Here is a 543,190-nt window from a genome sequence, read left to right on the forward strand (position 1 = left end):
AAGTCATTTAGTTTACACAATTTAATCTACAAATTTAGTCTCCTAACATTACCCATTTAAATTATCTTTTTAATAAGGGAACTTTAACGAAAAGTACCCGGTACTGTTCACTTTAACGAAAAACCACATTTTTACACTAAAAAGTCAATCATGATACTATTCACTTTACCCTTTATTTTGTCCTTATCATTAAAACTCAAAGTTTTCAAGCCCTTTTCATTAATTTTCCTTTTTAATAATCGTAAGGTTCATAATAGAAATAAGTTTCTACCTCCAACAAAGAGATGGAGCATTTTCCAAACAAACTCGTAAAATCTAACTTTAAAATTTTATTTGTGGTTTCAAAATTACAAATTGGTTGGGCTTCTGAGATTGAGAACCGCATCTCAGCCAATTACGTGTGATATTCCAGATGTAGACCAAAGTTTCGTTCCAAAGGAGATACCACTCCCAATTTCAATAAGACGCACTTAAATCTAAAAGTGTGATTGTAACCAATGAGGGTCATATTTCATAAAAAAATTACCTATCCATTCTACAAACGATGTTGTTAGGGGGTTAAATTATTAAATGTTAGGGAGGGAAATCAGGGGGAAACGAAACCGCACTAAAGTGCATAGGCATTATTCATTTCCATCGCTGCAATAAAGCATCATATGCGATTATCATATTATTATGTGTGTTATTAATTTATGTATTATAAATATTAGTAGATTATATTGCTAATATGAGTCTACAGCAGGGATTAACTAGTATACACACATGTTATAACAATAATTTATATATAACAACGTGACAATGAAACTGGACAATTCAAAATATGTATAAATAAATCAAGTTGCCTAGTTTTATACAGCTGTGACAACCACAACCAGGTGATCTTGTATCTTCACGGGCATCCTAGACTAATATAAATACCACCCAGTAGCAACGCTATTTCCATCAAGAAATCAAAGTAGTCTGTGTATTCCGTGTATTCTGTGGCTTCTGTGTCTATTTTATTTGGAGAAGAAGTAGTCTGTGTCTTTAAAACACACAAAACACTTCAGAAAAAACAGATAGTAGTAAAAAATGGGTAAGGGAGGCCAATCCTGCAATGGCGTGGTTAGAGAAGCCAAACCTGTTAAGCAGGAAAACATGGCTGCTTGGCTTGTTGATGTTAACACCATTAAGATCATGCCTTTCAAGCTCCCCACTATCGGTATTAATCTGTCTTCTTTTTTTGAATTTAGTCGTTGTTCCTTTCAAATTTCAGTTTTTAAGTTTCCGTGCTCTCTGTTGTATTAGCTAACATGTTGCTCCCTATTTTGTTGGGATTTCTTTATTTTAGGACCGAACGACGTTCGAATTCGGATAAAGGCCGTTGGCATTTGCGGAAGTGACGTCCACTACCTCAAGACAATGAAATGTGCGGATTTTGAGGTTAAAGAGCCAATGGTGATCGGACACGAGTGTGCTGGGATCGTAGACAAAGTTGGGAGCGAGGTGAAGCATCTGGTGCCTGGTGATCGCGTGGCGGTTGAGCCCGGCATCAGCTGTGCACGGTGCCAGCAGTGCAAAGGAGGCCGCTACAATCTATGCCCCGACATGAAGTTTTTCGCCACCCCACCTGTTCATGGTTCATTGGCGAATCAGATTGTGCACCCCGCGGATTTGTGCTTTAAATTGCCGGAAAATGTGAGCTTGGAGGAAGGGGCAATGTGTGAGCCCTTGAGTGTTGGGGTTCATGCTTGTCGGCGAGCCAATGTTGGCCCCGAAACAACTGTTCTGATCATCGGAGCAGGGCCTATTGGTCTGGTTTCAGTTTTGGCCGCTCGTGCTTTTGGGGCACCAAGAATTGTCATTGTCGATATGGATGACAAGCGTTTAGCCATGGCAAAGTCTCTCGGCGCTGATGGCACCGTCAAAGTTTCAACGAAAATGGAGGATTTAGATGGCGAAGTTGCCAAGATTAAAGAAGCCATGGAATCCGAGGTGGATGTGACCTTTGATTGTGTGGGTTTCAATAAAACCATGTCCACAGGTCTCAACGCCACTCGTCCCGGCGGCAAAGTCTGCCTTGTCGGAATGGGACACGGCATGATGACAGTGCCTCTCACTCCTGCTGCTGCTAGAGAGGTTGATGTTGTTGGGGTTTTCCGATACAAGAACACATGGCCGCTTTGCCTCGAATTTTTGAGAAGTGGGAAGATCGATGTGAAGCCGCTTATTACACACCGGTATGGATTTACAGAGAAGGAGGTGGAAGAAGCCTTTGCAACAAGTGCTCGTGGGGGCAACGCCATCAAAGTCATGTTTAATTTGTAAAGACAGCTACATGTTTTGGTTAACGAATTCTTATTAGAATGTAGAGAAAGGGAGAGGGGGATTATTTGCATGTCATAACTCAATAAGCAAAGTTCCATGTTTTTTTTAATCTGTTACGATGAAGCTTAATAGAAACCGCTTACTCATTTACCAAGAGCGAGAAATTCCAGGGTTATTGCCCAAGAAGGGTGGCTATTGAACCAAAATGCCACGGTTGGTGAGCCGCGGTCACAACATTCGTTGCCATAACCGAACTGTAGGAAAGAGCACGAAAAGAATGGTCTTTTCGGTACTCTACTTGAATCAAACTTTTTAAACTGAAAAATAATTTTTAAAGTTTTAGGCCTTAAAAACTTATTTAGTAGGACTATTTTAAAAAACTGAACTTAAGTTCTCTAAAAACATAAAAAGTGAGTTTTTAGAGTTTTTAAACTTAAACTCACTCATTTCTTTTTTCTTCCTCCCCTCTCACTCCAAATCTATCTCTATCTCTTTTCTTCTTCTATCTCCTCTGTTTTTTTTATACATTTTTCGTCTCTCCTCTAATTCGCTCTCTTCATTCTCTCGGTTCTTTCTCTCACTGTTTTTCCTCTCTATCTCGTCTGATCCTCTCACTTCTTTCTCTTTCCTTCTATCATCTCTTACTTTCTTTCCTTCTCTCTCCTCTTACTCCCTCTCTTGCGACTCCCTCTCTTGCGGCCCCCTCTTTTTAGATCTCTTTGTTTAATTTAAGTCGTAAGATTTAAAAATTTTAAATCACAAACCAATCAAGTTTTTAAGTGTTAAAGAAAATTGTTTTTAAGAAATGTTCTTAAGAAATGTTTTGAAAAATGATAAAAAAAAAATTACAAATAAGATACCAAACAAACCCGAATATTCTTCAAGGTTTTGATTGAATAATATGAAAGACAACGCCATATCACCAGGGAAAAAATGGTTATATAGTTTACCTAAAACCAAGACTTGCTAGGAATCCTATGTGAAACTTGCGAGAAAAATAACAAAACTACATAATATCCTCAAAACTAAAAATCCAAATTTGACATAGCAAACAAAGGAATTTAACCTATAAAACCCATAGATCACAAATTATCAGTGAGTTTGACACGTGACACCGTTTTCGAAGAGAAAAACATATTACGGGCCTAAATCCGAGTTGAGAGCCCAAACCTATGTTGTGTGGACCTTGATGTTCTATTTAGGCTTATCAAGTTGATCTTCGATGTTGGAACTAAATTCGAGCATATCTGCGGACGAAGACAGTGTTCAATCGGAATGACCCATGAACTCCGTAGAAGGGTGAATGGGGTTGATTATGGGTGTGATTGATTCCATATCGGATTGCCTACATATCTCTGGGATTATCAAATCACTATTATTGTTGAAGAAATGAGTATCTATGATGTGTACGACATCAAAACACATCATTGACGAAGGTGCCTTGGCTTAGGTGCGTAAGAGATGTTTTTCCATGTCTACGCGTAGACGAAGGTGAGCAAGAGATGTCTTTCCATGTCTACGCCTGAGAGAATATGTGCGGAAAGAATGTGTGTTATAGCTATTAGATGATCAGAGAGAAGTCCCAAATAAATACACAGGGTAAGATATTTATGAGATATTGAGGGAGCAATCCCTATTTAACAGAAGAGACTATATAGGAGGAAATCTAGGATAAGATATTCAGTTATCCTAATATTATGATTACATTGCATAATCCACAAGATATCCTTATTTGACTTGAATTAGGGTTTCCTTACTTTGGAGACAAGTAATATATTTAACGGGCTTAGAGCTAATGGAGTTGTGAAGGATTACCTTATCATGTGGTAGTCTGATCCGGAATACCCCGTGTAGCTATGATCTCACTTTGAGGACTTTCGAGTCATTCTAACCACCCTTGTCTCATGAGCCTAGAAAAATCATGATCCCACGTTCAAGTTATTCTGCCATCTATTGTATCCAATATCATGTCGTTCGAAATCAATCCTTTTTTTTGTCTCTATCTGTGCTCTTAGCATCGGTTTAGCCACACTGCTATTGCTATATGGGAATCATGAATCATTCTTTAGTGCTAGCACTAAGTAAGCAATTTTACATCTCCCTATGATCGAGTAATCAAACTACCTCTCTCTCTTCCTCAACAAGATCTAGGCTTCGCTTGTCCTGATCCTTAACTAATTTCAAAACTAGAATTGCTTCTTTTAAATTTTGAATTTGAGTTTTAATTTTTTAATTTCTTTTAAAACTCAAAATAATTAACAAACCAAACCAAACCAAACGACTTCAGATATACAAAAAAAAATTGATTAGTAAAATCTTCTTCGATTCTCATGGTATTCCTCTTCACTTGGAAGTGAGACGTCTTATATTCGAATATCGTAGATGACGAATTCAATACCAAATTAGATTGCTCATTGTGTGGCTTAGCCAAACTCCTCATTTCCTTAATGTAAAAATATCGATGTATTAAAAAAAAAACTTCTTCGATTCAATTTTTACCGTAAGTACATCGAATCGGGGATCGATTTGAGGAGAAAGACGGAACGCGAGACAGAAGCTGTGGCTGGTGTGGTGGCTTATGGTGCCGTATGGTGGGCGGGGGAGCCTCATTAGCGACAGTTGTTGCGTTGGCGTATGTTATTATGATTTCTGGGATACAATTGTTGACGGCCTCTTTGACTTTCATGCTGGACTTGAATTGATAAACTTCACAAGCTGATGCTGCACTTCAAAGAAACTTCGTCATCTTTCATGCGCCAGAAAATTAGGGTTGCAAACAGAAGAACCCAGTTGACCGTTTATTTTGTTTTCTGGTATATTATCCGACGGTTATTAGTTTAAGAGTTGGTCGGTAGGGTGTTGACATTGCCATTGCAAAATTTTGGGAGAAATATTTTAGTAATTTGACTATATTGATTTTATTAATCAGTCTTTTGCCGACAAAAAATTAGATAAATAAATCATACATTTATTTCATTGGCTAAAACAATTATTATTTTATTTTTTTAACCAAAATGGTTCATAAGATTGGCATAACTTATGTATGGTCATTGAGATTGAAAATCGATAGAAGTGGTAACTAAATTTGTCCACGGTCTATTATTTTGGTCATTATGTGAATTTGAGAGTGTTTTTGTCCAGTCAACACCTCTACTTGTTTTTTCATTTAGCAGAGATTTTTTACGGAATGACAAAATGATTGACAGTCTACAAACCAAAGCGCAATTTCTATCGATTTTCAATCTGAATTACCAAAGTGAAGAGTTATGTTAATCTCATAGATTATTTTGATTAAAAAAATTAATAGTTCTCTAATTCGATATTATCTACACTACGAGTGGGAGATTTAGTTAAATCTCATAATGGACTAGTCATATTTCGATATTCTACACAAACGAGTGAGGAAGTGTACTAAACCTCACAACAAGTTAGTCATAATAATTCAACAAAATTTAACATAACACATTTTTCTTACAAATGAAAACAAATACAAATAAACTGTAGTTCTAAGCAATGGCTGGTACAAATATTTGTGATAACCTAATCAACAAATAAGACTTTCTTTTACCAAAAAAAAAAAAAAAAACAAGTAAGACTTTCCTTCCAAAGAAGAAAAAAGGAATATTCGATCTGATTCCATATCAAGATTCATGGGGGTAATTACGCGAAATATGTTTCCTGATGGGGTTACAACGCTAATCTTAATTAAGCTCGAAATTACTCAACTACCTACCCCAACTTGAATCGACGTGGGACCCAACTGATGGATAAAGAGGACGAATCCACGTCAATCTGACTCTGCATGCCGTGGAATCGATTCAGCAGTCCCCTCACATCCGTTGATTCTAATGTAGGTGGTCCCTACACCAACACCATCGCGCATCTTGCACTCCACTTGATATTCGGCTGGTTTAGTAGTTGACATTGTGTTTAAATGATATTTCTCTTCGTAATAATTGTAAAAAAGAAGTTTTAAATTGAACTTGCATCGTTGATGAGGCGAATTTAAAAATAGATTTATTTTATAAATAAAAAATTTGACTGCTTTCAAGTTCCAAAAAGCTAGGCGAAAATTTATCTCGAATGTTATTTTGTGGTTGAAAAAATATAAACTGGTTAGGCTTCCAAAATCGAGAAGGGCGTTCATGGCACACAATAACGGTTGTTGTTTAAAATATCAATATATCGATGTCAGTTATCTTTGATAGAATTCATGGTAATTTATAATGCGATGAGTGTTTAAACTTATTCTTATTTAGTCAAAATTAGAGAAAATTTTCTTTAAAAGTTCAAAAGTTTTAAATCTGTAATGGGTTCCGGTAAAATTTATGTACTGAATCATATATCTCGCTGATATATAGTTAGGCATTTCACTTTCTCTTTCCATATTGATCCTAATTTTTCGAATAAGCTGCATATGAAGCCAATTTAGGAATGACATTTGAGATGCACAAAGTAGTTTCTCTCAAGAGGAGATACCAATCCCAATTCAAACAAGAGACGCATGTATCCAAAAGTGTGTTTGTAACTAATGGGAATATTCTTGAGAACAAATCGCTCCGTCCAAATCCAAATTCTTGGGGTGTGACATTCATACCATCACGTTATACTATTAATTTATGGATTATAACATGCGTAGATGACATAATTATGATAAATATACACGTATTATGATAAGAATGAATTAATTTCTCCACGTAATAATGTGACAATTACAATGAAAATTTCCTATAATTATCCAAAATACACGTTAAATGATAAATATATACACGTGTTATGATAAGAATGAATTAATTTCTCAATGTAACAATGACATTCACGAGGAAAGATTTCAGAATAATTCAAGATGCACGTTAAATTAGGTTCCCCAGGACACGGCTGTGACAACCACTACTTGGCCATGTGAGATAGATTCTATAAACTTACAGCAGGTGATCTTGCAGCTTCACAGGCTTCCTAAACTAATATAAATACCACCCCGTAGCCACTCTATTTTCATCAAGAAATCAAACAAGTCCGTTCATTCCGTTTATCCGTGCCTTTTGTATTATCTGTGTCTATTTTGTTAGGAGAAGTAGTAGTTTGTGCCTTAGAAACACACTTTAGAAAAAACAGAGAGTAAAAAATGGGTAAGGGAGGCCAATCCTGCAATGGCGTGGTTAGAGACGCCAAACCTGTTGAGCAGGAAAACATGGCTGTCTGGCTAGTTGATGTTAACACCATCAAGATCCTACCTTTCAAGCTCCCCGCTATTGGTATGTACTTATCTCCCTACTTTTATTTTCATCGCTAGTTTTTTTTTTCGGTTTTTGATTATCAGTTTTCAAGTTTCGTTGAAGTATTGGCTAACATCTTGCTCTCCTGTTTATTGGGATTTCTTAATTTTAGGACCGAATGATGTTCGAATTCGGATTAAGGCTGTTGGCATTTGCGGAAGTGATATTCACTACCTCAAGACCATGAAATGTGGGGATTTTCAGGTTAAGGATCCGATGGTGATCGGACATGAGTGTGCTGGGATCGTAGACAAAGTTGGGAGCGAGGTGAAGCATCTGGTGCCTGGTGACCGTGTGGCTGTTGAGCCCGGCATCAGCTGCGCACATTGCCAGCAGTGCAAAGGCGGCCGCTACAATCTATGCCCTGACATGAAGTTTTTCGCCACCCCACCTGTTCATGGTTCATTGGCGAATCAGATTGTGCACCCCGCGGATCTGTGCTTTAAATTGCCGGAAAATGTGAGCTTGGAAGAAGGGGCAATGTGTGAGCCCTTGAGTGTTGGGGTTCACGCTTGTCGGCGAGCCAATGTTGGTCCCGAAACAACTGTTCTGATCGTCGGCGCAGGGCCGATCGGGCTGGTTTCCGTGCTGGCTGCTCGTGCTTTCGGAGCACCAAGAATTGTCATCGTAGATATGGATGACAGGCGTTTAGCCATGGCAAAGTCTCTCGGCGCCGATGGCACGGTCAAAGTTTCGACAAAAATGGAGGATTTAGATGACGAAGTTGCCAAGATTAAAGAAGCTATGGGATCCGAAGTTGATGTGACCTTCGACTGTGTTGGCTTCAACAAAACCATGTCTACGGGCCTCAATGCCACTCGTCCTGGCGGCAAAGTTTGCCTTGTCGGAATGGGACACGGGGTGATGACGGTCCCTCTCACTCCGGCTGCTGCCAGGGAGGTTGACGTGGTTGGAGTTTTTCGTTACAAGAACACATGGCCGCTTTGCCTAGAGTTTTTGAGAAGCGGGAAGATCGACGTGAAGCCGCTTATTACCCACCGGTTTGGTTTTACCGAGAAGGAGGTGGAAGAAGCTTTTGCAACCAGTGCTCGGGGGGGCAACGCCATTAAAGTCATGTTTACTCTATAGCAAATCAACCATGAAGTTGCAGAATTTCGGATTGTTTGAGGGGGCAAGTTTGTGATGGTTTGGAAATTTGGAAGTCATCATCTCGGATGAAGAATGTTCTTGTTCTAAAGTTCGTGGAAACTTGTTGTACAGGGACCATTGTATACCTTTATTAGATCTCGGCATGCACCAGTGTAGTAGCTTCCCGTATTTTTAACATGAGTCCGTCAATATATATGAACTATGTATGTAACTAAAAGTTCTTCAATATAAGTCTTTTTTTCCGCTGAAGTTGTTTTCATTTGACACGAGTCTGTTGGCCTTGCTTCAGTTCCTTTGGACCATCGAAGAGAGTACTAGACACATCGTGATGGAGAAATATAGACGTACTTCTATTAGTGTAGAAAATATATACCTTGAGTTACTGTTGTTCCAATAGCATTTCTTGCTGCAGTAGCGTATGGTAGAGCAGTTTATGAATATCTACGCGGTGGATTTGATTTTACCAAAGATGATGAGAATGTTAATTCCTAACAATTTTACAAATTATCACAAACCCAACTTATTAAGTTAGAGAAATTGGTCACAAGATGAACATTCTTTATCACTTAAATTGCAAGTTACTCTTTCCTCTCTCTTTTTCACCCTAAGGCATTTTCTTTTCACCCTAAAGTTGTAAACCTAATACTTTTGTGTTAACGATGGTTGTCCAAATACTACTTTTGAGGGTTAATAGAATCTAATATTTCTTTTCTAAAACGAAAAATAGTTAAAGAGCAAAGCATTTAGAGCAATTCCACCCCTAAGACTTTACGCCAGCACCCAGCGCATTTATCCACTCAAGTGAACAGTAATAAACCCCAGTGAATAGTAATAGGTCAAAGCATCTCCACCCCTAAAAAAATGCGCTGGCACCCAGTCTAAAAATGTGTTGGCACAAACGATCTTCAGCCTTACAAAATGCGTTGGCACCCAGCCCATTTAAAATTTTTTAAATTTTTTTATAAAAGAATAAATAAATAAAATAGTTTTAATTTCGGATAAGATTTTTTAACCAATCTTGTAACGCCATGTGTCATTATCCGAACGTACTATTTTGTGAATAGATTTCCTCTAAGATTTGCAACCAATCCCGATGCGCCACGTGTCACTATCTTCTTTTTTTTAAGTTTATATGGTGAGGTTATGTAATTTTATGTGGTGTTTTTTTTTTTTGTAAAGTTTATTTGGTGAGTTTAATGTAATCTTATTTGGTGAGTTTATGTAATCTTATTTGATGTGTTTAAATAAAGTACAAAAAATAAATTTGAAATTACATAAAGTTCTAAAAATAAATAAGAAATTACATTAAAAATTACATAAGAAATTAAATAAAGTACTACAAAGAAATACGAAATTATACAAAGTCAGTGGAGCTAGGATATGTGGTGCTAGGATCTTCGTTGCTAGGATTTCTGTAGCTAGAACCCCTCGACTTGTTTCCGGTATCAGGGTCATGAGTAGTGTGAACCCAACATTCACACAACGTAACATCTTCAATGTTCTTCCACGAAGAAATTTTTTTCTCTCAAAGTGTAGAAAATATTGAAATGTAGATAGTGTAGAAAGTGTGGAAAATATTGAAATGTGGTGTAAGGTGGAAGATGAGGGTTATGTATTTATAGAAAAATAATAATTATTTTTTTGTATTTTTTTATAATTTTTAATAAATTTTAATGTAGCTAATTAATCTGGGCCGTTGGATTTGAAAAATATTCAAATCCAATAGCCTATAAGGTGCCACGTGGCCAACGGTCATAATTCTGTGGGTTGAAAAACGTGGACCGTTGATCTGTAATCGAACGGTCCAGATCAAAATTATAATTCAAATTTTTTTGACCGTTGGAAATCCAACGACATATAGTGGGCCACGTCGCAAGCTCGGGTGACAATTGAGTGCGCCTGTCAGCGGGCCCCGTCGCTGAATTGATGTCTGCTACTCGCGCCCACTCGAGCGTGAGTGCCATGCGCCAGGCGCAAAAAAGAAAATGGGCCTGTCCCTGGGTCAGTCAATTTTAGCATGGCCTGGAGACTAGCATGGGCTGGGTGCCAGTCTATTTCACGGGGACAGACCCCTAGCTTGGTTTTTTAACTGGGTGCCAGCACATTCGCCCTCCGGTGGAAGTGCTCTTATGTACAAACGAAGTCTAAAAATAATGCATACCTAGCACAACTAGAAATCTAAGAATGATCACTTAGTGTCTTTAGTGAGTCAAAATATTTGCAACAAAGTTCGGCTCACTCCAAACACGAATGGACTCAAAGCCTTTTGGCTTGTAGAACACATGTATGAAGTGTTGAGGCTTCATCGATTGGGGCGAAGTGTGAGCCCTTGAGTCTTTTCGGCCTCCGAAATAATGGAATGTTTTAACTTGACCAGCAACTGGTCCCTTTTTTTATTTAAGAAAATGTGAGTTTCAATTAATTTTATAAACAATTTTAAATGTTAAACTCATTAGTACTTGTGGCAATGACTTGATTACATGTTAGCGAAAAGTAGCTCACATAGATGACATGTTATAAAAGTTAGTAGCGTATTTGGCGAAAGTAACGAAACAAGATAAAGTGAGACATAAAAATTGAGTTAGTAGAGTTAGAGCTAAGTGACACGAAAATGAGTTTATAGTGACATAGTGAGTTTCACTCATAGTTTAGGAGATATCAAATTAAACGATCAATATTTTCACCTTTTTAAATTACAAGAACCCTAATTATATTCTACAAATTAAACATTAACCCTTACAATTTTTATTTGGACTAACTAGTTGCCAAACCACAAAGATCCGGCCCAAATCCCGTCCATCTAATCGCCTCACGCCAAACTTGAACTTCACTTCCTCCCACTATGATCTCTTATATACATATTTTAGGGAACTTGTAGAGAATCGACAAAAATGTATTTTCATGTAGCCTTGCTTAGCCAATATGCTCATCACTGAGCTATCCAATATATCGCCGACATTGATGCATCGACAATATTGACAAAGACCGTCTGTGATCTTTGGGAGAGACAATCAACTTGTTCTTTGTTAATATCGTCGATGTGTTGATATTCCTTGTCAGTATTTTCAAAATGGTAATGAGTTCTATTGATGTTCAAAATGGTAATAAGTTCTATTGATGTTGTTGATATTTTCACTTGAGAAATGTTAAGAAGATTTAAAAAAAAAAACGAAACTCTTTATGAACTATTTGCCACATTATACTTTTGTCACAATGTTTTATAATGTTGGCATTGAAATTAACATTAAACAGTGATGTGGTAGAAAGTCCACAGAGAGTCTCACTTTGTGAGAGTCTCTTTAGCATTTATCTTTTTACTATATTGAGTTTAAGTGGTGGATTCTCTTGATGGTTAGGGTATTTCTCTTCAACCCATTATATTATCCGGTCAAAAATCCTATCATTTTGGAGTAAATTAGTGTAGAACATCATTTGTATGTTGCATATATGAAAAAAAAAAATATTTGCTCACCGCCCTCACATAATGATAATACTCACCAACATAATTCGAGATATATATACTAGATATAACTTTCAAAATTTAAGTTTATCCAACAAAGATAAATATTATCAGCACTTGAGGGCCACGATAAAAAATACACCCATACGAAAAGACGGTGTAAATGAGAGGAGAGATTTTGTAAGAGGGGCCACTAAAACAAATTTTCCAATATATTATGCTTCATACGCGTGTGTCTAACTGTACACCTTGTACGTGGCACCTCATTATCCATTGTTGATGTACCACGGCTCCCTTGTACATATTTTAGGGAACTTGTAGAGAATCGACAAAAATGTATTTTCATGTAGCCTTGCTTAGCCAATATGCTCATCACTGAGCTATCCAATATATCGCCGACATTGATGCATCGACAATATTGACAAAGACCGTCTGTGATCTTTGGGAGAGACAATCAACTTGTTCTTTGTTAATATCGTTGATGTGTTGATATTCATTGTCAGTATTTTCAAAATGGTAATAAGTTCTATTGATGTTCAAAATGGTAATAAGTTCTATTGATGTTCAAAATGGTAATAAGTTTCTATTGATGCTGTTGATATTTTTACATGAGAAATGTTAAGGAGATTTAAAAAAAAAACGAAACTCTTTATGAATTCTTTGTCATATCATACTTTTGTCACAATGTTTTATAATGTTGGCATTGAAATTAACATTAAACAGTGATATGGCAGAAAGTTCACAGAGAGTCTCACTTTGTAAGAGTCTCTTTAGCATTTCTCTTTTCACTATATTGAGTTTAAGTGGTGGATTCTCTTGATGGTTAGGATATTTCTCTTCAACCCATTATATTATCCGGTCAAAAATCCTATCATTTTGGAGTAAAGTAGTGTAGAACATCATTTGTAGGTTGCATATATGAAAAAAAAAAAATTTGCTCACTGCCCTCACATAATGATAATACTCACCAACATAATTCGAGATATATATACTAGATATAACTTTTAAAATTTAAGTTTATCCAACGAAGATAAATATTATCAACACTTGAGGGCCACGATAAAAAATACACCCATATGCAAAGACGGTGAAAATGAGAGGAATGATTTTGTAAGAGGGGCCACTAAAACAAATTTTCCAATATATTATGCTTCATACGCGTGTGTCTAACCGTACACATTGTACGTGGCACCTCATTATCCATTGTTGATGTACCACGGCTCCCTTGACTTTATCATGCACATTAAAGCAAGAAACTTCAGGAGGGTTGCAACTCACCGGTCACCGAATTCGATCCCACATATTTCTGACGCGGGAATTAGTCAGTCGTCACCTACCTTGGACGCGTGCCAGAAACCCTAAGGCTTGCTGGCAACACAGAGAGCACATCTCGTGTTTAAGCCTGGCTACACAGGGACCAACCAACTGTTACTAAATAATTAGGTTTTTGGTCGGTTTTTGTTGGTTGATAATGGATGGTGGGAGTCATTACTGCACAGAATGGCTAATAGATTATGCTAACCGACCAAAAATATATTTAATTCAGGCGTTAAAGGAATCCCATGAAAAGTAACAAAAGAAAAAGATAACTTCTAAAACAAGATTATTATTATTATTTTAATTTACTATTATTAAGAGGAGGGGGAGATTTTTTTTTTTATCTTTTGGGGAAGATATTGAAACGACTAATTACATTAATTTAGAGAACATGAGAGTTTTTAATCCTGAGCTATATATGTATATAAACTCAACGCTCTATCAATTAGAATATTGAATCACATAAAAGAAATAAAATGATAATTTTGGCCCCTTACTCAAATTTTTAGCCACATCTCTCACCTACTTGATCCAAAAAGAAAAAAAGCATTATTGCGTGCTTACCTGCTTGTTAGCTCTACCGACTCGTTCGAGCAGATTATAGTCAGGTATTTTGGGGATGCCAAGGCTAGGGTTTACTCGGATACTAAGGTAGATGAAAATAATGCCCAACAACAATTAAAATGGTGTTAGGAATGTTGAATAGGACCACATAACCAGGACGTTAAAATGATAGTATCATGTGTTATTAAGTGTTTTTTATAATACTGTCGTTTTGTCCTATTACCATGTAATTTAATTTTTCAGTTTGCTTCCGTTCAACTATAATGTTACCTTCTTTTTTTTTCCTGTCGACAATTTTGTTTACTCCAAAGTTATGAAGTCAAGGGAAGGAAGCCCTTGACATAATCTCCAAAATTATTTGAATCTCTAAGTATTTGCTGTAAGGATAATTAAACTGTTTGGAATAAACTGAAGGAGGACAGCATATTCCAGATTCCACTTTGAGTAAACCTAAACCTAACATGGGCATGACTAACAGCAAAACCGTGTACATAGTACATACTCAAACTTAGATCGTCAAACTTAAATATTGTTACAACTGTCTTGATTTGGATAACGTTTGATAATCTCACTTTCAGCGTCCAAATATTTGGATAATCCAATTGGAAAATTCCTGCTAGCAGCTTAGGAAAATGGATGCACCGTCCAAGACTAATGGAGGACGGCATGTGGTAGAAGCTTTTCTACGCTAAGTGTGGATTAGACTTGTTAATTGTGGATAACGCTAGAATTCCGGCGAAATTCAGTGTCAAACATGTGGGGCTGGGGTGGGGGATGGTGGTGGTGGTTTGTTCATTGCTTTAAACCTAGTCATAGAAAAATGTGTAAAGTGACTATTATTTTATTTTATACAAACAACTTTAGAGAAAGGGGATTGAAAACACATGAGTTTGAGTACATAGAAAATGCTTTAATCACGATTACAAAAAAAAATGCTTTAATCACTCAAGTTACCAGATCTCGGTTATAATATGAGTTGATTCTGTTTAGAATTGATGCTGATTTGCAGTTTATGTGATCGTTAACTATGAAGAGGGATTGAAACACACATAAATGTTTTAATCACTAAAGTTACAATATTTTGATTATACTCTGAGTTGATTATGTTGAGAATTAAGGCTGATTTACAATTTATATGATCCTTAATTACGAAGAAAAACTTGTGTTTGACTAACCATAAACGACCTAAAAGATTAATAAGTGAGACAAATTGTTAGGATCACATATAGCTCTCTATGCGTCCGGTGGATCATGGTTGCACTTGTAGGTTTCTTGATACACCCCCTCTCCCAATCTGTCATCGCTAGTCTTCTTGATGACATATAAAGGGCTGTTTGGAAAACAGTATTAAAAATGGAGTGCTATGCAGAAAAGCACTCTTGGTAATTATATAAAACGAAACTTTTCAATTTTTTTGACTTATCTAGCATATGTGTCAACAATTTGTAAGAATGTGAAAGTACTCCTTCTGGGAAACATCCAGGCAATGTCCCACAATTAAATACATTTATTAATTTCTAAAAATAATTAGATAATGTTCCAGGGTTGGCTTATCCAACTTACAAACCAACTTTACCAAATCAGACTCTCAAGTTTGCTATAAATACCACACCCTAGCCAAGCTTGCTCCATCAAAAAACACAACTATTCTGTCTTTCAAACACAGAAGACACAGAGCAAACAGCGAAAGCAATACACTTCAGAAAGAAAAAAAACAGAGAGCAAGTATCAAAAGCATTATGGGTAAGGGTGGGCAAAAGATTTATGGATTGGCTAAGAAAGCCAAACCTGTTCAGCAAGAAAACATGGCTGCTTATCTTGTTGATGTCAACACCATCAAGATCCTACCTTTCAAGCTCCCCAGTATCGGTATTTACTTCTCTCCCTTCTTTTAAATTCATCGTTATTTTTTTTCGGTTTTTGGTTTTCACCGTTGTAGTGATGCTAACATGCTGCTCCCCTGTTCTCTTGGGATTTCTTAATTTTAGGACCCAATGATGTCCGGATTCGGATTAAGGCGGTTGGTATTTGTGGAAGCGATGTTCACTACCTCAGGACCATGAAATGTGCGGATTTTGAGGTTAAAGAACCGATGGTGATCGGACATGAGTGTGCTGGGATCGTAGACAAAGTTGGGAGCGAGGTGAAGCATCTGGTGCCTGGTGACCGGGTGGCGGTTGAGCCCGGTATCAGTTGCTCACGGTGTCAGCAGTGCAAAGGAGGGCAGTACAATCTTTGCCCCGACATGAAGTTTTTCGCCACCCCACCGGTTCATGGTTCCTTGGCAAATCAGGTACAAATTTCGACTTTCTTAACCTTTGTGACATATGAATTCTATGGCATCAGGACCGTAAATAATGACCATCTGTTTTTAACAGATTGTGCATCCTGCGGATCTATGCTTCAAGCTGCCAGAGAATGTGAGCTTGGAGGAAGGGGCAATGTGTGAGCCCTTGAGTGTTGGAGTTCATGCATGTCGGCGAGCCAATGTTGGTCCCGAAACAACTGTTCTGATCATCGGAGCAGGGCCTATTGGTCTGGTTTCAGTTTTGGCCGCTCGTGCTTTCGGGGCACCAAGAATTGTCATTGTGGATATGGACGACAAGCGTTTAGCCATGGCAATGTCTCTCGGCGCTGATGGCACCGTCAAAGTTTCAACAAAAATGGAGGATTTGGATGACGAAGTTGCCAAGATTAAAGAAGCAATGGAATCCGAGGTGGATGTGACCTTTGATTGTGTGGGTTTTAATAAAACCATGTCGACGGGTCTCAACGCCACTCGCCCCGGCGGCAAAGTCTGCCTTGTCGGAATGGGACACGGCATGATGACAGTGCCTCTCACTCCAGCTGCTGCCAGGGAGGTTGATGTGGTTGGTGTTTTCCGGTACAAGAACACATGGCCACTTTGCCTCGAGTTTTTGAGAAGTGGGAAGATCGACGTGAAGCCGCTTATTACTCACCGGTTTGGATTTACCGAGAAGGAGGTGGAAGAAGCCTTTGCTACCAGTGCTCGTGGGGGTGACGCCATCAAAGTCATGTTTAATCTATAGAAAGTTAGCTATAAGTTACGAAATTTCGGATTCTTTGAGACGACAAATTGTGATGGTTCGGAAATCTTAGATGTAAATTAGCTACAGTTTATTTTTTTATTTTTTTGTACAATGTTCTGGTTTCTACTGTTGGGGAAAGCCTTATGGTAGAACCTAAGCTTGTTCATGTACAGAGTTGTAAATTGATTTATTTGACATTATTTCCTTCGAGAAATATGAACTATGTAATGTTACATTATTTGGAAAGATACTTCAATCAATATATGACTTTTTTTTTTATCACAAGCTGTGTTTATTTAACACAAGGTCTCGGTCGCTCTTCCATTTGGAGCATACATAAGTATTACAAGTACACAGTCGAAATTAAATCATCTCAACTTATTTTGTGTGTGACCTTTCGTTTACTTATCAATCCACATGGTGTTGTTTAAGATGAAAGCCTTCATTGCTTTTGCAGCAAGTTACTCTTTTTCTCTCTTTTTCATCCCAAGGCATTTTCTTTTACCTTTTTTCACCCTAAAGTTTTAAACTCTAAATATTCTTGTGCTAGTGAAGCCAGATATAAAGAGGTGTTAAAACAATTTCTATTCAACTAATAAATATAAAGATTTTGTGAATATTAAACTTATTGGTACAAGTAACTTAGCAAAAAAGTAGGTCTTACATATTGCGACGTCCAAGAAGCTAACAGAGTATTTTGACAAAGTTGAGTTCAGGAGGTTAAGTGATACAAAAATGAATTTCAAGGGAGCAAAGTGAAACTCAAACGATAGTTTTGGATTTATATCAATAATTATGCAATCAATATTTTCATCTTATAATACTATAAGAATTTGAGTAGCGCTACAGTTACTAGCTATTTTTATCATCATTTGTACCATCTATGTAATAAAAATTGGTACAAATAATGTTACAAATAAATGGTATAAATAACATTTTTATAAGAACTTTAACAATTATGCATTTAGAAATTAAACATAACCGTTATCAATTTTTATATTGATTTTCTATGGACACTTTAAAGCAAATAGGCTATTCTCTCAATTGAGTTCTTTATTTTAGTTGTCGCCTGATGCAAATGACTAAAAACTCTCTTACATGAAACAGGTCCTAGAGCTGTGAATTGGGGCAAATAAATGCGGATTGGGGCGGGTCCAACTATTAGAAACATACAATGGGGTGAGGCGGAGCGGGTCCAAATGGATGAGGAAACAGGACCTGGACCCGAACCGTTTCTAGGGTTAACTTATAGATGGAGATTAAATCTCCACTATTGAGTGTCTATCTAGTCAGCTCCCACAGTTGGTTTTTAATGTAAGATTCTCTTTGTCTCTGTTGCTGTGTCTCTCTCACTTAAATCAGTCTTTATGTCGAACTCGAAGGGACGAAATCACGCAATCCAACAACTCGAAACGACGATAGCAGTATTAGTAATCTCCTCCGTATGACTGAGTCGACACCTTTACCTTCAACTTTAAGGTATTATGATTTAGGGATTTAGGATTGAAAATAAATTAGGGTTTTCTAGTTTCAGACTTTTTTAGATTTAGTTATTTATATATCTCCTGTGATAGTTTTAGTCTTTCATACTTGGTTCTGTTTCAGGATTGTGAAGAATTTTAATTATGCTGCTGGGAATTTGCTAATTTGTTGTTTGTGTGATTTGGTTGGGATTGCATAATGACTTGGGTTTCTAAATTAGGAGTGTGCAATATTCTTTTCTCCTAATTAGACTCTATACAGGGCAAGGTTTACAAATGAGAAGCAGATGTTGCAGTGGTACTTACACCAATTTAAATATTCTGTTATGAAAAAAAAAACATAAATAGAAAAATAGCATAAATAGTCCCGTTACATTTTAAAACATGTATAATCCGATCACTTCAATTTAGTCCTAACGCGACCCTTGCCCACCCCCACATAAAACTCTCTACCCTCCTATCTATCTATTATGTAAAAAAAAAAAAAGGCACTAAAAACTAAAATTGTAATTTAGTAACCCTCTAAATTCCCATAAATTGCAAATTTCATCCATATGACACTGTGTCGTCGTCAACCATCATTTTTACCAAGTAAAACAAGACCAGCCATTATCATGTCCAAAAGGCCATATTTGATTGCCGGTCAAAAGCGGGAGACGCCACAATTCTACGATTGCAACTCTTATTAATATATTGTATTATTCAACTTGCTTGATTCATGTTTGTCCCAAGAGACATTCTTTGGAGGATTTTAGAGAAGAAAGGAGTACGAGTAGCATATATCCAAGCTATAAAGGATATGTACGAAGGAGCAAAGACTGCTGTAAGAACTCATGAAGGACAAACTTCCCCATAGCTGTAGGATTACATCAAGGCTCATCCTTAAGTCCTTACCTTTTTGCGTTGGTAATGGATGAGTTAACAGGACATATTCAAGATGATATTCCTTGGTGTATGCTTTTCGCAGACGATATAGTGTTGATAGATGAAACTCAGGAAGGGGTAAATGAGAAGCTTAACCTTTGGAGAGAAGTGTTGGAATCTAAAGGTCTTCGCCTAAGCCGATCAAAGACAGAATATATGGAGTGCAAGTTCAGTGCAAATGGAGGCCAAAATGAGTTAGGGGTGAGGATCGGAGATCAGGAAATACCAAAGAGCGACCGTTTTCGCTACCTAGGATCTATCTTGCAAAAGAACGGAGAATTAGATGGAGATCTCAACCATAGAATACAAGCTGGATGGATGAAGTGGAAGAGTGCATCCGGCGTGTTGTGTGATCGTCGTATGCCACTGAAACTTAAGGGAAAATTTTATAGGACGGCAATAAGGCCGGCGATGCTGTATGGCACAGAATGTTGGGCGGTGAAGCACCAACACGTACACAAAATGGGTGTAGCGGAGATGAGGATACTTTGTTGGATGTGTGGGCACACGAGAAAGGATAAGATTAGGAATGGGGATATCCGAGGTAAAGTAGAAGTAGCCGAAATTGAAGGAAAACTGAGAGAAAATCGGTTACGGTGGTTTGGACATGTGCAAAGAAGGCCTACTGACGCTCCGGTTAGAAGATGCGACTACGGGACAGAGGTTCAGGGCCGAAGGGGTAGAGGAAGACCTAGGAAAACTTTGGAAGAGACTCTAAGAAAAGACTTAGAGTACTTGGATCTAACGGAGGACATGACACAGGATCGAGCACAATGACGTTCTAAGATTCATATAGCCGACCCGACTCAGTGACTTGGATTTTTCAAGTCTCCAATCGAGAAGTTTTCCCCACTCGGGAAATTAAGGGAACACTACCTCAACCTACATGCTCCACTCACAAAGCTTCAACATACAAGCTTCAACAAAAGAAAAATTCAAAGAACTTAGTGAAGAAGGCTTTGGTGTATTTAACACAATACGTTGAAATGAAACAAAGCTTATTTATTGATATCTCTGAGAAGTTACAAATATGTACATATACACGAGTCAAAATAAACAAACAAGAGGGTTCCTTCACAAAGGTTGCTTAGGAGAAGTCTCAGCAGTCGGCAGAGCCCCAGAAAGAGAAGGCACTGGAGGGGGATCGTTCGGAGCCTCAGTAGCCTCAGTACTGGATAGCACCCTAGAAGGATGAGGCATCAGAGGTTGATCATTTGGAGCTTCATTACGCGGTACAGCCCCAGAAGACGAAGGCAATAAATGTCTTTGGAACAAACCCACAAACCTCTGATGATCATGTAAAATCTGACCATCAGATTCCTTCATCTGGTCAAGCTTCCTTTTCATGTTTGTAGCATATTCATGAGCGAGCCGGTGCAACTGTTTATTCTCATGCTTGAGCCCTCTAATCTCCTGTTTGAGACTCATCACTTCATCCGCCAATGATTCAACTTGGCGGGTTCGAGCAAATAGGCGTTGGGCCATATTAGACACAGAACCTGCACACTGAACACTGAGAGCCAGAGAATCCTTAACAGCCAACTCATCAGACCGTTTGGAAAGTAGTCTGTTATCTTTGGAAGTAAGAAGGTTCCTGGCCACCACCGCAGCGGTCATATCATTCTTCATCACGGAATCCCCAACGGTAAGAGGATCAGTAGGGGATAAGAAGGATGGGCGCCATATGTTGTCTGGAGAAGGCGTGGCTGCCTCTTCAACAAGATTCAAGTCTAAACGACGGTCGGAGGGGCCAGACATTTTCAAAGGTGTTGAAGAGAAAAGAGGTCGGACAAATCAAGATCTTAGAAATGCAAGAAGGGAGCTTCTACTGGTGAAGATTCAAGTGTGCTTTGGAACTTAATACCAGCCTCTATAAAAATCCGCACTCGATGGAGCTTCAGAAATCGAAGAGGCGCCTGCTCAGAAATCGAAAAGGCGTTTGCTTTCTCAAAAGCTGGGCTGCTTAGAGACCACGAGGGCCGATCTCAGGAATCGAAGAGGCGTTTGCTTTCTCAAAAGCTGGGCTGCTCAAAGTCCACGAAGGTCGATCGCAGAAATCGAAGAGGCGCTTGCTTTCTCAAAAGCTGGGCTGCTCAGAGACCACGAGGGCCGATCTCAGAAATCGAAGAGGCACCTGCTTTTTCAGCCTTGTCAGCACCTGTCACATGCACACTCAACTTTGCGAAAATTACGGGCATTATGTCGAAGATTTCTAGTGAAGTAGAAAGCACGTGAATGTTACTGTTCAATCATTCACTTTCCACACGCAACATCAGCTCACGGGTACCACAGATAACTTTGCCAAAAATCTATGACAAAGTTTAGACACGTGAAGCTTGCAGCTCCCATTACATCGCTATGACCAAGAAGGGTAAAAGAATAGCAAAGAAACAGCACTAACAAAGTTTAGACACATAAATTTTGAAGGTCTAGCTACCATATTATTACCCACAAGGATAAAGGAACAGGACCATTGCTGGATAATTGGAAAGTCCTTGTGGGTCAACCTCTGTGCTCCGTGGCAAGGTAGACTAGCAAACAGGCCTAACCTTTACTCACATTCGAGAAAACACTCCCAACAAGATTGCTTGCTTCAAGATCGAAGAGGCACCGTCTTCCGAATCTCGAGAGCCAGACTCCCATCATGATTACTTTCTCAAAAAGCGACGAGACACCGCTCTCCGAATCTCGAGAGCCAGACTCCTAGCAGGATTGCTTTCTCAAAAATCGAAGAGGCACCATTCTCCGAATCTTGAAAGACAGATCCCCGACAGGATTGCTTGTTCGAAAATCGAAGAGGCACCGCTTTCTCAACTTCGAGAGCCCCTTAGATAAAGCTTGTCTGTAATCCTCACATCGCTTTCTCAACTTCGAGAGCCAGATCTCCTTGGATAAAGCTTATCTGTAATCTTCACACGTAACATCAGCTTTCCAGATACTACAGACCACTTTTTCAAAGTGCTCTGACAGAGTTAAAACACGTGAAGCTGGCAGCTCCCACTACCGTGCTATGACCAAGCAGGGTAAAAAAATAGTATTACTCCTTGTTAGGGAGACTCCTATATATGTCGACCTCCATCCTCAACGGACAGGCAGACCTGCAAAAATGCTCAACCCTTCCTCATATCTGAGAGGGCACTCCCAACGAAGCCTCTCGAAATACTCAGCTTTCTTTCCCCCCGAGAATACCTCTGCAAACAAGCTACACTAGAGCAAGAATATCTCATATCATCAGGGTTAAAAGCAAGAGTATCCCATATCATGTTTTTTCCCTGTCTTTTCCTTTGGCCTTGTTCTTACCTGCAAGACAAGGAGAAAGAAAGCAATCAGTCAACACTTGGAATCAAGCTTCCAGTCCGGAACTGACTGCCTGGAACCCCATTACTCTCGAGTACTCATCTTCAACATCTTCAGCTTCCCGAGAAGATACCACATCTGCCTGAGGAGCAAATAGGGCAAGTGAGAAGGATACAAGGAAGCATGTGGAGACAAGCGCAACAGAACACGTGCCGATACATCCACTACTTTGTCAATAGCAAAAGTATCCCATATCAGCAGGGTCGAACGTACTCTAGATTTGATGGACTTGTTTTGACCCTCAAATTCTTCAGTCGGCCTTATACTCTGGCGGAAACAAGAAAACCCTCCAGTCCAGTTCAAGAATAAGCCTGTGGAAAGTTACTTATTCAAAAGCAAAAGTATCTCATATCACTTTTTCTCTTTTTCTTCTCTTTATCCTTCATGCTACCTGCAAGATAAGGAGAAGGATAACAATCAGTCGGAACTCGAAATCAAACTTCTGATCTGGGACTGATTGCTTGGAGCTCTGATTACTTACCTTGTCTGTCACCTCTTTCAGCAGATCCCCTAGCTCGGCGACTTGGGGGACTTCTACTACATGGTTTGTATCGCGCTTGACTAAGCCTGAAACTACAAGTAAGCGTCAAGTGAAATTGATACATTACCTTGTGCATCTCCACCAGTTAAAAATACCACCCCTGGATGGAGGAAGAGTACTTCCAAAGAAGAGGCCACATCTACCTATGAGACAGATAAGGCAAGTGAAGACGATACCACACTTCGGTACTTAAAAGTTTCGTGATTACGAGATCATTCTTCCACAATATTTCATAATGTCATTTGTACTAAATCATTCACTTGTACTCACTAAAGGAGAGCTTGAACCTATATACTGTGTAAACCCTTCACAATTAATGAGAACTCCTTTACTCCGTGGACGTAGCCAATCTGGGTGAACCACGTACATCTTGTGTTTGCTTCCTGTCTCTATCCATTTACATACTTATCCACACTAATGACCGGAGCAATCTAGCGAAGATCATAAACTTAATATTTAAAATGATATTCTTTGGTGTATGCTTTTCGCAAACGATATAGTGTTGATAGATGAAACGCAGGAAGGGGTAAACGCGAAGCTTAACCTTTGGAGAGAAGTGTTGGAATCTAAATGTCCTCGCCTAAGCCGATCAAAGACAGAATATATGGAGTGCAAGTTCAGTGCAAACGGAGGCCAAAATGAGTTAGGGGTGAGGATCGGAGATCAGGAAATACCAAAGAGCGACCGTTCTCACCCATAGAATACAAGCTGGATGGATGAAGTGGAAGAGTGCATCCGGCGTGTTGTGTGACCGTCGTAGGCCACTGAAGCTCAAGGGAAATTTTTATAGGACGGCAATAAGGCCGGCAATGCTGTATGGCATAGAATGTTGGGCGGTGAAGCATCAACACGTAGGTGTAGTGGAGATGAGGATGCTTCGTTGGATGTGTGGGCACACGAGAAAGGATAAGATTAGGAATGAGGATATCCGAGGTAAAGTAGGAGTAGCCGAAATTGAAGGAAAGATGAGAGAAAATCGATTACGGTGGTTTGGACATGTGCAAAGAAGGCCTACTGACGCTCCGGTTCGAAGATGTGATCACAGGGCAGAGGTTCAGGGCCGAAGGGGTAGAGGAAGACCTATGAAAACTTTGGAAGAGACCCTAAGAAAAGACTTAGAGTACTTGGATCCAACGGAGGACATGACACAAAACTGAGCGCAATGGCGTTCTAAGATTCATATAGCCGACCCCACTTAATAGGAAAAGGCTTTGTTGTTGTTGTTGTTGTAGTTATTTATATATCTCCTGTGATAGTTTTAGTCTTTCATACTTGGTTCTGTTTTAGGATTGTGAAGAATTTTAATTATGATGCTGGGAATTTGCTAATTTTGCTGTTTGTGTGATTTGGTTGGGATTGCAGAGTGACTTGGGTTTCTAAATTAGGAGTGTGCAATATTCTATTCTCCTAATTAGACTCTGTACAGGGCAAGGTTTACAAAGGAGAAGCAGATGTTGCAGTGGTACTTAAAACCAATTTAAATATTCTGTTATGAAAAAAAAAAACATAAATAGAAAAATAACGTAAATAGACATGTGGACCTAGCCCAGTCCATCCCGTTACATTTTAAAACAAGTCTAATCCGATCACTTCAATTTAGTCCTAACGCGACCCGTGCCCACCCCCACATAAAACTCTCTACCCCCCTATCTATCTATTATGTTTGAAAAAAAAAAAAGGCACTAAAAACTAAAATTGTAATTTAGTAACCTCTAAATTCCCATAAATTGCAAATTTCATCCATATGACACTGTGTCGTCGTCAACCATTTTTACCAAGTAAAACAAGACCAGCCATTATCATGTCCAAAAGGCCATATTTGATCGCCGGTCAAAAGCGGGAGACGCCACAAATCTACGATTACAACTCTTATTAATATATTGTATTATTCAACTTGCTTGATTCATGTTTGTCTTAAACCAACATAATTTGTCCCACCCGAATATGTTGCCTGCGCGTGTCTGACTCGACGTTGCCGTGGCACTCATTATCCATATCTTTGTGACGACCCACGCCTATTTGACATTTTGACTTGGCCAAACTTGCTCCTTGGAGAAATTTCTGGACCTTCGCAACCGCCAACAGTCGCACAACTCTATCACCACAAATATCTGAACGTGGAAATTAGTCACTTATCTTTGAAGCGTGCAGAAACCTAGAGCATCCAGCGGCAACACAGACTGCCCATCTCAACTCGTTCCTGTAGAGAGTTGACATTGTACAATTTTATCTGATTGATAAGAAACACCGACGAAAAATAAATAAATAAATCAAACAATTGTTTTGAGCCAAGTGAGACCAATGACATAGCTCTCCATGTGTGGCCGGTGGATCTGGGTTGCAGGTTTCTTAAAAAAAAAACAAAAAAACAAAACCCATCCCTCCCCCTATCTGTCATTGCTAGTCTTCTTGTTGACGTTAAAGGGCTGTCTTGCCGAAACAATGACTTAGACTTCTTCCGGATATGTTAGGAAAACAGTATTAGAAATGGAGCGCTTTGCAAAAAACATATATACGGCACGTTTAGAAGTGCTTTAAAAATATCTGAAAACGTTTTTAGAAAAATATTTTTGTGTTTCCTACAAGAAATACTAGTTATGTGATTCTTGTGTAGGCATTTCAAGAGCTTCTTCAAAATTCACTTGTATTTTTGCAAAACATTGGTTACAAAAATATTTTCTCAAAAAACGTTTTTAACCATTTTTACAAAAAAAATTACAAAAATAGCTGATAATTGTTTTTCTTTTTCACAGAAAAACATTCTTGGTTTACATAACCGAAAAACATTAATTTGTATGACTTATTTCGCATGTGTGTCATTAGTTTGTAAAATGTGAAAGGACTCCTTCTAGGAAACATCAAGCAATGTCCACCCCCCCCCCCCCCAAAAAAAATAATATTTATTCGTTTTTGAAAAGAATTAGTAATGTTTCAGGTTTAGATTGTCCTAATCTTATACAAACCAACTTGACCAAATATGACTCTCAAGTTTGCTATATATACCACACCCTAACCAAGCTTGCTCCATCAAAAAACACAAGTACTCTGCCTTTCAAACAAACACAGCACAAAGCAAACAGAGAAAGCAATACATTTCAGAAAAAAACAGAGCAAGTGTCAAAAATATTATGGGTAAGGGAGGCCAATCGATTAATGGAGTGGCTAAGGAAGCCAAACCTTTTGAGCAAGAAAACATGGCTGCTTGACTTGTTGATGTCAACACCACCAAGACCCTACCTTTCGAGCTCCCCAGTATCGGAATTTACCTCTCTCCATGACCAACAACAATTAAAATGGTGTTAGGAATGTTGAATAGGACCACATAACCAGGATGTTAAAATGACAGTATCACATGTTATTATGTATTTTTTATAATACTGCCGTTTTGTCCTGTTATCATGTATTTTAATTTTTCAATTTGCTTCCGTTCAACTATAATGTTACCTTCCTTTTTTTTTCCTGTCGACAATTTTGTAAACTCCAAAGTTATGAAATCAAGGGAAGGAAGCCCTTGACATAATCTCCAAAATTATTTGAATCTCAAAGTATTTGCTGTAAGGATAATTAAACTGTTTGGAATAAACCGAAGGAGGACAGCATATTCCAGATTCCACTTTGAGTAAACCTAACACGGGCATGACTAACAGCAAAACCGTGTACATAGTACATACTCAAACCTAGATCGTCAAACCGACATAGTCAAACTTATTAACTATTGTTACAACTGTCTTGATTTGGATAACGTTTGATAATCTCACTTTCAGCCTCCAAATATTTGGAAAATTCCTGCTAGCAGCTTTGGAAAATGGATGCACCGTCCAAGACTAATGGAGGACGGCATGTGGTAGAAGCTTTTCTCCGCTAAGTGGATTAGACTTGTTAATTGTGGATAACGCTAGAATTCCGGCGAAATTCAGTGTCAAACATGTGGGGGTGGGGGTGGTGGTTTGTTCTTTGCTTTAAACCTAGTCATAGAAAAAGGTGTAAAGTGACTATTATTTTATTTTATACAAACAACTTTAGTGAAGGAGGATTGAAAACACATGAGTTCGAGTACGAAGAAAATGCTTTAATCACGATTAACAAAAAAAAAAAAAAGAGGCCTTAATCATTCGAGTTACAAGATCTTGGTTATGATATGAATTGATTCTGTTTAGAACTGATGCTGATTTGTAGTTTCTGTAATCGTTACCTATAAAGGAGGATTGAAACACACAAAAATATTTTAATCACTCCAGTTACAATATTTTGATTATACTCTAAGTTGATTATGTCGAGAATTGATGCCGGTTTATAGCTTATGTGATCCTTTGACTAGCCATAAAGATAAATAAGTGAGACCAATCACATATAGCTCTCCATGTGTGTTTGGTGGATGTTGGTTGTATGTTTCTTGATACGCCCCCTCCCCCAATCTGTCATTGCTAGTCTTCTTGATGGGAGTAGGATTCTCTCCTTTCATGTTTTCATTCCCTTTCCTTCCCTCCTCTCACATATTGCTTTTTGTCTTTATAAAAAATCAATATAAGATGTTCACGTGGCTAAATTGTAACCGTTCAAATAAGAGGAAAGAGAAGGGGATAGAGATTAGGAGGGAAGAGAATCCTTCTCATAAAGGGCTGTTTGGAAAACAGTATTAAAAATGAATTGCTTTGCAGAAAGCACTCTTGGTAATTATATAAAACGAAACTTCTCAATTTTTTTGACTTAATAAGCATATGTGTCAACAATTTGTAATGTGAGAGCCGAAAGGACTCCTCCTAGGAAACATCCAGGCAATGTTCCACAATTAAATAAATTTATTAATTTCTGAAAATAATTAGATAATGTTCCAGGGTTGGCTTATCCAACTTACAAACCAACTTTACCAAATCAGACTCAAGTTTGCTATAAATACCACACCCTAGCCAAGCTTGCTCCATCAAAAAGCACAACTATTCTGTCTTTCAAACACAGAAGACACAAAGCAAACAGAGAAAGCAATACACTTCAGAAAGAAAAAAATACACAGAGCAAGTATCAAAAGCACTATGGGTAAGGGTGGGCAAAAGATTTATGGATTGGCTAAGAAAGCCAAACCTGTTCAGCAAGAAAACATGGCTGCTTATCTTGTTGATGTCAACACCATCAAGATCCTACCTTTCAAAATCCCCAGTATCGGTATTAACCTCTCTCCCTTCTTTTAAATTCATCGTTATTTTTTTTCGGTTTACAGTTTTTGGTTTTTGGTTTTCATCGTTGTAGTGATGCTAACATGCTGCTCCCCTGTTCTCTTGGGATTTCTCAATTTTAGGACCCAATGATGTCCGGATTCGGATTAAGGCGGTTGGTATTTGTGGAAGTGATGTTCACTACCTCAAGACCATGAAATGTGCGGATTTTGAGGTTAAAGAGCCGATGGTGATGGGACATGAGTGTGCTGGGATCGTAGACAAAGTTGGGAGCGAGGTGAAGCATCTGGTGCCTGGTGACCGGGTGGCGGTTGAGCCCGGTATCAGTTGCTCACGGTGTCAGCAGTGCAAAGGAGGGCAGTACAATCTTTGCCCCGACATGAAGTTTTTCGCCACCCCACCGGTTCATGGTTCCTTGGCAAATCAGGTATAAATTTCGACTTTCTTAACCTTTGTGACATATGAATTCTATGGCATCAGGACCGTATATAATGACCATCTGTTTTTAACAGATTGTGCATCCTGCGGATCTATGCTTCAAGCTGCCAGAGAATGTGAGCTTGGAGGAAGGGGCAATGTGCGAGCCCTTGAGTGTTGGAGTTCATGCATGTCGGCGAGCCAATGTTGGTCCCGAAACAACTGTTCTGATCATCGGAGCAGGGCCTATTGGTCTGGTTTCAGTTTTGGCCGCTCGTGCTTTCGGGGCACCAAGAATTGTCATTATGGATATGGATGACAAGCGTTTAGCCATGGCAAAGTCTCTCGGCGCTGATGGCACCGTCAAAGTTTCAACAAAAATGGAGGATTTGGATGACGAAGTTGCCAAGATTAAAGAAGCAATGGAATCCGAGGTGGATGTGACCTTTGATTGTGTGGGTTTTAATAAAACCATGTCGACGGGTCTCAACGCCACTCGCCCCGGCGGCAAAGTCTGCCTTGTCGGAATGGGACACGGCATGATGACAGTGCCTCTCACTCCAGCTGCTGCCAGGGAGGTTGATGTGGTTGGTGTTTTCCGGTACAAGAACACATGGCCACTTTGCCTCGATTTTTTGAAAAGTGGAAAGATCGACGTGAAGCCGCTTATTACTCACCGGTTTGGATTTACCGAGAAGGAGGTGGAAGAAGCCTTTGCTACCAGTGCTCGTGGGGGTGACGCCATCAAAGTCATGTTTAATCTATAGAAAGTTAGCTATAAGTTACGAAATTTCGAATTCTTTGAGACGACAAATTGTGATGGTTCGGAAATCTTAGATGTAAATTAGCTACAGTTTGTTTTTTTATTTTTTTGTACAATATTCTGGTTTCTACTGTTGGGGAAAGCCTTATGGTAGAACCTAAGCTTGTTTATGTACAGAGTTGTAAATTGATTTATTTGACATTATTTCCTTCGAGAAATATGAACTATGTAATGTTACATTATACGGAAAGGTTCTTCAATCAATACAAGACATTTTTTTTATCACAAGCTGTGTTTATTTAACACAAGGCCTCTGTCGCACCCCTTTGGAGCATACATAAGTAGTACAAGTACACAGTCAAGATTAAATCCTTCCAACTTATTTTGTGTGTGATCTTTCTGTATCTTATCAATCCAAATTATGTCATTTAAGATGAAGGCCTTCACTGCTTTAGCTACAAGTTACTCTTTTTCTCTCTTTTTCACCCCAAGGCATTTTCTTTTACCTTTTTTTTCACCCTAAATTTTTAAACTCTAATATTCTTGTGCTAGTGAACCCAGATATAAAGAGGTGTTAAAAAAATTTCTATTTTTTTTTTTCAACTGATTATATAAAGATTTTGTGAAGAGTAATGTTATGAAAACTAAATTTGAAGACTAAGTTTGTAAACTAAATGATGTATTACCAATAGGAATAAGCACGTTTATCAACGTATAAGTAATAAATCAATCATCAACTTTCATGTCATTTAGTTTTCAAAACTTTGTCTACAATCTTAGTCTCCATATCATTACTTTTTGTGAATATTAAACTTATTGGTACAAGCAAATTAGCAAAAAAGTAGGTCTGACATGTTGCGACCTTCAAGAAGCTAACAGAGCATTTTGACAAAGATGAGTTTAGAAGGTTAAGTGATACAAAAATGAAGCCATCGATATTATCATCTTATAATTAAGTCAAACCATAGTTTAGGATTTATCAATAATTAAGTCATCGATATTGTCATCTTATAATACAATAAGATTTAGAGAAATAAAATAAATGATAATACAAATAGATAATATAAATAACATTATTATAAGAACTTTAACAATTATGCACTTAGAAATTAACCATAACCGTTATCAATTTTTATATTGATTTTCTATGGACACTTTAAAGCAAATAGGACTAAAACAAACTAAAAGCTCTCTTACATGAAACGGGTCCTAGAGCTGTGAGTTGAGGCAAATACATGTGGATCGTGGCGAGTACGGGATGAGTCCAATTATTAGAAACATACAATAGGGTGAGGCGAGGCGAGTCCAAATGTATGAGGAAACGGGACGCCGACCCGAACCGTTTCTAGGGTTAATTTATAATGGAGATTAAATCTCCAATGTTGAGTGTCTATCTAGTTAGCTCCCACAGTTGATTTCTAATTTAAGATTCTCTTTGTCTCTGCTGTTGTGGCTCTCTCTCACTTTTATCAGTCTCTATGTCGAAATCGAAGAGATTAAGTCACAAAGTCGAACAACTCGAAACGACGAAATTAGTATCAGTCATCTCCTCCGTTTGACTCAGATCCATATTTACAGAGTTAACGATTCTTGATAGTCGACACTTTTACCTTCAATTTTAAGGTATTATGTTTTAGGGGTTTAGGATTGAAAATAAATTAGTGTTTTCTAGATTTAGGAATTTTGTTGGATTCTTGAATCTTGACCTATGTTCTGTTCCAACTCAAAATCTTTTGAATTGAATTTGAATCTATTGAATTTCATTCTTCAATTGAATTAAATTGATTTTGTATGTCTAGTTTCAGACTTTTTTAGATTTAGTTAATTATATATGCCGTGTGATAGTTTTAGTCTTTCATACTTGGTTCTGTTTCAGGATTGTGAAGAATTTTAATTACGGTGTTTGAAATTTGCTAATTTTGTTGTTTGTGTGATTTGGTTGGGATTGCAGAGTGACTTGGGTTTCTTTGTTAATTAGGCGTGTGCAATATTCTTTTCTCCTAATTAGATTGTACTGGGGAAAGTTTACAAAGGAGAAGGAGATGTTACAGTGGTACTTACACCAATCTAAATATTCTGTTATGAAAGAAAATAATGTAATTGGACCCGTGAACCTGGCCTAGCCCGTCTTGTTGGATTTGAACGAGATAAGACCTGAGTTTTTATTTAATATTCTTACTATGGATGTAAATATTTCAATTAGATTATAAATAAAATATATTTTTTGACCAAAAAAAAAAGTTGTAATTTAGTAACACTCTAAATTCCCATAAATTGCAAATTTCATCCTTATGCCACAATGTCATCGTCAACCATCATTTTTTCAAAGTAAAACAAGACCAGCCCTTGTATCATGTCCAAAAGGCCATATTTGATAGCGCCACAAATTTACGACTAACACTCATATTAATATATTGGATTATTCAACTTGTTTAATTCATGTTTGTCTTACAGGGACTCGGATCTTCTTCGGATTCTCTTTTGATGATCTTTGAATCAATCAATTATGTTTGTTTATCGTACATCGTGCGATCAGTTTTTGTTAAATACTATTTATATTTAATTTTGAATAAAAATTTTAAAATAATTTATAATCGTACGATATACGATGAACAGACACGATTGATTGATTCTCCAAATTCTGTGAAGAGGATCCTATTTGATCTTAAACCAACATAATTTGTCCCACCGAATACGTTGCCTACGCGTGTCTGACTGGACTTTGCCGTGGCACTCATTATCCATATTTTTGTGACGAACTACGCCTTTTGACTTGGCCAAACTTGCACCTTAGAGAAATTCTGGACCTTCGCAACCGCCAACAGTCGCACAACTCTATCACCACATGTATCTGACGTGGAAATTAGTCACTGATCTTTGAAGCGTGAAGAAACCTAAAAGCATCCAGCGGCAACACTGACAGCCCATCTCAACTCGTTTCTGTAAAGCGTTGACATTATATTATTTTATTTTATTTTATTAATAAGAAATACCGACGAAAAATAAATAAATAAATCAAACAATTGTTTTGAGCTAATTAGACAAATGACATAGCTATCCATGTGTGGCCGGTGGATCTGCGTTGCAGGTTTCTTGAAAGAAAAAAAACACCCATCCCTCCCCCAATCTGTCATTGCGAGTCTTCTTGTTGACGTTAAAGGGCTGTCTTGGCCTAAAACAATGACCTAGGATTTTTTTTTAGACTTCTTCCGTATATGTTTGGAAACAGTATTAGAAATGGAGTACTTTGCAATATATATATAAAGCTCGTTTGGAAGTGTTTTAAAAATGACCGAATGAGTTTTAAAAAAAATGTTGTGTTTGAAAAACACCGAAAGTGCTTCCAATAAGACACACTAATTCTGCGATTCTTGTGTAAGCATTTCAAGAGTTTCTTCAAGATTCAATTATATTTTTGCAAAACATTGGTTACAAAAACATTTTCTTAAAAAAACGTTTTTAATCAATTAAAAAACAGTTACAAAATAGCTCATATAAGTGTTTTTCTTTTTTACAGAAAAACATTCTTGGTTTACATAACCGAAAAACAATAATTTTTATGACTTATTTTGCATGTGTGTCTTTAGTTTGTAAAAATGTGAAGGCACTCCTTCTAGGAAACATCCACCAATGTCCCCCCATAATATTTATTCGTTTTTGCAAAAGAAATAGATAATGTTTCAGGTTTAGATTATCCTAATCTTATACAAACCAACTTGACCAAATCAGACTCTCAAGTTTGCTATAAATACACACCCTTGCCAAGCTTGTTCCATAAAAAAAAAACAAAAAAAAAAACACACGTATTCCGTCTTTCAAACACACACAGCACAAAGCAAACAGAGAAAGCAATACACTTCAGAAAAAAACACAGTGCAAGTGTCAAAAATATTATGGGTAAGGGAGGCCAATCGATTAATGGAGTGGCTAAGGAAGCCAAACCTGTTGAGCAAGAAAACATGGCTGCTTGGCTTGTTGATGTCAACACCATCAAGATCCTACCTTTCGAGCTCCCCAGTATCGGTATTTACCTCTCTCCATTCCTTTAAATTCATCGTTATTTTTTTTCGGTTTTTAGTTTTCATCGTTGTAGGGATGCTAACATGTTGCTCCCCTGTTCTCTTGGGATTTCTTACTTTTAGGACCCAATGATGTCCGGATTTGGATTAAGGCTGTCGGCATTTGTGGAAGCGATGTTCACTACCTCAAGACCATGAAATGTGCGAATTTTGAGGTCAAGGAGCCAATGGTAATCGGACATGAGTGTGCTGGCATCGTAGACAAAGTTGGGAGCGAGGTGAAGCATCTGGTGCCTGGTGACCGGGTGGCGGTTGAGCCCGGTATCAGTTGCTCTCGGTGTCAGCAGTGCAAAGGAGGGCGGTACAATCTTTGCCCCGACATGAAGTTTTTCGCCACCCCACCGGTTCATGGTTCCTTGGCAAATCAGGTATAAATAAAATTTTGACTTTCTTAACCTTCGTGACATGAATTCTATAACATCAAGACCGTCTAATAACCATTTGGTTTAACAGATTGTGCATCCTGCGGATCTATGCTTTAAGCTGCCAGAGAATGTGAGCTTGGAGGAAGGGGCAATGTGCGAGCCCTTGAGTGTTGGGGTTCATGCTTGTCGGCGAGCCAATGTTGGTCCCGAAACAACTGTTCTGGTCATCGGAGCTGGGCCTATTGGTCTCGTTTCAGTTTTGGCCGCTCGTGCTTTTGGGGCACCAAGAATTGTCATCGTGGATATGGATGACCAACGTTTAGCCATGGCAAAGTCTCTTGGCGCTGATGGCACTGTAAAAGTTTCAACAAAAATGGAGGATATAGATGACGAAGTTGCCATGATTAAAGAAGCCATGGAATCCGAAGTGGATGTAACCTTTGATTGTGTGGGTTTCAGTAAGACCATGTCGACAGGTCTCAAGGCCACTCGCTCCGGCGGCAGAGTCTGCCTTGTCGGAATGGGACACGGCACGATGACAGTGCCTCTCACTCCAGCTGCTGCCAGGGAGGTTGATGTGGTTGGAGTTTTCCGGTACAGGAACACATGGCCACTTTGCCTCGATTTTTTGAGAAGTGGGAAGATCGACGTGAAGCCGCTCATTACTCACCGGTTTGGATTTACCGAGAAGGATGTGGAAGAAGCCTTTGCAACCAGTGCTCGTGGGGGTAACGCCATTAAAGTCATGTTTAATCTTTAGAAAATTAAGTTACTAAATTTCGGATTCCTTGAGACAAGTTGTAATGGTTCGGAAATCTTAGGTGAAAATTATCTACAGTTTTTTTTTTTTGGACAAAGTTCTGTTTTCTACTGTTGGGGAAGCTGTACGATAGAACCCAAGCTTGTTCATGTACAGAGTTGTAAATTGTTTTATTTTACACTATTTCCTTCAAGAAATATGAACTATGTAATGTTACATTATACCGAGAGGTTCTTCAATCAATATGACATTTTTTTTAACAAGTTGTGTTTATTTAACATAAGGTCCCAGTTGCACACCTTTAAAACATACGTAAGTATTACAAGCACACAGTTGAGAACAATCTTTATATATTTATTTTGTACGTGGCATCTATATATCTTATCAATCCAAACCGGGCAATTTAAGATGAAAGCCTTCGTTGCTTTAGTTGCAAGTTATCCTTTTTCTTTCTCTTTTTCACCCCAAGGCATTTTCTTTTACTTTTTCACCCTAAAGTTCTAAACCCTAATATTCTTGTGTTAGTGAAGCCGGATGTAAAGAGGTGACAATACAATCTCTCTTTTTTTTTCTTTTTTTTTTTCAATTGATTATATAAACATTTTTTGAATATTAAACTTATTGGTACAAGTGTTTTAGCAAAAAAAAAAAAGTAGGTCATATATGTTGCCACGTCCTTAGAAGCTAACAAAGTATTTGACAAGTTGAGTTTACGATAGCTTAGGATTTTTTTTTTGGGGGGGGGGGGGGGGGCGAAAAACGATAGCTTAGGATTAATATCAATAATTAAGTCATCAAAATATTCATCTTATAAAACTATAAGAACTTTAAATATTAATCATCTAGAAATTAAACATAACCGCTATCAATCTTTATCAATTTTCTATGGGCAGTTCAAATATTGCAAATGGGCTATTCTCCCAAATTGAGTTCTTTATTTAAGATGTCGCCCGAGGTACATGACTAAAAACAAACTAAAGACTCTCTTACATGATATATTACACACATAAATCTAAAAACTCTCATATCTATCACGTAAAAACATAATAAAAACTACAAATGTAAATTTAATAACCCTCTAAATTCCCATATATTGCAAATTTCATCCTCGTGCCACAATGTCGTCCTCATCCATATCGAGGTCAACTATCATTTTTATAAAGTTAAACAACACCAGCCCTTATCATGTCCAATAGGCCTTATTAATTTAAGGTTTCTTTTTTTTGGAAAATATTAGTATTTTGGTTTATTTGAATGTTTGGTTTTATGGGTTTAGCCCGTTATAATTAGGTTTTATTAGATATTAGGGTTAGTTTATTATAAATAGGGTGCTTTGTTATTCATTAGAAAATAAGCTAGTCACAATGTAGTCTCTTAGGGTTTTGTAGCCGTTTTGGCATTCTCGTTTGTTTAATAATATTCTTATTATTTTGTAATCTTGTTCATTGCGCACTCTTAATTTCAACTTGTTTTCAGAGCAGGTTTGACCCTTCGGGATTTAATCTGCTTCGGGTTGGTATCTGTTTGCTCGTAAGAAAAAAATTGTTCGTTCATATTTTGTCCCGTGACTCTGCTTTTGCACCTTTGAACGCCGTAGCCTGCAAGAGTATCCGCAAGTCTGTATTGCTGCAAAGGAAAAAAAAGGGAGTAAAAAAAAAGAAAAAAAAAGGAAGAAACAAGAAAAAATTGGTTGCTTGTTTGAGGCCCATGCAGGCAAAGGAAAAAAAAAATTGGTTGGATTTTTTGTATGTTTGTTCAGAAGTTGGCATTGGCATTGGCATTGGCATTGATATTGGTATTGGCATCGGCATTGGCATCGGCATTGGTATTGGCATCAGCATCGGCATCGGCATTGGAATTTGGAGGTTTACATCCACATTTGCTTGTTGGCAAACTCATGTCGTGTACCGCCATGAGTTTGAGTGGGGGTGTTGGAAAATATTAGTATTTTGGTTTATTTGAATGTTTGGTTTTATGGGCTTAGCCCATTAGAATTAGGTTTTGTTAGAGATTAAAGTTAGTTTATTATAAACAGGGTGCTTTGTTATTCATTAGAAAATAAGCTAGTCACAATGTAGCCTCTTAGGGTTTTGTAGCCGTTTTGGCATTCTCGTTTGTTTAATAATATTCTTCTTATTTTGTAATCTTGTTCGTTGCGCAATATTCAACTTTTTTTTAGTCAAAATGGTCCCTGAGATTTGCATAACACATAACTTTGGTCCCTGAGATTTAAAATCAATAGAAGTGGTCCTTGAGATTGTCCACCATCCATTATTTTGGTCATTCTGTTAAAAAAGTCCGTTAAGTTGAGGGTATAACACATAACTTTGGTCCCTGAGATTTGCATAACACATAATTTTGATCCTTGAGATTTGCATAACACATAACTTTGGTCCATGAGATTGTCCATCATCCATCATTTTGGTCATTTCATTAAAAAGATCAGGGACCACTTAACAGAGTTTTTTAATGGAATGACCAAAATAATGGATGATGGACAATCTCATGGACCATTTCTATTGATTTTAAATCTCAGAGACCAAAGTTATGTGTTATAAAAATTTCATAGACCATTTTGGCTAAAAAACCTTAATTTAATCATGGGTCCAAAGCGGAAGAGGTCACAAAAATATGATTAAACTCTTACTAATATAGTATTATTCAACTAGTTTAACTCAAGTCTGTTTTAACTTACGTAATTTGTCCCACAGAGTTGTCTAAACAAAAATATATTATGTTGCCAACGCATGTCTGACTGGACGTTGACGTGGCACTCATTATTCATATTTGTGACGAACCACGCCTCTTTGACTTGGCTAAAATCGCACTTCAAAGAAATTTCTGGACATATTTCTAATGTGGAAATTAATCACTAATCTTTGATGCGTGCAGAAACCTAGGGCAGCCACCGGCAACACAGAGAGCCCGTCAACTCGTTTCTGTTAAACAGTTCACATTGGTGGATCATTTATTTTATTAATTAGAGACATCGACGAAAATTAAAATAAATAAATCAGACAGATGATTTGATATAATTATGATACAACCAACTTTATTTCCACTGGCAAAATTAAGTATTTCATAACTAATATTCATAGAATAATGGATCGTCTAAAAATGATTATGGGTGACTCGGAATAACATAATCGGTGTTTAAGCAAAAATTTAAAATTGCGATAAATGAAAATTAAGAAGAAGTCATAATAAAATCGACGTGACGAGCTAATAGATTTTTTTTTTGTTTTAGTGCAATAAAAAAATATCATGAGTTTTTTTATATTTTAAAATTCAATAAAATTAATTAACATGTTTATTATTTTTTAAAACAATAAAACATATGTTAAAAATATCATTGGATTAAAATTAAAAAAAATAAAATGAGTATTTAAGGTACTTACTAGTGATTACCTAAGTTTTAGTTTTTGTTTATCCATGTGAGGTCGACCATGAAGGAATAATAGGGACCGTTGCTATGTTAATCTGACTCTGCATTACGTGGCACCCATTTAGCAGTTCCATAATATCCGTTAATCCTATTTTAAGTCGTAAAAAGACCCCTTTCGAATCTTCTACTCAACTTAAAACTCCGCTAATTCCAACGAACTCGCTAAATCCAGACGAAAATCTTTCGGACAGTTTGAAAATTAGTTACTCATGAGACGTAGGAAGTTAAGCTCCCCATATCAGATTTCATGCACATACGAAGTTATGTGACGATAGTACTCCAATTTGACCACAAAGTGGGACGTGAGAAGGTTAAGAAAACCATAGAATTCGATTTTTTTTTTGTCTAGCGATAGATATTGTTAGATTAGATGTTAGATTAGCCAATGAAGGAGTTCAACCCATAACGTTATGCAATGACTCAGCACATTTCCACCAATGTGGTAAATGACCACTTGCCATAGAATTAGATTAATACGCAATTGGTTTAAAATACTTTTACATACGAGAATCCTAGATGAGTAAGGAGTTTCTCACCTGCAGAAAAAGTTAAGACAACTACAGTTTTAGATATAGATGTGATTGGTTTGAAATACCTCCACATGCAAAAGTCCTAGATGAACTAGGAGTTTCTCTCCACTAAGATACTAATTCCCAATCTCAGTGAAATATGGATATGTTGTAACAGAAGGAAGGGTATCCAAAAATAGATAGGATGTTTACGGATATGCATTAAATGAGGACTCTTTAAAACTATATATAGCCGTAGCAAATCGAAACTTTACCAAATCAGAGTATAGATTTATAAGGTTACAGGAGCACCGATCTTATTTCTTCACAGGATTGATATAAATACTATCGCTAGGGCCCGCTTTTTTCCATCAGACAAATAATCTTTTTCTTTCAAACACAGAGAAAAAGAAAAAAGCAAAAATACAATGGGGAAGGGAGGCAAGTCGACTAACGGAGATGCCAAAGATGGCGAACAAGAAAACAAGGCTGCATGGCTTCTTGGTGTTAACAACCTCAAGATCCAGGCTTTCACTCTCCCGAGTCTTGGTATTCATCTATCTCACTCACTACAATTGATCTTTTGATTCCACAATTGTTTTTTGTTGTTTTTAGTTTTCATGTCAAATTATCATCGCTTTGGCTAACATCTTGCTCCCTTGTTTTCTGGGGATTTCTTTAATTTTAGGACCCAATGATGTCCGAATTAAGATCAAAGCCGTCGGCATTTGTGGAAGCGACGTCCATTACCTCAAGGTTGCTATTCCTTCCATGTATATTTCCCCGTTTTGATGTTTATTGATTGTAACCTCCCTTGTTCTAAATTTTATTTTTGGAAAATTTTCAGACCATGAAGTGCGGGGATTTTGAAGTTAAGGAGCCAATGGTGATTGGTCATGAGTGTGCTGGGATCGTAGACGCAGTCGGGAGCGCCGTGAAGCATCTGGTTTCTGGCGATCGCGTGGCATTAGAGCCCGGCATCAGCTGCGCAAAGTGTCACCAGTGCAAAGGAGGCCGCTACAATCTTTGCCCGGACATGAAGTTTTTCGCCACCCCGCCGGTTCATGGCTCCTTGGCGAACCAGGCAAAATATTCGCACAACTACAAAAATTCAACTTTTATTATAAGATCTGAACATAACGTTGTAGTGTAACAGTGTTTTATACTTTGAACCCGTTTGATAATCGTGTCTTTTTACAGATTGTGCATCCTGCGGACTTGTGCTTTAAGCTTCCGGAGAATGTTAGCTTGGAGGAAGGGGCAATGTGTGAGCCCTTGAGTGTTGGGGTTCATGCCTGTCGGAGAGCCAATGTCACTCCAGAAACAAATGTTCTCATCATCGGAGCAGGGCCGATCGGGCTGGTATCCGTGCTATCTGCTCGTGCTTTCGGGGCGCCGAGAATTGTCATTGTGGACATGGATGATCAGCGTCTAGCTATGGCAAAGTCTCTTGGTGCCGATGAAACTGTCAAAGTTTCAACAAAAGCCGAGGATTTGGATGACGAAGTTGCCAAGATTAAAAAAGCCATGAAATCCGAAGTGGATGTGACCTTTGATTGTGTAGGTTTCAACAAAACCATGGCGACAGCTCTCGCCGCGACTAGTCCCGGCGGCAAAGTCTGCCTCGTCGGAATGGGACACAGCATGATGACTGTCCCTCTCACTCCTGCTGCTGCCAGGTATAGATTTTGTCCACTACGTGTCTGTTTTTCCTATCTTTTTCTCGATAAGGATCGATTCCCTTCTTGTCCTAGTCAACAAATTTATTAGGGCGTTATAGCTAGGTCATGGAGTGCGTTTGCAAATTTGGTCTTATTTTTCCATCTTATCAACCCCTTCTTGTCCTATGTCAACAAATATATTAGGGCATTGTTGCTAGGTCATGGAGGGCGTTACAACTTTGGTATTATTTTTCTTTCTTTCTGGATAAAGATCGACCGTTTTCTTGTTCTACGTCAACAAATTTATTTAGGGCACACTATAAATCAAAGTGTGAGTTAACAAATTTGGTCGCATCTAATTTTTTTTTTCTTTCTGATGTGTTTGAACACAGGGAGGTGGACGTGGTTGGAATTTTCCGATACAAGAACACATGGCCGCTTTGCATCGAGTTTCTAAGAAGCGGGAAGATTGACGTGAAACCGCTTATTACTCACCGTTTTGGATTTTCCCAGAAGGAAGTGGAAGATGCCTTTGAGACCAGTGCTCGTGGAGGCAATGCCATCAAAGTCATGTTTAATTTGTAAAGACACTGCAAGTTTTGTTATCTAATTACCTGTTATAACTCAATAAGCAAGTTTATTGGCCCAAAGGAGGTCAATAAACAAGTCCAATCGCATGGTTTTATGCATAATGTTTTATACTATTACTTATACGGACTTCCCTTTTGTTTGTTTGTTTTTTTTTTTTTTAGGTTGTTCTATAACGATGAAGTTTAACAAAAAGATCCACTTACAAATTTACCAAATCTTTGGCATTATTACAAGGAAAATGATAGAGAGACCGTCTTATTAGAAACATATTTTGTGACTCCAATCATCACCTGTCATATATTTTGTGAATCCATAATGTGGCATTTGATAATTTAATTTTTTTTAAGGAATTCAATCATCACATGTCACATCATACAGAAAAACTTGTGTGGGGCATAGTTTGCTACTAGACTTTGATAAGTGACACTACAATCCACTCAAAACTCAAACTCGTCACGTGACAAGTCTTAAAATAATCTTTTATCATTCTTTTTAAGATTCTCACACTTATTTTTCTTATTAATTAATATACAATCAATCTAATGGTTAACTTTTTATTCTTTTCCCCATTTTTTCTTCTCAAATATTCCATCCGTTTGTGTTTTGCTGGACGCTTCACTTCTTTCCCATCCGCCATTTTTTTGTTCATTTCCCCATCTTTATTCACTTGCTGAAGTAAGGTGGCTTATAGTGTAGGGATATGCACACTTTGAAGTTTGTTCAGTTGCTAAATGATAATTTCTATGTATCACGCTATCAGCTGTACTACTGCTTTAAAATGCGCAAGGCATGCTTTCTTTAACGTGCAGGGCTCTTGATCCAACCAAGAGAGGGGAAATCGGGACTCATGGGTAACATATGAACCCTAATATTAGACTAACATATTAACGAAAACAAATAAACAAAATTAGACTAACATATTGTTTGGGCCCAAAAATACTGTTTTGGGCCGAGTTAGATCTATTTCGGCCCAGAATGGGATAAGCCAAGGATAGATTCATCCTCGGCCCAGAAGTTATTCAGCCCATGGGCCAAGTGGTCGAAGTGGATCATATCCTATCGGAAAAAGGAATGTGGACGAATCCTGTTATGAGAGGGAGTCTCGACGGGATCAGGACGCTGAGATTGAACACGATTTGATAATGAGTTATGCTCAAAGTCCTAGTAGGAATAGAATTAGTTGAGATAAAGATGGATTATGAGAAGGACTTCTAATCCAAGAATGAATAGGATTCAATACGGATTGGTTGCTATAGATAGGGAGGGAAGACATCGAAACAAGCCCCTCCAATTCAACACACAACTGCCCTGCACAAATTCTCTCAACAACCTTGAGACTTTTTCCTTTTCTTTTTTCACCGACACACCTTCAGTTTGGATAAACAGTACTGTGAAGGCAACGGGTGATATCTTCAGTCAGCATAGATAACACTGTCACCGTAGAACCAGCCAGTCTCGCAGCATCTTCAGTCGGCATAGATAGCACTGCGTCGAGGGTGACTGGTTATCTATCCAAGTCTCGGTCGAAAAGGATTTCCGAATCCTTATTGGTCGAGGTCATCTCATTAGCCTTCTCGGCGAAGTGGGGTGTTACAGTTTATTAGGCTCGGCACATTGCACGCTGAGTTAGTTTATGATTGGATACTCTCAAGTGGGATTTAGAGTTCGACATTCCGACGGCCGAACCACGTTTATTGTTAAAACATATATCCGTTTTGAGTATTTATGCCCTTACACTTTGGTGTCGATTCGGCGTGAGTTTACTCTAACGAATATCATCACTGTGACCGAATTCGACGACGACAATTTGTGAACTTCGTAAGAATAGAAGCCTTGTCTTCAAGTTCGAGAACCCAAGAGGCCGAGATGTGTTCCTTCCTCGGTCGCAATCGCAAGACGCAAAAGTCGGCTGCGCACCCAACGCAACATCAACAAATTTTACTCGTCGGCTGAGGTCGACTGACGTTGGCACGCCCTGCATACAACCGAATGACGTAGTTAACTTACTAATTACTCGGTCTGCGCGCCACGTAGGCTTGGTAGTTTTTAGGGTCAACACATATTAACCCTAATATGCATGTATATATATGGGGTACTTATTTTAAGTTCACATGATCAAATCAACTACTGTATAATTAAATAAATAAACTTACACATTTTTAATTGCTTCTCATGATATAAGTTGGAGAATTTGATTTTTTTAGGATTTAGGATTTCCTTTTAAGAAAAGCAAGAGAAAAAACTTGGAGAGAGGGATAAGTGGAAGATCAGAGAAGAAAATGAAGAGTTCGGGAAAAAAAAAACACACTGAGGGAACATTTGGGAATAAGCAAAAGGGGAAAAGAGCACAAGGTTAACTATTAGATTGATCTCATAGTGTATATCAGTTAGGAGAAAAAATAATTATAATAATCTTAAATATAAAAGAATGAAACATATTATATTTAAAACTTGTTGCGTGATGAGTTTTGAATGAATTGTAATGTCATTCAGCACAATCCAATAAAAAACTAAGTCCCAAATATAAAAGAATGAAACATATTATATTTAAAACTTGTTGCTTGACGAGTTTTGAATGAATTGTAATGTCACTCAACAAAATCCAATAAAAAATTAAGCCCCACACAAGTTTTTCTTTTAGGAAACACTATCCAAATCAAATGTGACGTGACTGCTTCTTTCAGCAGGAACCAAGAAAAAGAATAAGAACAAGAGAACTTTTAAAACAAGATGGTTCGTGTCCCCCACAACTTACCTAATCGATCAAAAAAGAAAAGAAAAAAAACATTCTTACCTACTTGTTAGCTCTACCTAATACTCGTTAGATCAGATTTCTGTTAGGTTTTTGGGGATGCCAATTGCCATGGCTAGAAATTAAGTCGGTTTGCTAAGATATTGTTGCCATACAATTGCCATGGCTAGAAATTAAGTCGGTTTGCTAAGATATTGTTGCCATACAATTGCCATGGCTAGAAATTAAGTTGGTTTGCGAAGATATTGTTGCCATACATTAAACAAATAGTGCCTTATTATGTGGATGCTTGTAGTCATCCAGCTGCGATTGACCACCGTCACAATTAATTTTAGGCATTTAAAAAAATGCTTCTAGACCGTTTAGGTTGTGACTCTTACTTAAACAGAAAATAGATTACTTTCATTTTGTATTTTTTTTTTCAAGAAATTGTAAGACTTGTTGGATACTTAGATAAACACTCATTATATGTTTGTTTCCTATGTTTTCAATATATTCAAGTGCTTTATAATTTATATGTCATTCTATTTTGTAATTTATGTATTCTCATACCATTATATATTTTTGCTACATGTAAATAGACATTTATTTATACGTTGTATAATAAATTTAGTTAAAATTTAAAAAAAAAAAACGGGTCTAGAGTCTAGACCCCCACCTAGATGCTAGCCCTCTGCCCCCGATTAGCATCTAGTGCCTTGTAAAACCTTGGAGGAAGATCAAGGCTAAAGATTGACTTAGATACTAAGAAATTGTGATGCTACATAAACCTATCACACGTTATCATGTATTTTTTTACTTTCTAATTCATCAATATTGAGAGATGAAAATTCGTACTCAAGATCTAACAAGCATTAATAAACACTTATAACCATTTTTGTTGATGCACAAAATCAGCGAGGACTTTGGTACAACAGAAAGTGTCAGGTTTGTGACCTTCGCTTGGTTGCTTCGATCACTTGTGAAGATAAGTACGTAAATGAATAAGGACAGGGAAGCAAACACAAGATGTACGTGGTTCACCAAGATCGACTACGTCCACGGAGTAGAGGAGTTCTCATTAATTGTGAAGGGTTTACACAAATACATAGGTTCAAGCTCTCATTTTGTGAGTTCTAGTGAATAGTTTAGTACAAAATGACATTAGAGATTATTGTGGGAGAATGATCCCTATTTATAGAGGAGAGTTTCTAGTTTTGTTCTAACATTGACACGTGTCGTGTTGTGATTGGCTTCTGATGTTGACACGCGTCGATCTGTGATTGGCTTCTGATGTCGACACGTGTCGCATTGTGATTGGCCTCCTGGTTGAAGGGAAGCTCTTCTGGGTCCTTGATGGTATAACGTTGACCGGTGCTCAGTAATTTCGGGATTTGTCAAGTATGGTACAAACAACTTTAATTATAAATTTCTTGCTGCATCACCATGCATATACTTTTCTGCGTTCCGCTAGAAGAAAAACGAAATAAAATATGTCTATAGTTCGTTTTTTCATGGTAGAATATAGTTTAGTTCAAAGTATAGAAACCACAAAGTCAAGGAAAGGAGGGAAGATCTTTTGCCCAAATCTCCAAAATTGTATAAAACTCAAAAGTATTTACTAGGGTATTGCTTCAACGACAAGGCTGTTTGGAATAAATTGAACATTCAACTTTGAGTAAACCTACTAGCCAAAATTCAAGAACAAATTAACCTACTACATAGTACATAGTCGAATCAAAACATACATAAAGTCAAACCTACATAGTCAAGCTTATGAATTGTCGCAGAGGTTTTCCATTTGGATAATGTTTTATATATTCACTTTCAGCCTCCTTTTGGATAATTTGATAGGAAAATACATGCAAGAAGCTTAGGAAATTGGATGCACCGTCCAAGACTCATGGAGAAGAGGCACGCATGTGGGAGAAGCTTTCGACTTGCTTTGCAGTCAAACCATGTGTGCGATGGACCAAGTTAAATGCGGATTATATTGGATAAGAACAGAAGATGACGCGATTGTAAAAGAGGTGTCTAATGCTACAAATCAGGTTTAACGTAATTTTTTATTTCGGAGTTCGATTTTGGCCCATAATACTATTTTGATAGCGGAACGACAAGACACATCAAACTCACTGCTTTGCTGTGATGTACGATGAATTGTGTGCGTTTGAATTTGTTTGAAGGTGATTTTGGCACATAATACCATTGTGGGATTTCTCCTTTAGTCTAACGTTAGTGCATAGATGAATGCCCTTAGTCTACATATGGTCTTTACAATCGTATAATCTTCGTATATAAGGTCCAAGGCCTCCCAATGGGTCTGAAAACAAGACCCTATAGTATAGGGCCTCATCAGAGTATGTATAAAATCCGGGATTTGGATCCTCACCGGATCCCCTTCCTAGGGATCTTAGAGATCAACGCACGTGGACCGTTGATAAAAAATCGCGCGATCTTAGAGATCAACGCACGTGGACTGTTGATAAAAAATATTTAATTATAGTCATACGATTTTTTATCAACAGTCCACATGCGTTAATTCCTATAATCACATGGAGGGATCCGGCAAGGATTCAAATGCTGACATCCTCACAATTGAGGGCTTCATAGGGACTAAGCCTTTATGCAAAGAGTGGAGCCCATTAGGCGTTTTGAGTGGAAAGAGTGGCCCACCCACATGAAATCTGTCGCTGCAAGCGTGGGTCCCACAACACATGTTGCTTCATTTTAAATTTTTTATAAACCGTTGCAATCAACGGTGCAGATTGATTGTGGGTTTTGGCGTATTTTTACTGTTCGAGATCAACGGTTTCAATTATATAAACCTCAAATTTAGGGTTTCTTACACTCCTTGTGAGGCTACCGTGACATTCCGAACCAATAGTACCACCGAATGCCACAATGTCATCTCCCTTACTCTTCAAGGAAGTTTGAGAAAGCCGAATTGGAGTAGCTGACAGTAGGCCTGTAAACGGGTCGGTTTATTGGGTTTGAATCGGGTTTAACCCGACCCGTTAAGCTAACGGGTCACCTAAAACCAACCCGTTAAGTTAACGGGTCTTAACGGGTCACCCGTTATTGTTTTTTTTTTTTTTTTTGTGTGGGTTTTTTTGTGTTTTTTTACACATTTCATCCAAATCAATGCACAGAGGATGCAATGCAATTCATGAGCCAACATGGAATGGCAGATTACAATTAAAAGTGCTTCTGGAGGCCTCAACAATTATAGAAAACATTTACTATAAGATGATAAATGTTTTCTATAATCGATCGGGATAAATTGTCAGAATGCTGTTATAATGGGAAAGTGCTTTTTCTCGACTGAGTGGTACCAAGCGCATGCCCTCACCTCAAGTTGCTCATGAAGCCATTATAACAAAATGCTTTTATAATGGGAAAGTGCTTTTGCTCGATTAATTACACAAAAATCCTTACCAACGAGTGTTAACGGGTGGTTAATGGGTTTCGGAGGTTCACCCAAACTGACCCGTTATTTAACGGGTGATTAACGGGTTGACTCGTTAACCACCAGACCCATTAACCATCCACCCGAATACTAATTTTAATAGGTCGGGTTGGGTCGGGTTAATGGGTTGGGTTGAAAATGCCAGGCCTAGCTGACAGCCTTGCTCAATTTTTTTTATTGAATCTTGGCAGTTGTTTTGTTGATAGGCCCCCAAATTTTGGTTTGCAAGTGTTTCTCATGACATTGCAATGAGCTATGTTGGCATAGAACTATTCCGTAATAGGCTAATGGCCGTTTGGCTAATGTGTTTGGTTTAATGGTCACCATGCCACACCAGGCCCCCATTGATCAGAAAAGCACTTTACGGTTCTCGGTGGACTTCCTTAAAGCCCATTTGAAAATGCTTTTTCTTAAAGACACTTACGCTCTTCAACGTCTTCAGCGAAAGCACTTTTGTTAAATAAACGTCGAAAATTTTATTAAAACTGAAGTGCTTCCTAAAAAAGCACGTAAAACAGCGAAGCCATCTCCATCTCTGCGCTTGGATGTTTCAACCAAGAAGATTATGATCTAATCAACAGAGAAATAACGTGTGCCGACTTTTTATTTATTTTTCGAAAACAAGATGAGAAATATTACACTCCGAAGAACATAAGTAACTCACATCACTGATAAGACCAGCACATCGCAATGCATACAGAATGTGTTTATAACTCACTCCTTTATGAAAATTTGTCCTGCAGTCAAAACTTCGAACGAGCCAAGAAGCTTCTTCACGTTCATGGCACCCAAAAGAGCGGACTGCGAACACTGCTAATGCTACTGATTCCTAGCTCTAGAAATCCTCCAAAAATAGAGAAAACTCAATCCATTCCGACCCAAAAACAGAAATCCCGTAATTCATTCCTCAGAGCTAACACTTACGAAAGAACCCAGAAAAGAAAAATGAAAAAGCTACAGATACAATGTGGCCAATATAAATAATCTCCCCTTTCTCAGGCGGTGACCGCAGCTGGTTCAGTCCATTTCCATACTTTCACTTGACCGGTTCCATCACCCGTGAAAAACAAGCCACCAGGGCCTACCTGAATCGATCTTATCTCCTGTTTTGAAAAAATTTTACCCCTCTCCGAAAACCTAGACCATAGCAAAGAAGACAATTGCAGCAAAGTGAGATGCTTGAAAAATGTTTTCTAGAACTAACGTATAAAAGGACTACAGCAGAGAGATTGTGTTGAAAACTCACGATGGCAAATCATATACACGGACAGTGTTGTCATTGCAAGCGCACAGTAAGACTGGCTTGGCTTCTGAATCATGCATCCCGCAAAGTGTAATCAAACCCTGCAGCAAGGTCCTAAGCATTATTAAACTTGACCTTTCATGTCACCTTGAAAATCATAAATAACCTCTAATGATAACAGGTCCACGAAACTCAACATTAAACCCACAGCTAGGTGAACATCAAGCATACTGATTCATTTATTATGGGAAATACAATGATGGTTATGGAATTTAAACACAAAATACATGCGTAGCACGCATACAAAGGTGGTTCTATAATTCTACCCAAACCTAGTTTTAAGCAAATAGAACTTGCATTAGATAAATGTACAGCCAGAGTGTCAGCCTTGAATGTTCCTCTACCCTATGTTTGGATGAGGAACTTTGAGTTTCCATGGATCCGAGGCTAAATTTGTTAGGCATGAACTACAAAATTAGATAGATGAACTTGATGCAACACAATTGAGAAGACTTTCAAATGACACCTGTCATAATGTCATTTTGAAAGTCCTTCGGTTACTGTATTTGTAGTGCATTTGTAGTGTTTTAGACTTTTAGTAGTAGCTTTGTAGTGCTTGAGTAGTTCATTGGTAGTACCCCTTGTAGTGCATTTTTAATTTTTTAACAATTGAGTCTGAACTTCCTGGGTACTTTTACGTCCCTCATCCAAACATAGGGCTAAAAAAATCCTATAACATACCTTTCTTATTCTTAGTCAACGCAGGAACAGGGATTAACTGAAGAATGAAAAATATTGAAACATAAACTTACATTTTCTTCCGTGTGAGTATATGTTGCTTCCAAGTTTCCACTTTGAGTAGCAACCCAGACCTGCACAAACAAATGAAGTGGAACAATTAAATAAGTTTACAGGTCTACTGCAACACACAGTTACACACCCACAAAAAAGAGTTATAAATCATAGAAAACACACCTTTAATTGTCGATCCAAGGAACATGATAAGAGAAACTGATCCCAGCAAAGAACAGACATGACAACTGCAGTATGCTCTGTTAGAGTTTGTATACACTGCAAAGTTTCCAGGCTCCAGACCTAAAAAGAATACCAAAGAAATGACTGAGCTATTGGTGTCAAGCAATTTAAGGCCTCAAATGTTCCATCAGCAAGAGTTTATGCATATTACAGAAAACATGTGATACTCAACCCAACTTACCCTTATAGAATTATCCATTGAACCAGAGTAGAGCCTATTTGCTCCAACTACTAATGAAACAACTGCAAGGGTGTGACCTATCAGTGATGCAGCTGGTTCGAAGCAATTAGTCACAGCATTAAACTTCCATGCCAATATAGAACCATCCTGCATTGAAGGACAATTTTGCTAAATATTAGAAAATATGTAGATCCCACACATGAATGCACAAAGGAAAACAGAGAGGGAAAAAGCAGATGCAAGGGCCTTCGCTAATTTAGATGCAACTCACATGAAAAAGATATGAAATAAAAAAGAAAAAATGCTCCTTCAATAATACATTTTTCAATTGGATGGTTCACATAATATAGTAGTAAACAGTGAAATACCTCACAGCTGAAAGCCCTAACAAGAAATATTTTGACCAAGAATGGGGACCAAACATAAATTAAGCCATTATGGCAGTAAAGGAATTACCTGTGTACCGGCAAAGAGCAAATCATTACCCACAACCATGGCATAAACTTGTCCGACAGGCCCACTAAGACTCAGTTCCGAGTTAGTTTGGGTGTTCCAGGCCTACAAAACATATCCATACACAAATGAGACAAAGTATCCTTAAAGTCTGATCCTATAAGCTTACATTAAAAGAGAATCCTCCTGCCCTACCTTTACAGCTTCTGGTATGCCAACAAAAATCCAAGGACCTTCACTGATCATACAACCTACTTCACCACCAAGATTAATAACTCCCATGCACTGCAAAATAACCAAATAGAAGCACACACGAATTATTTTCCCAGCCCTCTGGAATGGCAATGAGACATGTGAAAAAATATTGTCCAACTATCTAGAGTAAACCCAGTGGCAATGACCATGTGATTTAGGAAAACTACAAAGTCAATAGATATTGAGACATGGGAGCAAATCTCTAGAAAGCTCTTCAGTCCACCATGTCAGGAGCTCTCTTCTATGCATCCTCCAGAACAAGCCGTGTTTCCCTTCCACATTTTTCGTCATGGGTATTCATGAGTTTGCACACTCTGCTCGCTAATGTGATCACCATCCATTAAACTATAATTTGAGCGACAGCTGCATTCAGTGATGTGGTATGGAAACTACTTTGTACATACAACTTGCACTCATTGTTTAAGGCTTCTACTGACTGTGATCACTAAGAGCTTTCTTTACATAGTCATTAGCTGGCATACAACTCTAACATTCCTATTACACAACGACCTTATAAACTACAACGGGTTGGAACTACAACGTCTACCAAATGTACTAAACTAAACCTAATCCAAAGAACAGAAATGAGATACGCTACGGGAGTCCTTTACCCATCTATTCAAACATTAAACTTTCCCCCGTCACAAAAAAGGGGAATAAGTACTGAAACTTATCTATTTAAAACTGTAAATCCTCAGAAACTATGCATTGAATATTGTTAAATAATTGAAAATTGGAGTCCCAAAAGTGAATAACTACCTGACCGGATGCGCAATCCCAAACCCTTACAGTTTGATCCTTACTCCCAGTATACAGCTTATCAGACCCAGAAGGCAGTGCAATCCCACTAACAACCTGTTCCCAAAAACCCCCATCAGTTCCCAAAAGCACACAAAGTAACCCAATTGAAACAATGAGAACCCAGCCCATGTAATCCAAACGAATACCTTCTGATGCCCCTCAAGCTGCGTCAACAAGCTGAAGCTATCCCCCATACTCCAAGAATGCAAGAACTTACACTTGTCCCCATAGCTGCAATTCCCCTGAACCCAAAAATTACAGACTTTCTCCATCTTCCTAACAAACACCCTATTCGCTCCTCCTGTACGGCCCCACGTCGAAGAAGCCCCGCCATTGAAGTTATTTGGACCCCGATTCCGGGACGATGGACCATCGGTGTTGGCCGTGAAGGCGTGATGGCGCTTAGTCGAGGCCGTCCCATTGAAACCTTGCTGCGACGGCGGCGCCGGGAGCTCTCTGTGGAGAAAAGGGCAAGGGTGGCGATTGCACTTGCCCGCCCTCCAATGGTAGCATACCTTCTGGTTCTTTGACGGGTCGGATTGCTGCCCACCCAGTCTGTTGAAGACCCGTTTGCTTCCCCCTCCGTCTACATCCATTAGCTACGGATTCGAATCTCTCTATAGCTATATACTTTGAACTGGAACTCAAAAGCTTCGATTCGAATCTCTCTGTAGCTATATACTTTGAACTGGAACTCAAAAGCTTCGATTTTCCCTCTTTTTTCTTGATTTTTTTCTGGGTTTTTTTCAAAATTGATTGGATGGATTGGCTGATTGGAATCCGATCATGGAGTTGGAGAGATTCGGAAGCTCGAAATTTCTTGCTCTCTCTCTCTCTATAAGTCTGTTCAGTCTCGCTCGCGCAGTAGGGGGAGGGAGGCGATGGACAAAACTGGAATTGCGTCGTGTCTACGAGGAAATTGAATTACTGAAATGCCCTGATTCTGATGGGAAGGCAACGCACGAGTGTCCTATGTCGTCTCATATTTTTTACATAATATTTTATAATATTTATATAAAAATTAACATTAAATTGTAAGATGGTAAGTAGTCTCACTTTGAGACAGTCTTTTTAGCATTTCTCAAGGCTTAATTGGATTAATTGTCTCGTGATGATATGGTAGTCGGAAGATAGCTCATATGATAAAATTAGAATTTAAACGCATGTGATGAAGTTTGTTAAGATTTAGACCAAAAATTGAAAATTTCGTCAACTTTTTATTAATTGTTAGCACATGACTCCATGAGGCTCATATGTGAGGTTAAAAGATAAAGTTAATCTCACGTGCTAACAATTAATGGAGAGTTATGTTTTAATCTTATATACGTAGCTCATATACTAATAATTAATGGAGGGTTGACATAATTCAATTTTTAGCCTAAATCCTACCAGACTTTACCACAAGAGTTATTTTCTTATTACCGTATCACCACAAAGACCAATAATCCAATTACGCATTTCTCTAATAGAAATTATCTTATTGGTTGTCCAAAAAAAACTATTGAAGGTCCCATCATGATTACGGATTTGGTTTAACCTACATATTAGATCAATTATAATTAAGTATTGAACTTATTATCAATGAGAGTCCAATTTGAGACATCTCATTCATAAGTGAAATGAAATATCATATGTCATAGTGCTCTCTGAACATATCAGACTAGTTGGACGAATAGAGCGTCCAATCTTTGTTTTCTGAGTAATGTTAGGTAGACCAACTTTTTAGATTGAATTTGTAAACTATATGATGTGTCATCAATAAGAAATAAGCATATTAATCAACACTTAAGTAATAATCTAATCATAAATTTAAATATTTGTCAAACTATTAAAAAAAAACACTTAAACCTCTATAATTTGAAGATGATTTACGTAGTTTATGAACACTTAACTTTATACTAAGGTTTCATAAAAGTGATCAACACGAAAGTATTCTATATGTTTCCACCACAATTGTTAAAGCCCAAGGCTCAACACTTGTTCTTAGTACAGTAAATATTTGAGTAAATTAATAATTTTTAGGTTAGACTCTACTGTATTTACAAGATTAATTTACGACTTTCAATTGCACATAAATAACGGGAAACATTTAATAATTCAAGGTAGCGACGTGTATTGAAATAATGTTTTATTCTACAAGTTTTTATCGTAATTATAGTTTAAGTAGTTAACAAGGCTTATCCCAATACTCAAGCTCGTGTATAAATCTCATCTCTCCCCCTCCTCTTCCCTAGAAGAATTAATAATCGACCTTCCTCAATTTACCCTTTCTAGTAGACAAATAAAAGGAACGGAAAGCCGAGTGGATGAGGAAGTTTTCGACTTCATCGCGCCGCCGCTGCAAACTGATGTCTGCGACCGGCAGATATCGAGCCAATTGCATGCAATATTTCAGATCATGAACATTTTAGTTGACTGCATGCATACACGTCTCAACTAACAGGGCACAAGTTTAGGAAGTATCGTAGTTTCTTGTCATTTGGGATTTTCCAGATTAAGAAAGAATACTGAACAACTTTCTTCTGCATGCGGCAGGCCGGGAGCTGAGAGGATATGGAAAATACTACGTACATCATCGATCATCTGTCAATTCTATAGATTTTAACAAGTTGTCGTTTTTTCAGTTTCTAGAAGATAAATAATAACAATATATATTTCTTTGATGGCCAATGACCGATGTACATTGAGATCAAGATGGTCCTAGCACCATTTGAAATTCATAAAATATACATTCTCATAATCTTTCGAATGTTTGGTACAGGTCTTTTATGTTTCTCTCGAGTGTTTGATGTAATGTCTACTAGACATATTTCGACAACACTTGGCAAGTTGCGTCGAGCGTACTTGACAAATTCTCTTGATATCACTCACCAGATTGCGTCGATATATATTAATATCTATTTAGATGTGCACAATATAGTTGTGCACTTCATATGTTCAATTCCTGAACCCACCATGTTGCGCACATCAAATGTTCGAATCCTGAATCCATTATTGTTCACATCATCTGTTGTCATCTCTAACTTTTTTTTATATTTTAATCTCATCCATTATAACCGAAATCTCTAAGATTCTAAGAAGAACAAGAAAACTAGAAGAAGAAGAAAGTCTCATAGTTGATGGCGACCCTAAAAAGAAATGAATTTTAACGAAAAGCTTCCAATACTATTTACTTTAACGAAAAACCATATTTTTATACTAAAAAATCAATCTTAGTATTATTCACTTTACTTTTTATTTTGTCCTTATCTTTAAAACTCAAAGTTTTCAAACATTTTTCATTAATTTTCTTTAAAAATAATATTACCTTGGATTTTTCTAATAAGCTATCAGCATATTTAAGCAGGCATTCGGGTAAATCCAAACTTTGCAGCATATCGAAGAGCATTCTTGTTTCTAGTTCTAAGAAAATCTTTGTTATTATTTACAACTGTTTAATTATCCTTCACATGTAATTAACAATACACTTTTTAGCCAAAATAGTAATTGAGGTTGGCTTAACTCTTCATTTTGGTATCTAAGATTTAAAATCAATAGAAATAATCATTGAGTTTGCCAACCATCAATCGTTTTAGTCATTACATGAAAATTTTTCATTAAATAAGGATAAATTGACAAAAATACTATCAATTTTTTTTGTCAAATCATTTTGGCATGCTGTTTATTAAATAGAGGGTATTTTTATCATTTTGATCCTTATTTAATAGAATTTTCACAGAATAACCAAATTAAATGATTGAGAACAAACTTAGGTACCATTTTTATTGATTTTGAATTTCAGTGACCAAAGTGAGGAGTTAAGAAAATCTTAAGAATAATTTTTGGCTAAAAAGCCACATATTTATGAAAACAACTTTTTATTTTTATTTTTTATCAAACGATAAACTTGTTAAATTAGGGGCCGATGAAGTTTAAACCCACATTGTAGTGTAAGGACAATACTCATCTCTACCACTTAAGAGAACCTTTGAATTTATGCTAACGACAATACTATGAAATGAGATCAAGATCAATAACAACATCGTTAGACCGTTGATCAAAATGTGGTGTTTAAGAATCTACGTAAAGAGAGAAAAAGGGTCTGTTGAAATTCTAAGAATGATTTCTCTGATTGGAGTTCAGTCAAATATAGATTCATCATAATTAAACTCTAAAATTGGAGACGGAGTTGACTTATAACATCATTACAAGGCTGGCTAGCATAAAACTATACCTCCAACTCAACACATCCCTAGTTAAGGAATCAAGATCCTTTCCGTATCTCCAAGTCCGAAACAAACGGAATGAAAAATCAGGGCCCTTCAAGGTCGAAGAGAGAGATCCGAATCCTTAGTTTGTGTGAGGTGAGTTAGTAAGATAGACAAACGAGGGTTGTAGTATTTTGAATGAGTGATTCAGATCTTTGAACTTACCAGCTCCGAACACAGAGATTCAAATACGATCTCAATTCCTCATTAAGCACTTGGACTAATCCCAATATAATTTATAATACTCATTTGTTGTTCAAGAAAATTTATATGAAAGTCCTTATTACAGAGTGATTTGTTAAATAAACTCTCTACGGTGACTATTAACTTCCTCATCTGTTCATGTTGGATTCAAAATTGTCAAAAGTTTCCTGAAAAGGAAAGTTAGTTACTTTCCTATCTGGCTGAATAAATGGAAAAGGAAAGTAGCTAAGAATAGGCGAGTACGTCGGATTACAACCAACCGAGCGAGTAGAGAAAGATAGACCCCGTATTTGAAAAAATATATGAATAAAATAAAAAGAAAAAGCCGAAGTCCAATTCCAAGGAGAGAGAGGGTAGGAGCAGGGAGGAGCCAAACATCGCAAACAAGAAGAGTTTAAAGCAGCCTCGGAGGAATCCAAAGCCAAAATCCAAGGAGAGAGAGGGAGAGAGAGCGAGCCACAGGACAGAAGAGAGTTCTGTCTTGTGGAGCTCCACCACTGCTCCAACGGCCTCTTTTCCATTCTCTGCGCTTTATCTCTCTTCAAGCAGGTACCTTTCCCTCTCTCACAATCTCTCTCTCTCTCTCTCTAAATGTATATGTTTGAGTGTGTGTGGATTTGGGGTTCTGGGTTTCGTATGTAAGTGCTTTTTTCTGGAAGTCCTTGGAAAACTGGATCGGGGTTGTTTTGTTTTCAACTGGAATTTGATGGGTTGCGTTTGAATTTTGTTGTTTTTAGTAAAGTTGGGAACTTTTTAGGTTGATGGAATTTGGGTGTTTTTGGGGTTTTGTTTTCAGATGATTAGAGCTTGTTGTTGGAGATTCTAGATTGATCTATACGTAAAAATGCTCAAACTTTTCATTTTCCTTTGTTTCTAGTTTTGGGTGGTTTGTGAAAAGTGGGAGATTTGTGTCTGAATTGAGCTTGAATTCTGTTTTGTGCTTGACTCTGGAGGTCAAAAAGTCCGAAAAGAAGCAACCTGTTAATAGAAAGCAAGGAGATTTTCTCTTTTTTTTTTTTGCTGTAAATGGAATTTGCTCCCTTGAGACTGAATTTTGGTAATTGGTACAGCTTCATTTCTATCCGGATCCACGTGATCCGGTCATGTCGAAAAGGAATTCCCTGCTGAAAGCTTGGAACTTTTGTTGTTGTTAAGGTTCAAGTGTTCTAGAAGCCTTATTGAGAACTTTGTTTACTATCCCAGGAAGCTTCTCTTCTGATTTGACTGAGAATTCAAGATATTGACTTCAAACTTCAGGTTTCTCATCTGTTGGGAAAGGATTTTGAAATATTCTGCACGAAAGCCTGAAAATTGAGATTTGTGGGCCGAAATTGTGATTAGTGTTCTGGGTGGTTGAGGAGCGGGATATTGGTATGGCTGTTGCCAAGAGCAACAGCAGCAATGAAGCATCAACAGGGCTGTGCAATTGCTACAAAGTTGCTAGCTTGACTTCCTCCATCTTAGATGCAGATGAGACCTCAAATCTAAAGGATCGGTACATTCTAGGAGAGCAATTAGGTTGGGGGCAGTTTGGTGTTATTAGGGTGTGCACCGATAAGTTGACGGGAGAGGTCTTGGCATGTAAGTCAATTGCTAAAGATCGATTAGTGACCTCAGACGATGTGCGAGGCGTTAAACTTGAGATTGAAATTATGACCAGGTTATCTGGGCACCCAAATGTTGTAGATCTTAAGGCGGTGTATGAAGAGGAAGAGTATGTTCATTTGGTGATGGAGCTTTGTGCAGGAGGGGAGCTTTTCCATCAGTTGGAGAAGCACGGACGGTTCTCTGAGTCTGATGCCAGGGTTCTCTTTAGGCATCTGATTCGGGTAGTTCTATATTGTCACGAAAATGGGGTTGTTCACAGAGATTTGAAGCCAGAGAACATCCTATTGGCCACAAAAGCCTCCTCGTCTCCAATCAAGTTGGCCGATTTTGGTCTTGCAACCTACATCAAGCCTGGTAATTCCATATTTCCTTTATATTGGCTGGCTAATTTTTTTCCGCTAAAACTTTGAGTTCAGACTTTTGACAGTGTTTTTTGTCGAAGCAGGGCAGAGTTTGCATGGTTTAGTTGGGAGTCCGTTTTATATAGCTCCTGAGGTACTTGCAGGTAGCTATAACCAGGCTGCAGATGTCTGGAGTGCGGGCGTTGTTCTCTATATTCTTCTTAGTGGAATGCCGCCATTTTGGGGGAAGACGAAGTCACGGATATTTGATGCTGTTAGGACAGCTGACCTGAGATTCCCATCTGATCCCTGGGATCGAATTACTGGATCAGCTAAGGATTTGATTAGAGCAATGCTCTGTAAAGATCCTTCACAAAGGCTCACTGCTCAGCAAGTTTTAGGTAGGTCAAATGCACGCATGAAAACACACACACTCACCAAGAGTTTATTGAAATGCTGTAACAGTTAATAGTCCATGAATGATGCGTTATGAAATCTGTGTTTGTGAGTGGTGAATGAAAGAAGTTTCGTAGTGTGCTTGACTAATATGTGTTCGTTGTGAACTTTCCCCTGTAGATCATCCTTGGATGAGGGTTAATGAACCATATCCTAAACTACCGAGTCAATGTGAAAATGGAGGCCGTGGAGAATGTGATGTAGCCGGCAGCTCATTCTGTATGTCCAGGAGTCAAGACATCAGCTTTGGCTCTGGATCACCTAGTGTATGTGATGCCCAATCACCTACATTTACTTGTAGGTCATCTTTTTCTGCTTTCATGGCGGAACCATTTACTCCCCAATTAGCATCTGGCGGGTTTTCATTCTGCGGTGATGGTGATTCTAATGGTTTGGAATTCTCCTCCCCTATTCCCTCCATGCCAAGCTTTTCATTCTTCAGCCCTAGTTCTTTGGTCGAGGAAGGTAGTTGTGCAATAGAGTTCTCAGCCAGCATATCCAGAGTAGACACAATTCATGGAGGTATTTTGAGTTACATTTTGCTTCTCCCTGCATCAGTAGCATAGAAATCTCGTCTCAATCATTTTAATGTATTGTAATGCAGAGACAATCTCAAGGAAGCTGCTATTATTGCCAGATTCTGTTTCATTCGGACTTGAAACAAGACAATTGGTTAACAAACCAGCCGAAGCTTTAAGGACAGGTGGACCAACTGGATCTAGGACATCAGCCATTCACAGCAAGAGGAACCGTACTATTGGACTTGGTGAGCACGAGCAACTAGATTTCATGGTGACCGAATCAATCATTCGTTGGTCATCATGCACACATTATCCTACATCTCTGAGATCTTCTCTTGTCTGTTAACCGTGTGGACCTGAAGCAGTAAAAGATAAGGCGGAGGGCCCTGATGCTCATATGAAGTCTAAAGTCTTTCAGCTCGTGCATTGTAGCAAGCACATATGTTACCGTTTGGCTTATTCCTAATGCTTGGTGCCACTTTTCTCATTAGTTTCAACTTCAAGTAGCTGGTCGTATGATGGGAGATGTCTTCATGATAAGGGAGAGTGAATTTCCGCTTTTACGGGTAGGTAGGAAGGGCGATAGATGGAGGTGGAGTGTTCTGATGAAGTTTTGCTACGATGTCCCGAAACTGACAGGCTTCTGTAAGCTAATGTAATATATAGTTCATGTCTGTTTCCATGTCTGTGTTTCCACTCGGCTGATTCGTGATGTTTAGTGCCATTTTTCATGTTGGTAGCTTAAGAAGAGTGGTATGTGATGCATGCCTAATGAGCTTCTGCCCTTTCGTACAAAGTAATTGTTCACAGAAGTGCTTTCCAAGTCTTGTGATTTATCTTTCTGCCCTTTTTTTATTATTCACCTTGTCAGTTTCACGGTGATACAATATCGAGCGGGCCGGACACGAGATCTCTAGTGCATAAGTAAATGCTATTTTCAAGTGATCGAGTCAAACTACAAGCCTTCCGTTGATAGACATTTTTGTTACAGATACAACTGAAATTTAAAGATATTTGAATCTTGTGTTTTTTTATTTTTTGTTAATTTTTCTTTTATCTAAATGAAAACTACTTATTAATAGAACCTTATTTGTGAACCAAAAGAGGGTGAAAGACTATTCAAAACAAAATTTTGCTATTTTTTGTTTAAACCTCACATACAGACGATTTTAACATCTCTATTTTTTTTTTAAATATACACTAAATATACATTTTAACATCTCTATATTTTTTTACTTCTCTGCTTAAATGTTGTACTAAATATCAAGGTTCTAAAAATCGCTAAGCTAGTTGGACGGTAGGCATGGGCCTAGTATCTAGGTGGCCTAAACGGATTTATATAAATTTATTATATATCTTGTAAATAGTGTCTATTTACACCTAAAAAAAAACTATACTTGTATGGATAATAAAATAATGATAAACTTGTAGTAAATCCATCATTTCCATAAGTATTGGATGAACTTGTAGTAAATCCATCATTTGCAAATTAGGTACACCATTTTCATAAGTATATCATCATGCAACAAAAAAAAAAGCACACAATTAATAAAAAAATAGCCTAGGTCCCACCATTTTCATAAGTATATCATCATGCAACCAAAAAAAAAAGCACACAATTAATAAAAAAATAGCCTAGGTCCCACCTAGCTCTCCGCCTAGGAGCCGCCTAGCTTCTAGCCGATTTTTCCAAACGCCTTGCCCAAAATCGGGGCGGGGTTCCACTACCCAGAGCCTAGGCTGATTTTTAGACCAGTGCTAAATATATATTTGTTGCTCAAAAAATAATAAATCTGCTTCCAAATACATTATAAAGATTTCCTTAATGCTCACAAAAAATATTTTGAGAAAATAAAAAATTTGCATTATCTACAAAAAAAAAAAGAAAAAAAAGATGGACTAACACTCACAGTTTTCAGTCGGTTTTGCAATTTCGAACATAAATCTCTGTTCAATCTATTTATTTTCACTTTCGCCTCATTGTGAAGTTTTGAAAACTAAGATGAGACTTTCTGTTGAAATTCTTGAATGTGGAACCCAATTTGACAATGATATGGGCCTTACTACTATGTTTTTCACTTATTTTTTTAGTTTTTTACTCAAATATTTTACGAAATATACATTTGTTGGTCAATAAGCTGTAAAATTGCTTTCGAATTCCTTAAAAAGTTTTAACTTAATGCTTAGGAAAATATTTTGGGAAAATAAAAATTCGCATTTTTGTAAAAAAAAAAAAACGTGGGTGTTAGGCGGGCTCAACGCACATAAAACGAGGCGAACTCATCTCACATTGAACGAAGTGAACCATGACATGTAAAACAAGGCAGGCTCCGCTCACAGAAAACAGTGCAGGCTTATGGCACAGAAAACGAGGTGAGTTCCATGCACAAAAAACAAGGCGATATAAGTCGCACAAATCGAGGCTAGCCTTGTGCATAGAAAACGAGGTTGTCTTCGTGCACGCCAAAATGACACTGGCTTTGTGGAGACAAAAAGAGGCGGTCTTCTGACACACAAAACAATGCAGACAACTCACATGCAGAACGAGGCGAACGTAGGCACACTAGACGAGGCAGGCTTTGCGCACATAGAACAAGGCAAACTCCCAGATGCTCAGAAAGAAAACGTGTCGGGCTCCTTGCACGGAAAAATATATTTTGAGGATATTTTAACCTTTTTGCTTTGTTAATTTTTCTTTTATCTAAATATAAGGTGAAAGACTATTACCAAAATTAAGTTTTGCTATTTTTTGTTTAAACCTCACCTAATGGTGATTTTAACATCTATAATTTAAAAAAAAAATATACACTAAATGTATATTTTAACATCTCAATGCAAGGGTTCCATGCCTCTATAAGTTGGTCGAACAGTTCACCTAATCCGATTGGCGGACACACAAAAAATTAACTGATAAACACACCATTATCAATTGATCTGACTCACATTTGCTAATTATTTGCAAATTGGTGGCAGCAATTGGTTATGGAGGGGACCACTGACACACTTCTCTGCTTTAGACTTTTCTGGATAAGGATTGTCTGCCCTCCTAGTTGTGGTGCCCTTCTATGCCCTTCTATTTTGTGCGGCCATGGTTAAGCCACGTTAATATTTTATATTTTTATTGTTTTTTGTCTTATTATCTTATTAAAAAATTAATATAAAATATTGACATGGTTTAACCGTGACCGCACAAAATAGGAGGGCATGGAAGGGCACCACAATTAGAAGGGCAGACAATCCTCGTCCTGTCTATGTACACGTCTCAATTGCACAGCCAGTCATCACATAGAATTTAAATCTTCCAACATAAAAAGATAAGGTTTTTAGAATCAAAACCAGCCTCAAATTTTGCAGTGGGAAATTAAAAAAAGAAAAAAGAAAAGTTTTCAGTTAATCTTCACAAAACACAGAAGAAGGGTACCCGCCAAAAATGGGGTGCTTCAGGATAAACACCTCCAACCTTCCAGCTCTATGGAAATTCCCAACTCAAAACCAGAATCCCAGAACCAAAACCATCATCTCCTTCTCTTCCCCTTCTTACTCTCAAACCGAAGATCGAAAATCGAAACTTTATACCGTAAACTTCAAGACTTTGAGTGCCTGCAAGCTTGGCATAGCCAGGTATCCTGACTTTGAATACAATGCTGAAGGTGGAGCGGGAACCGGGTCTGCCACAGAGGTCACGGAAAGCAACTCGAATGGCGATGTCTTGGTGTCGTTTGACATCGGAAGGCTCTATATCCCGCCATTGGAGAGTGCAACAACAAAGTTCTTGGGGTTGCCATTGCCGCCCTTTTTGAAGATTGACATTGTCCCTGAGTTCTTCAGTGGGAGCATCAATCCAGAATCCGGCCAGGTAAAATGCTTCGACAAAAGTAATTCTTAGTGTCGCATTAACTTACTAACTGGTTAGCAGTAGAGCGATGTTAACTGGTTTGTTTCATAGCCACTGTTTGGTACTTTATTTTGCAGGTTGATCTCGAATTCAAGGCGGAGTTTTGGTTTTCGGTTGGGAGTATATACAAGGCACCTCCGCTGCTGGTGAAGACGGTATTGACATCCGAGGAATCGAAAGGAACGATGAGAAGTGGAAGAGGGGAGAGGTTGGATAAACAAGGAAAGTGCAGACTTGTTGGGGTGGCAACCGTTGATCCCATCGATGACTTTCTGATCAACTCCTTCCTTGGCCTTCCCACGGAATGCCTGGCCGACTTGAACGCTATTATTTCCTTCTCTAGCTCTTAGTGGTTTCACGAGAGACGATCATCGCCCCTGCAATGTAGTACTCTTTCGCGTAATCAAAGTCAATGTCGAACGAAAGCAAAAATATGTAGAGCCAGATTTATGTTCATATGCAGCTGAATTCGATTGTTTAACAATTTACGTTCATTTTCTCCATATGCTATATAGTAGTGTAGAACTCACCCGTCTGCTCCGTCATTGCTCGCTTGTTTTCAACGATCGGAGATGTCTTGGGTTCGAGTTCAGCTATCCTTCCATCGGAGCACAAAGCAATTTGATGCGCATTTTGATACGTACTGTGCTTAATCGGTGAGCAACCACCAACGTTGAACTGCATCCAATGCACTGGTGGCCTGCAGCAAAGAACTCCAATAAATGAAAACCTGCTAAACTGGGATTGTGCTTGATTAGCAAATTCTAATGCCACAAAAAGGAAAGGCTTTGACATCTCCAGATTCATTCGCAACGATGATCAGGATTGGAATTGAATTTGTTCAACTATTTTAGTTTTTCATAATCTTAAGGGGTTTGTTGTTATATCAAATTTTCAAAATCATTCATTTGTCATCTCGCCTTAAGTTTTCCATTCAAAATATTTCAAAGTTATTTCGGAACTTTTAACTCCCACACCTCTTCAAGATTATTTCGGATATTTCACTTTTTTTATTTAAAAACGGGATGGACTGTATTGAATTCTTAAAACTTGCAACCAACAACAACAACAACAACAACAACAAAGCCTTTTCCCACTAAGTGGGGTCGGCTATATGAATCCTAGAACGCCATTGCGCTCGGTTTTGTGTCATGTCCTCCGTTAGATCCAAGTACTCTAAGTCTTTTCTTAGGGTCTCTTCCAAAGTTTTCCTAGGTCTTCCTCTACCCCTTCGGCCCCGAACCTCTGTTCCGTAGTCACATCTTCGAACCGAAGCGTCAGTAGGCCTTCTTTGCACATGTTCAAACCACCGTAACCGATTTTCTCTCATCTTTCCTTCAACTTCGGCTACTCCTACTTTACCTCGGATATCCTTATTCACAATCTTCTCCTTTCTCGTGTGCCCACACATCCCACGAAGCATCCTTATCTCCGCTACACCCATTTTGTGTACGTGTTGATGCTTCACCGCCCAACATTCTGTGTTATACAACATCGCTGGCCTTATTGCCGTCCTATAAAATTTTCCCTTGAGCTTCAGTGACCTACGACGATCACACAACACGCCGGATGCACTCTTACACTTCATCCATCCAGCTTGTATTCTATGGTTGAGATCTCCATCTAATTCTCCGTTCTCTTGCAAGATAGATCCTAGGTAGCGAAAACGGTCGCTTTTTGTGATCGTCGCTAGATTGCTCCGGTCATTAGTGTGGATAAGTATATAAATCGATAGAGATAGGAAAGCAAACACCAGATGTACGTGGTTCACCCATATTGGCTACGTCCACGAAATAGAAGAGTTCTCATTAATTGTGAAGGGTTTACACAAGTACATAGGTTTAAGCTCTCTTTTAGTGAGTACAAGTGAATGATTTAGTACAAATGACATTAGGAAATATTGTGGGAGAATGATCTCGTAATCACGAAACTTCTAAGTTCCGGAGTGTGGTATCGTCTTGACTTGCCTTATCTGTCTCGTAGGTAGATGTGACATCTTCTCTGAAAGTACTCTTCCTCCATCCAAGGGTGGTATCTTTAACTGGTGGAGATGCACAAGGTAATGTATCAATTTCACATGAAGCTTACTTGTAGTTTCAGGCTTGGTCAAGCGCGATACAAACCATGTAGTAGGAGTCCTCCAAGTCGCCGAGCTAGGGGATCTGCTGAAAGAGGTGACAGACAAGGTAAGCAATCAGAGCTCCAAGCAATCAGTCCCAGATCAGAACTTTGATTTCGAGTTCCGGCTGATTGTTCACATTCTCCCTATCTTGCAGGCAGCATGAAGGATAAAGAGAAGAAAAATGAGAAGAGATGATATGGGATACTTTTGCTTTTGAAGAAGTAACTTTCCACAGGCTTATTCTTGAACTGGGCTGGAGGGTTTTCTGGTTTCCTCCAGAGTATAAGGCCGACTGAAGAATTTGAGGGTCAAAACAAGTCCATCAAATTTATAGTACGTTCGACCCTGCTGATATGAGATACTTTTGCTTTTGACAGAGTAGTGGATGTATCGGCACGTGTGCTGTTACGCTTGTCTCCACATGCTTCCTTGTATCCTTCTCACTTGCCCTATATGTTCCTCGGGCAGATGCGGTATCTTCCCTGGAAGCATAAGATGTTGAAGATGAGTACTCGAGAGCAATGCCAGGTAAGTAATCAAGTAAGGGGTTCCAGGCAGTCAGTTCCTGACTGGAAGCTTGATTCCAAGTGCTGACTGATTGCTCTCTTTCTCCTTGTCTTGTAGGTAAGAACAAGGCCAAAGGAAAAGACAGGGAAAAAACATGATATGGGATACTCTTGCTTTTAACCCTGATGATATGAGATATTCTTGCTCTAGTATAGCTTGGTTGCAGAGGTATTATCGGGGGGAAAGAAAGCTGAATATTTCGAAAGGCTTCTTTGGGAGTGCCCTCTCAGATATGAGGAAGGGTTGAGCATTTTTGCAGGTATGCCTGTCTGTTGGGGATAGAGGTCAACATATATAGGAGTCTCCCTAACAACAAGTAGTAATGCTATTCCTTTACCCTGCTTGGTCATAACACGGTAGTGGGAGCTGCCAGCTTCACATGTTTTAACTTTGTCAGAGCACTTTGAAAAAGTGGTCTATGGTATCTGGAAAGCTGATATTGCGTGTAAAGATTACAGACAAGCTTTATCCAAGGAGATCCGGCTCTTGAAGTTGGGAAAGTGGTGCCTCTTCGGTTTTCGAACAAGCAATCCTGTCGGAGATCTGGCTCTCGAGATTCGGAGAACGATGTCTTTTCGATTTTTGAGAAAGTCATCTTGCTAGGGGTCTGGCTCTCGAGATTCGGAGAGCGGTGTCTCTTCGATTTTTGAGAAAGTAATCATGTTGGGAGTCTGGCTCTCGAGATTCGGAGGGCGGTGCCTCTTCGATTTTGGAGCAAGCAATCTTGTTGGGAGTGTTTTCTCGAATGTGAGAAAAGGTTGGGCATGTTTGCTAGTCTATCTTGCCACGAAGCACAGAGGTTGACACACAGGGACTTTCCAATTATCCAGCAGTGGTACTATTCCTTTACCCTTGTGGGTAATAATATGGTAGCTAGACCTTCAAAATTTATGTGTCTAAACTTTGTTAGTGCTGTTTCTTTGCTATTCTTTTACCCTTCTTGGTCAGAGCGGTGTAGTGGGAGCTGCAAGCTTCACGTGTCTCAACTTTGTCAGAGAACTTTTGCAAAGTTATCTGTGGTACCCATGAGCTAATGTTGCGTGTGGGAAGTGGGTGATTGAACAGTAAGATTCATGTGCTTTCTACTTCACCAGAAATCTTCGACATAATGCCCATAATTTTCGCAAAGCTGACAGGTGCTGACAAGGCTGGAAAAGTAGGTGCCTCTTCGATTTCTAAGATCGGCCCTCGTGGTCTCTGAGCAGCCCAGCTTTTGAGAAAGCAAGCTCGTCTTCGATTTCTGAGATCGGCCTTCGTGGTCTTTGAGCAGCCCAACTTTTGAGAAAGCAAACGTCTCGTGGTCTCTGAGCAGCCCAGCTTTTGAGAAAGCAAACGCCTCTTCGATTTCTGAAGCTCCGTCGAGTGCAGATTTTTTATAAAGGCTGGCATTAAGTTCCAAAGCACACTTGAATCTCCACCAGTAGAAGCTCCATTCTTGCACTTCTAAGATCTTGATTTGTCCGACCTCTTCTCTCTTTAACACCTTTGAAAATGTATGGCCCCTCCGACCGTCGTTTTGACTTGAACCTTGTTGAAGAGGCAGTCACGCCTTCTCCAGACAACATATGGCGCCCATCCTTCGTCTCCCCTACTGGTCCTCTTACTGTTGGGGATTCCATGATGAAGAATGATATGACCGATGCGGTAGTGGCCAGGAACCTTCTCACTCCCAAAGATAACAGACTACTTTCCAAACGGTCTGATGAGTTGGCTGTTAAGGATTCTCTGGCTCTCAGTGTTCAGTGTGCAGGTTCTGTGTCTAACATGGCCCAACGCCTATTTGCTCGAACCCGCCAAGTTGAATCATTGGCGGTTGAAGTGATGAGTCTCAAACATGAGATTAGAGGGCTCACGCATGAGAATAAACAGTTGCACCGGCTCGCACATGACTATGCTACAAACATGAAGAGGAAGCTTGACCAGATGAAGGAATCTGATGGTCAGGTTTTACTTGATCATCAGAGATTTGTGGGTTTGTTCCAAAGGCATTTATTGCCCTCGTCTTCTGGGGCTGTACCGCATAATGAAGCTCCAAATGATCAACCTCTGCTGCCTCCTCCTTCTAGGGTTCTGTCCAGTACTGAGGCTCCAAATGATCCCCCTCCAGTGCCTGCTCTTTCTGGGGCTCTACCGACTGCTGAGACTTCTCCTAAGCAACCTTTGTGAAGGCTCCCGCTTGTTTGTTTATTTTGACTCATGTATATGTACATATTTGTGACTTATCGGGGATATCAATAAATAGTTTTCCTTCATTTCAACGTATTGTGTTGAATACACCAAAGCCTTCTTCGCTAAGTTCTCTGAATTTTCTTTTGTTGAAGCTTTGTGAGTGGAGCATGTAGGTTGAGGTAGTATTCCCTTAATTTCCCGAGTGAGGAAAACTTCTCGGTTGGAGACTTGGAAAATCCAAGTCACTGAGTGGGATCGGCTATATGAATCTTTGAACGCCATTGTGCTCGGTCCTGTGTCATGTCCTCCGTTAGATCCAAGTACTCTAAGTCTTTTCTTATAGTCTCTTCCAAAGTTTTCCTAGGTCTTCCTCTACCCCTTCGGCCCTGAACCTCTGTCCCATAGTCGCATCTTCTAATCGGAGCGTCAGTAGACCTTCTTTGCTCATGTCCAAACCACCGTAACCGATTTTCTCTCATATTTCTTTCAATTTCGGCTACTCCTACTTTACCCCGGATATCCTCATTCCTAATCTTATCCTTTCTTGTGTGCCCACACATCCAACGAAGCATCCTCATCTCCGCTACACCCATTTTGTGTACGTGTTGATGCTTCACCGCCCAACATTCTGTGCCATACAGCATCGTCGGCCTTATTGCCGTCCTATAAATTTTTCCCTTGAGCTTCAGTGGCATACGGCGGTCACACAACACGCCGGATGCACTCTTCCACTTCATCCATCCAGCTTGTATTCTATGGTTGAGATCTCCATCTAATTCTCCGTTCTTTTTCAAGATAGATCCTAGGTAACGAAAACGATCGCTCTTTGGTATTTCTTGATTTCCGATCCTCACCCCAAACTCATTTTGGCCTTCATTTGCACTGAACTTGCACTCCATATATTCTGTCTTTGATCGGCTTAGGCGAAGACCTTTAGATTCCAACACTTCTCTCCAAAGGTTAAGCTTTGCATTTACCCCTTCCTGAGTTTCATCTATCAACACTATATCGTCTGCGAAAAGCATACACCAAGGAATATCATCTTGAATATGTCCTGTTAACTCATCCATTACTAACGCAAAAACGTAAGGACTTAAGGATGAGCCTTGATGTAATCCTACAGTTATGGGAAAGCTTTCGGTTTGTCCTTCATGAGTTCTTACGGCAGTCTTTGCTCATTCATACATATCCTTTATAGCTTGGATATATGTTACTCGTACTCCTTTCTTCTCTAAAATCCTCCAAAGAATGTCTCTTGGGACCCTATCATACGCTTTTTTCCAAATCTATAAAGACCATGTGTAAATCCTTTTTCCCATCTCTATATCTTTCCATCAATCTTCGTAAGAGATAGATTGCCTCCATGGTTGAGCGCCCTGGCATGAACCCGAATTGGTTGTCCGAAACCCGTGTCTCTTGCCTCAATCTATGCTCATTGACTCTCTCCCAGAGCTTCATTGTATGACTCATTAGCTTAATACCCCTATAGTTCATGCAATTTTGTACGTCGCCCTTATTCTTGTAAATAGGCACCAAAGTGCTCGTTCGCCATTCATTTGACATCTTCTTCGTTTTCAAAATCCTATTGAAAAGGTCAGTGAGCCATGTTACACCTGTCCCTCCCAAAACTTTCCACACTTCGATTGGTATATTGTCTGGGCCTACTGCTTTTCTATGCTTTATCTTCTTCAAAGCTACAACCACTTCTTCCTTCCGGATTCGACGATAAAAAGAGTAGTTTCTACACTCTTCTGAGTTACTCAACTCCCCTAAAGAAGCACTCCTTTCATGTCCTTCATTGAAAAGATTATGAAAATAACCTCTCTATCTATCTTTAACCGCGTTCTCTGTAGCAAGAACATTTCCATCCTCATCCTTGATGCACCTCACTTGGTTTAGGTCCCTTGTCTTTTTTTCCCTTGCTCTAGCTAGTTTATAGATATCCAACTCTTCTTCTTTGGTATCTAGTCGCTTATACATATCGTCATAAGCCGCTAACTTAGCTTCCCTCACAGCTTTCTTCGCCTCTTGCTTCGCTTTTCTATACCTTTCACCATTTTCATCGGTCATATCCTTGTATAAGGCTTTACAACATTCCTTCTTAGCCTTCACCTTTGTTTGTACCTCCTCATTCCATCACCAATATTCCTTTTGGTGTGGGGCAAAGCCCTTGGACTCTCCTAACACCTCTTTTGCTACTTTTCGGATACAACTAGCCATGGAATCCCACATTTGGCTAGCTTCCCCCTCTCTATCCCACACACACTGGGTGATTACTTTCTCTTTGAAAATGACTTGTTTTTCTTCTTTTAGATTCCACCATCTAGTCCTTGGGCACTTCAAAGTCTTGTTCTTTTTTCTCACTCTTTTGATATGTACATCCATCACCAACAAGCGATGTTGATTAGCCACGCTCTCTCCTGGTATAACTTTGCAATCCTTACAAGTTATACGATCCCATTTCCTCATTAGAAGAAAATCTATTTGTGTTTTTGACGACCCACTCTTGTAGGTGATCACATGTTCTTCTCTCTTCTTAAAGAAGGTGTTGGCTAAGAAGAGATCATATGCCATTGCAAAATCCAAGATAGCTTCCCCATCCTCGTTTCTCTCCCCAAAACCATGGCCACCATGAAAACCTCCATAGTTGCCTGTCTCCCTGCCCACGTGTCCATTTAAATCTCCTCCTATAAATAACTTCTCCGTCTGAGCAATTCCTTGCACCAAGTCTCCAAGGTCTTCCCAAAATTTCTCCTTCGAACTCATATCCAACCCTACTTGAGGTGCGTACGCACTAATCACATTGATAAGTTCTTGTCCTATTACAATCTTGATTGCCATGATTCTATCTCCTACCCTCTTGACATCTACAACATCTTGTGTCAAGGTCTTGTCCACGATGATGCCAACACCGTTTCTCGTTCTATTTGTGCCCGAGTACCAAAGTTTAAACCCTGAGTTTTCTAGATCCTTTGCCTTAAGACCAACCCACTTAGTTTCTTGTAGGCACATAATATTTATCCTTCTCCTCACCATAACTTCCACTACTTCCATGGATTTTCCCGTTAAGGTTCCTATATTCCACGTTCCTAAACGCATTCTACTCTCCTGAACTCTACCCTTCTGTCCTAGCTTCTTCACCCTCCCCCGTCCAATGGAATCAAAGTACTTCTTTTGTGTGTCCCGTGTAAAGTTGATAGGTGCATATGCTCCCAAACAACTTTGAGTGGAGTCGTTCGAAAAGAAGTTTCTATGGCCCCCTTGCTCATTTAACACTGCATCCGGGTGCCTATGGAGATACAGCGACCCTTGCTCACTTATCACTGTGCTCGGGCCACACAGCGCGCCACTTACGGGTGACGCCCTAGCTTTAGCGCGATTTCGTTCTGAATTCATTTTCATAAGGATTCGACGTAACTGTGGAGTGCCGGCTGTCGACTACCTGACGCCCTCCCCCTCCTCCTTTACCCGGGCTTGGGACCGGCCATGTAAGATAAACTTACATAGGCGGAGTTTCTTAAAACTTGCAACCAATTAAAAAAAAATAGAAAACATGTTTTTCTACCAATCAAAGTTTTAGAGTGCGTACCAAAAAAAAAAATAGAAAACTTGTGAAAAAAAGATCAAATGTCAAAAATCAATTTATTTGTCCACCTCCTACTAAAAAGGAGGTCAAATGTTTGGAACCAAGTTCAGGTGACATTTCAAAAAGAATGTTAATGCTAAAAAGTGAAACCCTTGACTTTTTTATTTTTGAACCAAATTTTTACCTATAAATTGATTAATTTGACCTATAATTTATAAAGAAGGTCAAATTTTCACCTATAAATTGATTAATTTGACCTATAATTTATAAAGAAGGTCAAAATTTCACCTATAAATTGATTAATTTACGTATGAAGAATGAAGATGACCAAGTTTTTACCATTAACGTCGTCATTGTTTGACTGCGTCACGGGCAAAACAGGGGCTCGAAAAAGGAAACAATAAAAAATTGAGAGAGAGAGAAAGAGAGAGAAAGAGAGAGAGGGAGAGAGAGATATATATATATATATATATATATAGAGAGAGAGCATCAGCACGTCCATTTTCCGCCCACGTGTCTCCTGGAGTATCGCCAAGAGTCGAGAAGAGGACCCTCACGAGATTCTGGTCTCCACCCCATCGCCTCGATTCACCACCCAAATCACCTCAACTCCTCCTCTCTCGCTACTCCACTCAGCTCCTCCTCCGTCCTCAGCTCCTCCTCCGCCACCTCCCTCTGCTTATCCTCATCCTCCGCCGTCTCTCTCTCTCTCTCTCTCTAACCAGTTCGCGGTTCCATGGGACGCAGGCAGTCGCATCTCCACACGAACATTCCTCGCCAGCTCTAGAAACCTCCAGAAGATTCTTCCGCTGTTGACTTTCTGCTTCCGAGAGCCCGATGGCGCAGCTTCGTTGCATTCTTCTCCTCGCTTTCCTCTCCTCTCTGCTTCCTGCTCTTCGCGCCAGTGATGGCGATGCTGATCCGATTTACAAGTATGCCTTCCTTTCTGAGATTTTTGCTTGGTTTCTGAAAGGACTTGGAATTTCGCTTCCAAGTTCGTATCAGTATTTGATTTGGTTTGGTTTATTTATAATATTCGAGCTCATTGAGTTGTTTATTTGAAGTATTTTAGTTTAGTTGAATGCTCTCACTGTTTGATTGATGAGCTTCGTTTAGTTGTTTGTATAGCCAAATTGATTAGAAATTTGATCGAGTTTTCGTGTTTTCGTGGTTGAAAACTCGAAAATCTGGACTAAGTTTCGTGTATTCCGTACAACGAATCAACGATTAGTGTGATGTTTTTGTTACTTGATGGATATAGATTGTGAAGATAATTATGAAAATTGAACAATCATTTAATGCTAGGGAAAAATAAATTTGAAATCTTTTATTGTTAACTAGCATTAATGCAGATAATGATGAAAGTTCTTTATTTGGGAGCTTTAGGCGAATGGGTTTGGAAGTACTTTTAAAATGATTGTTATGCTTTTGGTGAGAATGTCTTTGAAATCAATCCTTAGTAAAAGTTCAAGTGGATCCTGGAAAAGTGATTTTCTGCAAGAAGCACAGTGCTTCTCCCAAAATGCAATTAAAGTGCTTTTGGAACCCAATATCAATTTCACCAAAAGCGCTTTTTAAAAGCACTTCCAAACGAGCCCTATATTGGTTATGCTATTTGATTGATGTGATTTCACAAGTACAAAATTTACATTCACGGAAGTTCATTAGGTGTTCTCTTGTATCATATTCATCTATATGTTGCTTGTTTCATGGCTGTTGGGTGATAACCATTATGATTTTTATGGGTTTTCCAGGTCTTGTGTGGCGGAGTGCGAAAAATCTGGGTGTGTAGGGGACACATGCTTTCAACACTGTAAATTTTCATCCGATGGGAAACCTATTGATGGTCCGTGGTACATGCAAGAGCCCCTCTATTTGCGCTGGAAACAATGGGACTGCCGCAGTGACTGCAGGTACCACTGCATGTTTGCAAGGGAGGAAGAGAGAGAGGAACTCGGCCATAAGCCTGTCAAATACCATGGGAAATGGCCGTTTCAGCGTGTTTATGGCATCCAGGTCTTCCGCTGATATTTAGTAGAGCAAATTAGTTGATTACTAATCTAAATAAGTTAATTTACTTGCTGATATGGCCTAACCATTCAACGAACTTGTTTAGGAACCGGTTGCTGTTGCTCTCTCCGCTATCAATCTTGCCATTCAATTTCATGGCTGGATATCTTTTTTCATCCTTATATACTACAAGTTGCCGTTGAATCCAAATAAGAAGACGTACTATGAATATACTGGTATGTGGCACATCTATGGGATCTTGGCAATGAATGCCTGGTTTTGGAGTGGTGTATTTCACAGCCGGTAAGTGGTTTTAAATTCCTTTGACAGCGTAATGATTTATACATACAACCGTGATCTGCTCCAAAATGTCAACTTATGCAAAAGATAAATATTTTAGTACTTTGTACTTCTTAGACCTCGCAACCTATCGATTTAAACAAATTGATGGTCGCAATTTATAACAGCAGGACAAGATTTAGTGTAGTGTTGTGCATATGGAATTAGGGTATTCCATAGGCCAGAATTTTTCTCTGCTAAATTTCAACAGCAAGATTATGCTGTAGCTTGTGGTACTGACCTCGTAACGAATACAAAACTTTTGCGTGTTGATTGTGCCTGGTGTGAGGGAAGAACACGATTTTGATATGATAACATTAATTGTTTTCAGACAGTTTTTAACTGCTGCTTTGTTATCCAATGTAGAGATGTCGAGTTGACAGAGAAGCTAGATTATTCTTCTTCTGTAGCACTACTTGGATTTTCACTCATTGTGACCCTAATTCGAGCGTTTAATGTGAGAGATGAGGCTGCAAGGGTCATGGTTTGTGCTCCGCTGATTGCATTCGTCACCACACACATACTGTACCTGAACTTCTATAAACTTGATTACGGTAAGACATTCTGTTGCAAATTTGAGCCAAACTTTTTGTTGCTTTTAATACAAAACTATTTGCCGTGGCAATGAGCTTACAAGTTTTGCAGGTTTGAACATGAAAGTGTGCATGGCCATGGGCATCATTCAGCTTCTTACATGGGCAGTTTGGGCTGGTGTCAGTTGCCATCCATCGCGCTGCAAGTTGTGGGCGGTAGTGGCAGGAGAAGCCCTTGCCCTGCTCTTCGAGATATATGACTTCCCACCTTACCAAGGCTTTATTGACGCGCACGCTCTCTGGAATGCAATCAACATACCTATTACATACCTCTGGTGGAGTTTTGTGAGGGATGATGCCGAGTTTGTTACATCGGCTCTCCTTAAGAAAGCAAAGTAGTAGATCTGAATCGAAAAGCATGAAGTGATCCAATGGTGGATTGTATCAAATACTCGAAAGTACATGACATGCTCAGCGCAGTTAGTTCGTAAAATGTTCTCCTTTTTTCCTCATGTGTATGCGTTTCTCCGAAATGCTTACCGTGATGTGGTTCCGTTTGATTTTGCATTTCGCATTGGTATCGGTCAAATTGTTTCCGCCGTCTACGGTGGGCTACTTCCTCTGATGGAATCCGGATTTCCAGGTCGTTGTGTTGGTTTTTTTTCCTGGAAACTTTTAGATGTAAGATTTGAATTCTCAAGTTACTGAATTGTGCTGTAAATCTTTGTCGAATACCATTTTAGGATGTTGTGTGGTGATGTTGTTTATGCAGTGTTGGAATAGCTTATGGAGAAAGGTACCAATAAAAAAAAAATAGTAAAAAGCTTTTGCTGATAAATGTTTTTGCTATAAGCGCTTTTATTATTAACGTTTCAAAACTTTAGCCACGTCCAATTGCTTTTTGGAATAGTACTTGGAAGTCCAAGAGGTGGTAGAAGTGTTTTTAAGTTTTTCTATCTATAGTAGAGTTCGTAAGAGCATTTAAAATGACTGAAAGCGTTTTTAGTGAAATTGATTTTGGGTCGCAAAATCATTTTAAGTGCTATTTGGAAGAAGCACTTATCCCAAAAGCACTTTAAGTGCTATTTTAAAGAAATACCATATATCTACCTAATTTTTGCAACATAAAAGAAAAATTTAGGAGGTACGTCGTGGGTTAGATTCTTGGCGTTGATTAATCACATAATGATGGTCAGAAAAAGTTAAAATGTTTATGTAAGTTTTTCCAGCTTTTAAAAAGATGATCTAGGTTAAGTCCCTTGATGGTTTTTATGCTTTTAAAAATAAGAAATTAGGAAAAGGTATTGCATTGTTTATATGTGGAGCTTGAGCTGCAAGTGTCCGACGGTTAAAACTTTTGGCACCAAAGTCCAACAATATATGATTGGGCCCCACTTTAGGGTTTTAGGAAAGCAGACGCAAGTACTCTACCACTTCATCAGCAACCAGATCAAATTTGCAGCAGCGGCGCCGCCTCTCCTCCGCCGCTTCCACGTTCAGAGGCCTCTTCAGTCTTCCCCTCCGGCCGGTAGGGCGGCGGTATGTGAACTCACCCTCCCGATCAAAGATTTAAGCTTTCTAGAAATTCCATCCGTTTTGGTTTTTGGGATTGGTTTAACTGCGTCGTTCTGATGCCGCAGATGGATAACGGAAAAGGGATTGAAGACCCAGAGAAGAAAAAGAAGAAGGAAGAAAAGGTAATCTCTTGCAAAATTGCTTCTTTTAATGTTATAATTGCAGACCCAGATGGATAAATATGTGAATTACTGAATTTTAGAAAGAAATTAATTTCTAACTCTTTGATATTTCGGCAGGCAAGAGAGAAGGAATTGAAAAAGCAGAAAGCTTTAGAGAAAGCTGCCAAGCTTCAGGTAATGATGGTGAATGTATTTTGGTGTAGGTTTTCGATTCATTTTTTGGTTTTGTCGAATATATTTTGTTGTGCTGCGTCTGCGTGGTGTCGAAACGTCCTAGAATGTCAGTCCCTGAGATGACTGATCAAGGATATGGTGTTATTTGATGGTTTTAGGCACAACAAGCATCTAGTTCCTCTAAGAAGAGTGAAAAGAAGCATGTAAAGCGTTCCAACGAGGGGGAGGAGAATCCGGAGGACTTTATTGACCCAGAGACTCCATTTGGCGAGAAGAAACGGATGTCGAGTCAAATGGCAAAACAGTATAGTCCAAGTGCAGTAGAGAAATCGTGAGTGTCATGTTTTCTTTTCACCAATTCTCCCAACAATTTTACTTTTTATTTATTTATTATGTTATCTATGCTTGACGATTTAGGTGGTATGGATGGTGGGAGAAGACGGGATTCTTTGTGGCAGATGCTAAGAGCTCCAAACCTCCTTTTGTCATTGTGAGTGTCATATTGCTCCATCAAATTTGTTTTTGAGTTTGCATTGACATGGATACCAATAAACAAAATAAAATTAACTCGCATATATTACAGGTTTTACCGCCCCCCAATGTGACTGGTGCCCTTCATATTGGCCATGCTCTTACTGCTGCTGTTGAGGTGATTCCCAAGTTTGTTCTATGGTGACTTCCAAAGTATGTTTTCTAAAAAAGAAAAAAAAACTAATTGGATGTAATTTTGTTATATGCAGGACACTATAATCCGTTGGCGAAGAATGTCTGGTTACAATACCTTGTGGGTGCCTGGAATGGACCATGCTGGGATAGCGACACAGGTGTTCATTTAACAATTATTGAATATTTACTATAGTTTAGTTTTTGAATATTACCAATCTAAGCAAAAGTGATTCTGCACTCGCTTCCTTCCAACACTTCACACAAACTCAACAGCACCAGTTTATTATGTGGCTGGATGGGGGTCTTGTAGGGGTCATAGTTTTTAGTGCCTGATACGTAGGCTGTTCTCTGGGTATAGAACTTCCGTGTGAAGGATGTCGGATTTTAAATAGCAACTTTTACTCTCATATATGTCCGATGTCCTCAAGGGCGCGTTCTTTCAAAATTAAGCCGTAGTCAGGAGTGGTGTTTTATATTTTATCTTATTCTCAGTGTTGTAGCTTTTCATAACAGAAAAAGCAACTAGAATGGTGTCTTTGCCAAAATCTCAGTCATGAAAACCCTACATATGCATCTATATATATATATATATATATATATATCTGGATTATGTTCATGTCATTTGTTATTTGTTTTCTGGATTTTAACATTTATGTGCCATTTATAGGTTGTTGTAGAAAAGAAGCTAATGCGCGAAAGACAGTTAACCAGGCATGATATTGGTCGTGAGAAATTTGTAGCTGAAGTGAGTTTGAACTGAAACTAGCTAGTATTATATCCGTTCATAATTTTGATGTTCTAAAGTTAATGGATCCATTCTTACCTTTTCATAATTGTTGGTAATTTTGGTTGTTGAAAGGTTTGGAATTGGAAAAATAAGTATGGGGGCACCATTTTACAGCAGCTACGTCGTTTGGGTGCTTCTTTGGACTGGTCCCGTGAGGTAATCAGTTGAATTCTGGATTTTTTGTTTTTGGAGCAAAGAATCAGTTGTCCTGTTAAATTTCTTGTTCTCTTTATTAGACCTAGTCATGAAGCTCTCTCTCTCTCTCTCTCTCTCATGTGTGTGTGTGTGTGTATTATTATATGTATTACTAATTTCTTTGATTTTTTTTCCACTGTTTCCTTCTTAATTGTAGTGCTTTACAATGGATGAGAAAAGATCAAGGGCCGTGACAGAGGCTTTTGTAAGGCTTCATAAGCAAGAGCTTATCTACAGGTATGCTAGGCACAGGAGCTGTGTTGTTCTAGGTTTAACATTATGTTATGGTGGAGGCTAGCTTTTCTGGTTTTTGTTTGATTTCATATGTACATATTTTTTTTTTATTTAGTTAGCCAGTTGAGGTGAGGATTGGGTGATAATACTAACGACCAATGGACTTCTTCAATCATCTACTCCTATAATTCATCCTCTTTATGTCCTTTTTTATGCACTCTTGTACACATTCTGGCTTTGTTTTGCAGGGATAATCGCCTAGTGAATTGGGATTGTGTCTTGCGGACAGCAATATCTGACATAGAGGTCAGCCTTCTCCTTTTAGTGGCATACTTTCCCAAATTTTTCAGCATTATGAAATTTTTTTGGTCTATGTAGGTGGACTATATTGATGTAAAAGAAAGGACGTTGCTAAAGGTTCCTGGATATGAGAACCCTGTTGAATTTGGAGTGTTGACTTCATTTGCTTACCCTCTGGAAGAAGGTTTAGGTGAGATTGTTGTGGCCACTACTAGAGTGGAAACTATGCTTGGTGATACTGCTATTGCTGTACATCCTGATGATGAAAGGTACCGGCATCTTCATGGAAAGCATGCCATTCATCCTTTTAATGGAAGAAGGATTCGCATAATATGTGATGCAATTCTCGTTGATCCAGAATTTGGGACTGGTGCTGTGAAGGTAAATTTAACGTATAAGTTGTGAAAGATTATGTTAAATTTCTTTTCCGGTTTATGTTTCAGGTTATAAAGATTTGTTGATCTTTCTCTTTTGCCTCATGCAGATTACACCGGCCCATGATCCTAATGACTTTGATGTTGGAAAGCGCCATAATCTTGGATTTATCAACGTCTTTACTGATGATGGAAAAATAAATCAGGATGGTGGAGAATTTGTAGGGATGCCACGTTTCAAAGCCCGAGAGGCAGTGACTCAAGCATTAAAGAAGAAGGTATCTGTTTACAGTACTGCATGTGTAGCTTATGTATAGATGGTGGTTAAAAAAATTAATTCTAATATCAACATAGTATATCATATTCCTATGCAATTGTTAAATGCTTACCAAGTAGATGAATATATTTGTTGTTAGTGGGGACTTCCTGTAACACCTTTAACACTATCACTGCCACCTCCTCTCACAGTTCTTTAATATTGTTTTCAAGTCGATACTCCTTCAAAACAATGTCTTATGAAATGAAATTGTTTGCATCCCCATAATTCCAGACACTTCGCACAATTTAAAGGCTCTCGGTACTGTTCACTTTAACGAAAAACCACATTTTTACACTAAAAAGTCAATCCTGGTACTATTCACTTTACCCTCTATTTTGTCCTTATCGTTAAAACTCAAAGTTTTCAAGCCCTTTTCATTAGTTTTCCTTTTAATATACCCTACTTGTAATAATGTCACTTGTCAGCATCCCCAGTTTTGTGTTACACGTGCATCAATCTTCCTAGTTGTTGGAGGGTACTGTCTGTTTGAATTCCTTACTGTTTACAATTTTATGGATGGTTCAGTGACCCTATTCTCCTTGCATTTAGGGCCTCTTTAGAGATGCTAAGGCCAATGAGATGCGCCTTGGAATTTGCTCTAGAAGTCAAGATGTTGTGGAGCCCATGATAAAGCCCCAATGGTATGTTAAATGCAGTGGTATGGGAAAAGAAGCCCTTCATGCTGCCATAGATGATGAGAACAGGAAGCTTGAGATCATCCCGAAACAGTATACTGCAGATTGGAAGAGGTGTGGTTTTTTCCTTTCTTTGCCTTACTTTTTGGAATTTCTTGTGTATGCATTGTAAGGAATAATAAGATCATATTTCCAGAAGGTATGTTCTTTTTTAGAGCATTGCCAAGAAAGTAAGTTCAGGTTTTGGACAACTGACAAGTCAGTGGATAAATTCTAGTTGTTACTTGTGTCTTTGCAATTTATATAAATGGAATTCTGAACATAAAGGCTAAAATTTGTACTTAGTTCTGGTCTCAATTGTACAGATGGCTTGAGAACATTCGTGATTGGTGCATTTCAAGGCAACTCTGGTGGGGTCACCGTGTTCCTGCATGGTATGTTGTTTATGAGGGTGATAGTCCAGACAATTTTGGAGTATCAGATGAGCGATGGGTTGTTGCGAGAAATGAAGAAGAGGCCAAAGGACATGCCAGTCAAAAATTTGAGGGGAAATTTCAATTGATGCAGGATCCTGATGTGCTTGACACTTGGTTTTCCGCTGGTCTCTTCCCATTGTCTGTGTTAGGCTGGCCTGATGATACAGAAGATCTGAAGGCGTTTTATCCTACTTCAGTTCTTGAAACCGGTCATGACATTCTCTTTTTCTGGGTTGCTCGTATGGTAATGCTTGGAAGTACATTGGGTGGCAACGTACCTTTTACAAAGGTGGGACTTGGGAGCAGCCTCTCCATAAATGGGGGTAAGGCTAGCCGACATTCACCTCTCCCAGACCCTGCGTAAAGCGGGAGCCTTGTGCACTGGGTACGACCTTTATGTAATGGCTTTCCGTGTGTGTTGCATTTGCCTAACTTCTAATGTCCAGTTGCTTGACTATGAAACAATAGCATGTTATACTTAACATTACTGAGTGTTTTTCTACTTGGTAAAAGCTTGAACGAAAAGAAATTTTGTGGAATCCTACTAGGCTACTACATTGTTATTACAAGATTCCCAGTTTACAATGTTTATATGTATACGAGCTTGTTAAAATGTCCAGTGGGCATTTTTTAGAGACACATGACTTTTTCACCATCTTATTTTTTGCAAAAATCGTTCTGAGCATGCAAAGATGGTTTTGATTATACATTATAGTTTGATTACTGAAGAGACAGGTGGAATTTGGTCGCTTTGCAGGTCTATTTGCACCCAATGATTCGCGATGCACATGGGCGTAAAATGTCTAAGTCCTTGGGGAATGTCATTGATCCTCTTGAAGTAATAAATGGTATTACCCTTGAAGGTCTGCATCAGAGGCTTTTGGAGGGAAATTTGGATCCCAAGGAATTGACTGTAGCCAAAGAAGGGCAAGTAAAGGACTTTCCTAAGGGTATTGAAGAATGCGGTGCTGATGCTCTTCGTTTTGCTCTTGTCTCTTACACTGCTCAGGTTAGGATTTTATCGTTATATTTCTGGCAGGTAACTGTTTTCTACCATGGATCTAGTAATCTATCTGATTGTCTTTTCTTGTCTTTTCAGTCAGATAAGATAAATCTGGACATCCAAAGGGTTGTGGGTTATCGTCAATGGTGCAATAAACTGTGGAATGCAGTACGATTTGCTATGAGCAGGCTTGGGGATGATTTTGTGCCACCCTCATATGTAAATCCAGATGTGCTTCCATTTAGTTGCCAGTGGATACTCTCGGTACTAAATAAAGTCATATCCAAAGCTGTTTTGTCATTGGAAGCGTATGACTTCTCAGATGCAGCCACTGCAGTGTATGCTTGGTGGCAGTACCAATTGTGTGATGTCTTTATTGAAGCTATCAAGCCTTACTTTTCTGGCAACGATCCAAAGTATGAGTCTGAAAGGGGTTTTGCACAAGCCACACTATGGTTATGTCTTGACAATGGTCTGCGGTTGCTTCATCCGTTTATGCCATTCGTCACAGAAGAACTGTGGCAGCGCCTTCCGTCACCAAAGGATCACAAGAGGCCAGCCTCAATTATGATATGCGAATATCCTTCCACTCTAGAGGTTGGTTGGTTAGTTCTTTTTTCTCAAACATAAATTGGATGATCCTGACCAGCCTAAGGCTAGAGGCGAACGATCATGCAAAAAGTACACTTGCATCATTGTTCTTCTTAGGCCGTAAAGGATTACTCATGGGAATGGTGGTTTTCATTATGACCCCTGGCTTTGGGATAATGTTGCGGAGACAGTTATAGTATGTGTAGTAACCATCTTTCTAACTTGTCATTTATACAGCGCTGGACAAATGAAAGGGCAGAGATCGAGATGAATCTTATAGATTCTGTTGTGAAATCTCTCCGTTCACTTTCAAAAGAAAGTCGTGAAAGGTATATCTTGTCGCTGCAGTGTGAAATACTTTGATTTGTCATGTTGTGAATTGATCTGATTAGTGTTTGTTTCTTTCAGGCGACCAGCTTCTGTGCTTTGTCGAACACCATTAGATAGGGAAATAATATGCAGCCATCAACTGGAGATTGAAACTCTCGCCAATTTGTCATCTTTGACGGTAAGTCATGCGTTGTTTAAAAAACCTGCTCTAGCAACAGAACGAGGCAACAAAATTATAGGGCCGACTGCTTTTTGACTGACCATTGCTTTATGCAAATTCAGTTAATATATTTCTTATCCGTTCAGGTAATCAACGAGAACGATGCTGCTCCAACTGGATGTGTGGTGGGTGTTGTAAACGAAAACCTTTCTGTGTATCTCAAGCTTCAAGGAAGCCGTTCATTAGAAGCCGACCTTGAAAAGATCAGGAAGAAGATGGAAGACATTACATTGTAAGCTTTGCGGTTGAAGTTACTTGGTGACTGAAAGCTCAGATTACACTTTAAATCCCTCCAGGTTTTGATTGCTGACAGCCGTTTTTATTAACTTGCAGGCAACAAGAGAAGCTATCGAAGGCGATGAATGTAGCCGGCTACAAAGAAAAGGTCCCGGAGAAGATTCAGAAAGCCAACGCAGACAGGCTTGAATCACTCGAGAAGGAAAAAATGTCTCTCGAAGAAGCAAGCCAGCATATGGAAGCACAGATATCGAGCAACGAAAAGTAGTGACTTCCAATTTGAAATTCGATCAAGAAGTATTTATTCGCATTACATTACTCGCGTATTCTTAGATAATTTATTGAGATTTTGTCGCTGTTACTGAATAATTAGTTCACAAATAATTTTTCTCGATTATATTATAAATTTATACACGGTACATCTGCGTGGTACATATATTTGACTTTTATTTTTTCTTCTTTTCTTCCTATACGTGCTTCCATACTAATCAAATTTTTGTACGGAGAAAAAGCACTTTTACAAGCCAAAGATTACTACAAAATTTAAGACTCGCTCACAGAAGCAGCTTTTTTGCGTTCTAGAGAGTAGAGACTACACTAAGCTAAAACTGAAAAGAGATCAAATGGAAAAACTCCATAATGGCACGTCCGCATAAACATCCACGACATCATCGGCATTGTAATGAGGTGGAGGCAGTAGCATTCCTTCCGCCATATTTGCCAGCAGTCCCGGCATCCCAAAAACCGCTTCCTCATCCATAAAATGCACTTGTTGCTCCGGCGCTGACGTGCACTCCGAGGGAGCCACCGCAGAAGCACCACAAGCCTCATCCGACTCTTCCACCGGCCGAAACTGTTCTGCTGCTTCCGCCGCGGCAGTTTGAATATCCTTCGCGTTGGCGGAGGCCGGGACTGGTAGCCGCCACGCAGAGTCGGCAAAGTTGAGGCAAGCCGACCTCCCCCTCAGCGCAATGGCCGCCACATCATGAGCGCGCGCGGCCATTTCGGCTGTGGGAAATGTTCCCAGCCAAATCCTTGTCTTTTTGTTGGGCTCCCGGACCTCGGACACCCACTTGCCGGAGTTCCTCCTCCGGACACCGCGGTACACAGGGTGCCTTGTCTCTTTAAACTTCTTCCGTCCAGCCTGCTTCTTCGGGTAAGTGGACGCCAGCAGGACCTCCTCGTCCGACAAGTTCATGAACATGGGGCGAGAACTGTTGGCGTCAGAAGCGGACGACGATTCCGGCTGCGGGTCCACGTAGTAATGAGAGAAAGCATCCATTTCTAGGTACGAGAGTAGTAGAGTTCGTTTAACAGAAACGATGTTGAAGCAAGCAAGAATCGAACTCAAAACTTCAAACGCTTAAGCGACCTCTTAACTTACTAAACTACAAGCGATTCAAGCTTTATAGTTGGAAAAGTCGCAAGTGTGGACAATCTAGTACTTTGCAGTTTCGGAGTTAATGGAAACTTAGTACTGATGAAAAAGTATGGATCAGATTGTTTGTTCTAGTTAGGTACTTTTTTTTTTTATGAGTAGATTTGGTTTAGATATATATAAGGTGTGATGTGAGTGCAAAAAGGCGACTGGGCAAATGAAAAACGCGAACACGGAGCCAGGCTGGGGCTGGGTTGGGCAGGCATGGAATCCACGGAGTAATTGCAGGACTGGGTGCCGGGTGGGGGATATTAAACCAATAAACCCTACAGCTGTCGTAGGATTTTATCCCTCCCTCCCTTTTTTCCCAAGTTGCGGGCGTGGATTGTAGTTTTGTTTGTGTGTGCCAAGTGTGTGGATTCTGAGTTTTGACTGGTTTTTAATATTTAAGTGAATGAATCTTGTTGCTTTCAAGGTCAAAGGTCGGCCTCACTCACTCATCACCCAATCCACATGAATATATATATATATATGTATGTATTTATACTTTGACTCATTTTAGTATTTTTGGAAGCTTCAAATATACTTTCACACCTGCTGCACCGTATATAAACAGCTTCGTCAGATCAACTTGTTTCTTTCTTGACCTTTTTTATATCAACTTGTTTCTTTCTTTACCTTTTTATATCAACTTGTTTCTTTCTTTTATCTTTTTATTTGATCATTTCGTATAAGGATATAAGCTTATTTTTAGTTACGTTTCCTGAAGTTCGGCTTTAATTTCATTATGTTCTCTTTTACTTAAAAATCATCACTTTTCTTCTTAAAACTCAAAGTTCGCTTAATTTTGCCTCTTAGAACTCACTTTTGATCATATTTTGCCCCTTGAAACTTGAAAGTCGTATTTATAAAACTCAAAATTTGCTCTACATTGCCTTAAATCTGTTAATTTCTTATATGGGGTTTGATTTAGATGCGCCAGGCTAATCATTTTATTTTTTATTTTTTTATCTCTTCAATTTCTTTTTAACTTAATATTCTCTTATTTTTTAATGTTAACGTATAATGAACATTTATAGTCAAATTTATTGCACATGTGGCATAGTCTTATTTAGGGCTGAAAAAAAATCCCAAAAATCCCAAACCAAACCGAAAAAATCCCAAACCGAAATTCCCGAAAATTTCGGTACCCAATACCGAACCGATCCCGAAATTTCGGTACGGGAATCGGTCTCAAGTTTTTGGGATTTCGGTATTCCCAAACCGAACTGAAAAAAATATATATATATTATTTAATTTTTAAATATATATTTAGATCGACAGAGTCCATAAAAAATGAAGGCTTCAATAGTTGCACATATTTCTGTATGAATGATTTAAATCGACAGTGTCTTGCAATTGTAGCATCTACATTTGAATCCAGATTGGCAGTCTTGCAATTGTAGCATCTACATTTAAATTGACATAGTCTTGCAACGGGCTTCTTAGCATATTGCAGCCCAAAAGTGTTAAAAGGTTCAATTTTAGCCCCAAAACATAATATTTTAGTCCAAAAGCCCAAAAGCCTAAAAGCCCAAAATCATTTTGGGATTCCCGATTTGTCCCGAAATCCCGAAACTATTTTGGGATTCCCGAAAATTTGGTTTGGGATCGGTATTGAAATTGGGATTCCCGAAATTTTTGGTTTGGGAATCGGGACAAGGGTTTCGGTATGGGATCCCATACCGAACCACCCCTAGTCTTATTAGGTGTTGGTCTCACATATGTTTCAAGAGGCGACTTATAAGTTTTAGGGAGAAGAGAGAGTCCACAAGTGAAAGTGAAACGAATTTTGAATTTCAATGAGTAAAGTGATGGCTTTTGAATTGTAATAAATAAAATGAAATCAAAATGGAATTCCACTTTCAAGTGGCGTAGCTAAAAATAAGCGATATTCATCGTTAACTTTTCACTTTCACCAAGTAAAAAGAAAATATATCTTTTGGGGTCCAAGAAAATACTTCAATATAAAAAAAGACCAAGGGCTGGAAAATAAAAAATAAAAACAAAAAATGCGAACTCGACCCAAAATGTCCCAAACTTCACCCAAAAAAAGTCGAAATTGAAAAAATCATAATAATTCAGAATGGGAATCGGGCCGTCATATTATTAATATGTTGGTTTAATTCCAAAGCGAACCGAAAATTAATATATATTTTATTATTTTTATTGTATAATATATATAAGAAATATCTGTGACCGTTTAATTTGGTTGAGACTGAATCCAAGAAGAGAGAAGTTAGTAGGAAGCTACTGCCACTGCACTACTGATCACATGAAGACAAGAGGCGGCGGCGATGACGTGGCGAGAAGGGCAAACCTTTCTGAAACGACGTCACACAGTCTCCAAAACACGGTTGACGGTTAATAAGTTAACCGAAAAAAATGCTTTTAGAATTAATTGAATGTTTATTTAGTCGCTAAGATTCCAGAGGAAATCCAGTGGCCTTCCCGCGTTAGGTTGACGCGTGAGCCACGTGCCTCATTAGTCTGTCTCCCCCAAAGACAGTACCATCTGGGCCGGTTCGCACCCAGAGATTTTCTTAAACTCAATCTTATCCTTGAAACATGATTTGGGACCTACCTCCTTTCTTCTGATGATTTAAGTTAAGTGGGAAAGGAAAGTGAGGATATCAATTTCGGAACTGGATCATTTCCTGAGTTCAGGATGGGGATCCTCATAAGCAGCCTATTCGGACGGTCACTTAATTCAACGGTTGTAATTATTATAACTTTTAGAGAAGCTCCATGTTTGAAGCTGTTGGATTAAATTTCAACGATCCGAATGAGTTGCTCAGAAGAGGATCCAGTTTCGTCAATTTCTAGGAGATGTTCTTTCTCCTAGTATCGTTTTAGTTCTTTTCCTCATGTGGTCTTATCTTACAAAAACTCAATTATACTCAGTCATATGATAGGCACAAACATTAAACAGCTTGATATGCGGCCTAAAAATTTAATGGCTGTGATATTATAGTTAACAATCAAAGATCACTTGTGTACCGAGACGGACCAGCCTTCTTCATCAATCGCTTTTCAAACTTTATTTTTAGCTAATTAGTCAGCTTCTAGCCATTATATACCCGTGCATACTATAAAGTAAATCGTCTGAGTTGTGGGCAACTAAAGATAACTAAGTATGTTCTCTCAAAATTTCCACATGGAGCCCATTCAACCCTTGCCTATGCTTCGTCCTTGCTTTTTGATCAATCTATCTTCTGCCATTGTTTTTTCAAGTTAATCAGTTGGTTTCTAACTACTATATTGCGGTTCATATTATAAATTAGGGCATCGTCAAGTGGGTGGAAAAGGCCACGAGTCCAGTTAGGGTTTAGGGTTTCCGATATCAACTTGGACTCATTAAAGTATTACTATAGAGAGAGTTGGTCCCTTGGGTAGAAGAAAAAACAACATTGGTTTTCGGGGTAAAGAGGCATCACTTGTCATACCCTATCATATACCCTCATTGATGAGGGCGTGCATCATGAATGACGTACGGGTCGGTTTTTCTTCTTTGGGCCGTCAACTAGTTTCTAGATGGATAAAGAGGAGTTGGTCAAGGGTTTGAACTTGGAAGTTTTTCTTGACTTAATTCAAGTTTGATTTTGTTGGTTGATTCAGTTAAAGTCGGTTTGCGGAGACAGCCCTGGTTGCCCTGTAACACATCTAGATGGAGTGGTGCTTTATGGGTAGTGCATTTAACTCAATTTTTTTATATTTTGTGCTCACTTTTTATTTATCTTGATTGTTGATTTTAGTTTAGTTATGTGATTTAATAGATACGAAACTAAAAGAGTTAAAAATCATACTTTACATGCATATAGGCTATATCGAAAATTTTGAAATTATGTTTTTCTCTAATGCAACTGAGATTTAGGACTCAAATATAAGATTTGAGTCTAAACATGAGTTTAATCATTTCCATTACACCGGAGACTTACAACTTATATTTAAGTTTCCGATCAAATGAGACCCAAATTTGAGAGAGAATATATGATTTGAGTCCAATGGAGCCCAAGCTAATAAGGAAAATGTTATTCATAAAAAAATAAAAATAAAAATTTGTGTTTTAAGTTCAATCATCTTCAATACACATGCTCAAGTAATCAAATTAAACTCCAATGCTTTCCCCTCTAATGTAAAAAATTCAAATCCGAAATTTCAAAGTACAATAATATATGTCTAAGAATATAAGTCCTTGCATCGGACAAAAGAATTAAAAACTTCAAAATATAAGAAAATAGGTTTAGAATTTGAATCTTTGCATTAGAGATGCTTTTAAAGCCTCAAAAATATTTCGACCAAGCTATTTGTTAAAAACTTTGTTTCTTTACCCTCCCTTAAAGACTAAAACTAACCTCATAATTTTCTTTGCCTAGTTTCCATTGCTTGAGACTCCCTAGAAGACAACTTGAGCCCAACCCTCTAGTAAATATTGTTCAAAAAAAAGAAACCCTCTTGTAACTACAATAAAAAATAAATGAATATAACACTAGAGACGAGCGATAACAAGCACTCAAGGTAGATTTGAATTGTTCTCGAGCGAGGGCTCAAATTGGTCTCTATGGCTCAACAAGCACTTAAGGTAGATTCGAGTTGTCCTCAAGAGGGCTCAAATTGCTCTCTATGGGGCCTTGAGCAATGTAAACTAGCAAAAAGTTTGAATACTACTAAAAGTATAGGGCCATTTGTATCTTCTTACAGTTATCAAGGTCAATACTGTAACCTCGAGGACGTATCACGAATCACGGATAATGAACTATGTCTGAAAGAACCATCCCCAACTAAGTGGTGTGGTCACTGATCACCCGTCCATTCAAGGGTGATCATCAGGATTCAGGAGTACGTGGACCACTGAAATGTATAGCTCAACTGGACAGAATTAGCGCTCTTTTCCTTCGAGCCAATCAGCCGACATGGAGAGACTCCAAACCCAATCAACATTCACTTGACTACTTGAGAGATTGAGTGCTCCTTTTATTCTTGACTAAAATTAGAAATAGAGGTAGGGTTCGTAAACCTTTTTTTTTCTTTTCTTATAACTTTTGTAGCCGCTTTAGCAACAGTTGTCTCGTCCCCCAAGATTCGTAGTACCCTCTTGTTTTTTCAGGAAAATGATCTCCTGATCTCTTCCTCCAAATTCACATAGTCAACTAATCCGGATCTTTAAAATTTGATCAAACGGCTACAAAGAGAAGCCAATTTTAAAAGTTATAAAAATTTTAGCCGTTTGATCAAATTTTAAAGATCCAAATTAATTGACTATATGGATTAGGAGGAAGGGATCCGACCTTTTTTCATATAACTTTTTGTAGCCACTTTAGCAACAGTGGTCTCCAAAGTTTTGAGAGCAACTTTGTTAATGCATAATTGCGTCTTCAAATTTATATGATGCAAATACATCGCTAATATATCAAGCAAAATTTTTTACACATAATATTAAATTAGTGATACACAACGTCATGATAGTAATGTATACGTCACAGTTAGTAAATTTGCATATAATTAAGGTTCTAAAAAATGTTAGGCGCTGGTCGGGCAGTGGGCTAGGCAGGGTCTAGGCGGACTAGGCGGATTTAATTAAATCTATTATATTTTATGCAAATAAGTGTATGTTTATACTTAAAATATATATAATTTCATCATAACCTACAAAATAGAATGACATATATATCATGAGCTATTAGAACATAATGAAAACATGGGGAACAATCATATAATGTGTGTTCATTTAAGTATTCAGCAAGTCTCTTAAAATTTATTGGAAAAAATAAAAATGCAAAATGAAAGTTATCTATTTTCTGTTTAAGTAAGTCGCAACTTAGGTGGGTCTGGGTAGGCTAGGCAGGTGCCTAGGCGGTCTAGGTGGGTGCCTCAGTAGGTCTAGGTGCATTTTCTTAACTTTCGAACGCCTAGACATTAATTAGGGCAGTGGCCAGTGGCCTAGTGCCTAGGCGACGCTAGGTGAAGATTTTTAGAACAGTGCATATAATACGCATATTAAGCATGTAAGTATGTACTTTTTAAGAGAGATTATATTCACACACTCAAATTACTTTCCCACAAGCTTTTAATTTTTTAATATTTTAATATTTTTCTATCAAGTGTAAGTGGTGTGTAGAGGATTTGGATCCCATCCAGATCCAAATTGTGAGGATGTTCATCGTATATCGTGCGGTCATAAATTATTTTAAATTTTAAATATAAAATTAAACATAAATAGTACTTAACGAAAATTGATTGCACGATATACGATGAACGGCTAGAATGTGAGGATCCGGAGAGGATCCTCACCTGTGTGTAGAATATAAAAAAATATTAAAAAAATAAAAAGTGTGAGGGAAGTAGTTTGGATGTGTTAATATAATCTCTCATTTTTAGAATACTTCTGTGTTTCATACATATTTTAATAATTCTTTAAATTGCACTTTTTTTAACTCTCGAACGTAACACACATGTATTATATATGTACATACATACTTTTCATGTTTAATATACGTTATATTTTTGGATAATACAATTACAGTTCACCTTTTTTATATGTATATATATATATATATATATATTATTGAAGAACTAGAAATTACTAAATATTTTAAATAATTAAATTTTAAATTTTAAATTTGAAAAATAGCCCAAATGTCAAGAAGATATTTTTAGCAAAATTATCAAATAATACACATTTTTTTACTAACTATAAGATCCGAACTGTGTAAATCTTCTCTCAATATATTTTTTGTAGCCACTTTAGGAACAGTAGTCGTCCTCCTGACCAGATCAATTGCATCTATCCACCAGCGATACCATCCGACAGCATTAGCAACTTTTCAAAGAGGCTTTTGGCAGGGTGTATCTTTCGGAACCAAAGGATTTTCGCCAAATCTTCTTTAGGATGATTTTGAGAATTCTTCAATTACATTCATTTATCATATATTGTGTAATTAAAAATTATTGTAAATTTTATTTACTTAAAATTGAATATAAACAGTACCTAATAAAAATTGATCATACGATATATAATGAATAAATATGATTGAAAGATCCTTGATATCCTTAAAAAGAGAATACAACGAGAATCTCTTTTCTTTCGGACCACCACTTTTTCATACCCTACTTTTTAACACTTTAATTTGATCGACATTTTCTATCGACATTTTATGTCGAGAAATAGAAAAGACAATCTTCTGTCTGCCTGAAAAAGTTCCATGTCATCGATTTTCACTGTTTTGAGTGAAGTTTGCGCTAATTAAAATGCTGGATTAGGATGCAAGTAGGTCCTTAATTAATAGTGCATTTTGGTCATGTAGCGCACCATAGGAACATCGCATGTGTGATCACTGATCACCGAAACTAGTGTTCCTGATAAAATATGAGTTATATGGACAATATAGCTGGTTTAGCCAACTCTCATCATTCGTTTAATATGTATATATATGGGAAATTTTAATGAGACTTTATAAAAAATAAGACCTTCATAAACTCTTATCTCATATTTTAGCACAATGTTTTATGATGTTGGTATGAAAATTGACGTTAAACTGTGAGATGATAAATAATTCATACGATGAATCCCACTTTTGAGAGAATCTTCTTAGCATTTTTCATATATATACATGTGCACACACAAATATATATAAAGTTGGGCAAGAGGTTAAAACCGTGCGCTCAACCCTAGATGTTTATTGGTTTGGTTTAATTATATCACAACCAGAAAGGATGCAGCTCCAGGCTCAGAGACAGATCAAGTCAGAGATGGAAGAGGAGTTTCATTGTTTAGAGGAAAGGAAAGCATCATTAATATTCTGCGTGGATACATACGGAGGTAACGCAGTAAGCTTTCTGTAACTAGAAAATGATTCTCTCTATACGTACATGCATATATATATATGTATGTATGTATGTATATAGTATATCGATGGCCTGTGAGTAATACATGAAACTGATCGTATCTTTTGTCCGAGAATTAAAAGATCATCGGAGAGAGCCTGGACTCTGCTCCGGAAGGAATATTATTGCTATATATTTCTTGGGTTGTATCACATGCATTCTTATCTTTTAGTTAATATTAATTATATATCTTTCTCCTATAGCAGAGGCTAGTGGTTACTTCGTTATCTTTCAAGCTAATTTGTGAGAGTTCCACATAATAAGATCCATACTTCATTCCCAAACTTTTATCCTTACTTGTCCACCAGCAGATTTCTGCAGGTTCGGCATGTAAATGGCCATTTCTTATTGATGACCTCTCTCGTTTTAAATAAATACAAAAGTTCATATTAACCTCTTCTTTTTTCAATTTAATTTTTTTATACATTCTCTCTTTCTCTCTTTCATTTGAAATGTAAAAGTTTGAATCTTTTTTTATACATTCTCCCACATATTTTTCTCTTGAAAATGAGAACTAAAAACTAAATCCAGAACAGACCCTTATTTTTGTATGTCAGTTCCAGCCAAGCATGCCACGGATGTCAGTTACTTTATACTGTTAGGCATGGAAATCTATTGATTTGATTAGTCCCCTCTAACATACTATAGACTGCTTTTATATCCGCCTCTAATAAAATCTATCTTTGGAGCCATTTTCTAGTAGTGGCAACACAATCGATCCATACGGCTAGAATTGCTGGGTTTTGTTCCGGTTGTAGTGTACAACTTAATCTATGCATTCTAACCTGGTGGCAATACAACTGATATTTTTACTTTTTTTGTGTGTGTTTTTGCGCTGGTGTATATATACATTTTAGACAGATACGATGTTTTGATTCCAAGAATTATAGAAATAATATATCTGTAAGAATCTTTTCCACAGGGGAGAGAAGGACAGGACCACGCTGATTGTCAGTTCAAAGGTCCGCCAGAAATAGAGCGTTTACACTGCCACAAATTGCAGCAGCATATAATATGAATCGTGCTATACGCACATTTATATTTTGGTTAATTTCAATTTACTATCTTGAAATTTCATGGTTTTCAACATTTGCTACATGAAGTTTTTTTCATTCCAGAGTTATACTTCAAGTCTTAATTTTGGGACAGTTTCATATATTCGTTAAGCTTTCCGTTAAAAGTTCTGTTAAATGATGAAGTGGCGCACACGTGAACAATAACTAAGCGTCACGTATCAATATGAGTCCTACGTGAATTTAAAAAATACAAAAACACAAAAAATAAAAAAATGGGCGTCTTCTTCAACCCCAGACGCACTTCCGATACCCAACCCCCAGAAACTCCCACCCACCCCAAAACTTAACGGATGTTTGAAATTGTCCCAAAATTAAGACTTGAGGTATGACTCTGGGATGAAAAAAATTTCATGTACCAAATGTTGAAAACCATAAAACTTCATAATAATAAACTGAGATTAATCTTTTATTTTTTTATTTTTACACGTTTGTGTTAATTTATTTTTTAATTTTTTTCAATCATTTGATCTTAAATTCGTAAATTAAGAATAATGTATGAAAAGTAAAAAGAGTTATAATATCTCTTCTTGTACCTCCGCCAGTGTAAATAATAAGTTTTATGTTAAAGTCTGCTACCAAATACCTACCTAGCTACATCCGTAAGACCAGTGCTATATAGTACATGTATGCGCAAGGGATAATAACTTCTCTTCTCCTCCTTTATATTGCTGATGTTGATCTGAAAACCAAACCCAACTTTCAATCGCAATTCCGGGTACCAAGTGTCTCTATAATATTTATCTAATTACTAATATGGTATGCGCATGTTTACTTGCTAAGAATTAGAAATGGAATCATTTTGAGATGACAACAATTTTACCTTTTAACTTTTCTACATGTTTACTAACACATATGAAATTAAAATGTGCGAGTATACTCTAAAAATCCATAATCAAATATCTAAAAATTATGATCCCCTTCCTTACTTCATCTATTTCTACATCTCTAATTCCTTCCTTTTCCCATTTCCATTAAGTAAGCATGTCCATGCCCTCACCTCTTAACTTTCTCATGTGTTATAAACATGGAACCAGAAAACTGTTAGTTTCCTATTAAAATCCTTGATCATACCTAAAAACAAAGCAAAAAAACAGATGAACTAGGGGACTAGTTGATTCTACTCCCCTTCCTTCTCTTATTTTTAAGGTCTCCCTTGGATAAAGTTAGGTTTCCACAATTAAAACCAATTGGCTAAATAGAGAGTCGCTTAATTTTCTTATAAGCTAGCCCATGCAAAGTCTATTATCTCATTAATGTGAGATTAATTCTCAACATCTCTTTCTTTATTTCTCCTAATTAAACCCTATCCTTAATGAATCCAATCAAGAAAAATAGTAATTGAGAATTGTTTATGTAATTTTGGTAATGCATAGTGTCTTTATATGATCATATGATATGCCCTAAATCTTGGGCACAAATTTTGCTTCTTGTCTAGCAACTTTGACTTATAACCAAAACCTAAACGTTCATGTGCTAATCACAAATCCAAAGAGGAAAGTAGCACATTCAGGAGCATTTCATGCCATCAATCAACATGTACACTACTCAAAGAAACAGCAAACTAGTATATGCAACGCAACTAGTTAGTTGTGATCATATGATAGTAGTAGAAAAATCCATCACGTAATAACCATTAATTTCCCAGAGCTAGTAATTATACAAGCTTTAACACAATACTAATCAGCTGCAAGAACGAAAGAAAGCAGTACATGTGATGAAGCAGCTAAACTAAAATAATTCCAACAAAAACACACAAAAATAACTAATTAATTAATATATTGCGATTCGTGAATCATACCCTTAATCACTGATGATATCCGTTACAATGCAAGCATTGATTTCACTTATTCTTTCCTGAGTCCGAATGGTGATACAAATAGTGAGCCCAGATACTGAAAATCTGATTAAATTATTAATTAATAGTTCCAAAGATTTTCTCCGTCGGAATTTTCAGGCGAATTGTCGGAAGAGATCCTGGGCGGACTCACCAGCATTCCCTCCGCCATGTCCACCAGCAAATTCGGCATATTCAAAAGCGCCTCCTCATCCATAAACTCCTCCTCCTGCTGGCCCACCACCCCACCAACACCCTCATTATCAACACTACCCGGCTCCGATCTCCCTCCGCTCTCCCTCTCCCGGGGAACTAACTTATTTGCCCTCGACTGTGCTGCCCTAGCGGCCGCAGATCGTATGTCACTCGCGGCGGAGGAAGCCGGTATCGGGTACGTAAGAATCGAGTTGGGGAAGTTCAAGGGAGTATCAGGCCCTTTCAGAGCGATCGCCGCCACGTCGTACGCAGCCGCCGCCATCTCTGGCTTAGGGTAAGTGCCAAGCCATATCCTTGTAGTCTTACGTGGCTCCCGAATCTCGGACACCCATTTCCCGTTCCGACACCGGATTCCCCGGTAGACTGGATGCCCTTTCGGCGAGCCTGATGTCGAGCCTCCCGACTGGGACGGAACGCCCAGTCTCAGGGATGAGGAGGAGGAGGAATCGTCAGGTAGAGTTGATGTGGGAGGGTTAGGAAGAGTCGGAGGAATTTGTATAAAGGGATTGGGATTGGAGGTTGTAGTTGGTTGGTCAACTGGGGTTTTGGGCACGTTGCTATACGGATCGGCCATAAGTATAATCTACATACAATTTTTCTTTGCATGTATGTATTTATATATATGTGAATTCATGGCCAAATGCATGTCACGATATAAATATTAATGAATTGTAACGGATATGTGAGATGATCATCCTATTTATATGTGAAAAATGGGAGTTTGTTTGTTTTTGTATGAAGCGTGGGAAAATCGCGGAGCTTTTGCTGGCTTTTTAAATCATTTTGTGTGACTAAATAGGACTAATCATGATTAAGAATTAATACTTTATGAGTGAGAGATGGTGTTGAAATTGAGAGATTTTTCAGTGTGATCGGCACACAAGGTAGTACACCATGTGTCATTATGCGTATGGTGGGATATGTGTGTTAAAAAGTTAATAACTTAAAAAATAAAATTTCCTACCACTTGCACAAAAACACATAATGTACCATTCATATTCCTGTTGTAATAAAAAATTACAGAGGAAACATGTATTAAGCCCTCAAGCAGTCTCCTATAGCAGCTAGAGATTAGCTGTTGTGGACCTGGTCATTTAATCAAGATCTTCCCCTTGAAATTTAATTAGTATTATACTTATAATGTAAGACGTGTTGTGAGATATGGGGGGTGATATTCATAATTTAATTGCATCATGCTGACCACTTTCTCAGCATCTACACCGCACTCTTTGTTTTGCTTGACTGTACGGATGCCATCTGCACCATTAACAATTGTCTAGTTTTCTTTTTAACATAAAAAAGAGAATAGAGTGTCCAAGGTGAATTTTCTTTGACATAATAAAGTGCTATTTTAAATTACATTATTGCTAGTAATTCATATTCCTTCTTTTAGTGCAAATGATCTTGTTTGTTCATAAAAAAGAAAAAATAAATAAAGTGGATTTTTTTTTTCTTTTGACATAATAAAAGGTGAACATATTTTAGTGGGATACTATCTACTTTTCTGTTGTGGGAATATTTTTGTTCACTACCCTTAAGTGATTGTGATACTTATTATTAGAACTAAATTCATGCACCACCGTAATAGGCGAAGATGCACAAATTCGATAACCTATTAATGAACAACTAACGGTAAACAACCAAGGACCAGGGGTGTCAGCCAAAGACTCTCTGACAGTCAATTTAGTAAGCAAATATATGAGACTCAAGCAGTAGCCAAGAGAATAAGTGTGTGACAATTGCGTTTCCAGAAATGAACTCTAGAATGGTGTATCTATACCAGTTGAGATAGGGACCTTTTAGGCCATGGAATCCGTATTATACCGTGAGTATCGCAAAGGATATCTAGGAGTAGTTATTGCATTCTCTTAGAGTATGATTACTTGCAGTGTACAAATTTTAAGGATTCCAAGAATATAGGAAACCTAGCTGATTTCTTATTAGATCAGTTTTCTGTGTCTTGCAAAACAAACATGATCAATCTCAGGGAAGTTGTTGGAATTTGCATACTGTTTCGCAAGACACCTAAATCTGATCCAGTAAGGAATCAGTTAGGTTTCCTTTATTCTGGGAATCCTTACGATCGAATAATTGGCGTGCAGCACAAATAATCATACTTCCAAAATGATGCAATATCTACTTTTAGATATCTTATGGGATTTTCCCGGTTTAATGCAGGTTTCATATCAAAAAATATCTTTATCTTGACTGGTATAAATACACTATTTTAGGGTTGTTTGTGCTTTTACAGGTTATCGAGTTTGTGCATCTCCACCCTTCATGAAAGTGCGCAAAATTGGTTCCAACACTCACCACCTTGTTTATTGTCATTACATAAGTTTAAATTTCTAGATCTGTGTAGTGGATAGACACAAATTTTAAAATTTAAACTCATCCAACAGTGATAAATATGATCATGAACATTAACCCCAATTGAAGGTGGTGGGCAAAAATGCACCATCATCTGGTACCTTTTTCTACTTACCATCTCCATTCATTGATTGCTACGTAGAAGCCACTATCACTTAAAAATTAAGTATTTAATTTTTAAAAATGATTATTTCATTCACCAAAATCCTAAAAACAAAAATTAAATGTCAAAGCTTGACCACCGTCCAACTCTTCTTTTTTTTCTAATGCATGTTCATGTGCTTTCAAGTTTCAACTACCAAATTGAAAAAAAAAAAAAAACCAGAAAAACTCGACCCACCAGATTAGTTTTGGACCCACATTAACGAAAACAAACCATGATACGAAAAAGCTAAAATTCGTCAAAAAAAAAAAAAAATTGTGGCCAATTCCGTTGAGCAGTTGTCAACCCATCCACTCATCTCTCTATCACTCTCCCCCCATCCTCCTGTTTCTTTTTCTTTTTTTGTTCTGAAGGGGAAAACCTAGGCAACGGGTGGATGACTTCACCACCACCCAAACTTGTAGCATTTTATACATCCATGAGCAGTAACAAAATTCATAAGTGAAAGACTCAAAATCTCAGATGTTTTTTAAAGTGGAATACGAGTAATCTGTTCCAGAAAAGAAAACTCCATTGATGTCTTTAACTTAGCTAGTCGCTTGCTGCCTAGAGGGAGGAAGTCGAAGAGTGAGCGAGTGAGTGAGAGAGAGAGAGACATTGACGGGTGAGTGGCCTGGCCTTATTAATCTGTTTTCTTTTCAATTCTCAAATGCATTAAAGTTAAAAGTTCAAGAATAGAATTTATGATTTTAAAGCATTAACTTTGTAGTTTAATCTGATAGTGGAAATGGTGAGTGGGAAAGACAAGTAGAAAATGCAAGAAGAAAAGGTACCTGGCATCCCTCTATATTTTACTCGATTTTCTTTTGATGCTGCTTGTTAGACTAAATCTAGTGTTTCAAATGAAAGAGTCAGGTCTTGTATGTATGATCGTAACTAAGCAATGTTTAAAACTAGGGATGGACAATGGTTATGGCGGACGGATAACCGCAATTATTTACCCATAACTGTTTATATTCATACCCACATAACCGTTTACCCGTTGGGTAATTGCATAAACGGTTATACCCATACCCATAACCATTTATAAACGGTTAACCATATCTATAACAGTGTACCCATTTAACCATAACCGTTTACTCATTTAACCATAACCATTTACCCATTTAACCATAACCATTTACCCGTTTACCAGTTTTTGAACCTGTTTATCATTTTTTTTATCTATTTATCCTTTTTTTCACCCGTCTACATGTTTTTTTTAATAACTTGAAAATTACAAAAGAAAAATTTGTCATAATTTTCATTTTATGACAATTAAACACTGTTATAGGTACATTTTAGCATGCATTTCCCTATTGTAATCATTTAAGTCCTCATACAATTCCAATAATTGAAATAATAGTTTACGAACAATATTTTTTTACTACACCCAAGAAAATCTTTAATTATAATCTATATGATTACAAAGTAAAACTTATAAAAACAAAATGTAGTCATTATCTTGAATACTAGATGATTCTAAGCTGCAAAATAAGGTCAATTAACTTTGTTAGTTGTAACTTTATGGTAAAGTTAAAAGAACTAAATGCTTCTTTCTTAACTTGAACACAACCAGGTTCCAAAGGTACAGAATATCAATTGGTTCACAATCTTCCACATTTTTCAAATATTCCACAAGCACTTTTTTCCATCGATATTTTCTCCTCCAAATAATCAAAACCAATAAAAATTCATCTCAGGTTCTCAATTCCAACTTCATGGTAGCAAAAAATTGACGTTAATTCTAATTTGACTTTTCAATTACGGTTTTTAATTTTACATATATTAAATTAAATGGGTAAATAAATACATGTTATAACCGCGGGTAATACCCATAACCGATGGATATCATTTATAACCATGGGTAATATCCATAACCGCCTATTTAAATTTCACGGATAAATGGTTATACCCATAACTGTTTGTTTGTCAAAACGGTTACCCATAACCGTAACCGTGAATTTTAAATGGGTGGATAACCGCAGTTACCCAAACCCATGAGTATTTTGCCCATCCCTATTTAAAACTTATTGTATAAGAGGTAATTCAATTGAGCTAAAAAAATTCATTATCACCATTTACTAAGGTCAAATTAAACACATTTAACATACCCAACCTCAAATAAGTGCATGGTAGCAAATCACAAATTAAGACGGGATAATGAAAGTGATGGCATGTTATGTCTAAATGGCCTACGATTATCCTTCACATGGCTAATTTAGTAGCCAAGTCATTATCCACAGTGTGTCAAGAATTCGACATAGTGTATCAGTTGTATTATGACATTTAATATGATAGACCGTGTTTTTTGCACACTAAATAAATCTCGTCTCACCTGTTAATTTACCAACTCCTAAATTATCTTTGTCATCACCTTTCAGTTTTATGTAAGAAAAGAAAAGAAACAACAAATGAAAAGAAGAAAAAGCTATTAGGTTGTGAAACCAATATCTTAAGATATATCTCTAAATCCACAAAACACCAAATCCCATTTTTCATGGGCACAAGAGACCCACATTTACACTATCAACAATTAAAAAAAGAAAAAAACTACATACCTCTTCCCTCTCCGACCGTTAAAAGTTAGTTTCCTTATCTAAAAGTTAGTTTCTCCGTCTAACACAGGTCTCTTCTCTCATCTCGTCCATGGAGACCATTCAATCATCAAGCTTCCCAATTTTCCGCACCAACCCAGTTTTCCTCACCCCCAAGCCTCTCAGACCCTCAAAGGTTTCCATCAAACCTCCACCGCCGGACTTTGATTTCAGGTCAGAAATTTCGGTGGACTCAAGAGCCACAATAGCCAGAACGCACCCTGAACTGCTTGATTTGGCTGAGAATGGGAGCTTGTTCTTGATCGAGAAGAGCCGGTTCGGTCCCGTCCCGGCATGGAGGGCAGAGTTCGTCGAGCCGGAGGCCATCTGGTTGGTCGGAACCAATCATATTTCTCAAGACTCTGCGGTGGAGGTCGAACGCGTGGTCCGGGCAGTGAAGCCGGATAATGTGGTGGTGGAGCTATGTAGAAGCAGGCAAGTGTGACTTGGAATTTAATCTCAAAATGTTACATAGTTACAGTAGCAATCGTTATTTTTTAGGTTAATTGTAGCAATGTTCATGAACTATACCCTGAGTCGCATTTAGTGCTTTGGTTTCAATATGAGATTATGTGCTTCGAGTTGTATCGTTCAAGGATTGTTGCTGCAATTATCCCTTATTTTTCAACTTTATGTACATAGTTTAATCCATTGTTATTTTGTAGAATAATTGTAGTGACGTTCATGAATTATTCCCTGAGTCACATTTGAGTCCTTCAATTTGAATATGAGATTATGTGCCCCGAGTCATACAGTTCAGTAAATATTGCTATAATTTTGATTATGTACATTCAATCATCCATATATCCATACTCCACATCTTAACTGAAATTGTTGCAGAACCCAATTTCAGAGCTGGGATTATGTATGCTGATGCCTCCATGCATGGTGAGGCAGGAGGCCAACAATTAAGGTCTAATATGTTCTCTCTGAGTGGAACTGGGTTTTTCGGGGCCGTAGGTCGAAGCATAAACTTGGGTAAATTGCCAGTTTCTTGTGTATCAATTAATAGTTTTATGTGTAGATGAAATTATTGGTTTAGTTTTATGTCATAGGGGGTCAAACTGCTCTAGCGTTACGAGTACTGTTGGCTGTTTTCTCATCAAAGATTTCATCCGACACCAATCGTCCTTTCGGTGATGAGGTAGTTGACTACAATTAAATTTGATTGATGATTAATGTACTGCTTGAAAATGAAATCAGGTGTGTGACCATGTCCATGTGACCTTTAATGGACTGCAGTTTCGATCTGCTCGAAAAGCCTCTGAAGAAGTTGGTGCTCAAATTGTGTTGGGGGATCGTCCAATTGAAATTACCGTATGCGCAAATCGAAACCCTACTGTAATACAGGACTATATATAGAAGTTTTTCTACTACGCCGTTAACTGCATTTTTTTAATACGGACATGTTGTTGATAGTATCGATATTCTTGACACTACATGCGTATTTACAAAGTTACAATTATTGATAAGTGATTAGTATGGTTTTTAATATGTGATCGATAAACTTGACCGCTAGTCAGTTAACTGCATTGTAGAAAGGTTCATGATGTTAATTTTGGTAAATTGTATATAATTTGTTTTTGCAGCTTGAAAGAGCTTGGAATTCTCTGACTTGGAACGAGAAACTGAGCATAGTGAGCTCAGTTGTTCGAGGGATAACATCACAGTCTGATATGTCGAAGAAGAATCTCAATGATGAATTAGACAGGGTAAAGTTTGATTAACAAGATTAGTATTACAACATAAAAATAAACTATACAACTGTTCAATACTTACTAGATCTTAATTAAGTTAATTATTCAAACAAAACGTATATTTGATTACAATGTAGGAATCAAGTACAAGTGATGGCACATTTCAGCTTTATAAGCAGCTAAGTTCTTCATATCCTTCACTCCTACAACCTCTTATACACGAGCGAGACACTGTAAGTATCTCAATTCAACCCGGATTATGAACATTCTATAATACAATGCAGAATGAAAGTTACCAAGTGACTTTTGTTTTTGTGTTGTTGCATATTTCAGTACCTTGCATGGTCTTTAAAGAGGAGCAAAGCTGTGAATAAGAGTAAGAGAGTAGTTGGGGTTATTGGAAAGGGACACATGAATGGTGTGATATATGCCTTACTGGCTGACCTGGGAGACCTAAGGTTTAGGGACCTTGTAGGACAGAGGCCTACAGGTACTACTGATGCTTCTTCTAATGGTTGGATTGTGAAGTTGGTCCAGGACTTGATTAGAGATACTGTCATTGCCGGCCTCCTGTGGGCATTATATGAGCAGTTCATAAAAGGTGGGTTAGAGAGTCCATTTTGATTTGAAATCCCAAATGGCTGAAAAAGAAAAAATTTGATCTTTGTTTTGTATATAGATTTGAAATCTGCTCGAATCCTTTCTATTTAAGGACTCATTCCTCCTTACACGTAAATCATAACTTCTGTAAACATGTCAAAATGTGATTGATCTGTAAGGAGTAATGAATCATTACATATTAGAATTCAAGTATCTTCTTATAATTTTTTTTAAGAACTAATAAGGAGAGGGAACTGAAGATTGTTGCTACAAAAGCTTATAATTTATTTTTGTATTATTGCAATTCATATTCACCTCAAACAAATTAAAATAGTAAGATTGATTTATTTACTGCTTAAAGCTGAAGGTGAATATTATGTTGCCTTTTGGAGGTGGCAGGGGAGCTTAATACAACAATGAAGGATATAAACAAAAACTGAATTAAAAAACCAAGTAATTTATAGGAAACTTTTACATCTCTAATTAAACATTCCTGTTTCAGGCTTTCCTACTCTAGGGGTGAAAGAGTGATTCGACTTGGTACATATGGCTTCACTTCTAGGATGACTTCTGGAATTGACGTTATTGCTGACGCACTCTTTAATACAAGTGGATCTTACATGCAATTAATAAGAAGGCCCATTTCTATTAAAACGTATGTGTCAGCAATAACGTCAATATTGTGAGCAAACACTTTATATTTCACATGGTTGATTATCATAACACTGAGAAATTGAGTTACGAAGAAAGAGAGAGAAAGAGGAATAGAAGCTTAGAGATGAAGGAATTTCATATCACTTTATATTTCACACTCTAAATTATTACAAGCCTTTACAATGTGTTATATAGTATCCACAAGACATGGACTATTACAGTAATACCCTTTGTAACTAACTCTCTAACAATATTAACTAATTGAGTGATGGTAATTACAACCAATAGACAGTTGACAAGTGTCAATTGGTTAATAGATTATGCGATAAGGATGTCATTAAACGATATCCATGAGTCCATGACAATTTAGCCAATCATAATCTAAAGGTGGTGAAAGTTTAAGAATGCAATCAATGGCCCTGGATTTCGTTCCTTCTTTCCGTTGGATTTCAACCACTAAAAACATTTCACCTTTGTTTAATGCATGAACATCGTCTTCTGATATAGATGTCCACATATACGTAAATGATTGATGCTAATATTGTAATTTGAAGTAAAACAGAGAGGCAATATTGTCATATTACTTGGTTAGAAACAATGGACTGAACTAAGGTAATGGTTTTCAAATACCACGAGCCAGTTGCCTTATCCTGGTTTCATTTCTGAGATTTTATATTAATGTACACATTAGCTTTAGTTTATGGTAAGTTATTGTGAGCAAAAGCCAGCCCTAATAGACAACCAATTGGCATAGGTATACTCAGGTTCCCTCCAATTTGAAATCAAAAATTTGAGACGTTGAGACTGTAAAGTGTAACAAGATAATATCAAACAAAATTTACCAGCTTTTACATTTAAAACACGAAACTCAGAAAGAAGTGAAATTTGACCACTTTTCTTGCTACCAATGCTTTTTTTGCTATAACGGGCGTCACTTTTAGTTTTTCACAATTTTACTCAACAATCTTCTGAATTTTACTGACAAAAAAATCATAATATTCTGCGTTTGATTTTCTTGTTTTGAGTTTTTCGGTTAATTTAAAGAGGTAAATATTATAGCATTTAGTAGTTAATTTGTTTAGTTAAAAAAATGTGACAAAATTAGTTTGTCCAGTAAAACAATTGATATATTAACTTGATGAATAGGGTCTTCCTCTTCAACATATTGCGTTTTAGGTTCAAAACCGTCTATCCCCTTAATGTAACTTAAAATATTATTATCGCTTGTAATAAAAGAATAAGAGAGTACATACTTTAGCGAAAAAATGAATTTTGGTTTCAATTAGCACGTGGTGATTGATGCTAGCAAATTTTCATACATATATATATTGCAAATGATTGGTCATGAACTGTTATAGGCAGCTAAGAATAAACCATTACGTTATTAACCATTAGGTCGTTAGACTGTTAAAACTGTTAATTTCAAGATATTCTATTATTTCCTTGTGCAAATGATTTTTCGTGAATCGTTATAGGCAGCTAAGTGGAAATCGTAAAGTCATTAATCCCGTTAGGTCATTAGACAGTTAATAATTAAACTGTTAATTTCAAGAGATTTTATTACAATGGATAATAGATCACTTAATCAAGCTAGAACAGTAGATGTTCAATACAAACTCCTAATTGTTTACCATTCTTTCCACGTTAATATAACTAATACATGTATTCATTCATACTTTTTTTGAAGATGTTTACCTAAATAACACTAAAAACACCTTAATTCAAGATGTGAGAAGTAACTTGGCTGACTATAAAATGGATAATTCAAAATTATATAAATTGAACTAACAAAAATGCTAACTGCATAAATGTATGAATTGTCTTAAATTAACTAAACAACACTCCCTGAAAAAACAATCCAAATTTTGAAATTTTGAATTGCAAATAAAATGATATGCATTCAGGTTGAAAAATTGGAATGGTACTCCAAAATTGGAAAATATTTTTCATGGAAGGCAATTAAATTGAAAGATTGTGAAATCTTCTTCACAAAGAACTCTATGTAAGAATCTCCTATGTTTGGTAAAATAATATAAATTTTTTATTTCATACTAGATTTTACCATTAATTAGTGTGAAATGTTAAAGTGGTCGATGCATATACATCTTTTGTAACTTACAATGTAAACTGCATGCATTTGTCTGAAAAAAAAAATATAGAGGTAATTTAGAAAAAGGTAAACACTCTATCTCTTTAAATTAAGCAGTTTTCTTACACTTGTTGCGCCTTCATTTGATGTCACGGCTGACTTAACCAGCCCTTGCATTATATAAACCCCTCACTACTGAATAGTTTGGTGCAAGAGAAGTTTCATTCCAAGCAATGGATGCTACGGATGGTGCTGAGTTTAGGCAATCTTCTTCCATTTCCAAACCCTCTTTCGTTGGTATGATCAATATCTTGGTTGTGGACGACGATGCCACCACTCTAGCTATTGTTTCAGCAATGCTCAAAACATGGAGCTATCAAGGTATGTAGATTGAAGACTACTACTACTTTAAAATTGTTTCAAATATGTAACCAAAATCAAAACAAAAATGTTTTGAATACGATTTTGCGCCTATTCTTTTAGATATTGTGTTTAGATTTAAGCGTAGGACAATAATTTCTAAGAATTAATATTTGTTGCTCAATTCAAAGACAAATTCCATTTTGATTGGCCACCTATGTACACAACAAGAGTGGAATTTGGAATTTTTGTCATGAATTGGCGCCTTTTGTATATTATATAGTTTATATTTGAAAATTTCATCTAGATTATTCTTAATTCATTAAAATGACATTTTGATTTAAATATTTCTTAGAATAATTGGTTAATTCTTTTGTTTTGTCATATCATGTTTATTTTGTTTAGTTTCATAAGTTACCTAGGTCGTCAAATGGTTAACTCGTTTTCATATGTTTGACAAAAAAAGATCTTCAAATGGTTCACTCTTGTCTAAGGCCTTTGCATGCCTTTTGATATATCGATGTGTTATGTGTTCTCGGAAAAATTGCGGAAAAATTATTTTCTGGCCCAACCTTTTTTCTATAGACAGACCCGGCTATATCCCATCTTATACAAATTTGATCAGATTTTTTGCCGCATGTGTGTGTGTTTTTTTTTTTTAAAAAAAAAAAATCATTTTCAATCAAAGGATGTAAGAGAATTTTTTAATTTTTTTTTAGTTTCAGGCTTTCTGCCGATTTAATTTTTTGTAAGAATTATCATAAAAACCTATATATATTTGTTTGGCAATTAGAATTTTTGGCTGTGCAACTTTGTAAGTTAGTAAAAAGGAGACTTGGTTGCCTTTTTTTTTTTTTTTGTACAAAAGAAGGGGTAGTCAATTGTTGGCTTCTTGCAAGTGGCTCTTTACCGCAATGGTGGAAATGTGTTGAGTTCTTGTATGACAGCGTGAGTTCAAATCCTGTCGGTGGCTAATATAACATCTAATCTAATAAAATCTATTGTTTGACAAAAAAAAAAAATTGTTGACTTCCTTACTTCCAATCAGGGTATATAAAAAAAACTATTTTGTTTTTTATAATAAGAAAAAAAAAGGCTCCTTACGAGATCCATTCCTTAGTTGCGTATAAATAAGATTTTAAGGTAAATAACATGCATGCTTGCTTATTAGGGTTCTAAGACCCATTCTCAATTAGATCACTTTACTACTTCGTTGAACAATTTTGCAAGATTTCATTGATATATATATATATATATATATATATATATATATGCGCGTGCGCGCGCGCGTGTGTCTATATACACACACACACTTCAACACTAATAATTTTTTCTTTTTCTTGCCACACTTGATTTCAGTTGTCGCTGTTAAGAATCCTATGGATGCTTTGGCTATTCTTCGAGCACAAAAAGGCGCATTTGATCTTGTTGTTACGGACCTCCATATGCCTCAGATGGATGGGTTTGAATTACACAAGCATGTTCGTGATGAGTTTAAGCTACCTGTTATTAGTGAGTTTCATTTTTAAGTGAAAAAATTAATCTCTTAAGTATACTTTAGTTTTAGTCAATACATGTCCAACTCATTTTGTTTAATTCATTTCTTAATGCAGTGATGTCCGCAGATGACAACGATAATGTGATACTAAAGAGTTTAGAGGGCGGATTTGCTGATTATATGGTAAAGCCTGTGAGCAAAGATGACATTAAAAATGTATGGCAGTATGCTGAGGCAGCTAAGAAAGGTAAATCTGTTGTTATAGAGGAAATAGAAGGTGCTCCAAGAGAAGCACCTGGTGAGGTGGACAATGGAAGTAACTCTGGGATGCCTTCGGATACTGATGAGGAACAACATGAGAAAAAGGCCGAGGCAAAGGCGAAGAAGGCAAAAAAGAGAGATAGGGAAGGCGATAATGAGGAACGCATGGTTGCACCAAAGAAGCCAAAAGTGGTGTGGACAAACTCACTTCACAATCAGTTTCTATTGGCCATTAGACACATCGGTTTGGACAGTATGTGACATTTTCTACTGCCAATTCTCATTTTTTCTTTCCTAATTTTAATTTTTGTGTTTAAATACATACTTACGTTGTACTGACTAATGTAATTGGTTTCATGCAGAGGCAGTGCCAAAGAGGATTCTCGAGTTCATGAATGTGCCAGGCTTGACCAGGGAAAATGTGGCTAGTCATTTGCAGGTCTTTTCCACATTTTCATCTATTTTTATGCCGTTTTCTTGTTTTATTTTGTTTACAAGACAATATATATATATATATATATATATATATATATTTATGTGTGTGTGTATGTGTGTGTCTATATATATATATATATATATATATATATATATTCTAAGCTAGTGTAACCTAAGGAAGGGATATTTAAATTTGAGTACAAGGGGGCGCACACACTATTATGATCAACTGGCATAATTAACTCATTAATGTTTGGTTTCCATTTCTCTCAGTCGTAACAAAAAGATTAATGAAAGAAAGAGAACTTATGTGTGTGTATGTGTGAAGATGTTCAATTCTTGCAAAATAACACAAAAGAGAGTTTTGCATAGTAACCATGTATTCGTCTAAAAGTTTACATATTAGAAATAATAATGGAATGGTACGTATAGTATTAAATCATTTTTTTCTTGGTTTAACTAATACGACACCTTCCTCATGGCCATTAGGTACCCAAAATAGCAAATGATAATCTCATATTTTGCAATGGTCGGGTACTTAGTGGAACTAGTACAATTTATTTGGCTCACGAAGGATTACTCAATAAGTTTTAAGATACCCGGCCGTTTGCTATTTTTGGTACCCAATGACCAAACCCTAGTAGCAAAGAGAAGTACGAATTTGTTGCACGGTAACAAGTATTCCAATATTTATCACAAAACATTTGTATGGGTCTGTATATGAACTAGAAAGATTATGCTTAATGATCAAATTGTTAATGATGGTGTGTCCATATTTATGTGAATTTGCAGAAGTATCGCATGTTCTTGAAACGAGTTGCTGAGAAAGCTAGACTTTCCAAGTGTTTGTCTGAGAGGGTATTCAGGTCAAGCTTTGCATTTGGCCACCCAGGACTGGTCTTCAACAGTATGGAAGCAGGAGACCAATATTCACAGTACCTGAAATTACAACAACAAATGGGAGCATCTCCAATCAATATTGCCTCTGCATTTCAACCATCCTCAGATGGGATTGATGGAAATACCATTAATCTCCTTGGCTCGATCCAATACCCTAATTATCAGCAATCTTCATGCAGCAGCACCACCATGAGATCCATGCCTCAACTTATCGGTTCGGGGCAGTCCCGTCTGCTGAACCATATCACTCAAGCTAATCTTCTCCGCCATCAACCATGGCTTGGAAATGTGAATCATCAGCTGATTTCTCAAGCAAGTCGCCGCCCAGGGGTTTTTGGAATGCAACAACTGATGAACAATTTTGGATCAAGTGGATGCATATCTTCTAATGCTGCCAATACTACTGGACTTACCACCAATAATATTATTACAAATAATTTGATCCAAATGTTGCAACAAGCAAGGCAGCATGGAATTTTCACCAATAACAACCCATTCAGCCACAACTTTGGCACACCAGGAATTCAGAACAATGTTACTAATCAGCAGCTGATTGGTAATTTTTCAGGAACCCAAATGATGAACCCTAATGGCAGATCTGAGCTACCGGGAATACTCAATAATTTCAATGGGACTGGTGGATTTTCATCAAATGGGTTTAACTTCAACAATGAGACTATCAATGGCTTGACCAATAGGGTTCGAAACGTGAGTCTGAGTGGTACTACTGCACCAATGGCTACCTTAGGATGTTCTTCATCGTTGTCGCCTTCTGCTGGGATTGGGACTAGCACTACTACTTCTAGTGCATATCAGTTTCGAAAAGATTTCAGTAAGAACAGAGAAGATCAGCAACAAAATGTTTCAGTGTTGCCACCGCCAGCAGAGAATACCGATGATAATAGCACTACTACTCCTACATTGGTCAACAAGAATAATTTGTCTCCTGGACAAGAAATGGACAAAGCTCTTGATGCTTTGATGATTAGTAATCTTTTCGTGGACCAGCAGAACAACTATCAGCCTCCTCCTTCTTCTCAGGTACATATAAAATCCTAAACCCTAATGATCCTTCTTTTCTTTTCTACTGTTTTCTCGCCAAATTGCCCGCTTTAATGTTTGCAGCAACAAGGTGGAGATCAAGATCAACTTCCTCCCGACTTCTCTAGTTTCTTATATCCAGTTGAAGTGCCAGACGCTACTCCGAATCAAATGAACCCTGCTGTTGCGGACCAAGGTCTGGACACTGCCGTGAACAATGTTTCCGACCCTTCTCCTGACCAGGTCCCAAACCCTAACTCTTCTGGTACATACTGTGTCGAAGAAAATGCACCTAATGAACAATCTTGGAGCCAGGCATGCCTACTTCATTTCATAGTTTATCACATACTCTCGTGTGCACACGCATATTTACTCGATCACGACATTACTAATTATATTGCTTACTCATTTTTGTGGACCAGGTTTCAAACCCTAAATCTTCTGGCCCATACCATGTTGAAGAAAACGGACCTAATGAACAATCTTGGAGCCAGGCATGCATATTCATTTCATATTTTAAGCACATACACACACACGCGCACGAACACACAAAGGATTCCATCACGATACTAATTATATTGTGGTTGTGTGCAGCAGCAGGGAGGTGATCAACAAGTCCTCAACCCTGAATTCAGCGGCAATGTCTTTGAATCAGAGGACTACAACATGTTATTTCAGACAGCACTCCCTTTTCCGGCAAGTCAAGAATTCAATTTATAGCTATCACTTATACGATTTTGACATGGTATCTCTGATAAGTTTTGCTAACCAACATCTTGGTTATTTTACTTGTGTTTTTTTTTTTTTTAATGCAGGATTGTGACGATGATTTCCTGAATGCCTTATTGGGTGATGGTTTGTAGTCTATATTAAAGGGAGTTAACAGCGAGCAAGAATGATCCAAATCCAATCCTGGAGAAATTTGTTTAGTTATTTTGATTGGATTTAGATTATAGAGTTGGCTTGCTTCGGTGTAATAGTTATAATAGTTTGCGGAATAAATTGAACTTTGGCTATGTAATAATTATGTATTTTGTTAGATAAGTTGAACCTTTGGCATCTAGGTAAGGTGAACTTTGGCTATCTAGCTAAGATGTATTTTGCAAATAAAATAAAGACCTAGTATGCTTTCCTTGTTAAGACATTTGAAATGTTTACTCTATTTCACAAGGAAAAAAAAAACTCAAAGTGTGGCTAGAATGTCTTTCTTTGACGTGTGATGAAAATAGAAATATGATATATCTTCGATTACACATAATCCCGTCTTTTGCACAAATATCTTCACTCATGAGAGAAGATTTGGGCTATGATGGCAAGGCTTGCACGTATAGCAAACAAAATTGAGTAAGGCCCATATTAGCCAAATCTCATCAAACTTATGCCAAAAATTTATGATCTAAAAGTTTGAATAAAATTTGGTCAACTCTTGCATGGTTAGCTTCCTAAAATAAAAAAGGGCAGTCTTGGTCCAATGAAAATACAAAGTTTTCGAATGGAAAATGTTGTGATCAGCAAAACAAATCTAAAAAGAGAAACCAAATGCTAATTAAAAATCTAGGATTGCCATCCTCATCAAATTTTCTCAATTTGCCAATAAAAAAGTAGCCGTTGGAAAAAACTTTCCAAAGCTATACAAATTTCTTTCAATACAAATAGCGTGCATATATCTTGGCCTTTTAAAAAATTAACTCACAACAAATATTTTCTAAGATTTTCTTCTTCTGAAGGATTGAAAAAAGAATCTATTAGGGTGAGATTTCGATCCTCCTCTAGATTTTGATTCATGATTTCTGGTCGTTGTGCAGCTTGCAAGTATCTGAGAAGAAGATGTCCTTCCGATTGCATTTTCTCTCCATATTTTCCTCCAAATAATCCTCAAAGATTTGCTTCTGTTCATAGGATCTATGGTGCCAGCAACGTTGCCAAAATGCTCCAGGTACATAATCCTACTACTCTAGAAACATAATCAATTCATACATACATACATGATAGATTTCTTTATTTATTGTTGTTATAAGGGATTCAAGCGCGTGGCAACATAATTTATGAACTTAAGAGAAATTTATCTTATATTAGTGAGGTGATTAACTTTAATTTTTCCTCTTATGATTCCTCAGCAACTACCAGGCCATCTGAGAGCTGAAGCAGCAGATACTTTGTGCTATGAAGCCGAATGTAGAATACAAGACTCAGTGTACGGTTGTGTTAAGACTATTTCCCAATTGCATCAAGAAATTCACAACGCAGAATGTCAATTAGCGAAAACACGAGCTGAGATTGCCTTCATCAACTCTGGCGGCGGAGGAGGAGGGCAAGAACATCAAGTGCATCAAACGCCAGAAGTTCAGTCCGACTTAAGTTTCTTTCCGGACCAAACCGAAGTTGAGGCAACCCTATTTGGCTCTTCCTCCAAAGCTCCTTGGTTTATTTGATTCTTTATTGTATGCAAAAGAAAATAAAGGTTACCAAAATATTGATATTCATTTCATTTGTTGATTCAATCCAATGCAAATTAGCTACAAATTGCATTGTATCGTTTTCCATTTTGTGTACCGGATGTTGTAAGATTAGTTCGGATTCATGAATAACCAAATACACTGCCTCGAAATATTACCTATTTTTTTACAAGACGATACTCCAATTACTCTAATTTAGATGACGGGAGATACAAAATTGGTTGAATGGGGGACATACACATTACTCCGAAGCAACATTATGTGTATGATTTTAAAATTGGCTACTGATAAAAGATTTGAACCTCAATCATGAGGTAGACACACAAAGACTAAAATCATAATTGGTTAATGTACTATCACTTGTTACAATTCGACTTTGTAGTTTATTAATTGTTACAATTTAATTAGCACGCAAGATACTTCAATTTATCCCCACGTATACTACTCGTGACAATTTAAATTTCACGAGTTAAATCACGACAATTGAAATTACATGAAAAATTGTACAACTCCACGGACCAAAATCATGCTTAGGATCAAATTGAAATTTTAATCAACTGAAGCCCAGAGGCCCGAACGTGAAAAAATAAGAGCCCAAAAAAAGAAAAGGGTTAAATATCCAGTTTGCCCCTGATATTGATTTTATTTTTCTATAGTCCCTCCATCCAATCCAAGACCGTGCCTCCATGTCCATGTCATCAGAAAGGGCCAAGTTTACAAATAACAAAAAGTACAGGGCCCTTTTCTACAAATATCCAAAAACGTCGTTCTCTTTTTCCTCTACTATTTATTTATTCCACTCACGTGGGAATTCGTTAAGGTCAAATCGAAGAAAGTATCACCTACCTCCTTCACATCCATCGCTCGCTCGCTCGCTCGCTCGCTCGCTCGCTCGCTAGGGTTCCAGTCTGAAGCTCCGTTGCTTCCAAAGAGAAGGTACGAAACTCTCTGAAACCTGAAGCTTCATTCGAATAATCTCAATTTTCCGTTTGGTTTCCGAGAAAGTTTGAAAAGAAACCAAATTCTTTCGTGATCTGGTTATGTGATGCGTTTCTAGCTCAATTTGGTATCTTTCGTGCCGTTTCTCGGAAAATAAATGGAGATCTGATATGTAGGCTTTCTGTAGTGGTAGATCTGACTGTTGGTGTTTGTTTCTGATTTCTTTGCTTAATTTATTTGAAAAAATTGTGATTTTTTTTGTTATTAATTTGGATTTGTGTGTTCTTACATTCTTTTCTTTGGTTAAATTTGAGACCGAGATATTGTTTTAGTGTTATTCTTAGCTGGATTTAATTTTTCTTGTGCTAAATTAGGTTATGCACACCTGAAGTTACACCGTGAATTTGTTTGTAGGCATTGGGTTTTTTTTTTTTTTTTTTTTTTGTTTTGTTTCTGTATTTATGATATTTCTTGTGATTCGGAACTTGGTTAATGTAATTGTGAATTAGCGGTTCTGGTATAAGAAAAGACCCGTGCTTTGTGAACATAACATGGTTATTATATCTTTCATTTAAACACCGTGTTCTTTTTTGCAATTGAAAGAATGTTTGGCGTCGGGTGGTGTTCTCTGAAATTATGTGGCCTTTGTTTATCTAATAATTTAGTGTTGGGTTTTCTTGTTGTTTGTTATCATATGCATACTCTATGATAGACTGGTCTTTTGCTGCTCACGTGCAATATGAAGTGTGAAAGATTACTTTCATAATTGCTGACAGATTATTCCCATTTATGCCAGGAAATGAGGCCGATTTTTTGCGGGAATTTTGAATATGATGCTCGACAGAATGAATTGGAGCGGCTGTTTGGTAGATATGGGAAAGTTGATAGGGTCGATATGAAGTCTGGTGAGTACACTTTTTAGTTCTCTTCGTCTCTGTACTGTGCTTATTTCACTTGTGGTACCAACATTTAACCCTCTCCCACAAATGATGCATCTGTTCTCCTCAAAAATACTCAAAGCATCCTCTACTTCACATGGCAAAGCACCATGAAGCTGGATAGTCAACTCAGATTTTATATGAGATTTCGTCCTCTAGTTTTGATCCTGAAAGAGTTATGAATAATTTTATTTTATTTGAACTAGGGAATTGAAACCCAAAATGAGGACTGACTTCTAAACTCACACAGGCGAGCCATATATTTATGCTTCAAAATTTTACTGCACTTTTACAGCTTGGATGTGTGGTAAGATTTGAGGTGTGAAAGTGATTTTAGCAACTTTGGTAAATAAATAATTTCTAATTCTTTTGGGATCAAAATTAAAGGATGAATTCTAATACAACATCTTCAAAATTTTAAATTTCTTTATTTCCGGAATTGACACGAATGATTGTAAACATGTTCTAGATTCTGAATCGTGCATTCCTATTTCACCCAGTTTTGAGTTGGGTACTTAAAAGCAACTTTGTCTAGATTTATCATGCATTGAGGTTCTTGGTATACTGATTTGATTTTTGAGGTTTGAGGGATGAACATCACTATAATTTGTTACTCTGTTCAAATTATTGTCTGGGTGAGGAGTCTGTTGGAAGACAAGAAAACACTGGATTGAAATTGTGCATGCATGTAACCTGCAGTGAAATAAACTTTTAGTAACAATCATTTAGCCCTCTACGAGAAGCAAAACTGGTTCTTACTGCTGAAAGGCAACTCAACTACAGCATGTCTGCATCTGTAACCGTGGCACCTCCAGTACGCTGTTTCATCAGCAGTCCGGCCGAAGAATCATCCGGTCTGCATTTCTCAGTGGCAGCTGTCTTCCTTGTTGAGTTCCTGTGGGGGTTCCGGATACGTTTAAGAAAAAGCATGTATTTTTTGACGCATAAACCCCCATACTCAACATTTTCTTTGACGCAGGATTATCTTGGGATATCCATAATCCTCCAGGCTAGTGGATGGGCTCTTCAGAATTTCGTTTCTTGCTTGTGATGAGCTTCCTCTTCTTGTTTTCAAGAAGAGTCACTCTGATCTGCAATTGCACTACCGCCATCCCACGTTTTCCAGTCACAATTGCCTTTCATTCCTCACGACCTTCGCCCAGCCCTCAATCACAATTGAAACACTGCCAATCCCATGGACGGGGCAGCCGATTAGATGGAGAAGGCACTCTCTTTACATTGACCCACCATGAGACATCCACTTTTGGATTCTTGTCCCTTGACATCATTTAGTTCATAACGCAAGGTCTGTTACTAATTTTATTGGTCACTTAGTTTATAGATTTCCCGGAGGTTGCCTCACTGTTTAATTAGGATAGAATCTAGGTGGTTTGTATATTGTCGAAAGGAGCAATGCCGCCTCTTATTGAAGAATCCTTGTACGGGGGAAATCTTACCTTTGCTTGGCAAAAATACATGGCATTTGTTGCCAGTCCATAATGTTGTACTTTACTTTTTTACAGGGTTTGCTTTCATCTATATGGAGGATGAGAGAGATGCTGAATATGCCATTCGGGGACTTGACCGAAAAGAATTTGGTCAAAAAGGACGCAGGCTACGTGTCGAATGGACAAAGGTAGCAAATGTAGGCCATTTTTATCACTATTTAGTTTTGTCACTGTTTGTTAGTTGTTTTTTCAAGTGTGTCCTGGTTTTAGCACTTTTATGTTTTGTATTGTAGCAAGAACGTGGTACTAGAAGACCTGGTGCATCAAGAAGATCTTCGACTAATACAAGACCTTCAAAGACCTTGTTCGTCATAAATTTTGATCCATATCACACAAGGACCAAGGATTTGGAGAGGCACTTTGATTCATATGGGAAAATCGTCAGTGTAAGGATCAGAAGAAATTTTGCATTTGTTCAATATGAGTCGCAAGAGGATGCTACCAGGGCATTGGAAGCTACAAACATGAGGTGGATATCCCCGTTCTCTCACTCTCTCTCTCTTCCTTATCTTTGTCCATCTCTGTTTTTTCTTAGTTAATGGGTCATCTTGATTTAAAGTTCAATTTTGGCTGATAATGTATATTTTTGCAGCAAGTTGATGGATCGAGTTATATCAGTGGAATATGCAGTTCGTGATGATGATGAAAGAAAAGATGGATTTAGCCCTGACCGGAGAAGTCGTGATAGGTCTCCAGACAGAGGTCGTGATAGAAGAAGGTCCCCAAGTCCCTACAAAAGAGAGAGAGGTAGCCCTGATTATGGTCGTGGCCCTAGCCCTGGCGCCTACCGGAGAGAGAGGGGCAGTCCTGATTATGGACGTGGAGCAAGTCCTTATAGAAGGGAGAGAGTAAGTCCTGACTATGGCTGTGGGCGCAGCCCGAGTCCATATAGGAGGGACAGGTCTGATCATGGCCGCGTCTCTAGTCATAGTCCTAGAAAAGAAAGGGTGAGTGCTGACCTTGTTCGTGATCGTAGCCGTAGCCGTAGTCCTTATGGAAGAGAGAAGATTGGGGTAGGCAATGGCCATGGTCCCAGTCGGAGCCCATATAAGAGAGAGAGGGGTAGTCCTGAAAATGGTCCCAGACGTAGTCCATATAAGAGAGAAAGGGATAGTCCTGAAATTGGCCGTCTCCCAAGCAGTAGTCCATATAAGAGAGAGAGGGCCAGTCCTGAAAATGGTCGTGGCCCCAGCGGAAGTCCTTATGAAAAGGGGAGGGCCAGTCTGGAAAATGGTCGCGTTGCAAGCCCAAATTCTCCGCCTGAAGCTAGGGACAGCCCCAACTATGGAGGGCCTGAAAGCCCCATGAATGAGAGATATAGCAGGTTTGAGTTTCAATCCCACTAACCTTGCTGGATTATTAACCTTGTTAATTATCTACTCTCAGCTTCTGTTGTTTAACACTTTTCTTTTGTTAACTGCAGCCGTTCTCCACAAGCTGAGGAGGAATGATCCTGAAACTTGACTTATGTTGTTCCCTTGAAAACTACCGCGGAATAAAATCGTAATGCTACTTTTGTAGTTTCTTGTGGACTTTCTTATTTGTAGTATCCGCAGTAGTTTCTGCTCAAAACTTTATGGTGGAACTTATTATTGCTGTTAAAGGAGAGGTACATTTACAGAATTGGATGTCTGGTATTTCTTGATTTCGATTTCTCGATTGATCTGTGATTGAAGAAGGTTATCGTCGTTTGCATTTTCGTCGATTGGTCTTGATTGGTTTATGTTTGTTTCTTGGCCGGCCTTGTGGGGATTTTGTTCAGCATGAATCTAAGTTTTAGGTATTAGCTCTTCGTCGTCTATGTCAACGTAGATAGTTATTTAGTTTTTAGCTGTTAGGGTTTTTGCTTTGTGTGTTTTAGATGTGGGTACAAGGGAAAGGAGGAAGAAGAATTAATAATAACAGAATTAAGAAAGTAAAAGCAACTTGAGATGGGTTTGGACTTTTAACTTTCGTTTTGTGTAATTTTCTTTGTTCATAATTTTTAGATTTCTCAGTCATTCTTCACTCTTCTATGACCATCTCTTTCGTATATTTTCTCTATTCTTAATATATTATATACAATTTATATAAATTAAAAATGAAATGATTGTCGATATATTCAAGCGAGTAAATATTTTACAAGCTTTTTAGTTAAAAATCAATAAGTGGTCTTTAATTTATCCACCGTAAATTATTTTGATCATTTTGTGAAAAATTTATCAATATTCTCATTAAATTGTTACGTGACTATCTTTTTAATGATTTTTTTGTCAAACCAATCTCTTCACTTGTTGAATATTGAGTGATATTTTACGAAATGGTCATAATGATTTATGGTAGATAAATCATGGACTATTTCTATCGATTTTATTTGTCATGGATCAAAGTGATAAGTTATGTCAATTTCAATGATCATTTTAACTAAAAAGCCTATTATATATTAAGCAATTAAACGAGTATATATATTCTTCCAAACCTAAATTAGGCCTCTAGGCTCTAGGCATATACATAGTAAGGGAAAGGATCCTCTCCGAATCTCTTCATTCTAATCCACCAAGTCCGGAAATCCAGACGGTTGAAATTTGATCCAAATGCTACAAACATGGATTCACTTTAAAAGTTATAATAACTTTAATTGTTAAATCAAATTTCAACAAGCTAGATTCCTGAACTTAGTGGATTAAGAGGGATCCAAGGGATCCCTTTCCCATGGTAAGAGACTTGTAGTTATTGGGAGTTGAATTGTTATTTATTCTTCTTTCTTTTTTGATACAAGGGGATTGTCACTAACACTTTAAAAAGTCATCATCTTCCTTTATTTCTTTGAACAATAAGATATGCATCATGACTTCCGTTTCTAAAATGCTTCGGGCCTAAACTTTTAATCGGACTATTGTAGCAGTAGCACCATAGGCTTCTTAAAAGCAATGGAGGATAATCGAAAGATGTTTTGGCTGACAAAACTCTATCCCAACTACGCTTTTAAACGCACTAGTATTTTTACATATCTTTCTACTTTCCGGTTTGAAGATTCAGAAATGGCAAGATTGTTGAAAAATATCTTGCAACGTTTTTTCTTCGCAAAAGAGTCTTTAAAAAAACTTAAAGATCGCAGTTTTGATAAGTCATAGATTTGATCTGATTTCCAAAGGTGTACAAACATTAACATAAAATAAATAAATGATTGTATCGTTTTCGCCGCACCATAATTTGTTACATCTCTTGCCAAATTTGTTATCATCCTTGTTGTTAAACATTGTCCAAATCATCTAATCAATCTGTCAAACCCGACCAAGCAAATGACTCCCATTTTCTGACGTGGAAAACATTTAGATTACTTAAAATATTATATACATGGACTGCCGACACGTGTAAATTTAATTTCCACTGTAGCACTTTGCATGTTATATGTGGAGAGATTTTCAGTGTAATAGGAATATAGGCCGATACATCAAGCAAGTGTTATAATACAAGTAGTTGAATACTTGGAAAAAAAAAATTTGCAATTACTTATGTTATGACACTTAGTGTATTAGACCATATTTTTGGCAGACTAAAAATTTTCTCCTTCTATGTGAACACTAATCTAGTTAATCCCTCACTAAGACAATATTTCACCCTATTCTGTGTCTCTTCCCACACTACCAACCAAATGGGAAAATGGCTTTCGGTGAAGTAGACAATAAGCAACAAAGTGGCATCAAAAATGGCTTTTAGGGAGAAGCCAAAGTCAAAAAAGGAATTTTAAGATGCTTCTCTTCAAAGTGCTTTGTCTTAGTTCAAAGCAAACATAAGAGGGTTTAATTAATTTGTTTGAACTGAAACTTTAAGAAGTTTATCTAGATAACATCCCTAATTCTTTGACCAATCAATGCTAACACATAAAATTAGATCCTAATCAAATCTTGCAGACTCATAGGATTTGGATCTTTAATTAGTTTGTTGGGTACACCAGCTTGAATGTGAACGTATATTTGGATTCTGGTCATAGGACTCATGACCCCTCATTAATTAAGCTTATCTTCTCTTTTGGATCTACCAAGACATATATCTATTTGTTTCGACTAGGACATTTTAGTTAAGCTGTTTACACGGTAGCTTATTTGTCATCGTACTATTTGTCCAAAGTAGCCAAATTAACTAGGTTAATTTCCTTAACTCTTTTCTCCTTTGTTTTGTAGTTGTTTTTCCTTTTTAAAAAGAAATTAAGAGAAACAAGATGGGATGCAACAACCTTCTCGTTTTACCTTCTCCACACATTGACTTTCTACATCACCCTTAAAGTTCGATTCTACAAAAACCCAACAAAATCAGAAAATTGTTAAAACCTATTCAATTAATTTTTGTCACAATTTTAGTGTTACAGTGAAAAACATGATTCGTTTATTTATTGGATAATTGTTAGATGATGAAACAATTTTAGATGAAGTAATGATCATTAAAGATTGACCTAGAAAATAAACAGTTTAATTCTGCAACATTGCAAGATAAGAAGAAGAGTTGAGACAGTAAAATAAGAAAGTCTAGATAAGATCTTGCTTATCATTCCTCAAGAAGATTGACGGCAGATTGCATGGTAATGAGTTCACTGTTACAGCTTTCTTTAGTCTTGTCGAGAGATCAGCTCAAAAGAATCAAGTTGAAACTTGGTCATTACTCATTAGTATCAAGGTCTGAGCGATAGCTTTCTGTAACTTGGTGGTTTTTTAGGTTGCTGCCACTGTGTTGTTGTCTTCGAATTTTTTGATTCTGATTGATACTTTAGTTTAAGCTTTGAAAGTACAATTAATGGTCAAAAAGTAAAAGAAATACGACTCAATTGAAAAACCGTCACTCGTAGCTCACATAATTATAAAGGAGTTAATTAGAAATTATGCGACAATTGTTTGAACTGTGCATTTTTCTGTTGTTATTGATGAGAAATGTTGGTGTTAACCAATAGTCCAAGTTCTTTTTGCACATGCCGAAGAATTTTGGGGGCATCCATGTCTTTTGTCGGCAAAGATTCATTGTGTTCTCAAAACTTTGCATCCAATTTTTCAGCACAAAGATATTTAGTCGGTGCAGGATCTAGCTAGAGCTACACTGTCATCATTACGGCATACAATTTGCCTTCTGAATTGGATTCAATGAGCTCTGTCGTGAGTAAGCTCGATCGGAAAACACGTACAAGTTTCTGCTTGTTGAATCTGTCCTTAATTTGCAGTCAATAACAAAAGCAGTTTTTAAAGTTTTTCTGAATGATATGACAACAAAACTAAAAGTAAAAAAAAGTAGAAAAACACTTTCAATAATTCTAATTGGACTGAAGGTAATGATATTTATTAGAGGGTATGTCAACAATATGTGAATTTGTTTGTAGGTTCAAACGATGATTTTGTGATGTGATCATGTTCACTCATAACAACCTACCTTGACAGTGTAATAGGTCATTTACCATGTAAACACCAACCTTGTTAGAATAATAACGTCACTGTGTGTTATCAACTATAAACCTAACATATTATGAAGTCATGAATTGTAAACTTGACGATTATAGTGTAACCTTACATCTGATAATTTAGACGTTAAATGTTAATGTCATTATTGTAAAACTGTAAAACATAATGCAAGAAGTTCAAAAATAAATTACGATGTTGATAATTTCATAACATTACAATTTTATTACAACAAAGAATACCAATATTTTTTATATTGGGAATTTTAACGAAAAACTTCTAGTACTGTTCACTTTAATGAAAAACCATATTTTTACACTAAAAGGTCAATTATGGTACTATTCACTTTACCCTTTATTTTTTCCTTATTCAAAGTTTTCAAACTCTTTTCTTTTTTATATTTACCCCTTAAAAAACCCATTATTCAAAGTATTGCTTTTCTTACAAATGTTAAGAGCACAAGGGGAACATGGTATCTTCCTTCTTTGGGCAATGTATGCGTCCACACGATGGATAATACTTGGGTACTCCCCGGGGAGAACCCAACTTGCTGACCATATTATGTGACCCAAAAGAATTATACCACCTGGTCATTTTATACTCCTCCAGACTATTGCAATCCTCATAACCAAACACAAACTCTCACTTTTGAACCTGTAACCAAGCACCCATCTTCTTCTTGTTGGAAAATATTAGTACTGAGATTTATTTTAGTATTTTTTTTTTGTCAAAAAGTTTATTTTAGTATTTAGGTTATGCTTGTTAGTTTATGATTTCGGCCTAAGTCATTTGAGTTATGTTTTTTGGGTTTAGTTCTTTATAAATATTACTTGTAATTTAGTTTGAGAAATCAATCATTTATAATGTAGCTTCTTGAAATTTTGTAACCGTTTCGACATTTTTATTTATTTAATAATATTTTTATTATTTTGTAAATCTCTGGACTCTGATATTTAACTTCCCCTTTCCTATGTCATGGCAAAGCTGGCCACCACATCCGCTTCTCCAACCTCTCCTACGTCGACCCTACCCACCCACATCTCCCTTCCAACCTCTTGGTCGGCCCAACCCCAAATCCCTAATATTCTTTTATGTGGAACCTGCCCACATCCGCCTTCAACCTGTCGGTCGGCCCCACCCCAAATCCCTCATGTTATTTTCTGTGGAAGCCATGGGAGCACCTCTGGACCTGCCCAATTACTGGTCGCGACTCGCCACCATCTTCCTCTTCTTGCTGCCATGGTCGCATCTGGAAAGAAGAGGAGGGATTGAAGGCGGGGTCCACGAGGTTGGTTAGAAGAGGAGTGGTGAGTGGGGTGGATAGAGAAGGGAGGTCGGAGGAGGAGATGTGGATGTGGTAGCCGGAGGAGAGAAGTAGGTGGGGGTGAGATATCGGCCGCCGACGACAGCGAAGGAGAGGAAAGGTAGGCAAAGGCTGGTGAGGGAGAAAGAACATGTTTGGATACTAGAATATTGATTGTTTGGAACCAGTTTTAGTTAAGTTTAAGTGGAACACGTGTCTTTATTTGATTGTTCCACATAGGATGGTCAGTGTAAAGGCTCCTGATTGGTGAGGACCCAAGTATTGTCCCTAAACCCTAACGTCGAAGGGTCCACCGAAAGTGGTGGTCTCCTATTAAAATGACAACAAAAAATGGACATTCTAAATCCTAATGACTACAAACAAGGTCGACATGAGCAATTTGGTTAAGTTAAAAGATGATTAGTCCAAAAGACGAAGAAGAACTCGGTTTTCTTTTAGTCAAAGTACATATTTGTGAACGGAACAAATAACAAAGCATGCAGTCTTCTTTTTATTTGTGTGTTGAATGTTCTACACGTTTTTATGACAAAAATCATCTACTGTCTTTTTCTATATAATTTGACCCATTAAACAAAAAGATCTTTAGGCCTTGCGCGTAATTCTTATAATATGTAAAATAATAGGATAATGATAGAAAGGGTAAATTTACAGATAAAATTTTGAAAATTAAATAACATAAAAATCGATGATTGGTTTATTACTTAACTGTTGATAAACTGCTTATTTTTATTGATGACACATCATTTAGTTTACAAATTTTGTCTATAAATTTAGTCTCTCTAGCATTATCCAAAATAATATAGTATGTGTTACTATTTTATCCAAATTATGATTTGTGAATTTGATCTTTCATTTATTAACATATTTTTAAAATACAATTTTTATCTTTATTATATTATCCTTTTCTAAAAACAGTAAGAGAGAGAGAGGACGGACCAACCCACAAAGACATGCGTGTGGAACCATGAGTGCCATCCATTTGGCAATGCTTCATTCTGATGGTGTGACGTCTAGCAAAAGGACTTTGAACGGCTTACCAGAAGAGAAGCACAATTAAAAAACGACATTCAAAGAAAAAAATCTCAACACAAGCTGACTTTTCCCACTGGGTTGTGACTTGTGAGTCGTGACCTATGAGCTATGATGGAGTTGAACCAAATGGGGTTCAGTGCATGCATAAAGTTGAAAATACAATTGGCTCGTACCTTCAACAAAAGATGCCCTGGATATGGAACTGGTGAATCAAAAGGTTCCGTATGGAGACCACTCTGGTCTTCTAATGTGCATGGCTGCAGACATAGAGAGATTTTTCCGTGTGACCGTCACACAAAATGGTACACCCAATGTCCCTATATAAATTGTGGGTTATGTGTGTTAAAAAGTTAATAACTTAAAAATTAAAATTTTCCACCACTTACATAAAAACACGTAGTGTATCATCTGTGTTCCCGTCACAACTAAAAATTTCTCACAGAAATGGCCGCAGTTGAAACATCCTTGATTTGACTAATGCATGCTCGTTGCTCACAATTCATGTTCCGGATCGGAATGATTTCCATGCAACCTCAATGCCATGGATGGCATTCCACATCAATTAATGCATTGTCATATAAAAACGATAGAGTATATGATAGTCCGTGATTAACTTAAAGAGTTTCTATAAAGCATTCCAAGCATAGGTAAGTAAGTATCTCCATTGCATATTGCAAATTCGGATGAACAATGACGGCTTCTTTGGACATATCCGTAAGACCAACAAAAGAGTTAAAACCCCAGAAGGGCATGGTTTGAGCCGTTTATGTAATATCCATGACGCAAACCATTTTTTAGGCTGGCAAAGGGTATTAGTTAGATTAATCCCATTAATCTTCTCTAGCTTGTACTTAAAATGTTTTCTGCAATTTCTTTGTGTCAAAAAAGACAGCATAGGAATGGTGGGCCCAGACTGATGGGCTTTTTGGATTCATTGTATAAATTGAATCCATTGTATAACTGGCCAAGAGTACTATCCAACGAGTCATGTCCTAGCTCCCTGTCTCCAATGGCCTCCCACCCTGGAAATTAATCCGGTTTAGAACTTTGACTTCTAATTATATTAAATTAATCCGGTTGTTAATCTTTATCTGAATGACTAATCTTAATTATATATATATATATATATGCAAAACTCCGTCTCTGGTTTTTGATCCCTTTCGTAAGATTCAAAAAAGTTTTAATTTAAGGTTTGAAAATGAAATGTAGAAGATGAAACAAACCGACAGTATATTTATCAACAACTTGGTTTAGCGTTTTGCTCCGGCTTTTAGCCCCTTATAATTAGAGGTGACTAATTAATTAATTGGGCTGTTAATGGGTACTTGTTAAGACTCATTTAGTTTAATTTTACGACGAGTATCCATTATGATTTGAATGAGTGATTTGCCACCTCTCAAATACTAAGATATATATATATATCTTAGTACTGGAGAATTTGAAAGTGGATTTTACACCCATCTCTCACTGTTATTTTCTGGCCGGTCATCACAAAGACACAACTCTAGTCCTTCCAAAGAAAAAAAGTGCCCCACTAAATTCTAAGCTCCTTAACCCCTATAAAACCGCCACAATCACCCCCCTCTCAGAATCCACACCTACAATCTCTCTCAACTCTCTCTCTCTAGAAAGTAACTTACAATGTGCAAAGTGACATCTCCTCTCTGCTGCAATGGCAATTCAGACCACCATTACCTTGTCTCCATCAACGACTCAAAGGAACCCAAAACCCTAACGTCTCCATTGATATCCAAAACCATAACACCGCAACCAGAACAAGTACATAAATCACAGTTCAAACCCCACAATAAATCCCATTTTTCTTTGGCTTTAAAAGAAGCGAATTCCATAGCTGCCATAGCTTTCCCAATGATACTCACCGGCTTATTGCTTTATTTAAGGTCAATGATCTCCATGCTCTTCCTCGGCCGCCTTGGCGAGCTCGCCTTAGCGGGCGGTTCCCTCGCCGTGGGCTTCGCCAACATCACCGGTTACTCCATCCTCTCCGGCCTCGCCATGGGAATGGAACCTATCTGCGGCCAAGCTTTTGGCGCCAAAAAACACACTCTACTAGGCCTCTCTTTGCAGAGGATGGTCCTCCTCCTACTATTTACATCCTTACCCATTTCTCTTCTCTGGCTGAACATGAAGAAAATCCTCCTCATCTGCGGCCAGGACGAAGCCATCGCCGCCGAAGCTCAGTTGTACCTCCTCTGTTCTCTCCCTGATCTTCTCGCTCAATCTTTTCTCCACCCTCTGAGAATTTACCTCAGAAGTCAATCCATCACTCTGCCTCTCACATTGTGTGCAACCCTCGCGATCATCCTTCACATTCCCATCAACTATTTACTCGTTTCCCACCTCGATTTGGGAATCAAAGGTGTTGCTCTTAGTGGGGTTTGGTCTAACTTCAACCTCGTAGCTTCCGTGATCGTATACATCATCGTCTCTGGGGTTCACAAGAAAACCTGGGGAGGGATTTCAATGGATTGTTTCGGAGAATGGAGGACTCTTCTAAATTTAGCGGTCCCCAGCTGCATTTCTGTGTGTTTAGAATGGTGGTGGTATGAGATCATGATCTTGCTCTGTGGGTTGTTAATAAATCCGAGAGCCACCGTTGCTTCAATGGGCGTTTTAATTCAAACTACCGCTTTAATCTACATATTTCCTTCTTCCTTAAGCTTCAGTGTGTCCACGAGAGTCGGCAATGAAATCGGGGCTAACAACCCGAAAAAAGCGAAACTTGCAGCCATTGTAGGGCTCTGCTTCAGCTTTATGCTAGGCCTTTCAGCTTTGGTGTTTGCAACAACGGTGAGGAACATTTGGGCAAGCATGTTTACACAAGACAAAGACATTATAGCGCTAACATCGATGGTGTTGCCTATAATCGGGCTCTGCGAGCTCGGAAACTGCCCTCAGACGACGGGGTGCGGAGTTCTGAGAGGCACTGCAAGGCCGAAAGTCGGAGCAAACATAAACTTGGGGTGCTTTTATCTTGTCGGAATGCCGGTGGCCGTGGGTTTGGGATTCTTTCTGGGGTTTGATTTTCAGGGGCTGTGGCTCGGCCTCTTGGCGGCGGAGGGCAGCTGCGCTCTGACCATGTTGGTGGTTTTGGGTCGTACAGATTGGGAGTTTGAAGCTCGGAAAGCCAGAGAGCTGACCGGGGCTGCTGCTGCTGAGGCGGCAGTTGGTGACAGCGAAGATGTTGAGGAGGACAAGCCAAGCAAAGCTGAAATCAAGGAAGATTGTTTATGTTTATTAGGTGAGTTAGATTACGATAATAATAATAATAAAAACGATAATTATAGCTCACATGTTTAGGTTAGCTTAGTTTAATCCCTTTTTATTTTTACATTTTTGTCACCTAATTAAGCTGTATAGTAGTGGGTGCATGACTGCATGTAGATGGAGGAGTTTAGATTGTTCTTTTTTTGAGAGGATATTTCTATTGACAGGAGGACTGTCTATCTCCAGGAGTGTTTCTTTTGGTACACTTCCACTGAAATTCAACTAATGCTGAATTTCATAGGAAGTAGCAAAATTGCTGGGTTAGGAACAAAGATCCCACCCTCTTCTGTATTTTGTAATTGGATACACAAGAAATTCAAGGAAGATTTATTCTAGTAAGGATCCAAATTTTCCTTTATTTTATTGAAACATAAATGCTACTGTTACGAGTTTATACATTACAAGCTACAAACCCTACAGAGAACAATTCTTTATGCTTTCATGTATTATAGTGTGTTAGCTTGCGATGTATATCTCTATTGCACGAAAGTTGTTTGTACCATACTTCGTTAATTTCGAAATTATCGAGCACCGGTCAATTTCATACATTCAGAGGAAGGATTCGTGTACAAGAGTCTGTCTCCAATTAGTGGACCAATCACAACGTGACACATGTCAACGTCACAATAAAACTCCTAGAATCCCACTTGGACATAGCCCAATTTAGGGTCTTATGTTTGTTTTCCTATCTCTATCTCTTTATATATGACATTCACTATTAGGTGATCGGAGCAACCTCGTAAAAGTCACAACCTTAACACTTTATGTTGTTCTAAAGTCAATGCGTTAACAAAAGTCTTAATTGGAAGAAAGGGGGTTTTAAATAGTTTTATGCAGTTCTACCTATTTGCACCATTAGAAGCATGGGCAATTATTATTAACACAAAAAAGTCGTCCTGCAATCATCATTTCATTAGAAGTGCATAATAATTTTGAGAGCGTGAATAAAGTATTTTTGCCAATTAACAACAAAAAATATTCTCTAGTTTCAATTGTTGAGCATCTCTTCAAGAGAAATTTTAATTTTTTGTTAAACTAGCAAATGAACTGTGGCAAAAAAATATTTTAGCTACTCAGTTTGATATTCATCTCCAACAACACTATCTATTTTAGCAAACTTTGAATATTTTACAATAAAACCTCTATAAAGTCATAAAGTTGGAACCAAGATATTTTTATAACTTTAGGGATGTTATTACTTAATAGAGGTGTAGTTAAAAATATTATTTATTTACTTATTTATCCTTAATTAATGATGTTATTTCCCAAGGAAAGGGATCATCTCTGGATCCTCCTAATCCACTAAATTAGGGAATATGTGCCATTAAAATTTGATCAAACGGCTACAAACAGGGACCCACTTTAAAAGTTATAATAACTTCAGCAGTTGGATCAATTTTCAATGACACGGATTCTCTGATTTGGTAGATTAGGAGGAAGGGATCCGGAGAGGATCCCTTTCCATTTCCTAAATAAGATTCACGAGGATGACAGTATGGAAGTGCCAAAAGTTTCATGCCAAGAAGTTGTAAACATATTTGAGAAGTTAGAAACATTTTAGCTTTAACAAATAGATGTCAACACTATAGTTTTATATATATATTTTTAATATTTAACAAGTGAATTGTGCTCTCTAAATTTAAAGAGTAACTGTTCATTTTACTATAATAGAGAGCCTTTTACAGCATCTCTTGAAAATGGATTTTTTTTAAATTTTTTAAATTTAACTCTTTAATATAGAATTTTCAGTTGTTACAGCACCTTATAGAGTCTGCTAATAACCATATTCAACTAATCCATGGTACGATGCTGGCTGTTTAACTATTGTTCCTAAGATCCATGTTATGTATGTACCTTTAAGGTTACCTAACCAAAATAACAATTCTAATAATTATGTTAAAATGTAAATAACAAAAGGGGTGAGTTACTCTGATTCAGATTATCGATCCCAACCTTTACCGGAAGTGCTGCAAATTTGTTATGATGTTAGGCTTAGCAAATGTATCTGGGAGTAGAAATTTCAAAGAGTTAACCGATATGGCCGGACTGAAAATTACTAGTCAGCCGGCTGCAAATGCAAGACCTGGTCTATCAATCCCACTCCCACACGTATATGTGCACGTTTTTGGGCGGCATGATGATGTGTTAGTAATTTAATTTGTGAGTTAATCACATGCAATTATCATCTTACTGATCATGTTGACATAGTGATAAAAAGGTAAAAAATAAAAAAAAGGGACTAAATAATATAGAGGCATATCCTCAACCACATAAAAACTACAAGTTGCATCTCAACTTGCAAAACCGATCCCTAAATCACACACATCTCCGAGTCAGTTTCAAGACACTGAGTCTGACATGACCTAATATTCCTTTTCCAACCGCTCTCTGTTGCCCTCTTTCGTTACAAATAATCACTTAAGAGAGTATTACAGAAATTGGATTTAAGAACCGCAGGGAATCATATGCCATTATTTCTTATACCTTAATCTCAGAAAGTTGAGTTCTATCATAAAAACAATTGACAATATAAGTAGTTAAATTCTTTATAAGCCCTTACATAGTTTGGTCCCTTACCAATGTGAAACTTTGTTCTCACCTTCTCACACGTTCTCTCATGTGTGGCGAATTTTCAAATTTAACGCATAAACAACACAAATTGAATGACACTTCGCACGTGAGTCAACCTACTTTGATACCATAAAAAAAGTTAGGATTCCAGCATAAAAAGAATGACATATGGGAATGGCTCAACTCTTTAAAGCCCTCCCATGGTTTAATCCATCACCGATGTGAGATTTTGTCCTCATGTTCTCACGTTAATTAGGTTAATTTGCCTATGATTACATTGTCACATGCAAGGAATGAGTAACAAGCAAAGGTTTAATGTTTTTTAAATTAATTACCTCCAATCCCCACACAGCTTACAATTTTTTTTTTATAGATTTTGGATTTTTTCACTGCTTTTTTTTTTTTTTTTTTTTATTTAAAAAAAAATTATGTTGGTACATTCAAGTTATTCTATTTGTTGAGCCCATAACATAACAAGTTATTCAATATGGAGATGAGCAAATAACGACAACTAAGTTTGACCTTACATTGGTTTACAAAATAATGGTTTTTGTGGTTTCTGTTATTTGCCATTGACTCTTAATTATTATTATTATTAATATTACTATTATTATTATTATTATTATTATTATTATTAGTAATTAACTAATACTAAGTATATATTTTGCTGCAACAGATCAACATCAAAATGAAACTCATCAGATGTTGTAACGAAAGGTCAAAATTTATGATAAAGATTTATTAAACAAAGAAATTTAGATTGGTTGGGAACGCGTATAATTATGACTTTGATTTCTTTAAAATATCTTCAATCATCAATACACATATTAAATATATAATATTAAATAATATAATATATATTTATAATGAAGGAACTAGGATGCATGCATCAAATAATTAGATGATGAATATTTCTTGCCCTAGTTGCAGATGAAATGCCATTTCGATTCGAAGTACCATGCCGGCATGTACGTAACAAGCTACTTAGCTTACTAGATATAATTTAATAATTCCGTGCTTAAACAATTTTTCACTTAGAAATTTGAATTGCTGGAGTACCCTTTACTTCTGGAAATTTAAATAAAATAAGGACAAATTAAACTGCTGGAAATACGTAGTTGACCCGAGTGTTGAATTAATTCTTGAAGCTAATTTAGTCTTCCAAATATTTTAGTGCCTGCAGGTTGGTCAAATGAATAATAGAGATCCCTATGCAAATAAATTGTGTGCTTGGAAGATGCAACCAAATACATAAGACAGCAGCTGTAGGCTGTGCACCAAGATGGTTGACATTGTTTTAATTTCTTTATTCTGCATTAGTACTGGTATTATGTAACTTGTCTATAGTAAATATGGACTAGGATTCCATCATCTCCTTTCACATTCTCTTATCCACATAGGCTAGGATTGTATATAATTGTACCTATATACCTCCTTGATTAACGATACTTGATATTTTCTTATACGATAAAGTCTTCCCTTGATTGATATTGTGACATTTGTACTCATTTCAAGATTGGTCAAGTCTACATCGGTCAGCCTTATTGCAAGAAGATATTTTTCAATGCGTCGAGAACACGGTCCGATACACCAAGTGTCATAATACAAGTGGTTGGATACTAGAGAAAGAAAAAAAATTTCCAACCACATGTGTTATGACACTTAATCTATCAGGTCGTGTTCATGGCACATTGAAAATTTTCACCATTGCTAGGTCTTAATGTCTGGTTGTGTGGTTTTAGGAAATTACTTTTATTATTAGCTTTTGTAGTCCTATTGTAGTCCTATGTAAATCCCTATATATTTCCTCCATGCATTTTGAAAATGAATATACTACAGAAAATTAAAAGACTATAATCGTTTCTATTGTAGAATGATCAATTTCTCCCTTGACATTGCTCGTGTAATCTCTATATCTCTCCTAAGAGAGTGGGCATGCATATTGGACTATGAAATGGTACACTAATGTAGTATATGTCTATTGTCTCTCTATCCTTACTCACGAAAGAATTATCTTTTATTCGAAGGAAATAGATAACCTATAATTAATCATGAAGTGCATACTAAGGCAGAGGTGGTTTTTTTTTTTTTTTTTTTTTTTGACAAAAGATAAATATTTTACATGATTATCTAAATTATTAAAGATGATTAGGACTTAAATGTAGAAAAGAGTTTTAAACTCGGGCGCCTCTTAAAAGGCACGAAGGAGAAGGGCAATGCCCTGGCATAAGGAGTGATTGCATGGCACAAAACTTTGTCCTCATGTAACAACGTAATGAAAGACAATGGAACGGAATTTTATGGACTGTGCAGCTCTACAAAGCCGTGCAATGCAACAAGTGTCCTATAATTTAAAGATTAGTGATTGCATGCATGATCTGCATGGTTTGTTAAACCTTGGAATATATTTGCATGGGGCATGGGGCTTATACTAAATAATTATATCGTCCCTTTTCTCATTCTCTTTACGGAATGAGGATTCTTTGTCGAATTTTCTTTGTAAGGATCTCAGTGATCCTTCAATCACATTCGTTTGTCGTATATCATACAATCAGAAATCATTGTAAAATTTTAATTTAAAATTGAATATAAACAGTACCTGACGAAAAACTAACCGTACAATATATGATGAACGGATGTGATTGGAGGATCCCACAAAGATGATCTACCAAGGATCCTCTCTCCTCTTTACAAACAATTTAATTAAGGAAACTTTAATGAAAAACTCATAATACTGTTCACTTTAACGAAAAATCACATTTTTAAACTACAAAGTCAATCATGATACTATTCACTTTACTATTTATTTTGTCTTTATCATTAAAACTCAAAGTTTTCAAGTTATTTTCATTAGTTTTTCTTTTAATTAAGGCCGGCACTCTTTGCTGCGTTGAATGCATGGAAAGAAAACTCTAGAATATACAATATTTGTGTCAAAAGAATATAATAAACAATTAAAACTAATTGGCATTGTTATTTCTTCCTGGCTGAATCTTAGTGATGATTACATGTACATATTTTACAGAAAATTCTGAATATTCTCAGTAGTGTATAATTGAAGAAAAACAATAATAGGAAGAGAATATAAAATTTGACCAAACGATTATATATGCCTGCCGAAATGTTAAACAGAGTTTACTGGTTGCGGGCTGCCGCCCTGGCATGTGGCATCTAGCTATTTGTTTTATGTGTGTTTATGGTTTTTTTTTTTTTTTTTGGTATAATATGCAGTCCCAAATTCCATTATATCGTATCAAAATTGTTGTTGATGATAAAATTTCATATAATCCACGTGAAATTAGCATAATTAATTTGTTATGACTATCCAAAAAATGAGATCTCCTGGTAATTACTCAATTTTTAAGGTTCACATGCAACATGCAACATGCACAAAGCTTCTTCTATACACTACTACGAAAAACACTTTGCGCTACGAAATAAGTTTGTTGTGCAAAGTATGATTTCGTCGCTCAAAACCTCGCACATGGTTCGTCGTACAAAGCTCGTAAAAATAGGGTTTGCAAGGCTTTTGATGAGATTTTGAAGTTGCAGGGAAACCTTGCCGCCGAGTTCGAAATGAAGAACCTAGGGGATTTGAAGTATTTTCTTGGGGTTGAAGTTGCTCGCTCATCTAAAGGTATCTTCTTGTCTCGATGTAAGTATGTTCTGGATTTATTAAAAGAAACTGATATGCTATGGTGTAAGTCGGTAGACTAATTTATTTGGCTCATACACGTCCGGATATTGCCTATCCTGTGAGTGTTGTCAGTCAGTTTATACACTCACTAAGTGTAGATCATATGGCTGCTGTTATGTGTATCCTAACATATTTGAAGTCTGCACTAGGAAAAAAAAAGTTTTGTATGAGAGACACATGCATTTGAAGATTGAAGGGTTCACGGATGCTGATTGGGCATGTGATGTAAATGATAGGCGACCTACTTTTGGGTATTTTACTTTTGTTGGAGGGAATCTGGTTACATGGCAAAGTAAGAAACAGAAGGTGGTATCGTGATCCTCAACTGAGGCCGAGTATAGGGACATGGCCCATGGAATTTGTGAAATTCTTTGGCTACAAAATCTTCTTTGGGGTCTTGGGTTCAAGTTGAAGGAGACATGAAATTGTATTGTGATAACAAGTCAACGAGAGATATAGTTGATAATCCAGTGCAGCATGATAGGACAAAGCATGTGGAGGTTGATTGACATTTTATCAAAGAAAAGCTTGAGAAGAAGATTGTGTCAATACCGTTTGTGAATTCGGGGGAGCAACTTGCATATATTCTTACTCATGCTGTGTGTAGTCGAAAGTTTGATGACTCACTTGTCAAGTTGGGCATGTGTGATATCTATGCACCAACTTAAGGGGGAGTGTAAAACGTCAGTAAATATTAAAAGGGAATGTAGAGATTGTATCAATATTAGGATTCCTTTAGTAGGAAGGATATATGTTTGTGTCCTTTATTGTTTCCTTATGGAACAAGGATTGTATGTGTATATATTTCAATTATGTAATACAATGAAATTTAAGTTGTAAAATTCTATTTTGTTGACGCAACCTGTTGAGATATTTCTAGCATGCATTACATAAACATTTAGTACGCACAAAAGGGACCGTTCCCAAACATTCATAGGGTCATTGGAAAATCTTTGCATGTATATTTTCCGGACTAGTGGTTATGGGACTACCTTGGTCCCTATTTCCATCCACCTCTGCAGACGGGTGTGGATATTTCTTTTGGTCAAAGTACGAGTATAGAATTAAGTTGATACTATGTAGAAATACTGTATTTAATGTATTTTACTTGGTTTATATACATCATAAGTCTTAATCTTCAAGGAATAGAATTCTTTGGAAAAGTAAGAAAAAATTAATTTACATAATGATTGTGAAACAAGGAATCCAAACTAGGGTTTTATTCTATCATAATGTATCTGGATTCGGAAACATTAATTTAGCGTAGCCTGCGATGTGATTGGAAAACTTTGGCCGGCAGGTTTTTGCGGAATGGAAGAGTACACTCATTAAACCACTAATTCAACAGAAAAATGGAATCATGACACTAAAATAAGCACATTGTTGAGTAACTGAGTTAACATATACCATAAGGAACAAATTGAAGTAGAAAAAAAGCTATCTTTGAGTGCGATCATATGTGTGACTCAAAAGCTTGTAAACTTCAGAATGGAATTTACAGCCTTCCAAACTATTGCTTGGTTGAATTCCATGTCAATCTCCATATTCACGATTTAAATTATAAGAGAATACTCTGTAATATTCAAATTCTAAAGCTAAGATTGTTCAGTGGTGCACTCATCAACATTTTTATGTTTATATCAGCAGAAATCGAGCAAACAATAAAGAAACTACAAAAAAGATCCAAATGAACTGAGTTAATTACCGTAGTAGTGATATTATCATCGAAATTTAAAATGAAAAACAATAAAAGGTTATGTTTAATGGGGTTAATTAACATTTTATATGTCGGAATAATGATACCATTTAAAAATATTAAATTGGATGATTTCATTCATAGGGTAAACAGTTTTATATATACATCACAAATCTTGGATTTCAAGGATTAAGAATCCTTAGAAAGTAGGAAAAACCAATTTACAATTTTTTGGACAACCGACAATAATGTTAGTGAGTTAAACTAATGTATATTGTCAAACTGTCCTTTGAGGCTGTTAGGTAAATTTCAAATTTGAATGGTTATTACCAAAAGTAGTTGAATGATTGTACATGGAATCCTTTACTTGATGTAACCACTAGCCTGTAGTTGCATATATACTTGCATGTCCTAATCCCAACCCGTGAACAATTTAGATTGAATAGAATAGTTTAGCTGGCTTAATTCATTCATTGACGTGATTAATCACTGATTAATACTCCATCGTGTGGGATAATGGATATGAGCCATCATGAAGGGATATTAACTGATTAAGCTCAAAGATTATGTCATGTATTTAACTTTTAAGATATGATACGATATATTTAAGAGCTACCTTTGGACATTAAGCTGTCTAAAATCATCCTATGTACTTATTATTCTATTAATTATTGGTTTTAACATTCCTATTACTTTATTATGACGATGGCATAAGCGCGCAAAAGTCCCAAGACATGTAAGTTCATTTGAAACTTTCTCTTTATTTCTTAACTTACTTTAATTAATTATTTTAGCTCTCAATGATTAATGATCTTGATTGCATAGACATGAGAGATTTTTCAGTGTGCTTCAATAGAAGTTGGTATATCAAATGTCATGATACAAGTGGTTGAATATTTGAAAAAATAAATTCAACCACTTATATTATGACACTAAATGTATTAATCAGTGTTCTAAAAAACGCCCTAGGCGGCCACCTAGCAACCGAGGCGTTTTTGGGCAAATTGGGAGGAAAAATTGGGTTGGGCCTAGGCGGGCTGGGCGGCTAGGCGGGCTAGGAGAGCTGGGCGGCTAGGCGGGCTAGGCGGTCCTAGGCGGTCATAGGAGGTTTTTTTTATTTTTTTATTTTTTATTAATTGCGTGCTATTTTCTTTTTTGGTTTCATGGTGGTATACTTATGGAAATGGTGTATCCAATTTGCAAATGATGGATTTACTACAAGTTCATCCAATACTTATGGAAATAGTGTACCTAATTTGCATTTTATCATTATTTTATTATCCATACAAGTATAGTATTTTTTTAGGTGTCAATATGCACTTATTTACAAGATATACAAGAAATTTACCTAAATCTGTCTAGGCCGCCTAGCCGCCTAGGCGCTAGGCGCTAGTCCGCCGCCCGACTAGCGCCTAGCGTTTTTTAGAACCGTGGTATTAATCCGTGTTCTAGACACATTGAAATAATTCTCCATACACATGACTAGTAGTGAATGTCTCTATCAATCTTTAATCAGATGACGTGTGTTACCCATAAAAACCATGCATGCTAAGCTTAATTTATAATGGATTCTATATCTAGTATATATCTACCAAGTTGTACCAACATCCTACTGTGAGGTCATTGTGGGCATGTTGTGGAACCAACTGCTTGCTTCTTATTTCCTTCAATTATTATTGTATATGGACATTGCCCATTTTCATGTAACGATGCCTTAATCTTCATGACCAAAAGGGCACATCAAGGCTCGAATCATGTCAAAAATTTTAATAATTATTTCATTTTCAGTTTTTAATATTTTAAAATTGAAAACTTCATTTAATCACTACTCTTCGTTTTTAGCTTTTCATTCTTAAACGAAAGTTGAAAACCAAAAATTAAAAACCTTTTTTTTATTAGTACATTGATATACTTTTACATTATGGGGAGGAGGAGTTCGGTTAAGCCACATAATAGACAACCTAATTTGGTGTCGAATTCGCCATCAACGAGATTCGAACCTAAGACCACTCACTTCCAAGTGAAGATGAATATCACCATACTATAGTACTGAATGGCAAAAAAAATAAATAAAAACCTATTTCTTGTTTGACCCAAAAAAAAAAAAGTGAAGTGCCGATTTAGTCCCTGAACTATCATCTCAGTGAAAATTATGTTCCTGAATTATTTTTTTGATAAAATAAGTCTTTAAATTCATTAAAAATTGCTAATTTCATCCCTACTATTATATTCAAAGCTATTTTATCTAATTTTTCGTCAACTTAAGTTACTTGACACATTTTAGAGTGTAATACTGTCATTTTCTCGCCTATAACACCTTAACATTTTATATAGGTTGTGAATCTAACGTCTAATTTACTTTCCAAAAGTTAACTCCATACATTATTTCTTTATGAAAATTTATCAATCTACCCTCCAATGTGTATCACATGCAAGTAATGTGACTTAAATTGATGGAAAAATGAATATAGTAGCTTCGAATCTAATATTAAAAATGTAATTGGCAAATTTTTATAATTCAAGGACTGATTTTTTTGAAAAAAAAAAATAGTTTAGGGATAATTTTAATTCATGTGATAATTTAAGGACTAAATTGACAGTTCACTCTATAAAAAAAAAAATCACTTTCTTGAGTTTTTAAAATTTGGCTTTCATCTGAAAATTAAAAACTAAAAATAGTTATCAACTAGTTTTAAACTTTCAGTAAAATAAAAACGAAAAATTAAATAATTATCGAATGGTCCTTAAATTAATGTCTAACAACTAAAAGTTCAATCACTTTAGTCATTACTAAGATAAACTTAAAGAATGACAATGTGACCCCTTTTGCATATTCACGCTTGAATCTCATTTGTTGTAGTTTAAATTACTAAATTGTGAACGGGCCAATATTGTTGTCAAAATTGGGCACGGCACGACTGAGTGGAGTGCAAGATGCATGGGATCAGAAGAAAATGTGGTGGAACCCTCCGGAGCAGAGCTCGAACCTGTAGGGTTTCGGGGATCGACCGTTACACACTTACACAGTCACAGGGTTCAGGGAATAGGCATGGCTCCCTGTCCCTGGAGCATACAACATCATTAACATCCCATGATTCATCTTAATACTAATTAATTAGTGTATAATCATAGCACTGCTTGATAACTCTGAATAGCCACAGTTCCGTGTCAACTTCAACTTGGTGCACTTTTGGACGACATGAAAAGGCAAAGGCCATCTTTAAATCTTTCTCTCTCCCTCTTTAGACTAATTTCAGATATTCTTTATTTATTTTTTTTGTCAACAATAAAAAAAAGTAGAAAGATGGGTTCCAACTCTATTAACAACACCAGAGAAAATTTATAACTTATAGGCAATATAATAAAATTACAAACAAAATAAATTTTTTTCTCTCTCTTATAGCCATTTAATCTTATCAATTGTCTCCTTTTTTTTCTCTCATCACCCTCTCTATCCATGTTTCTACCAAATAAAATAAATTTTAATGATGAAATAATTACTTAAAAACAATCACTAAAGATATATATGAACAGCTTCTTCAGTGACTTAAAACCGCTTGAAAGTCGTCACCATAAAACTTTAACGACCAAAATCATTTATATTTTTTCTCTTTTAAATTTTATTTTATTTTAATAATTATATGGATAGCATGTATACATTTGCTAATAAATATAATAAGTGGGTTCTGCCAACTCTTTTTTCTATTTTGGAGGAGAAGGTGGAGGAGCTAGATGGCTTCACAAAAAATGCATGTAATTGAGTAAAGGCGTATATCTTTGATGCTTCATGTGGGAACTGCTACTGCCTTCTGCCTAATGCATATAGTATATATCATATAATATGTAGACCAATGGAGGAGCCTAATTACAAATTACTCATGTCATTTTCAATACGTGCGATACATACATATATATATATATATTAGTCTCTTATCACAAGTCTACGTGTAAACAACTATGTATGAAATATTATTGATTTTCTTTAAACTTGTGATTTCACATGTATCACATTAATGGTATCAAAATTGCAACATCAAAACACGTCTACGCGTAAAACAATTATGTATGAAATATTATCGATTTACTTTTAAACTTGTGATTTGACCTATATCACATATTAATATTATTATTAAAATTGTAACATAAAAAACATAGTTGTCTAAAGTCTTCATTGATCTCATAAAATATAAGAAAAACTAATAAAAATGATTTAAAAATTTTGAATTTTAACGATAAAAACAAAATAAGTTTACACGTAAAACAATTATGTATGAAATATTATCGATTTCTTTTAAACTTGTGATTTGACCTATATCACATATTAATATTATTATTAAAATTGTAACATAAAAAACATAGTTGTCAAAAGTCTTCATTGATCTTATAAAATATAAGAAAAACTAATGAAAAGGATTTAAAAATTTTGAGTTTTAACGATAAGGACAAAATAAAGAGTAAAGTGAATAGTATCAGGATTGACTTTTTAGTGTAAAAATATGGTTTTTCGTTAAAGTGAACAGTACCGGGAGCTTTTTGTTAAAGTTCCCTAAAATATATGATATATAAGCCTATGTATATCCTTTTTGACAGAGGTAGCGTTGAGGGGGAGCGAAAGGTGCAATCGCACAGGGTTCCCAAAAAATTTTGGTATCTTATATTTATATGTATTATTGTTATATATTAAAAATATATTTTTATTAGTACTTTAAAATCTTATAGTGTATACTTTAAAATCTTATAGTGTACTTTTTATAAATAAAATTTCCTCTTTCTAAATATAAAAATTTGAAGTGCACAATGAGATAGTAGGAGTGCCAATAACAACACCTTAAAAAATGATTTTCTTTTCAATTTTATTATATAATAATGTTATATATTCAAGTGAAACTTTAAAGTTAGAGTTTTTGAAGTTTTTTTTTTCTTTATTTGGTTGCTTAAGATTGAACTTTTTTTTTTTATTTAGTGAAGGTTATATTTGTAACTCTTTTTACTTATTTAATGATATTTGTAAACTTACAATCAGTGAGTCATAAAGGTTGTTTTGATTTAAGTTATTATTTTCTAGTACCAATATATTGTCATACTTTTAAAAAAATAAAAACTATCTTAAAAATGGGCCCTTTTATAAATTTCATACATGGCCCCCGAAATCTCAGAGACGACCCTGCTTTTCAATGAGCCAAAGGACCCTAGATGAAGTAGCGATGAAGAACTCAATGATTCCTCCTTAAAAGGCAACTCAATCCTATATATTAATCAAAGTAAAAGATATATCTTGTATCAGAAGGATTTAAATTATACAGTGAAGCAAACGCACATGCATGCTGACGCACTAATATCATTAACATACTAATTAGGACTCATTTACTAATTACTTTGGACCTTTGAAACTCCAAATCAAATGTTGAAACAAATAACTAATAAACGTAGAAAGCAGCTAGTGGAAGAGCATATCATCAACGACTGATGAAGAACAGGGTGATGCGCGGTGGCTAGTACGCTCTCAGAGAGTGTAGGACCCTTCGTTTTCAGGTTTAAGATTTTCTACATCATCTTAATCTGAGAAGATAATATCGTCTGATCCTATATTTTACGTATAAAATATAATCTATGACTAACTCAAAGACAGAGTCACTGACGGAGTCTGATTCAACTCACCCAGCAGACGCCCAACCCACCACAACATTTCAAGAGTCGTGAAGCCAGCGCCGACCATGATTATCTACTTTTTCACGAGCGAAGGGAGTGGGCGGGTGGGTGGCTGGGTACACTGAATATATAGTTAATACCGGCCTAGCTAATAGTAATATAGCTATATATAGAGTCAATGCCGTCGTTCGTTGTTTTGCCTGTTGCTGCATGACTGGACAATTGATGAACCAAACCCGTAAAGTGCAGTGCTTTCTTTTTATTTTATGATCAAATAATTAAGAAAAGTTGGAAATTGATTTGCGTTTATAGATTGAGGTAATTAAAAGATGATGGGTTTAACTGTTTAATACATAACTAGTGCGTCAAAAATCATGTTTTACACTTGGCAACAGCAACACTCATCGGCTTTTCTAATTAGACAGATGTGTACGTTGGGAATTTACTATTACCACTTGCATGCAGATGGTATGGGTTTAATTGAGGGACAAGGATTGTCTGCCCTCCCTTTTTCCATGTCTTTCTATGCCTTTTTGTTTGTGTGGTCACGGTTAAGTCACGTCAGAAGTTTATATTACTATTCATTTTTGTCTTATTATCTTTATAAAAAAAATACAAAATGTTAACGTGGCTTAACCGTGACCACACAAAACAAGAGGGCATGGAAAATAGGAGGGCAGACAATCCTTGTCCTTAATTGAGATACACATACGTGGGCCTATATGTATTACTACTAGATGCTGAGCTGTCATGTTGTATCTATATCTTTAAAAAGTATTGTTAGGAAAATTAAATTTTTACACCGAATTAAATCAAATAATATAGTAGTTGGTGATTGAATTATCATCAATTAACTTGCTTATTTACTATTAACTACACATTTTTAGTTTGCAAATTTAATTTAAAATTTTGATCTCTTAACATTATCCATCTTTATATTTAATATCACAAATACGTATGACTCTATATATGAAAGGCATGATTTTTCATTGCACGTTTTCTCAGTTAAACTCAATAGGCACGACTTTTTTTTATTTTTTTTATTTTTATTATTATTGTTTGTACCATACTTGACCAATCCCGAAACTACTGAGCACCGATCAACGTTATACTGTCAAAGATCTAGAAGAGTTTCCCTCCAACAAGGAGGCCAATAACAACGCGACATGTGTCGACATTAGAAGCCAATCATAGCGCGACACGTGTCAACATCAGAAGCCAATCATAACACGACACGTGTCAATGTCAAAATGAAACTAGAAACTCTCTTCCATAAATAGAGATCATTCTCTTATAATATTTCCTAAAGTCATTTATACTAAATCATTCACTAGTACCCACTAAATGAGAGCTTGAACCTATGTACTTGTGTAAACCCTTCACAATTAATGAGAACTCCTCTACTCCGTGGACGTAGCCAATCTGGGTGAACCACGTACATCTTGTGTTTGCTTCCCTGTTCCTATCCATTTACTTACTTATCCACACTAGTGACCGGAGCAATTTAGTGAAGGTCACAAACTTAACACTTTCTGTTGTACCAAAGTCCTCGCTGATTTTGTGCATCAACATTTGGCGCCGTCTGTGGGAATAACACTTATTCCCACTCTTTTCAGCTTTGCCAAGCTGGTTTCCACCATTTGTACATTCTCTTTTGACCAGGCATCCATCTCCAACATGGGGAGCGAAGGAAGCCACAGCACACAGAATGACACCCTTCTTGCACCTAGTGCGAAACAACGAAAGAAGGAAGGAAAAAGGGTTGCTCTTCAAGCTAAAGTAGATGAGCTAGAAGCTCAGAACAACAAGATAGCAATGAAGAATGAGGTCCTCCATGAGCAGTATGAGAAGTTCTTTGAGACGCTCCACGAAACTAGGCGTACTCAAACACGCGAGCTCGTTGCCCCTGTGGACATCAACCATCATCTGGGTGCCCCCGGGTGCCCCCCAACACGGAGGGTCACTTCCATTCGACATAGGTATCCCTGATGAGAAGCAAGCTAATCATCAAAACATTGATCAACATGAGACTTCTCTCAACCCAGATGCTTCGACCCAAAGCAGGAGAAGTAGAGGAATACACCTCATTGCAGAAGGGTTGGAAAGATCGAAAGCCGTTTATCGTGACTGTCGAGGCTTCCTAAAGCAACGTCGAGAGAATCCCCTCCATATATGCTCGAAGATCAATAACCCAAGGGTTTCTGAAAGACCCAGTCCCATCCCACGACCCAGGCCAGCTGCCAATCTAGGGAAGGAACGATAGGTCCCAGAGGAACATGAAGGTACATGGGACTTTGAGGTATTCCGACAGACTCACCCTCGAAGTCAGTACGGCGAGTCCAAGGAAAAACCACACGCCCTTGCTCAAACTTTCCTACTTCCAATAGGCAATTGAGATTTATGAAAGAAAATTTCAGTTGTACATGACTCCATTCAGGACCCTCTTGTCCTACAGCTCCTTGAAGAGGTAAACAAGTTGAAGGCCGAACGTCAGGGCGAGATACCTGACTGGAACCAACCCAAGCCTGGCCCTCTCACAAGGAGGATCATCGACACCCCCTTCAAACGAAAACAAAACAAAAGCTTGGTTTACAACTCTATACTGGAAGGGAGGACCCAATTGAACACCTTAACCTCTTTGAGTCCACTGTGGCATATCGGATGCACACCGACGAAGAGCGATGTCTTCTCTTCCCCTCCACCCTCTCTGGCGGAGCTCTAAACTGGTATTGCCGTCTTTCACCTGAGACGGTAGACTCATTTGAGGAATTGAGGAAACTGTTTATCTTTCAACACATATTCCAGACCGATCACTTGCATTCTGCAAATGACTTGTACATTATTCGCCAGAAGCCGGACAAGTCACTACCAGAGTATGCTGATCGCTTCAGCCATGAGTATTCTCGCTGCGCTGAGGTAGATGACAAGACCGCCTTCAAGGCCTTCACGGCAGGCCTACGTGATTGTTTCTTCAAGTACATGATCAATGCCAACACTTGGAAGACTTACTCTGAAGTGATGGCACAGGCTTACAACCACGCATTCGCCGAAGCAAGGACATACCAAGGGAACCCCCATATGGTTAACCCCTATCAACAAATGGGAAATGGAAGTCAAGTTCTATCAAGTGAGGAGATATTGACCATTCAGACACCCATTGCATCATCTCCTGCCTCATTTAGCTACTAGCTAAGTCACCAAACGTATCTGTCTCTTGGTAAGAGGAATGATTTTTACTCTCAGCAAGCCCATTACAACAAGGGGGATAAAAGTTCGTATCAAGACAACCAAGGGTGAACGTACCGTTGATTATTATGACTATGGGGCCAAACCTCACTCTTTCAAAGCGGAGGACTAGGTACTGAAGGAAATGCTATTATAAGAAGGCATACACATTACAAATGTTTCGACCCTCAACCGCTTGAGATCTTTTGTCACACAAGCCATTTGGTAAATATTTAAAGAAGAGGGAATTCAGACAACTTTTTCTGAGTCTTTTGTGTTCCTAGCACTAGAACACTTGGTCTACGCTGACCTACCCTTATACTCAAACTCAGAGCTTCAACATGCGTACTTTGACACAAAGTATGTGATACTAAGTATTACAACCAACATGGTTCACATATCAAAAGCATGGATCCCTTCATGCATAGCAAAACATTCATAAGCATCACTTATATCAATCAACATAAACATTATACATTCCAACACATTCATACATAAACATCATACATTCCAACACATCCTTACATAAGCCAATTATGCTTCGAAATGGTTCAACATACTTTGTGCCTTCGACACTTGCTACAATGTGCCTCGACACCTTGCGCTTATTCTCACCAACGAGGTGATGAAATGTGAAGAAAGAACTCATTGTCATGACACCAATCAGGTGATGAAATGTACAACCCGTACTCTAATATCATTTGGCAACTTGCCACTCATGCCACCAACCAGGTGAAAAAGGAACTCATCTTCATGCCACCAACCAAATGATGAAATGTACAACCCGTACTCTCCTTCATGCCACCAACTAGGTGATGAAATGTACAACCCGTACTCTAATATCATTTGGCAACTTGTCACTCATGCCACCAACCAGGTGAAGAAGGAACTCATCTTCGTGCCACCAACCAGGTGATGAAATGTACAACCTGTACTCTCTTTCATGCCACCAACCAGGTGATGAAATGTATAACCTGTACTCTAATATCATTTGGCAACTTGCTATTCATGCCACCAACCAGGTGAAGAAGGAACTTATATTCATGCCACCAACCAGGTGATGAAATGTACAACCCGTACTCTCCTTCATGCCACCAACCAGGTGATGAAATGTACAACCCCTACTCTAATATCATTTGGCAACTTGTCACTCATGCCACCAACCAGGTGAAAAATGAACTCATCTTCATGCCACCAACCAGGTGATGAAATGTACAACCTGTACTCTTCTTCATGCCATCAACCAAGTGATGAAATGTACAACCCGTACTCTAATATCATTTGGCAACTTGTCATTCATGCCACCAACCGGTGGAAGAAGGAACTCATCCTCGTGCCACCAACCAGGTGATGAAATGTGATGAAAGGTGATGAAGGAACTCACATTCGTACCACCAACCAAGTGATGAAAACAACTCACCATTCATTCCACCTACCAGAAGACGAGTGGTACAACTTGTACATGTGAACTCCTAGCATTCACAAATAATCAAAAACCCTCAAGCTTGACAACTCAACTAGGGGAACACTTATGCCCAACAAGAGTTATAGTCACCAACAAAGTCTTATTGCAAGCCAACAACAACTTCAATGCATGGCATACGAATATCAAGCTATTCAGCCCTCTTGCATCTGCTTCAAACATTTCCCCTCTGTAATAATGCAAACATTACAACTCGTAGAAAGCTTCACACACTCTTGATCAAGACATGTGAAGCAAAACCAATTTATGGTGCCAACAAGAGCTTCATCAATGGAGGGCAACGACAATTCTCAAAAGCTTCACACACTTTTGATCAAGACAGTGTGAAGCAAAACCAATTTATGGTGCCAACAAGAGCTTCATCAAAGGAGTTCAACCACAATTCTCAAAAGCTTCACACACTTTTGATCAGGACAGTGTGAAACAAAACCAATTTATGGTGCCAACAAGAGCTTTATCAATGGAGGGCAACCATAATTCTCAAAAGCTTCACACACTCTTGATCAAAACAGTATAAGCAAAACCAATTTATGGTGCCAACAAAAGCTTCATCAAAGGAGTTCAACCATAATTCTCAAAAGCTTTACACACTCCTGATCAAGACAGTGTGAAGCAAAACCAATTTATGGTGCCAACAAAAGCTTCATCAATGGAGGGCAACTACAATTCTCAAACATTCGAAGCAAATTCAAGACTGTTCGAAGCAAATTTAATTTATATGGTTCTTCCAAACCTTCGACTACTATAAGGTGTGGCTTGCATCACAATCTCTTGCTCAACAGTATGGAAGCAAAATTTGTATATGTTGTCTCTCCCACATTTTCAAATTTCTAGTTTCCCCAAAAAAAAAGAAAAGGGAAATTCAACAAAGCTTCATCAATGGAGGACAACTACAAATTCTCAAAAGCTTCACACTATCTTGATCAAGATAGTGTGAAGCAAAATCAATTCGTGGTACTCAACAAAGCTTCACCACAAAAGCTTCACCAACAAAAGCTTCATCAATTGAGGACAACTATAAATTCTCAAAAGCTTCATACTATCTTGATCAAGATAGTGTGAAGCAAAATCAATTAATGGTACCCAACAAAAGCTTCACCCATAAAAGTTTCACCAACAAAAGCTTCAACTCTAAAGCTTCACCAACAAAAGCTTCATCAATGGAGGACAACTACAAATTCTCAAAAGCTTCACACTATCTTGATCAAGATAGTGTGAAGCAAAATCAATTCATGGTACTCAACAAAAGCTTCAACTCCAAAGCTTCACTTACAAAGCTTCAACTCCAAAGCTTCACTTACAAAAGCTTCACCCACAATAGCTTCACCTACAAAAGCTTCACCCATAAAAGCTTCACCAACAAAAGCTTCCCCCACCAACCATAAAAGCTTCCCCCACCACAAAAGCTTCACCCATAAAGCTTCCCCCACCACAAAAGCTTCACCCACAAAAGCTTCACCTATAAAAGCTTCACCCACCATAAAAGCTTCACCCACAAAAGCTTCACCTACAAAGCTTTAACACAAAAGCTTCACCTACCAAAGCTTCACACTATCTTGATCAAGATAGTGTGAAGCAAAATCAATTCATGGTACCCAACAAAGCTTCAACCTCAAAGATTCACCTACAAAACTTCAACACCAAAGCTTCACCTACAAAACTTAAAATATATATATATATATATTTTTTTTTTCGGAAATTCAAAAATTCAAAAATTCAAAAATTTAAAAATTCAAAAATTCAAAAATTCAAAAAAAAAAAATCGAAAAAATAAAATAAAATTGCCTAGGCATCCTCTTCTTTGGGCCAAACAACTTTCATAACAAATATATATATGAAGGAGTTTTGGACTACCACTTAGAAAGGAAATGCCTCATTCGTCAACTCCCTCGACCGGAAACTTGGGGAACTCCTACCATATGCTACTGCACATTAATACTCGGAAGTCTCACGACCACTCAGTGACTTGGATTTTTCAAGTCTCCAAACGAGAAGTTTTCCTCACTTGGGAAATTAAGGGAGCACTACCTTAACCTACATGCTTCACTCACAAAGCTTCAACATACAAGCTTTAATAAAAGGAAAAATTCAAAGAACTTAGTGAAGAAAACCTTGGTGTATTTAATACAATACGTTGAAATGAAGCAAAACTTGTTTATTGATATCTCCTATAAGTTACAAATATGTACATATACATGAATCAAAATAAACAAACAAGAGGGAGCCTTCACAAATGTTGCTCAGAAGAAGTCTCAGCAGTCGGCAGAGCCCCAGAAAGAGGAGGCACCAGAGGGTGGGTATTCGGAGCCTCAATACTAGGCAGAACCCCAGAAGGAGGAGGCACCAAAGGTTGATCATTTGGAGATTCATTACGCGGTACAGCCCCAAAAGACGAAGGCAATAAATGTCTTTGGAATAAACCCACAAACCTTTGATGATCAAGTAAAATCTGACCATCAGATTCCTGCAGTTGGTCGAGCTTCCTCTTCATATTTGTAGCATAGTCATGTGCGAGCATGTGCAACTGTTTATTCTCATGCTTTAGCCCTTTGATCTCCTGTTTGAGACTGATCACTTCAGCCGCCAATGATTCAACTTGGCGGGTTTGAGCAAATATGCGTTGGGCTATATTAGACACAGAGCCTGCACACTAAACACTAAAAGCCAGATAATCCTTAACAGCCAACTCATCAAACCGTTTGGAAATTAGTTTGTTATCTTTGGGAGTGAGAAGGTTCCTGGCCACCATCACAGCGGTCATATCATTCTTCATCACAGAATCCCCAACGGTAAGAGGACCAGTAGAGGATAAGAAGGATGGGCGTCATATGTTGTCTTGAGAAGGCATGGCTGCCTCTTCACCAAAGTTCAAATCAAAATGACTGTCGTATGGGCCAGACATTCTTAGAAATGAGGTGCAATAAATATCTGAAGTAAGGGGAAAATTCCTACAAGCAATAACTCTCTGAATATACTTCTTACACATAATTGATGCCCATATAAAAGAAAGGGCAACATGGCCGTTGGTTCAAAAATCGAAGAGGCACCACTCTCCCGATTTCGAAAATGCACCACTATCCACACGCAACATCAGCTCCTCGGGTACCACATATAACTCTGCCAAAGATCTCTGACAAAGTTTAGACACATAAATTTTGAAGGTCCAGCTGCCCTACTATTACCCACAAGGGTAAAGGAACAGCACCACTACTTGATAACTAGAAAGTCCCACTGTGTGTCAACCTTCGTGCTCTGTGGCAAGGCAGACTGACAAAAATGCCCAACCTTTACTCATATTCGAGAAAACACTCCCAACAAGATTGCTTGGTCAAAAATCGAAGAGGCATCGCCCTCCGAATCTCGAGAGCCAGACTCCTAACAAGATTACTTTATCAAAAATCAAAGAGACACTGTTCTCCGAATCTCAAGACTCAGACTCCCAGCAGGATTGCTCTCTCAAAAATTGAAGAGGCACCGCTTCCCGAATATCGAGAGCCAGACTCCCAACAGGATTACATGCTCAAACATCGAAGAGGCACCATCCTCCGAATCTCGAGAGCCAGACTCCTAACAGGATTACTTTCTAAAAAATCGAAGAGACACTGCTCTCCAAATCTCAAGAGTCAGACTCCCAACATGATTGCTTTCTCAAAAATCGAAAAGGCACCGTTCTCTGAATCTCGAGAGCCAGATCCCCGACAGGATTACTTGTTTCAAAAACCGAAGAGGCACCGCTCTTCGAACTTCGAGAGCCAGATTTCCTCGGATAAAGCTTGTCTATAATATTCACACGTAACATCAGCTTTCCAGATACCACATACCATTTTTTCAAAGTGCTCTGACAAAGTTAAAACACGTGAAGCTTGCAGCTCTCACTACATTGCTATGACCAAGAAGGGTAAAAGAATAGCACTACTACTTGTTGTTAGGGAGCCTTCTATATATGTCGACTTTCATCATCCACAGCCAGGCAGACCTGCAAATAAAAAAAATGCTCAATTGTTCTTCACATCCCCCTCTCAGTAGAGTCTTTCGAAATACTCAGCTTCTTTTCGTCCTGATAATACCTCTGCAAACAAGCCACACCAGAGCAAGAGTATCTCATATCATAAGGGTTAAAAGCAAGAGTATCCCATATCATGATTTTTCCTTGTCTTTTCCTTTTCCCTTGTTCTTACCTGTAAGACAAGGAGAAAGAGAGTAATCAGTCAATACTTGGAATCAAGCTTCCAGTCATGAACTGACTGCCTGGAACCCCTTGCCTGATTGCTTACCTGACATTGCTCTCGAGTACTCATCTTCAACATCTTATGCTTCCAGAGAACATACTACATTTACCTGAGGAACAGATAGGGCAAGTGAGAAGGATACAAGGAAGCATGTGGAGACAATCGTAACAGAACACGTGCTGATACATCCACTACTTTGTCAACAGCAAAAGTATCCCATATCATCAGGGTCGAACGTACTCTAGATTTGATGGACTTGTTTTGACCCTCAAATTCTTGAGTCAGCCTTATACTCTGGAAGAAACCAGAAAACCCTCCAGCCCAGTTCAAGAATAAGCATATGGAAAGTTACTTCTTCAAAAGCAAAAGTATCTCATATCATCTCTTCTCCATTTGCTTCTCCTTATCCTTGTTGTTGTTTACGACACAAAGAGAAAGAGAACAATCAACCAGAAGCCGAAGTCGAACCTCCGATCCAGGTTGCTTGCTTGGAAGTCTAATTGCTTACCTTGTCTATTACCTCTTTCGACAAATCTCTAGCTCGGCGACTTGGGGGACTTCTACTATAGGGTTTGTATCACACTTGACCAAGCCTGAAACTACAAGTAAGCTTCAAGTGAAATTGATACATTAGCTTGTGCATCTTCATCGGTTAAAGATACCACCTCTGGATGGAGGAAAAGTACTTCAAGAAAAGATGCCACATCTACATATGAGACAGATAAAGCAATTGAAAATGATACCACACTTTGGTACTTAGAAGTTTCGTGATTACTTAATAGCTTGGATGTGCACGTCCCCAACCAAGGAGCTTCCCTCACTCGGGAACTTAAGGGAGCACTGTTTGTACCATACTTGACCAATCCCGAAACTACTGAGCACCGGTCAACGTTATACCGTCAAAGTCCCAGAAGAGTTTCCCTCAAACCAGGAGGCCAATCACAGCGCGATACGTGTCGACATCAGAAGCCAATTATAGCGCGACACGTGTCAACATCAGAAGCCAATCACAACACGACACGTGTCAATGTCAGAATGAAACTAGAAACTCTCTTCCATAAATAGAGATCATTCTCTCACAATATTTCCTAATGTCATTTGTACTAAATCATTCACTAATACCCACTAAAGGAGAGCTTGAACCTATGTACTTGTGTAAACCCTTCACAATTAATGAGAACTTCTCTACTCCGTGGACGTAGCCAATCTGGTTGAACCACGTACATCTTGTGTTTGCTTCCCTGTCCCTATCCATTTACTTACTTATCTACACTAGTGACCGGAGCAATCTAGCGAATGTCACAAACTTAACATTTTCTGTTGTACCAAAGTCTTTGCTGATTTTGTGCATCAACAATTATTATTACTTAAAAATATTAATAAGCTTGTTTTAAATCTTTCAAACTAATAATTATTAATATAAATAAAAAGTCTAACATATCTTTTGCAATGCGTACAATAACTAGGGTTTATACGTAGGGACTGAAAATAATTAGTTTGTAAATATGAGGCTATTCAAAATAGAATCACACCCGAGGTGGATGGACTTTGGGATCAAAGTATGAAGTTTTTCGAAGACTTTACGAATATTCTCCTACTAAGTGTTTGATATAATGTCTTCTAGGTATATCTTGACAGTTTGGGCGTTGACAACACTCAACAAAATCTCTCTATATCACTCATCAGATTGATTCGATATATGTCGATATCTGTTGATACGTGCGCAATATAGGTTGACTACAACAAACCCATCAAGTGTTGAACAAAAAGTCTATGTGAATAAACTGAAGAAAAAAAATTGCATACTATTTCTATTTAACACTGAGATCTCTTAAAGTTCGAATTTTGAATTCGCCACAACTACGGGCATACAAAGCACACTATACACACTAATGAGGGTAACCAAAATCATGGGGATTGGGAATTGCTCCGTGGGAAGAGATTTTCTCGATTGTTTAGTAGTCAAGCAATTAAACAATATTTTTTTTGAACAAAACAAATTAAACAATTAATTTCTTCAAATTTTTACGATGATGGATCAGTTTCCTCTCAATCGATTGGCATCATATCTATGAATCTGTCACACGACTTGGTTCCGCTAAGGAGAACAACTTAGGAGCCGAAATTCTTTCTTCCCATTAGACATAGAGATCAACCCAAATCCTGCATCTTTATCTTTATCGATCTGTGATGATAATCACGGGGAAAAAGATTGGAGGAGTGATTTGTGAGCAGGAGGGAAAAAGAGCAGGAATCACAGATAATGGTCGCTATCACTGACGTCAGGGAGTGGACTAAATTAATAAAGCACCCAAAAAGAAGACACCAAAAAGATAAGGCAAGGAATAATATAATTAATTAGGGTTAATTTAGTGCTTAGTAACGGGGAAGCTGGCAACAACGGAGGTCGTGGCACCCTCCATGGAGACAACTGATGAACACCGTACGGAAAGAGCGCGTAGGCTCAGCACACGAAGCAACCCGATCCCGAGGCTCCGAGATCCAGGCTGAGGCTCGGTCGCTATTCATGTAATCCCAGGCAAATTCATTGGAGTTGGAGCTAGGGCTTCTGCCTATGTTAGACTTACCCTAAAAGTAAATTATAAGAAGTTCCGTTTTGATCTCTATATTTTAAATGTTGGATTTGTAGATAAAAAATAAAAATGTAGATTACAATTTAACAGATATTGAGATGAGAAAATCTACTTTAAGGATAACAGTCTTATCTTCATTGTATTTTATCACAACAACTAAGGACTTGTATAGAAAATATTTTTAAATGATTAAAAGCGTTTTGAAAAAATTATTTTTGGGTTCTAAATGCATTTAAAATGTTTTTCTATGATTAACTTGTATTTTTATTACGTATTGGTTTCAAAAACATTTTTTTCAAAAACGCTTTCAATCATTTAAAAACATTTTCCAAATAAGCTATAAATATAAATTGCGAAAAAAAATAATAAAAGAATGAGTTAAATCACGACAATTAAAACTACACAACCAAAATGGAACTTTGCCCAAACTACAAGAACCATACTCTGGCTTAATCAATATGTCACTGTCAAATAATCATTACGAGAAATGTAGTATACTATCTTATGAGCAAGCTAAATACTAAACCCTAATTTAGTTTGCTTCATTATTTTAAAGAAAGCAAGTATGTTTGAACTTTGAACCAATTTAATTGTCAGGAAGTTGTACAAAAGAGAGGGAGAATCTGGATTTGCATGGAGATTTGGGGACATACAAGTACAATTGTCAATATATGTTTGCATTCAGTGGGATAAGTTGATTCACTTTCCGTTAAATTTTACTGGATCAACTGCGCATGCATATATGCATATATTATGTAGGTTCTATTGGGAAATGATTTTCATTACATCAAAGGATAAGTTACAAGAGTATTTATATGGAAACTGAGGCGGTGGAGGTTCAGATCCGTCAACAATACCGGTAAGTTTGTAGCGACGAAAGATCGGCTCGAAGAGAGATCGCCACACAAGATAGTTATGGCGCTTGAGCTTAGTCTGAATCATGCTGCCGATATTGTGTATCGTAATCGAGTTGATCGAGGCCTGAATTGAAGAATTAGGGTTTGTGGGCAGCGGAACAGAAGGATGAGGATTTGGAGAAGAAGAAGGAGGATCAGCAAGCACAGGAGGAGAAGGATGGTGCGCGATCACTGGGGAAGAAGAAGTCGAAGAATTGGCCGCCATAGATTGTTGATTGCAGAGAGAAAATGACAGGAATGAGACCTGTTTGGTGACTAAGAAAATGAGAGGAAGCGTACAAAGGATCTTAGTCGGTAGACTTTAGGCGAGTGATACCATATTGGGAAATGATTTTCATTACATCAAAGGATAAGTTACAAGAGTATTTATATGGAAGCTAAATACAACAGACTAACAGAGTAAAGGAAAGTTACAAGTGTGGTAATTTTCCTAACTAACTTTTAACTGTTTGTTATTACTATTATGTTGAGTTACTTGAGTAACTTTCTCTTCAGGTTCAACGTCATTGTTGCCGGCTACTGACAAAACCACCATCTTAAACGGAATGGAGAGATAATGTATGGATCTATCAAATTCTACCACGATCAGATTAATTTAATTTAAGCATTTGCAAATTAAACTACAATTAGCTTGGCTTGCAATGTGCACGAGGTTGATTTTGAAATGTTTAAAAAAAGTATAATTTGACTGTGAATTAAAGCCATAGCTTCATGCGCGCTTAAAGTCCAAAAATGGACACCCACCAACTAAAATACCCTCTCTCTCTCTCACAAACCATGGGTTTAGTACATTTTCACCGTTTTATGTTTGTCCTGTCAAACGCTAATCAAGATTTGGCCAACGTTAATTAACAAAAGAATTAAGGCTTACCTACTACAGAAATATTGGAGTTTACCTGCCCCAAAAGCAATCAATAGTTAAAACTAAAAATATAGCACTCTTCAACGAAGAATTAGACCTGCATGTATTATGTGCCGGCTAGGACTTTTTAACTTCATGAAAAAAGTTTGTGAGCAATGCAGTCACTGCATACGTTTTGCATGTAAAATGAAGCTCGCCTTCTAATTATTATTAATTATTCAAAGACCCTAAATCCGGCCGGAATAACAACAGTTCCCATGGTTCATTAATTGTATTTGGGGAGACTTTTATTTTTTATTTTTTTTATATACAACGATATATTTATATTAAGCAGGCGGGGAAATAAATTGGTTGCGAACTCGCCACTCACATAATTCAAGTATAAGACCTCTTATTTACAAGTAAAGATGAATACCACTAGACTATAGTACTAAACGAAAAGTAGAGTTGTTTGGTTAAAAAGAAAATCATTTGAGGATTGGTCGATGGAAGTATATTCTTTCCCGAACTATGTTACATTTCTTTTTTTCCTAAAAAAGAGAGCATTATATGCGAAGAAATATGTTATGGCCATGAAAGGACTTCACAAGGGATGGGTTATTTTTAAGGAACTTTAACGAAAAGCTCCCGGTATTGTTCACTTTAACAAAAAATCATATTTTTACACTAAAAAGTCAATCCTGGTACTATTCACCTTATCATTTTATTTTGTCTTTATCATTAAAACTCAGAGTTTCCAAGTTTTTTCATTAGTTTTCCTTTATTTTTATCCTTTCTTCATGTTGATGCGAGAGTTGGGCTTATTTACCTGAATAGATATGGAAAACCCTTAACAATTGAAGTAACACATTGGCACCTTGGGAATTGCTTCTGAAGGAGTTGAAAGTTCTGGTAAATGAAAAACTCTTTTGATTATATGTAGGCCAAAATAACTCCAAAAATCACTTTTAACTGGGTTGTTTTTTTTCAAGAAGCACTTGGACCTGTTTGGGTAAAGTTTTGCTAAAAGTGTTTATAAAATAGACATGCTAGAATGTGGAAATGTTACTTAAAAAGCATCTGATAGACGCTTTTCCAGAAAACGTTTCTAATAAGTCAGAAATATTTTTAGGTTTTGTTGTCAAACTTAGATAGAAGCGCTTTTATCTGCCAAAAGATGATTTTTATCCAAGCAATTACACATGTCAGCATATTCCTAGTAAACATGCTTATAAACATAGTACTTTTTATGAAAACAATCTCAAACGAGCTCTGTTGGACTATGTCGGAATTTTACAATTAAGGCCCAAGTGTCCAAGACACTTTTGCAGATCATCTGAACTATATGCTTAATAAAACTGGGCCTAAATGATACAGACTTCTTTTCTGACTTCTGTCTCTAGTTGGCAGATTGACACGAAACATCATTACCTGACTGAGCCCAAACACACACAACCGGAGTCCAAGCACTTATGGGAACCCAAATTTTGAGAGAATTTGAATTCTGAAATATGTCAGTTACTCTATCCTCCGCAGAAAATGATAGAACCCCATGCCTATGCCTTACACGTTTTACATTCATTCAACCTCCTCCCTCCCATACGATCCGAAACGCTCTCCCCCTCCCCCTCCGTTGCATACGAGGCCAACCAAATCAACTGAGAAATCTCAATGCCGTCTTTTCACTACTCCATCTGTGCCTTCAAAATTCAGGTAAAGTGATAAAGCTTACTTCCCATCTTAAAGAGAACAGAATTGTTCTTAGCTTGATGTCAACTATTCTGGTAAAGCCTGAGCGTTGAATACATGCATGTTCTTTTGTTCCTTCATTTGGATAATTTTTATACAAGTTGCTTCTAGAATTTATACGAAATGACTGAAGCATGTGCCCTTTTATCAACTTGGCGAAGTGATTCTTCTCGTTGTGGTCAAAGCGAAGTGATTCTTCTCGTTGTTGTTAAAAAGTGATCCTTCAAACTCGGGTGAAGGAGGCATGCACACTGCTCTAGCCAAGTTAACCAATTCATCTAACCGCATTTTGTTTACAGTGTAGAGTTTATTATTGTTCTACTTGGACAATTGTATATCGGAGTTCTCTTGCAACGTTTATGTTATTTTAATTGGATGAAATACTGCACCCTTTTCTACTTTTGTACGAACTAAAGTGAATCAACAGGGGATGACCCCAAAAGCAAAACAATGAGAATCCACTGCAAAGTGATTGATACGATGTATTGAATTTATTTTTCGAACTCGCAACATTCACAAATTCTTGGCTTCCATTTTAGTTGCAGGAGAGGTTCCGGTGTAAAGTGGAGCTTCTGCATTAGCTTGGTTTGCAAGCTGTCCAAAACCAAGCACAGAAAACACAGGTTGACATGTATGTATTTTTTTTCTATATCGAACCATATTGTAATCTAATCAAAATTATAACGCAAGGAGATTCGCACTTCGCTATTAGGAGACCTCAATTGGTCTATTTTTTCCCCTTATTGTGATAACTTAATTGCATTACAAAGGAGACTAAATTGAACGAATCAAATTTTTAAAGGCCCGAATCACTTGATCATTGGGCTTTGAAGAGAGAGATCTGGAGAGGAACTCTTTCCTAAATTGAAATCGAAATTGATTTATTTATCTGACTTTGCCCAGCCTATATGTAGTAGATACCGTAGCCTCCAAGTTTAATTGAATTTGGGGGTAAAAAAACATGAATTCTATTGGGAAAGGTGAAGTGTGTTAAATAATCATAACAAAGGGGACATCTTCTCTTAATTATTATAGTTATTTACTGAAATCATGACATCTCTTCCCTTTTTTTGTTTTTTGAACAAACGATAATATTTATACTAAGAGGAAGGAGTGACCTTAACCTCACAATGAACTAGCAATAATATGATTCAAATTCGTTTTTAGTGAGAATCGAACTTAAGACCTCTTGCTTATAATAAGTGAAGAGGAATACCACTAGATCGTAATAATAAGTGGCAGTTCTTCCGATTTTATTGAGACTTAATTTTCATTGGATGGGTTGGTTGGTTAGTTCTCATCATATATAGATAGATAGCCTTCATCAATACCTTAACCTTTCTCTTTGTCAGTTTGTAGCCCCTGCAGGAAGTAGGGTATGATTCATCATCAACTACCACATTTTCATATAGAAAATGAAACCCCCCCTCAAATTTATGATTGAGCTGCTTTACCCTGTCAGGGAAAATAACTTCACTTCAACCCTCAAACCAATCACATGGCAGTGCATGATAGATTTAAGATATTGTCGCGGAGGCATCACAAGTGTAGGTTAGTTTCTCTGCTACTGGGGGGATGGGGAGGGAGAGTGAAGTTTTGAGGGACAAATTTAAATCATTGGATTTAAGAGAGAGAGATGTAGATCTGAAAGTTTGGACACTAAATTCCTCTGGTAACAAATATACAGATAGCCAACTTTATAGGGTATAAGAAAAACCAGAACCACAGAATTCGAGAGAGAACATATTGATAATAAATCCCTATCGTAATAAGCCCCATTTATTTCTGATGACCTAAATGGCAGATTGAAAGGGGTTGAAAATATTTTCTAAGTACAGAAAAGAATGTAGAAGATATAGCAAACCCATCGGAGACGACAATATCAAAACACATCCACACACACAAACAATACATTGTATATGACATTGTATATGGCGGCTTACTCGAACGATTCCCAGTTAAACTTAGGGTACGGAGATTGATTGGCGGCCTTGGATGTTGAAGAGGTTGGGATCAATGCCGGGGCAGAATCGAATGTCTCCCACTGTGTGGTCACAACTACCGGCCCTGATGCCGAATGCCTTGATGGTTGTTCTTGCTGTTGCACTTGCTGATTATGTGTAGGTGGATAGTCAACCGAATTCCTCGGTTGATGCTCTTGAATTGGTGCCAGTCTATGTCCATTCCCATTGGAATGACCATCTGAATGCCTCTGCTGAACCTGCTTTGGAATCTGACTTCCATTGCTGCTAGGCGAGGAGTTCTTAGCTTTCAATACATCTAGAGTTTCGACATACTTCTGCACGCGTTTCACCTTCAAAACAAATTATGATCACATCTTAAAGTTGTACATGAAGATGTCAAGCAAAATTCAGGACCACAGTAATCAAATGTACCTGCATCTTCCTCTGCAGTTTCACATCTCCGTCGCCCATGATTCCATCTAATTTAAGCAACTGGTTCATCAACTGCTCAATTAAAACAAGCACATCTTGCTCTGCAACTTTTTTACCTTTCGTGATTATTGACTCAAGAGCCGACACCTACAATTCGGAAAACCAAATTTCAATTTCCAAAACACAAATTTTATATATATCATGAACAAATCTTTGCATACACTTCTTTGACAATACCTGGCCGGCAAGCCTGTCTACTTCCAAGCTGATTTCAGAAATCGATTTCGAAGCCTTCTCCATCTTTGCATTGCGTCGCATCTCAAGATATCGCTTTTCTTGGCTAATAGGGTCCTCAACTAACACCATTTTCGACCGGTCCTTCACCCCGGACATGTCAAGAAACGCCTTCGAGTCCCTCTCCTTGTCTTTGAATATCAATTTCTGATCTTCATGGTGCAAACCTGTCGGTCCAACCAACATTTTCTTCAAATCCCCTGCACAACAAAAGTTACACAATTTTACACACCACAAGTTATTAACAAGCATTAAAACATAAATTTCTCAATTCCAATTCAAAAATGTAAAGTTACAAAATTGAGAATAAAATTTACCAAAAGAAGACTGAGCACTGATGCTCATTTCATGGTAAATGGACCCATATTTGACCCGAACTCTAATTGTCGGTGGAGGCGCCGAGTTCCGATCAGAGTCCGGATTTCGCTTCTGAACCAGCATTCCTCCCGGTCTGAGCTCCCACTCTCCCTGCCCCGACTCAGCTCCTCCGCCGCCCGAACTTCCATTCAACTCGGCCAGTGACACCCCTGTAGTCTTCGTCTTCATCCTCATCATTTTTACTCTCTAGTTTTCCACGAGAGATCTCTCAGATTTTTTATCTGCTTCAAAAATTAGAAACAACCCAATTGAGAGAAAGGCTTGTAGAAGAAAACCCTGGTTTCAGAATTCTCACGCTCTGACCCCAGCAGCATCACACCAACCGCTGAAAAGCCGCAGCTTTAATGGTGTCTTGAGAAAGAAATAAACGAACAACTCATTCACCTCTAAAGTTCAAGCCTTGTGCTTGAAGAAAAGCATGGAAAGATTCACCGAACCGGGTCCGACCCAGGAAACACAACACCCACAAGGACTCAGATCTTCAGCCAAAAATGCAGCCTAAGTCAAACAGAGCAGAGAATTTTCCCGAGAAAACAAAACCAACCCAGTAAGCTGAAACCCGAGATTATCCCAAAGTGGCTGCCGAAAAAATCAATGCAAAATCAGAATCTGATAGTTTTGTTTCTCTTCTGGTTCTTGAGAACTCGAGGAGGAAGAGGGAGAGGAAGAAAAATAAAAAAATAAAAAGAGTATAAGAAACAAGTGGCCAGCCAGCTAGCTAACTGAGCTGTTGGAACCACATTTTTATATATGAATGAATGATTAAATTATAGCTATAATTATGCGAAAATAATTATATACTTAATTATTTTATGAAAATCATTGTAAGAAAATAAAATACAGAAAAAGAAAATGAAAAAAGCCCCCAAGGTTCGCTTTAAAAAACGCGGAAAAGAAAATTTTTGGGATCATACAGCGAACTGGGTAGGAAGAAATTTTTAGTTATAACAAGAATATAACTGGTACATCACGTATTTTAATATAAGTTGTAGAAAATTTTATTTTTTAAGTTATTAACTTTTTAACATATATATCCCACTATTTATATAGTAACACGTGATGTACATATCTCGTGTACCGATCATATTGAAAAATCTCTGGGGTCTTGTACTTGCAGGCTTAAAAAAATTAGCCGTACTTTGTTTGCTCTTTTGACACGTGCCTGATTCAGGGTACTTTATCATTTGTCTTGCTAATTAGGGAGGGTTTTTAAGTCCAACACGTGGGAGATTAACGTGGAGGATCGATTCTAAACTTTGGGGTTAAACCGTGGGTGGGCGGTAAGTCGTCACAAACGTGTCTCAGCTTTTACTATCTATATTTTTGGCTGTGCAATAGTAAAAATATGCTTTCCAAGATTCGTTGTTTTAGCTATTATTTTATAACAAACGATATTATCTACATTAAGGAGAATTAATAGTCTTAATCTTATAATCGGCTAAACAATAATGTGGTTCAAACTCGTCTTTGGCGAAAATCGAATCTAAGATCTCTCACCTACAAGTGAAGATGAATACCACTTGACCGTAAAACTAAATGGCTGCTTTAGCTATTATTTACTTTATTTCATATTATCAAGTAAATTTGGGTTAAATAAGCGTTTTTCATAGCTTTATTTTTTAGAGCCATTAAATTCATATCATAGCAGCGTTGCGTGACCAATTCGTGAATTTTTCCACCGTCAGACTGGTCATGGAGTACTCGAAAGCTTTGCTCCAAAGGATCACTGAAGTTTCTGTTATCAAGTACATTTTGGGTTAATTTTGATTTCATGACTTTATTTTCGAGAACATTAACTTCAAATCACAGCAGCGTTGCAGGACCAATTTGTGAATCTTTCCACCAGACTAGTTGTGGAGGACTCCAAAGCTTTGCTTTGAAGGATCACTGAGATATTTGTTTCTAAGGAAAACTAATGAAAATGGTTTGAAAATTTTGAGTTTTAACGATAATGACAAAATAAAGGGTAAAGTGAATAGTACCAAGATTGATTTTTTAGTGTAAAAATATGGTTTTTCGTCAAAGTAAACAGTACCGCGAACTTTTCGTTAAAACTCTCTTGTTTCTAACACTTGCCCCCAGCTAATGAAGCAGCCTATTTGTACTTGGCCTAAGCTTCCTCTTACTATTGTTAATTTGTTAATGATTTGTTGCTGGAGGAGATGTTGTGACCTCTTTTGGAGGTCCTTCCAATCGTTGTACTCGTTTATTATCTGGTTTCAATGATTATTATCGCTTTTTCGCGCTTGCTTGTTTTTTTATTGATTATATAAAACCATATATACATTTTTATTAATACTATATGCATGACTAATCACATAAAGGGACAACACATATACAACTCTTATGGATAACAAAGTTGAAGATGCCAAAACAAAGAAAAGGTTCTTTGCAATCCCATCATAGTTTTGGGCATTTCTTTTTACCACTTTTTATTTTGTGGCCAATAAAACACCTAATTGCACATAACTTTATAAGAAAATAGACAAAGAATAATCCCCATAAAATAATAAACGAGACCAAGTCAAACTCTTTTTCTAAAATTGTCTTCTAGAAATTGGATATTAAATTTTTTTTATAATTTAAAAGTAACAAACAAAAAATTAGTAAAACCTAGCAAAACAAATATGAACATGAACTGTTTACGTCACAGGATAAACTATTACCACCGACAGTCCCATACGTGCAGCCAACACGAGGGAGCTTCCAAACACGTGGCGAACTGCAAGCCATACAAAGAGTCGCCGCCAAGTATGAACCGTGCGATTTGTTAAAGTTGGAAGTCCATGCGTTGCGTAGCTCGATGGGGACTGTGCAACCTATGAACAAACGACATATTAAACTGGCCTCCCTCTAATAATTCTGATAAGTAATGTTAAGTAGATTAATATTTTAAATTATATTTGTAAATTATATGATTTATCAATAATATTAATTAAACACGTTAATAATAATAATTAAATACATTAATTAACATTTAGGTAATAATTTAATAATTAATAACAATGTTAGATGATTATAAAATATGTTTTAAATAGATAGAGAAATGCAATAAGGATTTTTTTTAAAGTGAAACTTTCCTTATACTCTATGCCACCTCATATATTTTGCACAATATTTCATAATGTTAGCACGAAAATTAACTTAAATTATGAGATGACAGACTCTATGGAGAGTCTCATTCTAAAAGAGTCTCTCAGCACTTCCCATAAATAGTTTCTTTAGCATTACCTAATTATGATGCTCTTAAACTTTTTCTCATTAACTAATATGTCTGCCCCTAATTTTAAATAATTAATAATTAGTTTTTTTGTCAAAAATAATTAATAATTAGTTAGGTTATTTGCAATTTCCTTTTATATATATATATATTTTTATTTTTTTAAATTTTGGAAGTAGCTTCCAATAGGGAGTAATTTTATTTTTTAGTTAATTATCAACAATTCTATTTTAATCCATAGGTCTTGTCTTTGAATGGGGACAGGATACCGACCATTCGATGTGTATAGAATTTGGGTCATCGGGGACTGCCTTTGCATTGCATCGCAGTGGTTTTACATAATTCTGTGGGACTGATGTCAAATTGCGAGGCACGTGACATCCAGACAGCCACACACTTCTTGTTTTTGTTGTTGTTCTCGTTGCTTGTGTTTGTTTTAAAACAAGGATGAATTATATTTTTAACGTGCATGGCTTCGTTGGAAAAAATGTTTTGTGTCCACTGATTTGAGAAAGTATACATAAGAAGAATATAATTGCGTGAGATTTGAAAAAAAAAAGGTTTGTTTAATTAGTTATACAAGAAACATGTTTACACTCAACTCGTGTTTATAACAATTGTTTTATTATTGATGCAATATATCTTCAAATATAAACACTTAAATTATTAATACCAAGTAACCACACTGGTCACATTGGAGCATTTCTTTATTGAAATCAATTGAAGTTTCATTTGTTGCTATTGCTATAAAAGAAAATTGTATATAACATGTAATACTGTTTTATATTGATTTATTTTAACAAACAATATCTTTAGTGGGTTAAACTTTTAAATGTTAAGGAAGAGAGGATCAGTGAGGATTTAACGTCACCGAAATACATACATATTATTATTATTTTTCGCCAATACGATAAAGCGTTATCTAATAATTTTATGTTGTTTAAGAATAAAAGTAAGGTGAGAATTTGTTTTCAAGGTGTTCTTTACTTTTTTTTTCCTTTTGTGCCCGATGGTGATTTTCGAATTGAGGGGAATATTTTAATTAAGATTACGATTTTTTTTCTTCATTTTTATGTTTGAGTTTGAATGACTCTTTAGCTATTAATTATACTATCTTATGGTGTTTAAATAAAATATTTAATTTTAGAAAGAAAAAAAAATCTGAATGAACATAATCATTTATATCTGGAGTTGTTAATACTTTGCTACCTCATAAATTTATGAAGTAGATTATTTTGAGATAAAGAGGGTTATATTGACAATTAGCTTTTTGGTCAGAAGGGTTATATTAACAATTGACCAAATAGACAATTAGTAAGGAACAAAAACATACCCCAAATTGTGATAAAGTAAAAAAAAAAGTTAAAAAGTATAGACCACGCAGTTACATGCGTAACCAGCAGCCAATTCCACACAAGAGCATGACGTACTAGACACAGTCATATGTAGTAGGGCTGATATTTGGTCTGCTAGCTACAAGCTAACCCTAGAATAATTCGTTATAGAGAAATAATAAGGAAACTTACTCAAAGTGAGATTATTTTTATAAATTTTCTATTAGGAAAACTAATGAAAAAAGTTTGAAAATTATGAATTTTAACGATAATGACAAAATAAAGATAAAATGAATAGTACCAATATTAATTTTTTAGTGTAAAAATATAAATTTTCGTTAAAGTGAATAGTACCGTGAACTTTTCATTAAAGTTCTATTTTCTATCACTTATAGTTTAATGTTAATTTTGTGCGAACTATTTGTTACCTCATATTTTAAGCACAATATTCATAAAGAATCCCCTTAACATTTCTCTTCGATAAATGGGGAGGACTTATTTGGTGAGGAAATAGTTGGTCAGCATGTAAAAGACACATGAACCGACGATAAATTACTTGTTACCTAGATTTATTATTTATACAATTAATTACTTTAATATTCTACTTAGTTACGAAGTCAAATCTACAACTAATGAGTTATAGCTTTGGATCTCGATGACTTTTTGCAACATATAAAGTAGCTATATATATTTCGACCCTTATAAACTGGGAGGCTTAGATGACATGGCAAAGTAATCATTGACTGTTCATACTTGTACTTACCGGAGTTAGCAGAATCATGGGGAAGCTTTTAGGTCCCGCATGAAACCCTAGGTTGGTGGTGTTCCAAATTAGATGGAGGCACGTGGAAAGCGCATGTCTAAAGTCTAAACTCTCATCATTTTTGCTAATTGGAATGATTTGGGTTTTCTTAAACCTACTACCAGAAAAGGGTCCATTTTTATAATACAAAACATGGTTTTTGTATAAATTAAGAGCATCTGAACCCTAATTGTGTTAAATATAAAGATATACGATTTTAGGAAATAAAGGGATGGTGGAAGGTATCTTTATTGGTTGGTTAGGGTTTAAATTGAAAACGAAAATCCAACAACTGAGAAATAAAAAATTGGATGCCAAGTTTGTTTCTATATTGACTGCTCGAAACGGAATCGTTTCAAAATTTCAATTCAATGAGGAAAATTCTTTGTTTTTGGTTGCGGAAAATGGCATTGCGTTGGAAAATGATGGGGCACTGGATTTGCACGTCACTCGCAAGCAAGCAAGCAAAAAGTCTGGCAATGGCATCCCCTAAAATGCTTGCTACAGAAGGCAATCTCTCCTTCTCATGCGTGGCACCTTATACACGCAATGGGTTGCAAAGTCTGGCTGATTTTCTTTGCAATATTTGCCTGATTATGACGTTGTGAAAGTTAAGTTTTGTGGTAAGCTATCAAATTCTGACACCTCAAAACTCAAGATTACATTTTTATTTTTTTGTAACTTTTTTGTGTTTTTTTTAATATGACGATATATATACATTGAGAAGTTTGAGATTTGGGTCAAGCCACGTAATGGGTTAGTCATAATATTTGGTATCAACTCGCTATCCAGAAAATTGAACTTAATAACTCTCACTTATAACTTATAAGTGAAAATAAATATCATTAAACTGTAATTTTACGTGACTTTTTTTAGTGTCTTGATATAAAAAAACCGTAAAGAGGGAGATAATCATGTTGGTATAATGTCATGTTTTTGGAAGGGACATCATCATTGAAGAATGAAAAGTGTAATTGGACTATGGCCTTGTGTCCCTTATTAGACCTCTTTTGGGATAATTAATCATTTGATTCTTTGTTTAATTGGGTAGAATATTAAGTTAATTATGCTGGATCTTTGATCCACACGACCCAATTCAATTCAACGTGTTAATTCCTTGTTCAAAAGTTAAAACATTAAAATATAAAAAGTGAAAATAAAGAAAGAATTACTAATCAATAATCTTATTGTTTTCTTCTTAATCATTCTGAACTATTGATTCTAGATGTATCGTAGGTAAATACCAAATGAGCCTATTATCTTTTCTTTAATCAATTACAGTTGGTCACAAGAATTTCTAGCAATATATAGAACTTAGTCCTACGCTACGAAATTAATTAGGAAGTCTAGGTTAATATTTTTAAGGAAACAAACATGCAAAGCAAGGGTAAGCTTTTTTACAACCATCATACTGTCATAGTGTTATCAATTTACCAATGTTATAACACACATATCTAATTATTAAAAAAATATATATCCTAAGTTCATAAAGCATCAACATTATTTTTTATTTATAGTATAATACGTAAATTAATAAGTGAAAGCTTAATGCTTAATTATTTTACTCAAGTTAAATCAAATCAATTCAACCTACAAATTTATAATTTTGTTTGACAATGACGTGGTTGTATAGAGACATCTTGACCCTATGGTTGCATTATTAGTTTATTACAGATCAGCACTCAGCATCCAATATATTCATCATAATGTAGTGGGAGCAATGGGGATAATCAGTACACATAATAATTGGTGGAAAAAAATTGACAAATATATAGCAAATGTGCAGATAAAACGGAAGCATGTGGAAACCACAAAAATAATATGTTGCTTGGTTCCCAGAGACACATGCGCAAACATGCATGGCCCAAAAAATAAGGCACAAATTGAAACATGCATACCTGTCAATGTGGCAATTTTTGTCACACATTTCCCTCCAAACAAAAAACCAATCCAACTAAACAAAAACCTTCTCTTTGAGAGAGACCAAAGAAAGTGGCTGCCAAAATCCTTATCTCTTACTGTGGAAATTGCTGAACTGAGAAAATAGCCATGGCAGCACTGAGCTGCAAATTTCATCACCGTATGGTCTGCAAAAATTATAGACATGCCAAAGCGAAACCTTCCATCTGTTGCTCAATGCAGCCGTCACAAAACAACATCAAGGTGTTTATATAATGTGAACTATTGAAAATTAAACTAAAATTTGTTGCTAAACGTGATCTCTATGTCTTGAGATAGGTAATTATAAACAGAGCAGCGAAGGAAATTGGAAGGGCGGCTGTAACTGTCGTGACCAGAGCTAGAGGAATGGAGGTGGCTGGTTCAGTGGACTCTTATCTCGTAGGAGAAGACATTGGGAAGGTATTTTCCTTCATTTCTTAATACATTTTCATTTTTGTGTTAGTATTGTCATCAACACTTGTTGATGCACAAAATCAGCGAAGACTTTGGTACAACAGAAAGTGTCAGGTTTTGTGACCTTCGCTTGGTTGCTTCGGTCACTAGTGAGGATAAGTACGTAAATGAATAGAGACAGAGAAGCAAACACAGGATGTACGTGGTTCACCCAGATTGGCTACGTCCACGGAGTAGAGGAGTTCTTATTAGTAGTGAAGGGCTTACACAAGTACAAAGGATCAAGCTCTCAATTTAGTGAGTTCTTGTGAATGATTTAACACAAAATGGCATTAGGCAATATTGTGGGGGAATGACCCCTATTTATAGAAAAACTTGTAGCTTTGTCACATTGACATGTGTCATGTTATGATTGGTTCTTGATGTCGACACGTGCTGCGCTCTGATTGGCTTCTAATCTTTACACGTGTCGAGTAGTGATTGGCCTCCTGGTCGGAGGGGAACTCTTCTGGGTCCTTGACAGTATAGCGTTGGCCGGTGCTCGGTAGTTTCGGGATTGGTCAAGTATGGTACAAACAGTGCTCCCCTAAGTTCCCGAGTGAGGGAAACTCCTCGGTTGGGGACTTGCAAGATCCAATCCCTTGAGTAATCACGAAACTTCTAAGTACCGAAGTGTGGTCTGATCTTCATCTGCCCTTCTCTGGAAGTACCTTTCCTCCATCCAGGAATGGTGTATTTAGCTGATGTTGACGCACAAGGTAATGTATCAATTTCACTTGAAGCTTAGTTGTAGTTTCGGGCTTAGTCAAGTGTGATACAAACCCTATAGTAGGAGTCCCCCAAGTCGCCGAGCTAGGAGATCTGCCGAAAGAGGTGACAGACAAGGTAAGCAGTCAAACTTCCAAGTAAGCAACCCAGGATCAGAGGTTTGACTTCGGCTTCCGGTTGATTGTTCTCCTTCTCCTTGTCTCTCATTCAACTGCCAGGATAAGGAGAAGCAAATGGATAAGAGATGATATGAGATACTTTTGCTTTTGAAGAAGTAACTTTCCACAGGCTTATTCTTGAACTGTGCTGGAGGGTTTTCTGGTGCCCTTCAGAGTATAAGGCCGACTCAAAAATTTGAGGGTCAAAACAAGTCCATCAAATCTAGAGTACGTTCGACCTTGATGATATGGGATACTTTTGCTGTTGACGGAATAATGAATGTGGTATGGAAAGGTGTCGTGCTGTAGTGATCTGTTTCAGCTCACCGTTGAACCTTCTGCTTCAATCTTTTGCATGGCAGAAGTGGTGTGCAACCTTTGCATTTAAATGGTCCTTCAGAACATTCCTTCATAGTGACTCATCCACGCTTGGCAGCTTCAGTGTAAAGAGCCAATATCTGATCAACTGTCATGAGGTATTTGTCGGTGGAATTCGTGACCTTGACAGCAGTTGAGGATGAGTACTCGAGAGCAATGCTAAGTAAGCAACCAGGCAAAGGCTCCAGGCAGTCAGTTCCAAATTGGAGGTTTGATTTCAGGTTCCGACTGACTGCTCTCTTTCTCCTTGTCCTGCAGGTGTGGACAAGGACAAAGACAAAGATAGGGAGAAAGCATGATATGAGATACTCTTGCTTTCGACCCTGATGATATGAGATACTCTTGTTCTTGGTGTGGCTTATTTGCTGAGGTATTATCGGGGGGAAATAAAGCTGAGTATTTCGAGAGTTTATGTTGAGGGTGCCTTTTCGAATGCGAGAAAGGGTTGAGCATTTTTGCAGGTTTGCCTGTCCGTTGAGGAGGGAGGTCAATGTATATAGGGATTTCCCAATAACAAGTAGTAATGCTATTCCTTTACCCTTCTTGCCAGCTTCACGTGTTTTAATTTTGTCAGAGCACTTTGAAAAAGTGGTATGTGGTATCTGGAAAGCTGATATTACGTGTGAAGATTACAGACAAGCTTTATCTAAGGAAATCTGGCTCTCGAAGTTCTGAGAGTTGTGCCTCTTAGGTTTTCGAACAAGCAATCCCGTCGAGGATCTGACTCTCGAGATTCGGAAAGCGGTGCTACTCCGGTTTTTGAGAAAGTAATTATGTTGGGAGTCTTTTCTCGAATGTGAGTAAAGGTTGGACGTTCTTGCCAACCTGTCTTGCCGCAAAACACGGAGGTCGACACACATAGGGACTTTCCAGTTGTCAAGCAGTGGTGCTGTTCCTTTACCCTTATGGGTAATAGTAGGGTAGCTGGAACTTCGAAATTCTCGTGCCTAAACTTTGTCAGAGATCTTTGACAAAGTTATATGTGGTACCCGAGGAGTTGATGGTGCATATGGAGAGCGGTGATTGATCAGTAAGATTCACGTGCTTTCTACTTCACCAGAAATCTTCGACAGAGTGCCCGTAATTTCCGCAAAGCTGATTGTGCATGTGACAGGTGCTGACGAGGCTGAAAAAGCAGGTGCTTCTTCGATTTATGAGATCGGCCCTCGTGGTCTCTGAGCAGCCCAGCTTTTGAGAAAGCAAACACCTCTTCGATTTCTGAGATCGGCCCTCGTGGTCTCTGAGCAGTCTAGCTTTTGAGAAAGCAAACGCCTCTTCGATTTCTGAGATCGGCCCTCGTGGTCTCTGAGCAGTCCAGCTTTTGAGAAAGCAAACGCCTCTTCGATTTCTGAAGCTCCGTCGAGTGCAGATTTTTATAGAGGCTGGCATTAAGTTCCACAGCACACTTGAATCTCTACCAGTAGAAGCTCATTTCTTGCACTTCTAAGATCTTGATTTGTGTGACCTCTTCCTTCTTCAACACATTTGAAAATGTCTGGACCCTCCGACCGTCGTTTTGACCTGAACCTTGGAGAAGAGACAGCCACGCCTTCTCCAGACAACATATGGCGCCCATCCTTCATATCCCCTACTGGTCCTCTTACCGTTGGGGATTCTGTGATGAAGAATGATATGACCGCTGCAGTGGTGGCCAGGAACCTTCTCACTCCCAAAGATAACAGACTACTTTCCAAACGGTCTGATGAGTTGGCTGTTAAGGACTCTCTGGCTCTTAGTGTTCAGTGTGCAGGTTCTGTGTCTAATATGGCCCAACGCCTATTTGCTAGAACCCGCCAAGTTGAATCATTGGCTGCTGAAGTGATGAGTCTCAAACAGGAGATTAGAGGGCTCAAGCATGAGAATAAGCAGTTGCATCGGCTCGCCCATGACTATGCTACAAACATGAAGAGGAAGCTTGACCAGATGAAGGAATCTGATGGTAAGGTTTTACTTGATCATCAGCGGTTTGTGGGTTTGTTCCAAAGGCATTTATTGCCTTCGTCCTCTGGGGCTGTACCTGGTAATGAAGCTTCAAATGATGAACCTCCAATGCCTCCTCCTTCTGGGGTTTTGTCAAGTACTGAGGCTCCGGATAACCACCCTCCGGTGCTTTCTCTTTCTGGGGCTCTACCGACTGCTGAGACTTCCCCTAAGCAACCTTTGTGAAGGCTCCCTTTTGTTTGTTTATTTTGACTCATGTATATGTACATATTTGTGGCTTATCGAAAATATTAATAAATAAGCTTTGCTTCATTTCAACATATTGTGTTAAATACACCAAAGCCTTCTTCATAAAGTTCTTTGAATTTTTGCTTTTGTTGAAACCTGTATTGTTGAAGCTTTGTGAGTGAAGCATGTAGTTTGAGGTAGTGTTCCCTTAATTTCCCGAGTGAGGAAAACTTCTCGGTTGGAGACTTGAAAAATCCAAGTCACTGAGTAGTCACGAACTTTTGAGTACCAAGGCGTAGTAGCATATGGTGGGAGTCCCCCAAGTCTCTAGTCGAGGGAGTTGACGAATGAGGTGTCTTGCTAATAGTCCATGTCGTAAGTACCAAAACTTCATTCTTTTGTTTTCTAAGTGGTAGCCCCGGACTTTTTCTTCATATATTTTGTTTATGAAGGTTGCTAGGCCCGAATAAGTGGAATTGCAGAAGGTGTAACGGTTGGTAGCTGTTTTATGGAAAGCCATCTGACTACGATAGTCTTGCACATGATGACTATAGGGAGATACACACACATACTGCTATGATAGAGGGTGTAACCGTTGGTGCATTACAATCATAATGGAAGCATCACAATGATGGAAGCATCACCATGATGAAAGCATCATAATGATGAAAACACCATAATGATGAAACATCATAATGATGTTTCTTTGGTGGAATTGTTTTTCATTTCCCCTAACACCCTGAATTGGTTTTCAATATAAGACCATCATCTGTAGCTCGAATCACAAAGTTGTCTTCATGAAAGTTGTTCTTTAATTCCTTAACGACAACATATCCAAATTTGAGAGCCATCAGATCAGTACAACTCTAGAAATTCAGGTACGACGAGTGATTGTTCATCATTTGTCTGTCAACACGTCAGACCTGTTGTGAGCTTCAAAAACTCCATTTTCTCTTGCTCAGATCAACATACTTGCTTCATCGAAGTTGTTCCTTAACTTGTGAACTACAACATATCCAAATTTGAGATCCCTCGGAGCAGTATAACTCCAGAAATCCAGGTATGATGAATGACTGGTTATTATTTTTCTGTCAACCCGTCAGATTTGTTGTGATCTTTGAAACTCCATTTTCTCTTGCTCAGATCAGCATGCTTTCTTCATTGAAGTTGTTCCTCAGCTTGTGAACTACAACATATCCAAATTTGAGGTCCCTCGGACCAGTATAACTCCAGAAATCCAGGTATGATGAGTGACTGGTTATCATTTGTCTGTCAACCCGTCAGATTTGTTGTGAGCTTTGAAACTCTATTTTCTCTTGCTCAGATCAGCATGCTTTCTTCATTGAAGTTGTTCCTTAACTTGTGAACTACAACATATCCAAATTTGAGGTCCCTCGGAGCAGTATAACTCCAGAAATCCAGGTATGATGAATGACTGGTTATTATTTTTCTGTCAACCCGTCAGATTTGTTGTGAGCTTTGAAACTCCATTTTCTCTTGCTCAGATCAGCATGCTTTCTTCATTGAAGTTGTTCCTCATCGTCTCTTTCATAACATATCAAAAATTCAGAATGAACTAATGGTTAAATATTTCCAGATCTTCGAAACATCACAGCAGCTTCGAAATCTGCAAGAATCCGACTGTCATGCTTGGAGCTTCAACACTTTAATTTCCGTGGCTCAAACAGAAATGGTTCCTTCTTGAAAGTTGTTCATATGCTCAAGAACTATAGGGTGTCCAAAATTCAGCTCCATTGGAGAAGAGCAGAGGTTGCAGAAATTTGATAGATGAAAGGAGGCGGAAGAGGGAGAGAGAGAAAAAGTCTCTTGGGTTGGATTTCTATTTTGGGGCAGATTCCAATTTTTGTAGCACCTTCATTATTGATGAATTGCTTGTACTTTTGTCCATTATGAAACTTGGGACTTTGGCTTGTTGTTGGATCTATGATAATATGTTTGGGAACATATATAAGTGAATAAATAAGAAGGAAAATTTTGGGCCCTTGTGGGTGTAAAACAAAAAATGTTTATGTTTACCCAAGTGTTTTTGTACAAGTTCAAGGGCATCTTGGGTTTTGTGAACAAAATTTGTTTATTTGGAGCAAGGTTTTGTGGTGAAGCTTTGTAGGTGAAGCTTTGGTGTTGAAGCTTTCTAGGTGAAGCTTTGATGGTGAAGCTTTGTAGATGAAGCTTTCTAGGTGAAGCTTTGATGGTGAAGCTTTGATGGTGAAAGTATGTAGAGGGAGCTTTCTAGGTGAAGATTTTTTAGGTGAAGCTTTGTAGGTGAAGCTTTTTTAAGTGAAGCTTTTCGGGTGAAGCTTTTTAGGTGAAGCTTTTTAGGTGAAGCTTTGCAGGTGAAGCTTTGCAGGTGAAGCTTTCCGGGTGAAGCTTTTTGGGTAAAGCTCTTTAGGTGAAGCTTTGCGGGTGAAGCTTTGGAGGTGAAGCTTTTCGGGTGAAGCTTTTTAGGTGAAGCTTTTTGGATGAAGCTGTTTTTTTTTTTTTTTTTTTTTTTTTTTTTTGGCGCTTGACACGGTCTTCATTTGCTTGTTTTGTAGTGACTGTGGAAGACGGATTGCTTTCTGATTGAGAAGGGTTCCGGCATCGCTTGCTATGAATGTAAAAGAGTGAGGGCTGAGTGGGCTAAATTACCTCTTTATTGAATTCATTGCCAAATGGCCTTCATTACATAGGATGCCAAACGGCTATAGCTCAACACTTGTACATCGTGAGTCTATTTGTAGTACTACTTCAAGTGATCAGCGTTCCATGGATGGCCAAGGGTCTTGCCATCGGAGCTTCTAAGTGTGTAAGAGCCAGGGCGACTGATGCCAATGACTTCATACGGTCCATCCCAGTTTGGACTAAGTGTGCCTTCACTCGGGACTCTGTCGCAGAGTAATCTTTTCTTTAAGACCCAGTCTCCTATTTTGAAAGAACGAGGCTTGACCCTAGAGTCATAATAGTTGGAGATGCGCTGCTTGTAGGCGACATTCCTCAAGTGAGCTTGGTTTCTGTGTTCCTCGACTAAATCCAAGTTGAGGGTGAGTTGTTTGTCATTTTCACTTTGAATGTAGTTCTGGACTCGGAATGTTGCTTGCTCGAGCTCAACAGGGACAACCGCCTCTGTGCCAAAGGCAAGTGAGAATGGAGTTTCTCCTGTTGAAGTCCGATATGAAGTGCGATATGACCAAAGAACTTGGGGTACAAATTCTGGCCAACAGCCTTTAGCTTTGTCCAAGCTGGTTTTCAAAGTGCGCTTGATTATTTTGTTGATGGCCTCAACTTGTCCATTAGACTGGGGATGAGCTGGAGAGGCAAAGCATAAGTTGATGTTGAACTTAGAGCAGAACAACCTGAACTTCTTGTTGTCAAACTGTCGCCCATTGTCAGTGACTATCGCATTGAGAATGCCGAATCTACAAAGGATGTTCTTCCACACGAAGTCCTCTATCTTTGCCTCAGTAATGGTTGCCAAGGGTTCTACTTCAGCCCACTTTGTGAAGTAGTCCACTGCAACGACTGCGTAACAGACTTTGCCCTTCCCTGCCGGCATTGGGCCGATCAAATCAAGTCCCCACTGGGCGAAGGGCCAAGGGCTGATCATAGGAGTAAGAGGCTCTGGAGGGGAATGAGGAATAGTTGCATATCGTTGACATTTGTCACATGAGCGGGATACTTTGATGGCATCCTGGTGGAGTGTTGGCCAGTAATATCCTTGGCGAAAAGTCTTGTGTGCTAGGGACCGAGATCCCGCATGATCTCCACAGACTCCCTCATGTATTTCCCGAAGGACGATTTCCGCCTCGGCAGGCGTAAGACACCTTAAGTATGGCAGGCTAAAACCTCGCTTATAGAGTTGATCATTGATGATCAGGTAGCGAGTAGACTTGTATCGAATTTGCTTAGCCTGGACTTTATCATTTGGGAGGGTGCCATGAGCAAGGAAATTATAGATCGGGGTGATCCAACTATCCCCCTGCTGTAAGTTGCATACTTCTGCGGCCATGGTGCTTGGTGTTGCCAACAGTTCGACATGAATTTTTCTTCCAATCTTGTCTTCCACAGCTGAGGCGAGGCGAGCCAGGGCGTCTGCATGACTGTTTGCCGCTCGAGGAACTTGGGTGATCTGGTAGTGGAAGTGCTTGAGCAAAAGTTGTGTTTGCGCAAGATATGCTGCCATGGAGCTGTCCTTAGCATCAAAGTTGTTGGTAACCTGGTTGACCATTAATTGGGAGTCACTGAAAATATCAATTTGTTTAACCCCGAGGTGTTTGGCCAAACGTAATCCTGCTAGAAGGGCTTCATACTCGGCCTCATTGTTTGATGCCTTGAATTTGAAACGAAGAGCATACTCCATTGCTACTTTGTCGGGCGTAGTCAAGACTAGTCCCGCTCCACAGCCCTGTTGGTTGGATGAGCCATCAACATACAGACTCCATGCTGAGGTCGTTGATTCTACTTGCTGAGCTTCCGATGGTAATGAAGCTACTGCTTCAGGTGTAGAAGCAATGTCAACAGGATATGTGAAGTCGGCGATGAAATCTGCTACTGCTTGGCCTTTTTCGGCTGGTTTTGGTTGGTAGGAGATGTCAAACTCACCCAATGCTATCGCCCATTTGATCATTCGTCCAGACGTGTCAGGACTCTGGAGTATCTGTCGAAGAGGGTGATTGGTAAGCACGATGATGGCGTGTGCTTGGAAATAAGGGCGAAGTTTCCGAGCAGACATGACCAATGCTAGAGCTAATTTCTCAATGTTGGAGTATCGTGTCTCCGCATCTTGTAGGGCCTTGCTAGCGTAGTAGACGGGCCGTTCGACACCACTGTCCATTCGAATAAGAACAGAACTGACTGCTGAAGCCGAAACCGATAGATAGATGATGAGAGTGTCACCAACTTCTGGTTTGGAGAGCAGAGGGGCTTTACTCATGTACTCTTTGAGATTCCTGAATGCCTTGGCACATTCCTCCGTCCATGTAATGTACTTCTTATTTCCCTTGAGTGCTTTGAAGAAAGGAGCACATCTGTCTGTGGCCTTAGAGATGAATCTGGTTAAGGCTGCCACCTTGCCAGTAAGGCTTTGGATGTCTTTTGAAGTTATTGGCTCTTTCATGTCGAGGATTGCTTTGATCTTTTCAGGGTTAGCTTCAATGCCTCGTTGGCTAATCATGAAGCCTAAGAATTTGCCAGAGCCCACGCCGAAGGCACATTTGTTGGGGTTCAACCTCATTCGATACCTCTTTAGAATGGTGAAAGTTTCAGATAGGTTGGTGATGTGTTGGTCAGCATGTTTGCTCTTGACTAGCATATCATCAACGTAAACTTCCATGCTCTTCCCAATCTGTTCGGCGAACATTGAATTGACCAGTCTCTGATAAGTTGCTCCTGCATTCTTTAGGCCGAAAGGCATGACCTTATAGCAATACAGTCCCCTGTCAGTAGTGAAAGCCGTATGTTCTTGGTCTGAGGGGTTCATGAGGATTTGGTTGTATCCTGAATAAGCGTCCATGAAGCTCAAGAGCTCACACCCTGCCGTAGAGTCTATAAGTCTATCAATGAGAGGAAGAGGGAAACTATCCTTCGGGCATCCTTTGTTTAGGTCGGTGTAGTCGACACACATTCTCCACAAGACCTTTTGAAGCAGGAGACTTTCCTTGGTCGGATTTTTCTTAACAAGGACAACATTTGCTACCCATGTTGGGTAATTGACTTCACGGACGAAGCCTATGTCCTTGAGTTTTTCAACTTCTGCTTTCATCGCCTCGTATCGCTCAACATCATAAGATCTTCGCCTCTGTTTTACTGGTTTGGTCTTGGGATCAATACTCAAGTGGTGACAGATGATATCGGGAGAGATGCCCGGCATATCTTTATATGACCAAGCGAAGACCTCGGCGTTCTCTTGCAAAAAGGAGATCAGCGACAACCGAAGGGGTGGTGACAAAGTAGTGCCAATCTTCACCATGCGGTCTGAATGGTCTTTGGAGATAGAGACATTCTCTAACTCTTCAGCGGGTTGTGCTTGCTGGGTGAAGGAGTCATCTCGAGGGTCGTCGGGTTGACTGTTGCTATCAGGAAGATCCAAGTTCGCTTCATCTAGGCTGGTCTTTACGACTTGGTTATGTATAGAGAGAGTCTCCTTGGGGACAGACAGGTGTTGTTGTTTGACTGAAGTGTTGTAACATGATCGTGCACTAAGCTGATCTCCTCTGATGTAGCCGTTGCCATGTGGGGTTGGAAATTTCATCAACAGCATATGCGTGGATACCATAGCCTTGAGATCATTGATGCCTGTGCGCCCAAAGATGACATTGTATGCCGTCGGGCAATTGACCACTAAGAAGTTAGTGGTAATAGTAGCTGTGTAGGGGCCTGTACCAATGGTGAAGGGTAAGTGTATACTCCCTAAAGGTTGCACGATATCGCCAGAGAAGCTTATCAGAGGAGAAATCGAGCGATCTAGCAAGTGTTCAGCTACATTAAGTGCCTTGAAAGCTTCAGCAAACATGATATTGACTGAAGCACCTGTGTCTATCAGGATTTGTTTCACATCAAAATTTGCTATGTGAGCTTCCACGATCAGCGGGTCATTGTGAGGGTAGATTATACCTCTTTCTTCCTCAGGGTAGAAACATATTGGATCCCAGTTAGGCTTTTGATACTTGCCTCCTCTGATGTCTTCCACGTGAAACACTTGATGGCCAGGTCTCAAAGTTCGTTCACTGCTTTTCATGGCCCTATTGGAAGATTCAGATATGGGTGTGCCACCGCTTATGGAATATATGACATTCACCTGGCGTTGGTTACGGTTATCCCTTTGAGGGTGAAGAAGGAATTGATCAATTTTTCCTTCTCGTGCCAAAGCTTCAATACGATCACGGAGGATGATACATTTCTCGCTATCATGGCCGTTATGCTCATGGTAGCAACAAAACATGCTCGCGTTATTCGGGGGCGTGTAATCTGGGTGCCTCGGCTTTGGCTTTGGTATCAGGTGAGCTATGCTGGGGTAAATGGCCGCGCATGTGGCATTCAAGGGCGTGTATGTCTCATACCTTGGGGTAGGGGGTATCTTGACGCGGGTTTGACCCACTGCATTGACTGCCTGGGGGCGAGCGTTATTGTGGCGATACCCTTGGTTATCGGGATAGTGTCCCTTACTCTTTTTACTGGAAGGAGAGTGGTGAGGATGGAAATCCTTCCTCTTGCCTTGAAATTGATATGTCTGTTGATTCGGTGAAGCATTATGCAAGGCATGGGGAGGTGCCACTGCTGTTTGGAAAGTCGAGGTCTTCTCATTTAGGTGAGTCTGGCTTCCACCTCCCACTTGTTGATAAAGGATGGTTGTAGGGGGTTTCTCCTGATATGTCTTTGCCTCGGCGGAGGCATGGTTATAAGCCTGCGCCATCACCTCAGAGTAAGTCTTCCAAGTATTGGCATTGATCATGTATTTAAAGAAACAATCACGTAGGCCTGCCGTGAAGGCTTTGAGGGCAGTCTTGTCGTCTGCCTCGGCACACCGGGAGTATTCATGGCTGAAGCGGCCAGCATACATACGTAATGACTCGTCTGGCTTCTGGCGGATAGTGTACAAGTCATCTGCAGAGTGCAAGCGATCGGTTTGGAAAATGTGTTGGGAAACAAATAGTTTCCTCAATTCCTCAAATGAGTCTACCGTCTCAGGTGTAAGACGACAATACCAATTTAGAGCTCCACTAGAGAGGGTGGAGGGGAAGAGAAGACATCGCTCTTCGTCGGTGTGCATCCGGTATGCCATGGTGGACTCAAAGAGGTTAAGGTGCTCAATCGGGTCCTCTTTTCCAGTATAAAGTTGCAAGCCAAGCTTTTGCTTTGTCTTTGCTTGAAGGGGGGTGTTGAGGATCCTCCTTGTAAGAGGGCCAGGCCTGGGTTGGTTCCAGTCAGGTATTTCAGCCTGACGTTCAGCCTTCAACTTGTTTACTTCCTCAAGAAGTTGTAGGACAAGGGGGTCCTGAGCGGAGTTATGTGTCACTGGAGCTTTCTTTCGTAAATCTCCATCTCCTATTGGAATTAGGAAGGTTTGATCAAGGGCATGTGATTTTTCCCTGGACTCGCTGTACTGGCTTCCAGGGTATGTCTGTCGGAACACCTCTGAGTCCCCTGTACCCTCATGTCTCTCTAGGACTTGTTGCCCCTTCCCCAAATTGGTGGCCGGCTTGGGCCGTGGCAGGGGACCGAGTCTCTCAGAAATCCTTGGGTCATTAATCTTTGAGCTTATATGGATGGAATTCTCTCGACGTTGCTTCAAGAAATCCCGACAATCGCGAAAGACGGCTTTCGATCCTTCTGCCCCTTCAGCAAAGAGGTGTCTCCCTCCATTTCTCATGGTTCGGGTCGAAGCAACTGGGTTAAGAGAAGCCTCATGTTGATTATCAAGTCGAGGGGTAATCTGTTCCCTATCAGGGATATCTATGTCGAATGCATGTGACCCTCCATGTTGGAGGGCACCCAGTTGATGGTTGACTTCCACGGGGGCAACAAGCTCGCGTGTCTGAGCTTGCCTAGCTTCGTGGAGTGTCTCGAAGAGCTTCTCATATTGCTCCTGGAGGACCTCATTCCTCATTGCTATCTTGTTGTTCTGAGCTTCCAACTCATCGACTTTAGCTTGAAGGAGAACTCGTTTTCCTTCCTTCTTTCGTTGTTTCGCACTATGTGCAAGGGGGGTGTCATTCTGTGTGCTGTGGCTTCCTTCGCTTCCCATGTTGGAGAGGGATGCCTGGTCAAAAGAAAGTGTACGAATGATAGAAACCAGCTTGACACAGCTGAAGAGAGTAGGAATAAGTGTCGTTTCCCACAGACGGCGCCAAATGTTGATGCACAAAATCAGCGAAGACTTTGGTACAACAGAAAGTGTCAGGTTTTGTGACCTTCGCTTGGTTGCTTCGGTCACTAGTGAGGATAAGTACGTAAATGAATAGAGACAGAGAAGCAAACACAGGATGTACGTGGTTCACCCAGATTGGCTACGTCCACGGAGTAGAGGAGTTCTTATTAGTAGTGAAGGGCTTACACAAGTACAAAGGATCAAGCTCTCAATTTAGTGAGTTAACACAAAATGATTTAACACAAAATGGCATCAGCACTCAGCATCCAATATATTCATCATAATGTAGTGGGAGCAATGGGGATAATCAGTACACATAATAATTGGTGGAAAAAAATTGACAAATATATAGCAAATGTGCAGATAAAACGGAAGCATGTGGAAACCACAAAAATAATATGTTGCTTGGTTCCCAGAGACACATGCGCAAACATGCATGGCCCAAAAAATAAGGCACAAATTGAAACATGCATACCTGTCAATGTGGCAATTTTTGTCACACATTTCCCTCCAAACAAAAAACCAATCCAACTAAACAAAAACCTTCTCTTTGAGAGAGACCAAAGAAAGTGGCTGCCAAAATCCTTATCTCTTACTGTGGAAATTGCTGAACTGAGAAAATAGCCATGGCAGCACTGAGCTGCAAATTTCATCACCGTATGGTCTGCAAAAATTATAGACATGCCAAAGCGAAACCTTCCATCTGTTGCTCAATGCAGCCGTCACAAAACAACATCAAGGTGTTTATATAATGTGAACTATTGAAAATTAAACTAAAATTTGTTGCTAAACGTGATCTCTATGTCTTGAGATAGGTAATTATAAACAGAGCAGCGAAGGAAATTGGAAGGGCGGCTGTAACTGTCGTGACCAGAGCTAGAGGAATGGAGGTGGCTGGTTCAGTGGACTCTTATCTCGTAGGAGAAGACATTGGGAAGGTATTTTCCTTCATTTCTTAATACATTTTCATTTTTGTGTTAGTATTGTCATCAACACTCATCATCTAGAGTTGTTAACAGCGATCCCTATTTCATACACTACTTTTTTAAGTAGCATGTTAACATATGGGGATAATTTGATCTTTCCTTCTAACAAATTTTAGGTGTGTGACATGGAAGAGCCTTTGGAAATACCGATAACGAATGATCTCACAATGGTCTTAGGTTCCATTTCACAGGTAACCAATTCAATAGTTGAATATTAATAAATAGATACACGTATGTGTTTATTCTGTCGATACTTCTCATTCCTCTGTGACAATTGGCAGTCTAAAGCATTAGGAGTAGTTGTTGATTCACTGAGCCTTCCAAAGTCTACGACAATGTTAAACAGGTAATGTAATTACACAAGTACTATTTATGACACATTAAAAACCCTGATTCCGTTTTCTCATTTGATTGATTATTTCTCTACTAGGCAACAGCATTTGGCATGAGAAGTGTGGTTTATGTGCCGAAAATTAAATTAGATACAGTATCAGCATTATCTGCATTATGTGACAAAGCCAGCATCGTGAGCACAGGATGAGATGTACTTCATACAATAAGTTTTAGAAGTTGTTTCTTTTTTTTGCTTTTCTCCCACTTTTATCACGGAATGAAACCATACATTTGTCACTGATATGGAGCTGCAACTGTGTTCAGGGTTGTCTCATTGCACCGACTTTGTCCATTGGATCGATACTTCTCCAACAAGCTGCAATTTCAGCTTCCTTCCACTACAACAATGTAGAAATTGTGGAATCAAGAGCATCTGCAACGGTAAATTCGGTTACTCATTCGTAAAAATGGCAAACTCTCACTTTTTAATATGTATGAAACCATATAATTGTATGTCCTATGTAACTTGTAACACATATTTAATGTCCCCTATAGCTGTTTGCCCTTGAATATGTAACATCAGAAGCCCAGTTATCCTACACATGAAGATCATATGCTACAGTTGTATTTGAGGTACAGGATTTTCCATCATCAGATGCAACCCAAATTGCCAACAACCTGTCTAACCTTGGCCAAATCTACAACAGAGAAGATATTTCAACCGATGTTCTAGTAAGCACAAGTACAAATTGTTGTTTTTTGGTTCAAGTTTTATGCCTTGGATTGGAACTAATTACTATATTTTTATCGTATGTGCAAAAGGCAAGGGGCCAAGTTCTGGGAGATGGAGTTCGAGTGCTTAGCACAACAGTTCATTTTTCTCGTCTCGGAGAGGTTTACTCTCTGAAACATGACATCACAGATGTGCAATGTCTCATGCCAGGCCTTCTCTTAGCAATCAGAAATATTGTGCGCATAAAGGTAACCAATTAATACATTTGTATCGCATCGCATCTTTTATAATTTTCAATCATATCCTGCCTTCAACCGATAATACATCTTCTGTCTTTGTTTCTTTATTGCAGAACCTGGTGTATAACTTGCAGAAATTTTTATGAACATTCCGTCTCACTGATCTTAAACCCAACCACATAATTTCGACTTCCATGTAACTTAGAAAAGAATGAAGATTTTGTTAACTAACTTTATTGTGTTATGCTCCATTGCTCTTAGAAATTGGGTCTATCTCAAAATCTGTCTGATCCGGTCATACTCTTGCTAAGTCACTATTTTAAGAGAAGATTCTTTGACCATGGACTAGAAAAACACTATTGGATGAAAGGCCCGTTGACTCGCACTCCATTAGAAGACCTTTTGGCTATTTGACCAAGACTAGATATTTGTTGATATTTAGATATTTATTTAGTAGGTAGATAGAGGCCACATCACCACTCCATATATATGGACCACATACTTGACCTTCCTTGAGAAGGCTTGGCTGCCTACAAAAGGAAGGCATGAGCACCATTGTAGGATCTTCCATGGCAGCCCTACCGACATTATCACAGAGACAACAAAGCCTTATTACCCCAACCAAAATTGCAATCTACAAACCTTCCACCCTGTTTTTGGCAAACATGGACTTCGTGCTTTTGGAGACTGGACCCGTGCATTTCTTGTTGTTGCATAGCTTGTATGATTTCTTTTGCCTGTTATTGTAGTGCTGCTCCAAAGCTGCCCAATGCCTAAAGTACATGCCAGTGCATATGTTGCAGTTGATCTTCTTACCCGAACCAATGTGTTTGTCATCTTTGTGAGCCACCAAAAACAGTTGAGTTGGATGAAGTGAGCCATACAATTCACAAGCAAATTCCTCAGCAGCCTTTTCCATTTTCTTTTCGCAAGTTGCAGCCCTTTCCATTTTCTTTTGGCAAGTTCTTAGATGAAAGAAGATTAATTTGAGGAAAGCCTTATCAAAGACGGTAGAAATAGTAAATACCCCAACCAACATTTACATGGTTCATTGGTTGAAGAGGTATACGACAACCATCAGGTTTTGTGGATTGTCAAAAGGGTCATCTCTGACACTTTGGAGACCTATGCGAATTTCATAAAAAGACCCTCCTAATTATTTAAAAATATAATTTCTTAGACAATATAGTCATACAAAGTTCAACTATCAATATTGAAACTTAATTGAAATCAGCATCTCACTCTTACTAATTGAATAATCTCCAATTACCATGAAATCATGATTTAGGTTCATCTATAAAAAAATGGAGCACAACTGAAAGAGAGATATGAAAATACGTTTGTGGTGGAATAAAGTAATAATCACAAATTAGTTTTTTGTTGCTTAAGAAAAGTAGAAGAAAGTAATACACAAGTTTTTTATTGTTATAGAAAAGTAGAAAATTAATATATTAAGTATAAGCTCCACTTAATCAATTGTAAAATCATATGATGATATTTTTTCTTTTAAGTTAAATTTTTTTATTATAAATTAATACTCATATGTAATATATAGGAGAATAAAAAAGTTTTGGGGCCTCTAAAAAATTCAGGACCATGTGCCACTGCACCCTTTGCACACCCCCAACGCTTCCTCTGATTCTCAATATCCTTCACATGTCTGTAAGTTACGCCATTCTCTTTATGGCCTTAAGCATGCTCCAAGAACTTGGATTTAGTCGACACCGCAGTTTGCATGAGGGTGACCCTCTCTCGGATGCTGTGAATTTCAAAGTGTTGTGGGTGCTCTCAAGTATCTACTCCTTACCAGACCTAAAATTGCATTCGTGGTGAATCAAGTATGTCAGTACATGCATTTTGAATTTCAAAGTGTTGTTGGTGCTCTCCAATATCTACTCTTTACCAAACTTAACATTGCATTCGCAGTGAACCAAGTATGTCAGTATATGCATTCGCAGTGAACCAAGTATGTCAGTACATACATTCGCAATGAATCAAGTATGTCAGCAGTGTTCTAAAAATCGGCCTAGGCGCTGGGCGTGGTGATGCCGGTGCGATTAGGTCCGAATCGTTAAGAAAAATATGGGAGCTGTTAGGCCCCCGCCTAGGCGCTCTTAGGCGGGCTAGGTGGGCTAGGCGGTCTAGGCGGGTTACACGGTCTAGGCGGTTGTCTAGGCGGCGGTCTGGGCGAAGTGAAATGATTTTCTGGGAAGAAATTCCAAACAGACTTAGAATCACTAAAATTTTCTCCCGCTTCGACTCCCTCTCTCTGTGCACCACGACTTTCTTAGCTGTCGCGATTCCCTCTCTTTGAAATTCGTCTAAGAAGAAGCTCTTACAGCTCAAAACAGAAGAAGAGAAAAAAAATGGAGAATTTACAAAGGGAAAACAGAAAGAAAAACAAGAAGAAGAGTAAACAGAAAGAAGGCGAAGATGATGAGGAAAATGAAATAATAAAAAAGACTAAAGTTTCGGTTTTCTAGGCATCAAAATGGTCTCGGGAGTCTCTATCTCTCTCTGCTGATATGAGGGATAGGGACTAGGGAATAAGGATGGAGGGGAAGGGTCACACCACAGTGACCACACATGTGGTGCTTTATGAAATGGGGAAGGATGCATGCACCTTCTCTTCATTATGAACCAGCTAACCACTTTTATATTTTAAAAATGAGATATAATCATTCAAAATGTCTTAAGTTATATGGCATATATGCTTATTGTGTTTTTAAATTTTAGATTTGTTAAATAATTTTTTTTTTGTATTTTATCATTCTTTTATTATTTTATTCATGAATTTCATCCAAATATAATTTTTTTGTAAGTGTCAATATTGCACTTATTTACAAGATATACAAAAAATTTACCTAAATCCGCTTAGACCCTGCCTAAGCGCTAGGCGCCAGCCCGTTGTCCGACTAGCGCCTAGCATTTTTTAGAACCTTGTATGTCAGTACATGCATTCTCCTACCACTTCACATGCATTGTGCTGCTGTAAAATGGATATTCAGATATTTAAAAGGTGATGTTGATCAAGGTATTGTTTACACATCGAGTCCTCCCACTCATACTGCATACGCTGATGCGGACTTGAAGAAAATTGAGGTTTTGTTTCTCCTTTCACCTATGTTAGGGCTCTTTAACCTTCACATCCTCACACGTCCCTTCACATGTGGCGAATTTTCAAGCCAAACACGTGGACAATACAATTTGGGTTACATGGAGCATGTGTAGCCATTAGGCTTCACACATGAGCCAACATGCTTTGATACCATGTAAAAAGTTGAGGTTCCATTCCACCATAAAACTAATTGGCTATATGGGGAGTAGCCAACCTCTTATAAGCCCTTGCAAGGTTTATCCTTTCACTAATGTGAGACTCTTTAACCTTCCCATCATTATAGGACTATATGCTGGCTATCCTAATGATTACCGAATATCGCCAACTTGCCTACTCTTCTTGACACACCCCGACTGAAGTCAAGGCATGCTGGCCGTCACGTGAGCGTGACGTAGCCATGTGCACAGTGCGGAAGAGATATTTATAAGGAAAGTACGAATAATTCAAAACCAAATACCATAGGTTCTAAGATAAGTTTAAGTGTAAATACACAACCAAAGCACAAGGTCTAAGTGCAATCAAACATAAGATGTACTAATTTAACAACACTCGAAGATAATCCTACATGAGTGATGGTTTGTCAGAACTTCAGCGGGAAACCTCGAGATCTACCAACAACGCTACCTAAAACCTGGAAGGGCGCAAAACAAAGTTGAGTGGGTCAGTAAAACAAACTTTTCAAAACTTTCTTTTCTCTTTGAATATACTAACCCCTCGCCGTAAAACAAGTATAATTTCCTAGAAATAAAGTATATACTCATATACGTAATATATCTCAAAATCATGCTAGACAATATGAATGTACGCCATGTCAAAGTATCATAATTGAATACTCATCATCTCTATGTGAATATGATGGAATAACATATAATCAATTCAACCATCGGCCATAAATATAGTTTATGCTCTTTCATCATAATCAACTCAGCCCTCGGCTGCATATATAGCTCATAATCATCTCATCACATCATGTATATATATGTAAATCCTGCACACAATCAATACCACCTCGCGTGGTCTGCAATTCATCACTGTATATAACATAATATGCTCTAGTGCTACAATCACGTGAAGACTGTGCCATAAATCACGGGTTACCTACGAGTCGAACCCATTAAAAGTGGTCTATACGACATGACTGTGCACCTAACTTGGATCCAAGGCGAGCATGCGGTGCGGGAGGTGAACATCACGTGAAAGAATGTGCCCCTAACTCTGGGCGGGAGCACTAATATGCGTGTGCAAGTAAATGAGCTCTCAATCATAACCAACATCGTATCTCATCATATCTCAATCTCAATCATAACCAACATCGTATCTCAATCGTATCTCAATCATAACCAACATCATATCTCAATCGTATCTCAATCATAACCAACATCGTATCTCATCATCGTTACCAGCATAATATACTCACATGTAGCTTACCTGGGCCTCCTCAGCACCATGCAACAATATTCATAATTATAATAATGCACATATTAAAATATGATGCATGTATGACATGATACTTAAATCACATTTCCTTAAAATACGTTTTTTGGGAAAAACGTCAAGCATACATATATATATACTGAAAAATAACTGCCCACTCACTGATATGTCGCCGGCGACGGAAAAGTCGCCGGTTTCTGGGCTAGTTTTCAAATCGTCATAACTTCGTCATATTAAAATATGATGCATGTAGATTCACGATATACAAGTTTCTAGGCTTAAAACCACTAGAATTTACCTGAGTAAGCTCAATAGTTCGGTAAACTTTGACAAGCTTCAATCTCCGTACTCCGACGTCCAAAACCTTCCAACAAACTACCCCGAGCCTCCTAAGGACCTCAAGAAGCTTCTTATGAGCTTAAAAACTCCTAAAAATCAACCATTACAAAGTTGATGAATAGTGTCAAACTCGAAGGTGAGTGGTTCGACGTGAAAACTTTGAAGTTCTTACCTGAAATGGGTATGGATGAACTCGTATCGACGAGATGAAGATGATGGTGGTCTTTGTTTCCTCGATCTGTAAGGATTTGATGAACTTTGGTGATGGTCCGCGTGTAGAGAGAGAGAAAGAGTGAATTCGAAGGGAAGAGAGAGAGAGAGAGAGTGAGTTTGAGTGTTTGAGGGAATTACGGGAAAAAGGAAGAAAAGGTGTTCTGAAAGAGTGTGTATGCTTGTCCCGTGAGTGTATGTGGTCCACAAGCCACAATCATTCAAACACAATCAAACAAAACGTCCATGATCATCCACTCTTTAAAACTAGGGTAATTTAAACAAACCCTAAAGTTCTAAATCTTTAAAACGTTCAAGGACATTTTATTAACTTCATACTCACGAAAACGATAATACGGGACGGGCTGTCACACTTCCGCTACCTTGTCTTGGTTCAGAAATTTATTTCGTGACTTTCGCCATTCTCTCGCACCTCTACGATTGTGGTGTGACAATATTAGTGCTATTATTGTGGCCTCCAATCCACTACGTCAGGGAGAAAGTAACCAGACATGAACTCGTTGTTGGCTATTTTGCTTCAACTGATCAAATTGCAGACTTGCTTGTCTTCCTCGTTTTGCATTCCTATTGTTCAAGCTTCCCATTCGCCAACGTCTGCTCAAGTTGAGGGGGCGTGATTAGGGTCGTCTCTCGGATTTTGGGGGCTTGTACAAAATTGTAAAAGAGGCCCTCCTTAATATAGTTTTAAGTTTTAAAATAAGTATGACAATGTATTGATTCTAGAAAACATTCACTTAAATCAAAACAAAGCCACTTAGTACTATGGTCTAGTGGTATTTCTCTTCACTTGGAAGTGAGAGGTCTTAGGTTCAATTATCGTCAAAGGCAAATTTGAACCACATTATTGTTAGCCCATTGTGAGGCTTAACCCACTCCTCCACCCTCTTAGTGTATATAATATCGTTTGTTCAAAAAAAAAACAAAACAAACTTTAGCACTCACTGATTGCATGTTTACAAGTGTCTTTAATGATAAGTAAAAAGATCTACAAACATAACATTCACTAAATAATCAAAAGCAATTTTATCTTAAACAATCAAACATGAAAAAAAAAAACTTCAAACCTCTAACTTTAAAGTTTTACTTGAATATATACCGTTGTTATATAATAAAATTAAGAAACTATCATTTTTTAGGGTGTTATTAGACACTCAAAATATCTCATTATACTCCAAGTTTTTTATATTTAGAAAGAAAAGAAAAAAAAAATCTCTAATAAGGAGTGCACAATGCGGTTTTAAAGTGCTAACAAAAGCCACTTAGTACTACGGTCTAGTGATATTCCTCTTCGCTTGGAAGTGAGAGGTCTTAGGTTCAATTATCATCAAAGGCGAATTTGAATCACATTATTGTTAGCTCATTGTGAGGCTTAGCCCATTCCCCCACCCCCTTATTGTATATAATATCGTTTGTTCAAAAGAAAAGAAAAAAAAACACACTTCAGCACTCACTGATTGCATGTTTACAAGTGTCCTTAATGATAAGTAAAAAGATCTACAAACATAATATTCACTAAATAATCAAAAACAGTTTTATCTTTAACAATCAAACATGAAGAAAAAAAACTTCAAACCTCTAACTTTAAAGTTTTACTTGAATATATACCGATGTTATATAATAAAGAGATACTTTGGATGCGGTTCCTAATTCTTTGACTAAAACCTTAATAGTATTCAAAGTTTGATCAAAGTCCCTTGACTTTGTACACCTCATTATATTACAATTAATATTTATATTTTTATAGTTTTGACATTAATTGTTTGATATTTCATGAGATTTATAATCCTATAAATTTAAAATCTCTCATTATAATACTATTAGAAACGGTTACAATAAAAAAATTCAAACATTTTGATTGAATAAATGGATAAAAACTATGTAAAAATAAGAATAATAAATGGCAAAAGAATGTATCCATAGTGTTAAAAAATTGGTACATTTCACATAGAACAAAGTGGTACATTAATAAAGAAGAATGGGTACATTATAAATAAATTAGGGTACAAATAAAAGATTAAAAAAAATACGAATAAAAATGAATTTTTGAAAAATATAGGCGCTAAAAGAAATAAATACATGGGTACAAAATAAAACTAAAAAGAAAATACTACAAATTTTAAAAAATGTTGAAAATTAAAAGTGGGTACAAACTAAAAAGAAAATACTACAAATTTAAAAAAATGTTGCAAATTAAAAGTGGGTACAAACTAAAAATATAAATATATGATACAAAGTTTAGGCATAAAACATAAATATACCATATGTAATTTTTCTATTATTGATTAAATATACAATGTCATGTGACGGTATACACATGAGTACAAACACAAATAAAACTTCAAAAAATATTGGCACAAAAAGAAACTAATATATGGGTACAAATTAAAAATGAAAAAAAAAATTGGTACAAACTAAAAATAAAAATATATGATAAAAAATTAAGCCATAAATATAAATATACTAATTGTAACATTTTTAACACTAAAAGAATATATTTAAAAATAAAAATATTTTATTATTCAAATAATTAATGATGTTATTAATACCCAAGGATCTTGATAAAAAATTGAAAATGAATAGGATTTTAATCAATGAAGTAGTAAAAAGAATTATGTGAACCTAATTTAAGAAACTATCATTTTTTAGGGTGTTATTAGACACTCAAAATGTTTCATTGTACTCCAAGTTTTTATATTTAGAAAGAAAAGAAAAAAAAAATCTCTAATAAGGAGTGCACAATGTAGTTTTAAAATGCTAACAAAAACATTTTTTTTTAAATATAGAACATTATTACATGATGTTAGATGGCAAAAATTTAGGGGCCCCTTCAAATTTGGAGCCCTGACTGCATTTTTCGTTCCCCCTCAACGCCCCCTCTGAGCGTGATAAGCCAAGGCTGTCTGAAATTGAAAACTCCATCTCTATCTACAACTCCACAGTCCATCTCTATCTACAACTCCTCCACAGCCGTTAACTTCTCTCAGTTATTTTGTCTTGTGTATATTTGAATTATTTGTAATCGGATATAAGTATCTCATGTGACAACCTGGTCGATCACTTGTTCTATATTCATTGAGTTGACAAGCCAAGGCTGTTTAAACCTCACTCAAGTATTCAATGAATTGATTTTAGGCTACAATCCAAAAACCTTAAACATGATTTACAATTCAAAACCCTAGTCTGATATTTAACCTTTTGGCACCCCTGCTCTCTCTCTCTCTCTCTCTCTCTCTCTCTCTCTCTCTCTCTCTCTCATATTTTGTAGAGTTCAATTTTATATTCTACCGTCGTAGCTTATTTTTCACAGCCATGGTGATGGAAAATTGGAATCCAATTTCCATAGAGAGAGAGAGAGGAAGAGATTGTCCTTGTTAATTGGTGGCGGATAAATGACTTATTGTTGGGTAAAAAAAATTGGAAGGGGATGAAGAAGATGCATAGGGTTTTTCGTTTTTTGTTTTTTCACGTGTAATGCATTTTTTTATTTATATTTTTAAAGGCTTTTTATTTTTATGTTTATAAGTAATTAATAATAAGGGCCAATTTTTTCCCTTCGCATCAAAACATTGCCCGACGAATTTTTTGTCCTGCGAAATATCTTTGTTGCAAAGCCTTTGACAAAATTCTAAATGTTGACTAGGTTTGCCCGACCAATGTTTTTTTATCTGATAAAGTCATTTGGCCCGATGAAATATGGTGCATCCAGCAAAATATGATTGGGTAAATTTTAATTTCTAGTAGTAAATGGTACTTTTTTAGAGTTTTGGTTAACAAATAAGATTCTATAATAAAAAGTTTAGGTAATATATAAACAATCCCCAATATATTTGTGTTAGGAACAAGAGTTAGTGATCCAGTGGTAAATGACGAATTGCGAGACTTCCTTCAAATTAAAAACTAGAGATCTTGGGTTCGAAATCCGATGTTGGTGTGGAAGCTAGACTTGTGGCCAATGAGAGGCTGAAATACCTCTGTGAGTATTCCCGGATCTCTGTGTGTGTGTATTTGTGTTAGGAGTTGAAGTTTCTTGAATTAGTGCCAAGTTGCACTTAGTTTGGGTGAGAGTGCTACTGTATACACATGATTCATGTGAAGTTCTGAACAAGTTGACGATGTCTTGCTGTTTTAGATCATAATTAAAAATTATCAATCATATATATGTATATGGGGCAGATGACACGACGTTTGACACCACTCCTAATCCATTATGTTAATGTTAAGATTTAATTATCTTTAACCTTTTTATTTCAAAAAGATAATAAAAAATAAGGTGTCACAGATTCGTCCGATATAATTTAAAACTTATGTCAAAAACATGATGTCACAAATTCACTCGATGTATTAAGCCTCTTAGAACTTATTAATCATATATATTTGTTACTCATTTTTAGCCGTGAAACACAAATTTTTATATGATATCATGTGTTTGGCACATCACTAGAATCTATTATATATAAAACCGGAGATGTGATGAACAGTGCAGCACAGTGGAGATAAGATTTTTGATGGCCAAATTACCAATTTACCCATGCATAATTTGAAATATGATTTTGGGTAGGTTTTGATTTTTTTTGCTGAGGGGCAGTTTGGTCCAATTATTTTTGTCAAAGTGGGTGACACCAAAAATTTTGTCCCATGTGTAAAGAATAAAAAAATGAAAGGGAAGAGAGAAAATAATAAACAAATGACAAAGTTGATGGTGCTCACGTGATATAAAAAAGATATTTCACAAGCGGATAATAATGTGATTAAATAAATTGTGAAATGATTTTTTTTATGTAACAAACTATATTATCTACACTAAGGGGAGGGGGTGTGCTTAGCCTCACAATGGTCTAACAATAATATGATTCGATCAGTTGTTTATTAAATATTATTTTCTCTATTTTTAAACATGTTCAAAACATGTAAAAAGCGTGTAATGCTGGTTATAAAAAAAGTCTTTCGCACACAAATAATAATGTAATTAAATTAATTGTCAAATGATTTTTTTTTTAACAAATGATATTATCTACACTAAGGGGAAGGGGGTGAGCTTGGCCTCACAATGGCTGGCAATAATATGATTCAATCAATTGTTTATTAAATATTATTTTCTCTATTCTTAATGTAAATTCTATAGAGACCAATTTTATTATGTGAATTCAGCTCTTTTAATTGGTTTAAGAGAGGTTACTTCTAGCATGATCTAAAATGATTCATTTACTTCAAATATTTGACTTTCTTTTTGTCAATTTACGCATATAAATACATTTAAAACATGTAAGTAGCGCGTAACACACCGTGATTCAAAAAATACATTATGCACCCACGTGAGCGCGTGCATGAAGGCTACTATTAATAAACGATGTAACTAAAATATGGGAGCGGGGACCCTGGTTTCCTTTGACTTTAGAATCTCCTTAACCTAACAATATTACGACCATAGTTTCTTCAAAGCATATGGTAATTAACGTTGGAATGTGTCAAAGGTTTGGAAAAACAAATCTTTGTCGAAGGTTTACTAAACCAATAGGTTTAACCTATAAAACAGGAAAATTATTTTCCTACTAAAGCTATAAGCATGGTATGGATTCTTACCCAGCTCTTAGGATTCATCAACGATGGGCAATGCATCTCTCTTTTGCACTAGAGATAGGCCCGCAGAGATGAAGAAGATGACTTCCTATGGAGTTGGTTGATAAAGGAAGGAAACCAAGAAGATGGAGACCACTCACGTAAAAATAGAAGATGACGATGATATGGATGACTTGTTGGACATCTTAATTCCAAATATATAAATATAATTTTCCATAAATCATGTTAATTAAAGTCTTGTACCAAAAAAACAAATCTCTAATTGAAAAATTAGAAGCGTAAATTTACAAATGAATGAAAAGTTCATTCAATAATTAGTGGCTGACTCATATATATGGGAGAATAAAGAAAATTTGCGGAGATGGAAATATAGTCAACGAGTCTAAAGATTTTATTTAAAATATGCTTATGCTTCTTGGTTTAAATCTAATTTATTGACAAACTGTTATTTACATGCATGCCATGAGTGTGTATATTATACTAATCATATAGAATTGACATTTGAATTTGAGAGATTTCATAAAACCCAACATCAATAAACTTGTTTCAAATTGGAAGACTGCTAGGTTGTATATTAGCTCACGGAAACGTCTTTTTCTTTGATTTTTTTTCAATCTAAAAGATATAAATAAACCAAAGTACAGATAAAAAAAATAAGTGAAAATTCATTTTTCTCGTATAATTAACCAAAATTCCTTGTGTCACAAGACTTCATAGTTCACTAGAGGAACAAAAGCAAGTAGCCGCGAATTAAAGGACAAAACACAAGCCTTAATTAATAATTGAAACATATATAAACAATTATCAAGGTCGAACAGCATAAAAATCTTACCATTTGGGAACATTTTGCATCCTCTTGAGGTGTCCATAAATATAATATTATCAAATAACATGCGAATTAGCCACGCGAAATTCTGATTAGGAGATCATATTCACACCTTATGAATAAAAACATGAATTAATTCATCTGCGTGAGAAAATAAATGAGTATGCTAATCATTTTGTTAATGGTACGAGAGCACCACTTTGATATTTAGTTTACTTTAATTTTTGGCCATGTGCAACTTGCGAACTTCCTGACAAATATAAACAGATTTTGCTCCAAACTTCATACCAACTAAATCTAATTAGTTGATATTGGATTATAATAAGGTGTGAATAAAAACATGAATTAATTCATATCCAGATTGTCCCACTACATCTTTGTATCCCAACCCTAATTAAAAAAACGAATTTTCTCTTCTCATAGCAAAGACTTAGATTTTAAAATTATTTTCACAATTTGTTTTCGTTTCTCGTTGGTGTAACACGATCATGTGTGTGTGTATTAATATAGGAGAATATCTCACCCCACATTGGTTTGGTGACTGATTAGTTCTCTTTTTCATGCAGCCTCAGTATTACATGAGGCGGCATAGTACTTTTGATCCTCATATCAATAGGTACGTCAAAATAAAGTTAGTGACCCTAAAAAATACATTTGTGGGAGTTAAAACTTGATTTGAGAACTTTCAACTCTTTGTTGCCCTCGCTTTCCACAAGGAATTTGTGTGTGTGTGTGTGTATTCGATGTACGTAATATAATATATCATCCATGTCTCTCATCTGTAGGATTGGATGCTCTACTGGCACTACGTACCATGAACTAGGCTATGTTTGTCTACACTCTCACAGCTATAAACATGTGGGAAGATACATAATACTATATTAAATAACATTATCAAATATAATTCTGACAAAAAGATTTATATTCCTTTTAATTCCGTGTAGTCTGTCTCATTTGTCACAACAGCGCCTTTTGCATTTCTTAAAACCCATGGCAACGACTTTATCTCCACCGTATACATGAAGAATATGGTGACTCCAGTGTCATCAATCTCTCCTCCCCTTCCTCATCAACATCTCCTCTATCACCTCCTTCTCTACCTCTCCGTGTCATAAACATAAATTTGGTTATATAACATATATATACATACACATATATGTATTATGGGGACTGGTTTCTCCTTCTTTTCTAGGGATATTCCCAGTTCTTCTCCTCCAACAAAACCGTGTCTTGGGGACTTACCAGAGAGTTGTGTTTCATCCATTCTTATGTCCTTGGATCCGCTGGAGATTTGTAAATCGGCTCAGATTAACAAGGCTTTTCGAGCCGCTTCTTTGGCTGATTTTGTATGGGAGTCAAAGCTGCCTTCAAACTATAAGTTTCTCGTCGACAAAGTTCTTGATCTTGAAAGTTTGCCCAAGAAAGAGTTATACGCTAAGTTGTGCCAGCCCAATCGTTTTGATGGTGGCACCAAGGTACCCTCAAACCCTTTTGTTTGATCTATTAAAAATAAATATTTAAGATGTATTTAGTGCTACTGCTACCAAATAATTAGTCAGTTATTATATGTATATGTAAATGGTTGTTTTGTTTTCCTCACAGGAAGCTTGGTTGGATAAGAGTTGTGGACAAGTTTTCTTGGCCATTTCATCAAAGGCTTTGCGGATAACAGGAATAGACGATCGAAGATATTGGAGTCATATCTCAACTGAGGAATCGAGGTGATCAAAGTTTCAATTTGAGTAATTTTTTTCTACAACAAAAATGAAATGACCCCTTTTTATTCACTAACCATGATTAATAAGCACTAATTGTATTAATATTGGTATAGCTCCAACTAATAGGATCTCAATGGTTAGGTCAGTGTGACCATCTCCTTGCACAAGTTATATATAAATTCCCCTTTTCGTAAATTCAAAATATTTGAGAATATCAGTCTGTTAAAAAACAAAAAAATTGGTATATAGCACCAAAGAATAATGACTATATCTCAAGGTGGGCTCCTTGGAATTAGATTTCTCTCTATTCATCCTTCATATCTAAGCTTACAAGAATTGATTCTTAATCAATAACTTGCCATGCATTTTGGTGGCATCATCCTTGAGAACAAGCCAAAATATGATACGTACGACCCTTATGCAATCTGTCTTCCAATAGCTTGAAAACTTGTATAATTTGCATGCTTACGCAAAGAACCCTATATTACACGTCTTGATTAACCCTCTTATATATCAAACCTGCCCTATAAATCTGATTAAATAAATAATTAAATGGGTTTTAGTTTGTTTTCTGACATTTAATATTATAGGTTCCACACAGTTGCGTATCTTAAAAAATTTTGGTGGGTTGAAGCCCTAGGTGAACTGGAGTTTGAGTTTCCCCCAGGGAGCTACAACCTGTACTTCCGGCTTCAGCTAGGCAAAACTTGTACGAAAAGATTTGGCCGGCGAGTATGCACCGTTGATCAAGTCCACGGGTGGCACATCAAGCCGGTCCGATTCCAGTTATCGACCTCCGAGGGCCAGCACGCTGTATCCGAATGTTATTTGCATGAAGTAGGCAGCTGGGTTCATTACCATGTGGGTGACTTTGTTGTCAACAAGCCTAACATGCTAATCAAGATCAATTTTTCAATGGTCCAGATTGATTGTACACACACCAAAGGTGGTCTCTGCTTAGACTCTGTGTTAATAACCCCAAGCAAGTTCAGAGAAAAGTTAATAAAATGTACGTAGATATCTATATATATACACACACATATACATGTATGTATGTGCATATTTAGAGAAGCAACCCTAACCGAAAGCATGCAATTTGTTCTGTTTGGCATCTTAATTTAGTGAGGGGGTGGCTCAGATAACATGTTTAAATTTGAACCAAAGTAATGTGCATGTCTTTTGCCATATTCTCATTCTTTTGTGTTTCAATGTGAATGGCTTTCCCAAACCAACGCGTGGGAATGGCTTTTTCATATTCTTTGGTATTTTGGAAGAAAAAAATAAATAAATAAACCCTATAATTTCATGATCACAAGGAACTTTCATAGAATAGATACACCATTATCAGACATTTTAAAGTAAACTATATAATGTCATGTAAAGACTGACTGACCAACGTAAGATGAGTTATTGAAACTAGATATTATAGTAGCAGTGAACTTATTTCATATAGGTTGTCCAATCTTCTGGTTTCATGGCAATGTAGAGACACTGACCGACTGACACACGATTATTTGGCCTACTGGGCGACGAGACGTTGCATAAATTACTGGTTTACCACACAATCTGACGAGTCATTTGTAAATATTTGTACATGATCCGTGCACAGTTAATGTATAGACTCCGGAAAAACCGCTTCAGCATAATTTAAATGGTTGAAGACGCAAGAAACGAGAACACTTGAAATTGTATAATTTGCAGAAACCAGAAGTGAAATATGTAAAATATCATATAACTGGGAAATTTAAAGCTGTTCTCAAGAGTTGTTTTTGGTCCAATAGATTACACTTGCAAGACACGGAGACACATAAACACCTTCAAAAAACACAAAAAATTCCTACTCAACTGAACTACCCAAGTACAAGTGCACGATGTCACAACAATACTGAGACCAAATCGAAACGAAAGGGGGTGAAAAACTGCTATTTTAAATTGTCCTGTACAAAGATATATGCCGGCCACATACCCAATGGGAGCCAATTTAGGCCAAATTATGTTAGCGTCACGCCTTCCAGCCATACATGGTATCGTCAAGATCGCTGTTAAAGAAACCATTTTCTGTGAATTCACGGGCAATGTCTTGTACCAGATCCTCCTGCAGGTGAAGGTTTGAGGGTAAATCCGGGGCTCGCTGGTTGTAGGCATTGTTACCACCGCCGCCACCACCTCCTGCGGAAGAGTCACTGTTTGCAGTGGCTTTGAAGCTGTTACTCCTGCTTGGAGCAGGGCCGTGACTACCAGACATATTGGAGGTGGATGGAGCTGCAGCTGGATTGTTGCCTCCAAAACTCAATCCATTCCTTCCCACACTCCCATTTGCGCTTGGACTGGGAAGAGATTGTTGTCCTCCCCCGCTGTTATTGGACATCTCCTGTAGCAGTTGCTGGATCATCTGTTGCTGCAAGGCCTGGTTGCCTTGGGAGCCGGTTGAATGATTTTGTTGTAGCAAGCTATTGGAACTAAGTGACCGCTGCTGCAGCTGCTGCGGCTGTCGCGAGGGTAGATGGGGACTTGACAAGGCACTACCAGGTAAGCTCTGCATGGATCCTGGTATTAAAGCAGCGGCACCTCCTTGGAATGTTGAAGATGGGCTATGATTGGAATTATTGAAGGAAGAAGATGCCTCCTGTTGAAGAGAGTTCGCATTTGAATTCATTGAGTTCTGCCTCAAGAGCAGATTCTGGTAATTAGTTAGTGCCAGAGCAGCTTGTGCTGAACCGCTCATAGCTCCACGCCCACCAGCCATCTGGTGGTTATTCATTTGGTTATTCAGTCCAGGATGCAATGCCATTAGCTTATTGAGTGTGTTCCTGTCGGTGGGCAAACCCTGAGCACTTGCTAACTGCTCCATTTCCTGCATCTTTTGCATCTGGAGCTTGGCCGCGGTAGCATGCCGAGGATAAACCTTCAAGCCCTCTGCAATTATCAACATAAGTTACTAAGAAAATAAATCATTATAAAAAATGTCGGTCATAATTGTTGCTAGACAATTTAATACGCAATTGATTCAACCAACCAACAGACTACGTCAATGGACCACTGTAAAAGGGGTGAAAGGGAACAAGAAACACAGGAGAAAACAAAAAACTAAGCAACCAAGTACCAAATTCTCCACCGCATTAAAGATTGACTTGAATTAAGGCCAAATACTGAACTAAAGAAACAATGACAAAACTACTTCCTACAGGAAAATAGGTTGGAGACGACAGGTCTGGTGACCAGAGAATGTTAGAGGCCAAATCTCCATTTATATAATCAGACATAATACTCGAGATGTATATCTAGCTCAAAATTGAAGATTCCACAAGATAATGCTTATCGCAGTATGACTCAATAAAGCTACAAATAGTAGCAAGTAGAGTATCAGTTGTGTAATCATGTCATGGTTTGTTTAAGAAGCTCGCTAAGATAGTGCTGTGCATGCATGTAAAGCCAAGACGGTACTAACAATCAATATCCATGCAAAGCAGCAGCAGAGATTTACAACATGGCAACATGGGGACAAGGGAAACTAACCAATTGGCCCAACTTTGTTCTCCCTGCAGAAGTCAACCAAGTCCTTCATGCTATTGACAACTTCTGAGATCTGTCAAAAGTTTTCAGTAAGCAATTAAGACAAAACTCAGAATAAGAAAATATAACTTAAGTTTATTTCTTAAATCAGAACTCATGTCCATAAATGCTATAGCATATACCTGCAAACACCTCACATATCTTTTGGAAAAACCCAAGTCATTTAACGACTGCAACTCCAAACTCTTTGCAAGCTGCCGTCCAGCTGTCAGTACCCTGAGGAAAACAATCAACATCAGGGCAGCCCTTCGGAGAGGAATCAAAATCTAATACCCAAGTACTGAAAAAAAAGAAGGAATTCACTGATCCATTCATAAACTCACATATTGCTGTTTGTTTGTAGATCCTGCTGAGAGATCCCGTCGGATCCACTTTCAGCTATTGTGCTTTGACATTTCTGAGCAACTTGAACCAACTGATTCACCTGAAGAAAAAAGCATGCTTCAATAAGTGCGAGATATAGAGTCTGCCCAATTTTATCTACTTTTCTTTTCTGCTAACATTGTGATGTATTTAATTACAATGAATCACTGAACAGAAAATACGAAAATTAGAAAAATATTCCCAGCCCAACTAAAATCAAACTAAGATGGTTCATAGGAATACAATCAGATTAAGGAATAACACCACTATACCAATTTAACATGTCTTAATAGATTCCCAAAAAACCTTTACACATGCATTACAGTCTAAGAGTTAAAAATGTCATTACAGGTTCTAGAATTGCACATTTCTCATAACACATGAGCTAAATCACTGGATATCACTACCGATCATCATATTCTCACAATCACCAAACTCAAAACTGAGAAGTACCAATAAAAAATAAAAAAATAATGATTACAATGTAAAAGTGCTTCTAGCTAATGCATACATAAAGTATATATAACGCATGTCAACCATCCAAATAAGAGAAAAACATAAATTAAGGCAAACATAGACCAGTACCTGCGGAGCAACCAACCTACGAGGAAGAAGTTCTTCATGTCGTCTTGCACAGAATTCCCAAGACAATATCTGATAAAGCATAAAGTAGAAGGTTTGAAGCAGGTTATTTTCCAAGTCACAGAAACCAACAGTCAAAATTAAGAATTCTTTTCTTACCTTTAAATCTTGCGTAAATATGATACGAAGCTGACCCTCCCGAACAACACGAAGTTGCTCATATACACTCTCTTGAACTGCTTTCCCATACTCCAACATCATGACACCAGAAGGAAATCTACATTCACGTGGCAAGTCCAAGAACAAAAGCTCATCGATGACTCCACTGCCAAATTTGATTTCATTAAGTCTAGGAAGCACTTCAAATGTCGCCTCTGTAACCATGACGTGAAACTAGTTGGTTAGTTTCAGTTTAAAATACTTTAAATATTTCAAAGAGGTGATGCCATATGAGATCTCTATACATTTCTAAGTTACTTGGGCACAGAAATGTTTTTCAGGAGACTAGTGATAGAAAATGATCAATTGTAAGGGGCATCAGAGAAGAAATTTAAAAAGACAATGAGGGTAGTGTCCATCTATGCAAAAAGCATAAAAAGTGGACCAAGAAGTACCTCAAGACAAATAAGAAGCAAAAACTAATTGTTTCCCCAAAATCATTGTTCTAGTTTTGTAAAAACCCTTGGCAAGGTCCCAATAAACTAGCATAAAACTTCAGATTTTCTTACCAAAACCCCTTCCAGATTTAGAACCACAAATGTCACATTGCCACGCGTCCTGACCAAAAAGAAAGAAAATATTCACATGTGAGAACAGTTGACGTTAGACGTTAACTATGCAATTGCATGAATAAGAGTATCATTTGTAGATACAGACACGGTCACTTATGATTATACAAGAAACAAATCACATGACTGGACAGACGAGTTAACTAACGCATATACTGACCATAGCAGCCTGAGGGAAAACACCGAGTGCGTGATGCCCAACATTATCATATAATGACAGGCACCATCTTTTCTTCGCACGAGGAGAGTAATACTCTGTAACAAACTTCCTCCAATAAGCAATACTATTGTCCTGTCAACAAAATCCACACATAATTAGATAAACCTAAGAGTTTTATAAAACGTTCTTGATGTAAAAAAGAATGTCAATAAAAGATCCCACTGAATTGAAATTGGTCCACGAATCTAAGAAATAGTATGAGTGTATAAATAACATATTTATAACAAAAAGGAAGATGTCTATAATATAAACCCAGCTAAAATGGAACTGAAGAGGGAAAAAAGGTTGCACAATGGAGTGCATTAAACACGGGAACTCACAGCAGGTCGTTGCCGCTGGTGGTATAAATATTGCATCAGCCTACGAGCACATACGCCACCATCATAGGGGCGCTTAATGGAAGATACTGGCTGCATTGCTTGTTGTTGAAATTGCTGTTGTCTCAACTGTTGTTGTTGTTGCTGCTGCTGCTGCTGCTGCTGCAACTGGGCCCTCTGGAGTTGAGGCATTGACTGCAAAATCTGTTGCTGTTGCTGTTGCCGTAATCTCTGTTGCTGAAGCATGGTTTGTAACTGGGGATTTCGACCTTGGAGTTGCATTGGATCCTGTCTTTGCAGTAACTGTTGTATCACCTGTTGCGGTAGAATATCTTCCTGCTTGATATCCAGACGGGGTTTTTTCTCGACATGGGCCAAATTGTTTGGATCCTGAATAAAGGTTCCAGGTACTCGCGCTCCCATGGGAAGGGAAACCTGACCAGTTTGGGATGTTGGTAAGGAAGTAGCACTAGAAGGCCCTTGCTGCCGTTGGTTCTGGTGTTGCTGATTCTGCTGAATTTGTTGAGAATTCTGGTCATGATGAGAATTTTGTTGCACTACGGAAGACCCATCCACAATCGATGACCCTGACATGCTAATATTGTTGGAAGAGAAGGACATGGGTGATGCTGGTAAGCGCATGTATGACTCGTTATTGATGCTTGCACTTCTTTGCAAATGGGGACCTCCAGAAAGTACAGAGTTTGCATCTGTGACCAAAGAACTTGCCCCAACACTTAGACCTGAGTTCGCCACACCGCTCAAAACTGCATTATTCATGTCCCCAGAAACCGGACCGAGATTTGAACGCCCAGTTCCGGGAATGGAATTAGAAGAGTTCCCGAAAGATGAGCTCAAGTGTGAGTTAACTACAAGCTGAGACTGCCCATCCCCTTGGAAGAAAATTCCAGAACTTGGTGAAGACTGAGCTATTCCTCCAGCCACCCGAGAAGGCACCATAGGAGGCACCGCCCTTTGGTGGCCAGAGTCTAAGTAGCTCTCCAGAGCCAGGCCTGACTTAGTATTTTTACAATAATTAATATGCTCAGCCCACTCAATCGATATGAAAACAAAAGAAATAAGCAACCCCTCTAAGAAAAAGGATCACAAATACAATCTGGGCACTCTCACCAGTATAAATACAAACAATTTCAGACACCCCACCTCACTGTCACTAATTTCACCAGTTATTCGATAAATATGCTACCCAAGATGGTGCACAATTTATATTTTCTGTATGAGCTTTCAACAATTTCTCATGGGGATCTAAGATAAACAAGAGGAAACAACACTATCAGCAGTAGGACCAGGAAAAAAAAACTAAAAATAGAAACTAAACTATATTCCAAACCAATACCGGCCAGATAAGTAAATTGTAACGAGGCAAGAAACACGAAATCCGACTCAAACCCAAAGCCCCCCCTAGGGTTCCAAATGTTGATTTTCTACTGAGCCCCACAAAAACCCTAATTTCCAACCAAGCTACCCTTGAAACAATGATATTAGCTTATCAGCCCTGAACCCCGTAAATTCTAGAGGATCTAAACCCAACCCAGTTCAACCGAATCAAAAATTAACAAAATACAATTGGAATAATCAATTGTTTAGCTCAATCTTTATCAATTAAACTGATAATTACAGACTAAAGACGAACTTAAAGCAGCTCCAGCTCAAATTTTGAACAAAATTAAACTAGTAAAACTCGTAATCAAGCAGATTAACAAGAAGATCGAGCAGCGGAAACGAAATTTCGAATACTAAGTAGAACAAAAAATCAGTAAGCCTTTTGCGGTCCAGAGATCGAACAGAGCACAATTTAATTAACCAAATTAAATAACTTGAAATAGCAGCAAAAATCGAAGCAAAAAACTGAAAAATTAATCGAGATAAATGTACGGCAGCTACTGACCTCAGGAATCGGGAGCTCTAAGAAGCCGAAACGTTGCCTTAATTTGAAAAAAAATAAAGCCGAAATTTGCAGAGAAGTTTTGGAGAGAGAGAGAGAGAATTTTTAGAGAGAGAAAGAGAAAGAGAAACGGAGAGTGGAAAGAAGTTGGAGGGGCGCTGGTTATATACTAGCGCGAATCGCAGACGAGGACTGACCGGCTGCATCGGTGCCCTACCCTATATCACCGGCTTCAATCGGTGAAAGTAGGGACACGTGTCCTCTCATCGGTTGATGATAATAGTCGGTGGTAGATCGCGCGATGGCGACACGAAGACTAGACCACGTGGCGGAATGTGATTAGTTGATCTCTAGGTTACTTATTATGGGCTATGCGGGTCGTACCTGGATTAGCCTATACGAGCTGCGATCGAGTGCATCCGGCTGTAACTCAGTAGGTCTACAGTCTTTGCCCTTCTCGGTAACGGAAACGAGGACAAATATGACAATTCGCATGGTAATTGAAGAAAAATGGACACGTGTGGTTATCCTATTGGATGTTTTTTCTGTTTCCGTCTAATCTCTTTCCTCATCCTTCCCTCCTCCTATTTGAATGGTTACGATTAAGTTACGTTAACATTTTATATTGATTTTTTTATAAAAATAATAAGACAAAAAGCAAAGTGTGAGAGGAGAGGAGGGAAAGGGATGAGAATATAAGAGGAGAGAATCCTACTCCCTTTAGCATAAGGTGTTGCTATAGAGATCTTGTCTAGATCCCTTCCTCCTAATCCACAAAATCATAGAATTCGTGTTATTGAAAATTAATTTAACGATTGAAGTTATTATAATTTTTAAAGTTGGCTCCTATTTATAATCGTTGGATCAAATTTCAATATCACGGATTCCCTAATTTGGTGAATTAAGAGAAAAAGATTAGGAAATGATCCCTTTCCGCTGCTATCCACTCACTTTACTTTCTCTCGTACACATCATCTCAATTTTTTATCATCAAATTAAATAAATTACAAAAAATCAAATGACATAAATTAACGAAAATATTTACTGTAAAAATGAGTGCGATGAGATAACCACCTTTACCATATAGGGTTAGCGGATAGAGACAGACTACCGTCTGATTTTCCCACGTGCGGCTTCTGTTCTGTTTAATTTCGTTAAAGATTGCCAATTGACTAGTTTAACCCCGGGGGCAGAAACACAGACAAAGGTGATCTTAGGATGTTTCAAGATGATGTTTCTGTTACCCAACAAAGTCCTACAAATGTAGGCGCGATGTCGTTTTCTTCAAGGCCCAACAAAGTCAAGATTCACACCCAATTGTAAGAGGCCCAACAAACTTCACTTTTTCATTTTTTTTTTTATCATCAATACTATAATAGGTCCAATCCGATTTAAGGAGAAAATGTCTGAAACATAAGTCGATACATCACTTATCATAGTATAAGCAGAGAGATGAGATGATATATTTTTGTGTATCTCTATTATGACATGTATCAGCTCGTCTTCTGAGTACGCTGATAAATCTCACCCAATTCAAGAGTCTCTTATAAATAAATGGAGCATGTGGGCACCCATGACTTCAATTTTGTTTTGAACCAATTATTTTTGCAATTTCCTAATTATTTTTTGGTAAATATATAATTTACCAATATAATGACTAAATTACAACTTCAAATTTGTAAATGGTATACCTTGCACAAATAAATGAGGAAAGCATAACAATTTACCAATGATTTTTCTTTTCTGTGGCCCAAAAAGACTTTTTTATCACTATAAAATGAATTTAATTTCAATTTTAAATCACGAAAATTCATACAAATATTTATGGAGCTAGCTGCTAGCGACTGTAATTTTCTCTTCCATTGCTCAAGGCATTACCTCCTTTTTGCAGATGCAGCATTTCTGAAAGAGGGAGAAATGATTATTAACGAAATTAAAATATTTTTTCAATTGTTTAATCATCTTTCAAAATAAAATAAAATAATCTTGAACGTTTTAAATACCTTATCATTCTCCAACCATTTTTTAATGCACTTTTCATGATACTGGTGCGAACATGGCAAAGTGGTCATCGCATCGCCCCTTTTATACTCCATCATGCATATAGAGCACCTACAAAATGATATAATATTATTCATCCAAATAAGCCAAAGTAATCTCTTTTTTTATCACAGTTTAGCACAAGGGGTGAACCCATATTGACAAGGCTTTCCACTTTATTGGGATAGAAGAAATATCTATTGTACGCAACCTTATTTCTGCTTTGTAAAGAGGTTGTTTACAGCCTCGAACATATGACATTTCGATCATAAATGAACAACATATCCGTTGCGCAAAGGCTCACCCTTACAGTTTTGCATAAAACACCAAAATTAAGATCAAAGATAACTGGTCTGTCTTACTCTTTGTTACTATCTTCATCTGTCGAACCGACTTTTTTCTTTGGTGGCTTGTATTTGTGAGATGGCAACATGGAAAGAATCTCTTCAGAGAGCCCTTGGTCAACACTGCCGTTGGTTTCTTCTAATGCTTGCAATTCCTAGTACACAGTACTGATTAACACTAATTGGGTTCTTATTTAAGTAATTAAAATCTTCAGTAAAAGAGAGAATTCAACTATGCCACTAGAACCATAGGTCATATACAATTCGTCACACGAAAAGAAAAAATGTGTCAATGCGTCACCTCAATTAAAACTTCGTCTCAATGATATGATATCGTACTAAATACATGCAATTTTTTGAATGCAAAATGGAATATATTGCTTTAATTAATTTTTCAGGTTGAATATATTTTACGGAAAAACTCAAAATATCCTCTAAATAGAATAACGTCATAACTCATAAAAATATAATGTTCATATATTATTGAATTTACCTCATAATTCATGTTATCTACATCGACATTATCATGGATTTCATCCTGCATTTTTAACAAATTGAAAAAAATGTTAGCCAATTAATCAAAGGTGGATTTGTCAGGTCGATGGAGTATTTAGAGAAGGAATATCGTTTGTAATATAAAAAACATAGAACTCTATATACCCTATAGTGTTCTTGCATGGAAAAATGCTGATAGTCGTTCTCCAATTCCTGCATCTGCAACGCGTGAGCTAAAGCTTCATCTTCAAGCAACTGTCGATTAAAACTTCTGCTGGGATATGAGGAGGACCCCAAGTGACTGCTTTGTGCAACACCAAAGGGTTGAAACCTGTTTGCGCCGCTGCTTCTATTTGGTGGAGCTAAAATCACTACCGGTACCGTCTACATAACATGTTTTATATAATCGAACAAAGATTAGTAGATAATTACTTTCCGCGGGCCAGCCAGAACAAATTAATTAAGCTGCATCACGCTTAATCTTGACTTAAGTACCTGATATGGAGGAGGACCTGTGGCTGGGGGAGTGTTGCAGTGATCACCAAAAATGTACGTGGAAAATTCTACGGCTTCGGGTGGGTATTCGTGTTCATTTGAACGGCGAGTTGGAATTCGATTTCCCATCCCGATAGTGTAAATTATTAGAAAATAACCCCAAAAAAGTACGAGATTTCTCAAAAATCATATGTCGGGATATTCCAATCAATTAATCTCCATGGATGAACTTGGCATATATATTTAGCAGTTGGGTCTCTTAATCATCAGCATGGGTTAATCTTTTGCTATAATGCAAAGGGATATGTCGTGAAATGTTATTAATTAGATCATGCGTGGTATTACGAGACATGATAAAGATTTGGTGCACAAACAATATATACATGCACACTAGGACTAAGTACTTTTTTTTGGGTTATCCGACAAACTTGATCAAAATTTATTTACACTAAGACTTTTCCTTATAAGTGAAGAGAAATATCACTAAACTGTAATATTAAATAACAACTCGATCAAAATTAGTAGGTGGCCTAAGCCTTCTCCAACTCTAGGCTAAAACTCAAATTTCCCCTTCTATTCCTCCCCCACCCCCCCCCCCCCCAAAAAAAAAACTCAACCCAACCCAAGGCTAAAATGTGGCCTAAAACCTAAAACTCAAATGGAAGCCAAATTTAGCTCAGGATTAGTGGACTGGCCCACCATATGTGTATATTTTATTTAGTTTTATATTTACAAATTCATTGAATCCAAATGTTAAGATCTAATTTGATGAAATTCAACGGTAAAAAAAAAAATTAACAGTCCAAATTTAAATCTAACGGCTAAAGTAATTAAAAAAAAAATCTTTCATTTGTTTCATATTTTTTCATAGTGTTTAACGAGTTTCATGGTGTCGGTTAGTGATTTTTCAGTATTTGTCAGAATCTAAATATTTTTAGGTTAAAATGTTCATAAAATTAAATTAGAATAGTCTACATAATATTTTATTTTTAAAAAGTTACTTTAAGAAAAAAAATTAGTCTAAATTTATTCTTTAATAATCTAGGCAAAAATTTTAGGCCAGAAAGGTTGAAGCAGAAAAAACTGTTTCTGGGTTAAAACCTAAATTTTATGGGCTAAAAATTTTAGATTTTAGGCCAAGTGTTGGAGATGATCTTAGGATTTACATGTTAGTGTCCTTGGCTATATTGGTTTACTTTGTTTTCTTATTCCCCAAGCTTCTATTCTTAAGTTTGTGGAATGACATTCATGATTTTTTTAATTTACACGACTACATTACTTATAATAAGGGTTGAGAATTTGGGCGAAACCAGACAATAGGTCTATCATAATAATTTCGTATTAAACTCGTCATCTATTGAAGTCAAACTTAAAATCTCTCACTTTTAAATGGAAAAAATATTACTAAACTGTAATATTAAGCGGCTACATTCAACATCTTTGAACAAGCATTTTCAGGTGGTCAAATTGAAACACAAATTTCAATTGCTCAATGATACTACTCCTGCCTTAGTATTACTCGTATTTTATTTGTAGATTTATTCGCGTCCAATTATCATGATATCCTAAGTCTGCATGAATCAAATTGCATATACATATATTTTGAAATTCTGGGTTCTTTATATTATGGTTGCATATCATATATGTTAATGTTTTTTCATAATTATCGAATTGAAGTTTTGGGTGCACTAGCCACAAGTTATACAGAGATAGGGTGAAGGTGTTTTTTTTTATCGTTAAAGATGAATTTCATTTACAAAAAAAAAAAAGTAACATACACATATAATACAAATCAAGGAGAGAAGGAAAAGATGATAAGCATGGACTTCTAAAAAAAATCGTTTGGTTTGAAACCCCCAATGTGGAGGCACAATCCACCAAAAATAAACTTGCCATCACAAATAATCATTGACTCTGCAACTCCGATTCCGCCTCCAAAAATGGCGTCAGCCACGGAGGAGAAATAACATGATTGAAACCCAACTTAGACGCAAACGGAAGTCCTTCCCTCGCTGCAATCAATAATTCCACAGCTGGAGAGTAAAAGTTCTTTGTTTTGATCAAATTATACCACAGACTCGCAGAGTTAAGTATACAGTCAATAATCGTTGTGAGTGCCACGAGCTTGTGGACCTGACCATTTTTAATCCAAATTTTTTTTAGGACATTATTATTGGCGCTTCAAAAATCTCATTCTACACTCCAAATTTTCTATATTTGGAAAGAAAAGTACACTTGTGAGGAGTGTAGAATGAGATTTTTGGAGTGCCAATAATACTTCATTTTTTTTTTATCCAAATTTACAAAGGATGCATTTTGTTATTTTGTAGTTTGCACCGTTTCACAAAACTCTATGATATCAAATCATCTCTCTAATTGTTTCCCTTTTTGTCTTCTTGGGTTGGCCGAATTTGCCCATAGAGCTTTTGTATATGATTTTCGACAGATTGTTGACGATTCATGGTCGTTTGCATGCCACGACGTTGTATGCTAAAGGACAGAAGAAGTAAATGAGTTAAGTTGACAACTCCACTGCTCTTGGTTTCTGTGGATCTAGTTCAATAGATGGTTATGATTTCAGAAGACCCGAACGACTGCATTTTTATGGTTATGTATGAGTGTTGTAGTGAATTGGGTTTTATTTGACTTGGTAAAGACGCAACATGGACTTATGTTCATAAACAAGAGGATTATTATGGAAGCTTTCCTTTGAGTTACGATGTTGTTCGAGTTTAAGATAAATTTTTTTTTTTTTTTTTTGAGTACATCGGTATTTTTACAATAAGGGGAGAAGGGAGTTTGGCAAAGCTACATAATGGGCAGCCTAATTTGGTATCGAATTCATCATCCACAAGATTTGAACCTAAGACCTCTCACTTCCAAGTGAAGAAGAATACCACCAGACCATAGTACTGAGTGGCAGTTGAAGATAAAGTTTACGCCATTGATAAATGGAGCAAACTTTTGGCTTTTGACATGACGGCCCCTTGCTCACCTAAACAAATTTAGATTTAAATTTCCACGGCCATCGGCCCCTTGCTTCGGCTTGGAGCTGGTGGCAAGCCTTCCCCTTCCCTCCTAGCCTCTCCTCCTCCTCCCCTCCATCCTCCTCCCACCCCATCATCCCCTTTGTTTCTTCACGTTTCTTTAGTTCTGTCTCGCCCCTCCCTCTACCTCCTCTTCCCTCCGCTTCCCCGTCTTCTCTACTATGTCTCCAACACTTCTCTGTAGTTTGGTTGAGTCTAACCATCTTTGTTTCTTAATGAATATGAGCCGATTTTGTTGCTCCTAAACTAAAGGGTGTTAGTTATGGGCGTTCCCTGCTATGGCTTGGTTGGGTGCCCGCGATGGTTGGTAGTAGATGTTGTTTGTGTCGATACGGTGATTTGTGTGGCCTCATTATTTGTAATGGCTTTATGTCAGGGTTCTAGTGCTAGGTTTGTTACGTCTATCATCCTTCCTTGTGACAAATGTGCAACGTATCTTTTAGTGGTATGTATGGTAGTCGCATAGGGGTTTCAAATTCATTAATTTGTGTTTAGAGCGATCTTCCAGATCAAGAAATTGACCGCTGAAAAATGTACTCTTCTGACACCCTATCGCTTCTGTAAACAAAACAAAAATTGACTTAAGCAACCTTCAACTTGGTTTTAGCCTGTTGAAATGTCCGACATCGACCGTATCAATGAGAAAAAAAAAAGAGTTTAAATATCCTAACCTCACTCCAACTAACACCGAGACATTTTGTGATAAAACTCCACATGGATAGTGCATGTGGTAATTACCAAGTTGGGGACAGTATTGGTGCTGTTGGAAGTGGGCCCTCGGACCGTCTCTCTAATAATTCTATATGATATTAGAGCCAGAGAGCGGGCCCGTACTATCCTGCCACGTGATGGGTAGGTCCCCTTGACCTTGCGCGATGATGGTGGGTCCCTTGGCCTCGCGTGTAGGGTAAGTTCTCTTGGCTCCACATGGTTGTCGATGTGTGAATCTCCCACGTGGGACCCAATTAGTGGGTCTTACGTGAGGGTGCGTGTTGAAATATCCCACATCGACTGTATCAATGAAAAAAAAAAGCCAATGTTTAAATGCAACGAAGTTTATATTTTATGACGATATTTGATTTTTTTATCATGCAACTTGGTACCGTTTAGCCTCAATAGCCCGATCTCGATCTTATGATCTTAGGGCCATCTGCGTCCGTGCGAATTGAATTTCCCTATTAGAACTCCTTCCTTCCAGTAAGAAGAGAGGGGTTAGGAGAATCACTTGATTTGCTTATCTTCTTTCCATATTACTTATCTTCTTCTCAATTCGGAAAGATTTTATGGTATTTTTATAAGATGAACTGGTCGCGAGATTACGAAACATTGGTGTCAAAGATTCAGTGGGATCTGTGATCTATGCAAGTGCAATACTAGTTGAGGTTCATTGGCTACATACACCAGTTGATACGTGAGATATATTTTAATGACAATATTTAATATTTTTTTCTTGCAACTTGGTACCAGGTTTTATGTAGTGCAATACTAGCTGAGGTTCATTTGGAGCATGTAGCTACATACATACACCAGTTGATATTTGATATATATTTTCTTAATGATAATATTTGACTTCGTTTTTCTTGTAACATGGTATTGAGGCCATATAGAAACGAATACACAGCTAGTGTTCTGGATTAGTTGTATTTTTCAATTTGTTAATGAAATATTTTAATTTTATCTCTCATTCGATTACAATTTATAACAACTCGCTTATGGTGCGATTTAACCGGATCTACACACCTTAGTGTAATATGTTAGTGTTTCTACACAATGATGGATATAATCCAACTAGGTAGACTAATGGGATGAGGACATTAAAAACAAGGCTTATTATTGAAATGCTCTCTGAAACTGTTATTTAGTCTGATTTACCCTTTGAAGTTGGCTTTGTCTCATCTTGCCCCTTGAAACTAACATTTTCAACTCTTTTGGCCTCACTTTACTTGTTACACATCTATTTACCTCTAGATTACATGCTAAACCAATCTCAGTTTCATTTTTGACAACTCTAATTCAAACCCCATGAGTTAAGGCATTTTTTTCATTTTTTTTTTTTAACAAACGATATTATCTACACTAAAAGTGTGGCCTAACCTCATCATGGGCTAACAATAATGTTATTCGAATTCGCCTTTGACAATAATGAAACCTAAGACCTCTTACTAAGTGGCAAATAAATTATTCAATCAATAAAAAATTCCGCACCGTGCCCTCTCGAGCAAGCAAGCTAGCAAGCAAGAAGAACCAGATTAACCTGCCTATACTTGGTAGGTCTATTTCAAAGTCCAAACCCCAATGTGTTGGTAAATTAGACAAACACCACCACCCCACATGCCGCAACGTGCATCATAACCTTATTTATCTAAGCCCTTCACTGCCTCCACCTCCCTCAAATCTAAACCCTTTTAAATTCCAAGGGAAGAGAAAGAAAATCGTCAAACACTTTCCACCACCACCACCATACATCCATGGCTGCCAAGGACGACCGCCTTCCGTACCACCCAACCTCCAAGCCCTCCAAACCCTCTCCATTCATTTGGAAAAAACCCAACGTCTACACCTTACCCGTCGTCCTCTTCCTCTGCATCTGCTCCTACTTTTTCGGCCTCTGGCAACACGGCGGCCCCACCGCGGTCACTAAAACCGCCTCCACGCCAACCTTCAAACTCCCATGCAAATCCCCCAACGAAATCCACACCACAACCACAACAACCACCGCGTCAGCCTTAGATTTCACCTCCCACCACAGCCCCAACTTCAGCACCGCCACGTCCTCCCACGCCACCACCACCAACGTGTTCCCGCGCTGCGATGCGAAATACAGCGAGTACACGCCATGCGAGGACGACAAGAGGTCGCTGAAGTTTGACCGTGACAGGCTCATATACAGAGAGAGGCACTGCCCCGAGAAGAGCGAGCTCCTTAAGTGCCGCATCCCAGCACCGCACGGCTACAAAAACGTGTTCCCGTGGCCGAGAAGCCGGGATCTGGCTTGGTACGCCAATGCGCCGCACAAGGAGTTGACGGTGGAGAAGGCCGTGCAGAATTGGATCATATACGAAGGAGATAGGTTTAGGTTCCCTGGGGGAGGCACCATGTTCCCTAACGGTGCGGACGCGTACATTGATGATATTGGCAAATTCATCAATCTCAAAGATGGCTCGATTCGGACCGCCATTGATACAGGCTGTGGGGTAAGCAAGCTTGCATTATCCTTATTTGTTTATTTACAAATTAATATGATTAGATTTACTAATTAAATTATTTTCCTCATTTGTTTCTTTACTACTTAATTACGATTAGATTTACTAATTAAATTATTATGATAAAATTTTGTCTTTCACTAACGTATGTTAATACTCCTAGTTGTCCCTATCGAAATTTTTTTTATTGTGACCCGAACACGGGTGGTACACCATGTGTTTTTATTATATAAGTGGTGGGAAATTTTATTTTTTAAGTTATTAACTTTTTGACACACATATCTCACCATTTGTATAATGACACATGATGTACCACCCTGTATTCCGATTACATTGAAAAATTTCTCGTCCCCATTGTCCGCCAAGTGATTACTTGTTTAGTCTAACACACTTTGATAGTCACTTAGTACTACGATTTGGTGGTATTCCTCTTCACTTGGAAGTGAGGGGTCTTAGGTTTGAATCTCGTGGATGACAAATTCGATACCAAATTAAGATGCCTATTGTGTGGCTTAGCCGAACTCCCCATCTTCTTAGTTTAAAAATATTGATGTACTAAAATAAAAAACACATTTGGATAAATAATTGTTTTTAATTCGAATTATTGAATGGTTCTTTTTTAGAAGAAAACTGGTGATGGTATGCGAATTAGGACAAATTTGGATAAAATATGAATTTAGCTGTGGATTAGTTGGTAATTGATGGTGACAACTAAACAACTTTAATATCCTAGTGATAAAATAAGAAGGAAACAAGATAGGGAGGGGAGGGGAGGGGATGGGCAGTTTAATTTCCCAAACTAGGACATTGCCTCCCTCCTAATTTTAGCTATTCAAATTTAAAGATTTACTCCCAACTTGATAAAGGAATCTCGCACGATTTGGGATGTATTCGATTGAGATTTTGAGAGATCTTAATTCTTTTTATAAATCCAGGTGTATCAATTAGGATTTAAGTGATTATCTGAAAGTTTAGGTGTAATCAGGATTTTGAAGAAGTGTATACCATTTCAGTATTCAATTAGAGATTGATTTTGAAGGGTTTTTAAAAGTTGGGGAATTCAAAGGAATTTGAAAGATTTTGTAGTGTATTTTAAGCATTATTGAATATCACCTCTTCCCCTGAAAATTTGAGGAAATTCACTCAAAAATCTACATAGAATCTCTAAAATCAATTAAAATCCATCAAAATCCATGAATTTATAAATTCCTTAAAATCCTTCAAAATCTCAATTGAATATACTCAATCCTATCATCAAGTGCAAATAATATACATACTATGTATAATTTGGTCAGCCATGAGGCTAAATTATTGGTTCCTCAATCCGAAAGAAAACATTTCGATTTGGAAAATAACTTCACCAAATCTGATATCACCGAGCTGATGATCTTTCATTTATGAAAATTCAATTTTTAAGCAAGAAAATTTTACTCATTACTGAAATGCCACGGTGTAATATATATTCTACGTAATCCTTACCCTAAAATCGGGATGAAGTCATCTTGTGCTACAATATTTTTCAAGAAATAATTTTTTTACCTTGTTTCGAAGTTGGTCTTAATCTTATGCTATAATATTTTTCGAGAAACAATTTATCACGCTTATTTTCTCCTTCTGCATTTATCGAAAATAATTTTATTTTCTTAGCAAGGTCATCCTCGTTGACTCGAGGGGATTCCACGTGGCAGCCACGTGATGTTAATTTCTTATTTTCTCAACGTGCGTGCATGCAACGCAGGTTGCGAGTTGGGGAGCGTACCTGTTGTCCCGCGACATCCTCGCCATGTCGTTCGCGCCGAGGGACACGCACGTGTCGCAGGTCCAGTTTGCTCTCGAGCGCGGAGTGCCCGCCCTCATCGGAGTCATTGCGTCGAAAAGACTTCCTTACCCTTCTCGAGCCTTTGACATGGCCCATTGCTCTCGCTGCCTCATTCCCTGGGGGCAACACGGTAAAACTTCTATAGTCACTTTTAACCTTCAAATTTTGGTCGAATCTTTTATGTCACCTTTACACGATCATATAATATTATTAATTTAGAGAATACGTAAATCTAGTTATTAATATCATAACATATCAATCATGTCATCAGTTTATATTACAACACGTGAATTGGTAATTACGTACTTATGCAATTTCGTGCATTTTGAACTGGTACAGATGGGGTTTACTTAACGGAGGTGGACAGAGTTCTGAGACCGGGCGGGTACTGGATTCTATCGGGGCCGCCGATCCGTTGGGCAAAATATTGGAAGGGTTGGGAAAGAACCAAAGAGGATTTGAATGAAGAGCAGACTTCCATTGAGAATGTAGCCAAGAGCCTCTGCTGGAAAAAGTTGGCGGAGAAGGACGACATTGCCATTTGGCAAAAACCCACCAACCATTTGAGTTGCCAAAACAACCGCAAGTTCGGCAAGGCTCGCAATTTCTGTCCCGCCAATGATCCTGATACCGCCTGGTATGTGCTCGTTTTAGTTTTATCTTTTAAAGTTACAGATGTTACGATCTTATTGAGATTAGTGTCATATGCACGTTTTGAATGAATTTCGTTAATTTAATTAGAAAGAAAAACATAACTGAACTATTTTTCGTTAAACTCATCCATTTCTTTTGTACAAAAATGTTGAAGGTACACAAAGTTGGAGACTTGTTTAACCCCATTGCCAGAAGTTTCAGACAATGAAGAAGTTGCAGGAGGGAAGTTGGCAAACTGGCCACATAGGCTCAATGCAATCCCACCAAGGATTAGCAAGGGAACTGTGAAAGGTGTGACGGCTGACGTTTTTAAGCAAGATTCGGAGCTGTGGAAGAAGAGAGTTTCGTACTATAAATCGGTGAATAATCAGCTGGGAAACCCTGGAAGGTATAGAAATATTTTGGACATGAATGCACAGTTGGGTGGATTTGCTGCTGCCCTAGTTGATCTCCCTGTCTGGGTCATGAATGTGGTTCCGGTGGAGGTTAAGTCTAACACCCTTGGAGTCATCTATGAACGGGGATTGATCGGAACATATCAGAACTGGTAAATTCGTAACATTTTATCATACATCTTCTATGTGACATACATCTAAATTTTAAAGGCTAACACGCTTGGAGTTGTTTTAAATTCGCAGGTGTGAAGCAATGTCTACATATCCAAGAACTTATGACTTCCTTCATGCTGATTCAGTGTTTAGCCTCTACAAAGATAGGTAAAACCTAAACATTTTCCAAGTCATTTGCATATTATTTTTGTGACTAAATACCAACATGTACCAATGTGTGTCACATTATTCGATTTGCAGATGCGAAGCGGAAGACATTTTGCTGGAGATGGACAGAATTCTGAGGCCGGAGGGGAGCGTGGTCATGCGAGACGATGTTGATGTGCTGGTGAAGATCAAGAGCATCGTCGACGGAATGGAATGGGACAGCCAGATTGTAGACCACGAAGACGGTCCTCTCGAGAGGGAAAAACTGCTGTTCGCCGTGAAAAAGTATTGGACAGCTCCTGCTGCAGCTGAAGATAAACCTTCCTCCTAGCAATGGCGTTTTGTTTATCTCTGTTTTGTACTTAAAACATTCATGATTCTTTTTGTGAAGCATTTGCTCCTCCAGCTGATAGCAGCTGGATTTTCATTTAATGAAAGGTTTCTATCCAAATCTCAATTTTCTCACACTGGATACACTCTTTGCTACCCAAGGTACGTGATATGTTATCCAAAGGTCAATTTCCTAGCACCAAGTTAAACAATTATGATGCTGGTGTCAGGATTCTCTTTAGATGTCTTTCATCCGGATCCTTCAATTCTCTACGTTCTCTGATGGGTTCTGGCTCCAATTGCCGACCCACCACGCCCACATGTCGTCTTCTTGCCTCCGATTGCTCAAAACTGGAACCAAGTCCTCCTAGATAGAGAGAAGAGAGTCGGGAAGAGAGAGAGAGAGAGAGTGAGCAAGGGGAACAAGATGAACGTGAAAAAGAAAAGAAAAAAAAAGTTATTAATTCATGCTCGTTTGATGTTCGGTTAAACATACACAATTGAAGGATCAAGAGGATCCGAATAAAAGGTATCTGGAGAGGATTCTATGTCAAATGCTAGATTCAAAATTTTACTATTTTATATAACATAATTCAACAGTTTGGATATGGTGCGAACACATACTTAATACAACACATATTCAATATGAAGACATAAAAAATTATCATCGTGGATCATTAAGTGGCGCATTTGCACATTGAGCGGTGTATCACTATTTCAAGTGTTTACTACACCATCTAATTGGTCCAACACATCACCTGATATATTGTTTATGAATTTTATACTTAATACGCGTTGGTATCCTAAAAAAGTAGCAAAATTTAAGAGATTTTGTCGATGTATATTTTGAGCTGTATACCATTTAAGTGGATCATGAGACATACGTGATTTTCCCCCACACGAAAATTGTTCATATAACCTATTAGTAATTAGGTGATTCATACATGAAGCCACCTCTTCCTAACCCAATTACCAACTATAAATGGACTTGATTATCTTACAAGATATTCCGTAGTTAATCATAAAGCTTATTCCTAAACCCTAATCATGGCATCCTTCAAGTCTCCTATCAACTCCTTCAGCTGCTTCCAAGCTGCTACAACCCTTGTGTTGTTGATTGCCCTGAGCCTCTCAGTGCACACTCAGAAGGCTGATGCTCAGAGCAGCAGTTGCTCGGCCGCGCTGAGCAGCCTAAATGTGTGCGCACCTTTTGTGGTGCCTGGCTCCACCAACACCAATCCGAACTCTGACTGCTGTGGCGCGCTCCAAGCCGTCCATCCTGAATGCCTTTGCAACGCTGCCAGGGTCGCCGCTCGCCTCCCCGCCCAGTGCAATCTCTCCCCCATCACTTGTGGTTAGTCAACTAAAAGTATATGTTTAACTGATCATCGTACACTAATTGCAATTTGTAGGATTAATTAATATCATCTTATGTTTAACTGATCATCGTATAAGACTTATACGTTTATCATGTTTTTTTCTTTTGCAGACACCAACTGATGTGCTACGACAATGCCGTCAAGGGAATAATGTTGAAGTTTCACCATTTTGCTTATGTTGTTTTTTCCTTTTTTTTCTTCCCTCGAATGTATGCTCTGATCTGCGATGATGATCTGGGGATCAGAGAGAGAACTTAATGTTGTTGAATAAAATGGGAAAGATGTTTCAACTTTGTGGAACGATATGTTCTTAATAAATGGCACCAATATATGATCGAGAACATCTGATTATAGGTCTACATATAACCGTATATGCGGCACAATCGATCATTAATTTCACATAACATAAAAAATTGTTGGTATATGGTCCAGCCCATGATGAATGTTTTAGATTATTCTAGTAAGCAAGTGAGGTGGCCAGAGCATGCTAGACAATTCTAACATGTTATCAAGTTGATGGAAGAAGCTAGAGAGTACTAGCTTCCTTGGTTGCAAATGGAAGGATCCATGCACATGCTAGAGAATTCTAGCAAAGTTCAAGTTGGTGGAAGAGTCTAGAAGAATGGTGAGGTTTCCACCAACATACAAGATTAGTGTAGATAATTCTAGCTTAGGAAGGTAGTGGAATTATCTAGATATCTCTAGCATGATGTTTCCATGCTTCTTCAAGGTTCCATCCATGCCTATAAAAGGAGAAGGCATCCACACCATTTGTATCAACCAACCAATAAAGAGAGTAGTGAGTAGCAAAAGATCAAGTCCAAAGCTAGAGCTCCACTCCAAGAGTGAGAGTGAGAGTGTTCCACTACACATTGTGTGAGTGAAGTTTAGAGGGATAGAAAGTGTGTGTTATACTTTCTTGTATCCATCAAGCCTTGTCTTTGGCTTTGTAAGACTACTCTTGTTGTACTCATCTTTTTCATATAGTGAAGATTGATCCTTGTTTGGTGGATGTAGGCATAAATTGTCGAACCACATAAATTCTTGGTGTCCATTTTCTACTTTACCTTGTGCATTCTCTATCTTGTTGTACCGACATTCCTAACAAGTGGTATCAGAGCCCAGTTGGCTCGCACTACGAGATGGAAGGAAGTGGCACTATGATCAAACTCACCAACTCCAATTGGGTAACATGGAAGCCAAGGATGGAGGACATTCTCTATTGCAATGATCTGCATGAGCTAATTGAAGGAGATGCCGCTAAGCCAGAGAGCATGTCCGATACCGAGTGGAAGAAGATGAATCGCAAGGCAATTGGCACAATTAGACAATGGGTGGACGATAGTGTTTTTCACCATGTGTCTAATGAAACCAATGCTCGGGAGTTTTTTACGAAGCTTGAGTCCTTGTTCGATAAGAAGACCCTAGCCAAGAAAGTCTTCTTGATCAAAAAGCTCATCAATATGAAGTACAAGGATGGTTTAAGTGTAGCAGAACACTTGAACAATTTCCAAAATATCATCAACCAGTTGGCTACTATGAAAATGACGATTGAGGACGAGCTACAAGCGCTCTTGTTACTTGGATCCTTGCCAGACAGTTGGGAGACCTTTGTGGTGAGTATAAGTAACTCTGCTTCTAATGGTGTTCTTACTCTTGATAATGTTAAAAATAGCATGCTCAATGAAGAAACAAGGAGAAAGACTTCTGGCACAGATAGCAGCCAAGTATTTGTCACAGAGAACCACGTAAGAAGCAAGAGTAGAGGACCTAGAGGTCATGGCAGAAGTCCTAGCCGATCCAAGTCGAGGTTCAGGGGTGCATGCCATCATTGTGGCAAAGAAGGTCACATGAAGAAGCATTGTCGTAAATGGAAAAAGGAACAAAGGGATGGAAACAATACTGCAGGTGTTGTGACTTACGGTGAATAGCTTCTTTAATGCAGACAAGCAATGTTTTTCTGGCAAAGAAGTCTATAATTACTTTTGCCAATGACGATGGTAGTTCTGATCAGGGGGAGCCCGGTTAAGAGAAGTCTAATCAATAGGGTCTTGGTTAATGAATAGTTCGATCAATGGGAGTTTGGTCAAGATGACCAATCCTATTTTTTGGTATTCCTCCCTTATGGACTGGAGGGGGAGATTGTTGGTATATGGTCCAGCCCATGATGAATGTTCTAGATTATTCTAGTAAGCAAGTGAGGTGGCCAGAGCATGCTAGACAATTCTAACATGTTATCAAGTTGATGGAAGAAGCTAGAGAGTACTAGCTTCCTTGGTTGTCAATGGAAAGATCCATGCACATGCTAGAGAATTCTAGCAAAGTTCAAGTTGATGGAAGAGTCTAGAAGAATGGTGAGGATTCCACCAACATACAAGATTAGTGTAAATAATTCTAGCTTATGAAGGTAGTGGAATTATCTAGATATCTCTAGCATGATGTTTCCATGCTTCTTCAAGGTTCCATCCATGCCTATAAAAGGAGAAGGCATCCACATTTGTATCAACCAACCAATCAAGAGAGTAGTGAGTATCAAAGGATCAAGTCCAAAGCTAAAGTTCCACTCCAAGAGTGAGAGTGAGAGTGTTCCATTACACATTGTGTGAGTGAAGTTTAGAGTGATAGAATGTGTGTGTCATACTTTCTTGTATCTTTCAAGCCTTGTCCTTGGCTTGGTAAGACTACTCTTATTGTACTCATCTTTTTCATATAGTGAAGATTGATCCTTGTTTGGTGGATGTAGGCATAAATTGCCAAACCACATAAATTCTTGGTGTCCATTTTCTACTTTACCTTGTGCATTCTCTATCTTGTAGTACCGACATTCCTAACAAAAAAGCTCTTTGAAATTGAAAAATTATAGTGAGGCAGCAAAGGTACCTCGGTGAAAGCAAGTCATGTTTGAGGAATTGTCAGTCTTGCGGAAGGCATCGTTCGTTACCTTATCAGATAGAGAAGGACTCAAACATTTTATTGACAGAAATATCACCATTGAGGAAAATTCAAACTCATTCTTGGTATCGATTATTATTAGCATTTGATTTCTGGGTTGATTCAATGAAACAGTAAGCACAAAAGAACACACATACTTAGAAGAGAGCTTTTCCTTAATGTTCAATGTATTTCAGCTTACTCAATTAGCAAGAAACAAATTCACTCTCTTACAACATTACAAAATCATTACAACCATTCATTCCTAAGCCATCATGTAAGATGCTTACAGTTGTCATGAGCTATGACTCATTACAATCTAATCTAAATACCAATTGGAATACGATCCAAAGGTTCACATTAAATCCTACACATTGCTTATCATGAAACTATCACATCAAATACATTTATACTCTAATACTCCATTCTAAATGTTTTGCTGATTTCAAACCAAGAGCAGTTCTCAAGTATTCGAATCGATCCTTAGGAAGAGCCTTGGTAAAGATGTCTGCTAATTGCTCATCTGTGCTGCAATAGTGTAGTTCAATTGTCCCATCTTGAATGACATCTCTTATGAAATGATATCTCCGATTAATATGCCTTGTTTTATGATGAAACACTGGATTCTTAAACATGGCTATGGCAGAAGTATTGTCACATAGCAAATGTGTAGCCTCCACATGTTCTTCTCCAAAATCAGATAAAACAAACCTCAACCACATTGCTTGTGTTGTAGCTTCTGCAGCACTTACATACTTGGCTTTTGCAGTAGATAAAGCCACACTGCATTGTTTAACATAAGCCCAAGAAAACATTCTTGAACCTAAACTAAATGCATAGCCCGAGGTACTCTTCATGTCATCCAAGCTTCCTGCCCAATCACTATCACAGTAGCTTATCAACAAAGCAGTTTTTCCTTTCACATATTCAATCCCAAAATCCAATGTGCCTTGTACATATCTCAAGACTATTTTAGCTGTCCCCATGTGTTTTCTAGTAGGTTTATTCATAAACCTTGCCGCAAACATGATGCATACATTAGATTGGGTCTAGTAGCTGTCAGGAATAACAGACTACCAACCATTTTCTTGTACAAACTTTCATCAGCATCCTCACTCCCATCTTCCTTAGATAACTTGTCATCAATTGCAAGTGGGGTTTTCACAGCTTTACAATCTTTCAATCCAAATTTCTCAAGTAGTGACTTGGCATATTTCTTCTGATGAATAAATATACTCTTATTGGTTTGAATTATGCCCAGACCAACAAAGTGATGTAACAGTCCCAGATCTGACATCTCATATTGCTTTATCATATCCTTCTTAAATTATTGAATCATTTCATCAGAATTCCCTGTATAGACAATGTCATCTACATACAAAGATACAATAAGCACACATGCATCACTGAACTTTGTATACAGAGTAGCTTCACTTTGGCTTTTCTTAAAACTAGATCGATTGAAATAATTGTCTATCTCATCGTACCAAGCTCTAGGAGCTTGTTTCAGACCGTATAAGGCATTTTTTCAACTTGTAAACCTTGTCTTCTTGTCCTTGAACTTCAAATCCCTGTTGTTGATCAACATATACTTCCTCATGCAGTGTACCATTTAGAAATGCAAACTTAACATCTAATTGAAACAACTTCCATTCTTTTTGAGCTGCCAATGCAATTAGAGTCCTAATGGTATCAAGCATTGCCACAGGTGCAAAGGTCTCGTTGAAGTCCACTCTAAGCTTTTGAGAATAGCCCTTAGCCACTAGCCGTGCCTTGTTCTTCTGCACTGAACCATCCAGATTAAGCTTTGTTTTGTAGACCCATTTTACACCAATTACAGGTTTATAAAATGGCCTTTTGACCAACTCTCATGTGTCATTCTTTTCAATCATCTCAATCTTTGTGGACATAGCTTTTCTCCAAGCCTCATCTCCTGATACTTCTTCAAAACATTCAGGTTCCATCACACAGAAATTGCATTTTTCATAGATATCATTCAAGCTTTTGAACCTTAGAGTTATAATCATACACTTGTGAACTAGTGTGATCCATTTTCTCTTCTTGTCTTGAAGAATAAGCAATAACTTGCTCATGTTGCTCCTGTAGTAATTATGTGCATTCAAATACTATATCATTTTCAGCAGCTTCAACCTCATTCTCTTCATTTCTATAAGCTTCACTTGGAATTGAGATGGACAAAGTCTTCTTGTTACTAGATTTCCAATCCCAACAAGAGTTCTCATCAAAGATTACATCTCTAGAAATAACCATTTTGTTAGTTTTAGGATTGAACAACCTGTAACCCTTCTCACAAGTTCCATAGCCAAGGAATATGCACATTACACTTGTTGCATCTAGTTTCTGCCTCATATGTGATGGAACATGTGCATAACATAGGGATCCAAACACTCTTAAGTGTTTTACTCCACGCTTTCTTCCACTGTAGGCTTCAAATGGAGTCTTCTTATGTAAGGCCTTAGTAGGACATCTATTGAGAATGTAGACTGCAGTATTAACTGCTTCTACCCAAAACTCAAATGGAATGTCTTTCTCCAACATCATGCATTTAGCCATTTCTACAATGGTCCTATTTCTTCTCTCAGCAACACCATTCTGTTGAAGAGAATAGGCCACTGTGAGTTGTCTTTCTAGACCAAGATCTTCACAGTACTGAGAAAATTCCAGATAAGTGTACTCCCATCCCTTGTCACTTCTTAATTTCTTCACTTTGAATCCACTTTGTAATTCAACATTTGCCTTGAACCTTTTAAATATACCAAATGCTTCAGACTTGTTCCTCAGAAAATAGACCCATCCCATTCTGGTACAATCATCTGTGAAAGTGATGAAATACTTGTTTCCAGCTTTGGTAGGTGTTTGCATTGGTCCACATATATCAGTGTATATTAACTCCAATGGTAGTGCAGCTCTCCAGTTTGTTTCTTTAGGAAAAAAATCTCTAGAATGCTTTCCAATGGCACATCCCTCACATACTGTGGAGTTCATTCTGAGCTCGGGTAAACCAGTCACCATGTCATGCTATTGGAGTTGCATTAGAGCGTTCATATTTAGATGCCCGAGTCTTCTATGCCATATCTCAGCTGCTTGTCTGACACTTGCCTTCATAGCAATTTGGATTCCTGGTTGCAACTTCAAAGGAAAGCTTTGATTTCCCTTCATAGGAATTTTAACAACCAGATTAGAGCATGTAAAATCTTCATAAATTCTTACTTCAATCCCCCAAACACAAGGTAATATACATGTTCCATCATCTGTCCCATGCTCAATAAATTCTTATTTAAACCAGGTACTAACATGATCTCGTTGATGTACCTTTTTCCTTGCTTAGTTGCAACCATTAACTCTCATTTTCCAACCACATTAACCAAATCCCCTGTGCCCATCTCAACTTTGGCAGTAACACTTCTATCAATGTTCTCCAGTAAATTTTCTTTTCCTGTCATGTGATTACTGCAGCCACTATCAACATACCAAATGTCGTATCCCTTTTTCACTGCAGCAGACATACACACATAGAACATAGTTGGATTGCTCTCCACTTGATTAGCATAATTTACGTATTGAGTAACCTTTTTAGATCTACAATCCTTGGCAAAATGCCCTGGCTTATCATAGTTGTGGGACCTTGGTTTCCCTTTGAACCAACACTCTCCAAAATGAAGTTTATCACAGTACTTGCAAGCATTCTAGACACTATCAGAAGACCCAGTAAATTTTCCTTGCTGGTGCACATATTTGTTATCTCATTTCTTACCCTTTGTCTTCCAGTTCTTTGTGGGTTTGAAGTTTTGATTGCCTTTGTAATTGTTCTTTCTGAGAGCTATACTTAAACTAGCAAATGCCTTTTCAGTGTTATTTTCAAAGTGTCTCTCAATCCTTTGTTCATACCCTTTTAGAGTAGCAACTACATCCTTCACATCAACTGTCTCCAAATCCCAAGTATTCTCAATCACAGATACAATACTATCATAGGATCTAGGAAGACTAATCAATAATTTCTGCACTATTCTTTGATTTCCAATACTCTCACCATAACTTTTCATTTGTGTAATGAGATCCAACAAACGCACAAGATACACAAAAAATGATTCATGTTCACCCATTCGAGTATATTCAAAATCATGCCTTAAGCTTTGAAGTTTCACAGATCTCACCTGTTTATCTCCAATAAACTCATGCTTCAGTATATCCCAGGCCTCTTTTATTGTCTCCAGAATGGCAATCCTTGGGAAAATTTCATCTGACACAGCTTCTTGAATAATTCCGAGAGCCTTAACATCCTTGATCATGTTCTCCTTCAGATGTTTTAGCTCAGCTGCAGTGAGTTCTTCTTCTTCTTTCTTCGCCGGAGGTTTATACCCCCTTTCAACCATATCCCACAGATCGTGAGATCTGAAGATGGTCTTCATCTTTATCTGCCAGAAATCAAAATTTTCTCCATTGAAAATCGGTGCTCGAAGATCAGCATCACTCGATCCAGCCATATTAGACTTGTTATCGAGTTACCCAGAGATTTTTCAGATCATTCTTCAATCGCAGCAAACTCGATTCTCTGTCGAGTTCCTCAGCTGCGAACCTTGTCACAGATTCACGCCCAGATTGAGATCCAACATGGCTCTAAGGCCATATTATCGTTTGATTTCTGGGTTGATTCAATGAAACAATAAGCACAAAAGAACACACATACTTAGAAGAGAGCTTTTCCTTAATGTTCAATGTATTTTAGCTTACTCAATGAGCAAGAAACAAATTCACTCTCTTACAACATTACAAAATCATCACAACCATTCATTCATAAGCCATCATGTAAAATGCTTACACTTGTCATAAGTTATGACTCATTACAATCTAATCTAAATACCAATTGGAATATGATCCAAAGGTTCACATTAAATCCTACACATTGCTTATCATGAAACTATCACAACAAATACATTTATACTCCAATAATTATGAGAAAACTTTTGTCCCGCTGCATGTTCGTGAAAGTAACTCTTATTATGAATGCGTATCTCTGTCCTTGCAAAAACTGACCCTGCTAACAAAAAAAAAAGTCAAGCTTGTAGAGCAGTCACTGGATTAAGAGTCACATTTTTCTCCTTGGTTCAAGCCATTGCCCTTCCATAGAGAAGATGCTTTTCAGGCCTCACTATACAAAACCAACCTCACATATCCCACAAAAACTTTACACCAATGTATAGTACTATAGTACTACTATGTCGACCATGTCATCATAAAAAAATACTATAAAATCTTTCTCTCAGCCGCTAGTGACTCGTGTAGTGGTCGGCATTCATACGTGCTCCTCTTTCCCCCATAACGCTTTGGGTACGAAGGTTGTCGCGATTTAGGTTTATGGGTGGATTGAGTCAGAAAAAGTCCCTAAACTCGATCAATATCAAGATGTCATGATCAGTTTGGTTGATTTTGTTAGAAAAGAATCCAAAATATTTGTGTTACTTCATCTGCACTAGTTTGTATACGAATGCGTGAATTATACCAAGTACTCAGTAAATTATAGACCACATAAAATCTTCGTTTTCAAGAAGGATAATCAACTCAGCAAATATTTTCGCAAGCTCTTAATCCGTTGCTTTGTTGCTTTCCATCCCAAGCCTATGTTTGCTTAGTAAGTAAGCTTGAGTTGCGTGAAATGTTGCATTTTTCATTTTGTAATTAGCCTAACCCCACACTTTGGAAAATATATGAGAGAGAGAAGTCGGAAAAAATGTGAAAGACAGAAAGAAGATGTTTGAGTGGAGAAAATTTATATTTACATTTTTATTGGAAACTTTAACGAAAAGTTTATAGTACTGTTCACTTTAACGAAAAATCATATTTTTACATTAAAAAGTCAATCATAGTACTATTCATTTTACATTTTATTTTGTCCTTATCGTTAAAACTCAAAGTTTTCAAGTCATTTTCATTAATTTTTATTTATTTATTAAAATTAGAATTATTCTATGATGATACGTGGATAGAAAAAAAAAACAATTTGTACAAAATGGCATTACTGCCAATGATTTTCTTTTAGGGCCCGTTTGTTTAGCTTCACTAAGTTTCATTGGACTATACTGGATTAGCTTTTAGTGTAGTCCAGCGTTTATTGTGATGAGGGAGTAATATTAATGAGATTAGCTAGGACTCACCCAGACTAACAGCATCACTAACAGTTCTTAGCGAGAGTCCCCGAAAACCACAGGACTAGCTAAGGCTTGTTTCATCCTACTCCCGTTGCTCTGCTGGCATCCTCTCTGCAACCGCAGCTTCATCTTCTTTGCGACCACAACTGCATCTTCTCTGCAACTATAGCGTCCTCTCTTTGCACACATCTGCACATCTTCGCAAATCCGCTCGAATCGCAAAACCCAGATTCGCTAAGATTGCAAAACCCATATTTGAATCGCAAAACCCAGACACGAATTGCAAATCCCATATTCGAATTGCAAACCCAGATTCGAATTGCAAAACCAAGTTCGTTTGAATCTTTGCAAACCCCAGATTTGATAGGAAAATTTTAGGGCCTCAAATCCAAAAGGAAATAACCAAAACCCAAGGGTGCTCTGCATACCAAATTCCTTTTGCAACTTTCGAGAGAGAGAGATGGAGATTCTAGATAGGGAAATTGAGGCACAATTTCTTTTTCTTTTTTTTTTTTGATCCATTTGGTGCACAATTATATATGTACAAAGTTCATTTGTTTTCGGGAGAAGGAATGCAGTTGACTAGAAAAAAGAGAAAGGAAAAAAAAAAGAATTATTTTTTAGTCTTTTGGTTATTAGTCTGATACTGCACCAAACGTTTCACTAAGTTAGTCCAGCTTAGTTCCTGCAGCTAATCCAGTTCGAGACAGTCCGGTTCAACAAACGCACCTTATGGTATAAGATTAAAAGTATTTTTATTTTTTAATTGACAAATTTTTTTTGTCAATAAGTAGTTTAAATATACAATGCCAATCATTAGGCGGGCCCATCCTGATGGGCATAAACGCTTACCTTATTATTATATTTCTTTATAAGCTTACCTTATTATTATATATATTTTTATAAGATTATCCTGCCCAACGCTTCGTCCCCACCCCAAAAAATAAAAATAAGAAATAAAAACCCAGCCCAAACCTCTATCTTTGGAATTAGATTCTCTTCGGATCATTTTATTGGGGATTCTAGAATCAATAAATAGTAACAGTTTATTAAAGATTGTGCGATCATAGTTTTATTTTTATATAAAATGAGACTACTTTACTTTAAAAAAATATAAAAAATATTCAATTAGGCTCTCACAATTTTTGATGAACGGTTATTGTTCATTGATTTCCCGAATCCACAATGAGGAGATCCGGAGGGATCTAATTCCCCATCTTTGTACCTTAGCCAGGAGGATCCTCGTTAAATCCTTTTTGTGAGGATATTAAAGATTCTTCAATCATATCCGTTTATCGTACATCATGCGATCATAAATTATTGTAAATTTTTTATTTAAAATTAAATATAAACAGTATCTAACAAAAATTAATCGCACGATGTAAAATGAACGGATGTGATTGGAGGAACTAGAGAAAGAGGATCCGGCAAGAATCTGCTCTCGTTCCTTAGGAACACGAATAAGCACCTTCATCACTGCAATTTGAGCTCAAATCTCTCCTATTTGTTCAATATCTCACTCCAGATCCCCAAAATCCGAAACCGACCGTTAAATCTAGGGGTTTTCTCTTCAGCCTGAAGGAGGACTCTTTCTCGGGCAAGCAGATTTTGTAGCGACCCTCAGCTAAATGTCTGGCAATTTGGAAATTCAAATTCAAGTTTTCTAATCTCTTTCAGATTCTGATACTACCCACATTGGATTCGGCGTTGGAAATTTGATGGGTCACTGTCAAAATCCGAGCTTGTTGCTCCTTCTATTGCAATGGCGATTTCTATGACGAACGGAAATGCAGTTGGGTGAGCTCAATTCAGCAGCAATCACTGTGTGTAGATTTATACATGGTAAAATTTCGTTTACCCACATGCAGTTTACTTTCACTACTTCCCCTGTTTTTAGTAAATTTTATTACTTTTTTCTTAGATGCAAGCCAAGCATATGAATACTTCTTAAATGTAATCTTAAACCAAAGCATATGAATACCTCTGGTGCAAGTGTGCAACTCGATTTTTCCTTAGAGTTCTAGGATCTAACGGAAGACATGACACATAACCGAGCGTAATGTCATTCTAGGATTTATATAGCCGACCCCACTTAGTCGGAAAATGCTTTGTTGTTGTTGTTGTTGTTGTTGTTGTTGTTGAGTATCTTGTCCTGCCAACAATATTATGCAGTAAAGTCTATAGCCATACCAGTAGGAATATATGATTAGGGATGAACCAATCCGATTTTAGTTACTGGAAAATAAAGCGGTTAATCGCCTTTATTTGCCATTCTTTTTAGTGTTTAATATTATCCATGTAGTAATGCAGGTCCATGGGTACGACCTTTTTTTTTTTTTTTTTAGTAATGCAGGTCCATGGAAAGGGAGGATGAAGATTTTGGTAGTCTTCATGAGGGTGTCATGGATGTCGGACTTCAAACGGCAAATAGGTTGGATTTGAATGTAGAGCAAGTTTTTTGCAGCCCAAAATTTGTATCTATCAATGCTACTCAGCCTAATATTTCTTCCATAGGTGCAAACAGTATAGATTCAGTTTTAAAACTTGGTTCAGAATTCGAATCTGATGAACATGCTTACAAATCTTACAAGAACTATGCCAGGTTGGTGGGTTTTAATGTTCGAAAAGACTGGGTCAATAGGAGTAAGGTACATGGCCAGGTGGTATCGAGGAAGTTCACTTGCTCTAGAGAAGGTTATCGACAGAATGACAAAAGAGATGCTAATGTAAAGAAACGTCGCAAGGAAACAAGAACTGGTTGCTTGGCGCATGTTATTATTACTCGTCAACCTGATAGTAAATACCGGGTTACGCAATTTGAAGAACAACACAATCATGACAATATAAATCCAAGTATTGCTCAAATGTTACCACCACAAAGAGAATCCAGTGTTCCTCAAGCAGCTGACTCGGTAGAAGATTTCGGGCCACTGTCGAAATTGGCATTTGACTTGATGAGTAGACGACCTAGAATAAGGGAATCTGCTGATAGTTTTGCCTTTGATTTTGACAATCATCTTCAATCTGAAAGGACTCGAGATACGAAGGAGGGAGAGGTGGGACGTTTGCTGCATTACTTTCAAAGGCAGCACTTTGAAAACCCGTCATTTTTTTATGCAATACAGGTTGATACTGATGATAAAGTGAGTAACATATTTTGGGCTGATGATAATATGGTATCAGATTATGAACATTTTGGGGATGTGGTTTGTCTGGACTCAGTTTTCAGAACAGACACCAAGTGTCTGCCATTTGTACAGTTTATAGGTGTAAATCATCACAAACAGGTAGTTATTTTTTCTGCTGCACTTTTGTATGATGGCACTGTTCAATCCTTTGAGTGGCTATTTCAAACTTTCTTGGAGACAATGTCAGGGAAGAAACCAAAGGTCATTCATACTGATCAAGATCCAGCACTTGTTGAGGCAATAAATTCAGTCTTACCAGAAACAGACCATCGCATATGCACATGGCAAATGTGCCATAGTTCTCTCAAGCACCTTCACCATGTAGTAGAAGATACCGAGGCTTTTGCCAATGATTTCACGAGCTGTATATATGACCACAAAGATGAGGATGATTTTGTTCGTGCGTGGGGAGATATGCTGGATAATTATGGCCTTCGGAAGAATGACTGGTTAAAGTGGATGTTTAGAGAACGAGAAAAATGGGCTGTGGTATATGACAGGAATACTTTTTTTGTTGACATGAAAGGGTCACATCTGGTTGAGAGTTTATTCAATGATTTGAGAAAATACCTAAGTTCTGACCCAGATGTGCTTCATTTCTTTAAGCATTTTGAAAGGGTGGTAGATGAGCAACGTTGCAAAGAAATAGAAGCTAGTGTTGAAATGAACCGTTGTATTCCAAGACTGATGGGAAATGTGATTTTGTTAAGGCATGCAAGTAATGTTTACACTCCAAGAGCATTTCAAGTATTTCAGCGAGGATACGAGAAGTCTTTAGATATTGTTGTTAATCAATGCAGTGAGAATGACTCATTGTTTGAGTACAAAACCAACATATTTGGTAAAAGTACGGAGCACACAGTTACATTCAACTCTTCTGATGACATAGTCATTTGCAGTTGTAAGAAATTTGAGTCTGTTGGGTTTCTGTGTAGCCATGCTCTTAAAGTGCTTGATCACCGCAATATAAAGGTTCTCCCCTCCAAATATATCTTGAAGAGATGGACCAAAGATGCAAGGTTAGGGAGTGCAAGAGTGAGTGATGCCATCAGTGATAACCCTAAGCTTATTGTGGGAAGCCGTTACAAAATTCTGTGCCACCGGATTCTTATGTTACCAGCCAGGGCTTCTGAATCTGAGGAGGCTTTTCAGTTTGCTGTTAGACAACTTGATCAAGTGATGGAAGGTGTGGAGAAAATCTTAACATTAAGTCCTGAGGATGCTCAAGCTTTCACTTCAAGTCGCACGGCTGCAAATGTTTCTGATACTGAACATGCAAAGATTTTTCTAGATGAGTTTGGAATCGATAATCAGGATGACAATAGAGTAAAAGGAGCCGAGGAAAAGGATGGAGCCGTTCTAGACAGAGGTCCATTAACAAATGTTAATGGCGAATACAATGCATCCATACAAAATACTGGTTCCTGCATTTCAAGTCTGCTATTGTACGCCTCACCTCAAGCTGCAACGGAAAATGCTATTATCCAGGCAAGTCCGGGCTTGCATTTATTGCAATTATATGAAATGATTAAAGTATGTGGTGGTCATGTTTAGGTTTCGTGCTCTGATATTCTATATGTAAAGCTTTGATATTTTTTGTTCATGTCTTCTTAGCTGGGTTTGATCTTTCCATGTTCATTACACAGGGTTTGTACAATTTTGAAACGAACCAGGTGGTTCAGTGCATGCACGAACAAGATAACCTGGTGATAAACCAGCAAACTGATCCTAACATGTTCTTTTCTAATGAACATGATTCACCTGGTCATTCTCAACTACTGGAGGTAGATCTTGTAGACACTTAACTGTTCATGGTTTTTTGGAGGTATCATTGTATGAGAGTTGTATACTCATTGGCATGCAGGAACCTCTGATCAATGGTGTGTACCAAGAGCCCGTATCAAGCACCCCTGAAGTGAGGCAGGTAAGTAAAGAGTAAAGGTCAAAGACTGAAATAAACCGGTTCATATTTTGTTTCGTATAAAAAAATGACAAAGTACATGAATGTTAATTAGTTTTGGTTGATGGTTTCCTGCAGGCAATGGATCTCGATGTCCAAACTCCATCGTCGTTCCTGGTTTTTGATGGCAGGTAGAGAGCTTCGGACACTCCTCTGTTAAAATATGTATGTTCTATGTTGTATAGTGTACTCTGTAGAATCTCAAATGTCTGAAATGCCTATCTCGATGTCCAAACTCCATCATCGTTTATGGTTTTTGTTGGCAGATAGAGAGCTTCAGACGCTCCTCTGTTAAAATATGTATGTTCTATGTTGTATAGTGTACTCTGTAGAGTCTCAAATGTCTGAAATGCCTATCTCGATGTCCAAACTCCATCGTCGTTTATGGTTTTTGTTGGCAGATAGAGAGCTTCAGACGATCCTCTGTTAAAATATGTATGTTGTATATGTACTCTTATTACTCTGTAGAGTTTCAAATGGCTGAAATGCCTGTTTTTTTATTTCTAAATATAATAGATTTTGAAGAGTCTCAAATGTCTGTAGAGTCTCAAATCTCAGAATGTAGTTTTAACTGTTAGATCTTATTTTTGTGCTTTCTATCAAAGATCATCAAACAGTTAAGAAATTTGAAATACTCGATATTCTAGAGCATCATAGAAAATCTCGATGTTCAGAACAAATTTTGCATCTGAGAGTTGAGTTTGGCCCAACATTTAACAAATGGATCAATGTGCATATTGTAGCCCAACTAGAGATGTAAAACACAGGATTAAGGGCCGACATAAAAAGATGTGCTTCTCTCCTGCATGAGAGCTTTCTCTATGAGCGAGAGTTTTTCTCACTGTATGTGAGTGAGTGTTTCCTTTCTTAGTCTCCAGTTCAGCCATCGGCCTTAGCTTCGGCCGTGGCCGGTGGCAGTCCCTTTCGTTTTTCTTTTTCTGTTTCCTCCTCTCTGTTTTCAATTGGAACCGCTCTTTTGGATTAAAGGCCGACATAAAATTGAAAAACACTCCAAAAGTTCTTTGGATTGAATTTGAGAATTTTTCAAGTGTATAGACAAGATTGTCTGGTACACTAATTATCGTAGTAATAAGTCAAAAGTTTCATTTTTAATTTTTCAACTAAATGTATTATTACACTTGTTGTATCGGACTTGTACCGGTCTTTTCGCACATTGAAAAACCTCTCACATTTTAAATGCACCGGTCCCACCCATCTGCGGTACAAAACTCAACCTTTGTGCATCTTCCCCAGTGATTTCTCCAAACTCTAAAACACGTGTCCATAAATCTCTGCTTTCTTCTCTATCGCTCACTCACTTGTCACTCCAACACTGCTTGCTTCTGCTTTTGGCTTTTGGCTTTTGGCTTCTCACTCACGACCCCCTCACAAATTCCCCAACTTCGTCGTCTCATGTACTTCTTCTTCCTACTGCAATGAGAAATGGGCTTTTTCGGGCGACTCTTCGGCTGCAAACGCTTCAAAAACAACCCTTATCCGACCACCAAGCACACCAACAAGGAAAAGAGTCAAAAGACTACTACTTCTGGGTCTAACAAGCACAAGCTCGGTGCCTCCGCGTCAGCAGATGCTGCTCAAGGATGGGCGGACCTGGACGCCAACAAGCACGCGATAGCTGTAGCCGCCGCTACGGCAGCCGTCGCTGAGGCTGCTCTCGCGGCGGCTCATGCGGCGGCTGAGGTCGTTCGCCTCACTAATGGTGCTCCACCGGGGACCTCCTCGCAAGTTAGCCTGCCCGGGGCGGCGCCTTCAATCGTCCGACGACATCTCGCAGCCGTGAAGATACAGTCGGCTTTCCGGCGATACCTGGTTAGTGACTTCCCATTTTTGAAATTCTTTTCCGTTTCTGCCCCTGAGTTGTAGCTGAAATTACCTTTGGAAATGGCAATTTTTCATTTTTCCAATGGTCTTCCATTCCTTTCCTCTTTCGTAACCCAATTTCAAAAGGTTTTCTCGGGAAACAAGCTTGACCTGTCTTTGAAGTTTAAAGCTTCGTAAACATAGATTTTCTCGGAACTCTGTTTCATGAGAAATTTTTGTTTATGACAGGAACACGATATCACGTGTTTTTACAGAAATAGTATATCATTTTGTGTACCGATTACATTGAAAAGTCTTTCATGTTTGACATATCTTCCTCCATTAAGAGAATTGCTAAAAGAACTCACCCAAAGTTTGACTCTCTTACGTCTCTTGATTTTGACAAAATATTTTATAATTAGTACGAAAATTATCGATAAATTCTAAACAATGTTATTATTAGAGAATTCACGAGAGTTGCGCTGTGGACTGGAGAGTGTATTAGCATTTCTCCAAATTAAAATTTAGATATCCGCCGACACGGTTTCTGTTGATGCGTCAACTCGCTGGGTTGCTGTCGGAGCGTTCGAGCAGTGATTCTCTGTGACATCCGTAGAATTGTTTTACTGTAGATCGACCAACTGTAGATTCGTACGTGTACTCCGTACTTAAATTGTTCTGGGGGATTTATTCTTTATTTCTTACGTGAGGGTTATTATCGTCTTTTGCGCTTGTATTTGGAATGTCCAAGATGACGTGGGCGCAGCTGATTAGAGAATTAAGAACCATCCTTTGTCATCGAGTAAAGATTTTTCAATGTGACAAGTACAAGAAGTGGTACACTATATGTTAGTATACAAATGGTGAAATATGTGTGTTAAAAAGTTAATAACTTAAAAAATAATTTTTTTTACCATTTATATAAAAACACGCGGTGTACCATTCAGGTTCCCATCACAATGAAAAAAATTTCATCGTCGACGGGAAATTTTTCATTGTGATCGGAATATGAGTGGCACACCACTTGTATTTATATAAGTAATGAGAAATTTTATTCTTAAAGTTATTAACTTTTTAATACACATATCTTATCATTTGTATGTTGACAGGTAATATATTATTTTGTGTTCCGGTCACACTAAAAATTCTCCCGTCCTCGACAATCTATGCTATTCTGCTGTTAGCCTGTTACCAATGCCAGATTACACAGGGAAGGACAAAACTGTCATTATGTAGAAATTTGACCTAGGTATGGGCTGGGATATTCTGCTGTTAGGCTGTTACCAATGCCGGATTATACGGGGAAGGACAAAACTGTCATTTTGTACATAATTGACCTAGGTATAGGCGGGTGGGCCCATTCCATCCTTTCTGATGATATGATGGCTTTCACTTGGAGAAAACTGCTCCCATACTTTCCGACCTTTGCTTTTTCCTATCCACTTGAGTTGGAATTCAAACTTAGTGGGATTTTGATCAAGTTGGAATTTATTCAAATTAATCTTTGATTAATTAATTGAGTAAGTAGCATAGATTAGCTGGATGAAACGGCAATTGGGATGCTGTTATTTATGGCCCCGTTTCAGACTGTTTCTGTAGGAATCACTTTTGCTTATAAGCTCTTTTGTTGGAAGCGCTTTTCTTGCTAGGTGACTAGAACACTTCCAAACGAGCCAATAACGTCAGTCAGAAGCGATTTTAGACTTTTAGAATCAAACATGCGTGTAAGATTAAGATGTGACTTTATTTAACGTAGATGATGAGTTTTTTGTTTTATATTCTTGTTCTTTCTTTTATTTGATTGTTTGGTAAGGATGCTTTTGTGAGTGATATCATGATTTCTTCCACAAGCCTCTACCTTTCTAAAAGTTGTATGCAAGAACTCGAGTTGAGTTGCTACTGTGTCCTACCTAATTTTCAAATTCACGGGAAATAACGTCGCGGTTAAGAAGTTAAAAAAATTGTAATTGTAATGCGTACGTTTCATACATTCGATTTGTACTTTGTACCGTATTTTGTTGATTTGTAGTATGCTGATGGTCCGATTGTCTGAAACTTTGTGAAACTGTGAAAAGGCAAGAAGGGCCCTGAGAGCACTCAAATCACTGGTGAAGCTTCAAGCTTTGGTGAGAGGCCGCATTGTGAGAAAGCAATCGGCAGACATGCTCAGGCGTATGCAGACACTGGTCCGAGTCCAAGCCCGAGCCCGTGCTAGTCAATCACTCATGCATTCTAGCAGTAAATCCTCCCTATCGGATCACCCGGTGAGCAGAATTTTCTTCTCCTCTTACCACATTCCATTTATTGATTCTTTTTATCTAGTTTAATTTGATTCAGATTTTATACTCGTATCATGAATCCGCCATTAGTGTTTTATTGATTCATCCTAAGGACAAATTTGACTACTATTCACCATGTCGAGTACAACTTTGCTTGCTGCGACGTAATTGGTGGTATTCATTTTCTTTGATGTTTACTTGCAGCAGCCAGAAAGCCCTGACAAAACTGGATACCAGCACCGCGTTTATAGCGGCAAATTTGACGGGCCCTCAATACTGCAGGTATTTACTTTGATCGCTGTGTAGGATTTCATTCAGGCCTTCCTGTCTTTTATGATGTTTTAGATGTAATTATGGGATTCCTTTCAATCAAATTCAACCCCTCTGAATGATGTTCAATCTTATCTTGAGACATTGTTGAACTTCCTTTCTTCGATACTTATCTCGATTTCATTTGTAAAATTTAAATGAAACTTGGATTTTAATCAAATTACTGCACACCGTTATTTTTAGAGATGCCGTTCAAATTCAAACGTAAGGGACGCCACAAATCTAGACAGAAGACGGCTGGCATCAGGTTGGTTAGACCAGTGGATGGAAGAAGGTACATGGGACAACCGCCGAGATGGTTCGCTGAGATATGAGCACTCAGATGATGTGAAGGTTGACAAAATTCTTGAAGTAGATACTTGGAAGCCTCACTTGGGTTCCCAACGTAGACCCCCAGCCTTTCAAACAGCACATCGCGTTGTGTCTTCAGATCATTACAACCCAAACTTTATGACATATGACTCTCCATCAAAACGCTCGACAAAAGGATCAAACCTCAATCCAAGTCAAGCTTCTATCAACGCTGTTTCAATGCGATATCTGAAATATCCCTTGGCAACGGATGAAGCAGCTTTTAGGACCGCCCCGAACAGCCCACAAGCATTTTCTGCCTCCTGTAGACCTGGAAGCAGTGGTAGAAGAGGTCATCACTTCACGCCAGCAAGGAGTGAGTGCTCGTGGGGCTTCTTTAATGGGTATGCCAGTCACCCTAACTACATGGCTAACACGGAATCATCCCGAGCTAAGGTCAGGTCACAAAGTGCCCCTAGGCAAAGACTTGAGTTTGAGAAATATGGTTTGACCAAGAAGTCTGTTCCGGAGTCTTGGAATGCAGGAACTCATTCAGATACGAGCTTCGCTGAAGATGGTGACCTCCGAAATAAAGCCTTTTCCAGCTCCAGCCGCCTGAATAGAGTTGGAAGCTCCAATCTGCGGTGATGTTGCGTGTCTTCTTCTTTTATATATGTATTTCTGCGTATGGCAGCGATGTTTGTGAGTTTAATTACTTGACCTTAGATGTACAAACACTGTTCTTACTAAATCAAAGTTTGGGACTATGGATGTCCAAAGATGAACATCGTCTCCGAAACTGTGACTTTACCTTTACGGATTCAAACTCCGTTGCAACGTAATTTTGATTGTGTGCTTGTATACATATTGAACTTTTAATCTGGTATTGCTTGTAAACCCACTCGAGTCTTTAGAATAATTTCCTTTTTGTTATACCAATTGGCTGTCTTTGCAAAGCAGAGGTAAAGCTGAGTACGATATACATTTTCTCCGATCCTCACACAACGGGAAGCTTTATTGACTCAGGTGTTAGAATATGAGCATGAGTATGACTCAAGTGTTGAACTTTTAATCTGGTATTGCTTGTAAACCCAATCGAGTCTTTAGAATAATTTCCTTTTTGTTATACCAATTGGCTATCTTTGCAAAGAAGAGGTAGAGCTGAGTACGATATACATTTTCTCCGATCCTCGCACAACGGGAAGCTTTATTGACTCAGGTGTTAGAATATGAGTATGAGTATGACTAATGTGTTGAACTTTTAATCTGGTATTGCTTATAAACCCACTCGAGTCTTTAGAATAATTTCCTTTTTGTTATACCAATTGGCTGTCTTTGCAAAGCAGAGGTAGAGCTGAGTATGATATACGTTTTTTCCGATCCTCGTACAACGGTGAGCCTTGTTGACTCGGGATCACCTTTTTTTTATACCAGTTGGTTGTCTTGCACCAAAGAATAACTTGATTACACCAGAGATTTTTCCTGGTCTCCCCATCTCACTCATCATGTGGGTAGGGAGTGAGGATATATCCATGTGCAAGAGAGAAGTGTTCCTTGACATTTGATATCACGTGATGGGATATATATATATGATATATGATATGGACAAAGATTCTCTTCGAATCTCACTATTCTGAGTTCAAGGACTAGACAATCTAAACTACTCAATTTGAATCCGACGGTCTTCATTTACTCATTCCGCTAGTTCATCTCACACAAACCATAAGCTTCGAACGCTCTTTCACTTAAACTAAAAGATCCAAGTTTTCTAATTTTTAGACTTCGGATAGAAAGGTAGAGAAAATCCAAATTCATATGATAATCTACCAAGTCATTTTCAACACAAACTTTCTTTCCAATTTTCATGCATGAATCGAATCGCACTGTACGTTCACGGAGAAAATCCTTTCACTTTATGGCTGGCATTACGAATCACTAACCCTTTCTGTCCTCTGTGGGTTTGTGAGTCTGTGACAAAATGCACCAAATGTGAATAGATCTTGATTGATACATATTGCCAACCAAATCTAATCAAATCATAATTAGCAACATTCTTTATTATAATTGGTCGTGGAATAATTTTGGACCCCGTGAACCAAAAGCTTCCCGTTTGGCTCATTATGTTCCCAATTTTTGTTTTGCTACTTTGCAAAAGGTAAGATAGTCTTGTCTTATCAGAGCACCGTTAACTAATAATTATTCGAAAAGTTTAAACTGATAAGGAATGAGCTAACAATGTATAACAAAAGACCATACTACATTTGAATAATTGACCATTTAACCTTAGTTTAGCTAGCTAAGTTTTGTTTAACATAACCACCATAGGGTGGCTGGGTTGGGGACGACTTTCAGGTCCCTTTTTCACAAGGTAAGTCATGGATTCGATTCCTGGCACTGGTGGATCACGCGATAGTGACCAGAGAAAAGCTTAAATGTCTCTATGAGTCTTCCCAACCTCCGAAATGGTGGACTTTCGTAATAAAGTCACCAATTAATCTCTTTTTTATTAAAAATTAAAGTTTTGTTTAACATATTATTTCCATAATTTGTACAATCAGTAGGATCTATGTATAGAATACTAAAACCATCATTAATACTAAAACTATCACTTATTCATACTTTCATCAACCTAAAAACCGAACCTAGCTCCCTCATCTGCAGCTGAATGCCGACTCTTTATTTTGGTCAAATTTGTGACTCACAGTATGCTGCACCATCATGTAAACATCATTAGACATCCATCCCAAACCAAAACCATCAACAAAAATTAGAGAGAAATTTGCATACACGGGATGTTATTGTGACGGTATCTCACCAAATCACTCAGTTAGACATAAAAATATTTGACTAACTTGAGATACGATCACAATAACATATCGGTTGCAGAAACTTTCTTCTCGACTAGTGGCAATGTGAGACTTACAAGTTGCAATCGGTATTAGGATCGATGTTGAAGCCCAAAGAGACTTGACAAAAGTCGGGCAAAGTGGCAATGGCATAGGCATTTGGGTTGTACGTTGCAATGAGGCCCATCAAGCATCTACATGCAAATCTCCGGTTTTCAATGGTGTCGGCAATAACCTTGAGATTGGCCATAGCATTGCAGCACGGAGACCCCGGAAACGGGTCCGGTGTCCCGTACGTGATGAACGTGTAGCACGTGGTGACAAGCGACGTCACGGAAGCACATTCTTCGGTGCTAGACACCAATGTCACCGATGAAAACAACAACGTTAGCGTCGTCCCGATCATCATCAATGTTCGGCTTCCCATTTTGCACAATTCCATCAACCTACACTTCACTGTACTAGGTTTGATGTAGCCAAAAGCACCAAATGCGTTTTTATATTGATGTGATCGTTGGGTTGGTGTAAAACAAAGAACGTGTGGATCTTCATGAATGCTGAATGAGCCATACAATTGTTGACCGAAAAAAAAGTCAAACAAGTAAATTGACGCCTTAAATTGGTGTGTTGGAGCAAAACTGACAACTTGGTTTCGTGGTGTAGTTGGTTATCACGTCAGTCTAACACACTGAAGGTCTCCGGTTCGAACCCGGGCGAAGCCAAATCATTAATTTTTTTTCCTTTTTTTTGTTTTCAGAACAGTTTTTTTGCACAAATAATTTTGTGGGTAAATTATATTTTACCACATTAGGTTTGAGGTCTATTGCAATTTTATATAACATCTTCAAAACATTTCACTTTCATACCTCAAGTACTATTTTATTTCAAAATAATACATCCATTACATTTTTCATCAATTGATCTGTTAAAAGCTGACATGACTGCCATATTTGTAACACCCTTGCCCCGAAATATTTGTATATTTCGGAAAAATATTTATGGTAGGCCCAACCTAAAAACATAGCTAATTTATGTTATTCTCTTGGATCAATTTCCATCTATATACTAATTCTCGAATATTTAAACACATTTATTTCGCGGCTGCATCTAACGTCTCGTTAGACTACCTACGTACCCTCAACAGGGATCAAGCCTTTCGTAGTTCAAAACTTCAAATTTTAAACCAAACCCGAAAATATTCCTTTAATTCCGCATATACCAAAATCGTAGTAATATTCAAACCACAACAATTAAATTTATAAAAACATAATTAGAATAACGAAACTCGCATAAAACACTTGTCGGCTCCTTGGCCGTGCGCCACCGCACCCGCCGCCGCGGGTGGCGGTCGACCACCCCGGTTTGTCGAAAAATTCAATTATTTTTAAAAATTCTCAAAAATTACAGAAATGAAGATCTCAATGAGGAGAGAAAATTTCATACCTGCAACCAAGGCCAATTTGGCCTGGAAAGGCTCCAATTTCGTCAAAACCAGTCGGAACCCTAGAATTTGGGTGTCCTCAATTCGACTCCATAGCAACTCCGACGTCCCAACCAATGAATGGGCTTTGTTCCAACTCTTAAGGGGAGTCTAATTGTGGTATTAATTTGATGGAATCATTTGAGAATTGGGGAAACAAGGTCACGAGTTCACCGTACCCACCGGTGCAGTTTTCCCAAATCCAAAGCCACACACATAAATTTCGAGGTGTATTAGGGAGAAGGAAGGTTATGTAGGGTTTTACAATGGTTAATTTGATGTAATTTCGCCGGAAAAATGGCTAATTTCGTCGGGCAAGAGGAAAGAAACCCGACCAGGTCGGGTCCGGTCACACGGGTCAAGGGATCCCCCGCTCCCCCATTCTCTCATTTCCTCTCCCAGTTCTCTCTCCCCATTGGTCATCCTTTCCTCCCCTCCTTTTCTCCTCCCTCCTTTCTCTCCTTTATAATCCATCTCCACCGCCGATCTTTTCTGTCTTTAAATCTCGGCCACACACGTGGCCTTCCAGATTTTTCTTCAAAAATCTGGAGTTATCTTGAACTCAACTATTTTACTAAAATGCCCCCAACTTTAAACGTTAATAACTTCTTTGTTCTAACTCTGTTTCACGAACGGTTTATGCCTACGCGTTCGTGAGGTCGAGCTCTATTCAAAAATATAATTTTTGACCTCGAAAGGTCTACATATTTTAAATAATCAAGGTCCAAACTTTAAACCTCGTAACTAGTTTAATTTAAAACTAACTTACACGAATTATTATGAATTCTTGAAAAATCATAGAAAAGCTCAATAATATTCTTGATTTAATTCTTCATAATCATACATCGATTTATTTTCGATTTTCTCCACATTTTCATATATTTAAAATTTTCAGGGTATTACAATATTTGTGCCACGTGGCTGCCAAATTTGTGCCACATAACCAAAAAAAAAATTTATGCATTTAAAATATTATAATAATTTACCCTATTAAAAAGAGAAGGAAAAAAAACCATCTTCCTCCCCGAGCCCTTCCCCTTCCATGCAACCCAAACACCCCACACCTTTCCCTGGCCGACAAGATTTGAGCGATCTTCCTGCGATACGAAAATGACTAGGACTTTCCGGTCCGGTTCGCCCTTGAGCTTTTCATCTCTGAAGTCTTCTTCGAGCTTCTAATTCAAGCCCCTTCTGGTAGTGACGGTTTGTGTCCGAGAGAACTCCATAGAAGGTGGCAAAAATGGAAAATTTGGAGAGGGATCAGAGATAGTTTGGGAATAAAAGTGTGGTTGATGCAATTTTTTCTGGGGTTTTTGGATGGGAGCGGGATAGGTCTAGGTGTGAAGGCAACTGGAGCGGAGCGTTGTCGTGACGGAGGTTCGGGAAAAAGTTTGAGGAGAAAGGAGGAGGGAAGGGGTTGAGGGACGTGAGGTCGCCGATGTGGTCGAATTCGAGGGATTCAAGGAGCGAGCAGTCTAAGGTTAGGTCTCTGGGGAAGTGGAGGTGGGGTGGGTTTTTGGATGGGAGGGGAGGTGAAGAAAGTGGAGGAGAAAGAGCTGGGTCAGTGGGGGGGGGAATGAGTTTCTGGGTTTTAGTTTTTTTATTTTTTTTAATAGGGTAAAATATTATAATGCTTTAATGTAAAGGGTTTGGACCAACAAATATTTAACAAAAAACCATCCTAAAATGTTGTTTAACCAAAATGCCTCAAAGTTTAATAAAAAATCATTCAAAACTATTGTCTACTTTTTTCGTGCCCTTATCCTCCTCTTCCTCGTCATCATCCTCATCCTCTTATCTGCACCACGAACAATTTATAATGTTAGTATTTTATTCCAATCAGATCCAAAAGGACCAACGGCCTCGGTGATATACGTACATGTCAGGCGTTTGTAAATAGGAAAAACAAAACAAAAACATAAAATTGTTTCTGGAGAACATAAAACATAACACTATTTATGAAAAAAAAAATCAGATACAGTGTTTGTTTTTTCTATGCACAAATAAACACTGTATCTGGAAAGAAAAGAACTAAAATCCAGAAACAGTGACTTAAATTCCAGAAACAGTCTATGTTTTAACCTTTGATTGTTTCTTTTCTTTCATGCATTAGTTGATTATATTTAAGAAACATGATGCTTATTTTGCTTTGAATCCAAATACAATGAATTTCACTATTCCTTTTCTAGCTTACATTTAAGAAACAATGTATCTATTTCATTTGGATCCAGAAACAGTGACTTAGATTCCAGAAACAGTAACTTAGATTCCAGAAACAGTTTATTTTTACAGTCCAGAAACAGTGACTTGTCGTTATTATTGAATAACATGCAGATTTCAAATTTATTTTCTAGATAAACAAACGATGAACTCCATTAATGAAGAAAAATTGAAAAACAGTACTACGAATACTTTATGAATAATAACGACGATCACGTTTCAACGAAATAATACAAAATATGAATTAAATAGCATGAGGATCTATATTTTTGTTTCAAAGAAAAAGAATAAGGTCTGCAAAACAATGATGAACTCCATTAAGGACGAAAAAGAAGAAGGTCTGCAAAACAACGATGAACTGCATTTAAAATCGACAAATCATAATTTATTATAGTCAGGCCATTTTTAGTAAAACTACTTTAATATAGGCCTTGTACTAATCATTAAACAAAACTTATAACATGGTTTTTAATTAAAACTAAAACTTTTCAAGTCATTTTCATTAGTTTTCCTTATTGTAAATGCATAAAATAAAATAAAAAAATTGCCACGTGACACAAATTTGGCAACCACGTCAGCACAAATATAGCAATAACGTCAGCTTTTAACGGATTAATGGATGGAAAATGTAACGGATGTATTATATTGAAATAAAATAGTATTTGATGTATGAAAGTGAAATGTTTTGAAGATATTGTATGAGGTTGCAATAGAGCTCACATCTGAGGTGGTAAAGTATAATTTACCCTAATTTTTCCCCCTCCATATTTAGAATTTGAAATATTAACAAGCAAGAGATCTTTTAATTCAAAACAATTTAATGGAGAATAACTGCAATTACGAACAGGACCATATGAAAAAAATTTGAATATCCAAATCCACGACAAATACATTGCAAGGAAAAACACCAGTTTCTAACCTTCGAAAACAACTAAAAGTTTACGTAAGAGTGTTAATTTTCTTCACAACGCCATCTAGATGTGGGAACACAGCTGAGGTAGTGACACCAACGGCAACGGTCATTTCCGTTCTCTCCGCGGTAGAGCATCGACAATGCAACTGTGAATCCGACGATGAGCAGAACGAGAGAAAGTATCCATAGCACATACTGGTATGCCTTGTACTTGGACTTGACGACACTGATTCTGGCAGGAACATTCGGGTTCTCCAACCACCCAAGGCGAGGGCGGGGCATCAAGATAAAGCCGATGAGGAAACCCGTCAGAAAACCGCCAATGTGAGCAAAATTATCAACGTGTGGTAAAATTCCAATGGCGAGGTTGATGGCAACGATGACCAGAAGTGTGAGAAGGGCTGCAACCTGTGGAAGCAAAAGCAAATTAGCGAGTGCTAATAACAATTCCCGTAATAATTCCATGTTGAGGTGATTAACCTTGTTGGTATACATTGTCCAATTGGTAATTAGTTCCGAAAGCATTGCTCCAAGAAGCCCGAAGAGAGCGCCGGAGGCACCAACCGAGATGTTTTTTCGAATAAAAAGCGAAGAAAGTACGCTACCTCCAAATCCAGACAATAGGTATACAATTCCAACTCTCACTGCCAAATTACGATTATATGACATATGAGTAACTAATACTATCATTTCTACATAATCATTCTCAAACGAGCCCTCAGCTTTGACGTGCATTTAGAAGTCGGAAATTGTGAGACATACCAAACCCGAATTGCTGCTCGAGGCGGATTCCGATGAAGACGAGGCTGAGCATGTTAGCAACCAGGTGGATTATGCCAGCATGCAGCCAAATACAAGTGACAAGCCTCCATCCCTGATGTTTATGCACAACTTTTGTCCACTCTAAAGCTCCTAACTTCTCTAATCTTCATTCAAAAGTAGGAGAAATCATGTATTAGATATAATAAGGTAGCTTAACTGGAAACATAAACAACAACAGACGCCGCTATCTTATTCTATTAAATGGGATCGGTTATATAAATCCTGGTCAACACCACGGCTTACATAAACAACAACAGATAATGTCTTCTTATCCCACTAAATGGGGTCTATTGTATAATATCTAGTCAACAACACCCCCTTAATTAAATGAAAACATAACATAAAAGATTGTTTGCATGAAATTAAATTCAAAACAGACCAAATAAGCTCTAAAAGTATGTGCAACTTAGTCAGTAACTCCATTGGAAGAGCCAAAAACTTCTGACAACATTAATATAAATATGCATGGTGTAAGAAGCTGACATTTTGGGATGCTTGAAATCTTGTATCCGGCCGTTAGCTTTCACAAGCTCGAGGTTGAGCATCCAATGACTACTAATTTGTACGGTTTGCCAGACCTTGCTACAACCGTTGAAGCATTTCACATATTTTCTTAGGGGTTTCTCAGCATTGAAACTAAATAGGGAAATTTGCACAAACACCGCCCTCCTCACGCTTCTTAAAAAATCAATCTAAGTCATAATTTGATGGGTACGTAATATAATGTAAAGCAAAGAAAGTGTTACTGTCACTTCAAAAAGATCATTCTTCCGTCCGCTCCTATAAGAACATGTTAAACTTCCAAGAGTGCAAGATGACTTTCCTCGAGTGTCAATAGCAACTCTCTAAGTGATAATCCCAATTTTCACCAAAAATCAAATCACAAATGCCCCAGATTATCAAAAGGTTTCCCAAGCTGATCTCCCAATTCAGCCAAATTATTCTCGCAACAACATGCAAAACTTGATCACCAAAATTTCAAGTGGATCCAAAAGACCAGAATTTCAACCATCAAAACATAAACACCAACAAATAAAAAACAGAAAATTGGAAAGTGGGTATGAATTTACTAAAGTAGAAAACCAGAGAAAGTAAAGTTACGTGGAAGAAGAAGGGCCGAAGAGAGGGTTCTCCTTCAACGGCTGAAACGACAACCTCCCAAGAAACCTCGCCGTGCACTTCCCCTCCGCCGCCGCATAATTGTTCTTGGGACAGTTATTGACGTACATGGCCACCAGAAACACACCGATATTCGCCACGACAATCATTGGCACCAACCAAGAAGTCCATTGGGCCTCTTCGTCATCCACCGCGTACGAGGACGACGAGTAGCTCTGCTGTCTTCCTCGGTTTTTCACTCCCCTGTTTTCCACATCTTCTGCAGGCATTTTGTTTGGTTTTTTTGCGACCAAAAAAATGGTGAGTGGTTTTTGTTTTTTGGGTTCTCTGGAACTCGCTGGGAACTGGGATTTTAATGGAGTTGTTGGGAAGGCGTTTTAATGGAGTGGGAGAGTGGAAGAACGTGGTGGGCTCGCCATTCTCTGGTTTCAAACTGCGCCAGTCTCCATCGTTGGCTGTTACATAAGCTGCTGAGCCCAACACCTGCACATGTTTTACGGCCAATAGTTGCTCTCCACATCACCAGTCACGTGCCATCGCACGTGATCACCACTGGTGAATTGGAAAGGTAGTGACGTGGCTTGAGCGGATTGGTTGTGTTGGGTGTGGGACACCATGCAACTGTGGACTCTCGTTTTCGACCGAGTGACCAATAACCGGAAGTTACCGTTTCGTTTTCGTTTCTTCAATATAAAAAGAAAAGAAACGGACGCATAACACTTTGCTTTTTTTTTATTGATTATATCGATAGTTTTACATTAAGACGATGAAGAGTTTGGTTAAGCCACATAATGAGCAATTTAATTTTATATTGAATTCATTATTCACGAAATTCGAATATAAAATATCTCACTTTCAAGCAAAAAAGAATACAATCATACGGTAGTATTGAATAAATACTTTGCTTTTAAATGTGATGGATTGCTTGTACGCGTTTTAACGTGGAAGGGATTACCTTCTGGGGTCCAATTCCAAGCAGAAACTTAATAGAGAAAAGGAAAATATCTGCAATTAAAGATTGAATTATTTTGTTTGTATCTGTCTTAAAAAAATAGTTTATCCTCTAAATCTGTGGAAAGCAAGTAATCTGGTTTGTTGTTTCATGATTTTCCTACCATTATAATTCTAAAGTTTTCCACTTTATTCCCCACCATTAAACATGAAATAGATAGCTAGCTAGTGCCGCATGATTCTTCTTCTTTTCACTCGATGATGACATATTAGGGAAGTTCTCTAATAGTGTTATTATCGTAGTAACTTAATAATATATCAAAACTACAGACAATATACGAAGATGATGTCTCGATAAAATGAGACTATTTGCTACTGCAACTAACAGTGTTATTTGCAATTTGAGAACGATGGAGGGTGAAACAGCTAAATCAATCTGCAGGAATCATGCTAGCCCTTCTTTTTTTTTTTTTTTTTTTTTTATAAATTTATGTTGGTCGATCAGAATTATGCGGTGGTGGAGTTTGTTGGGTAGATCTGAGGTTCTTTTGTTGCTTTGCTTACTTTATTTATACCCTTTTTTTTTGGGTCGAGAATTAAGCTTCGTTAATGAAAGAGAATACAATTTGTGCTAAGAAATGCCTAAACCTAAACAAAGCACAAAGTCCTATACAACAAAGCAAACATAAAATAGAAACCAAGCCCAAGAAAATAAGCCCAAAAAAAGAGAGGTACAACCCCAGCCACAAATGGAGACCCACACAAATTTGCCCATAGGCTACGAAAGAATTAAACAAAGAACAGTAAAACCCTAAGCTCCAAGAGCCAAAAACCAGTCACCACCGCCACAACCGCTACTACCTCTGCGAGGAAGACATCACACCAAATTGAAAAATGCACCCGAACCAAAAACTAGATCTGAGAGTATTACGCAAAGTCAATCCACCAAGAGCCAAAGCCTCCATAGCCACACCTGCAAGAAAAGTCACCAAAAGTAACATGAGGAGGGGGAGGGCGAAGGGGTTGTGTAAAACACCCTTGATCGTTCCACACTTTGTCCAATTTTTTCCGATAAGCCGGATTGACAATGAACTTTGAAGGTTGGGCCTTGTGTCAAGATATAGCCTAACACTCCAAGATCTAATTCCTGGTTATGAGTTGGAAAAGATGAAGGGCAGGAAGAGGGAGGTAGGAGAAAAGGGTGTGATGGGGAGGGAGGAGGGGGATGGCGGTGAGCAGCAGTTGGTTGAGGAGTCGGTACAAAACTGATACAAGAGCTCAGATAGATGAGATAGAGCTCATAAAAATACAGAGAAATAGAGAAGAAGAAAAGGTAGAAGAAAGCAAGAGAGAATGAGGACTGCCACCGACCCAAAAGCCAAAGGCTAGGGCCGGCGGCTGAGAAGGGTTTTCTTTTGGAGCTTATCTAGAGAGAGATAGTTTAAGCATATACTTTATTTATAAGGAAACCTAATGAAAAAATGTTTGAAAACTTTGAGTTTTAACGATAAGGACAAAATAAAGCGTAAAGTGAATAGTACCATGATTGACTTTTTAGTGTAAAAATGTAGTTTTTCGTTAAAATAAACAGTACCAAGAGCTTTTCATTAAAGTTCCCTTATTTATACCCTACTTCCCCACTTTTAAAAGACTAAGACTGATTAATCCAATTGATTTTACTTTTCAAGCATGCCAATCATTGTAAACCAAGTTTTACTTTAACCTTTTCAAGTAGAAGAACTACTTTTATGTAATCGTGATACTTGCAAGATCAACAAATCTTAAAATCAAGAGAAGGACTTTCATGCAATTGAACACTCTCAATCGTACGGACTTTCTGTTAAAGTTCTACATCGGTGGGTTCAAAGAAACTCAATAGGTTTAAATATGATTATCCTACTCTAACTAATACCGATGCTTTTTATGGTAAAACCCCACACTTGACGGATTGGGCAGGTGGTAAAGATGGAGACAGTATCAGTGTCGTTAAAATGAGGCGGGCTCGGCGATCAAAAAATCAAACATGGTATCAAAGCTACGGTCTGGGGCTGTGCAAGCCAACGAGCTTGTCACCCATAAGGAAACAAGTATGAACTCTTAATATAGAGATGACCACTGAATTCCATTGAAAACAAGTAGGCCCAACGTGAGCCGACCTCTGAGTTTCAATTACCGATGTGGATCTTCACGTGTGTACCACTAAATGAGGTTACATGTGAGGGGAGTGTTACCCACATCGATGGGTGCAAGAAAACCAAAGGGGTTTAAATATGATTACCCCACTCTAACTAATACCAAGACCTTTTGTGATAATATCTCACACATGACGGATTGGGCAGGTGATAAAGTTGAGGACAATATTGGTGTCGTTAGAGTTAGGGCGGGCCCGACGATCCAAAAATCCAACACTTTCATGTAATCGGGATACTTGCAGATCAACAAATCTTAAAACTAAGAGAAGGACTTTCATGCAAGACACTCGAAGCGTATCTGTTTTTTTAACTTACTGCTAAAAATGCAGACAATTTGTCACTCCTTTATTTACTTACTCAGCTGTAACAATGAAGTTCCATGAAAGAACAAAGCAGACTAGATCCAGTACAATCAATTATCAGTCATCAGAGATTATCAAGTTCAGCCCTTGGCCCGACTGCCACCAGCCTTGGGGCCCTAGGGTCCTGCACCCTTTGGCAAGTTCCCTTTGCCTTGAGACTTTTGTGACTTGGCCATTACTTCTGCCATCTGTGCCGTCTTTTCCTCCTTGGTTTTCTTAATCCTCTCCTTAATCTCACTGCAGAATTCATACATGATCAAATGCTATACATAATTATAAACTACTAATCATTGCTCCTTAATTATCAAGCCTATATTTGTTTATAAGATTGATTAATGATGACATAATTTAACATCTAAAACATATACTTACCGAAGTGCTTACCTGGGAATCAGATCGAACATATATTATGCCCTTGTTAGGGCATATCTTAGAAACACTAAAACGACATAGTTCAGTCCTAAAATCATTGCAACAATAATTACATTAATTAACGTAAATTTTTAATGGAAAATACAAATTCACTGAAACAACCAACACATTAAACCCTAATTACTACAATACATGTTTGTGGAAAAAGGAAATTACAATGCACCCAAACCTATCAAAGCTTATACTTCACCCTTTTTGTTAATATTGTTATTATTTGTCCATCATAGTTTTCTCAACAACCAACCAAATCGATCAACAAACTGCACATGCAAACGTACAGCTTCATCTAATTCTTACCCACCATCATGAATTAACATAAACCAATAACCAACACATGATCTTCATCAGCTGCTTACGCATTCATCATATAACCATAAAACCAAATGCAGATATCTCAGTTCATTCTGCTTGCATGGACATATACGTACACGAACATATATAAATATATATACGTATATAAATGTAAAAGAAATGAAAATTAATAATAATAACAGTGACACTTGAGAATGTGAGAGAAATATAAATTAATTCCCGAAAATAGTATGAGCAAATATATTATGAAATTTTCGATTCAGGTAAGGGTACAATGCTTGGCTACTCAAAAATGATAAAGAGTAAAATCAATACTCCTACTCAAATTTTTCATGTTCAAATCACAGAACCTTGTGTTTATGATCATAACCGTTCATAATATAAATCATTCTGTAAATATCATCTCCATAAAAAAATGAATTAAAACTAAGGCCGCTTAGCAAATCTATTATAGTAAATACATAGATGATTCATAATGATTTTACCAATTTCATTCATCTGTCTTTATACAGTTCGATAACTAAGCAACTTTAGTTTTAATTGATTTTTTGTATAGACGATATTTATAGAATAAATTATAATACAAATGTTTCTGATCATAAATAAGAAGTTCTATGAATCGACAAAGAGTAATTTTTAGTTGGAACTCTTAATTATTATTAGGAAAACTAATGAAAAAGACTTGAAAACTTTGAGTTTTAACGATAAAGATAAAATAAAGGGTAAAGTGAATAGTAGTAGGTTTGATTTTTTAACGTAAAAATGTGATTTTTCGTTAAAGTAAACAGTACCGTGAGTTTTTTTGTTAAAACTTCTAATATTATTTGAGTAGTCTAAGTTTTGAGCCTTGGAGTTTGACCAGTAAGCTCAGTCATACCTGGAGAGAAGAGGCCCACGTAATTATTTTGAAAAGCTAAGAATTTTATGGGCCCTCGAATTTTCTTCCGTCAAAGCAGAAACACTGGCAGGCGGTGCCAACTTTGAAACAGTAGGCTGGGCTTCAGAAGGTTCTTTTTTTTTTTTTTTTTTTTTTTTGTGAACTCGAATTGTGTAAATGTGAACCCAACAGAATTCAGAGAGGAAAATAAATTATCAGTTTAATTAGCAAATCTTACTAGATTATGGTAATCTGTATTTGTGTAGCTTAATCTTAAATAAAAAGCAAATTGGTACAGATATGGGAATTTTCGTACTAAATAATTAAAAAAAATTACTTATAGTTTTTATTTGTTAGGTTTACATTGAGTGTTGAACTTAGGTTTACACCATCAATAATGGCGCCATTGAGTTAGAGTTGGTATGGACAACGCTCATAATATTTGGATACAAAATTCTTGCTTCACCATAAGTTTTTATTTTATTTTAAAGGAGAGTGAAAGACTCATAAAGGCATTTCAGCCTCTATCTGTCCACCATTGTATGATTCACCAGCGTCATGAATATGATGCACCATAAGTTCACTTGTAAAGTGATAATAGGGTTAAGATTAAATTTTTATAATAAATAGCAAAAAGTAATTATGAAAATTAGAAATGGAACTATAGTGGCATTTCAATAAATTTCGAGTGAAAGAAGAAAAAAATTGCAGTAAGATAAGAATTAAGGTACAAAAAAAAGAAAATGAAGTATTACATACACACGTGGATATGTTATCGTAAAATAGAAACCAATTAAATATAAAATAATTGTTATTCTCTTGAAGTAACAGTCTTTTAATGAAATTTCATATCTTATTTAACCTCGTTCATTTTTATCTAAGAAAATGAGAAGGTCAATTATTGCGATTAATAAGAGAAAGTTCAATGTATTCGACTAAAAATTTCAAGTTCATAATTTTTTAATTAATAAAGTAATTCGAATGGAAAAAAATAGTACGAATTGATTTTTGTAAAAGAAATTGAGTGGATTTGGGACATTGTATGCAGATCGTAATAATTGAAAGATGAAGGGTATAATTGTAAAATAAGGAAGCTATATCCGGTGATACAAAGCGGTGACGTCATACAGAAGCAAAAGTACACCAAACCCTGCAGTCTAGGTGGGCGTTTAGATTTAAGGAATCCGCAACCCTCTTTACTCAAATGACCATAACACCCTCGAAAAGCGCCCCGCCTGATTGGTCAAAACAGAGTCAATGCACCGACAGCCGATGTAGCGTACACACCGAATCAAAACCCCGCGAAAGGCAAAGTGCACAAAAACGAGAGCACCGCACGCGCGTGAAAGCAGATTTGGGCGGATTTCACGAAACCTGTGGGCCCCCCGCCACGCCCCTTCCCTTTTCTGCCTTTCTCTCTCTCTCTCTCTCTCTCCTCTATATAATAATATGCGTTTATTGAGAGCTAGAGAGAGAAAGTTTTAGAGAGAGAGAGAGTTTGATGTGCATGAGCGAGGAGGGAGGAGGAGGGAGAAGGTGAGGAGGAAGGAAGCAAAAATTGAAGGCATTTGGGGTGTGAAATTTTGGTTCAATCAAGGCATAGAGTTAGAGAGAAGAAAACGGACAAACAAAAATAATTTAACAAAAAAAGGTGCCATTGACTCTTTTGGATTTTAATTTTTTCTTGTCTGAGAGAAGGAAAGAGACTTGTAAGTCAGCTGCAAATCTTCAACTTCCTTTGTTTATTGCCATTAATTGTTTTATTTTATTGGTTTAATATATATTTTTGTTTCTAGACTTCAGACTTCACAGAATCACAGTTGCAGAGAAATATATATATATATATATATATATATATATATTTTCTTCTGTTTTTGTTGTTTGTGGTCGATTATCTATTTTCCTTGTGAGCAAAGACATGATTTTTTCACTAACAATGTGAAAAATATGATTTATTGTTTGTCTTTTTTTTTTGGTAATATTTGACTGTCATCTCTTCCACAGATGGCATAAGAGAGAGAGAGAGAGAGAGAGAGTGAGGGGTGTTGTGAAAATTCATTATAACATTTGGTTGGCTGTGTGACGAGCGAGGGTTTGAGTATTTTGCTCGCTGTCAAAGTTAAAAGGTTTAACCTTTTGGCCGTACTGGGTTGGTTTGCATGCCATCCAACTATATATCTGTAACTTTATAGATTGTAGAGAGAGAGAGAGAGAGAGAGAGAGAGAGAGAGAGAGGGAGAGGGAGAGGGAGGGCAGAGAGAGAGAGAGAGGCAGGGAGGTCCACCGAGTCTATTTTTATGCTTGGATTTGGTAATTATGTAATCCAAAAGTCGCAAGTGTAATAGTGTGAATAAGATAAGCTTTTTCTTTCTTCCCTTTCAACTTTTTGTGCTTGTTTGTTATCCTTTTCGGCTTATCCTTCTGCCATTTTAGAGACCCTTTTGGAGTTAACCATTTCCTTTGTTGGGTATTTTCCAATCCTGCCAAACAATTAGGGTTTGTTCTCATGGTATTTGGAGGAAGGAAAGAGATGGGAGAGGAAAGGGAATTGTGGTTGTGTGTGAACTGGAAATCAGAAAATAAAGGGGTTTTCTAACTTTTCTGTCCTGTTGCTCTTTTTCTATCCTTTATCGGTAAACAGATTCTAGAGAGAGAGAGAGAGCGTATGTGTGTGTATGTGATGCATGGGGGTTGACAAAGGAAGCAGATTTTTCTTCTGTTTCTACTTGGAATGCAATTCCCACTTTTTTCAGTCTTTGGTTTAATCTGGCAATTTCTTGGCTAAAAGGTCAATGATTTAGAATAAAAAAAATCAAAAGTATGTACCCTTTGTGAAAGTGATAGTGATTTCGTTTCATGGCTATGAAACCCTGCACAGCCAGCTGAGAGAGAGAGAGAGAGAGAGTCTAACTAACAGTCAATAAATTCAGAGAAAAGCTATAGAGTCTTAAAAGGGTTTCAAAGTTTCAATATTTTCAATCAGTTTTTTTCACAAATTTTGATGAGTTTGGGAGGTTTGATCAGTAGCAGTGGGGGTGGAAATAGTGGAGGTGGGAGGGCAAGAGTTGTGGCTGAAATTGCTCCACATGCCCCCTCCTTGATGCCCAGTGGCACCATTGCACACCCACGCTTCCACCCTTCTTCCCCAATCCCCAATTCAATGCAGATTTCCTCCTCTGCCCTCTCTCTCTCCATTGTATGCTGCTTTCTCTCTCTAGAAATCAATCACCTTTTCCCCTGATTCATGCTTCAAAACCCCATTGTTTGTTTTGTTTTCTGGTTTTTAGATGTTGTTGTTGATGATGTTTCTGTTTGTGTCTGTGGTCTTTTGATGGTGTTGATGATGTTCCTGTTGGTGTTTGGCTTGTGCAGCAGAAGATGGACGGTCACGGTGAACTTGGTTTCGCTGAGAATTTCGACCCCGGGATCATCGGAAGGCTGAGGGATGATGAGTACGAGAGCAGGTCGGGGAGTGATAACTTTGAGGGCGCATCTGGGGATGATCAGGACGGCGGCGGCGGCGGCGACCAACCGCCGAGGAAGAAAAAGTACCATAGGCACACTCCTAACCAAATCCAAGAACTTGAAAAGTATGTTTTTTTTCTTCTCTCAAATCCTTAATTTTGTCAAAAAGTTTTTTGTTTTTTTGGGTGTTTTGTTTGAGATTGTGGACTTGATTTGTAATAGGTTTGCTTGTCTGTTGTTGTTGTGTAGCTTTTTCAAAGAGTGTCCTCATCCGGATGAGAAGCAAAGGTCGGAGCTCAGCCGTCGTCTCGGCTTAGAGACGAAGCAAGTCAAGTTCTGGTTTCAAAACAGAAGAACTCAGATGAAGGTTATTGTCACGTTACTTGGCTACTTTGTGGTTTGTTGGTAATTTAATTTAGTATTTTGTTAGATTTGGTGTTTGATTTTGTGAATGATGGAAATGTTAATTTGTAATTTTGAATCAGACACAACTTGAACGCCACGAGAATATTATTCTCAGGCAAGAGAATGACAAGCTGAGAGCTGAGAATGGTGTGATAAAGGATGCTATGTCAAACCCGGTTTGCAACAATTGTGGTGGTCCGGCCATTCCTGGGCAAATATCGTTTGAGGAACACCAACTTAGGATTGAGAATGCTCGACTCAAGGATGAACTGAACCGCATATGTACTCTCACGAACAAGTTCTTGGGCAGGCCCATCTCCTCCTTGGGCAATGCATCCTCCGGTTTGGAACTTGGTGTTGGAAGAACTGGGATGGGTGGTATGAATGCTGTAGGCGCTGAGTTGCCGCTGGGGCTTGATTTAGGAGATGGGATTTCAAGCTCTTCCCCTATGATGCCTCTCGTTAAGACCTGTTCAGGCATGATGGGGAATGAAGTACCATTTGAGAGATCTATGTACATAGATCTTGCATTGGCAGCTATGGATGAATTGGTGAAGATGGCTCAGGTAGATAGCCCCTTGTGGATCAAAAGTTCAGATGGGACAGATATATTGAACCTTGAAGAGTATCGGGCATTTTCTTGCATTGGTATGAAACCTAGCAGCTTTGTAACTGAAGCCACTAGGGACACTTGTGTCATATTACTAAACAGCTTGGCTCTCGTTGAGACATTGATGGATGCGGTATGCTATCATACTCTTTGTTTCATGAAGCTTTTGATTATTTATCCTGGCTTATATGTTAGACTGTTAGCATGAGGATTGATAAATATTGAAGTCGTTAAGATTTGAACGTTGGAGTTCATTGATTCAGATGATATGTTTAGTCTCTTGATTAATTTTGACTATCTTCCAAAAAAATAGAATAATATTTGAAGCTGAAGTGTTTGAAACCATTTTTTTTTCTTTGAGTAGAATCGATGGGCGGAAATGTTTCAGTGTTTGGTTGCTCGAGCCTCCACTATTGATATGATATCCAACGGCATGGGTGGGACTAGAAATGGTGCTCTTCAAGTGGTATGTATCTCATTGCTCTTCTCTCTTATCCACCTTCTCTTTCTCCTGATGAAAATTTGGAACTCGTTATGATCTTGTTCTGTAGATGCACGCTGAGCTTCAAATGCTATCCCCGTTGGTCCCTGTTCGTCCACTGAAGTTCCTCCGTTTCTGCAAGCAACATGCCGAGGGTGTTTGGGCCGTAGTTGATGTTTCTCTTGACATCAATCAAGAAGGTTCCAATACAAACCCGTTTTGGAACTGCCGGAGGCTTCCTTCCGGATGCATTGTGCAAGATATGCCTAGTAATTGCTCCAAGGTAATTATAGCCGATGCCCTTCTTTACTTGTTACATTTAACTTTCCATCCAATCTTATGGTTATTTCTGCGAGTTAAATATGGTTGTTGAGTTACATAATTCGAGCTTGTTGAGAACACAACAAGGTGAAATTATTATGGGCAGTTAAATTCCCAGACCTAGACTTGTGCTTCCAAGAGTTTACGCTCTCAATATCACCCAACAAAATTGCTTTCTCTTTGATGAGATTGCTCCTCTTGTAATGCACAGGACTTCACCTAGAAACCGGTACTCTATTAGTATTTTACTGAAGAAGATGCTTCTTCCTTTTTCTTAATGTATAGTCTTCGAATTTCGAAGCCAGGGTTGCTCATTGTCTGTATTTAATTAGCTTACTGCTGCTCTAAGAGATGAGAAAATCAAGAATGCTCCCAGTTTAATAGTAGAGAATCGTCGTATCTATTTCCGCGTCAAAAATATAAGAGCCTGTTTGGTATTTATTTGAATCCAACTTTTTAAACTCAAAACAAATTTCAAGTTTTAGGTCTCAAAAACTTGTTTGGTAGGATTATTTTCAAAAACTGAACTCAAGACTAACTCAAAAATATAGTCTATTATCTAAAAATATAAAAAGTAAGTTTTTAGAGTTTTTAAACTTAAACTCACTCATTTCTTTTCTCTCCCTCCTCCCCTCTCACTCCAAATATATCTCTCTTTTATTCTCTCTCTCACCCTTCTCTTTCTTTTTTTTACCTTTTTCATCTCTCCTCGAATCCGCACTCTTCATTCTCTCGGTTCTTGTTCTCACTCCTCTTCCTCTCTATATCCTCCGATCCTCTCACTTTTTTCTCTTTCCTCCAATTATCTCTTACTTTCTTTCCTCCTCTATCCTCTTTCTCTCTCAGACCCTCTCTTTTTGGATCTCTTTGTCTAGTTTAAGTTGTAAGATTTAGAATTTTTAAATCGCAAACCAAACAAGTTTTTGAGTCTTAAAGAAAATTGTTTTCAAGAAAAATTCTTAAGAAATGTTTTGAGAAATTATAAAAAAATTTAAATAGGATACCAAACAAGCCCTAAGATCTCCATAAATCCTTATGTGCAGGTGGAAGTAAAACCCTTGGAAGTTTCAATTTTTGTAACATAAACTAAGTATTTGATGCTTCTATTCCTATCTCTCTTTCTGTCTTCAGTGTTTTCTTTATCGTCCATGAGACAGAATGACCTGGATCCAGTTTCATTTTGTTATATATTGAATTCCATGCAATGTGATTTTCTGTACACTATTTTATCATATTGTTCGCTTCTCCACAAGCCACAGTTTTGACTTTTACGCTTTATGTTTTCCTCAAACTTGTTTGCTGCACATTTAGTTTATAATCCGTTTTTTGTTTCATGTCAACAAATCTCTAGGTGATATTATCTCGACCCTCATTGTCTTTCTCTGATCGGTCCTTCTCTCTCACTCTCTCTCTCCCTCTCTCCCTCTCTCTTACTCACAGACACACTTTCATGCACATGGCAATGTTTTTGGTTGTTGAAAAAATGTTTGAATTCGAACTTGGCAGTATGCGACAATTTCTTCTTTGCTAAGTGTGAAAGCTGAAAAGGGTCACTTTGGTAAATTCGTGAGGTGGCTGCATGGCCTGATTGATCATAAAACAAGGAGCAGTTAAAAACTCAGTTTTTTTTCATTTTATTTTTGTAGGTGACATGGATAGAACATACTGAATATGATGAGAATGTCGTCCACCACCTCTTCCGGGAATCACTGCGTTCGGGTATGGGCTTTGGTGCACACAGGTGGCTTGCCACTCTGCAAAGGCAATTTGAAAGCCTGGCATTCCTCATTTCGTCTGCCAACTCCAGTGAAGATCACTCAGGTCACCCCACTGCCTTCGATTACATTTCTCTAACAAATACGCGATGTCTCATATTCTGTATTCTGACAAATACGTATGTTCAACAGGGATAGGTGTCAACGGTAAGAAAAGCATGCTAAAGCTTGCACAGCGTATGGTGGATAACTTCTGTGCTGGGATTTCTGCCTCGTCTGTGCGCAAGTGGGACAAACTTTGCTTTGAAAATGTTAGTGAAGATACGAGGGTTATGGCCCGGAAGAGTATGAATGACCCCGGCGAGCCACCAGGGATTGTGTTGAGTGTTGCAACAACTGTTTGGGTTCCGGTATCAAGGCATAGGGTGTTTGAGTTTTTGCGAGACGAACAGTTTAGGAAGGAATGGGACATTCTGTCCAGCAATGTTCCAATGCAACGCATTGTCCAAATTGCGAAGGGCCAAGGAGGTGCCAATAGTGTTTCTCTTCTTCGTGCTAACGTGAGTCTTCTATTACTTTTCTACTCTCTTCCCATATAAACCAGTTCTCTTATTTTGTGTGTTATTTTCCTGATTTCAGGAGACAAATGCCAACGACAGTAACATGCTGATATTGCAAGAGACGTGGACTGACCCTTCGGGCTCACTTGTAGTGTATGCACCAGTTGACACTGAATCAATAAATGTCGTGATGCGCGGTGGAGATTCTGCTTATGTAGCTCTTCTGCCATCAGGGTTTGCAATCCTTCCCGGTGGCCCACCTGGCTATGAAGTGGTCAAATCTGAAGGCAATGGCAGTGATGGCAGCAACGGATGTTTGCTGACTGTTGCATTCCAAATTCTGGTTAGCAGCCTTCCGACGGCCAAAATCAACATGGAGTCGGTTGAGACAGTCAGCACTCTCATATCTTGCACCATTCAGAAGATAAAATCGTCTCTTCAAGCAGCATAGTGTTTGGAAGACCATGCATGCATGCATGCATGCCTACCTGCTTAGCTTTTGTTTTTGCGTTTTGCGTTTTGGAAACAGAAATATATGATACATGGGAGAACGTAAGAGGATTAGAAATGGATGTGATATATAGTGAAAGAGGTCGAGATTGAAAGGTTTTGCGAACAGGGGTTTCGAGTCAAGAACGAACCGCTTTTAAAGAATTTCTGTGTGGTAAATTGCTTAGTTGGGTTTTTGGTGTGGTTTTGAACTTGGAAGAACAATAGTTCGTTGGTTCGGGTATTGACTCTGTGGACCCGAGGGTTCGAACTTTGAAGGCAGCCTCAGCTCGGTCTGAGTTTTAAAGAAACACTGAAATTGTTGGAAGGAACCTTTCGTTTCTGCTAATGGTTATATTTTGGATTTTGGAAGACAAATTTTGCTTGGTTTGCTTTTCCTCTAGTTTTTTTTTTTTTTTATACTCTGGTTCTCTTGTTAATTTAAATGTTGAATGCTAATCTCCTTTTGTCTAAACTGTTGGAACCCTATTGGACTCTAAACTTATCTCATTAGGGTTTTGAGTTTAGTTGAAACTGGAATCAGTTAGAGTTAATAGTTGATTAAGTCTTCTTTCCTTTAAAGTAGGACAATAAGGTTAAACATGTTGGTGAGTGGATATCCCACGTTGGAGTGTGAATGGGCGTACAGTTTTGCCAAGCAGTTTCTGTGATAGGTGGAAACGGTTGTGGTTATACGTCTATAAAATGGTTTAGTCCTTGCTCAAGAGAAATACGTTCTTTTAGCAACTAGCCCTATTCTAGTGCGAACATAAGGTTCTCATTGAGTAGAAGACTCTTCCTCGATCATTCAGTAATGGCTTCATCAAGATTTGTGTGTTCTTTCATCCCCTGTATTAGGTTGTAATCTATGCATGTGACTAACGATAAATTCCAACATAAACCACCACGAAGTAACCCAGTTGTTAGTGACGAATTTCAGGTTCGTATTCCACAGACATATCCTGTGTTTGATTTCTGGTGTTGTTGAATTACACAATGATGGTCAAGGAGAGGCTAAAATGCCTACGTGAGTCTTCTCGGTAATCGAAATGGTGGAATGTCGTGGCGAAGCCACTAGCTGGTCCCCCTCTTAAGAAAAAAAATCTCCTTTTGTCTCTCTTTTACCTTAATCACCAATTGCAGAATTTTAATAAAATTACTTAGACGGACAATAAATCATGATTTATGCATGACTCATTCAAAGGCTGACCAAGTTTCAAACGAGGATAAACAAACAACTCATTATCAAACGGTATGTACTCTTTGATATGCCTCTGAGCGGTCTGTTGCACAATGTTATGTGAACAAGTTAAAAACACCTAATATTTTATTATTTGTTTGGAACGTCACAGTCTCATCGTCTAAAATGAGAACTAGGCGGAGTTTCAAACAATTGAAGGCCCAAAATAAAACCGTGGCCCAAATTTCCTAAATACTATTTTCTAGCCCAATTTTCAAAAGCAGTCCTTCAAATCCAATGCTAACATAGTTTCGCATTCGCGCCTTACAACTTCCAGTAATTCATCATTTCCCCACAACATTTCAAGCTCTCTTCCATTTAACCCCCAATAGGCCCACTAATTTCCCATTTTCCCTCGCCGGTCGTCTCCTACCTTCGCAGCATCGTCCGTCATCCCCAAAAACCCTGCGCAAAACCCTAAACCCCCAGCCACCCAAAATGCGCATATTCTTAACCTACTCATCCAATTTCTTGAACCCCAAGTCAAAAACCCTAAACCCCATCACTTTCCTCCTCTGCAATCTCACCCCGACCCGACCCAAATCGCAGTCGACCTCCATCCCCAGAAAACAAGCCAGAATCCGCGACCACGGCTACGACAACTACATGGAAATCGAAAAGAAAACCCGAAAAGTCCTCAAATTTCAGGACCTCATCCTGTCGCAGCCCAACCAAATCATCCAAGTCTCCCGCCTCGACCTCCTCGCCCGCCGCTTCGGCTTCAAGCAGCACGAGGCCGGCGTTTTCGTGCTCAAATTCCCCCACGTTTTCGAGATTTACGAGCACCCGGTTCAGCGGATCCTCTACTGCCGGTTGACCCGAAAAGCCCACCTCCAGATTGAGCAGGAGAAGCAGGCGCTGGTGGCACAAACTCCTGACGCCGTCACCCGCCTGAGAAAGCTCCTGATGATGTCCAACACCGGGCGGCTCCGCCTCGAGCATGTTCGGATTGCGAGGGCGGAGTTTGGGCTGCCGGATGATTTCGAGTACTCGGTAATTCTCAAACACCCTGAATACTTTAGATTGTTTGATGCTGAGGAAACTAGGAACAAGTACATTGAGGTTGTTGAGAAAGATTGTAGCTTATCTTCTTGTGCAATTGAGAAACTTAGGGAGATTGAGTATAGGGAGAGAGGGATTGATGCCGAGGATATAAGGTTTTCGTTTATTGTGAATTTTCCACCCGGGTTTAAGATTGGGAAGTACTATAGGATTGCCGTCTGGAAATGGCAGAGACTTCCGTATTGGTCTCCGTACGAGGATGTTTCTGGTTATGACTTGAGGTCGATTGAGGCGCAGAAGCGGATGGAGAAGAGAGCGGTCGCTGTGATTCATGAACTGCTGTCGTTGACGGTGGAGAAGAAGATCACATTGGAGAGGATTGCTCATTTTAGAATGGTGATGAATTTGCCGAATAAGTTGAAAGAGTTTCTGCTTCAGCATCAGGGGATTTTCTATATTTCAACTAGAGGGAATCACGGGAAGCTTCATACGGTGTTTCTAAGGGAGGCTTATAAGAAGGGTGAGTTGATAGAACCAAATGATTTGTATTTGGCGAGAAGGAAATTGGCTGAGTTGGTTTTGATTAGCCCTAGGAAGGCGAGAATGGACAGCGAATTGGTTAGTTACCACAGAGATTGGGAAGATGATGAGATGGGGCACATTGGAAGAGAACGCATTGTGAATGGTTTTGAGGATTTAGGAGGCGGGGATGATGTTAGGCGAGAGAGGGATGTGGAGGGTGGTACGAAATCAGATAGTGGTAGTAATTATGACTCTGATTGATGACGATGATCCATTGTGGTGAAACTATGGACAAAAAGGATTTCCATGAAGCTGATTGACTGAGATAGAACTCATATTTTGCTACTTGAATCATATGGAAGTTTCAGCGCGAAGGAGGGCAATCCACAACTGCATCATCCAACCCAAGTGTCTTTGAAACATTGCGATTGCCTGATGATGGAGGGTAGGCTGGTAGCATTTATGGTATGAAGAATTGCTTATTCGTGGACAGCACCTCTTATGGAACTGACTCCTTGGATATTGGAGGGCAAAGTTCTGATGCCAGTAGCCTTTCTGGCTTCTGCACAACTTGACGGGATCCCGAAATTGAAGCTTTTGAGGTGAGTTGAACTTTGGTTGTGGCTATCTTTTCACTACCATTGCCTCTTTACCTTGTGAATTCGAAAGAAACCATTTTTGAACCATTTGAAGACATTGAACTTAAGCACGAATAAGTGGAAAAGTTTTGGTTTGGGAGAATGTCCTTGCAGGTTTCTGAAATCAACCAACACCATCACCACTGCAATGTGTTATTTTGTAAGATTTTGACTGATAATAATAGACTGCATCGGGACGGATTCTTCTGCATTCAAATGGATCCTAAAATCCGATATTTTGGGTGAATGTGTGTGTTAGGTGAACAGAAACATCGATTGTCTCCATACATGAGTTAAGCCAATTGGCCAAGGTGCTATCAATAAGCATGTCCCCTTGCATCCTAGTTCGAATGCCACGTCATAGATTGTTGTAGTTTAAATGTCAAACAAGAACCCATTGATGGTCTCATGGCCAATTGGTCCAATTGGATCCACCAGAACAGCCCATTTGGTTGGAATTTATTTGTCTTGAATTTGGACCAACCCAATTTATATTGCCCACTTGTAGTTGTAGGTAAAATATTCAACTACAATAAACAGGTACATAAATTAATACAAAGACGACGACATTGATCAATTTTACACATTTTTGTATTGTGTTACGTAGGGCAAGAAAACATAATTGTTTTTCAAAATTCGTGTTACGCTAAGCGTTGGTGTCGTTTTCATCGTCGAGTTTGGTAATCAAAATTTTTATGTGTTCAACTTAGGAAAAGGATCCTCGCCAGATCTTGTTCTTAGGGATCCCGTGATTTCACTTGTTCATCGTATATCGTGCAGTTAGTTTTCGTTAGGTACCATTCATATTTATTTTTAAATTTTAAATTTTAAAATGATTTATGACTACACGATGTACGATGAGCGGATATGATCATGGGATCCTTAATGTAAACAATACTCAACATTTTGTTGAAAGTGAAATATAACCTAGTTTTTCCAGCACTAATATTTTAAAGACACTATGCAAAGAAAGTTGTGTTTGTAAAAGCAATCATCTTCAATCTAAGGCCCATGAGAGAAACTTCTATGAGACGGGTTTACCGTCATCATGATATTCAGTGCCAAGAATATAACGACGTACTGAAAAACAATAAATTTTAGCATTATGACATACTACAAGACATTACATTAACAGTGTACTCGTGTTTTGAAAGTTCTCTCGAGAAGAGAGAGGCCCACAAGCGCAACAGGCCCACATCCAGACCAAACTTTCACCTAATTCCTTACGTACGCATCAACGTTAATTGATGGGAAAAATCTTAAGTCTTGCACTCACACCTTTCTCACGTGAAAGCGATCCCCACTCCCTTGGTTATGAATGCCCTCGTCCCTCAACCGTCCGATCTCACCTGATCGATTTTTACTAACCGGCAGTCGTTGTAGTGAGTGTGTCCCACGTGTCCGTTTTCTGAAAAAATCATCTAGTTGGCATGATGTGCATTCACTTTCTCTTTTTGGTCGGGTTCTGCACGCATGATAATCGTGACCTGCGGACCACCTGATCACTTTTGCCACTCATTTTGTTTTTTTTTTTTTTATCAAACGATAAATTTTGTTAGATTAAACGTAAAATTAGTCACCGGTGAGTTTGAATCAATCTTCATTCTTCACAGCCAAGAATTTCCAAAAATTTAATTGAGAAATTTGTAGGGGACCATTTGCTTCCTTTTTTACACTCATTATTAATAAGTAAACGAGCCATATATTGTTTTTTTTTATTATTCTAATTTATAACTTTTACACGAAAACATTTGGTACGAAATAAACTTACAAAAATAAAGAAAAAAATAGTAAAAAACAAATGCTTGGCGTGCCCTCGTGCATCCTACCCCACATACAAATATTGTCGACATTGTAACCAATAGAAGAAATAACATCTACAAAAAAATAGTATATGCTTAAAAACTAACTTCTCTATAAACATGTTCCTTAAAATTTATTTGATACATTCTTTTTTTTTCTTTCTTTCAACTCGTAATTTACCTTAAAACTGAAAAAAAATGATTGACCAAATCATTTCACGACCTCCTCAATTTATGAGTGAATCCAAGTGAGTAAACATGTCATTGATGCTGACAATAATCGATAAGTGAGTAAACGTATCATTGATGCTGACAATAATCGATCTAAATCTCCACTCTATATAAAGAAATTATTGATCTACATCTCGTGAACAACAGTTGTCGATGATAAACGGATTAAAAAGAAAATTATTAGATAAAATCGCATTTCATATATTTTTGAGTAGGCCTAAGGCCCACCACACCTTCGTCATTCCTTCTCATCTCCATTGATTGTCTGTCAAAACCAGCACACTACTCCCAAGCAAAGTCAAACCCCCAACTCCAAAATCCTCCATTTTTCCGTCCCATTTGTCGTTCTTCCACGACGGTTGACCTAAATTATCCTTTTCTTTTTCAATTTATTTTCCAAATTCCACACGCTTTCGTATTTATAGGTAGAGAGAGATAGAGGCGGAGGTTGAGAGGAAAGAAATGGGCAATTCATTCGGGTGCTCTGCCTCCGGCGAACGGCTGGTTTCGGCGGCGAGAGACGGCGATGTAGTCGAGGCCAAGATGCTCTTGGATTGCAATCCTTGCCTTGCCAAATACTCCACCTTCGGCGGCCTCAACTCTCCTCTCCATTTCGCCGCCGCTAAAGGCCACAACGAGGTGCTTTTTCCGTCTTCTCTTCCTCTTTCCTTTCCTGGGTTGTTTTTTTTATTTTTATTGGTTATGCGATTTCTGATTTGGGTTTTCTTTTCTGGGTTTGATTCAGATTGTTTCTTTGCTGCTGGAGAATGGAGCTGATGCCAATTCCAGGAATTACTGCGGGCAGGTACGAAAGTTGGTGTTTTTTCTCATTTAATTTTTTATTGTTTGTCATACAGTAATTAAATTTGTGTTTTTGGATCCCCATTAGAGTAAATTTGGCATTTGGGTATTGATCTGGTTAGAAAGGTTAGTGATTGGTTTGCTTTTTCGCATAAATCGAACCATCTTATCGAAAAAATTGAAGCTCATGGGAGATTGAACTAATTTCATGCTTAAGTTTGTTAAGGCGACAGATTTCATTCTAACGAAAGTAGATAGATAGGGAAAACGCGGCTGGGATATTTTCCTTTACGTGCAACGGAATTGTCTTTCCGAGTTTGATACGAATGTTGATTTAGTTATTTGATTTCTGTGTTTAAAGACAGCATTGATGCAAGCGTGCCGATATGGACACTGGGAAGTTGTACAGACCCTCTTGCTCTTCAGATGCAATGTAAGTTTTGATTGTCTCTTTACTTTTTTGGTTGCTATTTAACTGGATTCTAATATTTGAGTAATTAATCTTTCATAGTGAAGCTAGATATATCAGTTATGCTTCGGGAAAAAAATTTGATTCGCGATCCAATATTTAATCATAGTATTTCCTTTGTACTAGGTTGCAAGAGCAGACTATCTTACTGGCAGGACTGCTCTTCATTTTGCTGCTGTAAATGGGCATGTAAGATGTATAAGACTAGTCGTGGCTGACTTTGTTCCAAGTGCTCCTTATGAATCTCTGACCACTCAGACAGATAGCGACAGAGGTGATAGTGCAAATGCCGTGAACAAAAATGAGCAAAGGTATGTGGTAGCTTCTGTTTTCTTTGTCAAGAAGATTTATTATGAATGTAAATTCTTTCATGATTGGAGCAATAATGGAAAAGAGTAATGATATGGGATTGCTTTCCATTTCTACGGATTCAAAGCAGCAAAGTCACTAAATTCTTTTTCTGCATGAAGTTTTCCGTGCACTATGTTAATAGATGCAAACTCTGTTTAGCCCATCCAAATTCTTGCTGGAGTTATATCGCCTAGATATTTATATTTGTTTAGCTTTCAAACAAACCGTTATCGGATAGGTTATGCTTACCGGGTGACTTTAGATTGTACAGAATCATTTGATCTACACATATATTTCTTGCTACTTATCCATTCTATTCCAGTGCAGTGCTCTATCCAAACTTGTAAATAAGGTAGCGGATTGTGGTATCACTGCTCTCCATATGGCTGCTTTGAATGGATATTTTGATTGCGTACAGCTCCTACTTGATCTTCAAGCAAATGTGTCTGCTGTGACATTTCATTACGGGACTTCTATGGATTTGATAGGTTTGCTTTTTGTTTAGTAACCAGTAAGTTAACCGAAGGAATATTGCTTTCCCATCCTGCTTCAAACTGAAGTGGAAGTTTATTCTTTGTAGGAGCTGGAAGTTCTCCACTGCATTATGCTGCTTGTGGGGGTAACTTAAAGTGCTGTCAGGCAAGAACTTTTTAGTTTTGACGGCGTGTGTAAATTAGTTTCTCTCTCTTGGGATTTAAACTGATGGTGTCCGTATTTTTTCAGATCCTCCTTGCAAGAGGTGCCAGCAAGACGACTTTAAACTGCACTGGGTATGGGTCTTTTGGTTTTCACAATAATGTTCAGTTACTATTGAAATGATTAATGTGAAGCATATTCTTTCAGGTGGCTTCCAGTTGATGTTGCCCGAATGTGGGGGCGCCACTGGCTTGAACCACTTCTAGCACCCAATTCTGACTCAACAATACCAGCGTTCCCCCTATCTAATTACCTATCCTTGCCTCTCATGAGCATATTGAACATAGCGAGGTAACTCTTCAACTAAGTACATCTATAGATGCTAACACATGTCAAATTTCTGGATATCTTGTGCTTGGTGTTGAGAGTTTCACCCAAAGGATGCCACAAACTCGTAGACAAATTCGAATCCTTAGTTAAGAAAGTTTTACCATGTGTATTAGTGCCACCACATAGACTCAAGTTCTTTGGAATTTACTGCAGGGAATGTGGATTTAAGTCCGTGACAACATCAACCGACGACACAGATACTTGTGCTGTCTGTCTGGAAAGACCATGTTCGGTAGCTGCAGAAGGTTTGTCCCGTAGTGGTTATTTTTCATGTCTTATGTTTTCCTGATACTTTACAAACTACCTTTTCCCATAGTATAGCTGAATGAGTGTCATAGAAATTCAGTTTTTTTATGTACAAGATATACTCATCCTTTGTTTACTTGTACCTTCAGGCTGTAAGCATGAGCTTTGTGTAAGATGCGCACTCTATCTTTGCTCAACGAGCAACATACCTTCGGAAACGGTGTGCCCACCTGGGTCCATTCCATGCCCGCTTTGTAGGCACGGAATCATCTCTTTTGTCAAATTGCCTGGCTCCCCAGCAAAGGAAAATAGATTACAGATGTCACTTGGCCTTTGTACCCCTTGTATACTTCACCCTCGTGACCCAGAGCGTCTTTCTCCAGCTTGTGCACCAGAGATCCGAAAGAACCGTGTGGCTTCAGTTTCTTCGGATATGCTCTGTCCAGTCACATGCAGTCCATTTCCTTCTGTCACCATTCCTTTGTGCACGTGCAATGATGGACCATGCCCCTCATTTGAATCCCGGGAGGCAGAAACTCAAGATGAATTGCCCAGACGGCCCCAAGCAACATCAACAGACCAGGACAAGATGGAAGGGCCGAGACTTGGAAAAACAACATGCTCAAACATGTTTTGGAGCAGAAGGAGCTGCAGTAGGGAGCATCAGTGCAATGCTGAAATAAATGCTTGACGAGTTTGATGACGATGGTGTGCCTTCTCATGTGCCTCAGTCAAAAGGAATTTTGATTTCACATCAGCATTGTCGAACGCTGTTTGTTTGATCCCTTCTGGCCGTGAAGTGTATGAAATTATGCAAACCCGTGCTTGCCTCCGGTTTTTGTTCGGCGAGCTACATGGTGGATTTGGGTGTTGGCAGCACAGTGTAATGTTCTCATGTGGTATTTACGGCGGCTGTAAAATTTGTATGTTTGGAATAACATTGATTGTAATTGAACGTGAACAAAGAAAAGAAGAAAAAAGATCATTTCGCTACATCTTTCCTTTTTATATAACTTGGTTTTGGACCGACTCATTAGGATGTTTTTCGAAACCTTGATTTCAAATTTAAACCTAAATAGATTGTGCACCTAAATCGTAAAACTCCTCCAAATTTTGAACCAATTCCATTCTTTGAGAGAGATTGTGCACCAAACAACAACAATGCAAGCGAAATTAGTGCTCTTGCTCTTTCGCATTATGGCCCTATGGTTCATGGATGCCATTGCCATGAGCTTTTTGTGTCCTAGTGCTCTTTAAGTTTTCAACTTGCTTTGAGCTTGTCTCGGATCTGGTCTTATGCATTTTTCATCTCTAAATCGTTTGTCACCGTAAATTCTTCAACTATTAGTAGTCAGGACCCCATTACATTAGAACTTAGAAACGATCAATTACCTATATGCATGCCACGTCCCAATAGCACGGTGACACGTAGCTATGATGCCTAGCTACATGAGCCGTATCACCAATCAACAATCAACAGATAACCACAAAGCGACATATGGGACCTACTACTGTCCCGGAAACCTGGTACAACCTAGTAAGTTGTTACCTATGTGCGTACAAAATAACAAACCCTAATACGTACGATCATATGCATGCCCTCTCTGCACGCTATAGGGAAGACCAGCACAGCAGGAGATACAAGTCTCCAATCTTCTTATGACATTTTTAATCTTATTTATATGCAGTAGTAATTACTCATCATCTTCTTCTAGCAGCAGTTTCTCGTTGTGCATTGAAATAGACGGCAGCCACAGGCAGCCCAAGACCGTTCTCCTGCGAGAATTTTCTGGTGTTGAAATTGTCCCTGGAAGCTGGAGCCCTCACTGTTTGTCTTCCTCTCTGCTTGAATAGCAAGAACACGTACCTGTGAATGCCTACGACCGGCTTTGGAGTTTCATACTCCACAGTTTCTTTTCCTGTTAATTATATAAAACCCAAAATATTATATTTAGCTAAGAACAAATCTTCATTTAGCCCTAAACCCTATATATATGTGTGTGTGTGTGTGTGTGTGTATCAATGTATTATTCATGTCGGCAATGACTTAGTTACTTACCAAATGAGACATCAGTGGTCCCAGGAATGTCTGTGACCATCCTGAAATATATAGTTTTGTGAAAGTTAAATAATTAAGGTACTATATATATATATATATCTAAAACTATAGTATGTGAGCTTGTATGACAAGTAAAATATACAAACCAGTGGAGATGTTCTTTCAGGTATGGATCGCTGGGGCCTGGATAATCTGGGTCTGTCATTATCTTCATCAGAAGTTATCATCCGAAAAAAAGAAAAGGTTAGTTATATCACACTAGTACTATCAATGTATCATATTATCTTGCCGCAGCAAATAAGCAATCACTAATTATTGGTGAAATTAACTTACTAAGGTATAAGCAATCCTCATATCGTCACCGCCGATGTCGACGCGAGGTTTTTCAGCAATGACAGAAGGCATGAGCTCATGTCCATTAGCAACTTGCTTGTTTGGATTGTAAACTACATTCAGCTTCACACTTGGGGTGAAGATGTCAACAACCTCTCCTATCACTCTTCCTACCGTCAATGGCTCCGTCGTCCTCGACATGTATACGAAAAGAAACGGAGTGAAAAGACTGCAGAAGATGTGTTATCTTAATTTCTGCTAGAAAGTTGAAGCAATGCATTGGAAGCGAGACTACGTTGGCTTTTATAGGCACAAGAACAGTCCAGCAGGAAGCATAAATTAACTAATATTGGTTAATATTCCTTAATTAATTACTGTTCCGGAGCAAGAAGTTTATAGATTAATTGATTAAAAGCATTTATTCAGGCATCTGATGTTCCGAGTTTGATTCCCGATGTGGTCTTAAAATTTCTGTTCGGGGAAAGGGCAAGTCATATAAGCTTTCAAATTCGAGCTATCCTTTGATAGATGTGGTAAGAAGCCATTAGAAGGATGAGTACTTTGTTGAGTATGAGCAAAGAGATCCCTCTGAAAGCATAAAGTTACATATATTGCTGTCTCTCCCTGTAGAATCTAATGTCATTGCCTTACTGGGTTAATGAAAACGAAGAATATAACCTTTTTCTACTTAAAAAACATTATCTTGGGAAAATGGGAATTCATCTTTTAGAGGTGCTTAATAATTCTCTGTATGCACATCATTTCTTTCTAACTTTAGAAATTAAGGAAATATATGTATTTTTCTCTTATCAACAAGCCTGGAAAAAGTGTTACAATTTAGAATCTCTGGCAACCAACGGTATGGGATGTTCAACGATGCAGCTGCACTCTCATCTCTCCCTTTCCAAATACTCTAGCTATGGCTACTGATTAAGAAATTATTTCCTCTCACAATACCACACATGTCACATCGTTCATTGGACATGTGGTGCATTCTGTGTTGTTGGACAATAACGTTATTGAAACTAAAACCTCTTATATGAGAGAACCTCTCGTGCAGATCGCACATTCATATGGTGTTATAACTTCACATATATATTATAGTATTGGTGCATGATATTATTATCCGTCATTGTTCTCAAGTTCAATTGATACGCATGTTACTACTTAAATGAATTTGTAATATCATTTGACAATGTGATTGTACCCTGAAAAATGCCAGTCCCTTCTTTCAGCATAACTTTATATAGTGTACATAACTTTATATAGTGTAATGCCAAAGGTCTCAAAAGACAAAAACCGAAGGAATTTGGACGATGGCAACCACTTGTCCGATGGTCTAGATGCATGAATGGGAATTAACCACTCCAAACTTGACACCTCTTTCGATTAGAAAGCCTCAAAACGCTTTCATTTTCACGCTTTTTATTCTTGCAATTGTCATGCTCACTCGCAACTTCTCCAATAATCAGCGCAAAGCAAATCTGAGTGTTTCAATCCCCACATTTGACATGTTTCACATCTTTTGGCGAACTTCAATTTTCTAGTGAATTATGTCCACGTGTCTTCTTCTTTGACGTTGATTCCATGTGTTGGAATAGTAGGATTAGCTTCTATAGAAAACGAAAAGATCAAATCTTCTACACCCGTTTTGTGTGTTACTTCTCTATAGCTCTTGCAAAATTTATGACAACCAACTTAAGGAGGATTAAGTTTATCAATACATGCCAATCAATGATAAAAGTTATAGAGAAGCCACATAGAAACCAAATGCAAAAGATATAAACCCTAAATTGAAAGAATAGAATCTCATTAGCCTTTAATCTCTACGAATAAAAAGTTAATTAAACACCACATTTTCCCTTTTTTTAACTGTTACAAATGGAATAAATGCTCAATTTGTCACTTGAATTAATAATTAGTTGCACCAATTCTTCTTGCTCCACTTCAAATTTATTTCGAAAATGAAGTACATGCAACGCAAGGGTAATGCTATGTCATTTAATTTACAAAATTTTGTTTAAAAATTTAGTCTCCATATCACTACCAGCAACGCAAATGCCCTCATTTCATGAATATATATGTCTTCGAGGGTACCGACGTTTTTAACGTTATTTTATCTTGAGTTGTGTTGGAGGATTGAATTTTCTATCGAAATGAAAAACAACAATGTCCCAAATACGATCAGAAGTCCTAGAAAAGTCCAATGTAAACAAGTTGACCCGAAATTGGTCCGTCGACAATTGAATATTGGCGAGGTTCACAGGAGGTTGAGGGGCTTGACATACTGTTCATGATCTTCGGCCCAGGCTAGCTCTTGGGTTGGGTTGGTTGGTTGGCCTACATAACTCTAACAAACACTTGTTGAAGGGCATAAGACCGCAAGTGAGGGCTCGTGGAGTTTTATTTTGGTTCTTGATATTTCGGACATTGAATTACATGGACACATATTTCTTTGTCTCGTTTCTTACATGTTCATAAACACATAAAAAGTCAGGAATTAAAATGATTTTATTATCAGTAAACCCATAAGAATAATGGAATCGAAAAATTCAATTATTCGTTTCTATTATAACTAACAGAAAGAAAATAAATTGGTCTAAATTACGAGAGAAAAAAAATGAATTAAGCTTAGATAGTAAAACTTAAACACATTATATATTCTAGTTAGACTCTCTCTAAAAGCTTCCAAAGGAAAAGCCAACTATAGCCGCCGCCCCTAGCCTTTGGCTTTAGGATCAATGGCAACCCCATTTTCCCTCCCCATCGCACGCTTCTTTCTTACCTCTCCCTTGCTTCCTCTCATCTTTTCCAACCCAAAAATTTAGATCTCTAAGTGTTGGTCTCTATTTTGACACAAGACTCAACCCTCATAGCCACTACTAATACGGCTTGCCAGAAAAATTGGGTGAAGTGTGGAGCGATTCACTTCGGAACATTACACCCCCTCCTTTGCCCTCCCTTTCCCTCCTCCTATTACGTTTTGTGATCTTCCTCGCATGTGTGGTTGTGAAGGTTTTGGTTCTTTGTAGTTTGTGGATTGATTATGCGCAACACTCTCATATCTAATTTTTTTGGTTCGGGTGCTCTTTTCAATTTGGGGCGATGTCTTCCTTCGCGGAGGAAGTGGCGGCGGTGACTGATGTTTGGCAGCTAGAGTTTAAAGTTTTTGTTGTTGCTTTTTTATTATTGCCTACGGGCCTCAGGTTGTGTGGGTCTCCTTTTATGTCTTGGGTTGTAGCTCTCCTTTGTTTGGGTATGTCTTATATTTTATGTCTTTCTTTGTTTATGTATGGTTTTGTAATTTGTTTGGACTTGAGTTCATTGATCACAAATTATCATTTCCAAAAATAAAATATTTCAAAAAAAGAATTATTATTAGAATTTCAAAAATTTTATTTTGCATTCTAAATTTTTTATAATTAAAAAGAAAAATAAACTTATGAGCGTAAAATGAAATTTTAGAATGTTAATAACAGTTCAATTCGAAAAAAGAAAATAAAAAGAAAGGATTAATCTCATGAACCGTAGCCAGCCAAACCCAAATAGAAATAGTGTAATATTCTCTCATCAATAATACAAAATTAAACATCCACCTACAATCTAATAACACGTCAACGAAAACACACAGTGAGAAATCAAAACATATTATCAATCCATCGTCCAGAACCAGAACCACTCTAGCAGGGAATCAATAAAGGACCTCCTAATCCGTCTCTCCTTCCTTTCTTTCATATTTGAACCGTTACAATTTATTTACGTTAATATCTTATATTAATTTTTTTATAAAAACAGTAAAACAAAAAATAATATGTAAGAAAGAAAGGAGAATGAATGAGAATTCTATCAATAAAATCCGCTGTTGTCTCACAGTCACAGATACGTAAGAACTCACCTCAACAGTTAGGGGAAAAAGGCTTTTGGCAGAAGCACTGCCAGTCGCTCTGCTTTTAACCTTAAAGTGATGCCAAATTGCATAGCCATATTGATTTTTCTCATCTGCTTTTCTCACGCAAAGTCACTTCAGAAATCTTTCTCAATCTTCCATTTTTGGAATTCCTTCACGCACACCAAAAAGAAAGTTTTTCATTTTTCCATCAATCCCAACCCTTAAAATTTTCCCAAAAACTACTTGTTTCCTCTTCTAATCAGCGCACTAATCAGCTCTCTCAAAACGTGCACGTTTCAGCTCTTGTTATTACTGTTCTTGTTCGATGGACTGGTGCGGTGCAGTGCACAGTGCACAGTGCAGACTAGACATGTGGCCATCCCGAAACTTTCCGTCACTGCTTGCTGCCATTAATGGCTTGCGTACTTTCTTAAGAAACCTCGCCTTGCTAGGGTTTCAATTTTCATGCAATATATAGGTGATGTAATCTGCCTCTCATCTTCTGCGTTCGGCAGTGGCTGGTCATTAACCACACTACTTAGGCAATCTCCAACCGAGGGCTGGCCAGATGGCTCGTTTGAACCCTCTGGCCCTCCAAGATTCCCCAAGATATTAATATTTTAATGAACAGTACAGGGCCATATTTGCCACCGTCTCCAACCGAGGGCCAGAGGGCCAAAGGGCTCGTTTTAGCCCTGTCACAAAAAACCGTTTCCAACCGAGGGTCAAAGGACCATAGGGCCAAACATAATTTATTATTTAAAAACTACAATTTAATGTTGTATAAATGGCCTAGGAAGTTATACGAAAAAAATAGAATTGAAAAAAAATATGAAACAAATTTTGTAAAATAGAAGTTATAGGAAAAAAAATATGAAAAAAAATTTGATTCATATGAAAAGGAAAAAAAAAGGGAAAAAAAAAATTTTAAATTCATTAAAAAAAAAAAGAAGTTTAAATTCATTAAAAAAAAAAAAAAAAAAGAGAGGCCTAATAATCCAACGGCTACTAGCCGTTACATTCAAAAACATTTCAAACTATTAGTGTCGGTTATAACCGACACTAATAGTAGAACTATTTAAAAAAAAAAAAAGCTCTTTAATGCTGTCGGTTTTAACCGACAGCAATAGGAAACATTAAAAAAAAAAATAGCCAGCCCCGGGGCTGGCTGGCTGGCCGAAAGCAGCCAGCCCTCCAGCCCTCCAGCCCTCTCCGATCCCGTGGGGCCCTCCCAGATTCCAGAGCCCTCTGGCCTAGCCCTCGGTTGGAGACGGTTTTAGGGCTATTTTCGGCCCTCTGGCCCTCTGGACCCTTCGGTTGGAGATAGCCTTAACAAAAAGTATAAAGACTAGTGATTATTTCACACAATTAGGTTATCTGATGCATTCATGCTTATTTTTGTTGCTTAATTTTCACTTGATTTAACTCTGCTTGTGTAAGTTTATTTTACGCTATTGATTTTAAACTCGAGTAAAAGAGGAGAGGGAGTGCATTAGGTAGTCGACAACCGGCACTTTATTTTTCATATTGAATCTTTATGATATTAATCTTAAACGAAATTGCGCTGAAGTTGGGTCGTCATCCGAAAATGACACTTTGTGTGACCGGGGCACAGTAATAAATGAGCAAGGTTCATTGATTTCGAGTAGTGCTCGAATGCAGTGTTAAAGGAGTAAGGGTGTTGTAGAAACTTTTTTTTTTTAATAACTCTACTTAAATTTATTTGGAAGCATATGCTAATATCAACTTTTCCTAAGGAAAGCAAAAAAAGTACATTGATTTTATTGGACGAGTGAGATCAAAGAAGTTAGGACATGAGGATAGGATTTGAGAGAGTAAAATGAGTTTAGGAATATGGAATATAAGAACCATAACGGAAAAATCTATAGAAGTAGTAAAATTTTCACTTGATTTAGTCAATTTAAGAAAAAACACACATACAATTGTCAAATGTTAAAAGGTGTCATGTGTGTAGAAATCACTTACAAAGTTTAAATTATGAAATACAATTGTTTGTGTATCCAAAATATGGTATTGTAAAAATTTATTAATTTAATATAACACGTGAAATAATAATATCACACATAAATGTTATCTAGGCACCAAAAAGTTTCTGCATCAAACTACAAAAAAAGAAAATTCTATGGACAAATAATGAGTGGGAAAATTTGCTTTGAAATTTTTGGTCCAAAAGAAAAAGGGAATCAAATGTTTGATACTTTTGGTGGCAGAAGATTCTGCACAAGTGATATAAGCAAAGAACATGATCTCTGAATTTTTTGCCTGAAATCTGTTGTCTGTTGGGGCACGGGCACTGGCACTGGCACCACCAACTGTGCCATACACTGCAATTATTTTCATCAAGAACTAAATGCTTCAATAAGACAAGACAGATGTAAAAGCATTCTGCCAGCCTCCTTCAGCAGACAAAAAACAAACGGAGGTGGATTGTCTACCCCTCAATTTTCATATTATTTTCATTCTTTTCTGTTTTGTGTGATAACGATTAAGACACGTTAACATTTTATATTCTTATTACTTTTTGTTTTATTATTTTTATAAAAATATATATAAAATTTTAACGTGGCTTAACCATGATCACATAAACAGAAAATGATAGAAAGAGTATGGAAATGGAAGGGTAGACAATCCACCTCCAAAACAAACTGATCCCCTCCTCCGACCTTCCTTTTCCTTTTCATTTGGTTACTGGATTATTCCGATTTTTTGATTTTTTTTTTTCAGTTTTCCACACCCCTATACTATGTAGTTTTCAGTGAGTGCCGTAGCACAATTGAATGTTGGCTTGATCTACCGGGCTCAGTATTGAAGACTGGTTATTGTTGAGTATGATCGAACGACTTGAAAAACGTCGATGCTCAATGTATGTATGGATCAAAGAAAAATTGTGTGAAAGGTTAGAAGATGTAGACTTCGTTCGAATTGAGTCACTCTAGTCCTAATTTTCAACTATGAACGATATACTTGAGAATATTTGTGGTTTGTTTTAGAAAGGCAACTGGTGTATGTGTGGCTCCTTCTGGATTTATACTAAATTGTTATGATTTATAAAGTTGATTTTATGAATACTATTTATAAACTGTGATCGACGGACTTGTTTTATGATTATCACATACGTCACATTATTATCATTCACACCCTTATATATCTTTTGGCAACCTACCAATGTTAGATTTATTGTACAGTTGTATATTTGTGACAGAGACCCCGTTGCCTTGAAAATATTATGAATTTAAGTTTAGTATTTCTTGCATGTGTTTCTCTGTACCCAGTACAATCGAACATTACGCATTGATCTTGAATATATATCGAAATCGGAGCGTGACAAATTGAGCCACAAGGTGAGATTATGGATAAAATGGGTGAGGTGCAGGGTGTGGCATCAAAAAAAGAAAATTCGGGTTCTTGGTTTGCTTCCTGTGAAGGGACAGATCAGCCTCAGGCCAGTCCCCCTCCCCTCCCCCTACAAACTTTCATGTCTAATCAAATATCACTATCCCAACCCAAAGTGCAAATTAACACCCACATAATACAATGACCAAAATAACCATCCTCCATGTCAATGTCACGCCTGCCTCAGTGACTATCCACTCCAGGTCCTTTCGGTCAGTTCATTCCATAGGTTCCACACCTACCCGTAGCGTCTAGGAGCAAATTTTGGGGGTAGGGTTGCCCTTCACTTCATGTCAACTGTACTCACACAAAATTTCAACCCCTTTTCTTTTTAGGGTGAGGATCCCATCCGGATCCAAATGGTAGGGATTCTTTGGTTCCTCACATCTTAGCCGTTTATTGTATATCGTACAGTCAGTTTTCATCGGATACTATTTATGTTTAATTTTAAATAATAAAATTTAAACTATTTATGATCGTACGATATATTATGAACGGTTAGGATGTGAGGATCCTTAGGATCCCTATCATTTGGATCCGGATGGGATCCTCATCCTTTATATTTTGGCCTCATATAATTTAATTTGGTGTTATTCGATCTAACTCATAATGTACATGCTATTGATTCACCAACGTCAATAATTAAACTCATAACATACAGACATGAAATTCGTCTCTAATCACTGAGTTACTAGTTGAGAGTGACGATAGATAAATGTTCAACCTGTACCACTTGGTGATTCCAATGCAATTTACCACTGTTTCTCTAACATAGTAAATTTAGCCATTTCTTGTTCCACATAGTAAAGAGACTCTGGACTTACCAATGTTGGAAATTTAAGAAATTATTGCTCTTTTCTGGATTCAAAAAATACTTGATACTTTTAGAAAATTACATTTACTACTGGTACCTAAGTTTGGCATACAAGTATTTTTTTTCGTGTTTGTGTTGTTTGTGTTTTATATTTTTGTGTCAAATTAACGAATCATTTAAGAAATTGACATGTTTATTGATACGAACCAATTTTTGAACAAACAAAAAATAATAATAATAAAAATTAAATTCAAATTTATCTGTAGCTGTAGGAAAAGTAGAAGTTGGGTCACATTTTATCCACTGTAAACTTGGAACTTTCTCCTTCACCTTTTGGCGTTGAGCGGCAAGGAAACCTCCTCGTCTACGAGCAAGGACAGTCACACAACTCGCGTTTCCAACCTCACTCCTCTTACTTCTTTTATTTTTATTTCTCACCCAAATCGTGTGGACCCCACATTACTCAAAGGTACCAATATTTATAAATTTTGCCCCATCAACAATAAATACATGGTAAGATCGTACAAGTATTTATGAATTTTGCCCCATCAACAGTAAATACATGGTAAAATGGTACAAATATTTATGAATTTTGCCCCCACCAACAATAAATAAAAAGAAAACTAATGAAAAGAGTTTGAAAACTTTGAGTTTTAATGATAAGGACAAAATAAAGGGTAAAATGAATAGTACCATGATTGACTTTTTAGTATAAAAATGTGGTTTTTCATTAAAGTGAACAGTACCGGGTGCTTGTCGTTAAAGTTCCCATAAATAAATGGTAAAATTTATCAATTGTCTTCTCAACTTGTGATGTTGTTTCTATTTGTCCCTCGACTTTTAATTTGAGCTCCCTTGTCTTATGAACGTGTTGATTTGCCCATAATTGTCAAATTTATCGTATTTATTAGACTTGATAGTTTCTTACATGACTCGTTACAAATGAAATGACGTGAAAATAACAGGTTTCGCGTTAACATGTTACGAGTCGAATTATTATCGGGTGACCTGTTAAGAATCTGTTAACAATTTGGACATGACACGTAAATGACCAATTTGTCAAGTCTAGACATTAGGCCTAACAATTTCTTACAAGACCGATAATCTGACATGAAACGACATGGCTCGTTAATAGGTCGGGTCGTTATTGGGTCACCTGTTAAGAATACGTTAAGATAACAAGTTTGACGCAAAATGATACGTTAAGATAACGAGTATGACACGAACACGACAAACTCGATTTATTTGCCAAGTCAAGCATTGTTATTTTTTTCCAACTCTATTTAACCAGAATAAAGCCATTAATGAACAGAATGCCATAGATGAACGTAAGGAAAATTTGATATGTTTTAAAAGATTAGAATGTCCAATATCAAAATATAAATTCTTAGAGCCCCAAAAACCCAATATATATATATATATATAAATTCTTAGAGGATAACCAAAATAAAGTACTAAGGGTGCGTTTGTTTGATGTTATTAAGGGCGACTCGCTTAACTGGGACTACAGTCCCATGTTTGGTGCAGATTAGGATTAAAGTAAATGAGACTAGCTGGGACTCGCTTAAACTACGGCCCTCGCTAACGTATCACTACAAATCCCGTGCTCCACCATGGGATTGCTAAGACCCCCTATAATCCTATCTTCTGCATCATCAGCTATTGCGCGCCCCATCGCCCAAATCAACCTCGTCGCCAACTCCAACACCTCGCCAACGCCTCGTGCTGGAAATTTTCTTGCCCGTTGATTTCCAATATGTTGAGAAAAAACCCAGAAACCCTAGATCCCCAAATTGAAATCTGAAATATGAACAAACAGAAATCGCAGCCCAACATGTCAAGAAGATGTTCAGCTTGAAGAGATTGGGGCGTTTGGAATTGAATTGATCACTTCAAAATGATGTTTAGCTGTGCTTTATCAACAACTATTCCTATTCTGAATCTTGTCTCAAAATTGACCATAGTTATCCTGCATAACATCTACAAACAAATTACTAACACATCTTGAAGAGATTGGGGCTTTTGCAACTGAATCACACTACATGATTGGATTCCATTGAAGAGATTGGAGACGGTGGTTGGGATTTTTGGAAGCAGAGAAAATAAAAGGTTAATATCAGTGAAGAAGAAGAGCAGAGAATAGCTTTTGTGAATGCAATGAGATAAAAAAATTATAAAACTGAAATAAAAAATTATAGAAGTGAATCAAAAATAGCAAAATATTTAATCTGTCACTTTAGTCCGACACTGCACCAAACGTTTCATTAAGCTAGTCCAGCTTAGTCTAGTCTAAACCAGTCCAGCTTAGTCCTTGCAGCTAGTCCAGTTCGAAACAGTCCGATGCAACAAACGCACCCTAAGTTCATTAGGCATCACTAACTCTATTAACAAATTTAAGATACTTCAAGATTTTAAGACAATAGGCTAGTAGCTTAGTTAATTAAAAACAATCTTGTTTGCACTCAAATTACTTAATTCGAATTATCTTTCATACAATATCGTTTATATCTCAAAAAAGAAAAACGAGAATTGAATCGGACAAAGTAGAGTAGCATAAAAAGAAAGATCTAGTTAAACACCATAAACCCATTTTAAGTTAGAAAATTTAGTCCATACAGATCGCATTCGATTCTTGAATTTGAGGACTTATTAAACTGTAACTTGACTTAAAAGTAGATTAATTAACCTAATAATACCACTAGAAAATAAGGAAACTAATGAAAAAGGTTTTGAAAACTTTGAGTTTTAACAATAAGAACAAAATAAAGGGTAAAATGAATAGTATCGGGATTGACCTTTTAGTGTAAAAATATGATTTTTCGTTAAAATGAACATTACCTAGAGTTTTTCGTGAAAGTTCCCTAGAAAATAATTAGCCAACAACAACAAAAAGTTATACAAAATACATTATTCTAATCGACCATTGCAATTACATCCATACATGGTGCCAAAATAGAATAAGGAAAAGAGATGGGGACATGACAAGCACAAAAAACAGAACCCCTATTTTCCGAAGCACCAGCACATTTGAAAATACTAAAGAAATGCCTAAAACGAGACAAAAAGCCGGATTCTCTGAAGCTGCCAAAGTAGGGCACTGCTGGATCTATATGCTAAGTATGGTAAACATTGTGCGGTCGAAACAGACATTCAAGAAATATGTGGGGCACAAAAGGGGCTCATTTGCAAATTCAACAGAATCGCTGTTGGGAGAGTACAAGTCACGTGAGCGGCGTGCCTTTCTTCTCTGACCGTATTAATAACACTCTCTTCTATCTTTTATGGCCTCCTTGGCATACACTCAACTCGCAGAGAAAAGCTATGGCGTTCAAGCTTCTTCTCAACGCTGGTGAAATGACACATTAGCCCTCTCTCCACCGCCATTTTTCTCTGAAAAACACAGCTTCCGACCCCTCTTGCTTCTTCTCAAGTTGCCCTCTCATGGCGTCGAAAAAGCCTCTGTTTATAGTAATTTTCTTAGCTTTTGAGTTTCTCTTTCTACTCGCCAATGGAGTTTCCCACCAAAATGACCAAAACCCAGAAATGGAAGCCCTTCTTTCCTTCAAAACCGCCCTCGGAAACCCCACAGTTCTCTCCTCGTGGCGGCCCTCCGCCTCGCACTGCGACTGGGTCGGCGTTTCCTGCCAATTTGGCCGAGTCACCGCCCTCGCCCTTCCGTTCCTCTCCCTCAAAGGCCCTCTCCCTTCCTCCCTCTTCTCCCTTGCAAACCTTGTCGTGCTAGACCTCTCCTCCAACCTACTAAGCGGCAAAATCCCACGTCAAGTTCTCAACCTCAAACGCCTAAGCCACCTCTGCCTCACCGATAACCAGCTCTCCGGCGAAATACCCACCCAACTCGCCGAGTTAACTCAGCTAGAGACTCTGAAGCTCGGAACCAACTTTTTCGCCGGAAAAATCCCGCCAGAACTTGGAAATTTAGCACTGCTTCAAACCTTGGAGCTCTCCAACAATGGGTTCCATGGAGATATTCCTACCCAGATTGGAAACTTGACCCGGCTGCAGTTCCTGGACCTGGGCAACAATGTCCTCTCGGGTTCTCTTCCCTCTGCCCTGTTTCCAAAACTTCAATCTTTAGCTTCCATGGACGTTTCAAACAATTCATTTTCCGGCGCAATTCCACCTGAGATTGGTAGCCTGAAGGATCTCACCGAGCTCTACGTTGGCATCAACCATTTCTCCGGCCCGTTACCCCGCGAAATCGGTGAGCTTTCGCGGCTCGAAATTCTGTACGCTGCTTCCTGTTCCATAACAGGGCCGTTGCCGGAAGAGATTTCTAAGCTGGAATCGTTGACCAATATTGACCTCTCGTACAACCCGTTGAGGTGTTCGTTGCCAAAAGGCATTGGGAAGTTGCAGAAGCTGAGTATTTTGGATTTGGTCTTCACTGAGCTCAATGGCTCTATTCCTGCTGAGCTGGGGAACTGTAAAAGTTTGAGGACTTTGATGCTTTCGTTCAATTCGCTTTCGGGGACGTTGCCTGAGGAGCTCTCTGAGCTTCCGGTGATGACGTTTTCTGCCGAAAAGAACCAGCTCTCCGGCCTATTGCCTTCCTGGCTCGGAAAGTTGAAGCAAGTCGAATCGATTCTGCTTTCCAGCAATCTATTTTCCGGGAAGATTCCACCGGAGATTGGCAACTGCTCTATGCTGAGGTTACTTAGCTTGAGCAATAACATGTTGACGGGGCCGATTCCGGAAGAGCTTTGCAATGCGGGTTCGCTTTCGGAGATTGATCTCGATAGCAATTTTCTCTCGGGAACAATTGACAACACGTTTGTCAAGTGCAAGAACTTGACGCAACTCAACCTGGTGAATAATCAGATTGCCGGCGCAATCCCTGACTACCTTTCGGAGCTTCCACTCATGGTGATCGACCTTGATTCCAACAACTTCACGGGCACGATACCGAAAAGTCTTTGGAATTCGGAAAATTTGATGGAGTTCACAGCTTCGAACAATCAGCTGCGAGGTCCGATATCGAATGAGATTGGTCGGGCAGCCGTCTTGGAAAGGCTTGTTCTTAGTAACAATCAGCTGACAGGCACTCTTCCTACAGAGATTAGAAATGTCAGCAGCCTTTCTGTTCTAATATTGAGTTCGAATCTTCTGGAAGGGAACATTCCGCCTGAGCTTGGCCGGTGCACCGGTCTTACTACATTGGAGCTCGGAAACAACCTGCTCAGCGGGTCGATCCCGGCGGAGCTTGCGCAGCTGAGCCAATTGCAATGTCTGGTACTTTCTCACAACAATCTATCAGGTTCAATTCCTTCGAAAAAATCGTTGTACTTTCGACAAGTAAACATCCCGGATTTGAGCTTTGTGCAACATGTTGGAGTGTTTGATCTGTCCTACAATAGATTGTCCGGTGCAATACCGGAAGATTTGGGCGACTGTGTTGTTTTGGTGGATGTTTTGATCAGCAACAACCTGATCTCCGGTGAAATTCCAAGGTCCCTTGCTCGTTTAAGAAATCTTACAACTTTGGATTTGTCTGGGAACATGCTCAGTGGTTCAATTCCTCCAGAGTTTGGCGGTTCGCCGAAGCTTCAAGGCTTGAATCTGGCAAATAACCAGCTTACGAGCACCATACCGGGAAGCTTAGGTCGTTTGGGAAGCTTGGTGAAGCTTAATTTGACCGGTAATAAGTTGTCTGGTGCCATACCTGTGAGCTTTGGGGATTTGAAAGAGCTTACTCACTTGGATTTAAGCTCGAACGAGCTTGATGGCGAGCTTCCTTCATCGCTGTCAGGCATGCAGAATCTTGTGGGGTTGTATGTTCAGGACAACCGGCTTAATGGTGGTGTGGATAAGCTGTTCTCGAATACCATGGCTTGGAGGATCGAAAAGATGAACTTGAGCAATAATCTCTTTGATGGGGAGCTGCCCCATTCTCTTGGTAATCTGTCATACTTGACGGATTTGGATCTTCATTCAAATTCGTTTCGAGGAGAGATTCCTCCAGACCTGGGGAATCTGATGCAACTCGAGTTTTTTGATGTTTCAAATAACAAGCTCTCTGGAAGGATTCCAGATAAAATTTGCAGCCTCATCAATCTGTTTAAGGTGAACTTGGCAGAAAATAGGTTGGAAGGGCCGATTCCTAAGAGTGGTATCTGCCGGAACCTGTCAGAAAAATCGCTTGCCGGTAACAAGAAATTATGTGGGAGAAGTAAAAATTTGGATTGCCATGCCAAGAGTTTTGATAAATCAGCATTGTTGAATGCCTGGGGAGTTGCTGCTGTTGTAGTTGGAAGTGCTCTAGTCTTTATTGTTGCAGCTTATGCTGTAGTAAGATGGATCGCCCGAAGCAGCCGGCATGATCCCGAAGAAGCTGAAGAAAGCAGGTTGAGCAGTTTCATGGAACATAATCTCTATTTTCTCAGTAGCAGCAGCAGATCAAAGGAGCCTCTGAGCATCAACGTCGCCATGTTTCAGCAGCCGCTGCTCAAGCTTACTTTAGTTGACATTCTTGAAGCCACCAACAACTTCTGCAAGACAAACATAATAGGAGACGGAGGCTTTGGAACTGTGTACAAGGCCACATTGTCGGATGGGAAAACAGTCGCGGTTAAGAAGCTAAGCGAGTATAAAACTCAGGGCCATCGAGAATTCATCGCTGAAATGGAAACCCTGGGTAAGGTAAACCACCAGAATGTCGTTCCATTACTCGGGTACTGCTCTCTTGGCGAGGAGAAGCTCCTTGTTTACGAGTATATGGTAAATGGGAGCCTGGACATTTGGCTGAGAAATCGGACTGGGGATCTTGAAGTCCTAGATTGGGACAGACGTTTCAAAATCGCAATGGGTGCAGCCCGCGGCCTTGCTTTTCTTCACCATGGATTCAGCCCCCACATCATCCACAGGGACATCAAAGCCAGCAACATCTTGCTCAACGAAGACTTCGAGCCCAAAGTTGCAGACTTTGGACTCGCAAGGTTGATCAGTGCCTGTGAGACTCACATTAGTACTGATATAGCCGGAACATTTGGCTACATTCCACCGGAGTATGGACAGAGCGGGCGGTCTACCACAAAAGGAGACGTCTATAGTTTTGGCGTGATACTGCTCGAACTGGTGACAGGGAAAGAGCCAACCGGACCCGATTTCAAAGACTTGGAAGGCGGGAATCTAGTCGGGTGGGTTTTTCAGATGATGAAGAAGGCGAAGGCAGCTGATGTTCTTGATCCGGTAGTACTCGACGCGGATTCGAAGCGCAGGATGGTTCAAGTGTTGAAGATTGCCTGTGTGTGCCTCTCTGATAACCCAGCTCAGAGGCCTACGATGCTTCAAGTGTTGAAGTTTCTCAAAGAGATTAGTGATGAATAAAATGTAGAGTTTTATGTCAAGGATGTGATGACAATGATCATGTAAACTAATTAAGGTACAATTAGTCTGCTAATCTAATCAAAAGCTGGGGTTTCTTAATAAACATCGTTTAGTTTTCGTTTGTTTGAAGAAACCATTGAAACAAAGTCATCTCTTCCATTAAAAAACCTAAATTTTATATTTCAATGCGAATCAACTCCAACTCAAATACGAGTTTCATCCCGAACTCGAAACTTTGTAGGCCTCGATCAACTAGCATTACAGTTTAGTGGCGTTACTTTGAAATTTGTAAGTACAAAGTTCGATATCCAGTTATAGTTGATTTATGGTACGCACCAAAAGTTGAATATTTTAGACACGAATTCAATGGTGAAGTTGAAAAATAAGGCGACAAAGAAATAAAATTTTGGATAGGCGAAAATTTTGCGAATCGCCAACTTTCGTCTATGTTCAACCAGTAGGTCTCGCAATCAAGATTGCCCCTTTTACTTACGCATTTTCAATCAAATCATGATCCTTTTATGTATCTAACGAGTTTGAAGTAATCAGGCGTTCTACATATTATGAATAACATTTTTCATTCCACCTAGCAAGGCTAAACACTCATGGGTGACTGATGATGAAATAGTAGAAGGGTGAAAAGAATTCCCATTATGGGGTGATGGTTAATTGTTTTTTTTTTTGGTTATTTTGATTCCGGTCCCTAATCAAACTAATTGTTAGATTGAAACCTTGTTTGTTTAAATATTTTGATTGATGTCCTTAACATCATTTAAGAGATTTAACTCATGTATTTATGCATTTAATGTCCCACAAATTATGAAATTTAAATAAATTCAAATAATATTTTTAAAATACTAAAAAAATGAATAATGGAGTAATATTGTTCTTCGCAAAATTATAGCAAAAAAATAATGTACCCATATAATTATTAATATATTTTAAAAAATAACTACTGATATATTTTAAAACATAAAATAAATACATACAATTAGCAAATAAAAAGAAATTAATATATGGGCACTAAAAATAAATTAAAAATATGGGCACTAAAAAGAAATTAATATATGGGTACAAATTAAAAGTGAAAAGAAAATTGGCACAAATTAAAAAAAGGTTGCAAATCGAAAATGGGTACAAACTAAAAATGAAAGTATATGATAAACAATTTAGCCATAAATATAAATATACCATGTGTAACATTTCTAACAATAAATGAACATATTTAGAAATAAAAAAATAATTTATTATTGAAAATTTTAATGACATATATTAAAATCTAAGGATGTTGATAAAAATTTGAAAATGAATAATATTTTAAGGGAAATTTTATTTAAACTCATCTAACATATTTCTACATCCAACTTACTCTTTACACCCATTTGTTTTTTAACTAAACTATTAATATCTCTTTAAACCCAAATTTAATACCTAATATACCCTCATAAACCCAATTTAATATGTGGATTTATATTTACACCCATTGAACATCAGTGATTGTCGGTCTTTGTCCCTGTTATGCTCTGCTCTGTGAAGCTAATAACTTTCCTCTGCAAACAGCTAGCCAGCCTTGGTTTTTGGGGCAATGGTTGGGTAAAGTATCAATGTGTCGTCATGATTTGCTTGTACTAGGCATGTTTTTGAATTGCAATGAAAATCATTCGCCTTCACGAATCAAGGTTCCCGCAACGTTGATCGGAACATGCTTTTCTCCGACGCCTTTTTTGTTCGACTTCATCGGATGAGATGCCAAAGCCCTCACCCCAATATCACACTCATTGATCTCATCTACATCTCTAATGCATCCATCACCACAACACCTGCCCATCCCATGTTTTGAGCCAACTGTCCCAAGTTCCCTCCAACCAAAGCACATCTCATGCTTCCTCCGCCATCAATGACCAAAACTCTTCCCTCGCCTTTGGTTTTGAGAAGTTGTCTGACTAAGACATTGTCCTCGAACACCTTGAGTGTCGTAATGGGGCATGAGAATGCTCGGGATGGTCCGTATCCCTGGAAAATTGGTGGCAGCACACGCAAACCTCCGCTTCCCACAAGAGTTGTATTCGTATCACAAATTTCAGTAGTTGCTAAGGTAGCCATATTTCGCCTGCAGATGCATACAGTCTGCATATCATCAAAAAGTTATTTTTCCCTATGAGCGCTATTATGGTTTTAGCCAGAATGAATGTAGGATAAACAAAGAATAATCGTAGCGTTTAATTATAGTGTTTGGGTTTATTAATAAATTTAAGTTTTATTATTAATTTCATTTTGTACTTAATAGTAATTATACAATAGGGTAAAATAGACAATTAACATTCAAAATTTTAAATTGGGTGTAAAAAGAGGTTGCATGGGTTTAAATAAAATTTTTCTATTTTAATCAATTGAGTAGTAAAAAGAGAGATGTGAACCTAATTTCTCATTCTTTTTTTCTACCAATGTCCCACAAGTTAGTGGGTACTTGATCTACGTAGATTAAAGGTGAACACTCATCATTTATAACGAGCACCTTTAACAAGCAGGTAGCTAGCTTCCGCCTTACTTAACAGCATGCGTGAGATATGCTAGAACCAATTGTTGGTAAGAACATTTATATGAGGCATGCATAACCAGTGGCGGATCTACAGAGGGACCTGGGAGGTCCTAGGATCCTTCGGCGACCCTAAATCCCTGTTAGAAAATTTCCGGGGGACCCCTCGAACATAAGGTTTGAGCTGCTGTGCAGGTTGCAGGTTGCAGTTGCAGGTAGCAGTGAAGAAGAAGACGCTGCGGGAAGAAGAAAGAAAATAGGGCTTTTTACCAATTGGTCCAAAACGGCTGTGTTTTGGCCCATTGTTTTAAGTATAAAAAAACAAAAAGGTAGACAAACGTTGTCGTTTGCCATGCATGATGACTCAATATTGCTTTAATTTTAAAGCCCAGCCCCCCTGAGCCCTTCCCCAAAGTTCTCTCTTTCCCTGCTGCTTTTCCCCCAATTCCCTATTATTTGGTTCCCTCTTTCCCCCCATTTCAAAACCCTAAATTTCTAATCTCACCCATGACCCAATCCCATATTATAATTACGTAAGTCCAATATCATACATCCACTTGTTTTAATTCTCCACTCCACCACTATTTGGTTCAAAATTCAATTAAGTTTTTTAGAATTCTAATCTAATCTCAATTAAATTATATTAGATATTGATGGAGATTTTTAGTCTATTATTGATATGATTGTTGATATGTTTTATGTTTGTATACTCATTTTATCATTGGAATTTAGATGGAATTTTTGTTTATTGGTTAATCGGTATATGTTTTGTGTTTTTGCTTAAATATGTAGTTTACAAATAAGAAATATGGAAAGATTTTTCCTTCCAAAGCCAATAGCACCATTTATTTGTTCTGGTAGTTCGAGCTCAAGACAAAATGAGTGTGACGTTGATTTTAATAATCTTGAGAGAGACCCAAGAAAAAGAATTCGAATGAAGGACTATTCTTCTAATATTCAAGATGAGGTTCAAAGAACATATTTGCAAATGGGACCTTGTAGGCCTACAAAGCATGAGTTCCTATACACTTTGCATGCAAAGAAAAAACGATGATTTGTTGTTTTGTGATTTTATAGCTTGTAATGTTGTTTTGCGTATGATTTTGAATGAAATGTATTATATTTAACTTTTTAATGTTATTTTTGTCTATAATTTTTTTGAAATTTATTATTGGGACCCCCCGAGTTTAAAATCCTGGATCCGCCACTGTGCATAACTGATTTCATAACCATAATCTATCACAATCACATTCCACATCCCACATCCCACTTCCAACTTTTATATTCTTCGGGGGGTTTTTTGGTTTTTTGTTTTTGGATCAAAAGTAAGTTATTCATTAAGTAAGACTGAATTCATACAAACTAAGGATAGTGTACATAATGAGGCTCGATAAAAGTCTTACCGGCTCGCACAAAAAAGAACTATATTCAAATGAACAATTATTATTACACATAAACACAATTATTACATTCCAAAATAACCGTTACTCAATAAGATCTACTTGTACAATAACGATATTTAATTATGTGCGGACATTGTTCAATAAACCTCCGTTCAAGTCGAGTACAATAGACACCCGTTGCATTGGATATGGTCTTTAATTTCTTCTTTTTTTCCTTGTGGGAAGTGGGAACGTTTGATCATCTTCCATGTACAATATTACGCAAAATCAAAGGCAGAAGATAAAAACAAAAGTACTATTTCTAAAAGCAAGAAAGAGTAGAACGTCTGAGAAACTTCTTGAAGGGAATGGAGTAGGATTTTTTTTTTTTTTTTTTTTCTTTCTCTTTTTTTTTTTCTCCTTTCATATTTGATCGGTTACGGTTAAATCATATTAACTTTTTATATTAATTTTTTTATAGAAATATAAAAATAAAATACAAAATATAAGAGGAGAAGATAATGGAAGGAGACGGAAAGAGGAGGGTGAGAGAATCTAGTCCAGGAAATGGGCCCCTAAATGCTGACACGCACGTGAACCCATTTTAACACGTGCCTCAATCTAATATCTACCGTAACTTCCTACCAATAATCGCTCACTCGGCTGAAGCCGCAAGTCGGTCTCATCCTCCTCTACGCCGTCGGCGCTGGCCTCTCTCGCGCGCTTGGCCCCTAACGCCACCCCGAAAAGCTTCAGTCTCGCCTCTTCTTCCTCTTCCTTCTCCCCCTTGACGGAAAACCGCTTCCCGGGTATCAGATCGAGCGGTTTCAGCTCCGGGAAGCCGCTTTCCCATTGGGAGCACGCGTAATTCGAGACCATGCTGAAGATACTGTTGCATAGGGTCTTGACCTCTGCCAACTCCTTGGTGAGGTGCATGTTCTCCTTCCTCAGCCTCTCGTTCTCCTGCATGAGTTTCGAGGGAGCTCCGTTCGGCGACGAGCTCGACGATATCACCTGCTCGTCGCCGGAATTCGACGGCGACATCATCGGTTTCGCCGCTGGAACCGCCCATGCCGACGCCACCGGCGGTGCCAGAGGCGTGCTTCTCCGACGTTGTATTTCGCAGAGAAGCCGCTTCTGGCCTCTTTGGAAGCAATCATTCGCGAATTCCCATCGGTCCAGCCCAACCTTTCGAAATCCCTGAATTCGAATACAAAACATTCAGAAATTAATAAATTCGGACCGGAAAATCGCCGGAAATTGAAGAATTTGAAACCGAAAGATGCTTACGTAGGTGTTGAGCTGGCGGACGAAGCTGGAGAAGTTGTTGTGCTTGAAGTATTTGGGGAGCAAATCTCTGGCGAAGACGGTGGGGTTCCAGACGACGAAGCTAGATCCGTCGTCGTTCCAGGAGATAACGTCGTTGATTGAGGGATCGTCGACGAGCTGATACGTCTTGATCAAAAACGGCGTCGGCAGAGCTCGCTGCAACGACTCGCCGGACGTGGACTCGCCATTCGGCTCTACCGGCGTCGGAGCCATATCAAAAGCCGCGCCTCTAACGGAAAAGGAAAATTGAAATTAAAATTTGGAGGACGATGAGAGCAAACCAAAGAGAGAGTTGGGTTGGAGAAATGGTGGTGGGAATCGGGAATGGCGGTTCTAGAAGATTCTTGGGGAATTTATAGGGTGGGAAGTTGGGAAGAGAGAGAGAGAGAGATGATGATGAGAGAGAGGGAGTGGGAAAAAAGACAGAGGAACCCACACGAAACTCTTTCACTTTCGAGAAACTTCGAGGTCAGATTTTCGAGAAATTTTTGGGAATATGAGTGGTACATTACGTGTTTTTATATAAATAGTGGAAAATTGTATTTTTTAAGTTATTAATTTTTTAGCATATATATTTTACAATTAGAATAGTTACACATGATATATTATCCTGTGTTCCAATCATACTGAAAAACCTCTTGATTTTTCTTCGGTTGCTGTAAGCCACTTATCAGAGGTTCGTGCGGAAATTGTATTGTGGAAAAATGCTAAATAGATTTTCTCAAAAATAACACTCTATGAAAGTGGCTGCAGTATGAACTGAGTGAAATTAAAACAGATTCAATAATCAGTAATCGGATGATTGTTCATTTAAATTAGATTTTGGAATTCAACAAATTATTCATTAACAGAAAGAAAAAAAATGCAAGATCTGAATACAATCATAAATCAATTAGGAAAAATTACAATAGACAACAAAAAGGGATTTATAACTTCTCCTTTAGCATACAATGTTTTATAATGTTCATATGGAATTGACGTTAAACAATATTTTATATAGTTTCGAATATCCATTTATAACTTTCATTACGTTTACAATGCATGCAAAATCTTAAAAAATTATAAAATGTAAACCACAATCGAAATTCCATTTATGACTTTCATTACGTTTACATGGCATGCAAAATCTAAAAAAATTATAAAATGTAAACCACAATACGTACTTCAATATCTAAATTTGTAAATTGTCACATAATATTACTAATTAATCTCCGTCATAATAATATAATATATTTATGACTTTCTCGATTTATAACCTCCTTAATGTTACATAAGATTTATAAACACTAAGTAGTCTAGCTTTATATTAATTGAAATTACAAGTATTAAGTCCAATTGGTTGAAAACATTTGTCTTTGTACCCGAGTTAATTCAATGTAGATTATCTTATTGTTTGACAATAATGATTTAAAGCATCTAAGTTTAATTATATATAAATGATCATATAACATATTCGGAAAATGATTTTTACATTCATCGTTATATTTAGCTTTTAAATTGGATAAAGCAATAAAAAATGAAATGGAGATTTGAAAAGGATTGTGAATAAGAAGAAAAAAAAAACACGTGGAGAACATATTTCCCCCCTTCTACACGGAATGTGATATAAAATCGTGGTCTTTTTTTTACCACTATTCATGAGGAAGTGCATCATCACTTTGTAACATGAGTATATATCAATTTAATCACAGCAAATGGTTTAATGGTAAGGAGACGGACTGCGGTTCCTTAATAAACAAAAAATATGGGAGGTCTCAGGTTAGAGGCTCCAAGTTGGTGAGTGTGCTTGAATGTGGCAGGATGAAATTCTCCATAACCTCTCCGGGCTCGGAAGAAATAAATAATCGTAGCCAGCCACCAGTTGTCCCTTTCAAAGAAATAAAATTAAGTCGTCGACTCATATCATAACACGAGGATTATAAACATAGTCTTGAATATTTTGATAAACAAGATAAACAAAATCTAGTCGTATGGGAGAGCAGAAAGAAGGTACTACACATTCCTAATTTTGACTGCAGATGGCCAAACTGGCGTGCAAAAATCGCAATCTTTGACTCAAATATTTACCATGCGAGACGTAGGTTAGGCTAGTTGATCATAACAATATTTCCGTCACAAAATAGTATGTCCCGGGAGGAAATCTACCCTATTCTGTGCAGATTTTAGTTTGGAATATGGTTTTCTATAACATGTAGTAAACGAGTGTGAATCAATGCAACAACAAACAAAACAGAGGAGGTCAAAGTATATACCAGATAATGCGTTTGATCCTCTCTTCCCCCTTCCCTCCGGGAGGCAGAATTACACAGGTGAGGTAATCAAAATTCCGTTACAAAGCGCAACAACGCTTTCACTCAAATTTCATGAAAAGTCCATCTCAAGGATTAGTCTTGAAGAACAGATCAAATTCTTCAAGACACATACAAAATGCAGCGCCGATAAAGAAAAATGGTCGCTGAACTGTAAATTGTCCAAACAAAGAGAATCCACCAAGCCATAAAGAGAGCCACTTCCTTCACAAGGGCAGAGCACGACGATAGACTACAAATGTATTGGTAATTTTCCGAAGAGATGCCATCAATCTGCGAAAGTCCAAGCAAGAGGAGACTCCCAAGCCAAAAACACCTCGCACTCTTCACCGCCGGTATAAACAAAAAACCCGAAAAGCATCCCATCAAAACAGCAATAAACATTTTCGCAAACCCATCAACAGACTCCAAATGGAAATCAATAAACTTGGGACTAAACGTGAAGCAAATCACATTTCCTAAAACCAATCCCGCAGCCCCTAAAAGCACACTCAGTTGCTTCTCGGAACGCCTCGAAGCGGATATCTCATAAGCAATTTTACCATGCAAAATCAACAGCTTAGAAACACCGGCAAATCCCAGCAGAACCGGAACAAAAACCCCATTAACTAAAAACCCAGAATTTTTATCGTCCGATTCGTTATTCAAGTACGACAACTGAAGCAAAAGACATGAAATTGCAACGAAGGAGAAAGTGAAGGCATTGGAATACTCATTGAAATACAGGTGGGTTTGGAGGTGGGCCTCGTCGAGCTTGAGGCGGAAGATCTGAGCATTGTTTTCATCGAACTCGGGTTTGGATTTGACCTTGACCGCTTCCTGAGCTCGGGGTTAGATTTTGAGGGCTGCCCAGAAGCGGAATCGGGGCCATCGGGCCGGCGGATGGCGGCGCGGACGCCGCTCTGGACGTTGTCGGGGTGGATGTAGGTGTGGAGGCCGCGGAGGAAGAAGATGGGGATTTTGAGGAAGGTGAGGAGGAGGGTGAGAGTGAGGGAGACTGAGAGTTGGAGTATTAGATTCTTGTAGGTGATCAAGAATTGGAGCATTGTTTACTTGGTTTGGGTTTTGAAGGACCAGAGGGTCCAGTTGGGACAAATGCTTGGCAGTTAGGGGGAGAGAGAGAGAGAGAGAGAGAGAGAGAGAGAGAGAATGTGGAGGTTTGAGATCTTAAGATCGATTGGATTCTAAACTTCTTCTGAGGCTGTTGAAGTCGAATGATCCTCTGCATGCTTGTTCTTGTTGCTCGATGTTCTCTATGTTGCTCGATGTTCTCTATGTTGCTGTCAAGGACATACTTTGCCTTTGTGGTAATTGGACTCCTTAGGCCATCTCAAACCGACCGGTTAAACGATCATAGAGCTAAAAATAAATCGAAATAACATGAAAATCGTCTCCAATTAAAGGCTATGCTAAAAGGTTTGTGGGCTCCATCGGGCCCAAACCCCCAAATCAGGCTAGCGGACTTGCCATTTCCAGCCAGCGAGCCCTCCAGCTCAGTCCATTTGAATGCCAATAGCTACCTGACATCAGCTAGCAACGGCTATCTAATATCATGCTGCCGTCAGGTTACCGTTGGAATTCGATTTTTGTTTTTGACGAATTTAAATTTTTTATTTTTTTTTCTATAAATACTTACACAATTCCTACAACATTGAAAACTGAAGATAAGAAGTGTCACGTATATAAGAATCTTATCTAAAATTTGCACAACCAATTACATCTCGACAAGTGGCACTCGAAATCCAATCTGAAAATTTATTAAGATTACATAAAGATAAAAAATTTGGAAAGTTACTTACTTTAGCGACACATGTCACTTGAAATCATATCCAAAAAATTGTTGAGCTTACATAAAGATAAGAAATTTAGAGAGTTACTCACGTTAGCGACACGTATTACTCAAAATCCTATCCAAAAGATTATTGAGATTATATAAAGATAAGAAATCTGCATGCTTATTCATTTGGGGACAAGTGACACTCAAAATATGTCCGAAAATATTATTTTAATATGGTAGTTTAATTTAATTAACCATATTAATTTAATTAAAATAATAAATTATGTTTAGTCTATGACCCTTTGGCTCCCTCGAAAGAAGATGGTTTTTTGTCAAGAGGCTATATTTGGTATATGACCCTTTGGCCCCCTCGGTTGGAGATGATATAAAATATGACCTAACACTGTTCATTAAAATATAATTTCTTATAAGATTATAAGGCTAAAGAGAACTTTTTTGCCCTCCTTCAGTTGAAGATAATCTTAGAATAGCCCACCTTCTATCTTGAGTTAGCTTATTGATCACAAATACAAACATAACATTTTATATTTGAGTATAACCTGCGTAACATCGTTCGGGACCATACTATAAGATAATCAACTCGTTGCATGTGTAGTAGAACAAATGATGTGCTTCATTGAGCGGACCTAAGAATTTATTCTACAAGTGGAGAAATTTTTTAGTGTGATCGTTACACGGAGCGGTACACCACGTGTCGCTATATAAATGATAAGATATATGTGTTAAAAAGTTAATAACTTAAAAAATAAAATTTTCCACCACTTATATAAAAACACGTGGTGTACCACCCTTATTCCCGTAACAACTAAAAATTTCTCTTAAAAGTGAGGTTACATGGCATGTCATAATTTGCATGTTGGTGTATAAGTCGTGAATAAACCGTACAAGTGATGCAATGACTAAATCCATACATAACTCTCCATGAATTAAGAAATTCCATTTCAATGAATTATGGAAACAAAGCAATGGAAAATTATTATACAAATTAATTAATATTCATGAACATCTTACACAAATACACTTTAAATTATGTAATCTCCCCATTGTATGTTGATCAATTCACACAACACACATCCAATGATAAAAATCTCTGTCCAAGTTAAATTCACCCAACTATATACTAAAAGATTAGATTCGTCAAAGATTTGAGAATCGAGAATTGAGATTCTCTTCGAATTTAGAAGTCGTAATCAGAAAACTCAGAAATCCGGTATGTTCAAGGGAGAGATCTGAACTTCTAATTTGCTTGAGATGGACCAGTGTGTTGGTTTAACGGTCTCTATACAATTTAAAATGAGTGGTTCGTATCTGGACTCAGATATGAGAAGAGGATCTCAATTCAAGATTTGGTACTATTCTTGACCGATTTCTTATTGGACAAGGATTGTCTGCCCTCCACTTCTGGTGCCCTCCTGTTTGTGTGGTTACGGTTAAACAACGTCAACATTTTATATTACTATTTATTTTTGTCTTATTATATCTATTTTCATAAGGATTCGACGTAACTGTGGAATGCCTGTTGTCTTATTATATCTATAAAAAATAATATAAAATGTTGATGTGGCTTAACAGTAATAACACAAAACAGGAGGGTACCGAAAATGGAGGGTAGACAATCCTTGTCCTTTCTTATTGTCCTTTTTCTCTTCTTTCCTTGAAAGGTTCCCTAACCCATCACCAAATTAATGCAACCTTTTGTCGCCAAAAAATCAATTACACCATCGCTATCGTTTCCCCCAAATAAAAGAAAACCCTAGAAATAATTAATAATTATAAGATTAACATTAGCAAGAACTAATCATATTTATAGAGAAATTTTTCATTGTGATCAGAACATAGAAGATACATCACGTATTTTTATATAAGTGGTGAGAAATTTTATTTTTTAAGTTATTAACATTTTAACATACATATCTCACCATTTATATAATGACACGTGGTGTACCACTTCGTATACCGATCACACTAAAAGTTTTTCTATATCCATGGATGGATGATCTCAGTTCTTAGTTGATAGGTGCAGACCGTGCCAGCTGAGGTGCTTTGTGGTGCTCTATTTCATCTTTATCATCAACCGTTCTGATCTTAATCTGTGGGACCACCTGCGGCGGGGACACGCAATTAATTAAGAAAAGATCAACCCACATACTTAATCAAATGGTATTTATGAGTTGGAATAATATTTTGTTACTCAAATATGAGTAGGAGTTTCTAATTACTTTAAAATTAATTAAAATTAAAATCGTTTAGTCATCGAATAATATAATAAAGAACAAAATTGGTAAAAACATAACGAACCGTCAATGTATTTGCTACAATAAATTGACTAAATGACCTTAACTTTAATTCATTTTTTTAGAGATGATTTTTACAAAGTGCTACAATATATTGACTAAATGACCTTAACTTTAATTCATTTTTTTAGAGATGATTTTTACAAAGTGATTTATATATATATATATATATATATATATATATATTTAGTATATCGATATTTTTACTCTAAGGAGAGGAGGAGTTCGGCTAGGCCATACAATGGACAACCTAATTTGATATCGAATTCACCATCCACGAGATTCGAACCTAAGACCTCTCATTTCTAAATGAAAATGAATTCCATCAGACCATAGTATTTAGTGACGGCATTCTATCAGTTAAATGTTTGTTAAAATGTGTGTAAAACTGTAAATAGCATTACTAATTTCAGTGTTAATTGCCAACCTGATCTTGTGATGCAATGGACGGCTGAGATGATAACATCCTCGATCTTTTATGACATCTACCGCCCATTCTGCCACCTAGACCAAATATCATTAACCGAATAAGTACTTTTTATTACCACTAAGAAAACTACTAAACGAAAATTAGCAGAATAAATCACATAGCTTCTTACTTGCACCGCATCTCAAAATATCACAAGGTATATTCGATCTGCATTTTTTTTGTAACATAAGGGGTGGCCGTGGATCACCCAAAAAATAGCTCAAATGGTTATTACAGAAAATTCGAGTCCTAGAAATTCAGCCACATCTTATTAGCAGATGACTGAGCTCTAATCTAATCAATAGTTCTCAAAATAATAATACTCAAAATCCATATTCGACTTGCATTTACAGTTTTTGTTTTTTAAACATTTTACGTTCACTATTTTGTTTAGGTGCTGTTTATATATAGAGCCATATATATATTAAACGCATATAAATTCAATTTCTATAATATTGAATTAAGAATCATTTTTGTTCCGGCTCCTAATCAATCTAATCGTTAGACTAAAATCTTGTTTGTTTAAAATTTTGATCGAGGTCTTTAGCCTTATTTAAGATATTTAAGGATTTGGATCCTCGCCGGATCCTCTCCCTGTGATCCTAGGAATCAACGAACACGGACCGCTGATCAAAAATCGTGCTGCCATAATTTTTATATTTTTTATATTTTTCACGCAAAACGATTCTGTTTTATTTTTAAAAATATAAAAAACATTTAATTGGGACCGCATGATTTTTTATCAACGGTCCGTGTTTGTTGATCTCTAGGATTCCCAGGAGGGGATCCGGCGAGGATCCAAATCCATTTAATTCATGCATTTATGCATTTAATGTTTCACAAACTATGAAATTTAAACAAATTCAAATAATATTTTTAAATACCATAAATACTTAAAAATCAATTTTAGAGTAATATTGTTCTTCACAAAAATTATAGCAAAAAAATAATGTACCTACATAATTATTAACATATTTTAAAGGATAAAATAAATATATATAATTAGCATGGGTACATTTAGCTAAATTAAAAATGGGTACAAATAAATTAAAAATATGAATACGAATACGAATACAAATAAAAGTTTAAAAATTATGAGCACAAAAAAGAATTAATAAATGAGTACAAATTAAAATTGAAAAGAAAATTGGTATAAATTAAAAAAAAAAAAAGGTTGCAAATAAAAAATGGATACAAACTACAAAATAAAAATATATGATAAAAATTTTAGCCATGAATATAAATATAACAAATATCACGTTTCTAACACTAAATGAATATATTTAGAAATAAAAAATATTTTATTATTAAAATAATTAATGGTATTTATTAAAATCTAAGGATTTGATAAAAATTGAAAATAAATAAAATTTTAGTCAATAGAGTAGGAAAAATCAGGATGGAAAGTAATTTTTCCTTGAATAAATTACCTTGTGAAGAGTTATGGTTTTTGGAAATTCTGCTGCTGGTTTTGAGATCTAGGGTTGAGTCAGAGGTGTCCGGAAAGTACCGGTCGAGACGAGGAGGACGACGGTGATCCTTCTTCTTCTCAAACATGGCACGCACGAAGGATTCCTCCATGCTGTTCAAAAACTTGACGTGCTTCTCGTTCGTCCACGACCTACTGTTCAACAACTCCATTCTTACTAGTTCCGATCTTAATTCAGCCACCAGCCACGGAGGTTTGGAGCTAGGTTATAGCCACTGGCCGCGCTGTTGGATGATTGAAAATTTTGAAGGGGTAGGTTAGAGACCCATCGAAGCTGCAATACTAAAACATACTATGTGTGAGTATATATTTATATATATGATATTATATATAGAGCATATGTTTTGAGATATTGTTATAGGTTTGCTTGTTTGATATTTAATATTATTTATTTTCGAAAGGGAAAATACTGTCGTGTTTCAGACACACTAAAAATCTATCTGAGTGTTTGGAGGAATAGAAAGTAACCTACTCGCTCTCCTCGGGCGACATGTGTTTGGCTCATCAAAATATCACTATTCAAATATCCCGACTCTCTCCAGAGATATTAATCGTAACAAATTTAGATTTTGTGTGTGTAGGATCTATTATTCTTTGGAAAGATATTTGGACTACTAATTAGTGGACTGCAATTCAATTAATTTATTAAAAAATTAATCGACTAAATGATATTTTTATGAGTGAAAATTCAACACGATATTCATTTTAAGATATTGGAGCAATGCTTTGAAACACGATATCTTAAAAAAAACAAATAATGAGTCTGAGAAGGAAGACTAAAATGGACAGAATTCATACAAATAACTTTAAAGATTTATGGCTCGTTTTAAAATAATTCAAACCGCTTATAAAAATGGGATTTTTTAACTTTAATCCTTTAAGAAGATTGAAATTTAAAATAAACATTGTGTTAGATTACATATTGATTATAATCCTTTGATGTGTGCATTTTATTTAATGTCTCCCATTAAATATTTAAATTTATTAACATACAAATTTTAATTTTTTTTTGACAAAAAAAAGAGTTTTTTAATTTATTAATTTTATTTAACATTCTTCAAACTTGAAAGATTCAATAAATATACATAAATGTGTGCACCGAAATGTATTATATTGAACTAATGTATTTAAATGTTAGCACCGAAATGTATGTACCGAAATGTATGCACCGAAATGTATTATATTAAATTAATGTACATAAATGTGTGTACCAAAATGTATGCATCTAAATGTTAGTATCGAAATGTATTATATTGAATTAATGTACCTAAATGTTTGTATCGAAATATTTGTACCAAAATATATGCATCGAAATGTATTATAATGAATTTAATGTACCTAAATGAAGAAGACAAAATGTATTATAATGAATTTAATGTACCTAAATGAAGAAGACAAAATGATGGGTAAAGCAAATAGTACTAGGATTAACTTTTTAGTATAAAAATATGATTTTTTTTGTTAAAATAAACCGTACCAGAAGCTTTTCGTTAAAGTTTCATAAAAAATAGATATATTAATATCTCTAGGCTTGGGAGAATTTAAAGAGTGGTCCACGTTAGCCTACCCCAAGTGCCCAACAACTAGATTATCAAAAAAATAGAATTTCCAACAAGAAAGGAGATGGAAAACGAAGGGTCGACGGGGCTAGTAACGCGAGTACGAAGCTTTTCTGCAGTCGAGGAGGTACACAGAGGGAGCACGTGGCTGAAAATATCTACAGAGAGGTTTTATTGGTAGAGCAAAATATCTAACACAACTTTATACGTTTTATATTTTTGGTCAAATGAACTTTATATGACCAACACAACTTATGGGCTCCGACAGATATTTTGGGATGATTAAAGACGGTACGACTAGGACTAGGAAGAGTTAAATTACGAAAATATCTCTACATGTCCCTTTTGAGATATGGAGTATTTTTGCGCACCATCCTAATGTTAACTTTTTTCACGTGTTTACTATAAATCTAATCATTTACCACGTGTCATTTTAGTTAATTTTTTTTCAAAGTTGAAAGGGAATTGTTATTGGTATTCCAAATTTTCTATAATTAAAAAAAAAATGCACTTATGAGAGTGCATAATGAGATTTTTGAAGTGCTAATAACAGTTTCCAATTGAAAAAGTAACATTTAATATGAAAGTTAATTAGAGTTAAGTAAAAGGATACATGTAGCTGATAATTAGGTGTATGGTGAGTATACGTCATAATTATAATGGCGAGCAAAAATGCACCCTTTAAGATATTAACATGCTTACCATACTCCAATTGGGTCCCAAGTGGGCCTTGTTGATGTACAATCTGAGGAGCGATAATTTCAGACACGACAATTTTGAAACTAATCATTCAATAAGCATAGGACGATTACACAATTAGATATTGATTATCATGATTAGAACCCGACTAACTCTGACCCAACCCCTAGCAACGGGTTGTGAAAATTGAAAGAGAAAAAAAAAAGAACTCGATTGACGTGGTTTTTATGAATTATATGAATTTTGTATTAGAGAATGGTCGTAATCAACCCAAATATAAACACGACCATGACCCATTGCCGCCCCTAGTTCTGAATCTTCCGACCCCTTATTATTCAATATTTTGTTACATAAATTGGTATGAAACTAAAATACGGGTGATGAAGGTCAAGGTCAAGAATTCGTTCCCATCATTAGATATATATTCTACAGAAAATAATAAACGCACATCATCTTTTTTTTTTCTTTTCCATTCATCTTTTGTTTAGTTATGTCTTTTATTTGTGTTGTCTATTCAATTCGATTATAAATAAAACGAAATGTTGTAGTTGGGAGTAGGATCGTCTTTGTAGGGATTCGAATAATCAATCAATCGTTTTCATTTATCGTACATCGTGCGATCAATTTTCGTTAGGTACAATTTATATTCAATTTAAAATTTAAAATAATTTTTAATCATACAATGTACGATGAACGAATATAATTGATTGATCACCGGATCCCTACAAAGAGGATCCGGAAAGGAACCTTGTCCGTTGTAGCTGGAGCTAGAAAGATAGAAAAACTTTATTATCATTTATTATTTTAATTTACATTCTGTTGGGCCTCTAAGGCCCATAATTTCAACAGAAGAGAAAAAGAGAGCCCATGATGGGCCCACATTCATCAGGTAATCGCGGTCACTCGAGGTTGGTGTGGCGAGCTCGTACGGCTTCAGGGCTCTGACCCAAAACCTCACCCAACTTATACACCACCATCTCAAACAACACAAACAAAGCCCCCTCATACACGCTCCCCATCGGAAGCAACGGCCGAGATTTCATCACATCCCCATCACCACCTGCATCATTCGCCATCGTCTGCGCTGGCACATAGCCCACCACACTCGCGTGCTTCACGCACGATCCGGTCTCCGGCTGGGCCGTCAGCAGCAGGACTCGACCTCCGTTCGATCGAGCAACGGAGCAAAGTGCATCCACAGTGAAAAACCCACCTGGGCCGGCTGAGGCAATGAGTAGATCGGCAGCTGTGATTGGGGGAGTGGTCATGTCGAACACCATGTGGGCCGAGAGGCCTAAGTGGGAAAGGCGCATGCACAAGGCCTTCACCATTAGGCCCTCTCGGCCAACCCCATAGAGGAAGACGCGGCCGTTTCGAGCGGCGGTGGAAGAGAGCTCGGTGACCAAAAGGTCGAGGACCGGCGGGTACGGGTGGGTCGGCACGGTGAAGATAGAGGCTAAGTGGCTGCAAATTTGGAAAGCAAGCTCTGAAGCCATTGGTCTCAGCCTCAAGGGATAAGAGAGTAGTGATCAGTGTGAGCTAAATATGCGAGTGAGGTGTTGCCACTAAGTGACACGTCAGCATTTAAACAAAAATATCTCTCGTCTTTTTTTTTTTTTTTTTTTTTTTTGAGTTGAGCGATATTGTCGTGAAGTTAGAATCAGTTTGCCACTGACGAGGATTAAACCCTCCTGTCATGCAAAGGCGTCGTTCCTCTCCACCACTGTGGTGTGGTAGAAGGACACTTGCTCGGACATTGTTTTATGAAAAGTAAATAAAGTTGAACTATTTACAAACAAAAAGCTTAATAAAAAGATACAAATTGCAGTCAGATGAGCATATATTCTTATCGAGAAGGAACCGAAAACTGTAATCCAAATGTCAGTGAAATGATCAAGGGAAGTCTTAGCTTTGGCTTGATCTTCTAAGCGCCATTCGCCGGAGGTACGGAAGAGTTTTTGGTTGATGAGGTACCATCTTCGTCGATATCTATTTCTTTGACACCGGCAGTTAACGAAGAGGAACCAGATTTCTTCTCCTTCTTATCCATGTCAACATTCTCATCCTCGTCCTCTTCTTCATCGTCGAGCAAAGAAGCTTTCCGCCTGAGTTCTTTTACTTTCTGGAATTCATCATAATGGGCTCTTCTGTGCTCCCTAAAACTCTTGCTTTTCTCGGAATCTGGCAAAGTCCGACAGCAAGAAGGCAGAATAGACAGCCGCAAGTCAGTACAGGATTGTTGGCAGATGAATAGTATAAATGTAACTGAGCGGTAGAAGAATTTGAAAATATGCCCGATTTTATGAACTGGGGAAATGAGAACTAGAAGAGGATTGTTGGCAGATGAATAATAAACCTCTAAATATGTTCATTGGGATCTTATATCATGTGTTTTAGGGCTGGTTTGGTATTGCTGTGCTTTGAAAGAAAGCTGCTGTGAGAATAAGCGGCTGTAAAATAAATCAGCAAAGTGTTTGGTAAACTTTTTTGTAAAAATGCTTTTGGAAAAAAAAAGCAAATAGTGGGTCTTTTCATTAAAGGAGCACCGTAGCTCCGTGTGCTTTGAAAAAAAGCCAGTTTTCCAAAGCTGCAAATAGCAGCTTCACTTTTTGCCTTTAATTTCAGCTTATTCTCACAGCAACTTCCAAAATAACTTTTTTTTTCAGTTTACCAAACACCTAAAACCCTCACAACTTTTTTTCATGGATGCTTTTTTTTAAGCACCTCACTCCCAAACCACCCTTTACACGAAGTAAATTAATATCATCTGATGCAACTTCAATCATATCCATGTATCGATCCAGTTGTATTAGTATTCTAAGCAGTGGATGACTAAAATATGAAACTAATCAGTCGACTGTATTGAAATGTAGTGAAAAGTCGTAAGTCGTAACAAATGCTGATCAAAAGAGTTAAACTTAAGGGGAAAAAAGAAAAGGAGATGAGTGAAGACCTTCATCATCTTGTTCCATAGTATCGGCCTCATCCTCAGATGATGTCCAGCCAGTAGACCGTTGGGTGCTCTTTCTACTTGATGACGCCACATCACTCAAAGCAGTTCGTATTGCTTCTGCATGATCTGCATCACCAACACAATCATCGAAGGTACCGCCCCGCATAGGAGACAGTGATCCTGCCAAGATTATAGTGCCATCGGAAATGATAAGTTTCAACATACAAGAGACCATTTTCCTTTTTCAGGAAACAAGTATTGAGAACCTACAATGAATGAAGCTTTACCATATGAAAAGGTATAATCATCAAAACTTAGAAGATAAGTAAAAACACGGGATTCATGCATATACAGTTGACGGAAACCCACATACCATACTCATCATCGGTCATCATGGGGTGGTATGGCGTCTTCGGCTCAGTAATTTTCTGCCTTACAGGTTTATTTGCTTCAATTTCTCCAATATTAGCCTCGTCCCATCTAACTCGGCCTCTGCCACTCAATGAACAACATCTAAAATCAGTATACCCATATAAACTCCAACCATCTAATAACAAACAGAAAGTAAGCAGAATTTTACAAAAACCGAAACCATTTCCTAAAGCATGACTTGATGCAACATTTCTAAGAATTTAACGTAAACCAAACCCGAAAAGTATAACGAAAACAGCAGGAGACAGATTGAATTACTTCATTTTGCTAAGCAGCTGATTCCGCAAAAGCACACCAACAAGCAACTGATCAACTGAATCGAATTCTCTGAAACAAAATCGCGAAATTCGCTGTTAAATTCTCAAAATTAAGCATAACAACAAATCACAACCGCATACTAGGTCATCAAAACTGCATTAACGATATTGAATTATATACATACAAAAACCTAAAAACCTAAAAAAACAGAAAAATTCAATTCAATTTCTCACAAATTAATCCACGTCTAGTAAAAAAACGCACAACAAGAACAACATACAATACAGCCACAGATCAATAGCGCATTAAAACCCTAATCCACCTAATCTTTCGAAAACGAAGAAAATGAACCTTCGGAAACATGTCGACTAACAACAGTTGGTTAAACGATCGGAAAATTTCCTTTTTCCTTCATTTTCCTGCGTTTTCCGGGAAAATTTAAGCGCAAAAATCAAATTAAAAGTAGGAAAAAGAAGAGAGCAGGAAATATATATAAATTTTGATACCTTCTTACTTCCTTCGGAGAAATTGAGCGTTCGTTCGAAGCGCTGAATCGAATTTTTGTTTGCTGGTTTTATAATTTTCCCGGTTTACTAAATTACCCTAACGAATAGCATTTAATATCGATTGAAGCCATCCAAGGGCTTTCAAGAGTGTGAATATCTCGGACCGTTAAATACAAATTACAACCGCTATGATCTAACCACGTCAGCCAAGGATTTTTGGAATTTGATTCAATTATGACTTGAATTTATGAGAGAGATAACTTTTATTAGGAATTTAGCTAAATCACATAATAAATAATTTTAATTAGTTAAATTTATTTCTTGATTCATAAAAAATCGTTTATGAGACATCTAACTTATAAGTTTAAAGAATGTAACCAAACATAAAAGCAGATAACATTTGTGAGTTATAATTGACGCAACAACAACTAAAAAAAATTTGACGCAATAAAAAACAATATTTTGTTTTTTGTTTTTATAAGAAAACAATAACAACAAAAACAGTGTGGTGAGAAGTGTTGTCTTTGCAAAGTTCGTTGACTTTTTGATCTAATATCTGATATAATAAATCTATCTTTTGTTTAACAAAATAAATAAATAAATTTTTTTTTAACAAAACATTTCCGATACGGTTTATTTTAATAAAAAATCACATTTTTACTCTAAAAAAGCATCCATGATATTATTCACTTACAACATTTTTTTATCCTTTTCGTTAAGGAAATTGTTATTATGATTCCAAAAAACTCACTTAGCACTCCAAACTTTCTATAATTAGATAAAAAAAAAGTGTAAAATTAGATTTTTGAAATGCTAATAACAATTCCCTTCGTTAAAACCCAAAAATTTCAAGTTTATTACTTTTCCTTAAAAAAAAAAAAAACGTAAAAGGTAATTACAAATCTGGGAAATAAAAATATAAGATAGAGAGAGTTTGGAGCTTGAGAAGAAGAAGAAGCTATTATTTGGGGCCCGATTGCGTACGTAGAAGAGTAGCAGCAGCTCTTCCCTCAGACTGTAAGAATTCGAGATTTTGCTTTCATAGGTGAAATTTGTTGGTTGATCTGGATTATTTTATTAAACCCGGTTCTGTCTCTGAATTTTACGGCTGAACGGAATTGGGTCGTGTTAATTTTCATATTTTTTAATTTTTTGGGTCGAACAGCTTTCTGGGTTGGCTTATTTTGTGAGGTTAGTTGGAGATCTCTTTTTTTTTTTTGCTATAATTTTATGCTGTTTTAATGTGTTGTTGATGTTCTTCATTTAAATAAGATGTCAATATTTTGCGAATTGGATTTGGTTGTTGTTCTGCAACTGGAAAAGTTTTTTATTTCTGTAACTTGTGTTGATTCCGGCAATGTGATAAGTGGAATTAGAATTGTATATTTGTGACAAGATTGGAAGGCGAGCCTTGGCGCAACGGAAATGTTGCTCTTTTGTGACCGAAAGGTCAAGGGTTTGAGTCATGAAAACAGCCTATTTGCAAAGCAGGGTAGGGCTGCCTACGATAGATGTTGCCCGCAAAGCGGGAGCCTTGTTGGCTTGGGCTCGTCCTTTTATATTTGTAAAAAGATTGGCCGTTTTTATTGAGTGCGTGCAATGTGAGAAGTGGAATTAGAATTGATGAGGACAGTGAGAAAGTTAATCTGCAAAATGTGTTGAATGCGTGCGAATTCCATTCAGATTTCGGAATTTATATTTGTAACAAGATTGGCCATTTTTATTCTGTTTCAGGCGGTATTTTCGTAGGGTTGAGGAAGATAAAGTTGTTATCGGTTCCAGAGGAGGAACTTGAAGCTTGGTAGGGATAGAATAGTCAACAAATTACACTAGGCAGAGATGTTTTCGTTGTTTTACGGACTATGGAAATATATGTTCAGTAAGACGGAGTTTCATGTGCTCATTCTTGGAATCGACAAGGCTGGGAAGACGGTAATACATCTTCCTGTAATCTTTTAGTTATTGTGCTTTTCGTTGCCATTTTGACATGCTTTTATCTTTGGTCACATTAGTGGATTTTATTCTTCAAGTTTTTAACGATTTTTCAGAAACATCAGATGTAATTTTTAATCTGGTTTTTCTTTGTAGACTTTGCTTGAGAAGTTGAAGTCAATGTACTCAAACTTGGAGGGTCTCCCTCCTGATCGAATTGTTCCAACTGTGGGACTAAATATTGGTCGTATTGAAGCATCAAATACCAAACTTGTGTTCTGGGACCTAGGGGGTCAGGTATGTGAAATATATCCTTGCCATTTATCTTATTTCATCTTTCGTATTCTTTCGTTTAACATAGATTTTCACTCCTTTATTCTAAACCATAAGCTGCTAGCATCAAAATTTAGATGTACTTTTCCTTAGAAAACATTACTAGTTTAGCAGTAGTAGATTGTTATCACGTACCAGGATTGATATAGTCTCCAAGCGTTGCGAATCAGTCGCTTTCTCTAGTATAAATTTTCATTTTTAAAATGGGCAGTCACAAGGGTTGTTTGTTTTGCTGTCAGCCTGGTCTTCGCTCAATCTGGGAGAAATATTATGAAGAAGCACATGCTGTGGTCTTTGTAATTGATGCCACTTGTCCATCACGTTTTGAAGATTCAAAATCTGCATTAGGTAGGTGGTGTTCAATTGCTGAATCTTGTGAGCATATTCTGCCACGTTTGTAATTGTCGTATCCTATGATAGTATAGCTATTAAAGTTGAGGAATAACAAAATTACATGATGCACTGCCCTGATATTACTACTTTTGAAAACCAGAAAAAGTTCTTCGGCATGAGGATTTGCAAGGAGCTCCTCTATTGATTTTGGCCAACAAGCAGGTGAGAGGCTAAATTGTTCTCCGCACAAAATCACAAGCAACCTAGTGATGAATCTTTCAGAATTTTTTGGCTTGCATGTCTTATTAAAACAGAAGTTTCATAAATTTTGCATTTTCTTCAGAATGTACACGCAGAAATCCATGTGCTTAAGTCCTTATTGGGTGACATCTATGTAGTCGGGTTGTAATTTGTTGTGCATCATCGTCCCTAATATATGGAACTGTTTTCTTTTTATATTTGATGTAACCATGTGTTATTTCCTCTGCCATCTATCTTTTTCTATTGTATATGGTTTTTATTTTAAATCTTGTAATGTGAAATCTAGTTATGGCATCCGTAATGTTGATTTAAGCTGCTTTTTAATTAAGATAAAAAAAACAAGATGCTCAATAAATCTCTCCTATTTGTCACTTTGTTGAAATGTCTTCGCAATTGCAGGATGTTGCTGATTCTGTGTCAGCTGAGGAACTTGCTCGATATCTGGATCTTAAAAAGTTGGATGAAAGGGTTTTTATGTTTGAAGCTGTTTCAGCATACGATGGGTAAGTGGATCTTTTCTAGACTCCATTGCTTCACCAAATAGGCAGATAGTTAACTCTTTATTTGCTCCGAACGTGGAAAGGGTAATTTGTCACTTGATGAACCACATTTCACATTGAAAAAAAATTCTCAGCACTGAGATGCCGTAAAATACAAAATGCAATAGCTAAGCACATCGACGTTTGATTGCAGGATGGGGATTAAAGAAAGCGTCGAGTGGTTGGTGGAGGTAATGGAGAGAAGCAAGAGAACTGAAACACTGAGAGCCCGAGCAGGCCCGGCTTCTGCCTAGAATGGCATGTATGAATCGACATGCAGGTTTCTTGCCTTGCTCTGCTTCTGTACCAATTGTGTAAATAAATCAGGCTTTTTGAATTCTAATTAAATTACTACATGATTCAAAGTAAAAAACAAAAATCAAGATTTCACTTGTTGTCTTCCTCCTAGTGTGCTGCTAATTATTGTTCTGTGGATCTTGTTTTTGAATTATTGTTTCCTGCTGTATGGATCATTGAGCGAATTACGCTGTTACGAATCAAGTTGCAGAGTATGAATTTTGTGTCGATATCACCGTTGCAACTTTCTCTCATAAACGATAAGAAACAGAACCGGTAGTACACACAAAGCACGGCAAAATCTAACGATGAGAATCATCAGAAAGCTTAGAGCCTGTTTGGTATTACCTCGAGCGGCGACGATAATCCATCAGATCGACTGGGCATGCCTTCCTCTCCCAGTTCGTTTTGGTTCTCGATAAGTTGTTGGAAGTTGGAGACGAGGTTCTCTTCGTGGGCGCAAATCAGTCAATATCTGTTCATTGGCATAATAATCTCTGCTAGTTTAGCTGCAAACGGCGATTCCGGCCGTGAAAATTTGCAAATAAAAACTTGAGTTATCCCTGGTCTTTGCCTCAGGTTTATCAATGGAGTCTTCACATGTTTCCATCTTAATCATAATTAGTGAACAAACACTTTGCCAATGCAACGAAAAAATAGCTTCAATACTTCGTACTAAAGTTACAGACACTGGGGTTACACATACAGAGATGCAAACAGGCGGAAACTTCACCGAGGCGGTCTCTTCCTAAAAGATCAGCACGAGAGAAGTACAAAAGGTTAGGGGTGGCGTGGAAGGGGGTTGGTACAGAGTGTTCTAGGAGCTGTACAAGGGTTGAAGTCAGTGTCTCTGCCTCCCCTTTTGGTTTACATCTGATCCACCGGAACTGTGTAAACTTCGGCTCCTGGTGTGTCGAGGTTCAGAAAGCGCTTGTTTCTTAAGCACAGGGACCTCCGCATGACAGAACTGCTCGCACAAATCATCCGTTTGGCAGAAGTTATCTAGACCAACATTTTTCAAGGTCAAGTCGCTTGTTCCTTGAGTTTTTGATGAGCTTAGTTGCTGCTGAAAGTATTCCTCGATGTGCGGATCGTAGTCTACTGGGATTGCACCCGTGAGAGTTTTTATAGCAAATTCAATGCATGGATCGGGCCATGAACCCCCAAAAGGCAACTCAGTAGGGGATCCTGACTTCTGTCCAGCATCATCATCCTTTCCAACTTTCCCCCAGCGTTCTGGAATAAAAAGGTTGCCGCTTTCCTGCTTCCCACTGCTCTTATTGTCTATGTCCCCATGATGATCTTTTGGTGTAGTTAGTCCTCCTGAAGAATGGTCACCATCGCTCCTGGCATTGTCAAAACCTATTCCAGTGAGAGTCTCTATTGCAAATGCAATGCAAGGATCCGTGAAGAAATCGCCGAGAGGTAAGTCTGGTTGAAGTCCTGGCTTCTCTTCAGCCTTATAATCGGTTTCAAGTTTTCCTGCATGCTCTTCTGGGCTACTTCGGCTCCCCAATGGGAAAACAGAAGCACACCTTTGCTTAGCGTCACCATTAATTGCTTGTTCCACATTTTGAATATGCTTTTCTGGCTCAACCTCATGATAATCAGGCTGCTGGAATGCACAACTAGGCAAATTACCAAGGGAAGAACCTTCAGTTGTACGGTGTACTCCCTCCCCTGACTGTTTAACAGCAAATCGACGTGCTGGAGTACTTGGTTTCACTTCTGGAACTGGACCAGCTTCAACTCCAGCTAGTCTCATTGAAGCACGGCGAGGAACGATAGGCTCCATCTTGTTCTTTGATTTGCAAAGGTCAAGATGGGTCTTTTTCCCTTCATGTTTTATCAGACCAGTTTCCAGGCATTGCTTATCTGGCGGACCTCCACCTGCAGGAATTGAAATACATTCATTTTTTGTGGAATCACAGTCCTGTTCTTTTTGCTCTGAACCTTTGGATTCTGGAGGATTTAAGCTGCCCACCTCACCTGCAGCATGTCGTGAGTTCGTATCAGATAAAAGCTTATTAACTTAGCGTTGCAGAATAAAAGGTTGGCCTTGGAAATCAGTCGAACTTCCTAAATCATAACGACAAAAAGGAAAATAACTAAGTCAATTTTCAGAGTCTCAACTCCCACTCCCACATAAAAGAAAGAGGAAAGAATAAGGAATATATCTATATGAAAGGACAATACCAAGGGATTGTAAACAAGACGTGAAATTTAAACATTACTCTGATCAGAACTGTGTTCAGGAAGGGACGGGCCTTCGGTTGTATGGCGCGTTCCCTCCCCTGACTGTTCAGTTGCAGCTCGACGGGCTCGAATACTTGTTTTCAGTTCTGGAAATGGACCAACTTCAACTCCAGCTAGTCGCTTTGAAGCACGGCGAGGCAAGATAAGCTCTTTCTTGTTCTTTGATTTGCAGAGGCCAGAACGGTTTATTTCATGTTTTATCATCCCACTTTCCAGGCATTGGTTATCTGGCGGGTCTCCACCAGCAGGAGCTGAAATGCATTCACTTTTTGTGGAATCACCGTCTTGTTCATTTTGCTCTGAACCTTTGGCTTCTGAAGGATTTAAGCTGCCTAATTCAATGCCCACCCCACCTGCAGCATGTCACAGGTTCATGTCAGTTAAAAGATTATTAACTTAGCGTTGCAGAATAAGGGTTGGCCTAGGAAATCAATCAAACTTACCTAAATCTTCAAGACAAAAAAAAAAAAAAAAAAAAAAAACTTTCTGGCAATTTTCAGTCTCGAATCCCACAAAAGATGAAAGAACAAGGAATATATCTATGAAGGATGATACCAAGAGATTGTAAATAAGACGTGAATTTGAACATTACTCTGATCAGAAGTATGTTCAGGAAGGTGCAGGCCTTCTCCGTTACATGAACAATTAAGTATCTCTCCATCCTTCGTTGTCTCGTTGAAGTTCAAACTTGCGTTGTCTAATTTCTGTTTCTTGGTTACAGCAGCAATCCAAATAAGGAAAGACATCGATGAAAATCATAATTTTTACTCACAATCAAAATTAATGGCAGGCACAGTAACGTTTAAAATCCAGACAATCCATTTTGTAGTAACTTACAGAGGATTTTTCATCTTCCAATTCCTTATCACTGCTGCCACTCGGCTCGACATTTAACCTTCCTGGCTCCTCATTTTCAAGATAGCGATGCACATCCCTGAGAGAGCGGAATACTTTTTCACTTACAGGAGCAATATAATGCTGCACAGAGACAGAATATCATTCAACGGAGGAGTGAACTTTAGGGATGACCCATGATAAAGAGAATGAGTGGAATGAGCTTGAAACTCAAAGCTCATGGAAACTCTTAACAAGGCCATACTGCGCACGCGCACACACTCACTCGCAGAGAGAGAGAGAGAGAGAGAGAGAGAGAGAGAGAGAGAGAGAGAGAGAGAGAGTTCATTACCGTGTCTCTCCTAATCTTACGAGCCTTTTTCGTCATCCGGATTTCTTTGATCCATCCTGGAGGCAGTCTTTCTGCTACAGTCTTCTCAACTACAACCTAAATGCTTGAATAATTAAAGTTTCCATATCTAAATTAGTAAAAGCTGACAATGTTAAACATCTAAATGTAGATAATAAGTAGAAGATTGAGTCAACGGACATCATCTGAAGGTCGCTTGAGAGTCTCCTCAATTTTCTGTTTGTCTTCACGACTGGTTTTGGAGGTGCTGAGATAGCGAGATACCTCCGCCCTGGAACTAAATCTATGTCCACTTGAGGATTCGTAGTAATACTGCAACAAACACAAATTACAAACACCTCTACTAAATCATCTATCGCAAAACATCGTCCAGAGAAACGAAAATAGCTTTCAAGTTGCAAGTGTAGTTCCCTATAAATACTGATGTCGAATTAAGGAACCTGAAACTTTCGAAATTCGACAGTACAAAGCTCAGAGAAGCATAGTATGTTCCACATGTAACACATTCAAAAACAGCAAGCAAAGGTGTCAGATTTAATCCTAAAATCGAACAGACCTAGGAAATGTCTGGTTCGAAGTTCATATCTAAAATGCACACCTCAACGTTACAACTAAATGTCCAAACTTTTGCGGATGTGCTCGAATCCCCTTCCCCGCAGTTTAGATTAGTTTAAAGTAGAATATCGCTCGTATCAAAAATCCAAACTTCCAATCCTCCTCCACTCTTTTACAAGCACAAAAATTGGTTCTTTACCAACTTACAGAATTAAAATTAAGCTTAAACTTAACTAACTACCAAAATTACTTAAGGATCTTGCAGTTCTACTAATTTTCCTAATCAGGGTTTGAAGTAAATAAATAAGTTAAAAGATAGAAAGGAGTGTAATTTTCAGACCTTGTCTCTTCTGCCGTTTTTTCTAACTTTGACCTCCACTGTCCATCCAGCTGGGAGCCATTCCTCGGAGTTCTGGTCCGCCATCGCCGGAGACTGATTTTCCGGGCGACCACCGCCGAAGTACGAGCCGCACTCTCTCCCCCTCTCTCTCTCCCTCTCTGAGTGAAAAGCTTGGAAGGTCTTCAGACCCACGTGTTTACGAAACTGTATTGCGAGAGGCGCAGAAGTTAGAACATGGCAGTTAAAAAGCTGCAGCTTGACGAAGTTGTACTTCAAGGACGGTACTGCCCTCTGTCTTTTACTAAAAGACACTTTTGACTCCAAGTACAATGTTACTCTGAGTGGGGACGCAGAGGATTGAAGTGCGCCACGTGGAATGTGCACTTTCTGGTGACGGAGATTCAACTATTCCACCCGCAAACGGACGACCAGTTAACCTAACTTATCCATTAGCCAATGACACGTGTTGCTCGTTGGATTGCGGAAAAGGATCTTCATCAGATCCTTTTTCTGAGGATTCCGTAATTAAATATAAATACTACTTAATAAAAACTGACTGTACGATATACGATGAACGATTATTATCACAGAATCTCTTGGATCCCAAAAAAAAGATCCGACAAGGATCCTTTTCCCTTACATTTGCTCCCAAATTCACATGCTCTAATAACGCTGAATCAAATATAATTACATATTGCGTATGGTTTCTCATTCCATCGCATTAAAAAATCTCTTCGCCTTCTCAGCCCACCACTACCTCCATGAAACCCAGCACCCTCCTCGTTTTCTTCTCTCTCCGTTCCATTCTCCCTATCTCACTTTTCTGTACGCAAGCTTGATGCCGGAGCCAAACGGACGCCGGTGGTTCGAAGACCGTTGCTGGGCTGATCCTACTTTCTTTCTACCGAAACAACGAAACGGAAGAAAGGCAGATTCTCCAAACTCTGCTTTAGATAGTGAACATCGTCTCTTAACAAGAAAAAAAAATGGAAATTTTGTAACATATACTAATATCTCCATTGAGCTTCCATTGTTAAAACAAAAAAAGGATACAATATGCATAAAAGTAAAGAATACAGATGAAGAAATATAACTTATTTACAACTGCAAAGTAGGCACGACCCAAAATGAAGGTTGCATGGTCTTTTCTAAAAGTTTCTTCGCCTCTCGGGTATAAGGCTGCGAAAAGCTTCGACTGTCAACTTTATAAACGCAATAATCATCACTTAAGCGGTTTTTTGGGTAACTGTTGATACGATCATAATCATAGTTGAAGTATATACAATTTGGCATACATCCTGGAAAATTGGAAGCCTTAACAGATATGGAAAAGTTATCACCCAAAAAGAAAGCAAGATCACCTAGGGTTTTTGTCTCAACCCACTCACACTTATCAAAATTCAATTTAAATATCTTAACTAACGTTGTGACACGACCAGTATTAAATTCAAAACCCCTTTGAACCATCCACAATTCGTTATCATTTAAAACCACGATATACGCCTTTATTACCTCATCGAATACCATGGTATTGCCGGCAACCAATTGTTTACTGGAGATGGAGTGAGTAGTAATCTCAAAAGAAGAAAGTCTTCCCAGTTCTTCGACAGCATAAAACTTATCTCCAACATGAACAACATCTTGGAATTGGATACCGGATCCTTCATCAATGTACAACAATACATTTATCGACATCTAATATTGGGTCTGCGGAAATTGTCGCCTTAATCACAAAAGTACAGGTTATCTGAACAGGCACTCTTTCTTGCGGACGAGTGAGTGGAGGGAGATTGATGATGGAATCTTGTCTTTTTTTCCTCCCTTTGATCCATAAAAAGGGATTTATAAGGGTTACTACCAAACCCATATTCATAGCTATTAACCATCCTTTTGAAGAACCACAGAATCGCTTCTTCGAAAAATTTAGTTGCAGACCAAGGACTCTATCTTCGATGGGGTGGTATATATTCCAATCACGTTTTTTGGCAGTTTTAATGGCAGTTTGAATCAAGAGTAGTGGAGGATTATGACAACTTGAAATCTCGTCAAATTTTCTTTTATTATCTTTTGCTATGCAATACCATGACATACAAACAGCACTGAATCGAATATATTCTAATCGTGACACTAAATTCTCTAAAATTGATTCCAAAAGATAGTTAGGAAGAGATGCCCAATCTGAGAAAGAAAAAAAATTAAACAAAATCAATAAGAGAAACCATGGTTATGTTAAACACATAAAATTGCAGACATTTATATAGAAGATACAAATATATAGTATATATTAATCTCGTCTGGCAAATCACAGACAGCAAACGACTAAAAGAGTTTAGCAGATTTAGAAGAATCTAACCCTAAATACTGATATTTAATATCTAAAACTTGATTGGAAAAGAAAAGATTAAAACTATGATGTCATGATCATAACAAGGTAAATAAATGTACGAAGTAAGGGGAAATATGAAGAGAAAACACACCTGATCCCATGATTTCAGAACTGTGAAGATGTTCTTGCAGAAGATAAATTGAAGGGTACAGAACTTCTTTTATTGTTGTTGAATATGTAAAATAATTGATTAAAAGTCCTTATTTATACATCACTGCGTGTACTCCAAAATAAACTAAGGGAATAGAACTACAAGGATTATAAGGATTAGAGACAAAATGGTATTCTATAAGGATTAGGATTTGTTATGGTTTATTGTTTTACGTATTTTCGTTTCTTGTGCTTTGCTCTCCTTAGGATTATATTTTCCCTTGCATTATTTTTGCATACCATGAAAAGTGTGTGAGGCTCCTAATTCTCATGTTTTCACTTAGTTAGGTCATATTTTGTGTGTTGCCCCACCAAGGTTTGAATCATGTTGCCAGCAGTTATCAGTGATGCACGACCTGTAAATTTCTACGTAATAACGTATGGATTTGAAAGGCTCAAATTTTCGATTTTTCTATAAGTGGTTATGTGTACATTCAAGTGTCTATGAACATTCTTGTTTTTTGGACACCTAATTTGCTCACACAATTTTCTTGGCACCCAAAATAATTCATTAAACCTTAGAGAATACTATTCTTTTACTTTTTATGAATTTACTCGAGACGCCCAAATTTCATTTTTTTGGACACTCGTTTTTCAAGCGAAATTCAAGGCTCGCAAGTTTTAGATAAGCATGGTAAAGTCAAATTCAACAGTCGTAAAGTCCATTAGACACTTAGTTATCACTCTCAAACTCCTATGGATGTTTGAAAAAACAATTGTTTTTCTTAAAGAAATTACTAAAACATTTGTGCTAATTTTTTTATATTGGGTATAAAATATAAATAAATAAGTACATATGACTCCACCAAAATAGAACAGATGGTTTGCAGCACATTGCAACCGCCAGGGAGTCGAATCTGGACTTGACCTTGAGCTGAATCCCGTGCGATCTATTTTGCTTCTTTCTTAGCGGATACTATTACTTAGTAATTAGGATTTTGCAGCCAAAAAATTCTTTAATATTGTTGTGATCAGCAACGCGGGGAATCAAGTTGAAATTCGGTGATAAGTGAGCTTTTTGTTGCTTGATACTTTTATATTTGTAAATGTTGCTATCGTATTTCGTTTTCTTGATTAAAGATCCGGTGTTATTGTACTTCAGGTTGATTGATTGTGATTTATAATTCGATAATTTGAATGTATAATAACAAAGAAATTAAGTAAAAGAAATAAACTTAGTTATCTATATGAAAATGTTACCTGAAGCAACAATTGGAAATTCATAAAAGTAAAGTAAAAAACCACTTATCAAGCTTAAATCTACGATTAAGGTATAGATTGACACTAGGGCTTAGTTCTTGCCCCGTGTTCTTGAGAGCAATTGTGCTGCTCCTTATCATCCTTTTTATTATAATATAAATTCCAGCAGCTCATGCAAAAGAACTGGCCATCGAGCTCTTTCTTATGTTTATCTTCCGCGTGCTTTATAACTCCATTCTTGAGCAGAAATTCTTTGTGGCATAAATAGCAGAGGTAGTGTTCCGCTTGGACATGTTGTAGTCCTTCGTGTTTGTCGAGCTCTTCCTTATTAGTTGCTATATATTCACACTTATCACGGTTGAACGACATCTATAAAAATGCAAAAGAAAAACATGATGAAATGTAAACGTTAAGCAAAGGACAACCATACAAAAAAGAGAAGGGAAACAGAGACAAGTAAAAGAAAACCATAAACATAAACCTTTTGATAAATAGATACGAAATGCACAGATCGGAGAATAGTTAGATATCACTAATTAAGCAACTCTATCAGGTCATATAAAGGCAGATTCTGGTCTTGAAGAATGCAAAAGGAATGAGTATTCTTGCAATATGCATGACTCAGTTTGGAAGGTGAAAAATAATGTTTCTGTTGCATTGCATTAACATACAATTGTAACCCAAACCGAAACCAGAGATTTAGCTAGGTTGTATATATGTAAGTCTGTGAAACTACTGCGGGTTGAATTTTTGAAAAGCTATTTGCCCTAGCTAGCTAATTGGTACATGACAACTTGATCATTCGGTTTTCATGTGTTTAAAAGAGCCATTGAAACAGATTGATCGTCATGCTTTGTGTCTGTCTGTGATCAACAAGCAAATGAAAATAAACTAGCTATATTTTGGAGCACAAGGAGCTGTGAACGAGTACGGACCTATGTTCCAAGTCCTCTTGGTGACTATTTTTAACAGCTCAGTTACAATTTTGGTGACTAAATGACATGGAAATTGATGATTGGATTATTACTTAAGCGTTGATAAATGTGCTCATTTCTATTGGTGAAACATCATTTAGTTTGCAAATTTTGTCTATAAATTGAGTCTTCACGAAGCGAAATGCAATTGAACATCAGCTCAAGAAGATGTGAAATGTATCGAACACAAATTGAAACGAGTGAAGGGTGCACCCTGCTCAATGTGTGTTTTTAAGTATGTCTGTAGGATTGTTAAGCTTTAATATGCAACAACTTATTTTTTGTTGTTTTTTCATTTTATCAATAATAATGTCAATGTCAAAGAGTGAAAGAGTCAAGGACGCGCAAAACTTGTGGGAAGCATAGCAGAACCGGAGCATATGCTGCGTAGCTAGAATGTTACATACCCCAACAGCCACAGGGGGTTTCTTCAACTTCATGAGCTTCTGGAAAAAAATTGCGGGCTCAACTGGCTCAGTAATTGTCAGTGTGATGCTTGTAGACGTTATATTTTCTGAATTTTTTCCCCGTAAACATTGGAACTATCACGTAACTATGGATCAGCGAAGCAGATTGAACCACAGATTGAACATAATTTGCAAGTAAAAATAATTACTTACATATAACGGGTCGTGTAATGTTTGCACAGAAACTTGCAAGAAATAGCATACAAAAACAAGAGTTGGGTATTAATTTTGGGTTTGTAAGAGCATGGCAACTTTGCAAGTGTTGAAAACTAACAATTACCAACATGTAATAGCCTCCAAGAATCCAAGAGTAACAACTACACTTTCCCCTATCACGCAGGGCAATGATGTTCCTCCTTGTCTGCTTTTGCGAAAAAAAACAATTTATAGTAACTTTTGCACATGAACCACCGTGTATTTGCAAAATTCTGCTACTCTCGTGTAATTGATTTCGGTAACAGAAAACTTGGAATGTCCAAAATTATGTATTATACATTATAATACAAAATAATAGAAAGTAAGACATTATACAATCCAACTCCGAATCAAAACTAATCTGTATTATGAGCAAATATCTGATCTGCTATCAAGTGAAAGCAGATTGGTGCCATAAAGTTAATTGTGAAGCGGATTTGGTCCTGCAGGAACATGTCGACGCGAAACTGCATGGATCGGGCTGATCTTATTCTTCATCATCGACTCCATAGATCTTAGGAACATAGGAAAATACTTGCTGTCTCTTAACTTCTGTTCTGTATCTCCATTTGAAGCTTGAGTAGTACTAATTATCGGTCGACAGCCGCAAATTTGAATCACTGCTAACAAGCAAATGACAACTAAAATTGGGATTACGTGCTTTTGAGCCTTCATGATTTGTCTGATAAGAAAAGCAGAAGAGAAATATACTTTGTTTGTGTTCTTGATTTTTGTCAACATGTCCTTTGAACTGCTCTATTAATAAAGGAGCTGGCATTTGCCTGCAGGCTGCCTGCAGTGCCGAAAATATTCCGAAAACGCATAAATTTAAAACAGCTACCAAGTCAAAATTCGGAATCGAAATCGGTATTGTGCTGTTACGTGTACTTCCACACGTTTATCCCAAATGACAAAAGTTGACTTTCGTAGGAAGTCGGTTTCTGCAATGTAAGCTGGCCACCATGTGTAGCTCCTTTGTTAACAAGCACAGTTGACTTATCCTCCAAGCTACAACTTTGTTATTAAAAATTGAAATGGCTGGAATTGTTGACATGGCACTAGATCACTAAAAAGGCGACCTCAAACCAACAAGGCACCCCACTTTGCGGGGATCGGGTAAAATTGTTTATCATACGCAGCCTTACCCTTGTTTCAGGAATTGATATAATTAAGCAACTAGTGTAAACTGTAGAATTCAGGCCGAGAAGCAACCAAACATAATCCTTTTTTTTTTTCCAGATGCCTTGATGGCTATACTTTGTTTCTAGGAGGAATTTATGGGACTGAGATGTTAAAATTGTCGATCCATTCGGACTTTTTGTTGCTACGATTGCATCATTTTAAGTACAAACGATGAATTTCGACCACTTTGTAAGATTCATGCATTGCATTTGCAGCATAAATTTGAAAAAAAAAAGAGGCTTGCTTACTATAACGTTACAGACAAATTCATATGTCAGCAAGCAGGCTGCTCCAGAAAACTAACATTATAAAACAAAATAATGACACTGAGATCGCTCCAGCAGTCAACTGACATTTTTTATTTGTTTGCTCATGTATGAGATTTGACCTAATCCCTGTTATAAAATGTCTCGTACATTTTCTTAATCAACATGTGCAGTCGACTAAACACAGTGGTATTATTCAGGGTGCATGAATACTTGCATGGATTGACCAAGAAAAAAAAAAAGGAGTGGTTTGAAATTACGAGGCCGGCGGCATGAAGTTCGGAATCTTGACCAAACTTGAGGGAAGAAAATTGATCATGTAATTTGATGGCGAAAGTGTATCCGTCGATAAAAGTCTTGTGATGGTTTTTCTTAAAGAAATTGAGGTTCCACCATAAAACCAAGGGGCATTTTGATATAGATGCCTCAAATTTGAATTTTTTTTAATCAAACATCTATAACTTTTAAACTTTTGATCAAACATTCTTCTACTAATTTTTAATTAAAAATTATGATTTTTATTGTATTTAATTAACTAACTAGTTCAGAAAATAATATCACAAATATTCTAAAATCACCACAAACTTCCTATCTTATCTTATCATAATTCGTTCAAAATGAATTTTTCTTATTCAAATAATTTGTTGTTTTAAATTCTAAAAACACATAAACACCCTATTAACATACAATTATGAAATATAACATGCACATATATTAAATATAACGTACCAAACAGATATATTAAATATAACGTACCAATCATTTGGTACATTATTGGTACGTTATATAAATTTAATCTGGGTACGTATTAGTATTTTGGTACGTTATAAAATATTGCTTTTGGTACGTTATGCAATTCTTTATTTAGTATGTACCAAGTTATTAGTACGTTGTATTATCCTTATTTTGGTATGTACAAAACTTATGGTATGTTTTGTGTAAGTTGTGTAACCCAAAAAAAAAAGATAACTTTTCACATTAAAACATTGCACTAAAAAATATTTTGTCAACTCTTAATAATTAATTATTGGAATAAGGACTCATTTTAAATAAATATAAAAATGTGAAAACTCTTAGTTCACGTTTCTACTCTAAGTAGTTGTTAAAAAATTCAAATTTATTTTCAGTTGCCTGAAATTAGGTAGTCTAGTCTACATCTCAATTTTAATTATAAACGAACTATTGTTTTTTTATAATCTATACAAAATGTTGAGTTGGAAATTGGAAAAACTATATTTCATCCAATTAATCTTGAACCCCAGTAGATATAATTGAATCCTTAAATTGAGGAAGGGATGAGATTCCATAAAAATAGCAATAAATTAATGAATATTATTGAGTGCATTTTTTTACATAGAAATGGATTTAAAAGAATTTATAAAGTACTTAAATTAAGAATATACATGGAATATAAAGTTTAATTAAAAGTAAAAGTACTTTAATCAAAAGTTGAAAGGTAACAGATGTTTAATTTAGAAAAATCTAAAATGAGACATCTAATTCTAATTAACTGTAAAACGAATTGGCAATATGGGAAGTAACACAACCTCTTATAAGTTCATGCAAGGTCCCTCTTCTTATTAATGTGGGATTCATCCTCAGCACGCCCCTTCATGTGTGGTGAATTTTTCAAGTTTAACATGTGGACGACATAAGGACTAAGAGCATCGGCAATCAGGTGACTTTCAACTTTGATTTACCTGCATTCGAAGGTTTGAGACTCATTAATTCATTCATTGTTTTCCAATCTATTTCTGTAGCGCATAATCGGACGATCATCCAAAAATTGAGTACGTAGTGATTCACCAGAGTGGTTCTGCGTTGATTAGTTCCGAAGATCATCATGTTGTGCAAGCTAAACACTGGATGTACTCAAGCTTGATTTCTGATCTATATATGCATTGAGTATGATGCAAACAAAATCACTGGATATTCGAAAAAGGTATCAACTACTTTACATCTTCGATTTACAAAATTATGACACGATTACGCAACAAATTCAACTGCTAATCGCTCGGTTCAATGAAAGAACAGAAGAGAAAGAAAATTTCTTCAAAATCTTGAGCAGGGAAGCAGATTTTCGACCTTTTCCTTCTTGTTCTTTCCAAGAACCGAGTGTATGATGTGTGAGATAAAATTGGCTCAGTTGTGAAGTGGATTTGGCCCACCAGGGACAGCTTTGTGCGCAACAACGTTTATTCCGTTCATCTTCTTGTATCCAAATCCTGCAGAAGAATGAGAACCGGCACCAAGGCGCCGCGCAAAGAGAGACGAAAACTTGGCTCTTAGTCTTGGTTCCGGATCTTCGCTGCCATGCCAGGACCAAGTGATGCGACGGCAACTCGAAACATGAACCAGTGCTATAATTACAACAAGGAACAAAATGATAGGAGAGAGTTTATGAATTCTCATGACTAAAAAACTTGAGCTAGAAGGTTTGAACTCAAAGGTTTTATTTATAAGGAAGGATCAGGCATCCTTATGAATTATTTTTTTTTCCCAATTTGTATTTTTATTTGGAAGGACATGATGAGGCAACCACTGGTAAGATAGAAGCCAAAACTAACAATCAATCAGTCATATATATATATATATATCTCTACTAATTGATAAAACTCTCTTTGTCAACTAAAAGATGATGAAAAGACAAATTAATCTTCTATCACACAAAAAAAAAATGATGGGCAATCACAGATAATGTTAAAATACTTCCAACATTAAAAATAAAATAAAAAACCAAAAAAAAAACCTCTCACTCCTCCACATTCTCTCTCTCCCTCTCTCATTCTCATTTTCTAAAAAAATGTGTTTATATACACAAAGTGTGTAAGCAAATGCTAGTATACGTGTGTGTGTATGAGAATGCATGAACACTCATTTTCCAATCATGGTTCAGGCTCAAAGAAAAAAACAAATGAACATAAATATATATATATATATATATATATATCTAATGAGAAAGGGCAACACATTAAACAAGAAACTAAAACCATCTTCAAATGAGATATTAAATTCTAAATGGAATGTTTCGCAATCAAATTTAAAGGTATGAAAAAACTCTTACTGATGTATCAATTCTCCGTGGATTGACATACGAATATTTTGCTGACAAATTTGACATATGAGAAAATGTGTTGTCAATTTTTTGTATAAAACCAAATTATTTTATTATGTGAGACCCATTAATATACCAATTATAAATCTTAAAAAAAATTCAAATAATTCCTTTTAAAAATGAATCCTACAAATATTATTATAACAAAAAAAAAAGTTAGGAAAAAAAAATCTAACATGTCAAGTCATCAAATTAATATTTGACAATTATTTTAGCTATCTCTATTTAAGATGCTAAGCAAGCTAGCTGATTTATTTGATGTTAAGATATCAAGACGGACATGTATGTATTAAGCATACTACGGGAAATTTTTTAAGAAAAATTAATGAAAAATGTTTGAAAGTTTTAAGTTTTAATGATAAGGATAAAATAAAGGGTAAAGTGAATAGTATTATGATTGATTTTTTAATGTAAAAATGTAATAATTCATTAAAATATACAGTACCAGAAATTTTTCCGCTAAAATTCTCAAATTTTTATGATTTTACGAGGAAACAAGAGCTCTATCACCATGTATACATGTGTCTCAAGTGATGAAAGAAATATGGAACTGCTGACGTCCAAGAGTCCCTTGTTATTAAGGCAAGTCATACAAGTGAGGTAGCTAAAGGACGACGGCATTTAATAAACAGTACACCATTTTACATACAGTACCAGCGAAAAGATATGTCAATGGCCAGAAATTCAACTGCCAGCAGTAGACAGTGATAGGTAATTGTGGTCCAATAAATACGAAAGGGACCCTTTCCCGATTCATTCTACAAAATTCATCAAATTCACATATTCAAACCTTTCAAATTTAATCTGACAGCTAAAAGCAGGGGTTTTCTTTAAAAATTATAATAATTTTAATCGTTTGATTAAATTTTTAGAGTCCATATTGATGAATTTGGTGGACGAGATCTGAAGAATATCCCTTTCCCAATAAATAAGGATGAAAATTCTCACCGGATCTTCTTTGTGAGAATCTTAGAGATCAATTTATTTTAGCCGTTCATCGTACATTGTGTGGTCAATTTTCGTTATGTACTATTTGTGTTCAATTTTAAACAATATTTAAAATAATTTATGATCGCAGAATGATTGATGAACAAATAGGATGAACTGATCCAACAAATAGGATTCGGATAGGATACTGTTCCAAAAAATAAAAGGAATACGATTCTGGAATCATATAAACAACGTGAATAATAGTTTTAAGTTTCGATTACTATCCTGAATTGGTAATATTTGTTTTTTAGTGGAAAAGAGAGTACGAATTTGAAGTCCATCAAGAGCTAGAAAGAAAAGGCCTGCACAACGAAAAATATGAACAAATCTGTCCTCAGATTGAAGATCAAAAAGACAAAATTTTGATTGAAGTGGCTTATGGCTGCTCCAACGGGGACACTGATTTTCGAGTGCCACGAAAAGTAGGGAACTTCAAAACAATAGGTGCATGACATGTTTATCGTACCTTAGGACATCGAAATCCACATCTAATCGTGATTAGACTCTATGTTCCAGAGCGATGCGAAAGACGGGACCTTGAGAAGAAGATAATGTGCATATGGTTGCTTGTCGTGCCGGTAGGTAATGCGTTGTACGTTCGAGATGTGGCACTGCAGGAGAAAGAAGCTGTCCTCAAAGGGACAAGGTGCTAGAGTGACAACAACAATCTTTGATTGAAAGTCTTTGATTGTTTACAATTATGTAGCATTGTGAAGTGACTGCCCGTGTTGGAGATGTTCTGAAACTTTAACCATCTAATTTCATCTCAATTTACTTGATATGATGTGAAATGCGGGCAGCCAAATTCCTCCGGCAAACAGGCCTATGTCTCAAGAAGATATTCGGCAAAACTATCTGACTAGAAAATCTGTTAAACAAAGACACCGCTAGGGGTCGGATGAACTAGAATATAATGAGTTTCCTTGCTTTTATAAGAAATGCCCTACGAGAATATAATGAGTTTCCATGCTTTTATAAGAAATGCCCTACGGATGACGTGCTTGAGCAACCCCCCCCCCCACACACAAGTTTCCCTCCATCTTCCCCCAGCGGAAGTATTGGGGCAGAAAGGCAGAAAAATAGCAGCCTATGTGCTGGAAAAAGAAATTGTTACGGACCCAAAAAGAGTGTTCCGCATGTACGAATCATCTGTATATAATTCCTTAACCGCACAAAGTACTCACAGAAGTCGAACATTGCTGATTTATTACACCACAAACTAAGCATCCACGAAGGTATGATTATAACAGGATTATCCTAGGCTATGAAAGTAGTAACTTATGTGTGTGCACAAGATTCACCAAACATGCACCAGCCAAACCCCAACATCTTTAGTACCTCCGCAGAAATGGTTTCGGCTTTGCAATTACTCTTGCTTAGCTTCAGCACTAGATGAGGTTTCCTCGGATTTAACAGCTGGACTATCGGATGGAATATCTTCAGCAGGCTTAGCAGCATCTTGATCGATGGCTTTAGCAGTTTCGCCAGTGGATTCTCCTTCAGTTGCAGGAGCGGTGCTCTTAATAGATCCGACCTTGACATACTTGCTCATGAACTTGTATTCCCAGTCCTGCAAGGCCTCGAGTTCGAATGGACCAAGACCAGAGATATCACCAGTCAGATCTTTGTCTTCAAACGACATTTTTGCAAGAGCTCTGCTAGCATCTTTCCCCGCGAACAGTGCGTAAGGCCCACCAGGTCCATAAAACATCCTGCAAAAATGGTTAAAAAATAAACAAATTCAGATCCATGAAAAGAAGACAGCACAGGCCAAGTAATACGAGCAGCTATGGAACTATTTGTTTCACATCACTTATAAAACATGGATGGTTAAGCTATGGAACTATTTGTTTCACATCACTTATATCAACGCCGTCTGATCTCACTAAACAAGTTGGTTTGGAGGAAACATGTTTTTTACCCGCAAGAACTTTCTGAGACCGGTTCACTAATTGTTCGCACTTTTAGGAACTACGAATACAACTCTGCAAAAACCAGCTTCAAAACGAAAGCATGTACAGAAAGAGCTGCAAAATGTACAAATTTTGCACAAGAAACAATTCCAAACACTTCTAATTTGCGTGGACAGAATCCTTCATCCCTTAAGCCAACACTCCTCGGAAATAAACGATGATCTTGGTAGATATTACTTTTGATCAAACCCATCGTAATTTGTAAGTAATAAAAATCACATTGTTAAGATCATAAGATTCAACATAAGCATGCTAGCAGATGACTGATAATCTTAAATTCTAACTTCAACCAAAGGACATCACACAGATAGTAACTACCAGGCCACATAAAACTTCAATCCCTGATTACACAACTTGTTGATATAATTCTACAGAATTTCCATGATCTTAGCAGCCGGAATTATATAAATACAATCGCAAAATTCCAGATGTCCAAAGTTTTAAACTTTTAACGAACCAAGTGTCCATGAATTACAAACCCAGAAGCTAAAATTACCAGATAATAAGTAGCTGATCAAATAAAAAGCACATACAATTAACAAGGCAGTAGCTAAATTAGCAAAAATTCACACAATTTGAAGCTAAAACACCCGTAGATTTAACCTTTAAGCATGAATATCAAAAACCCAGAACCCAAAAACTAAAACCCCAAATAAAAATTAATAAATCAATTAAAAAAAAACCCAAATGGTACCTGCTCTGGGACACGTCATAGATCTGACCCTTGATAGCCATGAGCAGAGGCTTCTTGGAATCAGAGCCGTCGTACTGCTTCAATTCTTCTTCGGTGATCTCGCCGAGCTGGACGGGAGGCGGCAGAGGCTGCATCTCCTCCTCCGAGCTCCTGGCCCGCTGGTGGTTGTCGGACGACCCAAACAACCCCGACGCCACATGATAGATGGCCACAAGCACAGCTAGCATAGTGAAGAAGGTCGTCGGAGAGAGGCCTGTGTAGGCCGCGATCGCCTCTTTCAGTGTTTCCCACAGTTGCAGAGACATTTTTGGGATTTTAGAGAGAGAAAGTGGGATGAGAGAGAGAGATTGAAAAGGCCATGAAATTTTTATCAACTCGGAGTCAGATGGGGGCTGTGGGGTAACGTTGTTTATTGGTTTAGTTTGGTTAATTCGTACCACTGGTCCCACAACCACTCCCACCAACTCTAATTTTCATTTTTCTGTTTTATTTTAAGAGTAAATTGCAGCAGTTGTTCTTTAATTTTGACTCAAAATGATCTATTAATTAAAAATTCATTATTATTGGTCCCTCAATTAAAAATTCATTACCATTGGTCCCTCAACTTTAATCCAACAGGAGAAATTGTCCCTCAACTTTAACCCAATTGGAAAAATTGTCCTCAACTTTAACCCAATTGTAGCAATGGTCTTTTCAACATAACTCCTTTTGACAAAATTCTGACGAACATGATGAAAATGACCATAGCAACACGTTTTGATGAATTGAAGGACCCAAATTGTAACAATAGTCATTCCAACATAACTCATTTTGACAAAATTCTGACGAAGTTGACGAAAATGACCATAACTACACATTTTGATGAGTTGAGGAACCAATGGTAATGAAATTTTAGTTAAGAGACTATTGCTCTTATTTGATTAAAGTTGAGAGACCATTGCTACAATTTATTTTTATTTTAATTTAGTTTTTTAGTAACTTACTTCTAAATTCTAATTTACCTCTATATAAAGTTCTTACTTTTTTTTTTGTTCATTATGCTGTCTATTGATTCACATTCACGCAAGAGAAATTAATCAAGTGAATGGTACGTCCAAAATATAAATGTTAAATTGACGATTTGAATAACAAATTGGTAAATGGTGTAAAAATTCGTACTTAGAATTCTTTTTATCAATCTAATAGATGGAAGTGTTACATGGATAATTCACAGAGATACAAGAGTATGCATCAATTCAGTTAAAAATAAAATGAAGCGGAAAATCAAATTTAAAAAAAATAAAAAGCGATATCATTATCACATTTAAAATCAAAATAACAAAAAATATTTCTCTCAATTAATATCATAACAAAAAATATTTCTCTCAATTAATATCACTTGTATAAAAAAAAATTATAATTAACTCTTCAATATTAAAAGTAGAAAAATAGAAAACAGAGATAGAGAAGATAGACCAAAACACGTGAAAATTGAAATCATCAAGTTTTGGTCAATGATATTTTTGTATATTCTGAATTTTATAGGCAATAAAAGGGTGGGAATGAGATTAAAATAATATTAGTTTAGTCTATGATAATACACCATAACAAACGGGGCCTGATAAGTAATACTATTCACTTCAGGAGACATTAATTTATAAGTCAAATGAAAAGAAAGAGTATTACAATAACAATAACTAATTATAGTGTCAAAGCCAAAAATTGAAGCTAGCAGAGGCCTCTAAGCTGTATGAAAGAAATTGGAGAAAAAATAATATAACTAATGCGAGAAAAGTTCATTTTTGTAGGAATGGAAAATTTTATAACAATACTATTGTAAAACAATTTTTTTTTTTTTGTTAATTAGAGAAATATAATAAAGTTAGCTGGAAGGAAAAGTACATAAGTCAAATAATACAAAATATCCAACCAAAAACACACAAATAGAAAATTAAAAGTGAAAAAACTTCAGAATAGGCCCGGACCTCTCCTAGTCGTCAAGTGGCTCTGCCAGTGACATTCTATATGATAACGAGGAAGATACCATTCCAGATCCAAACAAAAGTTCGTTGAAGCATGATATCCAGAAATTTTATAAGATAAGATAAGGAGAGCGTGTTAGGCCCGTTAGAGACCACAACTCTGGCTCCAGCCACTAACCCTTCTTCATACGTACCACCTCATGAACCCTTGGTCGTTTCTGTTCCTCATGCACATGATGCACGACGAGTTGTTGTCCTGCATGTGCATGCATGTTATAAATCTTGCTGAGACTCAGAGAAATCTTCAAAACACGAGTCGGTGTCATCTCGGACCGGCTGCAAACATAAACGTAAGGTTTATCTGGGGTTTTGATGAAATGCGATTTCATCGTCGACAAATCAAGCGTGTTCCAAAACCGAGGATCACACAGCGTCGAACGCCACTCCTTGCAAACGGCGCTACAGCTAACGTTTCCGATGTCGGAAGATGAATCAGAGATGTTGGCAAAGCACTCAAAAATCTTCAACAATATGTCAACATTGAGGTCTTCCCATCTTCCCAAAGTCATAGGCGAGTCATCGCATTCCATTGTTTCTTCAAGAAATCTTTTTCGTTTCTTGATCATATCAAGCCAAGCTTAAGTCTTATAAGTTTTTATTAATCAGGCGATTAAATTGTTAATGTGAATTAGAAGGAAAGAAAAAAGTAATATAATGTGAATCCTCGGTTTTGGAAGGAAGAAATTACAGCATACAATACTGGAGTTGTATGGGTTGGGATTCTCTCCGGATTCCTTCCATCTGGATCCTTCAACTCTCTACGTTCTTCGATGGGTGCTAGCTTCAATTGCCTACCCACCACGCCCACACTATCATTTTCCGGCCTTCGGTTGCCCAAAATTGGAACCAAGTCCTACCAAATAGAGATAGAAAAGAGTCGGAGAGAGAGTGAGAAAGGGGAAGAAGATGAGCAAGAAAAAGCAAAAAAAATTAGTTATTTAATTTTTAGCCATTTGATGTTCATTTGAACGGACAGGATTGAAGGATCCGGAGAGGACCCTATTCCAAGTTGTATACGGTCAGACGGTTTTTGGTCCTTTGGCACATCTCGCAAGAGTCCTCGGTTTAATTAATTACAGTAATCACATTATGTACAGTATTAACACATTAATTAGAACGAAAAGAAAACCTCTTCATCATGTAGAGAGGAGACGGAGTTTTATTCGTTCACAAGGCAATACAGTCATCAAAGATTACAAAAGCAAGCTATAGTTTCTAACCCACACGAAAAGTTACAGTCACATTCTCTTGCTGTAATCAACAAGCTAGGGAGCTCACCTCATCTTCTTTCCATAGCCCTTCGTAATTATACCACCTCATGATTCCCTCGTCGTTTTTGGTCCTTTGGCACATCACGCAAGAGTCCTGCATGCATGTTAAAAATCTTTGCAACCGAGAGGCCTTCTCGAGAATAAGCGGATCGAGATTTCTGACAAGTCTCCTAGTTGCAGGAGGCGGAGGAATTTCGATTAGACGGCAATGTGAGATGTTGAGAACTTCCAGGTGTTCTAGGTGATCCAAGATGAAGATCAAAACATCCTTTAAGAGCGTCGTGCACCGGAGGCTTAGCACCTTCAGTTGTGGAAGATGTTCAACTAGTGTTGAAGCAAAGAACATATCACAAGGACCCATGATCTTCAGTTCACTGAAATTTTTGCAGTTCCTTTTAATCTCTTCCAAGAGGTACGGGGGATTCGCTATGCTAGGCATTGTTAGCGATTCAAGCTCTTTCCAGCAGCGAATGGCCTTGCAGATTCCAGTCTTTTTTATTCTGTTCCAAGCCGGCATAACCAGTCGCTTCAGCTGTGGGCACCTGTGATTAAAAGAAACCACCTCATATTCCCCCTTCCAACATTTGACATTACGCTAGCATATAAACTTTCGGGTGAATCACTCGTAAATCACAGCTTGCACTACAAAAGCATACTATCTGAAAAACAAGAAAGGAAGCCAGAACTCCAATACCCAAAATTTAATACTATTTGTGCTAATTAACATAACGTTTTCATCGATGCATATGTCCTGAAGTGAACTAAATTCAAACGAAGTTCTAATTGCGGAGATGGAACCTATAACGTAAAAGATGTAGAGTTTGCTAATATATCTTTTGAATTGGAAAGATATTGAGAAAGAATTGTTTTTGCGGAAAAATGAGTTAATAAACGCTTCCAAATGAAATATAGTACATGGTAAATTGTAAATGTTAAATGAATTAACGCTCTTATACGCGACACACGAGATTACTTTTATAGCTATGGAATGTAAACGCGGATATGCAAACATTAACGGAAGGTGGGATTAAAGTTCTAAACTACAATCATAATTGGAAAAGGTAAAAAAAACATTGAGATGCAAGTTTAATGAGTTACCTTTCAGCAGTATACGTCAACTGATCATCGCTCACAAATAAGTTGTAATGGAAAACCAATGTCATTATGTTTCCCCGGCTGAGACTCAATGAAGTCTTCAAAATACGAGTCAGTGTCTTATCGGACGAGTCTGTCACATAGACATAAGGCTCCACTTGTGATTTGATGAAATCCGATTTCATCATCGACAAATCAAGCTTTTTCCACAGCAGAGGATCACGGCAAACCAAGCGCCACGCACTACAAACGTGAGCAATGCCCGACGTTAACTCAAAGATGTCGAAAGACTGTAAAATCCTCATTAGTAGTATGTCAGTGTTCAGGTCCTTCCATTTACTCACAGGGAGGCCACCGTCTTCCATTTCACCAGCTTCCCAACCACCTCCAAACAGCCTTACTCCGTCACAATTTCTACATAAACACGCAAACGAAATCAACACTCCAAATCTACAATTCACCAAAACAAACGGCAGCCCGACATTTACAATTCAAGGCCTGCGATTTCTAAAGAAAATAACGCTCGAATTAAACGATCGCCTTGAGGACTTGTATCGGAGTCTCACAGTCACAGATGGCAAAGTTAGACACAGATAACTGTCGAAACGAAAGAGCAAAGGATGAAATAACAGATATAACAGAGCACACATACTTTACAGCATCATGCAGATTGCAAACTGAAGAACACATATTTGTTGGCTGACTGGGGATTAATCAGAAATACTAGGTTTTAATTGATTTAATAATACTGTATTTCTGCAAAAATAAATCAATAATAACAACAAACAATCAGCCAAAGACCAGTTATTTTTTACCAAAAAAACACACAGAAATGCTGATTTCATTGGCGAATTTATCCAATTTGCAGCTGAATTAATAATTTAATGCAGAAAACAAAATTTCCATGACCAAAATCAAGAGATCAAACCTTCTTTACACTACTAGATCTCGAAGTTTCCAAATCCAATTACAAATTCGAACAATTTGGATTCATGGCTGCTTAAAAATCCAATTTTGACCAGAATTTTGATGCTTAATTGCACCAACCAGATCTATCCATATCTCAATCCATTCACTTCACAGCTCAAGCACAAACAAAAAAACAGCCAGCAGATGATATGATGATACATGCAGAGAGAGATAGAGAGAGAGAGAGGGAGAGAGAGAGAAACGGATTACATTAGAGTTCTGGTTCTTGAGGAGGGTGTGTCAGTCATCTGGTCTCGGTGGGTGTTGGGCGGCCACACCTGCAAATAATTGTAAGAAAAAAATGTTTCTGTTTTTATTTTTATTTTTGTGCTGGTGTTGTTTCTAAATTCTAATTATTTCCGAAAAAGAATGCCTGATTCTTCGCTGTCCAAATTACTAAAACGGGCCTATTAACTTTACAGCTACCAGTCTCCCGCCCTACCTACTAGAATGACAGAACACAACTAACTGTCTCTCTATCTATAATTATAATCTATCTACTTTCTTTTTTGGGCACGTGCTCTTCTCCCATCTCTGTGTGTATGTCTCGATGATTCCGAGAATCTTCTAATCATATTCGTTCATAGTATATAATGCAGTTAAAAATCATTAAAAAAAATTTTATTTAAAATTAAATATAAACATTATCTGATGAAAATTGATCGCATAATGTACAATTAACGAATATAATTCGTATGACTCAGCCTGCAGAGACCGCAACCTGCGGGAGTTCAGTCAAACTCAGAATACTTGGCCTCGTTCCAACGCCAACGTTGTTGTACTTTTGATTATTAATTACAGTTTTTGTATTTAAACGCCATCACCATTTAATCGAAATTAATTTTGTAGGTTAAATTTGTAAATTAAATGATATGTCATCAATAGAAAATGAATACGTTTATTAACGTTTGAGTAATAATCCAATCATTAACTTTCATGTCATTTAGTTTATAAAATTTAATCTTCTTAACAGTACTCCACTAATTAACTTCATTTTTGGGTCTGATTATTATTTATGACCTAAGATTTTTTTACGATGGAATTTATGACAATAGTTGGTTCAGGTGTTTTTTTTTTCCTTCTCTTTTTTGGATCCGATTTGGATTCTCTTTATTTTGCTCTATAAACTTTATATATTTAAAAGGAGAAAAAAAATACACTTGCGAGAAGTGCAAAATGAGATTACAAACGATGAAAGATGGAGACCGGAAATACAAAATACAAAACTTTTCACTCAAAATAATACCATCTACAAAACTGATGAATTTCGTCCTTCAGGAAGGCGCTAAGGAGATTCCAGCATTGCATCTTGCTCTTCTTGCTTTTTTGGTCTGTTGCCAGTGATTTCAGCAACCACTTTTTGTCATGCCTATTTCTTTCCCGGCTGCTTCCTACTGCCTCCAACCTGAACTTTAACTCTGTACCTCTATCAAGTGTCTTGTTCCAGACACGCTCAGGAATTCCAACTTGCGCGTTACAAGCTGTTTCCCGTACAAACTGACGAGAGGATACAATTTCTCATTTGCCAATTGAACCTCCTTTGCTTCCTCCAATATATAGTTTTGCTTGGAAGTATTTTTAAAATAAGTGAAAGTTCATTTGGTGAAATTATTACACGCATCTCATACCCAATGCCTCATTTGCTTCCTCCAATAAATAGTTTTGCTTGGAAGTATTTTTAAAATAACTGAAAGTTCATTTGGTGAAATTATTTTTGGGTTTCAACAGCACTTAAAGTGCTTTTTGCTAGTTCCAAAATATTTTTAGTGCTTTTAGTGATTTTAAAAGCACTTTTATTCGTCTTCACTTAAAAGTGAGAGATCTTAGGTTTGAATCTCGTGACGGCGAATTTGATACTAAATTAGGCTGCCCATTGTGTGACTTTGCCGAACTCTCCCTCCCCTTAGTGTAAAAATATCGATGTACGCAAAAAAAAAAAGCACTTCTAAAAGAAGCATGTAACTGCCAAAATATATAAAAAAAGGACAATGCTATTCACACATCCGTTTTTAACCCTAATCCCTATTACTCGAAATCTATTTATCTGCACCTTTATCTTGCTCTCTTCCTCACTACCCGCCCTTGGCCACCTCCCCAAACCACCAACATTCACCTATCCATCTCTCCTCCCCACCGGATTCATGCCACACCCTGACACCCCCGACTATTGTCCAAATCAAGGCCACAACCCCCGCGAACCTAACCACCCCAAAACCTACCTTCCCCAGCCGATTTCATATTCCCAGTCCTGCCCTCTTTCTTTTTTTTTTTTTTTTTTTTTTTTTTTTTCTCTCTATATATGCAGTATGCCCAAGCACCAACACTTCAAGTGCGTGGAAAACGAACCCAAATTAAAACGGAATGCAAAGGGATTATTTGTAGATTAGTAAGTAACGAGCATTCACTCTCGTACACCATATATCTCAAGTACAATTTCCCTTATCTTAATATTGTTTGTATATACGAATAAAAAACATACTTAATCATCTTCTGATCTTGACCCTTAGTTAGGCGGACCAATTAATAACATGGTACCACATCATAAGAAGGGAAACAATGTGTTGGAAGCATCGAACAATAATATCAGTAATATGAAGGGAATCATACGTCAATAGTGTTAACGTGTCGATATTAAATAGTCATACCAACTAGTTGTTACGTGATGAATACAATAGTGATAATGTGTCCTTACTAAACGATTAGACAAGTAGTTGTTAAGTGACAGATACAAGTCTTTTTCCTATACAAAACTTTAATGGGATTCATTTTCCAAAACTACTTTTGATAATAAAATCAATTTAGATCTCTCTCTCTCTCACGCAGTTTCATACTTGTTTTTGAGCTTAAGTGAGGTTGAGAAAGTGTTGGCAAAGCACGAGGGGGGGAAGGAATCGAAGGGGATGAGGATAAAAGGCATTGCTTAGACCACGTAATGCTGAGGGGGACAAAGAGACTCTGTCCACTTTCTCCCATAAGTAAAATTGAGGCACAAAAATGTCCAACACTCCCTCCAATCCAAAGACCCTCTGGCCTCCACCTTCTCTTGATCTGCTCCTTCGCCACCAATTTTATTATATATTTTCATCCATATGCATTAAATATACACCCCCAGTCCTACTACTCATCTCTTGTAAAATCAATAAAAATTAATTCCTAAAAAAGTAGTATAAGTGTGAATAATTATTGGTTTCTATTTTGGAAATTCCATAAAACCCCTTTTTTTATTTAAAATTTAGTCTTATTAATGAGATAGAAGAGGGTTCGAAACTATTACATTACTTTAGGAAGGTGGAGTTTCAAAACCAGATTGTTTGCGTAAAAATCCAACACTCTATCCACTAGAATATTATACTACATGCCATAAAACCCCATTTCTTTCAGTTCTATATGTACATACATGATTTACAAGATCGACCAAAAAAGAAATGCATGATTTACAGGTAACTGCACATGACTCATTGATCTAGCGGAAAAAAAAAATATAAATGGCAAGATAAATTAGTAGAGAAATCTATGAAATATACGCAATGATTTGACGGTGGTTTCAAAATCTATATATGATGTCATTTCACAGATTTTCTGTTTTTGTGCAGTGGGAGAGAACACAATTCGAAGTAAAAATTTTAATTGTGTCGGGAACACAAGTAGTACACTACGTGTTTTAATAGAAGTGGTGGAAAATTTTATTTTTTAAGTTATTAACTTTTTAGCACACATATCTCATCATTTGTTTAGTGACACACGTGGTGTACCACCTCGTGTACCGGTCACACTGAAAAATATATCTCTTGCATAGAGAGATTTTTCAGTGTGACCTGTACACGGAGTGGTACACCACGTGTCACTATACAAATAGTATGATATGTGTGCTAAAAAGTTAATAACTTAAAAAATAAAATTTTCCACCACTTTTATTATAACACGTGATGTACTACTTGTGTTTCTGTCATAATTAAAAATTTCTCATCTTGCATGGGACTGCATAAATATCCCATCTACTAACATATCACCTGCATGCATTAGTTGGAGAGTCAATTTCTATATAAGTGCAATGAGGCTTTAGGATTAGTTGCGGGGTCCATACTATATGAAAGTTCAACGTTTGAATCATCTATTTTTTTTTTTAATTATTAGTAATTTTCAAAAAATTTAAAATGCACTTCTCCAATTCAACTTTGGAATGATAATAAGAGATATTGGCATATGTGTGTGTATATATGTGTAGACACACACTATACAGTTGGGAAATTGAATGGCAGACATGAAGAATTGATTATATGAAACAAGTGTTGGAGAATAAGATCCGTAAAATAGTTTACAATTAACATGTATATGATTGGTGTTGGCTCTAGAGATTGAATATTAATCGAGCTCTAAAAAAGATTGACTTTGGTTCCAGAGATTGAATACGGACTGAGCTCTAAAAAAGATTGGCGTTAGTATCGGTATAATAACTTGATCGGTTCTTGATGTGGAAATTGGTTTCCCTTGTGACCTTGTCTGGGGTCACTCGTGAGAGGGCATGTTGGAGAACATATAGGATCCCACATTGGTCATATTACAAATAATATGCAATTCATATATGAAAGTTTCACTCTTAATATCACCGAGATCTTTTATGATAAACCAAACACTTAATAATAGGTGGTTAAGCTGAGACAATATTGATAATATTTGTAATGAATATGTTTGGGCTTTGAAAACTTTATCAACAAGTTGACAACAAGAAGGGAGAAAAGTAAGATTATATATAATAGCTAGCTTGCTACCCTCCCTATCTACTTACGTAGTTATCTGAAGGACTTATCCACATCCCTCTTCACTACTAGTATATGGTTTATGGCAGCCTAAAATTACGCTTCCTTACCACCACTCCACTTGATATGAATGGGAAATGAAAAGCTTCTCCTCAGGATTCCATTTCCCAGACCAACCACGAATTTCAGGAGAAAGAGAAAGCACAGAGGAAGGTAAATTACTACAACAAGAAGTAGAGAAAAGATCAGAGTTCAACAATTGTGAATGGGATTTCAGTCTCTCGACAGTTGTGTCCTCCAACGACTGCCGCGGCGCCGCATCCAACACCCTCGGTGTAATCGAGTTCAACCCATCAAACACCGTCTTAGCCACCGGCGGAATCGCCAGAAAAATCAGAGTTTACAGCCTGAAATCTCTATTGCCCAATTACGATAATCAAACTTGTGGAAGTTCAAGTGATACTATGGCGGATTTGATAGACCACGTAGATGCATGCGACTACACCATTTGCACTCCCGCCAAGCTCAGCAGCCTCCGCTGGCGGCCCGGATCCGACGGCCGGGTCATGGCCTCCGGCGACTACGACGGCGTCGTCACGGAATACGACATCAAAACAAAACTACCCATCTTCGAGCGCGACGAGCACGGCGGGCGCAGAGTCTGGAGCGTGGATTATTCGCATTCTGATCCGGTTCTCGGAGCGTCTGGCTCCGACGATGGGACACTACAGATGTGGGACCCGCGCTGCGAGGGCGGGGAATGCGTGGCGAGTGTGCAGCCCAGTGACGCGCGAAGTCCGGTCTGCTGCGTGGAGTTTGATCCGTTCGGCGGCGCGCTTCTGGCCGTTGGATGCGCGGACCGGAAGGCCTACGCCTACGATGTTCGGAAAGTGGCGGGCCCGGTTATGGTCTTCGACGGACACAGGAAAACCGTGACGTACGTGCGGTTTCTCGACAGCCGTACGGTGGTGACAGCTGCAACGGACGGGTGTTTGAAGCTGTGGGACACGGAGGATTCGCGGGCGATTGAGACGTACAAGGGGCACGCGAACAGTCGGAGCTTTGTTGGGTTATCGGTGTGGAGAAACGGAGGGCTAATTGGATGCGGGTCGGAAAATAACCGGCTTTTCGTGTACGATAAGAGGTGGGGCGAGCCCATTTGGGTCCACGAGTTTGGGGCGGTGGCTGCCGGTGGCAGTAGTGGTGGGTGCGGTGAGGAGGAAGGCGCGTTTGTGAGTAGCGTGTGCTGGCGACAAGTTGGTGAGGAGCAGTGCACGCTGGTGGCGGGTGGATCAGATGGGGTTTTGCAGGTTTTTCTGGGGAGGAGGAAGTCACTCACGTCGGATTAGAAATTGTTGAAAATTCAATTAATTGAATATTTATTTCATAAAATTTATTGAGATTGTTCCGAGAAAAATATTAGCACAAAATTAAGATGCCATTTTGTTATTGTTAAGGTTGTGTGAAATTAGTTTTCTAACATTATATTCATGCAGCTATGTATCGTCCCAAGAAATATTAAGAAGATTCTTTTAAAGTGAGATTTTTTATAGATTTTTTTTCAATTCACAGTTTAACGTTCATTCTCGTACCAATATAAAATATTTTTTTCAAAAACATGAAGTGGCATAGATGTCACGAAACTCTCACTTTTGAAAGAGTCTCCTTAATATAATCTTTTATGAGTTTTCTTGAATTATAAAGCTAATGCATAACATCCATGTAGTGCGTTTATTACATGGTGTTTATACCATACTTAGGGTCTCCGTATTTAGACCTCGTATAAATACTTGAGGGACTTAAATGTAATTATGTAATAAAGGAAGGGGCAAATATGTAGTAAGTGATGATCCTTTATTCTATAAAATGACTCATCACCCTCACAATTCGACCGTGAATCTGCGAGAAATGTAAATAACATAAGATGTATTTACATAACATAAGATGTATCGTGGTTCACCCCAAGGTTTGGGCTACGTCCACACTGATATTGTATTTCTGAGGGAGAGAGAGAGCTTCTGAGGGTGAGAGGGCCTACGAATTGGCCTAAGAAATTGGTCTCCCCTAATTGTGAGGGTGAGGAGTCCTTTTATAGAATAAGGGCTCATCATTTATTACATATTTGCCCATTCCTTTATTACATAATTACATTTAAGTCCTCCGAGTATTTATACGAGGTCTAAATATGGAGGCCCTAAAATTTCTTAGGCCAATTCCTAGGCCCTCTCACCCTCAGAAGCTTTCTCTCTCCCTCAGAAATACAATATCAGTGTGAACGTAGCCCAAATCTTGGGGTGAACCACGATACATCTTGTGTTATTTACATTTCTTGCAGATTCACGGTCGGATTTACGTTGTTCCAAGACTTCCGGTTTTGTGCATTTACATTTGACGCCGTCTGTGGGAATCAACACGAAAAGCTATGTCGATTCTTTCATTTTTTTTTATCTCCACCTTGAATCTGCAAAAACCCAAGAACCCAGAAAACCTATGGAGCCACATTCTCTCTGACTCAATCTCTCTTTGCAATTGCACAGACCACGTGCCTGGCCTCCATCTCTCTTGCTTCTGATCTCTTTCACCTCTTCAAACAAAACACCACAAACTCTATCTCTCTCTCTCTCTTGCTACTCTACTCGTGCACTTTCCAAGCCCAAATAAGTACTCTTCTTTCACGGGCGACTTCTCAACAGCCACTGGAATAGCAACATTCATAATGATGTTGCTCAGCCAAGTTATATTCGAAAAGTATGGATGGGGAGTTGCTGCAAAGATCACACCTACAATGCTACTTCTCACTGGAGTTGGTTTTTTCTCTTTGATATTGTTCGGTGGCCCACTTTCACCAGTTGTTGCAAGCCTCGGGATGACTCATTTTCTTGTAGCAATATATGTGAGTGCTCTGCAAAACTTTTTTAGCGAGACGGCCAAGTACAACTTGTTTGACCAATGCAAAGAAATGGCATACATTCCCTTGGATGAGGACACCAAGGTTAAAGGAAAGGCGACAATTGATGTTGTCTGCAACCCAATGGGGAAGTCTGGCGGTGCTCTGATTCGGCAGTTTATGATCTTAACCTTCGGATCACTCACCAACTTAACACCTTACCTCGGGGAAGTCTGGCGGTGCTCTGATCCGGCGAACAGCAGCACGGAGAGATTGAAGATCTTTGACGACGAAAGCCATATCATCAGCTTCAGCATGGTGGGCGGGGACCACCGGCTGTCGAACTACAGGTCGGCATCAACAGAAACTCTGGTCAGACGCGATACAACTCCAGTTGCGGATGATTCATCGACTGGCTTATCTGATGCAATACCTGCTCCAGCGTGCAATGCAATGATTTTCGAAGCACTTTCTGCCTCGACAAATCCTAATGCATTGGACACTAGTGCTATTGCTAGCTTTATTGAGGGAAGAGTGAAAGGAAGTGAGTGCTAAAGGAGCAGTAACAGAATAATTAAAGCAGAAATTAAGGTGGAAAGAGACAGATAGCGTGTAATAGAAAAGAGAAAAGAAAAAGTTGAAACGGGTTGTGTTGGTGAGGAAAAGAGGAAGGCTTTCCTCCAGTACGCCACTTTCTCTGCTTTTGTGTTGGTGAGGAAAACATATTACTTTACTGAATCAAAGACTCTCACAGCTATGCAGTAAGCACTACTGTTGTGGATACAGCTATGCAGTTAACATTACCGTTGTGGATACAACTATGCAGTCAACAATTATTTCTAGAGGAAGCCATAACCTTCACCCAGATCGACAGTAGAGAGGAAAAAGATAAAGCTTCCTATTATTATTCTATCATGATTCTTTTTTGCCAGGTGAAGAGACAGAGAGAATGCGGTGGAAAAGCAAAAACATAGCATAAAAAACAAAAGCAAAGCAGAAAGCAAAAGCAAAAAAAGGAAATGGCGTTATTCCCTTGTCTGTCATCTGCCAAAAGAAAGAAAAATAAAGAGAAAGCAAAAGGGAGGCACATGGGGACACTGCAAAAGCAAGGAATAAACACCCCACCAGAATGATGTAATTTGTTTTTCTTATTTTTCAGAGGCATCTGTATAACCCCATCAGAGGGTAATAAAAAAAAAAAGGCAAAGCCCAAAATAAATGGACTGGAATGTTGTGTGAATGGTGAAGGCCCATAAGCCCAAAATAGCACCAACCAGGTGATCAAAAGTACGTCCAGTACTACAAAAAATTATTCGGCACCCTGCCGCTACTATCACCAACCAGGTGATCAAAAGTACGCCCAGTACTCCAAAATTATTCGGCACCATGCCGCTACTATCACCAACCAGGTGATCAAAAGTACGCCTAGTACTCCAAAATTATTCAGCACTCTGCCGCTATTATCATCAACCAGTTGATCAAAAGTACGTCCAGTACTTCAAAATTATACATGAGCATTAGTCATGTCAATTATACATATACATTCATGAGCATTACTCATGTCAATCATAAACATTCATGAGTATTACTCATATTAATCATACATAAACATTCATGAGCATCACTCATGTCAACATCTATGAGCATCACTCATGTCAACATCCATGAGCATCACTCATGTCAATCAGCTTCAAAAACTTCATTTACAGAGCTCTAGTTTCAAAAGCTTCATTTACAGAGCTCTAGCTTCGAAAGTTTCATTTACAAAAGCTCTAGCTTCAAAAGCTTCATTTACAGAGCTTCAGCTTCAAAAGCTTTATTTACAAAAGCTCTAGCTTCAAAAGCTTCATTTACATAGCTCTAGCTTCAAAAGCTTCATTTACAGAGCTCCAGCTTCAAAGCTTCACTTGCAAAGCTTTACCTACAAAGCTTCAGTGCAGGGTATACAAATACCGCCTCCAAACAACCGCCACTTTGGCCCGTACATGGATTCAATTTGAAGTCTCTAGCCAACATACTCTATTGACCAAAGACTTGGGGGATTATATTATGTACCATATATTGGGCCTCAACTGGGCCTCATGAAAAATACTTGGGGAACTCTAGCCCATTATTCATGTATTGAGGATTGAGCCCTTATTCAATAAAAGGGACTCCCTCACCATCATTAGAAAGCATCGCCGCCTACTGAGCAACCGCCTCGTCGCGATCATCAACTCTAGCCCATACTTATGTATTAAGGAGCGAACCCTTATTATATAAAAGGGACTCCCTCACCTTCAAACACCACAAGCCGAGCCAACCAAGGTAACATAAGCCACAAGCCGAGCAGCCTCGCAACTTGTGCTATTTCTAGTTGAGCATCATTTCACTTCAAGCACCGCCTCATATCGAGTACCAGTTCAAGACAACATTTAGTTACTTCGGCCCACACATGGACTGAATTTCAAGTCTCCAGCCAAAAGACTCTCTTGACTGAAGACTTGGGGGACTATTATTTATACCATACTTAGGGCCTCCGTAGTTAGACCTCATATAAATACTTGGGGGACTTAAATGTAATTATGTAATAAAAGAATGGGCAAATATGTAATAAGTGAGGAGCCCTTATTCTATAAAAGAACTCCTCACCCTCACAATTAGGGGAGGCCAATTTCTTAGGCCAATTCATAGGCTCTCTCACCCTCAGAAGCTCTCTCTCTCTCCCTCAGAAATACAATATCAGTGTGGACGTAGCCCAAACCTTGGGGTGAACCACGATACATTTTGTGTTATTTACATTTCTTGCAGATTCACGGTCGGATTTATGTTATTCCAAGACCTCTGGTTTTGTGCATCAACACATGGCATTACTAAATTGCATGTATTTTCGTGAATTTGTTCCAAGCATTTATTTTTGTTTAAAAGTATGAAATTGATATATAGGGTAGCGTTTGGTACAAAGACGGGATGGAACGGTACAGAACAAGACGGGATGGAATGGAACGGAACGAAACAGAGGTTTCATGCTATGTTTGGTACGTATAGGATGAAATGGACAATTGTCCTGTTCCTCATTTGGTACACGCAGGACGGAATAGAACGAAGGACTAAATGACAAACTTACCCATGTTTCGTTGATTCCATCAACTCAGCCTCATGAATTTTTTGCAAAACTTGGATTTTTTTACAGCCGTATATACGAAGGTGGAGTGAAGGTAAAGCAGAGAAATTTTGCATCTCTTCGACTTCAATGGTTATGCAGAGAATAAACTTGATGCAGATCTAAGATCTCATCTGCATCCCTGCCATTCCTTCCTCTATATATTACCTTCCCATCACTTCCTTCTTCCTCCATTGGTCCATCCAGTGGCGGATATAGGAAATAATATTAGGGAGGTCAGTAAGAATAGCGCACAGCGCGCAAATTTTTTATACTAGAAATAACATGCATATTGCCATTTCATCGAGTCTTCGTAGGCCTAAAGTCATTTGAAAATGTATACTACAAACATGTTAATGTATGCAAGGGGCAGCACCTAAGGTATTCACGGACATTCATCGGGTTTTGGTAGGCTTGAAGTCAGTCAAAGGGCAAGTATGAAGCCAACTCTAATCTTTAAAAGGGCAACACTCAAGGTATCTATGGACATTCACCGAAGTTCGGAAAGTCAGCACCTAAGTTATCTATGAACGTTCATCGAAATTCGGGGGGTCAGCTGACCCCCATGCCCCTTAATGGATTCGCCAGTGGGTCCATCCTCACCCTATCACCGAAAAATTCTCAAATTCCTTCGCAAACCCAATTTCTCTTCCCCTCAAAGTTCATTCCATCTTTCAAGGAGTCTGAGATTTGGGGTTATTCTTAGACACAGATTTTACAAGGAAAATGCTTCACTGAAGCTCATCGACACTGGTGCCCAACTCATGGATGCCACATTCCAAAGGTTCAACATTTTCCGATCAGCAACCGGAAATGGTGCTGCAAATCCCGCGGGGAAAAGGAGGCGGTGGAGGATCTGGAGATTAAGGAGGGGGAAGGGAGGCAGTGGAGGATTTAGTAGTGATGGAGGCCCGGGAGAGAAGGGATATGAAAGAGGGGGTAGCAGATTAGGTTTGTTTTTGTGATTTAGACAGTGTAATTAACGAAAAAGATATATAAGGGGCATTTTTGTTTAAAAAATTATAATTTTGTGTTCCACGGGGTAGAACGAGTCGTTTCAGGGGAAGGATAGAACAAAAATTTAACTAAAATCCGTTTCACAGGACATTGCGTCCCACTCTTTTTGGCGCACCAAACGTAGAACGAGCGCGTTCCGTCTCATCCCATGTATCAAACGGTACCTAAAAGAATCGTCTAATCGTTTAGATATGAGATAACAGTTGAACAAGCGATTCATGAATGCACCCTGATTGGACGAGCCAATTACTCGAACGCGTTCGGTCTATTTTTTGAGCAAAAGTCACAACGTTTATCTTTCTTTCTTGAAATTTTTGGCCCACATCACTCTTTCCTTCCTAGACGTCCATTTCAATCATGCAACTTGCATGAAACCCCGTCTTTTTGTCCTCAATTGCGAAGAGAAAAATTCCATTATAGGCGACCAAACGGGCGCCCCCTAATTGCTAGATCAACCTGATCTACTAGGTTTTACCTTATCCATAATAAAATAGTGAGCTGGCTTGACCAAGAGAGATTTTTCAGTGTAATCGAAACACGAGATTGGTATATCACTTATTATTATACAAATAATGAAATATGTGTATTTAAAAAATGTATAACTTAAAAAATAAAAAAATTCACTACTTATACAAAAATACGTAATGTACCATTCGTGTTTCGATCACAATAAAAAATTTCTCCTTGATAAAAAAATAAAAGAGTGAGCTGGCATTTTGCAGTGACTGCGCAGAGCAGCTTGGATTGTAGTGAGCATAAGATGGCTCACATGGTGTTTGCATGGGTGGTTGAAGACGGTCGCATCTTGCATGTTGTTCTTTGCCAATTGCCAACCAGATAGAACGATTGACAGACCAAAGGACAAATCTATGTTTGATTACAAATTATTTGACCTTTTACTCATTAATTGTACACTACTCGTTTGATCTTGTTATTTAAAGATTTGATCGTTATGGTGTACTTGTTTATAGGTACATGTCTATTTTTGTCAATATTTTGCTTCCAATTTTCCATTTTTATCATGTTATTCGAGAAACAAATATATTTGCGGATTAATTAGGTCTTTCAGCCATCTTAAACCTAATCATTGTATTTGGTTTGAGAAACGTTAGGTATAACAAAATTTATAATTCAAAAATGTGTCACCAATAAAAAATAAGTATGTTATCAACACTTAAGTAATAATTTAATCATCAACTTTCTTGTCATTCGATTTACAAAATTTGTACAAATTTAGTCTTCCTAAATTACCCATTTGGTTTTTCAATTTTTCATTGTGTGGTTTATAAATTTTAACAAGTTGTTTAATCCTTGAAAATCAAGTGCTAACAAAGGTATGTACTTTTTGCAATAAGCACTTCAAATGTTTTTTACAAGATTTACATGCATTTTTTATTTTTTACTAATGATTGGTTCTTGCAATAAGCACTCCAAATAGGAAAGAGATCATCTCCGGATCTCTTCCACCAATGCCACATGATCAAGTGATTCGGATCCTTAAAATTTGATCAAACGGCTAAAAACATGGGTCTCCTTTAAAAGTTATAATAACTTTAGCCGTTGGTTCAAATTTCAAGGGTCCAGATCACTTGATCTGGTGGCCTTGGTGGAAAAAATCCGGAGATTATCTATTTCCCTCCAAATATACCTTAACATTTTAATTAGTAAACCTGGCTCGTTTGTTAGGCTGGATGAGATTGGGCATTAGAGATATGATTGAATTAGCAAAGACTTATAAGACATAGCTTGTAACCCATGTATAAAGATAAGTTAGATAACCCACTTTATGTGAATTCATAGCCTATCAGTCCAATTCTGTCAATCTTACATTTTAATACAATAAACAACAGAGTGAACTCAAATATTTTTTAATTGCGCACAACTTATTCCTTTCAGCCCATCAAACGGGCCAAAGCTATTGTAAGTGTAACGAGTAATTATAGTTAAGGAAAAACTAATGAAAATGGCTTGAAAACTTTGAGTTTTAATGAAAAACCATACACTAACTTTATTTAATAATAATGACAAAATAAATAAATAAATAACATAACATAACATAAAAAATAAAAATCGCGAACAGTAACGTCTGTAAAGAAGCAACTGTCATTCATTGCTTCCCCGGCTGGACCAAGAAAAATCGATGGGTTTGTGATTTTTGTGTCTGTTTCAGTTGTCGCCATGATTAATATCGACTTCTGTTTTCTTCTTCTTCTCAATATCATTTGTGTAGCATGATAGCATCCCCTACCCACCCATCCAAAACTCCATCAGACCCATATTTGATCCAAGATGCTAGAAGACATTACTAGCAATAGATTACAACAAAACCAAGCTAATTTTACCTCCTCTTTTCAAAGGTTGTAGTTCGATTCCATTAGAGCAACTCTCACCGAGAACCCCTGCTTGGATTATCCTACTTCCCATTACATAATTTAACATGCAATGGTACCATAGGGATCCCCAGCTTGCGCATGTCTTGTATTTGGTGGTTTGGGGTCTCAATTAAATTGGAATTTGTCGTGATGGTGCTTGGAGTTCTTTTTGGCTATGGTGGTTTAGAGAGAAGGCAGAGAGTTCGAAAAGAGAGAGAGAGAGAGAGAGTTCTTGAGTGTTCACGGGGGAAAAGGAAAAAAAAGAAAGAAAAGGGAAGAAAAGAGAGTGGGCCGGGTTACAAACACAATACAATGATGTAGTATTGTTAAGTTTCATAAACAGTGTAGTAAATTTCATAAACAGTGCAGTAAGTTTCATAAACAGTATCGTAAGTTTTATAAATAGTGTAAAAGTTTCATAAACAGTGTGAGGACGCATGGGTCCTCACGTCAAATTTTTTTTAATATTAAAATTATATCATTTTTATTAAAATTTAAGTTCTATTGTCATTTTTATTAAAATTTAAAGATTTTTCATTAAAATTTAAGTTTTTTTTAATTAAATAAAGTTTAGCATGATTTTTGACTTAATCCAAATACTTTTCATGAAGGCTCCCTGTAATTAATTGTCTAAAAGGGTCAAAGTCACAACATATTCCTTTTTTTCAACCCATCAAACGGGCCAGAGCTATTGCAACGAGAAATTATAATTAAATCTCTCCCCGTCTCCGCTCTCTCCCACCTCTATTTCCACCGATCGCCGTCGAAGATTACAGACGGTAGGGATTTTCAGAGAGAGAGAGTGAGAGAGAGATGGTTACGTCGGCGGTGGTGAACACGTACCCACTGTCGAGCTACACGTTCGGGACCAAAGAGCCGAAGATGGAGAAGGACACCTCCGTCGCCGATCGCCTCGCCCGTATGAAAGTCAAGTATGTTTCCCCCTTTTTTTCAATTTCCATTTTCCCCCTTTTAATTGATTCCAATAATTTTTAGATGTTAGTCCCTTTGAAGGGTTCTTTTGAGCTCTAAAACCCTAATTTTTTAATCGGCAGCTATATGAAAGAGGGAATGCGGACCAGTGTCGAAGCGATTTTACTGGTATATGCTTTGAATCAACAGCCCCTCCTCTGCACATAATTTACTGTTCATTTTGGTGGGCAAAGCTCATAATTTCCTTGTATGTGTGAAATATTTAGGAAAAAGAAAGAACTTGTTCGATTTCATATTGTATTTCTTGGTTAATTGACACAGTATTGTTAATGATCATTATTTGAGTTCCATAACATGCCCTTACACTTCTTGTTTAATTTTTTTTGGATAGTTAAGTACATTACACACAATTCTTGATAGCATAAAAGGTCGTACCCATTGCACAAGCCTTCCACTTTACGCAGGGTCTGGGAGAGGTGAATGTCGGCTAGCCTTACCCCCATTTATGGAGAGGCTGCTCCCAAATCTCGAACCCGAGACCTACCGCGCATGGGCGAAGACATTTGCCATCGCACCAAGTGCGACCTCTTACAATTCTTGATAGCATGCTTATCAGAAATTATCAAAAGGGGATTCTTTTCTGAGCTGAATGGCTCGTGGCATAATTAAATGAGGAATTCCTGCTCTGGTTCTTTAGTTTTCATCTTCGGGAATTCCGGATTTGTTTGTTTCATGGTTTCTGATAAGAGGCTCCACAAACGCTTTGCAATGTATATTAGATGTTCTTTTAACTTGTTATGTTTTCATGTTCTGGTCCTCTCATCTTCAACGTTATACAAGCCCCCAATTCAAGTTTTTATAATTGTCAATTGTATCGCTGTTGAACATGGAATTGATGCAAAGGACAAGTCTTGACAATTACATTCTTTCTCTGGGCTCAACGCATGTCTTTGCTTTGCAGGTACAGGAACATAATCATCCCCACATACTTCTCCTGCAGATTGGAAACACATTCTGCAAACTTCCTGGTGGACGACTGAAGCCAGGGGAGAATGGTATGACCTTATCTTGTATTTCGTCCTTTTCATGGTGCATGCATTTTTACGGAAGTCGATCTTGTTGAAGACGGACCTGTTTTGTTTTGTTTTCTATCTGGTGGTGGGTCTCTTTATGTTGCAGAAATTGAGGGGTTGAAAAGAAAGCTGACCAGCAAGCTTGGCGCTAATTCACCTACCCTTGTGCCAGATTGGCAGGTACGATTCTCTGATTTACTATCTCTCTGACTATATATGCGAGAGAAATGATGTTAGAAGCTTATAGGGTTATCGGAAAACACATGAGAAAATAACTTCAAAGTGAGTTGAAGTGCGAAAATGTATGAAGATGAATGGACATTCAAGGCAACCAAAAAACGCAGTATAACTACTAGACACATTGGCCTTTTATAGGTGTTTCCTTAGTGTTCAATTTCGTAAAAGTGACCTTGGTTTATGAGAACTTGTAGCATGTCAAGTTCACCATGCCTCCACTTCTATTTGAAATGTTGGAGCTTGAAAATTATGGTTTAGGGCATTTTTATTTTGTCAATTCTCATTTTACTTGCCTTCCCTTGTTGCAGATAGGAGAGTGCGTGGCTATCTGGTGGAGGCCAAACTTTGAAACCATAATGTACCCATATTGCCCTCCTCACATAACAAAACCCAAGGTAATCTGTCAAAACAAGTCCTGGACAGTTTCTGTTGATGACTTTGGGCTACCTATGATTACCCCTTCCTCTCTTTCCCACGCACTGATTTTTTATTTGCCCAATTTTTGGTAATGCAGGAGTGTAAGAAGCTTTTCCTTGTTCACTTATCTGAGAGGGAGTACTTCGCTGTGCCCAAAAACCTAAAACTTCTTGCTGTCCCATTGTTTGAGCTCTATGATAACGTTCAGGTATTGAGATCATATGATCATATGGAATTCTTATGCTCTCCTACATAACATTGGAATTTGGCTTGTGTTTACTGAAGTCTTAAGCCTTAAAAAACAATTGCTGCATCAGAATATTCTCAGGATGATGATTCATAAGTATTATACAATTACTTCGTTATGATTTCCCCTGCTTACCCATCTCTCTGTTTTGTAATCTAAGATGAAAACCTTAAACCTTTTGTTCCTTTCATTAAGTTAATCCTTTTTGTAAATATTATCTAAATTTTCCTGTAAACTCATGGTGTCTCGTAATTGCAGAGATATGGACCTGTTATATCAACAATCCCACAGCAGCTTTCCCGATTCCAGTTCAACATGATCAGTTAATGAAGAAGGAATTATGAAGTTACCGTGATATCACTATTCAGTATACTGAAGATCACGTCTGGACATCATTGCGTGGATACCTAAACTCAAGACCGGATATTATTCTTATAACTGAACTTAAGTTGGTTAGTATGAGATCCTTCAGTTTATCCAGATGAACGAAGCATATCTTGTGGTCTGTTTTGTTCATCTATGTTTGTTTATGATCGTATTTGCTAATGCGTTTTGCATTACTCTTGAAACTTTGTCTGAACAGTGGTTGCGCTGTGCAAGTTCTTGTTTCTTAGCTAGAAGGTTTGTTAGTTACTTTAGACACCGGGAGTCGTACAATGTTGTCTGAGTTATGTTTTCAGATTCTCAATATTTGAGATTTTGTACGATAACTTGTTCTGCTTTTCTGTAACGATGGGTAGGAGATGTATGTGCTTACTTCTTAGAATGTACCTAACTACTGTCTTAACTTTGTGTAATGGTGGGTAGGCGATGGACGCGTTCCCATAGGATTCTTATCGGTTTCATTCTGTTGGGAGCCATGTGGCATGTAATCATCGTTGTAGAATTCGTCTTTGATCAGTAAAATTCTTCCTTTTTTCAAGAAGTGTATTATTTCTTCATATGGTTTTACGAAATGCTGCATATTTTGAGTGAATAGCTATTCTTTTTGAGGCTCACATTGGTTTGAAGTGAATCTAATTTGTTCTACCTTCTCTCTATATTTTGAGTGGCTTTCGATGTCGGGCTCCTGGGTTCCATTAGAGGCATAAACATGACTGCGTCCTGTGTTCTTCCAAATCTTCTTTTCTTCCATTTTCTCTCTTGCACTTTGAGCCTCTGGCCATTGCCCTGCCGAGGCACGCATGTTAGCCAAGAGGACATAAACCCCGGATTCGTCTGTTTCCAACTCAGTAGCCTTCTCGATCACTTCCTCTGCCAACTTAAGGTGACTAGTTTCTCTGCAACCCCCAAGCAATGTTCCCCATATAGCAATGTCGGGGTTATACGGCATTTCCTTCACCATACGTAGTGCTTCCTCCACCCGACCATTTCGGCTCAGCAAATCGATTAGGCAGCCAAAATGCTCAAGCTTTGGCACAATCCCAAATTCTTTATCCATGGAATGGAAGATTCTTTCGCCTTCTTCTACCAAGCCTCCATGGCTACAAGCGAAGAGAGCAGCGGTGAACGTGAAGTCATTCGGCTTCAACCCTTCCTTCTGCATCAATGAGTATATCTTGACGGCATCTTCTGCTCTTCCGTGGATAGCGACCGATCTAATCATAACATTCCAACAAAATACATCCCTCTTTCCTATCTTGATAAAAAGAGCAAACGCTCTGTTTATGTCCCCGCACTTCGCATACATGTCGATAAGGGCAGTCCCTGAAATGGTTCCGAAACGAGACCAATCTTCTATCAAGCTGTGTGTCCATTTTCCGAAATCTAGGGCACCCAAGTGGGAACAAGCTGACAGAACCGAAACAAATGTATATCCATCCGGAACCACACCTTCCGAATGCATTTGCACAAAAACATCCAATGCTTCTTCATATTGTCTATGCTGGTTGTAACTTGATATCATACTGTTCCAAGACACCACATTCTTGCACGGCATTGTGTTGAAAAACTTTCTTGCCGTTCTAAGGTCTCCGGCATTGGCATATACTCCGATCATCAATGTCCACGAGATGACATCCTTTTCCGGCATCCTCTCAAACAAATCACTTGCACTGCCTACATCTCTTACTTCAGCATAACCGGAAATCATAGAATTCCATGAAACGACGTCCTTGTCAGGCATATCATCGAACAACTTTCTCGCACTCTGAACATCACCACCGCTCGCATACCGTGAGATCATGCGGTTCCACAATTCTACAGGTTTCACACGCATATAATCGAACACCTTGCGGGCATCATTCAAAGACCTATAATTTACAACACCAGAGTCGCAGGAATCCAGCATTTTAACATACATATTGAAAAGGGCATTAGCAACCGCCAGATTTGACTCGAACCCATGCTTTACAATATGGCACTGCACTTGTTTTCCTTTTCCGTACCAACCCAATTTAGAGCAGGAGTTCAAGACATATGGGTAGGTGAAGTTATGGGGTTTGATTCCTCTCAGAGGCATTTCATCAAACACTGAGACGCATTGATCGAACGGACCGTTGATATCGTACCCTCTGATCATGGCGTTCTGAATCACAATGTTGTTACTGAGTTGAGGACCCAGTTGGGAAAATATGAGATTGGGATACTCCATGGATCCAAACTCGGTGCTCCGCCGGAGAAATTTTGAGAAAATTTGGATGTTTTGGTTGAGAGAGGTAGTAACAATGAGGACATGGATTTGCTTCAACTGTTTGAACGTGCATTGTGGTAATAGTTTCGAAAGAGTGAACTCTAAGGAACCTCGCATACTAATTCACTAGCTCTTTGGCTCTTGTCTGTCCTTTTAATTCCTTTTTCTTTTTCTTTTTTCTGTGGGTTCAAAGAAAAAAGCAACAGCAGCAACGATACAACATCAGTGAGTGTTTTACAAATGTGCATAAAAAACAATGAGAACCCTGCATTCGAGATTTTGTGTTCGATTTTTTCAATTCCTAATATCGCTTATGTTATAATGATGATAAGTAGAGTTGTGCATTGTTGGCAGAAGAAATTATGTTCTTCAGTATGTATCTTGTGTGACGCTCTTTTTCTTATTAAGTTTTTTCTCCTGTGATTTTCTTTAAGAAGGGTTTTTTTATTTTTTTATTTTATTTTTTATTTTTAACAAAGGCCCACTTGTTTTCTTTTTGGTTTTTTTCCTCGTACATGTTAGGCAGTGTATCTTTTGTAAGATGCAACTCTTGCTCCCAATATTTACGATGGGTTTTGAATTGTCATTTTTTTACTATCCTATGGTATCTATTATTCCGACAAAAAAATAATATCGCTTATACTAAATAAAAATCATTCTTATTTACGAATAAAAAATAGAGTATATTATTGGAGATTATAAGAGAGAATGAATAAATATGATCGGTTTTGGTCCCTAGTGACCTAGTCACCAATGTTCATTGAGTCAGATTTTCAATTTGTGATCAAAGTCTCTTCACTTTTTTCACATCACGCTTTTATAATAAATATTTTTATATATATGTGAGCAGTTGATTTGGTATTGAAAAGTAGTATTTATTCCCTAATTTATAGCCTTGTTTTATGATAATTTTTAATAAATTTTAGACGACTTATTTCTAACTAATTAACAATATTATTTAATTTTAATAGTTTTAAAATAAGATTATCTTCATCTTCAAATGCTACTCAAATGTGCTCTAGGGTTTAGCTCAACAAATATTGTTAATTTTAATATTTTTTGTTTATACTATACTTAGGGCATTCGTATTTAGATCTCGTATAAATACTCGGGGGACTCAAATATAATTATGTAATGAATGAAGGGGCAAATATGTAATAAGTGAGGAGCCCTTACTCTATAAAAGGGCATCCTCACCCTCACAAACCTGAAGCTCTGATCCTCATATACATAAGCTCTATCTCCCTCACAAACAGAGAAATACAATATCAGTGTGGACGTAGCCCAAACATTGGGGTGAACCACGATACATCTTGTGTTCTTTACTTACTTGCAGATTCACGGTTGGATTTCTGTTGTTCCAAGATCCCTCCAAATTTGTGCATCAACATTTGGCGCCGTCTGTGGGAATCAACACAAAAAACTATGTCGGTTCTCTTTCATTTTTTCATAAAATCTCACACTATCCACCGTGAATCTGCAGAAACACCAAACCAAAATCCCAGTCCAATATCTCTCTCTAGAAACCCAGAAATGGGTAAGCAGAACAGACACATACTCTATCTCTCTCTCTCTCTCTATCTCTACACATTGTTCTCGCTCACTTTCTTCTTCAACACCCTTACCTCCTCTTCATTACCCCAATCCAGCATCTGGGTTCCGTTGTCTTTTCGTTTTCCTCACCTGAGTTTCTTTTATTTCATCGTATATGCGATCCAAGTTTGAAGATTTCAGAGAGCTGAGCTCAAAATTTGTAGAGAGACGAATGATCTGTTTCTCGAGCTCGATCAGAAGGTACAAAATCCTTTAAAATCCTAGATTTTGGTACTGTCCCGTGTCGCCAACTCCTCGCAGTACTGCCTCTTGCACTCATCGGTAGACGCCGCCTCCCTCCCGCGCAGAAAAGAGTCGTTCGATGTGAAGCTCCGATGTCGGAGATCTTCCGCTGGAGAACCGATGGTCCCAAAGGCCACGTCTCGGTCTACGTCGATGACGAGATGAAGCGGTTCATGGTCAGCTCCGATCTCCTGAACCACCCAGTGTTCATCGTACTCCTCAACAAGTCGGCGCAGAAGTACGGCTAGGAGCAGAATGATGTCTTCCGGATCCCTTGCCAAGTGATCGTCTTTGAGCGTGTGATCAAGGTGCTCCGCTTTAGACATGCCCCCTCACGTGACCTGCACGATCTCCTGAACTCGATCTCCAACGACCTGAGATCCTGGGAAGGAATATTGATGAAATCCGTATAAAGAATCTCAAGAAAGTTTGCACTGATTTGGTTCGTGGTGCTAAGGACAAACACATACGGGTGAAGGGACCTGTGAGGATGCCTACCAAGGTTCTGAACATTACCACCAGGAAGTCTCCGTTCCAGCAGAGAGAAGAATAGATAGATCGAGAGAGAGATGGAGGATGAGAATGCGGTGAACGTGAACGTTAGAGCAGAGATGAGGAAGCTGAGCCCTGAGCAGTTGAAGGCCGTCAAAGAACAAACCGATTTAGAAGTCAATCTTCTCCAGGACTCCCTCAATAACATCCGCACTGCCACCTCCGCCCTTCACGACCTCTCCATCCGCCTTCAGGGAAAGAAGATACTCGTCCCACTTACGGCGTCACTTTACATCCTCGGCACCCTCCACGACGCCCACCAAGTCAAGGTCAGGCCAAAGATTACTGCGAACGTAAGATCAGCTTGCTCAAATCTAAATTTGACCAACTTGTCAAGTTCGGCAAGACATACCAGGAATACGTGCAGAAATTGTGCCTAAAGGATTGCATCAGACAGGGATGAGGAACATGGGTGGATAGAGAATGAGCGATGAGATCAAGAAAAGCAAAAGAAGAAAGTAGAAAGAAAAACAATCAAGTGAGTTGCGGCACAAAAGCAAAAGAGAGAGGCACAATAGGAAACAAAAGCGAAAGCAAAGCAGAAAAAACCGAGAAAAAACAGAAAGCAAAATGGAGGCTTTCCTCTGCGAGAGCACATGGGGACACTGCAAAAGCAAGGAATAAACACCCACACTGCAAAAGCAAGGAATAAACACCCTACCAGAATGATGTGATTTACCTTTCTTATTTTTGAATGATGTGATTTATTTTTCTTATCTTTCGAAGACATCTGTATAACTCCATTAGAGGGTAATAATAATAATAATAAAAAAAAAAAGCAAGCCCAAAATAATGGGCTAGAATGTTATGTGGAGGGTGAAGGCTCATATGCCCAAAAGAGCCAGGCCCTCTATTATCACCAACCAGATGATCAAAAGTACGCCCAGTACTCAAAAAATTATTCGATAGCCTGCCGCTATTATCACCAACCAGGTGATCAAAAGTACGCCCAGTACTCCAAAAATTATTCGGCAGTCTGCTGCTATTATCACCAACCAGGTGATTAAAAGTATGCCCAGTACTCCAAAATTATTCGGTAGCCTGCCGCTATTATCACCCACTAGGTGATCAAAAGTACGTCCAGTACTCCAAAATTATACATGAGCATCACTCATGTCAATCATACATAAACATTCATGAGTATCACTCATGTCAATCATACATAAACATTCATGACCATCATTCATGTCAACATTCATGAGCATCACTCATGTCAACATACATGAGCATCACTTATGTCAATATCCATGAGCATCACTCATGTCAATCAACATAAAAATTCATGAGCATCATTCATGTCAATCAACTTCGAAAGCTTCATTTACAGAGCTCCAGCTTCGAGAGTTCCAGCTTTGAAAGCTTCATTTACAAGAGCTCCAGCTTCAAAGCTTCACTTGCAAAGCTTCACCTACAAAGCTTCAGTGTAGGGTATACAAATATCGCCTCCGAACAACCGCCACTTCGGCCCATACATGGATTCAATTTGAAGTCTCCAGCCAACATACTCTATTGACTAAAGACTTGGGGGACTACACTATGTACCATATATTGGGCCTCCGCAACTGGGCCTCATGAAAAATACTTGGGGGACTCTAGCCCATTATTTATGTATTGAGGAGTAAACCTTTATTATATAAAAGGGACTCCCTCATTTTCATTAGAGAGTACCCATTATTCATGTATTGAGGAGCGAACCCTTATTTTATAAAAGGGACTCCCTCACCTTCATTAGAGAACATCGCCGCCAGCTGAGCAACCGTCTTGCCGCGAGCATCAACTCATAACCCATCACTTATGTATTGAGGATCGAGCCCTTATTCTATAAAAGGGACTCCTTCACCATCATTAGAGAGCATCAAATATAGCCCATCATTTTTGTATTGAAGAGCGAGCCCTTATTCTATAAAAGGGACTCCCTCACCTTCAACGCCACAAACCGGGCCAACCAAGGCAACATAAGCCACAAACAGAGCAGCCTCGCAACATGTGCTAATTCTAGTTGAGCATCATTTCACATTGAGCACCGCCTCATATCGAGTATTCAGTTCTAGACAACATCTACTTACTTCGGCCCACACATGGACTGAATTTCAAGTCTTCAACCAAAAGACCTTCTTGACTGAATACTTGGGGGACTACTGTTTGTACCATACTTAAGGCCTCCGTATTTAGACCTCGTATAAATACTCGAGGGACTTAAATGTAATTATGTAATGAATGAAGGGGCAAATATGTAATAAGTGAGGAGCCCTTACTCTATAAAAGAGCCTCCTCACCCTCACAAACCTGAAGCTCTGATCCTCACATACAGAAGCTCTATCTCCCTCACAATCCTCTCACCAATAGAGAAATACAATATCAGTGTGGACGTAGCCCAAACATTGGGGTGAACCACGATACATCTTGTGTTCTTTACTTTCTTGCAGATTCACGGTCGGATTTACGTTGTTCCAAGACTTGTGCATCAACATTTTTAAAATAAGATTATCTTCATCTTTAAATGCTACTCAAATATGCTCTAGGGTTTAGCTCAACCAAATCTGCCACAAAACCTTAGAATCAAGGTCATCCACTAGAGGCAAGTCTAGTCTCCCTTTTAAGCTTACTTTTTTGTGCAACTTTATTCTACCACTTATGGTACATATATCAAATTTGTAACCATAAATCATTATCTCATGACACTTGCCCGTATATTAGTATCGATACGTTGTTATTTTTGTTGCTGCTATCTATGAAATAATACGTACGTGGGTACATTCTTTTTCGTTGATTTGAGAATATATCCATGTGAAGTTTATTCGAAGAAATTTATACCGATGTTATTAAACATAATATCTATTTTTGTTTTTGTTTTGAAGAATGTACCTATGTTTTGGTTTGTTTTGAAGAATGTACCTATGTTTTGGGTTTGAAGAATCTACCAAATGCTTTATGATACATGGGTTTTTTATTTGATTCGATGAATGTACACATGGTTATTTTTATATATGCATGTTGTTTTTATGCAAAAACATAATTTTTCTAATTTAATATTTTTTCATGTGGTGGGGAGTATAATTTGTTTCTGAATAGTTTTAAAATCACAAATCATGCGTTTTATTCAAAATCTCATAAATACAGGCAACTACAAATCCCAATTTTAATTTAAAATAAAATAACGAACATAGAAATATATTAATACTAAAAGTTAGAGACTTCGATCAACTAAAAATGAATAAGGTTTCAATCAAACAACATTGGTAACTAGAAACTGCATCCAAAATTACCCTATAACCTATTGTTAAATAACGTGGAAACCACATATTTTTTATGAATTTTTTTATTTGAACTCATATAACCTCATTCTATACTCAACTTATGAATTGGGTGATGAAGGCAAAGGAAGTCATAGCCGTTATTCTTCTCTTTCCTTTTTTTGGTCAATATACATTGACTTTGTGCTTGGTCATATTGGTTTTGTTAACCAAAAGAAATCCTAGCAAATCTACTTTATAGAGTAATGTAATGGTAAAGATTTTGAAAAGATCAAGAGTAGGATTAACTATTATGATAAGGATTAATAAGCCCCAAGGCATCATTTCCATGTACCCATCAAACAATGTTTAGGAGTTGGTCAATGATTATTATTGTGTTTTATTTTTTTGTCATATCCTGTTGTCTTATTTGTGTTTGCCTGTGAAAAATAATCAGTTGTTTAAGCAACCAACAAACTTATTTAATGTGGAAATTAGGGAGAAGGGTAAAGCATTGAGCAACGTAGCACCAATTGCTTTGTTACAGTGTACACTTAATTAATAGATCAAATGTTGTCTTAATCTCTGTCGTTTTCACTTGTGCTAAAAGAATACTATGTAAAGACGAATTAGGGTTTTATTTCTTATGTTTAAGGGTAGATGTTATATCACTGAATCTAGGAGTCCTCTTTCGATTTGAGATTTTTATCATTCATTAGTGACCGAAGATTACAGTTCAGTAATTCTTCATTTCAATCGGACCTCCATGCATGAGAGATTGCAGACAACCCAACTGTCTTCTCTAACATGGAAGAACCAGGAAAAAGAGTTGCATCCATTGATATATGAAGATGCAGATGGATGACCAATGAGTAGTAATACAAAAAATGGAGAACTTGGTGTTTGGCCAAGTTTTCCCAATTCATAAATCTTTGACTTGATTCATGGAATTGTTAGTGTTCTTGATTTATCTGAGTTATGCAATATGGAGATAGAGAGAGGATTGAAGGATGTAAAAGGAATGAATGTTCTTCTTTTCTCTCGCAGAAATTGCAGAGAGGAATATATTTCTCTTAATAGAAAATTGAGTACACTCGTGCATTTCATGATTGTTAGCCTTAGCTGGATCCACACATATCACATTTGATCTCAGCCATACATCTAGCTAATTTCTAGGATCACTACACATGACTATTTTAGCCTTACATATTGGAACCTCACACTTGTCATTCTATAAGACTAAGTGCATACACAATTAACATTCAAGGCTTCTTATTTACTAATCAGCTCATTATTTACAATTCTACACTCCCCTTTAAGTTTTGAGCTGATTTCACTCCAAGTTTATCCCTGAGATAGCAGAATCGATCCTTAGCCAATGACTTTGTGAAGATATCTGCTAGTTGCTTATTCGTAGGACAGTAGACAAAATCAATGATTCCTTCTTGTAGAGCATCCTTGATGAAGTGATATCTTCGATCAATATATGCTTAGTTTTCTTAGTGAAACACAGGGTTCTTTGTGATAGCAATTGTAGCAGTATTGTCACACTGAAGTGGAGTTGCTTCAGTTTGAAATTCACCAAAATCTTCCAAAACAAACCTGACCCAAATGGCTTGTGCAGTTGCTTCTGATGCACTAATATACTATGCTTCTGCAGTTGAAAGTGCAACATAATTCTGTTTAACCGAGGCCCAAGAAAAAACTCCACTACCAAAAGAGAAAGCATATCCTGAGGTACTTTTACTGTCATCCAATGAACCACCCCAGTCACTATCGCAATAACCAATTAGAATTGCATTTCTTCCCTTCACATACTCTAAACCATAGTCAAGTGTTCCTTTGATATATCTGAGAACTCTTTTGGCAGTTCCATAGTGTTTGTTGGTAGGGCAATGCATGAATTTTGCAAGTAAACTAGCTGCATAGATCACATCAGGTCTTGTGGCTGTGAGATACAATAGACTTCCCACAATCTTCCTATATTGTTCTTCATTTGCTGGACCACTGCCATTATCTTTGCTAAGCTTCTTAGTTGTAACCAAAGGTGTAGCAACAGATTTACACTCACTCAAGCCAAATTTATTCAACAAAGATGTAGCATACTTTCTTTGATGAATAAAAATGCTTGTGTGTGTTTGATTGACTCCCATTCCCAGAAAATGATGCAAGAGCCGCAAATCTGTCATTTCATACTTTGTCATCATGTCTCTCTTGAATTCCTCCAACATTGGTTGATTATTCCCCGTGTACACAATATCATCTACATATAGAGACATAATTAGAATTTCTGCTTCTCCTTTGGTTTTAGTAAATAAAGTGGCCTCACTTTGACTCTTTTCAAATCCACATTGAGCAAAATAAGAGTTAATTTCACTATATCAGGCCCTTGGTGCCTATTTTAAGCCATACAAAGCTTTATGAAGCTTGTACACTTTGTCTTCACTCCCCTTGACCATAAAATCATCTGGCTGTTCTACATAAACCTTATCTTCGAGTACTCGTTTAGAAAAGCAGACTTGACATCTAGTTGGTACAGTTTCCAACTCTTTTGTGTTGCCAATGCAACTAGTGTTCGAATTGTATCAAGTCTAGCCACAGGTGCAAAGGTCTCATTATAGTCAACACCTGGTTTCTAAGCATATCCCTTGGCTACCAGCCTTGCTTTATTCTTCTGCATTGGTCCATCAAGGTTAAACTTGGTCTTGAACACCTACTTAACCTCAATTATAGGTTTATCACTTGGCCTGTCTACTAGCTCCCATGTTGCATGCTTTTCAATCATTGACAATTCATCTTTCATAGCCTTCATCCATGATTCATCTTTAGTTGCCTCATCAAACTTTTTAGGTTCCATAATGGAGAAATTGCATTGAGCTAGAACATCATCCAGGTTCCTCCATCTCAATGGAGAGTGATCAAAGGCTTGAGACTTTCTCATGCTGCTACTCACATCACTTGTTGATTCATGAGAAGATAATAAGCTTGGTGACTGAGCATAGTTTTGACCTTCAGGAGTTGCCCTTGGTGATGTATCCTTAGGCATTTCAGATAACTCATCATGATTGAGCACAGTTACATAATTCTCAGAGACCTACTTCCACTCCCAGGTTGCATTTTCATCAAATACAACATATTTCAAGAGTATAAGATTCTTAGTGAGAGGATCATACACTTTGTACCCCTTTTCACAGGTTGCATAACCTACAAATATGCCCTTGACACTCTTTGCATCTAGTTTCTATCTCAACTCATTTGATATGTGTACATAACATAAACAACCAAAGATTCTAAGATGAGCAATCCCTGGTTTTCGACCACTGAATGCTTCAAATGGAGTTATATCTTCGATAGCTCTTGTAAGACACCTATTCAGTATGTAGACAGCTGTGTGTATAGATTCTGCCCACAAATAGTAAGGTAATCCTTTATCATGAAGCATGACTTTTGCCATTTCAACTACAATTCTATTCTTTCACTCTACAACTCAATTTTGTTGTGGAGTATAAGCCATAGAGAGTTGCCTTTGAATACCTTCATCTTCACACAACTTGTTAAATTCACAGGATGTGAATTCACCCCCTATGTCACTTCTTAGGCATTTTACTCTAATACCACTTTGTAGCTCTACCATAGATTTGAATTTTCTAAAACAGTTCAATGCATCTGACTTGTATTTGAGAAAGTAAACCCACATCATTTTTGTGCAGTCATCTACAAGAAGCATAAAGTACTTATTACCAGCAATGGACTCATTTTGCATTGGCCCACATAAGTATACATGAATTAATTCTAGGGGATTGCTTGCTCTCCATGCCTGATTCTTTAGGAACCACTCTCTATGCTACTTTCCAAGCTGACAACCTTCACAAACTTCATCAACTTCTTCTAAGTATGGAAGTCCATGCACCATTTTCTTCTCTTTGAGTTGTTTTATCCCCCTTAGATGCAGATGGCCTAGCCTTTTGTGCCAGGTCCAAGTAGAGTGAGATAAACTTGTTTTCAGGGCTATATGATCATCAGGTAATAGTGCTAAAGGATAACATCTATTCATTTTCATTTCTACTTTAATTACAAGGCATTCAAGTGAAGGACCATAAAAAATACTGCACATTTTACCTCTAAACAACAAGTAATACCTATGCTCATTCATCTGTCCTACACTTAGTAAGTTCTCTTTCAACCCAGGTAGATACATTACTTCTTTGATGTATTTTCTGCCCTTACTAGTATCAATTACTAGAGTGCCCATTCCAACTATATTCATAAGCTCACCAGTTGGCATTTGTACTTTGCCTACCATATTTGTTCTTATATCAACCAGTAGCTTCTCATTTCCAGTCATGTGGTTGTTGCAATCACTGTCAATATACCATTCACCATTGACAACTGATTCAGAGATAGTGCTATTGGCATAGAATAAGTTCCCTATCACCTCTACTTGATTAACACTGTTTGCATTTTGCACTGATTTGCTTGCAGTGCACTCCCTAGCCCAGTGTCCAAACTTTTCACAGTTGTAGCATTTAGGCTTCCCCTTATATCTACACTCACCATAGTGAAATTTAGTGCATACTCTGCAATGTGGTTTTGTAACTGTCTAACCCATTGACTGTGCATTTTGTGCAGGACTAGCAGGAAATTTCTGCTGAAACTTGGGTTTTAAATCCCATTTCTTGCCCTTAGAATTCCAATTCTTCTGGAACTGAGATGGACCAGATTGAGCTCCACTTCTATTTTGCCCTATTGGACTCACTAAAATAGATGTAAATGCCTTCCCAGTGGTATCAACAATATGCAGATCAAACCGTTGTTCTTGGCTCTTTAAGATTGCAATTACCTCCTGCAATTCTACAGTCTCCAAACATTTTGTATTTTCTATAACCAAACAGATAGGATCATACAGTTTACTTAGACTAATCAGAACTTTTTGCACAAGTCTCTCATTAGAAAAAGATTCATCAAATGTTTTCATCTGATTAATCAATTCATTCAGCCTTGTAAGATAACCAGATAGAGATTCATCATCTCGCATCGTAGCATATTCAAATTCTCATCTAAGATTATGAAGTTTTACCAATCTAACCTGATCACTACCGTGGTATTCTCCATACAACAGATCCTATGCCATCTTAGCTGAATAAACGTTGGCAATCCGAGGGAAGATCTGGTAAGAGACTGCATTTTGTATGATTCCTAGAGCCTTCGTATCCTTCATGAACACAACAGTCATTTCTTCATCGACTGTATCTTCCGATGACCCGTCAGCTTCCTTCTTCTTCTTCGAGTTGGGGGTTCTAATCCCCTTTTCTACTAGATTCCATAACCCAAGAGATTTGAAAATTGTTACCATCTTAATCCTCCAGAACTCGTAGTTCTCACCGGAGAAAATTGGAGTTCTCGCCTCCGAGCTTCCAGATCCAGACATCTTTTGCCTAAATGTTGATTTCTCTTCTCAAATGATAATGGAACTCCGGCGACCTTCACCGAGCTTCGAGTGAGCTTCAATTTAGCTCAGTGACTTCACAGATTCACGCCCAGACTCAGTTGATCCAACCTGGCTCTGAGGCCATGTTAGTGTTCTTGATTTATCTAAGTTATGCAATATGGAGATAGAGAGAGGATTGAAGGATGCAAAAGGAATTAATGTTCCTCTTTTCTCTCGCAGAAATTGCAGAAAGGAATATATTTCTCTTAATAGAAAATTGAGCACTCTTGTGCATTTCATGATTGTTAGCCTTAACTGGATCCACACACATCACGTTTGATCTCAGCCACACATCTAGCTAATTTCTAGGATCACTACACATGACTATTTTAGCCTTACATATTGGAACCTCACACTTGTCATTCTATAAGACTAAGTGCATACACAATTAACATTTAAGGCTTCTTATTTACTAATCAGCTTATTACTTACAATTCTACATGAATCCATTTAGTTTTTCTGATAACCAGATTCTTTACATATTTGTCATAATTGAGTTCTCTCTTAACAATTTAAAACTTCCAACCAAACAAAAATACTTACTTTAGCAAAGTTAGAAGCATGGAAACCCTAATTTATACAGCGCCCCCTCTGTAGGCCACAGCAAAGCATCTTGATGGAAGTCAAAGTTTGGATTGATGATAAATAATTTTAGACTTTGCAGGAATATTTTTTTGATATTATTTACAGTGAAATTTTTACAACGGGATAACACGTGCATAATTAACAACTAATAAACTCCTTCGAACTAATCACATAGGTTTCACCTACTGAACATGAAAGGATCAGTCTAACCACCCAAGTGGATCTAGGATAACTTAAATCATTTTTGGCTTCTGATTCTGACAGTTTCTTTTGCCGATACAACGTTAATTCCTGATGAGGCCAAGGAACCCTATTGCTTTTTTATTGTTGGGAAAAAGCTGTTGTTATTATGATTTTAACTAATAAACTTTGCTATTAAAAGACTGATTAATAATTGGTAATGACAGCTGAAACGCGTCATATAGCTTCTGTATAGCAGTACTCATTAATACCAATCATATGAAGCTTTTAGAAAAAAGACCATCCCATTAAATCAAAGGAAAATTAATTAAAAGGGTTTAAAAATTTTGAGTTTTAATGATAAAGATAAAATAAAGGGTAAAGTGAATAGTACCAAGATTGACTTTTTAATGTAAAAATATGGTTTTTCGTTAAAGTGAACAGTACCAGATGTTTTTCGTTAAAGTTCCCTTAAATCAATGCATCTGGCCATGGATTTACATTAATATATTTTTTAGGTCATTTTAATTTATAATTTACATCAAGAAACTTATCCCACAACCCATTTTAACGACAAGGAGAAGAAGACAATAAGAAACTTATCCCTCAACCCATTTAAAATATGTGAATTGAAAAACTAATATTGTGAATACTGTAGATGATGAGTGTTGCCAATTACCTGTTCATATTCATTTGAATGTCGTTTCAACAATCATTTATCCATGAAAAAAGAAAAGAAAACATGAAGCAGTTTTAATTGAGCACATGGTGAATTTGGATGAAGTCGATATATTTTAGAAGTGCACACTACCGACCAAATTTCACCTTAATTTCAAGTAAAGCATAAGTGTTGAGATTGAAAGATGGTGAGTTATACTTGAGCAAAGTAAAAATATAAGAAACTCTGGCACAAAGAACGATATATTTATACGCGAATTATTTGTCTGACTTGAGTATAAGAGAAAAAGACTGATCAAACTGCCTTGCAATGTGAATGTGCATGTTTAAGGAGATTCAACCTAATGATCCACTTGAAATTAGGCACATAAATTAGGTCAATAGCTAGTGATTTTATTTCGTCTGAAAGAGTATATATGCAGAAAATTAGGTGCAAATGGGCACCGACACACATTTCAGTTTTTGACATGTTCCTTAGGTTAGTAGCTAGAGATACCGACACATGAGGAGAGACTTTTAAATATAAAACGACTCATACTATTAATAATATTATTCTACTATACCAAAAAAATATATATTATGATTCTCCATTTTTTTCAACACCTCCTTATAGAAGAATTACAATTAATAATCTTTGTACGATAAGTAGAATAACGATTGACAAATGGGGGAGCTGCGGTTGGCAAAACAATATTATTTTCTTATTGTGTATCTCCAAGGAAATAGAGCCATACGCAATTATTTTATTTTTTTATAACAAAACGATATTCCTAATTTCCTATCACTGTTTAAATGTAAACTATTTTATTTAAATATACGCACAATTATTATGTATTTTTATCCTTAACAAAGTGAATTGAACTTAATCACAAGTTGAGAACAATGATTGTTGTTCTTCAGCGTCTTTTTCAATTGATTCCCTTGCTTCTTACGTTATCGAATGTATTATTTTTACTTTAGCCTGTCACAATTTGAATAATTGCTTGTTGTTTTTCTTTTTATTTTCGCGTGATCAATTCATTGGTTGATGATCACAATTTGGACAAAGGAATATTATCGAATAATCCAACAGATCAAATCCTGTCTGGCCTTGGATATTTGTATCCGTTGTCCATTTCTCCCCTTTGCATTTCTTTATGTAGCCAGTTCCACTCGATGAGGTTTCAATCTTTCAAAGGAATCGATTTGTGATTAATTAAAGAGAAATGCTAAGGAGACCGACTCTCTTAAAGTAAGACTTTATGAATTTTTCGTCATCTCATGTTACACATTGTTTTATAATGTTGGCATATGAATTGTGTCAAAAATATGAGGTGACGGAGAGTCACACTTTTGAGAGAGTTTTCTTAGCATAAAGAGAAATGTTAAAGAGAATCTCTCAAAGTGAGACACTTTATGAACTCTCTGACACCTCACAATTTAATGTCAACCATGTGTCAATATTATAAAACATTGTGCCAAAAACGTGTGGTAGTAGAGAATCTACAAAAAATCTTACTTTTGACATAGTCTCCTTAATATTTTTCAAAATAAAATATAATCAAAACGAACCCATTTAACAAACCTCCTTTTCAAGGGAAAAAAAAAATTGTCGGTAGGTTAGAGAGAACAGAGAGGTGGTTAAGATAATACACAACGATAATGATTTAGAGAAATGCATGTCAACTAGTTCCCCCAATAGTATCATTAAGCTTGCCTAATAATATAAACACATAAACAATTTTACCAGTAGAGCTATTATCAATTTATTAATCAAAGTAATTAACTTCATGAAAGAAACTTTATCATTTATATCAATCTAGAAGACTTGTAGACTCTTTGTACTTTTTTTTTATGAAATCAATGCATTTTATGCTTTAACAATGCATCTTACTGTTTAGTATTACGGTCTAATGATATTCCTTTTTATTTGTAAGTGTGAGGTCTTAGATTTGAGTCTCGTAAATGGTGAATTCGCAATCAATTTATTCCCTACCTCTTAATGTAAATATATAATTTTATAAAAAAATTAAAATATAAAATCTCCTTAATTTCGTAGCTTTTCTTTGTATTCTTCCTTCGTTGAAGAAAAATGTTTTGAGAAACACTTTTGGGAGTCAACTCTGTCATGATCTCATCCCAATAAGTGACGTTTTGGAAGAGAGTAGTACTGAACATTGTTTATGGCTTTAATCTGGGTGACTCGAGCATTATATGACACCAAGCATGTTGGTCGTTTTCTTGTGTGTTTTTAACTTCAACACAGAGAGCTCTCATAAATCATATGATGCAAAGGTGGCTACACAAATCCATCGACTTAGTTTTAACGAGTAAAACACGAGAAAATCTGTATTCTAACCTATTAACCTATTAGTATAAAAAAATGTACTACCAAGAAAAGCTAAAAAAATTTCTTGTTTTACCAATTTCAGTCAAAACCCAAAAACCACCTTTGAATCAATCTCTGCAACTCTATCCAATCAGGTCGTTCTTAGGTATTTAGAAGTTATTTACGTAGGGTTAGGTTTGCAAATTGTATTCTTAGGCAGCAACTAACGACTTCTTAAAACCCTTGAAGCTTCATATGACCTCATGGTCGAATATGAACGTACAATACTAAGCATAAAATATAAATTTTTTAATTAGTATTGAAATAAAAAAATTAAAAAAAATGGCTCATGGTCGAATATGAACGTACAATAATAAGCATAAAATATACAATTTTCTAATTATTATTGAAATTAAAAAAAAGGCTCATGCTTTGTTAATTCATTTTAAATAGCAGACTTCGAACTAAACATTGCTTTAAGTACCAGAGCAAAATTGAGGTCAGCTGTTCATTCATTGCTCTGCAACCTACCTCCCCAGTTTTTTCTGTTTCTCTTACAATTTATAACATATTTACAAGCTGCAAGTTTATTCTTTGTAGAAAAATGGGCTGCAAGCCATCAGATAAGCCGAAGGCAAAGTATAGAAAGGGATTGTGGTCACCGGAAGAAGACTTAAGGCTTCGAAACTACATCCTCAAAAACGGCCATGGCTGCTGGAGCTCCGTCCCCATAAACACCGGTGAGTTTTGCATTTCCCATTTTGTTTTGCAGCCACACCCCTAAATGATCAACTCAGCCTGGTATTAGTTGTTTATGAATGCCTCAGAGCTATATTTCATTGAAGTACTTATATATAGCCCAAATGAGTACTCTTTTATTGGCATATTAGTCTAATGTTTGAGATTGATTGGGAAAAAATGACAAGAGGAAATTTAGATGAATACTATGATCAAGCCGTTTGGTTATTGTTAATTGGCAAATGTGTGTTAGGTCAGTTACGCAGTATGTCCACATTCTTGGAACCGATTTCGAGCCCGGCTCCTAGTAAAGAGGGAAAAAACCTATTATTATTTCTTAATGTAAATTTTACAATGAAAAGTGACAATGACCTCAGTTAAGAGACGTTAAGAGACGTTTTAAGAATTAATTTATTCATTTACTTTTGGGGTAAACTCTGAGATATATTATCAATCTTTTTTACTAATAGAATTATAATGGAATTGGCTTAAGCATCCCTCTCAATTTGACTGACTATTCATAAATAATAATCTATTGAATGCAGGTTTGCAAAGGAATGGAAAAAGCTGCAGATTAAGGTGGATAAATTATTTAAGGCCGGGGTTAAAGAGAGGGACATTTTGCAAACAAGAGGAGGAGACAATCTTGACCCTTCATCGTATGTTAGGCAACAAGTAAGAGAATCCCATCTTTTATTTTTATTAAAAATGAAATTATTTTCATTTGTTCAAGTGGTTCTAGTTTTTATTCAACCTTAACATTATTGAGGGCAAGCAGTAGAGGATTAGACGAGCAAAGCTACACATCAGGGTCAATGCCATAGGTGATTAATCCATATTTTTTAATGATCTCAGGTGGTCTCAAATCGCACAGCATTTGCCTGGAAGGACAGACAATGAGATAAAAAACTACTGGCATTCATATTTGAAGAAGAAAGTGGCCAAAGCAGAGGAAATGGAAGGTCAAACCAAATCCCAGTACACAAGTACTTCAAGCTCAGAAATCTTAGAGTGTTCACCATCTCCCCAAAAGCCCACAACATGTTTTAATTCGAGTCACGAATCAGTGCAAAAATCACCGCCATTAGTTTCACAGCTCGATGACTTGTCCAAAGATCAGAGCTGTCAAAGAAGCCCTTTACCAAAGATTTTGTTTGCTGAGTGGCTCTCCTTAGACCAGGTTCATGGTGGGAGCTTTGCCAACAACATCGGTGATCCCTGGGTTTTGAAGGAAGGATTTGATCATAGTACAACTTCAAATAATCTGCAAGCAGATCATGATCTAGGACATGGTTTTGTGTTGAACGATGAGGGAATATTTGGCAGTGGTTTTCATCATGGGATAAGCCATCATCATGGTTTGGGTTTGGAGATGATCAATTCGCAGTTTAAGTTCGAGGAACAGATTTCAGGACCAGGGTTTGTTGATTTTGTATCAGGGGGTGATTTGTACAGTGATTTCAACTTGCAGAATGATGCAATGTATTTTTATAAATAAAAAAAAAAGGTCGTACCCAGTGCACAAGGCTCCCGCTTTACGCAGGGTCTGGGAGAATGTACATAATTTGATTATTTTCTTCCTCTAAACTGGTATATCTTGGCAACAAAAACATTAACCTTCGTGAATGAGATCGAAGAAATAAATCGGTGAAACCCAACACGATGAATTGGAGGCTTCTTCACCCTTTCCCGATACCCCAATTAGTTTAAAATCATGAAATTTTCATCTGCATGGATTATGGTGACCCAGAGAATAACAGTGGCAACAGCAATGAGCAATGTAATTGGTGTCCATTTCAATGCAATAACCTGTTCAGAAAAATTAGCATTGGATCAAGGATGCAAAGAAATTAATTGGTTTAGTACATTATCTTTCCATTAAGTATGAGTTTCGAGTAAATGGACCTCGAGGAGCGGTGAAAACCCAATGGATGAAACAGCTTGAGGAGGAGGAGGAGGAGGAGGAGGAGTCGATGGCCTTTCCAATAGATCTGTAATTTTAAGATTTTAGAACAAAAGAGGGAAGCAGATGATGTGTTCATGCATGCCTTAGCGATGAAGGTAGCAATAAAGATGAAATGGATGTTACCTGAATGTCTCCATCTCTCTATGATTTCTGAAAGATTTTCAGTGGCAATGTCTAAATCTTGTTTCCGGTTAGCATTAAGCTTAGACAGATTAACCTGTGTTCTTGTATCGATGTATTGCTTTCTTGTACTCCCAATTACACCATCTGTAGGACTTAAAATTTGGGGTGGTTATGACCAAAATTATTATTTGTTCAATCTTCTAATTAATAATTATTAGAGCGCGATCAGTATCAAGTTTTAGCAGTGGGTGATGAAAATTACCGAATTTGACGAAGGAGTACGGTCTTATGATTTTGTCAATAAGGCTACTGTCAAACTTGTCAAATTCCTTCTGCAATTCTTGCAGGTAACAGAAAGCTAGTTTTCTTGGATATGAAGATTCACACAACGTGATGAAGGCGATTCCCTTCTCCACCAAGTAACTTCATTATAGCAAAGATTAAGTAAAAATCATATAAACACCACAACCTGTTTATGACCGTGAGATTTCTCAAAGCATTTACAGTTCATTTACCTTGATTTTTTGGGGATTTCTGTTCAAAAACGGAAAAAGAATGCAAATTGAAAAACAGAGAAGGAAAGAAGAAAAAGGATACTTGAAGCAGTGATGATCGACACGAATGGTCATCCTGGAAGGAGGCAAGGCTCCTCTGGAGATTTCTTTGAATATGAACTCTCCTTGTTGCTTGTAAAATGAAGAGTTTTCGCGCTCTTCGTTCATATAGGACGGTCCTTTGGCAAGACAAAGGCTATCACTTACCCTTCCAACAATTGTAAGCTTGACCATATCTACCATTTAGGGGAAGGAAGTTATGGAGCTTTATTTATAGAGGGATGAGAGGGGAAGGCAAATGAAAGAAATAACTTGGACATCAAGTTATTCCGTGGGGTAATGGATTTGGAAGCCATGGAAATATTCTTTTCCTTTCCCCTATTGCTCTCAATCTTTGCCAAGCGATGTTCCCTCTCCTTCCTTTTTTCATGGAAAGGAAGAATTTGAAGTTACATTCGTATCACAAATAATAATGGTCATCAAGATTCCACATTTGAACATTCATGATTCTCGAATATATGAAACAATAATCAAATTTTTTTCTTTAGAATTTCATTATTATACTTATCAATCACCTTTAATTATTAGAAAACCGCCACTGCGATATCCCACTCCAATTGAGATGTCACTATGGTAGTATCCTGAACAAAAAAATTAAATACGTGACAGTGCAAATTGAAAGCTAAAATTCATGTTGCTATATTAAACATAGTGTAAGACTGCATATGATGGACGTTCCCCCACCCCTCCCAAAAAAAAACCCCAAACCCCCCACAAAGTTGGAAGCCTTGCTGGCTAAGGGTCGTCCTTTATTATCTTATACATACGATGCGGCAGTGGTAGTATTACAAGCCTATCACACACTCTCTCTAAGTCCCAAAGCTTTTCCTAAATGTGCTTGATCATTGAGCAGATACATAGAAACACAAAATTGATCTTTTACAAAATAAATTAAGTTTATTTTTCTCCAAATTTAGGGTATATACACAAATACGAACACACACAATAACTAACAATGACCCCATTGTGTGAAGAAAAAAACAAATCTAAATAAACAAATGTACTCCAAACAAACCAAATATACAAATCATCAAATGTTTATCCATCGGACCCCGAATATTAAGTTCAACCTGGAAAGCAACCAAGGAGCTTCTTAGGAGCATACCCCGTGGCACGGTACTTCGCAGCAGTTTCCTCCGCCTTGAGAAGATCTTCCCCGCGCTTAGCTTCAATCACCGCCCTCTTTTCTTCCGCAGCCTTGTGGATTAAAGCTATCTTGTTCTTCATCTGTTCCACATACTCGGCCTTCTTCTTCTCCAATTGTTCCTGCTCTTGCACAAAGTGAAAATGTCAGAATTGGAAACAAACAGAGTGTAAAGCACCAGAGCTTTTCGTATCAGAATTCAAGCACAAAGTTAAGGTTTTAGGAAGAAATGCATGAGTTGTTACCTCGATCTTTTTCAGCTCAGCCTCCACAGTTGCCTTCTTGGTGTTTTCCCATGAACCGATGGCAGATAGTTTCTTGTGAGCTCTGATAGCGAACACATGCACTTTACGTCCCCGCACGTGTGGCGGATTTTCAAGCCTACACGTGGACAAGAATTGAGTGATGTGGAGCGCGTGTGGCCGTTTGACTTCACAGGAGGACAACCCGCTCTGATACTATGATGAAATTGGGATTCCACCATAAAACCAATTGGCAATATGAGGAGTAGCCCAAGATCATATAAGCACATAGCAAACCTTATCTCTCACCGATGTGGGACAACTCTCAACATGCCTAACCCCTTGTCCCAACTCTGAATCCCCCTCCCCGTGAATTATAGTAATTTAGAGTAGAATGTCATCTTGCCAAGAAACGACATATCAAACATGATGATTACTCAATTAGGCTCAATACTGAAGAAAGACCTTACTTATTCTCTGCCTTTGATTTTTCACTTTCTTCCCATGCTCTGATAAGTGACAGCTTTTTTTCTGTTGCAACTCTTGCTAGCACAGCATCTGAACAAGAAAATGATAATATGCGGATAAGTTTAACCTAGTTGATTATAATGTGTTCAAACAAGCCTGAATCAAGGGACCTCATGATCAAACCCCTAAACACTCACCCCGATCGACGGAATCCTCCTTGCTTTTCTCTTCTGCAGCAGGTTCAGAAGGCTCTGTGGGAGAAGAAAAAAAATGAATCATTCAAAACTTGATATGCAAAGAATATAATATACACAAGTAAAAGCAATGGTAAATCCATCTAATGGAAGTAGGGAGATTTCTTACTTTGAGATTTTTAAGAGACCGTTTGATGAACATTTTGTTTTTAGTTTTTATAAGGTAAATTGTGCAATTTTGTAGCTAAGTTAACACAGCCAGAACAGAAGTTGAAATTATCAAGAGAAATTGGTTAAAAATCAAATTCCAAACTCATTAAACATTAAGTATCGACAACATAGTGACAAAAAATTCACGACATAGCAATTAGATGTTGGAATCTAATCAAACTCCTGAATATGAAATATAATTGTGACCAGGTTGAAGTTATTTACAACAAAATACAGGGCAAAATTTTGGGAGACGGAAATAAACTCAGAACAATAAGAGAAGCCAAGCAAGGCCAAGAACTAGAAGCAGGACAGAATCAAATTAATAATTATAAATAAAACCACAAAATTACGTTCAATTACATGCATATATGTCAGACAAGCAATCCTAAGTCATCCAGAAAATCTGATTAATTCGTTTTCGTGGGAAAAAGAATTGATGGTCTGAGATTTTATTTTTCTCACCAACCAAACAGATAAAGTTATCAACTTTAACAAAACAACAAAAGAATATAATAAAGTGGAAAAGATTCAGAGAGAGAGAGAGGAGAGAGAAATATACTCTCAACAATAGCAAGAGCTTTGGACTCATCAGGCTCAGCCTTGTTTTCAGGAGGTGGTGGTAGAATTTCAGATTTGTCCTTGTGGGACTCAGGATCTTTTGGAGCTTCCACAACCGGCTTCTCTTCCTCCACCGGAGCCGGAGTCGGAGCAGGTGGAGGATCTGAGGGTGACTCGGGTTCTAGCTTCTTGGGTTCCTCTGCCTCTGTCATGTTGATATTGTTGCTAAAGTTGGTTTGGGAGTGGAAAAAGCCTCAAAGTTTTCTAAGGGAAGTTACTGTAGTGTTAGAGTGAGAAGATTAAACAAGCAACGGAGAGAGAGAGAGAGAGAGAGAGAGAGAGAGAGACATGTTTGGGATTGTATAGGTGGTATAGTTTATGGTTGGGATTGTATAGGTGGTAATAGTTGGAGTAAGGTAACTGCTATTTCAAAGCGCATTAGCTCATATTAGCTCATACAACCTTAGCTGGAGGGTAGGTACAAGTGGCGTATTATGAGTTGGCATACTTTGGAGTAAAAAGACGGATTGATTGTCACTTTCGAGAAATTTTGTAGTGTGCCGAGAACACGGTCTGATACAGTATCATAATACAATTGGTTGGAATTTTCTTTTTCAAATTTTCAACCAATTATATTATTACACTTGGTGTATCGAATCTCTCCCCTTTGTCACTCTTCCATGTTCGTCCACACATATAGTATACTCGCATGAGGTGTTTACTTATAAATAATAGAAAAAAATAAGAGAAATCGGGTAACTTGAAAATATGAAAAATAATAAATGGAAATCGGATTAACTACTATCTCATTCTTGATTTTGAGTTATCTAATTACTGATTTTAAAGCAGGCTATCGTAAGCATGGGAAAATCAAGATTTATAATGGTTTCATTTCTCTTCATACTCATTCTAAATTAGTGACACTAAGTATCAGCGTGATTGTCACATGAATCAAGAAACACATAGTGTGACATGTGTAATCAAACGATTAAGAAATAGATTCACTTGTGAAAACAATAAAATGGATGTTATACTTTTGCGGTCCTCTCTATGCAAGAGTCACAAGGTACGTAGTGTGTTTTATTGTCAAAAATCAAAATCACATTATTGTTTTCTAAAACATTGCGTGCTGTGCATGTGATTATTGTACTTTATGTATACAAGAATTATACATGTTTTCTATATGTTAAGTGACTCCTAAATAACTTAATTTAATTTAATTTAATAGTCCTCTAGGTCTAGAACGAATTGAATATGATTTTGGTCCAAAAATGGAAGCAATTAGTAACTTTTTTTTTTTGAGATAGTTTTCCGTTTGAATTCATTCAATATAATGATGAATTTCCATATTTGCACAAAGACCTTGACAACGTATCTAGATTAAGTACTAATAATGGCTTTGCCTTGGTAATTAAAGTTAATGTTCTTTATTTTGTGGGATTTTGTTTTTAATATATGAGGTATTTCACTACATATGGGTGACAGACTAATTCCACTTTTCATGCAGTTCTAGTACTGTATGAGACGATCAACGTATTTTTGACTCATGGATCAAACGGTAGGCTAAAACAAAATTATACATATATAAAAGTTCGAATTCGAGTTGAGGCTCCAGCTCTTTACTCGTTTTCTACAAAACCAACCGATTGAAAGGTTCCCCTTGAAATTGAATTTGATTTTAATTGATTATTATTAGGGAATTTAATTGATTGTTCCAAAGGAGTACTTTGGTTCCATATATATAAGAGACAAATTTAGCAACATCGTAATTAATAGGGGAATTCATTTTTGTACGAGCAAAAGAATAACAAGAGATGATCGAAGATTCTATGGTGATATGATATCATATGTGAAAGAATCTTGGTGGGCCACGAGGTAAAAGTGACTTGCTACCATTCCCTATCAATTTACTTTCCAGCCAACCCCGTCTAAACGCTATATATTGTAACTTTTTTTAATTTCCTTTCATGTTCATCAAAGACAACATTTTTTTTTTTTGAAAGATGATAGCTTAGTGGTTAGTTGTTAGATTAGAGAGACGATGAAGTTTAAACTCACACTGAAATGCAATAACATAATTTTTTTTCATCACAGTAATAAATGACCACTTGCGTCAAATACTACTTTTTATTCATTTCATTTCCTCTATTAACTATTTTTTATCTAGAAATATCATTTTTTTTTATATAACGTCTAGAAGAATATACATATAGAAGCTTTTAATATAGTTTTTCTTAATTTAGTTGAGAGCGTTAGAGAAAGTACTTTCCTCCAATAACTTTCTCAGTCTCTCGTTTAATGATTTCAATTTTGATCAAATATGATCTTCACATTGTGGTTAGTAGTTTACTTTTAACTTGTACAGAGAGCTTAAGGGGAGGGATCCCCATTTTTTTTTTTAAATGGGGATTAGGTGTGGGGCCCACTTCACATCGAATTTCAACGATCCGAACCGTCTATTTTGTTAGTCTCGATTCATAGATCATCCTTGCAAAATATTAGCTAAATTGGAAATGTTTAAGACATCTAATTGGGTTCAAGGAAATAAACGAATACTTTGTTATATAAGAAAAAATGAAATTTGATCTTGATAATTAAATAGGCAAATGGTTTCGGATTGAATTGAATTTTTGCAAGGATGATCTATGAATCGAGTAGACGGTTCGGATCGTTGAAATTTGATGTGAAGTGAGTCCCACACCTAATCCCCATTTTTTTCAAAAAATGGGGATCCCTCCCCTTAAGCTCTCTGTAACTTGTAAGGTATGGCAAAAGGCCTAACGATCACAAAGGTTGGCCCAGGGCACATCCTTACGGTTGTATTGACAAGTATTGAAAATGATAAACATGTATTTGATATTGAAAATGATAAACATGTATTTGATATTGAAAATGATAAACATGTATTTGACCACAACAAATCGAGAAAAACTTATATGCAACAAGATGATATTGCTACATATCGTGTTTTAAGTTGAGTTTTTTTATTTAGGCCACAAATAAGGTCAAATTACGAACTTATACTTTTTATACGTACACGTTTGAGAAGAAAAAATTAAACTCGAAATCTCGTGTTCAAAAGTAAAAGTAATAAACCAATTTAACTCCAAACCGCTTGTTGTTCTTTTCCTTTTTTTTTTATCCATACGCTTTGTTCCCTTTGGTATCGTTTGGTATGCAGACGAGACGGGAATGAACGGAATGAGACGAGACGAGACGGAACGGAGAGAGAGCAAAGATGCCCTCGGATGGAAACAAGAAGGAAGAAGAAAGAGATGAAGATGTTATAATTTTGTGTTCCACGGATGTGGAACGAGTTGTTCCAGGAGGGTGAGGCGGAACAAAAATTCACTCAAAATTCGTCCCGTGAAACAGTGCGTTCCATCCGTTTTAGATGCACTAAATGTGGGAAGGAACGCCTCATCTTACTCCGTTTCGTCCCGTTCCACATGTCAAACGGTACCTTTAGTTTAGGCTTTTTACCCCGAAAATTGTCAGTTCCAAGAACACAAACAACTCGGCAAGAAAGCGAAGTCCTGTTTGCAGTTGGAAAACGTTAAAGAACCCACTGCCACAGTGCCACGTTGTGGACCCCATTCCGACCAGTGTGTTGACGTGTCAACATCAGAAACATCACTTGTCAAACAAAATTGTCCAGCCCATAGTCTGTACATACGACTACATCTGCATGTCGTAGTCGTGTGCCGTCTGACTGAATACATGTGTAGCTTAATCTCATGGGTTGTATATAGTTTAGTGTACGGAAAACCGATTAGATTGATTAAAAACAGACAAGTGTCATTTAAAATATTAAAATAGTGCAATTATTTGTATAATCACACACTCAACTTCTCGGGTGAATCCCCGTATGCCTTATCTCCAAGCACATCTCAATTTATTTGTAATTTTTGACTTGCTAATCAACCAGTAAAAATAAACATACACGTATAGGAAGAGAAAACGTGAAATCTTTATTTGTCCACGCACATGCCAAAACACTTGGTTGGCATAGTATTGGTGCTACGAAATTTGTCAGCCTTTTTTTCAACATTGAAGTGTCCTTTACTGCGTTTTGCTTCAATTCTAACCTTACTGTCTTCTATGATTTTCGCCGAGCGAGCTTCTTTGTTCTTCAGCTTTTCCACTTCCCTTTGTCTTTGCTTCTCAACTTTTGTCTGCTCCATCATGCATGCACAAGCTCATAATTAACCACGAATAGTGATTAACTAAGAAAAGAAAATCTAGGGACGCGTTATCAATATATATATATATATATATACACACACATAAATATACGTATGTATAATGTATTGCATGACAGATTAGTATATATGTCCAACATATATTATAAATCGTTCGGTGTTTTATATATAGATTTAACATTTTGTGTATCATATCTAATGCGTTTTTTCAAGATAAAAAAGACACCAAAGGCCGTCAATAAGGACATATCTTAGTGTGGCACTTTCCCTACTTCATACGAAAGTTTTGCAAATTTTTGTGATTAATTTTAACCCACTAATATGCTTTTGCACTACAAGTTAGTGCCATTTTCTTGTTCATTTTTCTTCTTCCAATTAAAGTTTGGGGTGTCCTTTCAAACTAAAAAAAATGATATAATTGATGAACACACAAAATTGATATATTTGTTGACACTCTAATACAGATGAGTCTTGTCATTGTATATGTGGGTCACACTTATATTAGAAAGCATAAGCCAATTTTGTGTGCTCAAATAACATCACTTGTCCAATATTCGTGATTGAATTTGTTTCCGAGAAAGAAAAAAAACCATGCATCTTGAAGACTATATATAAGAAACTTAAGAAAGCAAAAGAAAATTATTAAAAGGATCTTTGAAATGAATACATATACCTTGAGCCATTCCGATTCCCTTGATGAATCGAATTAGTCAATATTTTATACTTTACTCAATACACTTGATCGATGTAATTAGTTGCCTTCTTGTTGCTTGATTGAGAAAATTGTGAGCAATAATCTTGGCACCAAATATATATATACATAGTCGTTGGTCTTCCATAATCCACCCAACAAATTAAAACTCTTTATTGGTTTCATTACAGCACAACATAATGTGGTGTATAATGCTTATGATCGAGAAATAAAATACAACACTCGAAATCTTATAATTATTTCCATATAAATTACACCCTCTCCCAATTAATAAATAGAGGGGCATGCCAAAAGTTATGGATAAAAGTGGTCACATGCATGTCTTATTATGTATACATAAATAGCTACACATAAGATTATAGAAACCCCATGCTGCCATGCATGCTTCACAGCTTCAGTCCTTGTATCATCAAATAGAAGAATAGCTGTAGTAAACTTCTACGGGAGGTGGAGCTTCAGAAATTACCGAGAATATAACAAAGACTCCGAACAATACTGTGATGATGGTGGTGAAGTTGACGAGAAAGGCCTCGGTCCCAAATTTATCGAGTCCCGATCTCTCGAGGAATGTGAGCTTCTCTAAGAACCCTAATGAAGAATCGCCAACAGCCAGTACGTACACGATGATTCCAAACACCACATGCCATAGAATAGACTCCCTCCTCAGTGTAGGACTCCCTCCGGGGAAGAAGAAGGTCACGAACCCATATGTCCACTACCCATTCAGATCGATATGTCCAAATTTAGAGGAAAATAGAAAAATTAAAAGTATAAATAATAACCCCTAAATAGCCAGTTTCACAAGAAATATGATCACGATTGTTTAATTTGCGCATGTATGTGAGTGACTGTCAGTTGTTGATTCATATGTATATGGTTCAATAAGATTGACATGCGTACATTAACAATAAAACCACTCACACCAGCGAGGAAAATTGTCGAAAGCAAACATCGTAGGTGGTATTAGAGAATACTTGAATACCATAGAGAACGATCACCCCAATTCCAATCCAGGCGTGCAAACTGTACATATTGGCAATTCCACTCACATTGTGGTTCTTGAACGCAAGATAAATACCAATGATCCCAAGAGCCAATGCGAGAGCATGAAGAACCAAGTGTATCACTTTCTTCATCTTTTTATTGAAAGGCAGTGATTTGTAACTAACCATGGCTGCAATTTTTGGTTGTACAAATCAAGGTTCGACAGTCAGACCAAGTGAAAAACTCAATATACCGCAAGTGCGGAAATATTTTGCAAAAATCACAAACTAGTTTTAATTACCTTCTCCTCCCAAGATAATTAAGCCAAGTAACATGAGAACAGGATGGAGCTGTACCAGAAAAAAAAAAGAAAAAAAAAGGAAATATTACGAATTTAGAATGACAACATAAAAGCAGGTGTATGATAACACAAATGAAATATCACCAATGATGTTTGAACGTTGCGTTAATGGTTTCTCTGAGTTCTGACCTTAATGACCTTTTTTCTTTTCTTCAGTAATCACTTATTGTACTATACATGCTAATTAAAAAAATTATTTGTTTTATTCTCAGGATATTTACAAGAATACCCACAAGAAATGAAGAAGGAACTACCTATTGATAAGATTCCAAACAGATGTGTTTCTATTTTTACACATGGTTGGGAGATATCCGTCGGAGTAAAAACTACTAATCTAAGCCAACTGATTCTCAAAGAGTGGAAAAAAAAGAAGCATGAGCAGTATGTATTCTAAATTCTTTATTAAATTTGTTATAAGAAATCTAACATTATATATACTTTTAATATATAGGTGGCGTATGAAAAAGGCGGTAGAAGAATTAAAACCTTCAACAACTCCTCACATCATACGCATTTGGAATAAAGTCCAAAAAATTAGGTACAACACCATTTCTTACCTATTTATGTTTAATTGCATTCTCCATATCATTCTACAAATTAATTATCTCAAATTTAAAAAATTTAAAAAAAACAATTTATGGGTGCAAGAAAAAGATTAATAGTGATCAAACAACTTTTCTAAATACAGTAACTCTTCTCTTATTTTCATATGAATGTATACTATCAATTCAAATTGCATTCAATTTTCAAATAGAAATAAAATTGCATTTTTCTATCAGTTTTACAAGCATCACACCCGTCTTAAAGTACAAAAGTTGAAGTACAAGATTAAGGTAACATTTCTTACTATTTAATTTTGTAAACATGATTACAATTAGTTACTTCAAACTTGACAATTTATTTATTTTTCAGTGTTCTAAAAGTAACTGGAGTAAAAGTATTGCTATGGGAAAATTATCGAAGTTAAAGGTATTTAGGTTAAATTGCTTACAATCTTTATATTTGGGATTGTGCATTATAATGCATTATTCACATCTTAATCAGTTAGACTTCTTAATTTATCATCATTGCTTGCAGATTAACCATGAAAATCTAAAGCATCAAGTGCAAGCAAATGGATGGCAAGTATGGCGGAAGGACGAAAAACTTGACAACTAGATATTCATTATTCGTGAAATCAAGAATGTCTTTATTTGTGAAGTCAAGCATTAACTAGATATTCATTATGTAAAACTAAATTATTGCTCCTATCAGTTGTGTCCATTCTTGATTTGATGAAATCCACTTTATTTTTTTTTCTTCGTATTCCTACATAAACCCAAAAAAGAAAGAGAACGCAATATTTTTTTTTTTGACAAAAGAAAAGATAACATGGGGAAAAATATATGCAATAACAGTAACTTGCATATTAATATCAATGCAGAGAAGAGCTACTTAATGTTTTTATCTACTCTTTTTTTATTTACATCTACTTACTATTGTTCATGAACTTTAGATAGGAACTTGAATCCAAATATCTCATGTTGTTTGACAATTGTATGAATAACATTTGTTTGTACCATACTTGACCAATCCCGAAACTACCGAGCACCGGCCAACGCTATACTGTCAAGGACCCAGAAGAGTTCCCCTCCGACCAGGAGGCCAATCACTACTCGACACGTGTCAAGATTAGAAGCCAATCAGAGCGCAGCACGTGTCGACATCAAGAACCAATCACAACATGACACATGTCAATGTGACAAAGCTACAAGTTTTTCTATAAATAGGGGTCATTCCCCCACAATATTGCCTAATGCCATTTTGTGTTAAATCATTCACAAGAACTCACTAAATTGAGAGCTTGATCCTTTCTACTTGTGTAAGCCCTTCACTACTAATAAGAACTCCTCTACTCCGTGGACGTAGCCAATCTGGGTGAACCACGTACATCCTGTGTTTGCTTCTCTGTCTCTATTCATTTACGTACTTATCCTCACTAGTGACTGAAGCAACCAAGCAACCAAGCGAAGGTCACAAAACCTGACACTTTCTGTTGTACCAAAGTCTTCGCTGATTTTGTGCATCAACAACATTTAAATCATTACTTTACGCAAATTGAAAACAAAAAACATGACAACTTATTAAGACTTGCATGGTAAAGAAAAAGTTCATCTTTGCACAATACATTTAAAGTATATCTTGACAATTACAATGAAAAAAAAAAACTAACATAATACACCTTTAGGGGCGCGTAGCACCCGTGATGCAAAAATAGTATATATATATATATATATATAATCGTTGGTCTTCCATAATCCGGCCAACAAATTAAAACTAATTATTGGTTTCATTTACATCACAACATAATGGTGGTGTATTATGCTCATGATCGAGAAATAAAATACAACATGCGTTTTAAGATTGCTCGAAATCTTACAATTATCTCTACATAAATTACACCCTCGCCCAATTAAATAGAAATAAATAAATTGAGGCATGCCAATAATTATGGATAAAAAAAGTGGTCACATGTCTTATTATGTATGCATAAATAGCTACACATAAAATTATAGAAACCCCATGCTGCCATGAATGCTTCAGTCCTTATATATAGAAGAATGGATGTTGTCATCTTCAACGGGAGCTGGAGCTTCAGAAATTACCGAGAGTATAACGAAGATTCCGAACAGTACTGTGATGATTGCGGTGAAGTTGACAAGAAAGGCCTCGGCCCCAAACTTATCGAGTCCCGAGTTCTCGAGGAATGTGAGCTTCTCTAAGAACCCTAATGAAGCATTGCCAACAGCCAGTAAGTACACGATGATTCCAAACACCACATGCCATGGAATAGACTCACTCTTCAGTGTCGGACTTCCTCCGGGGTAGAAGAAGGTCAGGAACCCATATATCCACTGCATTCATATTGATATGTTCTAACGTAGATAAATAAAAGCCCTAAATAACCAGTTTCTTGAGAAATATTAACCATAATTGTCTGCGCATGCATGTGAGTGGTTGTCAGTTGTTGATGCATGTATATGGTTCAATAAAATTGACATGTGTACATTAACGTGTTAAAAAGTAAATTGCTTACTAATTACTTGTTAGTAAATGGTTTACTTAGTAGATTTTCTATGTCATTTTGTGAAACTGTTTTCTGTTGAGATAGCTTGAGCTCATATGCCAAGTGTAGGCCTTAGATCAGATTTCATTCTAATGGCTCACATGCCTTGTAATTGCCATGTGTCATAATCACAATGGCTTATGTATTGAATGGTGATGATGACTAATGTAAGGAATGAATGAATATATGAAAGTGGAGCACCATTCTAAACGGTTAGAATCTTGCTATTATGAAATATTCTCTCTGCGTCTCTCTCTAGCTTTTCTTCTCTCTTCATTCTTCTTGCTCTCTTCGAAATCCAAATGATCAGATTAATGGAAGCTTACTCAAATCTTTGTAAACCGAACTGTAATAACAGGAGAATATGCAGTACTCGAGAGAGAGAGAGAGATTTAGAGAGAGAAGTTGATACTTTCATATGTCATATTTCAGTTACTTCAATCTTACAATATCAAGACTATATACTATATGAAACTGCCTAAGTCACAATATAACTAACTCTAACAGCCTTCCTAATCTTTTGACAAGTGTCTTCATATTCTACCATTGGATTACTATCCTTAACAATCTTAACATGGTATCGCGAGCCTAGGTTCTATCTGGAATCGAGGCATCGGATCTGTGAGGGTTGTGCTCGGAAATCCAACGTGAAATTTCTAGCTCAGTTCATTGATTCAGGTCTCAAATGGCTGGGTTAAGTGGTGGTCATCTTTGGACTTCAATATTCAATGGTAACAACTATGAATTTTGGAAGATCCGAATGAGAACCATTTTCAAATGCATGGAATATGGGATTTGGTTGAAAAGGGTTTTGAAATTCCAGAATCGAAGGGGAAGAAGGTCGAAGCGGAAGGCTCATTAGATTCAGAGAAAACTTCTTTGAGTGATAAGCCAATGAAGGATGCTAAGGCGTTGGGTATCATTCAAAAAGCAGTTTCGGAGGATATTTTTCCTAGAATCTCAAATGAGGAGACCTCAAAGGGCGTTTGGGATATTTTACACCAGGAATTTCATGGTGATAAACAAGTGAGATCCATCAAACTACAGGGTCTACATCGTGATTTCGAGTACACAAGGATGAAGGATGATGAAACCTTGTCTGTGTATCTCACTCGTCTTCTCGAGCTGGTGAATCAAATGAAAAGGTATGAGAAAGATTTACCCAGAGAGCGTTTGGTTCATAAATTGCTTATAAGCTTGACCAAAGAATTTGATCCAGTTTGCTATATGATCAAGCAAACTAAGGACATTGAAACTATTGAGGTGCAAGAAGTTATTGCTTCTTTGAGAGGATTTTCATAACGCCTTGATAGGCATGCTCAGAATACCACTGAGAGAGCTTTTAGTAGTATGAGTGTGAATCCAAAAGGAACTCAATCAAATCCCTCTTTTGGTAACTCTAAACCAAAGAAGAACTGGAAATCGAAGGGAAAGAAATATGACCCTAAACCTCATAACTTTGTCAATCAAGGTGGCAAAAATGATCAAGGAGGAAAACCATATCAGGCTAAGGGAAAATGCAAACATTATGATAAGCTACACTATGGTGAGTGTTGGTTTAAAGGGAAGCTAAAATGCCATGGTTGCAATCGATTTGGTCATTTTATCAAGGATTGTGATCAACCAAACAAGGCTAGAAAGCTTGTAAACTTTGCCAATCAGGTAACAGAACCTGCAACCATGTTTTATGCCTGTCATTCTGTTACTATTGGAAGAAATATGAACATATGGTATGTAGACAGTGCACGTAGTAATCATATGACCTCTCATGAATCTTTACTTATTGATGTTGATAAAAATGTGAAGTGTAGAGTTAACATGGGCACTGGAGATTTAGTGCAGTCAATAGGCAAAAGTACCCTGGTTATAGAGATGAAAGGTGTGACTAGATATATTAAAGAGGTTATGATTGTACCTGGATTGGATAAAAATTTATTGAGTGTATGGTAGATGGTAGAACATGGATATTGGCTTGTGTTTGGTGATTACATGGTTGATATATATGCAGATAGACAGATGGAAGATTTGATTGCAAGTGTTCAAATGAAAGGAAACAGATGTTTTCCCTTAAGTCTAGAATATGTTAATCCTCTTATGACTAATAGAGCAACTGTTGAAAAGTCGTCTTGGTTGTGGCATAGAAGATATGGACATCTAAACTACATCAGTTTGATGCTCTTGCAAGAGGAGGAAATGGTGCAGGGTTTACCTAGACTACAAGTCACTGAGCATGTTTGCTATGGAACTGATTCACTCTGATATCTGTGGTCCAATGCAGATCACTACTCTTGGAGGGAACACATTATTCCTTACCTTTATTGATGATCACACTAAAATGTGTTAGGTGTTCTTTTTGCAGCACAAGTCACAAGTCTTCAACATTTTCTTGGAATGAGGGTAACTCAAATTGAAGGGAGTATATTTATACATTAGAAAAAATATGCTTTGACACTCTTGGATAAATTTGGGCTCAAAGACTGCAAGCTAGTGAGCACTCCATTGGTTACAACTGAAAATTTGAGAAGTGATGATAATAGTGAACCCGCAGATGAAAGTTTATACAGGAAAATTGTTGGGAGTCTGCTACCAAACTAGATATTATGTTCTCTGGTAGCCTACTTGCATGATTCATGCATAAACCTTCCAAGAAGCACTATGGAACTACTAAAAGGGTTCTAAGGTATATCCAGGGAACAATTGATTTTGGGATTGAATATGTGGTTGGAAAGTCTACTCTATTAATTGGCTACTGTGATAGTAACTGTAGTGGATTTGAGGAGGACATGAAAAACACCTCATGGTATGCTTTTTCATTTGGAAGTGGGGCATTTTCATGGGCCTCAGTTAAACAACACAGTGTGGCACTCTCAACTGCAGAAGTTGAGTATGTCAGCATAGCTGAAGCAACTACACATGCCATTTGGTTTAGATTTGTGCTTGAAGACTTTGGAGAAGAGCACGCCACTGCAACTCCCTTATTCTGTGATAACACCTCAGCTATAGCTATGTCTAAGAACCCTATGTTTCATCAGAGAACCAAACATATTGGCAGAAAGTTTCACTTCATTAGAGATGCAATTCAAGAATGATTGATTGATTTGATTTACTACAAGAGTGAAGAACAGATTGCAGACATCTTTACAAAGGCTCTTCCCAAAGACAGGTTCAACTACCTGAGAAGCCTACTTGGTGTGAAATCAGTTAGCAATTTAGAAGGGAGTGTTGAAAAGTAAATTGCTTACTAATTACTTGTTAGTAAATGGTTTACTTAGTAGATTTTTTATTTGTCATTTTGTGAAACTGTTTTCTGTTGAGATAGCTTAAGCTCCTATGTCAAGTGTAGGCCTTAGATCAGTTTTCATTCTAATGGCTCACATGCCTTGTAATTGCCATGTGTCATAATCACAATGGCTTATGTATTGAATGGTGATGATGACTGATGTAAGGAATGAATGAACATATGAAAGTGGAGCACCATTCTAAACGGTTAGAATGTTGCTGTTATGAAATATTCTCTCTGCTTCTCTCTCTAGCTTTTCTTCTCTCTTCATTCTTCTTGCTCTCTTCAAAATCCAAATGATCAGATTAATGGAAGCTTACTCAAATCTTAACATAACGACTAAAACCACTCACACGAGCGTGGACAATTGTCGAAAACAATCCTCGTGGTTGGGATTAGGGTATACCTGAATTCCATAGAGAACAATCACCCCAATTCCAATCCAGGAGTGCAAACTGTACAGATTGGCAATTCCACTCTCATTGTGGTTCTTGAACACAAGATAAATACCAATGATCCCAAGAGCCAATGCGAGGGTATGAAGAACCAAGTGTATCACTTTCTTCGTCTCTTTATTGAAAGGCAGTGATTTGTGACTAACAATGGCTGCAATTTTTGGTTTTACGAATCAAGGTTCGACAGTTAGACCAAATGAAAAACTCAGCACGTAAAATTTACCACAAGATCAACCATCATGCTACGAAAATATTTTGCAAAAATCACAAGCTAGTTTTAATTACCTTCACCTCCCATGATAATTATGCCAAGTAACATGAGAACAGGATGGAGCTGTACCAGAAAAACAAAAAAAACAAGGAAATTAATATTATGAATTTAGAATGACTATATAAAAGCGCAGTGAGAATAGTAAATATTTTAGTTTTTTTCTCTATCACTCTCTTCCTCTCTCCTTTGATTTCAAAAATAAAAATAAAAATAAATTTCACACACAAAGGGTGTGCCCATATGCTAGTGTAATTAATGATAATCCTCCATTCAGATATTTCCAGAAGCAGATAAATACGTGAGTTGTTTGACCTCTGTGTCACAACAAACTTGGACAGGCATGTGAATGTCCACACTCTTACACTCACATTTATTAATTTCTATCCCATTAATTCCAACTACCAACCATTTTTCTGGAAGCCAGATGCCATACGTGTTCTCATAATCTGATTTAAAAAATAATCAATTATCGTGGTCCATAAAATATATTATTAAAAAACTATTATTGACATTTCGAAAAAACAGTCATATTAGAATCATCGCATTGTGTCAAGCGTAGACGTATTTTTGGTAAGAATGGTGGGTGAACTTGTGAAAGGTACTTAACCGTTTCTAAAAATAATCAGAAAATTAGAAAGGGTTTAAGGGTCCATGCATCATTAGTTTCACCTACAATTAAGCAAAAGGCAACCCTAGCTTACTATTGTTAACAAAAGAACCAGCCTGCGTTAAGACCGGCATGTTAGAAGGAGTTGCACTTTAATTGTGTCCTATAACGCTACTAAACTCAATTAGTATATGACTAAATTGTTATTGGCGCTACAAAAACGAGTATATCAATCGAGAAGAAGCATAACTTTAGCATCAAATTAAGGCACGTATATAGAAAATCAATACAAAATAAGAAGTTATTTCTACACCTAAGAAAACCCAGAAATGGAGAGTGAGAGAGAGAGAGACGTACGTTGAAGATGAGGTTCTTGTTGGTAGCTTCCCATGCCAAACCTCCTCTGAAATGAATGGTCCAAACCAACACCAAAGCCAAAGCCGTAACCCCGAGCGTGTGTACCACAAACGTGAAGGCAACCGCCGGTACCTTTAACGCCATCTCTTTCTCTCTCCTCCTCCCCCGCCCTCCTCTTCTTAATTCTCTCTCTCTCTCTCTCTCTCTAGTCTCTACGAATTCAGTAAATATCTATATTGTCCACGGGAGGATTTTATCTTGTTTCTTGCTCTCTGTGACTCAGTCCCCTCAAACATTTCCACCAGATTATGGCATTGGCAACCCAATTGGACCGTTGGATGGGGATCATAAACGTCATGTGATGGATGCCACGTGGACCTCATACTTTGATTAAAAGGGGACCCATTCAATGAAAATCCTCTGATTCCGTCCAGCTTCATACAGGGACATATTATAACATGGGTCTCACTCTTTCAGGCTCACAGCCCTGACATTCAGCCCAACGGTTATTTGAGGCCTGAATGTGATTGCAGTTGGGCGCTAAGAAAAGCTAAAAATTCTAGGCCCAACTTGATTTGAGGCCCAAAATAACAGAGCACACGAAATGAAGCGTAAAGAAGCTCAACCAAGACCCTCCAATTGAAAGATAGTAACTTACCTAACACGTGTATTTTACAATCCAACGAGAACCAGCTCACTAATTTGGTTGTTGACACAAACTAGAGGGTCGCCTATATTGAAATCTCACACAATTTGTGTGGATCCAAGTACTGGGAATCCTCTAATTTGTGTCTGCAGACGATCGGGTGTGTTGGTCCACCCGATCGAGCATAATTGATTAAGAATAGGAAGGATCATATGTGAATCTCAAAGATTTAGTTTAATAATAGGATTAGTTTAGAATAGTTAATCGAGAGACAGGTGGAGGCAACAATGTCTTCCATCTTTAATGATTTTCACCTTTATCAAGCATTCAATAATAGTCGGACTTAAATACAACCCACCCACCCACTATCCATAGTAAATAGTTTTCTATTAAAACATAAATAAACAAGGAAATAATATGTAAATGTTAATTAAAGATTATGTGCGCAATTCGAGATACCGGGTGGTACACTACATGTTATTATATAAGTAAGTAAATTTTTTATTTTTCAAGTGTCCCTCCGCTATATAATGACATGTGGTGTATCACTCCATGTTATGTGCACATTGAAAATTCTACCTAATAAAAAATGTTTTTTTAACAAATTATATTATCTACACTAAGAGAAAGATTGTGAGTTTAGCCTCATAATAGACTAGTAATAATCTAGTTCAAATTCGTCTTTAACGATAATCGAATGAGATGGGTGAACCCACATATAATTTTTGAATAAACTGGATAACCACTAGAAAAAAGTTCTCCTAGAATGGCCACTTGTATTGGACATGCTACGTGGCCTTTGATTTCAAATCCTAAGCAATAAATTGCTGAATTGGTTGGTGGCTAAACGTGGTTCACAACATAGAAATCAGCTTCAAGGAAGGGAACAGAGACATCTGATGGACATATTGGACCAGTTGTACTAGGACATATGAAAGAGGATACTAACCTAATAACACGACATTAACTTAAAAACTTAGAATAAGTGACGTCAAATGAGAACTTCAGAATAAGTAGTGTCGAGTTATTGGTTTGATGCCACCGTCGCATCGCAAGCCAATGGTCCACTACTTCAACTTTCTCAAACATTAGTACGTTATTGATTTAGAATACTCAACTCTAACGTTTTGGACGAAGGTAGGTCTCTAGTCATCAAAGCATTTAGAAGCATGGTACCCAAATAACATTCATTATTGATCCATATATAGTGCCAATTGGATTTGGAAAATCAGCCTGCGAACTTCAAAGTCTGTTACGTATTAAGGTGCGAAGAATGTCAATTGAAAATGTTTTTGCCTGGTCCTGTCTATACCAGAGAAATAAAAAAGACAATTAAGAAGCTGTTATATTTTACGAAAATAAGAAACCATGTTATACAATTTCCATTTTTCAAATTTATAAGGAAGATATTGCACCAGAAGAAAAAAAAAAAAAAAAAAACTAAGTGGTAAGAAAAAAAAAGTTAGGAACCAGAATTTTAAACATCTATTGTAAATCAACATGACGGGAGTAGATGGTTGAACTTATTTTTTAATGTTTATAGAGAATTTAACTATTAACTGTCACGTTATATTGTTTTAAATTCAAGAAATGCTCAAGAGATATTTCAAAGTTTTAAAGTGAGACTCGTCATGTACTACCAAACCCTCTAACATCTTGAATTTTTTATTATAATATGTTATAGTATTGACATGAAAATTAAGGTGCCAATAATGTCAATTGGATTGGAAATCCTTATTGATCCATATATAGTGCCAATTGGATTGGAAAATCAGCCTGCGAACTTCGAAGTCTGTTACGTAGTTATCTTGTAATTAAGGTGCAAATAATGTCAATTGAAAATGTTTTTGCGTCCTGTCTATACCAGATAAATAAAAAAGACAATTAAGAAGCTGTTATATTTTACGAAAATAAGAAATAATGTTATACAATTTCCATTTTCCAAATTTATAAGGAAGATATTGCACCAGGAAAATAAAAAAAAAACTAAGTGGTAAGAAAAAAAAGTTAGGAACCAAAATTTTAAGCATCTATTATAAATCAACATGACGATGGTTGAACTCATTTTTTAATGTTTATAGAGAATTTAACTATTAATTGTCACGTTACATTGTTTAAAATTTAAGAAATGCTCAAGAGATATTTCCAAGTTTCAAAGTGGAACTCTTCATGTACTACCAAACCCTCTCATATCTTGAATTTTTAATATAATATGTTATAGTATTGACACGAAAATTAACGTTAAAATGTAAGATAAAGTTTATAAAAATACAAGCACAAAGTACGAGGCACGTGTTGACATGCAAGTCCTCGCCATGTGCATCCTCAATTATGATAAGAAGTATAAACTCATAGCAATTTAGCTACTGTTTTAGATAAGACAACCGACAAGGCACTTACGTAAAAGTAGCAACTTTTATTCATCTTTCGGACTTTTGCGCTGCTGAATGGGCCATCCAAGGCCATGGATGGGAGAAATTACATGTGTCGACAACAGAATTCGGTAAATTATGAGTTTCCATATAAATGTTTAATTTTTTATAAAATAATTAATCACTTATGTGATGACAGTTAACATATCAAATCGTGTTTTCGTCGTTCTGAAAAATTATGCAATTCAGATATCTTTCCTGAAACATATGATTGCATTAAAATCCGATACAGCTAATTATTTTGTTTCTCTAATCACATTTTTATTTATGGAATTCGTTTCTGAGTCGTCTTCAAAAATGGTTCTGTGGAGCGTCTAGTCTTACAGCTAGAGATTAGATTTTCACAGCCACACAGCCTTCTAGTCGTTTTCAGAATATTCATCTGTTTTCAAAAACAGTGGACTGAAAAATACCTTGCTTGTTCCTAACTTCTGCTCTAACCTCAAAGAAAACAGCATCGTCTGCTCAAAATCTCAGAAATTTTTTTTCTGAGATCTGAGAACTCAGGACTCAGAAATCAGAAAACATGTTCAAGTCATGGAGCAAGAAGAAGAAGATAAGAGCTGTATTCCAATTGCAGTTTCAGGCAACTCAGGTATCGTTTTCAAACTCAGAAAACTAAAACCATCTTCTTTCCAGTCACTTATTTCGAAATTGGTTTGCTCTGATGGATTCATACCGAAGTTTTCGAGTTTTCGAAACGAGTTCAGCTGAAATGTGATCTAGTTTTTCATAAATACACATATATATATATATATAATATCTATGTATATATAGACGCTATACAGGGATATGATATCACATTCGTACCTGGATTTTCTTTCCTGACCGTTTTTAATCTCAGGTGCCGAAATTGAAGAAGCCTGCTTTGATGCTGTCGCTGGTGCCGGACGACGTCGGAAAGCCGACGGTGAAGCTGGGGAAAGCGGCGGTTCAGGACGGCACCTGCATTTGGGAGAATCCAGTTTTTGAGTCAATGAAGCTGATTGAGGAAGCAAAAACAGGAAAACTGAAGGAGAAGATTTATCACTTCATTGTTTCTAATGTAAGGAAGCGTTTAGTTTTCGGAGTTCTTAAGGGATTCGTCTGGTAACGTTTTAACACTGAGGGGATTGTTGCAGGGATCTTCGAAATCGGGTTATCTCGGAGAAGCTTCAATTGATTTTGCAGATATTGTGGCGGAAACTGAACCGTTAACCGTCACTCTGCCCCTTAAGTTTGCAAATTCCGGTGTAGTTTTACATGTGACAATTCACAGGATTCAGGAAGATGGTGATCAAAGGTGAGAAATGAGAATCCACACTGTCACTCTATTGCTTCTCTAGTTATGATTTGTTTCGGTTTTTCTTTCGCTGTCTCCTTCGCTTGCGCGAGTTAGACATAAGATTTAATCTGATATTCAGGGAAATCGAAGAAGGTGACGATCCAAGTCTGTCACGCCATAGCAGCGTGGGGAACCAAAACGGCAATTGGGATGCAGATGGAAGCAACCACTTACGTTCCAATGAAGTACGGTATTCCATAGCATTTTCTTTTCGATGAGGTTAACTCAGATGACCTAAAATTTATGAATCCGAGTATGGGAACCTGACTAGGTGTAGTTTACGTTGCTGCAGAATGGAGGATATGTCCAACGGGACGCTGCTAGTTCCCTGTCACCCCCTGAAGTACAAAATTCCATGCCTCACAATGGACAGGCGGGTGCCAACGTAAGGAAAACCCATACGCATCAAAAATCAAGCTTGGATTGGTCTTCAGATGGAAGCTTATTTGACTCACTAGACATTGTTGAAGACAAGCTTCCGGCAGAAAGAGTGCAAGCAGTTTCAGATGTTGATAAACTCAGAAATGAAATTACTGTTCTGAAGAGGCAGGCAGACCTATCGGAACTGGAATTGCAGTCTCTTCGGAAACAAATGGCCAAAGAGAGCAATCAAGGGCAGAATCTGTCTAAACAAATTGTTAGCCTTAAAGAGGAGAGAGATGCACTCAAAATGGAATGCGAACAACTTAAGTCCTCACAGGGACGTAGTAATGGGAAACAGACTTTCAAAAAGATGCAGCCCGAGACTGAGGATACAAGAGCACAGTTAGACGCAATGAAGCAAGAGCTTAGTTCTGAGAAGAAAGCAAGAACCAATCTTCGCTCACAACTCGCGCACACACAAGACTCAAATTCTGAGTTAGTCCTTGTCGTGAAGGATCTGAAAGATGAATTGGGAAAGAAAAATAGAGAAATATTTGATCTTTCAAGCCAGTTAGAAGCTGAAAAAAATTCCAAAATGATGGCAACATATTCTGCAGGAAGAATAAACAAAGATGATCAGGAAGTGGAATCGTTGAAGCTTGACATCAGAGAACTTCTCGGTGAAATAGACACACACCAGAAAAAGAGGGAAGAGCAGGATATGCGTATAAAACAGCTCACCTTGGACTGTGACCTTTTAAGGCAGGAAAAATATGACATCTCTAAGAAGTTAGATCGAAACCAAGAAAGAATACGAACAGAGATGGCAAATGAGCGAGCAGGTTATATGGCAACTATAAAAGAGCTTGAATCTCAGTTAGAGAGATCAGAAGAAACAATTGAGAAGCAAGCACATGAATTCTCAGAATGTTTGATGTCCATTCAGGAACTTGAGAGTGAACTTAAGTCTTTGGAGAAGGAACGCGAGATGCAGGCCAAGGGATTTGAAGAAAAACTTGAGGAAGTGATGAATGCCAAAGTTGAGCAGGAATACAGGGCCATCCAAGCCGAGGAAGAATTGAAGAAGACAAGGTCGAATAATTCTGAAACAGCCGAGCGTCATCAAGAGGAATTCAGAAAGCTTTCTGTTGAAATGACATCTAAGGTTGATGAAAATGAGAAGCAGGCCACAAAAGCGATGGCAGAGGCTAATGAACTGCGCCGGCAGAACAGAGTTTTGGAAGAGATGCTCCAGAAAGCCAACGAACAGTTAGAGCTGATTAAGGACGAGACTGAAGTAAAATTGCAAGATCTTATCAACCAGAATGAAGTGAAAGCACAGCGTATAGAGCAGATGTCATTGGAACTAGACAATACATCAAAGCACCTTGAAAAAGTAAAGAAGCATGAGGAGGAAGAGCACGAAGCTCTCTCAATGAAAATTGAAATGCTCGAAACTGAGATAGAAAGGCTCACAGATGAGAATTCTAACTCCAGACAGGAGAAAGAGAAATTGAGAGGAAATTTGGAACAAACGAAGAAATTAATTGCAGAAAATGAGATGCTCATCCAGTGTCTGAGTGTTGAAAAGGACAATTTGGAGAAAATATTTGCTTCAGCAAAGCGGGAAACAGAGAAAACGCATGAGGAACTTACTAACATTAGATCTTTGAAAGACGAGAAGGAAACTGCAATCACTTCTCTGAACTCCGAAGTGGAAAACCTGAAGACCCAGCACAGCAAGTTGAAGGATATGTTGAAAAAGGAAGCATTGGAAAAAGAAAGCTTGAAGAAACAAATATCTCAATTACAGGCTGAGGTACAAAAGAAAGTCAGCAATTCAAAGAGAACGGTTAAGAATACCAATGGACAAAGGTAAACTCATTTTATCAAGCAAAATTTGACATCTCTGCTTATCTCAACTAAATATATCATTTTATCTGCGTACCACTTTTTTTTGTTTTTTCTGTGTTGACAATATGCATGTACATGCAAGCACAAACACAAACAGTCACCAGTAAAAGTAGAGTGCAACTTTTCGGAATAGTTATTTAACTTCATTTCACTTCACAGGAAAGTAGAAGATTGCTCGGTGAAGGAGTTGAAAGCCACCAGTGATGAGAAGAAGTATACAGATTTGATGACTGAATTGACATTGCTGAAAGAAAGAAACAAATCTATGGAAAACGAACTGAAGGAAATGGAAGAAAGATATTCGGAGATAAGTCTTAGATTCGCAGAGGTTGAAGGTGAAAGGCAACAACTTGTAATGACTGTGCGTAACCTCAGAAACAGTAAGAACTAGCTTCCTCTGAGGTTTTGAACCTTGGACAATGTACAGAATTGCAGCTGGATATGCTGAGCACTAGAGCAAATATCCAGGTGGAACTATTCGACTGCAGAATGTCCAAAGGTTAATAAGTAGGCTGTGAAGCAATAGACATTAATTTTTCACAAACCTGTTGTTCATCATTTTCCAATTTGAATCATGACAGAATCACCGAAGTCTGGAACCCCGAAAGATGAAGATCCAGGATTCATAACTGAGTGGAGATTTCATGAATATTGTACCATTTTCATTATATTAACACAGTTTTTGTATCACACAGGCATTACTCATTCATTTGTGCTATTTGTCTAAAGGATGTAATAGAAAACGTTATTGATTTTCTGAAACTGACTAGTTTGTGACACGAATTTCTCAAAAGAGCTTTTAAGAAAATGCTCAATCTTACCTATATAAGAGGCCAATATATTTCAACCATTTTGTCATTAATATTAATTACAGACTTGGGACTTCCAGACAGAGCTACGAAAGTACTGACTCGGAAAGAGAGATGCAAACAGAGATCATTTTATTTTCTGGCCAGGTAAACATAAAAAGAAACAAATACCATTTTTCTGTAGTAATTGGGAAGCAACCTAAAACCATGATCCTATACCATAAGCTCTGAACCAACACACCTCGCCGTTTCAAGTTTGAATCTGAAACATTTTCCCGACTCCATGACCTCCATCACTCCACGCCAGCTTAGTTGGGTTTCCACTATCATTCGTTGCAAAAGATAGTGTCTGCAGTTGATCAAGTGTAAAAGACTTCAGTACGAAACTGTCAATGATTCAATGATAGGAATACCATCTATGCATGTGATTTATAATACAAGAAAAACAGACTACCAAGATGCCAAAAGGGATATGAGACAAACCTGTCTTGCTCTTTTGTCAAGAGGTGTCCACGCAGTAAGGGGAGGAGCTGAGTTATTTTCATTTTTGGGTGACCTTGAAGATTGTAAAGGTCGCTTCTGCCTCTTTCCTTCTGGTAATTTTCTTGGAGTGTTGCCACCTTGGTACTTGTAAAAATCAAGAATAGACTGACTTCTTCTCTTGGTAACCTTCGATACATTCCCTGGATAACCCAAATTAGGGCCGGTTAAGTCACCAGGAAGGGACTGCTGACGCAACCTGCTCTTTTCCTTGATTCTGTTCAGAAACTCTATTGTCCAGGGAGTATTTTGCTGTGAACTGCCTGAGCGAAGAGCTTTTGAGAGTGGTGTTCCACCATAATGTGATATATCATTCTGGTAGATATGTAGCCCTTGCTTTCGTCCATAAGGTGATATATCATTCTCGTGAAAATGTATCCCTTGGGATTTTCCCCCAGAACTCTTCATGAAAGTCTCCTCTGAGGGCATGTTACGGTTTGTTAAGTGGAAAACATCATGTTCGAGATCTGTATCTGAGTAATTGTTGCTCCAACTTGCGAAATTTTTCTCAGGCCTTCTGCAGAACACCAAACAGTTGGAGTTGAGTTGATTTCAGCAGCTGTTGGGAAAGTAAGGCGACTGCTCGAAGCAAATGACAATTTTCTTGCAGCTTTAGACCTCCTTGTGGAATCCATTTCCAACTCAGGCATCTGAGATGAGAAGTTCATGGAGTTGCCAATAAAAGAAAAGTCCTCATCTAATACAAGACTGTCTGTTAGGTCAATAACTTCCCCTTTTAGGTCCTCATGCAGAACTTCAGTGTTCTTCTTGTTATAGCAATCAAAATTCTTCATGATAGGCATATCTGATCCCCGTTTCTGACCTGACAGCTTATCCTTCAACGATGAACAGGACCTTTTTATCTCGTTTAATACCTGAGGCCCTTTGGAGATTTGAGAATCATATGGCTTGAAAACCTTAGAAGGATACATCATCATATCCATATCCAAACCCTCTTGATCAAACAAATCATTCTGAGAGAACCTAGACTTTCGGAACTCTATCAATTATTTTGGGGCTTTTTGACATACATGAATCAGTTAGCTTGGAAGCTGTTGAAGGATGCAAGATGCGGGTACTGAATTGGTTGAACGGCTCCAGGTGCAAGAATTCATTCGTTGGTAACTCATATTTGTCAGGACTACCATTGTATTTTCGCTTCTTTCTTTCCGAAACAATATTCAAATTATATCTTCCTGAGTCCGGACTTGAAGACACTGAAGAGGAGCAGTCTGTCATAATTGATTTAGAATCTGCCGGTTCACCATATTTGCATAAAGCACTAAATAGTGTGATACTTTCATCAGGAACGTGATATTTTTGGAGTACACTCATCCTGGTTTCATGGGACGATTCAAGAAACTCTTTGAGCAAGCCTCCTGAAGACAGTATTGCATGAGCTGTCAAAGCATTTACTGAAGGAAGTTTGGTAAGGAATGATTCTGCAAGACTTTCCAACTCAGGCATTCGAGGATACATAAACCTTGTCAACTTCGGGGCATGTCCCATGCAGCTCAGTACAATTTCATCAGTCAACTCAGATGAATACGAGTTGAAAAGCTGCAAATCAATTCCCAGGCACGCTGCTGCTGCATAAAGTCCATCTGAGGACTCCATTATAGTGGAGAGGAAGCTGTTTTCTCCTCAAAGACCTGTTGGAAGAGAAATACAAGAATAAGAAGAATTTCTATCAGTTCAATGTAGAAAAAGCAAACAAAAAAAGTAAAAACTACGAATATAGTTTTGTTAACTACCATAAAGCAGCCACTGAAAGTGAAACTCAGCAACGTCAAAACATTTGTGGCAATGTTCTCAATGCACAGAGGTAAGTATGAAGAAGCTTCATCAAGAGTGGTTGCTTTCTGTCCAATGTTTTTGCAGTCATACCACACTAAACAAATTGCAGAACTGATGAGGTAAATCTGAATCATGTTCTACTAATTGTACCCCTTCTTTCTCCATTGCAAGAATTTTTTTTGTAGGTACTTCTTCTAGACACTATCACTTCCTTATCAAGATTTTGAGTGTTTACAACAATGACAATCTCAGGGAAAGAAGCCATGCTGTGCTGAAAAAGCTCAGCTTCCATTGCAGATGGCATAGAAAGATTAGGTAGGGGCATACTGCTAGCTTCTTCTTCATCTGCACCTTCTTTATATGTCATATCATTCTTTTCATGACCAGGAAAAATGTCCAAGAGTTCCTCTGATTGCTGATCATTCATGTTCACAACTGGAGGAGATATAGAATAAGACTGCTCTCCCTGGGCATACACCTGGTGTTAGCATATTTGAATAGAGAGGTAAGTGAGTTGGAATTAATTAGCTATCCATAAATGAAACAAATAAATAATGAGATTAATGAGGGACGGATAAATTCAAATAATTAATGATTAAACCTTTGGAAATGTAGCATTAGCAACTGTGGTAACTGCACAATTACTGTTTCCACCTGTAGAGGCCTTCTGGGGATTCAAGAAAAAGTCGATATCATTGAATCGTGACATAGACTTGAAAAGTGAGGAAGCCCTCTCAGCACCTCTTTTATCAATCTGCTCTCCATTTTTTTTCTGTGCAAAAGTGCTGCCTGACAATTCGGCTGAAGTATCTCCAAGATGACCAGCAAGCATAGGAATACCATCAGAGGGCAACTCCTGTAATTCTTTGTTTTCTTCTGTAGTAAACTCCTCTACAGCATCATCGGAGAAAGCAAAATCATACACCTGCATTCCATCATTATAGGAGTCCCAATCAAAACAGTGCTCAGTGAATTTGTATCCTCCAAGATTTTCTGATGGGAGAAAGAAATTTGACAATTACATTTATCTTTCTCGAGAAAATGCCAATCCAAGTAAATCCTATCTGATGCAGATAGGGGCAGCAGCGGTAAGTTAGTGTTTCCTCCATAACAACATATGATGAACATATCTTTTCATGATCAGAGAGAACAGGCACGGGCAATGATTTGAATGTGTCATCGACCAGGGCTAGCTCATGACTAACAATCAAAGTATTGAAGTTTATGTCTCCACTAAACATCCAGTCACAGGTTTCTGGTTCATTTGCTGTTTGTGTACTAATGAGGACTTCAAAATGGTGAGATGAGTCCAAATCAAGAATCTGAGATTCTTCAAAAACAACCGGGCTTAGAGATTGGAAAGAAGCAACTGTGGACGCCCCTTGATATGTGACGTCTCCCTGAATCTGTGGCATTTCCACCATACTTAATAAATCCATTTCAGGAGTAATGTCAAGGGACCCGAGATCAGATAGAAGATCTAAAAGATATTATGATATCCCGTATTCCTTTGTACCCAAGAGCTCCTCGCCATTCAGCTTATCTTTTTTATCCCATTGCTGGGGCTCAATATTTTCATATACAGAAGAAAGTTCACCCCCTACAGACAAACCCATGAAAGTTGGCAGAGTTATCTCATTTGGTTCTAATACAGGGAAATTCTGATAGAAGTGCATTTGGTCCTTGTAAGAACAATCATCTTCAAACATATAAGCCTTTTGATCCGTGGAATACTCTGAATGAAAGTCTTCAACTGTATGAACTGACTCATGAACTTCCCAAAGGATACTTCACTGTAAGATTGAGCATTTCCTGAAAGAACACATTACCACATAACAGCCCTTACACAAAATTTAATATCAGTGACTTGTTAACTATCAAGCTGACTGAGGAGAATGGAAAAAACAACAAAATTTGCACCGTAAACTTGATATGTTACATGAATCCCAAAATGAAACTTAGTCAACCCAACTCCTTCCATAACTATAATTATTCCAAGATCCACCCCTTCCCCATCAAATGTCTATCCAAAGAATGACATAAGTTAAAAACCTTGGAATCGCTTTATCTAATATGATAATCAACAAAAAAGAAACTACGGTTATACTTATTACAATGTCAATATTAAAATTTACTAACACGTACAAGAAGGACAAGTCACTGGGAGGTTGGGACGTGCCAGTGTTATTTGTCATGCGTCAACTAATTAGAAAGAGTGAAGCAAATTATAACTGAATCATAAATTTATGAGAAACATACTAAATTATTCTCAGTTTCTGGAACTTCTTCTGAAAGAAACGGGAGCTCCTCTTTCTCATAAATGTAAGCATTTTCCTGCACATACGAGACAAGATATTACGGATGCAGAACCAAATTGTCCATTAGCAACTGGTTAGTAGACATTCAGTTTACCAAGAATACATCCAACTCTGGTGTTTCTAATCGGAGCACTTCCAATGGGTGTGCATCTTTCTCTGCATCTCTTCTGCCATTATCCTTCTACAGTAACATAAGCTTGACTTCTCAGACAAGCACAAACATGATAAAAAGTTGTTAAATATGAGAATTCCATTGGCATACTTTTCGGAATGCAGTCTCCAGAGTCTCGGAGCCAAAAGTTATCTGATCCTCCAACCCCTTTTCGTTTTTGAGGTCCTCGGCTTTCGTCTGCAGGTCATAGCAAACAAACACGTTATATAAAAACGGTATACGAATACCACTAATTACCCGAACTACTTTAGCATATAAGTTCAGTTTCAGAATTCGTAAACTTCTATCAACTTTGACATCAAAGCAAGAGCTGCCCTATGCGGTTAACTAAAGGAGTAATTATAAGCTTCATACAATTCTGGATTTATTTTTTGTTCTGATACATAATACGATAGCAGCCAAACAAAACCTATGATTAGATTGAATAATCAAACTCCGTAATCTATTTTTCTTTCAACAATAACAAACGCAATAATCCGATAATTCAAATTTTAATCCAAATTAAGTTCAATGATCAACTGCATTACGAATAATCAACAAATTCCTAATCTGATTCAGCACATTACCTCCGAAAACCGCAGCTCACGGCTGCCGGAATCGAAACTTCTAGAACTCGGAGACGGATCGCCGGCGTCGAAGTCCGCGACATCGAGAACGATATTCTGAGGAAGAACATCGGAGAAGAACTTGGTGAGAGCGGCCGCGATCGGAAATTGCTCGATTTGGAGCGAGACTTCGAGTTCGGAGTGGAAGCGGAGGTGGTGGAGGCCGTCGAAGGCGGTGGAGAGATTGGAGGGAGGGAGGGGAAGAATCGGGAGGTGGAGGAAGGTTAGGGATTCCAGGGCTTGGATTGGAGTGGCGATGAAGTAGTCGATGTTAAGGTAGCGTGTTCGCATTTCAGCTTCAAATTTTTGAGACGCGACGGACTGGTTTGGTTTCAGAGGAATTCAGTTTGGCGCGTTAAATTTCCGCCGTTATATTGATACGATGGGGATGTTTGAGCTAAAAGGCGCTTGGTGCGCACTATGCCACTGGAACGTGGGCACTCTATCTTGCGTTAGATGGATTATGTCCAAAACGGTCTTGGCATCCAACGGTATCTGTTTAATCACGGATAACATTATGGTGATATTTTCTCATACGACACATCTATACTTTTATCTAAGAGAATATATTTTATAAATTTTTTTGATGTTTTATTTATTTATCAATATATTGTCATCATCTAAGCTAACAAACTTCTCTTTGTCCGAAAAGGATCCTATAGATCTTGCAATCGTGTTTGTTCATTGTATATCGTGCGGTCATTTTTTGTTAGATACTATTTATATTTGAATTTTAAATTTTAAATTTTAAATAATTTTTTACAGCACAATGTACGATGAATGGACACGATTGCGAGAGCCCTAGGATCTCCAGATTATTTTCCTTCTTTGTCAATTAAAAAAACATGAAAAGAAAATTTAATATTCTATTACAAAATAAAATTATAGACAATAATGTAATTGAACTTTCAATAGTGTACGTATCGATAGTCATTATCATGTCAATATTCATTTTTTTTCTTAAACTAAGGTCTTTTTACAGGGTAATGCTAAACAAGTCAACTATTTAAACTAAATTTTATAAACTATATGATGTAGTTGTTGATAATTAAATTCTTTCTAAGTATTAGTTAACGTGCTTATTTCTTTTGATGATATATCACTTAATTTACAAATTTACTCTAAAATTTGATTTACCTAACATTACTACTTATATTGCCAAAAAAATCCTCTATCCTTACCTATCTCCAACATGTCAAATGTTGTAACCCTAGCTAGCAATCAGTTATGGCAAAACTGCATGAGATTATCCATTACACAAAACCAGAAAGCCACGTATAGTGGGTAGGGGCTACGTGGCCGGTTATTCTCCTACGTGTCTCGCTCCCAGAGCGACAGAGCCATGCAAAGGTGGCAGAAGGAGCCTCTGTGTTTACCGTTAAAGCCAGTCCCTCTAAACCTCCACTTTCACTGATCTGTTTTGTACACTACTGATCTGTTCTGCAAGCTTAAAGCGCAACACAATCTTTTACTCGCATTTGAATCATGGAGTCACAAATGGCTCGTCCTCACGATCACGAGGACAACCGCCACACCCAGCACCTTGTCACGCACCAAGGTAGAAACCGAGAAACCTCATTTTGGTAGAATTAGTTAAAGTACTTAACAATGGTGATTGGTTTTGTGTTTTTTGTTAATTTTATTTGTTAAATTTGGATGAAGGCGAAGAGGAGGACCACCAGGAGAAGTCGGTTCTGAAGAAGGTAAAGGAGAAGGCGAAGAAGATAAAGAACAAGCTCACAAAGCATGGCCACGAACACGAACACGACCATAATGATCTCGACAAGGAAGATGATGAAGAAGACGAAGACCCTGAATTGCATGGTGCAACAAGTAAGTTTTTCCCTTGATTTATTTTCATCTTAATAATTTAGGGCATGGTCATGTCAGTTTGCTAGTTCGTTAATTGGAGGTGGGTTGGAGGTAGTATCTGTTGAGATCGATCTAATTTAGATTAGATTGACTATAATCGAATTGATTATCTTTATAGATTACAAAAGTTAGATCCAGATTCGATCTACGTTAGAGCAGTTTAGAAATTCAGAATACCAGTGTGTGTCAATAAAAATTAATCTAAATTAGTTATAATTTCTACTTTCATGGGACATGTTGTGAATATGACGTGCAGCCATAAGGAGTGGTGCACCAGGGCAAGGAGATATTTTGAAGGTGCCAATGGTGAGATTCGGGGACACGAAAGCAGCGATTCAGGATCGCGATCCTCCCGAAGTGCCGCATTTGGAGAGGATCGATCCGATGAAGGAATATGTACCCACCGGGGGTCATTTGGGTCAAACCAGGGTCCATTTGCACCACCGGGGCTTGGACGATCGCACCCCTATTTCTTCTCGTGGAGATGACCAGAAGACCAATGTCAATGTCACTGACCCAAGTCATGCTTTTGCTACAAGGAAAGAAGGGCACTTCGGTCAGTCCGGGGTAAATTTGGACCGACCGAGAGGATTGGAGGAGGATCCACATGCGCCAAAGGCCAATCCTCAAGGTTATACTCCTTCAAACTATGAGACTAAAGTCACTGATCCAACTCATGCAGGTAAACTGTAACATATATATAATCTTGTCATAAATTCTAAATTTTTTGCTAAAGCCACAAACTAATATATGAGTTTTTGCTAATTGATTAATTTTTTTTTATAATTTTGTTACATGTGAGTCATGTGACAGGCGGTGAAGAAATTGGAATTTCGCCGATTCTCCACTCGTTTAATAAGATTAACATTCATGGTGGAGATGCCAAGCCATCATCGAACCGGGGCAGTAGTTACACGGAGAAAGTTTCATCTGCCACTTCCGCTATCGCTGAAGAGGCGATATCTGCAAAAAATGCAGTTGCTTCCAAGCTTGGGTATGGAGGAGGGAACAATGATCAACACGAAGATGTTAATCCGCATGCTTATTCTCCAGCACATGATTCGACTAATACAGGTAACTACGCGATTAGTACTTAATTAAGTTGTCCATATGCAGTCGATATGGTTATAACTTATACGTTGTTGATGTGTAAGTAGGATTACACCATTATGTTGGAACAAATCAAAACCCGAGCACTGGAAGCCATGATCAATTTTCTCCTGAGCACCCATCAAACCAGGGCGGTAGCTACACGGAGAAAGTTTCATCCGCCACGTCTGCCATTGCTGACAAGGCAATTTCTGCTAAAAACGCCGTCGCTTCCAAGCTAGGATACGGTGGGGACACTGACCAACAGCAACATGGAGATCAGGCAGCCGTTAGGTCCGGGTCAGCTGCACCTGGGCAACAGGGTAAGGGCATTACAGCCGCAGTTACTGAGAAGCTGACACCTGTCTACGAGAAGGTTGCCGGGGCAGGGAGTGCAGTGATGTCGAAACTCCCCGGCGGTGTTGGGACAGCTGGCAAAGAAGAAGTCCACCGGAGTACTGGTACCGCTACTACAGGGGGTGAGTATAACAAATCCGGGCAGGACAAAGGAATTTCTGTGAAAGGCTATTTGTTTGAGAAGTTGAAGCCTGGTGAGGAGGACAGGGCACTGTCCGAGGTGATATCGGAAACCCTACACATGCATAAGGCAGAGCAACCTAGGAGCGGTGCCCGGCCTGTTGGGAAAGTGACCGAGAGCATGGAGGTGACCCAGCGGTTGGGGCCGGATTATGGGGATGGTGACGTCCAGCAGTCTAGCTATGGGAAAGTTGTGGCGGATACCGTTAAAGGGGCTGTTGGTTCATTGCTTGGGAAAGCTGATGAAAGCGCCACTTCTCCTCAGTCCCTTGGTTCTTCAACTGGTAAAATTTGAATCTTACTCTCCCTAAGAGTACTTGGTTAATTTGAATGTGAGCAACGATTTGTTTTGGTGTTGACAGGTACAGAGGGTTTCTCTAGTTCTGGCAGTGGAGTGGCGGAGCGGCGAGGGCATGGCGATGCGGAGCAGCGGAGACTTCAGGGGTCCAGCAACTGAAGATGGCCGTTGATGGAAGTTTGTTGGTGAATAAATGGGATATTTAGGGTTGTAGTACATGGGGACATAGACAGTGTGTTGTAGTTTGAGGAGTTGTTTTGTGAACTTGAATGTTTGTGTGGCTTCCCAAGTCATGTGTTATATTATCATGTATCTAATGAATTAGAAAACGGAGGGTACTTTAACTTAAAAGCAGGGGGGGGATTTTAACCGTGCGCACCTTCAATTATCCTCGGCGTTTAAATTACAATTAAATTACGATCAAGTTTGGAGTTGATTTAGTTGAATATCAGAGTGCGCAACAAACGAGATTAATAAAAAATATGAATATTATTAAACAACCAAGAATGCGGAACGGCTACAAAACCTTAAGAGACTACATTGTGAATAACTTGATCCTCAAACTAAATTACAAGCTCTATTTATAGAGCAATAAACCTAAGAAACCCTAATGCTTAAATGCTAAAAATACCCAACTACAAAATCAAATCAAATCTCTAATTAATTTCATAAATAAACCAAATAAATTTCAACACCCCCCGTCAAACTCATGGCGGTATACGTCATGAGGTTGCCAACAAGCAGATGCGAATGCAAGACTCCAAATTCTAGTGCTAGTGCCAGTGTCAATGCCAATACCAATGCCAATACCAATTCTAATGCCAATACCAATACCAATGCCGATGCCAATTTCCGATGCCAATTTCAATACGAAATTCCATCGGTGCAAGTACAAGATTCAAATGCCAGTGCCAGTGCAAGATTCCAATGCTAATGCCAATGGCAAACTCCAGAACAAACCTGAACAAGCAAGCAAAAAATCCAACTTTCGCAACATTACTCGAGTAGTCACCAGTCCAAACACTCGAGCAATCGTCACGGAAAGCAACACCAAACCTCCCAATACAAGCGGCCTTAAAAACAACCAAACCACTCAAAAACAAACGACCACTATTTTCCCGATCCAACCTCAAACTTCACAACCTGAAAAGGACACATTGAAACCCACAAAAAATTCAAGATCCAGGGAACAACCTAGAGAGAGAAGAAACAAAACGACCCTAATATTTCTTTCATCCCCGTGTGGGCCTCCAAAAAAACAATCAAGCCTTTTTTTTTTCAGACTACTACGACTATCAATACCGAATTTCCAAAGACAAAAAAAGGAACATAAACAAAGTGACCAAGAAGAACAAAGGACACAGACCGAAGCGGAAGCGACAGCATAATTGAGACCAAAACTAAACCAAAAGAACAAAAACTGACAAAACAAACTGATACCATACAAGAGCAGATTGGATCCAAAGGATCGAACCCGCTCTGATACCAAGTTGAATATCAGAGTGAGCAACGAACGAGAATAACAAAAAATAAGAATATTATTAAACAATCGAGAATGCCGGAACGGCTACAAAACCTTAAGAGATTACATTGTGAATAACTTGATCCTCAAACTAAATTACAAGCTCTATTTATATAGCAATAAACCTAAGAAACCCTAATGCTTAAATGCCAAAAATACCCAACTACAAAATCAAATCAAATCTCTAATTAATTTCCTAAATAAACCAAATAAATTTCAACAGATTTTTCTTGTAAGTATTTGTTAATGCTATTGTCGTTAGGCGTTTTTGTCTTATGATTCGCAATGTTTAGCTCCGTTGCCCCACAAGAAGAAAGGTTCATTTCAATTGCGGGACTCAAACTTCTCCCCAAATGGCATGCTACTACGCATGTTTTCTTTTTACGCCATTTAGTGGTTTTGCCACGCTATTCCATTCATTTTGAGGTCTGAAAAACTCAAAGAGACATTTCAAGCTCTCTCTGACCGCATTATGTGATTTACCAGCACTAATAATTAAGTCTATGAGATACCATGTGGAGTACAAACTTAGAATCGTTCCCAACCAATATACATTTTTAAAACATGACAATCTAATTTCCTCATAAGATTGCTTAAATGATAAGGGAAAATAGAAAAAAAAATACATATATACCTATATAATAGGCAAATTTACTAACCAAACTACTATTAGACTTATTTTTAGCTTCGTTCTCTGTAACTTGATTTTCATCGTGGAGCTTGAATAGAGCTTGAGCCATGAGGACCATATGGAGGGCGTGGGCCAAGAAAACCTTGTGGGCCACGAGGAGCATGAGGTTGCTTCCTGAAACCTAAAAGTCACCACTTTACTTCCTAAAACTCGATTTTGATCTTACTTTGTCCATTGAAACTCAAAAGTCGTCACTTTGCTCTATGTAACTTGATTTTGATCTCACTTTCCTTCATGAACTCATAACTAAAGTGTTTTTGCTATTTTTCTTACCTTCATATTTTAGTGTGTTATGCAATATTTGTGAATTAAATTTTCTTGTTTCAATCTATTTGGCACCCTTTAATTGGATATGTGAGCTTTATACTCATGTCATGTGAGTCATAAGTGGGCCTTAATTGTGCCACATAAGTAAACTTAATGATTATTTAACGAAAATATAGATACAATCCAAAGTGGAGTGAGTATTAAGTTTCAAGGAGTAGAGTGAAAAATTTGAATTTCAGGGGAAAAAGTGGATCGCAATCGATTTTCAAAAAGCAAAGTGCCAACTTTTGAGTTTCAGCGAACAAAATGACAAAAACAACTAAGGATGCCAGGTGGGAGGGAAAAAAAACCCTATCCATCTAGGAGCGTGGCATATAGTGTTTGGTGCTTCACGGGGCCATTCTACCCTCGAAACACCGAATCCCTCCCCGCTCCCCCTAGCTCATAGGGGTTTTTCTCCTGAGCTGCAATCTTCAATTCTTCACTCATTCGCACAGCTAAAACCTCCGGCGGGACTCGAAAGCCAAAAGCTTCAAAAGACCGGTATCGCCCTCATCAAATTGCTTAATCTCCGGTAAGTCCTCCACCACCTCTTCTCACTCTTCGAAGATTACACAACTCAATGAAGTGCTTCTGCTCGATTCATTCCGTTTCCCCCAATTTAGTCCCTCCAGTTTAATGGGCATCCTTCAATTTTTGAATACAAAGCATCTAAATTTATTTTTGCTTTCAATTCCTGCTGTATCGTTGGGTTTATCGGATTTGATAAGTGCTGCAAAGTTGCAGAGATAATGGGTACCAGTCATGAACTGTATATATCTGTTTGGTCCAAGGGTTATTCGAAAAATTTCGTGTTATGTTGTCGTAGTACGAAAGTTAAGTGACGGGTGCTTTCGCGGCGATAAGGGGGATAATGGGTATGAGTTTGTGGAGGAAACCTTGAAGACAATGTGGAAAAGTTCGGAATTTGATTCGGTTTTGGATGAGAAACATGGTGTTTGTGAATCTGAGAACCGTCCCCGGGAACATTTCTCGCTGCGACGGAGCTTTTTCAAGAATGCGAAGATTGATACCGCGAGGGTTCTTAAAGTTCTTAGAGAAGATGGACCTGGTTTTGATACTAAAGCAGCTTTGGGTGAGTTGCGTATAGAGGTTTCAGGGCTTCTTGTGAGGGAAGTTCTGTTTGAGATTTTGAAACAGATAGATTATGGGAGTAAAATGCGGTGTGCGAAGTTGGGGTATAAGTTTTTTGTGTGGTCTGGTCAGCTTGAAAATTACAAGCACACAGCAAACACATATCATTTAATGATGAAGATATTTGCTGATTGTGAAGAGTTTAAAGCAATGTGGAGGTTAGTTGATGAGATGATCGAGAAAGGGTATCCGACTACAGCACAGACGTTCAACATTTTGATACGCACTTGTGGTGAGGCAGGCTTGGCTAGGAAAGTAGTGGAAAGGTTCATCAAATCGAAGACGTTTAACTATAGGCCATTTAAACACTCGTACAACGCAATTTTGCATTCCCTTCTTGTGGTGAAGCAGTACAAGTTGATTGAGTGGGCCTATCAACAGATGTTGGCGGAGGGTCACTCAGCAGATATTCTAACTTATAACGTGATGATGTGTGCAAAATATAGATTGGGGAAGTTGGATCAGTTTCACAGACTGCTTGACGAAATGGGTAGGAGTGGATTCACTCCAGATTTTCATACTTACAATATTCTTCTTCATGTACTTGGTAAGGGAGACAAACCGCTTGCAGCTCTTAATCTTTTGAATCACATGAAGGAAGAGGGTTTCAAACCAAGTGTTCTTCACTTCACAACGTTGATAGATGGACTGAGCAGGGCTGGAAATATGGATGCCTGCAAATATTTTTTTGATGAGATGACAAAGCACGAGTGCACGCCGGATGTTGTTTGTTACACTGTAATGATCACCGGGTATATTGTGGCTGGGGAGCTTGAGAAGGCCCAAGTTGTGTTTGATGAGATGATCCCTAATGGGCAGCTTCCGAATGTATTTACATACAATGCCATGATTCGTGGACTTTGTATGGCAAGAAAGTTTGAGGAAGCGTGCTCCGTGCTCAAGGTTATGGAATCCAGAGGCTGTAACCCGAATTTCACTGTGTACAGCACCCTAGTAAGTTATTTGCGAAATGCTGGAAAGCTTGCTGAAGCTCATGAAGTAATAACACGCATGATGGAGAAAGGGCAGTATACCCATCTACTTTCAAAGTTCAAGGGATATAGGAGATGTTAAAGTGGTAAAAATTCTTTGATTTGCAATATTTACTTGCAATCTCATAAGAATAAATTTAATGATTCAGCTCAGTTAACAATATGTAGCTCCAAAGTATCTCAGTTATGTGTACCCACACCTTGTATCAGTTGTCTCTTGAGGAGAAAAGTAAAGCATTCCTTAATTATCTTTTTATCTTATTTTTCTAGTGCGAAATGATCCATATATACAAACAGCAGTTTTTAAGTGTTTTGCTTTGTCGTATGTTGCATTTATGCTGTCAATATACTGCTTACGAGAGGTGGCAACACTCGCATTAGAACATAGATATAGTGCTGGAGGTTTCACTTAGTGTTCGAAACACACTCCCTGTGCATTCCCTCACTACCTCTCTTTCGACTTCTTGGTCTCTCTTTCCATGTCATTTTTATAATCTTTCTCAGGTTCATAAACCACCACACACACGCTCACACCCAGTGATACATTACAGTTGCACGTACGCATAGCTGCATACAAATTTCATTTCCAGTTACATGAAGCAATAGGTGGATAGATTGATAAATCAAAGTGTTGTTTTGCTCTGTGTATGTGAAAGACTAGATTCTCATGCTTGGAAACTGTAGCACCGTTCTGTTGGTAAGCAGTGAGGGTATGCAAATCGAGTGCATTGCTATCCTTATTGCATTTCTTTTCCAGGGACTCATTTGCTTTCAAGTTTCGAGTATGAGTTGCTGCAAGCACCATCTCCGTTCATTTCCCTTCACATGTATTGTTCTCGGTGGTAAGATTACGTGATTTCTAATGCTTATTAAAGCGTGTTTCTTTTTCTTGGAACTTATCAAGGATGTTTATGTTTCTATGAAATGCAATGCTAATTGTCTTCAAATATCACAACTTTGGTGTGGTTCACTTAGAGAACTGTAGGTTTTTCTTGGTCAACATAGCAGATTCCATTAATAAACCGAAGGCAAGGATCGACAGGGAGAACTGAAGTTTTTATCTGCAGATTTTCATGGCTGGTACGTATCGCTTAAGTTTGCAGTGTCAACACATAAATTAACAGGTTGTTGGACCATGTAATCTAAATTTGTGAAAATACAGACAACTGTAACTAAGATGCTGAACTGGAAGCTAAGCTAACATAGTTTATACCTTAAATTGGGGTGTAATCCGAAATGGTGTAGCAATACCTCGTACAATTCCGCCATGGCAATACCTTTACTTCTCTCATTCCTCATGAGAAAAAAAAAAAAACGAAAACTAATGAAAAGGGTTTGAAAACTTTGAGTTTTAACGATAAGGACAAAATAAAGGGTAAAATGAATAGTACCATGTTTGACTTTTTAGTGTTAAAATGTGATTTTTCGTTAAAGTGAACAGTACCATGGGCTTTTCGTTAAAACTCCCAAAAAAAAACGCTTGAAATTGTGGACAATTTTGTATTATTTTCATTGTCACTCTAGGGGCTTGTGTAAAAGTGTTTTTAAAATGATTGAAACACTTTTAAAGAAAATATTTTTAGGTTCCAATTAAGATTCACTTGTATTTTTACTAAGAATTGGTTTAAAAAAAACATTTATACCAAAAATGCTTTTAGCTATTTTAAAAGCACTTTCAGACGAGTCTTATGACACAACGAGTACGTAGGTTTTTGTTGCTTTCCAATTCCAACACATACTGATATGACCTCTGCATATAACAGAAACCACTCTAAAAATCTCATTTTGCACTTCAAACTTTTTATAATTAGAAAGAAAAATACACTTGTGAGAAGTGTAGAATGAAATTTTTAGAGTACTAATAATAGTTCCCTATAAAGAATATTCAGTATTTTCTGCAATCATCATATAATTATAAAATTTAACTAAAATCACCGGGAAACGGATCCTCTTCGAATCCCTTCCTCCTAATCCACCAAGTCCGGGGATCCGGGCCATTGAAATTTGATTCAATGGCTAAAGTTATTATAATTTTTAAAGTAGGCCCCAGTTTGTAGCCGTTTGATCAAATTTCAGTGACTTGGATCTCCGAACTTGGTGGATTAGGTGGAAGGGATTGGAGAGGATCCTTTCCCTTTTTTAGGGGATTTTCTTATGTATAATTTTGTGCGTTTCGCATGCGGGGAAAGTATTTTATTTCCAACGCAAGAATCTATAGAACCGGCTATGGCTGGCCTCCTGCTGTTTGTAGTTATTACAGATTAAGCGTCACAGCCTAACCAAGACAAACAAATAACAACTATAAAAAGGAATTGGATCCCCTCTTGAGCAAATGGTGGGATCCTCATGATCACACAACACGGGCAGTTGGATTTTGATCTAACGGCTACAATTATTATAACTTTTAGAGGGATTTCCCTGCCTGTTTGTAGCCGTTGGATCAAAATCCAATGGTATGTTTTGTATGATCATGAGGATCCCCACCATTTGTTCAAGAGGGGATCCAATTCCCTGTTAAAAGTGGCTGATTTAACCACTAAATATTTTCTATTTAGATTGTATCTCAATTGAAATACTGCTAGAAATAACAAGATTATATATCCTTTTCACCTGCCCTCTCTTTAATAAAACCAAATATCCCAATATATCTAAATTTCCCGAGGTTGCAATCAAATACAAAACTTTCAGGCACCAGTCACAAGATCTGACAATTTTTTGTACGACTCATTAACTCGACACAAAACGACATGAATTGCAGGTTCTGGGTCAACCCGTTAACAAATCAGGTCGTTATCGAATCACTCATTAAAAAACCGATAAGATAACGGGTATGGTATGAACAACATCTGTTTGTCAAGTCTAGACATCATGATAATTTCTTACATGACTCGTTAACTAGATATGAACGACCTGTTAATGAATTAGGTCGTTATCGGGTCACTTGTTAAAAATCCATTAAGATTTTGACACAACACAACTTGTTAAGATAACAAGTATGACACGATAGCGACCGATCACGACCCATTTGCCATGTCTAGTCATTAAACATGGTAATTTCTTGCATGACCTGTTAACTTGATACGAAGACATGTTAACGAATCAGATCGTTAATAAGTCACCTATTAAGAACTTGTAAAAAGTTTAACACGACACGACTCATTAAAATAACAAATATGATCCAAAAGAGGCACAAACACGATAAACACAAGCCGAATCGCATGAAACAGGTCTCCCATATTTACCAGCACATACTCATAATCGTATGAAACTCGTTTTACGCAGCGTGTGCAAAAAGGCATGGGGGATGACTCAACAAAATCATTCATTTCCAGCTCAACGCTAACATAAATAATATAATCCAATGCTTAATTTCAACCAAATCCATCTCAATAATTGATAAAATAAATAAAATACACTGGATTTTTGTGCAATAATCAATCACATTCGTACCAACAAGAATCATGAAATCATGTTCATGGATTTCCTTTTCAGGTGAGTGCATGGGGCGTGCCCTGGCTCAGTAGGCGCCACAAATTATGACGCCAACATATTCTTCGCACCTTTTTCCTAATTCCATCAATTGACTTCGATTTCGATGTGAGCGTAATCATATTTGATTCTGAGTTCAAATCAGAAGACACTCTCATTATAATTAAAATAGAATAGCGTTTGCATAAAAAAAAATCTTATCAACTGATGCGGATACAATCACATTTGATTTTTTACATTGAGTTCAAATCGGAAATCACTCTCACCGTAATTAAAATCAAATTAAAATAACATAAATATCGCTGCTATAAAATAAATCTTATCAAATGATGTGGACGTAATCACATTTGATTTTTTACACTAAATTTAACAAAAAACACTCCCACCATAATTAAAATCAAATTAAAATAAATCATATATAAAAAAATCTAACCTCTCTACCGAAGCCATTTGCTTAATTATTTGCTTAATATTATCAAAGTACATCCATTTGCCCTTTTTATTTACATCCCAATCCCATGAAATTAAACAAAACATTATACATAACTATATGACAAAAAAAAAGTAAAAATAAAACACATAACTGCCATGAGGGATAAAATTTGGTAACTATATTTTACTTTTTGTCCTCCTTCTTTTCTTCTTTTTTATCCTCCTTCTTTCCATCTTTCTTCTCATCTTTCTTCTCTTCCTTGGCTGGTCCGACAGTTACTATGTCCACCTTACCAACCTTCTTCAACTTCTTCACTACGGCCACCGGATCCATCAGTCCTACCACTGTTAGCTTCTGGTCCTTTAGATCCGCGGCGATCGAATCAATCCCTGTTCACCAAATCACCCAAGAACAAAGTAAATAAGAGAAATAAAGAAAGCTTTATTTAGGTTTAGTATCAAAAGCGCTTTCGACAATGTTTACAGAAAAAGTTAGAACTATTTCTGGTTCTAATAAAAAAAAGCACTTGTTTTCAGTGAGAACGCTTGTGAAAATAAGTGCTTTTTGGATATATTTAAACAATTGAAGATGCAAACAAAACTTGGAAAAAATAAATGAATAGAAATACCAATAATATCAGCGGCAGCTTCAATGGCTTTCTGCTTTGTTTTGTCATCGGTCATGGTCAGAACCTTCAGGACCACCTTCTGCTGCAAAATTACAGAAAAAATTACAGAAAACAAAAGGAAGGGTTATGCTCTATGTTCTGAGGTGTATATGTATCTGTATCTGCATATACTTGAAGGGATTGTAATTTATAAAATTTAATCGAAAAAAAGAAAATTAAAGTTAGAAAAGCACCTGAGCCATATTGCTGAGAGAGGAGGAATGGAAGAACACAAACAAAAAGGAGAGAGAGATTGAGATTTTGTGATTTGGCCGCTTTTTTATAAAGGTTCAGTGGGCCTGGACTTGGGGTTGGGTTTGGGTCTGAATTCGGGTGGGTCATGCATGAATGCGAGTGAGAAGTAACATCCAACAGCAATGGTTCCTTAGGTACAGTTTGGCCACTTAAGCCATCTCCAACCGATGGGTTTAGGAGGTCAGAAGTTCGAAAATAGCTCGAAAAACGTTTTCAACCGATGGCCAAGTCAAAGGGCTCGTGGGCCCCATTGAAGAAAAAATGGCCAAATGACCAACTGGCTGGCCCAAACCAGCCTGCCAGGCCCAATATGTTGACTTCATATTTACATTTTTTTTACATTTTTTTTTTACAAAAATTTAAAAATTCTATTTTTTTTCCTATAACTTTTTAAGTCATTAAATAACATTAAGTAACATGAAACAATATTAAACAACATTAAGTAACATTAAACAACATAAAAAAAATTAACAACATGGAACTTAAACAACATTTTTAAAGCATTTAACAACATAAAAATTATTGACAATCCATAACATAAAATTATTGAAGTAATTTAATTTAAGTAACCATAGTATATCAATTACAATAATAAATTATGTTTGCCCCTTGAACCCTTGGTTGAAGATGATTTTTTTTCATATGGCTATGTTTGGCCTATGGTCCTCTGGCCCCTCGATTGGAGATGGTAAAAAATACGATCATGCACTGTTCATTAAAAGATTAATTTCTTGGAGGGCTAGAGGGCTAAAACGAGTCATCTGACCCTCCTTTGGTTGAAGATGACCTTACCATTAGCAAAATAATTTTACTACATAATGTTTTCTTCTTTTTTGTAGTTGAATGAATTTAAATTTCAAGATAAAGAAACATGCAACTTGGAGCCCAAGACCTCATTACTTTCAAATGACCAATTAACTTTGTAGAAGAAAAACTACGACATTGTTTTACCTTTGAATGTACATATTTAAGTTTCATAGTATTTTCTTGCCTAAACGACTTAAAAATGGTGTACTCGTCGTTGGAAACTTAAAAGTTTTGACTTTAATATTAACCAACTTAACTTTTATTTGTGTCGCTGAAAAATCTTAATAATTACTACTTTACCAAATAGCATGTACATGAACAATTGGATATGTAACATCACTCATTAATTTGGGGCTATCGAGTTCCCTTTTCAAATTCAAACTTCTGCCCCAACGTGCCCATGAAGATGAAATGTCCAATCCAATTCCACTTTGGGGTTCTAATTAGGCTTATTTACACTAATCGCATTGGAAACTCAATCCTTCTCTTACTTTGCCCCATAAAAATCAAAATGTATCACATAACTCTTTAAATGTTTATTGTGTGTCTCATTCTACCCTCTGTCATTAAATTTTGTTAAATTTCCGTTTATTTTGCTAACATGTCATGCATGTGACTCACACATCAAACGAAAGAGGGAAATGTGGAAAAAGAAAAGAAATCTATTAACAAAAAGAAAAAGAGGTATTCATCAATTCCTCCCCTGAACTTGTGATCATTGGCCAATTTCCCCCCTCAACTTTAATTTTGGCCAATTTCCCCCCTCAACTCTTATAATTAGTCAATTTGCACTCTACTGTTAATTTTTTTTTAATTTTCCATCTATTCTTTTTTTTTTCTTTCAATCTTTCTAATAACTTCCAACAAAGTACTAAAATTAACATAAACTCACCTGCATAATATAGGGTAAAATGTACAAAAACATAATACAATTAGTATGTGATATGGGTTGATTATAAGAAAAAGTTATGAATCAGGTTTAAAGCATGTAGAAGAAGAAATAATAATCCTAAACTCATGGATCAAACCTATTTCAATAAAATGTGCTATTCTTAATAAGGAGTCGAAAATTATGAATTGACTAGCCATTTTTGCATTAAAGCTCGATTCTCCACAATTTACTTGAACTTAGCTTTCACTTTTATAAAGAAAATTGTATTCACATACAAAAATGTACACATCAATCCTTTTCGTTATCAATTTTGTATAGTAAAAAATCAAATAAAATTACTCTATACTGATTTATTATGATTAATAATACTATCTATGATAAATTGTGAAATTCTAAATTTTAATCTATTTGTAATAGGATAAAGACATAGAAAAATGATTAACATACATCTTATTTAGTTTCTTACACACTCTTGTTTACTTATGATCAAATTAAAAAATTAACAGTAGGGTGCAAATTGACTAATTATGAGAGTTGAGGAGGGAAATTGGCCAAATTAAAGTTGAAGGGGGAAATTGACTAATTATGAGAGTTGAGGGGGGAAATTGGCCAAAATTAAAGTTGAGGGGAGAAATTGGCCAATAGTTACAAGTTCAGAGGGGAAATTGATGAATACCTCTAACAAAAACCATTGGCTAGGATTGTTGGAAATTCAACAAAGTGAGACAAACATTGAGTTTTATAAGGTATTGATGTAAGTCTTCTAATCATGGCATTGGAAACTTGGCACTCAAGTTGGCTGGGGCACACCTACTGGAAAAGATAATGACTTTTTTTGTTGCTCTTTTTCAAGATTCTCTTCAACGCACAACTTTTGGCTTGGTCTCAATTATCCAACTTTATTATTTCATTCCCACTCGTATCGTGAATGTTCAAACTGCAAGTAGGAAGCTCAATATGCTTCCCCAAGTGTAACGTTTGATTAATCTAACTTAAGTCCAAAACTTAATTACTTTTTGAACACATATAAGTGATTCAATTGTTTAAGTTTGAATAAGTTATCTAATTCACGAATTTCAAAAATCAAATTCATCTAATGATATAGAATATAAGTGATTAGTCTAACTTAAGTTCAAGACTTAATTACTTTGAACATATATAAGTGATTCAATTGTTTAAGTTTGAATAAGTTTTCCTATTCACGAATATCAAAAACCAAATTCATCTAATGATACCGAATGTAATCATGATGATTTAAAATTTTAAATCTAGTCTCAATTAAAATTGACTACCACTTTGACTAAATTAACTAAATCATACAAATACAACTCAATAGTTTTAAAGGGAAATGGATCATGCACACATTCTTTTTTACTTTTTTAACACTCCTATTTTTTATCGTTGAGTTGAACAATCAAGGTTTTAAAACTCTCACGTAACTCGTACACAACAGATTCTTATTTTAAAAACTAAAAATGAAATGAAAATCAAACGAATCCTAAATCTTAAACTCCATAAAAAGAAATGAACAACTCAAATTTAAACCGTGAGACAAAAAAAAGCAAGCGAAAGGAGCTCAAAAAACAAGTACAAAATTAACAAATAAAAAAAAAAGAATTAATCACATGATAGCACAAGCATGCGGATTGTCGTCGCTAAAAAGCGAAGCAATGGCCTCGTCGGATGCGACGGCGACGGAATAAACCGACGGAGTGTGGAAGAAGGTGTGGACGCCGGTGGTGGTTTGGTTCTTGTAAGTGTCATAGTAATGGTTGACAATGTAGGTGGGGTACTTGTAAAATGAGGCAAAGTGAGAGTATCCAGGGAAAGGCCATGGCTCTGCTGCTTTCCCAGCTTTCTTAATTGCCTTCACCACTTTCTTTTCCTCCAATGCATATCCCCTCACTATTATTTTCTGGATCTCCATTTCTACTTCCACCTCTTCCACGCCTGTTAAAATTGTAGATTACATTTTTTTTAAAGTAAAATACAAAATAATAAATTATAATTTAAAATGCTGAGTAGGTTCAGGTCTCACAAAAAATAATGTTTGTTTGAAAGTGCCCTTAAATTGGCTGAAAGCGTTTTTAAGAAAAAATATTTTTGAGTTGTAAAAGCACTTCAAATGCTTTTTTATATTTCGCTTGTATTTTTAATTAAAATGAAAAATTGAGGGAGATTAAGACGTTAATAAAAGAGATACTAAACCGTGATTTATATACGAAACGACTTATTATTTGCTTATAATGTATTTCCAGTTCTATTGTTCCAAATTGCAGTTAGTTTGCAGTGGAAAGAAATACATAATATGTGACTCAAAAGCTAAGAATAAAAACACCCTGTTTATTAGGTTGTGTACCTTTCAGTTTGGAGAGAGCTTTCTTCAACTTGGAAGCACATCCTTCACAATCAAGGTTTGGAACTCTCACCTCCACAATCTGCAAAATCTATACATTGTCAATATATTTTCTTATTTCCGCAGTGATGACTGTGTGTTTGCGTATGTGTGAGTTTTTACATCTAACCGCGGATATACATTAGTATCACCCTATCTCACAGTCTCACTAATAAAGTATTGAGTGAGATAAGTTGATGGTAATATATTCTCGGTTACGCTCAAGTTTTTATCCAGTATAAGAGAAAGAGAGGGAGGGGGGGATAGAGAGAGAGACTCACAGACATGGTTGTGTAGCTCCAAGTCTCCAATGAAGGTATCAAGAGACCACAACTCTAGTATTATATATGCAGGAGGAGACCCAACACACACACACACACACACACATATATATATATATATATATATATATATATATATATATATATATATCTAGCAAGCATGAGAAAGAAGGTTCACGCGTGGAGTGGGAAAGCGTGAGTTTTGGTAGTTAGCTCAACCTCCAAAGCTAATCCTCTTCTTCTGTAATCTGTATCACTTTAACAACACAGTCTACAGTGCATTTTTCAATTGTTTTGACACGCTCCAAGGGAATGATGGACAACACTAATCAAAACCATCATTTATCTCCCCATTTGTGTATGGCATGGGATGTAGGACCTTAATACTTAAAAACCAAGTGGCCCAATCCAACAGTACTTGTTTAATTGGCTTTAATCCTCGATAATTTTCTCCGCATGACAATACATTATTGGACTGGAACGCTACAAAACCAGTAAATCAGTTCTATGTTGATCTCCTAAAAGCATCTAGGAGCCTAACATACAGGTAAAGTCTCTGTCTAAAATAGGTTCTGAACTCCCCAGTGGCTTTTGTTTTTCTGTCTCCACTGCCTACAAAGAACAGAAAACTGCATCAGCTTTAGCACTTCGAAGAGAATTTCACAGCATAACAGAACAAAACTGCTTTCGTTTTTCAACACAACTTTACAGAATCTCTAGGAATCCGCAGCTTTAAAGTTTAACTTTGGAGAAACATCAACAAAAATGAACAAAGCTCTACATACATACATACATATAGAGGATTGGTAGGCCTAGTCTGTAGGCGTTAATATGTTGGAATTGATATCTTATGATAATTTTATTCTCTTCATTCAGGTCAGTGTTATGTCTCTTCAAGATCAGAGGCTTTACCATTGCCATAATTTGTAACGCCTCTCTTCGGGAGCATAATGATCGTGACAATAGTTTTTTGAGGAAGAAAAGGTTTTTGGTGCTGGCCCTGCTGGCATCCATGGACAGATACTTACATCTTACCGGGGTATATTATGTGTAAGTATAACACTCATCACGTGACTCAAGCGAGATAATTTGTGACGTCTCAATGTTTTCAGGCTTTGCAAATTTACGAATTAACATGAACAAAAAAAAACACAAGTTGGATTATAAACACTAAGCAGCTGGTTGATATGAACTCGGAACCGATTAAGGGGAGTGATTTTTGCATCCATATTTTCACCTCTTGTACATTTTGATGAATAAATCAACAGAAAATTATTGAAAAAAAATTAACAAAAGTATACACGAGGTCAAAATAATTGCGAAAATCACTTCTCATAGTTAATTGTTTTAGCTTCAACAAATTTTTGGTTAGATGGGGGCCCAAAGTTGCAAAAAATAAGCCTGGTTCTGGTAAAGCCATCCATGTTCTATTGTCTAATTTCAAAACAACGATGATGTTACTATAATTTGATGTATGGTTTTAAGATAATGTATAAAAAGGTAACAATTTTTGGCTCCACCTCCACAAATATGAATTCAAGTCCAATTTAGAAGGGCCAAAAGGCCCATAACGCCATCTGTCTCACATCCATTTTCATTTGATGTAATAATACATCAAATATAAATTATTGTTGCTAGAATTAGAGTAAAATAAACACAATAAAACAAATAATTCAAAGTGTCGAATTGCCAACACACAACTAAAATTCCTAAAACAAATGCATGTGAACAACTACTTTTGTTTGGATTTGAAAAATTGCAATAAGAAAACAACTTTCAAGCAAACCAACTTTGTCTTCTACAAAAACTAAAAAATTTCACATAAACTTAAGCAAGTGCATAAACAGTTCGGAAAATGATTTCTGCACAATTTTGTTTCTTCTTCTTCTGATACACTCTCGACGGTATAAAATGAAAACAAGACTATTTGGTCCCTACTCAGTTGGAAAACGTCAAATATCTACCCTACAAGTTATGGTGAAAATAAATACTCAAGACTAGTTTGTCCCTACTCATAGAGAGTTTGGTATCAAATTTTGGAGCAAGTCTTGTAAATATCCTAATGTCGGTAAAATAACAAAAAAAATAATACTTGGTTACTTAAAAGATGAATACGAGTTCTTACTCAAAATTGTTTGTTATTGATACATAGAACTTCGTGTTTATAATAGATCATTTAGTCATTAAACTGTATAAAACAGATAAATAAAATTTATAAAAGCATTACGAACCGTCAATATATTTATAATAGATTGGCTAAACGATTTTAGTTTTAATTTTTTTTTTTTTTTTTAATTTTTTGCAAAGATAAGCTTTGTAATGTGATTTAATGAAAAGCACCCGGTACTGTTCACTTTAACGAAAAACCACATTTTTACACTAAAAAGTCAATCCTGGTACTATTCATTTACCCTTTATTTTGTCCTTATCATTAAAACTCAAAGTTTTCAAGCCCTTTACATTGGTTTTCTTAAGATTCTAATCATAAGCATAAAACTTCATGATTTGAACACAAAATCTTTTTAATAGTGTTCTTATCCATCATTGAATAGAGTTCTTACTCATAGCCAAGCATTGTTATAACAAAAAGGGTGAAGTGCCAATTTAGTCCCTGAACTATCACCTTAGTGAAAATTAGGTCCCTGAATTATTTTTTCGGTAAAATAAGTCCCTAAATTCATTAGAAATTGCTAATTTCATCCCTACTATTATATTCAAAGCTATTTTATCCAATTTTTCGCCAAATTAAGTCACTTGACACACTTTAGAATGTAATACCATCATTTTCTCATCTATAAGTGCTTAACATTTCATATAGGTTGTAAATTTAATGTCTAATTTACCTTCAAAAGTTAACTTACACTCTTTCTTTATGAAAAACTACCAATTTCTCCTCCAAAGTTAACTCCATACACTATTTCTTTATGAAAAACTACTAATCTACCCTCCAATGTAAGTAACGTGACTTAAATTGATGGAAAATTGAATATAGTAGATTCAAATAAAACATTAGGGATGTAATTGGCAGATTTTTATAATTCAGGGACTAATTTTTCTGAAAAAAAAGTTTAGAGACCTAATTTTCACTAAGGTGATAATTCAAGGACTAAATTGGCAGTTTACCCTAACAAAAATATGAAGCAAACAACAAAAGAGGAGCCACATGGTCATGTGAAAAAGAGTAATGTTAGGTAAACTACATTTGTAGACAAAATTTGTAAATTAAATGATGTGTCATCAATAGGAATGAACACGTTTATCAATATTTAGGTAATAATCCAACATCAATTTTCCTGTCATTTAATTAACAAAATTTTATTTATAAATTTAATCTCTCTAGCGTTACTCTGTAAAAAAATATACTTCCTGTGTTCGTATTCCTTCCCCCAACTCTCATCTATCTCTATCATTCTTTCTTCCTTCAATTGTTTTCCCTTTTCTATACAACTTTCTTTTAACCAACTTTCCCTTTTGTCCCGGAGTAGGATTCTTTCTTGTCTTTTTTTTTTCCTCTTATCTGAACGGTCACAGTTAAAGTAAGTTAACATTTTATATTAACTTTTTATAAAATAAGAAAGAGAAAACAAAAAATGTGAGAGGAGAAAATAAAAAAAGATAGAAAAAGGATGGAAGAGAATCATTAGTCCTTCTCAGTCTCCGATCTACAGCTAGTCGTACCAAATTTTTCTAATTACCAAAACAATCCTTTTCAATTCTGTCATTTCTTCATTTTCTTAAGCAAGTACACGATCTAGATCTCATATCATACTTTTCAATAAGAAAACAAATATATGTGAACAACTACTTTTGTTTGGAATTGAAAAATTGCAATAAGAAAACAACTTTCAAGCAAACCAACTTTGTCTTCTACAAAAACTAAAAAATTTCACATAAACTTAAGCAGGTGCATAAACAGTTCGAAAAATGATTTCTGCACAATTTTTTTTTCTTCTTCTTATACACTCTCGACGGTATAAAATGAAAACAAGACTATTTGGTCCCTACTCAGTTGGAAAACGTCTCATATCTACCCTACAAGTTATGGTGAAAATACATGCTCAAGACTAGTTTGTCCCTACTCATATATAGTTTGGTCTCAAATTTTGGAGCAAGTCTTGTAAATATCCTAATGTCGGTAAAATAACAAACAAAAAAATACTTGGTTACTTAAAAGATGAATACGAGTTCTTACTCAAAATTGTTTGTTATTGATACATAGAACTTCGTGTTTATGATAGATCATTTAGTCATTAAACTATATAAAACAGATAAATAAAATTTATAAAAGCATTATGAACCGTCAATATATTTATAATAGATTGGCTAAACGATTTTAGTTTTAATTGTTTTTTTTTTTGGCAAAGATAAGCTTTGTAATGTGATTTATAATATAAAAGATTCTGATCATAAGCATAAAACTTCATGATTTGAACACGAAATCTTTTTAATAGTGTTTTTATCCATCATTGAATAGAGTTCTTACTCATAGCCAAGCATTGTTATAACAAAAATATGAAGCAAACAGCAAAAGAGGAGCCATATGGTCATGTGAAAAAGAGTAATGTTAGGTAAACTACATTTGTAGACAAAATTTGTAAATTAAATGATGTGTCATCAATAGGAATGAACACGTTTATCAATATTTAAGTAATAATCCAACACCAATTTTCCTGTCATTTAATTAATAAAATTTTATTTATAAATTTAATCTCTCTAGCGTTACTCTGTAAAAAAATCTACTTCCTGTGTTCGTATTCCTTCCCCCAACTCTCATCTATCTCTATCATTCTTTCTTCCTTCAATTGTTTTCCCTTTTTCTATACAACTTTTTTTTAACTAACTTTCCCTTTTGTCCCGGAGTAGGATTCTTTCTTGTCTTTTTTTTTCCTCTTATCTGAACGGTCACAGTTAAATTAGGTTAACATTTTATATTAACTTTTTATAAAATAAGAAAGAGAAAACAAAAAATGTGAGAGGAGAAAATAAAAAAGGATAGAAAAAGGATGGAAGAGAATCATTAGTCCTTCTCAGTCTCCGATCTACAGCTAGTCGTACCAAATTTTTCTAATTACCAAAACAATCCTTTTCAATTCGGTCATTTCTTCATTTTCTTAGGGCTGGTTTGGTATTGCTGTGCTTTGAAAAAAAACTGCTGTGAGAATAACCGGCTGTGCTGTGAGAATAAGCGGCTGTGAAATAAATCAGCAGAGTGTTTGATAAACTTTTTTGTAAAAGTGCTTTTGGAAAAAAAAAAACAGTCTGATAGTGGGTTTTTTCATTAAAGGAGCACTGTAGTTCTGTGTGCTTTGAAAAAAAGCCAGTTTTCCAAAGCTACAAATTGCAGCTTCAGCTTTTTCCTTTGATTTCAGCTTATTCTCACAGCAGCTTCCAAAATAAGCCATTTTTTTAAGTTTACCAAACACCAAAAACACTCCCAGCTTTTTTTCATATGAGCTTTTTTTAAAATCACCTCAACCCCAAACTGGGGCTTAAGCAAGTACACGATCTAGATCTCATATCATACTTTTCAATAAGAAAACAAATATATGTGAACAACTACTTTTGTTTGGAATTGAAAAATTGCAATAAGAAAACAACTTTCAAGCAAACCAACTTTGTCTTCTACAAAAACTAAAAAAATTCACATAAACTTAAGCAAGTGCATAAATAGTTCGAAAAATGATTTATGCACAATTTTTTTTTCTTCTTCTTATACACTCTCGACGGTATAAAATGAAAACAAGACTATTTGGTCCCTACTCAGTTGGAAAACGTCTCATATCTACCCTACAAGTTATGGTGAAAATACATGCTCAAGACTAGTTTGTCCCTACTCATATAGAGTTTGGTCTCAAAATTTGGAGCAAGTCTTGTAAAAATCCTAATGTCGGTAAAATAACAAAAAAAATAATATTTCGTTACTTAAAAGATGAATACGAGTTCTTACTCAAAATTGTTTGTTATTGATACATAGAACTTCATGTTTACGATAGATCATTTAGTCATTAAACTGTATAAAACAGATAAATAAAATTTATAAATGCATTACGAACCGTCAATATATTTATAATAGATTGGCTAAATGATTTTAGTTTTAATTGTTTTTTTTTTTGGCAAAGATAAGCTTTGTAATGTGATTCATAATATGAAAGATTATGATCATAAACATAAAACTTCATGATTTGAACACGAAATTTTTTAAATAGTGTTCTTATCCATCACTGAATAGAGTTCTTACTCATAGCCAAGCATTGTTATAAAAAAGATATGAAGCAAACAACAAAAGAGGAGCCATATGGTCACGTTACAAAGGGTTATGCTAGCTAGGCAAACTAAATCTGTAGATAAAATTTGTAAATTAAATGATGTGTCACAAATATGAATGAGCACGTTTATCAACATTGAAGTAGTAATCCATCATCAACTTTCATGTCAATTAATTTACAAAATTTTATCTATAAATTTAATCTCACTAACATTACTAGTAAGAAAATCTACTTTGAAAAATATTAACTATTCACCTCCAAAATATTAACCATTCACCTCCTGTGTTCGTATTCCTTACCCCACCTCTCATCTATCTCTTTCTTTCTTTCTTCCTTCTATTATTTTTCCTTTTTCGGTCAAACATTTTTTAACCAACTTTTCTTTTTCTCAGTCTCCGATCTACTGCTAGTCCTACAAATTTTGCTAATTACCAAACAATCCTTTTCAATTCGGTCATTTCTCCATTTTATTAAGTAAGTTCACGATCTAGATCTCATATCAGATTCTCTGCCTCCGCCTCCCACACATCTACTTTCAGCATTAATTCAACTTCCACGCTCAATTAACCAACCAAAACTCAACCTTTTCTCATTGGCTCCCAACCAAACGCACCAACTTCATCTGCTCCATACAGCTTCAACCAGTCAAAACTAAACCCGACCCGTTTCAGGAAACAAGTTCCTCCTCCTACCCAGTTGACCAAATCCCTGGATTTTTTCCACCTGTGAAGTCAAATCTTGGTTCTCAGAGAACAAGAAGGAGGGCGAAAGGATAATTGAGAGAGTGTTTGCGGAGAAAAGGGATGAGAGAGAACGAAAGTACGCAGAGGCACTACTTGTACACTCACTTCACTGAAGCTATCTTATATTTGCGGCCATTTATGAAGTCACCTGCGAGATTTTCCGCTGTCTTCGTCTTCCTCCTCTTCGGCGCGTTTGTCTGTACGCGCCTTATCAACTTCCCTGTAAGTCTTTTTGCTCCACACTGTTTCACACACCTGTTTCCAATATTCATTTTTTATTTCCTGGTTTTTTTATTAATAGTTTTTCTTTTATTTTTTCCAAACATTGATAATTTTATTAGTTAAAATAAAACGGTCAAGATTAAATCAAGTAATATTTTTATATTTTCTGTTAATCTAATTAATATAATATTGGATTATTTTTTAGTAGTTTAGAGTCTTTAGACTATTAAAGACCATTTTTGTATTTATAAAAATATCATTTTATAAATAAAAAAATTATTTTCGACTCACATAGTTGAATGGTACAAGAACGAAGCCTTGAAAAATCAGCAGCAACTGCCTCTAGCGAATCACGAGTAAACATATATCCAAGTAATTAATTTTTTAATCATAACTTGAACACGTGTCTATCCGTAATTCGCAGCAAAAGCTGCTGCTGATTTTTTTAGCAGCCAAGCTTTTTCCATGGTATAAACGTAGTATCATCTGCAAATGGTAATGTCAAGAACTGGGAAAAAGGCCAGAAGGTGCGAAAGTCAAACGACGTCCGTCAAACGGCATGATTCGATGTCGTACGTCGTGAGAATAATGTAGGGCTGCTTAACATTTGCCGTGACTGTCGGTTAACGTGCTGTTATAGCATGCACTGATGGGACGGCCCAGGGTTTGCTGCCCCTGAATCTCATGTCTCTTATGTGTCACTTTTATCATATTTTGTTTTTCAACTTAACCCTAAATTAACACTGTTAAATTTTTCATAAAATTAATTATATTACCAAAAATTAAATGTTTAAAAAACCAACGGGAAAATAATTTAGACTCCCGAGCACACACAACACACAACCCCATCACCGTTGTCGGTCCACCTCACCGCCGGCAAAGCTTCCTTTCTCTCTCTCTTTTCAAATCCTGCACTAGATCGTGATTCCAGCATGTCAAAGAACAAATATTCTATCAAAGTTTGATAGTTGGGATTCAAGGAGGATATTAAACCGATGCTTCGTCGGTGGTGAGCAATGGCAACCACCAGACCCACCCCCAGAACAACCCAACTTTTAATTTCATGCTTTCTCTTCTCTTTCCCCGATTGAAAGCTGGAAGCCCCAACTTCGTTTACTAGCTTGAATTTCTCCATTATCCAAAACAAGTCAAGGGTGATGTCTCCTCTAGTTAAATCTTCATTTCATTCAAATGGATTAGGACAAAGGAGAAAAGCGAGTGGGGGATGCCTGAAGGGGTGGTTGGCTCGAAGGTGAGCTCTGGGAGATCGAGTGAGGAAGGATGAAGATCGTTTCAGATTTTTTTTTTTTACTTTTTAAAGAAAATGTAATATATTTTTAATTATACGAAAAGTTAACCGTATTAGTTTGGAATGAAGTTAGAAGACACGTGTCAAATAAGAAGGAAGACATAAAAGAGATATGAAATTTGGGGACAGCAAACCCTTAGCCTGATGGGACAAGCACGTAGGGTGGTGTCTCACCTCACACCTGACGTCTATAAACCGGTGCACCTATACTTTTTTTTTTCTTCTTTCTTTTCAATTGACGATAAATGTGCGTCGTTAATCCAAATTGACTAATTCACCCCCAAAAGATTATTTTAATCCAATCCTAATCATGGTGTCAATTGCATTGTTCTTAGAAAAATGGACAGATAATTATTTTGGTCCAACTAGTTTGGCAAAGTTTCACTTTGGTCTTTATAGTGTCAGTTGTTGACATTTAGTCATATACTAATGGTGACGTGGAAAAACTTCATTTGTGTAAGTTTATTTTATATTGCTGGTCTCAAACCCGAATAAAAAAGAAGGAAGAGTGCATCAGGTAGTCAACAGCGGAATTATGTTTTTCACGTTGAATCCGTATGACTAATTGTGACATAAAAAATGTTGTTCTCGTCGTTAGATGACAAAGGAATGCATGCTTGTTGGTGTTGTGTTGACGTAAAAAATGTTTACATCTTTTAGGTTATTGGTTATACTGCTTGACATGAATTTTTGCTTTTGCGTCGAGTGACAAACACAGACTCTAGTTGATACTTCGCAAGGATCAGTAGTAACGACCGGAGCATCCCAAAAGCACCCTCCCGAAACTCCTAATATTCCCAAAAGTCCTCCACCCAAATTGGAAATCCCACTCAACTGCACTGCCTACAACCTCACACGAACTTGCCCATCAAACTACCCTACCACCTTTAGCCCAGAGCAAGATCCCGACAGTCCATCACCACCACCTACGTGTCCGGAGTACTTCCGTTGGATATACGAGGACCTAAGGCCATGGGCCCTGACCGGGATCACAAAAGACATGGTACAGAGTGCCAAGCGTACGGCCAATTTCAAGTTGGTGATCCTCAATGGCAAGGCTTACTTGGAGACATATCAGAAGTCGTTTCAGACGAGAGACGTTTTTACATTGTGGGGGATCCTACAATTGTTACGGAGGTATCCAGGGAAAGTGCCTGATTTGGAGCTCATGTTTGACTGTGTTGACTGGCCCGTCATCTTATCAAGGTTCTACAGCCAGCCCAATTCCACGGCTCCACCGCCATTGTTTCGCTACTGTGGTGATGACAGATCACTCGATATTGTCTTCCCTGATTGGTCGTTTTGGGGATGGTATGATTTCTTGACCTTTTCTTTTTCTTTTGAAATCATGTTTTTCATTGGTACAATAATTCATAACCTTAGCCCTTCGTGGCTTGTGCTACAAGTTAAGTGAACATACTGCTAATCTGTTAGTAATGCTAATGAATTTATTCAATTGGGTGCACAGTGCACCCTGAGTATCAGTCCTACACTTAACGAATCACAGTTGACGATCCAAAGATGGAGTGTATTGCCAAATGTAGGTTGGTGTAATTTTATTCTTATATCCGTTCAAAAATGGTACCTAGGTTCCCATTTTGTTTTGTAGGTCGGAGATCAATATAAAGCCATGGGAGCTTTTGTTAAAGGACCTAGAGGAAGGCAACAATAGGAGCAAATGGATAGACAGAGAACCGTACGCTTATTGGAAGGGAAATCCATTTGTTGCTGAAACCAGGAAAGACCTCCTCAAATGTAATGTTTCCGAGCAAACGGACTGGAATGCTCGCGTTTATGCTCAAGTACCGTCAACCATTTTCTCCTTTGTTTAATTGTTCCTATTGTACCTCTAATCTGCCTTATAGCAATAGTACCGTTAACCAATTTCTCCTTCGGTTAACAGTTCCGACAGTTGCTGCTTAGTAAAAAAATTCAGACCATATGTAGCAATAGTACAGAATCTGACAATGTTTTTGAAAAATAAATCGCAGGATTGGTTTAAAGAATCAAGGGAAGGATACAAGCAATCAGATTTGGCAAGCCAATGCGTTCATAGGTAGAAACATCCAACTATCAGTTGGAGTTTAATTTGGCTGAAACTGCTTTAATTATTGTCAACATCTATGATCCAGTTTGGCCATTCTGTAACTAATTGCCTGACTTCTGTTTCCTCTATGCACAATCATTGCAGGTATAAGATCTACATAGAAGGATCTGCTTGGTCTGTGAGTGAAAAATACATTCTTGCATGTGATTCTGTTACCTTAATCGTTAAGCCCCGTTACTATGATTTCTTCACGAGAGGTTTGATTCCGGTGCACCACTACTGGCCCATAAAAGATGATGACAAGTGCAGATCTATTAAGTTTGCTGTTGACTGGGGCAACAGTCATAAGAAAAAGGTAATAATTTCGATTGTTAGGCTTTTTCCGCAGATTTCCATATCTGTTTACGTATTGCATTGGTTTCTTCAGGCACAATCCATTGGAAAGGAAGCAAGCAAAATGATTCAAGAGGATTTGAAGATGGACTATGTGTACGACTACATGTTTCATCTGTTAAGCGAATACTCAAAGCTCTTACAGTTCAAGCCCACCATACCTCGAAAAGCGGTTGAGCTCTGCTCGGAGGCAATGGTTTGCCAAGCGCAAGGATTAGAGAAGAAATTTATGATGGACTCTATGGTGAAGGGTCCTGCCGAGAGGAATCCATGCGCCATGCCTCCGCCTTTTGATCCGGCGTCTCTTTTTGCATTACTTAGGAGACAAGCAAACTCAATTAAACAAGTGGAAACATGGGAGAGGAGTTACTGGGAGAATCAGAGAAAGCAATCATAGAGATATGGTTACGTAGACTGATGTATACAGATGATTTTCCATATATATGTTCCATCCATGCAAATGGAATTCTATACAAACTAGGACAGATGGGATATTATTAAATTATGATATTTTTAGTGGAATTGAAAGAAAATTAAAAATACATATTACTGCTCACTCAGGCCAAGGCCGGATCTGAGGAGGTTCGGAAGAGGCGATCGCCTAGGGCCTCACATTCTGGGGGCCCTGATTCAAGTTGCATGCATGACACTGGCACCTAAAATATCACTCACATTTTCCAGCATCTTCTTTTTCTTGAATTAATTCAGTTTAATGTACAAACTGAATTATCTAAATTTTTTACCGTCAGATCGAATGAATTAAAGAATATCGGAAGACAAAACTTAACAATGTGGGTGTGTGCCCTAAAAAAATTCAAGCTCAACCATTCAAAATAAAACGATCTTACTATTTCGAGAAATAAGTACCACCACTTAGATCCGTGGAATTTGGTTTCCAACTACGGATTTAGAAACATGGTTTTCCACAAAACTACGAGGACTCCCAAAAACTAGTTAACAAAGATTGTAAGAGAATATACAGACATTCAGAGCCAAAAGTAATTTTTTATTTTTAAAGAAAACTTTGGCGGTATGAGGGAGCCAAAAGTACTACTTGTCATTGTACGGATCGGATAATTAACCTCGGGGATACGAGGGAGCCAAAAGTACTACTTGTCGTCGTACAGGTCCGATAATATTTTTCTGTCAACCGGGTCATATATTTATAGCCATTTGAGTTTTCAGACAAGGGCACTATCTTTATCTTGCGGCCATTTCATGGAGTCGCCTGCAAGATTATCTGCCATCTTCGTCTTCCTCTTCGTCCTCGTCGGCGCGCTTGTTTGCACACGCTTGCTCAACTCCTCCGTAAGTAATCATATATATCACTATCTGCCACCATTGTTTCCAATATTCATCTTTTACTTTTGTTTTTATTTTATATTTTCTAATCATGAAGAACGTACAAGGCAAACGATGTTTGTCAAAATGACATTAATCAATGTTGTATGTTGCGAGAATATATGTTCCTCGGGAAATAACTTACTTCTAAAGGGTTTATACCGCTCATTTCTCTTTTTAAGAAAAAATTTGGTAAGGACATTGTCTAGTCAAAATACAACACGTGTTACAAAACTAGAGTGATGTATCCTCTTACGTTTTAACTAAGCAATGTTCTTGCCAAGTGGAGATACCCATCCCACAAGGCTTTATCTTTCTTCCCTCTTCTAAGGCTGAAGGCAATCAACCTGTTACATAGAAGTTTTTTCTAGCATATGTTGCAAGTGTATTCGTTAATGTTAACTTCATAGGTATTATTGGGCCACATATCGAGTAGAGTTGATTACTAAAACCCTTCTAAATTGCGCTCCAACTATTCGCACTCCCTGTGAGTGTGTTGTCGTATAAGATCAGTCATTACGCTCTCTTTAGGTTTATTGGTCTATATAGCATTTTACTGATGAGCTTTGTTTGCCTGTTTCTCCATTTTTAACAGACAGAGACTCTAATTAGTACTACTTCATCCCAAGTACCTATATTAACCACCAAAACTTCCCAAACATACCCTAACAAAACCGGTCAAATTCCCCAAAACCCCTCGAGCCAATTCGAAATCCCACTCAACTGCACAGCCTACAACCTCACAACTACCTGCCCTTCAAACTACCCTACCACATTCCACCCGGAGCAAGATCCTGATCGTCCGTCATCGCCCACATGTCCGGAATACTTTCGTTGGATACACGAAGACCTACGGCCATGGGCCCACACCGGGATCACACGGGACATGGTGGAGAGGGCTAATCGGACGGCCAATTTCAAGCTGGTGATTGTGAATGGCAAGGCTTACGTCGAGCAATATGAGAAGGCGTTTCAGACCAGAGATACTTCTACAATATGGGGGATCCTACAGTTGTTACGGAAGTACCCAGGGAAGGTGCCGGATCTGGAGATGATGTTTGACTGCGTTGACTGGCCCGTCATTTTGTCAGGAGATTATGACGGCCCCAACTCCACTACTCCACCGCCGTTGTTTCGCTATTGTGGGGATGACAGCACCCTTGACATTGTCTTTCCTGATTGGTCCTTTTGGGGATGGTAAGACTTCTCGACTTTTTCCTTCTTGTTTACTTAGTTTTTTTCGTTGATAATTGGTGAGATATCCCCCTCTGAACGTATTCACTCATCGTAATCTCTTATCATGTTATGTGGTCATGTAATTACATAAATGGGAGTGTGTCCTTGAGATTGTCAAGAATCAGGAATTAGGGTTTAGGTCTGATTCACGGCCCAAAGATCGTTAAAAGATGACATGTAAGTCACATTCTTACTTGTGTAGGGCTGAAATCAATATAAGGCCATGGGAGACTTTGTTAAAGAACCTAGAGGAAGGCAACAAGAGGAGCAAATGGCTAGATAGAGAACCTTATGCTTATTGGAAGGGAAATCCAACTATTGCTGAACACAGGCAAGAACTCATGACATGCAATGTTTCTGACCAGTATGATTGGTATGCTCGCCTTTATGCTCAGGTACTTTTTACCTAATTATATCCATCTCATTTTGTTACTGTTCCAGTTTTACCATTGAGACCAAAAGTACAGAATCTGACATTGTTCTTGAAAAATCAACGCAGGATTGGTCTCGCGAAGCACAGGAAGGGTTCAAGAGATCTGATTTAGCAAGCCAATGCGTTCATAGGTACAGTTTATGACTGCGTGTTTATTGAACTTTCGACATTCCTAATTGCACTACTTTGCTCATTCCATGCACGATATTGCAGGTACAAGATCTACATAGAAGGCTCTGCTTGGTCTGTGAGTGAAAAGTACATTCTTGCATGTGATTCTGTTACGTTGATAGTAAAGCCCCGTTACTACGATTTCTTCACGAGAACTTTGATGCCGCTGCACCACTACTGGCCCATAAAGTATGATGACAAGTGCAGATCTATCAAGTTTGCTGTTGATTGGGGCAACAGTCACAAGAAAAAGGTACTGTAATTCAATCATTACGATTTTTCTCCAGATTTCAACATTTATTTTTCTTAATATCATTGCTTTTCATTGTTTTCTTTAGGCGCAAGCAATTGGAAGGGCATCAAGTAAGTTAATTCAAGAGGACTTGAAGATGGACTATGTGTATGACTACATGTTTCATCTTTTAAACGAGTACGCAAACCTCTTACAATTCAAGCCTAGGATACCTCAAAAAGCGATTGAACTCTGCTCGGAGGCAATGGCTTGCCAAGCAGAAGGATTAGAAAAGAAATTTATGATGGAATCTTTGGTGAAGGGTCCTGCAGTCAGTGAACCTTGCAGCTTGCCTCCGCCTTATGATCCGGCGTCTCTTTTTGAAGTGCTTCGTAGAAAAGAAAGTTCAATCAAACAAGTAGAAACATGGGAGAAGAATTATTGGAAGGATCATGAGCAGTCATAGAGAGGGTTATATATAAACACATACACATAGATATATATGATATGTACTGGTGTATACAACTAGTTTTGAGTACCTACAACTTAACCTATCTTATGATTACTCCTTTCTAAATATTATTAGCAGAAAGATTTTCCACTACAAGAACAACAACAAGGCCTTATTCCATTAAGTGGAGTTGGTTATATGAATCCTAGAACATCAATACGTTCAGTTTTACATCAAGTCTTTTGTTAGCTCCAAGTACTTCATATCTTTTCTTAAAGTCTCTGTCGAAGTCTTCATAGGTCTTTCTCTAAACAAACATATCTCAATTTACTTTTTTCTTTTTTTTTCTTTTTAACTTGTCATCTTAATTCCAATCGTGAATTTTCGACCACTTGAATTTGTACTTTGAGATTCTGAAGCAGACATGAAACCTTGTATTGACTAAATTAAACACATTGATGCAAGAAGTTGCAAATCATAAAAGAATTCATAATATTACAATAAAGTACATGGTTGGTATTGAACCCATACAAAGAAGAAGAAAACTACAAAAACAAAACATCTTCTCAGCAAAATGGGCAAATGTAATTGTCAAGTAAGGGTTGAAGATCTGCTGCTTAAAGAGCTCGGCCTTTAATAATGTCGAGGCTCATTTCGCTCGGATCAGTTGCCTGCAACTCGACTTGAATGCCGTCAAGTTCCCTCTTGAATCGATCTCTAGAGCTTGCATACACCATCTTCATTCTCACCCTTGATATCTCAGGAGACCTAAGAAAATCAAGTTTCATGCATAACATTAGCACCTTAGAAAAGGACGCTTAATTAAGGAAACAATTAACGCAAATTGGCTCGGTCAATTGATTACCATGCAATGAAGAAAATCTTGCTTTTCTGGCAGTTCTCAGAAGTGGTGAAATCAAAATCGAAGACAGCATAGCGGCACTCATCAGCAGGCAGGGACTCCGCAAAATCCTCATATGTTTCATCTGGGCTGCCAAGTTTCTCTACCACCACTTCTTGTTTGTCAATCTTGAATACAATGAATCGGTAATTTCTCTTCGCTTTTAGCTCCCCGAACTTGAGTTTGCATTCATCACTCACGGCCATGCCAGACACCGCCTACCCCAAACCAAACCAAACAACCGTATTAAAAACCTTATACATATTACATATTTGAGGGGGAGGACGTTGCACGAGCGATATTTATATTCTAATCTAATCCAAACTATAGGGAAGGGAAGAGCGTGCTCTGGTCAACTTGGCTACGATCATTTCTACCAATTATGTATTGTTCACAAAAAAGATTTCAAAAAGCTTTTGTTAAATCGAAGTTAGATTGAATTTGTAGCATGCGTCTTAACCTTTGTCATCAATTATTTTATTTTGAGAGAGAGATGAGGACATACCATTTTGTCGTCGGAAAAGAGACGGGAGTGCAGTGCGAAATGAAGAAGAAAGCCGGAAAAGAAAGAGATAGATGGAAAGTATAGCAGCAGAGGGAGAGAGAGCCTTATTTTTTGGGGGAGAAGGGCATAAGAGACCAGAAATTTGCGGGGAAGTAGAGAGTTTTAAGGGGCAAAACAAAGGTTGAGAATTGTCTGAAGCTTCTATGGCTGATCATGTCCACATCTAATCAACTCCTTAATTATGTTATAATGTTTGATTTGGATACTTTAACATAAAAAGAAAGAAAATAAAGAGTCATTTATTTTAGGCAAGAGAACTCGAAACAAATTACGATAAATAACAACTCAAGGTTTATACATTAAGAACTACAAAAATCATTTCTGAACACCGTCGGACTATTTTAGACTACGGCAAACTCTTGATGGTGCCAATGCTCCGTGACAGAAGTGACCCGTGCCATACAAAAGAACGACTGGAAAATTGACATGATATTCTTCTTCGCTCGTGAAACATCATTATCCAACGAAATTCACTACTTTGGGTCCTTGTTTCTTCTTCTTGGATTTTACAGTACTTTCTTGTGAAAGAGATGCAGAACCAACTACATCTGCAGACTTGTGTTGTGTACCGCCACTTTGCTTTTCATCTATGAAACTGAAATCGTCCTCAAGGTCGTCTCCACTGAGAAATTTTGTAACCTTTCCTCTTGGCAGATCACTTTCTTTCCCTGAAAAATAGAAGGCACAAAATATTCAAAATCGACGAGAATACTTCGTAAAAGACCTGAAAAATACCACAACTTTTGTCATTATATAGTACTAAAATTGTGAGAGGGTGAAGGGAGGAGACGACATCAGTTTTTTTCTAAAGTAGGTTACCCAAACCTGCCTAAGAATTAAAACCCGTTATTTAAGAATATGATTGATATCGTATAATTGGACAAAAAATTCAGAATCATTTACAGAAACATGATCAAGGTGATTGTAGTTTTGCCTAATCCTGAGGGAGTCAGTATTCCCCATAAGATAATGAAATCGGAAGAGTAAGGAAAAGGTAGATATATCTTTCCAATGCCTTGGTCTAACATCAAATTGCTTAAAACTTAGACCTGGACATTTATGCCACCTTAATCTACTACTAATTTGTTAGTTAGAACATCAGATGATGAAAAAGTAAATTGAGAACTCAAGAACTCCAAGGAAAGACAAAACAAGGAATTCTAATGGAAGACTTACACGAGTGAGGAGATCTACCAGCAGACATCGAACTGTTGCTTTTGTTAGGACAATCCTTCGCCAAGTGTGTTACACCCCCACAAACTTTACAACTACCACCCTGAGAGATGAAATTCATTCATAAAGGGAAGTGTCGGATTTCATTCATGAAGTAAATTGGCTCGGATGGCTCAAACTTCAATCAATAACATCTATGTCCTGAAAGTTCCAACCCCTTTGCTATGAAAAGTCAATTAACAAATATTAATTCATTTACCTTTGGATAAATCCCATGAGTATTTTCAGGGCAGTTCTTGCTCAAGTGACCCGTCCCATTACAGATGAAGCACTTGGCAAATTTAGTTCCTCCTGCATTACCAGATAAACAAAATGAATAACAAAGCAATAACATACCCATAGAGTAAAAATGTTATTATCAAAGTGCACATGTCCCCAATATGTAATTGGATACTCAAAGTGACATTCCCACTCAACATGATATATGCTACTTGTGATGTAAAATTAAAAACTCGATAAAGACAAACAAAAATGCCATTTGTAATTATCTGAGTAATGTGTACGGCCCAGTAGAACTTTGGGAAAAAATAACACATGATGAAAGACTGGTGGTGGGAGGAATTCGACAACTCATATGAGCTTTGGACAAATATCCTCTTCTAGACTTTTTCTTTCAGTGGCATGCAGTTCCGAACAACATAATATATGTCAAGTTTTCAACCCTCCTAACTATTCAAGTTCATGTTTATTCAAGCTCCATTCATTGTCCCTCCATAAATTTTTTTGGATAATACATCAACAGTGAAACCAAAGATTTTAGCGCAAGGATTACTAATTTCAGTAAAGGTAAATGATTTCAGCTGGAAATTGTTCAAACCTAGTGCTTGCCCATAATATATGCTACTTGTGAATCGTGATGCTATAAACCATTGCATCGCTCATGTAAACTTCAAATGCATGCTGTCATGTTTAAAAGACCAGTTGACCACCACTACACAGACACACTAAAGAACAGCCAATTAACAGCTTCCCATATGCATCATCCGAATATTAAGCCAACTTAACATAACCTAATCGATTAGAAGGATTACCGTCTTCAAGAGGGTAGGGGCAGTTAGAAAGCGAATGTCCATTTTCCCCACAATTATAACATAACTTCTCAGCCACAGAATCGTCTTTCTTGTTGAGGCAATTCTTGATGCTATGCCCACGTTGCCGACAATATAAACATATCTGCAAGAATCAGATAATCACAACGATATCAAAGCAGGAATTTCATCCACTCCACAGTCCACAGTCCACACTCCACACCATAAATAACCATATTTCAAATAAAATTCCAATTCCATTAACTTCTGCAAATAACCATTCAAAAAGCCAAATTCGATTCAAGCATCCACCGCCATTTCCAATTACTAAGAGCTAAACAAAACATACCCACAAACCCATATGCATGTATAATCCATTTTTCCAGTTATCCACATGAATTTCATTTCGACGACCTATACCAAGTTTCATCAATCGGAGAAATACCCCGATAAAGAAAACTCAAACTAAATCGGAAAATTGAAAAAAAGACCACACCTTGTGCTTATCCCACTGAACTTTCTCGGGGCAGAGCTTGGCGATATGCTCGGTGGATTTACAGATGAAGCAGCTGTCGCCGGGCTTCATGCCGGGGACTCTGAGGGGGTGTTTTCTATGGGGGTTTTTGCTGGGTTTGGCTGGGTCGCTGGGTGCTTTTTTGCGCTTGAACGAGCTCTTCTTCTTGTCCTTCTTCCTGGTTGGGTCTTTGGGCGGAGTCGGCTGTTTAGCCAGTTCCGGGTGTTCTACCCGGAATTTCTTCCGAGCTTCTCTCTGTCTCTTGCTCACCATTTTTGTCTCAGACGCCGAAACGAGAGCTTTGGGGGTTCTGGAGGGTTTTGGGAGAAGCAGTAAAGGGTTCAACCGTTCGAGGGGACTAGAACGGTAACTCTTCGTATCAAGTTACTGACTTGGGCCACGGGCCCCATTGTTTGTCTTGGCCCGGTAGGGGTGATCACTAATGGGCCAGGCTTTCGAACTTCAGCACGATTCTGTTGGGCTTTGGATCCGGAGAGTATCGGTATCCTATTGGGGTAGATTTTTCTTGCACATTTCGATTGAACGAGGATACTCTCCGGATCTTCTTTGTGATGATTTTAGGAATCCTTAAATCGTGTTCATTAATCGTACATCGTGTGATCAGTTTTTGTTAGATATTACTCATATTTAATTTTAAATAAAAGTATTTAAAATGATTTATGACTGCACGATGTACGATGAACAGACACGATTTGAGGATTCATAGGATCCTCACAAAAAAGATCCGAAGAGAATCCTCGTTCATTTCTATTAATTTATCTGACACCTCCTCCCCACCAAAAAAGGATCAAGAGAGAAACGGAGTAGAATTCTCTCTACTCTTATTCTCATCTACTTCCATCCCCTCCTCTCACATATTATTTTTTGTCTTATTCTTTCTATAAAAAATCAATATAAGATTTTAACGTAACTAAATCGTAACCGTTTAAATATAACGGAAAGAAAAAGAAAAAAAAATTAGTAAGGGAGATAATCCTTCTCCAAGAGAAACTGCCGAACTCAGGAACATGAATGTTGGGGTTGCTTGGAATGTGAGCAAACTAAAGGTGTGGCACTGAACCATGTCAGAGCTATAACTTTTCAGCTCTTTGCCAGTGGCCTGGACAAGGATTGTTTGCCCTCTTTGTTTTCGTACCTTCTCATGCCTTTCTGTTTTGTGTGGTCATGGTTACGCCATGTTAATATTTTATATTATTTTTTTATAGATATAATAAGACAAAAATAAATAGTAATATAAAATGTTGACGTGGCTTAACCGTGACCACACAAACATGAGGGCATGAGAGGGCACGAGAACAAGGAGGGCAAACAATCCTTGTCCCTCCTCCTAAGCCAATAACCGCCCCTTGAAGTCGGCGAATAACTTTCGTATAACGGAAATGTTATTGTTGCGGTCCTATAATAATCACAAATTAATCATTTATTAGTTTTGTATTTCAAACATGAAAACGCGTGTTAATGCATAATTCGCTTTAGATACAACAATTGTGGCATTCTTGTTGTAGTTCAATACATACTGTAATATATAGCCTTTTCATTATAAGTTCATATCCTCATATCATGGAGAATAGGTTGTATGTAACGGGTTTTATAGTTTCATCTCTCTACATTCTCATCACGTAAAATAAATGAACTTGAAACAGGCTACAAGTAAGTCTCTGCAAAAATGAGTGCACATCGTGAATCTATAGCAATCAAGTGAAATTGTGATAATGTTAAAAAAAATTGGTGTTCTTTAGTAGTTGTTGCCATATCTTAGTAGCTTTAAAATCATGGAGTTTCTTAGCTTTGGTACGAAGGGTGGAATGATGGGTACACTTGATCTAGCTACTTCCATCTCATTCCATGATGATAATGATGATGACGATGACAACAACAACATTACTTATTTCTCTTAGATGGTGATCCGCACATTTCTTTTTTACCTCTCACACACTTTTCTCATTTTCCGACCATTGAATCCGTGGCGGGCCATCTGTGACCGTGCTTTCATAAAAGCACCATTGGATGGTGGTTCCTCTCTTTTCTCCTGAACCCTGAACAAAAAAAAGATATCACCATTAACTTGAATGAATTGAATAATATCAAATTACATAAATTAACAAATAATGTGTGGGATGTAAAAAATGCTATGTGGGTAGCCCCACCCATTTTTCTTGTGGGCCACTTTCACTCATCAAAAGATTGAGTAAAAGTTAGGGTTGGTATAGACCATGTTTATTTTAGTCTCCAACTTAAAGGATCTCACTTCACTCGTGGGCCAAAAATATAATAATAAGAATAAGCTTGATATGTGACATCTAAACCATCTAAATAAATTCTCTTAATTTTCCATCTTCCAAATTTCCCAAAGGTTATTTAAGTGTTAATAAACAAACATACACCACACTTTATGCAATTGGTTTCATATTCAATAGATGTGAGAGTCCAAACCACGATTTATATATCGACGAATTGTTTTAAATTTTCCCAAATTGTTTTTAGCTGTTTTTTATTAATGAAAATAGAGATTCAAATTTAAGACATATTCGACTATTACAAAAAGGAAATGAGTAATATGATTAGACTATGTCTTAGGGCTAGTTTATAAGTGATTATCGATCGAAGATATGTTTTTTTCTAATATTACAAATGCTAAAACCTTATAAAAGAGATATGTTTGTGTTTGAAGGGCCACATTGTGCACCATACACTAAAAGTGAGATCATAAAAGAAGGGTGGGATCATAATACAAAAGGATAATGTGTTTTACGTTTATGACCAAATAACCACATAGTCTGATCGTTCGACCTAATAAGAATTAAGACATGATGTGAAGGAAATAAACACGGATTAAGATTCTCTCATCTCCTCTTTTCATCTCCTTCCATCCCCTCCTCTCACATTCTCTTATTTTGTGTTTTTCTTACTATAAAAAATTAATATAAGATGTTAATGTGACTTAACCATGACCGTTCAAATAAGAGGGGAGAGAAGAGGAGGGGAAAAAAGAGAGGAGATAATCCTACTCTAATAAACACATGCTTGGTGATGTATCCCAAATTTTGAGAAAAAGAGATAAAAACACTTCTTAAAAAGCACCCTCACCAAATTTAAAACATAAACACACAATAAATTTCCTTTTTAGTGATTATTCTAAAATAGAATAAAAAAAAAACCAAAAGGATCTTCTCCGGATCAGTTTGGTGAGGATTTTAGGGATCCGTGAACCGTGTCAGTTCATCGTACATTATACGGTCAGTTTTTGTCAAGTACTGTTTATGTTTATTTTTAAATAAAAATATTTAAAATAATTTTTTATAATACGATGTATGATTTATGATTCCCGGAGATCCTCACAAAGAGGATCCAGCGAGAATCTTGCTAAAAAAAAAGAAATTTTAATAAAAAACTCCCGATACTATTCACTTTAACGAAAAAAGTGAATAGTATCAAGATTAATTTTTTAGTGTAAAAATATGATTTCTTATTAAAATAAACAGTACCGAGAGTTTTTTGTTAAAATTCCTTAAAAAAAAAATTTAAAAAAAAGGCTCAAAGTGCTACTCACGTGACCGACCCACTATAGTCTATTCCTGTCACGTGTCCGGGCGCGAAACTCATGTGCGACTCTGCAAGAGTTTCTCTTTTGTCTCTGCCCCCCATCCAAACCAAATCCAGCATTACCCGGTTACCCCACAATTCCGCTGGCGCGTAACCGTCATTCACCTCACAGCGCGTAGAAAACAATCTCTGCAGTCGTTTCTCAAGCGTTAAACACCCCATCCCTCCAACTACACCAGTCCCTCCATGCTCCTCAACATCGAACCGTCCATAAAAAATAGACTCAAACATACCGAACCAAATCAACTGTTGAGATTCTCCCAAGTCTCTACCGTAATTGCACAGGATCGGACCCTTCTGGCTTCCAAAACTACAGGTTCGCTTTTCAAAATTTAAATTCCCACTCAAACCAAACAGCGCCGTCAAACACGTCCGTCATCTCACCCCGCTATAAAATACCAGACGTCAGTCCCTCACTCTCCAAAACCCTTCGTCTTCTTCCCTGACCATTTCTCTCTCCCAGAATCTTCTTCTCCTCCACCAAAATGCGTGAGATTCTCCACATCCAGGGAGGCCAGTGCGGCAACCAGATCGGCGCCAAGTTCTGGGAGGTCGTCTGCGCCGAGCACGGCATCGACGCCACCGGCCGATACCAGGGCGACAACGAGCTCCAGCTCGAGCGCGTCAATGTCTACTACAACGAAGCCAGCTGTGGGAGGTTCGTCCCACGCGCCGTCCTCATGGATCTCGAGCCGGGAACCATGGACAGCGTCAGATCAGGGCCCTACGGCCAGATTTTCCGCCCTGATAACTTCGTCTTCGGCCAGTCCGGCGCCGGAAACAACTGGGCTAAGGGTCATTACACCGAAGGCGCCGAGTTGATCGACTCGGTCCTCGACGTCGTCAGGAAGGAAGCCGAGAACTGCGATTGCTTGCAAGGTATATTTCGAGTTCGATTTTTGTTGCTAGGTCATTAGATCCGTGTGCATTTTTCGAAATTTCGAGTGTTTGGATACAAGATTTTGATTAGACTCTGTTTGGATACAATTTCTTTTTTTAGTGTGTGCGAATTGTGAGTTTTATGATTTGTTTGGCTACAGGTTTTCAGGTTTGTCACTCTTTGGGAGGCGGGACTGGGTCCGGAATGGGAACTCTTCTCATTTCCAAGATCCGTGAGGAGTACCCGGACCGAATGATGCTCACATTCTCCGTGTTTCCGTCGCCGAAGGTGTCCGACACCGTCGTTGAGCCATACAATGCAACTCTCTCAGTTCACCAGCTTGTTGAAAATGCAGATGAGTGTATGGTTTTGGACAACGAAGCTCTCTACGACATTTGCTTCCGAACACTGAAGCTCACTACTCCCAGCTGTGAGTTTTCTTTTCTTTTGTTTGTATAATGTACCCTGTTGAGTCAGAATCATAGTTTTTGAAGTTGAATTTGAATGTGTTTATGGTATACTCTCACGGATTAACATTTATCTGCGGGATTAGATATTGTGTATTGTATGCTTATGTCGTGTAAAATTTAATTGGAATTGTGAATTGGAGAAATAGTGGTTAATAGTAATACATTGGTTTTTCGAGACTGAATTGTTCGTTTTTTCTCTGTTTGTATTTGTATTGAATGTGCTGATGATTCACTTTGTATGAAGTATTAGTCATATGCACTTTGGGCGTTTGATTATTTGTGTGTTCTTCTGTATTGACAAGATGTGGTTGAGTCCGCTTGCATTGGTATGGTTGTTCTTTTGCCGCTCCTTTTGTCTCGGGTCACTGTTTTATAAGTTATGCAATTTGACTAATTGGTCCTGCTTATAAGCACAGAAGCCTGTAGCCTTGTGCTTATAGGTGGGACGCTAATTGTTTCGCACTGCCGCACCTGTGCAATTTACGTTCACTTGTACCCTGTAGCTGTTTTTGATGCTACATTTTTTGAATGCCTTTAGAAATTGTCTTTAAAATGGCTCTATGGTTACGTTTTGTATCTTATAAATGTTTATATGTTTAGATTGTTATTTGGTCGTGTAGTTTGCAAGACAATTGAGGGCAATAGATGTTGATATTTAGTTCCTGCTGCTAAATGAAACATGACATAATTTCTGAGCAATGATTTCTTATTGGTTCAGTTGGCGACCTCAATCATCTTATTTCTGCTACCATGAGTGGCGTAACCTGCTGCCTTCGTTTCCCTGGTCAACTCAACTCAGATCTCCGCAAGCTTGCTGTTAATCTCATCCCATTCCCCCGATTGCACTTCTTCATGGTTGGGTTTGCTCCGCTCACATCCCGTGGATCCCAGCAGTACAGGGCCCTTACTGTTCCAGAGCTCACTCAACAGATGTGGGATGCAAAGAACATGATGTGCGCCGCTGATCCACGTCATGGGCGGTATTTGACTGCCTCAGCCATGTTCCGTGGCAAGATGAGCACCAAGGAAGTTGACGAACAGATGATCAATGTCCAGAACAAGAACTCGTCCTACTTTGTTGAGTGGATCCCGAACAATGTCAAGTCCACTGTTTGTGATATTCCACCAACGGGTCTGAAGATGGCTTCGACCTTCATTGGCAACTCCACATCCATTCAAGAAATGTTCAGGAGGGTGAGTGAGCAGTTCACTGCTATGTTCCGCAGAAAGGCTTTCTTGCATTGGTACACCGGAGAGGGAATGGACGAGATGGAGTTCACCGAGGCAGAGAGCAACATGAACGACCTTGTTTCGGAGTACCAGCAGTACCAGGATGCTACAGCCGATGAGGAGGGTTACGACTATGAAGAGGAAGAGGAAGTTCAGGAGGAGGCTTGATCTCGATCGCAAATGTTTTCTTTTTTGTTTGAGTTGTGTTGTGGATTTAAATTTGCTTCTGTTTGGGGTTTGGATTGCTGGATTCTGGTTCGTTCTTCGGCCATAATTCGCGTGTTTGGTTTTTTTTTTTTTTTTTTTTTTTTTCATTTTCCTTAGTTTTTAGATGGTAGCAGTTGAGTTGTCTGAAAATATGTTTATTGAATGTGTTAATCGAGTCTATGATATGAGGGTGGCGTTATGTAAAGATTAAGATGATTAAAAATGCAATTTTGTTTCTTTTGTCAAATTGTTAATCTTGGACTTGCCCTTAATTACTACCTTCTTATGCATTTTATTCATGAATTGATCGAAAGTTTTGGTTCGTGTTTTTAGTTTCGGTATTCAGTGCGATTTTATTTCAATTTTCGGTTTTCCGAACCCACTCCTATATTTCGGTGTCTAGAAAAATTCTTGTTTTCGATAATCAGATTAAGTAGACTATCCAAACCACTCACAAAAAGGAGCCAGCCTTTGCATTAAGATATGTACCTACATGGAGTTAGTTAAATCTACTTTGTTCGACCTTCGACACAAAAATGTCTTTTTGGCCCAGCACTATGTAATTTCACCCGGTGTGAGAATTGTCTTAGTCATTAAGGATTCAACAATACCAAAATCTTTCTCCATTCTCATCAATGTTAATTTTTTTTTTTTCATTAGTTAAATTTGGGGATGGGGGGAATCGAACTTGGATGAGGTGGGAGTTTTCTTAGCTCTAGTGCCACTACAACTAGGCCCCCATCTTCCCATCAATGTTAATTTTAATGATTGCGGACAATCGCTCAATAAACCCGTCTGCTGATGAAACTAAGCCATGTCATTTCTTAATTATGATGAAATGTTGAATGTGTGTGGTCGTCCTTTGAATGGAGTTTGGGTGGTTGTGAATCAGGTGATGGTGGAGTAAGTTAAAAGCCACCATACTAATATGTGCTTTCAGTTAGATGTCTCTGTCGTTCGGGCCCCTGGCCAAGCCCTAAACCTAAACCCACCAACCAACCAATGTTTATATAGAATGAGGATCCTCCCTGGATCCTCTTTGTGAGGATTCCGGAAATCTTTCAATCAAGTCCGTTCATCATACATTGTGCGATCAGTTTTTATCAGGTACTGTTTATATTCAATTTTAAATATAAAAAATTACAATAATTTCTGATTGTACGATGTATGATGAACGAACGTGATTGGAGGATACCCATAATTCTCACAAAGAGGATCCTCATTCGTTTATATATGAAAGCAATTTGACAAACAAACTGATAAATCATGATGCGTAATTGGCAACCATTGAGGATGATGATGGTGTATATTGTATAGTGTGTCCAAAAGCATCTGATGGGGCACAATGTAATTAAGTTCAGCATAACTCATTTAGCCCAGTCATTTGAAAACTTCGCCGGTTTCTCATCTTCCTACTCTTTGAAGTTATTCGAGAGAAATTTTTGTGTTCGACAATCGGATCACAAAGGAGTGCTGCCTTTGCATTAGGGTTTATAACGACATGGAGCAGGTGGTACTTAAACATATAGGTCTCATTCTTTATGAGTGAGTTTCACAATTACGTGATCCAACTGACCGAACAAATTTTTTTTCCTTTGCTATATATCATCGGGTTTTACTTGATGTGAGGTATGTTCTAGTCAAACAGACTTACCAAGTCTATTCTCGGTATTCGCTCCATAAATCCTCTGATGGAATGAAGCCATAAGATTTCTTTATTTCTGATGAAAAATGATAGGGTTGTAAGGAAAATGAAATGTTTGCTCTGCGTGGTCCTCTTTGAATGGAGTTTTTAGGTGGTGGTGGTGGTGTAAATAAAATGCCAACAAACTGTTGTGTGCTTTCAGTTAGATGTCTCTTTCGTCCGGATCCCTGGCAGCCAAACCCTACACCCACCAATATGTATATACGAATCCAATTTCACTCATGCGTCTCGGGTTTGAAACTTCATCTTTTCTTAAATTGATGGGAAAAAGCACACCAACCTACCAAACAAGGTAAATGTCCCTTTAATTTTGAAGGAAAACTAATAAAAAAGATTTGAAAACTTTGAGTTTTAATGATAATGACAAAATAAAGAGTAAAGTGAATAATATTATGATTGACTTTTTAGTGTAAAAATATGATTTTTCGTTAAAGTAAACACTACCAGGAACTTTTCGTTAAAGTTTCCTGACCATTTAGTTTTTGGCATCATGCTATGCAACTAATGGTACGTCCACTACTTGTCGGCCAAACATAAATATAGTGGGTTAATTTTCTTCACAACTTTAGGCCTTGGCCCTTGATGGACTATTTTTATAAGAAGTGATTTTCATATTCTAATTTTTTTATGCATTTTTTATTTTTTTTACGTAATTCTTCTAATTTTCCATCAATATTCATGTTAGCATTCAACGAGAATCATCCTATAAAAATTATCTTAAAATTTCTAATTCCGCCTTGACGCCAAATCAAGAAGCAAACATACATATAAAGGCTGTAGAAAGCATTTTTATTATTAAATCCATCCGAAAATTAAAGCATACAAAAGCTAGAACACAAGCTTTAACAACACACATAGCTCACTTAATTAATCTACATACGCAGTACTTCTGAATTCTAAGTTCCATATATTGTAATAATTTAAACAACACATAAAGATATTTTGGTGCAGAATATCGAGCCCGGCCGGAAACTCAGCCCTTGGTGTATATTCTTGATGGTGTACTTAGTAAGGAGCCTCGGCTGGGGCACCCTCCGCTGGTGTATAAGAGGTTGCTAACTTCACTGAGTTGATTGGCCCTGGTGCTGTTAATTTCGCGTTGATTGGTCCCGGCGCAACATATCCAGAGCTACGAATCTCCGACATCTCTCGACGAGCATTTGCTTCTTGTGCTTCACAAAGTTTTGGTAAAAATACACCTTCACCAGCCGCAAGATTGAAGTAAAGGTCAACAATGTTGGGGCAGTTGCCGTAGCACTGAGGGGAGCAAAGTTTTTGTGTGAATCGAGACTCCAGGAGAGAGTCTGATGAGATGCCGTAGGATTTGCGGTCAAGCCCACAAGACTTGATGCACTTCTCGCTCTCGATCCAGTCCTTCAAGTTATCGGCCTCAATTTCTGACGTTCGGCACGTGTACGCTTCCTCTCCGCTTCTTTTCACATGCTTCTCAAGCACACAGCGTTTGCCGGACGACGACACCGCGAATGCGCATGCATCGTGCTCCAGATTCTCACATGTTATTCCCCCTGCATGCATGCATCGTATTATATATTTTTTGCAAATAATTAGCTGGTTATCTCGATAATATTTGTTTTGTAACAAGTTGTTTGATAAATATTGTTGGTTTTCAACGAAAACTGAAAACTAACAACAATTACTAAATAAGTTTTCAATTTTTAACAAATAAAAAAATGAAAACTGAAAACGAATAATATCAAATGATATGGTAATGATCACAAACCAACCTAGAGTGGCTTGGACACAAACCGCAAGGGCAAGAGCCAACACTGCAAGGGTCTTCAAGCACAAGTTAGAAGCCATCAAAGAAGCTAGGGTTTCAGAAATATAAACTTTGTGCTTGAGCTACAGAGAGATGAAGAGGAGGAGAAACTTTTATTTTAATTTATGTTTTGTGTAAATGCATATGGTGCGGGGAGTCATTATATAGTTGTAGGCTTAACTGTAGCATTTAGAAAGAAAACTATATATTTTAAATTATTAATTAACAGATGGTCGTCGACTTTGAATAAGTGAAAAAATGGACACGACGAACCCTAGTTTAGATTTTAGTAGAGAGAGAGAGGACCCCACGAGAGAGGTTTCTTCATCATGACCTTAATGCCAATTTTAACGTACTAGTCAAAGTTTATGTGGCAACTTCTTTCCCGCTATCAACGGCGTAGATGCATGGTTTTATATTTATATACCAAAATACCATGTATGTATATGCCATATTTTATATCCATGTGCGTGTGTGTGTGTGTATATATATATAGTGTGCAGATAGTGCTGTACTGCAGCGGTAAAAAACAATCTTTTCTATGCAAGTTGCTACGAGTTCAATTTTAACTGATCTCCATCCTCCCTAATAATGATTTATTTAACATAACGCTATCAATCTACTTATATATAGTATGATTCATGATTGGAAATGCTAATTAGTTGAAGGCTCCGTTGTTTGAAGTTAATCAATTGATGTTGGTGATATAATTTAGGTTTTTTAGCTAAAATGGTCCCTAAGATTTGCATAACACATCACTTTAGTCCATGCGATTGAAAATCAATAGAAATGGTCCCTGAGATTGTCTACCATTTATTATTTTGGTTCTTTCATTAAAAACTCCATTAAGTGTCCCGAAGCTTTTGGCCGGAAGTTTGGGCAATTTTTAAAACTTTGTAACTGAATCGCTTATTAACCAAATTCAACTCATAATATATCAAAATAAAGATAGGGAAGTATAGAACAAGATTATATGTATTTGGAAGCCCAATGGTTGCTGGAGACGGCTGGAAAATAACCTGAAAGGTGACGAAATCGAGTGATTCAAAAATGAAAATCATACTTCTCAATGAGACAAAGAGAATGGTACCTTTCTCGATGTTTAATATGACGTGATTTTGCCGAAAAATAGCTCGAAAGTGGCTAACTCGAGATCAAGACAGACACTTTCGAGCCGTTTTCCAGAAAAACCAGGGTGAGTTAGCCATAAAAAAGTACCATTCTCTTCATCTCATCGAGAAGTATGATTTTTATTTTTGAATCACTCAATTTCGTTGAGTATTGAAGAAGTTATGAATGTTTAAAGTTTACCAGTTTTCGGGGAGTTTCCAGTTTTCGCGCTGACCAATCACCCTTCAGGCTATTTTCCGGCCATCTTTGGCAACCATTGGACTTTCAAATATGTATAATCTTGTTATACACTTTCCTATCTTCATTTTTACATATTATGGGTCGAATTTGGTTAAGAAACAATTGAATTACGAAGCTTTGAAAATTGCCTAAACTTTGGGCAAAAACTTCGGAACACTGAACAAAGTTTTTAATGGAATGACCAAAATAATGGATGGTGGACAATCTTAGAGACCATTTCTATTGATGTTCAATCTCAGGGACCAAAATGATATGCTACGCAAATCTTAAGAAACATTTTGGCTAAAAAGCCTATAATTTATGTTATGCTTTTCCTAGTGAAACAAACAAATTTATGCTATTTTACTTAACCTAATTTACTAATCATTCTGGTCATGTCATGGAAGACAATAATATTAATTATTTGCTCAAATAGCATCACTCGATCGACAACGACGCCTAAAAGGTAAAAGGATCCCCATGTAAAACCAATTTGATACTTTCATTTCCTTTGAGCAAATCGTTCCGACGATTGCAGTGACAAAAAGAGTACTAATTAAAACTCTTTCCGTGATGAAATAGCAGACGAATTTTTCGTTAAAAAATAATCTTTGCCGATTAATTTTGACTTTTGCCTGCTAATTAAATTGTAAACCACGTAATAATTAAGTTCGATCTATCTGCCTAACTTTCAGTTGTATCGTATAAATATATATAGTATAAACATTTCACCCTCCAATCCTTTTGTGTGGCATTTTGCTTTCATATTATTATTTTTCCCTTTTAAAAAACCCACCGTCAAATTATATGAGACAGCTTGCAACCTAAAAGCTGATCCATGGCTATGGCGCCAGCATCATCACCACCTTACAAATACGACCATATTATATATGGATTAATTAATGAAAATTTCAAATTAATTAGGAATATGCATGCAAAGTTGTGTACGAAACTGCATGATTTTACCACGTGGTACGAATAAACGTAATGTCAGAAACATCAAATTTGATTTGATGTTGTTAATTTCTGTAACGGTATTTTTTTTTGTCCTGATAATTTCAGATGGTTCAAATTTCAAAGGCTGCAGGTCCGTGTTTTTTGGCCTGATCTTAAAACCCCTTTTTTGTCAATTCTTGGTCAGCTTGATGACTGAGAGAAAATTAACACTCGAGGCATACCGGGTCTCCTACACGCGAGCAGTGGAGAATCATCCATCAACCAAATCAAGGGTACCCAAAATAGGTAACAAATTCAAATTTGTCTCATCCATACTCATTCCATAACCTCCAAAAACCTCCCAAAGCATTTCTTTTATTATGATAATTAGCCAATTAATATATTTATACCTAATTAATATATTAATTGCTAATTTAATCACCAAATAACACCCCAAAACACACTTAAAGGCCGGCCACACCCCATTCCCTATATATATATGACCATATTTCTTCTAAAAAGCTAAGTGGATACTCTTGCAAAACTCCCAAAAATCCTCTACACTTTTTCTCTCTAATTCTAACTTTGGCATCGGAGGTTCTTCGGCCAAAGCCCTCCATTCATCGTGGGCCCATGAGGTTCTTGGCCTTGACCAAAGGTGTTGATTGTTTTGTAGTTGCAATTTTGTCAAAGAATGAGAAGGCGAAAATTTGCATCCACAAATTGGTGCTTTCATTAAGAGTTGAAATCCATACTCGTAGAAGACTCTCGCATAAAAAGGTTTTTTCTCTATTTTTTAGTCCATTTGAATATTTTTCATACGTTCTTATTATTAGAATTTTTTTATTTGCAAAGGTTCTTTGATAAAACGTATAAGAAAAATATAATGGCTATAAATTTAGAAAATTACATAAGTGAAAATTTCAATACTCAAGAAATGGGATCGTGGAGATCCATGAGGCAAAATGCGGTCGTAAGCAGAGTGGCACCACCACTACAAGGTTTCACCATGGCCCAAGCCATGTCATCCAAGCTTGCACGGGCCCGAGCCTAAGCATCGCATTCACATGCACCACGCATTGAGCAGCCTGCTCCCACGACCCAGCCTGCTTCCGTGATCTAGGCTGTTCCTGCAGCCCATCCTACTCCCACCAAGCAGCCCATTCCCGTGGCCCAGCCTGCTTCTGCCAGACAGCCTACTCCCTTGGCCCAACCTGCCCCCGTGACCTCCCAAGCAACCCAAGTCGGCCCAAGACTATCTCAACCATCCGGACCTACCATCCAGCTGGGGGCATTTTCACCACATTTCTTCGTGGATTTGACATTTCCCAACTCAAATCTTGCACCCGAAGTCCACTTCCACTGCTCAAGGAGGCACATTCCTTCCAAGCTCTTCCAATCCAAATGGCGAACAACACTTGTCTCGACAAGTCATAGAGTTGACAAGTGCTCTTACACAACAGACAACCTTGGTGAATCAACTCTTGCAACGCACCGAGATCCAACGTGCCTCGGATGAGGTGTCCCGAAGTATGACAAGGGCAAACGAACCTCTCTACCAGCGTCCTGGCAAACATCCCATTAACCAGCCACGTTCTAAGCATTCTGGCAGTTTACGCTCTCCCTTGGGTCTTTGGGATAGCGTATACTCTCGTCTTAACGCATGAAGGAGCGTGCATTCCCAATCAAGCCCACGGACGAGTATACGTTCACGGTTAAGGTCACACTCCGATTATCAACATGGATAACCTTCCAGGCGAAATGTTCATTCACAACTAGGCTCGTGAGGAGCATTCTCCACCTCACATCGGTAACTTGAGAATGGCCCGTTCGCCTGCCAAGTACATGCCACAGGCATGGCAACCGCGACATGGACGAGTCGAGCATAGGGAAGAGCGGCCTAGACCCATAGGTCACGATTGGAGGCAGCCAAAAGTTCCACTACCCCAACAGAGGTAAATTCAAGAAGAAGTTGAGAGACTCATAACCGAACGATTGCATAATTTCCAACATAACAAGCCTACTGACGATACGCTTCGATGAGACATGACCAACATAAGCATGTCACCATTCACGAATGAGATCGAGCAGACAGATCCACCTCGAGGGTTCACTACGCCTCACTTCATTCCGTACAAGGGAGACGAAGATCCAGACCGACATCTCAAGCACTACCGCAGTACCATGATCCTCTACAGGAACAACGATGAGCTTATGTGCAAAAATTTTGCCACAATTCTACAAGGTGAGACGCAAGACTGGTTTCACACTCTGTTGTCGCAGTCGATATGGAGTTTCAACGAACTTTCCTTTGTTTTCACTAAGGAGTATTCATCTAACCGCTCAATCAAAATGACATTCAACCATCTCTTCAGCATTGTAAAAGACCCTTGGGAGACAATTAGCGACTATGTCAAGAGGTTCAAAGCGGAGAAGGCCAAGATTATTGGTTGCAACGAAGATATAGTAACGGCAACATTCAGAAATGGACTTCCCACCGAACATCCTTTATTCAGAAAACTGATCATGGGAGAAGAACTGACCCTAGCAGCTTCGTATGCTTTGGCAGAAAAGCATGCACTATGGGAGAAGCCAAACAGTCTAACAAAAACGAGTCGAAAAAGAAGCACATGGAACGTTCCCCAACCAGAGAAGACTCAGCGCCTGAAACATTCACCAAATTCACAGTTCCAATCTGCCAAATTCTCTGCAAACTCAAGAACGAACCTTGGTTCGAACTACTGCCACCCATGAAAGGCGATCTTATCAGGCTAGATTATACAAAGTATTGCGCATTCCATCAAGGACCAGGCCACACTACCAACGGCTGCCTAAAGTGGAAGCAGTACCTTGAGAAGCTGACAAATGAGGGTCGATGCAATGAGTATCTTGATAGGTCAACGAAACAGCCTACCCAAGCAGGGGAAATCTTCATCACCCCCTGAACCCTGTTTGGGCTTTTCCCAATAAGTTCGAAGTCTCAAGCAGCTCGACGAACAAGGCCTTGCAAGCTAACAATTACCTAGTTTCTTATATAGTTTCTACCTTCAAGCACAGTTGATTTATTTCTTTATTCTTAATGATGATTCAAGAAGTTACTTATAAGCCTGGCTCAATTGCTGTCCACAACAACTGCTAAAAACTTTTCTGGGTCTGTTCTCCAGTGCGAGAGAATAAACTAATTGCTCTCCAATGCGAGAGGGTAAACTAATTCCCCGACACCCATATGGGTATGCTCTCCAGTGCGAGAGGATAAACTAATTGCTCTTTAGTGTGAGAGGGTAAACCAATTCCCCGACACCCATATGGGTCTACTCTCCAGTGCGAGAGGATAAACTAATTGCTCTCCAGTGCGAGAGGGTAAACTAATTCCCCGACACCCATATGGGTTTACTCTCCAGTGCGAGATGATAAATCAATTGCTCTCTAGTGCGAGAGGGTAAACCAATCCCCGACACCCATATGGGTCTGCTCTCCATTACGAGAGGATAAACTAATTGCTCTCCAGTGCGAGAGGTAAACTAATTCCCCGACACCCATATGGGTATGCTCTCCAATGCGAGATGATAAACTAATTGCTCTCCAGTGCGAGAGGGTAAACTAATTCCCCGACACCTATATGAGTCTGCTATCCAATGCAAGAGGATAAACTAATTGCTCTCCAGTGTGAGAGGGTAAACTAATTCCCCGACACCCATATGGGTTTGCTCTCCAGTGCAAGAAGGCTACATAGTTCAAAAGATCGAATGCTTGAAGATCAACTAAGCAACAAATGGTTAGGGGGCAGCAGCCACTTTTACACTTAACAGTTCACTCATCCGACACTTTATCTTCAGCAACTCCGATCTTAGTAGCTTCATCCGTGACTGCTCCATCTATGGTAGTTGAAAAATCAAACTCAAGCATTTTCAGCAGGCAGCCCAGACATGGCAGCCCAAACAATTGCCCATTCCACGCGACTTCCTCGGCCTATGTCAGATCAATCCTTGGCTTCAATCAAGCCGAGCTGCTTAAGCAATGGCCTCTGCCACATCACCTCCTTGGTCCATGCCAAGTCGACTCCTAGCCCCGGCCAGTTGACGTGTCGCACCACCCCGACGACTGCCCCGTGGCAGCATCACCCAAAAAGAAGACAAGAAGAATTAAGTTTTTATTAGTGCAGCACGGAGAAGACGAAGAAAGCAACGAAATACGATCCTTTGCATGTGCAAGATGTAGAAGATTGCTAGAAGATGGGGAACAAATATCCTCTAAGCTCTCTCTTTCTCTTTTGTAGGGTAGAATAAATCACTATCCGAAGTTGATTTAATAACCCACTTAAGGTGGACTTAAATAGGCTTTGAGAGAAATTTATTTCCCTTTCCTAGAAGGATCTAATTTCATATTAAAGAGAGAATCTACATCAAAACAGGAAGCAGTCCTAAGTTTCCTAGAGCAAGAAGATCTCTACACCTGCTGCACTTTCCTACGAGTAGCTTAGCAGGTGTGGGGGCATTTGTGGAGCAAAAAATAATCACAAAGCGACACGCGGATTTTTGGGTGAAGATGACAAATTTACCCTCGAGGCATACCGGGTCTCCTACACGCGAGCAGTGGAGAATCATCCATCAACCAAATCAGGAGTACCCAAAATAGGTAACAAGTTCAAATTTGTCTCATCTATCCTCATTCCATAACCTCCAAAAACCTCCCAAAACATTTATTTTATTATGATAATTAGCCATTAATATATTTATACCTAATTAATATATTAATTGGTAATTGAATCACCAAATAACACCCCAAAACACACTTAAAGGCCGGCCACACCCCATTCCCTATATATATGACCCTATTTCTTCTAAAAAGCTAAGTGGATACTCTTGCAAAACTCCCAAAAATCCTCTAAACATTTTTTCTCTCTAAATTCTAACTTCAGCATCGGAGGTTCTTTGGCCAAAGCTCCCCGCCCGTGAGGTTCCTGGCCTTGACCAAAGGTGTTGATTGTTTTGTAGGTACAATTTTGTCAAAGAAGGAGAAGGCGAAAATTTGCATCCACAACGGAGAGTCCTACTTAAAGATAGTCTTCTTAATATTTCTCATGTAATATAACACATGTTTTCCTAATTTCTTGGCAATTACTGGTATTTGAAAGAAAATATTGAAAAGTAAAACGTAGACCGGCTTCTGTCAATTGAAGACTACATTACTGGAAGTCTGGAAGACCATAACACATCATATGCAACTTATTTCTTGTTCAAAGTTCTATACTAGAAAAGATACAATACTGAGTATTAATCTTTAATTTCTTTTAAAACAACAAGGTGGTGTTATTATTTTGTGTAAACAACGTTGTTGATAACTTGATATGTTCCGTTTTTAGGGTATATTCATAAATATCCGTATCATAATTTGAGATAACTTCATTTTACTGCCTCAACTTTCATGAAAATCGTATTTTACTACACTCACTTTTTTCGTCTCACTCTCATACTTAAAGTTTGTTTTTTCTCCACTTAATACTTCCGGTAGTCTTCCTGTTAATATCCTTTGTTAACCGATGACATGGCATAATTTTGATCCACCAAATATGTGCCCGGTGGAATTTGAAATTAAATAAACTTAAAAGTATGAAAGTGAGACCCAAAAAAAAAAAGTGAACAAAATACGATTTTCACAAAACTTCATGGTATTAAAGGGGAAGTTATCCAATAATTGAAGTAATATAATAATACAACGGGAATGTGTTTCAGATACATAAAAATTAGTTCAAATATATAAAGAAAAATTACTTCCACATAATATGGAATGTTCTCCTCCGCGGTTTGCGGAGTCAAATCTTTATTTTTAACCAATGATTAATTAGAGATTGTTGTTGTTAGGTATCAACCGACTAAGATATCACTTTAGACTTTTAAGTCTGAATTCTCCTTTTTTACCTACAAATTCCATGCCCGGCCATATTTAACGACCAACTAATGAGTGAGTGTGAAACGGCGAGGGAGCCATGCTTTTCACAGCTCTTTGAATTTTTGTTAGGCTTTTTAGCTAAAATGATTTATGAGATTTGAAAATCAATAAAAATGGTCCATGAGATTCTCCAACATCCATTATTTTGGTCATTCCGTTAAAAACTCCGTTAAGTGTCCTGGAGCTCTTGACCGGAAGTTCGGGCAATTTTCAAAACTTCTTAACTCAATTGTTTCTGAATCAAATTCGACCCATAATATATCAAAATGAAGATAGGAAAGTGTAGAACAAGATTATATCTATTTGGAAGCCCAAGGTTGCCGAAGATGGCCTGAAAAGTGACTGGTCCGCGGGAAAACTCGAAAACTCGCCGGAAACTGGGTAAATTTTAAACGTTCATAACTTCTTCAATACTCAACGAAATCGAGTGATTCAAAAATGAAAATCATACTTCTCAACGAAAATAAGAGAATGGTACCTTTATTGATGGCTAATTCGCCGTGGTTTGGCTGAAAAACGGCTCAAAAGTGGCTAACGCGAGACCAAGACAGCCACTTTTGAGCATTTTTTCGGCCAAACCACCGTGAATTAGCTGTCTAAAAAGGTACCATTCTCTTCGTCTCATTGAGAAGTATGATTTTAGTTTTTGAATCACTCGATTTTGTTGAGTATTGAAGAAGTTATGAATGTTTAAAGTTTACCCAGTTTCCGGCAAGTTTTCCAGTTTTCCCGCGGAACAGTCACCTTTCAGACTATTTTTCTGCCATCTCAGTAATAATTGAGCTTCCAAATAGGTATAATCTTGTTCTATACTTTCCTATCTTCATTTTGATATATTATGGGTCGAATTTGGTTAAGAAACGATTGAGTTACGAAGCTTTGAAAATTGCCCAAACTTCCGGTCAAAATCTCCGGGACACTTAACAGAGTTTTTAACGGAATGACCAAAATAATGGATGGTGGATAATCTCAGGGACCGAAGTGATGTGTTATGCAAATCTCAGAGACCATTTTTGCTAAAAAGCCTTTTTGTTACCCGGAATTAACTCCGGGAGTGGGAACAGTAGTGTGATGAGACCTAATTTACTTTTGAATTTTTAGTTAAGCGCTTTAACTAACTGAAACGATAGTTGAAATGATTGTGTTAGCCATTAAGTCGTAAGTACGAACGAGAGAAACTATCCTGCAACATAAGGTTAGCTCCTGGTGTCTACGTAATGCGGAAGCAAATCTGTCGACATGATGATGCACTATTTGTGACACAAAATATTTAACATGATACACATTGATTGCTTTGGACCTCAGTCACAATTTTATTTAACAATATTTGATAATTGGTGTTTTTTTTTCTTCTCCAAAATAAGGGGCTAATTGGTGGATTTGTCATGGCAATCCACCATTCCGAGAGCCAAGAAGACTCACAAATGCATTATAAGGGGTCAGTTTGTGGCTTCGTCATAGCAATCCATCATTCTGAGAGCCAAGAAGACTCACAGAGGCATTTCAACCTTCCCTTGGCCACCACTGTGTAATTCACTAGCTCTAAAAATCGAACACAAGACGTGCCATGTGGAATATGGACTTGTAATTTGTCCCTAACCACTGAACTACCGCCGTGATCGTTGATAATGGATATGAAAGACCTTTTTTCTTTTACAAAAAACAATAGCGAGATTTTATTGATGAACCAACATGATTACAGAGGTAGGGTTGCACAAAGGGTTTATGGTTTAGGGTTTGTTTGCATGGAATCGAGGTATTGAATTGCAATTCCATGCATGCAATCTGTGAGCCTGTGACTTTTAGACATTGTCTGGGCTTCTGTTATCGAGCTCTCATTGAGATGGTGTGGGCTTCTTAACCATTTCTTTTCGAGAAAATTGTAACAAATAGTCTCTCAACTAAAAATTTATAATCATTGGTTCATTAACTTATCAAAATATGTAGCTATGGTCATTTTCGTTAACTCCGTCAAAATGAGTTATGTTGGAAGGACTATTGTTACAGTTGGGTTAAAGTTGAGGGACCATTGCTCCAATTGAGTTAAAGTTGAGGAACCATTTCTCTAGTTGGGTTAAAGTTGAAGGATCATTGCTACAATTTTTCTCATTTGGTTTTACATATTTACTCCTTGATTCAGCCTCATGTGCAAGACATGTGACTCATTTTGACGAAAGTTCTACTGAGTTGATGAAAATGACCATAGTTGCACATTTTAAGGAGTTAAGGGACCCATGGTCATGAATTTTTAGTTGATGGACCATTACTCCAATTGAGTTAAAGTTGAGAAACCATTGCTACAATTTCCTATTTCTTTCCAATGAGAGATGGTGTAGGCTTCTTGACCATTTCTTTCCAATGAGATCCAATTTCATTTTTTCAAACCTTTTTCTTTTTTAATCAATATGCATTTCTTACTCTCCGAGGAATTCTTATTCTTGAAGTCCAAAGCTTGTGATGAATATATGAAAGTATTTATCTCATGTTCTATGAATGAATTAAATTAACCATCCAATTTGGCATTTCTAGACAAACTAATATCAGAGACGACCGTGATCGCCAACATGCCAATTCTCATTCGAATTAACTTGGGAATATGATGCAGTGCACAGATTGATAGAAACGAGTCGCTAGCTAACAAGCCGACGACTGTGATAAATATTCGTTCATGAATCATGTGGGGGGTTCCTTCACACCTGCCATGTCTATGAGTACATGTTCATATATATATATGTGTATATACATACATACATACATACATACATACATATATATATATATATATATATATATATATATATATAATTGGCCCTGATTCCAGAACGACAAAAGAAATCAGGGCAATAATTAATCATAGTGGTTCAACTATCATTGGCTTTGAGGCCCCATTGCTCATGGGGCATGAAATTATCCGACAACAATTACTGTTTAGTACTAAATTTGTCGATGAGACACAATCATGTTGGTTCTTGCCTTCAACATTTGTCTGAGAAAATATCTCGTGCAGGATTAATTCTGTTGTGTAAGAAGACTGTTCCTAATTGTAGTTCAGTGAATGTAGAACATCACAGTTTCTTGACATGATAATATGCAAGACTATGAATTTAAAAAAACAAAAATGGATAGTGAGATGGTCGATCTTTTAGCCCTGGGTGATCACAGCAGGCACATGGTGAACTGAATTGTACGGAAACTACGAAGATAATGGAACAAACTAAGAACCCTAGCTATTATTTGCAGTTAGATGGATATGTTTTTTGCAGTTATTTTCCAGTTAAACAAAACCTAGCTAGTGAGAGGTAGTTTCTGCAAACATTCATGCTTCACCCAATAACCATCTGCAAATTTAAAAAGAGAATATTAAAAGTAACTAAATAATAACCAAGATGTTAATAAGTTCTCAAGAAATTCATCAAATTAATTCACAAAGTAACGAAGGTTTGCTTTCGATTTCATACCTGGATAAACCGACTTATATCACATGAGTTAGAGATTTAGAGCTGACGATGGAAACGTCCGAAGGGATCGCATGATCCGACTACACAGACGAAAACATAACCCACCATATGTCTATGCGGATGATGTTTGACATATCTGATCAATTAGATCAATGCGATCCCTTTGGAAGCCTCCACCTGCACTACTGTATTCTTCAAAACCCTAGCTCTCAGAAGAAACATGCATATGGCATATATGGTGATCCAAGTCTCAGGAACTGGTTATTTGGGTTGTTGGGTTCTTGGTCAGTTGAGTTATATACAAAAGAAAGAGGTTAGCTGTCTCTTATAAGCACAAGCTCCCTTTTTCTTCTATTCATGCGTTTCATGTGATGGAAGGTTTGCTTTCGCATGAGTCATGAGATGCTTCTTTTCCTATCTATCTAGCTACTAAATGTTAGCTAACAAGTAATGCCGGCGATCACACATTTTGTAAATTAATGCTAAACACATACGTGATCAATGATGCATACAACTAAACTAATATGACGTGTCGCCATGTAGTACAAAAATGCGATCTCGCTAATATTTTCTTTTTAAATGTTTCTTTTTAGGTTAACAAATATATGTACATATGTGGCCTACGGCATTGAATCGGTTCAAAAGTAATCAATCTCTAAACGGGGTATGTAAATTAGTTGTAAGGGGAACCGACAAGATAATATGGAATTGTATTTGCATGTTTATATAAAGCGAGTTCGGATCCTGGCCGGATCCTCTTTGTGAGGATCGGATCCTGGTGATCCGTGAATTATGTTCGTTCATCATATATCGTGCGGTTATAAATTAATTTAAATATTTTTATTTAAAAATAAACATAAACAATGCTTGACAAAAACTGACCGTTCGATGTATGATGAATAAACACTATTCACGAATCTCTAGAATCTTTACCAAAATGATCCTGTTGGATATAAAGCAGGTAAAAGTTGTAACACACAGGTATTCTTCGTACAAAAAAACTCCGTATTATTCCCTCTATAGATGATGACACTTGACTTCCTCATTTATTTATTATTTTTAATTATTTTGGGCAAATATATATTGGACCTGCTTCTCTGTCCTCCCACTTCCCATACACTCTCATCCCTTCCTATTTATACGATCACGGTTAAGTTATGTCAACATTTTATATTACTATTACTTTTTGTCTTATTATCTCTATAAAAAAAATCAATATAAAATGTTGACGTAACTTAACCGTGATCGCACAAAATAGGAGGGGATGAGAGTGTATAGGAAGTGGGAGGGCAGAGAAGCCGGGTCCATATATATATTTATACTAAAAGAACCGGTTTTAGAGTAATGCTAGATAAACCAATTTTTTAGTCAATATTTACAAACTATGTGATGCATCATCAATATGAAATAAACATGTTAATTAACATTTAATAATAATTTAATTATTAACAACCACGTCTTATAATGCGATGGAAAAGAAAATGTGTTAAGACGAAATTAAGGATCAAGGTTGCACAACTAGTACTAGCAAATGCATAGTTTAATCTGTGATGACTACCCTCTCAAGTCTCAACATTGAATATGACATATATTCGTTTTCAATCATTCATAAATAGGGAAAATAAAATATCTAAGAGACGTCATCTCAATACATCGCCTTGAAGTAAATTTGTTAAACTTTCCATCAATTCTAAAAGGTGATCGGTGATATTTTTCTTCCATACAAACAATAATGAAGAAAGAGGGAATTCGAGTAAGGATCTCGGGTATAGGTAGATGCTCCTAATAAAGTGAGCTATAAACTCTTTACAAAAGTAACAATGCTTTTAAATTTGGAAAAGGATCCCGTTGGAAAATCCTTTTTCTAGGGATCCTAGGGATTTCGTGATTTTATATTGTGCGGTTAATTTTCGTTAAGTACTATTTATATTTAATTTTAAATTTTAAATTTTAAAATAATTTTTTACTGCACAATACACGATGAACAAGTGAGATCATAAGATCCCCAAGAAAAGATCCAGCGAAAATGCTTTCCCCTTAAATTTAACGAATCGAGGTGATGTATTTTCCGTCCAAAAAAAAAAAAAGGTTGATGTTTCTCTTAACAAATATAGTATAGAGGCTGTCATTAGGCCCAAATTACGGACCACCAACTAACGGTTAAAATTTGGGCCTTCTTTATCGACCCGTTTTAGCTTAATAGGGCTCGATGGGCTTTGTTTGAATTAAAGAAACCAAAAACAAAAAACACAAAAAAATTGAGACCCTGCAACTCTCGCCTGCGCAGCTTTCTGAGTTCTGATTATTTCCCGCCCATCTTTGCCGCTCGTCAACTGAAAAAGAAGAAGATGCCGGCCACCCACTTCGGCGTCAAGTACGCCGTACACATCATCACCTCCCACTTCGGCAATCTCGTCGCTGTATTCTCTCTCTCTCGCTCTCCAAAGCTGTCACCTTTTTCCCCTATATTTTTTTTCCTAATTTTTCTGTAATTATTAGTGATTAATGTGTTTCCGGATGCAGAAAGTGTGTGAAAGTCTTCTCAAAAGAGGACCCCTAACCCTAAAAATCCTAATTGGGTTCACGGAGCTCACCCCTCAGCAAGTCAAGAACTCCCTCCTTATCCTAATCCAGCACAACAGCGTTCAGCCCTTCTCCGTAGACCAAGCAGGTGCTTCTCTCAAACCCTAACCTTAAAAATCTGACTGTTCTCTGATATTTTTGTGTCCCCTTTTGGGGTTTGATTGATTTGATCAATGTGCATGATAAAGTGTGTGACTTGGTTTGTGAATGTTTGTTGTGAATGTGATTCAGAGGGTCCGAAATTCACTCAGTATGTAGCGCTGTTCGATAACATACTCCATCGAGGGAGGTTTTCCAAATTCATGACGGTTGTTTCGCAGGAGTTTGATAAAGAGGTTAGTTTTTTGCCTCTTTGGGTTTTGACTTTGGTTTGTTGTTTTTATTTTTAAGGGATCAATTCTCAGATACTGCCTTTTGTTCATTTGTCTTGTAGTGTGAACTGGTTATTAAGGATTTGCTTGAGAATGGTAGGCTTACACTAAAACAAATAACTGAAGGTAACCCCATTTCTTGGTGTTTGATTGCATTTTTTATTGACTGTTTTTGCTTGAATTTACAACTAAGTGGGTGCATTGTGATTGAGTGTACGACTAGTATCCGTTCCCTTAAGTTGCTATGTTTTTTGTTTTGTAAATGAAGGGTTTTTGTTTTATTTTTCAAAACAGGAGAATATGCAGTTAAGGATGCTGTTGAGAAAAGCTTTCTTAAACTTGTGGACGCTCGTTTTGTGGAATGCTGCCCGGCTCCTGAAGTAGTTCTTGAAGAAGCAAGTAAAGACGCTCCAAAGAAGCGAGGTCCTAAGTTTTCTAAGGTAAAGATACTCCACTCATATGCTACAAAATTAAGAAAAGAGATATTTGGTTAAGCACCTCCTTTAGTTGCACATTTTTTAGTTTGTTTTAAAAAAATTGTGTATATTTATTAAATCATTTTTGGAATTTTAACAGATTGTTGAAGTACCAGAGACAATAGAACAACGTGTTGTAGCAGCAGCAGCACCTTCAGGAGCTATGAGATTTTCAATCCTGACAGATTCTGAAACCGATGCTCATGGGGGTAGTATGAGTACCGGGGACAAGGTTGGTGTAAGTATGGTCATTTGTAGACACCAGGGATAGTTTGTTCTAATATGCGAGTTGTTAAAAGGCTTCTCTATCCAAATGTGCTATTTTCTGAACTTATAGCGCAAGCATGATGCTTTGGAGTTGGATGAAGAATTTGCTAATAATGAAATGGTTCTTTGGCGTGTTAATTTTGAGGAATTCATTCGCTGTCTAAGGCACAAGGTTGGTTTTCTTTCTGCTTTCTATTTGAATTATAATTATCCATTTATACTAATGAGAGCAGTTGGATTTTCTAGTTAAACAATATATGTTGAGAATGTTTTGGCATAATCTGAATTTTGTTTATGCGGATGCTTTGTATGCTCTATTGATACTAACTGGTAGAGATAGTTAGGTTTTTGTTGACTAGCAGGTCAAGAGTGAGTTAAATGTTGCCATGCTTTTTGAAAACTACATGTCAGGTTTGCATTTGAGTTCAAAGTTCAAACTTTTCTCTCTTTTGTAATTGTAAAGTAGCGTTTGGTTCATGGAAATGAACATTGGATTAGACTGAACATCCAAATGGGCATTGCTTGGTTGACAAAAAGGAATTAATTATGTAAAGGGCAATCCTCTGTGGAATGTCCAAATACTACCCGAGTTCTTTCTTTGCACTATTAATTGTGTTCCCATACTCGACCTTTATTTTTTTATGAGATGCATTCCTTTTTATTTTTATTTTACTGCATAGTCTACCTGAAGTGAAAATAAATTTTCATATTGTGGTCTAGGTTTGCGTTGAGAATGTGAGAGCACGTCTGGATGATGGAGCTGCACTTGTCTTAAGGGCAATGCTTAAGTCAACTAGAACTGCAGAAAAGAAAGTAAAGACAGAAAATTCAGGTAAACTGGAAGTTTGGATTATTGTGTGGTGGATTGGTTATTTTCAGTTCAATTTCTATCGGCCAACAAAATGTTGATTCAGAATTAGTGTGCCATTGGTGGTGGTAATGAGTTTAGAAATAACATGAAACCTTAATGATTTCTATAGGCCAAGAAAGCGTTGATTCAGAATTACTTAAAATACAAACAATTCAATGATAGTAATTGGGGAGGAGAATGACCAAGCATGAAAGCTTAATAAATGAAACCAAGGAATAGTTTCATTCATTGTTTTGCTGATTGATTTTACAGTTCCTGTATCATTTAGTACCATTTATGAGGAGGTGATAAACAGTGAAGCTGGTCGTAATTTGACATGTGATCGCGTCAAAGCTTCCCTCAGCCTGTTGTGCGATGAAAGGGATGTAGATGAGGATGAGTTGTATAGTGTTGGTACAATCCGCTTCTTCTCATACAATTGATTTCTGTTTTTTTTTTTTTTTTTTTTTTTACTTCTTTCTTATGGATAATATAGTAATAGTTTGTACTGGGTTTTCATTGACACATTTATTTCTTGTACAGACTTGAAGAAAATTCTTGAGCTGGCTCGGAATGATGAGGTTTTTTCTGATGTTTTGTTCTTTTAAGATAATATGAAAATTCATTTTTATTCACCAGGACCGATGTCCAAGTACCTTCTCTTTTCTGCAGGTGGAGTCAATTGTTTTGAAAAGATTTGGGAGAGATGCTTATAAAATATTTCGGCTACTGTCCACTTCAAGTCGTGCAATTGAGACGGATAAGGTATTAACATTGTTATGAGTTCCCTTGCTGGGAACTCCGAATGTTTCCTCCATATCATTACAATTTTTTATATATTGCTCTTCTCTGAACTCTGTATGATGAATTATTCAGTTTACTACGATCGTTGGCAAAATGACCATGGAATTTAACGTGTTTGAAGCGAGTCAAGGTTTTTGTTGTTAGAATAGCACATTTGATATTTTGGTTGGTTACTCCAGTACCTTATAGATTTCAGATATGACACTCGTTGAAAAGAAGGAAACTCCCACAATTCTGTATAAGCTGTGGAAGGATGAGTACTTGCTTATGGAGGTAAAGCACTCCCTTTTTACGTCCCACGCGCACATGCACACTCATTCACAATGTTTCATCTCGTTGCAGAGATTAGCTGTGACGGGAGCCAGACAGGCACAATTCTTGGTGTGGAAGGTAAACAAGCCCATTGTATGGAAACATGTTTTAGACGAGATGTTCCACGCTGCGCTGAATCTGACTCTTCGACTGGCATACGAGGATGAACAAATTAAAGAGGTTCGTGAAAATTTGGAACGTTTAGGTTCTAGTTTGCCCAGTTTTGGAACGGTTCGGGTTCGTAATCTGAAGAACGGAGTTGTCTCAAATTGCAGGTACAACTTCTCCCGGCGCACAAGCGAACGGGGCCATTAGGGAAACAATGGCAACGATTTCGAAATGTGGTTTATGTTATGCACGCAACCCTTTTGAAGATTGATGATGCTATCATGCTCTTCCATGACTTCTGACCCTACACTAATTGTAACTCTTATTATTATTATTTATTAAAATAAAACATGTTCAATTTTTTATGAAAACTTAAGGAGTGTTCCTGAAAAATCCGTTGGCAGTGTTTCTATAAACAGTTTTAAAAATATTCACGAAACTATTGATATTTCTGTTGAAATATCTGAAAAATCAAGGGTTAATATAAAAATGGATGTGAAATGCAAACTTTATCCTTTATCAGCAAGATATAAGAAAATCAATGAATACCAATGATATTTATCAATTCACTACAAAAACTCATCGTAAATTTTGAACTTTTGAATTATTATTATTATTTTTTTCTACTTTTGACTAAATCTGAATGAGTTGGTATACCCAACTTGCTGCAATTTTCCTAATTTATATTGAAAGCATGTGATATTGGTTATTCATCCATATTTTTGTAAATTTCCATATCGATAATTTCACTTATATCCACTAGCCATAAAACGTTTTCATGATTCAAAAACATAATCAGAAACGTTCTTATCCCTTATGGAATTGTGCCAACCATGTCATGTGTAATAAAAATGACAAACCATTTCAAATTCGATCATATAAAAAAGCAAAGTTCGTGTTTCACAACTGAGTCCCAAAATGGTAGGAGCAGATTACCATTTGCAAAAGACAACTAAACTTCACCTATTTTAGCAGACTTACTGCACACTTGGATCTCTCTCACAAAATGTCTATACAAAACCTCTTTTGCCATCAGCATTCTAATGTGTAGCCTTTTCCCTAATAAGATGCAAAAGCAACCGGTTTTACTGCCGGCTTCTCACTCACTCTGCTATGGACGATGTACAATCAGAAAACTCGGTCGTTATAGCCAGATTAGCGTCTCCCAATCGATCGTTGCCGCTTCGATATGCCTCCTTGGTCACCCCATAATAGACTGGTTTAGTGCTGCCTGCGGAAAATGTGATGAAGTTCCAACCAAAAGCTGAACCACCCACAATGTAGCTTCCCTGTAGTTTGAAATCAACTGGTTTCTTATTTGCGCTGAGAGGAGCCGGTCGAGTACTGTTACCTTGCACAGAATTTTGAACTGAGCACCTTGGTTGAAGCTGCTGCGGCCCTTTCCCATCTTGGTTTTCTTTCGCAAGCTCGCTGCCACGTGAAGGATGCTGATGTTCTGGCACAAACTTCCTCTGTGTGCCGGTATCCTTGGCCATCTGTTTGTGTAGCTCCATCAAAAGCTTCAGTTCTGCAAGTTGCATGTTTACATGGTTTTGTCAAACATGCATCCGAAACTAATTTTAATTCAAATCGACTTGCTGCACATCAATTACAACCCATGAAACACTGAATGAAATCGATCAACCTATCGTGCTTTCGCGCGAGCATAGCCACAATGCTAAATGCTTTAAGTTCAAACTATCCGGGTAATAACAAGTGGAGTTTCAGATGAAGGAACACTGCTTATACGAGAAACCTCGACGAAAAGTGAGTCCAAGCACAGAATGTGGCCAAGTACTCCATGAACATATATGGAATGCAATTATATATTTTTATAAAAACTCACCCTTTCGAATTTCATCAGCCGCTTTACAATTCCGAAAATCCGGTGTTCGAAGAATCTGCATACAGATAAAAAAATTGATCTTCCACAACATTAGTGATCCAAACATAAACAGAGAAAATCTGGAGTGGAGTTCAATCAAAATATTATACAAAACCCTCAAACATTTCTACTACTCTCTCTCTCTCTCTCTCCCCTTTTAGCGAACAAATTGTGGGCAAGAAATTGCCTAAACTTCCAAAAGAAGCAAAACCCATGAAGCAAATCAATGCATTCATTTTCTAATTCAAGAAAATCACATGATTAACAGATACCAAATGCCAAAAACACATCACACACCAACCCCACAAAGCCAAAAACCCACAAAAATATAAAAAAAAATGTAACAGAGACCCATTAAAGCAAATACCAAAACTTGATATAAAAAACAAGAACTTTAATGCATAAACTTTGTTACCTCAATAAATCGGGGACGAAGCCGATGAACGAGAGCGCAAATTTTGAAATGTGGGGAGTGATGGTGGTGGTGGTGGAGGTGGAGGTCCATGTTGAAATTGGTGATGGGCTTTCGTTTCTTGCGGCGAGGAGGAAGAGAGGAAGTGGTGGTGGATTTGGGTTTGGGTTTTTGTTGGGCGGAGCTCGGTGGTCGTGGGGCGCCATGTGGCCTTGCTGTTACGTGTCCCTTTGCGATTTCAACACCTTTTGGTTTTGCTACTTCCATGGATTTCTTTTCTTTCCACTCGAGATTGACGAAAGCGGTGACCCTTTCCGCAAGGTGTCGAAAAGAAAAGTGTCCTATAATTCTCATATCTTAGTTATTCACTTCGGTTAGAAATTATTAAAAATTAAATATATATAGTAATTAATGAAAATTAACCGTATTATATACGATAAAAGCATTATATACTATAAAGAGTTAGAGTGTGAGAATCTCTAACATGAACAAAGAGAATCCTCATCCGTTGTAATATTGTTGTCGTACGACAGAATTGGTTGGGCCATACGGCTGAAAGCCTGAAAATATATGAGTGCTAAACCATGGGCTTTCTTATGTCCCCAAATATCGGAGAAAGCATTGGCCCATATAATGGAGAAGACTTTTTAGTGTTTTCAAAACACGTTTTTGTACATTACGTGTTATAATATAAATAATTGGAAAGATAAAAAATTTCAACCACTTGTATTATAATATTTTTGGTATACCGAGTTGTGTGCCTTGCACCCTGAAAAATTCCTCCATATTATGGTCCTCTCTTTTTGTTCTTTTGTTTCTGTTGACCCTAAAAACTACCAAGCCTACGTGGCGCGCAGGCCGAGTAATCTATAAGCTAACTACGTCCTTCGGTGATTGCGGGGCGTGCCAACTCGTCGGCCGAGCTCGACCGAGGAGTAAATTTGTTGATGTTGCGTTAGGTCGCGCTACTGACTTCTGCGTCTTGCGATTGCGGCCGAGAAAGGAACACGTCTCGGCCTCTTGGGCTCTCGAACCTGAAGACAAGGTTACTATTCTTACGAAGTTCAATATCAAATTCGGCTTTCAATGTGCCGAATGTAATAACTGTAACACCTCACTTTGCCGAGAAGGCTAATGAGATGACCTCGACCAATAAGGGTTCAGAGACCCTTCTCGACCGAGACTTGGATAGGTAATCAACCGTTCTCGCCGCAGTGCTGTTGATGCCAACGGAAGATACTACGAGACCGATTGATTCTACGGTGACAGAGCTATCTATGCCGACTTAAGATATCACCGGTTGCTTCCACAGTGCTGTTGATGCCAACGGAAGATGTGTCAGCGAAAAAGGAAAAAGAAAATCTCAAAGTTGTTGAGAGAGTTTGCGCAGGGCAGTTTTTGTATTGATTTGCAGGGGACCTGTGCGCTACTCATGTTTCTGTATTTATAGAACATCTTTACCTCTGAGTTCATCTGCAATTCAAACTAGTGCAGCTGATCCGTGCCATAGGTTAAGGCCTATCCCACTTTTTAGGCTTGGTATCACATCACCACAAATAAACAAGTTTATTTCCATAAAATAAACAAGTTTATATCCATGCAATCACTTCACCAATCAAATCCATCATGTATATCTCCCTTCACGAAGACCACATGCATGCATGATGATTCCTTCATCATCTTAAACTCTAAAAAAACAATTGATGAAATTCATCATCATATCCCAAAAAACCACGTGCCTTGACCCTGTCCATGAATTCAAGGTCCATTTGAACTGCACCACCCACTTCTATATCAGAAACAAGACACATAGGAGACTACATACACTTGGAATCTGTTATGATAAGCCAATTTAAATGTCTCCGCGCAATCCTTTGAAGATAGATTAGATCATTTTTCCAAAACAACCAACTGGATATATCAAAAATTAGGTTTTAACTATCCCAGTTAATATTAAGAGATAATATTATGATTAAAATAATATTACTTCTCAATAATAACTAAAAATCATCTCAACCACTTTATTATCCAACGGTTTAATATCTGCTTATTCAACGGCCTCAATTGCTCGGGCCGATGATGTAAATTTGGGTCCAAACATTGCCCCCTAATTTCCTTGAACTTCGGCTCGTAAGCCGAAAGGTTAAGGAAATTAATTGTTCGTATCACCGAAAAAGAAACTTTGTTCCTCGGCAATAACATGTATGTTCTGCCAACGTTGCGACCTCCCTCAACTGCTATAACTCCATACCAGGCTCGGCAATTTTGCCAGAAGATCGAGAAGAATTTTTCTTGGCAGCTCGTCTTGCCTAGATATATATACACACTAAGCCGAGGTCGAGAAGCTCGGAACGAAGGCAAGCAGAAAGAATACAGCAACAGTGAACATCATGGCGCTGAGATAATATTCTGTTGATTGGCACTTTTTTGTAGTCACATCCACATGTTTACCATCTAATCCCTCGACCGTTTAGTTCCTCGAAAAACTCAAAACTTCACGTCCAAGCTTTATATATATATATATATATATATATATATATATATATATATATGGTTTTGGCCAAGGCTTATATATGCAGTTTTGTAAAGTGGCCGAGGAAAGTCTATGACGTCGGCCTGCCTTTATACATATATATATGGGTCACGATAGCACCATATTTGAGTCACATCAAATCTTTTATGCTTCACCAAACCACTACCCACCATTCAACTATTGTAAAATAAAGGGAGGGTGGAATCTTGTCAGGGAAAGTGGTTTCAATCCACTTTTCTCGGCCAGATGAGAAAAGTCACCTACTCTTACGTCGAAAGGTCGAGTAAAGGTAAACCAAATGGCGACCGAACCATGACTTGAGGGTTAAAGGTATTTATTGATCTTAATTTTCAACCCACTTTCCTCGACTTTTCTACCTTCGACTTCGGCCTAATGGTCCTTGGCCGAATTCTTATGCATAATCACATGCATTGGCCTGAGGCCAACTACACACTGCACGCCAAAATGCTTGCAGCATAGAATGTTTTCGCAGTAGTCAAATATGCTCGACCAGCATGATCCTGCTTGTCTGCCTTGCCAAAAACATTTAACGCAAATCCCTCAAGGTACAGATTGAAACAATTCTCGCAAATCCCCAACTTCAGTGACTTCTTATCTTTTTCAAACTGCTTCATTTGGTGAAACTTGACCGCCAAGCTTGGTGGCTATTCTCAATGGTACCCTGGTAAGCTCACCACGCCATGAATAGAATGCCACCTCCACACAACTTATAGCTGCAAGAAGACTTTCTCGCTTGAGGAGATTTCTTTGATGGTGTTGACAAAGATGAAGAAGATCGCAGAGGTGTAGATGACCTTCTCGGCGAGGGCTAGTCCTGCCTATATATATATATATATATATATATATATATATATATATATATATATATATATATATATATATATATATGAAATTGAAATTGTTCCTAAAGCTCGGCCTGCCACTAATATCGAGAAAAATTGAAATTGGGCCGAGGTCGACGATCTGGCCGAGATTCCATTTCGCAATTATGCCGAGATTCCAATGTGATTGCATAAGGCTGCCATGCACATTTTTTTCCATTCCTTCGGCAAAAGTTTTTTTTTTTTTTTTTTTTTTTGGTTTTGTTTTTTTTGTTTTGTTTTGTTTTGTTTTTTTGGGCCAAAATTGTCTGACCAAAATCGTCTAACCATCTATTGCCCCCCTTATTTTCTCAAGTATCGGCCCATAAAGCCGAATGGTCGAGAAAATAATTTATTTCTTTTTTAACAAAAGAAAAACAAAAGTGGCTGAACTAATAAAGAGGAGGAGGCCAACGATGCTTTATTCCAAGCCGAGATCTTAGGCTGAATAAAAAAAATTCTCTAAATATTTTTAACTTGACGAAATGTTTTTCATTTGCGGCTACCGAATGTGTGGAACAATTATTTTGCCCCCCAGGCATAATTTTTTCACCAATTTCGGCTTTTAACTCGAACAACTTAGCCGAACGAGATTTCTCTATATCGGCTTTATCACCAATAATCATATCGATTGGCGTGGTTTTGGCGTCTAAGACCATATCTCCAATTACCTTATCAATTGATGTGGTTTTATGGTCCAAAGCCATGTATCGATCTTGTTCGTCATTGGAACACTCCTCTGACGAATCATTTTCCAAGTTGATTTGTGACTCAGAAATTTGAACTTTTTCTTCTAGGCCTACCACACTTTCAGTCTCGACCGAGACAACAGGTGGCCTAGGTGTTACTTCGGCCGTCTTGGCAATTTCCTGAGGCCGAATTTTGATTGTGGCCGAAATGAAAAATTGCCCCCCAGCCTTTGCACTTAACCATTTTTCAACTGGAATTGATCTGTAGTCGGAAACGGAAGGAAAACGTTCTTCATCTAGCCAAACATTAAATCGAGCCCTATCTTCGTTTACCCATTGCTCTTGTAGGGGAACAGGAGCTTTTACTCTCAACATGTAAGCAAATGACTTTTGCATCTCTCTATGGCCACGAAGAACTTTTTCCACTTCTAAAGATCTTTTATATTCCTCATTGTGTTTTTTCAATTCCTTTAGAAGCTCGTACAATCGGCTACATGGAGCCGGATTGACATCTTGATATATCATATGAACTTCGTAGTTTTAGCACTGGGTCCCACTGGGCGTGCCAAAATGTTGACCCTAAAAACTACCAAGCCTACGTGGTGCGCAGGCCGAGTAATCTATAAGCTAACTACGTCATTCGGTGATTGCGGGGCGTGCCAACTCGTCGGCCAAGCTCGACCGAGGAGTAAATTTGTTGATGTTGCGTTAGGTCGCGCTACTGACTTCTGCGTCTTGTGATTGCGGCCGAGAAAGGAACACGTCTCGGCCTCTTGGGCTCTCGAACCTGAAGACAAGGTTACTATTCTTACGAAGTTCAATATCAAATTCGGCTTTCAATGTGCCGAATGTAATAACTGTAACACCTCACTTTGCCGAGAAGGCTAATGAGATGACCTCGACCAATAAGGGTTCAGAGACCCTTCTCAACCGAGACTTGGATAGGTAATCAACCGTTCTCGCCGCAGTGCTGTTGATGCCAACGGAAGATACTACGAGACCGATTGATTCTACGGTGACAGAGCTATCTATGCCGACTTAAGATATCACCGGCTGCTTCCACAGTGCTGTTGATGCCAACGGAAGATGTGTCAGCGAAAAAGGAAAAAGAAAATCTCAAAGTTGTTGAGAGAGTTTGCGCAGGGCAGTTTTTGTATTGATTTGCAGGGGACCTGTGCGCTGCTCATGTTTCTGTATTTATAGAACATCTTTACCTCTGCACGGCCTAATAATTAAGTAGAGTTCATCTGCAATTCAAACTAGTGCAGCTGATCCGTGCCATAGGTTAAGGCCTATCCCCCTTTTTAGGCTTGGTATCACATCACCACAAATAAACAAGTTTATTTCCATAAAATAAACAAGTTTATATCCATGCAATCACTTCACCAATCAAATCCATCATGTATATCTCCCTTCACGAAGACCACATGCATGCATGATGATTCCTTCATCATCTTAAACTCTAAAAAAACAATTGATGAAATTCATCATCATATCCCAAAAAACCACGTGCCTTGACCCTGTCCATGAATTCAAGGTCCATTTGAACTGCACCACCCACTCCTATATCAGAAACAAGACACATAGGAGACTACATACACTTGGAATCTGTTATGATAAGCCAATTTAAATGTCTCCGCGCAATCCTTTGAAGATAGATTAGATCATTTTTCCAAAACAACCAACTGGATATATCAAAAATTAGGTTTTAACTATCCCAGTTAATATTAAGAGATAATATTATGATTAAAATAATATTACTTCTCAATAATAACTAAAAATCATCTCAACCACTTTATTATCCAACGGTTTAATATCTGCTTATTCAACGGCCTCAATTGCTCGGGCCGATGATGTAAATTCGGGTCCAAACAGTTTCATAATTGGATTGAGATGGAATTAAATTATTGATGTATCATAATTCTAACTAAATACTCGATAGTATGAGAAGTTTTTTGGTGTAACTGTCACGATATCATTTAATATTATCAATCAATTCATGATATAACACGTCTTTTTGTTTATTGATTTTACACCTATAGTATGAGAATTTTTTCGGTATAAGTGTCACGATATCATTTAATATTATTAATCAATTCATGATAAAACATGTTTGTTTATTGATATAATTCGTCTCCTAAAATACTTTTTGAATCATAAGTATTTTTCTCAATAAGCATTTCCAAGCTTGTGTCAATACAAAATTTGTACTTATAGAATATCGAGTCAATCCAAGTTGCTTCGCTCCTATTTATATATTTGCACGAGTGCTTTCTCCTGATCCTCGCAAAGCAAAGAACCTTATTAGTTTGAGGTTGCTTTTTAGTGTTACTATGAAACTAGCTATGGCTTTTTCCTTACCAGTTATTAGGCCATCTCCAACTAAAGGGTTCAGATGGCCGAAAATAGCCCTAAAACCATCTCCAATCGAGAGCCAGGCCAAATGACTCATGGGCCCCATTGGACAAAAAAGAGCCATAGGGCCAGGGCCGGGCTAAAATTTTTGAATCTTGTTATGTTTTTTTTTTGGCCAAAATTTTAAAAAGAATATTTAATTAAGGCCCAAAAAGATGATTGGTTCTATGTGGGCATGTTGCTTTTATAAGCATGTTTGATTACTCAAACCTCTCCCACAGCCAATGTGGGACAAATATAATGGGTGCAGCACATGCAAGCTTTTGCTTGCTCAATTCTCTCCCAATGTGGGACAAATATAATGGGTGCCCCAAATGTAAGCTTCCTATTAGAGATGGTAAATGTGCATTTATACATGCATGTAACTATCTCAAACTAAGTTGTACTAGTAATTGGATATTTAAATTAAAAAATTAATTTAACATACAACTGTTAACCGTTGCAAGTAAATATGAAAGCAGCGCCAATTACTACGACGAAGTAAGTGTTTTCACAATTTATTTTAAATATTTAATTATATTTCATTTAATTTAAGTTGTTACAGTTTTCAAATTTAAATAATAATTTATGTTTGGCTCAATGGTCCTTTGACCTAGGGGTGGGTTCAAAAAAACCGAAATCCGAAAACCGAACCGAACCGAACGAAAAAACCGAACCGAACCAAACCGAATTAATTAAATTAATTTTTTTATTTTTTTTATTTAATTATCTATTTTGAATATTATTTTCTAAACCCAATTTGTAAGCCCAAATGTGCTAAGTCCGATGTGTTCCCAAACTTTAAGCCCAAAATATTAAAAAAAAACTTTAGAAACTCTAAATCCTAACCCTGTTTTATATATATATTTTTATAGTTCTTTTATAGTTCCTTACATCTGTTTCTGTATACTTTGATTACTTTCCTGAAATGCTCAGTTTCATTCGAAGGTATACCATATACAGAGCTATGTTATCCTATTTTATATAATCAATGGAAATATTAGATTCTTGGCTTGTTTGCTGACTAGAGGCTAGAGCTATAAATTAAGAGTGCTTGCGCTCGTTTGAAACTTGTTCCTTTCTTAAAAAAAAATAAGTGAATCAGTTAAGAAGGGTAGAGTAAAGACTGAAATATATGAATTCCCAAAAAGTACCGGAAAGAAGAGAAATTGAAACCGAGGAATACTGTTAAAACATTTAGTAATTACTCTCTTGATCTAAAATTCTCATCAGTTTTTCTTACCCTAACACAAACTAACAAACTTTCTTTGCCTAATTTATTATATCTCAACACTGAGTGAAACCCCAAAGAAAAAGAGTAAGCCAGTTTGCAACTTTTGTTCGATTTTTGGGTTGTGGGGTTGTTAGTTTGGACTTTGGAAGACTTGATTGATGATTCTAGTTTAACTTTAAATGTTTATTTTCATTGTCTTTGATTCTAGTTGGAATGCTTATGTTATAATTGTATATGAGATGTTAAAATTTAAAATTACAATTATTTTCATTTTTTGAAAAAAAAAATTGAAACCGAACCGAACCGAACTGAAAATTCGGTTCGGTTTCGGTTTTGGCAAAAAACCTAACCGATTTGAACCGAACCCATCCTTTGACCCTTGGTTGGAGATAGTTTTTTGTGACAGGGCTAAAACAAGCCCTATGGGTCTATGGCCCTTTGGCCATCGGTTGGAGATGGTAAGAAATATGGCCCTGCACTGTTCATTAAAATATTAATTTCTTGGAGAACCAAATGCTTAAAACAAACTATCTTGCCAACCTTCGGTTGAAGATGACCTTAGTGTACCAAGTCAAGGCCCCATCGGATGTCAGCTCTGCAGCCTCTGTTGGACTTAATTATTATATCAGCTTGTAGATAAATAGTTAACAGATTAAATAATGGAAAACTAACCAAAAACCCAAGAAAACTTTGCTTTTAATCATCATGACATAATTTTGCAAAAATGACAATCATGTCTTTCACACATATAGACAAGATTGATCAAGCAATGCTCACAGCAAAGTTCACATGACTTCACCAAAAAATACATCCAAAAGAAGAGAAAAGAAGGCTGACACTTTCAAATTACATTGGAATGCAAAAACCAAGGTGGCAAATATTGCAGCAACCAAGACAATATGAATTCACATGACCTTTATTAAAGAAAAGACAAGTCAGCTAGATTCTAGAAACAGTGCTGACAACTTTCAGAAACAGTGTGCAGTCACTACTCAAAAAGTTGTAAATAGATGAAAAATTATTTTGTTGTTTTAGGAATTAGGTTTTGTATACAAGGGAGCTTTCTCTCCCATACAGAGGACACCTTTAGCTCAACATCTCTCAACATCTCAACACCCTACTCACTCATTCCATCTTCATACTCTCAAGCATTCGTGGTCTTCATAGCATCCTTATAAACACTTCATTGTAAACACTTTCTCGTAAACAACTATCTTTGTAAACATTCCATTTATCAATAAAAGTTCAAGTGTACATATTCAAGCAATATCCAAGTCTTAAGTAAGCTTTCTTTACTTTCTTTAGTGTGTTTGTTAAATTAGACTTCTAGTCCAAAATAGGGAAATATTATTGTAGTTATATTATTAACCTGCTAAACTGACGATCATACTTTGTTCGAGTACTCTGTTATAGTTGAATGTTTGCCATACAAATAACTGGACATTAACCAGGGTACATCTGAGTTCAGTCCTTAATGCCTTATACTTGTACTGTGAGTAGTCGTCATGCTGAAACATGTCGAGTTCCATGTGCAAGGTTTTATGTCTAGTTGTTATAATGGTCATCCGACTATTTAAGCGTTGCGAATTTGGTATCAGAGCCAATTTTAGCATTTTAATAGTATATAATAGTAAAGTACCTTGAGGACGAAAGTCATTAACACAACTGATATCACACTTGTTTATTTTGTATGAATAACATATATTATTGTCCTTGTAGACATTGTCAGCCACATCCACCAGGTATTTATTGTCTCAGACATCTAACTATAAATAGCATAAATAGAAGATTAGCATATATATCTAGGGGTGGGTTCGGTACGGTTACCGTACCAAAACCCTCGTACCAATTACCGTACCAAATTTTTGGTTTGGTAAAATCTATTACCATTACCATACCAAACTTTCGGTATACCGAAGTTCGGTATTGCCAAATGTTTGGTTGGCATGGTATGGCAATGGTAATTGCCACTTTATTTTGAGACAAAATCTGTTTTTGCTTTGTTCAACATTTTATATTTTGTGCCTCTATAATAAGACAAAGATATATAAACCAAATGCATAGATGGAAGAAAATTCTCATAACAAGTGCCCAAATGGATTTTGGATTTCCACCTTCAAATGGATTTACAGCCGCATGAAATGTTGATGAATTACTTGAAAATTATAAGCCTAAAACAAAGAATGGAAACATAAAGCAGTAATTTAAATTGTAGCCTAAATTCATCTATTATTCATCATTCATAATTCACACACACAATAATTCAAATTATGCATCAAAATGAAAATTAAGCTTACAATCCAAATAGAAGTTACAAACCAAAACAAATAGAAGTTAACAATCCAAATAGAAGTTAAAGTTTCAAACCAAAGGAAAATTGAAACTAAACTTCAAAAGGTAAAATTCATTGATCAATTCTTCAAGTTTAAGATGTCGAAGCTTTTGAAGGAGGCATTGAACTTGTAGAAGATTGAGTTTGTGTCAAGCCTATATTACAAACGAAGAAAACATATTAGTAGCAAGAAGAATTAAAGTTGAAAACCATTTAACAAACAAAGAAAATATATTATAATTTATAAATATGTGTTATATTATAATTATATATTATATAATTTATATAAATTATATATTATATTATATTTTCGGTACGGTATGGTAATACCGTGGTAATGGTATCCATTACCAATACCGTACCACGAACTTTTGGTACGGTACAATACCGTACCATTACCGTTGGCACAAAAAATTTGGCACAAAATCGGTATGGCACGGTTGGCAATTCGGTTGGTATGGCAATTTGGCAAAAAAATCCACCCCTATATATATCCAAAAGAATTACCAGTACTTTAAAGAAGCAGAAGTTTTATCTTGGTTATCTTGAACATCCTTCATTTATTCGTAAATATAAAAATACAGAAGTTCAGCATAAAGTTTTAGAAGCAAAAAGAGCAACATATCAAGTTTTAGAGACCCTGAGAGAAGAAAGAGAGTTTCTAAGAAATCAATTAGCTGTAACTTTAGAGAAAGGTAGATTATAGTTTATGATAGATTATCTTAATTTAGAAATTAGTGAACCTCAAAAACGAAAAATAACCTTAGACCAAAATAGTTTAGTTTGTTATTTTCCATTGACAAAGCATAATCATATTTTGCATAGTGAAGAAAATCCATAAGCCAATAGTATTATAGATTTTATTATTAGTCAAGCAGAAAATATAAAATCAGAAAATAATAAGTATAATCATTTGTTAAACCAGTTGTTAGAGCATTTTCAGAAAAATTCCATAAAAATAATTATACAAAATTTAGATTATATTACATCTCAGTTGGAAGATAATAATAAAAATATTCAAAGGTTTCCTAGCAAAAGAGAGATAAAAGAGCTTGTTGATCTCATAGATAGTAAGCCGAAGCAAATAAAACTTAGATCATTAGAAATAGTTGAGCATCTAAAATTAGAAGTTCAAAAAATTCAATTAGTACAAAAAGAGTTAAGTGAACAAGTAGATAAGTTATATAACAAAATAGATAAATTATTAGTTTAATGACTGACTCTAGAACTAGCAGAAAATATATTCAAGCTTTGAAAGAAATTAGTAAGTTAGATAAAGAACCATTAGGATTAACAGATTTTTCAACACAAGTATCCTGTAGTAATATTCCCATTAGGCAAAATAATTTGATTATCCAATTAGTTTTAAGTTTGGTTGAAAAATTAGATCAAGTTGAAGAACAAATAACAGAAATAAACCAAGTTTTACATAACGCATCTTTATCACTTCCATCATCTTTGCTAGATAAATTAGAAAATTTAACTTTAAGTGCAAATAATAATATTAGAAGACATAAACTAAACCATTTTGATAATAGAAAATGGAACTCTTTAGGAAAAAAAAGAGAGGAAAAGAAGTAGTTAAAGCAGAAGATATTTATCCAAATGAAGAAGAAACACAAGAATTTATTCGAAGAGGTTTTGAGAGAACACAGAAAAATAAATATAACTTGTATCAATTAGGTTTATTTGAAAACAGAAGTAGAATTGTAAGTAGCATCAGTCAACATGAAGTTAGCTGTATTGATAAAGAAGTCACACTTAATCTAATTAGTAAAGAATTAGTTACTCATTTGAGAAAATCACATTTTAGTCAGATTCATATATGAACAATATTATTTGGAATAGCAAGACTAACCAAAGCACAAGTAGACACAAAAGCATTAGTATACATATATGATAATAGATGAGATAATCACCAACAAGCAGTAATAGCAACAGCTGAAGTAGACTTAAATTCAAACTTAGCAGTCATATGTTGTATTTCAAATTATGTTATGATGATTAATGAATTTAGTAAATATATTAAAGTGAGCATAAGAACAAAAAATTATAATATGAAAGGAGAGTATAAAAATTTGTGTATTAACTTAATGTATATAGGTAAAGTGTCTGATATATATAATCATAAGTTTAATTTAGAGTTTCAAAATTTAGTTCAAACATTTGGTAGTAAACATGTAAATATGATAGAAGCAAAACCCGTAGATAATAGCTTTTTAGAAGGAACTTAGTGGACATTGCTTAATTTACAAGTAGCAACAAATAGACAACTAGATAAAGTACAAATATATGAAACCAGTACAGGTCAAACAACAATTAGGTTTAGTAATTATAAGCAACTAGGAAAAATAGAAGAGGATGAGAATGAGATCGAAAATGAGAGTATACATATGGCTTTTGATAATTTAGATATTAATTTAGTTGAGCAAAATTTTGATCATATTGTAGATAAACTTATAGAAGATATTGATCATTTAGATGAAGAACAATATTTGGAAAAATATAAGACTTATGATTTAGGAATACATAGAATTTCAGACGAAGAGATGAAAAAATTAATCTTAGAAATAGGAGTAGAACATATTTTAGGATCAAAAGAATATAATAATTTATTAGAATTGAAAGCATAATGTAATCCAAAAGAAGAAAGTAGTACATCAAGAGTAGAAAATCCAGGACACGCAAGTAGAACTAATCAATAATTTTTGAGACCAACAAATAAACAATATAATGAAAAAGAAAAAGTAGATTATATAGAAGAAAGTATGATAAAACCTAGAAATAATAGGATTTCATATTTGAGAGGGTTAGAACAAATTAATATAGCTGGTAATATATTAAATTTAGATAATGTAGATCCACAAGATTAGGAAAGAACGATTGAAAGATGGGAAAAAGGCTGCGTACATGCAGCATTAATGTTAGATTTTAGTAATTCACAAAATATGTTAGATTACTTTGAGCATACTTTGGATGATTTAGTTTTTTATTATTTCCAGTCATGGAAAGTCCAAAATCCATAACAGCATCATGCAGCTAAAACACATTTCAATATTGATGGTTTTGTTACTTTGATTAAACAAGAGTTTTTAGATCATAATAGGTTAGATGGCAGAAGTGAATAAGAACAAATAAGAGCAATTAGAAATTTAGAACAATTACAAATTTTAGATTTACAGTATATAGCTGAATATACCACAAATTTCTTTAAATATTTAGGAAGAACATGTAGAATTAGTGATATTAATTTATTAGATACTTATATGACAAAAATAAAAGGACCAATAGTTGAAAAGATTTGGAATGAATGGCAAAAGCATCCAAAGAAGAATGATATTGCTATAGGACCTAGAATTCAATATGTATATGATATACTTAGACAAGAGTGTAGGCAAATAAAAGTTAAGAGACAAATTAGGAAACAATTTTATATGAGTTGTAAAAATATAGATTTACCACAACAGTATGGTTGCCATAAGAAAAATAAGTATAAGAAAATATACAAAAAGAAATATAAGTCATATAAACCCTACAAACATAAGAATTTCAGTATAAGACCTTCAAGAACATATATGAAAAGAAAATATATTCCAAAACAATTTAGAAAAAGAAGTGGCAGACATTGGATTAGAAAATATAAAGCACCAAAAGATAAGAGTAGTTGTAAATGTTATTCATGTGGATAAGCTGGACATATTAGACCTAAATGTCCAAAATTAGGTAAACAGTCAAAGGAAAAAGTACATTTGATGGAGTTGTTTAAATTAGAAGAAGATGAGGATATTCAGTCAATATACAGTTTAGATGATTTAAGTGATAATGAGAATATTTATAGTATAGAGAGTATTAACATGATAGATTCAGACTCAGAAGATTCAAGTAGCACAAATAATGATCTAGAAGAGTATATGTGTGCATTCATAGAAGAACAGCATGAAGAAGAATATAAATACATTAATTTAGGTTGGCCAGAAAAATGTCATAAGTGTAGTAAATTAGTTGCAAATAAATACTATAATACACATTCAATATTATGTGAAAAGTGTTAGAGTAATAGATTATTAGAAGTTAATTCAGCAGAATCACAAGAAAATATTGAAACATTTTGGAAATATTGTTCATAGTATAGAAAAAAAAAATAGTTCTTTAATTACTATAAATTATGAAATAGAATTAGTAAAAGAACATAAGATACAAACAACAGCTATAATAGATACAGGGAGTACAAAGAGTGTCATAAGAGAATAGTTAGTACCAGAAAAATATAGACAAAAATTAGCAAAACCAGTGAGAATAACACAATTTGATGAAAGACCAGTTTACTTAACACATTGTATAAATAATGAGTTTATTAAAGTAGAAAAACAACAATGTAATTTACAATTAACATTTGTTTCACCAGTAGGATCATATCCATTCATTTTAGGTTTAAACTTTTTGAAAAGTTTACAAGGTTTTTTTATTTATGAACCCTAACATAACATTTTTCAAAAGAGGCATTACAATAACTGACCAAAGTAATACTGTAGAAGCATACAGAAGCATAAGTATAGAAGAGTCTAGTGGCCAAGATAGTTATCATTTAGAAAACTCAAAAGAAAATGATGATCATAATAACGTATAAGAGTTTGATGAAGACGTATTTGAACATGAATACCCAATTTTAGAAGAAGAAGCCTATATAGAAATATTACAGTTAGATAGACCAAAGAGTTTAGAAGAATTGTTACAATTAGCAGAACAAACTAGGATTATAGGAGAAGACCCACAATTACATTGGAGTAAAAATAAAATACTAGCAAAATTATATATAATAAACCCATATTTAACCATTAAGACGACTGATATGCCTTGTAGTTTAATAGATAAGTAAGAGTTTGAGCAGCAAATAAAAGAGTTGTTAAATTTAAAAGTAATTAGACCCTCTAAGTCTAGATATAGATCAGCAGCATTTATTGTAAGAAAACATTCAGAACTAAAGAAAAGTAAGGCTAGAATAGTTTATAATTATAAGAGATTAAATGATAATACATATGAAGATAGTTATAAGTTATCAAATAAGGATGAGCTTATAAATAAAATTCAAGAGAGTAAATATTTTAGTAAATTTGATTGTAAATCAGGTTTTTGGCAAATAAGATTAGCAGAATAATTAATTGAGTAGACAACTTTTATTTGTCTAGAAGGACATTTTGAGTGGCTTGTTATGTCATTTGGACTTAAAAATGCTCCTTCAATCCTTCAAAGAAAGATGGATCAAATTTTCAAGAATTATGATAATTTTTGTAGTGTTTATGTAGATGATATTTTAGTACATAGTAAAACTAAAAAAGAACATAAGAAGCATTTAGAGATAGTATTACAAGAATTTATCAATAATGGAACTGTGATTAGCAAAAATAAAATAGCATTAGAAAAACAAGATATAGAATTTTTGGGAGCAGCCTCTCCATAAATGGGGGTAAGGCTAGCCGACATTCACCTCTCCCAGACCCTGCGTAAAGCGGGAGCCTTGTGCACTGGGTACGACCTTTTTTTTTTTTTTTATATCAAGTCAGGTACAATACAATTACAAGATCATATAGCTAAAAAGGTGTTAGAATTTCCAGACAAATTAGAAGATAAGAAACAGTTACAAGCATTTTTAAGATTGCTAAATTATGCAAGAAATTTTATCCCTGATTTAGGAAGAAAAATAGTAGTATCACATAGTAAAACTAGCAAAACAGGACAAAAAAAAATTTAATAGTGAATATATAAAATTAGTTCAAAATATAAAGGAAGAAATTACTCAACTTAAACCATTAACATTACCATTAGAAGATAGTTACAAGATAGTTGAAACAGATGCTTCTTCATTAGGATGAGCAAGTATACTATACCAGAAAAAGCATAAGGAGTCACCAAGGACTGACGAACAAGTTTGTAGATGTTGGTACCATATATTGGACCTCGTCTTTGGGCCTCATCCCTAAGCCCATGACAAATGTAAAAGGGGATGAAGCTCTTATTTTATAAAAGGGACTCTTCTTCACCCTCATGAAGGGGGCCTCAGATCCAGAGAGAAATAAACGGTCTCACACTCAACCCTCACAACAATAGAGGGCAATACCCTCTCAGCCAAATAGAGAGCAAAATGGCAAGGGTTGCATCTACAGAGAGCTCCATTGCCGATCTATTGTAATCCATACATTTATACAGTAAATGGAATCAACATCAGTGTGGACGTAGCCCAAACATTAGGGTGAACCACGATACATTTTTGTGATTCACGGTCGGATTTACGTTGGTCCAAGATCCACCTGATTTTGTGCATCAACATTTGGCGCCATTTGTGGAAAACGACACGAAAAGCTATGTCGGTTCTCTTTCATTTTTTTCATCTCACCACCGTGAATTTGCACAAACTAAAAACCCTAAACTTCAAGCTTTTCTGCTCCCAATCCTCAACTCCAACATCGTCAGCACCACCGTCTTCCTCTCCAGTCGAAACCTTTATCAATGTATTTAGGATCATACCCGACTGGGCAAACCGCACGCAAAAGGGTGGAATGAGACAACGCATAACACTTTATGACCATGAGAAATGGATGCAGCACAGAAGCTCATACCACCACCTCCACCACTTACTTTCCAGCCTTTCGTCCATAGTCATCCTGTCTTTGATACCCCCGGTGATTGTTTTTACTTTCATGGCTGTAGTGATTGCTAGCTATAATACAGCAGTTGATTGGATTTGCTTCCGAGGTTTTTCCCTTTGTTGAGGTCCTCATCTTTGCCGTACCAGCTCACAGCGTTGACATTGGCGCTGTTGCTAGTGTTCAGGACAGAGGCTTCGTATTCAAGATTTGAAGAAGGAAAGAAGGCTTGGGCTGAGGTGATTGCAGGGGCTAATGATTTTACGAGACTGGTCATTTCTAGTGTTGAGAATTCGGGTGATGCACAGTAAGCGTGGGTTCAAAAAACAGAAAATCGAAAAAAATCGAAAATCAAACCGAACCGAATTCGAAAAAATCGAACTGAACAAAAAAAATCGAACCGAATTGAAAAAACCAAATCGAACCGAATTCTTTTTGTTCGGTTCGGTTTTAGTGATCTAGAAACCGAATCAAACCGAACCGAACCAAATTAATTAAATTAATTTTTTTATTTAATTATTTGTTTTGGATATTGTTTTCTAAACCCAATTTGTAAGTTAAAATGGGCTAAACCCAATGTGTTGCCAAACTTTAAGCTCAAAATATTAAAAAAAGGCATATAAAAACTCTAAACTCTAACCTATTATTTCTCCCCCATATAAAGTTTCGGAACTAAACCTTCTCCTGAAGTAACTACATCCATCTCCATATCACTGTCTATTTCTGCCCCAGCTTTCTTTTCCAAATCTACTCTCATATAACATGTAATATAATCCATAAACATTTTATTCGGGTAGATTACTTGGGTAATTTGTGATGGAAAAGAATCCAACACACACTAAATAAATCCACCCACGCATTACTTTTACTAATCAAGTTGTCAACATGCAGCTACAAGCAAACAACCCTGATCTTTGAACAACATCATACAATTTAACTTTTCTAAGTCATTTGTACGATTTGTGTTGTGAGGTTGTTAGTTTGGACTTTGGAAGACTTGATTGATAATTTTAGTTCAACTTTAAATGTTTATTTTCATTGTCTTTGATTCTAGTTAGAATGCTTATGTTATGATTGTGTTGGATACGTTAAAATTTAAAATTTCAATGTTTTTCATTTTTTGAAAGAAAAAAAAAAACAAAACACCGAAACCGAACCGAAAAAAACCAAAAAAAAATGAACCGAACCAAACCAAACCAAAATTTCGGTTTGGTTTTGGTTTTGACAAAAAACCAACCGATTTAAACTGAACCCACCCCTAATGCACAACTCAAAAAGGCACTTTTGCAGTATATTATGGCCTTCCCTGTTGCGCTGAAGTGTCATGTCATTTATGGCTCAGACATTGGACGAGACCTCGAAGATTTGCTTGAAATAGATGATCTGCTAGTTGTTTTGAACTCAAAACATCGACCCAACTGCATTATTCAGTTCATCTCCCGGAGCCTCCAATTGCTACAGTTGGAGGAATCGAAGAGAAATATGTTGGTTGTTGAACACAGATTTAGAAGGAAAGGGAACTTTTCCACCTGTCGTTGAAGCAATTCGTCAGAAGATCCGAGAAGCTGATAGCATTCTCTTTGCCTCACCTAAATACAATTACTTCGTCTCAGCCACCTACCCCCGTTGTCCGAGTAGTGTCCCTTCATCTCCCAATTGAACTGCTCACTCAACTCTGAACTGAGAAACTGTGGAGCTCTGGTTTCTGAAGGAAAGATATGGCAGCCAAGGGAAGTACCAGCATAAGCAGAAAGCAATTGATTCTATCAGCTATTTGCAAACACTTCTCTCTCGATCCTAAATCGTTGCCTGAAAACATCGCTATTGATGAAGTCACGAGCTTGTACTCAACGGTACTGAAATCAGCCAAAAAAAGGCGCCGCAGCGCCAGTGAACGATGTGGAGGTGAATTGGGTGAGATATGCAGAGGGTTTTCCTACAGATTCCTAACACATTCTTCTGTGATAGGTCTTTCAAATGCAGATAGGCTCATGAAATCGAATAAATTGAATGATGAAACTCCTTGGAAACTTGCTCTCCAGAAAGCTCAGTACTCTATGTAGCACCAAGCCGTGAAAAGATCCCACCAACAATGAAACTTTCATCATGAAAAGGAGTGCATGTTCCTTGCCCACTTTCTGAAAAGGCCACAGGAAAACCAGGAAGAAGATAAGTTTTCTATTATTAATTCTATTATTCTTGTTCATATTGCCTACCATTTATTGAATCCTTCAGTATTATTAAAAACAATATTTCCTATTACATGCTAAATGCCTATCCTTATTATGGTTACACCAGTGGTCACATGCGCATGTTTGATGCTATGGTGGACACCACCTATTATTCTATAGAGGATTTCAATTTTTTTAGGATCTCTGTGGTTGTCCCCGAGACTAGTTGGCCATCTGCCAAAAGAAAAAAAAATAAAAAGAGCTTTACTTTTCCTTTTCAGCAGACATCATTATGTTTTCATCATTTATTTAATATGTTATTGATATATGTTATGATGAAAGTAACATTTATTATTTAAATGTTATGATGAAACCTTCATCATAAAGGGACAAATACAACCCACTATCCCAGAACAGCCTTACGAAGAAAAATATAATATATATATATATATATATATATATTAATCATCACCTAGTGACACACATTTAACCCAAGTACCTGTGCAATATTTATTCATTGCCTAGTGATATTGTGACTGCTATTAAACTATGTCACTTATACAACATATGATTTACCACACGACTGAATAAATTATTTATTTATAGAAGGCAAATAGTACAATATTTTGCCTTGACAAACTTTGTCAATTTTGATTTATTCATTATACGGTCATACTTATACTGTCATTTATTGTCAGGAATTATTGAGCAACTAGATCCACTGATCAACATTGTTGCTGATTAAAAGAACCCAATATGTGAACATGACAAGCAGACCCAAATCATGTCAAGAATCAACTCATACTGAGTGCATGTCGACATAAAGTAGATACTTGCAATGAGGAATACCACGAGCCGAGCCGCCTTGCAAAGAGCATAGCCTCTAGCCGAGCAGCCTTGCAACGAGCATCGCCTCCAGCCGAGCAACCGTCTCGCCGCGAACATAACCTCTAGCCGAGCAGCCTCGCAACGAGCATCGCCTCCAGCCGAGCAGTTTCGTAATGTGTGATACCTCTAGCCGAGTATTGCTTTATGTTGAGTATTACTTTGTGTTGAGTATTGGTTTAAGACATCTAGCCACTTCGACCCGAACATGGATTGGATTTGAAGTCTTCAGCCAAAAGACTCTCTTGACTGAAGACTTTGGTGACTCCTGTTGGTACCATATATTGGGCCTCGTCTTTGGGCCTCATCCCTAAGCCCATGACAAATGTAAAAAGGGAAAAAGCCCTTATTCTATAAAAGGAACTCTCCCTCACCCTCATGAAGGGGGCCTCAGATCTAGAGAGAAACAAAAGGTCTCACACTCAACTCTCACAACAATAGAGGGCAATACCCTCTCAACCAAACAAAGAGCAAAATGGCAGGGGCTGCATCAACAGAGAGCTCCCTTGCTGATCTATTGCAATCCATATAGTAAATGGAATCAACATTAGTGTGGACGTAGCCCAAACATTGGGGTGAACCACGATACATCTTTGTGTTCTTATGCGTTTGTGTGATTTACGGCCGGATTTACGTTGGTCCAAGATCTGCCAGATTTTGTGCATTAACAGTAGATATTCATCAGGAAAATTTAGTGATGTATAGTCAAGATTACATCAACAGATTTAGAAATTTTAGGGAAAATTAATTCACTTGAAGCATTTTCTTTATTTTTACATAATGAAGTATTTACGATTAGAACAAATTGTCAAAACATAGTTTCTCATTATAATAAGATACATGCTAATAAACAGGCAGCCTGAAGATGAGTTAATTTTGTTGATTCAATTACAGGAAATGGTTTTAAACCAATTTTTGAATATATAAAAGGTAATGAAAATACATTAGCCGATATCTTATCAAGATTAATTTGTTGAACATGTATGGAATATCGTGGACCATCATTAGCAAATAGCACAAGGCCGCAAGGCAGAAGAGCTTCTTTCAATAGCATAATGATGCACCATCAACCTCCACCATTCAGTGGATTTCAAAATAGCATAAGCAGACCAGCATCACCACCAGTACCTACTTTCAACTTTAATGACAATATTGTTGAAGGAATCAGAAATCCTACCTTGAGATATAGGTCAAGAGCACCATGGATTTCTGATAGGCAACATGTTCTCTTAGATAATTTTTGGAATATCCAAATCAAGCAATCATGCATGAGGTTAGGTCATAAAAAATTAATTAGAGTCTTCGAACAAGAGTTTGATAGTTTTAATTTTAATTTCCATCAAAGCTAGTATCATATTCATTCTCTTGAGTACAACCTTCAAGTCATCTTTAGAGACACACGAGTCTTTACTCAGTAAGTTTACCAAAATGAACCAAGAACTCCAAGCTCTTAGAATGCAGCAAAAGGCAAGTGACACCTTGAAAAGAGAATTGAAAATAGGTTTAGAAATTGATCAGCATAATAATAAATGAAAAGAGGTTATTGAACCCATAGAACAAGAGGCTAATGAGCCCATAGAAGAGATTAAGATTAAGTTCTTAGAAGAAGACATTGAAATGGAGCAGCGTCAAAATAATGAGTAGTATCAACATCTGAGTGACAAAGTCAAAAAAGAAAAATATGAAAGTTTTCTTAGGAATATATCTTTAGACTTAATATTAGATGATATTTTATTAGAAGAAATTTCAAAAGCAAAACTAAGAATAATGCCAACAGATATGCAAAATGAGATCCTGAGCGGAGCATCACGGTCCACGAAAGAGTTACAATTACAATTACAATGCGCCTTGTATCAGTCCATCTTTGATCCAAAACTAGGGATGTATATTATTACAAATATGTATCCACTATGTCTTTGTGATAATACATAAAATTGTATTTGTAAACCAGAGGTTAGCATAGTTATGACCAGGATTAACATGAGATACCTTAGACCATGGCATTTTAGTTATGAGCATCAGAAAAAGCATAATGTGGTAGAAGTTACACCTGCCTTACTATTAGAGTTTGGTTATCTCGATAAAATATTCATTAACCGTATTTCCCAACTAGAATCATTTCCTGAAAAACTTATAAAAGTACCAGAAGATTATCTGGAAAGGTAGAAAGAAATTTGCATAAGTTTTATTAGTAGTTATCCGGATTGGTATATACATATCCATATAGTCATGATTAATGAATAGTCCTTTAGACTATCTACTATCTCCTCATATAGGTGGACTCCTTCATACAAAGGTATTTTAAAATTTAGGGGGATCCAAATATATGCCTTAGATGAGTTTGAAGATTTTAGGTATGATATGATATTAGTAGCAGAGGAATAAGAGATGTATATTTACAGCAAGACAATGATCAGTCATCAGCCGTATTGAAAGCCTCAAAATTTCAAAGAAGAAAGAATAGAAATGTACTACAAGGTGAAAGAAGATAGAGAAAGAGATGCATAGCTAGTAGAAGACGATGAACGGTATTGGAATAATTTGACAGAAGAAGAGCTGCATAACATCAACAACATGATGTAAGCATGAAGATCTAGCTGTAAATTAGCATAAGTTTAATATTAATGTAAAATAATCTTTTCCTAGACAGAAATGTCAACATCATTGTGGACCATGCTGTAATGGCATAAGAGTAAATAAGGAAAAGAGCCTGATCCATTATGGACTTTTCATACATAAAATGTCCTTTTGATTAATAATAAATAATGCCAGGCCATTTTCGTTAAAACTTCCATTAAATAATCGTTTGTGGTTACATTGAAATAAAGCACAAAAGAATTTTGATATATATTATTGAAGGAACCCTAGCTGATGAGTACGTAGATTCTATAATGGCAGCTCTTTGAGTTGTAATTGATATATGCTTACTAATTAAAATAAGATTTTTTTTTAAAATAAATTGTTGTGGGCGTCATTTGTTGCACATGTCTAAAATATTTAGTCAAACAATTTTGAAATGAATTTCTTTACTTTATTTTCTTAAGGATTTGTCGTGGCGGAAGTTCATGCTTATATATAAAGTTTGTTTTTATTGCGATTTCTAGTTCGATTCTGTTCTGGCATGCTAGTACAAGTTGTCATCGGCAGTAAAGAGACAAATTTCAATGGCGAAATGCATATTAAGGGTGACGGACTTCAGTTAATCACGCAATGAACGAATTATAATTAATTGATATTAAATTCACTATTTATAGTAGTTCAACGTAAGAGTTCTTACTTATAAATGAACATAAATAACACTAGCATCTATTATATATAAAGCAAGCATTGCGATGAACAGTGAAAATTTAGGGTTATGCATGCGACAAAAATTTTGGTGTCACCCATTTGACAAAAAAATTTCAAAACCTGTCCAAAATAATATATCAAATAATGCAAAGATAAGTTAGTAATTTGGTCATCATTAAATATAATATAAATATAAATGGGAAGAGAGAAAAGAATAAAAAAATAAAAGGAAAAAGAGAACAGAATAAACAAATGACAAAGTTGTTGGTGCCCAAGTGATGGGGAAGAAAAATATAATAAAAAAATAAGAAAAATCATGAATGTTGTGTTTAAAACATCTTAAGAGATGCGTAGTGCCGGTGATAAAAAAAATAACACAATAAAAAAATATTGAAGCAATTCACGCATATAAATACATTTAAAATGTCTACGTTGCGCGTAGCGCATTGTGATTCAAAAAATACATTTTGCACACGGTTGTTTATTAAGTATTATTTCTCAAATTTTAAACACTTAAGAGGTGCGTAGTGTCAGTTATAAAAAAAGTCTCTCGCACGTGCATAATAATGTGATTTAATTACTTGTCAAATGATCATTTTTTTAACAAACGATGTTATTTACACTAAGGGGAGGGAGTGGGCTTCACCTCACAATGAACTAGCAATTAGTTGTTTATTAAATATTATTTTTTCTAATCTTCATGTAAATTCAATAAAATCTAAATGGAAATTGAAATACCGCTTTTATTAATATGAATTCAATTGCTTTGATTAGTTAAAAGATCGCTTTTATTAGATGTATTTTTATTCATTTCCATCTACATTAATAAATACATTTAAAACATATAAATCACAAGTAACACGTCGTGATTCAAAAAATGCATTTTGCACGCGCTCACTCCTAGCTAGGACATATAAGGATCCGTCAAACATCTTAATCATTTTGCTACATTTTAACATTTTAATTTTTCGGAATACTAGATACGTCCCACTTTAATGTTACAACTTGTATGATGGCATTGTACTGTGTTGTATATCTGGCTTCACTATTAAAAATTATTGTTTGTCCGACAAAGTTTTGTCTGGCGAATTGTCTTTACCATAATGCCTCCGTTTGTTGGGCAAAAAGGGACAATATTTAGATTTTTTTAGAGGCTTTTGCCCGACGAAAAAAATTCAACAGATAAAGCTTTGGTCATCAAGTAAAGTTTTCGTGCTAAGGAAAAACATTTGCGCATAAGTTTATGTAAAGTTAGTGTAGTGATCCGTAACAGTAGTTAGTTTTATAGAAGTACTAAGTGCATTTATATCAAAATCTTAGACTATTCTGTGAAGTACTGGAGGTAAGTTCCAACACGGCTTCTCAGTGTTAGGTAAAAAAATGAAGAAAACCCTTAGTTTGTAATGTGGTTGGTGAATTCAGATTCAAGGCAACTACTAAATTTCTAAATTGACGATCGAGGCCAACACATTTGGAATTAATTAAAGAGGTTGCTATAAAGTGTTTGTGTTCAATTGGCTTTTGGAAAAAGAAGCCACAGAAACCGCAAAGTTACTTCCAGACCCACTTTATTGCACAACACAAGTCTCAATAAGCACCTACGTACATATTTTGAATGTTAGAACGTTGACGTTATCACTTACGTTTTATTTGTTTAATATACTAATTAACATGGATAGTGCTACTTTTCATACAAAACTGATGCACATTTTTTAACGTGTGGGTTTTATCATTTTATGTGGATCTCACTTGTATTTGAAAATGTATAAGTAAATATGTTAAGTTTTGTGTGTGATAATTAGTATATTGGAGAGTGCTAAGGAGACAAGTGGGACTCTCCTCAAGCTCTCTGTCACCTTACAATTTAACGTCAATTCTCATGCCAACATTATAAAATATTGTGCAAAAAATATGAGGTTGCGGAGAGTCTATGAAGAGTCTCACTTCTGAGAGAGTCTCCTTAACATTTCTATTGAAAAGTATGTTAACAAATATATTAGAGATTGTGTCAATAAATGTGTCAGTTTTTCAAGTCCAAATAATTTTTTATTTATTTAGAAAACACTCCCCATGTCAGTCTAATTAATTGCCATTAGAACAAAGAAAAGTATTAGAAACTTCACAAACAAACTAGTAGTTAAAACACAGTCAACGACTCCCAACAACAAGAATACTAGTGTCTCTAATAAGGTATATAGTTAATATGAAAGCAACAAAATAATTCAAAACTTGGACTATTGTCCGTACACATAAGTCAAAATTATAAACGAGTATTAAGAATCTAATAACATGATATTTTCAATCTTTTACTTGAAACCTGGACAAGATTAAGTATTCTCACTAATAAAGGATCAGTTCAACCTGTATTATGCTTAGCTCCATTCGTTTTGGACGTATGAGAACTCAGAACTGGTAGTTGATATTGTCTAGCTATGACTTGATAAGCAACCATTTCGCGTGAAGAATAATATAAGGCACATATTAAAACGAAAAATGAAAGAAAATAACTTATGTTAATGTTAGGGGTGAGATATTATAGTAAAATTTTGTTTTTAGTGGTAAATTGACACTGTCAATTCATAGTGGATTAATTCCTCATTCTTTGCCAAATCCAATAAGTTTTAGTTGTGTCACCCTTGATCAGTATTCCACTTATCGTTAATTAATTAGTCCTCGGAAATAGCCATTTTGTACGTTTATCTCTTTTTATTTTTTATTTTTTAGATTTTAAAACGGAAAGTGTCATTGACATTTCCAAAAATTTTCATTATGCACTTTTTATAAGTGTATTTTTCTTTCTAAATATCAAAAATTTAGAATGCACAATACAATTTTTGAAGTGTTAATAAAAATTCTCTTTTAAAATAATCCATGAATTTTTTTTTAACCCTTGAGAGCATTTTTCACTATAAGAGAAATACTAAGGAGACCCTTCCAAGTATGAGATTCTCCCATGGATACTCTGTCACCTCATGTTTAGTGCATAACATTAAACTTTAAGGTGGCATAGAGTCCATAAAGAGTCACATTTTGAGAGTCCTCTTAACAATTCTCAGTCCATAAACATTTTGAGAGTCTCCTTAACAATTCTTTTTAGTATAAAATTAAAGTGTATATGTATGTATGTATGTACTTTGTTTTTTTTTTTGTTTTTTGTTTTTTTGAGAGAATGTACTTTGAGTTCTTGGATGTCATGCAAATTGAGAGTTCATAAAAATTCTTGTAACATCCCACATCGTCCAGAGGAGTGGATCATGTAAGCCTTATATGTATATTCACATCTCTACCTAGCACGAGACCTTTTGGGAGCTCACTGGCTTCAGGTTCCATCGGAACTCATAAGTTAAGCGAGTTCGCGCGAGAGCAATCCCAGGATGGGTGACCCACTGAGAAGTTCTCATGTGAGTTCCCAAAAAAAAAATCGTGAGGGCGTGGTAGGGGCCCAAAATGGACAATATCGTGTTACGGTGGAGTCGAGCCCGGGATGTGGTGGGGACTTGGGCCGGGATGTGACAATTTGGTATCAGAGCCAATCCCTGGCCGAAAGTGTGTCGACGAGGACGTCGGGGCCATAAGGAGGGATGGATTGTAACATCTCACATCGCACAGGGGAGTGGATCCTGTAAGCCTTATATGTATATTCACATCTCTTCCTAGCACAAGGCCTTTTGGAAGCTCACTGACTTCGGGTTCCATCGGAACTCTGAAGTTAAGCGAGTTCGCACGAGAGCAATCCCAGGATAGGTGACCCACTGGGAAGTTCTCGTGTGAGTTCCCAGAAACAAAACTGTGAGGGCGTGGTCGGGGCTCAAATCAGACAATATCGTGCTACTGTGGAATCAAGCCCGGGATGTGGTGGGGGTCCGGGTCGGGATATGACAATTCCACTCTTGAAAGAGTCTCCTTAGAATTTTTTTTCTTTTCCAAACGTGTCAAATTCAACTTTAATTTTCTTTTTGGAAATTCAACTTTAAATATGAATTAGTAAAGGAATATGGAGATGATTAGGAAGATACTTGTACTAAAATAATCACCATGGAATTAGTATCCGAGAGCATGTGGCAGAAAACTCCATTTTTTTCTTCGTACTTCGCATGCATGATTTTTAACGTTGAAATTAATCTCTGCTGACTAATCAATTTTGTTACTTTTAAAACGTTTCATTATATAGAAAAAGAATAAGGGAAATGAAAACTGGTGATTATATGTGACATACTACAATTTTGACCGGAAATAGAATCAAGACTGGGACTCTTGCCACGATGGATGAGAACGTTCGTCCCCGCCTTGTCCTTTGAACCGTTCTAAGGCTCAGGCAAGGCTAGATAGAAGTTCATGCAGAGCACAAGTTTTTTATGTTATCCTATATTATATATGTACACACATATATATACATATATACAATGACGGATCTATGATTTGAATATTAGGGGTTTTAGTGTTAAATATATGTTTTTAGATAAGAACAGAGTGTGAAACACGCAAAAGGAAGGTAACATGCATTATGGTCCGTACGTCCATCTGGCCGTGCACACTTATTACAACATTCTATAAAAGCATACATGTGATTGATATACGGTCGATGTCGTTGATATTGAAACTTACGACTCTTGATACATGGTCGATATGATCATTATTAGAACCTCAATATTTTAACTGTAACCTAGAAGTACTCTCCTAGATCCTTAACTTGTTATCAGTTTCATGATGCAAAAATTGGAAAATAGATAACATGCATTATGGGCACGATGGATAGGAAACCAATTTGGTGTTCAACAAAACAAAAGGAAGGTAACTGATTTGTGGCGGCCGGCATGCAGTCGTTACAAAATTGGCTCAAACGTGAAAACCATGCCAGTCCGTTATGTTTTGAATTTATGCAAGATCGTCCGCTGTTGAATTCAAATATGTAATTGTTGTCAAAGTCGTCAGTAAAAGTATGCATGAAACATATAATTTTTAGATAATTCCCTCCAAACTGATGCACGTTTGTTTCACAGCCTCCATACGGGGCTTCTGGTCAAATATAATTAATCCTAACGTTTGTATGCTATTGGACAAACAAATGCATTATTTTTATGTGATCTAATACGGAAATTCATGCAATGAATTCTCAGTAAAGATGAAAGTCTTGCATTAAGTGCTTAAATGATTTCCATCAATTGTATGTTACTGGACAAATGCATTATTTTCATGCCATCAAACACAGAAGTTCATGCAACCGAATTCTCAGTATAGATAAAAGTCATGCATTAAGTGCTTAAATGATTTTCATCAATTGTACGTTACTGGACAATGCATTATTGTCATGCGATTAAATGCAGAAAGTTCATGCAACCGAATTCTCAGTAAAGGTAAAAGTCTTGCATTAAGTGCTTAAACGATTTCCATCAATTGTATGCTATTCGAGAAATACATTATTTACATGCGAGTAATGTTAGGGAGACCAAATTTTTTAAACTAAATTTGCAAACTAAATGATGTGGTTGTAGATGATTGGATTATTAATTAAGTGCCGATTAACTTGCTTATTTCTTATTGGTGACACATCATTTGGTTTAAAAAATTTAATCTTCCCAACATTACTCTTTACATGCGATCAAACGCGAAAGTTTATGCAACCTAACTCCTAGTAAAGATGAACGTCTTGCATTAAGTGCTTAAACGATTTCCATCTGTTGTATGTTATTAGACACATGCATTATTTTCATGCGATCAAACACGGAAGTTCATGCAACCAATCTCTCAGTAAAAATAAAAGTCTTGCGTTAAGTGCTCAAACGATTTCCATCAATTGTATGCTACTGGACAAATGCATTATTTTCGTACGATCAAACACGAAAGTTGATGCAACCGAACTCTCAATAAAGATGAAAGTTTTGTATTAAGTGCTTAACGATTTCCATCAATTGATTTTGAATCGGATATGTAATCATTTTACACATGCACATTGTTAATAAACATCTGGTTTTGCGACATTATTCGATCATGTAGTTGATAGAAACCACTAAAATATTTAAATTTGAGTGTTTTTAGAATATAATATATATATATATATATATATATATATATATATATATATATATCACATGTACTTGATGGGTAATATATATTTGAGATATACTCTTCTGTATTATTAAAAGAATCATCTTCTAATCCATTAAATGTGAGTCTCGTTTTTAAAGTATGAAACCATGGCATGTAAATCTCGAGTGTACTATTACTATAATTTACAATTCTTATATTATAAAGTAAAACATTAATCCTTAATATATATTTTGTGAGAGTAACGTTATTAAACACACAAAACTGACACATTTTTCAACATCGATTCTTTTTTTTCCATCTTATACATATGATCAGAGTTATTTTTACGTCACTCTCTATAGATTATTGTCAGATTAATTTGATTTTATATCATTTTAATTAAATGACATAAATTTGGAGTTGCTCACTAGTTTTAAATAAATATTAAGCTTTGGAATGCGGCAACTGATAAAAAAAATTGAAAAAGAAAAACTAATCAAAATTTCTTTCTGGTCTCCAAAGCAAGTTGTTGACTGGAACCACAGCCGTACCCTGGAACAGGATAACAATATATGATGTTATAAAACAAAAATGAAGGAATAAGTCTTTAAAAAAATGTAGTACTATCTACAAATCCACTTTTACTTCTTGCTCATCCTTTCAAGTTTTCGGTTATCGAATTGAATAAATTAAAAAAAATTAATGATAAAAATTAACAAAAATGTATGAAAGATAAAAATAGATGTATAAATAACACTTTAAAAAAAAAAGTGAATAAGAAGAAGAAGGGACGGTGCTCCGACGTCCACACCATGACAGAACACTTTTCAGCCGCAAGCCCAGTGCTTGTATGAATTGATGATCAAATCCATGACAAAACAAAAGGGGCTTTTCAACAAGGGCAAAAATGAAATAAACGCTCGACAACAAACGCTTTAACTTCAACAAAAGTGAGTTCAAATTTTAGTGCGTATAAGAGAACATACTCTTCTAATAAACTTAACTAAATTCGTCTCTTCAAAAGTAAGGGGGTGTATTCAATTGAGATTTAAGAGATTTTAATTCTTTTAATGAATCTAGGGGTATTCATTCAGGATTTTAAGTGATTCTCTGAAATTCTAGGTGTATTCAATTAGAATTTTAAAATAGTTTATTAAAATCCTTAGAAATCCAGGTATATTCAATTAAGATTTTAAAGAAGTTTATAACATTTCAGGTGTATTCAATTAGAAATTGATTTTAAAGAATTTGAGAAAGTTGAGGAATTAGAGGGAATTGGAGAGATTTCATAGTGTATTTTAAGTATCCACAAATCTCACATCTTCCCAAGAGATTTCGAGGGAATTGAATCAAAATTTTATATGGAATCTCTACAAATCAATTAAACTCCATAAAAATCCATGGATTTATAAATTCATTAAAATCTCTCACATTCTCAATTGAATACACCCTCTTAAATATTTAATTAAAGTGTAAATGCAGACACAATGTTCTCATCAACTGCCCTAACTTACAACTAGAAAGTTATAACCATTTGGTTGCTCGCATAGAGGTGGAATGGGAATGAAGGAACTAGCTAGGAAAACCTTCACATCCATTCAAAGGAAGGTAAGGCCCGGCCCTTAAAAAAGCCACGTCATGAAAGTTTTGTAGGTCATGGTCAAAACTTCCGAGTTTGTTTTTTGGTCCAAATTAAACTCAATCAGCATATCCCCTCGCCTCCTCCTATAAATACTCCCTCCATTCTCTTCTAATACTCACAAACATACAAGCCTAGCTAATTACTACAACAACGTATTAAGAGACATACAGAGAGAGAGAGAGAGAGAGAGAGAGAGGGAGAGAGATGGAGACCATTGTTCTAGGTTTTGTCATCGCCATCGTCATGGCACTTCTGTATGTTTTCTGCAGATTAATATTTTCTTTCTGGGTTTTTCCAGTTCTTGCGTACAGGAAGCTCAAGAGAAATGGGTTGGATGGTCCATCTCCAAGTTTTCCATTCGGAAATCTGAGTGAGATGAAAAAGAAGATCATCAATGTTCAAAGTTCAAATATCTCCCATGACATACACTCAACTCTTTTTCCTTTTTTTACTCGCTGGCAACACTCTTTCGGTAAGTAAACTCACACGTTTAAGTGCCCGTTTGATAACCATCTCAGAAAACTTTTGCACGTTCAAATATTCATGTCCATAAGTGATAAATGTTTGTATAAAATGATTGATTTGTGTTTGTGTATATTTGCAGGAAAGATGTTCATTTATTGGTTGGGGACGGAGCCATTTTTGTATATAGCAGATCCAGAGCTACTGAAAAAACTGTCTACGGAGGTGACAGCAAAGAACTGGGGGAAGCCTGCGGTGTTCCGACGCGATAGATCCCCGATGTTTGGTAATGGCCTACTCATGTCCGAAGGCGATGACTGGGTCCGTCACCGCCATGTTATCACTCCTGCTTTTAACCCAACAAACTTGAAGGTATATATACCCCTCTCTCTCTCTCTCTCTCTCTCTCTCTCTCTCTCTCTCTCTCTATATATATATATATATATCAAACATATAATGTATTAGATAGAGTACTGTACTTAATGCTTTGCCCATTTCTACTTTCAGTTTGTTTATGTGTAATTTATAAACAAACCAGAAATGTGCAAAGCATTATATTCCACAAAATGAATATAAAACCTTAAGTAGTGAAACATTTGTTCTTCTAGTGCCTTGGCTTTTAACATTTTTTATCAAACCCACTAAATTATATGCCATGTCCAATCAATGTACAGGCAATGGCGAGCTTAATGGTGGAGACCACCAACAAAATGCTAGACAACTGGGTGACTCTCATAGATTCCGGAGCTCAAGAAATCGACGTCGAGAGAGAAATCATAGCAACCGCCGGAGAAATCATCGCCAAGACCAGCTTTGGCATCAGCGACCAAAGTGGCCGCCCAGTGTTCGAAAAACTAAGAGCCTTGCAAATGACACTCTTCAAAACGGTTCGTTTTGTGGGAGTTCCTTTCGGAAAAATGTTGCACCCTAAGAAAACCCTAGAGGCCAGAAAACTTGGGCAAGAAATTAACCAATTGTTCTTGTCACTTATTGACGAAAGGCGAAAATCCATCAGAGGGTCGACGCCGCAGCACGACCTGCTTGGCTTGTTGCTTAAACAGAGTGAACAAGGAGGCTTCACAAAGTCCTTAACCACACAAGAACTAGTGGATGAGTGCAAGACATTTTTCTTTGGAGGTCATGAGACAACTGCATTGGCAATCACATGGACAATGTTGCTTCTGGCCACTCACCAGGATTGGCAACATCAGTTGAGAGAGGAGATTAGGGAAGTGGTCGGAGATAAAGGAATTGATGTGAACATGCTTTCTGGACTAAAGAAGGTAAAACCTTTTTCTTTCTGTCCTTTTGTTTTGTCCGATAAGATGTGCTTATTCAAACACCATAAGATAGTACAGTAACACATAAAGATTTATTCATAATTCAAACATGGACATCATAAACAGAAAACACTTCTCCAATAAAAGACATACCCCCTGAACACTGTCACGACGCGTAAATAAAAAAATAGGAATTTTAACGAAACACTTTTGGTACTGTTTACTTTTAACCAAAAACCACATTTTTACATTTTCCTGTTATTATTCACTACACCTTTATTTGTCATTTTTCATTAAAACTAATTTTGTTTTGGACTTTTCATTAATTTTTCTTAAAAAAAAACATTCTAAGTTAACTTTTTTTTTTCTCTTTCTATATGTCACACATTTGTCTCATCATTTTATATCATGCATGCATGCGTGATTATAAACTTATATATATGTGGTGCATCAGAATTTCTATAAAGATAAAGTCTAACCTTAATCATTCTATAAATATAGAATCAATGATGGTCTCCATGTAGGTCGTTAACTATCTAATCGAGTTACTTAATGGCTGCTTAATCAACTTGATTAGATAATTACTTGGTCGTCAAGCTGTGGGTACTTGTTAATTAAATAACTAAAGAAAAAAGCGGCTTTCAGATTTGGTTTGTCCAAATATGCAACTCTGAAACCCTAAATCAAAGAGACAAGAAAAAAAAGTCAGACCTATTTGGTCAAATTGTCAGCGGTCAAACAACAGAGTGATACATTTGACCACAGTCCACGCTTTTGGCACGTGGGAAGGGTATTCAATGCTCATGACATTCCCATTCGCATCCGGTTAGGGAGAGATTAACATGTCACTCTCACATACAATAATAAAGCAGCACCCTTTTTTTTTTTTTTTTTTTTGCGCCTGTAGATGTTTATGTATATTAATATTGATCAGATAACTCATTGGTTGTGATTAATTTAATCATGCAGATGGGATGGGTGATGAATGAAGTCTTCCGACTGTACCCTTCGGCACCAAATGCACAGAGGCAAGCCAAAGCCGACATTCAAGTGAGCGATGACTTGTCCATTCCGAGGGGAACCAATATGTGGATTGACATCGTCGGCATGCACCACGACCCGGCCCTGTGGGGCGAGGACGTCAACGAGTTCAAGCCGGAGAGGTTCAAGGACGACATCCACGGTCGGTGCAAGTACAAGATGGGGTACTTGCCCTTTGGGTTTGGAGGTAGAATGTGCATTGGTAGAAACTTGACGTTCTTGGAGTATAAGATAGTTCTAACCCTAATTCTAACTAGGTTTTCTTTTACCATCTCTCCCACTTATTGCCACTCCCCTTCTATTATGCTCTCTCTAAGGCCTTCCGATGGCCTGCCGCTAGTACTCCAGCCCCTCTAGGCACTTGGGCCCTACGATCTTATCATGTGTTCATCAACCATTTCTTAAGAGTTTCTCCTTTTGCCTTAAGAGTCATTCAATTAATTTTTTATTCATTAATAAATCCTTTCAAGTGGCATCTCATTGTAAGCCATATTGAATATTTGGAAATTAGTGGCTCTGTTATACTGAATAAAAAGCAAAAGAAACTAATATCATGACAATTAAATGAGCAAAGGATACGACCGAACCAGTCTTTAATTTGAAGTCCCAAGGGGATGAGTCTTTTAGGACCTGTGAGTTTTATTTCACTACGAAGACAGAAGACAAGGTATAATCACAATCATTACGTATTGAAACTTATTGGAGCATATTTAGACAATATTCGACATTCATGGGATCAAATGAGTAGGCATTTGGGACATTTTGGAATTTAAGCAAAAAACACATCTATATGCTACTAGACCACTAAGAATGAATACTCAAAAGATCAAAGCTTACTGGGTGTTAAAAGTACATAGCTTTTTCTTTTTGGAGTGTATTTGAATTGTTTTCGACATTCATGGGATCAAATGAGCGTCGTGTGATACATTTCGGAACTTGAGTAAATAAACACATATAATATGCTATTAGACTTTTGGGAATGACCACTCAAAAGATAAAAAGCTTATTAGGTGTCAGAAATACATAATTTTTCCTTTTTGTATTATATTGGGACTGTTTTCAGCATTCATGAGATCAAACGAGTGTGCTTTTGACATACTTTGAAAGTTAAACAAACAAACACATCTAATATGCTACTAGACCACTAAGAATGAGTACTCAGAAGATCAAAAACTTTAGGAGAGAAAAATACTGATATTCTTACTCATGGAGTATCTAGTAAAGTGTTTTAGGACTAACTTATCAAGTTGGGAAAGTTCTATCTATGCACCAACTTGAGGGAGAATGTTGACTTTATTGTAAATATTCTAGGATTCCTATATTTTGTAGGTTTAGGATTTGTAATTAATTGTGATCTTTAGGATTTAGTTTTCCTATCTTTTGTAGATTAACTTCCTTGTATTGGACATTCCCTTCCTTTCTTGTATTGTAGATTACCTTCCTTGTAATTAATTGTAATTTTTAGTATTTACTTTCCTAGTAAAATAAGGCGTGTATGCCTGTATAGTACATAGTATATATTATAAACTTATAAGTTGGATAAACTAACGAGACATTCAGAGAGAGAGAGAGAGATATGGAGATCATTCTTCTAGTTTTCGTCATAGCCAAGGTTTCCATTCGGAAGTTTGAGTGAGATGAAAAAGATCATCATCAATGTTCAAAGTTCAAGTATCTCCCATGACATACATGATACACTCAACTCTTTCTCCTTTTTTTACTCGATGGAAAAACTTTTTCGGTAAGTAAACTCACATGTTTAAGTGCCCGTTTGATAACCATCTCAAAACACATTTGCCCATATATTCATATCAATAAATGATAAATGTTTGTATAAAATGATTGATTTGTGTTTGTGTATTGTTTGTACCATACTTAGGGCTTCCGTATTTAGACCTCGTATAAATACTCGGAGGACTCAAATGTAATTATGTAGGAGCAAATATGTAATAAGTGAGGAGCCTTTAGTTTATAAAAGGGACTCTTCACCCTCACAAACCTGAGGCCTCACATCCCCAAACAGAAGCTCTCACATTCAAAGCACAGCTTTCCCCAACTCTCTCTTTCTCTGGGGGACTCCCTCTCACACTTGTAACCCATACATACAGTTACAGAGAAATACAATCGCCATAAGTGTGGACGTAGCCCAAACATTGGGGTGAACCACGATACATCTTGTGTTCTTTATTTTCTTGCAGATTCACGGTCAGATTTAAGTTGTTCCAAGACCCTTCCGGTTTTGTGCATCAACATTTGGCGCCGTCTGTGGGAATCGATACAAAAAGTTGTGTTGGTTCTCTTTCATTTTTTCACCTCCATCGTGGATCTGCAAAAACCCAGGAAACCAAATACTCTATCTCACACTCTGCTATCCTCTTACAAAAAATCACAAAAACCAAGAGCACCACACTCTCTCTCTAAAGATCCTAAGATTCTCTCTCTAAGCTGCTACATTTATAGCTGCATTATTCACCCCTTTTCTTCTTTGTGGGTCTCTGTAGTTTCCACTGCAGAGCAAAACCCATATTTTAGTTTTCGGATCCAAGCTTTGGAACAATGGTGGTCGAGCTTCAGTTTTCTCCCAGAGGATGAGCACTCGGTGCTCTTCTGCTGTTTCTCTTTCCAGTTTTCTTGCCCACTTTATTCACTCCATTGGCCAGTGAGGGACTGAATTTCACTCTGAGAGAGAAAGAGAGATTGAGGAGAGAGAGGAGGAAAAGGAATTTCAGATCCAAACGAATAGTTTCAGATCCAGAGACAAAAGGAAACAAAAAGCAAAGGACTTTTCTGTTTGGTTGCCAAGAAAATGGAGAAGTTCATCGACAACTTACCAGCCATGGATCCATCACTCGGTCAGTGATTCAGTTGCTCTATGTGATTCTCGCAGCTCTCAGCTCGTTTCCCAACGAACCTTTCTTTCGCGGGAGTAAGTACAGTTGACACGCCGCTACACCAGCCGCATAGGCTCCGCTCCACTCCGGCCGTTGAAATTTCAGATCAAAGTGTGACTGGCGGCCTAGCTTATGCAGTTTGTTGTCATAAACAGGAATATGAGAAGGCAATTGTTACTAAATAAGAGATCTTGGATTATGAGTTGCATTCAGATCCCACATTTTCAGGCCATTTTGGGAACAATGTCGAAAGTTCATCGGGTAGCAATTTGAGATCAGATTTGATTGGAATGAGATTTTCACCATCACTCGTGGACAAAGTGATTGAAGAAAAGGGTAGGTCATGCCAAACCCATCTCGGAGCTCAAGCAGCTCATCCGTAACCTCCAGGTCTAATATGGGCCTATCATCTCCCTCCACAACGGCTCCGGACCCGTCTTCTTTATCGCCGACCGCTCTCTCGCCCACCAGACCTTCATCCAAAATCTACCGCTAAAGCTGCGTTGAATACCGTACGCACCAACATCAACATTTGGTTCGGAGCCATCGTCTTCATCGCCGACCGCTTCCTGTAAATCCTACTGCAATAGAGGGAATTATGCAACCTACTGTAGGTCATGATGGAAAGAGGAAAGAGCTGGAGAGTAACGTGCAATCCGCTGTCAAGTGGGCTTGCTGGAAAAGGGAACATAATGGAAAAATAAAAAGATCATGATGTTGTTGAGAGAATATTTCAGAAAAAGAAAAAGGGAAGAAATGAGCAGAGAATGAGCGGAGAGATCAAGAAAAGCAAGTGGGTGGTGTCAAAAAAGGTTGTCCAAGCAGCTGTCACTTTACGTCCACACTGATGGCGATTGTATTTCTCTGTAACTGTATGTATGGGTTACAAGTGTGAGGGGGAGTCCCCCAGAGAAAGAGAGAGTTGGGGAGAGCTGTGCTCTAAATGTGAGAGCTTCTGTTTGGAGATGTGAGGCCTGAGGTTTGTGAGGGTGAGGAGTCCCTTTTATAGACTAAGGACTCCTCACTTATTACATATTTGCCCCTACATAATTACATTTGAATCCTCCGAGTATTTATACGAGGTCTAAATACGGAGGCCCTAAGTATGGTACAAAGAGTAGTCCCCCAAGTCTTCAGTCAAAAGAGTCTTTTGGCTGGAGACTTGAAATTCAGTCTATGTGTGGGCCGAAGTCACTAGATGTCGTCTAGAACTGATACTCGATATGAGGCGGTGCTCAATGTGAAATGATGCTAAATTAGAAGTAGCACATGTTGCGAGGCTGCTCGGCTTATGACTTATGTTGCCTTGGTTGGCTCGGCTTGTGGAGTTGAAGTTGAGGGAGTCCCTTTTATAGAATAAGGGCTCACTCATCGATACATGAATAATGGGTGCTCTCTAATGAAAGTGAGGGAGTCCCTTTTATAAAATAAGGGTTCGCTTCTCAATACATGAATAATGGGTGCTCTCTAATGATAGTGACGGAGTCCCTTTTACAAAATAAGGGTTCGCTTCTCAGTACATAAATAATGTGCTAAGTCCCCTAAGTATTTTTCATGAGGCCCAGTTGCGGAAGCCCAATATAGTCCCCTAAGTCTTCAGTTAATAGAGTCTGTTGGTTGGAGACTTCAAATTCAATCCATTTATGGGCCGAAGTAGCGGTTGTTCGGAGGCGGTCTTTGTATACCATGTACTGAACCTTTGTAGGTGAAGCTTTGAAAGTGAAGCTTTAAAGCTAGAGCTTTTGTAAATGAAGCTTTGAAAGCCGGAGCTCTATAAATGAAGCTTTCGAAGCTAGAGCTCTGTAAATGAAGCTTTTGAAGCTGATTGACATAAGTGATGCTCATGAATGTTTATGTTGATTGACATGAGTAATGCTCATGAATGTTGACATGAATGATGGTCATGAATGTTTATGTATGATTGACATGAGTGATGCTCATGAATGTTTATGTATGCTTGACATGAGTGATGCTCATGTATAATTTTGGAGTACAAGATGTACTTTTGATCACCTGGTTAGTGATAATAAAGGCAGGCTGCCGAATAATTTTTGGAGTACTGGGCATACTTTTGATCACCTGGTTGGTGATAATAGCGGCAGGCTACCGAATAATTTTGGAGTACTGGACGTACTTTTGATCAATTGGTTGGTGATAATAGCGGCACGGTGCTGAATAATTTTGGAGTACTGGACATATTTTTGATCACCTGGTTGGTGATAATAGTGGCAGGATGCCGAATAAATTTGAAGCCATAGGGCCTGACTCTTTTTGGCATATAGGCATTCGCCCTCCACATAACATTCTAGCCCATTATTTTATGCTTGCCATTTTTTTTTTTAGTTTTTTTTATTACCCTCTGATGGGGTTATACAGATGTCTCCAAAAGATAAGAAAAATAAATCACATCATTCAAAAATAAATCTGACCCTCAGCTCAATGGGTCACGCCATAATTCCCTTTTCTGCATGCCATCACCACCGCAATTATGTCTGCTTCTTTTTATCTTGTTTTGCTTTCTGCTTTTACTTTCTGCTTTTCTGCTTTGGATATGTCGCTTAATGACATGATTAAGGGCAATATTCTTTCTCTAGCCCAAACATTGAGGTCAACCACGATACATCTTGTGTTCTTTACTTTCTTGCAGATTCACGGTCGGATTTACGTTGTTCCAAGACCCCTCCGATTTTGTGCATCAACATGTATATTTGTAGGAAAGACGTTCGTTTATTGGTTGGGGACTGAGCCATTTTTGTGCATAGGAGATCCAGAGCTACTGAAAAAAACTGTCTGCGGCGGTGACAGCAAAGAACTGGGGGAAGCCAGCGGTGTTCCGATGCGATAGAGCCCCGATGTTCGGTAATGGCCTAGTCATGTCCCAAGGGGAAGAGTGGGTTCGTCACCGCCATGTTATCACTCCTGCTTTTAACCCAACAAACTTGAAGGTATACATACACTCTCGCTCTTTCTATATATATGCACATCAAACACATAGTATATCATATACAATACTTGATATTATGCTTTGCCCTTTTTCCGGTTTATTGACATAAACAAACCGGAAATGGGCAAGCATTATACTCCACAAAAATAATATAAAACCTTGGTTAGTGAAGCAGCATTTATTCTTCTACTGCTTTGACTATTAACATACTTTTTATGAAACCCACTAAATTATATTCCATGTTCAATCAATGTTATACAGGCAATGGCGAGCTTAATCGTGGAGACCACCAACAAAATGCTAGACAATTGGAAAGATTCCGGACCTCAAGAAATCGACGTCGAGAGAGAAATCACAGCAACCGCTGGAGACATCATCGCCAAGACCAGCTTTGGCATCAGCTACCAAAGTGGCCGCCTAGTGTTCGAAAAACTAATAAGAACCTCGCAAATGACACTCTTCAAAACGAGCCGTCATGTGGGAGTTCCTTTCGGAAAAATTATGCACCCTAAGGAAACCCTAGAGGCCAGAAATCAACCAATTGTTCTTGTCAATCATTGACGAAAGGTGAAAATCCATCAAAGGGTCGATGCGCAGCGCGACCTGCTTGGCTTGTTGCTTAAGGAGAATGAACGAGGCTTCACAACACAAGAACTTGTCGATGAGTGCAAGACATTTTTCTTTGGAAGTCATGAGACAACTGCATTGGCAATCATATGGACAATGTTGCTTCTGGCCACCCACCAGGATTGGCAACATCAGTTGAGAGAGGAGATTAGGGAAGTGGTCGGGATAAAGAAATTGAGGTGGACATGTTTTCTGGACTTAAGAAGGTAAAACTTTCCTCTGCCCCGTTTGGTGGGCTCAATGGGATAAGTTGTGATCAATTAAAATGAAATTGAGTCTAGTCCGTTGTTGTTGTGTCACAATGTGAGATGGACGAGACTGGACATGATGGGTTGTGAATTTATAATAGAGTGGATTATCTAGCATATCCTTATATATATAGGTTACAAGACATGTCTTACAAGTTCCTATCATATCCTTAGGCCCAATTCCATCCAACCCACCAAACGGGCTGTTTTTGTCTTTTTATTTTCTCCGGTAAGATGCGTTTATTCAAACACCATAACTGATTGTGCTTAATTTAATGATGCAGATGGGATGGGTGATGAATGAAGCCTTACGAGTGGAACCAACATATGGATTGCCATCGTCGGCATGCACCACGACCCGGCCCTTTGGGGCGAGGACGTCAACAAGTTCAAGCCGGAGAGGTTCAAGGACGACATCCACGGCGGGTGTAAGCACAAGATGGGGTACTTGCCTTTTGGGTTTGGAGGGAGGATGTGCATTGGTCGAAACTTGACTTTCTTGGAGTACAAGATAGTTCTAACCCTAATTCTAACTAGGTTATCTTTTACCATCTCTCCAACTTATAGCCACTCGCCTTCCATTGAGCTCACTCTGAGGCCTTCGTATGGCCTGCCTCTAGCACTCCAGCCCCTCTAGGCACTTGGGTTCTACGTTCTGATCACTCCTAATCCTTATTGAAAATTAGCAGCATTGATCTCTTGAATAAAAAGCAAAAGAAACAAATACACTAATAGTTCAACTTGCAAAGGATATTTGTAGTCCTTCCGTGTTAAGTTTTATTTCACTTCGAAGACAGAAGACGAGTATAATCACAAGCACTACAGATAGAAGAGAAAGTGAGAAACGATCATTTAAACGTCATACAGACTATTCTTTAAGTAGTCGAAAAACTAGCTCAATCAGTCACAGGTGAGATGCAGTTCAATCAAAAAGGCTACCAGAAAGTGCAAATGATACTGATCCTATGAGTTTATACATGGTTTTAGGTGAGATGCAGTGTGCTATTCCAAAGGTTAAGATGGGAAAGAGAAAATACCTTCAGTTCTGCTCCAAGCCTTCCAGAACGTTTCTCACGTAGTACTGAGAGTATTAACGGAAAGATTGGTTCCTTGATTGTAGGAATATGTTCTGCTTTATATTAGGATCATATCATGGAGATTATGTAGAATATTAGGCACCTTCTTGTATACTGATTATTATGAATGAATAACCAAATTCACAGAACGCTCAATTTTAAAATGGTACAAGAGCACCGATCCCGGTGACTCTAAAACCCAAATATGCTTCCGCCACAACAAGCATCCATAACACACATTCCTTCCAGCAAGCAACGCCACCACAGCAATGGCAGAATCAACTATTTCTTCCAGCAAACCAGCGACCAAACCTGTCGAGAACTCTACTGAGATCTCTGATCCATATGCACTGCATCATTTGGATCATTCGAATCGCTTGGTCGCCAAGGGATTTACCCAACGTGAGGGAATTGATTACAGAGAGACTTTTGCTCCCATAGCCAAACTCACAACCGTGCGATACTTGCTTGTCGTTGCCGCTGTTCGCAATTGGTCCCTCCATCAACACTACAAAAAAAATGGTCATTTGCTACCAACATTTTCCGAGGACCTATAAATACCCTCGTAAAAATTGCTATTTCCGACCACAAATTATGCTCCGTCAGAAATATGTTGACAAGAGGTTTACTATTTTCAACACCCAAAATGCCCTTGGAAAGGGTTCCTTCGCCGTCGGAAATAGCTATTTTTTGGAGGGAAAATTTGATGCCACATTTATTTACGAAGAAACTTATTTTCGTCGGTAAAGTATTATTTTTTCCGAGGGCATGTTTTAGTTGTCGGAAGTAATTGTTTATTTCCGAGGGCAACAAGTGGTCGTAGGTAGTAATTTCCCTATTTTTGATGATGATTATTTGTTCTCGGAAGTGATTGTGTATTTGCGAGAGGAAGTAGAGGCCTTAAAAAATAACCATCTATTTTGCGAGGGCAACCAATGGCTCTCGAAAATAGATATTTATTTATGAGGGCATATAGTTGTCGTTGAAAAAGATCATTGAGTAGAAAAAATATTAGATTGTGTAATATCCACTAGTGTAAATATTTTAAATTGAAAATCAAATTAGTTCATTGTATTCTTATAGGGAGAGGAGTGTAGTTGTAAAAAAAAATCAAAATTGAAGCTAAAATAACCGTAAAATCGTGATTTTCCGTTTATAACCGTCAATTTTTTTTCCCCTTTACCTAATCTATGAATGTTTGTTTTTTACGATTTTTTATGTATGCTATCTCGGAGTATATACAAATAAGTTTGACGGTTGGATCGTTGAACTAGTTTTGTAGAATGAGTGTCCCATCAAAACGATAGATTCAACATACACTTAGAGCTTATTTTATACTTCCATTAAGTATAACATAAGATTTTGTGGTATCCACTAGTGTAAATATTTTTAATTGAATATCGAATTAGTTCATTGTATCCTTATGAGGTCGAAGAGTGTAGTTGTAAAAAAATATCAGTATCGGAGCTAAAATAACCATTAAATCATGATTTTTAATTAATCACCGTCGAAAATTTAGTTCCGTTACCTAATCTCTAAATGTTTATTGTTTGCGATTTTTGACGTAGGCTACCTCAGAGTATATACAAACAAGTTTGAGGGTTGGATCGCTGAAACTAGTTTCATATAATGCGTATCCTGCCAAAATGATAGATTGAACAAACACTATGAGTTTATTTTATACTTCTATTAAGTATAACGTAAGATTTTTTGATATCCACTAGTGTAAATATTTTAAATGGAAGATCAAATTCATTCATTGTATTCTTATATGGTCGAGGAGTGTAGCTACAAAAAGTTATCATAATAGGAGCTAAAATAACCGTTAAATCGTGATTTTTCATTTATAATCATTTGTCCCGTTACCTAATCTTTTAATGTTCTTTGTTTGCAATTTTGACGTATGAAATCTTAAAGTATATACAAACAAGTTTGAAGGATGGATTGTTGAAACTAGTTTCATAGAATGCGTATCTCATCAAAACGATAGATTCAACAAACATTGAGAATGTATTTTATACTTCCATTAAGTGTAACATAAGATTTTATAGTATCCACTTATGTAAATATTTTAAATTATAGATCAAATTCGTTCATTGTCTTCTTATAGGGTCAAGGAGTGTAATTGTAAAAAATCATCAAAATCAGAACTAAAATAATCATTAAATCGTGATTTTTCGTTTATAACAGTCGAAAAGTTTTGCCCCATTACATAATCTCTTAAATTAGTGACGTATGTGATATTTGAAGTATACATAAACAATTTTGACGATTGGATCGTTGAAATTAGTTTTGTAGAACACATATCGCCTAAAACAATAAATTCAAATATAATCATACATTTGACCCAAAAAAAAAAAGAAAAAAAAGAATCATATATAGAATACAATTAAAAAAATTTGGCGGAGGCGGGAGACTAAAATTTTGGTGGGCTGCCAAAATTTTGGCATGGACCTCTAAAAACTCAAACTCTCAATTTCCAAAGTGAGCACTTAGCGCCCTTTAACACTCTCTCGTCCTTTTCACTTCTCTCAAGCAGCTTCTCTGCCTTTCCTTTTCATAAACAAAACCCTAGCCTCCAGCCTTCATTTCGTTCATCAAAATCAACACCATCGTCTCCGTTGCTCTCTATCTCTGCCTTTATCCAAAAAATTTCCACACGCTCCCACCTCTGCAAACCCGAGCCCAGCTCCACCTTTTCGAAATCAAAAGCAAAACCATATCTGATTGCAAACCCGGCGAGTTCCTAGCGAACTCGTCTTCCCTTCTACTCTGCAACAACAAACCCCTCAAAATTCGTTGATCTAAACTTAACTCCAGAAAGGAAAACCATGGGCTCCTTTGCTACACACCACAGTTGCGCCGAGTTTCGGTCGACTGCGCACCCAAGTCCGCGGCTTCTTCTGTAACAGTGAGCACCTGTTTTTTCTTGTAATTTTTCGTTAAGCGTAAGATGACCACCAAGTGTTTGATGAAATTTCTCAAAGGGTTATGACATTTTGGAACGCGTTTGGAAACTGGGTTATTTGCTACTTTACTTGTAAATCCAAGTTTTTCCTTGAAAATTGTATTTATCAGGAAATTCGATAAGACCACTTGCTTATTTTAGGAAATGGGGCTGTTTCTTATGCTATAAGATTTGATGTGAGTGTGATGTTAATCAGCCATTGAAATACCACAAATTTTGGTTGTAATGTTGTTTGTTGTTGGCTCTGCAGGGGATATCTGTTTTAATTTGAAATGGGTTAGAAAGACAAGGGTGGTTGTCATCAAGCGAGGGTGGGTGTTAATAGTTTTCTAATCTGTTATTTATTAATTAATAGTTTTCTAATCTCATTTGCAGGTAATGATAACAAGAGGCAAAGACAAGGGTGAGTGTCATCAAGCGAGTCATTCCCTCTCAGAAGCACGCCATCGTGGAAGGCAACAATCTGGTATTAGTCCAGCCCTATTATTTGTAATTTGGTATATTGTTCTCGTTTAACTAATTTTATCTTGCAATTCTTTAAGCAACTTTATATACAGTTTCATTCAATATTATAGCATCTTTCTTCATGAGAGAACTTCTTACAAATCCATTCTGTTGTGGTCACTCCAATCCGGTTGAGATTGTAGATGATCTCTATGATTATCTCAACAAAAATGTTCGATCATGTTTTTGGGCTTATGCTTTTTTCTCACGACTACCATTGAGCAATTGGAATTGGCCAGTGTAATGTGGTTGATAGTCTATAGACATTATGCTTATTTATTAAAAGTATCTTTAATGCTTGGAAGCTCTTCTAATGCTCATATTAGTATTCAAGTTCCCTGTCTTGTGTAATGCATATTGGATGAGTTCTATTGTGTTGAAAAAAGTAATTACATTTGAAGGATACCATTCAGACGCGAATGTAGTATATAATGTTCAAGGCTTTTTGCTATTCGATCCTTAATAGTCTCAAATCTAATTTCTTTCAATGCTCAAGGCTTTTGGTCATTCGGTTCCAATGAATTACATGGATTTGGTTGCTGCTAAACATTTACTCTGTCATTGCAGGTAAAGAAACATGTCAAGCACAGCCAAGGTCATGAAGGTGGGATTTTCATTGTTGAAGCGCTTCTACATTCGAACTCCTCAATGGTTGGTTAAGCAGACATGGAAAACTAGCGTTACAAGATGTATCATAGGATTGTAACAAGTACTTTAAATTTTTTACATTGATTTTTGGTATATGTAGTTGAATATATGGTTTCATTAATATGAAACAATTCATTCAATAAAAATTGCCATTGGAAATATTATTGAACTTATAAAAAAAAATTGTATTTGTATCCTTTTGTTTTTTACCGACAAAATAGGATAATCGCCCATATATAATTCCAACGCCTCTTGACCATCATAAATATGTTTTTATGCATATTTTTGACAATTCTTAATTGTTGGTAATGGTAATTGCGACGATTATATACTCTTGCAAATAACATTTTACTATTGGAAAAACATTTTTTGACACAATGTTTTGGTTATAAAAAAATCATCGGAAAAAAGAGATGTCGTCGTTCAGAAAGTATATTCAACGGGCATATAAGTATTTGCGACCACATTGACATGTCGAAAATAAAATAATTTTGCCATTTTGAAAATTCATTTCCGACGGAAAGATAACTAGTAACGACGAGCCTCATGCCTTGGAAATGAAGCATTTTCGACGGTTGGTAAAGAAAAAAGTATTTCCAATGGAGCAATTTCCGACGCCCAGCGAGGGCTTTTTCCTGTCGGAAATAAGTATTTGCGACGGCAAATTACCTTTTCCGACAACATTTGACCCTTGCTAATGACGTTTAATTTTGTAGTGCAAATGGATGTTCAAAATGCCTTCCTTCATGGCGACTTAACTGAGGAAGTTTACATGCACTTACCTCATGGGCTTCGTCGGCATGGGGAGACTAGAATGGTTTGCCGACTCAACAAATCCCTGTATGGCCTTAAGCAGGCATCCCGGAGTTGGTTCCAGAAGTTCTCCAGTGCAATTCGCCAAGGTGGCTTCCAGCAATCCATGGCCAACCACTCATTATTCACAAAGGTATCAGGTGATTCCTTTACTGTGGTACTCATCCACGTAGATGACATGATTATCACTGGCAACGACGATTCAGCCATAGCCAGTCTTAAAGCTTTCCTCCACACCCAATTTTGCATAAAGGATCTTGGCCATTTACGAAATTTCCTTGGTGTTGATGTTGCTCGTTCAGCCACTGGGATCTCAATATCACAATGGAAGTACACATTAGATATATTCGACGAAGCATGCCTACTTGGGGCAAAACCAGTACAAACTCTCATGGAAGAGAATGTCAAGTTCTCGCCAATGGATGGTGAACTGCTTAAGAATGCCTCTTACTGTCACGCCCTGACCAACGAATAAAGACTATTCATGAGCTAGGGTGTGAGTCATATCTTAGCTATAGAAATAAATTCTACAACCAAGATATGGTGAAAAATAAAATGAAATTATAACGATTTTACATACATTAGATAACAAAATCTTACATAAAATTTATAAAATACGCAGCGGAAATAAAATATTAAAATACAAAATTAATTCATAACAAAAGTACCAACTAAAATAATAATTGAAATGAGTAGCTCTTGCAAAAACATAAAATATATGCAATGAGATGCATGAATGTACTCACATTCTTCTAATCCTATCAACACGTACCTAAGGCACCCAAGCCTGCATGTCCCATACCATGCTTATACTACTTGGCTCCGAGTACGTTAGAATATGAGTTAACTCATGTTCATCCCTTAAACTTAGTTTTTGTAATTAAACTCTCAATTTCCACTTTATTATACATGCACTTCCCCCGACGCCCAATTGTATATTCAAGCCCTGCACCCTACGCCTGACATATACAAGATTTCATTATTTTTATAATCAACCAATTTGTATACTCAAGCCCTGCACCCTACGCCTGACATATACAAGGTTCATTATTTTATATTCAAGGTAAACTTCAGCCCTTGAATATCCTCATAACTTAGACACTTTACACAAATGAGCACTTGACACAACACAACTCTTTTTCTTGCTTTGCAATGCATATGTATATGTCATGTTCACATAGATATCAATACTCACATTTTATCTAACAAGCCTGCAACTTCAACATAAATCAAGTTGATTAGTAACAAGAGTAATATAATCATAATATTAACAAAATAATAATCTATAATGTAAATGATAAGCAATATGTTACCATTTCCTCATTTTTTTATTGTTTCAATTTTGTTTCCTCTCTCTTGTTCTCTTTCTTCCTTCACCACTTCCCCTTCCTCTTCTTTAATATAGCTGAAACTCTACATACGTAATAGGAGTTATATTGCTGAAAAACTTCCATGAAAGTGAGCGAAAGAAACTAGAGATGTTGGTCATGCAAAGAGGTTGGCAGAGAAGGCTAGCTCAACAAAACATCAGCTGTTCGAACTGGGGTACAAGTCAGCACATAGATTGACTTGTTGTGGTTTTTGGATATATTATAGAGGAGATGATAAGGAATAACTTTTGTGAAGGAAGTATTTTGATCTGAGCTCTAAAAAATGGGGGTTTGGTGCACATAACATGGCTGTCCAGTTTTTTTGCGGAATTAGAGACTGGGTTGATATTTCAAACATATTGGAAGATCGCACAGTTGGATTTTCCTGACATTTTGATATATTATGGTAGAGAGAGAGACGAACAACTCTCATGAAGAAAGTACTATAATATAATCTATGGATGTTGGTGTTTTAGTCTGTTAAATAGGCTGGACTAATTTCTAGTTTTTGGAAACTTTTCTTTTGATAGATGAAATTGATGGTAGTTTGATGGAGAGATTTGTTAGGTAAGGTCTCATGTATTTTTCTGGGATTTGTCTCACACTTTTTGTACATCATTCTCAAGGGAAAATAAATGGAGATTTTTGATGGTTTGGTGGAAGTACTTCTCATGTTAATGATCTCAAAATGTAAACGCATAAACACACAAGATTTAAGTGGTTCACCAAATCGACAACATCCACTGGGGTTTGCTTTCATTGTATTTCACTATATATGAGGGACTTACAAATACAATGAAATATGGCTTAAAGCCTTAACAATATGTAAAAGAAAGGTAATTGGGTAATATGAAGGGAAGGATGGCTTTTTATTGGAGTTGTTCTTTTTCTTCTTCTTCCTCTCTCTTCTCTCTATGTCTTCCCTTTGGTGAGTGCTCCTTCCTTTATAGAGATTGTATTGCATCTTCCTCTCCAAAGAATCTCCACAAGTGTGCCAATAGAAAGAAAGCAAGTGTTGTTCCAATCATTAGACACAAAATGTGTTCCAATAGAAACACACCAATTGTTAACCTAATCATCACCATGAAATGTGTTCCAATCACAAGACAACAAATGTTGTTCTAATCCTTAGCAATGAAATGTGGTCCAATAGAAAAAACAACAAGTGTGAAGTTAATTATGAACTAATGAATAATATGCAAGATGTTCCTTGCACCCAAAGGCCACGTCTAAACAATTTGGAGAATGAATCCTCACCAATTACCAACCATGATACGTGGTTCAATAGCAAAACAACAAATGTGAAGTTAATCAACATCATGCAAGGTGAATAAACACTCAAAAGCCACATTCAAAGTCTAAGGGATATGCATCCCACCCGTTCTCACCTCATTGGAAAATTTGGAATGACAGATTGAAGCATTGAAGAGAGAATATAGACAATTAATTGAAATTCCCCTAGGCTAGTGAGTAAGCACTCTAAAACAACAACAACAACATCTTGCCACATGCATGCCAATACATACACATACCTAGTCTATGGCTCTATATAGACTCACACCTCTCCAATGTTTAGGGGTGAGTAATCTCACTACATTAACTCAACTTGCCAACTCACTCCTATTTGGTAAAAATATCAATCCAAACTCAACACTTAGCCACAAGTATAAGCCAAAGGCTTCCCACCTCCACACCCTAATTATTAGCTTCTATTAATTACCAAATTCCACCTTAACCTATCTAGAGTGGTGACTAACCCCTCCTCTTTATTCTCTAATGGTTGGCAAAACTCTACTTAGCCTTTGTGAGAAAATAAAGCCAAACTCATGCACTTAGACACATGCACGTATGCTATATAGACTTCCACTCCACATTTAGAGTGGTGAGTAATCACCAAATCATTAACTCCTAATGTTACAAACTCTCCACCTCATCTTTGAGAGAAAATAACAAAACAAAACTACTCATTTAGTCCAACCTCAAACTCTTGGCCCTTTAATCAAACCAAACTCATTTAATCTCCCTTCTCCAATTCAAACTAAAAATATCTCTAATTACATATGAACATGCAATAGCTAGTTTTTGAAATAATTTGTAGCAAAAAGGATTTTACATTGAAACTATTTTACATACCGAAAATAGGTTCTTACATAAAAATAAATCAAATAAAATCATTACGTAAAAATAATTACCCAACATACACCCGCATATATAACCCTTTTTTTTTTTTAAATACGGGGTATTACACTTACTATTGGCGGCTAGTTGAAAGGCTCATATAGCTCACCATTACAAGGCTGGAAATCACTTACTCAGTACACATTTTGAGTCAGTTCATGCAACATCCAAGAAAACGACATCTCGACGCAGTCCATCATCTCTTACGGTATTTGAAAGGGGCACCTGGGCAATGTTTGTTCTTTCCATCCAAAGGCAACTTGTTGTTAACTGGTTTTTGTGATGCGGATTAGGCTTGTTGTTCCATAACGAGACGATTAGTGACAGGCTATTGCATATTCCTTGGAGGAGCACTTGTATCGTGGAGAACTAAGAAACAAGGTACCGTTTCACGTTCCTCGGCCGAATCAGAATATCGGGCCATGGCTTCCATAACATGTGAGCTCACATGGATGCGATATTTACTAAGAGACTTGCATGTTACACACCACAAGTCAGCTCGACTCTATTGTGATAATCAAGCGGCATTTCACATAGCTGCAAATCCGGTGTTTCATGAATGCACCAAACACATTGAGATAGACCATATTGTTCGCGAACGTGTAACATCCCATATCGCCCAAGGGAGTGATCCTTAAATGTATATTCACATCCCTACCTAGCAAGAGGCCTTTTGGGAGCTCACTGGCTTCGGGTTCCGTAGGAACTCCGAAGTTAAGCGAGAAGGAGGCCAGAGCACTCTCAGGATGGGTGACCCACTGGGAAATTGCTCGTGAGTTCCCAAAAACAAAACCGTGAGGGAATGGTAAGCCCAAAGCGGACAATATCGTGCTACGGTAGTGGAACGGGCCCGAGATGTGGTGGACCCGGGCTGGGATGTGACAAATGGTATCAGAGCCAATCCATGGTCGGAAGTGTGCCGACGAGGACGTCGGGCCCCTAAGGGGGGCGGATTGTAACATCCCACATCACCCAGGGGAGTGATCCTTAAATGTATATTCACATCCCTACCTAGCACGAGGCCTTTTGTGAGCTCACTGGCTTCAGGTTCCGTAAGAACTCCGAAGTTAAGAGAGAAGGAGGTCAGAGCACTCTCAAGATGGGTGACCCACTAGGAAGTTGCTCGTGAGTTCCCAAAAACAAAACCGTGAGGGAATGGTAAGCCCAAAGCGGACAATATCGTGCTACGGTAGTGGAACGGGCCCGAGATGTGGTGGACCCAGGCCGGGATGTGACAAATGAATCATGTCAGACACCATTACAACAACACATGTGTCCTCTGCCAATCAACTTGCTGGGATATCTACTAAGCCACTTGGACAAGGAATGTTTCACCCTATACTTGGCAAGTTGGGTGTTCATGACATTCACTCTCCAACTTGAGAGGGAGTATTAACGGAAAGATTGCTTCCTTGATTGTAGGAATATGTAGATTGATTTCATGTATAAATTACCTAGTATGGATAGAAAGTCAACTGTTGTAATCCTATCTATTAGACACCTTCTTGTATACTGATTATTATGAATGAATAACCAAATTCACATAACGCTCAACTTTAAGAGAGAGAGTTCCGTATTTGGAGGACTTCACTTCAACCCATTTTTGAAGTTCTTTAAAGTTGCTTTCAAACAAATCTGAGCCTGGTTTGGAAAGATCTTCAATCTTCTCTCCCGGTTCTGCACCTTCAGGCTTCAGCCTCTGCGGGCTTATCACTCTGCAACAATAATCGGTAAGCTTGTACTCCCCTTAATTGTTAGAGATACATAAATGAAAATATAGGCGATAAAGGAAGTATAGTGACTTCTTGCTCAGCATTCATAGGTATGGAGAAATTATCTCAGAAATTATCTCAGATTAAGAATTACGTATATTCATACCCGCATGGCATTAGTAAAAGCTTTTCTACGAAAAATGGAAGGAAAAAAAAGTTCCTCACAATTTTAAAGTTCAACAATTCACATGCAAGTAAAACCCGAAAGGTCTACTGAAGAAGCTGAAACCAATGACAAAGGCAAGCCTTACGACTATGCCCTTTCAGTCATTTAAAAGCACACCAATCCTAATACATGAAACTGTATTTGGACTGGATTAGTGACATGGCAATAACGATTGGTCGAACATTTATCTTCAACTCACTATTGTTGAATTGTTGATATGACCATTATTAGAATTGTTAGGTATGGCAATAAGGATAGGTTTCAGCTTTAAACGATCATTTAAACCTTATTGCTTTTTTCTTAAAAAAGTCGCATGTGTTTTTTTTTCTTTCAGGCAGAGCGTTCAAGCCAGTAGATCGAGCTTGATAGTAACTAGATTAGTGAACTTTATCTTGGTCGCACAAAAATCTGCACTAAATGCAGTATTTATTAACCTTCAAATAATTATTCCTTTAGATCTTGAAGAAGGTGCGCAAATTACCCAATCCTAACAACAAAAAAACCCTAGATTTGGATGATTGTTGCCTCCAACACACCAATTGTGCTGCAACTTCGCAAACAAACTAGATGAACGAAAAATGGGATGAGCGAGCCACCCGCGCAAAAAGCGCTCCCATAATCCAACTTTAACATCTACCTAACACCAAAGTGTGCCGTTGAGGAGACGCACCTGATGGGCCAAGTAGCGAGATTGGCCGTGGAAGAATGACGATGGGAAGAAACATCTAAGTAAGAGAGGGGCATAGCTTTAAAAAAAATGAGACAAAAGCTCAAAGAACACCAAAAGATAAGGGCCATATTGAAATACAAAAAGGCTAATGCGATAAGAGGGAATGAAATAGTTGGGATTGGCAAGTAAGGGGAGTTTGTTAGACCCCGTTTGAACCTTAACTCATATACACAAAAACAACTGCTATTACTCAAGAACCGTCAATATCTTCAACATACTTTGCCATGCACAAGGACACATTATATAAACTGTTGCAGGCTAAAGACCAAACTAACTTTCTTACAAATATTACACATGGAACAGTAAAATCACATCACAAATGATGAACGTGGCATGTGATGTGGCAAGTGCTTAATAGCATCCTAACATTACCGCTCCCAAAAAATAAACTTGTCCCTCAAGGTTGGAAGTTCAACTCTAGCAAGCAATTCACAGTAATCTCCTAATGCTGAAACAATCAAAACATTAGCAGCAGCTGCATCTATGTTTTCCATATTCCTCTGCTCCCAGTATGCACCCATAAGAGATGCATGGAACTTAACAATTGGCTCCAATTCTATATCCTTCATTTATACTAACAGGCAACAGAAACAAATAGCAATTGATGAGATCCCTTTTAATTGAATGACAAAGGCATTTCTAATCAGCTTCTCTCTCTGCAAACTAGCAACTAATTCTTTACACGTGAAACCATTCCTTATTGCTGAAACCAATCCTTTACTAATTTCATATTTAAAGCTGAAACCGATCCTTATGGCCATACCTAACAATTTTAATAATGATCATATCAACAGTTCAACAATAGTCGTATGGCTTCATTCATCACCCATCCCATCTGCATCATTAAATTAACCACAATCAATTATGGTCTACTGCAGCATTTTCCACCTTCAATTCCCATTAGTACTTCTATAAAACTAACTACTGTTACGGAACTACACTAACTTTACATAAACTTATGCGCAAATGTTTTTCCTTAGCGACTCGAGCCCATTTTTTCTCTTTTATTTGTACTTTACTAATTTCTTATTAAAATAAGGATTGGTTTTAGCTTTAAAGAATAGTAACACTAAAGAGAGATATTTTTCAGTGTGACCGGCACACGAAGTTATACACCACGTGTCACTACACAAATGATGAGATATGTATGTTAAAATGTTAATAACTTAAAAAATAAAATTTCCCACTACTTACATAAAAACACATGGTATACCATCCGTATTCCCGTCACAATAAAAAAAATTTCCACTAAAAAGAGAAATGTTCGACCAATCCTTATTAAAGCTGACACCAGTCCTTTACTAATTTCATATTTAAAGCTGAAACCAATCCTTATTGCCATACCTAAAAATTCTAATAATGATCATATTGTTGTAAATAGTATAAAATGTATGCCCACATGCATACAATAAACATGTCATATGTTTAATAGTGTTTTTGTTTGTTTCCATGGTGATGCTCTATAAATAGAGCTTTACGAATGTTCAACAAAGCAGAGAGAAAAAGGAAGAGAAAAATATCTAATAGTAATAATATACATTACTTCCTCTGCAACAGCTTGTGTTGGTATAATACTCTGCAACTGCTTCGTTCCTGTCCCGAATAAAGGTTATCTCTCTATAACTTTTACATTTTTATAACACGTTATCAGCACGAGTCTCCAAGTATAACCATGTCTCATTTACATTCACTAAACAATAAAGGAAATCATTCTCTCATTTCTCTCCGCCGAACGAAAAAAAAAAAAATGTTTCCTCTAAGGTTTTTCCTGTTCATCTTCTTCATCTGCCTCAACTGCGCAGTATATCCTCGCGACGAACTATTTGCTCCATGCCTGCTCGTAGTTCTCCAACTAGCGGTTACAAACATCTTTGATTACTTGTTTGGTTTGGATATTGATTACTAACATAGTATTTATATTGATTTTACTGCGATCCAAGATGGTGCGGTATCATCGCCTATCTTGGACTGCAGATCTACTTCATTGCAATTTTAGGTGGTGCGGTATAATCGCCCTCCTTGCTCTCCAAATTTAAATTTACCTGTTGTTTAATTTCATTGCAATTTTAGGTGGTGCGGTATAATCGCCCTCCTTGCTCTCCAAATTTAAATTTACTTGTTGTTTAATTTCATTGCAATTTTAGGTGGTGCGGTATAATCGCCCTCCTTGCTCTCCAAATTTAAATTTACCTGTTGTTTAATTTCATTGCAATTTTAGGTGGTGCGATATAATCGCCCTCCTTGCTCTACAAATTTAAATTTACCTGTTGTTTAATTTCATTGCAATTTTAGGTGGTGCGGTATAATCGCCCTCCTTGCTCTCCAAATCTAAATTTTCCTGTTGTTTAATTTCATTGCAATTTTGAGGTGGTGCGGTATAATCGCCCACCCTGCTCTGCGTATTTCAATTTTCTTGCTACTTGAGTGGTGCGGACTAATCGCCCATTCCATGTTACATTCTTTCAATGAGAATGGTGCGGTACAATCGCCCTTCTCATTCACCCTGAAAATCTCGAGCCAGAAGTTTCGAGTGCTTATCATTTTGACCTGAAGATCAAAATGAAAAATTTGTAAGAACCAGAAGTTCTAACATCACATTCCTCTAGGAATACATATTACTGCAAGTTCTTACACATATCATTTTCTTTCAGAAAAGAAAATGACGAACTTGGCTAAGCTTGAATATGCTGCCCTGGACATTACCCGGAAGAATTACCTTACTTGGGTACTTGATACCAAGATCCATCTGGAAGCAGGGAATCTTGGAGATACCATCAGGGAAGAAAACAGCTCATCTTCTCAAAATCGGGCGAAGGCTATGATCTTTATTCGCCGCCATCTTGATGAGGCACTAAAGAGTGAGTACTTAACGGTTGAAGATCCGTTAGCTCTCTGGGAAGCCTTGCGAAGCAGATACAATCACCAGACAACGGTGATTCTTCCAAAAGCTCGCTATGAGTGGTCTCACCTGAGAATTCAGGATTTCAAATCAGTGGCGGAGTACAATTCTGCGTTGTTCAGGATTACCTCTCAGATGAAGCTCTGTGGGGATACCATTACTGATGAAATATTGCTGGAAAAGACTTACAGCACATTTCATGCCAATAACGTGCTCCTGCAGCAGCAGTATAGAGCGCGAGGCTACACTGAATACAACCAGCTGATATCTGTGCTCCTGGTAGCTGAACAGAACAATGAGCTCCTGATGAAAAACCATAATTCCCGACCTACTGGATCTGCACCATTCCCAGAAGTAAATGCTGCTTCCTTCGAAGTGAACGCCACATCCTCTGGTGGTAATTATCATAAACAAGGACGTGGCCACAAACGAGGTCGATGGAATAGGAAATGCAAGAACCATGGTGGTCAGTTTCACAACCAGGTTCAGAGGCATAATTATGGCCCGGGCTTCAAAAATGTGAATCGTCACAAAGGCAAAGCTAACATGACCAATGCTCCCAGGAACTCTGAAGGAGCCTGCCATAAGTGTGGTGGCAATGGGCATTGGGTGCGAACTTGTCGTACCCCAAAACATCTGGTGGAGTTGTATCAAGCTTCCCTCAAGAAGAAAGGTGTCGAGACCAATTTTCTCGACCAGGCTAAACCAATGGATATACCTGATCCAGTGTTTGATTTATCAGGGCAATTTGACGCAACTCACCTAGATGTTTCAGACTTCATTATGGAAAGGGGGAATGAAGTATATCGGTCCGACTAAATCGTTTATGTTTGATGTACTTTTATTATGCTGAACTTGTTGTCTAAAACTAGTTTTTCAGATTCAATAAAAATGGCATGTAAATTTCCTGTTATAAATTGTTTGTTAACTGTGATTCCATTGACTCAGAAAGCATGGATAAAAACTGTGGTTATTCTCAGAACATGAGAAATGGCGGAGATATTTGTCTTGCAGACAGTGCAACCACACATTCAATACTTCGTGATCGAAAGTATTTCTCAAGCTTAATGCTTACAAAAGTAGGGGTAACAACAATATCAGGACCTTCAGATGTGATTGAAGGCTCAGGGAAAGCCCAGATTATGTTACCAAATGGAACAATATTGTCCATACAAAATGCATTGTATGCTACTCGATCTACTCGAAATTTGTTGAGTTTCAAAGACATACGTCTAAATGGATACCACATTGAAACGAAAAGTGCAAAAAATGTGGAGTATCTATGCATTACCTCCAATGATACCCAGAAGCGTATATTGGAGAAGTTGCGTGGTTTTTCGAGTGGATTATATTATACATACATAAGGACAGTTGAATCACATACTATCATGAACCAGAAGTTCATTGATTCAAAGGTTTACATGCTTTGGCATGACCGTCTGGGTCATCCAGGATCCACCATGATGCGTAGGATCATTACCAACTCTAATGGACATCCATTATTGAGCAGAGACATTGCTATCTCAAATGATAACCCTTGCAAGGCTTGTTCTCAAGGGAAGTTGGTAATTAGACCATCACAACTAAAGGTTGATGCTGAATCCCCATCATTTCTACAAAGAATTCAAGGGGATATCTGTGGACCTATTCAACCATCTTGTGGACCATTTCGATATTTTATGGTTTTGGTTGATGCATCCACCAGATGGTCACATGTTTGTCTCTTGTCTACTCGGAATGTAGCTTTTGCGAGACTTCTTGCTCAAATAACTAAGTTACGAGCACAATTCCCAGATTATCCCATTAAATCAATCCGACTTGATAACGCTGGTGAATTTACATCTCAAACCTTTGATGATTACTGCATGACATTGGGCATTGATGTTGAACACCCTGTTCCTCATGTCCATACTCAAAATGGTTTAGCAGAAACATTGATCAAGCGGCTTCAGTTAATAGCCCGCACTCTGATTATGAAAACCAAATTGCCAGTTTCTGCATGGGGACATGCCATTCTACATGCTGCATCATTGGTTCGATTGAGACCTATAGCCAACCACCAATACTCCTCAATACAACTCGTGTTTGGACATCAGCCAAACATTTCACATTTACGAGTTTTTGGTTGTGCTGTTTATGTGCCTATTATACCCCCGCAACGCACTAAAATGGAACCTCAGCGTAGACTGGGAATTTATGTGGGTTTTGATTCACCATCTATTATTAGATATTTGGAACCCTTGACAAGTGATATGTTTACAGCTCGTTTTGCTGATTGTCATTTTGATGAGACAGTCTTCCCATCGTTAGGGGGAGAAAAGACCGTTCCAGAAGAACGGAAAGAGCTGACATGGGTTGTTCCCACCTTGTCTCATTTTGATCCTCGAACCATTCAATGTGAAATTGAAGTGAAAATGATCGTTCATCTTCAAAGCGTTGCCAATCAAATGCCAGATGCATTTAATGACGTTATGAAAGTGACAAAATCGCATATACCAGCTGCAAATGCACCTGCCAGAATTGATGTCCCTGTTGGACAAAATAAAGTGGCAGCGAATGATTCATCTGGTGCACGCTTGAAGCATGGTAGACCACTAGGTTCAAAAGATTCAGCCCCTCGAAAGAGAAAGACGAGGGCACAACTGAATCCAAATGAAATCATTCAGGAAGAGAGAGTAAATGACAAATCCACAATTCATGACTCTGGACTTCCAGAAGAAGAAAATGGCCCTGAAGAGACAGAAGTACATGAAAGCAAAGAAATCTCCATAAATTATGCATGTACTAATGAATTGTGGGATCGGAATGAAATAATCATTGACGATATGTTTGCATTCGCAGTAGCCACTGAAATCATATTAAGTGATGATATTGAGCCCCGCTCTGTTGATGAATGCAAACAGAGACAAGATTGGCCTAAGTGGAAAGATGCAATCTAGGCAGAATTAAATTCCTTGGAAAGGCGAAGTGTTTTTGGACCAGTAGTCCAAACCCCAACTGATGTAAACCCCGTAGGTTACAAATAGGTATTTACAAGGAAACGCAATGAGAAAAACGAGATTGCTAGATACAAAGCACGACTCGTTGCACAAGGCTTTTCACAAAGACCTGGAATTGATTATGAGGAGACATACTCTCCTGTAATTGACACAATTACGTTCCGTTACTTAATAAGTTTGGTGATTTCAGAAAAACTTGACATGCGACTTATGGATGTCATCGCCGCGTATCTATATGGAAAATTAGATACTGACATATATATGAAAGTCCCAGAATGACTTAAGTTGCCTGAAGCAACAAACAAACCACGGGGTATGTTCTCAATCAAATTAAGGCGATCACTATATGGGCTGAAACAATCTGGGCGAATGTGGTATAATCGTCTTAGTGAGTATTTGATTAAAGAAGGATATATCAACAATGTTATCTGCCCTTGTGTGTTCATTAAGAAATCCAACTCTGGATTTGATATAGTGGCAATATATGTTGATGATATGAACTTAGTTGGGACTCCTGAAGAGCTCCATAAAACTGCTGAATATCTGAAAAGCGAATTTGAAATGAAAGACCTTGGGAAAACCAAATATTGTCTAGGCCTGCAGATCGAGCATTGTGTTAGTGGAATTTTGGTCCATCAATCAGCTTACATTGAAAAAATACTGAAGCGATTTGGCATGGACAAGGTTTATCCACTTAGCACCCCAATGGTCGTTCGTTCTTTAGACATTAAGAAAGATCCATTCCGTCCAAAGGAAGATGATGAACTGGTCCTTGGTCCAGAAGTACCATATTTGAGCGTAATAGGTGCTTTATTGTATTTAGCACAATGTACTAGACCAGATATAGCTTTTTCAGTTAACTTGTTAGCCAGGTACAGCTCTGCTCCAACAATTCGTCATTGGAAGGGAGTCAAAGATGTTTTACGATACCTTCGTGGGACAACAGATATGGGTCTCTTCTACTCAGACAAGCCCACAAATGAACAAATCTTTGTTGGATACGCAGATGCTGGTTTTCTCTCCGATCCGCATAAAGCCCGCTCACAAAATGGATATGTGTTCACTAATGGAGATACTGCAATTTCATGGCGATCAACGAAGCAAACGCTAGTTGCAACATCTTCCAATCATTCGGAAATAATTGCTCTACATGAAGCAAGTCGTGAATGTTCTTAGTTAAGATCAATGATCCATCACATCCGGAATTCATGTGGTCTACCTTCAAAGACAGACACTACAACTGTCATCCATGAAGATAATGCAGCCTGTGTCGCCCAGATGAAGGAAGGATTTATCAAAGGTGATAAGACTAAACACATATCTCTAAGATTTTTCAGCGCACATGAGCTTCAGAAGGCTAAAGTTATTGAAGTCAGACAAATCCGTTCCAATGAAAATTTAGCAGACTTGTTCACCAAATCTCTACCAAAGTGCATATTTCAGAAGCTGGTGCAGGGAATCGGATTACGTCGGCTTACAAATTTGAAGAATGCAGAATCAGTGGGAGATCCAATTCAGGGGGAGCATCCATGATACATGCATGTTGTACTCTTTTTCCTTCGCTTAGGATTTTTCCCACTGGGTTTTTCCTATCAAGGTTTTAACGAGGCAACATAAGCATGCTCAACACCATCCGGATAAAGTTGTACTCTTTTTCCTTCGCTATGTTTTTTTTTCCCACAGGGTTTTTCCGAGCAAGGTTTTAATGAGGCAACTGATGTTGATATGTGGGCATCCAAGGGGGAGTGTTGTAAATAGTATAAAATGTATGCCCACATGCATACAGTAAACATGTCATATGTTTAACAGTGTTTTTGTTTGTTTCCATGGTGATGCTCTATAAATAGAGCTTTACGAATGTTCAACAAAGCAGAGAGAAAAAGGAAGAGAAAAATATCTAATAGTAATAATATACATTACTTCCTCTGCAACAGCTTGTGTTGGTATAATACTCTGCAACTGCTTCGTTTCTGTCCCGAATAAATGTTATCTCTCTATAACTTTTACATTTTTATAACACATATCAACAATTCAACAATAGTCGTAAGGCTTCATTCATCACCCATCCCATCTGCATTAAATTAACCACAATCAATTATGGTCAACTGTAGCATTTTCCACCTTCAATTCCCATTAGTACTTGTATAAAACTAACTACTGTTATGGATCACTACACTAACTATACATGCCAGTTGGTCGAGCATTTAGCGACTTTTTTTAAGAAAAAAGCAATAAGGTTTAATGACAAGCACTACTATAATACCCTTTTGGTCTATCATATTTAAGAAAAAAGCAATACGGTTTTAAGTAATGGTTTGTGATTTAAGTATCCATAACAGTGTAGTGATTCAATACACAACAACAGGGCCGGTCTAGAGATTTTTTAGGCTCGGGACGACGCCAAAAAATATTCTCACTTTATATAAGAAAATTATTTGTTTTCACACGTAGGACATCGATAAAATTATACTTAATTAGAAAAGCACTTCAAACTTAATAATTTAGAAACACGGAAAAACTAATTTATTTTGTATCGTGAGAAGGAAACAAAAAAAAAACTCCGGACTTATAAGTAGATAGATATGAGTTTTGTTTTCCATCTGAACTTTTAAAGTGTTTTTGTATAAATTGTGAGGTGTTTTTTCTTATTTACTAACCTTATCAATATGGGACTAAAAAAATAATGATGTTTTTGAGTCTTTAATTGATATGTATAAGTAATAAATGGGTACTAAATTAAATTTTTTGATGACATGTCATATGATTTGCAAATTTGGTCTAAAAATTTGGTCAACGCATTACTCTTTATTGAATATTAGACTTGAATTGGAACAAATGTTTAAAAATAACAACAAACATAGCTACTAGCTACTAATTAAAAATAAATTAACAATCAAACAAAAATTCGTAAAAATTGAAAAGAATAAACATGCATTTAGCATTTCAAACTTAAGACCTCTCGTTAATTTTAAACAACAAAAACCATTGATTCTAATTAAACTTCATGATCATTTAGCCAAATTTTATATTTATACTCTTATGAAAAGAAATTTATAAAAATTGAAAAGTAAATAAGCACACTACTATAATACCCTTTTGGTCTATCATATTTAAGAAAAAAGCAATACGGTTTTAAGTAATGGTTTGTGATTTAAGTATCCATAACAGTGTAGTGATTCAATACACAACAACAGGGCCGGTCTAGAGATTTTTTAGGCTCGGGACGACGCCAAAAAATATTCTCACTTTATATAAGAAAATTATTTGTTTTCACACGTAGGACATCGATAAAATTATACTTAATTAGAAAAGCACTTCAAACTTAATAATTTAGAAACACGGAAAAACTAATTTATTTTGTATCGTGAGAAGGAAACAAAAAAAAAACTCCGGACTTATAAGTAGATAGATATGAGTTTTGTTTTCCATCTGAACTTTTAAAGTGTTTTTGTATAAATTGTGAGGTGTTTTTTCTTATTTACTAACCTTATCAATATGAGACTAAAAAAATAATGATATTTTTGAGTCTTTAATTGATATGTATAAGTAATAAATGGGTACTAAATTAAATTTTTTGATGACATGTCATATGATTTGCAAATTTGGTCTAAAAATTTGGTCAACGCATTACTCTTTATTGAATATTAGACTTGAATTGGAATAAATGTTTAAAAATAACAACAAACATAGCTACTAGCTACTAATTAAAAATAAATTAACAATCAAACAAAAATTCGTAAAAATTGAAAAGAATAAACATGCATTTAGCATTTCAAACTTAGGACCTCTCGTTAATTTTAAACAACAAAAACCATTGATTCTAATTAAACTTCATGATCATTTAGCCAAATTTTATATTTATACTCTTATGAAAAGAAATTTATAAAAATTGAAAAGTAAATAAGCACACATGGTGCTTTGAACCCAAGACATACTCATTAATGTCAAACAACTAAACCACCAGTCCGTGTTAAATTTCTTTGTTATTGAACCAAATTTTATAAATTTATACTCTTATGAAAGCATATATAAATATACCATCATAATAGTTTTGATGCCCCCAATTATTTTGAGCCCCTAACAGTCGCCTTGCCAGCATTGGACCTGGACCAGCCCTGCACAACAATTCTAATAATTATCATATCAACAATTCCATAACAGTAGTTAGTTTTATAGAAGTACTAATGGGAATTGAAGGTGGAAAATGCTACAGTAGACCATAATTGATTGTGGTTAATTTAATGATGCAGATGGGATGGGTGATGAATGAAGTCTTACGACTATTGTTGAATTGTTGATATGATCATTATTAGATTGTGGTTAATTAATTATTAGAAGCCTTCCAGAACGTTTCTCACGTAGTACTGAGAGAGTTCCGTATTTGGAGGACTTCACTTCAACCCATTTTTGAAGTTCTTTAAAGTTGCTTTCAAACAAATCTGAGCCTGGTTTGGAAAGATCTTCAATCTTCTCTCCCCATTCTGCACCTTCAGCCTCTGCCGGCTTATCACTCTGCAACAATAATCGGTAAGCTTGTACTCCCTTTAATTGTTAGAGATACATAAATGAAAATTTAGGCGATAAATTTAAACTTACAAGGAAAAAAGACAGTATGGTGAGTTCTTGCTCCGCATTCCTAGGTTTGGAGAAATGATCTCAGATTAAAAATTAAGTATATTTATACCCGCATGGCATTCGTAAAAGCTTTTCTACGAAAAATGGAAGGAAAAAAAAAAGTTCCTCACAATTTTAAAGTTCAACAATTCACGTGCAAGTAAAACCCGAAGGCCTCGTTTGGCAGTTCGAACTGTACTGACTATTTTTGTCGGATAAGATAAATAGTCATCGGATAGTACTGACTAAATTAGTCGAACGTTTGGTGTAGTATCAGACTAATGATGGTATTATTCATACTGTATCGAATATAAATTTAATGTAATTATCTAAAAACCCAAATACTTTTCAAATTCAAATTAGAAGCCCCAAATTAAGCAAAATCTAATTTTTAAAAATAAAAATAAAAATTGCCCAGATGAAATATTGTTCAATAGTCAGGCTGCAAACAACCAAATGAACAAAAATACATAAAAATACCAAAAAAATTGCCCAGATGAAATATTGTTCAACAGGCATGATGGTAACCAGCTTGGCATGGATGGCGCATAGGTTGGTGTCCTCAAACAGACCCACAAGGTAGGCCTCAGCAGCCTCTTGCAGTACCAATACCGCGTGGCTCTGGAAACACAAATTAGTCTTGAAATCCTGGGCAATTTCACGAACAAGCCTCTGGAATGACAACTTCCTAATCAAGAGCTCAATACTCTTCTGCTACTTACGGATTTCACGAAAAGCGACAGTACCAGGAGAGCAGCGACAAGGAGAGTAGCGACCGGGAGAACGACGACGAGGAGAGGGAAGACGGCGAGAGGAAGTGTCGTGGAAAACCAAGTGCGAGAGAGAGGAAAGGTTTATACCCAACTAATAATCCAATCCTTTTGGAAAGGCTTATTAAGAAGGTGTATACCCGACTATCCTATCCGACTGCTTAAATTAATCTAGTGACTATTTAATACGGAAGGACACCAAACGGCTGGGTTCGTACTATTAGTCCTATTCGATTCCTTATACGACATGCCAAACAAGGCCGAAAGGTCTACTGAAGAAGCTGAAACCAATGACAAAGGCAAGCCTTACGACTATACCTTTTCGGTCATTTAAAAGCACACCAATCCTAATACATGAAACTGTATTTGGACATTATTATACAGGTAGTGACATCTAGTCACACTAAAGAAGAGAATGTGAGAAACGATCATTTAAACGTCATACACTAAAGAAGAGAATGTCTGTTTCCATATAAACAGAAGAAACAGAAGCAACCTACAATTCACACATATTTTGCCCCTGCAGTTAAGACGGCAAAATATATGTCCTGCATGCTACGCATTGATGAGTTGATGTGTACTATATATTATTCCCTATTCTTGGTATATTTTGGTTATTATTTTGGTGAGATTTTGATGCTTTGCTATATGTTTTTAATGTAGGACACGCGAACTTGTTCTAAGCATAAAGTAATCAAACGGTGGAATTTTTTAGTGATTCCAATTGGCGAGGGTTCGTGAATCTGTCAAGAAGGTTGTCTCAAAATTTCATAATTTTATCCCAAAGCATCTGATCATGGAGAACTAATTTATGCCCAGCTTGCAATGCTGGCAGATGGGGCTACAGAGTTTATTTGCGACTTTTGGGCTAAAAGATTATGGATTATGGATTATGGCTTAAACTCTTCTTGGAAATTGAATAGGATGTCCTAATCTTTAATTTGAGTCATTTTAGGCCTGTTTTGGATCCCTTAAGGTCCAGAAACGTGTCAATCTCTTTGCTGGACAGATTTCCTAGTCAGAATATGAATGTAATTCCTAGTTATCTTTTTGTTATTTTATTTCCTAGTTTTAAGAAAACCTTTTCTATGAGGGTTTTAATTTGGAGTAGTATAAATAAGGCTTTTTAGCCATTAGGGTTTGGGGGAGAAGGCACGCATTATTTTGGAGAAAAACTTTTTACCTACAAGGTGTTTTCAATCATTTTTCTAGTTAATATATTTTCTTTAGTTTTTATAGTTGTTCGTAACTAATTTCCGTTTGCTAGGGAAAAGCCATGAGCCTTAGCATGAATATGTGATTTTATTAATTTGCTTATGAATGGATGCATGCTTGCCTTGAATTATTAATTACCTTGATTAAACTATCTAATTGTCTTAGTGATTTGCGACCAATAGGGTTTTTAGACAAGTAATTTGATGCAATTTATGTTGGAACATCACCCTGAAATTGAGGAGGGCTTCTTGTGATTAGTAATTGTAAGTTCACTTAAGGCGAACATCACGCTTACATGGTTTTTCAAAGGGTTTTCACAAAACTTAATGAGTCTTGCATGTTTATATTTGATCTAAACATCACAGACGGATTGCATGTTAGATACACGTTTTCGCTTGAACATCACGAGGAAAATATGTATTAGGAAAGCCTAACCTTCAAAGCATGTATGTAGAAATTCATAAGTAAATGGTAAGATTGCGTAGGATTGTTAATGGTGACGTCAAAACCCTAGTGTTTAAATTCTTTTCCAAAACCTTTGTCTTTTGCTTTCTTTACTTTGTCAATTATTTAATTATTTTTATTTAAATTCATTTTTATTATTTTAAATTCCAAAATCAATCTTAACTTTGTTCTAAATAATTAGCTAAGAATTAGTTTAAATACAAATTATTCATTCAATCCCTATGGAAAACGACCTTGTTTGAGTTGCTATACTACGACAACCTTATACTCTTGCAAGTATTTTTATCCCTACTTTTGCAGGTGATAAAAATCCTATCACACACCTATTTTAGCAACTAACTCTAGCAGGTAAGTCATCAAGCACAGATGTTCAAACAAAAAAAACATGCAGCACTCCATCACGGAAAGTGTGGTTGTTCACTTTGAGATTGGACATCCTCCACACTATAGCAAAAAACATAAATAATAATGTAATAAAAGTTGACATCATAGATGTTATGCAGGCATGCGTGTGAAAAACAAATTGTAATTTACCTATCTTTGTTTTTTTTTGCTTGAGTTTTTGTCTTGAGGGCGGCAATCGGAACTCTGTCGGCATGTTTGATTTTGGGGACAACCAGATTGTAGAATTCTCCAGCAATTCTGGCAGAATTGGTTGTGCTTGTTTTCTTGCTGCGAGGTTTTTTGATGTGAATGAAAGCAAATTTGATAAGGATGGAGATAAACGTGATAGCTATGGAAAAGAGTGTGAAAGAGTGGTAAAAAAAGATTGGCCGACAGTTTTTGATGACCGTGCAAACATATACCGAAGAGAAGCAAGTATGGTTAATAAGATTGACACATGAGAGCATTTATCGGAAGGGAAGGTTTACCAATCAGATTTGTCTGCTTGATCAAGGAACAATGCTCTATTTGAAGTCTTGGAGGCTGCAATTGATCGGGGTTGTTGATCCAGTGGTTGGGAAGACGTCAATGGGGCGGGAGTTAATTGACCGAAAATTTGTTTTCATGCGGTGGGAGCAGGTGTTTGTGGTACGATTGAGCCAATCGTTGGGTTGGAGAGTGCCTAGTCTTGAAGCAGTCCATGAACGATGAAATATGTCTTCCCAAAGTCGCTATTTTGATTTCCAAAAGAAAGTTGAAATGTTTTTGACTCGCCGACCAAATTTTTAAGAATTGGCGGCACCACAAATTAAAGGATCCTCATATCCGTCTTGTATCACCAAAGTGTGGCAAGAAACACGAAGTATCTTATCGACGTGACTTCCTAACATGAGGAAGTTGTGCTTATTCGTGTTATCTTCCACAATAAGATTGATTTTGAACCTGTGAAAGAGGAGGATATTCTTGTGTTAGACAACCATCACTGCTAATAACATCTTGTGAGCAATCTAGAAAATGCATTAGAACCATTGGAATGCTGGGTATGCACGAATAACATCAACAGAAAGACACAAATAATTTAGATCCATATCACCCAACATCAATAGACTGTGCAAAATAAACAGTGTTTAATTGAAAGTTTTAGCTATCGAAATCTGCAACAACAAAGTATACAGTCTTTGTTCCCCAGTTTTATAAAACAAAAGCAGAAATGGAAACAATACTTTCCAAACTCTGCAAGGTAAACTCTACACTCGCAAGGGTCAAACAGTAACCAAAATATAATGGGGATGGAGACCACCCCAAAGTTATCTGTATGCATGCATTGAGATTACGAACAAAGATCAATTCAGGCAGGAGAGTGATTGCAAAAGTATATACTGGCTGGATAAACGTATGTGCCTGTGTGTATACATCAAAGTGAATTCAAGATGTCGCAGATTGAGCCATCAAGTATAAAGATATACCGAAAGACATTGTTCAGCATAGCAAAATTAACAATTCATAAACATAAAAATGGTAGTTTCATGACACATGCAAAGTCGTTCTATAAAGTTCAAAGACATACGTAACGGTAACTTTGTCACACGTTCAACATTGTTGTTGCATAAAACATCATAGGCATAAAAATATTATTATGTATAAATTTCATAACCATCAGAAATTAAAAAATGAGTTAGCAACTTAATATAACCGGCAAATGAAAAATAGATGCAAAAGAATATTACCATGGTTCGGGTAATTTGTTCATCAACCCATGTTCGTTGCACTCAAACGATCCAGACGTCTTATTTACAACTTTATGGCAGGATGGACAGGATTTGTACCACCAACCCGTGGCCAAATCGAATCCAACAACAGTCGCTTGGTATGCAAAACTTGCATTCTGTTATCGAATCACAGGTTTTCAAATGATCAAACATATATAACTGTCACTTTGCAAACATGGAGTATAAACGAATAGAGAAACAAACCAAGAAGCAGCCAAGCAAGATGCACCACAATTAAAAAATAAAAATAAAAATAAAAAGAGGTAATTTTTGTTAACAAGTAGGTGATGAGAGACTAACCCTGTGTAATGCAGGATCAAGTAAAAGCAATTCGTCTATCGTTTTTTACTCAGAATTAGCACTGATGGCACATCCTGTATATGGCAAGTCTACAAAGTCTGCACAAACATGAGTAAAGTTCAACGAAGACTTTACTTTAACCATACAAAAAGGACTACGTTTGAAATTTTACCAAGCTATTATTTTTAGCAACTAAACACGATTTGCGCTCTTGGACTTTTTATAACGATCAACTTAAACTTATTTTGAGGACAGAGGTACATAAATTCTTTCGTTCTTCACCAAAATGAAACAATGATCAGCACAAGAAAATCAATCAAAATATCATGAAATGATGAGTATAGTTCAATTAGAAATGTCCTTACCATATCTTCAATAGCGTGGGAATCAATTATTTGACAGATATCCTATTGATTCCAAATCCACCAATCTTCACTAGTTGAATTGCTTAAGGACCCTATGAAGAGTAAGCACGAATATATTTTATGTTCTAACAACAATGGATTTTGAAAGATATAGATAATCATCAACATCGATCACATTAACCACACGACAAACAAGCAAATAGAACAAAAGATCAGATGAAGATACTGTCTCTTAATCTTTCCTAGGTACGTATGTGGAGCTTTCCATTTTTGTTTACTTGGTGGGATTGCTGAAAACCGTACCCAAACTTTCACCTCTGCTTCTCACATCAGTAAGTACTGATGGAACACCGCAGCAGCATTATGGTCCGATCCCAGACAATAAAGTGGTCGCCACGGATAATGTATGTGGTGGTTGTAAATCCCAGCGCATCGATGCAGTACTACAAAGTTCCAACCCCCAAGATTGGACCTTGATGCCAGTATCATGTGATTGAGATGGTAAGCCGTTTAGTACACGAGGAACACAACAAACTCAATATGAAGCGAAGCCAAAGCAACTTTTTCTCTTTTATTTGTACTTTGGAAAGATAAGGTTGAAGCCATCTTTAATTGGCTTACCAATCACATGATAGAAAAGGGTATTGTTCCTCCTGGCTAGACTTGTCAAAAAAAATGCTCATGTTGCTCAGTTTAGTGAATCTGGACCACAAAATTTAACAAAAAACTAACACTAAAGAAGAGAATGTGAGAAATGATCATTTAAACGTCATTATTACTTGGATCTTTATTACTTGCAGTTCACACATGATTGATTGAAACCTAAAGAACATATAGTAACACTAAAGAAGAGAAATGTTCGACCAACCCTTATTAAATTGTTGAACCTAATCAAGTACCAGTTGACAAAGGGAGATACCAAAAGTTAGAAGGCTGGTTAATGTACTTGGCATACACAAGACCGGACTTTGCCTACGCCTTGAGTGTAGTGAGTCAATACATGCATGATCTTGGATAGCAACATATGAATGCAGTGATTTGGATTTTGCAATATTTGAAGGGAAGCCCAAACAAAGGAATTTTGTTTAAAAGGAATAACCATCTTAGAGTTGAAGGTTATACTAATGCGGATGACTCAGTGGACGACAGATGCTCAACATCAAGTTACTTTACATTTGTTAATGGTAACTTGGTTACATGGAAGAGTAAGAAACAAAATGTAGTTGCCCGTTCCAGTGCTGAAGCTGAATATAGAGGTATGGCCTTGTGGAAAATATGTGGAAAAAATGGTTATATGTGGAAAATATGTATTACTTAAATCATTATCATAATTAATGATGTTTGCAGCTTCTCACATATATCACTAAATTTGATTCACTACACTGTTATCCAGACACATAAGATAGTACAGTAACACATAAAGATTTATTCATAATTCAAACGTGAACATCATAAATAGAAAACGCTTCTTCAATAAAAGACATGTAAATAAAAATAAATGAGAAACTAGGTTCTCATCCCTCTTTTTGCTACTCCATAAATTAAAACCTTATTACTTTTCAATTTTTGATCAAGGTCCTTAGGTTTTAATAAACGTTATTAACTACTTCAATAACAAAATATTTTTTTTATTTCTAAGTATATTCATTTATTGTTAAAAATGTTACATAGGATATATTTATATTTATGGGTAAATTTTTAATCATATATTTTCATTTTTAGTTTGTACCAATTTTTAATTTGCAGCCTTTTTTTAATTTGTACCAATTTTATTTTTAGTTTTAATTTGTGCCCATATTAATTTCTTTTTGTGCCCATATTTTTTAAACTTTTATTTGTATTTGTACCCATATTTTTTAATTTATTTGTACCTATTTTTAATTTTTCTAAATGTACCCATGCTAATTATATGTATTTATTTTATGTTTTAAAACATATCAATAATTATTTTTTAAAATATGTTAATAATTATGTGGGTACATTATTTTTTTGTTATAATTTTGTGAAGAACAATATTACTCTATTATTGATTTTTAAGTATTTATTATATTTTAAAAATATTATTTGAATTTGTTATATTTCATAATTTGTGGGACATTAAATGCATGAGTTAAATCTCTTAAATGATGCTAAAGATCTCAATCAAAATATTTAAACAAATAAGGTTTCAATCTAACAATTAGGCTGATTAAAGACTGGAACTAAAATGTCCCTAAAAAAAAGTCAAGTTACCCTTTTTTTTTATCTTTCTATATGTCACACATTTGTCTCATCATTTTATATCATATTCATGCATGCGTTGTTATGAACTCATATTTATGTGGTGCATCCAAGGTCTTAAATGCCAATAATATCGGCGATATTTCGCCGATATTATCGGTTTTTCACGTTAACGATATTTTAATAGGTATCCAACGGGTTTTCTTCAAAATATCGCGATATTATCGATAATATCGCGATATTTCCGAAACTATCGCGATATTTTGGAACTGTGCTAATCGGAGAAGAACGCCGGAGCTTCTACAGCTCCGGCCGACTGTAAAATAGCACCCTAGACTCTGATCTAGGTATCAAAATGAAATAGAAGACGAGATGAATGTTTTTATAAATTCCGTTTGCAGTGAAACGGTCAGAGGTGTTCGGAAAGTTCGTCGACACCCACGGCCTCGCCAGAGATGGGTGTGCCTATTCCCGAGCCGATTTTGTCCCAAAAACCTTGCAAAAACACGATTTTCAACTTAAATTTCACATATAAGCTTCAATCTAGAACAGAAAGAGGCAAACCCGAAGCTTACCTAACCGGAGAAATTCAAGAAACTCGCCGGAGTTCCTGCGTTCGCCGAGTTGCAGAAACGAGAAGGAGAGGGAGAAAGAAGAGGTTGCTGATGATGATGGGTGTCTTCCTGAAGCAAGTGCGATGGTGTGCGTGTGTGTATGTGGGTCTCAGACCCTCGGTGCAGAGAGAAAGGAGAGAGACGGCGCCGACGAGGGAGGAGCAGAAGGCGATGTGGGAGAAGGATCGAGAGACCTTGGGTCTCAGTGCATGTGTGTGGGAGAAGGATCGAGAGACCTTGGGTCTCTGTGCATGTGTGTGGGAGATCTGTGTGTGTGTGTGGGATAATGGAGAAGATCAGAGAAGACAGAAAAGAGAAGGATCGAGAGAGAGAGACTGTGTGCGTATGTTGTGTTGTGTTGTGTGCGTGTGTGGTGGCGTGTCGGTGTGTGTGTGTGGTTGGGTCATATGACTCACACTCACCTGACAACTTTTAGAATCACTTTTTACAATTTCAGACCATAGACAAAAATAATAGTGCTTTCATAATGAAACAGTGTGCCACTGTAAGTCTGTGATATTCTTTCACATTCAAAACCGTGTGCCACTGTCTGTGATATTCTTTCACATTCTCAGAGCTGGAGTATTAGAGCCATTCAGAGCATGCAACATAGGATGAGGCAAACTTCACGCATGCAACATAGGATGAGGACCATGGCAGTAGGCGGGCAGGACCAGGAATTGGTGCCATAGGGAAGGACTATACTTGTAGAGAAAGAGGCAAGAGGATTTTGTCAAGTCAAGAAGATGACTCGTTATCTATAACTTCGGACTCTGTTGGAGTGGGAAGTAGTAACTATGGTTATACTCATAACCAACCATTTCCCTACCCTTCATATCCCATTCCTGTTGGGATGGAATCGAGCGACTCATGGAAACAATCCGAGACTCAATCTTCAAATGATTTTGCTTATGGACAAGGTCAACCAATCTCGGATCCATATGGGTGGCATGTTAACAATTACATGCAAAACTATTTTGGGGATTTATCATTTGATAACTACTCTTCACAATACACTCACTCTACACATAGAGAAGATGAAGATAGTGAAAATTTTGAACCTCATAGGAACTCTATGTGGTACTAAGTCACTCATGTATCTTACCATGCAATGTATAAAGTGTAAAATATTGTACTAATTCATTATATATAAATGATTATGGTGTGTTTAAACTTCTTTCATTAATTACTACATATTTTCTACACTCACAATGTTTGCCAGCTCGCTATATAATCAACTTGATAATGTTAAATCCATCATGCAATGCATTTCCTTCCAATTTTTTGTGATAAACTAATAGATAATTGATTAAATAAACATCCTGCAAAGTTTCAATAAAAATTTTCAAGTTTTTCTTACAATTTCCGTGGTTTCCATATTATTTTTATCGATATCGATATTATCCCGATATTTCCATCGATATTTCCGTGTTTTCATACTACCGATATTTCCGATATCATCGATATTTAATACCTTGAGTGCATCAGAATTTCTATAAAGATAAAGTCTAACCCTAATCATTCTACAAATATAGAATCAATGATGGTCTCCATGTAAGTCGTTAACTATCTAATCGAGTTAATTAATGGCCGCTTAATCAACATGATTAGATAATTACTTGGTCGTCAAGCTGTGGGTACATGTTAATTAAATAACTAAAGAAAAAAGCGGCTTCCAGATTCGGTTTGTCCAAATATGCAACTCTGAAACCCTAAAACAAAGAAAGAAAAGAAAAAAAGGTCAGACCTATTTGGTCAAATTGTCAGCGGTCAAACAACAGAGTGATACATTTGACCACAGTCCACGCTTTTGGCACGTGGGAAAGGTACTCAATGCTCATACATTCCCATTCGCATCCGGTTTGGGAGAGATTAACATGTCACTGCTCATGACATTCCCATTCCCATTCCCATTCCCATTCAACAATCCTTCCCTATTTTAAGAATATATAATAAATGGTATTACAATACTTCTATTTTTTTAATTAATCACAAATATACCGATATAATCATGTATATAATAAAGGTATCTTTCAAATTAAACCTTTAATTAGTGTACGTAATTCAAAGTTATAACGAATGTGACGGTGACTTAAGTTTAAACCAACTATTCTTATGTTAAAACCAGAACCACTACACACATGACTATGTCTTATTTCCTTATAGAAACTTATGAACTAATTAAGCACTATTATAGTCTTGTGCTTCATCCTGGTTTCATGAACATTTACAAGAGAAAATCCAACTCTTGGTAGAATCGGCACCACTTCTTATGTTCATATAGGTGAGGTTCATTCCCAAGTCCTTGCTACTACAAACATAACTACAAATGACCTCATTAAGAGATAAAACGCATCCTCATAAACGTAACAGTCTTGCAATGATCATCCTGGAATGAGCTATATATTAATTTTCAGTGCTTTCACAACTACTTATCAATAACTTGTTATTACCCATTAAACTTTTAAACTAGTGATGTTCTAGATAAAGTCAGGTTACCATTATTGGTGGCTAATTTTCAGTTAAGGGTTTTAGCCTCATTCAACTAGATGTACTAACTACCAAACCTCTTGAAAATGCTTTCGTTAACGGATCCGCCAAGTTATTAATTGATTTAACATAAACAATATTAATAACTTCATCAGTATTAATTGCTTGACCTATTCATGTCTCAAGCTAATATGTCTAGACTTTCCATTGTATACCTTATTGTATGCTCTAGACAAAGTAGCTTCACTATCACACTATAAAGAAATGGAATGGCATTGGTTGTGACCACAACTCTATTTCCAATAACAAATTTCTAATCAATTCCGCTTCTTTACCTGATGCCGCTAATGCTATAAATTCAAATTTCATAGTTGAATGTGCTATACATGTTTGCTTCTTCGAAGCCCAATAAATTGCTCATCCGGCAATTGTAAAAATTCACCCTGATGTAGGCTTATTATCATTAGCACTTGTTATCCAACTTACATCTGAATATCCTTCAAGTACTGCTAGAAACTCATAGTAAGTTAAACTCAGGTTAATAATTCTTTTAAGATAACCAAAAATTCTATTTATTAGACAGCTCTTGGATAACTAGTGTATCTAGAAAGTTTGCTTACTGCAAATGCGATATATGGCATGGTACAATGCATAGCATACATTAAACTTCCGATTACACTAGCATACTCAAGTTGTGCAACAGACCTACCATAATTATTAAGCAAAGCCTCACTGGGGTCATAAGGGATATTTGCTTCTTTTATTTGTAGATGCTTAAACTTAAGAAGCAATTTTTCTATATAATGTGATTAACACAAAGCGTAACCCCTATTATACTTCTTTACTTTAATTCCCAAGATAGTATCTACTTCATTCAAGTCATTCATTTTGAATTTTGAATTTAGATACTTTTTAGTTTTAGATACACCTTTCGTGTTTGTACCAAAAATTAGCAAGTTGTCGACATATAAACATATAACAACACCATAATCATTTGTGAATTTAGAGTATATGCATTTATCAGCACTGTTATGTCTAAATCCATATGATAAAATGACAATATCAAACTTTTAATGCCATTATTTTGGGACTTGACTAATTTACAAACTTTCTTTTCATTCACAGGGAGAACAAACCATTCTGGTTGTTCCATATAGACTTCTTCATCTAAATCACCATTTAAAAAAGTCGTTTTCACATCCATTTGATGCACATGCAAGTTATATAAAGATGCCAATGCAAACAATATTCTAATTGATGTGATCCTAGCTACTGGTGCATATGTATCGAAATAGTTTATTCCATTTTTCTGCTTAAAACCCTTAGCAACCAGCTTGGCTTTAAATATCTGAATAGACCCGTATGTATTGTGTTTTCTTCTAAACACCCACTTACAATCTATTGCTTTTGATCCTTGTGGCAAGTCTACTAAAATCCATGTTTGATTAGATATTAATGATTCAAATTCATTATCTATAACCTCTTTCCAAAAGGCTGCATCTCTTGAAGTTAATGCTTCGCTTAGACTTTTAGGATCATCCTTAACATTCAACAATATGGGTATTTTTTTAAGAACCTTTTTTATATTTCCTTCGACTAAAAATACAATAGATTGAAACGAAATAAAATCAGAGCCTAGAGTCTTTTCTTTTCTTACCCTTTGGCTTTTCCTTGGTTCATTAATAGTGTCAGACTGTTTTCTTTTCTCACATTGAGAATGACTAGTAGCCGGATTAGAGGAAGGTATTGATCATTCTCTTTTCTAGACATTGAGTAGTTGTTATAAAATTTATTTTCTATAAATTCGACATCTCACTCAACTACTGTATTTGAGTATAAATTAAGCAATCTATATGTCTTTGAATTTTCTGCATATTCTACAAATATGCTTTTAATTCCTCTTGGACCCAACTTGGATCTCTTATAATCGAGTGCCTTATAAAAATCTACACAACCCCATACTCTCATATATGACAAATTTGGTTTTCTTCCTTTCCAAATTTCATATGGTGACACATGTGTCTTTGTAGATGTAATTCTATTGTGTATAAGGCATGCAGTAAACAATGCTTCACCCCATAAATATTTTGGAGTATTAGCATTAATCATTATAGAATTAATCATTTTAGTGAGTGTCCTATTTTTGCCAAACCATTTTGTTGTGGTGTATATGGTGCAGTTCTTTGATGTATAACACCATGCTCTTCACAAAAAATATCAAATTCATATGAAAAATATTCACCACCTCTGTCACTACGAAGGCATTTAATTTTTCTTCCTTTTTGGTTTTCAACTTCAGCTTTATAGCTCTTAAAAAACTCAAAAGCTTCATCTTTATTAGACAATAAATAAACATAAGTGAACTTATAAAAATCATCTATAATTGTTCCTCCTCTTGTTAAAATATCATTGAATTCACATATGTCAGAAATTATTAAGTCTAATATATTTGTATTTCTTTCGGCAGTTGGAAAATATTTCTTAGTCATTTTCGCTTGAATACATGTTTCACATTTATCATTATAATCATCATTGCAAGCAATTAAACCAAGTGTGCGCATGTATTTTAAAGATCTAAAATTTATATGTGCTAAACGTAAATGTCATAAATGAGAGGAAGATTCAACAATATAAGCAGAAGAATTCACTTTATTATTAATACTTAGTTTGAACATCTCATCACAAGAATACCTTTTCCCTTCCCAACAAACATCTCATTTTTCGACATTATTAACTTGTCGGACTCTAGAACAGTCTTTATACCGTTCTTACATAATAAATTTGCAGACACAAGATCCTTTCTAATTTCTCAAACATACAGTACATTAAGTAACGTCAATTTCTTCCCAGAAGTAAACTTGTTTGTACCATACTTGACCAATCCCGAAACTACCGAGCACCGGCCAACGCTATACTGTCAAGGACCCAGAAGAGTTCCCCTCCGACCAGGAGGCCAATCACTACTCGACACGTGTCAAGATTAGAAGCCAATCAGAGCGCAGCACGTGTCGACATCAAGAACCAATCATAACATGACACATGTCAATGTGACAAAGCTACAAGTTTTTCTATAAATAGGGGTCATTCCCCCACAATATTGCCTAATGCCATTTGTGTTAAATCATTCACAAGAACTCACTAAATTGAGAGCTTGATCCTTTGTACTTGTGTAAGCCCTTCACTACTAATAAGAACTCCTCTACTCCGTGGACGTAGCCAATCTGGGTGAACCACGTACATCCTGTGTTTGCTTCTCTGTCTCTATTCATTTACGTACTTATCCTCACTAGTGACCGAAGCAACCAAGCGAAGGTCACAAAACCTGACACTTTCTGTTGTACCAAAGTCTTCGCTGATTTTGTGCATCAACATTTGGCGCCGTCTGTGGGAAACGACACTTATTCCTACTCTCTTCAGCTGTGTCAAGCTGGTTTCTATCATTCGTACACTTTCTTTTGATCAGGCATCCCTCTCCAGCATGGGAAGCGAAGGAAGCCACAGCACACAGAATGACACCCCCCTTGCACATAGTGCGAAACAACGAAAGAAGGAAGGAAAACGAGTTCTTCTTCAAGCTAAAGTCGATGAGTTGGAAGCTCAGAACAACAAGATAGCAATGAGGAATGAGGTCCTCCAGGAGCAATATGAGAAGCTCTTCGAGACACTTCACGAAGCTAGGCAAGCTCAGACACGCGAGCTTGTTGCCCCTGTGGAAGTCAACCATCAACTGGGTGCCCTCCAACATGGAGGGTCACATGCATTCGACATAGATATCCCTGATAGGGAACAGATTACCCCTCGACTTGATAATCAACATGAGGCTTCTCTTAACCCAGTTGCTTCGACCCGAACCATGAGAAGTGGAGGGAGACACCTCTTTGCTGAAGGGGCAGAAGGATCGAAAGCCGTCTTTCGCGATTGTCGGGATTTCCTGAAGCAACGTCGAGAGAATTCCATCCATATAAGCTCAAAGATTAATGACCCAAGGATTTCTGAGAGACTCGGTCCCCTGCCACGGCCCAAGCCGGCCACCAATTTGGGGAAGGGGCAACAAGTCCTAGAGAGACATGAGGGTACAGGGGACTCAGAGGTGTTCCGACAAACATACCCTGGAAGCCAGTACAGCGAGTCCAGGGAAAAATCACATGCCCTTGATCAAACCTTCCTAATTCCAAGAGGAGATGGAGATTTACGAAAGAAAGCTCCAGTGGCACATAACTCCGCTCAGGACCCCCTTGTCCTACAACTTCTTGAGGAAGTAAACAAGTTGAAGGCTGAACGTCAGGCTGAAATACCTGACTGGAACCAACCCAGGCCTGGCCCTCTTACAAGGAGGATCCTCAACACCCCCCTTCAAGCAAAGACAAAGCAGAAGCTTGGCTTGCAACTTTATACTGGAAAAGAGGACCCGATTGAGCACCTTAACCTCTTTGAGTCCACCATGGCATACCGGATGCACACCGACGAAGAGCGATGTCTTCTCTTCCCCTCCACCTTCTCTGGCGGAGCTCTAAATTGGTATTGTCGTCTTACACCTGAGACGGTAGACTCATTTGAGGAATTGAGGAAACTATTTGTTTCCCAACACATTTTCCAAACCGATCGCTTGCACTCTGCAGATGACCTGTACACTATCCGCCAGAGGCCAGACGAGTCATTACGTATGTATGCTGGCCGCTTCAGCCATGAATACTCCCGGTGTGCCGAGG

General features: G+C 37.3%; 69 protein-coding genes, 9 long non-coding RNA genes, 1 other non-coding gene and 4 pseudogenes across 133 annotated transcripts; 44 read left to right on the forward strand and 39 right to left on the reverse strand.

The window, feature by feature from the left end:
• The first annotated feature begins 754 nt into the window (after positions 1–754).
• LOC103440075 (sorbitol dehydrogenase-like) lies at positions 755–2,461 on the forward strand. Its single transcript, XM_008378762.4, has 2 exons — positions 755–1,201; positions 1,331–2,461. The coding sequence occupies exons 1-2, from the start codon at positions 1,072–1,074 to the stop codon at positions 2,305–2,307; spliced, it is 1,107 nt and encodes a 368-aa protein (XP_008376984.1). The 5' UTR covers positions 755–1,071; the 3' UTR covers positions 2,308–2,461.
• Positions 2,462–7,377: 4,916 nt separating this feature from the next.
• LOC103440064 (sorbitol dehydrogenase-like) lies at positions 7,378–8,940 on the forward strand. The gene is given in 2 exon segments (NM_001328968.1): positions 7,378–7,562; positions 7,696–8,940. Coding segments are annotated over 2 exon segments (1,107 nt in total). The 5' UTR covers positions 7,378–7,432; the 3' UTR covers positions 8,673–8,940.
• A 6,661-nt stretch (positions 8,941–15,601) lies between these two features.
• On the forward strand, positions 15,602–17,361 carry LOC103440053 (sorbitol dehydrogenase). The gene is made up of 3 exons (XM_008378741.4): positions 15,602–15,903; positions 16,023–16,327; positions 16,413–17,361. The coding sequence occupies exons 1-3, from the start codon at positions 15,774–15,776 to the stop codon at positions 17,082–17,084; spliced, it is 1,107 nt and encodes a 368-aa protein (XP_008376963.3). The 5' UTR covers positions 15,602–15,773; the 3' UTR covers positions 17,085–17,361.
• A 10,801-nt stretch (positions 17,362–28,162) lies between these two features.
• On the forward strand, positions 28,163–30,026 carry LOC139194952 (sorbitol dehydrogenase-like). Its single transcript, XM_070820118.1, has 3 exons — positions 28,163–28,547; positions 28,681–28,985; positions 29,071–30,026. The coding sequence occupies exons 1-3, from the start codon at positions 28,418–28,420 to the stop codon at positions 29,740–29,742; spliced, it is 1,107 nt and encodes a 368-aa protein (XP_070676219.1). The 5' UTR covers positions 28,163–28,417; the 3' UTR covers positions 29,743–30,026.
• A 3,001-nt stretch (positions 30,027–33,027) lies between these two features.
• On the forward strand, positions 33,028–35,205 carry LOC103417837 (sorbitol dehydrogenase-like). Its single transcript, XM_008355997.4, has 3 exons — positions 33,028–33,761; positions 33,881–34,185; positions 34,271–35,205. Exons 1-3 carry the CDS (start codon positions 33,632–33,634, stop codon positions 34,940–34,942), a joined length of 1,107 nt encoding a protein of 368 aa, XP_008354219.1. The 5' UTR covers positions 33,028–33,631; the 3' UTR covers positions 34,943–35,205.
• A 3,977-nt stretch (positions 35,206–39,182) lies between these two features.
• On the forward strand, positions 39,183–41,274 carry LOC103440114 (sorbitol dehydrogenase-like). Its single transcript, XM_008378788.4, has 5 exons — positions 39,183–39,445; positions 39,585–39,652; positions 39,744–39,980; positions 40,097–40,575; positions 40,950–41,274. The coding sequence occupies exons 1-5, from the start codon at positions 39,325–39,327 to the stop codon at positions 41,140–41,142; spliced, it is 1,098 nt and encodes a 365-aa protein (XP_008377010.1). The 5' UTR covers positions 39,183–39,324; the 3' UTR covers positions 41,143–41,274.
• A 6,645-nt stretch (positions 41,275–47,919) lies between these two features.
• LOC103440129 (zinc finger CCCH domain-containing protein 63) lies at positions 47,920–52,272 on the reverse strand. The gene is made up of 9 exons (XM_029103639.2): positions 51,463–52,272; positions 51,275–51,370; positions 50,456–50,545; positions 50,264–50,365; positions 49,808–49,954; positions 49,567–49,686; positions 49,404–49,463; positions 48,595–48,692; positions 47,920–48,485 (listed from the first exon to the last, which is right to left on the reverse strand). The coding sequence occupies exons 1-9, from the start codon at positions 51,910–51,912 to the stop codon at positions 48,344–48,346; spliced, it is 1,305 nt and encodes a 434-aa protein (XP_028959472.1). The 5' UTR covers positions 51,913–52,272; the 3' UTR covers positions 47,920–48,343.
• A 3,776-nt stretch (positions 52,273–56,048) lies between these two features.
• On the forward strand, positions 56,049–59,516 carry LOC103440145 (calcium-dependent protein kinase 26-like). Of its 5 annotated transcripts, XM_070820143.1 has the most exons (6): positions 56,100–56,316; positions 56,838–56,922; positions 57,025–57,729; positions 57,821–58,117; positions 58,293–58,694; positions 58,777–59,516. In XM_070820143.1, the coding sequence occupies exons 3-6, from the start codon at positions 57,141–57,143 to the stop codon at positions 59,037–59,039; spliced, it is 1,551 nt and encodes a 516-aa protein (XP_070676244.1). In that variant the 5' UTR covers positions 56,100–56,316; positions 56,838–56,922; positions 57,025–57,140; the 3' UTR covers positions 59,040–59,516. The 5 variants fall into 5 exon arrangements, with proteins under 5 accessions (XP_070676236.1, XP_008377036.1, XP_008377041.1 ...); XM_070820135.1 differs by lacking the exon at positions 56,838–56,922 and having other exon boundaries at positions 56,049–56,316; positions 56,923–57,729; XM_008378814.4 differs by having other exon boundaries at positions 56,076–56,316; positions 56,838–57,729.
• Positions 59,517–61,973: 2,457 nt separating this feature from the next.
• On the forward strand, positions 61,974–63,072 carry LOC103440166 (uncharacterized). The gene is made up of 2 exons (XM_008378831.4): positions 61,974–62,549; positions 62,666–63,072. Exons 1-2 carry the CDS (start codon positions 62,124–62,126, stop codon positions 62,936–62,938), a joined length of 699 nt encoding a protein of 232 aa, XP_008377053.1. The 5' UTR covers positions 61,974–62,123; the 3' UTR covers positions 62,939–63,072.
• Positions 63,073–71,465: 8,393 nt separating this feature from the next.
• Positions 71,466–74,752, forward strand: LOC103440215 (uncharacterized). Its single transcript, XM_008378885.4, has 5 exons — positions 71,466–71,964; positions 72,787–73,048; positions 73,149–73,345; positions 73,748–73,935; positions 74,027–74,752. The coding sequence occupies exons 1-5, from the start codon at positions 71,870–71,872 to the stop codon at positions 74,311–74,313; spliced, it is 1,029 nt and encodes a 342-aa protein (XP_008377107.1). The 5' UTR covers positions 71,466–71,869; the 3' UTR covers positions 74,314–74,752.
• A 505-nt stretch (positions 74,753–75,257) lies between these two features.
• Positions 75,258–82,571, forward strand: VS (valine--tRNA ligase, mitochondrial 1). 2 transcript variants are annotated; one of them, XM_029103657.2, is made up of 21 exons: positions 75,258–75,453; positions 75,555–75,611; positions 75,729–75,785; positions 75,944–76,116; positions 76,203–76,275; positions 76,369–76,434; positions 76,526–76,609; positions 77,119–77,196; positions 77,311–77,394; positions 77,591–77,670; positions 77,916–77,973; positions 78,046–78,348; positions 78,452–78,619; positions 79,210–79,409; positions 79,661–80,060; positions 80,529–80,780; positions 80,871–81,371; positions 81,603–81,694; positions 81,774–81,873; positions 82,002–82,147; positions 82,249–82,571. In XM_029103657.2, the coding sequence occupies exons 1-21, from the start codon at positions 75,295–75,297 to the stop codon at positions 82,418–82,420; spliced, it is 3,303 nt and encodes a 1,100-aa protein (XP_028959490.2). In that variant the 5' UTR covers positions 75,258–75,294; the 3' UTR covers positions 82,421–82,571. The 2 variants fall into 2 exon arrangements, with proteins under 2 accessions (XP_028959490.2, XP_028959496.1); XM_029103663.2 differs by having other exon boundaries at positions 75,258–75,442.
• Positions 82,522–83,845, reverse strand: LOC103440205 (dehydration-responsive element-binding protein 1B). The gene has a single exon (XM_008378874.4). It carries the CDS (start codon positions 83,432–83,434, stop codon positions 82,772–82,774), a length of 663 nt encoding a protein of 220 aa, XP_008377096.1. The 5' UTR covers positions 83,435–83,845; the 3' UTR covers positions 82,522–82,771.
• Positions 83,846–91,201: 7,356 nt separating this feature from the next.
• On the forward strand, positions 91,202–92,576 carry LOC139195026 (uncharacterized). The gene is made up of 2 exons (XR_011579743.1): positions 91,202–91,388; positions 92,376–92,576. It is a non-coding gene; the product is annotated as an uncharacterized lncRNA (long non-coding RNA).
• A 1,712-nt stretch (positions 92,577–94,288) lies between these two features.
• On the reverse strand, positions 94,289–95,226 carry LOC103440186 (ethylene-responsive transcription factor ERF027-like). The gene is given in 1 exon segment (NM_001328969.1): positions 94,289–95,226. A coding segment is annotated over 1 exon segment (708 nt). The 5' UTR covers positions 95,154–95,226; the 3' UTR covers positions 94,289–94,445.
• Positions 95,227–99,468: 4,242 nt separating this feature from the next.
• Positions 99,469–102,863, forward strand: LOC103440170 (uncharacterized). 3 transcript variants are annotated; one of them, XM_017333936.3, is made up of 8 exons: positions 99,595–100,123; positions 100,542–100,666; positions 100,744–100,832; positions 100,931–101,005; positions 101,278–101,400; positions 101,523–101,618; positions 101,719–101,986; positions 102,488–102,863. In XM_017333936.3, the coding sequence occupies exons 1-8, from the start codon at positions 99,741–99,743 to the stop codon at positions 102,514–102,516; spliced, it is 1,188 nt and encodes a 395-aa protein (XP_017189425.2). In that variant the 5' UTR covers positions 99,595–99,740; the 3' UTR covers positions 102,517–102,863. The 3 variants fall into 3 exon arrangements, with proteins under 3 accessions (XP_070676295.1, XP_017189425.2, XP_070676294.1); XM_070820193.1 differs by having other exon boundaries at positions 99,660–100,123; positions 100,529–100,666; XM_070820194.1 differs by lacking the exon at positions 102,488–102,863 and having other exon boundaries at positions 99,469–100,123; positions 100,529–100,666; positions 101,719–102,260.
• Positions 102,864–104,961: 2,098 nt separating this feature from the next.
• On the forward strand, positions 104,962–110,086 carry LOC103441267 (putative two-component response regulator ARR13). The gene is made up of 9 exons (XM_070821900.1): positions 104,962–105,109; positions 106,319–106,600; positions 106,702–107,100; positions 107,210–107,286; positions 108,075–109,223; positions 109,308–109,538; positions 109,646–109,717; positions 109,818–109,919; positions 110,039–110,086. Exons 1-9 carry the CDS (start codon positions 104,962–104,964, stop codon positions 110,084–110,086), a joined length of 2,508 nt encoding a protein of 835 aa, XP_070678001.1.
• An 873-nt stretch (positions 110,087–110,959) lies between these two features.
• Positions 110,960–111,773, forward strand: LOC108170777 (LOB domain-containing protein 24-like). Its single transcript, XM_017326176.3, has 2 exons — positions 110,960–111,159; positions 111,341–111,773. Exons 1-2 carry the CDS (start codon positions 111,007–111,009, stop codon positions 111,653–111,655), a joined length of 468 nt encoding a protein of 155 aa, XP_017181665.1. The 5' UTR covers positions 110,960–111,006; the 3' UTR covers positions 111,656–111,773.
• A 683-nt stretch (positions 111,774–112,456) lies between these two features.
• LOC103441256 (serine/arginine-rich splicing factor RS40-like) lies at positions 112,457–116,687 on the forward strand. Of its 6 annotated transcripts, XM_070820187.1 has the most exons (8): positions 112,497–112,615; positions 113,415–113,523; positions 114,256–114,410; positions 114,536–114,862; positions 115,080–115,192; positions 115,298–115,533; positions 115,657–116,388; positions 116,488–116,687. In XM_070820187.1, exons 5-8 carry the CDS (start codon positions 115,097–115,099, stop codon positions 116,513–116,515), a joined length of 1,092 nt encoding a protein of 363 aa, XP_070676288.1. In that variant the 5' UTR covers positions 112,497–112,615; positions 113,415–113,523; positions 114,256–114,410; positions 114,536–114,862; positions 115,080–115,096; the 3' UTR covers positions 116,516–116,687. The 6 variants fall into 6 exon arrangements, with proteins under 6 accessions (XP_070676283.1, XP_070676275.1, XP_070676272.1 ...); XM_070820182.1 differs by lacking the exon at positions 114,256–114,410 and having other exon boundaries at positions 112,457–112,615; XM_070820177.1 differs by having other exon boundaries at positions 114,256–114,862; positions 115,080–115,201.
• Positions 116,688–124,406: 7,719 nt separating this feature from the next.
• LOC103417839 (protein DETOXIFICATION 49-like) lies at positions 124,407–126,467 on the forward strand. Its single transcript, XM_070820164.1, has one exon. The coding sequence runs from the start codon at positions 124,482–124,484 to the stop codon at positions 126,159–126,161; it is 1,680 nt and encodes a 559-aa protein (XP_070676265.1). The 5' UTR covers positions 124,407–124,481; the 3' UTR covers positions 126,162–126,467.
• Positions 126,468–156,418: 29,951 nt separating this feature from the next.
• On the reverse strand, positions 156,419–158,754 carry LOC103440224 (BAG family molecular chaperone regulator 1). 2 transcript variants are annotated; one of them, XM_008378905.4, is made up of 5 exons: positions 158,232–158,587; positions 157,787–158,068; positions 157,413–157,669; positions 157,176–157,322; positions 156,419–157,093 (listed from the first exon to the last, which is right to left on the reverse strand). In XM_008378905.4, exons 2-5 carry the CDS (start codon positions 158,022–158,024, stop codon positions 156,719–156,721), a joined length of 1,017 nt encoding a protein of 338 aa, XP_008377127.1. In that variant the 5' UTR covers positions 158,025–158,068; positions 158,232–158,587; the 3' UTR covers positions 156,419–156,718. The 2 variants fall into 2 exon arrangements, with proteins under 2 accessions (XP_008377127.1, XP_008377120.1); XM_008378898.4 differs by having other exon boundaries at positions 157,787–158,754.
• Positions 158,755–160,409: 1,655 nt separating this feature from the next.
• Positions 160,410–163,314, reverse strand: LOC139196140 (uncharacterized). Its single transcript, XR_011581113.1, has 2 exons — positions 163,165–163,314; positions 160,410–160,666 (listed from the first exon to the last, which is right to left on the reverse strand). It is a non-coding gene; the product is annotated as an uncharacterized lncRNA (long non-coding RNA).
• A 6,455-nt stretch (positions 163,315–169,769) lies between these two features.
• Positions 169,770–170,965, forward strand: LOC139198222 (uncharacterized). Of its 2 annotated transcripts, XR_011583531.1 has the most exons (5): positions 169,770–169,909; positions 169,994–170,091; positions 170,175–170,272; positions 170,356–170,453; positions 170,629–170,965. It is a non-coding gene; the product is annotated as an uncharacterized lncRNA (long non-coding RNA). The 2 variants fall into 2 exon arrangements; XR_011583529.1 differs by having other exon boundaries at positions 169,906–170,091.
• Positions 170,966–178,377: 7,412 nt separating this feature from the next.
• On the forward strand, positions 178,378–180,458 carry LOC103440252 (dihydrodipicolinate reductase-like protein CRR1, chloroplastic; annotated as a pseudogene).
• Positions 180,459–192,723: 12,265 nt separating this feature from the next.
• Positions 192,724–194,615, forward strand: LOC103440291 (F-box protein PP2-A13-like). The gene is made up of 3 exons (XM_008378970.4): positions 192,724–193,185; positions 193,313–193,431; positions 194,019–194,615. Exons 1-3 carry the CDS (start codon positions 192,874–192,876, stop codon positions 194,443–194,445), a joined length of 858 nt encoding a protein of 285 aa, XP_008377192.1. The 5' UTR covers positions 192,724–192,873; the 3' UTR covers positions 194,446–194,615.
• Positions 194,616–195,139: 524 nt separating this feature from the next.
• On the reverse strand, positions 195,140–201,315 carry LOC103440270 (probable transcriptional regulator SLK2). Of its 4 annotated transcripts, none has more exons than XM_008378960.4 (10): positions 201,181–201,315; positions 199,275–200,038; positions 198,895–199,026; positions 198,675–198,723; positions 198,106–198,320; positions 197,950–198,018; positions 197,325–197,425; positions 197,124–197,217; positions 196,945–197,014; positions 195,140–196,344 (listed from the first exon to the last, which is right to left on the reverse strand). In XM_008378960.4, exons 2-10 carry the CDS (start codon positions 199,911–199,913, stop codon positions 195,431–195,433), a joined length of 2,283 nt encoding a protein of 760 aa, XP_008377182.1. In that variant the 5' UTR covers positions 199,914–200,038; positions 201,181–201,315; the 3' UTR covers positions 195,140–195,430. The 4 variants fall into 4 exon arrangements, with proteins under 4 accessions (XP_008377182.1, XP_008377174.1, XP_008377167.1 ...); XM_008378952.4 differs by having other exon boundaries at positions 199,275–200,284; XM_008378945.4 differs by having other exon boundaries at positions 199,275–200,537.
• Positions 201,316–203,043: 1,728 nt separating this feature from the next.
• Positions 203,044–204,680, reverse strand: LOC103441293 (E3 ubiquitin-protein ligase BIG BROTHER-like). The gene is made up of 6 exons (XM_070812462.1): positions 204,552–204,680; positions 204,222–204,440; positions 204,055–204,099; positions 203,580–203,716; positions 203,181–203,289; positions 203,044–203,079 (listed from the first exon to the last, which is right to left on the reverse strand). The coding sequence occupies exons 1-6, from the start codon at positions 204,678–204,680 to the stop codon at positions 203,044–203,046; spliced, it is 675 nt and encodes a 224-aa protein (XP_070668563.1).
• A 5,218-nt stretch (positions 204,681–209,898) lies between these two features.
• LOC103440262 (probable methyltransferase PMT16) lies at positions 209,899–214,441 on the forward strand. The gene is made up of 6 exons (XM_008378934.4): positions 209,899–210,792; positions 212,540–212,750; positions 212,960–213,257; positions 213,429–213,821; positions 213,913–213,990; positions 214,084–214,441. Exons 1-6 carry the CDS (start codon positions 210,067–210,069, stop codon positions 214,319–214,321), a joined length of 1,944 nt encoding a protein of 647 aa, XP_008377156.1. The 5' UTR covers positions 209,899–210,066; the 3' UTR covers positions 214,322–214,441.
• Positions 214,442–215,325: 884 nt separating this feature from the next.
• LOC103441283 (protein MEN-8) lies at positions 215,326–215,999 on the forward strand. The gene is made up of 2 exons (XM_029107332.2): positions 215,326–215,689; positions 215,810–215,999. The coding sequence occupies exon 1, from the start codon at positions 215,368–215,370 to the stop codon at positions 215,677–215,679; it is 312 nt and encodes a 103-aa protein (XP_028963165.1). The 5' UTR covers positions 215,326–215,367; the 3' UTR covers positions 215,680–215,689; positions 215,810–215,999.
• A 9,945-nt stretch (positions 216,000–225,944) lies between these two features.
• On the forward strand, positions 225,945–230,479 carry LOC103440302 (protein FAR1-RELATED SEQUENCE 5-like). Of its 6 annotated transcripts, none has more exons than XM_008378993.4 (6): positions 226,190–226,639; positions 227,143–227,228; positions 227,400–229,473; positions 229,632–229,769; positions 229,850–229,909; positions 230,024–230,479. In XM_008378993.4, the coding sequence occupies exons 2-6, from the start codon at positions 227,155–227,157 to the stop codon at positions 230,078–230,080; spliced, it is 2,403 nt and encodes an 800-aa protein (XP_008377215.1). In that variant the 5' UTR covers positions 226,190–226,639; positions 227,143–227,154; the 3' UTR covers positions 230,081–230,479. The 6 variants fall into 6 exon arrangements, with proteins under 6 accessions (XP_008377199.1, XP_008377207.1, XP_008377215.1 ...); XM_070826649.1 differs by having other exon boundaries at positions 226,209–226,639; positions 227,143–227,311; XM_029103688.2 differs by having other exon boundaries at positions 226,276–226,639; positions 227,151–227,228.
• A 311-nt stretch (positions 230,480–230,790) lies between these two features.
• On the forward strand, positions 230,791–235,451 carry LOC103440323 (protein IQ-DOMAIN 24-like). Of its 2 annotated transcripts, none has more exons than XM_070826657.1 (4): positions 230,791–231,775; positions 233,842–234,030; positions 234,250–234,327; positions 234,559–235,451. In XM_070826657.1, exons 1-4 carry the CDS (start codon positions 231,389–231,391, stop codon positions 235,312–235,314), a joined length of 1,410 nt encoding a protein of 469 aa, XP_070682758.1. In that variant the 5' UTR covers positions 230,791–231,388; the 3' UTR covers positions 235,315–235,451. The 2 variants fall into 2 exon arrangements, with proteins under 2 accessions (XP_070682758.1, XP_070682765.1); XM_070826664.1 differs by having other exon boundaries at positions 231,201–231,775; positions 234,253–234,327.
• A 1,671-nt stretch (positions 235,452–237,122) lies between these two features.
• LOC103441307 (putative non-specific lipid-transfer protein 14) lies at positions 237,123–237,963 on the reverse strand. Its single transcript, XM_008379995.3, has 2 exons — positions 237,590–237,963; positions 237,123–237,374 (listed from the first exon to the last, which is right to left on the reverse strand). Exons 1-2 carry the CDS (start codon positions 237,952–237,954, stop codon positions 237,365–237,367), a joined length of 375 nt encoding a protein of 124 aa, XP_008378217.2. The 5' UTR covers positions 237,955–237,963; the 3' UTR covers positions 237,123–237,364.
• Positions 237,964–238,160: 197 nt separating this feature from the next.
• TRNAV-AAC (transfer RNA valine (anticodon AAC)) lies at positions 238,161–238,234 on the forward strand. The gene has a single exon. It is a non-coding gene; the product is annotated as a tRNA-Val (tRNA).
• Positions 238,235–242,064: 3,830 nt separating this feature from the next.
• Positions 242,065–244,530, reverse strand: LOC103440341 (RHOMBOID-like protein 2). Its single transcript, XM_008379016.4, has 4 exons — positions 244,049–244,530; positions 242,888–243,051; positions 242,606–242,769; positions 242,065–242,533 (listed from the first exon to the last, which is right to left on the reverse strand). Exons 1-4 carry the CDS (start codon positions 244,333–244,335, stop codon positions 242,165–242,167), a joined length of 984 nt encoding a protein of 327 aa, XP_008377238.1. The 5' UTR covers positions 244,336–244,530; the 3' UTR covers positions 242,065–242,164.
• A 6,129-nt stretch (positions 244,531–250,659) lies between these two features.
• LOC103440351 (homeobox-leucine zipper protein ANTHOCYANINLESS 2-like) lies at positions 250,660–257,616 on the forward strand. Of its 10 annotated transcripts, none has more exons than XM_017333980.3 (9): positions 250,660–250,901; positions 252,565–252,782; positions 252,907–253,024; positions 253,143–253,805; positions 254,037–254,138; positions 254,224–254,436; positions 256,121–256,295; positions 256,382–256,749; positions 256,829–257,616. In XM_017333980.3, the coding sequence occupies exons 2-9, from the start codon at positions 252,571–252,573 to the stop codon at positions 257,198–257,200; spliced, it is 2,223 nt and encodes a 740-aa protein (XP_017189469.1). In that variant the 5' UTR covers positions 250,660–250,901; positions 252,565–252,570; the 3' UTR covers positions 257,201–257,616. The 10 variants fall into 10 exon arrangements, with proteins under 10 accessions (XP_017189469.1, XP_070682791.1, XP_008377244.1 ...); XM_070826690.1 differs by having other exon boundaries at positions 250,725–250,901; positions 252,568–252,782; XM_008379022.4 differs by lacking the exon at positions 250,660–250,901 and adding an exon at positions 251,230–252,388.
• A 1,163-nt stretch (positions 257,617–258,779) lies between these two features.
• LOC103440382 (protein ROOT PRIMORDIUM DEFECTIVE 1-like) lies at positions 258,780–260,887 on the forward strand. Its single transcript, XM_008379061.4, has one exon. The coding sequence runs from the start codon at positions 258,917–258,919 to the stop codon at positions 260,261–260,263; it is 1,347 nt and encodes a 448-aa protein (XP_008377283.1). The 5' UTR covers positions 258,780–258,916; the 3' UTR covers positions 260,264–260,887.
• A 2,005-nt stretch (positions 260,888–262,892) lies between these two features.
• Positions 262,893–266,559, forward strand: LOC103440391 (E3 ubiquitin-protein ligase XBAT33-like). Of its 2 annotated transcripts, none has more exons than XM_008379069.4 (10): positions 262,893–263,312; positions 263,419–263,478; positions 263,836–263,907; positions 264,070–264,254; positions 264,622–264,782; positions 264,875–264,933; positions 265,018–265,064; positions 265,138–265,281; positions 265,474–265,565; positions 265,716–266,559. In XM_008379069.4, exons 1-10 carry the CDS (start codon positions 263,136–263,138, stop codon positions 266,255–266,257), a joined length of 1,539 nt encoding a protein of 512 aa, XP_008377291.1. In that variant the 5' UTR covers positions 262,893–263,135; the 3' UTR covers positions 266,258–266,559. The 2 variants fall into 2 exon arrangements, with proteins under 2 accessions (XP_008377291.1, XP_017189482.1); XM_017333993.3 differs by having other exon boundaries at positions 262,905–263,312; positions 263,840–263,907.
• Positions 266,560–267,159: 600 nt separating this feature from the next.
• LOC103440400 (CEN-like protein 1) lies at positions 267,160–268,259 on the reverse strand. Its single transcript, NM_001293841.1, is given in 4 exon segments — positions 267,160–267,485; positions 267,626–267,666; positions 267,772–267,833; positions 267,959–268,259. Coding segments are annotated over 4 exon segments (522 nt in total). The 5' UTR covers positions 268,160–268,259; the 3' UTR covers positions 267,160–267,267.
• An 11,105-nt stretch (positions 268,260–279,364) lies between these two features.
• On the forward strand, positions 279,365–283,522 carry LOC103440427 (leucine-rich repeat receptor protein kinase EMS1). Its single transcript, XM_008379112.4, has one exon. The coding sequence runs from the start codon at positions 279,517–279,519 to the stop codon at positions 283,417–283,419; it is 3,903 nt and encodes a 1,300-aa protein (XP_008377334.3). The 5' UTR covers positions 279,365–279,516; the 3' UTR covers positions 283,420–283,522.
• A 1,685-nt stretch (positions 283,523–285,207) lies between these two features.
• LOC103440417 (putative 4-hydroxy-4-methyl-2-oxoglutarate aldolase 3) lies at positions 285,208–285,522 on the reverse strand. Its single transcript, XM_070812577.1, has one exon. It carries the CDS (start codon positions 285,520–285,522, stop codon positions 285,208–285,210), a length of 315 nt encoding a protein of 104 aa, XP_070668678.1.
• Positions 285,523–287,724: 2,202 nt separating this feature from the next.
• On the reverse strand, positions 287,725–288,977 carry HSF4 (heat shock transcription factor 4). Its single transcript, NM_001294352.1, is given in 2 exon segments — positions 287,725–288,537; positions 288,628–288,977. Coding segments are annotated over 2 exon segments (831 nt in total). The 5' UTR covers positions 288,880–288,977; the 3' UTR covers positions 287,725–287,958.
• A 1,213-nt stretch (positions 288,978–290,190) lies between these two features.
• On the reverse strand, positions 290,191–291,150 carry LOC139198265 (uncharacterized). The gene is made up of 2 exons (XR_011583632.1): positions 290,919–291,150; positions 290,191–290,533 (listed from the first exon to the last, which is right to left on the reverse strand). It is a non-coding gene; the product is annotated as an uncharacterized lncRNA (long non-coding RNA).
• Positions 291,151–291,181: 31 nt separating this feature from the next.
• LOC103441315 (uncharacterized) lies at positions 291,182–292,021 on the reverse strand. Its single transcript, XM_070812593.1, has 3 exons — positions 291,700–292,021; positions 291,292–291,583; positions 291,182–291,248 (listed from the first exon to the last, which is right to left on the reverse strand). The coding sequence occupies exons 1-3, from the start codon at positions 292,019–292,021 to the stop codon at positions 291,182–291,184; spliced, it is 681 nt and encodes a 226-aa protein (XP_070668694.1).
• A 2,247-nt stretch (positions 292,022–294,268) lies between these two features.
• Positions 294,269–297,438, reverse strand: LOC108173144 (uncharacterized). Its single transcript, XM_029103734.2, has 3 exons — positions 296,967–297,438; positions 295,495–295,571; positions 294,269–294,875 (listed from the first exon to the last, which is right to left on the reverse strand). Exons 1-3 carry the CDS (start codon positions 297,175–297,177, stop codon positions 294,780–294,782), a joined length of 384 nt encoding a protein of 127 aa, XP_028959567.1. The 5' UTR covers positions 297,178–297,438; the 3' UTR covers positions 294,269–294,779.
• A 2,619-nt stretch (positions 297,439–300,057) lies between these two features.
• On the reverse strand, positions 300,058–300,779 carry LOC103440558 (uncharacterized). The gene has a single exon (XM_008379257.4). The coding sequence runs from the start codon at positions 300,777–300,779 to the stop codon at positions 300,183–300,185; it is 597 nt and encodes a 198-aa protein (XP_008377479.1). The 3' UTR covers positions 300,058–300,182.
• LOC103440533 (protein phosphatase inhibitor 2-like) lies at positions 300,058–303,559 on the reverse strand. 4 transcript variants are annotated; one of them, XM_008379235.4, is made up of 6 exons: positions 303,433–303,505; positions 303,278–303,345; positions 302,927–302,995; positions 302,610–302,734; positions 302,237–302,416; positions 300,058–301,464 (listed from the first exon to the last, which is right to left on the reverse strand). In XM_008379235.4, the coding sequence occupies exons 3-6, from the start codon at positions 302,929–302,931 to the stop codon at positions 301,208–301,210; spliced, it is 567 nt and encodes a 188-aa protein (XP_008377457.1). In that variant the 5' UTR covers positions 302,932–302,995; positions 303,278–303,345; positions 303,433–303,505; the 3' UTR covers positions 300,058–301,207. The 4 variants fall into 4 exon arrangements, with proteins under 4 accessions (XP_008377457.1, XP_008377471.1, XP_008377464.1 ...); XM_008379249.4 differs by having other exon boundaries at positions 302,610–302,728; positions 303,433–303,503; XM_008379242.4 differs by lacking the exon at positions 303,278–303,345 and having other exon boundaries at positions 302,610–302,728; positions 303,433–303,559.
• Positions 303,560–304,319: 760 nt separating this feature from the next.
• Positions 304,320–307,220, forward strand: LOC103440524 (uncharacterized). Of its 4 annotated transcripts, none has more exons than XM_029103763.2 (8): positions 304,359–304,449; positions 304,598–304,623; positions 305,167–305,364; positions 305,521–305,661; positions 305,937–306,045; positions 306,191–306,252; positions 306,691–306,794; positions 306,985–307,220. In XM_029103763.2, the coding sequence occupies exons 3-8, from the start codon at positions 305,272–305,274 to the stop codon at positions 307,082–307,084; spliced, it is 609 nt and encodes a 202-aa protein (XP_028959596.1). In that variant the 5' UTR covers positions 304,359–304,449; positions 304,598–304,623; positions 305,167–305,271; the 3' UTR covers positions 307,085–307,220. The 4 variants fall into 4 exon arrangements, with proteins under 4 accessions (XP_008377444.1, XP_070682866.1, XP_028959596.1 ...); XM_070826761.1 differs by having other exon boundaries at positions 304,402–304,477; XM_008379222.4 differs by lacking the exon at positions 304,598–304,623 and having other exon boundaries at positions 304,320–304,449.
• A 551-nt stretch (positions 307,221–307,771) lies between these two features.
• LOC103441353 (methyl-CpG-binding domain-containing protein 13-like) lies at positions 307,772–311,898 on the reverse strand. Of its 4 annotated transcripts, none has more exons than XM_029103754.2 (7): positions 311,483–311,898; positions 310,768–310,899; positions 310,570–310,665; positions 310,221–310,361; positions 309,976–310,093; positions 309,362–309,736; positions 307,772–309,116 (listed from the first exon to the last, which is right to left on the reverse strand). In XM_029103754.2, the coding sequence occupies exons 1-7, from the start codon at positions 311,564–311,566 to the stop codon at positions 307,969–307,971; spliced, it is 2,094 nt and encodes a 697-aa protein (XP_028959587.1). In that variant the 5' UTR covers positions 311,567–311,898; the 3' UTR covers positions 307,772–307,968. The 4 variants fall into 4 exon arrangements, with proteins under 4 accessions (XP_028959587.1, XP_028959589.1, XP_070682857.1 ...); XM_029103756.2 differs by having other exon boundaries at positions 309,976–310,087; positions 311,483–311,697; XM_070826756.1 differs by having other exon boundaries at positions 309,976–310,087; positions 310,570–310,672; positions 311,483–311,695.
• A 568-nt stretch (positions 311,899–312,466) lies between these two features.
• Positions 312,467–314,142, reverse strand: LOC139196145 (uncharacterized). The gene is made up of 2 exons (XR_011581114.1): positions 313,960–314,142; positions 312,467–313,660 (listed from the first exon to the last, which is right to left on the reverse strand). It is a non-coding gene; the product is annotated as an uncharacterized lncRNA (long non-coding RNA).
• Positions 314,143–315,174: 1,032 nt separating this feature from the next.
• Positions 315,175–315,740, reverse strand: LOC139196148 (uncharacterized). The gene is made up of 2 exons (XR_011581115.1): positions 315,700–315,740; positions 315,175–315,587 (listed from the first exon to the last, which is right to left on the reverse strand). It is a non-coding gene; the product is annotated as an uncharacterized lncRNA (long non-coding RNA).
• Positions 315,741–319,603: 3,863 nt separating this feature from the next.
• LOC114825340 (uncharacterized) lies at positions 319,604–320,244 on the reverse strand. Its single transcript, XR_003773988.2, has 2 exons — positions 320,109–320,244; positions 319,604–320,002 (listed from the first exon to the last, which is right to left on the reverse strand). It is a non-coding gene; the product is annotated as an uncharacterized lncRNA (long non-coding RNA).
• A 3,270-nt stretch (positions 320,245–323,514) lies between these two features.
• Positions 323,515–325,460, reverse strand: LOC103440517 (membrane steroid-binding protein 1-like). The gene is made up of 2 exons (XM_008379217.4): positions 325,075–325,460; positions 323,515–324,119 (listed from the first exon to the last, which is right to left on the reverse strand). The coding sequence occupies exons 1-2, from the start codon at positions 325,377–325,379 to the stop codon at positions 323,774–323,776; spliced, it is 651 nt and encodes a 216-aa protein (XP_008377439.1). The 5' UTR covers positions 325,380–325,460; the 3' UTR covers positions 323,515–323,773.
• Positions 325,461–327,208: 1,748 nt separating this feature from the next.
• LOC103441342 (F-box/LRR-repeat protein At3g48880-like) lies at positions 327,209–327,625 on the reverse strand. The gene has a single exon (XM_008380025.1). The coding sequence runs from the start codon at positions 327,623–327,625 to the stop codon at positions 327,209–327,211; it is 417 nt and encodes a 138-aa protein (XP_008378247.1).
• A 581-nt stretch (positions 327,626–328,206) lies between these two features.
• On the reverse strand, positions 328,207–330,885 carry LOC103440503 (F-box/LRR-repeat protein At3g48880-like). Of its 4 annotated transcripts, XM_070826773.1 has the most exons (4): positions 330,390–330,686; positions 330,114–330,217; positions 329,465–329,875; positions 328,207–328,908 (listed from the first exon to the last, which is right to left on the reverse strand). In XM_070826773.1, exons 2-4 carry the CDS (start codon positions 330,149–330,151, stop codon positions 328,353–328,355), a joined length of 1,005 nt encoding a protein of 334 aa, XP_070682874.1. In that variant the 5' UTR covers positions 330,152–330,217; positions 330,390–330,686; the 3' UTR covers positions 328,207–328,352. The 4 variants fall into 4 exon arrangements, with proteins under 4 accessions (XP_070682874.1, XP_008377421.1, XP_070682881.1 ...); XM_008379199.4 differs by lacking the exon at positions 330,114–330,217 and having other exon boundaries at positions 330,641–330,885; XM_070826780.1 differs by lacking the exon at positions 330,114–330,217 and having other exon boundaries at positions 329,465–330,058; positions 330,641–330,774.
• Positions 330,886–335,188: 4,303 nt separating this feature from the next.
• LOC103440494 (WD repeat-containing protein RUP2-like) lies at positions 335,189–336,728 on the forward strand. Its single transcript, XM_008379188.4, has one exon. It carries the CDS (start codon positions 335,325–335,327, stop codon positions 336,534–336,536), a length of 1,212 nt encoding a protein of 403 aa, XP_008377410.1. The 5' UTR covers positions 335,189–335,324; the 3' UTR covers positions 336,537–336,728.
• Positions 336,729–345,223: 8,495 nt separating this feature from the next.
• On the forward strand, positions 345,224–348,437 carry LOC103440483 (pre-mRNA cleavage factor Im 25 kDa subunit 2-like). The gene is made up of 7 exons (XM_008379177.4): positions 345,224–345,537; positions 345,661–345,706; positions 346,500–346,593; positions 346,718–346,791; positions 347,157–347,243; positions 347,363–347,473; positions 347,771–348,437. The coding sequence occupies exons 1-7, from the start codon at positions 345,419–345,421 to the stop codon at positions 347,837–347,839; spliced, it is 600 nt and encodes a 199-aa protein (XP_008377399.1). The 5' UTR covers positions 345,224–345,418; the 3' UTR covers positions 347,840–348,437.
• On the reverse strand, positions 348,405–350,408 carry LOC103440472 (pentatricopeptide repeat-containing protein At3g29230-like). The gene has a single exon (XM_017333999.3). It carries the CDS (start codon positions 350,259–350,261, stop codon positions 348,492–348,494), a length of 1,770 nt encoding a protein of 589 aa, XP_017189488.2. The 5' UTR covers positions 350,262–350,408; the 3' UTR covers positions 348,405–348,491.
• A 7,003-nt stretch (positions 350,409–357,411) lies between these two features.
• On the reverse strand, positions 357,412–358,044 carry LOC108170865 (uncharacterized mitochondrial protein AtMg00810-like). The gene has a single exon (XM_017326342.3). It carries the CDS (start codon positions 358,042–358,044, stop codon positions 357,412–357,414), a length of 633 nt encoding a protein of 210 aa, XP_017181831.3.
• Positions 358,045–365,498: 7,454 nt separating this feature from the next.
• Positions 365,499–367,352, forward strand: LOC103440461 (MYB-like transcription factor EOBII). Its single transcript, XM_008379155.4, has 3 exons — positions 365,499–365,744; positions 366,288–366,417; positions 366,598–367,352. The coding sequence occupies exons 1-3, from the start codon at positions 365,609–365,611 to the stop codon at positions 367,238–367,240; spliced, it is 909 nt and encodes a 302-aa protein (XP_008377377.1). The 5' UTR covers positions 365,499–365,608; the 3' UTR covers positions 367,241–367,352.
• Positions 367,340–368,704, reverse strand: LOC103440451 (25.3 kDa vesicle transport protein SEC22-1-like). The gene is made up of 5 exons (XM_008379144.3): positions 368,429–368,704; positions 368,094–368,254; positions 367,832–367,975; positions 367,648–367,733; positions 367,340–367,551 (listed from the first exon to the last, which is right to left on the reverse strand). The coding sequence occupies exons 1-5, from the start codon at positions 368,626–368,628 to the stop codon at positions 367,444–367,446; spliced, it is 699 nt and encodes a 232-aa protein (XP_008377366.2). The 5' UTR covers positions 368,629–368,704; the 3' UTR covers positions 367,340–367,443.
• A 618-nt stretch (positions 368,705–369,322) lies between these two features.
• On the reverse strand, positions 369,323–371,674 carry LOC103440435 (remorin-like). Of its 2 annotated transcripts, none has more exons than XM_008379132.4 (5): positions 371,266–371,674; positions 370,497–370,550; positions 370,302–370,389; positions 369,835–369,916; positions 369,323–369,711 (listed from the first exon to the last, which is right to left on the reverse strand). In XM_008379132.4, exons 1-5 carry the CDS (start codon positions 371,474–371,476, stop codon positions 369,511–369,513), a joined length of 636 nt encoding a protein of 211 aa, XP_008377354.1. In that variant the 5' UTR covers positions 371,477–371,674; the 3' UTR covers positions 369,323–369,510. The 2 variants fall into 2 exon arrangements, with proteins under 2 accessions (XP_008377354.1, XP_008377346.1); XM_008379124.4 differs by having other exon boundaries at positions 369,835–369,970.
• A 4,913-nt stretch (positions 371,675–376,587) lies between these two features.
• On the reverse strand, positions 376,588–377,821 carry LOC103441364 (transmembrane ascorbate ferrireductase 1-like). The gene is made up of 4 exons (XM_029106763.1): positions 377,798–377,821; positions 377,464–377,512; positions 377,153–377,352; positions 376,588–376,893 (listed from the first exon to the last, which is right to left on the reverse strand). The coding sequence occupies exons 1-4, from the start codon at positions 377,819–377,821 to the stop codon at positions 376,588–376,590; spliced, it is 579 nt and encodes a 192-aa protein (XP_028962596.1).
• A 2,081-nt stretch (positions 377,822–379,902) lies between these two features.
• Positions 379,903–385,918, reverse strand: LOC103406512 (transmembrane ascorbate ferrireductase 1-like). Its single transcript, XM_029103811.2, has 4 exons — positions 385,600–385,918; positions 384,650–384,698; positions 384,316–384,515; positions 379,903–380,417 (listed from the first exon to the last, which is right to left on the reverse strand). The coding sequence occupies exons 1-4, from the start codon at positions 385,741–385,743 to the stop codon at positions 380,103–380,105; spliced, it is 708 nt and encodes a 235-aa protein (XP_028959644.1). The 5' UTR covers positions 385,744–385,918; the 3' UTR covers positions 379,903–380,102.
• A 2,692-nt stretch (positions 385,919–388,610) lies between these two features.
• Positions 388,611–393,040, forward strand: LOC103406511 (uncharacterized). The gene is made up of 6 exons (XM_008345503.4): positions 388,611–389,272; positions 389,522–389,722; positions 389,799–389,959; positions 390,081–390,186; positions 390,294–392,239; positions 392,438–393,040. Exons 1-6 carry the CDS (start codon positions 389,204–389,206, stop codon positions 392,667–392,669), a joined length of 2,715 nt encoding a protein of 904 aa, XP_008343725.1. The 5' UTR covers positions 388,611–389,203; the 3' UTR covers positions 392,670–393,040.
• A 60-nt stretch (positions 393,041–393,100) lies between these two features.
• On the reverse strand, positions 393,101–397,006 carry LOC103406510 (protein SHORTAGE IN CHIASMATA 1-like; annotated as a pseudogene).
• A 37-nt stretch (positions 397,007–397,043) lies between these two features.
• On the reverse strand, positions 397,044–398,865 carry LOC139187591 (protein SHORTAGE IN CHIASMATA 1-like). Of its 2 annotated transcripts, XM_070826721.1 has the most exons (5): positions 398,481–398,865; positions 398,005–398,091; positions 397,837–397,923; positions 397,684–397,758; positions 397,044–397,236 (listed from the first exon to the last, which is right to left on the reverse strand). In XM_070826721.1, the coding sequence occupies exons 1-5, from the start codon at positions 398,808–398,810 to the stop codon at positions 397,192–397,194; spliced, it is 624 nt and encodes a 207-aa protein (XP_070682822.1). In that variant the 5' UTR covers positions 398,811–398,865; the 3' UTR covers positions 397,044–397,191. The 2 variants fall into 2 exon arrangements, with proteins under 2 accessions (XP_070682822.1, XP_070682825.1); XM_070826724.1 differs by lacking the exons at positions 397,044–397,236; positions 397,837–397,923 and having other exon boundaries at positions 397,383–397,758.
• Positions 398,866–399,937: 1,072 nt separating this feature from the next.
• Positions 399,938–402,644, forward strand: LOC103406509 (low-temperature-induced 65 kDa protein-like). Its single transcript, XM_008345499.4, has 6 exons — positions 399,938–400,077; positions 400,182–400,352; positions 400,648–401,073; positions 401,205–401,465; positions 401,549–402,301; positions 402,380–402,644. The coding sequence occupies exons 1-6, from the start codon at positions 400,005–400,007 to the stop codon at positions 402,472–402,474; spliced, it is 1,779 nt and encodes a 592-aa protein (XP_008343721.1). The 5' UTR covers positions 399,938–400,004; the 3' UTR covers positions 402,475–402,644.
• Positions 402,645–405,205: 2,561 nt separating this feature from the next.
• On the forward strand, positions 405,206–407,229 carry LOC103417842 (pentatricopeptide repeat-containing protein At1g55630-like). The gene has a single exon (XM_008356002.4). It carries the CDS (start codon positions 405,600–405,602, stop codon positions 407,061–407,063), a length of 1,464 nt encoding a protein of 487 aa, XP_008354224.3. The 5' UTR covers positions 405,206–405,599; the 3' UTR covers positions 407,064–407,229.
• A 3,679-nt stretch (positions 407,230–410,908) lies between these two features.
• On the reverse strand, positions 410,909–411,918 carry LOC103417841 (heavy metal-associated isoprenylated plant protein 39-like). Of its 2 annotated transcripts, none has more exons than XM_008356000.4 (3): positions 411,765–411,918; positions 411,532–411,613; positions 410,909–411,292 (listed from the first exon to the last, which is right to left on the reverse strand). In XM_008356000.4, exons 1-3 carry the CDS (start codon positions 411,771–411,773, stop codon positions 411,087–411,089), a joined length of 297 nt encoding a protein of 98 aa, XP_008354222.1. In that variant the 5' UTR covers positions 411,774–411,918; the 3' UTR covers positions 410,909–411,086. The 2 variants fall into 2 exon arrangements, with proteins under 2 accessions (XP_008354222.1, XP_008354223.1); XM_008356001.4 differs by having other exon boundaries at positions 411,532–411,610; positions 411,765–411,841.
• Positions 411,919–415,005: 3,087 nt separating this feature from the next.
• Positions 415,006–416,455, reverse strand: LOC103417840 (heavy metal-associated isoprenylated plant protein 31). The gene is made up of 3 exons (XM_008355999.4): positions 416,201–416,455; positions 415,884–415,962; positions 415,006–415,474 (listed from the first exon to the last, which is right to left on the reverse strand). The coding sequence occupies exons 1-3, from the start codon at positions 416,204–416,206 to the stop codon at positions 415,146–415,148; spliced, it is 414 nt and encodes a 137-aa protein (XP_008354221.1). The 5' UTR covers positions 416,207–416,455; the 3' UTR covers positions 415,006–415,145.
• A 6,317-nt stretch (positions 416,456–422,772) lies between these two features.
• Positions 422,773–427,722, forward strand: LOC103440611 (uncharacterized). The gene is made up of 6 exons (XM_008379313.4): positions 422,773–423,431; positions 425,459–426,051; positions 426,350–426,542; positions 426,732–426,796; positions 426,932–427,142; positions 427,215–427,722. Exons 1-6 carry the CDS (start codon positions 423,270–423,272, stop codon positions 427,575–427,577), a joined length of 1,587 nt encoding a protein of 528 aa, XP_008377535.1. The 5' UTR covers positions 422,773–423,269; the 3' UTR covers positions 427,578–427,722.
• A 539-nt stretch (positions 427,723–428,261) lies between these two features.
• Positions 428,262–431,281, forward strand: LOC103440600 (uncharacterized). Its single transcript, XM_008379304.4, has 6 exons — positions 428,262–428,488; positions 429,117–429,718; positions 429,960–430,152; positions 430,257–430,321; positions 430,404–430,614; positions 430,700–431,281. The coding sequence occupies exons 1-6, from the start codon at positions 428,399–428,401 to the stop codon at positions 431,057–431,059; spliced, it is 1,521 nt and encodes a 506-aa protein (XP_008377526.1). The 5' UTR covers positions 428,262–428,398; the 3' UTR covers positions 431,060–431,281.
• Positions 431,282–431,512: 231 nt separating this feature from the next.
• On the reverse strand, positions 431,513–435,653 carry LOC103440585 (actin-depolymerizing factor 7-like). Of its 2 annotated transcripts, XM_008379292.4 has the most exons (7): positions 435,268–435,653; positions 434,775–434,916; positions 433,943–434,034; positions 433,687–433,786; positions 433,057–433,178; positions 431,910–432,163; positions 431,513–431,812 (listed from the first exon to the last, which is right to left on the reverse strand). In XM_008379292.4, the coding sequence occupies exons 1-7, from the start codon at positions 435,556–435,558 to the stop codon at positions 431,662–431,664; spliced, it is 1,152 nt and encodes a 383-aa protein (XP_008377514.1). In that variant the 5' UTR covers positions 435,559–435,653; the 3' UTR covers positions 431,513–431,661. The 2 variants fall into 2 exon arrangements, with proteins under 2 accessions (XP_008377514.1, XP_008377508.1); XM_008379286.4 differs by lacking the exons at positions 433,057–433,178; positions 433,687–433,786; positions 433,943–434,034; positions 434,775–434,916; positions 435,268–435,653 and adding an exon at positions 432,451–432,626.
• A 3,622-nt stretch (positions 435,654–439,275) lies between these two features.
• LOC103440575 (tubulin beta-1 chain) lies at positions 439,276–441,943 on the forward strand. The gene is made up of 3 exons (XM_008379278.4): positions 439,276–439,788; positions 439,950–440,219; positions 440,978–441,943. Exons 1-3 carry the CDS (start codon positions 439,395–439,397, stop codon positions 441,655–441,657), a joined length of 1,344 nt encoding a protein of 447 aa, XP_008377500.1. The 5' UTR covers positions 439,276–439,394; the 3' UTR covers positions 441,658–441,943.
• Positions 441,944–444,176: 2,233 nt separating this feature from the next.
• On the reverse strand, positions 444,177–445,318 carry LOC103440565 (uncharacterized). The gene is made up of 2 exons (XM_008379267.4): positions 445,147–445,318; positions 444,177–444,927 (listed from the first exon to the last, which is right to left on the reverse strand). Exons 1-2 carry the CDS (start codon positions 445,220–445,222, stop codon positions 444,407–444,409), a joined length of 597 nt encoding a protein of 198 aa, XP_008377489.1. The 5' UTR covers positions 445,223–445,318; the 3' UTR covers positions 444,177–444,406.
• A 4,195-nt stretch (positions 445,319–449,513) lies between these two features.
• On the forward strand, positions 449,514–450,221 carry LOC103441372 (uncharacterized). Its single transcript, XM_008380049.1, has one exon. It carries the CDS (start codon positions 449,514–449,516, stop codon positions 450,219–450,221), a length of 708 nt encoding a protein of 235 aa, XP_008378271.1.
• Positions 450,222–456,029: 5,808 nt separating this feature from the next.
• Positions 456,030–457,161, reverse strand: LOC139196151 (uncharacterized). The gene is made up of 2 exons (XR_011581116.1): positions 456,875–457,161; positions 456,030–456,754 (listed from the first exon to the last, which is right to left on the reverse strand). It is a non-coding gene; the product is annotated as an uncharacterized lncRNA (long non-coding RNA).
• A 1,956-nt stretch (positions 457,162–459,117) lies between these two features.
• LOC103440640 (uncharacterized) lies at positions 459,118–463,016 on the forward strand. Of its 6 annotated transcripts, none has more exons than XR_011583687.1 (14): positions 459,118–459,294; positions 459,398–459,545; positions 459,689–459,792; positions 459,891–459,954; positions 460,123–460,268; positions 460,405–460,542; positions 460,642–460,743; positions 461,292–461,403; positions 461,695–461,835; positions 461,965–462,002; positions 462,094–462,186; positions 462,298–462,498; positions 462,568–462,717; positions 462,813–463,016. XR_011583687.1 is itself a non-coding variant. In XM_070826815.1 (14 exons), the coding sequence occupies exons 1-14, from the start codon at positions 459,223–459,225 to the stop codon at positions 462,945–462,947; spliced, it is 1,527 nt and encodes a 508-aa protein (XP_070682916.1). In that variant the 5' UTR covers positions 459,118–459,222; the 3' UTR covers positions 462,948–463,016. The 6 variants fall into 6 exon arrangements, 2 of the variants coding, with proteins under 2 accessions (XP_070682916.1, XP_070682923.1); XR_011583689.1 differs by having other exon boundaries at positions 462,405–462,498; XR_011583688.1 differs by having other exon boundaries at positions 460,405–460,536.
• Positions 463,017–463,486: 470 nt separating this feature from the next.
• Positions 463,487–465,300, reverse strand: LOC103440629 (uncharacterized). The gene is made up of 3 exons (XM_008379329.4): positions 464,946–465,300; positions 464,492–464,546; positions 463,487–464,173 (listed from the first exon to the last, which is right to left on the reverse strand). The coding sequence occupies exons 1-3, from the start codon at positions 465,294–465,296 to the stop codon at positions 463,749–463,751; spliced, it is 831 nt and encodes a 276-aa protein (XP_008377551.2). The 5' UTR covers positions 465,297–465,300; the 3' UTR covers positions 463,487–463,748.
• A 16,064-nt stretch (positions 465,301–481,364) lies between these two features.
• Positions 481,365–483,185, forward strand: LOC114826472 (voltage-dependent chloride channel 1, chloroplastic-like; annotated as a pseudogene).
• Positions 483,186–495,799: 12,614 nt separating this feature from the next.
• On the forward strand, positions 495,800–499,015 carry LOC103417863 (cytokinin hydroxylase-like). The gene is made up of 4 exons (XM_008356020.4): positions 495,800–496,131; positions 496,264–496,493; positions 496,796–497,404; positions 498,371–499,015. The coding sequence occupies exons 1-4, from the start codon at positions 495,864–495,866 to the stop codon at positions 498,797–498,799; spliced, it is 1,536 nt and encodes a 511-aa protein (XP_008354242.1). The 5' UTR covers positions 495,800–495,863; the 3' UTR covers positions 498,800–499,015.
• Positions 499,016–504,541: 5,526 nt separating this feature from the next.
• Positions 504,542–505,789, forward strand: LOC103417862 (cytochrome P450 714C2-like; annotated as a pseudogene).
• Positions 505,790–520,036: 14,247 nt separating this feature from the next.
• LOC103451248 (uncharacterized) lies at positions 520,037–521,095 on the forward strand. The gene has a single exon (XM_070812924.1). It carries the CDS (start codon positions 520,037–520,039, stop codon positions 521,093–521,095), a length of 1,059 nt encoding a protein of 352 aa, XP_070669025.1.
• Positions 521,096–527,488: 6,393 nt separating this feature from the next.
• LOC139198316 (uncharacterized) lies at positions 527,489–533,525 on the reverse strand. Its single transcript, XR_011583694.1, has 7 exons — positions 533,158–533,525; positions 532,793–532,890; positions 532,451–532,608; positions 531,212–531,665; positions 530,874–531,011; positions 527,872–527,911; positions 527,489–527,787 (listed from the first exon to the last, which is right to left on the reverse strand). It is a non-coding gene; the product is annotated as an uncharacterized lncRNA (long non-coding RNA).
• Between the last annotated feature and the right edge of the window lie 9,665 nt (positions 533,526–543,190).

Source organism: Malus domestica, chromosome 01 (assembly GCF_042453785.1).
Source record: "Malus domestica chromosome 01, GDT2T_hap1".
Lineage (NCBI taxonomy): Eukaryota > Viridiplantae > Streptophyta > Magnoliopsida > Rosales > Rosaceae > Malus > Malus domestica.

Excerpts from the sequence above, each read along its gene's own strand:
- LOC103440075 (XM_008378762.4), top strand. The coding sequence starts at position 1,072 with ATGGGTAAGGGAGGCCAATCCTGCAATGGCGTGGTTAGAGAAGCCAAA. Across the intron at positions 1,202-1,330 it reads TTTCAAGCTCCCCACTATCG|GACCGAACGACGTTCGAATT; the intron begins GTATTAATCTGT and ends TCTTTATTTTAG.
- LOC103440053 (XM_008378741.4), top strand. The coding sequence starts at position 15,774 with ATGGGTAAGGGTGGGCAAAAGATTTATGGATTGGCTAAGAAAGCCAAA. Across the intron at positions 15,904-16,022 it reads TTTCAAGCTCCCCAGTATCG|GACCCAATGATGTCCGGATT; the intron begins GTATTTACTTCT and ends TCTTAATTTTAG. Across the intron at positions 16,328-16,412 it reads ATGGTTCCTTGGCAAATCAG|ATTGTGCATCCTGCGGATCT; the intron begins GTACAAATTTCG and ends TGTTTTTAACAG.
- LOC139194952 (XM_070820118.1), top strand. The coding sequence starts at position 28,418 with ATGGGTAAGGGTGGGCAAAAGATTTATGGATTGGCTAAGAAAGCCAAA. Across the intron at positions 28,548-28,680 it reads TTTCAAAATCCCCAGTATCG|GACCCAATGATGTCCGGATT; the intron begins GTATTAACCTCT and ends TCTCAATTTTAG. Across the intron at positions 28,986-29,070 it reads ATGGTTCCTTGGCAAATCAG|ATTGTGCATCCTGCGGATCT; the intron begins GTATAAATTTCG and ends TGTTTTTAACAG.
- LOC103417837 (XM_008355997.4), top strand. The coding sequence starts at position 33,632 with ATGGGTAAGGGAGGCCAATCGATTAATGGAGTGGCTAAGGAAGCCAAA. Across the intron at positions 33,762-33,880 it reads TTTCGAGCTCCCCAGTATCG|GACCCAATGATGTCCGGATT; the intron begins GTATTTACCTCT and ends TCTTACTTTTAG. Across the intron at positions 34,186-34,270 it reads ATGGTTCCTTGGCAAATCAG|ATTGTGCATCCTGCGGATCT; the intron begins GTATAAATAAAA and ends TTGGTTTAACAG.
- LOC103440114 (XM_008378788.4), top strand. The coding sequence starts at position 39,325 with ATGGGGAAGGGAGGCAAGTCGACTAACGGAGATGCCAAAGATGGCGAA. Across the intron at positions 39,653-39,743 it reads GCGACGTCCATTACCTCAAG|ACCATGAAGTGCGGGGATTT; the intron begins GTTGCTATTCCT and ends GAAAATTTTCAG. Across the intron at positions 40,576-40,949 it reads CTCACTCCTGCTGCTGCCAG|GGAGGTGGACGTGGTTGGAA; the intron begins GTATAGATTTTG and ends GTTTGAACACAG.
- LOC103440129 (XM_029103639.2), bottom strand. The coding sequence starts at position 51,912 with ATGGATGTAGACGGAGGGGGAAGCAAACGGGTCTTCAACAGACTGGGT. Across the intron at positions 49,687-49,807 it reads CAATGGATAATTCTATAAGG|GTCTGGAGCCTGGAAACTTT; the intron begins GTAAGTTGGGTT and ends TATTCTTTTTAG. Across the intron at positions 48,693-49,403 it reads ATACTCACACGGAAGAAAAT|GGTTTGATTACACTTTGCGG; the intron begins GTAAGTTTATGT and ends ACCTTGCTGCAG.
- LOC103440145 (XM_070820135.1), top strand. The coding sequence starts at position 57,141 with ATGGCTGTTGCCAAGAGCAACAGCAGCAATGAAGCATCAACAGGGCTG. Across the intron at positions 57,730-57,820 it reads TGCAACCTACATCAAGCCTG|GGCAGAGTTTGCATGGTTTA; the intron begins GTAATTCCATAT and ends TTGTCGAAGCAG. Across the intron at positions 58,695-58,776 it reads AGTAGACACAATTCATGGAG|AGACAATCTCAAGGAAGCTG; the intron begins GTATTTTGAGTT and ends ATTGTAATGCAG.
- LOC103440166 (XM_008378831.4), top strand. The coding sequence starts at position 62,124 with ATGGGGTGCTTCAGGATAAACACCTCCAACCTTCCAGCTCTATGGAAA. Across the intron at positions 62,550-62,665 it reads TCAATCCAGAATCCGGCCAG|GTTGATCTCGAATTCAAGGC; the intron begins GTAAAATGCTTC and ends TTTATTTTGCAG.
- LOC103440215 (XM_008378885.4), top strand. The coding sequence starts at position 71,870 with ATGGCGCAGCTTCGTTGCATTCTTCTCCTCGCTTTCCTCTCCTCTCTG. Across the intron at positions 73,049-73,148 it reads AGCGTGTTTATGGCATCCAG|GAACCGGTTGCTGTTGCTCT; the intron begins GTCTTCCGCTGA and ends GAACTTGTTTAG. Across the intron at positions 73,346-73,747 it reads AGTGGTGTATTTCACAGCCG|AGATGTCGAGTTGACAGAGA; the intron begins GTAAGTGGTTTT and ends TATCCAATGTAG.
- VS (XM_029103657.2), top strand. The coding sequence starts at position 75,295 with ATGATTGGGCCCCACTTTAGGGTTTTAGGAAAGCAGACGCAAGTACTC. Across the intron at positions 76,610-77,118 it reads ATGCTGGGATAGCGACACAG|GTTGTTGTAGAAAAGAAGCT; the intron begins GTGTTCATTTAA and ends TGCCATTTATAG. Across the intron at positions 82,148-82,248 it reads AAGATGGAAGACATTACATT|GCAACAAGAGAAGCTATCGA; the intron begins GTAAGCTTTGCG and ends ATTAACTTGCAG.
- LOC103440205 (XM_008378874.4), bottom strand. The coding sequence starts at position 83,434 with ATGGATGCTTTCTCTCATTACTACGTGGACCCGCAGCCGGAATCGTCG.
- LOC103440170 (XM_017333936.3), top strand. The coding sequence starts at position 99,741 with ATGGAGACCATTCAATCATCAAGCTTCCCAATTTTCCGCACCAACCCA. Across the intron at positions 100,667-100,743 it reads AGGTCGAAGCATAAACTTGG|GGGGTCAAACTGCTCTAGCG; the intron begins GTAAATTGCCAG and ends TTTATGTCATAG. Across the intron at positions 101,401-101,522 it reads TCAATGATGAATTAGACAGG|GAATCAAGTACAAGTGATGG; the intron begins GTAAAGTTTGAT and ends ATTACAATGTAG.
- LOC103441267 (XM_070821900.1), top strand. The coding sequence starts at position 104,962 with ATGGATGCTACGGATGGTGCTGAGTTTAGGCAATCTTCTTCCATTTCC. Across the intron at positions 109,718-109,817 it reads ATGAACAATCTTGGAGCCAG|CAGCAGGGAGGTGATCAACA; the intron begins GCATGCATATTC and ends GGTTGTGTGCAG. Across the intron at positions 109,920-110,038 it reads AGACAGCACTCCCTTTTCCG|GATTGTGACGATGATTTCCT; the intron begins GCAAGTCAAGAA and ends TTTTTAATGCAG.
- LOC108170777 (XM_017326176.3), top strand. The coding sequence starts at position 111,007 with ATGATTTCTGGTCGTTGTGCAGCTTGCAAGTATCTGAGAAGAAGATGT. Across the intron at positions 111,160-111,340 it reads ACGTTGCCAAAATGCTCCAG|CAACTACCAGGCCATCTGAG; the intron begins GTACATAATCCT and ends ATGATTCCTCAG.
- LOC103441256 (XM_070820171.1), top strand. The coding sequence starts at position 113,418 with ATGAGGCCGATTTTTTGCGGGAATTTTGAATATGATGCTCGACAGAAT. Across the intron at positions 113,524-115,079 it reads TAGGGTCGATATGAAGTCTG|GGTTTGCTTTCATCTATATG; the intron begins GTGAGTACACTT and ends ACTTTTTTACAG. Across the intron at positions 116,389-116,487 it reads ATGAATGAGAGATATAGCAG|CCGTTCTCCACAAGCTGAGG; the intron begins GTTTGAGTTTCA and ends TGTTAACTGCAG.
- LOC103417839 (XM_070820164.1), top strand. The coding sequence starts at position 124,482 with ATGTGCAAAGTGACATCTCCTCTCTGCTGCAATGGCAATTCAGACCAC.
- LOC103440224 (XM_008378898.4), bottom strand. The coding sequence starts at position 158,024 with ATGATGAGGATGAAGACGAAGACTACAGGGGTGTCACTGGCCGAGTTG. Across the intron at positions 157,670-157,786 it reads CAGTGCTCAGTCTTCTTTTG|GGGATTTGAAGAAAATGTTG; the intron begins GTAAATTTTATT and ends TTTGTTGTGCAG. Across the intron at positions 157,323-157,412 it reads TAGACAGGCTTGCCGGCCAG|GTGTCGGCTCTTGAGTCAAT; the intron begins GTATTGTCAAAG and ends TCCGAATTGTAG.
- LOC103440291 (XM_008378970.4), top strand. The coding sequence starts at position 192,874 with ATGGGGACTGGTTTCTCCTTCTTTTCTAGGGATATTCCCAGTTCTTCT. Across the intron at positions 193,186-193,312 it reads GTTTTGATGGTGGCACCAAG|GAAGCTTGGTTGGATAAGAG; the intron begins GTACCCTCAAAC and ends TTTTCCTCACAG. Across the intron at positions 193,432-194,018 it reads ATCTCAACTGAGGAATCGAG|GTTCCACACAGTTGCGTATC; the intron begins GTGATCAAAGTT and ends TTAATATTATAG.
- LOC103440270 (XM_008378952.4), bottom strand. The coding sequence starts at position 200,231 with ATGGTGCCTTCTCGGGTGGCTGGAGGAATAGCTCAGTCTTCACCAAGT. Across the intron at positions 198,321-198,674 it reads TAAATCTGGAAGGGGTTTTG|AGGCGACATTTGAAGTGCTT; the intron begins GTAAGAAAATCT and ends TCATGGTTACAG. Across the intron at positions 197,218-197,324 it reads CTACAAACAAACAGCAATAT|GGTACTGACAGCTGGACGGC; the intron begins GTGAGTTTATGA and ends TGTTTTCCTCAG.
- LOC103441293 (XM_070812462.1), bottom strand. The coding sequence starts at position 204,680 with ATGGGAAATCGAATTCCAACTCGCCGTTCAAATGAACACGAATACCCA. Across the intron at positions 203,717-204,054 it reads TAGATAACATGAATTATGAG|GAATTGCAAGCATTAGAAGA; the intron begins GTAAATTCAATA and ends ACTGTGTACTAG. Across the intron at positions 203,080-203,180 it reads AATGGTTGGAGAATGATAAG|AAATGCTGCATCTGCAAAAA; the intron begins GTATTTAAAACG and ends TCCCTCTTTCAG.
- LOC103440262 (XM_008378934.4), top strand. The coding sequence starts at position 210,067 with ATGGCTGCCAAGGACGACCGCCTTCCGTACCACCCAACCTCCAAGCCC. Across the intron at positions 210,793-212,539 it reads CCATTGATACAGGCTGTGGG|GTTGCGAGTTGGGGAGCGTA; the intron begins GTAAGCAAGCTT and ends CATGCAACGCAG. Across the intron at positions 213,991-214,083 it reads TTTAGCCTCTACAAAGATAG|ATGCGAAGCGGAAGACATTT; the intron begins GTAAAACCTAAA and ends TTCGATTTGCAG.
- LOC103441283 (XM_029107332.2), top strand. The coding sequence starts at position 215,368 with ATGGCATCCTTCAAGTCTCCTATCAACTCCTTCAGCTGCTTCCAAGCT.
- LOC103440302 (XM_008378977.4), top strand. The coding sequence starts at position 227,155 with ATGGAAAGGGAGGATGAAGATTTTGGTAGTCTTCATGAGGGTGTCATG. Across the intron at positions 229,474-229,631 it reads CGGAAAATGCTATTATCCAG|GGTTTGTACAATTTTGAAAC; the intron begins GCAAGTCCGGGC and ends TTCATTACACAG. Across the intron at positions 229,770-229,849 it reads GTCATTCTCAACTACTGGAG|GAACCTCTGATCAATGGTGT; the intron begins GTAGATCTTGTA and ends ATTGGCATGCAG.
- LOC103440323 (XM_070826657.1), top strand. The coding sequence starts at position 231,389 with ATGGGCTTTTTCGGGCGACTCTTCGGCTGCAAACGCTTCAAAAACAAC. Across the intron at positions 231,776-233,841 it reads CGGCTTTCCGGCGATACCTG|GCAAGAAGGGCCCTGAGAGC; the intron begins GTTAGTGACTTC and ends AACTGTGAAAAG. Across the intron at positions 234,328-234,558 it reads ACGGGCCCTCAATACTGCAG|AGATGCCGTTCAAATTCAAA; the intron begins GTATTTACTTTG and ends CGTTATTTTTAG.
- LOC103441307 (XM_008379995.3), bottom strand. The coding sequence starts at position 237,954 with ATGGAATTGTGCAAAATGGGAAGCCGAACATTGATGATGATCGGGACG.
- LOC103440341 (XM_008379016.4), bottom strand. The coding sequence starts at position 244,335 with ATGCCTGCAGAAGATGTGGAAAACAGGGGAGTGAAAAACCGAGGAAGA. Across the intron at positions 242,770-242,887 it reads CGAGCAGCAATTCGGGTTTG|TGAGAGTTGGAATTGTATAC; the intron begins GTATGTCTCACA and ends GTAATTTGGCAG. Across the intron at positions 242,534-242,605 it reads GGACAATGTATACCAACAAG|GTTGCAGCCCTTCTCACACT; the intron begins GTTAATCACCTC and ends TTGCTTCCACAG.
- LOC103440351 (XM_008379022.4), top strand. The coding sequence starts at position 252,194 with ATGAGTTTGGGAGGTTTGATCAGTAGCAGTGGGGGTGGAAATAGTGGA. Across the intron at positions 256,296-256,381 it reads CTCCAGTGAAGATCACTCAG|GGATAGGTGTCAACGGTAAG; the intron begins GTCACCCCACTG and ends TATGTTCAACAG. Across the intron at positions 256,750-256,828 it reads TTTCTCTTCTTCGTGCTAAC|GAGACAAATGCCAACGACAG; the intron begins GTGAGTCTTCTA and ends TCCTGATTTCAG.
- LOC103440382 (XM_008379061.4), top strand. The coding sequence starts at position 258,917 with ATGCGCATATTCTTAACCTACTCATCCAATTTCTTGAACCCCAAGTCA.
- LOC103440391 (XM_008379069.4), top strand. The coding sequence starts at position 263,136 with ATGGGCAATTCATTCGGGTGCTCTGCCTCCGGCGAACGGCTGGTTTCG. Across the intron at positions 264,255-264,621 it reads GTGAACAAAAATGAGCAAAG|TGCTCTATCCAAACTTGTAA; the intron begins GTATGTGGTAGC and ends ATTCCAGTGCAG. Across the intron at positions 265,566-265,715 it reads ATGTTCGGTAGCTGCAGAAG|GCTGTAAGCATGAGCTTTGT; the intron begins GTTTGTCCCGTA and ends TTGTACCTTCAG.
- LOC103440427 (XM_008379112.4), top strand. The coding sequence starts at position 279,517 with ATGGCGTCGAAAAAGCCTCTGTTTATAGTAATTTTCTTAGCTTTTGAG.
- LOC103440417 (XM_070812577.1), bottom strand. The coding sequence starts at position 285,522 with ATGGCTACCTTAGCAACTACTGAAATTTGTGATACGAATACAACTCTT.
- LOC103441315 (XM_070812593.1), bottom strand. The coding sequence starts at position 292,021 with ATGCTCCAATTCTTGATCACCTACAAGAATCTAATACTCCAACTCTCA. Across the intron at positions 291,584-291,699 it reads GCCCACCTCCAAACCCACCT|TTAATGGGGTTTTTGTTCCG; the intron begins GTATTTCAATGA and ends CTGGGTTTTTAG. Across the intron at positions 291,249-291,291 it reads CCGGCGGTGAAGAGTGCGAG|ATTGATGGCATCTCTTCGGA; the intron begins GTGTTTTTGGCT and ends GGACTTTCGCAG.
- LOC108173144 (XM_029103734.2), bottom strand. The coding sequence starts at position 297,177 with ATGGAGTTGTTGAACAGTAGGTCGTGGACGAACGAGAAGCACGTCAAG. Across the intron at positions 295,572-296,966 it reads AAACCATAACTCTTCACAAG|GTGGCAGAATGGGCGGTAGA; the intron begins GTAATTTATTCA and ends TATTTGGTCTAG. Across the intron at positions 294,876-295,494 it reads CCATTGCATCACAAGATCAG|GTGGTCCCACAGATTAAGAT; the intron begins GTTGGCAATTAA and ends TCCCCGCCGCAG.
- LOC103440558 (XM_008379257.4), bottom strand. The coding sequence starts at position 300,779 with ATGGCTTCAGAGCTTGCTTTCCAAATTTGCAGCCACTTAGCCTCTATC.
- LOC103440533 (XM_008379229.4), bottom strand. Across the intron at positions 302,417-302,609 it reads GATGACCGATGATGAGTATG|GATCACTGTCTCCTATGCGG; the intron begins GTATGTGGGTTT and ends TAATCTTGGCAG. Across the intron at positions 301,465-302,236 it reads TATGGAACAAGATGATGAAG|ATTCCGAGAAAAGCAAGAGT; the intron begins GTCTTCACTCAT and ends GGACTTTGCCAG.
- LOC103440524 (XM_008379222.4), top strand. The coding sequence starts at position 305,272 with ATGTTTTCGTTGTTTTACGGACTATGGAAATATATGTTCAGTAAGACG. Across the intron at positions 306,046-306,190 it reads AGATTCAAAATCTGCATTAG|AAAAAGTTCTTCGGCATGAG; the intron begins GTAGGTGGTGTT and ends TTTGAAAACCAG. Across the intron at positions 306,253-306,690 it reads TGATTTTGGCCAACAAGCAG|GATGTTGCTGATTCTGTGTC; the intron begins GTGAGAGGCTAA and ends TCGCAATTGCAG.
- LOC103441353 (XM_029103754.2), bottom strand. The coding sequence starts at position 311,566 with ATGGCGGACCAGAACTCCGAGGAATGGCTCCCAGCTGGATGGACAGTG. Across the intron at positions 310,094-310,220 it reads TGGAAGATGAAAAATCCTCT|AAACAGAAATTAGACAACGC; the intron begins GTAAGTTACTAC and ends GCTGTAACCAAG. Across the intron at positions 309,737-309,975 it reads TGAACATACTTCTGATCAGA|GTGGGGTGGGCATTGAATTA; the intron begins GTAATGTTCAAA and ends GACATGCTGCAG.
- LOC103440517 (XM_008379217.4), bottom strand. The coding sequence starts at position 325,379 with ATGTCTCTGCAACTGTGGGAAACACTGAAAGAGGCGATCGCGGCCTAC. Across the intron at positions 324,120-325,074 it reads TATGACGTGTCCCAGAGCAG|GATGTTTTATGGACCTGGTG; the intron begins GTACCATTTGGG and ends CCATTTTTGCAG.
- LOC103441342 (XM_008380025.1), bottom strand. The coding sequence starts at position 327,625 with ATGGAATGCGATGACTCGCCTATGACTTTGGGAAGATGGGAAGACCTC.
- LOC103440503 (XM_008379199.4), bottom strand. The coding sequence starts at position 330,678 with ATGACTGACACACCCTCCTCAAGAACCAGAACTCTAAT. Across the intron at positions 329,876-330,640 it reads TCAAGAACCAGAACTCTAAT|AAATTGTGACGGAGTAAGGC; the intron begins GTAATCCGTTTC and ends GTGTTTATGTAG. Across the intron at positions 328,909-329,464 it reads TTGACGTATACTGCTGAAAG|GTGCCCACAGCTGAAGCGAC; the intron begins GTAACTCATTAA and ends TTTTAATCACAG.
- LOC103440494 (XM_008379188.4), top strand. The coding sequence starts at position 335,325 with ATGAAAAGCTTCTCCTCAGGATTCCATTTCCCAGACCAACCACGAATT.
- LOC103440483 (XM_008379177.4), top strand. The coding sequence starts at position 345,419 with ATGGTTACGTCGGCGGTGGTGAACACGTACCCACTGTCGAGCTACACG. Across the intron at positions 345,707-346,499 it reads GTGTCGAAGCGATTTTACTG|GTACAGGAACATAATCATCC; the intron begins GTATATGCTTTG and ends TTTGCTTTGCAG. Across the intron at positions 346,792-347,156 it reads CCCTTGTGCCAGATTGGCAG|ATAGGAGAGTGCGTGGCTAT; the intron begins GTACGATTCTCT and ends CCCTTGTTGCAG.
- LOC103440472 (XM_017333999.3), bottom strand. The coding sequence starts at position 350,261 with ATGCGAGGTTCCTTAGAGTTCACTCTTTCGAAACTATTACCACAATGC.
- LOC108170865 (XM_017326342.3), bottom strand. The coding sequence starts at position 358,044 with ATGTCTCTATATGTAGATGATATTGTGTACACGGGGAATAATCAACCA.
- LOC103440461 (XM_008379155.4), top strand. The coding sequence starts at position 365,609 with ATGGGCTGCAAGCCATCAGATAAGCCGAAGGCAAAGTATAGAAAGGGA. Across the intron at positions 365,745-366,287 it reads CTCCGTCCCCATAAACACCG|GTTTGCAAAGGAATGGAAAA; the intron begins GTGAGTTTTGCA and ends TATTGAATGCAG. Across the intron at positions 366,418-366,597 it reads CATCGTATGTTAGGCAACAA|GTGGTCTCAAATCGCACAGC; the intron begins GTAAGAGAATCC and ends TAATGATCTCAG.
- LOC103440451 (XM_008379144.3), bottom strand. The coding sequence starts at position 368,628 with ATGGTAGATATGGTCAAGCTTACAATTGTTGGAAGGGTAAGTGATAGC. Across the intron at positions 367,976-368,093 it reads GTACTCCTTCGTCAAATTCG|ATGGTGTAATTGGGAGTACA; the intron begins GTAATTTTCATC and ends TAAGTCCTACAG. Across the intron at positions 367,734-367,831 it reads AGAGAGATGGAGACATTCAG|ATCTATTGGAAAGGCCATCG; the intron begins GTAACATCCATT and ends TTAAAATTACAG.
- LOC103440435 (XM_008379124.4), bottom strand. The coding sequence starts at position 371,476 with ATGACAGAGGCAGAGGAACCCAAGAAGCTAGAACCCGAGTCACCCTCA. Across the intron at positions 370,551-371,265 it reads AGCTCTTGCTATTGTTGAGA|AGCCTTCTGAACCTGCTGCA; the intron begins GTATATTTCTCT and ends CTTCTCCCACAG. Across the intron at positions 370,390-370,496 it reads GGAGGATTCCGTCGATCGGG|ATGCTGTGCTAGCAAGAGTT; the intron begins GTGAGTGTTTAG and ends TTTCTTGTTCAG.
- LOC103441364 (XM_029106763.1), bottom strand. The coding sequence starts at position 377,821 with ATGTGTAAAAATAGAAACACATCT. Across the intron at positions 377,513-377,797 it reads GTAAAAATAGAAACACATCT|CTCCATCCTGTTCTCATGTT; the intron begins GTTTGGAATCTT and ends TTTCTGGTACAG. Across the intron at positions 376,894-377,152 it reads TCGTTCTCTATGGTATTCAA|TGGACATATGGGTTCGTGAC; the intron begins GTATTCTCTAAT and ends CTGAATGGGTAG.
- LOC103406512 (XM_029103811.2), bottom strand. The coding sequence starts at position 385,743 with ATGGCGTTAAAGGTACCGGCGGTTGCCTTCACGTTTGTGGTACACACG. Across the intron at positions 384,699-385,599 it reads ACAAGAACCTCATCTTCAAC|CTCCATCCTGTTCTCATGTT; the intron begins GTACGTCTCTCT and ends TTTCTGGTACAG. Across the intron at positions 384,516-384,649 it reads AATTATCATGGGAGGTGAAG|CCATTGTTAGTCACAAATCA; the intron begins GTAATTAAAACT and ends CAAAAATTGCAG.
- LOC103406511 (XM_008345503.4), top strand. The coding sequence starts at position 389,204 with ATGTTCAAGTCATGGAGCAAGAAGAAGAAGATAAGAGCTGTATTCCAA. Across the intron at positions 390,187-390,293 it reads ACCACTTACGTTCCAATGAA|AATGGAGGATATGTCCAACG; the intron begins GTACGGTATTCC and ends ACGTTGCTGCAG. Across the intron at positions 392,240-392,437 it reads AAGAATACCAATGGACAAAG|GAAAGTAGAAGATTGCTCGG; the intron begins GTAAACTCATTT and ends TTCACTTCACAG.
- LOC139187591 (XM_070826721.1), bottom strand. The coding sequence starts at position 398,810 with ATGCGAACACGCTACCTTAACATCGACTACTTCATCGCCACTCCAATC. Across the intron at positions 398,092-398,480 it reads GTGAGCTGCGGTTTTCGGAG|ACGAAAGCCGAGGACCTCAA; the intron begins GTAATGTGCTGA and ends TATGACCTGCAG. Across the intron at positions 397,759-397,836 it reads CAGAGTTGGATGTATTCTTG|GAAAATGCTTACATTTATGA; the intron begins GTAAACTGAATG and ends TCGTATGTGCAG.
- LOC103406509 (XM_008345499.4), top strand. The coding sequence starts at position 400,005 with ATGGAGTCACAAATGGCTCGTCCTCACGATCACGAGGACAACCGCCAC. Across the intron at positions 401,466-401,548 it reads ACATGATTCGACTAATACAG|GATTACACCATTATGTTGGA; the intron begins GTAACTACGCGA and ends ATGTGTAAGTAG. Across the intron at positions 402,302-402,379 it reads GTCCCTTGGTTCTTCAACTG|GTACAGAGGGTTTCTCTAGT; the intron begins GTAAAATTTGAA and ends TGGTGTTGACAG.
- LOC103417842 (XM_008356002.4), top strand. The coding sequence starts at position 405,600 with ATGAACTGTATATATCTGTTTGGTCCAAGGGTTATTCGAAAAATTTCG.
- LOC103417841 (XM_008356000.4), bottom strand. Across the intron at positions 411,293-411,531 it reads AGCTGCCGCTGATATTATTG|GGATTGATTCGATCGCCGCG; the intron begins GTATTTCTATTC and ends TTTGGTGAACAG.
- LOC103417840 (XM_008355999.4), bottom strand. Across the intron at positions 415,475-415,883 it reads AGCTCTCTCCAAACTGAAAG|GCGTGGAAGAGGTGGAAGTA; the intron begins GTACACAACCTA and ends CAATTTTAACAG.
- LOC103440611 (XM_008379313.4), top strand. The coding sequence starts at position 423,270 with ATGAGAGAGAACGAAAGTACGCAGAGGCACTACTTGTACACTCACTTC. Across the intron at positions 426,543-426,731 it reads ATGCTCGCGTTTATGCTCAA|GATTGGTTTAAAGAATCAAG; the intron begins GTACCGTCAACC and ends AATAAATCGCAG. Across the intron at positions 426,797-426,931 it reads GCAAGCCAATGCGTTCATAG|GTATAAGATCTACATAGAAG; the intron begins GTAGAAACATCC and ends CAATCATTGCAG.
- LOC103440600 (XM_008379304.4), top strand. The coding sequence starts at position 428,399 with ATGGAGTCGCCTGCAAGATTATCTGCCATCTTCGTCTTCCTCTTCGTC. Across the intron at positions 428,489-429,116 it reads CACGCTTGCTCAACTCCTCC|ACAGAGACTCTAATTAGTAC; the intron begins GTAAGTAATCAT and ends CATTTTTAACAG. Across the intron at positions 429,719-429,959 it reads GATTGGTCCTTTTGGGGATG|GGCTGAAATCAATATAAGGC; the intron begins GTAAGACTTCTC and ends TTACTTGTGTAG.
- LOC103440585 (XM_008379292.4), bottom strand. The coding sequence starts at position 435,558 with ATGGTGAGCAAGAGACAGAGAGAAGCTCGGAAGAAATTCCGGGTAGAA. Across the intron at positions 434,917-435,267 it reads TTCAGTGGGATAAGCACAAG|ATATGTTTATATTGTCGGCA; the intron begins GTGTGGTCTTTT and ends TGATTCTTGCAG. Across the intron at positions 433,787-433,942 it reads CTCATGGGATTTATCCAAAG|GGTGGTAGTTGTAAAGTTTG; the intron begins GTAAATGAATTA and ends TTCATCTCTCAG.
- LOC103440575 (XM_008379278.4), top strand. The coding sequence starts at position 439,395 with ATGCGTGAGATTCTCCACATCCAGGGAGGCCAGTGCGGCAACCAGATC. Across the intron at positions 439,789-439,949 it reads GAACTGCGATTGCTTGCAAG|GTTTTCAGGTTTGTCACTCT; the intron begins GTATATTTCGAG and ends GTTTGGCTACAG. Across the intron at positions 440,220-440,977 it reads GAAGCTCACTACTCCCAGCT|TTGGCGACCTCAATCATCTT; the intron begins GTGAGTTTTCTT and ends TTATTGGTTCAG.
- LOC103440565 (XM_008379267.4), bottom strand. The coding sequence starts at position 445,222 with ATGGCTTCTAACTTGTGCTTGAAGACCCTTGCAGTGTTGGCTCTTGCC. Across the intron at positions 444,928-445,146 it reads TTGTGTCCAAGCCACTCTAG|GGGGAATAACATGTGAGAAT; the intron begins GTTGGTTTGTGA and ends GCATGCATGCAG.
- LOC103441372 (XM_008380049.1), top strand. The coding sequence starts at position 449,514 with ATGACCAACATAAGCATGTCACCATTCACGAATGAGATCGAGCAGACA.
- LOC103440640 (XM_070826815.1), top strand. The coding sequence starts at position 459,223 with ATGCCGGCCACCCACTTCGGCGTCAAGTACGCCGTACACATCATCACC. Across the intron at positions 459,793-459,890 it reads CGCAGGAGTTTGATAAAGAG|TGTGAACTGGTTATTAAGGA; the intron begins GTTAGTTTTTTG and ends TTTGTCTTGTAG. Across the intron at positions 462,187-462,414 it reads GTGCAATTGAGACGGATAAG|ATTTCAGATATGACACTCGT; the intron begins GTATTAACATTG and ends AGTACCTTATAG.
- LOC103440629 (XM_008379329.4), bottom strand. The coding sequence starts at position 465,296 with ATGAGAATTATAGGACACTTTTCTTTTCGACACCTTGCGGAAAGGGTC. Across the intron at positions 464,547-464,945 it reads TTCGTCCCCGATTTATTGAG|ATTCTTCGAACACCGGATTT; the intron begins GTAACAAAGTTT and ends ATCTGTATGCAG. Across the intron at positions 464,174-464,491 it reads GGCTGATGAAATTCGAAAGG|AACTGAAGCTTTTGATGGAG; the intron begins GTGAGTTTTTAT and ends TGCAACTTGCAG.
- LOC103417863 (XM_008356020.4), top strand. The coding sequence starts at position 495,864 with ATGGAGACCATTGTTCTAGGTTTTGTCATCGCCATCGTCATGGCACTT. Across the intron at positions 496,132-496,263 it reads TCGCTGGCAACACTCTTTCG|GAAAGATGTTCATTTATTGG; the intron begins GTAAGTAAACTC and ends GTATATTTGCAG. Across the intron at positions 496,494-496,795 it reads TTAACCCAACAAACTTGAAG|GCAATGGCGAGCTTAATGGT; the intron begins GTATATATACCC and ends ATCAATGTACAG.
- LOC103451248 (XM_070812924.1), top strand. The coding sequence starts at position 520,037 with ATGACGAACTTGGCTAAGCTTGAATATGCTGCCCTGGACATTACCCGG.